Raw genomic sequence first — 576716 nt, forward strand, 5'->3', positions numbered from 1 at the left:
TTGCAGTCAACGCGTTAGTCGCGGTAAGCCCAATACTCACCTAGGGACGACCGCCTTAAGAAGGCACATGAGCAGCCATCACCGAGCCCAGTGGGAGCAACGGAACACACAAAGCCACACTGCAGGCTCTCACCGTCCAGCCTCGTCTTCTACTTCTCCTTCTCCTCTCTCCTCACAATTGTCCTCCACTCCACCTTCCATCACGCCAAGCTCACATTTTTCTGCAAAAAGGCAGGCTTCCGTGGGCCTAATGTTTGAGCGTAAAAAAATGATGACGCCGGATAACCCTCTTGCCCAACGGTTGGCGGCTGGCTTGTCAGAACTCATAGCCCGCCAACTACTGCCATATAAACTGGTGGACTCGGAGGCCTTTCGCAAATTTGTGGCCATTGGAACACCACAATGGAAGGTCCCAGGAAGGAAGTATTTCTCAGAGAAGGGCATCCCAGAGCTATATGGCCATGTTCAGCGGCAAGTGAATGTATCTCTGGCACACAGTGTCGGTGCCAAGATACATCTGACCACAGACACGTGGTCTAGCAAACACGGGCAGGGAAGGTATATCAGTTTTACTGCCCACTGGGTGAACCTTCTGACGGCCGTCAAGCATGTAACCCGTGGCACCCGTGTAGATTTGGTTTTACCGCCACGGATTGCATGCAGGCCTGACTCTTCTTCTCCTCCTCCTACTCCATCCTCCTCCCTCTCCTCCTCAGCTGCCTCCTCCTTTTCCGCTGCTAGCGTCTCTTCCACTGCACCGCCCAAGCTCCCCAGAACCTATTCCACATGCCAGGTGAGACGTTGCCATGCCGTGCTGCGTCTGTTGTGCCTGGAAGCAAAGAGCCACACTGGCCCGGCACTCCTTTCAGCTTTGCGTTCACAGGCAGATGAGTGGCTAACACCGCTCAATTTGACAGTTGGTAAAGTGGTGTGTGACAACGGTGCCAATCTGCTTAGCGCATTGAAACAGGGCAAAATCACGCACGTGCCGTGCATGGCACACGTCTTAAACTTGGTCGTGCAGCGATTCCTTGTCAAATACCCTGGGGTCCAGGACATCTTGCGGCAGGCAAGGAAAATCTCGGCCCATTTCAGAAGATCTTACACGGCCATGGCTCGCCTTGCTGACATTCAGCGGCGACACCATCTGCCGGTCAGACGTCTTATTTGCGATTGCCCGACGCGATGGAACTCAACCTTCTATATGCTTGATAGGCTGCTCCAGCAGAAACGTGCAGTTAACGTCTACCTGTATGAACTCTGCGAAAGAAACGGTTCTGGGGAGCTGGGTTTTTTTTCACCGCGCCAGTGGCTGCTCATGCGCGACACATGCAGACTTCTGCGGCCATTTGAGGAGATCACCAAACTGGTCAGTCGCAGCCATGGCGCCATCAGTGACATGGTACCTTATGCCTTCTTTCTGGAGCGTGCATTGCGTCGTGTCATTGATCAGGCTGTGGAGGAGCAGGAGCGGGAAGATGAGGAAGTCGCAATGCTGGATGAATTCCCAGGGGGGGCTACTCTATCTGAGACAAGTCAACAACAGGAGTCTGATGAGGAGTCAGAGGAGGATGGTGCCGGGGCGGATGAGCAGGAGCAAGAAGAGCATGCTTTAAACCTTTCTGGGATCCCTGTTGTGCGAGGATGGGGAGAGGAGAATGAAGAGGACGACATTATCCTGGATGATGAGCAGGAGCCAGGCCACCACACCGCTTCCACTTTAGTGCAAATGGGGGCCTTCATGCTCCAGTGTTTTAATAGGGACCCCCGTATAAAAAGCATGAGGGTCAAGGACCAGTACTGGGTGGCAACGTACTTAGACCCCCGGTACAAACACAAAATGGCGGAAATGTTACCGCCGTCGCAGAGGGCTGTCAGAATGCAGCACTTCCAGGCCTTGCTTCGAGAAATGCTGCATTCTGCTTTTGCGTGCGCTGGCAGAGGAGCAATTCCCACTCCCAGAGAAGGATTTGCGGGTACCAATCCAACAGCGCCTGCAAGAAGAGGCCGGTTTGAAGATGTGTTGGTGACTTCGGATATGAGGTCATTCTTTCAGCCGACCCATCGACAGGTGTCATCCGGATCCAGCATCAGGGAACGCCTAGACCGTCAGGTGTCCGACTACATTGGGTTAACGGCCGATGTGGACGCTCTGAGGAGTGATGAACCCCTAGACTACTGGGTGGGCAGGCTTGACCTCTGGCCAGAGCTTGCCCAATTTGCAATCGAACTGTTGGCTTGCCCCTCATCCAGTGTCCTGTCCGAAAGGACGTTCAGCGCAGCAGGGGGGATTGTGACCGATAAGCGTACTCGCCTAGCTCACCACAGTGTTAACTACCTCACATTTCTAAAAATGAATGAGGCATGGATCTCGGAGGAATTCAACACATGTGATCAGTAGACCATGTATATGTCTATAAACAATTTTTGGAATCAAGCACACAGACCTTCTTAATTCATTTGGCTCACTTCCCTGACCCAAAAAAGCACACCGTACTATATGCCCCTACCCTCCTCTTTGAAGAGGTTGAGCGGTGTCATATTTCTACTGGGGCTGCTTATTATGAGGGGTTCCCACCATCCCTGTGCTGTGCTGACTTCCTCCTGGGTGTTCTTATTATGAGGGGCTCCCACCATCCCTGTGCTGTGCTGACTTCCTCCTGGGGGTTCTTATTATGAGGGGATCACACCATCCCTGTGCTGTGCTGACTTCCTCCTGGGGCTGCTTACGGTGCTGCTGTCAGCGCTGTATGTCACGGAGCTGCTGTCAGCGCTGTATGTCACGGAGCTGCTGTCAGCGCTGTATGTCACGGAGCTGCTGTCAGCGCTGTATGTCACGGAGCTGCTGTCAGCGCTGTATGTCACGGAGCTGCTGTCAGCGCTGTATGTCACGGAGCTGCTGTCAGCGCTGTATGTCACGGAGCTGCTGTCAGCGCTGTATGTCACGGAGCTGCTGTCAGCGCTGTATGTCACGGAGCTGCTGTCAGCGCTGTATGTCACGGAGCTGCTGTCAGCGCTGTATGTCACGGTGCTGCTGTCAGCGCTGTATGTCACGGAGCTGCTGTCAGCGCTGTATGTCACGGAGCTGCTGTCAGTGCTGTATGTCACGGAGCTGCTGTCAGCGCTGTATGTCACGGAGCTGCTGTCAGCGCTGTATGTCACGGAGCTGCTGTCAGCGCTGTATGTCACGGTGCTGCTGTCAGCGCTGTATGTCACGGAGCTGCTGTCAGCGCTGTATGTCACGGAGCTGCTGTCAGCGCTGTATGTCACGGAGCTGCTGTCAGCGCTGTATGTCACGGAGCTGCTGTCAGCGCTGTATGTCACGGAGCTGCTGTCAGCGCTGTATGTCACGGTGCTGATGTCAGTGCTCTGTATTACGGTGCTGCTGTCAGTGCTCTGTATCTCCTGCACCCTCTTGTTTGCCTACCCTGGTCCCTGACCTTCCCTCTCCTCCATTGCCTTCATTAGCTCCATAGTCCTGAATTGTCAGAACAATTTCCCAAATAAAAAAAAAATGCTTGTAGTTATCGATCCCAAATTCACCTCATACATGTATTATGCTATTGTCCAGGTGGTGGGACTACGTGCTACCCCCTAATAATTACCCCGTGGCCGCAAATTCGACCTAAAGGTTTGCGAAATTCGCCTCCCATTGAAGTCAATGGAGCCCGCGGCGAACGGTCGTTTTCGCGAACGTTTGTGTCCGTTCGCGTTTCGCGTTCGCGAAACGTCCCGTCGGAAGTTCGTCCATCACTAATGTTATATTTAAATTTTATATATTATTACTCTCACATCATAAACCGCACATCAAGTTATTATCAGACCTTTAGATTACATTTTTGTAGAAAAACCTATCCCATCCATCTTGGCTTTGTTAAATAGTATGGCAGCTGTATTCCAATTAACAACCTCATCTTAATCTTTTTTCTCTCATAAATGTAAAATTACAAAATTGTTATCTTAATCTAAACAAATCCCATTTTACACATTTCCTTAATAACCTGGATATAATTTCCAACCAGAGGTTGTCTAAATCAATTATAATATTCTATATTATTAATAAAATTGTTAAACTCATATCAGAAATTAATACTCAAGTCATTATCTCAATATCACACCCAAATACCAATATATATCCACAGATATATTTCCTTAAAGGAGGATATTTTACTTAAATTCCCTGTTTTAAGTGCACTATTTCCACTATCAAAGGATATTCAATTTGTGTAATACATGGTTAAATGTAACCTTCATTTTTACCATGTATGGAAAAAATTCTAAATAATTGTGATCACATTGTTTATCATTAAATTAATTAACCCGACACATTTTGTTATAAATGTTTTGTCTAAAAAACAGAAATTGGCATGGTGTCCTTCCAACTGATCACTGATCTCTAATTCCAGCTACATTCTTTCAAGAGAGCGCAAAGGAGGGGTTCACATCTGCATACATGACACACACAAGAGATAGAACTAAACGGTCCAGCTTTCACACACATACACAAATATCTCTCTTAAATCACTTACATTTATCCCATTTGTACATAACACATACATATCATTCTCTCACTTTCTTTTAACTCTCTTTAATAATCCCCTGCTTAAATTCTGCTTTCTTTATTTTGTTCTGATATCCTTTGCATCCCATTTATTGTAATCCCATACTTCACATACTCTAGCTTCTATGATTCTATGATCAGACGGGCAGCCATAGTGCTCATTCCATCTTTCCAGTCTGACAACATATAAAGTATTCTGTTTTAACCCTTGTTTCTCTGTTTTAACTTTACTAGCTGTAGTGCTTGACCCCAAATTCATCACATAACTTATCAAAATGTCCCTTTCTGTCTAATGCTAATTGTCACCCTTGATCCATCCTGATCACATAGATAGCTGTTTCTTTAGCTGTTTACTCTGCATGATTCTTAGTCCCTGTGGACTTCGGTAACCCAGTTACCTATTGTGGATCCCTGTCCACTTTAACCATTAATCTAGGGGCTCAGTATAGAAGGAACCACATCTTCAGTTCATATATTTGATAGTGCTCCTCTTGTTCTGGGCATTTTTGAGGGTCTCTTACTCTTCATTCCCTTACATATTTTAATGCCCATAATGACTGGCCAGTCTTCTCTCTTCTCTACTTGTGCCTATACTCTCTTTCCTCTAAACTACTTTATCTAGCAGATGTACTACATATACCTGTGAACAGCATTATTCTTCCCTTTCTTATATATAACACACCGATGGACAGTAGACTGGGACAACATGACATATAACCACAAATCAATACAGTTCGATTAAGGGGAGTAAAATAGGTACCCTTTGTCCCAAAAATGCCTTACCAATAAAGGAAGTCTGATAACTCAAATTTAAGCAAAAGGCTTACCTCATCCGGCTGATTATCAGAAATTCCCAGATTGTCTCAAGCTCCTCTTTTCAAATTCTCAGGGTCACCTGTAAATCCCCTCTTAGGCAAAAATCACCATCTGACCTGGAAATTTATAGATAGGTAACTCCTATCCTCATATTGATTAGTGGTTCCATCTATTAATAGCTACTGCAGTAGGGAAACGGACACAAAAGATACACTCTGCATCTTTCAAAATAACTTATGCTTTATTATGACGCAATTGAAGGTTTTTATACACATGATTACATAGGTACCACATTAAATTACAATTGTACATTTATGGTAACAAGGGGCATAACATAAGCAGGATAATTCTAATCAGGACTCGAAAGAATGCAAACATGTAGCAAAAACCTTATCAGTGCCCTGTACACAGTGAGGGCAATATGTAATTCATACAAAATAGAATACAATTATATACAGAACTTACAAATTTCCTTTGCATAGCTTAAAAACAAGTTAAGGCATGGTAAACAAAACACAAGACAGATGTTGGGTTGTCTTTGTAGCAATCCTGTCACAGTAATTCCTGTTTGAGTAAAAGGTATCAGTTCAGTAGATCACTATCAAGATGAAAGGGCAAGGGAGAGGTTCTTTTTAGAAAAAAAACTCTATATCAGAGTGTCAGACAAGACATATCCCAAGTATGGGACAATCATGCTCAATGAGGAATAGTTGAGCCCATTAGGTTCTAGGGAGCCAAACATGTACTGACTACATGTAATTGGTGTTGTCAGTACAGCGGCGGCTGTTATACGAGTGAGGTGTCCTGTGTAAGGGTATTTACCTATCAACCTGCATTTTAGTTGTTATGGAGAGGACCACTCTGTGCTGATACAATTAATATTTTCAACCATTTTGTTCAGCTGGTTGCCGAACAAAAATTATATTCAAGTGTGGGTTCAGCCTAAACCAGCTAATCATCCCTAATAGATAGACAAATTAGAGTAGATAGTTTAATTAGAATGCTATTTCAATGATGATCTTAAACAGCATGGTCTGCTCACCCTCCCTTCCTGGGCTGCACACTCTACTCTCCTGAAGAATTTGCTCAGGAAAAGTTCTGCTCTCTCTTCCTCTTCTTTGGCAGGGCTCCCTAGGCCTGTAGTTCAGTGCCCCATAGTTTAAATTGACAAAGCAGTCTTCCGGACGACATGTTCCATCATGCCCCACCTAATCTCTCCAGATTGGTTCCTTTACCACTTGCAAGCGGTGAGTAAGGAAAAAACACAGAGCCCACAGCTGTGTATTCTGTCCCTCTCCATAGCAGTCATGAGGTGAGCGGGGCAAAGAAAACAGTCCAACCCACTCAACTGCTCTCCCCACACAGTGCGGTATTCTATAATGGCAGTGGCCACTTGCAGCAGGATAATGCACCTTGCCGCACTGAAAAAATGATTCAAGAATGGTTTGAGAAACACAAAAACAAGTTTGAGGTGTTGACTTTGAAATTCAAATTTGGCCTCCAAATTCTCCAGATTTCAATTCAATTGAGTATCTTTGGGATGTGCTGAAAAAATAAGTTCAATCCATGGAGGCCTCATCTCAGAACTTACAGGACTTGCAGGATCTGCTACTGACAGCTTGGTGATAAATACCACAGCATACCTTCGGAGGTCTAGTAGCATCCATGTCTCGACAGGTCAGGATTGCTTTGATGTAAAACAGGTATGTTTTGGCAGCAAAAAGAGGACTTACACAATATTAGGTGGATGGTCATAAAGTTATGTTTGATCACTACATATGCTATATCCAACTATTATAGTCCATTGGTTACATGTACATTGAAAAAATGTTGACAGATCTTTACATAAGGTTGTTATGATTAGCAATATTTTTCCATAGAACATTCTCTCCAGTATGCGTGATCTTGTATTTTCTTGGTAAAACAGTTTGTTCCAATAAGGTATGGCAGTCATGCCTGTGCCAAGTGCCTGCCAGGTACTACCTTATGCTTTGAAATGTTCAAAGAAATTGCACTGATGCAAGTAAAGCACAAATAGTAATATTTTCTAATAGTGGAAGACCAGCTTATTTCATATCAGGTATGGTGGTCACACCTAAACAGATAATACCTAATATTATATTTTAATGATATTGATACACACTTCATTGGTTCAATAAGAATTGTGCCACACTGCTGCCTCATTAAAAGCAAATGTTTTTTTTTTACTATAAAGTGTAAATGAAATGTTCTGGAATTCACAGTGTGAATGTTAATGGTCTGAAGCAGAAATAAAAAAAAATATTCAGCAACAGATTTGTTTCACAAAGTTTGTATTAGGTTTTAAGTTTGTTTTTGCTTTTTACAAAGTTTAACCACTTGCTTACTGGGCACTTAAACCCCCCTCAGTCCCAGACCAATTTTTAGCTTTCAGCGCTGATGCACTTTGAATGACAATTGCGCGGTCATACAACACTGTACCCAAATTAAATTTTTATCATTTTTTTCCCACAAATAGAGCTTTCTTTTGGTGGTATTTGGTTACAGCTCGGAGTTTTATTTTTTGCTAAACAAACAAAAAAAGATGCAAAAAATAAAAAAATCATGTTTTAATAGTTTGTTATACGTGTTTTGCAAACGGGTCATTTTTCTCCTTCATTGAAGTGCGCTGATTAGGCAGCACTGATGGGCTGCATTGGTGGGCACTGATGGGCTGCATTGGTGGGCACTGATAGGCTGCATTGGTGGGCACTGATAGGCTGCACTGGTGGGCACTGATAGGCACAGATAAGGCGGCACTAATAGGCACAGATAAGGCGGCACCGATGGGCACAGATAAGGTGGCACTGATGGGCAAAGATGGGCACAGATAAGATGGCACGGATGGGTGGCACGGATAAGTGGCACGGATGGGTGGCACGGATGGGCACTGATAGGTACCACTGATAGATGGGACTGATGGGCACTGATAGGTGGCACTGATAGGTGGCTCTGATAGGTGGCACTGCTGGGCACTGATGGGCGGCACTGCTGGGCACTGATGGGCGGCACTGCTGGGCACTGATGGGCGGCACTGGGGTGCAGCACCTTTGAGGCAGATTGTGGGCACTGTGGGTGGCACTGTGGGTGGCACTGTGGGCACTATGGGCACTGCTGGGTGGCACTGACGGGGGGCACTTACTTTTATTCAGGATGGCACTGCAGGCGGCAGGTGGGCACTGGCAGGGGGCAGGTGGTCGCTTGTATTGCTGGCCGTGATCGGGACTGATGTCCCGATCACTGCCGCCGGTGATCGGCTTTTTTTTTTTCTCCTCGCGCTGTCAGCGCGAGGAGGAATAATAGCCGATTACCGGCTCCGTTCTATCACATGATCAGCTGTCATTGGCTGACAGCTGATCACGTGATAAGGGGTCAGGATCGACCCCTTGCACGGATCGGTGATCAGGCGAGTCTCATGGACTCGCCGATCACAGAGCGCGCCGCGTGCGCCCCTCAGGGGGCGCGCAGGCCGCTCGTACACGGGACGACGTCAATAGACGTAGTCCCGGAAAAGTAGGTCCGCGCTAATGCCGTCATTTGGCAATAGCGCGGATCCCAAGTGGTTAAAGGGGTTGTAAACCCTTGTGTTTTGTCACCTTAATGCATCCTATGGAGATGTTCTCTACACTTTTGCGCCTGAGACAAAACAGGAAGTTAGTGGTAAACCCTATTATATAGTTGACACTGGAACAGGTGTCACAAGCATGGGTCAGGCTTGGAAGCTAGTGGCTACAGCAGTGGAAACATTCACACAAAAACCAGCAGGATAAATAGAAAGTAGATTTCCCTGGCGGGTGACGTGGGCTCATCTGAGGTGCAGGGTCTAAGCACTAACTAGCCTTGATCAGAGCTCCTGGTGGTGGAGATGGGTTTCTGCATGCTATTGCCAAGCCAGGATTGCTTCACCAGAAAGTGAGCAAGCCAGGGTGCAGTAGCAGGGTTAGCAGGTACGGATCAAGCAGAAGCATAGTAGGTAAACAAGCCAAGGTCAGTAACAAATGGCTGCAGATTGGGATCAAGCAGAAGTGTAGTCAAGAAACAAGCCAAAGGTCGGTAACAAAAAGTAATGCAGATGTGGATGGCAGCTGAAGAGTAAGGAGCAAGATATTGGCCACTGGAAGAGCACAATAATCTGGCAAACAGGAACTGCAAAGGCATGGCTTAAATAGAAAATTCATGGGAGGGGCATGAAGTTCAGGTGTCACCAGAAACAAGATGGAAAGTAAGTCTGTAAAGGATCGGGCAGGAAGCTGTCCAGCATCTCAGTTGACTCAGCTCCTGCCAGATTTAGAAGTCCTGGGTTTAGATCCAGGTCTTGACAACAGGTGTCCTCCTAGAAGATTCCTCCTCACCTTCTATGGCAATCAAAACTGTAAAATTTAGGATTTCCCATTAGAGACCAAATCCCTTAAAGGGGCAACAATAAAAACCTAAATGATTTAGGAATTGAAACACCACAATATAATGTCAGATTCAAATTCAAGTTTATTCTATTGCTAATTTTTTTTTAAGCCGACAAATTTCAGGAGTTGTGCCTTTGCCCCTTTCATCAAAGTTAGCATGTGTAGCACCCTCTAGTGTGCTAGAAGTGGCAGTGATTAGGTTTTTTGTTAGTGTAGGTAAATTCCAGGCCTGGCTGGCAGCCAGGCCTGTTTGTTTGTTTGTTTTGATCTGGGTTGGGAGTCACTCAGGCAGAGCTGGGTGACTCACAGGCAGCATCACCAAGACCTCCCACTTCTTTCTTGAATGTTCTAGAATCTTGTGGAAAGGAAGGAGGAGAGGAGAGCTGTGACTTAAAGAAGAAAGGGAACTACTGAAAAAAATTGTTCACACCCAAGTGAAAATGTGATGGACAGTGATACATCAAGGACACTGGGGTATTTAACTAGTCAGGTAATATAAGTTGTCGCAAAGGGGCAAATTCTTACCTTCCATGTGAATAATGAACTAACTCATGCATCAGAACTGTTTCTAGTGTTGGTCACCAGGTTGTGTTGACCTGGGTGATATTGGTAGTGGTATTATGAGTATTTGACAAAACATGCTAAGTAAAGTTCTTTAGATTAATGGAAAGGGGTGGCATTCTCCACTGAGAATGGGGCCCACTTCCATGTGTATATGTTTCAGACCTATTATAGGGTATACTTACACTGCTATGTTGTCCTTGTTATGCTATGTTATTATAGGAATAGGATGCATTTGCATTGCTGTTTATTTCTCTTTCAGGTGTTCCTGCACCATTGCATCTTCCTTGGACAAGGAGAGACAGTGATCCAACATGGATGATAATGCTAACCATTCATGCCCTCTTTATTAATGTACATATTAGTTAGATAGTTAGAACATAAGGCTAATGTTGATATTTTCCCTTAGCCAGTTGGGTGGTACACCACACGTTAAACTGTATACATAGTTCTTGTTTTTTATCTGCCCTGTGTGAACTACCATTCACTCATTCATGTTTATTTTCTGTGATATGCTATTGCATTACTTGTTGTTATTATTCCTTTCCTGTTTTCCCATCCCTCCTAGTTTTGGCCAGGATATTCATTCTCAGGCTTGAGAGCTCAAATTACATTTCTGCAAACTCTGAGATGTAGTTTTGTAGGCAGGGGGAGGATGTAGCACTCCGATGCTTACGGCGGTGTTGCTAGTACATTTACCTGCCAGGTATGGTTGCCTTGGCCAATTGATAGGGGATCAATTGAGTCCACCATAATTCTGGAATTGCTGCACTTCTCTCTTCTGTCACTAGATGGCCGGGTATCTGGTGGCATTAGATAAGGCAAAGGCATTACAAGGACAGGGACCAAGACAGTGGAGGTGATGCTTGCAGAGCAGCCTTGTGTGCCAAGCCAGGGACCGAGCAGGCCATTGGGGTGAAACTTAATGAGTATCTGTGAGTGCCAAGCTAGGGACCCAGCAGGGAAGCTGGGGTGATGCTTGCGGAAGATACTCAGTGATCAGCAAATCTAGTGAGATAGACTGGGAGCTCAGTAGAGTGAAGATCTACAAGAAGTGATTGTAGAGGAAGTAAGGAAGTTCATTACAACTTGCGTTAGAAACTGTTATAAGACTGTTAGCATAGGAGACAGCACTCCTACACATGCAGATGTGGTGTCTGGCTGGGTGCCTTTCCCTGCATGGCTGTCTACCTGTAGAAGTCTCAGGCCGCGTACACACGCGGGGACTGTTCGCCCAACTTTGTCCGTCAAACAGTTTCGGCAAACAGTCCGCTCAAAATTAGCATGGACGGACATGGCCACACACGACGGACGAACAGTTTGCTGAAACCGTGCGCGATGACGTGAACGGCACGTACGACGGGACGAAAAATACGACGTCCTATACACTGCATTATAACTTTCGGCGTGAAAATCCTTTCTGAGCATGCACGCAACTTTGTTTGACGAACAAGCCTACACACGCGGGGACTGTCCGCTGAAACAAGGTTTCAGCGGACAGTTTTTCGGAATTTCCGAAAAACCTTGTTCAGCGGACTGTTCGCTGAAACTGTCCGCTGAAAGCCCACACACGAGCGGACTGTCCGCTGAAACTTGGTTTCAGCGGACAGTTTCAGCGAACAGTCCCCGCGTGTGTACGCGGCCTCAGAGTTTGCTAATTAACATTGCAACTACTAAAGAGTGTCCTGGCCCTAAACTCTCTCTCCTACAGTTCTGTTCAAGAGAAAATAAATCTCTTTGCATTTAAGAAGTGTCTGGCGCCCATGAATCTATCTTGCATTGTACCCCCCCCCCCCCATGCCTTGTAACCAACTCTACACAGAAGGATGTCAGCTGTCCCTAACTCTGGAGGTTCTCATTAGACCAAAGGGGACCCGGGACCTTGCTACATGTATGTTGACATGTACTACAAACATATCACATAAGGATTCCTTCTTTCATGTATTATTGTACCTTTACCATGACTGGTTCCTTAATGTTCATTCTCTTTATGAACTGTTTGCCTGTTTCACCCTCCTGAGATATTTGCAGGTCAGTAAGATTATACATACCTGCTCCTATCCCTACCTTAGAATGCACCGGCCTTTGTTAAAGCTGAGGTAACATAATCAAAGAAGTTTCCTCTTCTTTAACCCTTAACATATCCCTTTGAATTCTTGCTGTCACTCTAGCTATAATCTTTTGTATGTTAGTTAACGCGTTAAGTTTAGATCAAACAGCTAAAACCCACTTCTCCCCTATGCACCATACCAACAAAAGTTTTCTTAGTCTTCTCAGTCTTTTTAACCTTATCACCTTATGTGATGCCATAGATACATTTGAGATCTCCCCTTACTTTCTTTCATCCTGTAAAGAAAACTTAGCAGATCATGTGAATGCAAAAAAAAACACTTACCACTCTCACAATATCTGGGTGAGTGTAAAGGAGATTACACACACCCAGATATGCCTCGGCTCCGTACCCTACCCACGAGCACCAATGCTACCAATGGGCTTGTACATTTTTCCACAGCATTACCGCAATGCTTAAGGCCAACCTGGGCACAATAATATAGATGCACCAGGCTGCCACGCGAAACAGTACGCAACTTCTTCTGGAGGTGCCTGTCCTATTAGGGGGGCAACCCAGGTACAATTTAGTAGTTAAACAACACCTCAGTGGCCACACCCCCTCCCAACAAAAATACTCTAGAAAAACAACTTTTCCTCTTTTAATCACTTGCCGACCAGCCACCGTCATTATATGGTGGCAGGTCGGCACGTTCCCGCAAACCGCCGCAGGTGTAAGGAGCCATAGCAGGCGCATATGCTTTCCCGCTGTACAGCGGGGGACCTGATGCCTGTGGTCGGCAGCTGCAATGTCCACTGGCCAACCACGATGTCTGCCGGCCACCCGCGATCGTGGGAACAAGAGCCAGAACGGGGATCCGTCAATGTAAACAGACAGAGCCCTGTTTTGACAGGACAGGGGAGAGAGATATGCTGTTCCTAGTGATTAGGATCAGCGATCTCTCTCCTCCTCCAGTCAGCCCAGCTCCCATACAGTTAGAAACACTCCCAGGGAACACACTTAACACCTTGATCGCCCCTAGTGTTAACTTCTTCCCTGCTAGTGACATTTATACAGTAGTCAGTGGCTATTTTTAGCTCTGATTGCTGTATAAATGTCAGTGGTCCCAAAAAAGTGTCAAAAGTGTCTGATCTGTCCGCTGCAATGTTGCAGTCGCTATTAATTAATGTAGAAGAATACATATTGGCTTAAACTGATGAAGAAATTTGTATTTTTTAAATTGTTTTGGGGGATATTTATCATAGCAAAAATTAAAAAATATATATTTTTTTTTTCAAAATTGTCGCCATTTTTTTGTTTATAGCTCAAAAAATAAAAACCACAGAGGTGATCAATGAGCCATGCTACCAGTGGTACTTCTTGATCTATTTAAACGTGTTATCTATTTCTGAGTATTTTAAATTCTGACACCATTAAATTGTTAGGATACTCCTTTAACCTATAACAACTAGTCTTGGCTATCACCTCATCCTCTAATTACATTACCTTATTGCCAGCCACACCCAGATCTGCGCAGGGAACAGTGTATACAAAAGTGGCTCAACACAGATGAATTCTACACACTGTTTATTTTTGGCTTGTACAGAATCTTAAACGGGCTCTAAACCTTCGTTTTTTTTTCAAAAATGTTGAAAAAGAGGGAAGGATGAGGCATAAAAACAGAACTTCTGCCTTAAGTTCTTGTGTCAGTTTCACAATGTGCTCCCATAAACTGCTGCTAGAGTCCCCAGAAACTTTTGAAACCAGCTCACTGTACTAATGTCATGGTGGTTATGTCACCAGATTAATGGAGCCCCTAAGAGGGCACAGAATCGAATGTGCCATCCAGTATTCACCAGCTTGCCTTGAAGCTTTGCTGCTGAACAGCTCCCACGTTGCAACCCCCTTATACACCAAACTGGCAGCAAATGACATCAACAACACAAGGTACAGAATCAGGAGACATGCACCATAGTCTAGACAAGCAAGGGTCACAACACAATTTTCCAGCACACCTCCAACATGGGTATAGGGATTCTGGTAGTTATGGGTATGGTGCAACATCTGTAACTTACCTTTGTATCAGAGATGACTATGCATGCTCCCCATTGGTTTTAAGCAACAGGATGGAATATTTTGACAGGTAGGAGGGTTTCCACTCATTCCTTCATGCTAATAAGTACCATATCTTTTTTTACCAGCAGTAGAACACTGGGACATAAGCAAAATATACTTTCTCTGAAGAAACATGTTACATTGCCTACTATAAGTATTTACAGGTTTACTTTAAAATGGCTAGTGTTAGCATTAGATGTTATGTATAGGAAGACAGCATTTGACAATGAGGCCAGATAAGAAAGAATAGAACATTTTTAAAATAATAATAATAAAGAATAGAAAATGGATATGTCAGACTTATATAAATGGACAGATGTAGAGCCTGCAAACAGGGGTCAGTCAATGTGCAGTAAATTAAATGCTGAAGTAGAGAAGTTGAAGTGTCTCTCCAGCTCCAGCAAACACATACAATAAATCATGCTAAGAGATATTTCTCCATCATATGGCCTTTTCATTTAGGCCTTGTGAATGTACCTAATGCAGGCTAAGTGAAACTTAGCTGAAGATGATTAAAAAATGTATTCTCTCTAACTAAAAACCTTACACAACCTCTTTAATTGTGTTCAAGAACTTAAGGAGATTCATAAAAGGTACTTGAAATTTTTTTTTTGAGAAAGCATGTTGTTTCGTTAAAGGACAACTGTACAAAATGTGCAAATTGATGGATCAGAGGTAAGTTCAATCCGTAAATGTGTCTTAGCTCTGCCTTCTGGTTGGCTTAAAGCTGAATTCTAGGCAGATATAAAAGACTAATGCTCCTTTGAATTAATTTGTACATCCCCAAAAATTTTTTGGGGGGATAGGCACCTTGGTTCCATCCTTCTTGTGTTTGGTTTTAGATAGCATGTGTTTCCATGCTGTTATTATGGACCTAGTGCTAAATAGGTTAGAAGTGCTAATTTTTGTACATAACTAGCAATAGTTAAGGCACTTAGATCATAGCCTACAGTGGCTTCTTTTTCAATGCTTTCCCAAAGTTTGTCTTCTGGTAGGTCCATGCCTCCTGCGGATTTGGTGGTTGTTAGAATTGAGAACGCCACTCTAGTTTTTTTTTCCATTCCAAATTATGTTTTTCAGTTTTGTGTCAATCTACGTAATTTTTTTTTTAAAAGATCGGGATAGGCAGGGACCGGAAGTAATACAGAATTTTGTGGAGGGTTTTCATCTCAAATGCAGCAATTTTCCCAACCCACAAGAGTTGTGTTTTGATCCCATCTGGGGTAAGCGGGGGTCTGACTAACAAATAGATATCAGTACATGTTATCCTTTCTTCTGTTGTACCTTGTTTTGTTTATTTTCACATTATATGTTGAACGAGTATTATGGTCAATCCTTTAAAATTATGTCAAATATAGTTGAATATCTGATACCTTTCATTAAAAATAAAAAATTCTGGTTAAAAAAAAAAAAAAAATATATATATATATATATATATATATATATATATATATATATATCATATATATATATTTATGCAAGCAGTGTAAGTGCCAGGCATCAGCCTCTTACAGTACAACAATGCTCATAGTGAGGTGAGGAGAAACAGCACAAGAAGCCAATCAGGTGTGTTCCAGCAAAAGGAGTATGCACATTGTTGTTCTGCTTCTCTTTTCCATGTCCAGTCACTGGCTGGGAGTGGGGAAGAGACTTGTAAGTAAATAAGAAGCAGGAGCAAAGAAGTATCAGGCTCCCTCCAGGACTGTGCTGCATAGCCAAGTAAAACATTTTGCAAGTACAGTAGCAACTTTTGAGTATTTTATAATTTGCCTGAATTAAGATAAACTGTGCCCAATGGATATTTTAGTATTCACTTTATTAGCTTTAGAACAAGCCATCACTCTCATTTGAAGCATTGACGCTGAATCATTCTCTCAGCAGCTCTGTTTATCCTACTTTCCCCATCCAAAAGTGATTCAGTAACTTAGTTTACCCTGCTCCGCCCTCCCAGTAATAACTTAGCAGTGTAGAACGCCCTGGTCCCACCCCTGCAGTAACTCAGAAGCTCAGCTCATCTTGCTCTCCCCTCTGAGCAGAGACTTAGCAGCTCAACTCAACTGGGTCCCCCATTCTAGCTGTGCTTTAGCAGCTTAGTATTCTGCTCCCCCTCCCTGCAGCGATTCTGCGGCTCTGTACACTTTACTCCCCCCTAACAGGAGTGATTCACCAGTAATGATGATCAAACAGGCCCTGGCTTAATAGTCTGTTTGTGAATCTTGCTCAAAATGTATAAAATGTGAATTTAAAATGTGAATTTTGCAGCAAACCCCATCAAAGTCTTGGGCTGGGGCATCTTGTTATTCAAAACATGCCTTTTGTAGAAATAATCAGGAAACTTTTGTCAAACAAAAGCATATGGGACCAGACACTGCCATGGGGTCATGTTACAATGGGGAGATTAGAGTTTGACTTTAAAAATACATGGATTATTTTAAAATGCAGGCTTGGGGCATGCTTTAAAGTTGTGCAAGGTGTTACAGAATACAGTACCAAATGATACAGAATATCACAAAACATTCAGAAGCAATATTGCTTGTTTACTTAATCTTTATGACTAACATATGCACAAAAGAGTTTAATTTAAAAGTGTAGTTATGTAGTTAAATTATATACAATATGATGAGATCTAATGCAGCATTAACACGCCAGTGCCACTTGTAAAATAGGTTTATTATCTGTTGATACTGCCAGTGGATCTGTTATTTTTCCACTTCCTGTAACAGGCCAAGCTGTTCACCTGACAGGAACGATGAATTTGGTGGTGACAGAAAATGTAGTTAAAACTAATATAATGGTAAACAATATGGTAGCCAAAGTGGGTAGTCAGAACAAGCCAGTAAATCAGGAAGCCAGAGATCAGCATAGTTGGAGGCAGCAGACAGGATCATGAACCAGAAGGGATGTCAGCCAGGCAAGTCTTCAACAGAAGCACAGCAGAGAGTCTCTTGATATGTTTGACCAAGGCGAAGGCACAGGGGAAATGAACCAAGCAGTTTAAATAGCCAGAAGGGGCTGGCTGTAGGCTGGAGTGACGAGCACGAAATGATCACCAGGTGAGTTACAGTGGAATGATGAGTGCTGGCAATTAACTGACAGCTGGGCAACCTGAGAGCTAAAAAGGGAGGGCAGAGAGCCCAGCCCTGACAGTACCCCCTCCTCAACAACCCCTCCCCCTCGGAGGGCCACCAGGGGAAAATGTATATAGAAAATAATTGAGGAGGACAGGGGCATGTACGTCCAAGGATGAGACCCAAGAGCATTCCATACTGTACCCTTTCCAATGAGCCAGGTTCTGTATGTGCCCACAGAACCTATGGGAATCAATGATCGATTGCATCACATACTCTTCATGGTTTTCCACTTGAACCGGGCGAGGATGTGGTATCAAGGTGGTGAAGAGGTTGCACACCAAAAGTTTTTTTATAAGGAGACATGAAATACATTCAAAATATGCATGTTAGAAGGAAGGTCTAATGCGTAAGCCACTGGGTTGGTCCTATGGAGAATAAGGAAAGGCCCAATAAACCATGGTGCCAGTTTTTCAGTGAGAGAACACAGAGTCTGAGGTTACGAGATGACAGCCAGATGCAGGAATTCTTTAAGGAACAAATGAGTCAGGCAACATGGATGGTTGGAAACCATAATTCACCATAAACAGAGACAATTGGGAAGCAGTACTATTGTGAGCAAACTGTGCCCAAGGTAAGAGGTCTGACCAGTTGTTATGGTGGTCCGAAATGTAGCAACATAGAAACATCTCCAAGGCTTGGTTGGCTCCTTCTGCAGCCCCATTGGACTGTGGGTGATACACAGAGGAGAAGGAAACCTGAATTCACAACTGTGCACAAAAGGCTCGTCAGAACCTAGAGACAAACTGACTACCCCTGTCTGAGATGATAACCTTGTGTAGCACTAACCCCCGAAGGAGCTGCTGATTATTTTTGGGCTTACCGTTACCTTCCGTTCTCCTTGTGACACGTCTAGGGGATGTCTCATGGTAGATGACCCAGTAACTTGAGACTGACAATAGATTCACTTGGATTAATTTTATTTGCAAAACTCAAACCATTGAACAGTCTTTCAACTTGAGATCAGAGGGTTGAAAAAGTCCAAAAACTTTAAAGAATTTGCTTACTTTGACTGCATCAAGAGAATAGCCATTCACAGCTGGATGAACACTCAGGTTGGACAGTCCCTCTCTCGCAAGGCCTAGCAGCCAACAAGGTGCTTACTCAGAAACAAAGTCTTTGTCACAGACGTTGTTGCACAACACATAGGGAAACTAAGCTGTAGAACACTTGTAGGATACCTGGATCTTTCAGCCTGCTTGGCGATATCCACAAGACCGGATTCTTTCGGTAACTTCAGCCCTTCCAGGCTCTTGTTAAGAAAACCAACCTATACATGGTGTTCTTCTAAAGAGTCCTCCCCTGGAATGCTTGAAGTACAATGGGTCTCTCCCGAACCGGAGACGATACCCAACCACCTCAGAATCCTCCTTTAGTTTCCTTGCCCTGGGCTAGCCAGCCCCGAGGCATCAAAGTCAGGTGGATCCGCACCCCAGGCCATAGCTTTCCTGGGGGCTGTTCAGGAGGACCTGGACCAAGTAGTCAGCACATCATACTGGACCGGAACCCCCAGAACCATGTGACGTCTGCATCTTAAATACCCTCTCCTAGAGGGCACAGCTAGAGGGCCACTCCCACTGACCTGGCTCTGAAAGAGAGTAACTTAAGCACCTGACCAGACCATAGTTCCACGCCTGCCACAAGAGACAGTTCCCCCTGTGGCCAGGCTGAAAATCCCACAGTCCAGTCAGACTGATACAGTAGTCAAATTTATACAAATAATACCCAAACCTAACTGCAGTTTAGGTAGAGTTTAATTTAGAAAAACGCATAGCGCGTGCTCTCTGCCGCTACACTTGGGTAGCCCATGTAACCGAAAAATCTCTTGAGTAAAAATGGATGCCAGTTCTTTGGATGTGAGCAACTTCTTCTAGTGGAATGCAATGTGACATTTTCGAGGGCCGGTCAACCACCATAGGAATAACTGTGTTGCCCTGGGAGTTGGGTAACTCCACAATAAAATCCATGGACAGGTGGGTCCAAGGCCTCTCTCCACTGGGCATAGGCTGTAGGAGGCCCATTGGAAGATGTCACGGTGTCTTACTCTGAGCACACACAGAACAAGCGGCTACAAAGGCAGTCACATCTGTGCAAAGACTAGGCCACAAAAATGGTTAAGAAATAGCCCAAATTAGTTGATTTTTCCCTGGGTGGCCAGCTGCCTTACGAGAATGGTATGTCTGGAGCAAAGCAGTGTAGAGATTCTCAGGGACAAAGCAGCGATCACCGGTTTTCTCATGAGGAGAATGCATCTGAGCAGCAAGAATTCTGTCACCCAATGGTGAAGTGAGACTATTACGAACAGTGGCCAGAATACGATCAGGAGGTATCACAGGAGCAGGAACCGACTCCATCTTGGAAGTGCAGGAAAAATGTCACGATAATGCGTCAGCCCTTACATTATTAGTCCTGGGAAAGAATGAGACTACATAATTGAAGCTTAACAGAAAAAGAGTCCATCGCGCCCTTCTGGGAGATAAGTGTTCAGCCTCAGAGAAGAATTTGAGATTCTTATGGTCAGTCAAAATGAGGACCGGCACAGTGGTACCTTCGAGGCGATGCCCCTATTCTTTAAGAGCCAAGATGATAGCTAACAAGTCTCTGTCCCCAATCTCATAACTGCACTCTGCAGGAGACAATATCTTAGAAAAGTAGCCACAAGGCTGCATAGAGCTCTCAGAGGTAGGATATTGAGACAGAAGGGCTTCCACTCCAGTCTCAGATGCATCAACCTCAAGGATGAAGGGTAACGTAGGATCAGGATGTGCCAGCAGAGGAACTGAAACAAAGGCAGCCTTGAGAGACTCAAAGGCTTGAACGGAATTGGAGTCCAATTCTGTGGGTTATTGTCCTTTCTGGTCATATCAGTCAGGGGTTTGACCATAGAAGAGAAGTTATGGATACATTTCCGATGATAATTGGCAAAGCCAAGAAACGTTCTAGGGGACCTAGTCGAGGCCACTGTAGAACTGCACATAGTTTCTCTGAGTCCATCGAAAAACCGGCAGTAGAAATGGCATAACCAAGAAATGTAACCTGTTCAAGATGGAACTCGCACTTCTCCAACTTACAATACAGGTTATTGTCTCTCAGCCTCTGTAGCACACGGGAGACATCTGTGTGGTGGCTCTCTAGTGATTTGAAATCTATGATAATATTGTTGAGATAAGCCACCATACACTGCTGCAACATATCTCGGAGGGCATCGTTGTCAGCAGGGGCATTGCAGAGACAAAATGACATTACAAGGTATTTGTAATGTCCTGTCCTGGCATTAAATGCAGTTTTCCATTCATCACTGTCCTTGATCCTCACAAGTTTGTATGCCTCTCTCAGATTGAGCTTCATGAAAACCGTTGCTCCCTTGAGGTGGTCAAATAATTTCGTAATCAACGGAATTGGATAGGCATTCTTAATCGTGATGCGATTGAGACCCCTATAATTGATACAAGGTCTCAGTTCACCACTCTTCTTCTTCACCAAGAAGAAGCAAGCACCAGCAGGAGACAAGGATTTGTGGATGTACCCTCGAGAAAGTGCATTGGCAACATAGTCCTCCATGGCTTTATCCTCTGAGACAGATAAAGGGTACACTAGACCAAGAGGGGACATGGCACCAGGTTGAAGGTCAATTGCGCAATTATGTGACCAGTGTGGAGGCAAACTACCGGCTTGACCTTTGTCAAAGACATCTTTAAATTTGTGGTACTCCACAGGCAAACAGGACAGTGAAGAGGTGCACAAGACCTGTGCCACTTTCTAAAAACATGTTTTACTGCATTGGGGCACCAGGAAAGAACCTCAGCACGAAGCCAATCAAAAGAGTGGTTGTGCCTCTGTAACCAAGGATAACCAATAACCACTGGGTAATGAGGTGAGGAAATGACTACAAATTGGATCATCTCATGGTAATGAGCCCCTACAGCCATGGTTAATGGAGCAGTCTCATGAGTCACCTGGGCAAGCTGTAGAGGTATCCCATCAATAGCCTCAGTGGCAAGTGGAGTGGCACGAAACTGCAGTGGAATTGAGTGCTCAGACACAAAGGCTAAAGTCGACTAGAGCCTGTGTCTCGATGGAGGACTCAGACCATGTAAGGGTAAACAGAACTAAGGGCTTATCCTTCAGCATAACTGGGGACGTAACAATGCCACCTAAAGTCTGTCCCCTACATGACATCAAGGTGCAGGTGTTTCCTGGATGGGTAGGACAAGTCTTTAAAAAGTGACCTGGCTGGCCACAATAAAGGCACAATATCTCCCTCCTCCTAAAGGCCCTCTCATCCGCAGAGAGATGTGTGAAGCCCAACTGCATAGGTTCAAGTTCAGTGGCCGATTCGGTACAAGGAGGGTGGGACTGCAAAGCTTGGAGCCAAATGTACAGAAGGCTTTTGAAAGTGCTCCTTAAAGGAAGGTCTCTCTTGGAGTCAATGAGTATGGCAAACGTGATTAACTTCTCCAGATCTGTAGGTATGTATTGGGCTGCTATATCATCTTTGATGTTATCCGAGAGACTCTGATGAAAAGCGGCCATGGGGGCATCAAGCAACCTCTGCTGCCGGATTATGGAATTAAATGGTGTAATCGGCAACCATTCTCGTACTCTGTTTAATGGACATGAGACTCTTGGCAGCAGAAGTGGAGCGTGCTGTAACATCAAATACCCTTTTAAAGGAAGCCACAAACTCAGGGTAACTCAGGACAATGGTTTTTTGCATCTCCCATAGAGGGTTTGCCCAGGCCAAGGCTCTATCAGAAAGCAAAGAAATAGCAAAGCCTGCTTTGCTTTTGTCCGTGGGGAATGCCTGGGGCAGCATCTCAAAGTATATCCCAACCTGGTTGAGAAACCCTCTACATTGAACTGGATTGCCCCCAAATGGCCGTGAAAGCAGAGCAGAACCAGACATATCACTTTTAGAGGTAATATTCAAGGTGGGTGCATGCATCTTTTAAATTCACTGCCTTCGCCTGCAGACAGGAACCATGAATCAGAAGGAGACAGAAAATGCAGTTAAAATCACACCTTTTATAATAATGGTAAAAAATGGTACAAATAGAAAATATGGTCAATACATAGCCAGGGTACAGTAGCCAAAGCGATTAGTCAGAACAAGCCAGTAAATCAGGAAGCCAGAGATCAGCATGGTCAGAGACAGCAGACAGGATCAGGAACCAGAAGGGACATCAGCCAGGCAAGTCTTCAACAGGAATACAGCAGAGACTCTTTTGATATGTTTGACCAAGGCGAAGGCACAGGAGAAATGAACCAGGCAGTTTAAATAGCCAGAAGGGGCTGGCTGTAGGATGGAGTGACGAGTAGGAAATGATCACCAGGTGAGCAACAGTGGAACGATGAGTGCTGGCAATTAACCGACATGACAGCTGAGCAACCTAAGTGCTGAGAAGGGAGGGCAGGTGAACCCGACCCTGACACCAGCAAAGATGACAGTTACAGGGTTGGGAAAACCATATAGCACTCCTGAGAGTGCTTACAACAGTCAACTTTTCTTCATATGGTTTAAATCCTTTTCCAAAAGTAAAACAGTCTTGTACTGAAACTGCTTAAAGGCTAAGTTCACCTTTGTTCACCATTTTTTTTTCTAAATTCCAGCTCCCCTATGTACCAATACAGCATTAATGTACTTATTTTGCAAAAATAAAACAGCTTTCCTTTAATTCTACACAGGCTTATCTCACATTCTTCTTAGCTGTTTAAAACACTGCTCAATTGCTTCTGCCTTACTTCCTGGGCAGACTTTAGTTCATGACACAGGAAGGAGTTGACCAGCTGATCTCATTAGCACACACCTTGCATTATTCACCCTCAGTTTGTCAACTCCTTCTTGTGTCATGACCTAAAGTCTGTCCAGGAAGTAAGGCCTCATACACACTATACAACTTTTGTTGTCTGATTTCCTTTAGATTTACCAAAACCATGTAGTGCAAGGGCCTGCCTAATTGCATACAAATCAAAACTCTTAAGGTTTGACCTCATATTATATGGTTTTGGTAAATCTGAAGGAAAAAATCTATAGAAAATTGGATAGTGTGTATCCAGCTTTAGGCAGAAGTAATTGAGCGGTGTTTTTAAACAGCTATGAGGAGAGTGAGCCATTGGAATAAAGATTGGTGGCTTGCTTCTAAGATAATAGTTGATTTTTGTATTCCCTGGCACTTTTCATAGTCCCTTTAAGCTCGGCTATGATAACTTCCCCAGGGCAGGTATGAAAAGTAATGTTAAAGACATTTTGCTCTTAATCCAACTGGCTTCCTCGGTGTGGGAACCTACCACATCAGCATTTTTACCCACATGAGTAACACACACCTTAATTAAAATGCCATGGTATCAGGAAATGTGTCAAAGAATTTTTAGGTTGCCCAAGACATGAAATAAGGTGTGAAAGCTGTGTTAACTGACATATTCCAGTCATGGTGTCATTAGGTCTTTGGACAGGTAAAGATATAAAAGCGTTATTATATGAGGGTAACAGGTGCCAGTTTTCAAAGGCCCCACCCCTGTTAAAGAATTTTGTTCCAGTTTGACACACCCAGCCTTATTCATGCCTTTGGCTGACTGCTGAGTCCTTACCTGTAGACTTCACCTTGCTATGTTGTATCATGCGTTTGCCAAGCATTTATTTTGTCTCGGCAGTGACAAAATGACTATCCGCTAGTGCTCAGGTGAGCCTGTTTGTCCTGGATGAGCTTGGGTGCATGTGGAACTGTGGCTTAGTTGATTAAATCGCCTTTCTAGTAAACAGGAGATCTTGAATTTGACTCTCAGTTCTTGGTTCAGTTTAAAAAAACAAAAGGTTGTAAGAATTGGTCAGAGACCTTTTTGCGTGAATGTGGTTTCTTGCCTGGGCTTGCTTTAAATGCTAAGTTCACCTTTTTTTCTAAATTCCAGCTCCCATATGTACCATTATAGCATTAATGAACTTATTTTGCAAAAATAAAACAGCTTTATATTAACCACTTAAGACTGGATCATTTGGCTGGCCAAAGAGCAGAGCACTTTTTGTGATTCGGCACTGCGTCACTTTAACTGACAATTGCGCAGTCGTGCGACGTGGCTCCCAAACAAAATTGACATCCTTTTTCCCCACAAATAGAGCTTTCTTTTGGTGGTATTTGATCACCTCTGCGGTTTTTATTTTTTGCGCTATAAAAAAAATAGCAACAATTTTGAAAAAACACATAATTTGTTTACTTTTTGCTATAATAAATATCCCCAAAAAATATATAAAAACTTTTTTCCCTCAGTTTAGGCCGATATGTATTCTTCTACATATTTTTGGTAAAAAAAAAAAAAATTGCAATAAGGATTTGATTGGTTTGCGCAAAAGTTATAGCGTGTACAGAATAGGGGTTCGTTTTATGGCATTTTTATTAATAATGTTTTTTTACTAGTAATTATTATTATTATTATTCAGGATTTATATAGCGCCAACAGTTTGCGCAGCACTTTACAATATGAGGGCAGACAGTACACTTACAATACAAATCAATACAGGAGGGATCAGAGGGCCGTGCTCGTTGGAGCTTACAATCTAGAAGGGAGGGTCAAGTTGAAACAAAAGGTATTAACTGTGGGGGGATAATCTGATGGAGAAAATTTCTACCACTGCGATTTCTATCATGTCTGCAACATTATGGCGGACACATTGGACAATTTTGACACATTTTTGGGACCATTGTCATTTTTACAGCGATCAGTGCTATAAAATTGCACTGATTACTGTAAAAATTACACTGGCAGTGAAGGGGTTAACCACTAGCTGGCTAGGAAGGGGTTAACTGTGTTCCAGAGAGTGATTATAACTGTTAGTGGGCGTGGCTATGAGTGACACGTCACTGATCACTGCTCCCGATCACAGGGAGCTGTGATCAGTGACAGTGTCACTAGGCAGAATGGGGAGATGCTTGTCTACATTAGCATCTCCCTGTTCTTCCTCTCCATGAGATGATCACAGGTATCCCCGTGAACATCGAGTCTGCGGGACTCACGACCCTACTCACAGAGCTCGTGGCAGGTGAGGAACGCACAGGTACGTTACTTTTTGCGCAGCCGTGCCATTCTGTCTAAATAAATGTACAGGCGGCGGTCGGCAAGTGGTTAATTCTACACTGGCTTACCTCGCTCTCTTTATACAGTAGCTGTTTAAGAACACTGCTCGATTACTTCTGCCTTACTTCCTGGACAGACTTTAGGTCATGACATAGGAAGGATTTGACCAGCTGATCTCATTAGCATGCACCCTACATTAACCACCCTCAGCTGGTCAAACCCCTTCCTGTGTCATGACCTGATTAAAGTGCCTGTCTATTAAACAGGAGATTAGTGATGGACGAACTTCCGACGGGACGTTTCGCGAACGCGAAATGCGAACGGACCCAAACGTTCGCGAAACCGACCGTTCGCCGCGGGCCCCATTGACTTCAATGGGAGGCGAACTTTGCAAACCTTCATGTCGAATTTGCGGCCACGTGGTAATTATTAGGGGGTAAAACGTAGTCCCACCATCTGGACAATGACATAATACATGTATGAGGTGAATTTGGGATCGATAACTACAAGCATTTTTATTTTATTTGGGAAATTGTTCTAACAATTCAGGACTATGGAGTTAATGAAGGCAATGGAGGAGAGGGAAGGTCAGGGACCAGGGTAGGCAAAGAAGAGGGTGCAGGAGATGATCACCAGCAGCGTGACATACCGGAATGACACATGCACCGTGATAGAGGCATCTGACAGCAGCACCGTAATACAGAGCACTGACAGCAGCACCGTGACATACAGCGCTGACAGCAGCACCGTGACATACAGCGCTGACAGCAGCACCGTGACATACAGCGCTGACAGCAGCACCGTGACATACAGCGCTGACAGCAGCACCGTGACATACAGCGCTGACAGCAGCACCGTGACATACAGCGCTGACAGCAGCACCGTGACATACAGCGCTGACAGCAGCACCGTGACATACAGCGCTGACAGCAGCACCGTGACATACAGCGCTGACAGCAGCACCGTGACATACAGCGCTGACAGCAGCACCGTGACATACAGCGCTGACAGCAGCACCGTGACATACAGCACTGACAGCAGCACCGTAAGCAGCCCCAGGAGGAAGTCAGCACAGCACAGGGATGGTGTGATCCCCTCATAATAAGAACCCCCAGGAGGAAGTCAGCACAGCACAGGGATAGTGTGATCCCTTCATAATAAGAACCCCCAGGAGGAAGTCAGCACAGCACAGGGATATCATAAGCAGCCCCAGTAGAAATATGACACCGCTCAACCTCTTCAAAGAGGAGGGTAGGGGCATATAGTACGGTGTGCTTTTTTGGGTCAAGGAAGTGAGCCAAATGAATTAAGAAGGTCTGTGTGCTTGATTAAAAAAATAGTTTATAGACATATACATGGTCTACTGGTCACATGTGTTGAATTCCTCCGAGATCCATGCCTCATTCATTTTTAGAAATGTGAGGTAGTTAACACTGTGGTGAGCTAGGCGAGTACGCTTATCGGTCACAATCCCCCCTGCTGCGCTGAACGTCCTTTCGGACAGGACACTGGATGAGGGGCAAGCCAACAGTTCGATTGCAAATTGGGCAAGCTCTGGCCAGAGGTCAAGCCTGCCCACCCAGTAGTCTAGGGGTTCATCACTCCTCAGAGCGTCCACATCGGCCGTTAACCCAATGTAGTCGGACACCTGACGGTCTAGGCGTTCCCTGATGCTGGATCCGGATGACACCTGTCGATGGGTCGGCTGAAAGAATGACCTCATATCCGAAGTCACCAACACATCTTCAAACCGGCCTCTTCTTGCAGGCGCTGTTGGATTGGTACCCGCAAATCCTTCTCTGGGAGTGGGAATTGCTCCTCTGCCAGCGCACGCAAAAGCAGAATGCAGCATTTCTCGAAGCAAGGCCTGGAAGTGCTGCATTCTGACAGCCCTCTGCGACGGCGGTAACATTTCCGCCATTTTGTGTTTGTACCGGGGGTCTAAGTACGTTGCCACCCAGTACTGGTCCTTGACCCTCATGCTTTTTATACGGGGGTCCCTATTAAAACACTGGAGCATGAAGGCCCCCATTTGCACTAAAGTGGAAGCGGTGTGGTGGCCTGGCTCCTGCTCATCATCCAGGATAATGTCGTCCTCTTCATTCTCCTCTCCCCATCCTCGCACAACAGGGATCCCAGAAAGGTTTAAAGCATGCTCTTCTTGCTCCTGCTCATCCGCCCCGGCACCATCCTCCTCTGACTCCTCATCAGACTCCTGTTGTTGACTTGTCTCAGATAGAGTAGCCCCCCCTGGGAATTCATCCAGCATTGCGACTTCCTCATCTTCCCGCTCCTGCTCCTCCACAGCCTGATCAATGACACGACGCAATGCACGCTCCAGAAAGAAGGCATAAGGTACCATGTCACTGATGGCGCCATGGCTGCGACTGACCAGTTTGGTGATCTCCTCAAATGGCCGCAGAAGTCTGCATGTGTCGCGCATGAGCAGCCACTGGCGCGGTGAAAAAAAACCCAGCTCCCCAGAACCGTTTCTTTCGCAGAGTTCATACAGGTAGACGTTAACTGCACGTTTCTGCTGGAGCAGCCTATCAAGCATATAGAAGGTTGAGTTCCATCGCGTCGGGCAATCGCAAATAAGACGTCTGACCGGCAGATGGTGTCGCCGCTGAATGTCAGCAAGGCGAGCCATGGCCGTGTAAGATCTTCTGAAATGGGCCGAGATTTTCCTTGCCTGCCGCAAGATGTCCTGGACCCCAGGGTATTTGACAAGGAATCGCTGCACGACCAAGTTTAAGACGTGTGCCATGCACGGCACGTGCGTGATTTTGCCCTGTTTCAATGCGCTAAGCAGATTGGCACCGTTGTCACACACCACTTTACCAACTGTCAAATTGAGCGGTGTTAGCCACTCATCTGCCTGTGAACGCAAAGCTGAAAGGAGTGCCGGGCCAGTGTGGCTCTTTGCTTCCAGGCACAACAGACGCAGCACGGCATGGCAACGTCTCACCTGGCATGTGGAATAGGTTCTGGGGAGCTTGGGCGGTGCAGTGGAAGAGACGCTAGCAGCGGAAAAGGAGGAGGCAGCTGAGGAGGAGAGGGAGGAGGATGGAGTAGGAGGAGGAGAAGAAGAGTCAGGCCTGCATGCAATCCGTGGCGGTAAAACCAAATCTACACGGGTGCCACGGGTTACATGCTTGACGGCCGTCAGAAGGTTCACCCAGTGGGCAGTAAAACTGATATACCTTCCCTGCCCGTGTTTGCTAGACCACGTGTCTGTGGTCAGATGTATCTTGGCACCGACACTGTGTGCCAGAGATACATTCACTTGCCGCTGAACATGGCCATATAGCTCTGGGATGCCCTTCTCTGAGAAATACTTCCTTCCTGGGACCTTCCATTGTGGTGTTCCAATGGCCACAAATTTGCGAAAGGCCTCCGAGTCCACCAGTTTATATGGCAGTAGTTGGCGGGCTATGAGTTCTGACAAGCCAGCCGCCAACCGTTGGGCAAGAGGGTTATCCGGCATCATCATTTTTTTACGCTCAAACATTAGGCCCACGGAAGCCTGCCTTTTTGCAGAAAAATGTGAGCTTGGCGTGATGGAAGGTGGAGTGGAGGACAATTGTGAGGAGAGAGGAGAAGGAGAAGTAGAAGACGAGGCTGGACGGTGAGAGCCTGCAGTGTGGCTTTGTGTGTTCCGTTGCTCCCACTGGGCTCGGTGATGGCTGCTCATGTGCCTTCTTAAGGCGGTCGTCCCTAGGTGAGTATTGGGCTTACCGCGACTAACGCGTTGACTGCAAAGATTGCAGATGGCAACGCTATTGTCAGCAGCGGACACGTTAAAAAAAGCCCACACTGCGGAGCCATGTGCCGGTGTCCTGGGAGCGCCAGATGTGACCGTACATGGTCGATGACTCGCTCCTGATACATTTGCAGTCTGCTTTGTCCCTGCTGTGCAATGTAAGTCATTGCTGCTTCTCCTCCCTATCTGCTGGTCCATATCTCCCTCTGAACTCCCCTCCTCTTCCTCTCTTGTGGGCACCCACGTGACATCACTAGACACGTCATCATCAACGTCACCTTCCCCACCGCTATAAGTAGAGATCTCGGAGTAGGCAGCAACACCGGGGACCAACCTCCTCCTTGGGCTGATCTGGGTACTGGCGTCAGACTGCTGAGTAGCGCTTGTTGCTACCTCCTCTTCCTGATCCAATACCAAGAGTGGCTGCGCATCAGAAATGTCCTCTTGATATGGATCGGAATATAATTCCAGTGACTCAAGCGGAAGGTATGTGGTGGTGGTGGTGGTGGTCGTGTTGTTGGTGGTAGTGTCTTTGGGGGTGCACATAGCAGAGAGTGAAGAAGAGGGTGCAGATCGAGAGGATGAGGAGGGTGCAGAAGAGTAAGGCTGAGCGAGCCACTCAACCAAGTCTGGTGCATCCTTTAAAGTAATTGAACGCACCTTCTGCAACTTCCCACTTTGGCTCAAGCCTGTTGCTCCTGCCCTACCCCTACCACCCCTGCGGAAGGGCCTGCCTCTTCCTCTGCATGTCATTTTTTAAATGACCCTGTGACAAAACTCTTAGTCCCTATACCGCTGAAGGACTGCTGCAGTATAGGTGAGCGGTCAGCAGTGGTGCACGTCAACCCTATCTATTGTGGACCTATAGCGGTCCTTACAGAACAGCAGACTGTACCGCACTCAAGCCTATGTACCGTAGCACCCTATACCAAGTTACCAGTCCTTATAAGAACTTTTGTGGACCAAGCAGGTTGTGTATTAGTGTTTAGCAGACTGTACGTCAGTCCCTATACCGCTGAAGGACTGCTGCAGTATAGGTGAGCGGTCAGCAGTGGTGCACGTCAACCCTATCTATTGTGGACCGATAGCGGTCCTTACAGAACAGCAGACTGTATCGCACTCAAGCCTATGTACCGTAGCACCCTATACCAAGTTACCAGTCCTTATAAGAACTTTTGTGGACCAAGCAGGTTGTGTATTAGTGTTTAGCAGACTGTACGTCAGTCCCTATACCGCTGAAGGACTGCTGCAGTATAGGGCAGCGGTCAGCAGTGGTGCACGTCAACCCTATCTATTGTGGACCGATAGCGGTCCTTACAGAACAGCAGACTGTACCGCACTCAAGCCTATGTACCGTAGCACCCTATACCAAGTTACCAGTCCTTATAAGAACTTTTGTGGACCAAGCAGGTTGTGTATTAGTGTTTAGCAGACTGTACGTCAGTCCCTATACCGCTGAAGGACTGCTGCAGTATAGGGCAGCGGTCAGCAGTGGTGCACGTCAACCCTATCTATTGTGGACCGATAGCGGTCCTTACAGAACAGCAGACTGTACCGCACTCAAGCCTATGTACCGTAGCACCCTATACCAAGTTACCAGTCCTTATAAGAACTTTTGTGGAACAAGCAGGTTGTGTGTTAGTGATTAGCAGACTGTACGTCAGTCCCTATACCGCTGAAGGACTGCTGCAGTATAGGTGAGCGGTCAGCAGTGGTGCACGTCAACCCTATCTATTGTGGACCGATAGCGGTCCTTACAGAACAGCAGACTGTACCGCACTCAAGCCTATGTACCGTAGCACCCTATACCAAGTTACTAGTCCTTATAAGAACTTTTGTGGACCAAGCAGGTTGTGTATTAGTGTTTAGCAGACTGTACGTCAGTCCCTATACCGCTGAAGGACTGCTGCAGTATAGGGCAGCGGTCAGCAGTGGTGCACGTCAACCCTATCTATTGTGGACCGATAGCGGTCCTTACAGAACAGCAGACTGTACCGCACTCAAGCCTATGTACCGTAGCACCCTATACCAAGTTACCAGTCCTTATAAGAACTTTTGTGGACCAAGCAGGTTGTGTATTAGTGTTTAGCAGACTGTACGTCAGTCCCTATACCGCTGAAGGACTGCTGCAGTATAGGGCAGCGGTCAGCAGTGGTGCACGTCAACCCTATCTATTGTGGACCGATAGCGGTCCTTACAGAACAGCAGACTGTACCGCACTCAAGCCTATGTACCGTAGCACCCTATACCAAGTTACCAGTCCTTATAAGAACTTTTGTGGAACAAGCAGGTTGTGTGTTAGTGATTAGCAGACTGTACGTCAGTCCCTATACCGCTGAAGGACTGCTGCAGTATAGGGCAGCGGTCAGCAGTGGTGCACGTCAACCCTATCTATTGTGGACCGATAGCGGTCCTTACAGAACAGCAGACTGTACCGCACTCAAGCCTATGTACCGTAGCACCCTATACCAAGTTACCAGTCCTTATAAGAACTTTTGTGGAACAAGTGAGTTGTGAATGTTTAGCAGACTGCAGCAGAAGGGCAGCAGTCAAGTATAATATCCTTTCTATATTTGGAAGAAAGAATATTATACATGTACAAGCCTATTACTGTACCACTGATACCAGTCCTGAAAAGAACCTTTGTGGAACTAATAATAACAGCAAGTCTTTAAAATTACCCTCACTGCCTGACAACACTGCTTCCTTCCTGTCCCTATACAAATTGGCAAAAAAAGAGAACGATTAGTGGTTACTGGAACAGCTCTTTTGTGGACCTTGATAGTAACAGCTAATGATGATGATGATGATGATGATGATGAAAGACTAATCTGGCTGTCCCTGTAGCATACACCGTCCTTTCCCTTTCTCTAAACTAACAAAAGACACTCAGGCTGCTGCAAGAATCAGCAGCACAGCAAACCTATCAACACCTAACACCTATACCAGTCCTGAAAAGAACTTTTGTGTACCAAATAGCTAGTGGTTTATCTCTCCCTACTCCACACAGGAACCTGTCCCTATCTTAACAGAAGAAAGAATGTAAAATGGCCACCGGATCGGGTGTATTTATAGGTTAGGGGGAATGTACAAGTGTCCATGTGCTGTCATGTCTCAATTGGCTGTCCTGTATCACATGATAAACGTGTCACCAAAGGTTAAAGCTCTTGTATACATTAAACACGTAAGTCCGCCGCGGCGAACGACGGAAAAAGGCGTTCGAACGTGCGGACCGCGAATGTCGGAAATTCGCCGCGAAACGACCGCCGGGCGAACCGTTCGGCCATCACTACAGGAGATCCTGAGTTTGACTCTCAGCAGTGTCTTCCTTTGGTTCAGTTTCAAGAAACAAAAGGTTGTAGGAATTGCTTAGAGACCTTTTTGCGTGAATGCGTTTTTGTGGTTGGGTTTGCTTTAAGCAATCAGTGGAATAAAGATTAGCTGCTTACATCTAAGCTCATTATTTATTGTTTATTATTGGATTCCCTGACACCTTTCATAGGCTGTTCAGGCTTGGATATGATGAATGCATAGAATGCATTAAGGTGAAAAACCTTGAGGGGTTACAACCCCTTTAATCCGAATGGCTTACTCAGTTCAGTGTGTGGGAACCTACCACAGCAGAATTTTTATCCACATGATTAACTCAGTCACCTTAATTCAAACGCCATGGTATCAGGAAATGTGTCAAAGAATCTTCAATTTTCCCAAGACATGAAAGGAGGTGTGAAAGTTGTGCTATCTGACATATTGTCATTAGGTCATTGCCATGGTGTCATTAGGTCTTTGGACAGGTGTTATTTCTTAGAGTTGCACGTCTGAAGGTCTGAATTGTCTTATGCCCCAGATAAAGATGTAAAAGCAGTATTATGAGGGTGACAGATGACGGTCTGAAAGGCCCCACCCCAGTTAAGAAATCTTTGTTCCAGTTTGACACACCCTGGCTCATTTATGCCTCCGGCCGACTATTAAGGGAACTTACCTGTAGACTTCATCTTCCTATGTTGGGTCATGCATTTGCCGAGTAGTTGCTTTGTCACACCAGTGACAAAACCACTATTCGCTAGTGCTCTGGTGAGTCTGTTTATCCAGGATGAGCTAGGATGTATGTGGCGTTGTGGCTTAGTTGGTTAAAGTGCCTGTCTAGTAAACAGGAGATGCTGAGTTCACCTCTCAGCATTGCCTTCCTTTAGTTCAGTTTCAAGAAACAAAAGCTTGTAGAAATGTCTCAGAAACCTTCTTGCGCAAATGCGGTTTTGTGCTTGGGCTTGTTTTAAAGGCTAAGTTCACCTCTTTTTTTTCCTCTAAATTCAAGCTCCCCTATGTACCAATATAGCATTAATGTACTTATTTAAAAAAAAAAATACAGATTTCTAATAATTCTACACAGGCTTACCTCGCTCTCTTCATAGGTGTTTAAAAACACTGCTTCATTACTTCTGCCTTACTTCCTGGACAGACTTTAGGTCATGACACGGGAAGGCATTGACCAGCTGAGGGTAGATGATGCGTGGTGTGTGCTAATGAGATCAGCCGGTCATCTCCTTCCTGGCTATGAAGAGAGTGAGGTAAGCCGGTGTAGAATTAACAGAAAGCTGTTTAATTTTTGCAAAATAAGTACATTAACGCTATATTGGTACATAGGGGAGCTCGGGAGCTGAAATTTAGAAAATAAAGTGAACAACAAAGGTGAACTTAACCTTTAATAACTGTTAGGTGTGGTTAGACTTTCATTGAATTTTCTTTCATTATTTTAAACATAATTTTCCTTGAAGATTACACTGTTACAGAAAGTGGACAAAAAACAGATCTACTGGCAGGATCAATAAATAATAAAACGATGTTACAAGAGAGACATAGAAAAACTGCTGTTAAGTCCAGTGACTAGTTCGAGATTGCACTGCACAGATTTAGGGTTGAATATATTTTTTACTCTGTGTCATCACCCTTCGGACACTGCCCAGATTTAAATTCTATCTGTTACCTTGTCACATGGTGGAGGGTATCAGGAATAACTAAGAAGGGGGGTTAAGGGGGGGGGGAAAGGGGGAAGCACAGCATATGCAGTTTTAATAGTGGCTACTTATAACATCCAAGTTTGTTAGCAGGTAATCCTCCATTTGTGTTAGAGCGGGGGGGCTTATTTATATAGGTTCATCTTCTAAGTGTGACTTATGGCCCCACTAGCATCACCAACCTCCATTCATTAGTAGTGTCACGGCTGCTCCTCTGAGCCTAAGGTTATTGAGGAATAGTGATGGACGAACTTCCGACGGGACGTTTCTCGGACGCGAACGCGGCCGATAGTTCGCGAACCGTAACGTTCGCGGTGGGCCACATTGACTTCAATGGGATGCGAACTTTGCAAACCTACAGGTCAAATTTGCAGCCACAAAATAATTACTAGCTGTGCAAACATAGTCCCACCACATGGCCAATGACATAACACATGTATGAGGTGAATCTGGGATCGACAACTACAAGCATTCTTTTTTATATGTGAAATTGTGACAATTCAGGACTGTGGAGCGCATGAAGGCAATGGAGGAGAGGGAAGGTCAGGGTAGGCAAAGAAGAGAGTGCAGGAGATGATCACCAGCAGCGTGACATACAGCAATGACACCTGCACCGTGATAGAGTGATCTGACACCAGCACCGTGATAGAGAGCACTGACATCAGCAGCGTGACATAAAGCACTGACACCAGCACCGTGATATACAGCACTGACACCAGCAACGTGATATACAGCACTGACACCAGCAGCGTGACATACAGCAATGACACCTGCACCATGATAGAGTGATCTGACACCAGCACCGTGATAGAGAGCACTGACATCAGCAGCATGACATAAAGCACTGACACCAGCACCGTGATATACAGCACTGACACCAGCACCGTGATAGAGAGCACTGACATCAGCAGCGTGACATACAGCAATGACACCTGCACCGTGATAGAGTGATCTGACACCAGCACCATGATAGAGAGCACTGACATCAGCAGCGTGACATACAGCAATGACACCTGCACCGTGATAGAGTGATCTGACACCAGCACCGTGATAGAGAGCACTGACATCAGCAGCGTGACATAAAGCACTGACACCAGCACCGTGATATACAGCACTGACACCAGCACCGTGATAGAGAGCACTGACATCAGCAGCGTGACATACAGCAATGACACCTGCACCGTGATAGAGTGATCTGACACCAGCACCGTGATAGAGAGCACTGACATCAGCAGCGTGACATAAAGCACTGACACCAGCACCGTGATATACAGCACTGACACCAGCACCGTGATATAGAGCACTGACACCTGCAGCGTGACATACAGCAATGACACCTGCACCGTGATAGAGTGATCTGACACCAGCACCGTGATAGAGAGCACTGACATCAGCAGCGTGACATAAAGCACTGACACCAGCACCGTGATATACAGCACTGACACCTGCACTGTAAGCAGCCCCAGGAGGAAGTCAGCATAGCACAGGGATGGTGAGAGCCCCTCATAATGAGCATAGCACAGAGATGGTGGGAGCCCCTCATAATATGCACAGCAGAGGTACAGCCCCAGGAGTAAGTCAGCATAGCACAGGGATGGTGGGAGCCCCTCATAATAAGCAGCCCCAGGAGGAAGTCAGCATAGCACAGGGATGGTGGGAGCCCCTCATAATGAGCATAGCACAGGGATAGTGGGAGCCCCCCATAACATGCACAGCAGAGGTACAGCCCCAGGAGGAAGTCAGCACAGCACTGGGATGGTGGGAGCCCCTCATAATAAGCAGCCCCAGGAGGAAGTCAGCAAAGCACAGGGATGGTGGGAGCCCCTCATAATAAGCAGCCCCAGGAGGAAGTCAGCACAGCACAGGGATGGTGGGAGCCCCTCATAATAAGCAGCCTCAGGAGGAAGTCAGCATAGCACAGGGATGGTGGGAGCCCCTCATAATAAGCAGCCCCAGGAGGAAGTCAGCACAGCACAGGGATGGTAAACTTTACAAACCTACAGGTCATATTTGCAGCCACAAAATAATTACTAGCTGTGCACACATAGTCCCACCACATGGCCAATGACATAACACATGTATGAGGTGAATCTGGGATCGACAACTACAAGCATTCTTTTATTATATGTGAAATTCTGACAATTCAGGACTCTTGAGACAATGGAGGCGAGGGAAGGTCAGGGTAGGCAAAGAAGAGGGTGCAGGAGATGATCACCAGCACCAGCACCATGATATAGAGCACTGACACCTGCACCGTGATAGAGTGATCTGACATCAGCACTGTGATAGAGAGCACTGACATCAGCAGCGTGACATAAAGCACTGACACCAGCACCGTGATATACCAGTCCTTAAGGATTAGCAGACTGTACCTCACTCAACCCTATATACTGTAGTACGCTATACCTTACCAGTCCTTAGAAGGACCTTTGTGCCACTAGTAGGTTGTGATTAGCAGACTGTACCTCAGTCCCTATACTGATAAAGGACTGCTGCAGAATAGGGCAGCAGTCAGCAGTAGTGCACCTCAACCCTATATATTGTGGACCTATACCAGTCCTTAAGGAATAGCAGACTGTACCTCACTCAACCCTATATACTGTAGTACACTATACCTTACCAGTCCTTATAAGGACCTTTGTGGAACTAGTAGGTTGTGATAAGCAGACTGTACCTCAGTCCCTATACTGATAAAGGACTGCTGCAGAATAGGGCAGCAGTCAGCAGTAGTGCACCTCAACCCTATATATTGTGGACCTATACCAGTCCTTAAGGAATAGCAGACTGTACCTCACTCAACCCTATATACTGTAGTACACTATACCTTACCAGTCCGTATAAGGACCCTTGTGGAACTAGTAGGTTGTGATTAGCAGACTGTACCTCAGTCCCTATACTGATAAAGGACTGCTGCAGAATAGGGCAGCAGTCAGCAGTAGTTCACCTCAACCCTATATATTGTGGACCTATACCAGTCCTTAAGGAATAGCAGACTGTACCTCACTCAACCCTATGTACTCTAGTACACTATACCTTACCAGTCCTTATAAGGACCTTTGTGGAACTAGTAGGTTGTGATTAGCAGACTGTACCTCAGTCCCTATACTGATAAAGGACTGCTGCAGAATAGGGCAGCAGTCAGCAGTAGTGCACCTCAACCCTATATATTGTGGACCTATACCAGTCCTTAAGGATTAACAGACTGTACCTCTTTCAACCCTATGTACTGTAGTACACTATACCTTACCAGTCCTTATAAGGACCTTTGTGGAACTAGTAGGTTGTGATTAGCAGACTGTACCTCAGTCCCTATACTGATAAAGGACTGCTGCTGAATAGGGCAGCAGTCAGCAGTAGTGCAGCTCAACCCTATATATTGTGGACCTATACTAGTCCTTAAGGAATAGCAGACTGTACCTCACTCAACCCTATATACTGTAGTACTCTATACCTTACCAGTCGTTATAAGGGCCTTTGTGGAACTAGTAGGTTGTGATTAGCAGACTGTACCTCAGTCCCTATACTGATAAAGGACTGCTGCAGAATAGGGCAGCAGTCAGCAGTAGTGCAGCTCAACCCTATATATTGTGGACCTATACCAGTCCTTAAGGAATAGCAGACTGTACCTCACTCAACCCTATATACTGTAGTACACTATACCTTACCAGTCCTTATAAGGACCTTTGTGGAACTAGTAGGTTGTGATTAGCAGACTGTACCTCAGTCCCTATACTGATAAAGGACTGCTGAAGAATTGGGCAGCAGTCAGCAGTAGTGCACCTCAACCCTATATATTGTGGACCTATACCAGTCCTTAAGGATTAGCAGACTGTACCTCACTCAACCCTATATACTGTAGTACACTATACCTTACCAGTCCTTATAAGGACCTTTGTGGAACTAGTAGGTTGTGATTAGCAGACTGTACCTCAGTCCCTATACTCATAAAGGACTACTGCAGCAGAAGGGCAGCAGTCAAGTATAATATTCTTTCGATATTTGGAAGAAGGAATATTATACGTGTACAAGCCTATTACCATACCAGTCCTGAAAAGAACATTTGTGGACCTAACAGTAACAGCTACTGATTAAACTGACTGTCCCTCACTGCCACACACAGCTTCCTGCCTTTCCCTATTTAAACTGAAAAACACAGGCTGCTGCAACAATAACTTGAATAGCACTCAAAACTATATCCTGTACTACTTTACCATACCAGTCCTGAAAAGGACTTTTGTGGACCTAATAGTAACAGCTATTGATTAAACTGACTGTCCCTGCTGCACATAGCGTCCTGTCCCTCTCTACACTAACAAAAGACAGGCTGCTGCAACAATGACTTGAATAGCAGTGCCTCAAACCTATATCCTGAACTACACCTAACACCTATACCATACCAGTCCTTAAAAGAACTTTTGTGGACCTAATAGCTAGCGATTTGGGTCACTGCAGTCTCTCCCTGCTCCACACAGCAACCTCTCCCTATAGTGACATACGAAAGAATGTAAAATGGCTGCCGGATCGGGTCTATTTATAAGTTAGGGGGAATGTCCAAGTGTCCATGTGCTGTAATGTCTCAATTGGCTGTCCTGTACCACATGATGGATGTGTCATCATAGGTCAAAGTTCTTTTACACAGTAAACACGGAAGTCCGCCGGGCGAACAGCCGCAATAGTCCGCCGATCGGGTGGACCGCGAACAGTCGAAATTCGCAGCGAAACGACCACCGGGTGAACCGTTCGGCCATCCCTATAGAGGAAGAGATCCGATTTGGAGTGGTGATGCCAGAGGGACCACAGTAGGGTAAATTTGTCATATGTGTCCTCCGCCCTCGCCTGCAGCACCTCCATGAGCATCATGTCGTTAAGGATGTCCACCCATCCAGAAATAGGGGGGTGGAATCTTTCTTCCAGTAAAGAGAAATAACATGGCGAGCAGCAGAGAGGAAGAATCGTAGGAGACTCTTCTTCTGCATTTGAATCGTTCCTGGAAGGATGGATAGGAGGGCAGTCAGAGGCAAAGGAGACAAGGAAGTCTGATATACATCATTATATATCTCAAAAATCTTGTCCCAGAATGGACGAACCTTAACACAGTCCCACCATATGTGGATGTAGGATCCTCTTCCTCCGTGACATCGCCAACACGTGTCTGTAGTTGATGGGAACATCCCGTGCACTGTGACCGGAACCCTGTATCACCGTGACAACAATTTGTAGTTCTTCTCTTGTTTGAAGCCGGACCTGGATGCTTTGTGTGCGAGTGTAAATGAGGTAGTCCATTGTGCAGGGGAAATCTCTATATTCCGGTCTCTTGACCATTTATGTGTGTATGCGGGAAGAGAATCATACAGGTGAGCTTGAATGTCTTTGTATATTAACGATAATGTGTGTCTGGGGGTTTGAGAGAGGCTACACATGTCTTCAAATGAAGTGAGTGGTCTGTGGACCTTTCCAGAAAGGTGGAGAGATCAGAATTGGTTTAGAGAGAATATGGATAGCCAGTCTGTCGTGGTGGGCGTCTGCGGGTCTGAGGGTGGGTGGAAATGACCAGTGGTGGGATGGACAAATTGGTTAGCTACTGGCCAATGTTCCCATCTGTATGCCCAACAGTGTTCCCTAGAAGAGAAAGCAGGTAGGGTTGAGTTGTCGAATAAAGGGGAGAGAGGGCTTGGATCAGTGGACAGGGCGTATGTATTGGTCTTATTGTACCATAGTGTGAGGGCCACCGTCGTCAGTGGGGAGACTCCTTGTATCGTGCGAAATTTGGCATTGTATCCCCACAGGAGGGCTCGTAGGTCCACTCATGCCATGTCTTGTTCAATAGAGGTGGGGGGTTTAGTTAGTGGTCTCGGGAACCATTCCAGGAGTCTGGAGAATAGCACTGAAAAGCATTTGGCAAATGCGTGAGATCCCCCGCAGCCGGAGCACAGGTGCTTGAAATGACAGTTCACTCCAAATTTGCCTTTGTTAAACTGCCAATAAAAACCCCATCGCTTTTCGGTCAGTTGCTCTGAGGTTGCTGAACCTCCGACCCCGTCTGAAAAAACTGGCTTGGAGCCCTCCCCGCCGTCATCAACTTCATCCACAAGCTAATGTCCTTGTGGTCCCAGGGAAGCAACGGTCGGACCGCCATCCATTGCCAAAATAGCTCATCGTACCGGAGTCCTAGGCTCCGCCCCCAAGCCCCGCCTTCCAGTCCCTCTTAAAGCGGCCACTATCTATTCTAAAAATGGTGACTGTGCAGTCCCAGCACATGTCGTGCCGTCCCTCCGCCCACAGCATGCAGCTGCCAGCTCCGTGGACTCTCTTTATCCTGGGCTGCATTTCTGCACTATCCCTACTTTTATGCTCTTATTTCTTGTTTTTCTGGGTTTGGCCGTTCCAGGGTGGCACCACAGGTAGGCTAAGGCATACACCAATTGCACCATAGAGTTCAGATATCTGACATTGTGGCTTCCCATTGGCAGTAGAGATCTACATGGTTACATAGCCACTGCTTGCTGCTTCATGCATAGAGTTGTGGGCACAATTCATGTTGGTTCTAGTAAATTGATTGGTCCTCTCTTTTGTCTAAATGCCTGAACTTAAAGCCTGGCTGCACTCCTGCTCCACCATTTTTCTCCCTTCTTCAAGGCTCCTGTAACCACTCTGCTTGTATGTTATTTTTCTCTTTTTTACTCTTGCTGCTGTTTACATTTGTTTTATTTTCTTTCTCAGAACACGTCCCTATTATTAACATAACTTTTATGGACAGAACAATTTTGCATATATAATCTCTTTATGTCTTACGAAAAGGACCAAGGAAATGTACACATGAATTCTCTAGAGCAGGGGTCTCAAACTGTTGTAAAACTACAAGTCCAATCATGCCTCTGCCTGTGGGAGTCATGCTTGTAACTGTCAGCCATGCAATGCCTTATGGGACTTGTAGTTTGGCAAACAGCTGGAGGGCCGCTAGTTTGAGACCCTTGATCTAGAGCAATCTTCTTTGGAATAGGACGCCTATTCCAGAGTGGGACACTTCCTACCTAAGGAGAATAAGGCAAAGTCAATTATAGAAGTTGCAACTTCTTAGGCCGCGTACACACGGGCGGACTATCCGTCCAACTAAGTCCGTCAGACAATCCGACAGACAGTCCGTCCTACTTTTGAATGAACGGACTTGACCACACACGACGAACAGACAGTCCGCTGAAAGCTTGCACGATGACGTGTATGGTACGTACGACGGGACTAGAAATTCGACGTCCAATACACTGCAATGCAACCTTCGGCTGTGTAAATCCTTTCTGAGCATGCGCCATACTTAGTCCGTCCAACTAGCCTACTCACGAGCGGACTGTCCGCTGAAACCAAGTTTGGACGGACAATATTACGGAAATTCCGAAAGACTTAGTCCGCCAGACTGTCCGCTGAAAAAGTCCGCTGAAGCCCACACACGAGCGGATTGTCCGCTGAAACACGTTTCAGCGGACCAAGTCCGTCAGACAGTCCGCCCGTGTGTACGCGGCCTTAGGCAGCAAGTTGAAGGTATTAGCAGATGTGGTTTGCAGAGCAAAAGGCTGGAACTCTTGCAACACCTTTACATGCAACTATAGGTTAAATGTATCCTGTAATCCTAGGTAAATTATGGGTGCCCCAGTATTATCTGCCACACTGGAACAACATTAAAGCCTTATTCAGCAGCATCTGTTGTTTTGGTGTCTTTTATTCTATTTCCCTCCCTGGTTAGTCCATGGCCAGTTAGATTCCATTGTGTGTGTATGCAAAATGAAAAGTTGTTTTCAGATACTTGCCATAATTTTCCTAGCTCTGACTCACCTCAACAAAAAGCCCTCCCTTATCCGCTGTGAGTCTGGTCATGGAACACTGGCAAAGGGGGAGCCTTGAATTTATTGGACAAAATAGGAATTTCCCTATTGGGGGTCAAGGGGTGGAGATGACCTATTGTGTGCTGACGTAAAGCAACACCAAGAAAAGAAAATTACGCTAAGGCTCCATTCACACTCGTGCGACTTGTCATGCAACTTTGGACATCAAAGTCATATGATAAGTAATTTCCTATGTTTTCCAATGATAACCATTCATATATGTGCGACTTAAAGTTTCAGCAACTTCAAAGTAGTTCATGCGCTACTTTGGTCTGACTTTCATGCAACTTGAGGGCCATAGATTTCAATGTTAACCCTCAAAAGTTGCATGAAAGCAATACCTGATAGTTATACAATGCAACAGTTATCCATTATCACTAGTTAAATTCGTATCCAAGTTGCCCCGATCCAAAGTTGCATCAAAGTTTTGTCAAAGTTGCACTCCAAAGTCTGCACAACTTTGGAGTCATAAAAGTGTGAATGCAGCCTAAAGCAAAAACTTTTTTCATTTCTGATAAAGTGATGAGTGTAAACCCGCCATAAGTTTCCATTTTTTTAGCCACCTGTGTTTCATTAGGGAGATTTCCCTTAACTTCCTGACTTAACTTGTCTCAATAGGAACTGAGAAGATATCATTCAAATGTGAAGGAAGCCCTCTCTTTAAAGATTTCCTCTCTATTTCTGTTCTGGTGGTAACTCAACATTTTGGATTTACCCTTATTTTATTCCGGTTGACATTGGTGATCTGGAAAATCTTTAACCAATAGAGATCTGCACTATTGCCAAATGACGGCTACAGCGCGGACCTCCTTTGCCGGGACTACGTCTATTGACGTCGTCCCGTGCACGAACGGCCTGCGCGCCCCCTGAGGGGCGCGCGGCGTGCTCTGTGATCGGCGAGTCTATGAGACTCGCCTGATCACGGATCCGAGCAAGGGGTCGACCCTGACCCCTTACCACGTGATCAGCTGTCAGCCAATCGTCTATTTTTCCTCCTCGCGCTGACAGCGCGAAGAGAAAAAAAAGAGCCGAGCACCGGCGGCCGTGATCGGGACATCAGTCCCGATCACGGCCAGCTTACCAGTGCCCACCTGCCCCCTGCCAGTGCCACCTCAGGAATAAATAAGTGCCCCCCGTCAGTGTCATCCAGCAGTGCCCATAGTGCCACCCAACAGTGCCCATAGTGCCACACATCAGTGCCCACAGTGCCACCCATCAGTGCCCACAGTGCCACCCATCAGTGCCCACAATCTGCCTCAACAACGGTGCTGTACCCCAGTGCCACATATCCATGCCCATCAGTGTCATCTACTAGTGCCCATCAGTGCCCATCAGTGCCGCCCATCAGTGCCCACCTATCAGAGCCACCTATCAGTGCCCATCAGTCCCATCTATCAGTGGTACCTATCAGTGCCCCTTAGTGCCACCCATCCGTGCCACCCATCCATGCCACCCATCTGTGCCATCTTATCTGTGCCCATCTTTGCCCATCAGTGCCGCCTTATCTGTGCCCATCAGTACTGCCTTATCTTTGCCTATCGGTGCCACCTTATCCGTGCCTATTAGTGCCGCCTTAACTATGCCTATCAGTGCCCACCAGTGCAGCCTATCAGTGCCCACCAGTGCAGCCTATCAGTGCCGCCTCATCAGCGCACTTCAATGAAGGAGAAAAATGACCTGTTTGCAAAATTTTATAACAAACTATTAAACATGATTTTTTTAAATTTTTTTATTTTGCATCTTTTTTTGTTTGTTTAGCAAAAAATAAAACTCCCAGCTGTAATTAAATACCACCAAAAGAAAGCTCTATTTGTGGGAAAAAAAGGATAAAAAAATCATTTGGGTACGGTGCTGTATGCCCGTGCAATTGTCATTCAAAGTGCATCAGCTCTGAAAGCTGAAAATTGGTCTGGGCAGGAGGGGGGTTTAAGTGCCCAGTAAGCAAGTGGTTAACAAGGACATAGACAACATGAAAACATGGCAAAGGCTCTAACTAATCACCAGTCTATCCAAACCTATAAATAAAAGTTTTTTCTTGGGTTATACTTTAACCTTTAAAGGTTCAAAGAATATCCAAGATCTGGGAAAATATAATACCAATCATAATTTATATATGAAGAAATGGCTAAATGTCATCTGCAGAAAATAAACCCAAATGCTTTGATCTTGTTATTAGAGAACAAAGCACGAAATGTATTATGGCCTGCCAAAAGTTGTGGTATTTTTAGTGATAGCATTTATTGTTTTACTGGTAACCAGGACAGTGTTTTTATTTAATTGATTCTAGACTTTTTGGGAAAAAATATGAATTGTATAACTGTAATTTATCCAAACAGAGATGTAAGACAAGTCTCATGCACGTGCTGTACCCTTTTGTCTCATAAGAAATAGTGTTCATTTTGTTCTTTTTTCTAAGATGTATTGCCCAAAAACAAATAGTTCAGAACACTGGAAAAAAACAATAAATATAATAAATATAATTGAGAACAAATATGACTATATAAAGTCCATATGTTACGTGTTCAGGAAGCTTTAAAGCACTGCATATGTCCAGTAATACAGTAACTTGCTGTCCCCACTCAATTGGTGGGACACTTATTAAATGAAAAACAAAAGCAACAGGAAGAATGTGAGCAAAATGTACATACAAGCAATATCTTTTTAAAGAATACAAATTACACTTGACAGCATGAATGCTCCTCTAGGGAGCTTATTGAGGAGGTAAGGCTTGACTAGGGAGGGTTAATTTTGCCTGTTATTTAGCCGAGGTTCACACTGACAGCTGGATTGAAATTGTGGGAGTTCAGTTGAACCCACACAATTTCATACCCACGTGTCAGTCCGACTTCAGGAGCAATTTCAGAGACATCTGTGTGGGTTCCTGCAGTAAAAGTACTCCAGTCCAAAAAAGAAGCCGCCTAAATGGGACTCCAGTAGTGTATCATATAATTAAACAAAGAATAATTATCAGCCAAAAATTAATTTTTAATCAAATTTTTTGGGGATTAACGTTACTTATATATAGCAGGTAAAATAAGTATTGAACACGTCACCATTTTTCTAAGAAAATATATTTCTAAAGGTTCTATTAACTAGTTGCTCCCCGCCCACTGTCAAATGAAGGTGGGGTGGTACGGCTCTCTTTCTAGGACGCCGTCATTTGATGGCGTCCCAGAACGGCCCCACTCACACGCATTGCGGCCATGCTGTGTTGCTAGGAGATGGCGCAAGACTGATCTCTGTAAAGAGTCGTGTCCGTGGCTCTTTAACCATGTGATCGGCTACGTCCAATCAATGCCCATCACTGCTGTCGATCAATGCCCATCAGTGTCACCCATCAGTGCCACTCACCAATGCCCATCAGTGCCCATCAGTGCCGCCCATCCATTCCACCTATCAGTGCCCATCAGTGCCACCTAACAGTGCCCATCAGTGCCACCTAACAGTGCTCATTAGTGCCACATATCAGTGCCACCTGTCAGTGTTGATCAATGCTCATAAGTGTCGCCCACCAGTGCCACTCACCAATGCCCATCAGTGCCCATCATCACTGCCTATCCATGCTGCCTATCAGTGCCCATCAGTGCCACCTAACAGAGCCCATCAGTGCTGCCTATCAGTGCTCATCAGTGCCACATATCAGTGCCACCTGTCAGTCCCATAAGTACGGCATATTAGTGCCTCCTCATCAGTGCCACCTAATCAGTGCCCATAAGTGTCACCTCATCAGTGCCCATAAATGCCACATCATCAGCGCACATCAGTGAAGGAGAAAAATTACTTAGTTACAAAATTTACTGACAAAAACATATTTTTTCAACATTTTTGGTCTTTTTTTTGTAAAAAAAAAAAAACCCAGCAGTGATTAAGTACCACCAAAAGAAAGCTCTATTTGTGTGAAGAAAATTATAAAAATGTGTTTGTGTGCAGTGTTGCATGACTACGCAATTTTCATTCAAAGTGCAACAGCACTGAAAGCTGAAAAATGGCTTAGGCAGAAAAGGGGTGTAAGTGCCCTGTAGGCAAGTGGTTAACATGACATTTTCACCACTTGTTGGTAACAAGCCATGCAATCCATATATACAAAGAAACTAAAACAAATAAGTTCAGAAATTAAGTTATGTGTAATAAAATGAAATGATACAGGAAAACAGTATTGAACAGGCTGACTGAAATTTATTTAACCCTTCCCGGCAAGCGTACGCAGATGTGCGTACTCGGCTTCCGGGGGGTATACCGGGATGATGCCCGCACCTGCAGGCATCATCCCGGTACCGTTTTTACAGCGGACAATTGGCTATCCAGCCATAACAACCGAAGTGGCTAAAAGCCGCTCGGCTGTTATGCCGGAGGAGCGGTAGGGGGCATCCCCCCTCCCTCCGCCTCCCGCCACGGTTACCGGTGCTCCCGCTCAATCGGGAGCACCGATTCACGATCTGATGCCTCCGGCTGCTGGGGAGGAACTGGAATGACGCCGTAATCGGCGTCATTCCGGTCTCCTAATTGTAAACACAGAAGAGACGTCATGACGTCACTTCCCGTTTACTCGGTTGCCAATGGCGCCGGTATTAAAAAAATATACAGTATTCAGAATCGCCGTTTTCGGCGATCTGAATACATTGAAGTGTAAAGGACGGATCGGGGGTCTTTTAGACCCCCGATCCCTTACATATAGAGTACCTGTTACCACCTATTACTATCACATGTTTACATTCCTTGTGACACAATAAAAGTGATCAAAAAAAAAAAAATGTATTCATTTTAAAATAAATAAAATAAGTAATAAAAAATTTTTTTTAAAGCGCCCGCCGTCCCTGCGAGCTCGCGAAGCAAAGAAAACGCATCTGGAAGTCGCGTCCGCATATGTAAACGGTGTTCAAATCACACATGTGAGGTATCGCCGTGATCGTCAGAGCGAGAGCAATAATTCTAGCACTAGACCTCCTCTGTAACGCTAACCTGGTAACCGTAAAAAAAAATTTAAGCGTCGCCTATTGAGATTTTTAGCTACCGTACTTTGTCGTCATTCCACGAGTGCGTGCAATTATAAAGTGTGACATGTTTGGTATCTATTTACTCGGCATAACATTATCTTTCACATTGTACAAAAAAATTGGGCTAATTTTACTGTTTCGTTTTTTTAAAATTCATGAAAGTGTCCCTTTTCCCAAAAAGTTGCGTTTAAAACACAGCTGCACAAATACCGTGTGACATAAAATATTGCAACAATCGCCGTTTTATTCTCTAGAGTCTCTTCTAAAAAAATATATATAATGTTTGGGGGTTCTAAGTAATTTTCTATCAAAAAATATGGATTTTAACTTGAAAACACCAAATGCCAAAAATAGGCTTAGTCATGAAAGGGTTAATACTTTATTCAATATAGTTCCGTGGGCCTCTTCTATGAACTTTAGTTCTTTCCATAGATTTTCTATTGGATTCAAGTCAAGTGATTGGCTGGGGCATTCTAGCAGCTTTATTTTCTTTCTTTCAATCATTGTTTGGGATCATTGTCTTGCTGAAATGTCCCTGGTTTCATCTTCATCATCCTGGTAGATGGCAGCAGATTTTTATAATGAATGTCTTGGTAAATTTTTGCATTCATTCTTCCTTCAATGACACGAAGTTTGGCAGTACTGTATGCTGAAAACGGCCGCACACCATGATGCTCCCACCTCCAAACTTTACTGTTTGTATGGGGGTGTTTTTGGCTTGTTGTGCAATGCCATTTGACCTCCAAACATGGTGTGAATTATTACATCCAAAGCAGTGGTGTCGGGAGGGGGGCTTTGGGGGGGCTGTAGCCCCAAGTGGGTCTCCAAAAAGCCCTGGCTCTCAGGCATGCACAATTTTGTTATTAGCCCTAAGCCCAAGCGCCGCTACCCAGCAGGGACTGATCTGACCCCAAGCGCAGCCGAGTGATATAGCAGGTCCCGCCTTCTGGAGCCTGCAGTGCCTATGATGGACGTCCTACTAGTCCAATGCTGGGACCATGGGACGTGTGACATCCATCATAGGTGCTGCATGCTCCAGAAGGCGGGAATTACAATGCGACCACCACATCATGTCACTGTGAGAAGATCCCCACTAAGCGCTCGGGCGGCTCTCCTCTCCTCTCTCCTGTGTCATTTCTCTGGCTCTGGCTCCGGCTGCCTGGAGTGCCTGCTGTCTACGACTCTACTATGATGGGCGCACCGCACACTACAGCTGAGCTGCAGGAGAAGGTCACGTCACCTGAAGTCTAGTCAGGTAGGTCAGTGTGTGTCAGTGTGGGTCAGTGTATGTCAGGTAGGTCAGCGTGTGTCAGATAGGTCAGTGTATGTCAGGTATGTCAGTGCGTGTCAGGTAGGTCAGTGCGAGTTAGGTAGGTAACATCTCCCCCAGTGCCGGGCTCAGACTTCAGGCTGAAGCCCCTGGTCTTTTTGCCACCTAGCAACGCCCCTGATTCAAATAGTTTGATTTTGGTCTCTTCTGACCAGACTATATTCTCCCAGTATTTCACAGGCTTGTCTAAATGTTGTGCAGCAAACTTTAAACAAGCTTTTTCTTCAGCAATGGAGTCTTGTGAGGTGAGGGTGCATACAGACCATGGCAATTTAAGTGCATTACTTATTGTTTTGACCTCGCAAATGTGCTCCTGGAAGAATGGTCCTAATGCTTCCTAAATCTTGTGGACAGCCTTCCCAGAAGAGTTAAAGCAGTTTTAGCTGTAAAGGGTAGGCCAACTCAATATTGAACCCTACAGACTAAGACTGAGGTGCCATTAAAGTTCATGTGCGAGTAAAGGCAGGCGTTCCAATACTTTTGGTAATATAGTGTGTATGGTATCACTGCAATTGTCAGGAGCAGGAGAATGTATTTTGGGTTGTTCTTTTGGTGGTAGGTTATGGTAGTAGCAAGAAATATAGAGTTTTTTTTTTTTTTTTTAAAGATTATTTTTTCTATTTTGGGACAGTTTCCTTTGATAATAAAACAAAAATAGGAGATATCCATTATAATTTACCACCAAATGAAAGCCTAATTTGTCCTGAAAAAAAAAGTAGTGCAGTTTTACTAGATTTGTTTTACCCTTTGCCGTGAACAGGGGCGTCATAGGGGATGGAAGGCCACAGCCGACATGATTTCCACATTCTACACCTCCGGTCATTATGTAAGTCTTTTGTGTCCAGATGCATTGAATGTATCAGAAACAACCCAAACACACCAAACAAGCCCAAACATGAACACCTACTGTAACCTACCTCACCTTTTACACACCTACAAATAGATTTTACCCACATACCAAAGTTGGGAAAGAGACAGGAATATTTACTCGTCATAGTAGACATGTTTTCCAGGTGGGTAGAAGCTTTCATCTGTACTAGGTAGGATGCAAGTACAGTTGTAAAAATCCTGCTGTAAGAAATAATACCTAGGTGGGGATGTCCGTTGAAAATTAACTCAGATAATGGCCCATCCTTTGTTTATAAGGTATGTCAGAACCCTGCAAATAGAGTGGAAATTCCACATTCCCTATCACCCACAAAGCTTGGGTATAGTGGAAAGAATGAACAGGACAATCAAGGACAAGATAAGGAAGGCTACGGGTGGCACATTTGCCAAATGGAAAACTGTGCTCCCTGTAGTTTTAGCAGAGATTAGAATGACTCCTTCCAAGATTATTCATTTGTCACCCTTTGAAATTCTGATGGGTTGACCATTTCCCACCCCCTGGGCCAAGAAACCTCCGGTAATAGAACAAGGTGACCTGGGCATGATACAAGAAGAATATTGCAGAAATTTGATTATGAAATTGAATGGCATCTACAGTAAAGTATCCTCTTTTGTCCCGTTACCCTCACAGGAACCAACGCATGAATTCCAGCCTGGTGACACGGTGGTGATTCGTCAGCTGAGCCGGAAGCAAGACTATCTCTTTGGCCCATCCACTACTGTCATCGCAGAGACCAGACCCGCTATCCTTACAGGACAGTCTGGAGCGTGGATCCATGCAGAGAGATTAAAGAATGTACTACAAAGGACCCAGAAGCAAGACACAGGTAAAGGAGATGTAACATGTGATATAAATCCTCAAAGAGTGAGTGAAACAGGTGATAACAACTCTCAAAAAGATGACCTCTTTAGAGTCTGTGTAAATGTTTACTTCTTGTCTCTTAAAAAGCTTACATGCTCTTGTCAGAGCAATAAGCTCTGCTGCTTGAGCTGATTGATAAGGGATGGGTTGTGCCTCTATCACTATGTCAGGCAATTTTACCACGGGATATCCGGCATAGTAGGTGTGACCATCGGGACGAGAGCAAGAACCATCCACAAACACAGTGTGTGCTCCCTCAATGGGGCTTACAAGTAGGTCAGCTCAAGGTGATGTGTTCTGATGTACAGTCATAAGGGGGGACTAATTCATCTGTTTCTCCTTTTATGCTAAGTAAGGCATTCAAGATAGGAGCAGGAACTGCTGTAGGGGCATCGTACTTGATTTGTAGGGAGGTATTGCTCATGAGGATGACCTCATACCCGCTTAGTCGTTGTGCAGACATGTGTTGGATATTAAGGTTCTTCAGTAAATATGCAACCTGATGTGTAGTGTGCAGTTCTGTAGGGTGATCCAGTGTAAATGATGTGGCCATCTCTACAGCCATGGCAAAGGCCCTCAGACACGCTGCCATGCTTTGTACTGGAACTGGCACTACTCTAGAAAAAAAAGGCTACAGGTCTCAGCTTTCCTCCATGCCACTCTTCAAGGACCCCAGCCTTCGGCCCCATCCCTACTCTTTATCCAGTGCCATCCAAAGGTTTATTGATCTTAATTGGAGATCTGACTTAGTATCTTGGTCTTAAGTGGTTTCCCATATGGAGTCCATTAAAATTTTGTAAAGAATCTACCCCACTATCTATGACACCATGCCTATCTTTAAAATAAAGTGGGGTTACTTCCCACTATTATTATTATTTATTTTCATGTTGTTATTCTGTATTGTACATTATATTGGGTCTCCATACCTTCGGTAAAATACCACAAAGCATTATGTGATTTGCTTTATTTGACTAAACAGTTTTTCCTACAAGCATTACTATCTGTACCAAATGGCATTGTTGTATTTCTGATTCTGTCTTGTATCCAATAAAAGTAATCTGTTAACAAAAAAAAAAGATTCACAATGGCGAAAGGTGAAATGGTGATATACTGTACATACGCTGTATATATGGAGGAAGCTCTAATAGTGCATAGTTGAGAAGTGTAGTCTGATCTGTCACTTTCTGCCTTGGTATCAGCCATTCAGTCTCCAAAGGAAGGGACTGCACATAGATATCATAAAATAAGATATTTATTGAGCATTTTTTTTTTATTGTTTTCATTGTGAAAGACACCAAGCAAGGTTAGACGTGCAATGAGGATGTTGGTTACATTTGCCTTTGTCTGAACTTCCAACGGGACGTTTCGCGAACGCGAAACGCGAATGCGGCCAAAAGTTTGCAGCGGACCCCATTGACTTTAATGGCAGGCGAACCTTAAAAACCTCCAGGTCATATTTTCAGCCACAAAATACTTACTAGCTGTGCACACATAGTCCCACAACATGGACACTGACATAACAAAAGTATTAAGTGAATCTGGGATCGACAACTACAAGCATTCTTTTTTATCTGTGAAATTTTGACAATTCAGGAGCACATGAAGGCCATGGAGGAGAGGCAAGGTAAGGCCAGGCTATGAAGGGGGTGCAGGAGATGATCAGTGCCACAGTCAGGGCAGCGCAGTCCTGTGTCAGTGTCCCAGTGTGCCAACCTGTGCTTGAGCCCCTCCCTCTGCTCGGCCCTTACCCCCACCTATGCAGGGCTCCACTGAGGTGATCCGTAGGTGCCAGTCCAGTGCTGATCCTCAGCCATGGTGCTGGCACCGCCTGCTGATTGGCTTCTCCGCTGCTATCTCCCTCACTGTCTGAAACCAGCACCGCCATAGAGACTGAGCACTGACGCCAGCACCGTGATAGAGAGCACTGATGCCAGCACCGTGATAGAGAGCACTGACGCCACACCAGCGCCGAGATAGAGAGCACTGACGCCAGCGCCGAGATAGAGAGCACTGACGCCAGCGCCGTGATAGAGAGCACTGACGCCAGCGCCGTGATAGAGAGCACTGACGCCAGCGCCGTGATAGAGAGCACTGACGCCAGCGCCGTGATAGAGAGCACTGACGCCAGCGCCGTGATAGAGAGCACTGACGCCAGCGCCGTGATAGAGAGCACTGACGCCAGCGCCGAGATAGAGAGCACTGACGCCAGCGCCGAGATAGAGAGCACTGACGCCAGCGCCGAGATAGAGAGCACTGACGCCAGCGCCGAGATAGAGAGCACTGACGCCAGCGCCGAGATAGAGCGCACTGACGCCAGCGCCGAGATAGAGCGCACTGACGCCAGCGCCGAGATAGAGCGCACTGACGCCAGCGCCGAGATAGAGCGCACTGACGCCAGCGCCGAGATAGAGCGCACTGATGCCACACGAGCGCCGTGATAGAGAGCACTGACGCCAGCGCCGTGATAGAGAGCACTGACGCCAGCACCGAGATAGAGCGCACTGACGCCAGCACCGAGATAGAGCGCACTGACGCCAGCACGGAGATAGAGCGCACTGATGCCACACGAGCGCCGTGATAGAGAGCATTGACGCCAGCGCCGTGATAGAGAGCACTGACGCCAGCACCGAGATAGAGCGCACTGACGCCAGCACCGAGATAGAGCGCACTGACGCCAGCACCGAGATAGAGCGCACTGACGCCAGCACCGAGATAGAGCGCACTGACGCCACACGAGCGCCGTGATAGAGAGCACTGACGCCAGCGCCGTGATAGAGAGCACTGACGCCAGCACCGAGATAGAGCGCACTGACGCCAGCACCGAGATAGAGCGCACTGACGCCAGCACCGAGATAGAGCGCACTGACGCCAGCACCGAGATAGAGCGCACTGACGCCACACGAGCACCGAGATAGAGCGCACTGACGCCACACGAGCGCCGTGATAGAGAGCACTGACACCAGCGCCGTGATAGAGAGCACCGACACCAGCGCCGTGATAGAGAGCACCGACACCAGCGCCGTGATAGAGAGCACCGACACCAGCGCCGTGATAGAGAGCACCGACACCAGCGCCGTGATAGAGAGCACCGACACCAGCGCCGTGATAGAGAGCACCGACACCAGCGCCGTGATAGAGAGCACCGACACCAGCGCCGTGATAGAGAGCACCGACACCAGCGCCGTGATAGAGAGCACCGACACCAGCGCCGTGATAGAGAGCACCGACACCAGCGCCGTGATAGAGAGCACTGACACCAGCGCCGTGATAGAGAGCACTGAGCCCACACCAGCACTGAGATAGAGAGCACTGACACCACACTAGCACCAAGATAGAGAGAGAGAGAGCACTGACACCAGCACTGAAATAGGGAGAGAGAGCACTGACACCAGCACCAAGATAGGGAGAGAGAGAGCACTGACGCCAGCGCCGAGATAGAGAGCACTGACGCCAGCGCCGTGATAGAGAGCACTGACGCCAGCGCCGTGATAGAGAGCACTGACGCCAGCGCCGTGATAGAGAGCACTGATGCCAGCGCCGTGATAGAGAGCACTGACGCCAGCGCAGAGATAGAGAGCACTGACGCCAGCGCCGAGATAGAGAGCACTGACGCCAGCGCCGAGATAGAGAGCACTGACGCCAGCGCCGAGATAGAGCGCACTGACGCCAGCGCCGAGATAGAGCGCACTGACGCCAGCACCGAGATAGAGCGCACTGATGCCACACGAGCGCCGTGATAGAGAGCACTGACGCCAGCACCGAGATAGAGCGCACTGACGCCAGCACCGAGATAGAGCGCACTGACGCCAGCACCGAGATAGAGCGCACTGTCGCCAGCACCGAGATAGAGCGCACTGATGCCACACGAGCGCCGTGATAGAGAGCATTGACGCCAGCACCGAGATAGAGCGCACTGACGCCAGCACCGAGATAGAGCGCACTGACGCCAGCACCGAGATAGAGCGCACTGACGCCAGCACCGAGATAGAGCGCACTGATGCCACACGAGCGCCGTGATAGAGAGCATTGACGCCAGCGCCGTGATAGAGAGCACTGACGCCAGCACCGAGATAGAGCGCACTGACGCCAGCACCGAGATAGAGCGCACTGACGCCAGCACCGAGATAGAGCGCACTGACGTCAGCACCGAGATAGAGCGCACTGACGCCAGCACCGAGATAGAGCGCACTGATGCCACACGAGCGCCGTGATAGAGAGCATTGACGCCAGCGCCGTGATAGAGAGCACTGACGCCAGCACCGAGATAGAGCGCACTGACGCCAGCACCGAGATAGAGCGCACTGACGCCAGCACCGAGATAGAGCGCACTGACGCCACACGAGCGCCGTGATAGAGAGCACTGACACCAGCGCCGTGATAGAGAGCACTGACACCAGCGCCGTGATAGAGAGCACTGACACCAGCGCCGTGATAGAGAGCACTGACACCAGCGCCGTGATAGAGAGCACTGACACCAGCGCCGTGATAGAGAGCATTCACACCAGCGCCGTGATAGAGAGCATTCACACCAGCGCCGTGATAGAGAGCATTGACACCAGCGCCGTGATAGAGAGCATTGACACCAGCGCCGTGATAGAGAGCATTGACACCAGCGCCGTGATAGAGAGCACTGACACCAGCGCCGTGATAGAGAGCACTGACACCAGCGCCGTGATAGAGAGCACTGACACCAGCGCCGTGATAGAGAGCACTGACACCAGCGCCGTGATAGAGAGCACTGACACCAGCGCCGTGATAGAGAGCACTGAGCCCACACCAGCACTGAGATAGAGAGCACTGACACCACACTAGCACCAAGATAGAGAGAGAGAGCACTGACACCAGCACTGAAATAGGGAGAGAGAGCACTGACAACAGCACCGAGATAGGGAGAGAGAGAGCACTGACACCAGCACCGAGATAGGGAGAGAGCACTGCCACCAGCACCGAGATAGAGAGAGAGCACCGACACCAGCGCCGTGATAGAGAGCACCGACACCAGCGCCGTGATAGAGAGCACCGACACCAGCGCCGTGATAGAGAGCACCGACACCAGCGCCGTGATAGAGAGCACCGACACCAGCGCCGTGATAGAGAGCACCGACACCAGCGCCGTGATAGAGAGCACTGACACCAGCGCCGTGATAGAGAGCACTGACACCAGCGCCGTGATAGAGAGCACTGACACCAGCGCCGTGATAGAGAGCACTGAGCCCACACCAGCACTGAGATAGAGAGCACTGACACCACACTAGCCCCAAGATAGAGAGAGAGAGAGCACTGACACCAGCACTGAAATAGGGAGAGAGAGCACTGACACCAGCACCAAGATAGGGAGAGAGAGAGCACTGACGCCAGCGCCGAGATAGAGAGCACTGACGCCAGCGCCGTGATAGAGAGCACTGACGCCAGCGCCGTGATAGAGAGCACTGACGCCAGCGCCGTGATAGAGAGCACTGACGCCAGCGCCGTGATAGAGAGCACTGACGCCAGCGCCGTGATAGAGAGCACTGACGCCAGCGCCGAGATAGAGAGCACTGACGCCAGCGCCGTGATAGAGAGCACTGACGCCAGCGCCGAGATAGAGAGCACTGACGCCAGCGCCGAGATAGAGAGCACTGACGCCAGCGCCGAGATAGAGAGCACTGACGCCAGCGCCGAGATAGAGCGCACTGACGCCAGCGCCGAGATAGAGCGCACTGACGCCAGCGCCGAGATAGAGCGCACTGACGCCAGCGCCGAGATAGAGCGCACTGACGCCAGCGCCGAGATAGAGCGCACTGATGCCACACGAGCGCCGTGATAGAGAGCACTGACGCCAGCGCCGTGATAGAGAGCACTGACGCCAGCACCGAGATAGAGCGCACTGACGCCAGCACCGAGATAGAGCGCACTGACGCCAGCACCGAGATAGAGCGCACTGATGCCAGCACCGAGATAGAGCGCACTGACGCCAGCACCGAGATAGAGCGCACTGATGCCACACGAGCGCCGTGATAGAGAGCATTGACGCCAGCGCCGTGATAGAGAGCACTGACGCCAGCACCGAGATAGAGCGCACTGACGCCAGCACCGAGATAGAGCGCACTGACGCCAGCACCGAGATAGAGCGCACTGACGCCACACGAGCGCCGTGATAGAGAGCACTGACGCCAGCGCCGTGATAGAGAGCACTGACGCCAGCACCGAGATAGAGCGCACTGACGCCAGCACCGAGATAGAGCGCACTGACGCCACACGAGCGCCGTGATAGAGAGCACTGACACCAGCGCCGTGATAGAGAGCACTGACACCAGCGCCGTGATAGAGAGCACTGACACCAGCGCCGTGATAGAGAGCACTGACACCAGCGCCGTGATAGAGAGCACTGACACCAGCGCCGTGATAGAGAGCACTGACACCAGCGCCGTGATAGAGAGCATTCACACCAGCGCCGTGATAGAGAGCATTCACACCAGCGCCGTGATAGAGAGCATTCACACCAGCGCCGTGATAGAGAGCATTCACACCAGCGCCGTGATAGAGAGCACTGACACCAGCGCCGTGATAGAGAGCACTGACACCAGCGCCGTGATAGAGAGCACTGACACCAGCGCCGTGATAGAGAGCACTGACACCAGCGCCGTGATAGAGAGCACTGACACCAGCGCCGTGATAGAGAGCACTGACACCAGCGCCGTGATAGAGAGCACTGACACCAGCGCCGTGATAGAGAGCACTGAGCCCACACCAGCACTGAGATAGAGAGCACTGACACCACACTAGCACCAAGATAGAGAGAGAGAGAGCACTGACACCAGCACTGAAATAGGGAGAGAGAGCACTGACAACAGCACCGAGATAGGGAGAGAGAGAGCACTGACACCAGCACCGAGATAGGGAGAGAGCACTGCCACCAGCACCGAGATAGAGAGAGAGCACTGACACCAGCACCGTGATAGAGAGCACTGAAACCACACTAGCACCGAGACAGAGAGCACTGACACCAGCACTGAGACAGAGAGCACTGACACCAGCACCGAGATAGAGAGCACTGACACCAGCTGTCATGGAAGGGATGCCTGACAGAGGCATCCAGCACAGAGTAAACAGATCAATGGGCTGCACTAAAGGAATAAGGCTCAAAGGTAAGTGAAAATATATATATTTATTAAGGATAAAGACACACATGCAGACCAAACACAGCAAACCATGAACAAGAATGCAAATAATACACAGCAACCCAAAAACCCTAACCTAACTAACTAACTATATATACATACGGAAAGGGAACACATATATAACAAGGCAGGGATGAGAGACAAGGGGAACAGGAGGCCAGGTGAGGGAAGCAGAAGCAAGGGGAGCCAAGGCAGGAATCAGGGGACAAGTCTCAGGAACCAGATACAGGAAACAGAGTCCACGACAGGGCAGGAAGCAGATCAGGAACAGATTTCTGGCAACAGATCAGATCAGGCAGGGACAAGGCTTGCATTAAGGAATTCTGAAGCACTGAGCCTCAGTGAAGGGCGGGCTTATATACTCCCAGCAATTCCACATCAGGTGCAGCTAGATCACTAGAATGTCCATTTGCTGGGAGACACCTGCTGGTGACCACCAGAACTGCAACCTTTGATGGCGAAAGAAACAGTGACACCAGCAGGCGATCCAAGCAATAACACTGTTCCTGACAGTCCCCCCCCCCCCCAAGGAGTGGCCTCCGGACACTCCATTCTGCCCTTGACCTGGCAGTGCATGTAAATGTGGAAAAGTCCCGAAAAGTCTCCCCTGTGACTGCGGACTTCTTTGCGCTCTCCGGCCAGAGTCTCTCAACCTACTGGTAGGCGTGCCACCCAAGTCCGACAATGGGACATGTATCCCACCACCAGGGTCTGGAAGTTTAGATCTGGAAATAAAAACAGGCAGGGCAACGTGCTTCGGGTCATCGGGCTGGGCAGCAGGCTCCGGGTCATCAGGCTGGGCAGCAGGCTCCGGGTCATCAGGCTGGGCAGCAAGCATTGAGTCATCAGACTGAGCAGCAAGCATCGGGTCATCAGGCTGGGCAACAAACACCGGGTCATCAGGCTGGGCAACAAACACCGGGTCATCAGGCTGGGCAGTAGGCTTGGCAGCAAGCACCGGGTCATCAGGCAGGGCAGCAAACACCGGGTCATCAGGCTGGGCACCAAACACCGGGTCATCAGGCTGGGCAGCAAACACCGGGTCATCAGGCTGGGCAGCAAACACCGGGTCATCAGGCTGGGCAACGAGCTCTGGGTCATCAGGCTGGGTAGCAAGCTCGGGGTCATCAGGCTGGGCAGCAAGCTCCGGGTCATCAGGCTGGGCAGCGAGCTCCCGGTCATCAGGCTGGGCAGCGAGCTCCGGGTCATCAGGCTGGGCAGCGAGCACAAACACCTCAGACTGGGAAGCAGACCGGAACACATCAGGCTGGGAAGCTGGCACAGGCACATCAGGCTGAGAAGCTGGCACATCAGGCTGGACAGCGGGCACATCAGGCTGGACAGTGGGCATGGGCACTTCAAGCTGGGCAGCGGGCAGGGGCACTTCAAGCTGGGCAGCGGGCACAGGCACTTTGAGCTGGGCAGTGGGCACTTCAGGCTGATCAGCGGGCACTTCAGGCTGGGCAGTGGGCACTGGGACGTCAGGCACACCAGACTGGACAGCCTCAGACTGGAAGGCATCAGACTGGAAGGCCGGGACATCAGACAGCAAGGCATCAGACTGGAAGGCCGGGACATCAGACTGCAAGGCATCAGACTGGAAGGCCGGGACATCAGACTGCAAGGCATCAGACTGGAAGGCCGGCACATCAGACTGCAAGGCATCAGACTGGAAGGCCGGCACATCACACTGCAAGGCATCAGACTGGAAGGCCGGCACATCACACTGCAAGGCATCAGACTGGAAGGCCGGCACATCAGACTGCAAGGCTTCAGACTGGAAGGCCGGGACATCAGACTGCAAGGCGTCAGACTGGAAGGCCGGGACATCAGACTGCAAGGCGTCAGACTGGAAGGCCGGGACATCAGACTGCAAGGCGTCAGACTGGAAGGCCGGGACATCAGACTGCAAGGCGTCAGACTGGAAGGCCGGGTCATCAGACTGCAAGGCGTCAGACTGGAAGGCCGGGACATCAGACTGCAAGGCGTCAGACTGGAAGGCCGGGACATCAGACTGCAAGGCATCAGACTGGAAGGCCGGGACATCAGACTGCAAGGCATCAGACTGGAAGGTCGAGACATCAGACTGCAAAGCATCAGACGGGAAGGCCGAGACATCAGACTGCAAGGCATCAGACTGGACAACAGGCAGAGACACTGGCACAACAGGCTGAACAGCAGGCACTGGAACATCAGGCGTGGAGGCAGGAGTGGGTGATGACAGGATGGTATGGGTTGGGAAAAACTTCCGTTTCTTTTTGGTTTTAGCAACTGAAGATTTGTATGTGGGTACAGGGCTATAGGTAGTGGATGCAGCTGGTAAGAGCGAAGAGCGGAAGTATGGTAAAACAGAGGGAGCAGATTGAGGGGATTTAGTGGAACTGATGGAGGCATCTGAGAAGTAGCAGAGGGGTTAAAGGCTGGGTAGGTACAGCAGGAGGAAACAGGGTACTGGTACTTCATTGGTAGCAGGGTGCATTGGTCAGAAATTGTGGTTGTTGGGGGTAATAGAGAGGAAGATATCCCAGCAGGCTGGTATCTAGACACAGAAATGGGTGGTTGGGAGCTGACAGAGGCGGAGTACAACAAGCTTGACCAAGGATAAAGACACACGTGCAGACCAAACACAGCAAACCATGAACAAGCAAGAATGCAAATAATACACAGCAACCCAAATACCCTAACCTAACTAACTAACTATATATACACACGGAAAGGGAACACATATATAACAAGGCAGGGATGAGAGACAAGGGGAACAGGAGGCCAGGTGGAGGAAGCAGAAGCAAGGGGAGCCAAGGTAGGAATCAGGGGACAAGTCTCAGGAACCAGGTACAGGAAACAGAGTCCAGGACAGGGCAGGAAGCAGATCAGGAACAGGTTTCTGGCAACAGATCAGATCAGGCAGGGACAAGGTTTGCAGGAAGGAATTCTGAAGCACTGAGCCTCAGTGAAGGGCGGGCTTATATACTCCCAGCAATTCCACATCAGGTGCAGCTGGATCACTAGAATGTCCATTTGCTGGGAGACACCTGCTGGTGACCACCAGAACTGCAACTTTTGATGGCGAAAGAAACAGTGACACCAGCAGGCGATCCAAGCAATAACACTGTTCCTGACACCAGCACTGATACCAGCAACTCGCTGCGGGACCCAAACCTCTTCAAACAGGAGGGTACGGGCATATAGTAGGGTGTGCTTTTTTTGTACAAGGAAGTGAGCCAAAGGTAGAAAAAAGGTCTGTGTGCTAGATTAAATAAATTATTTATAGAGTTATGCATATACATGGTCTACTGGTCACATGTGTTGAATTCCTCCGAGATCCATGCCTCATTCATTTTTATAAATGTGAGGTAGTCAACACTGTTGTGAGCTAGGCGAGTGCACTTATCGGTCACAATCCCCCCTGCTGCCCTGAATGTCCTTTCAGACAGGACACTGGACGAGGGGCAAGCCAACAGTTCCATTGCAAATTGGGCAAGCTCTGGCCAGAGGTCAAGCCTGCCCACCCAGTAGTCCAGGGGTTCATCACTTTTCAGAGCGTCCACATTGGCCGTTAACCCGATGTAGTCGGACACCTGTTGGTCTAGGCGTTCCCTGATGCTGGATCCGGATGAGACCTGTCGATGGGTCGGCTGAAAGAATGACCTAATATCAGAAGTCACCAACACATCTTCAAATCGCCCTCTTCTTGCAGGCGCTGTTGGATTGGTACCCGCAACTCTTTCTCTGGGAGTGGGAATTCCTCCTCTGCCAGCGCACGCAAAAGCAGAATGCAGCATTTCTCGAAACAAGGCCTGGAAGTGCTCCATTCTGACAGCCCTCTGTGATGGGCTAACATTTCCGCCATTTGTACCGGGGGTCTAAGTACGTTGCCACCCAGTACTGGTCCTTGACCTTTATGCTTTTTATACGGGGTCCCTGTTAAAACACTGGAGCATGAAGGCCCCCATTTGCACTAAACTGGAAGCGGTGTGGTGGCCTGGCTCCTGGTCATCCTCCAGGATAATGTCATCCTACTCGTTCTCCTCTCCCCATCCACGCACAACAACAGGGATCCCAGAAAGGTTTAAAGCATGCTCTTCTTGCTCCTCCTCATCTGCCCCGGCACCATCCTCCTCTGACTCCTCTTCAGACTCCTGTTGTTGACTTGTCTCAGATAGAGTACCCCCCCTGGGAAATCATCCAGCATTGTGACTTCCTCATCTTCCTGCTCCTTCATGGCTTGATCAATGACACGACGCAATGCACGCTAAATAAAGAAGGAGTAAGGTACGATGTCACTGATGGTGCCATGGCTGCGACTGACCAGTTTGGTGATCTCATCAAATGGCCGCAGAAGTCTGAATGCCACTGGCGCGGTGAAAAAAACCAAGCTCCCCAGAACCTGTTCTGCCGCAGAGTTCGTACAGGTAGTCGTTAACTGCACGTTTCTGTTGGAGCAGCCTATCAAGCATGTAGAAGGTTGAGTTCCATCGCGTCGGGCAATCGCAAATAAGATGTCTGACCGGCAGATTGTGTCGCCAATGAATGTCAGCAATGCGAGCCATGGTCGTGTAAGATCTTCTGAAATGGGCCGAGATTTTCCTTGCCTGCCGCAAGATGTCCTGGACCCCAGGGTATTTGACAAAGAATCGCTTCACGACCAAGTTTAAGATGTGTGCCATGCATGGCACGTGTGTAATTTTGCCCTGTTTCAATGTGCTAAGCAGATTGGCACCGTTGTCACACACCACTGTACCAACTGTCAAATTGAGCGGTGTTAACCACTGATCTACCTGTGAACGCAAAGCTGAAAGGAGTGCAGGGCCAGTGTGGCTGTTGGCTTCCAGGCACAACAGACGCAGCACAGCATGGCAACGTCTCACCTGGCATGTCGAATAGGTTCTGGGGATCTTGGGTGGCGCCGTGGAAGAGACGCTAGCAGCGGAAAAGGAGGAGTCACCCAAGGAGGAGAGGGAGGAGGATGGAGTAGGAGGAGGAGAAGAAGAGGCAGGCCTGCATGCAATCTGTGGCAGCAAAACCAAATCTACAGGGGTGCCATGGGTTACATGCTTGACAGCCATCAGAAGGTTCACCCAGTGGACAGTAAAAGTTATATACCTTCCCTGCCCGTGTTTGCTAGACCATGTGTCTGGGGTCAGATGTATCTTGGCAATGACACTGTGTGCCAGAGATACATTCACTTGCCGCTGAACATAGCCATATAGCTCTGGGATGCCCTTCTGTGAGAAATACTTCCTTCCTGGGACCTTCCATTGTGGTGTTCCAATGGCCACAAATTTTCAAAAGGCCTCCGAGTCCACCAGTTTATATGGCAGTAGTAGGCGGGCTATCAGTTCTGACAAGCCAGCCGTCAACTGTTGGGCAAGAGGGTTATCCGGCGTCATCATTTTTTTACGCTCGAACATTTGGCCCACGGAAGCCTGCCTTTTTACAGAAAAACGTGAGGACGGCATGATGGAAGGTGGAGTGGAGGATAATTGTGAGGAGAGAGGAGAAGGAGAAGTAGAAGACAAAGCTGGACGGTAGGAGCCTGCGGTGTGGCTTTGCGGGTTCCGTTGCTCCCACTGGGCTCGGTGATGGCAGCTCATGTGCCTTCTTAAGACGGTCGTCCCTAGGTGAGTGTTGGGCTTACCGCGACTTATGCGTTGACTGCAAAGATTGCAGATGGCAACACTATTGTCAGCAGCGGACACGTTAAAAAAAGCCCACACGTGCCGGTGTCCTGGGAGCGCCAGATGTGACTGTACATGGTTGATGCCTCGCTCCTGATACATTAGCAGTCTGCTTTGTCCCTCCTGTGCAATCTAAGTTCAGCCTGCTTCTCCTCCCTATCTGCTGGTCCATATCTCCCTCTGAACTCTCCTCCTCTTCCTCTCTTGTGGGCACCCACGTGGCATCACTAGACACATCATCATCGACGTCACCTTCCCCACCGCTATAATTAGAGATCTCGGAGTAGGCAGCAACACCGGGGACCAACCTCTTCCTTGGGCTGATCTGGGTACTGTAATCAGACTGCTGAGTGGCGGTAGTTGCTACCTCCTCTTCCTGATCCAATGCCAAGAGTAGCTGCGCATCGGCAATGTCTTGTGATGGATCGGAAAATAATTCCTGTGACTCAAGCGGAGGGTATATGGTGGTGGTGGTGGTGTTGGTGGTAGTGTCTTTGGGGGTGCACACAGCAGAGAGTGAAGAAGAGGGTGCAGATCGAGAGGATGAGGAGGGTGCAGAAGAGTAAGGCTGAGTGAGCCACTCAACCAAGTCTGGTGCATTCTTTGACATAATTGAATGCACCTTCTGCAATTTGCCACTTTGGCTCAAGCCTGTTGCTCCTACCCCTACCCCTACCACCCCTGTGGAAGGGCCTGCCTCTTCCTCTGCCTGTCATTTTTTAAATGACCCTGTGACAAAAGTCTCTAGAGAAGTGCAGTATGTATGTGGAAGAAGATATATAACACCCCGCTTCAATCTGTCGTTTTTGGGGGCCACTGGTCTATCACACCAGTTATAATACTTCTTTTTTAATTGCGTTTGTTACACTTTGTAGTATCGCTGCAGAACCGCTCAGCAGTCTCAGCAGTCACAATGCTGCACAGTGGAAATGCGCTATACTATGCTTTCTATATTTGTAGTATTTTATACGTGTATTACACCCCTTAAAAGGACCTTTGTGGACCTAATAGTAGCTAGCTAGTAGCTAGTGAATTGCAGACTGTCCCTGCTCCAAACACCAAACTGTCCCTCCCTACACTGAGAAACGACAGCTGCAGAATCGGTCAGCAGCACAGCAGTGCAGTGCACTATAATATGCTTTCTATATTTGAAAGAAAGTATATTATACGTGTACAACCCTATATACTGTACACCAGTGGTCATCAACCCTGTCCCCAGGGCCCACTAACAGGCCAGGTTTGCAAGATAACTGAAATACATCACAGGTGATAGCATTTTCTGCTCAGTGATTGTGGTATGCTAGTCTGCATCTCCCCAAGGTAATACATAAAACCTGGCCTGTTAGTGGGCCCGAGGACAGGGTTGATGACCACTGCTGTACACCTATACCAGTCCTTAAAAGGACCTTTGTGGACCTAGTAGCTAGTGATTTGCAGACTGTCCCTGCTCCAAAACACCAAACTGTCCCTCAGTCCCTACACTGATAAAAGACAGCTGCAGAATCGGTCAGCACTCAGCATCACAGCAGTCAGCAGTGCACCATAATATACTTTCTATATTTGAAAGAAAGTATATTATACGTGTACAACCCTATATACTGTACACCTATACCAGTCCTTAAAGGGACCTTTTGTCATGGTCCCTACCATGTCTTTTAGACAGCCAGGCGTGGTCACACCCCAAGTGGCTTTGGGTGGTATTGAACTAATGACTGTTTGTTCTTGCTCCTGTTTCTTTACCTCTGAGCCACACCTCAGTTCTAGTCTGCCTGCTTTACAGCCATGCCTAGTTTTGCATAAAGTACTGTGGGCAATTCTGTTTGTACCTGTCAGGCCGCGTACACACGCGGGGACTGTTCGCCCAACTTTGTCCGCTGAACAGTGTTTCGGCGGACAGTCCGCCCGTGTGTGGGCTTTCAGCGGACAGTTTCAGCGAACAGTCTGCTGAACAAAGTTTTTCGGAAATTCCGAAAAACTGTCCGCTGAAACTTGGTTTCAGCGAACAGTCCCCTCGTGTGTAGGCTTGTTCGTCAAACTAAGTTCCGCGCATGCTCAGAAAGGATTTACACGCCGAAAGTTGTAATGCAGTGTATAGGACGTTGTATTTTCCGTCCCGTCGTACGTGCCGTTCACGTCATCGCGCACGGTTTCAGCAAACTGTTCGTTCGTCGTGTGTGGGCAAGTCCGTCCATGCTAATTTTGAGCGGACTGTTTGCTGAAACTGTTTGACGGACAAAGTTGAGCGAACAGTCCCCGCGTGTGTACGCGGCCTCACTCTTGGATCAGCTGTGGCAGGTTACCTAATCAGCTGGGTATAAAACACTGCCTCACTCTGAGGGCTTTGTCAGTTCATTGTCTCTTGTCACTAAAGGTACCTGTGTGCCTAGTTTCAAGTTACAGTGTTCCAAGACTGACCCCGGCTTCTGACCCTGGCTTTTATTTAGTTTATGCTGACTTCTGGAATCCCGGACAACGGCTTTCTTCGACGATCCCTTGGCTTTTCCTGTCAAGCCCCCGTGCACAGATTCACAGCCCAGGTAGCTTATCTCTTTGTTACCGTGGGCTGTGTGTATTTGCAAGGGTGAGTGTACATCTCTGCACCATGGACTCCAACCAAGGTAAGCCCTCACAGCTTTGTGGACCTAGCAGCTAGTTATTTGCAGAGTGTCCCTGCTCCAAAACACCAAACTGTCCCTCAGTCTCTACACTTATAAAAGACAGCTGCAGAATCGGTCAGCACTCAGCAGCACAGCAGTCAGCAGTGCACCATAATATACTTTCTATATGTGAAAGAAAGTATATTATATGTGTACAACCCTATATACTGCACACCTATACTAGTCCTTAAAAGGACCTTTGTGGACCTAATAGTAATAGCTAGTGATTAAACTGACTTACCCTGCTCCACACCGTGTCCTTTCCCTACACTGACAAAAAGACAGCTGCAGAATCGGTCAGCAGTCAGCAGTGCGCCAGAATATACTTTGTATATTTCAAAGAAAGTATATGCTAAGTGTATTACAACCCTATATATTGTACACCTATACCAGTCCTTGAAAGGACCTTTGTGGACCTAATAGTAATAGCTAGTGATTAAACTGACTGTCCCTGCTCCACACAGCGTCCTGTCCCTACACTGACAAAAGACAGAATGTAAAACGGCTGCCAGATCAGGTCTATTTATAAGGTAGGGGGAATGTCCAATTGTCCATGTGCCAAAATGTCTCAATTGGCTGTTCTGTACCCCATGATGGATGTGTCATCATGGGTCAAAGTTCTTCACAATATAAACACATATGTCCGCCACGCGAACAGCGACAGAAGTCCGCCGGTTTAGCGAATCATGAACGAGCAAAATTCGCTGTGAACTGATCGCCGGGTGAACCGTAAGGCCATCTCTATTTACAACCACTTTAAAACCAAACTAAAATCTCTCAATCAACATTAACCATTTTTATTTTTATTATGCTGATAGCATTAGTGAATAGATCCCCCCCCCTCCCCCCGGTAAGGGCCACGACAGCCTCTCTCAGCACTGCTTCTCCATTTTCCACCTGACTCCCCTGTTGGCATGGCCCATGTCTATTTATAGGTTATCCCAGTTCCCTGCCAGGCCCACTCCTGGGGACTGGCTGAGAGCCCATAAATATTCAAAGCAGCTCCTCCTCCACCCGCTAATTCCAGAATGTTCTCCAGCTTTCCAGATACAAGGGGGAGGCACCATAGAGCTGCCTGGATGAGTCATTTTGCCCTGGCCTTTAGTAACCCTGACCCAATTCAGTGACTCAGGCCTAACCCAGAGCCAGCTATATTTTCTGCTCTGTGCACATGTATGACATGATTTTTTTTTTTTGTGTTTTTTAATAAATAAAAAAAAATGGGCATTTACAATCACCTAAATGCTACATGATGGCCATGGCTAGAAATGCTAGGGCAGGTTTTTGCAAAGTGATTTCTGAACAAAATAAAGCATGGATACATGCATGGATGGATGAGTTTTCTTTGAACAAAAATGAATTTTAAGGTGGAACTCTGCTTTAAATCAAACATGGCCAGTCTGTCCCCCAGTATAATCCGCCCTAAGTCAGTCTGTCCCCCAGTATAATTGCCCTCAAGTCAGTCTGTTCCCCAGTATATCCCCCCACGTCAGTCTGTACCCCAGTTAAAGCATCCCCCCTCCAATAATTAAAAGCACTGGAAACCGACAAGAGGGGAGAGGGGGATAGAAGAACTGGTGATGAGGAGCTGACACTGATGTGTCTGGGTTTCAGATGGACTGAAACCTGAACACAGGATTTCAAATCCGGACTGTCCGGGTGAATGCCAGACAGGTGACAACCCTAAAAAGAGTATACAAAAATGTAGCAATACACATAAGGAAGAAGGAAAAAAATTTGTCTTTGTCTGACTCCTGAAATACCATTCTGAAATACTGTATCATTATATAAGGCCCCTTTCACACGGGGCGGATGCGCTCAGCGGCATCTGCCAGCTCAGCGGGAGATCGCGTCGTTGATCTCCACTGACCTGGCGGATGACAGGTCCGTCTCTGCTCACTGAGCTGGGGGGACCTGTCAGAGCCCCACGGATCTCTATGGGGAGATTGGATCAAAACAGATAGCCTGTACATTTTCATCAGATCTCATCCGATCCGCCAAGGAGGATGACAGACATATTGTCATACTTCTGTCTTGAGGGGATCGGAGGGCAGACTAGTGTCACTGGACTTATCTCTGCTGACATCTGCCTGCCCATAGGAGTCAATAGATGGCCCCCACGGATCCGCCTGAAGAACGGACAGGCAGATCCGTGTGGGCTTATCATGTGAAAGGGGCCTAAAAGCTGTGATATGGTTGAGGAGTTAGTGCCACCTAGGGATGAGCTTCGTGTTCGAGTCAAACGTATGTTCGACTCGAACATTGGCTGTTCGTCTGTTCGGCGAAATCCGAACTCTTGGTCCGTTCGCGTCAAAATTCGTGTGGCGCGCACGGCCCACAATGCACGGCGATGGCGCAGTGCATTGCTGGCTCGTGATTGGCCAAGCATGCACTGTGACCCCGCATGCTTGGCCAATCGCATCGCCAGCAGCGAGGAGAGCCATGATTGGCCACAGGCATCCTGCCTGTGGCCAATCATAGCTCAGGCTGTGTAGTGCACGCCCCACACTATATAAGGCCGCCTTTGAGGCGGCCTCGTGTAGTGTGTTGGCGTCTGAAGCAGTGGGTGTTCTGTGTACCTTCAACACAGTTACACACCGATCGTTTTTTGGCTGATTTCCTATCTTGCTCTTGTGTAGTGGTTATTGTCTGTGCCCTGACCGCAGTATACACCACTATATTCACCTCACCTATATAGCTAGTGATCTAGTTTTAATAATAGAGCTTGCAGTCAGTAGTGTTAGGAGATAGTGCGTGCTGTCTGCGTGCTCTGTACCCAGTACATACCGCTATAATCCACCTACATAGCTGTTCTCTATTTGAGCCCAATTGCCATCTGCAGGAGTTATTGGAAGTTGTGTGTGCTTCCAGCACAGCACAGTATACATCTGTATATACCCGTTTATCTCTGCTGTTCTATAAAAAAGGCATCTGCAGGAGTTAGTGGGTGTTGTGTGCCTCCAGCACAATATAAACTACCCAACTACTGTTTTACCCAACTCCCTTCAGGCCATTACCATGTCTGGAAGGCCAGCAAGGAGAGGCAGACAGGCGCGAGCCGATAAAAGAGGGCAAGCAGGCTCTGTGTCTAGAGACAACAGTGCTGGTCGTGGACGCGGTGCATTGTCATCAGCACGTGGCCATGGGACATGCTTGTCCTTCTTTTCTGCAGCTGGACATGTTGAACCGCAACATGCCAACGACTTGGTAGAGTGGATGACCAAGCCCTCTTCATCCTCCTCATCCTCTCTCACCCAGTCTCAGGGTAGTAGCAAAGCAGCTGCCAACGCATCGTCTTCCCTCCTCTCAATGTCATCATCAGTGACTCCTTCCCTAGACCCACCACGTCCTCCTGAGGAGTCTCCTGAACTCTTTGAGCACAGTGTTGGGTACATGCTCCAGGAGGATGCCCAGTGTTTGGTGGGCTCTGATGATGACACTCAGCTAGAGGAAGGCAGTAGCGTGAATGCAGAGAGAGGGGATGCTCAAGAAGGACAGCAATCTGGCAGTCATGTTCCACAAGCTGCAGCATACTGCCAGGTTTGCTACAGTGATGAAGAGGGAGGGGATGATGAGGGCACTGACTCCACGTGGGTGCCTGGAAGGAGGGAGGAGGAGGAGGCACATGTCCAACGAGGCAGGATGCCCTCCGGGGGCCAGCTTAGGGGCAGCACACCGACTGAATCACACCGCAGAGCTCCGCCTGCGCAGAGCGATTCCTCTGCGCGTTACTCTAAAAGTTCTTTGGTGTGGGCCTTTTTTGAGACGAGTGCATCAGATCGCACCGCTGCTATTTGCAACAGATGTCTCAAGCGTATCTCACGTGGCCAAAACATCAGCCGCTTGGGCACCACATGCTTGACCAGACATATGTTGACCTGCCATGCAGCTCGTTGGCAAGCGTACCTCAAAGACCCACACCAAAGAACAAAGCGGACCTCTCCTTGCTCCTCATCAGCTGGCATCTCCAACCCCACTAGACCTTCAGTCCTCTCTGAAACCTGCTCTGAGAGGAATGAAGGTGTAGAATTAGGTGTGTCACAGCCAAGTGCTTCCGGGAACTCTGCTAGTGGTACATCCACATCCGATTATAGCAGGCAAATGTCCCTGCCCCAGCTGCTGGACCGGCGGAAGAAGTTTACTCCCAGCCATCCACATGCCCAGCGGTTGAATGCTAGCTTCGCTAAATTGCTAGCACTTCAACTGCTGCCTTTTCAGTTGGTAGACTCGACCCCCTTCCATGAGTTTGTACAATGTGCGGTTCCTCAGTGGCAGGTCCCCAAACGCCACTTTTTCTCACGGAACGCGATTCCGGCTCTCTACCGGCATGTGGAAGGCAATGTCCTTGCCTCACTGGACAGGGCGGTCAGCGGTAAGGTGCATATTACCACTGACTCATGGTCCAGCAGGCATGGACAGGGACGTTACCTGTCTTTCACGGCCCATTGGGTCACTCTTCTGGCTGCTGGGAAGGATGCAGGACAAGGTGCAGTAGTGTTGGAGGTTGTTCCGCCACCACGCCTCCAAAATGCTACTATTGGTTGTGACACACCTCTCTCCTCCACCCCCTCCTCTTCTTCTTCCTCCATGGCCTCTTCCAGTGCTCTGTCCTCAGAACCAGCGGTGCTCCGTAGGCGTTCCAGGGGCTACGCAAGTACGCAGGCAAAACGATGCCATGCCGTGCTTGCGCTGGTTTGTTTGGGGGACAGGAGCCACACTGGGGCGGATGTTTTGTCAGCTCTGCAGGGGCAGGCCGAGAGGTGGTTGACGCCACGCCAGTTTAAGCCAGGAATGGTGGTTTGCGACAATGGCACCAACCTCCTCTCCGCCCTCCGACAGGGACAACTGACCCATGTGCCCTGTGTAGCTCACGTCCTTAACCTGGTGGTGCAGCGGTTCTTGGGCAGGTACCCCGGCTTACATGATGTCCTGAAGCAGGCCAATAAAGTCTGTGTGCATTTCCGCCGATCATTTAATGCCTGTGCTCGGCTGGCTGAGCTCCAAAAGGAGTTGAACCTGCCCAAGAACCGCCTTATATGTGACATGCCCACCAGATGGAACTCAACATTGGCCATGCTGCAGCGGCTGCACACGCAGCAGAGGGCCATCAATGAGTACCTGTGCGACTACGGCACCAGGACAGGGTCAGGGGAGCTTGGTTTTTTCTCACCACGCCAGTGGGGCATGATCAGGGATGCATGCACTGTCATGTCACCGTTTGAGGAGGCCACAAGGATGGTGAGCAGTGACAGTGCATGCATCAGTGACACTGTACCTCTTGTCCACCTCTTGGAGCATACACTGCGTGGAATAATGGACAGGGCACTTGAGGCAGAACAGAGGCAGGAAGAGGAGGACTTCCTTGCCTCTCAAGGCCCCCTTTATCCAGACAGTGTTCCTGCTGTGCCACCCATCACACAGGAAGAGGGTGAGGAGGAGGAAGAGGAGGAGGAGGATGATTGTGTCAGCATGGAGGTGGAGGCTGGCACTCAGCATCAGCATCAGCAGCAGCAGTCTTATAGGGATGATTTAAAGTCCCAAGAAACACGTGGACTTGTACGTGGCTGGGAGGAGGTAGCTGCGGATCATGTTGTCCTTAGTGACCCAGAGGACTCCGGACCGAATGCCTCAGCTAACCTACGCTGCATGGCCTCCCTGATCCTGCAAAGCCTGCGGAAGGATCCTCGTATTCTTCGGATCAAGGAGAGGGACCATTACTGGCTGGCCACTCTCCTTGATCCACGGTACAAGGGTAAGGTTGTCGACCTTATCTTGCCATCGCAGAGGGAGCAGAGGATGAGACATCTCCGGGAGGCCTTGCAGAAAGCTCTGTGCAACGCGTTCCCAGAGACTGGGAGGTCACAAACTCCTGGTCCTGGACAACGTGTTGCTGAGGCATCAGTCAGAAGGAGCGGTGGAGAAGGTGGCCGTCTGACTGATGCTTTCAGACAATTTTTTAGTTCGCAGCCCCAAGGTATGATTGGTTCCAGCACCCATCGCCAGCGTCTAATTTACATGGTGCAGGAATACCTAGGGGCAAGGTCAGACTTGGACACCTTTCCCACTGAAAATCCTCTGGCTTACTTGGTCTTGAGGATGGATCACTGGCCAGAGCTTGCACAGTATGCAATTGAGCTACTGGCCTGTCCTGCATCCAGCGTTCTTTCGGAACGCACCTTCAGTGCTGCTGGTGGCTTTGTTACCGATCACAGGGTGCGCCTGTCCACCAAATCAGTTGATCGACTGACCTTCATCAAGATGAATCAGTCTTGGATCACCCACAGCTACCAAGCACCTGAAGCTGATGTAACCGAATAATTTTTTTGAAATACCACATCCCTTCAAAACTGCCTATGCTGATGCTGAGTGACTGTCCTGTTATGTTGATTGTCTATCCTCTTCCTCCTCCGCTGATATGTTGGAAGAACATTTTTGGTTCTGGGTGATGCCAGCAGCCCAATTTTTCTGCCCCTGTTTAACAGGGGCGTTTAATTACAATTTTTGATGCAATGCTTTGCAGCAGGGCTAATTCCTGCAATAAAACTAGAGTATATGGCAGAGGTTGGAGTGTGGTGGCACCAGCACCAGTGCCTAAGGCCCAATTTTTCTGCCCATGTTTAACAGGGGCGTTTAAGTACAATTTTTGATGCAATGATTTGCAGCAGGGCTAATTCCTGCAATAAAACTAGAGTATATGGCAGAGGTTGGAGTGTGGTGGCACCAGCACCAGTGCCTAAGGCCCAATTTTTCTGCCCCTGTTTAACAGGGGCGTTTAAGTACAATTTTTGATGCAATGCTTTGCAGCAGGGCTAATTCCTGCAATAAAACTAGAGTATATGGCAGAGGTTGCAGTGTGATGGCACCAGTGCCTAAGGCCCAATTTTTCTGCCCCTGTTTAACAGGGACATGTAATTACAATTCTTGATATAATATTTCACAGGAGGGCCCCTTCCTGTGCCCACCCAGAGTAACGGTGAGGACTTATAGTGTTGTGGCACCAGCACCACAACTACCAAAGGCCAATTTTTCTACCACTGTTCAACAATGGCATGTAATTACAATTCTTGATATAATCGTTCACAGCAGGGCGCTCCAGCACCCACCAAGAGTCACTTTGAGGGCTTACAATGTTGTGGCAAAACCAACACCTTGTTCCGCCATTTCTGCAGAGCATATAGGGCAGGCCCCTACTTTCAAACATCCAATTTACAAACATCTCCTACTTGCAAACGGAAGGAGACAACAGCAAGTGAGATGAAAAAAGATGGACGACAAAAGAAATTATACAGGGGTGATAACCCTTCCCTATGTTTTCCAAAAAGCTTAAAAATAGTTTTTTTGACTGGAGCTACACTTTAAAAATGTACCAGTTGAAAATTACAAACAGATTCAACTTAACACAACAAACCTACACAGTCCCTGTCTTGTTTGCACCGCCTGTATACTGCTGTTCTGAGTATATAGGGCCTGGGGGCCACACGCATTTCCTTTTTTTAATATGGGTACGGGGTTCCCCTTAATATGCGTACAAGACCCAAATAGGCTGGTAATGGGCAGGGAGGGCTACCCATGCCATTTTTCTCAATGATTTTCAACCATATTGCAGGAACCAGATATAACATTAAAACCGCAAGCAGTTTTAAATGGTGTTATTTCCGTTTAATGTCATTTTGTGCAGGGACTGTTCTAAACACGGGAAACACGTGGCACTTCACAGGCATACTACAGACACCCCCCAGGCACCATATTTAAAGGAATATTTCACTTATTTTTTTTTCACTTTAATCGTCATTAAAATCAGTGCTCCCGCCAAAACGGCCATTCTTAAAAACATTTTAGGCATTGACCCATGTCCCCTGGGGCAGGAGCCAGGTCCCCAAACCCTTTTTAGGACAGTATCTTGCATATTAGCCGTTAAAATTAGCACTTTCCATTTCGAACTTTCGAGTCCCATAGACTTCAATGGGGTTCTAACGTTCGTAACGAACGTGGGGTCCGTTCGAAAGTTCTGGTGCGAACCGAACCGGGGGGTGTTCGGCTCATCCCTAGTGCCACCTATGTGCCCTGAGGTTTGACTTGCAGATACTATGCTGCACAAGGAACCATTAGTGGGTTAATACAGTTTGAGTAGAAATATAAAAGTCAATTTGTACTATAATCTATAAATAAATAAAAGCAATGGTGCACCAATAATAAGATAGTTACACACATCCTGAAATCGCAATTTTTGAGCAGCTAGAAATAATTTTATCTTTACGTAATAAGTACACAAAACATGAAATTATAATAGAATTATAGACTTCCATCACCTCAAGTACTATGATTTCACTGTAAATAAGCATGTTGTATTTACTATGGATTTTCAACACTTATGGTGGTGGTGGGAGATATGAAAATATTGCTATGGAGCCCTGTAATTTACAGGATATCCACTTGTTACTTTGCAGATATTATTTTTTTTTTTGGCAGACTTTTATCATAACTGTGTTGTAAAAAAAAAAAGGCATTTCTGGAGAGCATGCTGGGACTAGTAGTGTCTAAATAGTTTTCTAACACCATCTGTTTAACTGTAACTGCAGCTAGCAGGTCCCACTGGATTTATATGTTAAAAAAAAATAAAAAAAACAACTTAAATTTGGCAACACTTCTGGAAATAGATCCGTATTCATCATCATTGTGTGGGAAAATATTTTACTGAGGAATTGCAAAGGGAACGACCACCACATCTCAGAGACATCCAAACCTTTTACATGATATACTACTAGCTATGAAAGAGTAACTAGCAGATGTAAGGGTGAGAAATTACATTTAATAATGCTATTGCTCTTCAAAATAGATGAAAAGCATTGTTTTGAAGTGAGTCTCTCTTTAAAGGGGTTGTAAACACATTAGTGCGGTTCCCCAGCCCGCCCCCCCCCCCCCCCCCCGTTTTACCATGCCGGAGACACGTTCTTCCCCTCTTCCCGTTATATTGGCTCTTGATTGGATAGATTGATAGCAGTGCAGCCATTGGCTCCCGCTGCTGTCAATCAAATCCAATGATGCAGGTGCCGGGAGGAGTGCCAAGTCCAGCATTCTGCATCTATGGATGCAAATGCTGGACTCGGGAGCGTGCCCACAAGGTAACCCCATGGGAGAGCGCTTCTCCTAGGGGGTTATACAATGCAGGGAGGAACTACCAGTGCTGCCAAGGGACCCCAGAAATCCAAGATCGGGGCCATTCTGTGAAAAACGAACTGCACAGTGGTGGTAGGCAGTGGAGTTTCTAGGGGTGGCTTTTAGCCCATAGCCCAGAGTCTCTGCAGGGATCCCCAAGGGGATGCTCTCTGGGGACCCTGATGTAAGTGGGGGATTCCCTGGGGACCCTGATTTAAAGGGGGAGGCTCTCTAGGGACCCTAATGTAATGGGGGCTCTCTGGTGACCCTGATGCAAGGGGGAGGCTCTCTTGGGACTCTGATGTAAGGAGGAGGCTCTCTGGGGACCCTGATGTAAGGGGAGCTCTCTGGGGACCCTGATGTAAGTGAGGGGCTCTCTGGGGATATATACACACACATATATTACTGTATATACATGTGTATGCCCACCCAAAACCAAAACATACTTAATAGATCATGGGTCTCAATTGTCTAGGCCAGCCTTTCTCAACCTTTTCAACACAGAGGAACCCTTGAAATAGTTCTCTGGTCTCGGGGAACCCCTGCTAAAAATTAGAAATCTACAACTCATGATACATTAGTGTGATGGTTAGTGGGAAGAATGATCCTTACACTTGTGGTCATTGGGAAGAATTACCTCCTTACAGATGGCTAAAAAGATCAATGGTGTGAGTGGGAACTTATCTGAGAGGCAGAAATTGCCCAATGCTGAAGGAACCCCTAGCAACCTCAGGAGGAACCCTGGTTGAGAATCACTGGTCTAGGCTGAGGCGAGTTCTCCTTTCACCCCTCTTCTTCAGGGCCACTATCTTTAGCAGAGATTTGGCGCATGTGCAGACAAGCCATGAGTCTCTACCAGGTAACTTGTTAATAGACTCCTTAATGTGAAGCTAAAATGTTAAAGTTAAGCTGGCCATGCTCAAAATTAATTTAGTTCTTGAGGAACTGACCAAAATGTACTCAATGGGTGGCACTGTCAGCTGCCTTCTGCCTGATATCCCTTGATTTAAAAATCAAAGGTGCAGTACAGAAACTAGTCGGCTGTAAAGTATCCAATGAGCCACTGTTTGTGTATTCTGCAGCTGATGGGGCCAAGGTGGAAGAAGTTTCCATCCACGCTGTGTATTATTGCAAGTTCTTTAGTACAATATACTGATGCAATATCATACACTATATCATACGCTATATTACCAAAAGTATTGGGATACCTGCCTTTACACACACATGAGCTTTAATGGCATCCCAGTCTCAGGCCGTAGGGTTCAATACTGAGTTGGCCCACCCTTTGCAGCTATAACAGCTATAACTTTTCTGGGAAGGCCGTCCATAAGGTTTAGGAGTGTGTCTATGGGAATGTTTGACTAGTCTTCCAGAAGCACATTAGTGAGGTCAGGCACTAATGTTGGACAAGAAGGCATGGCGCTCAGTCTTAACAGAAACACAGGAACAATACCTTCCTTTCTCACAGAACGATGATCTGCCTAGTTTATCTCTGGGACGATTGGCGGGTCTCCGCAGACATCGTGTCAGCCGGACCTCCTGATTGGCTCCTGCCGTGCCCAATCACAGGGTCGCTGGTGGTGCATGTACGTGCCCCAGACCCAGAGATGCAGGATCACGTACAGGTCACAGAACTATCTCTGCTGTCTGGACCACAAAACTGGCTGATCAGAAATGAAAATCTTTTGTCCAAAGGGTAGTTTCCATACATACATTTCAAATGGGCATTTAGCTGTTTGTCTTTCAGCTTTAATTTTGGAAAAGAGAGTCTTGAATACTATTATTATTATTATACAGTACGGAATTTATATAATACCAACAGTTTTCACAGCTCCGCAAAATGAAGGCAGACATTACAGTTACAATACAATTTTGTTACAAGAGGAATCAGAGGGTAATGCTCGTTAGAGCTTACGATCTAAGAGGGAGGGTCAAGTTATACAAAAGGTAATAACTGTGGGGAATGAGCTGATGGAGAAAGTAAATACACAGTGTATTAGTTAGAAGCAGGATAGGCTTCTTTAACCGCTTGCCAACCATATACCGTAGATATATACGACAGCAAGGCGGCTTCCCTGTACAAAACCACATACAGTGATGTGATTTTGCACTTCAGGGTCCGTGGCCCACAGATATATATAAAGCACAGCCTATGACCTTCTGTTTAATTAAAGGGGTCATGCCTTGGTGACGGTGTATGGATAAGATTCACAACACTCAAAAAAATTACTAATGGACTTTTGGATTAATTGTTTCATATATGAATTTATCACTATCTTTAATATATATAAATAAATAAATATATATATATATATATTTATGGTCCAGAGCCCTCAGACCGATACGGATAAGGATGACAAACAAGGTTAACATAAACTCGCTTCCTTGAAATGGACCTGAAAGTGTGCCCTGGTCTAACGTACGGTATGCCAAAATAAGGGGGCATACCTTAAAATGAAATGAATATGAAATGGGTGAAATGAGTACTCACTTGAGGAGTATGCTTAGAGAAATGCCCTGATAAAGGGGATGGGTGGGCGGGTATCGCGCACCGGAACCGACGAGGAAGACGGGCGGACGGCTGGTTATATATTCCACCGGGCTCCTCCCATAATTTCAGGCCACCATACTGGCCTTTCTATTTATGGTCCAGAGCCCTCAGACCGATACGGATAAGGATGACAAACAAGGTTAACATAAACTCGCTTCCTTGAAATGGACCTGAAAGTGTGCCCTGGTCTAACGTACGGTATGCCAAAATAAGGGGGCAAAACATCCAGGTAGGGGTTGCACTTTATTGAGTCAAGACTGCCACTGGGTGAGTTTGACAAAGGCCTGGGCCATCTCTATTTGCAGATTGGGTATGTAACGGGCAAAACAGGAGGACTTCCATCTACCCAATTTCTTGATAACATGGACCGGGACCCCTTGGCGGGAGGCAGTAGAAGCTGCTTCGATACGGAATGAATGTCCGGAGTAGTGAGCAGGATTGAGGTGAAGGATGCCCAGGAGTATCCTGACATGCTCCACGAACTGGGCTGCGTTGAGAGGTTTCGTGTGAAAAGGCAGAAGCGGGCCAGTTCCTGGTTGGTTGGCCAAAAGGGTCAACAAGCGGATGAGAACAGTGACCGGGCACCAGCGGTTGTTGGTTTTATAGAAGTGTATGTCCATACCCGAGCCAAGCTGCTGCGTCTTGGAGACTGCTAAGTGTAAGATGAAATGGTCTTCGTATCGGACCAGGTGGTGCTTGTACAGCATGCGTGCTGTGAGGCTACTACAAATAAACTGGCTTGGCCGTAAGAAGCCGTAGAAGGCCAGGTGTATGGCTGCTTGTAAATGCCACTCATGTGGAGACCGAAAGGTGAAGTGGCCAGGATATCTGACATAGTTCTAGAACGTCTCCTGTGAAAGGCGGTGGTTTGGTGCCGGCCATCGGCTGGCGCTTCTGGACACTGCGCATCACAGCCCGAACGGTGTGGTAAGAAAATAAGGAGGGTACGGTAGGGTCCTGGAGGGACGTGAAATGTTGTACACCGGTCAGGTATAGCCGGATCGTATTAACGGATAACACCAACTGCGAGTGGCAGTAGGAAATGAAGGCTACGACTCGCTTGACATGGGACGTCACTGTGCTGTGATACGTGATGAAGCGGTTAAAGGCCCTCCAGGCTGACTGATAGGCCTTGAGGGTATTGCGGGAAAGGGAGTGATCGATAAGTTGGGTAGCCGCTAGGAGGTGAGGGGCTAATCCAGGGTTAGTTGAGACCAGTCCGGGATAGCTGCTGATGTTGGTCCGGCTCCGGGTACCTGATCGGAAAAGAGACAAGGTTACAGCGGGAGAGGGCGTCCGCTGCCTGATTGAACTTACCGTGGATAAAGGAACAATAGATGTTGAACTGAAACAACAACAAGAGCTGGACCAGTTGACGTAGGAAGAACATAATCAACAGAGAGGACGCCTTGGCGCAGCCAGGAATTGCCAGTAACTGGGGAGGCCAGGGAGCTGCGAGCCGGAGGTGGCCAAAAAACAGCCGCAAGCCCGTGGAGGCCGCTGCGTCGGTCATCACCTGGGGCGAAAGGGAAGACACGGAGGGAATGAACAGGGAGACGCCATTCCCAGACGATAGGAATTCCTCCCGCATAGCAAGGACTGCTATTGCCGCGGGGTCCAGGCTGAGGACTTGCTCTGGATCCTGTGAGAGGGACAGTAAAACCAATAGGCGTGACACAAGGCGCGACCCTGAGGGATGATGCGCATAGCGAACTCAACATGCCGTGTAGGGACTGTAGGTGTCTTTTGGACGACTAGACTGGAGAATATGCGAGGATATAATATGCCCCTAAAGATGGCAGTTGTGATGGCGAGCGTTTGCCGTTGGCTATGGGCTGATGCCTCTGGATGCCCCGAGGTGGGGATCTTGCTGTATGGGCCGTAACGACAGATGGCTCTCCGTGCACTGTAAGGATAAGAAATGCTGAACGCTGGCTAGAAATAGCCTGGGCGTGTTACAGGAAGAAGCCAGTTGCGTGTGACAACATGATCCTGGTGCGGGACGGAAGCTGAACTCAACTGCCCTAAGGAAGAGACGGATAGACAGACAACAGTGAGTGGTTTGTAAGAAAGCCACGGGAGACGAGTGGCCAATTAAGTGCTGCTGAAAATGACGTGTAGCCAGTTTGTGTGCCACTGAGAACGTGCTTGCCAACGAATGATTGCAAGAAGTTATGCTAAGTCACGAGCCTTGGCGTGACTAAAAGTTGTGTTTAAACATGTGCTTGCGACAATTGCCCGGGAGTTTGTCACTGGAGATGTATACGTAGTGACTGTGAGCAATTCGTGTTACCGCATGTGCACTGCGAAGACTACAGGAGTTGTGCTTGAATGCATGTTTGGATGCGTGCTTGCGATGATTGCAAGATGTTACCCAGGATGCGTGCTTGCCATGACTGCAAGATGTTATGCTAGGATGCGTGCCTGCAACTAATGCAAGGAGTTGTGCCAGGACTCGTGCCTGCAACGACTGCAAGGAATTCTGGTAGGCTTCATGGGTAGCCCGGCCGGAAAAGACAGAAGTCCATCCGGTCCAACCAAATCAAAATAAATAAGGTATCACACAACCCGACACACCCAATTCTACGCCCGCAGCTGATCCAGAGGAAGGCAAAAAACCCCCAACAGAGCATAGGCCAATTTGCTACAGCCGGGGAAAAAATTCCTTCCTGACCCCTCGAGAGGCAATCGGATTTTTCCCTGGATCAACTATACCTATAAATATAAGTACCCCGTAATACAACGTACATTTAGGAAGGTATCCAGGTTTTCCCTAAAGCAATCTATTGAGCAAGCCAGAAGTGCCTGCCAGCAATGATTGCAACAAGTTGTGCCTGGACACCTGCTTGCAACGATTGCAAGAGGTCTATGCTCAAATGCGTGCTTGCCATGATTGCAAGAGAACTATGCTCGAATGCGTGCTTGTAATGAGTGCAAGAGGTCTATGCTCGAATGCGTGCTTGCAATGATCGCCAGAGGTCTATGCTCGAATGCGTGCATGCAATGATTGCAAGAGGTCTATCCTTGAATGCATGCTTGTAATGAGTGTAAGAGGTCTATGCTCGAATGCGTGCTTGTAATGATCGCGAGAGGTCTATGCTCGAATGCGTGCTTGCAGCGATTGCAAGAGGTCTATGCCCGAATGCGTGCTTGTAATGAATGCAAAAGGTCTATGCTCGAATGCGTGCTTGCAATGATTGCAAGAGGTCTATGCTCGAATGCGTGCTTGCAACGATTGCAAGAGGTCTATGCTCGAATGCGTGCTAGTAATAAGTGCAAGAGGTCTATGCTCGAATGCGTGCTTGTAATGATTGCGAGAAGTCTATGTCTGGATGCGTGCTTGCAACGATTGCAAGAAGTCTACGCTTGGATGTGTGTTTGCAACGATTGCAAGAAGTCTACGCTTGTATGTGGAGAAAACAGCGAGACACGCCTAAACGAAGCTGTGTTTTCCCTTTTGAAGGCAATCTATAATGAAATGAGGCCGAGGAGCAAGGCCCCCGGCAGGCATCCAAACATTGAAGAATCAACTGGACCCAAGCCGGGAAGCGGTATGTGACAGTGAAATGAGAGAACCTGCCATGACAGAGATCCGGATCGCCATGCCACAACTTGCGACCGAGCACGAAACGGATTCTGGAGCATGTACTGAAATGAGGCCATTCCTGGGGCACGCCGAGACGAATTTGGTACACAGATGTGACTATTCGTACCGGAATGTGATAGGTGAAATGAAATGAAAAACCCATGACAAAGACAAGAATCAGAGGACGAGCCCTTGAACCAAACAGATGAATCCTGTCTTTGGAGCATGTACTGAAATGAGGCGTAGCAGCTGGGCACACCAGAACGAATCGGTGCATAAGGAATGCGACAGGATTCGAATTGGAGCGTAATAAGTGACAGAAATGATATGCCATGACAGAGACAAGATTCAACGACTGGACTGATGGTTACAACAAAGAATCCGTCTCTGGAGCATGTACTGAAATGAGGCGTAGCAGCTGGGCACACCAGAACGAATCGGTGCATACAAGAATGCGACAGGATTCGAATTGGAGTGTAATAAGTGACAGAAATGATATCCCATGACAGAGACCGGATTCAACGACTGGACTGCAGGTTACGGAAAAGAATCCGTCTCTGGAGCATGTACCGAAATGAGGCGTAGCAGCTGGGCACACCAGGACGAATCGGTGCATAGAAGAATGCGACAGGATTCGAATTGGAGCGTAATAAGTGACAGAAATGGTATGCCATGACAAAGACAAGAATCAGGGACCGTGCGTGAACCTGCGAGTGACTCAGTCTCTGGAGCATGTACAGAAATGAGGCCGAACCCTGGGGCACTTCAAAGCGAATCGGTGCACCAGAGGTGCGACAGGATTCGCGCCGGAGCGCGGCTAGTGACAGAAATGTTTTGAAACGGTAGAAATGAGTGGGACTGAAATGACTTGAATGAGATGAAATAAGATACATAACACAACTGCATGAATGATGAGATATATTCGAACTGGAGCAGATACCAACCGATACGTGCGGACTGCTTGCTTTGTCGTAACAAGCAGTCGGCTGTGAGTCGAACGATTCGACCGATACTAAACAGAAATGCTCGGGGAGTCGAACGGTTTCGAATGTCGTACCTGCGAATGAATCGCCTGACGTGGCGTGATCGACCGAAGGTGATAACGACTACATCGAAAGTAGAAACAGTGACATGAGTACGAGAGCCACAGTAAAACATCCGAGCGGTTCGTGAGTTCAGGGAACGTTGAAGGGACATCGTAATACATGAACCAAAAAGGGGGTGCCGAAGCCCTACCTGCGACAGGCGGCCCGACGTGTAACGACAAATTCGATGGGTAAGACGACACTCCGACGGCGAAACCCACGGACGCTGATGAACGGGAAGACGGTCAAGACGGAGACGAACAACGCGAACGGGCTCACTGCGTCTGGTCTAGGATAGTCGGCCCTTGATATCTGACGTATCAGGTATCGCGCACCGGAACCGACGAGGAAGACGGGCGGACGGCTGGTTTTATATTCCACCGGGCTCCTCCCATAATTTCAGGCCACCATACTGGCCTTTCTATATATATATATATATATATATATATATATATATATATATATATAAATGTTTATCATTAGCACAATGCACTTTAATATATTTTCATTCATCACCAATGTAATGTTATGTATTATCAATACTTTTGTTAGCTCTATATTAGAACCCCCTATCACTTTAACCCCTTACCTGCCAGTGTCATTAGCCCTGTGTTATCACTATATTAGTGTTACTGATCCCCAAAAAAGGGTCAAAAGTGTCACTTAGCCCTTGTACACACGGTCGGAGATTCTGACAACCAAATCCGTCGGATTTTGTCCGAAACTGTTGTATACACACGGTCGGACAAAGTTGTCGGAAAATCCGACGTGATTACATTATTTCGTTACGATGGGACTACGTTCACGCTAGTAGCCAATAGCTTTGGTGTAGGAATTTGATCTGAGCATGCGTGGCACTTTGTCCGATCGGAATTCTCTACATATGATCGGAGTATATCCGATCGGAGCATTTTGTCGGAAAATTTTACCGGCAAGTTGGAAAAGTTGGTCCGTCGGATACTCCGACGGAAACAGTCCGATGCAGACCACACACAGTCGGAATATCCGACAAAATGGTCCGATCGGACACATTCCGTTGGAATCTCCAACCGTGTGTACAAGGGCTTAGAGTCCGATTTGTCTGCTATTTTTTTATATAAATAAATAAAAATTCCATAAATATATCCCATATTTTGCAGACGCTATAACTTTTGCACAAGCCAACCAATATATCCTTATTTACCGAAAATATGTAGCAGAATACATATTGAGCTAAATTGATGAAGAAATTTGATTTTTCACTTTTTTTTTTTATTGGATATGTTTTATAGCAGAAACTAAAAATAATTGGGTTTCTTTTCAAAATGATCAGCCTTTTTTTGTTTATAGCACAAAAAATACTGCGGAAATACCACCAAAAGAAAGCTCTATTGTGGGGAAAAAATACATACTTTTTATTTGAGTACAGCGTTGCTCGACCGTGCACTTGTCAGTAAGGCCCGGTTCACACTGCTGCGGGGGGAGATCCGGATGTGATTCGCACAGCAAATCACATCCGATCTCCGTAGCGATGCGAGTTCAGCCATACAGATAGTATGGCTGAATTCGCAGCGCTCCCGCAGCAAACTCGCACGGGACCCTTTTTTGGGTCCGCAACAGAATCGGATCGCATGGGGGTTCACACCATGCGATCCGATTCCTGTGCGAGTCGGCAGATCGCACTGCGATATGCCGACGGATCTGGGGGTGTCATTAACATAACATTGACACTCCCAGCCGTCCGCATAGGGCAGTGTGAACTGCCGGCGGGAGGTGTGCGATGCGGGTAAACGCCGCGGATTCGCGGCGTTCCCGCATCGCTATAGTGTGAACCCGGCCTTAAAGTAGCGCAGTTCTGGATCACAAAAAATGGCCTGGTCATGAAGGGGGGTAAACTTTCTGGAGCTAAATTGGTGAAAGAGAAGGGTTTCAGGGATCATCTAAAGATGGATAGATTAGGAGATAGTCAGACAAATTGAAGTAAGGAGTTTCGAAAGGATGGGAGAGACTGGGGAGAATTACTGGAGGTGAGCATGGGAGGATGTGACAAGGGAGCTAGAGAGCAGATCTTAGGAGGACCGAAGAGAACAGTTTGATTGATATTTTGAGACTAGGCTAGTCCAGGACAGGAAGCATGAGTAAAAGTCTGCCAAGTGTGGAGTTAGACACATTACAGACCTGACAGGTTTTACATTTTCTGTCAGTTGGTGATTGCCATGCCTTGCTACCTGATCAGTTAATTTCCTGCAGTAAGGTTTCTACGCTCTGTGTGAACCTGAGTATGCATATATGAGACTGGACTGAGACTGCAGATGGTTGGGCGCCATGACAGTGATATAAATGTATCCAGGAAGGAAGCGAGCACATTTTCATGCACACCCATGCATCACCTGAATAGAGAGCTGAATATCAACAATAGGGATGAGCCGAACACCCCCCGGTTCGGTTCGCACCAGAACATTCGAACGGACCGAAAATTAATACAAACTTTAGAACCCCATTAAAGTCTATGGGACTCGAACGTTGGAAATCAAAAGTGCTAATTTTAAAGGCTAATATGCAAGATACTGTCCTAAAAAGGGTTTGGGGGCCTGGTTCCTGCCCCAGTGGACATGGATCAATGCAATTTTTTTTTTTTAAACTGACTTTTTTTGGGAGCACTGATTTTAATGATGATTAAAGCAAAATATTCCTTTAAATATTGTGCCTGGTGGGTGTCTACAGTATGCCTGTGAAGTGGCACGTGCTTCCTGTGTTTAGAACAGTCCCTGCACAAAATGACATTTAACGGAAAAAAGTCATTTAATACTGCTTGTGGTTTTAATGTAATGTCTGGTTCCGGCAATATGGATGAAAATCATTGAGAAAAATGGCATGGGTAGCCCCCCCTGCCCATTACCAGCCCCTTTGGGTCTTGTACGGATATTAAGGGGAACCCCGTACCCAAATTAAAAAAAGGAAAGGCGTGGGGCCCCCAGGCCCTATATACTCAGGACAGCAGCATGCAGGCGGCACAAACAAGACAGGGACTGTGTAGGTTTGTTGTGTTAAGTAGAATCTGTTTGTAATTTTGAAGTGGTACATTTTTAACCACTTAAGGACCGCCGCATGTAATTATACGTCGGCAGAATGTCATGTACGGGCACAAGCACGTACCCGTATGTGCTTGCCTTCCACCGGGTGGGGGGTCCAATCGGACCCCCTCCTGCTGGCTGCGGTGGTCCGTTTCGCTTCAGGAGCGATCCGGGATGAGGGGATGGCCATCCCCTCTCGATCGCTCCTGTCGAATGAGAAGCTTCCCCTGCCTGTGTAGTGTAAACACAGGCAGGGAGGAAGTGATGTCACTCTTCTCGGGGTGGTCTTTTTGACCGGACTGCGAGGAGAGGACATAGTAAGTGCACCAATCACTACACTGACACGTAGGTACACATAGGCACACAAATCCCCCCCAGCCCCCCCCCCCCCCCACCAGTCACAGTGACACTGATTGCAGTGATCATTTAATTACTGATCACTGCATTTAGTGTCAGTTGTGACAGTAAAAAGTGTCAGGGCAGTTAGTATTAGGTCCAGGGTAGCCCTCTACCCCCCCCCCCCCAATAAAGGTTTAACCCCCTGATTGCCCCTAGAGTTAACCCTTTCACCCCCTTTTGCCAGTGTCACTAAGCAATCGTTTTTCTGATCGCTGCATTAGTGCAGGGCTGGACTGGGACAGAAATTCAGCCCTGGACGTCATCCAGACCGGCCCACTTACGTTTTGAGTGTCCCATCAGCACTTCTTTACATCAGATTCTCATCAGCAGCCCCTTTACATCAGATTCTCATCACCAGCCCCTTACATCAGATTCTCATCACCAGCCCCTTACATCAGATTCTCATCACCAGCCCCTTTACATCAGATTCTCATCACCAGCCCCTTTACATCAGAGTCTCATCAGCAGCCCCCTTACATCAGAGTCCTATCAGCAGCCCCCTTACATCAGAGTCCTATCAGCAGCCCCCTTACATCAGAGTCCTATCAGCAGCCCCCTTACATCAGATTCTCATCAGCAGCCCCCTTACATCAGATTCTCATCAGCAGCCCCCTTACATCAGAGTCCCATCAGCACCCCCTTTACATCAGAGTCCCATCAGCACCCCCTTTACATCAGAGTCCCATCAGCACCCCCTTTACATCAGAGTCCCATCAGCACCCCCTTTACATCAGAGTCCCATCAGCACCCCCTTTACATCAGAGTCCCATCAGCACCCCCTTTACATCAGAGTCCCATCAGCACCCCCTTTTTACATCAGAGTCCCATCAGCACCCTCTATTTACATCAGAGTCCCATCAGCACCCTCTATTTACATCAGAGTCCCATCAGCACCCTCTATTTACATCAGAGTCCCATCAGCACCCTCTATTTACATCAGAGTCCCATCAGCACCCTCTATTTACATCAGAGTCCCATCAGCACCCTCTATTTACATCAGAGTCCCATCAGCAACCCCTATTTACATCAGAGTCCCATCAGCAACCCCTATTTACATCAGAGTCCCATCAGCAACCCCTATTTACATCAGAGTCCCATCAGCAACCCCTATTTACATCAGAGTCCCATCAGCAACCCCTATTTACATCAGAGTCCCATCAGCAACCCCTATTTACATCAGAGTCCCATCAGCAACCCCTATTTACATCAGAGTCCCATCAGCACCCCCTATTTACATCAGAGTCCCATCAGCACCCCCTATTTACATCAGAGTCCCATCAGCACCCCCTATTTACATCAGAGTGTCCCCCTCCCACATGTACTCAGAGTTCTAAAGGCACGGCAGCCTCTCTTCTTCCTCTCTCCAGTCATGTGATAACAAGTGATAGGGGAGAGAGGAAGGAAAGTCTGATGACCGTGTCTATCTTCCCCTGCAAGCTGGAGGGAGCAGAAAGCCTAATGCTCTCTCCAGCATATCACAGAAACTGCTCCTCCTGACAGGAGTAAAATGGAGATCGCTCACTGTCAGAGAGGAGCGGCTCCAGGACTGCACCAGACCGGCCCACTGAGCCATCGGCCCACTGGGAATCTCCCGGTAGTCCTGATGGCCAGTACATGCCTGCATTAGTGTCACTGGTGCCGCTAGGTAGCTAGTTATTTTTTTAGGTTCACTGCCAGGTTTTTATAGCGTTAGGTACCCCCATATACAACCTAATAAAGGTTTTAACTCCCTGATTGCCCCTAGAGTTAACCCTTTCACCAGCGATCACCGCATAAGTGTCACTGGTGACGCTGGATAGCCAGTTAGTTATTTAATTATTTAGGTTCCCCGTCAGGTTTTTATATAGCGTCCGGGACCCCCATATACTACCTAATAAAGGTTTTAACTCCCTGATTGCCCCCAGGTAACCCTTTCACCCCCTTTTGCCAGTGTCACTAAGGCCGCGTACACACGCGGGGACTGTTCGCTCAACTTTGTCCGCTGAACAGTGTTTCGGCGGACAGTCCGCGCGTGTGTGGGCTTTCAGCGGACAGTGTCAGCGGACAGTCTGCTGAACAAAGTTTTTCAGAAATTCCGAAAAACTGTCCGCTGAAACTTTGTTTCAGCGAACAGTCCCCTCGTGTGTAGGCTTGTTCGTCAAACTAAGTTCCGCGCATGCTCAGAAAGGATTTACACGCCGAAGTTTGCATTGCAGTGTATAGGACGTCGTTTTCTAGTCCCGTCGTACATGCCGTTCACGTCATCGCGCACGGTTTCAGCGGACTGTTCGTTCGTCGTGTGTGGGCAAGTCCGTCCATGCTAATTTTGAGCGGACTGTCCGCTGAAACTGTTTGACGGACAAAGTTGGGCGAACAGTCCCCGCGTGTGTACGCGGCCTTAGTGATCGTTTTTCTGATCGCTGCATTAGTGTCACTGGTGCCGCTAGGTTGCTAGTTATTTTTTTAGGTTCACCGCCAGGTTTTTATAGCATTAGGTACCCCCATATACTACCCAATAAAGGTTTTAACCCCCTGATTGCCCCTAGAGTTAACCCTTTCACCAGCGATCACCGTATAAGTGTCACTGGTGATGCTGGTTAGCCAGTTCGTTATTTAGGTTCCCCGTAAGGTTTTTATATAGCGTCAGGGACCCCCATATACTACCTAATAAACTTTTTAACCCCCTGATTGCCCCTAGTTAACCCTTTCATCAGTGATCACCGTATAAGTGTTACGGGTGACTCTGGTTAGTTAGTTTACTTTTTATAGCATCAGGGCACCCACCATTTATTACCCAATAAAGGTTTAACCCCCTGATCACCCAGCGGGTGATATCAATTAGGTTTTAGGGTCAGGGTCTGCGTCGCCCCAGGCAGCACTAGGTTAGTGCCAGTACCACTGGAACCCACGCGCAAAGCATACACCCCCCGTAGTGGTATAGTATCTGAACAGATCAATATCTGATATGATCAGATTTATACTAGCATCCCCAGCAGTTTAGGGTTCCAAAAAAACGCATTGTGAGCGGGATCAGCCCAGATACCTGCTAGAACCTGTGTTTTGCCCCTCCGCCCAGCCCACCCAAATGCAGTATCGATCGATCACTGTCACTTACAAAACACTAAACACATAACTGCAGCATTCGCAGAGTCAGGCCTGATCCCTGCGATCTCTAACAGGTTTTTTTTGTAGCTTTTATATTTAAATCCTGAAGGCGGTGCTTGGTTTTCGGGTCCCGTACGTGGCTAGGCTCCCAAAAAGTCCCCCACATGTGGTATCCCCGTACTCAGGAGAAGCAGCAGAATTTATTTTGGGGTGTAATTTCACTTGTGCCCATAGCATGTGTGAGCAATATATCATTTAGTGACAACTTTGTGCAAAAAAAACAAAACAAAGTTTGTAATAGTCCCGCGACTTGTGGCAAAATATAAAATATTTCATGGACTCAACATGCCTCTCAGTAAATAGCTTGGGGTGTCTACTTTCCAAAATGGGGTCATTTGGGGGGGGTTTTCGTGCTATTTTGGCATTTTATGGCCTTCGAAACTGTGATAGGTAGTGAGGAGTGAAATCAAAAATTTGCACCCTTAGAAATCCTGAAGGCAGTGATTGGTTTTCGGGGTGCCGTACGCGGCTAGGCTCCCCGTACTCAGGAGAAGCAGCAGAATATATTTTGGGGTTCAATTCCACATATAACTATGGCATGTATGAGCAATATATCATTTAGTGACAACTTTTTGTAAACTTTTTTTTTTTGTGTCATTATTCAATCACTTGGGACAAAAAAAATATTCAATGGGCTCAACATGCCCCTCAGCAATTTCCTTGGGGTGTCTACTTTCCAAAATGGGGTCATGGGGGGGGGTGGTTGTACTGCCCTGCCATTTTAGCACCTCAAGAAATGAGATAGGCAGTCATAAATTAAAAGCTGTGTGAATTCCAGAAAATGTACTCTAGTTTGTAGACGCTATAACTTTTGCGCAAACCAATAAATATACGCTTATTGACATTTTTTTTTTACTAAAGACATGTGGCTGAATACATTTTGGCCTAAATGTATGACTAAAATGTAGTTTATTCGATTTTTCTTATAACAAAGTAGAAAATATCTTTTTTTTTTCAAAATTTTCAGTCTTTTTCCTTTTATATCGTAAGAAATAAAAATCGCAGAGGCAATCAAATACAATTAAAAGAAAGCTCTATTTGTGGGAAGAAAAGGACGCAAATTTTGTTTGGGTACAACATTGCATGACCGCGCGATTACCAGTTAAAGCAGTGCCGTGTGAAATTGTAAAAAGACCTCTGGTCCTTAGGCTGACAATTGGTCCGGGGCTTAAGTGGTTAAAGTGTAGCTCCAGTCAAAAAATCTAGTTTTAAGCTTTTTGGAAAACAAAGGGAAGGGTTATCACCCCTGTATAATTTTTTTGGCCGTCCATCTTTTTTCATCTCACTTCCTTTTGTCTCCTTCCGTTTGCAAGTAGGAGACGTTTGTAAGTTGGATGTTTGAAAGTAGGGGCCTGCCCTTTATGCTCTGCAGAAATTTGGCCCTAAGGTGTTGGTGTTGACACAAGTTCACACTGTAAGCCCTCAAAGTGACTCTTGGTGGGCGCTGGAACGCCCTGCTGTGAACTATTATATCAAGAATTGTAATTACATGCCATTGTTGAACGGTGGTAGAAAAATTGGTCCTTTGGTGGTGCCACAACACTGTAAGTCCTCACAGTTACCCTCGGTGGGCACAGGAATGGGCCCTGCTTTGAAATATTATATCAAGAATTGTAATTTCATGCACCTGTTAACCAATTTCAGACCGGACCATTTTGCTGGCTTAAGACCAGACCACTTTTTGCGATTCGGCACAGCGTCGCTTCAACTGACAATTGCGCGGTCGTGCGACGTAGCTCCCAAATAAAATAGACGTCCTTTTTTTCCCACAAATAAAGTTTTCTTTTGGTGGTATTTGATCACCTCTGCAGTTTTTATTTTTTGCACTATAAAAAAAAAAAAAGAGCGACAATTTTGAAAAAAACGCATTATTTTTTACTTTTTGCTACAATAAATATCCCCCAAAATATATAAAAAAACATTTTTTCCTCAGTTTAGACCAATACGTATTCTTCTACGTATTTTTGTTAAAAAAAAGCAATAAGTGATTATTGATTGGTTTGCGCAAAATGTATAGCGTTTACAAAATAGGGTTTTATGGCATTTTTATTAATAATTTTTTTTTTTTTACTAGTAATGGCGGCGATTAGCGTTTTTTTTTTTTATTGTGACTGCGACATTATGGCGGACACAGCAGACATTTTTGACACATTTTTGGAACCATTGTCATTTATACAGCAATCGGTGCTATACAAATGCACTGATTCCTGTGTAAATTACACTGGCACCAGGGGGTGGCAGTGTAGGGGTTAAGTGTGTCCTAGGCGAGTGTTACTAACTGTGGGGGGCTGGGCCATGTCTTAGTGAACACTGATCTCTGCTCCAAATACAGGGAGCAGAGATCAGTGTCACTTGTTGCTAGGCAGAACGGGGAAATGCTGTTTACATTGGCATCTGCCTGTTCAGCCTCCCCGTGAGACGATCGCGGGTATCCCCGCGGCGATTGGACGCACCTGTACGCAAGTTTGCCTGCCCGTGCCATTCTGCCGATGTACATTGTTGTGCGCCAGTAGGGAACTCGTTAAAAAGGGGCTGAAAAATTGGGCCTTAGGTACTGGTGCCACAACACTGCAACACCTCAAAGAAACTCTAGTTGGAGAGCAGGAATGAGCTCAGCTGCAAAGCATTGCATCAAAAATTGTAATTACATGCCCCTGTTAAACAGGGGCCGAAAAATTGGGCCTTAGGCAGTAGGCACTGGTGCTGGTGCCACGACACTGCAACTTCTCCCAGATACTGTAGTTGGAGTACAGGAATGAGCCCTGCTGCAAAGCATTGCATCAAAAATTGTAATTACATGCCCCTGTTAAACAGGGTCTGAAAAATTGGGCCTTAGGCACTGGTGCTGGTGCCACGACACTGCAACCTCTCCCAGATACTCTAGTTGGAGTGCAGGAATGAGTCCTGCTGCAAAGCATTGCATCAAAAATTGAAATTACGCACCCCTGTTAAACAGGGGCTGAAACATTGGGCCTTAGCCACAGGTGGCAGCGCCCAGAACCAAAAATGTTCTTCCAAGCTATCAGCAGGATCATTGAGGAGGAAGAGAATAGTCAGTCAACATAACAGGACAGTCACTCAGCATCAGCATAGGCAGTCTTGTGACATTTAAAAAAAAAATTATTCGGTTACATCAGCTTCAGGTGCTTGGTAGCTGGTGGTGATCCAAGACTGATTCATCTTTATGAAGGTCAGTCGATCAACCGAGACGGTGAACAGACGCACCCTGTGATCGGTTACAAAGCCTCCAGCAGCACTGAATGTGCGTTCTGAAAGAACGCTGGATGCAGGACAGGCCAGTAGTTCAATTGCATACTGTGCAAGCTCTGGCCAGTGATCCATCCTCAAGACCCAGTAAGCCAGAGAATTTTCAGCAGGAAAGGTGTTCAAGTCTGATCTTGCCACTAGGTATTCCTGCACCATGTAAATCAGATGCTGGGAAGGGTTGCTGGAACCAATCATACCTTGGGGCTGCGGACTAATAAATTGTCTGAACGCATTGGTTAGACGACCACCTTCTCTACCGCTCCTTCTGTGACTGACCGAAGCCTCAGCAACATGTTGTCCAGGACCAGGAGTTTGTAACCTACCAGTCTCTGGGAACGCGTTGCACAGACCTTTCTGCAAGGCCTCCCGGAGATGTCTCATCCTCTGCTCCCTCTGCGACGGCAAGATAAGGTCCACAACCTTACCCTTGTACCGTGGATCAAGAAAAGTGGCCAGCCAGTAATGGTCCCTCTCCTTGATCCGAAGAATACGATCAGGATCAGGGAGACCATGCAGCGTAGGTTAGCTGAGGCATTCGGTCCGGAGTCCTCTGGGCCACTAAGGACGACATGATCCGCAGCCACCTCCTCCCAGCCACGTAAAAGTTCACGGGTTTCTTGGGACTGTAAATCATCCCTAAAAGACTGCTGCTGCTGATGCGGAGTTCCAGGCTCCACCTCCATGCTGACACAATCCTCCTCCATGTCCTTTTACTGTGATGGGTGTGACAGCAGGAACACTGTCTGGATAAAGGGGGCCTTGAGAGGCAAGGAAGTCCTCCTCTTCCTGCCTCTATTCTGCCTCAAGTGCCCTGTCCATTATTCCACGCAGCGTATGCTCTAACAGGTGGACAAGAGGTACAGTGTCACTGATGCATGCACTGTCACTGCTCACCATGCTCGGGGCCTCCTCAAATGGTGACAGGACAGTGCATGCATCACGTGCATGATCATGCCCCACTGGCGTGGTGAAAAAAACACGAGCTCCCCTGACCCTGTCCTGGTGCCATAGTCGCACAGGTACTCATTGATGGCCCTCTGCAGCGTGTGCAGCCACTGCAGCATGGCCTACGTTGAGTTCCACCTGGTGAGCATGTCACATATAAGGCAGTTCTTGGGCAGGTTCAACTCCTTTTGGAGCTTAGCCAGTCGAGCACTGGCATTATATGATCAGTGGAAATGCACACAGACTGTCCTGGCCTGCCTCAGGACATCCTGTAAGCTCGGGTACCTGCCCAAGAACCGCTGCACCACCAGGTTAAGGACGTGAGCAACCACACAGGGCACATGGGTCAGTTGTCCCTGTCGGAGGGCGGAGAGGAGCTTAGTGCCATTGTCGCAAACCACCATTCCTGGCTTAAGCTGGCGTGGCGTCAACCACCTCTTAGCCTGCAGAGCTGACAAAATATCTGCCCCAGTGTGGCTCCTGTCCCCCAAACACACCAGAGCAAGCACGGCATGGCATCTTTTTGCCTGCGTACTTGCGTAGCCCCTTGAATGCCTATGGAGCACCGCTGGTTCCGAGGACAAAGCACAGGAAGAGGCCATGGAGGAAGAAGAGGGGGTGGAGGAGAGAGGTGTGTCACAACCAGTAGTAGCATTTTGGAGGCGTGGTGGCGGAACAACCTCCAACACTACTGCACCTTGTCCTGCAGCCTTCCCAGCTGCCAGAAGATTGACCCAATGGGCCATGAAAGATAGGTAACGTCCCTGTCCATGCCTGCTGGATCATGAGTCAGCGGTAATATGCACCTTACCGCTGACCGCCCTGTCCAGCGAGGCATGGAAATTGCCTTCCACCTGCCAGTAGAGAGCCAGAATTGCCTTCCGTGAGAAAAAGTGGTGTTTGGGAACCTGCCACTGAGGAACCGCACATTGCATAAACTCACAGAAGGGGGCCGAGTCTACCAACGGAAAAGGCAGCAGTTGAAGTGCTAGCAATTTAGCCAAACTAGCATTCAACCTCTGGGCATGTGGATGGCTGGGAGTGAACTTCTTTCGATGGTCCAGCAGCTGGGGCAGGGAAATTTGCCTGCTTTGAACATCGGTGTACTGCTAGCAGAGTGCCCACAAGTACTTGGCTGTGACACACCTCATTCTACACCTTCATTCCTCCAAATGCAGGTTTCAGAGAGGACTGAAGGTATAGTGGGGTTGGAAAACCCAGCTGATAAGGAGCAAGGAGAGGTACGCTTTGTTCTTTGGTGTGGGTCTTTAAGGTACACTTGCCAACAAGCTGCATGGCAGGTCAACATATGTCTGGTCAAGCATGTGGTGCCCAAGCAGCTGATGTTTTGGCCACGTGTGACACACTTGAGACATATAGCAGCGGTGTGATCTGATGCACTCGTCTCAAAAAAGGCCCACACCAAAGAACTTTTGGAATAACGCGCAGAGGCAGCGCCCTGCACAGGCAGAGCTCTGCGGTGTGATTCAGTCGGTGTGCTGCCCTTAAGCTGGCCCCCGGAGGCCATCCTGCCTCGTTGAAGATGTGCCTCCTCCTCCTCTCTCCTATCCGGCACCCACGTGCAGTCAGTGACATCATCATTCCCTCCCTCTTCATCACTGGAGCAAACCTGGCAGTATGCTGCAGCTGGTGGAACATGACTGCCAGATTGGAGGGCTTGGTGATCCACTCTACCAAGTCTTCGGCATGATGCAGTTCAACATGTCCAGCTGCCGAAAATAAGGACAAGCATGTCCCATGGCCACATGCTGATGAAGATGCACCGCGTCCACAACCAGCACTGTTGTCTCTAGACACAGAGCCTGCTTGCCCTCTTTTATTGGCTTGTGACTGTCTGCCTCTCCTTGTTGGCCTTCCAGACATACTAATGGCCTGCAGGGAGATGGGAAAACCAGCAATTGGGGTAGCTTTAGGTGCACACTGAGCAGATGACACAGTACACCGACTGCAATTACTGCAGCTGCCTGCCTGTGGTATAGGATCTTAAGAACACCAGCAATTGGGGTAGCTTCAGGTGTATACTGTGCAGGAGGCACACTACACCCACCGTAACTGCTGCAGATGCCTGTGTTACAGAAACAGAACAACACCAGCAATTTGGGGTAGCTTCAGGTGTATACTGTGCAGGGGGCACACTACACCCACTCTAACCACTGCAAATGCCTGTGTTACAGAAATAGAACAACACCAGCAATTTGGGGTAGCTTCAGGTGTATACTCTGCAGGAGGCACACAACACCCACTCTAACTGCTGCAGATGCCTGTGTTACAGAAACAGAACAACACCAGCAATAAGGGGTATCTTCAGGGGTATACTGTGCAGGAGGCACACAACACCCACTCTAACTGCTGCAGGTGCCTGTGTTACAGAAACAGAACAACACCAGCAATAAGGGGTAGCTTCAGGTGTATACTTTGCAGGAGGCACACAACACCCACTGTAACAGCGCTAGGTTCACAAGCAAAAAGACACTGTCCCTGCCTATCTTGCTCTTTCCCTGCACGCCAACACACTACACAAGGCTGCCACGCAGGCGGCCTTATATAGTGTGGGGCGTGTACTAAACCCCCCTGAGCTATAATTGGCCACAGGCATCCTGCCTGTGGCCAATTATGGCTCTCCTTGCTGCCGGCACTGTGATTGGCCAAGCATGTGGGGTCACAGCATGAGCCAGCAATGCACTGAGATGGCGCAGTGCATTGTGGGCCTTGAGCGCCACAGGAATATGGCGCGAACGGCCCACAAAGTTCTGGATTCGCTGACCAGGCGTTCGACTTGAACACCGAGCTCATCCCTAATCAACAAGAAGATCATTTATTGTTTTAGAGTTTATACATACTCACATACAGGAGAAAAGATGGAAAACATTGTACAGGAAATGTCTTTTTTAATTATTATTTTTTTATTGCTTTATTAAGAGACTGTAATTACAGCGAAAGAATAACTCTCACAATAGGTAGTGGAAAGCAAAATAGACATCCAAAGTTTACAAAATGTTCATAAGAAATAATAGAAAACAAGAAAATAAAATAAAAGGAGAGAAGAACATAGCGACATGCAACCTTGTTCTATTGAATATTTAAACTATGGGGACAGAAATTACAATACATTGGCTATTGTGTCTTGAGAGTTTGGCTTATATAAACTGATATGAACATTCTAAGATAATTCAATATTTATGTAGCCAGATTACATTCCTTTGTATATGGTCAAACAAGGGTTTCCTTAGGATGTTAAAATGGTTAAAATAGTACTTAATGAGTGTATTGTTTTGTTTTTTTTGTTTTGTTTTTTATACATTCTTTATTTTGATTTGTTTTCTTGAAAGAAATATCAATGATATTACAAAATATAGTGACATAAGAGTACAGTAATAAATGCAAAAATGGATGATAAATAAACCCAAGAACTGTTCTATAACATACAATAAGGTCCCTTTCACACTGAGGCAGGAGGTGTGTCAGCGGTAAAGCTCCACTATTTTTAGCGGCACTTTACTGTTGGATTTGCTGCGCTATTCGGCTGCTAGCAGGGCAGTTTTATCCCCCCGCTAGCGTTCGAGAAAGGGTTCAAACCATCGCAATGCGCCTCTGCAGAGGGGCTTTGCTGGCGGTATAGCCGCATTGCCCCATTGATTTCAATGGGCAGGAGCGGTGAAGGAGCGGTATACACACTGCTCCTTCACTGTTCCAAAGATGCTGCTAGCAGGACTTTTTTTTACCGTCCTGCTAGCGCACCGCTCCAGTGTGAAAGCCCTCGGGGCTTTCGCATTGGAGAAACAGCGGCGGCTGTTTCAGGTCGGTTTGCAGGTGCTATTTTTTGTGCTGTATCGCCTCCAAAACGACCCAGTGTGAAAGGGGTCTAACGCGCAATAAACAATATTTTAGGGCTGTTACTGATTAAAATTTTCATGTTTGATTAATCGATTTTTTTTTTATCGATTAATCGGCTGATTTTGATTAATTATAACGCACATACAGATCCACCTACTTTTAGCTGATCTCCTTGCATTGCAACTCTGCATTAGTCAGTGGTAAATGTGGTATACACGATATACAATCACCCGACACTAGTTTCCACAATCCATGACTTAACTTCACAGTTCACACAAATACGTTTTAAATTCAAACTGTAGGACTGACGTAAGTTTTTTCCCACAGTAGCGTGACAATCCCTCCACCTCCAGTCTAACTAATCACCCTCACCTTATGGCATGGACCCCTGCGCAAACAGGTGGTCATGCAAGCGGTTATTAAAAGGGTTAACATGGACCATAATACTTCTCTCACAAGATCTCAGCAAGGACGCGGGTCATGGGTAGAAAGAAAAGATCTAAGTGCTCACCGTTTAAGTATAAGATTTAATTTTTGTGTTCAAACACAAACTACTCACATAAAGATGATAAAAACACAGCAGGTAAAGCCAACATTCGTGTTAGTTCCGTAGGGCAGCAGCGGGTGAGGTCATGCGTAGCTCCTCCCCCATACATGTTATATTCAATCAGAACTTTGACATCACCGGACTCCTCCCCCCTTCCCTTTTTTAGCAGATGGAGGCACTTGGGGAAGGGGGGAGGAGTCCAGTGACGTTGATGTCTGTGACATCACTGGATCTCCGACAGAACTCCCTGAAGACCCGGAAGTCGGCGGAGAGGTGAGTATCGATCAAAAGAATTTTGATCGATCAAAAAAATGTATCGATTAATCGGGGAATTAATATTTAATTTCCACAGCCCTACATTATTTGCAAAGACATTGGACATTTGTATTTAAATTTTGGGTACAGATAACTGCAATCTAGCAAAATGTTGTTTGGACTTACAGGTACGTGCTTCAAGATTTGGGGAGGGGACATAAGCTTTGTACGCACGTGCTGAATATTGGTCTCAACATCGGGTTCAACAGACACTGGCCAACATTCAGTCCATGCGTACATCAGCCTGTCTGACAGAGGCCGGCTTCTGCCAAATAGGCATGCTGGAAAAATAGCAAACAATCAGCATCCATTCAGTGCTTTTAGCCAATGGCTTTGTGCACTGATCGGTGTGTTCTGGCAGGTTTGGGGGGGGGGTGGGGGGCAATAGCTCAGTGGGGGGATTGCTGTACTAACATTGCATGGTTAGTACAGAAAGCTCCTTACAAGCTTGGTGTGTACCAGGCTATACTGAAGAGAAAAAAAAGAGATATTTGGGGTATGGGGTGGTTTGTCTTGCATTTCTATTTTAAACTGAACAAGTTGCTTTACACATTAAGGGTTCACATATCCTTTTGTTTTGTTCATTTCTGTGACAGTCACTTTAACTGCTTTCAGTGGTCATAAGTTATGCAATTTAAAAAATCGAATCCTTTAGTGTACAGTACATATACTGTATATCTAATCTGAAAAGCAAAGTGCACTGGTCTGGAGAAGCACATTTAGAAATTTGTTAGCAATAAAGAATAAATAAAGGATGGAGTACTCCTAATACTTAAATGCTCATTAAAGCCACAAAAATGATGTATAGCAGATCCTCAGATCTCCTTCCAGCATCATACAGAACTACATCGGCTGGTATCTGTTAGCTGCTGGCGTATTCCTGGGGTCCAGCCCTTTATTCACCGTGACAGGCAGGCTCTACTGAAAAGGACGGGACACCAGAAATGCATCATCTGCTAACAAAAAAATGGCAGATGGGGTTGCCGTATGATATTGTTGTACTGGAAGGAGATCTGAGGATCTGCTATTCTTGATTTGCTGAGCATTAAACAATTGAGATAAGTGTATGTGAATAGTATTTTATCCTTTATTTCAAATAAATTGCTAATAGCGCTCCATGATGCCAGTGCTCTGTTTTCCATTAGTTTTCTGCTAGTGTTAAATGCACTAGCAGATTTAGATGGACTTGAAAAACAAATTAAAGTGCAACCCCAGCTAACACTTTTTAAGAAGTTGCAGCAACCGTTTTTTTTTTTCCTTTTCGGATAAATATTTAACATTAATGTAAAAATCCGCACATTTTAAGCACCCCTGTCAGTGTTAAATGGTTAGAAATATTGTAATAAACCTCATTATGGGACTTTTACACGGCAACCAATAGCAAACAAATCTATTATGCGGCGTACACACGAGCGGAATGTCCAACAGAAAAAGTCAGACGGAAGCTTTTCCTCGTATATTCTGATCATGTATATGCCTCATGGGACTTTTGTTTATGAAAATTCTGACGGACCTAGAAATAGAACATGTTTTAAATATTTCTGACGGAACCAATTCCTATTGGGGGAAAACCGCTCGTCTGTATGCTTTTCCGACGGACCAAAAACGACGCATGCTCTGAAGCAAGTACGAGACAGAAGCTATTGGCTACTGGCTATTCAACTTCCTTTTTCTAGTCCCGTCGTACATGCTGTACATCACGCGTTCTTTACGATCGGACTTTGGTGTGATCGCATATACGTACGACAGTTTCAGCAGAACTCGTCGGAAAAGTGTTTAGTGTTAATAAAAAGGCTTAGTGTTAAAAAAAAGATCAAAAGGATTAAACAGACAAGAAATACATCATAATTCATATATGAAGTGGTGATACCCAATACTACGAGTAACCAGGGCCGGTGTTAGACTATTTTGCACCCTAGGCAAGACCAGCTACTTGCACAGATACTTGATCACAGATCCCAGTGTGTATTGTGTGACAAACTGTCACAATGCTTTTTTTTTATAATGACACTTTTTATTATTTCACTGTGTGCCATCATAAAAATATATATATTAGTGGCGGAACACCAGGGCCCGATTGCAAGTGCGACCTTTGTGGCCTGGTCTTTCGGCCTGGATTAGGAGCATCATAGGCCTGGTGCTGAGGATTTTGGTGGGCCCTGGGTTATGAAGCCCCTTGCCATGTATGCTACATTAAAATTTTCTCTACAGCCTTGCCTTTATTAACCACCACTTGTGCCTAGGCATTCTTTCCATCACCCCCCACTGCACCCGGGACCACTTTCCTCATTATATACTGTGCCTGCAGCCTCCCTTGCCTTAACACCCACTGCACCTACAGCCCTCTTCCCTCATCACCCAACATGCCTGGGCCCCCCATCCCTCACTACCCACTATGCCTAGGTACACCTTCCCTCACCACCTACTGTGCCTGTAGCCCCCTTTATTGTAGAAATACTACAGGAGATGGTCACAGACTGCAAAACATACTACAGGAGATGGCCACAGACTGCAAAACATACTACAGGTGATGGTCAGAGACTGCAGACATGGTACAGGAGAGGGTCAGAGACTGCAGACATGGTACAGGAGATGATCAGAGACTGCAGACATGGTACAGGAGATGATCAGAGACTGCAGACATGGTGCAGGAGATGATCAGAGACTGCAGATATGTTACAGGAGAGGGTCAGAGATTGCAGACATGGTACAGGAGATGATCAGAGACTGCAGACATGTTACAGGAGATGATCAGAGACTGCAGACATGTTACAGGAGAGGGTCAGAGATTGCAGACATGGTACAGGAGATGATCAGAGACTGTAGACATAGTACAGAAGAGGATCAGAGACTGCAGACATACCACAGGAGATGATCAGAGACTGCAGACATACCACAGGAGATGATCAGAGACTGCAGACATACTACAGGAGATGATCAGAGACTGAAGACATACTACAGGAGATGATCAGAGACTGCAGACATACTACAGGAAATGATCAGAGACTGCAGACATGTTACAGGAGATGATTAGAGACTGCAGACATGGTACAGGAGATGATCGGAGACTGCAGACATGATACAGGAGAGGGTCAGAGACTGCAGACATGGTACAGGAGATGATCAGAGACTGCAGACATGGTACAGGAGATGATCAGAGACTGCAGACATGGTGCAGGAGATGATCAGAGACTGCAGACATGTTACAGGAGAGGGTCAGAGATTGCAGACATGGTACAGGAGATGATCAGAGACTGTAGACATAGTACAGGAGAGGGTCAGAGACTGCAGACATGGTACAGGAGATGATCAGAGACTGCAGACATGGTACAGGAGATGATCAGAGACTGCAGACATGGTACAGAAGAGGATCAGAGACTGCAGACCTATTACAGGAGATGATCAGAGACTGCAGACATACTACAGGAGATGATCAGAGACTGCAGACATACTACAGGAGAAGATCAGAGACTGCAGACATACTACAGGAGATGATCAGAGACTGCAGACATACTACAGGAGATGATCAGAGACTGCAGACATAGTACAGGAGATGATCAGAGACTGCATAGTACAGGAGATGATCAGAGACTGCAGACATAGTACAGGAGATGATCAGAGACGGCAGACATAGTACAGGAGATGATCAGAGACTGCAGACATAGTACAGGAGATGATCAGAGACTGCAGACATACTACAGGAGATGATCAGAGACTGCAGACATACTACAGGAGATGATCAGAGACTGCAGACATACTACAGGAGATGATCAGAGACTGCAGACATGCTACAGGAGAAGGTCAGAGACTGCAGACATAGTACATTCTAGCAGTGACCAGTGTGGAAAAACATTGATCGCTGCAAACAGGAGTTTACAAGATATAAGTGGCAAAAAAAAAACATATTTGCTAGTCATTTCTCAAGCACAGGAGGACAGTAAATGGTTAACAGGTCTGTGAAGTTCCTAGCCTGACCAGATAATTCCTTCAAAGATAACAAGGAAAGTTCCATAAATCAGGGATGTCAGACATCAACTGGGGCATAAATAGCTATAAAAACAGCTGACATTTGGAAGCAACTTGCAGAAGTCTAATCATCAGTCACCTTGCTGTGTAAATACAAAGACAGATAAGCAGAGGCTCTAGACTTTGCAAGGCCTTAGGCAAAACTTAGGCACAAGGCCCCACTCACGCCCATAATGGGAAAAATAATATAGGTGATAAAAATGAACTGCAAAAATGCATATATTAACAGCCTTAAATCCTATGAACTCAGTTTATATCATTTTCATGGACCAATTATTCTTTAATCAAATATCATTAAACATAGGATATAGATTTTTATATATATATATATATATATATATATATATATATATATATATATATATATATATATATATATATATAAAACACACACACACACACACACACACACACACACTTGAGCCATGGACAGGGTGCTGACAGACAATCACACCACAAAGATGAAGGAGATGGTCAGAGACTTCTGTCACCAGCCGCTTATGGTGGTACCAATCCCCCTGGCCAAGCACGGCCATGATATTTACAAGTGCGGCGCTACATACAGCAAGCCGCCTACATGGGGCAGTATTTGTGCAGGAGGCGGCCGTTGGAGCCGGGACTTGGGAGGATGGGTCGGGGGGGCTTTTTTTCATTGCAGGTGGCTTTTTTACCACCCCTGCAAAGTGCCACCCTAGGCCTGGGCCTTGTCGGCCTAGGCCAAGACACAGCACTGAGACAGGGTACTGGGGACAGACCGTAAGACAGACCCAGACCGTGAGACAAACCGTAAGACAGACCCAGACTGTGAGACAAACCATGAGACAGACCCAGACTGTGAGAAAAACCATGAGACAGACCCAGACCGTGAGACAAACCATGAGACAGACCGTGAGACAGACCCAGACCGTGAGACCAAGACAGACCGAGACAGACTGAGACAGAGACAGACCTGAGACAGACCGTGAGACAGAGACAGACTGAGACAGACCTGAGGCAGACCGTGAGACAGAGACAGACTGTGAGACATAGACAGACCTGAGACAGACCTGAGACAGACCGTGAGACAGACCTGAGACAGACCGTGAGACAGAGACAGACCTGAGACAGACTGTGAGACAGAGACAGTCTGTGAGACAGAGACAGACCGGGTACTGGCCATGAGACCATAAAAAGACAGGGTAATGAATACTCAGCATGATGATGTACTGTACCTGCTCGTCGGTCCCCTATACTACTAAAGACAGCATGAGAAGCCGGCGACAGGTGATGTTGTCTTTGTGCTCCCTCATGCAGTGCAATCTGGGAGTTGTAGTCTCTGCAGAGCACAGGCACCAGAGGGCCAAGTCTGTTGTCTGTGCTGTGAAGAACTACAACTCCCACTATGCACTGGGGTCGCCGACTGGGTGAAAGGCTAGGAGGATGACGCCGCAGCGGTGGAGCCTGTTAATGGATGCAGCCTGACTGAGCCGAGATGATGTCATCTAACTCGTCCGCAGAGGCTCATCATCAGCTCAGACAGGCGGCATGGTGCTGGCGTCTATGTGCAGCTCCTGCCCGCTCGCTCACCTCGCCACAGGCAGCCGGCTTGCTTGTGCACACTGACCGTTCCACACACTGTCTCCTGTCAGGCAAATTAGGCGGCCGCGGCCTGCGAGGCCCTTATGAGGGTGAGGCCTAAGGCAATTGCCTAATTTGCCTAATTTAAGAGCCGCCTCTGCAGATAAGAAGCAGTGTGAGAAGATGGAGGGGTTTTCTAATCTACACACAGGACAGGAGAACACACAGATTATTAGACTCCTGCACTACCAGTGAGTGTGTGACATGATCACACCTTATTCATGTTCAGGTATGTCAGAGCCTCTGCATCCTGTCCTGCTCTGGTCACTGGCATCTTCTGATCAAATGTGGCAGGCTGATTGGTTAAGGGAGTGCTGGTAGGTGGAGCAATTTAGCAGTCATGCCCTCCCACTCAGAAGAGTGGTGCTATTGGCTGCCTGACACACTGGTCTGTCCCTCTCCCTCCAGCATGTGAGAGCTGTGGAGGGAGAGGGGGAAACTGAACACGCTCAACAATTATTTACACCGGCCCGCCGCACTGAGCACCTTGCTGTCTGGGGCCCCTCTATCAACGACTCTGCCGGGAGCCTGGGGAGCGACATGGAGGAGGAAGAGGTGAGGCAAGGGTCAGCAGCGCCCCTAGGTGGCAGTGTACGCCCTTGGCGGCTGCTTAATCCGCCTAGTTGTAGCACCGGCCCTGCAATTAACTGCACATTCCCAAAGTTTAGTAACAGTATTTCATTGGAAAGAGGCTGATCACAGAACAGGGTAAAGGGCCAATCACAGTGGCCCTTTACCTTTGGCTGACAGCTGATCACAGAAGTAAACAGAAGATGGTTATCGACTTTTTTCTCCTCAAGTTGACAGCATGAGGAGAAAGGAAGAATACCGGTAGCCGACTTCTGTTACAGGGACATCGGTCCCATGCAGTGCTCATCAGTGCTGCTAATCAGTGCCAACCAGTGCCACCTATTGGTGCCCACCAGTGCTGCCAATCAGTGCCCACTAGTGCCACCTATCAGTGCCCATCTGTGCTGCCAATCAGTGCTCATCAGTGCCTCATCATCAGTGTCACCTATCAGTGCCACCTTCGAGTGCCATTCAGTCCTGCATATTAGTGCTGCCTATCAGTGCTGCCTATCAGTGCTGCCTATCAGTGCCACCTCTCAGTGCCGCCTCTCAGTGCCGCCTCTCAGTGCCCTTCAGTGCTGCCTATCAGAGCCCAACAGTGCCACCTATCAGTGCAGCCTCATCAGCGCCTCCTCATCAGTGCCCACTAGTGCTACCTCATCAGTGCCCATCAGTGCAGCCTCATCAGCGAACATCAGTGAAGAAGAAAAATTACCTGTTTGCAATATTGTATAAAAATCTATTAACCACTTAACAACCGCCCATTGCCGATTAACGGCATCAGGGCGGTTGTTTAACTCTGAGAGGCCGTTAATTAACGGCCTCCCAGAATTCTGCTCTCGCGCGCCCCCTGGGGCGCGCACACGAGAGCATCCGTGACCGCTGGGTCCAGTGGACCCGGCGCATCACGAATCACGGTAAACGGCCGCTCATCGCGGCCGTTTACCACGTGATCGCTCCGTCAAATGACGGAGTGATCACTTGTAAACAAGCCGGCGTCATGTTATGACGCCGGTTCCTCCCTCCCCCTCTCTGTACCGATCGGTACAGCGGAGGGGGAAGAGATCGGTGTCAGCAGCGATGTGGGCTGCATCTGCAGTGCCCACATCGCTGCTCACCGAAAATTAACCCCTCAAATCCCTGCAAATACTCTGCATTACTCTGCAATTCCCTGCAAATACTCTGCATTACTCTGCAATTCCCTGCAAATACTCTGCATTACTCTGCAATTCCCTGCAAATACTCTGTATTACTCTGCAATTCCCTGCAAATACTCTGCATTACTCTGCAATTCCCTGCAAATACTCTGCATTACTCTGCAATTCCCTGCAAATACTCTGCAATGCCCTGCAAATACTCTGCAATGCCCTGCAACACTCTGCAATGCCCTGCAACACTCCGCAATGCCCTGCAACACTCCGCAATGCCCTGCAACACTCCGCAATGCCCTGCAACACTCCGCAATGCCCTGCAACACTCCGCAATGCCCTGCAACACTCCGCAACGCTCTGCAATACCCTGCAACACTCTGCAACACCCGCCAATACCCTGCAACACTCTGCAATGCTCTGCAACCCCCGCCGATACCCTGCAACACTCTGCAATGCTCTGCAACCCCCGCCGATACCCTGCAACACTCTGCAATGCTCTGCAACCCCCGCCGATACCCTGCAACACTCTGCAATGCTCTGCAACACCCGCCAATACCCTGCAACACTCTGCAATGCTCTGCAACACCCGCCAATACCCTGCAATGCTCTGCAACGCAGTACTCTGCAACACCATGCTCTGAGATACCCAGCCATAGTCGGTGATACCCTGCAATACCCAGCCATAGACATCTCCCGCCGCCCTCCGCCCTCCGGTGCTTCTACCGAATCGCTAATACGATCAAAGCCAGAATCTTTTTTTTTTTCAGGCTTCCCAGCTTAGAGGTGAGATGTGGGTCTTATTGACCCCACATCTCACTGTAAAGAGGACCTGTCATGCCATATTCCTATTACAAGGGATGTTTACATTCCTTGTAATAGGAATAAAAGTGATCAAAAAAATTATTTTTGGGGAAAAAAATGTCAAACTAAAATAAATAAAGTAAAATGAACAATAAAAAAAAATGTTTTTTTTAAAGCGCCCCTGTCCCCATGTGCTCGCATGCAGAAGCGAACGCATGCGTAAGTCCCGCCCACATATGAAAACGGTGTTCAAACCACACATGTGAGGTATCGCTGCGAACGTTAGAGCGAGAGCAATAATTCTAGCCCTAGACCTCCTCTGTAACTCAAAACATATAACCAGTAAAAAAAATGTAAATCGTCGCCTATGGGGATTTTTAAGTAGCGACGTTTGCCGCCATTCCACGAGCGTGTGCAATTTTGAAGAGTGACATATTAGGTATCTATTTACTCAGCGTAACTTCATCTTTCACATTATGCAAAAATTGGGCTAACTTTACTGTGTTTTTTTTTTTTTTTAAGCACAAAACAGTTTTTTTTCCAAAAAAAAGCATTCGAAAAATTACTGCGCAAATACCGTGCGAGATAAAAAGTTGCAAAGACCACCATTGTATTCTCCAGGGTGTTTGCTAAAAAAACATATATAATGTTTTGGAGTTCTATGTAATTTTCTAGCAAATAAATGATGATTTTCACATGTAGGAGAGAAATGTCAGAATTGTCCTGGGTGCTCCAGAACACCTGATGGCGCTCCATGCATGTTGGGCCTCTGTATGTGGCCACGCTGTGTAAAAGTCTCACACATGTGGTATCACCATACTCGGGAGTAATAGCAGAATGTGTTTTGGGGTGTAATTTGTGGTATGCATATGCTGTGTGTGAGAAATAACCTGATAATATGACAATTTTGTGAAAAAAAAAAAAAAAAGTAAAAAGAATCTTGATTTTGCAAAGAATTGTGGGAAAAAATGACAATTTCAAAAAACTCATCATGCCTCTTACTAAATACCTTGGAATGTCTTCTTTCCAAAAAGGGGTCATTTGGGGGGTATTTGTACTTTTCTGGCATGTTAGGGTCTCAAGAATTGAAATAGGCCGTCAGTCCTTCAGGTGTGATCAATTTTCAGATATTGGCACCATAGCTTGTGGACTCTATAACTTTCACAAAGACCAAATAATATCCACCAATTTGTACTTATTTTTACCAAAGATATGTAGTAGTATAAATTTTGGCCAAAATTTATGAAGAAAAAATTACTAATCTGCTAAATTTTCTAACAGAAACAAAGAAAAATTCGTTTTTTTACAGAATTTTCGGTATTTTTTCTTTTATAGCACAAAAAAAAAAAAAACCCAGCGGTGATTAAATACCACCAAAAGAAAGCTCTATTTGTGTGAAAAAAAGGACAAAAATTTCATATAGGTCCAGTGTTGCATGACTGAGTAATTGTCATTCAAAATGCGAGAGCACCGAAAGCTGAAAATTGGTCTGGTTATTAAGGGTGTTTAAGTGCCCAGTGGTCAAGTGGTTAAAATAAATTATTATTTTTTTTTTTTTCTAAATTTTCGGTCTTTTTTTAATTCTTTAGGAACAAATAAAAAACCCAGTGGTGATTAAATACCACCAAAAGAAAGCTCTATCTGTGCAAAAAAAAAAAAAAAATATGGCAATTTTGTTTGGGTACAGTGTTGTATAACCACACAATTGTCATTCAAAGTGCAACAGTGCTGAAACCTGAAAACTGGCCTGGACAGGAAGGGGATGTATGTGCCCAGTAAGCAAGTGGTTAACTTAATACCACTTTAACGCTTACATTTAAGAAACAACATTTTTAACTGGTTTATTGGGTTTCCTAACCATACTTGGCATCTTAAGATCATTTCCATTAATGAATACCAGGCAAATGCTAGGTGGAAAAAATGAAAAGAAAAATAAATAAAATAAATTAATTTATTAAAGTCAATAAACTTATACACGAGCTAAGATATTAAAATAAACCAGAAACTATTTTTCTAAATCTGAACCAAATGTGGTAAAAAAAAAAAAAAAAAAAAAGATTCCGAAAAAAGATTGAGAAAACATGATAGTAGCCTAAACAATGGAAATATACAAATATTTTAAATTAATTTTTTTACTGTTATATTATATAAAGAGATCAATAGGAGAGATCATCAAATATCACAGACTTTTCTGTAAAACCAACTGTATCCTAATAATTCCTATTCTTTTCTTCACCTATATCACATCTGTAAACCTTATCTCCAAGCCCAGAGCTTTAAATAAGTAGCAGCTTATAGCAGCGGCCACGTAAATAGTATTATAAGATTATGTTCCATATACTGGGAACTATAGGAATTTTTCGGAATGACTGAATTCCCAGCAGTTCTTTTAAAAACAGGAGACAGAAAGCTGAATGCTCTATGCTAAAAAAATATCTACAACATTAAAAAAAAAAAAAGGCTTTTGGATGTAATCGTGTAACAAGCCTGTCTACATACTTTTGTGCAGAACTAAAATATTAAAATATTTGAAAAGGTTGAATGTTACTTCCAATGTGCCAGCTAAAAGAAGATAAATGTCAACAGAAAAAGTTCAACGTTACATTTTCTAAAAAAAATGTAATTTTTCCTGATTAGGTAATTCTGCAATCCAGTACAATGTTTATCTGCTGACTGTGAGCCTTAATATACAGTAAATGCAACTTCGCTAGTTTTGGCTTAGGCCGCGTACACACGGGTGGACTGTCTGACGGACTTGGTCCGCTGAAACGTGTTTCAGCGGACAATCCGCTCGTGTGTGGGCTTCAGCGGACTTTTTCAGCGGACAGTCTGGCGGACTAAGTCTTTTGGAATTTCCGTAATATTGTCCGTCCAAACTTGGTTTCAGCGGACAGTCCGCTCGTGAGTAGGCAAGTTGGACGGACTAAGTATGGCGCATGCTCAGAAAGGATTTACACGGCCGAAGGTTGCATTGCAGTGTATTGGACGTCGTATTTCTAGTCCCGTCGTACGTGCTGTACACGTCATGGCGCAAGCTTTCGGCGGACTGTCTGTTCATCGTGTGTGGTCAAGTCCGTTCATTCGAAAGTAGGACGGACTGTCTGTCGGATTGTCTGACGGACTTAGTTGGACGGACAGTCCGCCCGTGTGTACGCGGCCTTAGAGTCCAGAATGATGACTTCACAGGGGTAGTAAGCAGTCAGCCAAAAAAACCGAAAGACACAGAGTTTTCAGACTGTGGGGTTTTCTGTTTTTTTTTTTTTTTCTCTACCGTTACAGCAACTCTTCTTAACTAGGGTTGTGGGTAACCCTAGAGTCCCTCAAGATCAGGGATCTCCAAACCAAGGCCCTCCAGCTGTTGTAGTTCTACATGTCCCATGAGGCATTGTAAAACTCTGACGTTCACAGACTAGGCCTGACGGGAATTGTAGTTCCGGAACAGCTGGAGGGCCATAGTTTGGAGACCCCTGTTAGACGTTGCCAGGGCTTCCTTGAGCAGCAGACAATTTCTATCCATGGTGAAAAAGCAACAAGGAGGCGCTTCTAAGTGCAGTATTCCAACAGTTTAATACACATAAGGTTAAAAGCACTTACAAGATCTAGCATATAAATAAGCTTGTCAATGTAATATTCCTGACTCCTGGCTCACAGAGTATACAATGCTAATCCAACCAGCAGCTGCAAAAGGAGGGGAGAACGAGGGAACAAGATGGCTGCCACACTTCCAGGACATGCGTTCCACGCAGCGCATGTGCATTCCACAATGGTTCCCGAGGTGTGGAGGCCATCTTGTCTTAATGTTAGGCGGAGAAGTAGCGTATTTCAGAGCATGTGCAGTAGCTCCTTCCTCAGACCTAAGCCCAATATGGAAGAGCAGCTCATAAGGAGCATGGAAGAGGAGAAATGGGAGGAGAAATCACTAAGATAGGCATGGATGAGGGATGCAAAATACTAGCAAGCATACCTAGTATATAGAATGGCTTCATATACCAATCTATAAGGGAGCTAGACTGCCCACTCAAGCCTAAAGCATATATAATCGTGATTAAGATATATATAATCGGATCAAGCAATAAAACAGCAGTATTAAAAGAACGAATACATATTAAGAGAACAGTTAAGACATTAATATCCATAATGCTTCAGGGGAGGGGGGGAAATAGGGGGAAGAAACAAGGAGGGGGGGTTAATATTACTAGCCATGGCATTTATAAGGCCCTAAGAGCTTTACATCACAGGGGAAGAAGCCACAGTCTTTCAGTACTAGATAGTATACAACTATATTGTATTTCATACATGTATATACAGTATACATATCTATATACAGTTGTGCTCATAAGTTTACATACCCTCACAGAATTTATGATTTCTTGGCCATTTTTCAGAGAATATGAATGATAACACAAAAACTTTTTTCACTCATGGTTAGTGCTTGTCTGAAGCCATTTATTATCAATCAACTGTGTTTAATCTTTTTAAAGTGGTAGTAAACCCTCTAATGTTTTTTTTTTTTTTTTTTTTTACCACCTGCAAAGCAAAAGGCATAATGAGCTAGTATGCACCGCATACTAGCTCATTATGAAATACTTACCTTAGAATGAGGCCCCGACATCTGGCCCGATCCACGCCGAGGGAGCTGACATGCTCCCTCGGCATTTCTTCTGGGTATCGCGGCTCCGGCACTGTGAGTGGCCGGTGCCGCGATATCGTCACTCCCACACATGCGCAGGAGATTTCATCCCGGCCGGACAGCCACTGCCGGATTTTCAGCCTAGAATCCCCCTTGTGCGCATGCGCCGCTGCAGTCAGTGGCGCATACCGAGGGGAATATCTCCTAAACCGTACAGGTTTAGGAGATATTTTTTTTTTACCTACAGGTAAGCCTTATTATAGGCTTTCCTGTAGGTAAAAGTGAAAAAAAAGAGTATACAACCACTTTAAATCATAATGACAACAAAAACTGCGCAAATAACCCTGATCAAAAGTTTACATACCCTGGTGATTTTGGCCTGATAACATGCACACAAGTTGACACAAAGGGTTTGAATGGCTAGCAAAGGTAACCATCCTCACGTGTGATCTGCTTGCTTGTAATTAGTGTGTGTGTATAAAAGGTCAATGAGTTTCTGGACTCCTGACAGACCCTTGCATCTTTCATCCAATGACGCACTGACGCTTCTGGATTCTGAGTCATGGGGAAAGCAAAAGAATTGTCAAGGGATCTGCAAGAAAAGTTAGTTGAACTGTTTAAAACAGGAAAGGGATAAAAAAAAAAGATATTCAAGGAATTGGGAATGCCAATCAGCTGTGTTCAAACTCTAATCAAGAGGTGGAAAATGAGCATCTGTTGAAACCAAACCACGGTCAGGTAGACCAACTAAATTTTCAGTCTCAACTGCCAGGAAAATTGTTCAGAATGCAAAGAAAAACCCACATATAACTTCAGGTGAAATACAGGAATCTCTGAAAACACATGGTGTGGCTGTTTCAAGAGGCACAATAAGTAGGCACTTGAAGAAAAATTTGTGGGGATTGCGGGGACTGTGGCATCATAAAGGGGCGGGGTCACATCACCCAGTGACCATGCCCCATACCTATATAAGTCGCCACGCATGTCGCAGAAGCCATTACAGTGGAAGAGAGTGGCATGTTAACATCGGAAGAAGAAAGAAGAAGGAAGAAGGATGGAGGAGACTGGGCTCCTCCGCTAGTAAAAGAGCTGCAAGAAGACAGTGGAGGAGCCCAAGAGAAGACGCCGGAGAGCGGGAGAGCGGGAGAAGAGGCCGGACACCGGGAGAAGAGGCCGAACAGAGCGGAGAAGTTAGAAGAAGACCCCCGGAGCTGATTAATAAATTACTTTAAAAACCTGTGTTGTGTTTTTTTTTTATTGTCAATTTTTTCCCCAGGTGAATGGGTAGGAGTACGATGTACCCCTTACTCATCCACATAGGGAGGGGGGCCGGGATCTTGGGGGCCCCCTTATTAAAGGGGGCTCCCGGATTCTGATAAGCCCCCCGCCCGCAGACCCCCGACAACCAACGGCCAGGGTTGTCGGGAAGAGGCCCTTGTCCTCATCAACATGGGAACAAGGTGCTTTGGGGTGGGGGGCCGCAGGGCGCACCCCTCCCCCAAAGCACCCACCCCCATGTTGAGGGGAATGCGGCCTGGTACGGTTCGGGGGGGGGGGGGGGGGGCGCTCGCTCGTCCCCACCTCCTTTTCTGCTTGGCCAGGCTGCATGCTCAGATAAGGGTCTGGTATGGATTTTGGGGGGACCCCCACGCTTTTTCGGCATAGGAGGGTTCCCCTTAAAATCCATACCAGACCTAAGGGCCTGGTATGCTCCCGGAGGGGGAACCCATGCCAGTTTTTTATTTAAAATTTGGCGTGGAGTTCCCTCTCGAGAGCTGATTGTTCTGTGAGAGGTGACATTGTCTCCTCAATATAGATGGAGATCCGACTTGGAGGCGACTTCCATTGAAATCAATGGCTATAGAAGTCTGATAGAAGTAGTACAGGAACCTTTTCTGAAGTCCGAGCGACTTCAGTAGTGTGCATTAAGACACCTCTCATTCACTTACATCATTTTTTACATGTAGCGCGACTTAAGGCGACTAGGGGCGACCTGAAGTCGGATCCTGAGTTGCCCCTGTGTGAACCGGCTCTAACTATGTAACTATGTAACAAGGCAGCAACTCTTGTATGCTTGCAGTGCTGCATGCCCAATACAATGGACCTATTTTTTTGCTCTCAATGACGATATTTTTATGTTGATACTTTTATTATGCATTAATAAAAATTTTGAAAAGAGACAAAAAAATCACATGAACTAGGATTTTGAGGGCACCAATTAAACTTTTAAAATGTTCAGACTGTAGTTTGACTCAATAAAATTGTTGTTTTTATTTACATATATTTCTCTAGCTTTAATCCTTTCTTTCCCCTGATGTTTAGAGTGACAATATTTATCACAGTAGTTCTAAAGTGTGGTTTGTATTTTTTTTTCCTGTGTTGATGATTATCTAAGGGACTTTATTTCCCCACCTATTTTACATATATATTTGTTTTTGTAACAAATTGTGTTACATTGCGTTGAGATTTTTTTTTTAATTCGGTCCCTTATTTTAGGGTTTTTGTAATATGCTTGTAATATCCTCAATAAAAGAAAAACTGGGTATAGAGTTAGGCCATTTTGCCTATTAAAGACAATGCAATGTAAAGACAATGATGCATGGTTTACTGCAGTGGTGCCCAACTGCTGGCCCGCTGGCCACAGCGCCCTCTGATGTGGCCCGCAAACTCATGCTCTGGAATGGTGGGTTGGCAGGTCCAGATCGCTGATTCCCGACCCACCATCCCTGGGCATCACTGTGAAGAATGGAGTCAGCGCTAGTGGAAGCATAGCCGATGCTTCATGTATAGCGGTGGCTCCTCTCACAGGCGGAGTGATACCAAATGTACTCTGCCTGTGACAGGAGCAATACAGGAAGAATTGGCTCTGCTCTCTACTGTAGCCTCATACTTCCTCCAGGGCCAGCTCCTGTCACACTGATGCTCAGTGATGGTGGGTTGGGAACCAGCCAGCAGTACCCACCAGCAGTATCAGCCACCAGTACCCACCAGCAGTATCAGCCAGCAGTACCTTCCAGCAGTACCCTCCAGCAGTACCCACCAGCAGTATCAGTCAACAGTACCCACCAGAAGTACTCACCAGCAGTACCCACCAGCAGTATCAGCCAGCAGCACCCACCAGCAGTATCAGCCAGCAATATACAGTGGTGTGAAAAAGTGTTTGCCCCCTTCCTCATTTCCTGTTCCTTTGCATGTTTGTCACACTTAAGTGTTTCGGAACATCAAACCAATTTAAACAATAGTCAAGGACAACACAAGTAAACACAAAATGCAATTTGTAAATGAAGGTGTTTATTATTAAAGGTGAAAAAAAATCCAAACCATCATGGCCCTGTGTGAAAAAGTGATTGCCCCCCTTGTTAAAACATACTATAACTGTGGTTGTCCACACCTGAGTTCAATTTCTCTAGCCACACCCAGGCCTGATTATTGCCACACCTGTTCACAATCAAGGCATCACTTAAATAGGAGCTGCTTGACACAGTAAGGTCCACCAGAAGATCCTTAAAAGCTACACATCATGCCGAGACCCAAAGAAATTCAGGAAAAATTGAGAAAGAAAGTAATTGAGATCTATCAGTCTGGAAAGGGTTATAAAGCCATTTCCAAAGCTTTGGGAATCCAGCGAACCACAGTGAGAGCCATTATCCACAAATGGCGAAGACATGGAACAGTGGTGAACCTTCCCAGGAGTGGCCGGCCGCCCAAAATTACCCCAAGAGCGCAGCGACGACTCATCCAAGAGGTCACAAAAGACCCCACAACAACATCCAAGGAACTGCAGGCCTCACTTGCCTCAGTTAAGGTCAGCGTTCATGCCTCCACCATCAGGAAAAGACTGGGCAAAAATGGCCTGCATGGCAGAGTTCCAAGGAGAAAACCACTGCTGAGCAAAAAGAACATCAAAGCTCGTCTCATTTTCTCCACAACACATCTTGATGATCCCCAAGACTTTTGGGACAACATTCTGTGGACCGATGAGACAAAAGTGGAACTCTTTGGAAGGTGTGTGTCCAAGTATATCTGGCGTAGAAGGAACACTGCATTTCATAAAAAGAACATTATACCAACAGTAAAATATGGTGGTGGTAGTGTGATGGTCTGGGGCTGTTTTGCTTCTTCAGGACCTGGAAGACTTGCCGTGATAAAAGGAACTATGAATTCTGCTGTCTACCAAGAGATCCTGAAGGAGAATGTCCGACCATCTGTTCGTGTACTCAAGCTGAAACGAACTTGGGTTCTGCAGCAGGACAATGATCCTAAACACACCAGCAAGTCCACCACCGAATGGCTGAAGAAAAACAAAATGAAGACTTTGGAGTGGCCTAGCCAAAGTCCTGACCTGAATCCTATTGAGATGTTGTGGTATGACCTTAAAAAGGCCATTCATGCTCGAAAACCCTCTAATGTAACTGAATTAGGACAATTCTGCAAAGATGAGTGGGCCAAAATTCCTCCAGGACGCTGTAAAAGCCTCATTGCACGTTATCGCAAACGCTTGGTTGCAGTTGTTGCTGCTAAGGGTGGCCCAACCAGTTATTAGGTTTAGGGGGCAATCACTTTTTCACACAGGGCCATGATGGTTTGGATTTTTTTTCACCTTTAATAATAAACACCTTCATTTACAAATTGCATTTTGTGTTTACTTGTGTTGTCCTTGACTATTGTTTAAATTGGTTTGATGTTCCGAAACACTTAAGTGTGACAAACATGCAAAGGAACAGGAAATGAGGAAGGGGGCAAACACTTTTTCACACCACTGTAAGCCAGCAGTACCCACCAGAAGTACCAACCAGCAGTACCCACCAGCAGTACCAGCCAGCAGTACCCACCAGCAGTATCAGCCAACAGTATCCACCAGCAATGTCCGCCAACAGTACCAACTAGCAGTACCCACCAGAAGTACCTGCCAGCAGTACCCACCAGCAGTATCAGCCAGCAGCATCCACCAGCAGTATCAGCCAGCAGTACCCACCAGCAGTACCAGGCAGCAGCACCTACCAGCAGTACCCACTAGCAGTACCAGCCAGCAGTAGTAGTCAGCAGTACCTGCCAGCAGTACCAGCCAGCATTGCCAGTAAGCAGTACTTGCTAGCAATACTAGCCAGCAGTACCAGCCAACAGTACCAGCCAGCAGTGCCAGCAAGCAGTATCCACCAGCAGTACCAGCCAGCAGTACCCCCAAGCAGTAGCCACTAGCAATACCAGCTAGCAGTACCCACCAGCAGGAACCACCAGCAGTACCAGCTCTGGAGGACAGCCAGCAGCAGTCACCAGCCATACCCACCTGGGGGACAACAACAGCCAGCAATACCTGTGGGAATCCTGAGGAAGAAGTGAGGAATGAAGTCAGTTGAGGTGCAGGTAAACCACAGCACATCAGTGTGAAAGCAGCCATAGGCCCCTTTCCCACGATAGGTCCTTTCAGGTCCGCCTGTCTGTTTTTTAGATGGACTCTCCATTCGCCTCTACACAGCAGCAGATGTACACGAACATGTGTCCTTTTACACCCGCCATCTCCAATCCGATCCACTTAAAAAAAACAGAAGGGGATCTGTCCCCTTCTGTCTGGGCAGATTGGAGGGCCCTAGAGTAGAGCATGCTGTGTCCGTGTCTGCTCTGCATATGCAGAGTGAACACAGACCTGTCATCTGCCCGCTCGGCTTATTGTGGCCCACGACCGGTTACCAAGTCGCTAAAGTTGCCCTCGCTCTTCAAAATGTTGGGCACCCCTGGTTTACTGTATGTAGCTCTTGGGGGGGGGGGGGGGTTACTGTATGAACAATGTCCCTTCCCAAACATTGTATTGAGCTATTAAGCTAAACCTGTTGGTAAAGAAGAGAACCTTCTGTCACATACCTGATATAGGCAAAACCAATGGGGGGGGGCTCCAACTTAAACCTCCTGCCCTATTTGTCCCCTGAGATTGATAATAGGGTAGGACAGGCACTGGTACTGGAAATCAGAGTCAGTTTATCTACTCTGCGCCTAGTCCCTAGTATATAATCTGTCACGCAACTGGACCTCTAACTACCAGAAGTGGCTGCCGGATTCCTAACCTAGCTCTATATCCGAGCCTGTGCTGGTTATTAAGCCCTAAGATAAACTAGATATAGACTCCCAGACCAGAAGGGACAGGGTTAACTAGACTAACAGGAGTTGCATATGAACTCTATTGCATTAAATAGGTTCACCTGCTAACATACAGCAACCTGAACACTACACACGCACAATGCGAACAATCTGGTATAGTGAACAGTTAACAAGAGAACAGATATACAGTACTTCTGTCAATAATCTATTTACAGCATATATATATATATATATATATATATATATATATATATATATATATATATATATATATATATATATATTAGGGTTGCCACCTGTCCAGGATTCACCCGGACAGTTCGGGTTTGCAATCATGCGTCCGGGTTTCAGACTGCCTGAAACCCGGACACATTATTAAGACTGGACTATGGCTTCCCAGCAGGGTTGCTGGCTGCAGTTGTCTAAGCTGGGAGTGTCTGTTACACTTTTTCACACTGCCCAAAGTCAGCACTAACAGTTCCTCCAGGCACACACACACAGACGGGAGAGGAGAGAGGACTCGATCTGCACCTCTTTCCCCCACCCCTACCCCTCTGTGTCTGCCCACACTCCAATCCCCAAGTCCTCTCCATACATCAGAGTTCTCAGTGTTCCCCCTTAAATCAGGGTTCCCAGAGTTCTCCCTTACATCAGAGTCTGCAGAGTCCCCCTTTACAGTGAAAGGGAACTCTGCGAGTTCAGATTTAAAAGGGGAACTCTGTGGACTCTGATGTAAAGGGGGACTCTTGTTATTAACTTCTTATGATTAAAAATGTTATTTAATAGCAAAATATATGTATAGTTTATACAATAAAAAAAATTACTGTGCGCCACTAAAGTGTTCGGGTTTGACTTGAAGAAAAGGTGGCAACCCTAATATATATATATATGGGCAACAATAGTAAATTATTAAACATATGAGCACTTGCCAAATAACCCCTGCTTCTGGCCTAGAATAGCAACAGTTGTTCCATGGGCGCATATTATCTTAGCTCCTCTCTCTTCCCACGTCCTCCTTCTGGGGTTACTAACCCAGACACACAGAGTCAGGAAGTGATGTACTTACAGTAAATAATCTCTGTGAACAGCACAGCCACTTACAGACAGTAGAGGGCAGCAGATCCCTACATGTGTATGCAAAGAATACTGTTACAGCTCTGAACAGAAATATGATTTCAATTGTTATTCTTCATAAATAAAGGTACATAAAGGAACCCTTCTATTATGTAAATAACAATTTGAATCCTAACTGGAGTTTCCCTGTATTGTTTTTTTTTTTTTTTTTACTTTTATTACAGGATGTGTACACACCTAGAGCCTTTGGATGTATGACAAAGCAGAGACCTACAAAGCCTTGGCATTTTTGGGGTGGGTAGCAGGGATCACTGTAAAGAGGGACTGTAGATCCCATACTAGAAGTGGAACCCCATGGGTCTGTAGGGCTGTGCCTGTTTCAAATCTCTGTTGGTTTCTTGTTGTGCATTGAAAGTAAATGCACTGATCCAATTATCTCTGTAGCTGTATCATTGTAAAGTGAGAAGCCTTTACATATTCTTTTCCTGTCTCTAATAATTGTTCTCTATAAAGCTGTCAATAAATATGACAAAATTGCCTTGTAACTGAACACATCACAGGGAAATATCAGGGATATGACCATGGGTAATCTGTATGTAACCAGATACCCGGCCAGATACCAGATACCCTGGGTCTAAATATATTTCCAATTACAAAGCATTATTGGTAAAGGAAAAAAGAGACACAGAAGCTTTTCTTTCACTGCAATGCCAGAGGAGGCTGCAAATAGTGCCTGCGTTATACAGAAATAAACTCATGGCCATACTCAGGTTGAGACTGAGGAAAGTTTTATTGCTTGCAGTTGTCCTTAGATGTTCAGCCACCATGGAGGTATTTCTTTAGCAACTAAAAGGATAGACACACTGATGCCAGGGTCTGCTACATAGCACTTCACGAGCCCCAATCAAATCTGATGAATCACTGATCATCAATCTTTGATCCACCTAAATATTTACATCATAGGTGTGAGCACAGGGTATGCCAGGTGTGCCTGGGCACACCCTGATCACGCTGTGCTATGCAGATTCCCCTTACTGCTTGGCTGCAGAGTAGGGAATGTCACGCAAATCTCTGTCCTTGGTCCCTTTCTCTGTCTCAAAAGTGAGGCTGCTCGGACCCCTGATATTTCACCAAAGCCCCCCAATGGGGCTCCTAATAAACTGTAAAAAACATAATAATAATAATAAAAATACTACTAATTTGCAGCACTGATATACAGCACTGATGAACACTGATGTTTGGCAGTGATGGGCACTGATGAGCACTGATAGGTGACACTTATGGGCATTTATAGGTGGCACAAATAGGCAGTACTGATGGGCACTGACTGGGGGCATTGATAGGTGGCTCTAATGAGCAGGCATTGATGGACACTGAAAGACAGCACTGACTGTCATCACTGCTGGGCACTGATTGGCATCACTGCTGGGCACTGTTTGAGCTGCACCAATAATCAGGGCACTGATAATCAGTGCCCTGTTTATCTGTGCAGATCTCCCCTATGAGGAAATGCTGCTGATTGGCTCTCCTCTCCTCATGCAATGTCAGTGTGAGGAGAATGCCGATAACTGGCATTTACTTTTTTACATGTGATCAGCTGTGATTTGACACAGTTGATCACATGGGTAAAGAGCCTCTTCATCGGTTCTTTACTGAAATTGGTGATGCATCGCATCCCAGGGACACAGTGCACCACCAATTGCCACGGTGTGTGCCCCCAGGGGCGCGCAAGCGTGGTGCGAGTGGGACAACATCATATGGAATCGTCCAAGAGTGAGGGAGCCACCTTTTTACAAGATGGTGGGTGGGAGGTGGTTAAAATGAATTTCAATGAACCTCAACACAGGTCAGTGCAATGCATAGTACATAGGCATGTAAGGGGGCTTCTGATTGGCCAACTATTGTCCCCAAATTGCTCAAGTTCCCACCTTGCTTCTTCTTGGATAGGACAACAACTCACTCACAGATGTAGTTTAGCCTCCCATGCAGCGATGCAGGGAAGGTGGAGGATAAAGTGGAAACCGAGTTCCTCTAAGGCCGTGTACACACGGGCGGACTGTTCGCCCAACTTTGTTCGTCAAACAATCCGACAAACAGTCCGCTCAAAATTTGCATGAACGGACTTGACCACACACGATGAACGAACAGTCCGCTGAAAGCGTGCGCGATGACGTGAATGGCACGTACGACGGGACGAGAATTTCGACGTCCAATACACTGCAATGCAACCTTCGCCGTGTAAATCCTTTCTGAGCATGCGCGAAACTTAGTTTGTCGAACAAGCCTACACACGAGCGGACTGTCCGCTGAAACCAAGTTTCAGCGGACTGTCTTACGGAAATTCCGAAAAACTTTGTTCATCAGACTGTCCGCTGAAACTGTCCGCTGAAGCCCACACACGAGCGGACTGTCCGCTGAAACACTGTTCAGCGGACAAAGTTGGGCGAACAGTCCGCCCGTGTGTACGCGGCCTGAGACCTCCATAGGTGTCATCAGGGGAAAACTTGTCCGATTGGATGCTACTGCCCTGACTGATCCACGGCCATCTTTGATTTAGGCAGTGCTTATAAAAAGCACTGTCATCTTTGGGTTGGCATGCATGCTGCGTAGTGGGTAGGTCAGGGACAGATTCTCCCACCTGATCTGTGGATCTCTCCAGCTCCTCCATAGTTACCATGGGCCTCTTGGCTGCTTCTCTGATTAATGCTCTCCTTGCCCGGCCTGTCAGTTTCAGTGGACGGCCATGTATTTTTAGGTTTGCAGTTTTACCATACTCTTTCCATTTTCTGATGATGTATTGAACAGTGCTCCGTGAGATGTTCAAAGCTTGGGATTTTTTGATGTTGTTTGTTCACTAAGGTTTTCCAGAAAACCTCTGAGGGTGTCACAGAACAGCTGTATTTATGCTGAGATTAAATTACACACAGGTGGACTCTATTTACTAATTAGGTGACTTCTGAAGGCAATTGGTTCCACTCGATTTTAGTTAGGGGTATCAGAGTAAAGGGGGCTGAATACAAATGCAAGCCACACTTTTCACATATTTATTTGTAAAAAATGTTGAAAACCATTTGTAATTTTCCTTCCACTTCACAATTATATGCCACTTTGCGTTGGTCTCATACAATCCCAATAAAATACATTTATGTTTTTGGTTTGAAACATGAGAATATGTGGAAAATGTCAAGGGGTGTGAATACTTTTTCAAGGGCTGTAAGTATTCTGGTTCAGTGTGGCTGTGTCTGAAGAGATATCTGTTTTCTTCCAACATTTCCACGTTAATATACATTGCTGCATCAACCAGTCTTCATGTAAGATTTCTTCCCCTGCAGGCAGTAAGCAGGGGCAAAACCTACACACTGCTATAATTCAAATCCTCCTCCATTTGTATCTCACACGACCCCTCTCCCAGACACTGCAGCTCTCAATGGGAGGGTTTCAGTAGCAGAGGCAATGCTATCAATCCAGGAAGCATTGAATAGAACTGGATGTGGTCAGGTAAGTATAGTATAGTATAGATCTATGTTTGTCCCTCTACAAGACTGTACATATTCAGTTAAGTCTCTCCTGATAAGTTTTACCCCTTAGACCTTTCATCATTTTTGTTGTCCATCTCTATTTTATCAATATCTTTTGTTAGTGTGGGCTCCAGAACTAGACACAGTATTCTAAATAAGGTTTAACTAGGTTCCAAGGTAAGTAGTTTTCTATTTTTTAAACATTGTACTTTGGTCAACTGTACATGTAATTTTTCTTATACAGATGGTGCAGGGCTGTCATCTAAGCAGGACCTTCTATTTTCATAGAAGGTCTGCTTAAAAATACAAATACAAATCATTTTTTAACTGCTTGTATATATCCATGATCCTGCTGGGCGTGAATGTGCGCTGCGGCAGCTGATCAGCGGGTCCCACAGACCCGATGTCTGCTGGCACCTGCTGATCGTTCTGTACACAGGCAGAACAATGATCTACCTATGTAAATGTAGCATCCTTGTCCTAAACAGGGCTTCTAGTAAATTTAGTCGTGCTAGGTGGTAACTAGCCTGGCTAATTTGTAGTCTTGACCAAATGACTTTCTGCTACTCTTGAGTTTAACAGTGATATCTCTCTTTTGTCAATAGGTGGCACTGTTGCCTTTGACATTAGAATGATAGATTACAGTGAATTCAGGTTATGAGTGAAAATGCTTTTTTCTGCCAATCAGCAGAAGTTTCTATGGCCGTTGAGGCTGCTGGGATAGTCTATTTATTTTGAGAGAGTCAGGTGATCAGGGTTCTTTCCACCAGGGCTGCAGCCTGGGTGGGTGTTGAGTGGAACAGCAGCAGAGGTGTAGGCATGAAGCCTGAGGCCTAGCCACATGTAAAGGGGCTCAGCCCAAGGGGAGCCTGATCATTGCCGGAGGCGAAGGAGAAGCAGTTTCCAGAGGGACAACCACTTTTGTTGCCGGAGGCAAGTCTAGAAGGGATGGAGTTCTGAAGGAGTACCAAGACAGACGCTTAACTAGCCAAGGACGGTGAAGTATTTGAGAAAGCTTCAGTAGAGACTTATCCAGGAATACAGCAGGTAGCTGTATGTAAAGCTTGAAGATAAGTACAGTGGGTATCTGTGAGTCAAGCCTGAGAGATCCAGCAGGTAGCTCAGAGTCCGAAGAAGCCAGCAGGTGAGCCTGAGAAGTCCAGCAGGTAGCTGGGAGCTAAGCCTGAGAATCTACAGGGGGATACTGTGAGTGGAGCCTGAAGATTTACAGTGGGATACTGTAAGTGAAGCTGTTGTCATAGGAGACAGCAGTTGCTACAAGATACAGATCACTGCATTCAGCTTAAAGGCCCCTTTTCTATATTGCTGTCTGCCTAGTTCTATTTTTGTCCAAGGAGTCTGCCAAGTTGCTATTGCATTTCCCCAAGGGTGTCCTGTGTGCTAAGCCTCTCTCTCCTGTTCCTGTTAAGATAATTATTTTTTATAAGTGACTAGTGCCCTATTTTCATCTTGCAATACACCCACCATGCCTAGTAACCTGCACCCTGAGGAGGAATGTCAGCTCTCCCTGGCTCTGGGGGTCACCGTCAGGCAGTTAGAGGTTGGGGAGCCGCTACATAAACAAGGCAGATTGCAGTTCTATCAGTTCAGAAGGCATGGGCCCTATGTTCCTGCAAAGCAGGAACATGGATCCATGCCTTCCCCTAGTAAAATTACCCCCCCCCCCCCACAACACTGAAACACTAACTAGGCACGCAGTTAACCCTTTGATTGCCCCTTATGTTAACCCCTTCCCAGCCAGTGCCATTCGTACAATGACAGTGCATGTTTTTTAGCACTGATCACTGTATTAGTGTCAATGGTTCCCAAAAAAGTATCAGTTAGTTATCCGATATGTCCACCGCAAAGTCCCGCTATAAGTCGCTGATCGCCACCATTACTTGTAAAAATAAATAAATAAAAATTCCATAAAAATATCCCATAATTTGTAGACGCTATAACTTTTGCACAAACCAATCAATATACGCTTATTACGATTTTCTTTTCTAAAAACACATAGAAGAATACATATTAGACTAAACTGGTGACCAATTAGATTTTCTACATTGGAGATGTTTTATAGCAAAAATTAAAAAACACAGGTTTTTTTGTTTTCAAAATTATCAGTCTGTTTTTTTTAGTGCAGAGATGATCAAATACCACCCAAAAAAATCTCTATTTGTAGCAATAAAAAAGGGCATAAATTTGGGTACAGGGTCACACGGCCGTGCAATTGTCAGTTAAAGCAACCCAATGCAGTATCACAAAAAATGCCCAGGAAGGGGTGTAAACCTTTTGGAGGTGAAGGTGGGACTGTTCTGAGAAGTAGCTGCAAAGAAAAGAATGTTCTCACATTTCTGTTAGGCTGCGTACACACGATTGGAAATTTTGACAACAAATGTTCGATGTGAGCTTGTTGTCAGAAATTCCAACCGTGTGTAGGCTCCATCAGACATTTCCTGTCGGAATTTCTGACAACAAAAATTTGAGAGCTAGATGTCAAATTTTCCAACATTAAAATTAGTTGTCGGAAATTCCAGTTGTGCATACACAATTCCGATGCACATAATTCCACACATGCTCGGAATCAAGCAGAAGAGCCGCACTGGCTATTGAACTTCCTTTTTCTAGTCCCGTCATACGTGTTCTACGTCAGCACATTCTTGCCAAGTGGAATTTCCAAAAACATTTCTGCGACCGTGTGTATGCAAGAGAAGTTTCAGCCAACATCCGTTGGAAATAAATCCACGGTTTGGTTGTCGGAAATTCCAATCTTCTGTACGTGGCATTAGTGTTCTGGAGTATTCCATAGCTACTCTAAGGCCCCATACACACTATCAGTTTTTCTGCTGAGTTTTTCCTTCAGATTTACCAAAACCATATAATAGAAGGTCAAACCTTAGGAGTTTCAATGTGTATGCAATCAGGCAGGCACTTTCACTATATGGTTTTGGTAAACCTGAAGGAAAAACTCAGCAGAAAAACTAATAGTGTGTATGGGGCTTAAGCCTAATCAAGTTACTCAGCAATAAACCTAATAAAAGGAAACCCCTAGACTTTTTAATGAGCCAGAGGACGGCATGTTTCTATTCGCCTGGCTGCTGCTACACAGAGGGAAAATAATCTGCGACACAAATTCAGTGGCTCCTCTGGCGGTAGCGCTACATTTAGAAAGCTTAATAGTCCAATATTTGCAAATGCAACTGAGTCAGAGCAATAACTCAGCCCCCTCTCTCCTTCCTACTTCTAAATTAAAAGAGGCAGCTTAAAGGCTTGTTCTGCTCTCTCCTTAGAAAACCAGAAGTGTTTCTGAGTCATTGATGAATTCTATATTATCTATTTATACATAAAACAAAGATTTGGTACTATTTATTCTACACAGAAAGGTGTATTATTTAAGAAACATGATGTGTGTCTGGCTGTGTGCAATCTCTAGCAGCCTTGGACTGGGGCCAGTATGGGCTTTACAGAAAACTGATCCACTACAGTAATTTCTGTCGGAAAAAACTTGGATGGTTTTTCCGACGGAATTCCACTCAAGCTTGCCTTGCATACACATGGTCACACAAAAGTTCTCTGGACTTTCAACTGTCAAGAACGCAGTGACGTACAACACTACGACGAGCCGAGAAAATTAAGTTCAATGCTTCAGAGCATGCGTCAAATTGTTTCCGAACATGCGTAGGAATTTTGCGTTTCGGAATTGATACAGACGATTGGAACTTTTTCCAACCGAAAAATTGAGAACCTGATCTCAATCTTTTGCTGACAGGAATTCCGCCAGCAAAAGTCCAATGGAGCATACACACGGTCGGAATTTCCGACCAAAAGCTCTCATCGGACTTTTGCTGGAGGAATTTCCGATCGTGTGTACGGGGCATTAGTGTTTATGAGCAGAACATTCACTGCACCCAAAAAATAAAATGTCAGCCTTTTGTGCAAATAAAAAAAAAATAGAGACCTGTCTCAGGCAATGTTGCAGGATTATAAACTGAGATGTAGGGTAGGACATTAATGTAATTCTCGCCATTTGACCATATTGCCTGATTCCCAGCTTGCAGAACTGCCTAGGTGACATGGTAACCCCGCCAGTTGAGGAGCACCTTAGGATAATATATATGAAGAATGGTGGAAAGCTACCTCTCTGGCTAGGACCAGTAGTCCAAGCATCATGTAGGCAGAAAGAAGGAATAATTTAGTTTCTCCTTAGGGAACCTGATTACTTTTTTACCTGGAACTAATTGCATTCTCCGTTGGAGGGATGCTGGGACTTTGCTTGGTAATGGATCTCTTTTTCTCTTTACATCACTACTATGTTTCTGTGAATGGCTTGCCATTGATGAAGCTATGTGCCACCACCCTCCGTGTGGCTGAAGTGCGCTGTAGGACTCCCTAAGTTATTAAAAGTTTAGAAAAGAGTTTCTCTCTGTGGTCTACTTGCTCATTCTATTGGAATTACCCTGTGCCCTTGGATCACTGGGAGCCCACTGTTGGCAAGGCAGGAGCAGGTGGGAAGAGGGCCCTGGGCTTTTGGTAAAGCTAGGCTTGGTTGCTCTTAGGGTTTTCCATTTTATAAGTGAGGAGCTCCATACTAGAGAACCTGAGGAGCTCCATGCTAGAGGGCCACTTGTATCACCTGTGTGGTACAACAATGGGTTAAAGAGCGGACATGCTCCCCTGCTACATAAGAGATACCCTCTCACCATGAAGCATAGACTGAAAAATAATACATTTATTAAAACAAAATTTACTGTTCACTTTTTTTGTACATTGTATGCCCCTGTTGCTGGAAAATTTGCTCCATTATTTACAGCAACCTCTGACACCTCCTGGTGTGTCAAGTATGTCTTCAGCTCTGTAACCCACAGCTGCTGCCTGCTCGCCCATCTGCAACTGATGCTGATGATATGGATGTATAAAAGCACAGAGGCTGTGCACTTTGCAAGTGCAGTTGCTCCAGAGTTTAGTAAATGAGCAGAAGATCTGCTGATTTCCATCATCCAATCATGTGCAAGAAAAAATGCATTTTTTTTTTAATTTTCCTTGCACGTGGTTGGGTACTCTTTGCAAAGTGCTGCTTTACCTTATTTACTAAGCTTTGGAGCAACTGCACTTGCAGAGTGTAACTGCACTTTGCAAAGTGCACAGTCTACCTGCCTTTAGTAAATCAACCTCACTGTGATCAATCTTTATCACGTGACCAGGTATGGTCATACACTGATAGTATGCTTGTAGTACATTTACTGCTTACATTGGCTTACATTGGTATCAAAATCATCCTCTTCCGCACTGGCAGTGGATGGGCCTTTCCTGCATAGGCGCTTTGTTAGATTGTAAGCTCTCATGAGCAGGGTCCTCCTAACTCTTTTGCATTGAATTGTATTGTAACTGTACTGTCTCTCTTTATATTGTAAAGTGCTGCACAAACTGTTAGAGCTATATAAATCCTTTTTGGTAATAATAAATCAAAGTGACATGTTAGTGTGGGTCTATTAAGCCCTATATTGTGAATATAGGCTACGTGATGACATACACTCAGGGGTAAGCCAGGACTCACAGGAAGAAGAATTAATGATGCTAATTGTCATTTAACTTAGGCCAGCCATACATGAATTGAAATTTGTCAGGGACCGGCCGAGATCCAATACATCTATGGACAGACTGGTTGTACCCAAGTCGATCCATCGATCAACTTGGGTACAATCAGCATGTTGTATTTTTTATATGTGATTTCTGCCAGCGGTTATAGCCACTAGCAGTAATCACTGTGTTCTGCCAGCCGGGAAGACACCGTCTTCCACAGTAACCTTGTGTGTCATACATCCTAGCCCTGCTCTACGCGTTTCATCATATATGGCATCATCAGGAGTCACCCTCCTGCCTGCATTCCCGAGCTAAGGACAAATGGATTCCAGGAAGTAAATGCTACATGAATCATTTGCCCTTACTCAAGATGGCTGCAGCTAGGAATGCTAGGGGGTGTTTTTCCAATTTGATTTCTCAACAAAGTAAAGAATTGAGACGGATGGATTGGGGAGCTCACATGGAATCTTAAAAATGAATGAAATTGTGTTTTCAGTTTGTGGAAACCACATTTTTTTGTCATACAGATCTTATGATGTTGTTTATGAATTGTCATTTCTTTCTAATGCCGGCACTTTAGCAATGAACTTATGTGTTCTATTAATTTAGAACACATATTACATTATTATGTAAGAAGAAAAGATGCTTTCATATGTAAAAAATAAATTAAATTCCCAAACACATTCCTGTGAAATAACCAGAACAAGCCAGCAATCACTCATGTTTCATCTAAATACAACCTAATATTTGGATTATAAAATATTTACGAATTCTGACATTTACAGTAAATAAAGCATGCATGTATTTCTTCCATGACGAGGCTTTACATTTTACTAATAGAAGGTTTTGTAATGTTTGAATTATCTGTAATCCATAATTTAAATAGACTGTATATTACCCCTAAAGTAGTATTTAACCCTTAGCATTTGTTAGTTTAACACATTGAATGCAATAAAATAAACATTAGCCAGTAAAATATTTGTTAAAATTCTTACTCCAGAACATGCAGTTTACAACTTTTCAGTACTCTTTGTTCCTGCTCTCTCAGTGCAGCTTCCCTGAATGTTCACAGGAGTTAAAATTGGACAGTGCAGTCTCCAGCCAGTCTGTTAGCTAAGGGAAGGAAGTGCATGGAATTTCCATCTTTGGCTACAGTGCTTAGTGATCATTTTGTTGCATATAGTGGAGTGAGACATGGCTCTAATCCCTGCATGCAAGTGTAGGGATCGCCTGCCCTCTAAAGTCTGAATTTGTAAATGCCTGTAAATGTATTATGTATGCACATCCTGTCCTTTGGTTTTTAGCTTTGAAACATCAGAAGGGGAAAGCCTCAGCCATACTGTCCTGTTCATGTGGTTAAACCCCAAGCCAGAAGGGACTATAATGCAAGTATTCCTATGATCTAATAGTTTAACTTCAGATGCTGAGTGTACATCTAAATCCTGGTGACAGAGTATCTCTGTCCTGTCGTTATTATCTCACCTGCACCATGCCAGATAGCTACTGTAGGTATGTGCTACTGTATATGTAGTGGTCAACTTCCAGTATATTGGTAGGTGAACCTGTTTATTGCAATCGAGCTTATATGCAGCTCCTCTTATTCTACGTTTTAGTCCCTCCCTAATAGTTTCTAATCTGACATGTAAAATGACCTCTAAGCTAATGATCCTTACATGGCCAATGGATGCCTAACCTAGCTATAGCCTATGATGGCATTGAACCCTAAGCTAAACATACAGTAGCTCTAGAATTCCAGTCCAGAAAGGAGCAAAGAGGCTGACTCTCAATTTTAGTGCCACAAAACAGTTGCTGCTGGTGAGAAGCTCCATTCCAGGCTAGTTGGACTCCATTTAGAGCATCTCCCCATAGCCGCAGATTTGTCTTCAGATTTCTGACACAAAGACAGATGCCAGTGGTCCCTATAACCTGACTTTGCTGCAACATTCATCTGGAGGGATCTCTATTAATAACTACATATAACCGGGTATATGTGCCCAATTCCACCAGGGCTCCTTTCAACCCCTTTGGTAATAATACATGTTGGTACTTGGTTTAATGTACTGTTCTTATATAAAGCTTGTATTATTTCTATACTGGTGTGTTTATGATTAATGTTACATGCTGGTTGCAGTAGTTCTGCTGCTCCCAATTACTTTGTTTAGTATACTGTCCTGGGTGGAGGCACTGCCAACTTTATTTTAAAATCCATTTCATAAAGGTTCTGGTTTTCTTATTTACTCACAGGTTTAGTACAATATCCTGTTTGTGGAGGGCCATTTCTCATAACCCCCCTAAAATAGGGCTGCAAAGAGTGAATCCATAGGATGCGGAAGTGAAAGGAGCCACCCTGAAACATGAAACCTGGGGCAATGGTCATGGCATCAGCTTAGACTGGAACATAGGCAAGGATACAAAGATAAAGAAGCTGCACACTCAGTAAGCCATTAAATCAACTAATTAAAGTGTATGTTTAATATTACTTTAAATATCATTTAAAGATCCACAAACTGTACAGGTGTTTATACAAAGCCATCAGCCACAACAAGATGGATGAAGAGAATAAGCTACCAGAATAACTGACTGAAACCAACTGGCAGAGAAAGTAAAAGTCAAGATGTTTTTCCTAACGCATTGGAAAATATTTCTCTGCCAGCCATTGCTTCCAATTGTATAATTTAATACAACTGGTAGGCAGAATATCTATGTCTGGTCAAACCTGATAATGAAAGACAGCATTGCAAAACTGTAAGAAAAGTTAACAAACTGTACAAAATGATTTTTAGATATCCTGTGGCTCTGTTTTTGCCGTAAAGTAAATATGTGGCTAGGCAATGGTCAATCAACATTTACATATTCTTCACAAGTAGTAAACAAGCTCTTAACCTCTGTAGCTGTAGCCACTGTGAAGCAACTAATACTAAAATTTGTAGAAGGATAGCAGCTGATGGCGGCCTTAGATGAATCACCTCTGAAAATCAAAAACCAAGTGTAAAGGAAAACGGCGCTCACAGTGTTAAATCTTGGCCTAAGCGTAGAATACAGTGAAAGCATGTAATGAATGTGTAAAAAACCCAGAAGAGACTTCCTGAAGATGCCAAGTACCCACCAGGTCTACCATTGACAGCGAAGAGTGAACCACACACAAGCGCTAGATTGTGCCAGGACACAGGCACTGATACATGTGAGTGCAACTTTTTTATGTATTTGTTTTTACGTATTAATTAAACCTACTACTACATACTATATTCCTACATCTTAGCCTTATCCTGAGGGAAACCTGGAGTGGAGTAGTGTTATCTGAGGAACAATTTGGTTTTCCATTTTGACCTTCTGTCTCTGGTGAGTTGCCATCTAACTTTTGAGTACTCAAGGTGAAGGAATCAGAAGACACGATTATTTAGAAGCACTTATTTTGGTGTTGGGAATTGTCACTGTAGGACCCTCCTAGGTAGGTGCTAGAAGAGAGTATAGTTTTTGGTCATTATGCTTACCAGGAGGATGCTCTCTGCCTACCAAGGAGCAGGATCTATTGGTTAGGTCTGCTTATTGTGCTCAGGTGCAGCTTAGCTTTTTCTGTGCAAAGGCTTTGCTACAGCCCTGGAAATTGGCAGAAAGAAAGTGCTGCTTTGCATTGTGGGATACTGTATATAAGGCCAGATTACATGTGCTCAGAGTTAGTTGAGCCAGGGAGCAGAACCCGGAAGGAGAGGGGTGGCTGCCCTCTCCTCCGCAGAAGAGGCTGTGCAACCCTGGATGGTCAACCAAGGAGATTAGAGAGACAGAAGTTGAACCCAGAGGTCCTGCAGAGCTGACTGGAAGGGAGACACCAGGAAGCATCTGATTCTGCCTACAGATCTGTGTTTTTGGGGCTTGTTGAGTGAGGGCTGCCCCCTTCTGATAGAGAGTCAGTGGAGAGGTGTCAGTAAAGGGGATGCTAGAGAGTGTCCTGAAGATAATGTAGTGCATCAAGTCTTCTGCTAGTGAGAACAAGAAGACTTAACCCTTCCATACATGTGGCTGTATGGTTCAAGTAGTGCGTCTGCTTCCACAGGCCAAGTAAGCGTTGTCCTCATCTATTGTGAATAGGGATGAGCTTCGTGTTCGAGTCGAACATACGTTCGACTCGAACATTGGCTGTTCGTCCGTTCGGCGAAGTCCGAACATTTTGGTCCGTTCGCGTCAAATTCGTGTGGCGCTCATGGCCCACAATGCACTGCGATGGCGCAGTGCATTGCTGGCTCATGATTGGCCAAGCATGCACTGTGACCCCGCATGCTTGGCCAATCGCAGCGCCAGCAGCGAGGAGAGCCATGATTGGCCACAGGCAGGAGGCAGGAGAGTTAGCACAGTATACATCTGTATATACCCCTTTATCTCTGGTGTTCTATAATAAAGGCATCTGCAGGAGTTAGTGGGTGTTGTGTGCCTCCAGCACAATATACACTACCCAACTGCTGTTTTACCCAACTCCCTTCAGGCCATTACCATGTCTGGAAGGCCAGCAAGGAGAGGCAGACAGGCGCGAGTCGATAAAAGAGGGCAAGCAGGCTCTGTGTCTAGAGACAACAGTGCTGGTCGTGGACGCGGTGCATTGTCATCAGCACGTGGCCATGGGACATGCTTGTCCTTCTTTTCGGCAGCTGGACATGTTGAACCGCAACATGCCAACGACTTGGTAGAGTGGATGACCAAGCCCTCTTCATCCTCCTCATCCTCTCTCACCCAGTCTCAGGGTAGTAGCAAAGCAGCTGCCAACGCATCGTCTTCCCTCCTCTCAATGTCATCATCAGTGACTCCTTCCCTAGACCCACCACGTCCTCCTGAGGAGTCTCCTGAACTCTTTGAGCACAGTGTTGGGTAAATGCTCCAGGAGGATGCCCAGTGTTTTGTGGGCTCTGATGATGACACTCAGCTAGAGGAAGGCAGTAGCGTGAGCGCAGAGAGAGGGGATGCTCAAGAAGGACAGCAATCTGGCAGTCATGTTCCACAAGCTGCAGCATACTGCCAGGTTTGCTACAGCGATGAAGAGGGAGGGGATGATGAGGGCACTGACTCCACGTGGGTGCCTTGAAGGAGGGAGGAGGAGGAGGAGGAGGAGGCACATGTCCAACGAGGCAGGATGCCCTCCGGGGGCCAGCTTAGGGGCAGCACACCGACTGAATCACACCGTAGAGCTCCGCCTGTGCAGAGCGCTGCCTCTGCGCGTTATTCTAAAAGTTCTTTGGTGTGGGCCTTTTTTGAGACGAGTGCATCAGATCGCACCGCTGCTATTTGCAACATATGTCTCAAGCGTATCAAAACATCAGCCGCTTGGGCACCACATGCTTGACCAGACATATGTTGACCTGCCATGCAGCTCGTTGGCAAGCGTACCTCAAAGACCCACACCAAAGAACAAAGTGAACCTCTCCTTGCTCCTCCTCAGCTGGCATCTCCAACCCCACTAGACCTTCAGTCCTCTCTGAAACCTGCTCTGAGAGGAATGAAGGTGTAGAATTAGGTGTGTCACAGCCAAGTGCTTCCGGGAACTCTGCTAGCGGTACACCCACGTCCGATTATAGCAGGCAAATGTCCCTGCCCCAGCTGCTGGACCGGCGGAAGAAGTTCACTCCCAGCCATCCACATGCCCAGCGGTTGAATGCTAGCTTGGCTAAATTGCTAGCACTTCAACTGCTGCCTTTTCAGTTGGTAGACTCGGCCCCCTTCCGTGAGTTTGTACAATGTGCGGTTCCTCAGTGGCAGGTCCCCAAACGCCACTTTTTCTCACGGAAGGCGATTCCGGCTCTCTACCGGCATGTGGAAGGCAATGTCCTTGCCTCGCTGGACAGGGCGGTCAGCGGTAAGGTGCATATTACCGCTGACTCATGGTCCAGCAGGCATGGACAGGGACGTTACCTGTCTTTCACGGCCCATTGGGTCACTCTTCTGGCAGCTGGGAAGGATGGAGGACAAGGTGCAGTAGTGTTGGAGGTTGTTCCGCCACCACGCCTCCAAAATGCTACTATTGGTTGTGACACACCTCTCTCCTCCACCCCCTCCTCTTCTTCTTCCTCCATGGCCTCTTCCAGTGCTCTGTCCTCAGAACCAGCGGTGCTCCGTAGGCGTTCCAGGGGCTACGCAAGTACGCAGGCAAAACGATGCCATGCCGTGCTTGCGCTGGTTTGTTTGGGGGACAGGAGCCACACTGGGGCGGATGTTTTGTCAGCTCTGCAGGGGCAGGCCGAGAGGTGGTTGACGCCACGCCAGCTTAAGCCAGGAATGGTGGTTTGCGACAATGGCACCAACCTCCTCTCCGCCCTCCGACAGGGACAACTGACCCATGTGCCCTGTGTAGCTCACGTCCTTAACCTGGTGGTGCAGCGGTTCTTGGGCAGGTACCCCGGCTTACAGGATGTCCTGAAGCAGGCCAGGAAAGTCTGTGTGCATTTCCACCGATCATTTAATGCCTGTGCTCGGCTGGCTGAGCTCCAAAAGGAGTTGAACCTGCCCAAGAACCGCCTTATATGTGACATGCCCACCAGATGGAACTCAACACTGGCCATGCTGCAGCGGCTGCACACACATCAGAGGGCCATCAATGAGTACCTGTGCGACTACGGCACCAGGACAGGGTCAGGGGAGCTCGGTTTTTTCTCACCACGCCAGTGGGGCATGATCAGGGATGCATGCACTGTCCTGTCACCGTTTGAGGAGGCCACAAGGATGGTGAGCAGTGACAGTGCATGCATCAGTGACACTGTACCTCTTGTCCACCTCTTGGAGAATAATGGACAGGGCACTTGAGGCAGAACAGAGGCAGGAAGAGAAGGACTTCCTTGCCTCTCAAGGCCCCCTTTATCCAGACAGTGTTCCTGCTGTGCCACCCATCACACAGGAAGAGGATGAGGAGGAGGAAGAGGAGGAGGAGGATGATTGTGTCAGCATGGAGGTGGAGGCTGGCACTCAGCATCAGCATCAGCAGCAGCAGCAGCAGTCTTGTAGGGATGATTTACAGTCCCAAGAAACACGTGGACTTGTACGTGGCTGGGAGGAGGTAGCTGCGGATCATGTTGTCCTTAGTGACCCAGAGGACTCCGGACAAAATGCCTCAGCTAACCTACGCTGCATGGCCTCCCTGATCCTGCAAAGCCTGCGGAAGGATCCTCGTATTCTTCGGATCAAGGAGAGGGACCATTACTGGCTGCCCACTCTCCTTGATCCACGGTACAAGGGTAAGGTTGCCGACCTTATCTTGCCATCGCAGAGGGAGCAGAGGATGAGACATCTCCGGGAGGCCTTGCAGAAAGGTCTGTGCAACGCGTTCCCAGAGACTGGGAGGTTACAAACTCCTGGTCCTGGACAACGTGTTGCTGAGGCATCGGTCAGAAGGAGCGGTGGAGAAGGTGGCCGTCTGACTGATGCTTTCAGACAATTTTTTAGTCCGCAGCCCCAAGGTATGATCGGTTCCAGCACCTATCGCCAGCGTCTGATTTACATGGTGCAGGAATACCTAGGGGCAAGGTCAGACTTGGACACCTTTCCCACCGAAAATCCTCTGGCTTACTGGGTCTTGAGGATGGATCACTGGCCAGAGCTTGCACAGTATGCAATTGAGCTACTGGCCTGTCCTGCATCCAGCGTTCTTTCGGAACGCACCTTCAGTGCTGCTGGTGGCTTTGTTACCGATCACAGGGTGCGCCTGTCCACCGAATCAGTTGATCGACTGACCTTTATCAAGATGAATCAGTCTTGGATCACCCACAGCTACCAAGCACCTGAAGCTGATGTAACAGAATAATTTGTTTTGAAATACCACATCCCTTCAAGACTGCCTATGCTGATGCTGAGTGACTGTCCTGTTATGTTGATTGTCTATCCTCTTCCTCCTCCGCTGATATGTTGGAAGAACATTTCTGGTTCTGGTTGATGCCATCAGCCCAATTTTTCTGCCCCTGTTTAACAGGGGCGTTTAAGTACAATTTTTGATGCAATGTTTTGCAGCAGGGCTAATTCCTGCAATCAAACAAGAGTATATGGGAGAGGTTGCAGTGTGGTGGCACCAGCACCAGTGCCTAAGGCCCAATTTTTCTGCCCCTGTTTAACAGGGGCGTTTAATTACAATTTTTGATGCAATGATTTGCAGCAGGGCTAATTCCTGCATTAAAACTAGAGTATATGGCAGAGGTTGCAGTGTGGTGGCACCAGCACCAGTGTCTAAGGCCCAATTTTTCTGCCCCTGTTTAACAGGGGCGTTTAAGTACAATTTTTGATGCAATGCTTTGCAGCAGGGCTAATTCCTGCAATAAAACTAGAGTATATGGCAGAGGTTGCAGTGTGGTGGCACCAGCACCAGTGCCTAAGGCCCAATTTTTCTGCCCCTGTTTAACAGGGGCGTTTAAGTACAATTTTTGATGCAATGCTTTGCAGCAGGGCTAATTCCTGCAATAAAACTAGAGTATATGGCAGAGGTTGCAGTGTGGTGGCACCAGCACCAGTGCCTAAGGCCCAATTTTTCTGCCCCTGTTTAACAGGGGCGTTTAAGTACAATTTTTTATGCAATGCTTTGCAGCAGGGCTAATTCCTGCAATAAAACTAGAGTATATGGCAGAGGTTGCAGTGTGGTGGCACCAGCACCAGTGCCTAAGGCCCAATTTTTCTGCCCCTGTTTAACAGGGGCGTTTAAGTACAATTTTTGATGCAATGCTTTGCAGCAGGGCTAATTCCTGCAATAAAACTAGAGTATATGGCAGAGGTTGCAGTGTGGTGGCACCAGCACCAGTGCCTAAGGCCCAATTTTTCTGCCCCTGTTTAACAGGGGCGTTTAAGTACAATTTTTGATGCAATGCTTTGCAGCAGGGCTAATTCCTGCAATAAAACTAGAGTATATGGAAGAGGTTGCAGTGTGGTGGCACCAGCAGCAGTGCCTAAGGCCAAATTTTTCTGCCCCTGTTTAACAGGGACATGTAATTACAATTCTTGATATAATATTTCACAGGAGGGCCCCTTCCTGTGCCCACCCAGAGTAACGGTGAGGACTTATAGTGTTGTGGCACCAGCACCACAACCACCAAAGGTCAATTTTTCTACCACTGTTCAACAATGGCATGTAATTACAATTCTTGATATAATCGTTCACAGCAGGGCGCTCCAGCGCCCACCAAGAGTCACTTTGAGGGCTTACAATGTTGTGGCAAAACCAACACCTTGTCCCGCCATTTCTGCAGAGCATATAGGGCAGGCCCCTACTTTCAAACATCCAACTTACAAACATCTCCTACTTGCAAACGGAAGGAGACAACAGCAAGTGAGATGAAAAAAGATGGACGACAAAACAAATTATACAGGGGTGATAACCCTTCCCTATGTTTTCCAAAAAGCTTAAAAATACTTTTTGGACTGGAGCTACACTTTAAAAATGTACCAGTTGAAAATTACAAACAGATTCAACTTAACACAACAAACCTACACAGTCCCTGTCTTGTTTGCACCGCCTGTATACTGCTGTTCTGAGTATATAGGGCCTGGGGGCCACACGCATTTCCTTTTTTTAATATGGGTACAGGGTTCCCATTAATATGCGTACAAGACCCAAATAGGCTGGTAATGGGCAGGGAGGGCTACCCATGCCATTTTTCTCAATGATTTTCAACCATATTGCAGGAACCAGATATAACATTAAAACCGCAAGCAGTTTTAAATGGTGTTATTTCCGTTTAATGTCATTTTGTGCAGGGACTGTTCTAAACACGGGAAACACGTGGCACTTCACAGGCATACTACAGACACCCCCCAGGCACCATATTTAAAGGAATATTTCACTTTTTTTTTCACTTTAATCGTCATTAAAATCAGTGCTCCCGCCAAAACGGCCATTTTTAAAAACATTTTAGGCATTGACCCATGTCCCCTGGGGCAGGAGCCAGGTCCCCAAACCCTTTTTAGGACAGTATCTTGCATATTAGCCGTTAAAATTAGCACTTTTCATTTCGAACGTTCGAGTCCCATAGACTTCAATGGGGTTCTAACGCTCGTTCGAATTTGGGGTCCGTTCGAAAGTTCTGGTGCGAACCGAACCGGGGGGTGTTCGGCTCATCCCTAATTGTGAATAGTGAATAGTTATAGTTGGAATATCCCACGTATCCCTTCTCCCATCCAAGTTCCAAATAAAATACAAAAACCCAAATACCCTGGACTGGTCTTTGAGTAAGGAGCAAGTAGCAAACAAGCAGGAATCCCTAGCAACATAGTGGGTAATCCTCAGCAACCGAGTGGGAACCCATAGCAACATAGTGTGAAATCCTCAGCAACCAAGCGAGAACCCTCAACAACATAGCAGGAGCCTTCTGCACCTAAGTAGGAACACTCTGCACCTAAGTGGGAACCATTGGCAACCAGCTGCAGGTAACCAGGGAGAGACCTTAGAAGTCAACACTCAGCAAGCCCTATGGGGACAGTGCTACATCACATTGGACTTTTTCATATTATCTTATATGATCTAACAACATGTCACATGTTTTTCACCAATTCATTTTATGATATAAACTGTATTTTATGCTTAGGCCAAGATTGAACACTGTGAGCACCATTTTTCCTTTACACTTGTTTTTTGATTTAATAGTAAAATTTCACAAGAGAAGCAGTGAAGTTGTTCAAGTCAGGTTTTAGCTCTCTTCTTGTGTACATGCTCTGTGATTCAATTGGACCAACCTTTCTCAACCAGGGTCCTGTGAAACTTTAGGGTTCCTACGGAGACTGCTAGGGGTTCCATGAGCAGTTAGACATTTCTATCTCTCAGATAAGTAACCACTGGCATAAATGATCTTTTAAGCTATTTGTAAGGAGGGGAATCTTCCCACTGACAACAAATGTAAGGAGAACACTTACCGCTGACCATAATGCTAAAGTACTGTAGAATGAGTTCTCTGAGACCAAAAAGTTATTTGAAGTGTTCCTCTGTGTTAAAAATGCTGAGGCTGCATTAGAGATTAAAAGAACAGAATGAGCTAAATTGCTGAAATGAAGATGAATTGCTCCACAGTGCCTACAGCTACAGATATCTTATTTTAAAGTACATTTACTGTTTGTTATGTATAACCAATTATGCAGTTGGCCATTGCCTGGTCACAGTTTTACTATATACTCAAGCCAAAGACTTTTTTTGCAATAAAAACAACTTTTCAGTGGAGAGAGACTTCTTTGTGACCAGAGAAACACAAAACCTTTTGGATTTACTATTAATCCTAATTCTTTAATGTAAGTTGTCTGTATGATTGAATCCTTCTAGATGAGGAGTGACATAGTCCCACTGGAGTGTTTTTACGTCATCCATCAATTTCTAAAATGATGTTTAGGCCTCTAGTGCATTAAACCTTATTCTACTGGCCATCAGTGTTTGAGTATTTAGCTTTCCATAATCCTTGCAAACGCAGATGGGCTGTTTGGGTTGTTGTGCACAAAGCACAACACAGACCTATACACACACATTTGTTCCTTTCAGGTCCCTTGTAGTCTTCAGTCTTCTTCCAGTAATACCGCATGACATGCCCAAGCTGTGACAGTACAAGGCAAGCTTTATGCACATCCAATTACTTAACAAGATTTCAGTAAGAACTGTTTATTGAAATAGCTTTGATTAGATACACACGCAGACAAGCTGTGTGTATGTCATGAGACAAATCAGACAGAGATCTATTCAGAGTAGAATTTCAGATACAGCCTAACGGCTTTTCTGACTAATATTTATGGATCTCAGCTATGCTGAGTCAAGCTGAAAATCAGTCTATATACTTTATGCCAAAATTTTTATACCTCAAATTAATTTTAAATTGGTTTCCAAGTATTGGAAACGCCCTCCAGGGAACCCAGATAGGAAACAGTAGTAAACAAGCTGTCTGCTACCTTCCATTGAACAATTACTTCTATTCAGAGAAGAAGGGCCTGGCAGAAGTGGCAGATAATGGATTATAAGGCTTAGATAAGGAATCATGGTGATAGTGAACACCATGATGTACCACACCTAGGGATGAGCTGAATTGAGAGTTTACATTTCCCCAACATTCTAGTGAAAACAAAGGGATTTTGGTGAAATGCATTGGTGTCCATTAAGAAGGGTTCAATGGTCTTTAACCACTTCAGCTCCGGAAGGTTTTACCCACTTTCTGACCAGGCCATTTTTTGCAGTACGACACTGCGTCGCTTTAACGGCAACGCTGGACCAAAATAAAACCGATGTCCTTTTTTCCCACAAATAAAGCTTTCTTTTAGTGGTATTTGATCACCTCTACGTTTTTTTTTTGTGCTATAAACTAAAAAGACTGACAATTTTGTGACAATACTGTGCCAGTTTACTGAGCTGCATTCTGTATCTTTGGTGAATGGACTGTGAATCTGTGCGAAACTTTTGTAAATATAATTTTCCACTGTTACTTATCTGCCAATTAAAGTTACTTCATTTATATACCACGCAGTGTTTCCCTCTATAATACAGCCACGCTAATTTCCCCCGCTTGTACTAACACGGGACAGTACATTTTTGCACTTTGTGCACTTTGCAAAGTGCAGTTGCTCTAGAGCTTAGTACATGAGGTAAAGCTTCACTTTGCAAAGAATACTAATCACATGCAAGGGAGAGTAAGAAAACATTATTATTTTTTATGATTGGATGATGGAAGTCAGCAGAGCTTCTGCTCAATTACTAAGCTCTGGAGCAACTACACTTGTAGAGTGCAACTGCACTTTGCAAAGTGCACAGCTTATTTCCCTTTAGTAAATATACCCCTGTGTTTCAGATTATTGCACATGGTATATGGCTCATCTCTAAGCTGGAGTTTCATCCAGTGCTCTGTCTTGGCCTAGGCCGACAAGGCCCAGGTCTAGGGTAGCGGCAAAATAAGCCACCCCCCGGACGGAAAAAGCCCCCTCATCCCACACACACAGAGCCAGGAATGGTGCTACAGCTGCTACGGCCTAGAGCACACATCCTGTGTCGATCCACCCGCTCTCCTTCCTCTCTCCAGGCCACTGGTTCGTTGCACATCTCGGCTTGGCTCAGGGGGCGGGGCAGTCCACTGAAGGACTCAGCTTGGTTTGGGGGGCAGGGTGGTCTGCTGAAAGGCTCGACTCAGCTCAGCTCGGCTTGAGGGGTGTGGTGGTCCGCTGAAGGGCTCGGCACGGCTCGGGGGCGAGGCGGTCGCCTGAACTGCTCAGCTCAGCTCGGCTTGGCTCAGCTTCGGGGGCGGAGAAGGGTTGTCCACTGACCCGCTGCTCATAAAGGTACCTTTTGCGCAAATTTAAAACAATCTGCAAGGAGAGGGAGCGAGATGAGAAGAGGATCCAATTCTGCCTGCAGTGCCCTGGACTGCACAGAAACTTAAGGTCAGTGCATGACAGCTCCATGCCACAGATTGCCCTGCCATCTGCTGAAAAAAATCAGCAGGGGGACTCTGATCTAAGAGGGGAGTAGGAACCCTAAGATAGGGGGAACACTGATATACATGTTCCCCCTTGTATCAGTGTCCTCACTCCCCTCTTACATCAATGTCCCACCTTACCTCGTACCCCCCCCCCCCCCCCCCACACATCAGAGTTTCCCTTTACACCCTAGTCCACAGAGTTTGGATGCCACGTACAGAGTGCAGGGCTCAGGAGGATGCTACGTACATATTAAAAAACACAACAAAAGGAAAGCGCTGAATCCTGGCAAAGGCATAACACAATTCTCCAATGTATAAAAAATGTCTGTTTATTATAAAATAATCCAAAGCATACAGATGTCCATGAACTTCCCTTAAAAAGCAAAAGCAAAGCTGGCCCAAGAGAATTAGCTGAAGAATTACCTGAAGAGGGAGACCATATGAGTGACAGGAGGAATCCAGAGGAACCACAGGAATACTGGCTGGGCTGGTGGAATAACACACTGAAGGAGTAAAAGGGAGGTCGTAATGCCATAGGATGGATCCCAGAAACTGGGGTGGAGGGAGCCGGTTGGATCCAACAGGGTGGGTGGATGTGGCCGGGCGCCAGACATTGAAGGTTGCTCCACCGAGGAAGCCACTCCTGTCCCCTGGGGAATGACATCACAAGCGTGCGGAAGTTGGAGACAGTGAGCCGACAGCTATGGGCAGCACTGGGATGGGTGATTGGTCCAGAGAACACTGCAGCCCAGGAGTCAAGGGATAAGGGCAGACGTCAGCAGCAAAGACAAACTACTGTATGTGCAGCCACAGCAGTGAATAATAAACCACCTGAATTATAAAAAAAAACTGAATTATACACCACTGTTGGTGTACATACAGTAGTTACAATTGGTCCTGCCCCCTGCTACCTTCTTCCCTGCCCACCACTGTATAAATGCTGGCTGTTTGTCTATGCACGGATTGTCTGACAAAGGGGGTGGAGCTCTGCATATCGTACCCGTCCATCCCCGACATCAGAGCTTCGATTTGACATCTCCACTCACTCTCGCTGTCATGGCGGCTTTATTCGCCCATCTTGCCCACCAATCCCTGGCTGTGCTGGTTGGATGTTCACACTGCTGCAGGTCCTGCTAGGCTATTAGCAATGGGTATGGGCCCTATCCCTGAATCTGGAGTCATAACTGGGGACATACTTGGTCTGGAAACCGGGGACGGCTGTTCACCCTACTTTAGTATTCTAAAACACTTAGTTGCTTATTAAATTGAAGAAGGATCTAGGGAATGGACCTTTATTTCAACCCACAGTTTCCTAAAAAAAAGGGACATATAATATTGTTGGTAATAGGCTGTAGATGAGAAGTGTGAGACCCATTGGCGGAGTTGTGGCATGTTATGGAGTCTGATTTTACTATAAATGAAGTGAAGCCTATATGGATTGTCTGGTTGCTGCACAGAAGAGCCCAATGATCTGTAACAGGATTACTGTTAATTCATAGAGCAGTCACATTCCTCATATGAGATCTCATTACTTGCTGTGTTTTAATCAGATTTCCTTCTGAGTCAGAGAATTTATGAAAGGATTCACTTCATCCCCTCAAAATAAAGTTATTTACAGAAAAATCACACACAGTGAGGAACAGAAACAACTTCAAGTGATTCCCTCTGTTTTTTTTCCAGAAAAAAACCCAGTACGTTCGGTAAGTTTATTCTATGTGTATACCACATGGCCCATATACATTCCAAGGATCTGAACAAACCTTAATGTAGATTTTTATTGGGGACACTGGGAACGGTTTTCTAAAGGCAAATAGGCTGTTTTCTTTGCAAGGGAATTTGCCCCAGAGCTTGATAAATATAGTGATATTTCACTATGCAAAGAATACCCAATCACGTGTAAGGGGAAAAAAAATTGCGGTAAATATATCACCAATGGTACTACATGCCTACCAGACTAGCCTTGAATATTTCCGTGCCATTTCCCAGAATGCTGGAGGTATTGCAATGCTGATGGCACCACACTTCTTATATTGTGGGACTGCCCTCACATTGTTCCATTTTGGAGAAATATCTCTAATCTTCTCATTAAGGTTTTATGTGTGCTAAATCCTGGAGTGGCTCTCTTTGACCTAGGTCTATCATCCTGGTCACCTAAATTTCATGCTATTGTTACACATGTCATAATCGCAGCCCATTTAACTATAGCCCACTCCTGGAAAGACCCTACTCCCCCACTCGTTTCTACTGTTATCTCATTAATTAATGACCACTGCCACATGGAATTTCTTTTTGCCAAAACGCATTTAATGATGAACAAATTTTCCTAACTCTGGCTTCCATGGTTACATGATGCCATAAGTATCCCACTTACTATTTGATGCCATTTTGGAGACCTACCCAATCTGTAACTGCTCTTAACATATAAAATTGGCTGACAATGTTCCTAGACCAGAAAGAGCCGTGATCTACAATGTAACTTATCTAACAATGTATGTTATGCCACACATACTTAAAATTTCTCCACTGACTACCCTCCATCTGCTTTCTCCCCCCTGTCCCCCTTCCTCCAGTACATCTCTACTCTTTTGAGGAGAGGTGTCTCTATTTAACTGTTATTCTATTCACTTTAGTATCGTAGCTTTTCTTTTTCTTTAATTAGCAGCTATTGTGATGTTACATTTCTTGCTATCGTGTAAGATGTACATCTTCTTACTCAGGGGATGGTTTCTCTCCCCGGTAGTGTCTTGTTCAGTTTGTATGCTTTCAGAATAAAAAAAAAACAAAAAAAAAAACAGGGTTGGTTGATGGGAGTCACCTCATTCACAAAAGTCTGGGGCAAATGACCTTGAAAAGTGAACGGCCTATTTGCCATTAGTAAATCAACACCACTAATAGAAGCTGTGATATCATTTTCACTCTGTCTGCTATGTGGGAAAATGTATATTTATTATAAGTATCTTCTCAGTCTCAGAGCTGTAATATCAGAAGTAGCAGCCTTTGCGTCCCAACTGTATCTGCCGGCACAACACGTTTTTAAACTATGAATTATGAATTTTTCCATGTTCCCATTCTTATAATCCTCAATGCTGCCAGGGCCATCTTTAATATTGATTGGACCCTGGGCAAACATATTCCTGGCTCCCACCCGGCCCAATACCACCACCCCCAACCCCCATTATGCAATTTCTCTCTCTACCTGCTCCGAGACATACAATAAATAGGGATGAGCCCGATGTTCGAGTCCTGTGTTCACCTGTTCGCCATATAGCGAAGTTGGGGTGTTCGCAGCAAATTGGAAAGCCATGTAACACCCTTTAAAAGTCTATGGGAGAAACCAAAAATGCAAATTTTAAAGGCTTATATGCATGGCATTGTCAGAAAAAGTGATTGGGGACCTGGGTCCTGCCCCAGGGGACATGTATCAATGCAAAAAAAAGTTTTAAAAATGGCAGTTTTTTCAGGAGCTGTGATTTTAATAATGCTTAAAGTGAAACAATAAAAGTGAAATATTCCTTTAAATTTCGTACCGGGGGGTGTCTATAGTATGCGTGTAACGTGCCACATTTTTTCCATGTTTAGAACAGTCCCTGCACAAAATGACATTTCTAAAGCAAAAAACGTAATTTAAAAATACTCACAGCTATAATGAATGAAACTGACCACCCGTCCCGGCAATACAGATAAAAAAAAGTCTTTAAAAAATGGCATTGGATCCCCCCAGTCCATTACCAGGCCCTTTGGCTCTGGTATTATTATTATTATTATTATTTGGGATTTATATAGCGCCAACAGTTTGCGCAGCGCTTTACAATATGAGATGAATATTAAAGGGAACCCCGAATCAAAATTTTTAAAAAAATTGCGTGGGGGTCCCCCCAAATTTCATACCAGGCCCTTCAGGTCTGGTATAGATATTAAGGGGAACTCCGTGACAATTTTTGTTTAAAAAATGGCATGGGGTCCCCCCAAAAATCCATACCAGACCCTTACCCAAGCACGCAACCTGACAGGCCACATGAAAAGAGGGGGATGAAAGAGCACCCCCCCCGAACCATACCAGGGTACATGCCCTCAACACGGGGAGGGTGCTTTGGGGTAGCCCTCTGATTCCTCTTGTAATATAACTGTAATGTTTGCCTTTATTTTGTTCAGCACTGCGCAAACTGTTGGTGCTATGTAAAACCTGTATAGTAATAATCGTTTAGCTGCTAAAGAAGTGAAAGTTCAACTCAGCAGGCCAGGGCAAATGAGCTAATTCAGATTGTAAATCACACAACATACCAGCTATCAGCTCATCAATGCCGACCAGTGTTATATACAGGCAGTGCTGGTAATGTTGTTAAAAAGCAGAGAGGTAAAGAAGAAAAGCGATAACAGATTAACGCCTCAAACAGCCATGCACATGTTCTTATTCAGATCGTAACTGTCGGAAGATGCAGTTGTAGCCCCTAGTCTACAGTGTTGCTTTGTCTGGCAGCAGCGTGGCCTGGCTATTACTATTGCTGCTTCTGCCATGTATTTCCTCTCATCCCTCTTGAAGTGTGCAGAACTATATATAGACAGACACAGAAAGACAGACACAGAAAGAGAGCCACCATCCAGAATCACGCAGAGGAAGGGGAACTGAGCTGCTGTGGCTTATGGGAATCTCAGAGCCTGCTGGGTGCAACTATGACTTGTAGGAGTAGTAGTCCCCAGACAGGCTGAGCCTGTATTATGCCACGTACACACGATCGGAATTTTAGTCAAAAAAAGCTCTGATGGTTTTCCCGACTAAATTCCCACAGGATTTCGCTCAAGCTGTCTTGCATACACATGGCCACACCAAATTCCGACCGTCAAGAACGCGTTGACGTACAACACATACGACGGGACTAGAAAAAGGAAGTTCAATACCCAGTAGCCAATAGCTTCCATCTCATAGTTGAATCTGAGCATGCCTGAGTTTTTGAATGTCGGACTTGCATACACACAATCAGAATTTCTGATAGAAAGTTTTTCCGTCTGAAAAATTGAGAACATGCTCTCAAATTTTTGCTGGCAGGAATTTGGTCAGCTAAATTCCGATGGAGCATACACACGGTCGCATTTTCAGATGAAAAGCTCTTATCGGTCTTTTGCTGGCCGAAATTCCGATCATGTGTACGCAGCATTAGAGATTGGCAATTGAACCAATGGAAAAGGAAAAAGTCCTGGAAGTTGCACATCTCTGCAAAACCCCATAATGTGTGTGACAGCCTTAGCTCGGGATCCAACCAGGCTACGCCCCAATGTGTTTTACTTGGCCCACAGAGCTTAGTCATGGGGCGGAGTGAAATGCATCGGGGGCATAGCCTGGTTGGAGCCCAGGCTGAGGCTGTCATACATCTTCTTACAGGATTTTTCAGTGATGTGCGACTTCCAGGACTTTTCCCTTTTCCATTAGATACCTAGAGCTGGGAGCTCTGTTTTTGTCTGCATGTTAAGCGGTTGCTACATAAGAGGACCCGTGGAGCTTTGAGTGGCACCTGTAAATTTAGTTTGGGTCACTGGCAATTGAACTACACATACCATCATGACCGGAGAGTTGTGGAGAGGAAAAGGAAGCCTATGCCTGGGGTCGAGGCAGATGTGGTGAGGATAATATAGGAGACAGGCCATGCAGAACATTTTGCCATTGTATCAGAAATGCAGAGAGGGGTAATAGCAGACATCTCCTTGTACATCTGAATGCCACTGTCGCTGACCAGTGCTGCTGCCTGATCGTTGGGGAAAACGCAACTGTCGTTGATGGGTGGTGCCGTCTGATTGATCTATCCCCCTATTGAAGCCAATCCTTCTGTCCCTTCCTGACAAAAGTATTATACTGCACTAAACTTTTTTATCCAACCTCTATTTTGCTACATATAGAAATTCCAGAACAAGGGAAAATAGAGGCAAAAAAAAAATACTCCTGTGGTTTAGCCAATCATTTTCTGCATATTAGATTCTTGTGTTTGGTGTTACCGGGGCTGTGACATGGATGAGTCTTTTGCGTACATACTGTGTACTAAAAGGTGTCCATCATGATTTTGGAAAGTTGAGAATCATGTATTGAAGAAAAACAGTATTGTTTGCTTGGGATACAGTAGAGGCACCTATACCCATGTTAGGAAGAACCTATCTTGAGAGCTCCAACGCCAGATCTGGGCCTCAATGTGCTGGCCAGCAGAGAAAGGGTTTAATACAAACTGAAAGATTGTTCTTGTAACAGTGCACATAGACAGGACTATCTCTACTATAGGACTTAGAGGTTACCCTGTGGGCCATTGGCCTATTATCACCGGTATAACCTATTTGCTACTATATACATATACAGTATATCCACACAATAATTATCTTCTCTTCAGCCTGGGTGTCAAAGAGTGTGGTACTGTTTACAGAGTCATGGGCTCTGAGAACAGAGGACATGAGAAAGTAGTGCCTTCTTTGGGGGTAAGGGTTAAACTGTTCAAGATAAAAGTAGTATTCTCTACATATGACCTGTATGTGTGTATGTATGTACGTACATATCTATGTATGTATGTGCCAGGACTGCCAGAGAGGTGAGTATACTGTCTCCTAATGCAAGAACATGTAAGAACATGACATTATTTTCTTGCGATTGCAAGCTTTGCTGGTGAAGTTACCATGAAAGATAAACAACATGCTCACTGGGCACTTATAGCCCCTTCCTAACCAGGCCAATTTTCATCTTTCATAACTCTCACACTTTGAATGACAATTACTCGGTCATGCAACACTATACACATATGAAATTCTTGTCCTTTTTTCAAACAAATAGAGCTTTCTTTTGGTGGTATTTTATCCCTGCTGGGTTTTTTATTTTTTGCACTATAAATAAACAAAATACCCCAAATTTTAGTAAAAAAAAGCATTTTCTTAATTTCTGTTATACAATTTAGAAAATTAGCAATTTTTCTTCATAAATTTCGGCCACAATTTATACTGCTACATTTCTTTGGTGAAAATAGACCAATATTATTTGGTCCTTGTGAAAGTAAGAGATTCTACAAGCTACGGTGCCAATCATGGAAAATTGATCACGCCTGATGTACTGACGGCCTATCCAATTTCTTGAGATACTAAGTCCGGGTTCACACTGGAACTGGCTACGGATCACACAGGAGCGCTGTGCGTCCCTGTTCCCCATTTCAGGGGCGAATCAGGGCCTAATCTATGCCTGAATTCAGCCCTGAAACTGAGCCAAAGACGCACAGCGTTTCTGTGCAGTGCACTCCGCAGCCGCAACGCAGATACATGAACCGGCTCCATAGGGGGCCAGTCACATTCTCCTGCTATGCGAATTGGAAGGTGGGTAAACCCGCATCCAATTCGTATAGGTGTGAACCTGGCCGAAAGCCTCATACACAGGACCAGATTTTCAGACTACTGTTTTTGTTGCATGCTAGTCTCATGTCGAAAGTGAAGAGGATGATAGGTCCATCACAGCTCACTGTGCTGAGACGGAACTGTCTCAGCACAGTGAGTCGGCTCTCGTCTATGGGGAGATCAAATGAAAATGGGCCGTCTGTCCATTTTCATCAGATCCACCAGACAGCTGTCACCGCTGACATCCACCGCTCCATAAGAGTGAATGGAGGCTCCGATCAGGCCTGCCCAAAAACCTGACAGACGCCCTTAATTGGAAAGGGCCCTAACAAGTCAAGAAAGAACAAATGCCTCCCAAATGTGCTATTTTTTCCCCCAAATTCTTTGCAAAATAAAGATTTTTTTTTTATGTTAATTTCTTTTTGCACAAAGTTGTCATATTAACCTCCCTGGCGGTATGATTCAGTCTGGAATTAGGTGCTGAAAGCGGTACAATTATTTTGCACGGAAATCTGGCTTTTATTTTGTAGTCCTGTAATTCTTAGGAATAACACTCTTAAATCTGTTCAAACCAGAGTCTAGCAGACATCCCGGGTATGATAAAGTTTATAATATAATAAAGAATAATAACATTTATTCAATAATGTAATAAAATCCTAAAACACTGAAAAATTGACACTTTTTGGTTGCTATGGACAATCTCCAAATTCCAGGCAGTAAAAAACAGTATTTATAATATAAAAGTGCATGCAGGGCATTGCACAGACCACTAGGGACAAAGGGGGTGTGTATTTTTTAATACAGCACTGTAATCTGTAAGATTACAGTACTGTGTGTGTTTTGTGTGTTTTAACTTTTTTGAATTTGCCGCCGTTCTCCACTCCCGTGCGTCGTAACGTCGCAGGGAACGGAGCTCGGCGGCATTCGGCACTGTGAATCGAGCGCAGGACGGCTCGATCACACAGCGCGGCGGACATCGCTGGATCCAGGGGACAAGGTGAGTAACGATCCCTGTGTCCTCCCCTGCATCGAGCGAAGCAATCCCGAGTCTGGCTCGGGGTTACCGCTCCTGTAATGAAAATCCCAACCCGAGCCAGACTCGGGATTACCGCTAGGGGGGTTAAAGAGGAAGTAAACCGTGCCACATTTTCTTTTTTTTTTTTAAAAACACTGCAAATTAAAGGCATAATGTGCTAGTATGTATTTCATACTAGCACATTATGAAATACTTACCTTAGAACAAAGCCCTGCACTGCTGCGCTGTGAGCTCTGACAGACGTGTTAATCTTCACCCGGTTTTCCTTCCAGGTTCACGTCCTTCGGCCGTCTTGTTGGCCATGTCACAATGACATAACTTCAGTGCATGCGCAGCGGAGTCACAGACTGCGGCACGGAGCTCTGAAGGGACGGCATGGGTATACCGTTCCTTCAGAGTGCATGTGCTGGTGACATAAGCAACGACATTAAGTGTATGCAAGTTTAGGAGATATTCATAGTACCTACAAGTAAGCCTTATTATAGGCTTACCTGTAGGTGCAAGTTTACAGAATAGGTTTACACCCTCTTTAACAGGTTACAGGCATACCACACTTTTAAGTACACAATGGGGGTTTATTTACTAAAGCTGGAAAGTGCAAAATCAGGCTCACTTCTGCATAGAAACCAATGAGCTTCTAACCCCAGCTTGTTCAATTAAGCTTTAGTAATAAAACCTGTAAGCTCATTAGTTTCTATGCAGAATTGAGCCTGATTTTGCACTTTCCAGCTTTAGTAAATAAACTGCATTGTGTACTTAAAAGTGGGGTATGCCTGTATTTCTCTCAGGTGACATATTAATACTTGCAACTATACCCCAAAACACATTCAGCTACTCCTCCTGAGTAAGGTGGTACCACATTTTATGAGACGTTTACACAGCCCTGCCACATACAGAGGCCCAACATGCAAAGAGCACCATCAGGTGTTCTAGGGGCATAAATGATCTAATTTCCTGATTACCAATTACACTTTTGAAGGCCCTGGAGCACCAGAACAATGGAAAAGACCCCATTTTGGAAAACAAACAGGGGGCGTGTGAGAAGTGCAAGAAAGCTCAGAATTAGCTGGACGCCCTGTATCCGTCGTTTGGCTATAGTGCGGTCGGCAAGTGGTTAAAGTAGACATCTTGGGAACAGTACGTTTCACATTCATATACATCTTTCATCTTTTTTAATATAAAGCAATAAAATTTTATTGATTTTTGGGGATTACCTATCTCCAGCAATGCACTTTCCCGTGTTTCAAAAAAGACCTAGCTATTACACCTTCTGCAGTTGAGTTCTGCAATTATTAATCCCATCCACTCCTATCGTGCAAGGTTTTGAAGAAATTTGTTGTGATTTTATTTATGCATTGCTGCAGTATATATATTCAAAATTGATCAGTGCTATAGATGTGCTGCAAATAAATAATGTTATACCACTGTGTGTTGTGCATTATTTAGTCTGTAATGCTCTTATAACAAACATATATTCAATCACATACATTACACTACACTATGATGAACTCCTCCTCCTAAAAAAAAAAAAAATCACACTGTGCACAACCTGATGTTATTTTTGCTACTGGAGGCATCCTTAACCACTTGCTTACTGGGCACTTAAACCCCCCTCAGTCCCAGACCAATTTTCAGCTTTCAGCGCTGATGCACTTTGAATGACAATTGCGCGGGCATACAACACTGTACCCAAATGAAATTTTTATCATTTTTTTCCCACAAATAGAGCTTTCTTTTGGTGGTATTTAGTTACAGCTCGGAGTTTTATTTTTTGCTAAACAAACAAAAAAAGATGCAAAAAAATAAAAATAAATAAATCATGTTTTAATAGTTTGTTATAAAATTTTGCAAACAGGTAATTTTTCTCCTTCATTGAAGTGCGCTGATTAGGCGGCACTGATGGCTGCATTGGTGGGCACTGATGGGCTGCATTGGTGGGCACTGATGGGCTGCATTGGTGGGCACTGATGGGCTGCACTGGTGGGCACTGATAGGCATAGTTAAGGCGGCACTAATAGGCACAGATAAGGCGGCACCGATGGGCACAGATAAGGCGGCACTGATCGGCAAAGATGGGCACAGATAAGATGGCATGGATGGGTGGCACGGATAAGTGGCACGGATGGGTGGCATGGATGGGCACTGATAGGTACCACTGATAGATGGGACTGATGGGCACTGATAGGTGGCACTGATAGGTGGCTCTGATAGGTGGCACTGCTGGGCACTGATGGGCGGCACTGCTGGGCACTGATGGGCGGCACTGCTGGGCACTGATGGGCGGCACTGGGTCGCAGCACCTTTGAGGCAGATTGTGGGCACTGTGGGTGGCACTGTTGGTGGCACTGCTGGATGGCACTGTGGGTGGCATTGTGGGTGGCACTGTAGGTGGCACTGTGGGCACTATGGGCACTGATGGGGGGCACTGATGGGGGGCACTTACTTTTATTCAGGATGGCACGGCGGTGGGCAGGTGGGCACTGGCAGGGGGCAGGTGGTCAGCTGTATTGCTGGCCGTGATCGGGACTGATGTCCCGATCACGGCCGCCGGTGATCGGCTTTTTTTTTCTCTCCTCGCGCTGTCAGCGCGAGGAGGAATAATAGCCGATTACCGGCTCCGTTCTATCACATGATCAGCTGTCATTGGCTGACAGCTGATCACGTGATAAGGGGTCGGGATCGACCCCTTGCACGGATCGGTGATCAGGCGAGTCTCACGGACTCGCCGATCACAGAGCGCGCCGCGCGCGCCCCTCAGGGGGCGCGCAGGCCGCTCGTATCCGGGACGACGTCAATAGACGTAGTCCCGGAAATGTAGGTCCGCGCTGATGCCGTCATTTGGCAATAGCGCGGATCTGTAGTGGTTAAAGCGTAATCAAACCAAAAAACAAAAATTGTATTTCTTGAAACTTGCCAATCCTCAAATGTTAGTAATGTTGTTAGTTTCCTTTATCTAGGCTTTTTTTAACTTTATTTTTTTTTATTTATTTTTTTATTTTCAAAGGCTTTTTTTTACTACTGATAGCAAGAATAATATTATTATGCTTTTTTTTTTGTTGGGCAAGTTACCACAACACTATTATCCCATAGTTTTTTAAGATCAAAGATACAACTATGTTGGTGTCCCTTGTCAATTTTACATTTTATTTTTTTAAATGTAACTGCCTACTCCCAAACTGTCTTTTGAAGTAAAACACATAGCCAAGTATTAGTCGCCACCATTTTTTATTGTGCATTAAAAAAAAGAAAACAAATAAAATTAGACATGCTATCTGACAATAGAACTTAACCAAAAAGTGCATTCTGTGCATGCAAAAATCTAGAAAATATAACAAATCAAATCATTATTCAACCAAAAAATAAAATAAAAGCCTCATGCATGTGTCCTGCTTCCTAATATAGGGGGTAAATAATGCCAAGAGTTGGAGAGAGTTGGAGAATGCAGGGGTCTGTCATCCAGAGATAATTCCGAAAATCATCTCTATTCTCCTGGAGCTCCCGCAGCAAAGGCATATGACATTATTGGTCACGATTAATAAAGAAACCAATTTTTGGTCCAAAAACTCCTCCTCCTCCTGTTTCTGGACTGGACTTTGGTCAAAGTAATAACTCCAAGTCCAATAATAAATAACATGTTATCTTCTCCAAGTTCTGGTTGATGAACGGCTGTTCAGAAACAAACTGAAAAGCATGAAATGAAAAGCGCAAAATGAAAAGCGCAAATCAACACTCACCAAACTCACTAATACGAAATTAGCAGAAAGAGCTGAAAGGGTGGCACTAAAGAGCTGACAAAACACAAAGTACATCACTACATTCGTGTTTGTTGGCCAACAATTCCTTGCTGTTTGTATGCAAGACAAAATCCAGGCACACGCCTTCGGACAAAAGTCAGAGGTTTTGTCTGCGGAAAATCCAATCGTATGTATGGGGCTTTACAAAGCCAATCCATGTCAATTGCCCTTCCATCACCCTACCAGGTAGTTCCCCAGTGATATTGATTTACTTATATGGTCTACTGGCACAGCACAGTAATAATCTATCCAGTAATAAGTCTACTGGAGATAGCCCTGGCACAGACAACCAATTCCCCCATAATTTTTCAAACTTGTGTGGGTTACTTCTATGCGCATATATAAATTTTACATACCTACTGTGCCTATTTGACCTATCCACCACAGCAGTGTTGTTACCATTTGGGAGATCCAATGCAGCAGAATAAGATTCTCTAATGACTGTTTGGCTCTGATAGCATGCTGCAGCTGAAGGTAATAAAAATGCATGTTTTGTGTAACCCCATATTTAGTCTGGAGCTGAGCAAAGGACAGCAATTTGCCATTTTCAAAAATGTGTCGGAGATGTGTGATTCCCAACGCTCGGCAAGTATTCGAAATAGGACTGTAATAGGTGTACCTCGAAACCCTTTTAACTTTATTTTAACCTGGCGCTCCCTCCAGTAGCACACTTCCTGTCTTAGGGTGTCTCCATTCTGTCTGGAAGAGTAACAGAGAAGACACCTTTGGACAGCAGCATTGTTAATTTGGGCAGTGGGTAGTGTTAGATGTACTAGCAGATTTAAATGGACTTGTCTAGGGTATTAAATCCAAACTTCAACTAACACTTTTAAGTGGTAACAGCAACAGGTTTTAGATAAATGAATAAAAACTGATCATTATCAACACCCCTGTCAGTGGTAAATCATTTTGTTTCAACCCTCTAACTGCCACTTTATCTGGATAGGTTGGTCTGTTAAAGGGAGTTGAAAAATAACAGACTTACTGGCCAGATCACCAGCTGAAAGTAAAGGAAAAAAGCCTAATAAAAGAAAACGAATGGTCAGGAACCTAAGGCTAGCTGTGCTTATTTTCATGTACATGCTCATGAGCATAGATGTACTGCATATCTGAACTTGCAAGAATGAGAATGTGCACGCTCACACACAGGAAAGCGCCAAGGTTTACATGTGCAGACAGGGGCACGCACATAGTTTCTGGAGACCTGTGGCCTATTTAAACCAGAGGCCTGCCTAATATCATTCCTCAATGGTCTTCAGCTTTACTTTGTGACTTGTGTTCCTGAAAGCCTGCTTAATCGTGTTACTAACTTGTCTGAATCTACTTTGTATTCCCTTTGCCTGCTTATGTCTGCTACTGATTTATATTACTGACCTTGACTTTGAGTAAGATGCTAATTTTGTACCTCACCAGCACGTTGCCTATCTTGCCTGTCTCTGACCTGGACTCTAAACATGAATCTGTACCTATCTGCCTGGTTGTTGCCAAATTTGGCTTTTGACCAGACTCCTTGCTTTTGCTTATCCCACCTGAGCATCTCCAAGTCCAAGTTCGCTTCACCAACTTCCTGGCACCTACATCCTTCCACTGCCATAGCGGTCTTAGTCTGCACCACCAAGGACAGGAATTGTGCAAGAGGCCACCCTCATCATCCCGAGCTTCACTAACAGGTATGTGGCACTAATACAGCCACTACATTTAAGAATTGGTAAGCTTCAATTTACTATATTTTTCTCCTTTTGTTTCTTCTGCATAGCGAATAGCATTTAATACCTATATATGTTTTTACCCTCATAAAAAAAATTAACAAACATGAAATTCAGCTTTTATCTGTTTTCCATGTTCATATGCATTGAATCTGTAATAACTGTCTTGTACTGATGTGAAATGTTTTTTCCACCTGTAAAATATTTCTGTATGCTGGAGATAGCTCCACTCTGTAATTTCAAGGCTAACAAATCATAGTCGACATGTAGTTCATGCCCGGTGTCAAGTTAATGAGGTGGGAAGCCAGAAATACTTGTAGAGAGAGTGATTACACCTGCTTCGAGCTTATCCCAATCCTCACTTCTGACACCTGACCTAGAAACTAAATGCCAATTTACTGAACCTATAGTCTTCCCTGCAAAATCCCCATAGAAAAGGTACAGGAGCATACTGCTTTACAGTGTTTTTGTACAGCAATTAAAACTATTTCTAGTGATAGGCTAAAGCTCAATAAGTGCAGAGAGAGTAATAATGTGTATTATATGTAGTATAATTTCCACATTCAGCTCAATGAAATGCGTTAGAGGTGTAACTAGGAAAAGCAACAGGGTCATTCATCAGGGAAAACAGAAGTTGCAATACCACATTAAAATAAAGAAAAGAAAAAAAAAACCTTTGCCATTCCATTACCATCTAAATTAACACTGATCTTGAAAGAATCATCAACTCGGCATGCAAGTTTGAGAAGTTTAAAGGAGATGCACCCATGTTTCTTCTTTGCTTACTGCATTAGAGAAGAGAAGAAGCAGCACATTGAGTAACTGCAGTTAATTTATTTAAGGGGAAATAGACTGTTCACTTTGCAAGGGAATTTACCCCAGAGCATAGTGAATGAGTTGAAGCTCTGCCGACTTCCACCATCCAATCATGGGCAAGCAAAAATGCTGTTTTTTTTCCCCCTTGCATGTGATTAGGTATTTGTTGTAATGTAAAACTTCCCTACATTCACTAAATTCTGGGGCAAGTTCACTTTCAAAGAGCAACTTGCCCTGAAAGTGAACAGTCTGTTTCCCTTAAGGCCCCGTTCACATCTGGCGTTTTATGATCTCGAGCAGAATGCCATTCATTTTCAATGACACCTAAACGCTGTGCGGTTTTGGACTGATAAATTGCTGAAAACTGCAACACGCAAAGTTTTTTGCCCAAAAAAAGCCCCAGCTCCTGCTCCCCACCACGTTTAGGTACCATTAAAAATGAATGGCACCTGAACACGCGTGGTGCATTTTGTTATTATTGCACTGTGATTTGGGTTTGTGGGCAAGAATCACAGCAATTCTGGCCAAGATCACAAAATGGCAGATGTGAACGGCATCTTAGTAAATCAGCCCCAATATCTGCCATGGAGAGGCATATTATCTATAAAGCCTGGCTGGCAAAACAGGTATATCAAGGAGACAAGCAAATAAAGTGAAGAATGAACTTTGTGGATTCCTAATTGATCATTCTTGGAGAAAGACCCAGTGCCACCTGCCTCTGCTACAGATTTTTAGCTAGGTATTTTTGTTGAGTTATCAGACTCCCTTCAGGAGGATCCCTTCCTCACAAGAAGAAACCAGGAAGTGAACTTTGAACTTTGAACTTGGCCCACCCATTGCCTAATTTTACTTAAAGTGGTTGTATACCCACATTTTTTACTTTTACCTACAGGAAAGCCTATAATAAGGCTTACCTGTAGGTAAAAAAAATATCTCCTAAACCTGTACGGTTTAGGAGATATTCCCCTCGGTATGCGCCACTGACTGCAGCGGCGCATGCGCACAAGGGGTTTCTCGCCGACAAAATCCGGCAGCGGCCGAGCGGCCGGACTGAAATCTCCCACGCGCATGCGCGGGAGTGACGATATCGCCGCTCCGGCTACTCACAGAGCCGGAGCCGCGATACCCGGAAGAAACGCCGAGGGAGCATGTCAGCTCCCTCGGCGTGGATCGGGCCAGATGTCGGGGCCTCGTTCTAAGGTAAGTATTTCATAATGAGCTAGTATGCGGTGCATACTTGCTCATTATGCCTTTTGCTTTCCAGGTTTAAAAAAAAAAAAAAAAAATGTGCGGGTTTACTACCGCTTTAATGACAGATGTATCAACCTTTCCCTTTCCATTCCTCCCCAAAATATATTCTGTTTTATAGGCTTATTATCAGAAAGGTCTATTGATCTCCCTCCAGTACACAAAGGTCTGTTGCGGTCAGAAGCAGCAGGGCAGCTTGGGTTTCAACTCCCAATGTCTGCCATCTGCCCTCATATCTATTCATTTTTCTATGCAATTGCATAGGTCCTGTGTTAACAGGCTTAGAGTTTATGTTGATGGGAAATGCATCCTTCTTTTTACATAATTTTGATATTCTTATGAGATTATTCAAAATGTATTAAGTGGTTCATTTGACAGCCACTTGTCCTCTTTTTGACCTGACTCAATTTGGTTTTGTTTGAACTAGAACTGTCAAAATAGATGCTAGTGGTGGCACTAGCATGGCCACCCTTGTGAAAAGCAATCTTTTGAATAGACATCCATGCAGGTGTCCCCAAAGAAACTGGCATTTTCCAATGCCCACTTAGAACTTTGTTTTATATATACATAGATATGGGCTAATTGCATACTCGTTTGCGCTAATAAGCGCCCATTTCGTCTAATGGTATAAAGTGAGTCCCGGAGCTAGCAGCCGCAGGGGGTGGGTGCAGGGACAGCATGACATGTGCTGGACCGCACAGTCGCCATTTTTAGTGGTTAGTAGGGGGCGCTTTAAGGGAGGCAGATAGGCGGAGCCAGCGTTAGCTTCGTGATAGCATCATGTAATGCTATCACTTGCAGAGCGGAGGAGGAAGTGATCCCCACCCACCCTCTCTGGGTATAGAGAGTGGGGTCTTTTGGGGTCTTGGTGCTCAAGGGGAGCCAGGCGGTTCTTTGGGATTTTTGAAGAAATAATGGGAGATACGGATAGAAAACTGTTGTACCCATCCATGGATGGGGTGGTTTAATGTTACTTCCAGGTTACGAGGGGTTAACCTGGAAGGGTTAAAAGGGGTAGGTCACTGCGGCAGTTTGGGTATAGCCTCCGAGACAGGGGATTCCGTCTGGAGGTCAAGAGGTCTAAAGTTGGAAGTCGTTCGCAGTGACCAGTATGTTATTATGCTAGTACCCATGACCCGTTTAAAGGCTGGGAAGGTTTACTGTTATTTAAAGTTATTTATGAAACAGATTTTGTTAAATAAATTATGACCCAATGGCCATTTAATCCAAATCTAGTCCAGTCGTTTGTTTAAGGTGGGACGGGATTTGGAGAGGGGCACCTGTCAGAGTAAAAGGTATGGAATACACTGGGCTTAGAGTCCTACAGATGTCATGCATGTTACTTAACCCAGTCTCCTGCATTTCCCCAGTAAACAGACATGATCATGCTTACGTCCTCATCTCAACACGACTATCTACTGGGCAGTGCTCTTTTCACACACACAAAGGAAGTCACAAACAGGAAGCCCTGCCCCAACAGCCAATCGCTTCCTCAACAGGATCTGACAACATAGGATGTGACAACACAGGATGTGAATGTCAACACAGGATATGAGTTTATACAACAACCAATGACGGCTGTTCCTGCTGATGGGAGCTTATCTGCAGGTGTACGTCATGGCACCTCAAATATGTTGATCAGGCATACAGGGGTGACACGAGCGCACATCCGCTAAACCGATAATGTCTTTGCAGAGCGAACACATCCCCCCAAGCCTTTTCGCCGGCAGACATATCCTCACTCTGCAAACACTTCTCTCCAACCTCAGGAAGTTTTCCACTACCTAACGGATCTCAACCAGTGTCAGTCTGCCCCAGTCAGCTCTTTAGAGCGGGTTGCGGGAGAACTAACACTGGGAGACACTATGACAATACATATTAAAATACGTTTTCATAAAATTTCCACAACAATTGCCAACTGGTGGTCCCTTCTGTCTTTAAAGATAAATATTCCTATTTAGGTATTGCTCACTGGTATACATGCATTAGAGGGTATATCTATTTACCTATGTGGTTAATGTTTGTTGGAATGTACAGATGGAGTAGGTTAGTTCAGTATAAGAATGCAAGACCATGCAGCACCAGATGCCAGAAGATGCATGCAAACACTGTAAACATTTACTAATGACCTGATCCAGAACCACAAGGCTCATCTGTAGTAGGTTCTGTAGTGATTACCAGCTAGACACTGGAGCAGTGCAAATATTCGCCATCACATCATGGATCTTCAAATGCAGGTCAAAGCTTTTATTGCAGAGAGATAACATCACAAAACAACAAGTGCAACGTTTCAAAGCAAACTATCAAGCGTATTAAGTGTTTCTCACCCCACAGTCACATATATACAAGAGCATGTATACATCTATAGATCATAAATTACACCAACAACAAAACCTTTGTGCAGTGCATATCTTGTAAACATCAGACAAGGACATACATGTAACATAACACACAATCTATAAAAACTGGATGACTGGACGCCTGGTCGTGATGCACAGAGAGGATGTCATGCGATATTAATCGCATACATTATTCTACAAAGTGAGTATGCATAAGTAAAGGATATTCATACTGGATCCATACTGCTCCAATATTGGCCTTTGCTACCAAAGTAACCCCTTCATTTACCCAATGACTCTCACTGGGTTCATCTGTATGCATATATACATCTGTCTGCTGGGTGGGGAATGCATCAGTTCCTCATGATTGGTGGTCCGCAGTGACAGTTTCCTGACAAAAATATTCAGGTGGGTTCTGACATTGTCTTGGAGGTACATACAAAAGCAGTGAGCACCAAAAGGTCTGCTTTACAATTTGAATGGACCAGGGCACAGATCACAATAGTAAGCCTACACAATTAAAGAGTTAAAGAAAAATCAGGGTTGTTATGGGCACCACATTCTGATAATATGAGACACTAAGGAAAAGTAAATGCTAATCAAAAAATACATCTCCACACAGAGTGGTGCTGTGGATACACAGAAGTACAGCAAGTGCCATGGCCCAATTAATATTTTACAAAAAAGACAAAAGATGGGGCTTCTGGACTTTTTAGGCACCATGTATAAAATAACAATCATAGAATAAAGATAAAAATCAACATTTTATTAAGAACATATTATTTTTTCATTGTACTAGACAACAGAGATTGCTAAAAGAGCATCTAATCACAGCAGCACACAAATCTCTCACTCCCGAAGAAGCGTGTTAAAACACGCAAAACATGTAGAGCTTTCTCCTTCTCAGGCAGTACACTTAATACCGCGAGTAGAATAATCATATTTCTGAAGATTATGTATTAAATGTTTACTATCTATTTCCAAAAGTGAAAATGTGAAATGGCGGTATAGTCTGTATATTATGGAGGATATGAGCCCTGCTGTGATTAGATACTCTTTTAGCAATCTCTGTTGTCTAGTACAATGAAAAAATAATATGTTCTTAATAAAATGTTGATTTTTATCTTTATTCTATGATTGTTATTTTATACATGGTGCCTAAAAAGTCCAGAAGCCCCATCTTTTGTCTTTTTTGTAAAACTAAGGAAAAGTAGAAATATGGATTTGGTATTAAGACAATCTCACAACATGATTAAAAATTCACAATTTCATTACAAAATAAAAAAATAAATAAAACATTGTCATTAAAATCACACAAAATTCAATGTACTGCACCTAGCTTACATTTACTAATCATCCATGGAAACAAAAAGCCAGTGTTGAACAATTACCACAAAATACAGTATATGCTCAAATTAATCAGTATTTGCTGGAGGTGTCTCCAACTTGGACGGTGCATCTCAATACTTTTCCTGGGGAACCCGCTTCTTCAGGAGTAGTAGAGGAGCACTTCTACAAACTGAAATTAACAATAAAACACATTATGAAATTATAAAGAAACATTTCAGTGCAACAGTGCAAAAGCTCACAAAACCATCTGGAGGTCCACACACCATAAAAAGGCAAAGTGTGGTAGCCTAAAGCCCCATACACACTATCAGATTATCTGCTGAGTTTTTCCTTCAGATTTACCAAAACCGTGTAGTAGAAGGGCCTGCCTGATTGCATACACATTGAAACTCCTAAGGTTTGACCTCATATTATATGGTTTTGGTAAATCTGAAGGAAAAAGTCAGTGGATAATCTGATAGTGTGTATGGGGCTTAAATCATGCAATGCCTCTCTCTGTGGCAGGTGTGGGAATGATAATTTAGAAGCTGTGGAACAAAATAGTACAAAATATTATATGGTATAAGGAAGCCCCCCTATATCCTAGGAGCTACGCATTATAGTCCGATCAAAATGTAAGAATTACACACCTAAAATATATTGGAGGCTGAATGTTACTCAATTGATCAATAAACACATGGAGAAAAGCTGGTAAGACATGGAAGTGCGTGGGAACATTGGGTTGATTTACTATAACTGGGGAGTGCAAAATCTGGTGCAGCTGTGCAGAGAAACTAATCGGCTTCTAACTTCAGCTTGTTCAATAAAGCTTTGACAAAAAAGCCTGGGAGCTGATTGGTTTCTATGCAGAGATGTTGCACGCCCCAGTTTAAGTATATCAACACCATTGATTCAAAATGTCCAAAACCCGGATAGTGGGTGCTAGATGGATATAATCCGGCCAAAAACAAACAAAAAATAAAAAATAAAACACATGTGGTCTATCAATCTTCAATAGGAATTAGAATAAACTTTGAATAGATCAGGGCACACATGACAATATGAAGTCACCACAACTTTTGTAAATTAAAGGGGCTGTAAACATTTTTTGCCTTTTTTTTAAAACAAACACGTCATACTTACCTCCACTGTGCAGTTAGTTTTGCACAGAGTGGCCTCTTCTGGGGTCCCTCCGTCGCGCTGGTGGCTCCTCCCCGCAATCGAGTGTCCTCACTGGAGAAGTGCTCTCCTTTGTGGACATCCGTGCGGGCGCGCTCCCGAGTCCCGCATCTGTGCCCACTCAGACAGAATACAGGACTCGGCCCCACCCCCGGCACTCAATGTGGAACCTATAGGGTTAATCTTCCGCATTGTGTAAAAAAGCTGTTTGATTCTGTCTGCTCTGATTCTCCCCTTCTTCCACTGTTCCCAATCCATCTGCTGAAAGAACAGTGCCCTAAAAGGCACTCTGCACATGCTCAGTTTGGCGTGTATTTCTGGAAGGTGCATGTGATCATCACTGTCCAGATAGAAAGTCAGAGGTCATGCAGCCTCATAGGAAGGTCAGAGGAGAATGAAAAACCCTCCTACAAGCTTTAACCAGTGCTTGGTTGGACACTGATAGAAGTCACAAGCCTGCTCTATACTGCTGATGAGAAAAGGTATTTAGCAGTTTAATTTTACTAAAATAATTGCATTTCCATATTCTGTGGGACACCAGATATAGTGAATGCAAGCTCTTGGGTTTAGTAACACTTTAAGCCTTGTGGGCTGAGTTTTTTTTTTTTTAACCACTTATCAATTCTTGGTTAACTTGGTAATTTAGTATTGGCATTAGAAAATATACAATTTTTTAAAAGGTCTTTATTTTCATTTGTATTCATTTAAGAACATCATAATTTGTAAGAGAAGCTACATTAGTTCCTATTTAGTTAATGTAATGTTTATAAAATCCATGCTGTGTAATACCATGCTCATTATGAATAAATCATATTAGTTTACCGCGGTCTGTCATCGCTCACCTAGGTTATCTAATATAATATAAATAGCACAAGACTAGCACACCAAAAGCACTGTTCAAAGTATTTAATGCTTAAAGGGGTTGTAAAGGTTCGTTTTTTATTTTCTACATAGGTTCCTCTAAGCTAGTGCATTGTTGGTTCACTTACCTTTTCCTTTGATTTCCCTTCTAAATGTTTTTTTTCTTTGTCTGAATATCTCACTTCCTGTTTCTCCTCAGTAAACTTCTCACCATCATCCGAGCTGGTGGTTAGTCAGCCAGAACAGCTTACTGAACAGCTTACTGAGGAGGAACAGGAAGTGAGAAATTCAGACAAAGAAAACAAAGAAAAAAAACATTTAGAAGGGAAATCGAAGGTAAGGTAAGTGAACCAACAATGCACTAGCTTATAGGAACCTATTTAGAAAATAAAAAACAAACCTTTACAACCCCTTTAAAGAATAATGATTGTCAAAATGTGACTATAACATATACAGCGATGCACATCAAATGTACAGAGCATCTGGAAAGTATTCACAGCGCTTCACTTTTTCACACATTTTGTTATGTTACAGCCTTATTCCAAAATGAATTAAATTAATTTTTTTCCTCAAAATTCTACAAACAATACCCCATAATGACAATGTGAAAGAAGTTTTTTGGAAATATTTGTAAATTTATTAAAAATTAAAAACGAAAAAATTCCATGTACATAAGTATTCACAGCCTTTGCCATGACATTCAACATTGAGCTCCGGTGCATCCGGTTTCCACTGATCATCCTTGAGATGTTTCTACAACTTGATTGGAGTCCATCTGTGTTAAATTTAGTTGATTGGACATGATCTGGAAAGGTACACACCTGTCTATATAAGGTCCTACAGTTAACAGTGCATGTCAGAGTACAGCCAATCCATGACGTCCAAGGAATTGTCTGTAGACCTCTGAGACAGGATTGTATTGAGGCACAGATCTGGGGAAGGGTACAGAAACATTTCTGCAGCATTGAAGATCCCAATTAGCACAATGGTCTTCATTATCCATAAATGGAAGAAGTTGGGAACCACCAGGACTCTTCCTAGAGCGGGCCACCTGGCCAAACTGAGCGATCAAGGGAGAAGGGTCTTAGTCAGGGAAGTGACCAAGAACCTGATGGTCAGTCTGACAGAGCTCTAGCCTTTTTCTGTAGAGAGAGGAGAATCTTCCAGAAGGACAACCATCTGTGCAGCACTCCACCAATCAGACCTGTATGGTAGAGTGGCAAGGCGGAAGCAACTCCTCAGTAAAAGGCACATAACAGCCAGTCTGGAGTTTGCCAAAAGGCACCTGAAGGACTCTCAGACAATGAGAAACAAAATTCTCTGTTTTGATGAAACAAAGATTGAACTCTTTGGCCTTAATGGCAAGCATCATGTCTGAGGAAAATCGGGCACTGCTCATCACCTGGCCAATACCATCTCTACTGTGAAGCATGGTGGTTGCAGCATCTTGCTGTGGGGTTCTTTTTCAGCTGCAGTAACTAGCAGACTAGTCAGGATCGAGGTAAAGATGAATGCAGCAATTTACAGAGACATCCTTGATGAAAACCTGCTCCAGAGCTCTCAGACGGGGTGAAGGTTCATCTTCCAACAGGACAACGAACCAAAACACACAGCCAAAATAACAAAGGAGTGGCTATAGGAACTCTGTGTGGCTCAGCCAAAGCCCAGACTTGAACCCGATTGAACATCTCTGGAAAGATCTGAAAATGTCTGTGTACTAACACGCCTCATCGAACTTGATGGAGTTTGAGAGGTCCTGCAAAGAAGAATGGGAGAAACTGCCCAAAAGTAGTTGTGCCAAGCTTGTAGCAGCATACCCAAAAAGACTTGAGGCTGTAATTGGTGCCAAAGGTGCTTCAACAAAGTATTGAGCAAAGGTTGTAAATACTTATGTACATGGGATTTTTTTTGTTTCTTTATGTTTAATACATTTTCAAAGATTTGAAACAAACTTTTTTCACATTGTCATTATGGGGTAATGTTTATAGAATTTTGAGGATAATAATGAATTGAATCCATTTTGGATTAAGGCTGTAAAATAACAATATGTGGAAAAAGTGAAGCGCTGTGAATACTTTCAAGATGCACTGTATATAGTAATATACAGTCAATCAATCAACAGATGGGGAGGGATTGAGGTTTCTAAATGGACATTTCAGAGTATAGAACACCTTCCTATAGGAGTGTTAGAATGAAACGCCATTTGGGTGTTTATTACTCTGTTATCTTTCTTTATACTTGATCTTTTTTATATGCCTATTAGGTATGCATTGGCATTTTTGGTTTATCACATTAGTTAATATACACAACACTCCCTCTGTTCAATATTTATGGGCCAGTAGACAATGGCTGTTATATCTGTGCCTTGGCTGCTGTACATATAGACATGCAGGCACCATTCTAACACCCTCGGACATCCTTGCTGCAAAAAGACACTAAAGCCCCATACACACTATCAGATTTTCTGATGACTTTTGTCTTCAGATTTACCAAAACCATGTAGTGCAAGGGCCTGCCTGATTACATACAAATTAAAACTCCCAAGGTTTGACCTCATATTATATTTTTTTGGTAAATTTGAAGGAAAAAAATCAGCCAAAAATCTTATAGTGTAAATGAGACTTTATAGTTTCAGCTTGGAAGAGCTAGTGCTATTTTAAGTCTATAAGTAGGAATAATAAAAATGGAACCATAGCACTGCATATTCCTTTGACATTGTGACGGAACCGTCCAGCACCCAGCTTGGGTGCTTCCGTCAAGATATAGCTTCCTCCAGTCTGGACCCAGGAATCGGGCATTATTGCTGAGCATCCAAGACAAGTCGACAATAGCTTAGATGCAAACTGGAACTCACTTTATTGAAAACTCACACAATTTATATACTACACAACTTCAGGTAGGGCCTGATCACATTATCCTAACAATACAAACTGTAAACAGGAATATAATTAACATAGCTAAAGAACAGCCAACATACACATAATGCTAATCCATATCTAGCAACAAATAGCTTACAGTGATCTAATTAACATGAACTAAATAACAACTAGCCACTTAAGCAAACCTAGGTGCCCAGTGCATTCGGCACCTAGTCGAACATCCTCGATATACAGAGTACATTACACATTATCCTAAGCAAAAACACATAACATCTGACAATGGTTTGCTAACAAGTTACAGTGGTTACAATATTAATCACATCTCTAAGAGATGATCAGAGAGACAGAAACAATAAGAGACTCAATTAACAATTGAAACATACACCTAGGAGGCACACACTAATGCCCAGCAGAACCGAAGATTGGCTCATAGAAATTGGGCAATGCACAGGCACGAACCGCCACGAGGATCAATGTGCCAGAGCGTGCACGTGTGTGTAGAAAGCACATGTAATATGTGACAGATGCTGGTGCCCAGTGGCATATTTAAAGCCAGCAGCATAAGCCATTAGTTGCTGGTTGATCTTCAGCTCCCCCCATGTGTTCCTGTTCTTGATACTACTGGATTTCCTGTTATCGACCCAGTTTGCCTTTGACCTGTCTTGTCTCCGTTTCTGGTTTTGACCCTCGGCTTGCTCCATTGACTCTGCTTCTGCCTGTTGACTGGTGTATGACCTCTGGCTTGCTCCTTGACTCCTCTGCTGCCTGATTACCAGTGTTTGACCTTGGCTTCCTCCTGACTCTGCTTGTTGCCTTATCCTTGCTGACATTTCGTGTATGACTTCTGGCTCTCCCTTCTGCCAAATATCATTGGGTACGTCTGAAGGACTCTTGCTCAGCAGTGCATCCCACTTGTCCAGCCACCAGTGGCGGCTGGTGAAGTTTTTGGATGGGGGGGGGGCGCCAGACCCCGCCCATCATGACCACCCCAAAGCACCTTGTCCCCATGTTGATGAGGACAAGGGCCTCTTCCCGACAACCCTGGCCGTTGGTTGTCGGGGTCTGCGGGCGGGGGGCTTATCGGAATCCGGGAGCCCCCTTTAATAAGGGGGCCCCGGATACCGGCCCCCCACCCTATCTGAATGAGTATGGGGTACAATGTACCCCTACCCATTCACCTGTGAAAAAAAAGTACAAAAAAAACACAACACAGGGTTAAAATATTTTATTGCACAGCTCCGGGGGTCTTCCGTCTTCGCGGGTCTTCTCGCCGGACTCCTCCGCTATCTTCTTGTAGCTCTTTTGCTAGCGGAGGAGCCCGGCTTTCTTCCTCGCCGCCGGCCTCTTCTCCCGACTTCGGGGGTCTTGTCCCCCTCTTCGGTTCTTCTGCCGGGCCACCGCGCCTTCTTATAGCTCTTTTACAGGCGGTGGCTCGGCCTTCTGTCGCCGCCGCCGCCGCCGCCCGTTCTTCTTCTTCTTCTCCTTCTTCTCCAGGAGATGTTGCCTCGACAATCTCCCTGGCCGGAATGCCAGGGACGCGCTGCGCTGCCACTTATATTGGGACAATGGGGCGGTGTCACATGGGTTGATGTCACATGGGTTGGTCACATGGGTTGATGTCACATGGCGACTGTGACATCAACCCATGTGACCAACCCATGTGACATCAACCCATGTGACACCGCCCCATTGTCCCTATATAAGTGGCAGCGCAGCGCGTCCCTGGCATTCCGGCCAGGGAGATCCTCGAGGCAACATCTCCTGGAGAAGAAGGAGAAGAAGAAGAAGAAGAACGGGCGGCGGTGGCGGCGGCGGCGGCGATAGAAGACCGGGCCACCGCCTGTAAAAGAGCTATAAGAAGGCGCGGTGGCCCGGCAGAAGAACCGAAGAGGGGGACAAGACCCCCGAAGTCGGGAGAAGAGGCCGGCGGCGAGGAAGAAAGCCGGGCTCCTCCGCTAGCAAAAGAGCTACAAGAAGATAGCGGAGGAGTCCGGCGAGAAGACCCCCGAAGACGGAAGACCCCCGGAGCTGTGCAATAAAATATTTTAACCCTGTGTTGTGTTTTTTTTGTACTTTTTTTCACAGGTGAATGGGTAGGGGTACATTGTACCCCATACTCATTCACATAGGGTGGGGGGGCCGGTATCCGGGGCCCCCTTATTAAAGGGGGCTCCCGGATTCCGATAAGCCCCCCGCCCGCAGACCCCGACAACCAACGGCCAGGGTTGTCGGGAAGAGGCCCTTGTCCTCATCAACATGGGGACAAGGTGCTTTGGGGTGGGGGGGCCGCACGCCCCCCCTCCCCCAAGGCACCCCCCCATGTTGAGGGCACGCGGCCTGGTACGGCTCAGGAGGGGGGGGCGCCCGCTCGTCCCCACCCCCTTTCCTGGCCGGCCGGGTAGCGTGCTCGGATAAGGGTCTGGTGTGGATCTGGGGGGACCCCCACGCCGTTTTTTCGGCATAGGGGGTTCCCCTTGGAATCCATACCAGACCTAAGGGCCTGGTATGCTCTCAGAGGGGGAACCCACGTCAAATTTTTTTTCTGAAATTTGGCGTGGAGTTCCCCCTTCAGAGCTCATTCTCTGATTGGCCACGGCAAAAGTCGCCTGGCCTGGGGTAACCTTTCTGGCTGTGAAAGCTTTTTGCATTCATTCAGCTAAATGCATGAACATTCTCAACAAAGTAGAAACTAGAAAGCCTTTATGCGGTGACTCACCTGTCTCACTGTCTGGCAGCTCCGCTCGGGCTAAGGAACGGAGCTGCCGACGTCACTTCCGGGTTTTGTGAAGCAGCCGAAAGCCGGAAGTGACTGCCTGTCTAAGAATGACAATGCTCCCGCCCGTAGAATCACAGTGATTTTACGGGCGGAAGCTAGTCGGCGTTCTGCAGTGCGCCGCAATGCGGGTTTTTAACCCGCAAATGAAGCGCCATGGATGCAATCTTGTGATTGCATCGACGTGGCGCTTCTCATAGTGCACTGTGACCGGCGCCACAGTACACTATGTCAAATTGTTAAATGAAATTTTTTTTTTTTTTTAAATGTCTTAAAGGGCCCGTTTTTTTTTTTTTTTACTTTTTTTTTTTTTTACACCTAGGGAGAGGGGGGGCGGCGCCCGGGCGCCCCCTATGGGGGGGCCGCCACTGCCAGCCACCGTCAGCAGACATCACTGCATCACTTAGCTTGTTGCAGCTGGCAACCCCTGCTTCTTTTGGCATTCCCTGTTACCACCTTCACTCAGCCGCAAGGGAAGCACTCTCAGCACTTTGGCCTCTGACCAGGTACATTACAGACATACTTAACAGAAAGTCACATAACACCTTAATAAACAGACTATAGCAGAAGACCCCAGTATCTGGTTGCTTTGAGTTCATCATATTAATATTTGCTCTCAGTATCAGTCTTAAGCAGTCATTGCTGGTTTCGGCATAGAAACCCCAAATATGTACATGGGTCCACCAGTTCCCAGAGTCTGTGTGTTTTGGGCAAACATGGACTTGTATCCAAAGCAAGACTACTCCAATGGTCCCCCAGGCACACACCTCCCAAAGAGAAGTGTTACCTTAAAAGCCAGGGCCCATAGTCAGTATGCAAGAGGTCACCATGCAGTCCCCTCCAAAAGCCACTTTCCCGGTTATGTCTGTCACAGATATCAAGCAGTAGGCCTCATACTACACTCTTGAACCATATGAAATTCAAATCCTTGCGTGGAAAATTCAGGTCTGTTTTTCTATAAGATTACGATCAGGTTGGCGCTAACTCTTTTAAATCAAGATGATGCTTGGATTGAGGGTTCTGAGCAAAATCTTGTTTGAAAAATATAATTGTCATTATAGAACCAAGAGCAAGAAAGTTATCACTAGCCTAATGCCTTTGCTGTCATAAAATTAGGTAGCCACAGATAGGCAGAGCATGCCAGTCCACTAAAGGAAGAAGACCATGAAAGTAAAGTCCAGTGTATAAGCAAAATCTCAGCGACTCAATCCCTCTCTATGTTCAGTGTTTGATTCTTTAAACATGTAGATATGTGCCCATATGTCTTTTTCGAATGGTAATATACTGGAGCTTTTAGGCACACAACCTTTGGTGTCCAACTCAACACTCATTTTCTAGTATCACTTATTTACACTGAACATGTTCTTGTTTTACTGATCCTTATCTGATTTACAATAATGTGACAATCTGTAAACATACTTACATGAGGTAACTGTATTTCTGTCAGAGATGGGAAAAAAAGTGTTGACAACTGTACATGGAAAAGCCATCTCTTGACCATATGCCTAATGATAACATTTCTATTCCCACTGGCAGGAGAACTGAAGGAACGTACTATCCAAAGCCTTACAATGTTTCTGAAATATTTTCTGCACACAAGATTAGAGAGAATTACTGGTTATGATGATTCATACCATGTACATAAATAACATTTCAAGTCATTCCATATATTCTCCCAACTAAAATGATGTGTTTAATACTTTTTATAGCATAAGATGATTGCAGGTTTCGATGTGAAAGTTTTGATCATATGACAATTACTAAGATCTGCAACTACCTGGCAACATTTTGAAATATATTTCTTAGGTAAATAAATAGTTCTCCCTGTATCTTTTCTTTATACATTAACATTATTCACAGCTGGAGATACCCGAAATGATTAACACAATCTAGGATTTGACCCAAATAGGGATGAGATTCGGGTTAGCTGCTAAGATGTATTTTCAGCAGTTAAGAAACTTTTGTCTAAAAAGTTTCCAGGTTTGCCAACAGAAACAAGGAACAAAATATAATGCAGCGCATAGCCTTCTGTCTGGTTGGCCGAATCACAAAAAGCCAATAGTTTGAAGGAATAAATAAATCAGCCCCTTTCGATAAATTGTTGGGCCATATTGTCAGTGTGTGTTGGAGCTGCTGGGGGGGGGGGGGGGGGACTGACTGTTCTGAATAGGAAAAAAATGCTGTTTTTTTTTTTGTTTTTTCATTTTGGCATTGGTAAATGTCTCCTAAGTACCCTGGTTTCCATGACTTTTGTTTGACAATAGCTTGCTTACTAGCCCTAAAAATGGGCAGAATTGAATACCAAAATGTGTGTTCTCATTTGTGTGGATTTACTAAAGCCAAATAGACTGTACACTCTGCAAGTGCAGTTGCAGAGCTTAGTAAATATGAGAACACTCTGCTATTTGCCATCATCCAATCATGTGTAAACAAACATGACTTTTTTAAAAATGTTCCTTGCACCTGATTGGGTATTTTTTACAAAGTTATGCACTCTGTACAAATCAATAGATAGTTTTGGATTCTCTCTTTCTCTCTCACTGCTCAACCAGTCCCAACTATCCTATGTCATTGCCTACAATGCAGGATCAGTGGCCCTGTGCTGTACATGATGACATCAAAGAGCTGTCATCATGCAGAGGGCTGCCATCACAAAGGGCACCAGGCCACCAATGGTTCTTCCTTTTATGTGAGGATGCCAAGAGCCTACCCACAATGTGGCAACATTGACTACCAGAGGAGCAAGGAATAAGTTAAGTAATCGTATTAACTATCCCCTAGAAAAAAAAACATTAATATAAAAGAGTTAGCTAACAATCACAAGAATACATTTATAACGATTTTTATTTGAGCTGCAGTTGCAATATGGCAAAGTATCATGAAGCTGCCACCACTTGGGATGCTCCCTGTGTGACATCTCTGCCCAAATAATCAGTAAGTTACTGTTGTACTGGATTACTTCCATCACAGTGGTTGGGGATTTCCACCACATAGGTACCAACGACGTTAAATGTGAGCTAGCTTCCTGGTAGGGGCACTACAGTTACCACAATGTAATAGTGACCCGCGGTCAACGTTTTCAAGTTTATTAATTATACTGGAGAAGCCAACATTAAGGAAGTAGTGTGTATTTTCTATCATTCACTCATCTGTACTACTAATACCATAAACCAACTTTAAGAGCAAGCTCCAGTGTATTGATAAACAACAGCACAAGATGATGTTTATTTTTGATTTTTTTTTTTCCCTGGCATTCCTCTTGTAATCTATACCAACTATATATTGTTGGTGTTGGTTGTTTCTTTAGCAGCTGATTTTTATTTTACTTTCAAAGTATTTTATTTTGTGTAAAAGTAGAAGAATACAGTGATACCGAAACATCATATATGACAAATAAAGCTCGAATAACAACAATGTAATATCGAAATTCCATAAACGAATAAAGTCAACCTTCTAAACCTTTTAAGGAAGAATAGGATTTGAATATAAAAGGAGAAAAAACGCCTATAGAGAGACAGCTCTATCGGGTCTAAACATACGTCCCTACCCCAAAGGTGTGGAGGGGACCTCTAGGGAGTCCGCTAAAATTAAGATAAAGGCGTGTTAAACCAAGGCTAGATGAGCTCGAGTGCCCAGGATGAACCCAGCCTGGGCCAGTTGCCGGGGGATAACCTGTCCCTGTGCCCCTATTGGGAACACACTGCACAGGAACAGGGCTGATTTTTATTTTAGCTAATAATTAACCATACCAGCTATGAAGCACAGTACAGTATTAGTCACTAACGCATGAAAATAAGTTTAAAAATGTGTCAGTGGACAATATATCATGGACTCTGTACTCTATCTTTCACCAATATTGTGTAGCACTCTCTAGTGTGCTACTAGTGTGAGAGTAGGTAAACCATATCCTGACTCATACTTAATCAGTTAGTCTGTAATTGGGTCAGGGTTATTAGAGTTCAGGGCAGCATGACTCATACAGACAGCTCTCTGGTGCCTCCCTATGGTGCTAGAAAGTTGGAGAACATTCTAGAGACTTGAGGGCAGAGGCTAGAAGGGTTGCTCTGCATATTTAGGGGAACTTAGCCATTTCCCAGACGGTGGGATTTGCAGGGGACTAAGTGAGCCCTAAATTATTGATGAGTCAGGGGGAAGATGGGCATACAATGCTCAGGAGACCGTCGGTGTGCCTCAAGGGACCCCTGCCAGGGAGGGGCTCTATCTGGGGCCAGGGCTCAGTTGGAAGGAAGCAGTAGCAGGAGTAAGGTGAGGACAGGGTGAGTACTACAGAACGGTGCAGGGACTTACAAGGGAAGAGACTGCCACATGTAGCAGGTCTCTCTGGAAGATAGTGGTGTGCTTAAATCTTCCCTACCTTGCCCTGGGAGAATCTACAGAGAGTTAGTCAGGCAGACTGGTGAAGAGAGTCAGTCGAGTAGACTGGTAAAGAAGCAGCCAGGTGGGTTGGTGGAGAAGCAGCCAGGTGGGCTTGCATTTCCTGCAGTGGAAGAGCTGGGACCAGTGTCTACAGGGAAGTGGAGGCACTTGAGAATGCAGTTCACACCACATTGTGCTACTTTCTAAAGGGACTGAGAGTTCCTAGCCTGTAAGGGGCTTGATGATCTAACAAAGACTGATATCTAATTAATCAGAACATTACAATCCAAGAAGGGGGAATCAATTGGAGTCGTACAGGAAAAAGGAGAAGAATAAAGTGGAGCTGTGTACATAGAGCGGAAGTTGTCCCTGATTTTTTTGCTATAAATTTGGGCATCCCATAATTCCTATTTCCATCCAAGTTATTACTCCCATAATAAAATATAAAAACAGAGCTTCTTTCCTATCCACCCCTCCTACCCTCTGCTGTCTAATTAGGGCCGTGATGTTTTTTTTTTTTACTTTTAGGCTAGGTTCACACTATTGCGATGCGGGAACGCCGCGAATCCGCGGCGTTTTCCCGCATCGCATACCTCCCGCCGGCAGTTCACACTGCCCTATGCGGACGGCTGGGGGTGTCAATGTTATGTTAATGACACCCCCAGATCCGTCGGCATATCGCAGTGCGATCTGCCGACTCGCACAGGAATCGGATCGCATGGTGTGAACCCCCATGCGATCCGATTCCGTTGCGGACCCAAAAAAGGGTCCTGTGCGAGTTTGCTGCGGGACAGCTGCGAGTTCAGCCATACTATCTGTATGGCTGAACTCGCAGTGCTACGGAGATCGGATGTGATTTGCTGTGCGAATCACATCCGGTTCTCCCCCCGCAGCGGTGTGAACCCAGCCTAACTTGTTTTTTTAAACAAAAACATTACACCAAGGGCCACATAAAGGCAAGCAAAGGGCACCATCCGACCCGAGCCATAGTTTGGAGACCACTGTTTTACAGATTTGTATACAAGAGTGGGCAAGGGGTAATAAAAACAGACAGGTGAGCCGTGGTTGTACTGCCACCCAACCACTAAGCTGCAAGTGACCATGACTAATAGGCAATGATGGGCAATGGGCAAGTACATGCTTCCACAGTGATAGTTTTGGCACAGCAAATTTCATAAAACAGGTTGTGTTCATCAGGCAGTACTGCCAACAAATGTGACCCATTCAAGTGAGTTTGTATTGAATGTGTCTCACACTTTACAGGCTTGCATGCAGTTCATGCATGATGCTGTAGTGGATTGGTGGATAGTGTCACCATGTAATCATAGGAAGGTAAGGATCTTCACCAGCGCACCTTGGCATAGTAATGATCTTGTCCTTTATTCACATAAAGAAAGGCTGACATTTTGGGTCCTCACTGAATACCTGCAGGGTCTCAAATTGTTGGCCTTTTATGCCTGTTGCTTTTTGTGAATAAAGGAGAAGATTATCACTATGTCAAGGTGTGCTGGTGAAGATCCTCATTTTGCATTGAAGTTAATGGAGCCACACTGCAACTGTGAGTAATGCATGTGGTTGAAGTGCAGTGCTGTTTGTTTTCCTTTGTTAACACAGGCAGCGAGGAGTGTACATATCGCTACTGAGACTCCTGTCAAATTCCTTTGAAAAGCGTTTCACAGTGGATTGCTTTTCAGAGGGGTGTCAAACATGCCTGACCATGTAACCGAGCCCTAGGGGTGCAAGTAAGAATGTTGTCTACATACTAAGATTTAATTCCATATCTCTATTGCATATCCTATTATGACTATAGAAAAGCAGATCTTGGAATACTTTGGTTTGTGGATGACATCCAACTTGCATGTGCAGAAAGGGCACCACCTGTCCTGCTCCAGCACCTGAGATTAGATAGGTCAATAACTCACAAGGAGAATGGCTGTGTATCCTCTGTCCTCATTAGTATCTTCTACAGCAGGGATATGAAATTAGCGGACCTCCAGCTGTTGCAAAACTACAAGTCCCATCATTCCTTCTGCTTATGGCTGTCAGAGTCTTGCTATGCCTCATGGGACTTGTAGTTCTGCAACAGCTGGAGGTCTGCTAATTGCATATCCCTGTTCTACAGAGACACAGACAGCATTTGAAAACATGCAGATCACCGTAAAATCAGACCCAACATCATAAATTAAAGTTTGGTTGGGCTTTAAATGGTATTTAGTTATTTAATCACCTCCCTACCAACATTTTGTAAAAGGAAAATAGCAAGAAGATAAATGACTGTTTTTTGGAGTGCCTTTATAAATGACATTCTTGAAAAAATTCCACATATTTATAACAGTCTCCCGTCCCATGTGTCAAAAAATCAGGTTGTACAGTGAAACCTATACGTAAGGCCCATAGATCAATAGCTTGTTAGACAGATAAGGTAAATATACTGTGGCTTTCAATATGCAGGGCCATTGATAGGATCACTGTACCAACACCAATGGATCGCTACACGTTTCTCCATTAGCTTCTTCAGGAGTCCTATTGGTACGTGGTCAGGGCAAGACGCATAGAGTGCTCAAATCACAGCGTGAAAAGGGAGACAGTCAGCTCCAAGAGGGATGTAGGCATATGGTATAATGCAACCAAGAACGAGGGCTCATTCAGGGTAAAGCCTGTACTTTTCAATGTAATGCCAATGCCATTTTTTCTAGAAAGTCTTTTATGGCTTTTTATATTTGATATGATATAATACATTTGGAGATTTTTTTTACAGCCTTTTTTTCTTCCACTTAGGATTGTGGCAACTTTCAAAGTCCTGCACTATTGTTCTTTTCTCTTTTGTATTTAATTTGGATGTGGTGCCACACATAACAAGTTATATCTCTACACTGTATTATTGCCTTTTTTAATGGCACTTCGGACACACATTTAACTCCTTGATTGCCCCCTAGTGTTAACCCCTCCCCTGCCAGTGACATTTATACAGTAATCAATGGCTATTTATAGCTCTGATCACTGTATAAATGTCAGTGGTCCCAAAATAGTGTGAAAAGTGTCCCTCGCAATGTCCCAGTCCCAATAAAAATCGCAGATCACCACCATTGCTAGTAAAAAAAAATAATAATAAAAAAAATGCCATAAATCTATCCCCTATTTTGTAGACGCTTTAACGTTTGTGCAAACCAATTAATATACACTTATTGCGATTTTTTTTTTTTTACCAAAAATATGTAGAAGAATACATATTGGCCTAAACTGATGAAGAAATTTGTTTTTTTTAATATACTTTTTGAGGATATTTATTAGAGCAAAAAGTAAAAAATATTGCTTTTTTTTCAAAATAGTCTTTTTTTTTGTTTATAGGGCAAAAAATAAAAACTGCAGAGGTAGGTGATCAAATACCATCAAAAGAAAGTTCTATTTGTGGGGAAAAAATATATATTTTTTTGCGTACAGCGTCACATGACCACGCAATTGTGAGTTAAAGCGATGCAGTGCCATGTCGCAAAAAATGGCCTGGTCAGGAAGGGAGTAAATTCTTCCGGGGCTGAAGTGGTTAAAGAGCACACACCTTCCTTTTACCAAAAGAAAAGGTATAAATAACGACTGAATGATAATTCATGAATTCCAGGGCTCCAGCATCATCAAGGGTTTAATAGTGTTTTTTTTTAACCCTTTCGCCTCCCTTTTATTCCCTGTACATGTGATCTCCTGTCTCTTTGGGGACTTGTATATTAACCATTCACCTCCCTTAATCGATGAACATTAACCCTTTCATCCCCATCCTTCAACTGTATGTGACTTTTACATTAACCCATTCACTTCCTACGTTTCTGTATGATCTATGATGCTGCCGTATCTAGTGCACCATTCACAGGCTCCATGTTTTAACCCCCTCACGACCAACATGTTTCTTCAGTTCCCAAAAAATTGTGGCAAAAAAATAGATCACCTTGGGGTGTCTGCTTTCCACAAAGGCTCCATTTCAGGGGTATTTGTATTCTCATGACCTTTTTATGTGCAGGTTTTATACCAGAAAGAGAAACAGCTTTTTCAAAAACAGTTGGTCTACTTTCTACCTGATTACAGCAAGGAATAAAAATAAAGTTTTCCTAAATGCCACCAAAAGAAAGCTCTATCTGTCTCAAAAAATATATATGAAATTCATTTGGGTGCAGTGTTGCATGAACTAATAAGTAGTCACTCGAACTATCATGGCACGGAAAACTAAAAATGACTTGGCAATGAACAGGTATACACAGGCTGGTGGTTGAGTGTGTCAGTTCAGTGTATGCAAAGTAAATAAATGAATTTATATTTTAAGTCGTTTCTAAAATATCCCAAAAGTTAGATAGTTAACAATCCTGTTGAATTCAAGAGTCAAAATCTGTCTGTGATTTGTGATTTGTAGTACTGTCTGTAATGGGCATTTTGCCTGGCAATGACGCATTCTAAACAATGAGACTACACAGCTGGGGGGGGGAAACAGAGAATACTAAGAATATGTAGACAGAGAAGAGAATGTTCTTTCAGAGCTCTGCGTATTCTTTGGGATTCGCCTGTCTTGCCGTTGGGAACTTTTCTTTTGTGTAGTATTATATAACTTTAAGGAATTAGACAAGGGTAGGCAATGCATATTAGATAGTCTTTACACCAAAAAGTAAACATGAAAGAAAACATTTTAAAGCATATATCCACCTTTCTGACAAATGAAAGACTGAATGGTAGGAATACCCAATCCTGTATAATGCTGTGTACAAATTCGGCCAGCAAAAGACTGATGAGAGCTTTTGGTCGGAAAATTCGATTGTATGTATGCTCCATTGGACTTTGGCTGGCTGAATTTCGGCCAGCAAAAGATTGAGACCATGTTATCAATTTTTTGGTCAGAAAAAGTTCCTATCCGAAAATGCGTTCGTGTATATGCAATTCCGACGTGTAAAAACTCACACATACTCAGATTCAACTACGAGATGGAAGCTATTGGCTACTGGCTATTGAACTTCCTTTCTATAGTCCCGTCGTACGCGTTGTACGTCACCGCGTTCTTGACGGTTGCAATTGTGTATGCAAGACAGATTGAGGGAAATCCCGTCAAGATTTCCATCGGGAAAACCATCAGAGCTTTTTCCGACCAAAATTCCGATCTTGTGTACGCGGCATTAGTAGAAATATAAATTTTTATAAATATACAATGTCTGTCCGGAAAGTATTCAGCCGTGTTATATGAAAAATAGAGACATTTTACACTTCCATAAAGGACTGGTTGTAACCAGCTCAGTTAACAAAAGCTGAATGCATTACTAATGCACAGAATACAACTGGTTACATGCAAAATGGGATCTGTAGGTGGTTTGTTCTTAAGTCAAATTTGTTTGTAAGTCGGAACAGGTACAATTTTTAAGTGTAGCTCCAGCCCAAATATTTCTTTTTATTACGTGTTTTGGATAGCATAGGGAAGGGTTAAAACCCCTGTAACATTTGTTTTGCTCTCTGTGCCCCTGTTCAGAAGATTTCACCTCACTTTCTGTCCCAATGACAATTGGATTTTGAAAATTTCGGGTTGTTGTGGAAACAAGGATTGGTGATAAAGCATCAGTGGAGACTCCTTTTTCCCATAATAACTCTTATGCCCTGTAGGATTTTCTGACAACAAAATCCATGGGATTTTTTCAGACAGATGTTGGCTCAAACTTGTCTTGCAAACACACGGTCACACAAAGTTGGTTGGAAATTCTGAACATCAAGAACGCTGTGACATACAACACGTATGACGAGCTGAGAAAAATTAAGTTCAATAGCCAGTGCTGCTCTTCTGCTTGATTCCGAGCATGCGTGGCACTTTGTGTATTGGAATTGTGTATACACGATCAGAATTTCTGACAAAGGATTTTGCTGTCGGAAAATTTGAGAACCAGATCTCAAATTTTGTGTGACGGAAATTACTATGGAATTTGTGTGAATTTCCGACAAGGTCCTATCACATATTTACCATGAAAAAATCCTATCATGTGTACGGGGCATAATGCCCCGTACACATGATTGGACATTGATCGGACATTCCGACAACAAAATTTAAAATTAGCATTTTTGATTTTTTATGTTAGTGTCCCATAGACTTTAACAGTGTTCCGGCAGCTTTCGAATTTGCTGCGAACACCGCATATTGTTCGCTGTTCGGAGAATAGGCGAACACCCGATGTCAAACTTATAAAACCCAAATAAAACATTTTTTAAATAAAATAAAAAAACCATTGTAAATACCTTTTTTTCCCTTTTTTGTAAGTTATCACATTCCCTCTGTCATCAGCTGCATAAGAGCAGAAACAGCAGCACACTGAGCTTCCCAGTGAATGGCTGTGCAGCAGGGGCATGTCAGGACAGGTCTGATCATTGGAGGAGAGCACACTGAGTTCCCAGCTAGACAACTGACCACGGTTTGCTCTCCTGCTTAGTGTGGTCAGTTTTAAATAGGAAAGCAAGGGGACTGACAGAAACCAGGGATTTTATAAAAAAAGTAACAATACAAAGAAAACAGGTTACTTCCTCATACAAGTTCATGATACAGCAGGCACATATAAGGAATATGAAGTGTTGAGGTAACAAACACTTTAAGGAAATTGTTAGGTCCGATTAGCGAGTTCAACACTTAATTTTTCAACATATATATTTTTTATTTACATTTTACAACTAATAACACAAATGTCATTGATCCAGGGAATATCCAATTGTCTTATGGTATAAGAAAATATTTGTTTCCCCTGTTGAAGAAAATAGGTCCATGCTTTAAATCTTTTTTTTTTTATGCCTTCCTCTGAATCAGTTGTGGGATAGGGTTCTGGATATGGCGGGTTCAAATGTATTTATTCATTTGTTTTTCTACTGGTTGAACTAGACAAACTTGTTTCTTTTTTCAACCTGACTACATAAGTACAATGGTAAAAATGATTCTGTTGGCTTGTTATTTTAACATAACATTTTTATAAATTTCAACATATAAATAAATGTTAATTAATTTACTTTGATATTTTAACCACTTGCCGACCTCTGCATGCCGATATACGTCGGCACTATGGCAGTGGTGGGCAAATGAGCGTACCTGTACGTCCCCGTGACTGTGCCCGCGGGACCGGCAAACTTGATGCCCATGGGACTGGCAGACTTGATGTCCACCGGTCTCCCGGCAATCGTGTCACAGAGCCTCAGATCGTGGAAGGGCCTATGTAAACAAGGCATTTCCCCATTCTGGCTTGTGTCATGACAGAGATCAACGCTCCCTGCCATCGGGAGCGGTGATTTCTGTCATGTGATTTGAAGCCCAGCCCCCCCCCCCCGAGATAGAATCACTCTCTAGGACACACTTAACCCCTTCATTGCCCCCTAGTGGTACACATTAATTAGTGCATTTTTATAGCACTGATCGCTGTATACATGACAATCGTCCCAAAATAGTTTTAAATGTGTCCGATGTGTCCCCCATAATGTCATAGTCTCGATTAAAAATCTCAGATTGCCTCCATTACTAATAAAAAAAAAAATAATAAAAATGCCATAAAACTATCCCCTATTTTGTAGAGGCTATAACTTTTGCGCAAACCAATCAATATACACTTAGTGCGATTTTTTTTACCAAAAATATGTAGAAGAATACATATTGGCCTAAACTGAGGAAAAAATTTTTTTTATATATTTTTGGGGGATATTTATTATAGCAAAAAGTAAAAAATAATGCGTTTTTTTCAAAATTGCCACTCATTTTTTGTTTATTTATGCAAAAAATAAAAACCATAGAGGTGATCAAATACCGCCAAACGAAAGCTCTATTTGTGGGAAAAAAGGAACTTAAATTTTGTTTGGGTGCAACGTTGCGTGACCGCGCAATTGCTAGTTAAACCGACGCAGTGCTGAACCACAAAAAGTGCTCCGGTCAGGAATGGGGTAAAATCTTCCAGGGCTGAAGCGATTAAGTACCTTACTTAATTTTCATTAGTTCTTAAAACACACCTTTTACATTTACAAAAATAATGTATAATATTGATTAATCTAGACAAAACTTTTTCAGGTATGAGTATTTCCATATTCTAATTGAGTCACATTTACTTAAAAAAATTATTTTTTAATCTTACTGAAATTGAGGGACCCATATGTTTGCCAAACATGCAACCGCATGAGTTTTGATGCTGTATATATTTTTTTTCAAATTCTTTATTTAAGATTCAAAAGGTAGCCAAGACAATAAATCAAATCAGAACATTGAAAAAGTAGTCAGGTTATATCAGTGCATCAAGTATACAGGTTCCAAACCCAGAATGTAGATGTAACAGTAGAACCACTATTGTATTCAGGGTAATGCCACGTACGCATGACCGGACTTTCCGGCAGAAAAGGTCCGATGTAATCATTCCGTCGGATATTACGATCGTGTGTGGGCTTGATCAGACTTTTTTCTTCAAAAATTCAGACGGACCTAGAAATAGAACATGTTTCAAATCTGTCCGATGGAATCCATTTCTATTGGGAGAACCATTCGCCTGTATGCTGGTCCGACGGACCAAATACGACGATAGGGCAGCTATTGGCTACTGGAAAGTCCGGTTGTATGTACACGGCATAACACTACTAAAATGAACACAAAGATGGGTGCCCAAGTTTTTTTTTTTCCAAGGCAGAAAAGAGGGAGGGGAGAAAACAGAGAAAGATAGGCAGGGAGGTAAAAGTGTGTGTGTGGGGGGCGGGGGGTGAGGAGGGGGCAGTAAAGGGGCAAGTAAAGGGGCAAACCAGCTGGACAGGGTGGAGGTATTAAGGCAGTTGTGGATGGACATTTAAAAGAGATCGTCCTTCCTCTGAGTATACGAACATGTTCCAGTTTAGCCACGTTTTCTTGTAACGCTCATGCTTCTTTTGTGCAGTCAATCAACAACAAGTCTTCCATTTTGCTGGTATCCTCATCCATTCTTAGCCACATTTGATAGTCGGATGGTCAGGTTCTTTCCTTCGTTTAACTGATGCAACTCGTGGCAGCATTAAATAAATTAAGTAGCACTGATTTTTGTTGAAATTGGGATGTCAGAGCAATGTAGTAGGAAGAAGGCAGGATCCTCTGGGACTGTATGGTCCATGAACTGTTGTGTGATTCTGAGCACCTCTTTCCAGAAGGTCTCCAGGGCCTGGCAAGCCCAAAACACGGGATAGACGGCCATCTGTCCAAATTGAGAAAATGTGATGCCTGGAAACAGCCCATATCTAGCAAGTGCTAAAACAGGCCTCCCCGAAGACCCAGGGAAAATTGGGATTACCCAGTGCCGGATATAATGGTGCCTTAGAGGTGGTAATAACCTGGTTTTTACACAGAGCGTTGCAAACCTGTAGGGTTGAGCCTACGACAGGGTGAGCTTTTAGTATCGAGGGCAAGATCTGAAAGCACCAGGGAGCTCCACGGATAGGGATGGTGCAGAATTGTTGTTCTAGTTGGGTCCACAATTTTTTAGCATCATGTCTGCACCAATCAATCACCAATGTGAGGTGAACAGCTTGGTGATATTTTTGGATATCTGGGACTGCAATCCCCAAAAATATTTTGGGGAGAGTTAATAATTGTCCCCTTATTCTGGGCTTTTTGTTAGCCCAAAGTAAGTTAGCGAAGAGGGCGTTCACTTGTTTAAAGTAAGCCGGTGAAATATGAATAGGGGGGGGGGGGAGCCTGAAAGGCGTACAAGAATTTGGGTAAAATACTCATCTTTATAATGTTACATCGACCAAACCACAAGTGTAGCCCATGACGCCACCAAGCCCAAGAGAAGTTCAATTTAAAGACATTGGACACAGATGGGGGAGGGATATGCATTCCTAAATATTTTAATGCTGTGGAGGGCCACTTCAATTTAAAATTACTTTGTAAGTGGTGTAGTGTTGTGGGAGTCATTCCCATGCCCATAGCCTCAGATTTTGAAGTTAATTTTCAAGTTCAATAGATCACCATATTGTTTGAGTTCCTGTAGTAGATTAGGCAGAGATATAATCAGGTTAGATAATGAGAATAGGAGGTCGTCTGCACAAGTTGAGATTTTATAATGGGAATTGCCGATCTTCAGGCCTTTGATGTGATCGTTTAATCTGACTCTACACAGGAACGGGTCCAGGGTAAGAACGAATAGAGGTGGTGACAGAGGACAACCCTGCCAAGTCCTATTCGATATTGCGATCTGGTCTGAGAACACACCGTTAACCTTGACTGAGGCCCTTGGGGTAGCATATACCTCGGAGATACACTGAATCATCCTGTCTCCCAAACCAAATTTTTGAAGGGTCGCAAACATCAAACTCCAATTCACCCTATCGAATGCCTTTTCAGCATCCGTGCTCAGGAAGACACATGGTATTTTGGTATGATTGGCTAAGTGTAACAAATTCAAGACTTTTGTGGTGTTATCACATGCTTCACGGGTGGGGATAAAGCCTACTTGGTCTAAATGGACCAGCTGAGGAAGAAAAAGCTAAAGGCGTGTAGCTAGGATTTTAGTGAAGAGTTTCAGGTCTAAGTTAAGTAGTGATATGGGTCTAAAGCTGCTGCACAAGGAGGGATCTTTACCCTCCGTATGTATGACTGAGAAATGGGCCAGCAATGTTACAAGCTGGAAGGAGGAAGATTGTCCCAATGCATTAAATGTTTTTACTATTTGGGGTCCTAAGATGGGTAATAGGGTCTCGTAGTATTGCATGGTGTAACTGTCAGGGTCGGGAGCTTTGCCGCAGAAGTAAATAAAAGACACATCAAAGCTGTGGGGATTAAGTCCACTTTACTTGTTGTGACCGAAGGTATAAATGTCACCTTATGTTGCAATATCATACCTTATGTAACAGGAAGGTACTATATAATTATGTCAAGAGTATGAAGGAGCGTTCATTGGATGGCTTATCTCCTAACAAGCAAGCATCTCATTACTGCTGTCCTTATTGTACCCATACAAGTTATCTATATATGGTGCTTGTTAACGTAGCTGTATTGCACTTTGTGTGGCGTTTATAGTGCAGGTGACTATGTCAACACCCCTATCTTCAATCGCATTTCAGATACAAAACTCGCAGGCCAGTGGGACCGACAGGCCATTCCACCGCGGGGCACAGCCATGAGACCTGCCATGCCCCACCATGGGATCGCTGATGGTAGCACTATGCAACAGATGGAGCCCCATCATTGCTACGCAGACTGGTAACACGAAATAAGGTAAATAAAATAAATAAAGAATAGCGGTGAACTTATGTAGACATAAAAATAAAAAATAAAAATGTATAACATAGTGTAACACCCTGAACAGGAGATAGGGAGCAGCAACATAAATTGGGGCTGTCCTTGTCCCTGCATATGGTGGACAGGAAGTGTTTTAGAGAGCTCTTCAGTACCCTCAAATATAAACCTGAGGGGGAGAGATCACAAAAGAGGGGACATAGTCCAGGCAGTCATAACAGCAGCACCTTAGGTTGATGAGCATATTTCTGACAAGGAGCTTAAAAAATGTTGGTGCAAAGCCCTTCGACCTGAAGAGAGTGTCCACGGAGTGTCAATACAAGGCTGAGAACAGGCTTACCAGGGTGGTAATTGTATGGATATAGAGGGTAGGAGGAAGCCCATAAGAAATTAAGGAACTAAGCCCTTGTCCGCGGGGAGCAGAAACACATGAATGCAGATCAGTGTAGTGCTGTGCAGTGCACCGGAACAGTGTAGGCACCATACTTCATTTGCAAGACTTTAATAATATTAAATTTGTAACACTTTATAAATAATAAATGTTAATTTGTTTTGAAAGCCTGTTTCATGAGACTATTCTTTTTTAAAAAACAAACAAACACATTATTGTATTATTTTTATATAAAAACCTTCAAATAAATATCAAATACGAAATGGAAAATAAGTTTTACCAACTTAAAAAAATGTAGTAAGTCACAAGTTAATATCACTTAAAACTAAGTAACTAAGTACCTAAGTAACTAAGTAACTAAGTAATAGGGCAGCACAGTGGTGTAGTGGTTAACACTTTGGACACTACCTGTCTGGAGTTTGCATGTTCCACCCTGTGCCTGTGTAGGTTTTCTCCTACACTCCAAAGACATGCTGGTAGGCTAATTGGCTCCTATGTAAATTGGTCCTACCGGTAGTATGTGTATGTATGAATGTGAGTCAGGGATCTTAGACTGAAAGGTCTTTGAGACCAGGTACTGATGTGAATGTACAATGTATATGTAAAGTGCTCTGTAAATTGACAGTGCTATATAAGTACTTAAAAATAAATAAGTTAATGTATGTGTTACTAACTTAAACTTTTTTAGAAACCGGAAAAATTTAGTTGGCTTTACTTGAACCTATGGTCTATAAACTGGAAAAACATAGTTGGCTTTACTTAAAACAACAAAGCTGAAAACATGAAAAGTCTAATGAGTCATACAAAAATAAGTTTAGTACTTTAGTACTTCAGTACTTAAAAAGCTGATGCAATGGCGCATAGGCGGCATCCAATGATGGCGGACGTGTGATTGCTCCGCTCCGTCCTTGCCGCCTTCCACAGTTCCCACTCAAGGAACGAGAGCTGCATCAGCCATGGGGGAACCCATACTAGATCTCCGATTCTCTTCTCTCCAACACCATCACTAAAACCCAATTGTCTCAAAGACTATCCTTATTCTTTCAAATGAATGAACACACTGTGTCGGACGTGTCTACCCTATGGGAGGTCCACAAAGCCTATTTTAGTGGCCAATGTATTTCGGTCGGCTACCGTATAAAGAGAGACTCTACCACTCAGAGACTTGATATCTTTTCTCAACTATATAAAGTGGAGAGCTTGCTGCTTACCTCCCCTACGGTGGCACATCTGCATACAGTCACCTCCCTACGCGAACGGTTAAAATCTATTCATGTGAACAGATGCTGCAAATCCCTTCTTTGGCTAAACAGAAATTCTATGAGTATGCTAATAAGCCTCATAGAATATTAGTAAATAAGCTTAAACGATGCCCATTTTACTCATAACCTGAATTTCTCACACAAAGTGACGAAACCCCAACTCATTGCCCACCAACAATGTCTAAAGTCTTCAGGTAATTCTATAAAAAGCTATATAATTGTCTACACACATACCCTAAACATTTCTTTTCCCAAGACAAATACAGTTCCTTGGCTGAAAACGATAGGGGAGTTTACTTCCACTTTAAGGACCTGCCATCACACAAGTCGCCAGGGCCAGACGATCTGCCTTATTTTTATTATAAGACCTCCCTCCCAATCCTAAGCCCTTATTTAATAGATCTTTTTAACTCTCTACAGAAAGGCACCATGCCTCACCCCCAATTCTTACACGCCCACATTACAGTCCTTCCGAAACCCAGGAAACCCCCTTCACTACCAGACAACTATAGACCCATAGCCCTACTCAATTCAGACTGAAACATTTTTACAAAAAATCTAGCCAATAGACTTACCTCTATTATCCCTAAATTTATCCATAATGACCAAGTGGGTTTTGTCTCAGGTAGACATGCCAGTGATAACACCAGACACCATTGACCTGATAGATCTACTAGACAAGACTTCCCGCCCTTATTCTAAGCTTAGACGCCCAGAAGGCTTTTTTTTACAGACTTGGATGGTCATATATGTTTGCCACACTCACAAGATTTGGATTTGCCGGCTCATTCATGTCAGCCCTCCAGGCCTTGCACTCATGTCCGACCTCCCAAGTGCAATTGGCTTCCTTTCTGTCTCCATCCTTCCATAGCAATGGAACTAAACAGGGATGTCCCCTATCCCCTTTACTGTTCATACTATGCCTTGAACCCCTATCTGAAGCCATACATATACACCCAGACATTAGTGGAGTCTCCCTCCAGCAAAGAGAGTACAAATTATCTCTATTCGCAGATGACATACTTTTAACGTTAACAAAACCCCACACTTCTCTTCCCAACCTCCACACTCTATTAAACACATTCAGCAAACTCTTTGGTTACAAAGTTAACATGGCCAAGACGAAAGCCCTTCCTATACATATCCCCCCCCTACACTCCTCGCCACATTAAAAAACAACTTTCAGTATCACTGGTGCCCCTCCTTTCTTAAATATTTGGGAATACATTTAACCACATCTTACTCCACTCTATATCTATATCGGAAACATACAGGCTATTACGCACATGGGAGGAGTGTCCTCTGTCTCTTCTAGGTAGGTTAAATGTCCTCAAGATGTCTACATTCCCACAGTTTTTGTACCTCTTTGAAACCTTGCAGATCGCAGTTCCTTTGACACGACTCCAAAATATCCAAAGGGCCTTTACCTATGCTACCCATGTCACAGCGACTATTTCCTGGTCAAAACGATATGCAACAAACAGGTGGGCGGAGTTGGGACTGAGCATCACTAGCCCTGTACATCCGTGTTCCATGCTCTGGTCCGACCTGACCACCTCTTTCTCTCTCTTCTCTCTTCTCTATGCCCACCTCATACATCAGCATGTATCCATGATCACAGACAGGTATCTTCCAGCTTTGTCACTTAGTACACCCTGTGACTCGCAAATTACTCTCATTCCAGGACCTCCAAAACAAATGAGAAATTCCCAAATTCACAAGTTTCCAGATGCGTGGAGCAGAGAGAGACAGCTTATAAGATCCTCATGTTCTGGTATAGGACCCCAGAAGTACTCTACTTCAGACAGTGTTAGAGACAGACTTCCGGTTAGACCCGGTCCATTATTTACTAGGCCTCCCGGTTCCTAGAATATATAAGCACGCTAAAAAATGTATCCTGTTGGCTACCAAGAGAGTACCGTATATACTCGAGTATAAGCCGAGATTTTCAGCCTCTTTTTTGAGGCTGAAAGTGCCCCCTCGGCTTATACTCGAGTCACCGCTGTCTGACTGCTCGATCAGCGTATCGAGCAGACAGACGGCGGACATTAAAATTCAAAAGCCGCGCCTCCTTCTCCGCCTCCGCCTGTGATAGGCGGAACACTGAATTTCCCAGCAGTCAGTGTTCCGCCTATCACGGACATCCGCTCATTCTCATACTACGGACGAGGATGAGAGGATGTCCGTGATAGGCGGAACACAGGCTGCTGGGAAATTGAGTGTTCCGCCTATCACAGGCGGAGGCGGAGGCGCGGCTTTTGAATTGTAGAATGGCCGCCGAGAAGAGCGGCGATCCTGGAGCGGCGATCCATCGGCACGGCACGGGACGGAGGAGGCACGGGACGGAGGAGGCACGGGACGGAGGAGGCACGGGACGGAGGAGGCTCGGGACGGAGGAGGCTCGGGACGGAGGAGGCTCGGGACGACGGCGGCTCGGGACGGAGGCTCGGGACACAGGTAGGCTGGACACACACACAAGGCTGCACGGACACACACACAGGGATGGATGGATGGACACACACACACACACACACACACACACACACACACACACACACACAGGGATGGATGGATACACACACACACACACACACACACACACACACACACACAGGGATGGATGGATGGATGGATGGATACACACACACACACACACACACACACACAGGGATGGATGGATGGATGGATACACACACAGGGATGGATGGACGGACACACACACAGGGATGGATGGACACACACACAGGGATGGATGGACGGACACACACACAGGGATGGACGGACACACAGGGATGGACAGCCATGTCTCACCCTCGGCTTATACACGAGTCAATAAGTTTTCCAGTTTTTTGGGGGTAAATTGGGGGCCTCGGCTTATATTCGGGTCGGCCTATACTCGAGTATATACGGTAATACCTACCCATAGGCTATCCTCTAGTTCTCCGACACAATCCCAAATGATTCTGACCATAGCACAGATACATAGAATAGAATGCATGACAGCAGCGATCCATGAATCCTTTTCTCAATTCTCAAAAAAATGGTATACCTGGGATAGCTCGCCATTCAATCCAGAGACAATATCCCATACCTCTGGTTAAATGTCATATGCGCAACCAGACTTTACCAGCCAGATTGATCTATTCCTATTTTAATTAATACATATATATATGCACTGTTGAATAGGGATGAGCTGGGTGTTCGAGTCGAACGCATGTACGACTCGAACATCAGCTGTCCGGCCGTTCGGCAAAACCAGAACTTTATGGGCCATTCGCGCCACATTCAAGTGGCGCTTAATGGCCCATAATGCACTGCATCATCCTCAGTGCATTGCTGGCTGATGATTGGCCAAGCATGCACTATAATCCACATGCTTGGCCACTCACAGCGCCGTCGGTAAGGAGAGCCATAATTGGCCACAGGCAATTAGGACTCAGGGGATTTAGTACACGCCCCACACTATATAAGGCCGTCTGCACGTGTGTTGCGGCGGCTCATAGAGACAGACACAGAAACGGTGTCTTCATTTGAACCTAGTGCAATTACTGTCGGTGTATTGTGCCCCCTTCACAGTGTACACTTGAAGCTACCCCAATTGCTGGTGTTGTTCTGGTCCTATACCACAGGTAGCTGCAGCAGTTACAGTCGGTGTATTGTGCCCCCTGCAAAGTGCACACCTGAAGCTACCCCAATTGCTGGTGGTGTCCGGGTCCTATACCACATGCAGCTGCAGCAGTTACAGTCGGTGTATTGTGCCACCTGCACAGTGTACACCTGAAGCTACCCCAATTGCTGGTGTTGTTCTGGTCCTATACCACAGGCAGCTGCAGCAGTTACAGTCGGTGTATTGTGCCACCTGCACAGTGTACACCTGAAGCTACCCCAATTACTGGTGTTGTTCTAATCCTATACCACAGGCAGCTGCAGCAGTTAAAGTCAGTGTATTATGCCACCTGCACAGTGTACACCTGAAGCTACCCCAATTGCTTGTGTTGTTCTAGTTACAGTCGGTGTATTGTGCCACCTGCACAGTGTACACCTGAAGCTACCCCATTTGCTCGTGTTGTTCTAGTCCTATACCACAGGCAGCTGTAGCAGTTACAGTCTGTGTATTGTGCCACCTGCACAGTGTACACCTGAAGCTACCCCAATTGCTGGTGTTGTTCTGGTCCTATACCACAAGCAGCTGCAGCAGTTACAGTCAGTGTATTGTGCCACCTGCACAGTGTACACCTGAAGCTACCCCAATTGCTGGTGTTGTTCTAGTCCTATACCACAGGCAGCTGCAGCAGTTACAGTCAGTGTATTGTGCCACCTGCACAGTGCACACATAAAGCTACCCCAATTGCTGGTGTTGTTCTGGTCCCATACCACAGGCAGCTGCAGCAGTTACAGTCAGTGTATTGTGCCACCTGCACAGTGTACACCTAAAGCTACCCCAATTGCTTGTGTTGTTCTAGTCCTATACCACAGGCAGATGCAGCAGTTACAGTCGGTGTATTGTGCCACCTGCACAGTGTACACCTGAAACTACCCCAATTGCAGGTGTTGTTCTAGTTCTATACCAAAGGCAGCTGCAGCAGTTACAGTTGGTGTATTGTACCCCCTGCACAGTGCAACACCAACACCTTAGGCCCAAATTTCTGCAGAGCATATAGGGCAGGCCCCTACTTTCAAACATCCAACTTACAAATGTCTCCTACTTGAAAATGGAAGGAGACAACAGAAAGTGAGACGAAAAAAAGATGGAGGGCAAAAAAAATTATACAGGGGTGATAACCCTTCCCTATGTTTTCCAAAAGGCTTAAAAATCGATTTTTTGACTGGAGCTACACTTTAAAAATGTACCAGTTGAAAATTACAAACAGATTCTACTTATCACAACAAACCTACACAGTCCCTGTCTTGTTTGCACCGCCTGTATACTGCTCTTCTTAGTATATAGGGCCTAGGGGCCCCACGCCTTTCCTTTTTTTATTTGGGTACGGGGTTCCCCTTAATATCCGTACAAGACCCAAAGGGGCTGGTAATGGGTAGGGGGGCTACCGATGCCATTTTTCTCAATGATTTTCATCCATATTGCCGGAACCAGAAATTACATTAAAACCGCAAGCAGTTTTAAATTACTTTTTTTCCGTTAGAAATGTCATTTTGTGCAGGGACTGTTCTAAACACAGGAAACAAGTTCCATGTTTTGTTTATTCACAACGTTTTATACTCAATTTTGGGGATGGTTTCTTTGAAAGTCATACAAACTTCTTATACGATGGATTACATAATATTTTGACACTGTCATATATATGTGTTATCATCCACTTAGATATGCTTCTCTTTTTGTATAGGATTGTTACAACATCTTTATATTGTACTTTCGATGGAAAAATAAATAAATAAATATACAATTAGAGAAAAAAAAAAGCTGATGCAAATAGTTGCCTCAATTTTTTTGAGTAGACCCAGCACAATACTTTTTACAGTGTATGTTCTTGACCTGAATTTTAGTTAGATAACTGTATTTGTTTACACCAACAACAAGCAGAAGATGGGGTCACAGAACACAATAGTAAAATGAGCGAGCACATCAATTATCATGCAACAAAAAGCTTTGATGTTTGAGTAGAATAATGTTTTTAAGATGGCTAATGCATTTATCAATGGTCTGGAAATAAAGTGTATATTTCCACCAGAGAATTTTTCAAAGCTGGTCAGCTGGTTGATTCCAGGTCAAAGCAGTGACAATGGATGAGCCATTAAAATCTATGAGTGATGTCACACTCCTAGACATTACCAGTTGTTGTCAGAGCGCTCTTTCCTCTCCCCTGCTGGCTGACACAGAGGATGACACGACCAGACAGAGCACCCTGAAAATAAGTAAATATACATGTAGGCAAGGGTTAGTACCCCTTTCAGTGAGGTCCCTCCTCTGAGTGAGTGTAGGTGGAGTGTGGCGTATACCCCTATATAATCTGGTGTGGCATTAGCCTTGGTTAGAAGGCGTAAAGGGAACAGGCTACCCCTGCCATAAATTACATAGTTCTGTAGCCTAGGGGAGAGTAACCTTCAGGGTAGGCCAAAAAGACTTTAGAGGAGAGTCCACAAAAAATGGGACTTACATTGAGGAGTGAGGGAGAGATAGCTAGACATTATATGTTCAAGTATCACTACTTTACTTTGTGCTGTAATACTGGAACTGGAAATGTGGAAATAAAGGTATTGCTTTACCGAGGCATTGACATGTTGTTTCTTCAGTGAACATTAAAATACTAGTCATGTGAAAATACCTTTATTCGTGAAGGTAGACCTCAGGGCAGGAGAATGTGAGTACTGCAATGGAGGTGGGCCTCAGGCCAGGAGAATATGAGTATTACAATGAAGGTGGATCTTAGGCTGTGAGAATGTGAGTACTATGATGGAGGTGGGCCTCAGGCCAGGAGAACGTGAGTACTACAATGGAGGTGATCCTCAGGCCAGGAGAATGTGAGTATTACAATGAAGGTGGGTCTTAGGCTGTGAGAATGCGAGTACTATGATGGAGGTGGGCCTCAGGCCAGGAGAACGTGAGTACTACAATGGAGGTGAGCCTCAGTCCAGGAGAATGTGTTTAAAAAAAAATGGCAGAGCATCTGCCAAAGTTAGGGTTTGCAATTCTACTCTAAGATCCATTGAGTTTAACCAAAAGACAAAACTAAATGAACTGAAAACTCTAAAGCAGAAGTTGATGCAGAGGAAATACATATTTGTGGTGCTGAATGCATGGTCATTAATGTCCCTTACAGTATATGGTGGTGCATTAATGCGCAATGCATTAAAGCAGCCTATTAAAATGAATGGGTTGCCAATGCATCACAACATCCCAAAAATCAGACTTATCACAATTTTAACAACACACCAAAGCACACTACAATGCATTGTTGTGCATTGTGGTGCCATTTAAAATCAGTTGCAATGCACCCTTGCCTGTAGGATACTGCAACACGGTTCTGGCAGTTCAGTTTTAAAGTAAACCACTTTGCTTCAAGTTTACTATCGGCTCCATTTTTGTGTATACACAAACCCGAAATATTATTTTCCACTGGGCTTCCTGAGATTTTGTGCTATATATTTTCCTAGTATGAGAAATCAATATTCTACAAAATCACAGAGGAATATAAATATTTTTATTCCCCTAGCATAACAGAGACTTTCACTGATTTGTAACGCAGCAATATAACTGTCAGTACCTTATGGAAAATGAAAAGTTCGAAATAATATATCTTTCCGTCCACCCACTTATCTTTCATTTTATTTATGTTTTTCTGCTACTACTTTCTTTATTTTCTACCATGTTTACAAGAGAGAAGAATACAATACAGTATTTTAAAGAAGACTATGTGTAGCAAGTAATCACAGCTAAGGACTGGATAATTATCATCTCTTATAATAAGCACTGTAGGTTCAAGGCCCTAAAATGTATAGTCTGCCACCATAATTTCACTCTAACTATCCTAAAAGAAAAAAATAATTTGATGTATGTGCCACTCTATCAATAGCCCATTGCAGAGCGTGGAGAACAGGATATAAGGCCGTAATTAAATGTGTTTTCCTTACCTTTTCTTCTGAGAAAAATATATTGTTTATGCAGAAATGCCACATTATGACTTGTAGTTTGAACAGCTCAATTCCTATAACTCATTTACCAACAGATTAGAATTTTTCCTTCACAAAGCCCAAGTGAAAAAAGACGGCAGATTGAATGACGATGGTCAAAGAATGTGAAGAACATTGGTGACGTTTATCAATATGGAAAACAGCAAAGATGACTAGTGGAACAGATAATAACAGGCCTTATGACAAAAGCAGGCGAAAAAATGAAATGATGTTTGTAGGCCCAAGGAACCAATCAGGATTCAGCTGCTTTTTCCAGTTCAAAATAAAAGAATAAATCTGATTTCCTCCCACTTACTGTTTTGGCTATGAAACAGGAAGTAAAGGGAATTTTCCGCAAAGACAAAAAAAAATGGTCAGCGTTTATAATCACGCTTTTGGCACGATCAAGGGTCAGGCTCCAAGACCAGTTGCTATAGCATTAGCTGGACTTCCACCAACCGGTGGGGTAGGTATAAAAGCGACTCACCATGGTGGATGAGCTGCAGGGTCTAAGTACTAACTGGTGTTCACCAGAGCTCCTGATGGTGGAGATGGATTTAGCTGTATGTTAGTACCAGGTTGCGGTCCTTGGGATCACCCTATCAGGAGGTGAGCAAGCCGGGGTCCAGAAGCATATATAGCAGGTAAGGCTCAAACAGAAGCATAGTCAGTAAACAAGCCAAAGGTCAGTAACGGGCAGTTGCAGGTTGGGATCTGGAAGAAGTGTAGTCGAAGAACAAGCCAAGGGTCGGTAAAAAGTGGTAGAAAAGATAGGGATGGCAGCAGGGAAGACAGAACGAGATATTGGCTAAAGAGAGTGCAATAATCTGGCAAACAGGAAGTGCAGAGACATGGTTTAGATCAGGAAGTTCATGTGAGGAGCAAAGAGTTCAAGGTTCAGCAGAAGTCAAGCCACAAGGCAGGGTTGTCCCTAGGATCAGACAGGGTGCTTTTCAGCATCTCAGGTAGCTCAGTGAGAAGAGTCATTGCCAGACAAATCAGAGGTTCCGGGTTTAAGTCCAGGCCCTGACTTTGATATTCTTTCCAAAATCAAAGAAAAAAAGTTAGGAAAAAAAGTAATGAAAAAGGACACTAACACATCTAGTTCAACCAAAAGTAAAAAACGAACTAATAGAAAAACCCCATATACACAATCCTATATCCAGAGCTGATCCAAAGGAAGAGTAATTTCCAGACAAAGCAGAGGGCCGTGGCAGGCCCTGACTGCTTTATTCTTTCAAATAAAGAAATAAATTCATGAAAAATGCCAGGAAAAAAGACACTAGTCCATCTGGTTCAACCAAAAGAAAAAAAACAAATTAATAGAAAACTCCCATATGCACAATCCTATACCCAGAGCTGATCCAAAGGAAGGCAAACAATCCTAGAATAAAGCATGATCCAATTTACTCCAGTGGAGAAAATAAAAAAATCCTTCCTTATCCCGAAGGAGGCAATTGAATATTCTCTGGATCAACTATCCCTGATGTTACCTATGAATGTTTGTATCCAGGTATATTTTGTGCATTTAGGAATGTGTCCAGCTCTTTTTAAAACAATCTACTGAGATGGCCAGAACTCGTTCTTGAGGGTGTCTATTCCACATTTTTACAGCTCTTACTGTGAAGAAGCCTTTCCGTATGTGTAAGTTAAATCTCTAGATATCAAAGTGAGAGAAAGTGAGGCAAACTCTCCCCAATACAGATATATAGAGAGAAAATTGGATTTTAATGGTTCCACAAAGATAACAACTTTTATAAAAAAAAAATACAATATTTTATTGATATAGAACATTTTAAAAAGTAAACAGAGGTTTTCTCTAACGCATAAACAGTAATATAAAAATCACAGCATGATAGTGAACAATAAATGCATATAGGTACATAATGCTATATAAATGCCTGTTGGCTCAACATGTTTCGTAAAATGCTTCTTCAGGAGAAGTAAGGCATATATTGGCTATAAAGAAATACAGAAAACAAAATATAAGCAATGAACAACAGACAAGACAAAATAATCATGATATACTAATACATTTTAATAAATAAGAAAACATTTTTTTTTATTTGCATACTATACATTGAAGAAGCATACAGCATCCAAATCAATAAACTATGGCATTAATGGAACTCATATAGGGTAATGTGCAATAGTGGTGACACTCACCTATCATGTATATGATAAATAAATTGGTCAAAGTCCTGTTAGTATAGAAAGAGGGAGCAGAGAGGTAAGCATCGAGTCCAACAATGGTGATCGTAGGGTGGGCACCAAGAAAAAAGAAATCACTCCTACAATAGGTGTAACAATACAGCAATGAGGGTAAATCCCTCCCAGAAAACTTGCTGAAATACCTCAAAAAAGAGAACAGATAACAAAAATGGAGCAGAGGGAGACTCTAAAAGAGAGGAAGACGAGAAAATAGAAAAAATGTGGGCGTTGGTTACCTTAAAACAGCATCCGGACAATGCTCAGGGAATATATACAGTATCTCACAAAAGTGAGTAACCCCTCACATTTTTGTAAATCTTTTATTATATCTTTTCATGTGAGAACACTGAAGCAATTACACTTTGCTTCAATGTAATGCAATTAGTGAGTGTACAGCTTGTATAACAGTGTAAATTTGCTGTCCCCTCAAAATAACTCAACACACAGCTAATGTCTAAACTGCTGCCAACAAAAGTGAGTACACCCCTAGGTGAAAATGTCCTAATTGGGCCCAATTAGCCATTTTCCCTCCCTGTGACTCATTAGTGTTACAAGGTCTCAGGTGTGAATGGAGAGTAGGTGTGTTAAATTTGGTGTTATCGCTCTCACTCTCAAATACTGGTCACTGGAAGTTCAACATGGCACCTCATGGTGAAAAAGCTTCTGAGGATCTTGCTCTACATAAAGATGGCCTAGGCTATAAGAAGATTGCCAAGACCCTGAAACTGAGCTGCAACACAGTGGCCAAGATCATACAGTGGTTTAACAGGACAAGTTCCACTCAGAACAGGCCTCGCCATGGTTGACCAAAAAAGCTGAGTGCACATGCTCAGCGTCATATCCAGAGGTTGTCTTTGGGAAATAGATGTATGAGTGCTTCCAGCATTGCTGCAGAGGTTGAAGTGGTGGGGGGGGGGGGGGGGGTCAGCCTGTTAGTGCTCAGACCATACGCCACACACTGCCTCAAATTCATCTGCATGGCTGTCATCCCAGAAGGAAGCCTCTTCTAAAGATGATGCACAAGAAAGCCCTCAAACAGTGAAGGCAAGCAGACTAAGGACATGGATTATAGGAACCATGTCCTGTGGTCTGATGAAACCAAGATAAACTTATTTGGTTCAGATGGTGACAAGCGTGTGTGGCGGCAACCAGGTGAGGAGTACAAAGACAAGACAATCAAGCATGGCGGTTGGAGTGACATGGTCTGGGGCTGCATGAGTGCTGCCGGCACTGGGAAGCTACAGTTTATTGAGGAATAATGACCCAAAACACACCACCAAGACAACCACTGTCTTGCTAAAGAAGCTGAGGGTAAAGGTGACCTAAACCCTACTGAGCATCTGTGGGGTATCCTCAAATGGAAGGTGGAAGAGTGCAAGGCCTCTAACATCCACCAGCTCCGTGATGTCGTCATGGAGGAGTGGAAGAGGACTCCAGTGGGCCCAGTTTGGACATTTCACTTAGGGGTGTACTCACTTTTTTTTTTAGACATTAATGGCTGTGTGTTGAGTTATTTTGAGGGGACAGCAAATTTGCACAAGCTTACACAAGCTGTACAGTTACCGTACTGTTTCTTCAGTGTTGTCACATGAAAAGATATAATAAAATATTTACAAAAATGTGAGTTGTGTACCCACTTTTGTGAGATACTGTATATATATATATATATATATATATATATATATATATATATATATATATATATATATATATATATATATATATTATATAATATATCACAGAATTTGAGCTTCCACGTGGGGAAAAGTGTACAGCTCCCAACAAAACAGCCCAGGAAGGTTCAGGCTGACAAGATAAATAAAGCCCCATCTTAAAAGTAAAAATCTAATTGGAATAGCAAATAAGGAGTGTGTTGTAAGTATGTAAACAAAGAATCAGAGAGAGGGTCAATATATAGGAGGTCTCCATCATCACTTACATAAAGGCCCAACAATGGTGTCTCCACAGCTTTCCCCTGCTCCAAACAGGTGCCGTGGTGTTTCCACCAACAGCCCCATTTAAATAGGCTCACCCTGATCCTCTGGCGTCTGACATCACCAGCAGATCGTGGACACAAAGGCATCACTGCGCATGCGTGAACATCACAGCGCTGTGACATCAGATGCAGGCATGCGAGTCCCAAGCCCCCCTCTTGGAAAATCTGTCAAGGAGAGACAGACATCCAAGACAGCGGGCAAGACCCTAATCAACAATTATACTGTAATAGGTTTGGGAGGATGTTGCCACAGGCCACTGAGATCCGAACGGATCGGTGTGAGGCCAGAGCAGCCTTGACCAGGTTGAAGGGAGAAACCACCCATAAGGGGAAGGGGACCAAGAAACCTGGAAACCCATACCACCCAGACATGGAGGACCAGGAAGAAAGAGGGATAGGACTTCCCAAGCCCGGGGGGGGGGAGGGAAGAGGGCACTGGGCAGGGTGGTACATTGGTGCCCACCAAGAGCGGGAAGGGCTAAACATGGAAAAACAAAAAGCCCAGCTGTGAGGGGGACACCCCACATGTCCATAAGATCCCCCGATAAGCGGACAGAATGTTACCACAATTATTGTTCCAGGAATTCAGTGGCAATAAAGCAATCATGTTTACCAAAATAACATGCACATTAATAGCCACAAAAAACAGGGTCCATGCCATAGTCATATACAACACAAAAAATAGGATTAAACTTAATGTCATAGTTAGAAATGGTATTAGCAAGAAAACAGCAAGAGGGGAAGAAATTGTAGCTAAGGGAGGAGAAGTTACAATGTAAGTATACATAATAAATCTACTACTACTACTACCAGTTTGATCACTAGTTATTCGGGACACCCTTCTAAGATTTGACATATTATGCAGAGATATTGGCACTTACTCACTGCTGATGAGTGGTCTCTAAATATATCAAATTACCTTTCATAAGTCTAGATCTTTAAAAGATCAGCTAGTCCATAGTCACCATGTATAGAAGGTATCAGTGATTACTTCATAGTGCCAACATCCTAAGTTAGAAGCAGAAAATGGGTTTCCCTTGGATTTGGACTTTAACGACATTTGGGTACAAATAACAAACATATTGAAGTAGAAAAATCATTTATTTATGACACATAATTAAAAAAAGAACAGAGTATACATCACAATAACTGAAGGTTTTACAATTGTAACATGATGGTGGTATAGAGGAGATATCCTTCACATTTCGCATTTCGGAGTCTATTGAGTCTCTTTCCTCAGGTGTAGGGAAGATACCAAATCTCTACAATACAAATGCAAAAATCAATAACAATTCATATAATTACATAATATTCAAATATATGCGGTTCAACATTTAAAACGTACAGTTATTTCAGTCGTGTATATGCAGACACTCCATGTAAGTAAAAAACAACAAACAACACTGCCTTAGGGAGTTGCCGCCCTCTCAATCTCCATCAGGTGCCACGTGAGTTCAATTGCAGGTATGAGTAAAAACAAAATGTTCCAAAGTCAAGGCAACATCAGCAAGAGTCACTATGCATGGGAAGTTCAGACCCACTGAGGCCTACAGATAAAAACCTATGAATGAGACATAATAATACCATAGTTCCACGCCTGCCACCAGAGACAGCGCCCCCCTGTGGCCAGACTGAACATCTCACGGCCCAGTTCGACTGACACAGAAGTCAAATTTAGGCAAATAGACCCAAACCAAACTGTAGTTTGGGTAGAGTTAAATTTTGAAAACACATAGCGCGTGCTCTTCAGGAGCCCGCTGCTACATATATATATATATATATATATATATATATATATATATATATATATATATATATATATTTATATTTATTAACAAAACATTAACGATACTATGGCCTAGTAATCAGCCACAATGGCACCTCAAGAGGCTATATAAAAAACAAGCTGAGATCATATACATGTATTGTGTCATCTGCACAATGTACGCCTAAAGCTACCTCGATTGCTTGTGTTCTTCAGATCCTATACCACAGGCAGGCAGCTGCAGTAATTACAGTCGGTGTATTGTGTCATCTACACAGTGTACACCTAAAGCTACACCAATTTCTGGTGTTCTGCTGAACCAATCCGCAGGCAGCGGTAGCAATTACAGTCAGTGTACTGTGTCATCTGCACAGTGTGCACTTAAAGCTACCCCAATTGCTGGTGTTCTTCAAATCCTAAACCACAGGCAGGCAGCTGCAGTAATTAGAGTTGGTGTATTGTGTCATCTGCACAGTGTGCACCTAAAGCTACCCCAATTGCTGGTGTTCTCATAGTAATAATACTACAGGCAGGCAGTTGATTCTGCTAGCTGCAGTATAATCAGTATATACATCCCAGCTTTGTGCAGATACATCTCCCTGCAGGCCATTAGTATGTCTGGAAGGCCAACAAGGAGAGGCAGACAGTCATGAGCCAATAAAAGAGGGCAAGCAGGCTCTGTGTCTAGAGGCAACAGTGCTGGTCGTGGGACACGCTTGTCCTTATTTTCGGCAGCTGGACGTGTTGAGCCGCAACATGCCGAAGACTTGGTAGAGTGAATGACAAAGCCCTCCTCATCCTCCTCATCCTCTCTCACCCAGGCTCAAGGTACTGGCAAAGCAGCTGCCAACGAGGCCCCTTCCCTCGTCTCAATGGCATCAGTCACTCCTTCCCTGCTCCCCATGTCCTCTTGAGGAGTCCCCCGAACTGTTTAAGCACAGTGTTGGGTACATGCTCCATGAGGATGCCCAGCGTTTTGAAGGCTCTGATAATGATACCCAGCTAGAGGAAGGCAGTAACTTGAGCCCAGAGAGAGGGGATGCCCAAGAAGGACAGCAATCTGGCAGTCATGTTCCCCTAGCTGCAGCATACTGGCAGGTTTGCTCCAGCAATGAGGAGGGAGGGGATGATGAGGTCACTGAATCCACGTGGTTGCCTGATAGGAGAGAGGAGGAGGAGAAGGTACATCTCCAACAAGGCAGGAAGCCCTCCAGGGGCCAGCTTAAGGGCAGCACACTGACAGCATCATACCGCAGAGGTCCGCATGTGCCGGGCGCTGCCTCTGTGCATTATTCCAAAAGTTCTTCGATGTTGGCCTTTTTTGAGATGAGTGCATCAGATCGCACTGCTGCTATTTGCAACATATGTCTTAAGTGTATCTTGCGTGGCCAAAACATCAGTCGATTGGGCACCACATGCTTGACCAGACATATGTTGACCTGCCATGCAGTTCGTTGGCAAGCGTACCTAAAAGACCCACACCAAAGAACAAAGCGGACCTCTCCTTGCTCCTCATCAGCTGGGATCTAAAACCCCACTATACCTTCAGTCCTCTCTGAAACCTGCACTGAGAGGAATGAAGGTGTAGAATTAGGTGTGGCACAGCCAAGTACTTGCGGACAATCTGCTATCGGTACACCAACGTCTGATTGTACCAGGCAAATTTCCCTGGTCCAGCTGCTGCACCATCGAAAGAAGTTCACTCCCAGCCATCCACATGCCCAGCGGTTGAATGCTAGCTTTGGCTAAATTGCTAGCACTTCAACTGCTGCCTTTTCAGTTGGTAGACTCGGCCCTTCCGTGAGTTTGTGCAACGTGCGGTTCATCAGTGGCAGGTTCGCAAACGCCACTTTTTCTCACGGAAGGTGATTCCGGCTCTCTACCGGCATATGAAAGGCAATGTCCATGCCTCGCTGGACAGGGCGGTCAGTGGTAAGGTGCATATTACCGCTGACTCATGGTCCAGCAGGCATGAACAGGGACGTTACCTATCTTTCACAGCTCATTGGGTGACTCTTCTGGCAGCTAGGAAAGATGCAGGACACGGTGCAGTAGTGTTGGAGGATCCGCCACCATGCCTCCAAAATGCTACTACTAGTGATTGTGACACACCTCTCTCCTCCACCCCCTCCTCTTCTTCTTCCTCCATGGCCTCTTCCTGTGCTTTGTCCTCTGAACCAGCGGTGCTCCGTAGGCATTCAAGGGGCTATGCAAGTATGCAGGCAAAAAGATGCCATGACTAACGTTGAGTTCCACCTGGTGGGCATGTTACAGATTAGGAGGTTCTTGGGCAGGTTCAATTCCTTTTCTAGGTCAGCCAGCCGAGCACTGGCATTATATGAACCGTGGAAATGCACACAGACTTTCCTGGCCTGCTTCAGGACATTCTGTAAGCCCAGGTACCTGCCCAAGAACCACTGCACCACCAAGTTAAGGATGTGAGCCACACAGGGCACATGGGTCAGTTGTCCCTGTCAGAGGGCGGAGAGGAGGTTGGTGCCACGAGGATGGTGAGCAGTGACAGTGTATGCATCAGTGACACTGTCCCCCTTGTCCACTTGTTGGAGCACACGCTGCGTGGAATAATGGACAGGGCACTTGAGGCAGAACAGAGGCAGGAAGAGGAGGACTTCCTTGCCTCTCAAGGCTTCCTTTATCCAGACAGTGTTCCTGCTGGCCTGCCAATCACACAGGAAGAGGAAGAGGAGGAGGATTGTGTCAGCATGGAGGTGGAGCCTGGCACTCAGCATCAGTCTTTTAGGGATCATTTACAGTCTCAAGAAACCCATGGACTTGTATGTGGCTGGGAGGAGGTATCTGCGGATCATGTCGTCCTTAGTGACCCAGAGGACTCCGGACCGAATGCCTCAGCTAACCTACGCTGCATGGCCTCCCTGATCCCGCAAAGCCTGCGGAAGGATGCTCGTATTCGGCGGATCAAGGAGAGGGATCATTACTGGCTGGCAACTCTCCTTGATCCACATTACAAGGGTAAGGTTGCGGACCTTATCTTGCCATCGCAGAGGGAGCAGAGGATGAGACATCTTCGGGAGGCCTTGCAGAAAGGTCTGTGCAACGCGTTCCCAGAGACTGGGAGGTTACAAATTCCTGGTCCTGGACAACGTGTTGCTGAGGCTTCAGTCAGTCACAGAAGGAGCAGTGGAGAAGGTGGCCATCTGACCGATGTGTTCAGACAATTTTTTAGTCCGCAGCCCCAAGGTATGATCGGTTCCAGCAACCATCACCAGGGTCTGATTTACATGGTGCAGGAATACCTAGGGGCAAGATCGGACTTGGACACCTTTCCAACCAAAATCCTCTCGGGTCATGAGGATGGATCACTGGCCTGAGCTTGCACAGTATGAAATTGAGCTACTGGCCTTCCCTGCATCCAGTGTTCTTTCGGAACGCACATTCAGTGCTGCTGGAGGCTTTGTAACTGATCACAGGGTGTGTCTGTCCACCAACTTGGTTGATCGACTGACCTTCATAAAAATGAATCAGTCTTGGATCACCACCAGCTACCAAGCACCTGATGCGGATATAACCGAATATTTTTTTTGAAATGTCAGATCCCTTCAAGACTGCCTATGCTGAGGGACTATCCTGTTATGCTGAGTGACTATCCTCTTCCTCCTCAATGATCCTGCTGATAGCTCGGAAGAACATTTTTGGTTCTGGGCGCCACCACCAGTGGCACAATTTTTCAGCCTCTTTTTAACAGGGGTGTGTAATTACAATTTTTAATGCAATGCTTTGCAGCAGGGCTCATTCCTGCGCTCCAACTAGAGTATTTGTGAGGGGTTGCAGTGTCGTGGCACCAGTGCCTAAGGCCCAATATTTCAGCCCCTGTTCAACAGGTGCATGTAATTACAATTCTTGATATAATATTTTACAGCAGGGCCCATTCCAGCACCCACCAAGAGTAACTGTGAGGATTTACAGTGTTATGGCACCAGCACCACCACCACCACCAAAGGCCCAATTTTTCTACCACTGTTCAACAATGGCATGTCATTTCAATTCTTGATATAATAGTTCACAGCAGGGCATTCCAGCAACCACCAAGAAATTCTCTCCTGTAAGAGTTGATATGGAAAAAAAAGTTTCTCCTCTCCACTGATGCTTTATCCCAATCCTTGTTTTACTAAAAACCACAAATTTTCAAAAAACATTGGTCATTGGGGCAGAAAGTGAGGTGAAATCTTCTGAAGAGGTGCACAGACAGAAAAAAATGTTTTTCAAAAAGCTTAAAAATAGATTTTTTGACTGGAGCTACACTTTAAAAATGTACCAGTTCAAAATTACAAACAGATTCTACTTAACAACAAACCTACACAATCCCTGTCTTGTTTGCACCGCCTGTAGTCTGCTGTTCTGAGTATATAGGGCCTGGGGGCCCCACGCCTTTCCTTTTTTTAATTTGGGTATGGGGTTCCCCTTAATATCCGTACAAGACCCAAAGGGGCTGGTAAGGGGCAGGGGGGGCTACCCATGCCATTTTTCTCAATGATTTTCAACCATATTACCGGGACCAGACATTACATTAAAACCGCAAGCAGTTTTAAATGACTTTTTTTCCGTTAGAAATGTAATTTTGTGCAGGGATTGTTATAAACACGGGAAATGCGTGGCACTTCACAGGCATACTATAGACACCCCCCAGGCATGCTACTTAAAGGAATATTTCACTTTTTTTTCACTTTAAGCGTCATTAAAATCAGTGCTCCTGAAAAAACGTCAGTTTTTAAAACTTATTTTTGCATTGATACATGTCCCCTGGGGCAGGAGCCGGGTCCCCAAACCCTTTTTAGTACAATAATTTGCATATTAGCCTTTAAAATTAGCACTTTTGATTTTGAACGTTCGAGTTCCATAGACTTTAATGGGGTTCTAAAGTTCGCACAAATATTCGGTCCATTTACAGGTTCTGGTGCGAACCGAACCAGGGGGTGCTCAGCTCGTCCCTACTGATGGGTATCAGTTGTGTGCAGATTTAGAGACAAATTGATTAAACCTGTGCTTGGCCCCCTGGGAGGTGTGCGCATCCCACTGACACGGCCATACTCCCATAAGTGTGAGACACTCCAGAGGAGATGTAAGGAGAGATCGGAAGCTGTACAAGGGTCAAGGAAAGACCTATCCGCTATCTCCAATGCAACACAGGGTAAACTGAGCATGGGCTGCGTCGGGCGGTCTGAAGCCCAAAGTCACATAATGATAATAGTCGGATAGTGTCTGGAATGATAGGAGTCCATTACCAAGTGGTCAGAGAGCCAAACTACATCACCAAAAATAATGTTACAATAGGTATAATGACACCTAATGCAAACATGGATGAGAGAACAGCAATCTCCAGGGCAGCATGAACATAAGAAAAGTATAAGCAAAAATACCATAATATTAATACATTGGTCGAAATCATGGGACTTATGCATACGCATATATGTTTGATGTAATTGTATACTATTGTCAAATGAGAAAATCAGAGCGAATGGAGTGTAATTATGTAAATTATTTTTCCATTCCCCCAGAAGCAAAGCCTTCCAGGAAGGGCTTATAGCATACAGCTTCATTTAGTCCTGGAGGTTGAGTGACCCTCAAAGTATATATCCATTAGAGTTCCAGCTGAATAAGGGATTTATTCCAGTCCCTCCTTTAGAGTTGGGATTGATCCGGTCCTAAATAAGCAATAAGCAATAAAGCAATCATAATTACCAAAATAACATGCACATTAATAGCCAAAAATTAGGATCCAGGCCATAGTTATATACAACACAAAAATTAAGATTAAACTTAATGTCATAGCTAGCAATGGTATTAGCGAGAAAACAGCAAGAGGGCAAGAAGATGTAGCTAAGGGAGGAGAAGTTACAATGTAAGTATATATAATAAATCTCAATCTACTACTACTACTAGATTGATCACTAGTTATTTGGGCCACCCTTCTAAGATCCAACATATTATGCAGAAATATTGCTACTTACTCACAGGTGATCTAAATATATCAATATATTCCCTGAAATTACCTGTCGTAGGTCTCGATTTTTAAAAGATCAGCTAGTCCATAGTCACCATGTCAGTCAAATTCCTGGGAAGGGGGAAAATTGGGTACAGTGCCCTGCAGTAGATGTAACTATTCTACATTTGTTATCAATGCTCATCAGATCTCATTACCTAATGGTTAAATTTGGAAGCCTCGTTTCTTTGCTAACTGTCAGATCATTGGCATTATTTCTATCATGCAATGTGACGGTGCCTAGTATGTAGGAAAGACAAATAAACCTTTCTTTCATAGGATCAGGGACCAAGTATCCTTGATTAGTAAGAAGAGAATGGAAACTCCTATTAGTAGACACAGTGGGCTACACCATGGATTTGATTTGTCTGGGGTCTATTTCGTTGCTCTGGATCATATCCCTCTACATGAGAGAGGTGGAGGAGATATAGACAAAAAATTATTACAAAGTGAGGCCAGATGGATTTATCAGCTATCAGCTACTAAATATCCTGGCTTCAAGCCTTTTTTGTAAAACAGGCCAAATATTTACATTGCAACATCTCCTCTCTTAGCTACATCTTCTTGCCCTCTTGCTGTTTTCTTGTTAATACTATTGCTAGCTATGACATTAAGTTTAATCTTAATGTTTGTGTTGTATATAACAAGGGCGTGGACCCTCATTTATTGCTATTAATGTGCATGTTATTTTGGTAATTATGATTGCTTTATTTCCACCAAAATTCCTGCAGCATTAATTGTGGTAGTATTCTGTCTGCTTATCAGGGGATCGTACGCATGCGTGGGGTGTCCCCCTTGTGGCTGGGCTTTTGCTTTTCCATGTTTAGCCCTTCTCGCCCTTGGTGGGCACCATTATACCACCCTGCCCAGTTCCCCCTTTCCCTTACCCCCCTTTTTCCCCCCTTTGGACTTTTTCTTCCTGGTCCTCCATCGCTGGGTGGTATGGGTTCCCAGGTTTCTTGGACCCCTTATGGCTGGTTTCACCTTTCAACTTGGTCAAGGCTGCTCTGGCCACACTCTGATGCATTCGGATCTCAGTGGCCTGTGACAACATCTTCTCAAGCCAATTCCATCATAATTGTTGATTAGGGTTTTCTAGATTTTCCAAGATGGTGGCTTGGGACTTGGCACACCTGTGTCTGACGTCATGGCGATGTGACATTCGTACATAAGCAGTGGTACCGTTGCGTCCATGAACCGCCGGTGACGTAATTTAAATGGGGCTGTTGGTGGAAATATCACGGCACCTGTTTTGAGCAGAGGAAAGCTGTGTAGACATCATTCTTGGGCTTTTAAGTATGTGATGATGGAGACCTCCTATATATGGACCCTCTCTCTGGTTCTTTGTTTACATACTTGCAACGCACTTCTTATTTGCACTCCTTATTTGCCATTGCAATTAGATACTCTAAGATCTTGCTAAGATCTTTACTTTTCAGATGGGGCTTTATTTATCTTGTCAGCCTGAACCTTCCTGGTCTATTCTGTCGGGAGCTGTATGTTTTTCCCCATGTGGAAACTCAAATGCTGTAAATATATATTAAAATGCCAGTATGGTAGCCTGAATTTATGGGAGGAGCCTGAAGGGTATTTAAGCTGACCATTTGCCCTTGTACTTGGTCGGTTCCAGTGCGCGAATCGTTAGGTCACCAGGCTGACTCTTCAACTCACTGTGTGTTCATGAGTCTGTTATTCTGAAGACAGTACGTTGTGGTTGCTTATTTGTGGTTTGTTGATCAAGTCTCGCTTGCTGTCACAGGTAGGATTCATAACCCCCCTTGTCGTATCATGTCCAACCAGCTTTTGTTCTCATTATTTTCCCAGTTCCATTTGTTCGGTTTCCCACTGCAGGGCTTACGAATTGTTCTCCACTATGCAGTCGTTAGTTCGCCAGCCAGTTACAGGCTCATTCACTGTTTTCTTCTCCGAGTCACATTGGATGCATTGCACACTTACCACAGACTGTTCCTTTATTGTGTCATTCGGATAAACACTGTAGTTTTGGTTACGGAAGCCCCTCAATTCCCTCGTGAAGACTGAGGTGAAGAATAAATTCACTACCTTCACCATCTCCCCATCCTTTGTAACCAGATTTCCTTCATCATTCTTTATGGAGCCAATATGGTCTGTCCTCCTTTTTTACAAGAATTTCTTGGGATTTTTTTTGCTCTCCTCCGCTATGTGTCTTTCATGTTCCATATTAGCCGTCCTTATTGAACCCTTACATTTCTTGTTGCATTCTTTATAAAGTCTGAATGCTAATGAGGATCCCTCAACCTTGTATTTTTTGAAGGCCTTCTCCTTTACTTTTATATGCATTTTTACATTGAAGCTAAGCCATCCAGGACTTTTGTTTGCTCTTTTAAATGTATTACTCAATGGGATGCATTGGCTAATGCCCTTTTTTAATATGCACTTAACCACTTCAATACCGGGCACTTAAACACCTTCCTGCCCAGACCAATTTTGAGCTTTCAGCGCTGTCGCACTTTGAATGACAATTGCGCGGTCATGCTACACTGTACCCAAATGAAATTTTTATCATTTTTTTCCCACAAATAGAGCTTTCTTTTGGTGGTATTTGATCACCTCTACGGTTTTTATTTTTTGCTAAACAAATAAAAAAATACCGAAAATTTTGAAAAAAAAAATGTTTTTTTTGTTTCAGTTTCAAAACTTTGCAAATAAGTAAGTTTTCTCCTTCACTGATGGGCACTGATGGGGTTACACTGATGGGCAATGATAAGGCGGCACTGATGGGCACCAATGAGGTGGCACCAATGAAGTGGCACTGATGAGGTGGCATTGATGGACACCGATATGTGGCACTGATAGGCGGCACTGATAGGCGGCACTGATGGGTGGCACTGATGGGCGACACGGATGGGCACTGATAGGTGGCACAAATTGGCACGGATTGGCATGGATGGGCATGGATAGGTGGCACAGGTGGGCATGGGTAGGCGGCACATGTGGGCATGGGTAGGCGGCACAGGTGGGCATTGGTAGGTGGCACAGATGGGCATGGGTAGGCGGCACAGGTGGGCATGGGTAGGCACTGATAGGCGGCACAGATGGGAACTGATAGGCGGCATTGTATTATAATATATTGTACTAATGGATGCCAATCAGTGCCAATCAATAATGCATGCCAATCAGTGATGCCCATTGTGGGCACTGATTGGCATCCATTATGGGCACTGATTGGCATCCATTGTGGCACTGACTGCAATCCCTGGTGGTCTAGGGTGGCATACCTTGTCCTTGGCATCCCTGGTGGTCTGGTGGTGTCCCTGGTGGTCCAGTGTGGGCATCCTCGGGGGGGCTGTGCTGATAATCGATCAGCACAGACCCCCCCTGTCAGAGGAGCAGCCGATCGGCTCTCCTCTACTCGCGTCTGACAGACGCGAGTGAGGAAAAGCCGATCACCGGCTTTTCCTATTTACACTGTGATCAGCCGTGATTGGACGCGGCTGATCACGTGGTAAAGAGTCTCCATCGGAGATTCTTTACCGAGATCGTAGTTGCCGGGTGTCAGACTGACATCCCGCAACAGCGATCGCCGCGATGCGATGCGGCCCCGGGGGAGCGCAGCGGCTCATAATTCTGATCACGTCATATGACGTCCGGTCAGGATTATGAAACCACTTTGCCGCCGTCTATTTGCTATAGGGCGGGCGGCAAGTGGTTAAAGCAAACCCATCTCTCCTCCATGTTCTTTGATCCTAAGATTTTATCCCAATTTATGCCTTCTAGCATACAGTGCCTCAGGGGATGGACCATCCACAAACTAATCTCTGAGTTGAGATGCAGGGATATTCCCTTTCACACTATGGCCAGGAAGGCAGAGCTTTTCAGGCTCCTCTTCCCACCTCCAGCTGCAGCTGGACCCAGCACCCTGCAGGCATCCTTGCAATCCATCTCCGGGGCCATTTTCCAGCTGCATTCTTTGGTCTCCTCCTTAAAAGCAACAGTATCGGACGTCCAGACCAGAGTCACACTTTTGGAAGTTCGCCCACCCACGGCCCTCCCTGACCAGGTCATTATCCTGAAGACAGCTTCTCCTTCTACAGGTACAACAGGCCCTATACCTATTGTCCTTCCCACTCATCTTCTCCTGGCCGGCATCAGGAAGGATATATTGGAGGGCAAAGACGTCAGTTTGGCATCCCTGCTCATCTCAGCCCATGACTTAGCTGACAAAAATCATATGCCTAGGGGAAAATCTCAGTGGCTGTCAAGTCGAAAGACCCCAGGCTCAGTTGTAAGCTGTCAGCCACTGAGTTCGCCCTAGCTTTCGGGATGTATAGAGACGTCCTATGTTCAGCCACCCCCAGCAGGAGGGAGTAAATGGACTTATACCTCCATGCAGTGTTAGATCTTGCTTACAAATATAGAGATTTTGACTTCTGCGACTACCATCGAATGTTTTCTAGCCAAAGCAGCAGCGAGGCTTGCCCAGTTCCAGATCAACACGGACTGAAGCGTCACAGACACATAACTGTTTTGTCTCCACTTTGCTGGTCTTTGTTCCCCACTCTGTGCAATTTTCCAATTTTAAGCCCACACAGCAAATTGGTGCTCTGAGCCAGCCACAAGACTCCCCTTAAATTTCTCTTTCATCTCCGGCTTCAGCCAGGGTCTGCCAGGAGCAAGTAGACAAGTTGGGATGACCAGTCTTTTCAGTGGGGGGCGCAACCATATGCAACAACTTCAACCAAGGCGTGTGCTCCTTCAGCCAGTGCCGCCTACTGCACGTCTGTACTTCATGCCACAAGACACACCCAAAGACCACTTGTCACCTAAAGCAGCTTAACAAATCCTGACTAAGCCGATTGGATGTCCTGTGGTTGGGATTTTACCTCTCTACACACCCCAGTGGGGTTTTACCTCTCTACACACCCCACCCTTTTACTGGCTTCACAACTTGTCTGCACCTCATTTTTCACATATCCCAAGTATGAATTCTCTGATCCCTTCTGAAGAATCTTCTCTCAAGTACACATCAGTCAATCTGGCCATCCAGGCCATCATTAAGATAGGCACTGGTGCCTGGTTATCCAAAGCATACATCGCAGATGCGTTCAAGCTCCTGCCTATTGAGCCATCCCTCTGGCGGTGGCATGGCATGAAATGGAGGCATTCCTACTATTTTGCCATCAAGCTGACCTTTGGATCTAAAAGCAGCCCATGATGTTTTCACCCACTCCCTCACTTGGATCCTGTCATACCGGACCCAATGTCACAGGGTTATCCATTATCTGGATGCTTTTCTGCTCATTGAACAGCCAGACATACCCCAGTAGATTTAGACAAGCTAAGAGTGGTCTTCAACAATCTCAATGTGCCTATAGCCAAACACAAAGTGGAAGGCCCGGCACATTCCATCACCTTCTTAGGCATCGTCCTGGATACGCATGCCATGCAGGTTAGCCTTCTGACAAATTAGCCCATGTTAGGTCGGTCATTCACAAGTTTACCCGGTCACAGGAATGTACTAAAAGACAGCTGAAGTCCTTGACAGGGATGCTGAATTTCGCCATGAGGATTATTCCCCAGGGGTGGTTGTTCTTCTCACAGCTCTTAGTCTTTCTCGCCCGAGTGCAGGACCCTGACCAAATCCTTAGACTAGACCCAGCAGAAATAGTGGACTTAGCCATGTGGGACGAGTTCCTCACCAACTGGAATGGCATATCATGTTTATTCTCTCAGTATCAGCTCAGTCGCCACAGGTAGTCACAGATGCTGCAGCCTCCACAGGCTTTGCTGCAATGTTTGGCCATCACTGACTCACCAGTCCCTTGCCCCCAAGAATCTGCCTAATTCCTGGTTTTGCTCGATCTTCATCATTGTTCGAGCTATACCTCATCGTGGCAGTGGCCCAAGTCTGGGGCCTCAAGTGGTCAGGTCAGACTGTACTCTTCACCACAGACAACCAGGCTGCAGCCAATATCATTTAATAAGGGTAGATCCAAGTCGCTCCCCGTCATGTGCTTCCTGCGCAGGCTGGTGCAATTATCACTACATCCCCAATTTAACATTTACTGTGAGCCTATCCCTGGCAAGTGCAATGCCACACCCGATGCACTGTCTCGCTTAAATTTTGTCTCATTCTTCCAGCAGGAACACAGAGCCGACCCATCTTCCACTCCTATCCCACCTTCGTATCAACTAACAATGGTTTGAAGCCACACCTTTCCAATGCAACCCATCTCATCAACCACTCGTTGTCTAGCAACACACTAAAGGCTTATCACACAGCCTTGAACACCTACCGTAGTTCCTAGCTGCTTGTCCCGGAACCACAGCAGACAACGTCACTCACATCCTAGCCTTTGTATCTTATTGCCACACACAGCTGGCTCTCTCTCATAACACCAGTCCCTTGCCCCCAAGAATCTGCCTGATTCCTGGTTTCGCTCGATCTTCATCATTGTTCGAGCTATACCCCATCGTGGCAGTGGCCCAAGTCTGGGGCCTCAAGTGGTCAGGTCAGACTGTACTCTTCACCACAGACAACCAGGCTGCAGCCGACATCATTTAATAAGGGTAGATCCAAGTCGCTCCCCATCATGTGCTTCCTGCGCAGGCTGGTGCAATTATCACTACATCCCCAATTTAACATTTACTGTGAGCCTATCCCTGGCAAGTGCAATGCCACACCCAATGCACTGTCTCGCTTAAATGTTGTTTCATTCTTCCAGCAGGAACACAGAGCTGACCCATCTTCCACTCCTATCCCACCTTGGTATCAACTAACAATGGTTTGAAGCCACACCTTTCCAATGCAACCCATCTCATCAACCACTCATTGTCTAGCAACACACTAAAGGCTTATCACACAGCCTTGAACACCTACCGTAGTTCCTAGCTGCTTGTCCCGGAACCACAGCAGACAACGTCACTCACATCCTAGCCTTTGTATCTTATTGCCACACACAGCTGGCTCTCTCTCAGAACACTATCAGGCTGTACCTAGCCAGTATTCAGCATTTCCTGTCCTTACAGGATCCCGGAAAGCCATCTGTATTCACAGCCCATACAGTAAAAGCCCTGCTGCGTGGTATTCAGAAGCAGCAGCCTGCAATTAAAGGCAAGCGCTTACCCATCACGAACGCCAGCTTTAGAGGCATGTCCGAAATCCTCACACATTCCCCCTTTGGGGTCTTGCCCAGCCTAGTCATCAAGGTGGAAATCTACCTGGCTTTCTATGGCTTTCTACGGCCTAGTGAGTTCACCTCTGGTAGCACCAGTAGTCATATACTGTTCAGACACCTCCTGAATCGCTTCCAAAACCGTTATGTCCTTCATCTTATGGTCTCCAAAATGCAACAAACCAGACCCAGAGTGGATATCAACTTCTTTCGGACCAGCAACGCCTGGTTCCCCGGTAACAGTCTGCTCTCTTACCTACCCAGCCAGTCAGTCTCCAGCCCGTTACTGCCTTTTCTGGTTGACCCTCTCAGTGGCAGCCAATTTATTAAACATGTTAGGGTCCACTGGTCAACCTAGGTCTAGACCCAAGGCAGTATTCTGGACATTTCTTCCGGATCGGCAGAGCCTCAGGCGCAGCTCAGCACAGAGTACAAGACCATGTGATCAAGAAGCTAGAAAGATGGAACAGATACATTCCAAACCCTCAAGTAGAGATGGTCCTTGCCTTCTCCAAACTTACTAAATGAGGTTAGAGCCAATAAAGATCTACTTCCCTACCTGGTTATTTTTGGCTCCTTTTCTTGGCATACCTACCAGATGACCAAAAGCCACACCTCAGGTCTATTTATGTTGTAAGTCTAGTTGCGTGTTTATGTGAACCACATTTGTCTCGGGCTATTGTGGTGGCCTGAATTTATGGGAGGAGCCCGGAGGGTATTTAAGCTGACCCCTCTCCCCCGGTTCTTTGTTGGTTCTAGTGCGCGATACCCTCCCTCCTATTCCCCTTTTTTTACAGCACTTCTCAGCACGTTCTCCTCCACAATCATCCCTTACTTATCTTGGCTATGGCTCCTTTCTTGGCCTACCAAATTACCAAAAGTCACACCTCTGGTCTATTTATGTTGTAAGTCTTGTCGTGTGTTTATGCGATCCACATTTGTCTCGGTCATGGGACCACGACCATAAATATATATATTCCCTGGGAATTGTCAGGATGTTGTTTTAAGGTAACCAACACCCACATTTTTTATTTTTTTCAATTTTCTTGTCTCCCTCTCTTTTAGAGTCTCCCTCTGCTCCATTTTTGTTATCTGTTCTCTTTTTTGAGGTATCTCAACAGGTTTTCTGTGAGGGATTTACCCTCATTGCTGTATTGGTTTACCTATTGTAGGAGTGATTTTCATTTTTCCTGGTGCCCACCCTGCGATCCCCATTGTTGGACTGCATGCCTCCCTCTCTGCTCCCTCTTTCTGAACTAACTGGACTTTGACCAATTTATTTATCTTTTACATAAAAGGTGAGTGTCACCACTATTGCACATTACCCTATATGAGTTCCATTAATGTCATAGTTTATTGATTTGGATGCTCTACGCTTCTTCAATGTATAGTATGCACATTTAAAAAAAAAAAATCTTATTTATTAAAAATGATTAGTATAATATGATGTTTATCATTTTGTCTTGTCTGTTATTCATTGTTTATATTTTGTTTTCTGTATTCCTTTATTGCCAATGTATGCCTTACTGCTCCTGAGGAAGCATTTTACGAAACATGATGAGCCAACGGGCATTTATATAGCTTTATGTACCTATATGCATTTATTGTTCACTATCATGCTGTGATTTTTATATTATTGTTTGTTCATTAGAGCAAACTTCTGTTTACTTTTTACAATTTTCTATATCAATAAAATATTGTATTTTTTATAAAAGTTTTTGTTATCTTTGTGGCACCATTAAAATTCTATTTTCCAGTTCTCTCTATATATCTCTAATGCCGGATGAGGGTGCCTTTGATCTTTTGAATTAGTATGCTCATTTCAATACATTTTCTCCCCAATACAGTCACAGACAGAAATAAATACCTGACAGAAATTCTCGTTGTCCTAAACTAAAAATGTGGCTGGAGTTATGCTTTAAACATTAGAAGACCAGCATGATAAACTGCTTTCCTGTCCAGGCCACAGTAAATTACAGGGTGAATTCTGGTGTAATGATAATATACATCTTTGATAGGAAATTTATACAAATCAATTCATCACACCAAAAGGGGGCTTCTGTTCGCTAAGCAGTACTGGAAACATGATTGATTGCTAATGCAGGCAATTTTATTCACCTCCCAGTAGATTTTTACTAATCTGCTTCTCTCTTTGGAATTATTAAAAAATAAATGAAGACTGCTTGCCCACTCATGGACCTAGAGCACAGACAGAAATATGTAATTTTTGATACCCCCTCCGCAGTCTGGCACCAAAACCAACCCTTCCCAAAGCCACCACTTGTGAATGCTTGCTCAATAACAACCAATGACATTGGGATTGATTTACTAAAGTCAAATAGACTGTACAATTTGCAAAGTGCAGTTGCACTCTGCAAGAGTAGTTGCTCCAGAGCTTAGTAAAAGAGGGAGAGCTCTGCCTACTTCCAATCATGTGCAAGCAAAATTATTATTTTTCCCTTGCATGTGATTGGGCAGTCTGTGCACAGTGAAGCTTTACCTCATCTACTAAGCTCCGGAGCAACTGCACTTGCAGAGTGCAACCACACTTTGCAAAGTGCACAGTCTGTTTGCCTTTAGTAAATCAACCACACTGTGTGCCCACCCAACAACCAGCAGAGTCCTAGCAACCAGCTTAGTATACATCACTGAGCTGCAGTGAGGACATAGAGGTTGATGTACTAAAGGCAAATAGAGTGCACCAGGGCCGATCCTGGGCGGGTGCACTAGCTAAGGCAGAAGGGGGCGACGAAGCTCAGGTGCCGCAGATCCCCCTCCCGCGTATGCTCCCCATTTGTAAATGATAGCAGCGGCGAGGAGGAGAGACTGTGCTGCCCCCCCCCCCCCCACACTCGAGCCGGCGCTGTAAGGAGAGGGCTCTCTGTTTTCTGCCCATTCGCCCTCCTTCCTTCAGTCAGCAGATCTGAGATAAATAGAGGGCCCTTTGGAGCAAGTTTAATGCAGATGCATTAAGATGTATTGTATTAAAGTTGTCCATTTATTTTAGGCTGCCTAGCACATTAAAACACTCAACATACCGGCAGCGCACCGCACCACAACAACACGTTCATGCACTACAATGCCTATTCGTTGGCAAGGTGCATTGGGCTACCATTCATAATCAATGCCACAGCTGCACACCAATGTGTATAATGTGAGATGCCACATGTTGGAGCAACCCACGCAATCTTGTGACGCAACAGTGTGAATCCAACCTAATTTATTACAAGATTACTATCGAAGAACCCTGGCCATGAACTTCACATGAACTGTTTCATCTGAACTGAGATTTTCTCTGCGTAAACCAAGTCATCATGTGAACTGTGAGCTACATCAAAATATTTCTTTTTTCTCAGAAAAGCCCTGGCTTTGTTATTCATACCAAATGTACAACCCACAGTCCTTTTCTGCTTGTACATGATCTGGTTCTAAGCCCCTTTTACAAACCCAAAGGTTATATAGGAATGAAATCATTTTTTTAACTCTACTCAAATGCAACTGTTTTCCATATTGCTAAGATGTAAAGTATATCTCAAGAATCATGTGAAAACATTTTCATTTTGGATGTAAATAATGGCTTACAGTGGCATCTGGTGGTAATTTTTTTTGTGCACCCACAGCCCCTATCTATGGCGGGCATCACGGGCGGTGGGCATCACTGACAGCTTCCCCTTCCCCTGCTCTCCTCCTCGAGCATCACGGCGGTTTCTGTCGCCTCCCTCCTCCTCGGCGACCAATCAAAACGCTTATCCTTTTGGCCAATCGGGAAATGGTACCCGCTTCCTAATTGACATGGAGGAGTCAGTGTGAAAATAGTGAATATTCATTCGCTATTGTCACACAGTTGGGTGGGCTTGGTTAGCAGTGCTCTGTGCCCCGAGCCCACCTTATTTTGAAGCCTATTAGAGCTTCTGCCTCTAATCACGTGCTTCAAAAAAAACACCCCCCCATCTAAATTCATGCATCCGACATCCTGCATGGGGCCGGACGCATGGATAAGGGATGTGGCACCCATGCGCCCTTGATAGATGATGAAAAGAAGAAGAAGGTGAGTTACTATCGAGGGAGACTTACTCTAACAACATGTTGAATTTGAATGACCTATGTAAGTTATGCCCCCTTTTGATAACTTTCAGTACAGCCCTTGTATCTGAATCCTTTTTCAGTCACAGCATCCTTTAACCACTTAACCACTTAAGGACCGCCATATTGCCATTGTACATCATCGCAATGGCACAGGCAGGCACAACCACGTACATGTACGTGCCTGCCTTCCAGCGGGTGGGGGGTCCGATCGGACCCCCTCCCGCTGGATACGGCGGTCCGGTTCGCTGCAGGAGCGATCCGTGATGAGGGGATAGCCGTTGGTTTCTGGCCACCCGCTCTCGATCGCTCCTGGCCAATGAGAAGCTTCCTCCCACTATGTATTGTATACACAGGAAGGAGGAAGTGATGTCATTCTCCTCGGGGCGGTCTTTTTGACCGGACTACGAGGAGAAGACAGAAAGTAAGTGTGCACCAACACTACACTGACATGTAGGTACACACAGGCACACAAACCCCCCCCCCCCCCGATCCCCCCCCCGACCCCCCCCGATCGCCCCCCGCTCCGCTCCCCCTCAGTCACAGTGTCACTGATTGCAGTGATCATTTATTTACTGATCACTGCATTCAGTGTCAGTTGTAAAAGTAAAAACTGTCAGGGCAGTTAGTGTTAGGTCCAGGGTAGCTCCCTATCACCCCCCAATAAAGGTTTAACCCCCTGATTGCCCCTAGAGTTAACCCTTTCACCCCCTTTTGCCAGTGTCACTAAGCGATCATTTTTCTGATCGCTGCATTAGTGTCACTGATGTCGCTAGTTATTTTTTTAGGTTCACCGCCAGGTTTTTATAGCGCTAGGTACCCCGATATACTACCCAATAATGGTGTTAACCCACTGATTGCCCCTAGTTAACCCTTTCACCCCCTTTTGCCAGTGTCACTAAGCGATCATTTTTCTGATCGCTGCAATAGTGTCTCTAGGTAGCTAGTTATTTTTTTAGGTTCACCGCCAGGTTTTTATAGCGCTAGGTACCCCGATATACTACCCAATAATGGTTTTAACCCCCTGATTGCCCCTAGTTAACCCTTTCACCCCCTTTTGCCAGTGTCACTAAGCGATCGTTTTTCTGATCGCTGCATTAGTGTCACTAGTGCCGCTAGGTAGCTAGTTATTTTTTTAGGTTCACCGCCAGGTTTTTATAGCGCTAGGTACCCCCATATACTACCCAATAATGGTTTTAACCCCCTGATTGCCCCTAGTTAACCCTTTCACCCCCTTTTGCCAGTGTCACTAAGCGATCGTTTTTCTGATCGCTGCATTAGTGTCACTAGTGTCGTTAGGTAGCTAGTTATTTTTTTAGGTTCACCGCCAAGTTTTTATAGCGTTATGTACCCCCATATACTACCCAATAATGGTTTTAACCCCCTGATTGCCCCTAGTTAACCCTTTCACCAGCGATCACAGTATAAGTGTCACTGGTGACGCTGGTTAGCCAGTTAGTTATTTAGGTTCCCCGTCAGGTTTTTATATAGCGCCAGGGACCCCCATATACTACCTAATAAAAATTTGAACCCCCTGATTGCCCCTAGTTAACCCTTTCACCAGTGATCACCGTATAAGTGTTACGGGTGACTCCGGTTAGTTTGCTTTTTATAGCATCAGGGCACCCACCATTTATTACCCAATAAAGGTTTAACCCCCTAATCACCCGGCGGGTGATATCAATTAGGTTTTAGGGTTAGGGTCTGCGTCGCCCCAGGCAGCGCTAGGCTAGTGCCAGTACCGCTAACACCCACGCGCAAAGCATAAACCTCCCGTAGTGGTATAGAATCTAAACAGATCAATATCTGATCAGATCTATACTAGCGTCCCCAGCAGTTTAGGGTTCCAAAAAAACGCATTGTTAGTGGGATCAGCCCAGATACCTGCTAGCACCTGCGTTTTGCCCCTCTGCCCAGCCCACCCAAGTGCAATATCGATCGATCACTGTCACTTACAAAACACTAAACACATAACTGCAGCGATCACAGAGTCAGGCCTGATCCCTGCGATCGCTAACAGTTTTTTTGGTAGCATTTTATATTTAAATCCGGAAGGCAGTGCTTGGTTTTTGGGGTCCCGTACGTGGCTAGGCTCCCAAAAAGTCCCCCACATGTGGTATCCCCGTACACGGGAGAAGCAGCAGAATTTATTTTGGGGTGTAATTTGACTTATGCCCATAGCATGTGTGAGCAATATATCATTTAGTGACAACTTTGTGCAAAAAAAAAAAAATTTGTAAAATTCCTGCAACTTGTGGCAAAATATAAAATATTTCATGGACTCAACATGCCTCTCAGTAAATAGCTTGGGGTGTCTACTTTCCAAAATGGGGTCATTTGGGGGGGGTTTGTGTTATTTTGGCATTTTATGGCCTTTGAAACTGTGATAGGTAGTGAGGAGTAAAATCAAAAATTTGCACCCTTAGAAACCCTGAAGGCAGTGATTGGTTTTCGGAGTGCCGTACGCAGCTAGACTCCCAAAAAGTCCCACATATGTGGTATCCTCGTACTCAGGAGAAGAAGCAGAATATATTTTGGGGTGCAATTCCACATATAACTATGGCATGTGTGAGCAATATATCATTTAGTGACAACTTTTTGTAAACTTTTTTTTTTTGTGTCATTATTCAATCACTTGGGACAAAAAAAAAAAATATTCAATGGGCTCAACATGCCTCTCCACAACTTCCTTGGGGTGTCTACTTTCCAAAATGGGGTAATTTGGGGGGGTTTGTACTGCCCTGCCATTTTAGCACCTCAAGAAATGAGATAGGCAGTCGTAAATTAAAAGCTGTGTAAATTCCAGAAACTGTACTCTAGTTTGTAGACGCTATAACTTTTGCGCAAACCAATAAATATACGCTTATTGACATTTTTTTTACTAAAGACATGTGGCTGAATAAATTTTGCCCTAAATGTTTGACTAAAATTGAGTTTATTCGATTTTTCTTATAACAAAAAGTAGAAAATATCATTTTTTCTCAAAATTTTCGGTCTTTTTCCATTTATGTCGCAAAAAATTAAAATCACAGAGGCAATCAAATACCATCAAAAGAAAGCTCTATTTGTGGGAAGAAAAGGACGCAAATTTCGTTTGGGTACAACATTGCATGACCGCGCAATTACCAGTTAAAGCAGTGCAGTGCGAAATTGTAAAAAGACCTCTGGTGTCAGGTCACCTTGAGGCGAGGTGACAGGTGCACACCGTAGGGATGCGGAGTGCACCGCGAGGTTGTGGACCCTACGGCTGACTGCTGCAGACGGGGACAGATCCCACTGGGGATAGAGCGTGAGATTCCCTGGGCGCGGAGTCTAAGAGCCAGCTGGTGTTCACCAGAGCTTCGAGTGGTGAAGATGGTCTTGGCTGCAACTGGCTCCAGGTCGCGACCCCCAGGGTCCCCCAGCTCACACCCACAGTAGGCAACAGGAGGATAGGGATGGTGAGGGACAAAGCCAAGGTCGGGGCCACAAGCAGAACAGAATAGTCGGGTACACGCCAATAGGTCAGGGTCACAGGCAAGCAGGGATGGTCAGAACACGCCAAGGTCGGTAACGGAAATCAGTAGCAGAGCACACGACAGGAAACAGGAAGCTAATACACAAAGGAATACACAATGGTTGATCAGCACTGAGCCCTGCAGTGCACAGGTTTATATAGGCTCCCTGATAGGGCCTGGGGTGGAGCCATGCTTAGAGGAGAGGTTATAAAAACCACCAGGTGGAAGTAGCTGGCTTCTTAGTCTGAAGACATGAGGGAAGGTAAGCAAACACAGGAAGATCACTGCATAACCATGACATCTGGTCCTTAGGGTGTTTATTGGTCCGGGGCTGAAGTGGTTAAGGGCCGAGCCTCTTTTTGAGATTTGTTGTTTACAAGTTAAAACCATATTTTTTTTGCTAGAAAATTACTTAGAACCCCTTGAACATTATACATTTTTTTCTAACACCCTAGAGAATAAAATGGAGGTTGCTGCAATACTTTCTGTCACACCGTATTTGCGCAGCGGTCTTACAAGCACACTTTTTTGAGAAAAAATATACTTTTTTGAATTAAAAAATAAGACAACAGTAAAGTTAGCCCAATTTTTTATATTGTGAGTAAATTGATACCCAACTTGTCACTCTTCAAAATTGCACCCGCTCGTGGAATGGCGACAAACTTTTACCCTTAAAATATCTCCATAGGCAACATTAAAAAAATTCTACAGGTTGGATGTTGTGAGTTACAGAGGAGGTCTATTGCTAGAATTATTGCTCTCACTCTACCGATCGCGACAATACCTCACATGTGTCATTTGAACACAGTTTTCATATGCTACTCAGGTATGCGTTCACTTCAAGCTCTTCGGGACGGGGCGTGTTTAAAAAAAAGTTTTATCTTATTTATTTTACCTTTTATTTTATTTTTATACTGTTTTTTTTTTTAATTGTGTCACTTTTATTTCTATTACAAGGAATATAAACATCCCTTGTAATAGAAAGCATGTCAGGACCTCTTAAATATGAGATCTGGGGTCAAAATCAGATCTCATATTTACACTAAAATGCAATAAAAAAAAATTGTCATTTACATTTTTTTTTAAATGGCCCTTTAAGACCTATGGGTGGAATGATGTAGGTGAAGTATGAACACCGATCGGTCTCCTCCCCTAGTCAGTTCCACCCCTTCCCCACAGTTAGAACACACCTAGGGAACACAGTTAACCCCTTGATCGCCCCCTAGTGTTAACCCCTTCCCTGCCAGTGACATTTATACAGTAATCAGTGCATTTTTATAGCACTAATCGCTGTATAATTGTCACTGCTCCCAAAAATGTGTCAACAGTGTCCGATTGTCTGCCACAATATCGCAGTACCTCTAAATATCGCAGATCGCCGCCATTACTAATAATAATAAAAAATTATAATAAAAATGCCATAAATCTATCCCCTGTTTTGTAAACACTATAACTTTTGCGCAAATCAATCAATATATGCTCATTGCGATTTTTTTTTTCCAAAAATATGTAGAAGAATACATATCGACCTAAACTGAGGAAAACATTTGTTTGTTTTTTTTAATTTGGGGGGTATTTTTTAATAGCAAAAAGAAAAAGATATTGGGGTTGATTTACTAAAACTGGAGCAGGGGAAGGGAAACCTGATACAGCGGTGCATAGTAGCAAATCAGCTTCTAACTTCAGCTTGTTCAATTAAGCTTTGGCAATAAAACCTAGAAGCTGATTGGTTACTATGCAGAGCCGCAGCAGATTTTCCACTCCCCAGCTTTAGTAAATAACCCCTCCTTGTGTTTTTTTTTTTTTTAAATTGTCGCTCTTCTTTTGTTTATAGAGCAAAAAAAAAAACTGCAGAGGTAATCAAATACCAAAAAAGGTACAGTGTCGCACGACCGCGCAATTGTCAGATAACCGGTTCCCGACCAGTGCACGATGTACGTCGGCAGAATGGCACGGGCAGGCATATTAGCGTACAGGTACGTCCAATCTTCAATGCCGCCCTGCCATCGCGAGCGTGCCGGTCGGGACCCCCGTGAGTCCGATCGCGGGTTCCGCGGACTCGATCGCCGTGGGCATACCCGAGATCGTCTCACGGGACGGCTGAATGGAGGAAATGCCGTGTAAACAACATTTCTCCATTCTGCCTAGCAACTAGTGACGCTGATCTCTGCTCTATGTGATTGGAGCAGAGATCAGTGTTCACTAAATGAAAGCCCAACCCCCCCACAGTTAGTAACACACCCCTAGGAACACTTAACCCCTACACTGCCACCCGTTGGTTAACCCCTTCACTGCCAGTGTCATTTACACAGGAATCACTGCATTTATATAGCAGTGATTACTGTAGAAATGACAATGGTCCCAAAAATGTGTCAAAAATGTCCGATGTGTCCGCCATAATGTCGCAGTCACAATAAAAATCGCTGCTCACCGCCATTACTAGTAAAAAAAAAAAAATAATAAAAAATTATTAATAAAAATGCCATAAAACTATCCCTATTTTGTAAACGCTATAACTTTTGCGCAAACCAATCAATAATCGCAATTTTTTTTACCAAAAATATGTAGAAGAATACGTATCAGCCTAAACTGTTTTTTTATATATTTTTGGGGATATTTATTATAACAAAAAGTAAAAAATAATGTGTTTTTTTCAAAATTGTCGCTCTATTTTTGTTTATAGCGCAAAAAATAAAAACCGCAGAGGTGATCAAATACCACCAAAAGAAAGCTCTATTTGTGGGAAAAAAAGGACATCAATTTTGTTTGGGAGCCATGTCGCACGACCGCGCAATTGTCAGTTAAAGCGACGCAGTGCTGAATCGCAAAAAGTGGTCTGGTCTTTGACCAGCAAAATGGTCCTGTCTGTAAGTGGTTAAAGGTTAAATGGTTTAGGTAGCAAAAATAATAGCGTTATGCAAGTTATTCCATTCTGCTAAAATTTGATTTGGACATCTGCTGTTGGCTTCAATGACTCCCAGCAAATAAAGGGATTAAGAAGACCCTTTTAAAATATCTTACTTACTAGTCATTTGGATGTAAGACAGCTTTGGCACAATAATTTCATAAAATAATAAAAACAATTATCTATATTTGCTTGTAGCCATGTACAGTTTCCAAAAAAATGAAATGAATGAAACTGACCAAACAGTGCTATCGTTTATTTTTTATTTTTTTAATACGGCCTGATCTACTCCAGGCTAGCTGGCATACTGACATGATACTGTCAGCACTCATTGTGTTCTGACGGTTTACAATTACATAAGATTTACGGGAAAAGCTCAGCTGGGGAAGGATGTTTGAATTTTAAAATGATATTAAACCTTCAAATTTTTAAGCACTTTTAGCCGCTGATTTATTCACTTACTGAGTATACAGCTTTTTTATTTAATCCATATTAATGTTCCAGTTTAAGCTGGTGCCATGACCGCTTCCCTGTGTTTTCTGTTTAAGAGTAGCTCCTTACTCTTGCAGCATACTATGGAGCCAGCCTTGCATGCAAGGAATAGAGCAACAGTATTTCTCCCTACACTGTGTGCATCAATAGAAAAACACAGCACACCCCTACTTTCCCATTCTCCTCCCCATCTCCGTAAGCATTTTAATATTGTACATTTATCATTTATAAGCAGATACTGTATACTTAGTAGTACAGAATTTTGAAAATATGTGTGTGGACTTAGTTCTGCTTTAAATTGGACCTGAAAGCTGGAAACTACTGGCCAGTCAGCCTAACATCAATAGTAGGTAAATTATTGAAGGGGATGATAAGGGAATATATTCAAGAATTTGCAGACGAAAACAGCATCATTAGTAGTGTAGCGGTACCCCCGTAAGGGCTGCTGAGTGTTGTAGACCATCTGTCACTCTGCCCAGCCAGACACACAGTTCTCATTTACCCTCAGGCAGAAAAACAGTCCTTAAACTTTGTTTTTGTGTTTTTATTGAGGGGAATAAACTTGGATGGGGATTCGGGAGATATGGGATGCCCACTTGATTAAAGAACAAAGAATTTGGGATTTAGAAAATATATACACTCTATATATACACCTCTTCACTTCCAGCTCCAGCACATAACTTGATTACTGATCTCACTCTACAGCAGCTCACTTGATTGCTAATTTCACTCTCCAGCACACCACTTGATTTTCACTTTCCAGGACCAGCTAGTACTGAAATGCAGGCCTGATACTGGCTCAGCCAGGCTCAAAGAAGGTGCCCTTTGCAGGCAGGGACCACGGGCCCTTTTGCTGTAGCAAAAAATATGTAGATATTCCTAGTGCTAGCTGTCCACATGGTTACTGCTCATCGCACCACATCTTCAGACCCTGCCAGCCCTCCTAGCTGCAGCTGCCTCTCTCCACTGCCCAAGCCACCACAGTCCACTCCACTGGCTCTGCGCCCATTCCAGACTGCAATCTCCCAGTCCTCCCAGCCGTGTTTCCCCAGTCCTCCTGCTAGGTGTCATGCACCAGCCCTCCTGGCTGGGACCAGTTGTTCCTCCCAGGAGACTTGCCTGGCAGTGCGCTCCTGCGGTGCTCTCCTTGCTCCCATGCCTCCTGTCCAGGAAACTTCCTTGTGTTGTCAGAGGATCCTGTTCCCACCCTGCCCCAGGCCTAAGGTCCCCTCCCCCAGACTAGGGAGCTTCCTCAAAGGCCACAACAGCCCAGCACGCCATCACCATCTTCCACCCCAAACAACTCCTCCCCAGCTGGGCTGACCCTGAGTATTTAAGGAGGCTCGCTCCCTGACAATCCAGGTTGGGGATTGGTCAGGGCTCCTCAGAATACTCCAGGCACCTTCACCTTTCCTCTTCTCCTTCCTTTCCAGAAGATTCCAGCATGTTCTGGAAATAAGTGGGAGGTCTTAGTGATGCTGCCTGTGAGTCACCCAGCTCTGCCTGAGTCACTCAACCCTGACCCAGAAAGAAATACCACACAGGCTTGGCTGCAAGCCAAGCCTGACAATTTACCCATCCTCACAAGAAAAAAAACCTATTCACTCATCTAGTAACCTAGAGGGTGCTACAGTTGTAAACAGCATGGGTTTATGAAGGGTCGTTCCTGCCAGACTAATGCATTAACATTCTACGAGGAAGTGAGCTGCCATCTAGATGGATGGAGGCCTGGATTTTGCAAAAGCATTCAATACAGTTCCCCATAAACGCTTAGTGTACAAGCTGAGGTCTGCAGGCATGGACCATAAGGTTTGTTCTTGGATAGAACACTGGTTACAGGGGCATGTTCAAAGTGTGGTGATAAATAATGTGTACTCAGACTGGTCTAGAATGGAAAGTGGGGTACCCCAAGGCTTTGTTTTGGGACCAATTCTGTTTAATTTAATCATAAATGATACAGGGGATGGAATAAATAGCACAATCTCAGTTTTTGTGGACGACACAAAAATAAGTAGGGCAATAACTTCACATCAGTATATAGAAAGTTTAAAGACAGACCTGAACAAAATAATGGCGTGGGCAACTACATGGCAAATGAGGTTTAATGTGGAGAAATGTAGGGTAATGCATTTGGGGGCTTAAAACATAAACACAAACTATTCACTAGGGGGAGAATCTCTGGGGAATTAAGGATGGATAAAGATCTGGGGGTCCTAGTAGATGACAGACTGTGCAATAGCATTCAATGTCAAGCGGCAGCTACCAAGGCTGGCAGAATTATAGTATGCATAAAACAGGGGATATACTCCAGAGATAAAACTATAATCCTGGCACTTTATAAAACTCGGTTCAGGCCACATCTGGAGTATTTCATCCAGTTCTGGTCACCAGTCCTAAGAAGGGATGTGTTGGAGCTGGAGAGGGTCCAAAGAAGGGAAACAAAATTTTGAAGTGGACTGGAAGACCTCAATTACGAAGAACGACTACAGACACTATATTTATTCTCGCTGGAGAAGAGATACTTGAGAGGAGATATGATAGCGATTTACAAATACATCAACGGTGATCCCAGTGTAGGAAAAAAACTATTCAAGTGTAATGCCGCGTACACACGACCAGACTTTTCAACATCAAAAGTCTGATGGAATCATTCCGGCAGACTATTCGAACGTGTGTGGGCTGCAGCGGACTTTTGATTTGCAAAAGTCTTACAGACTTTAGAAATGGAACATGTTTCAAATTTTTCCGACAGAACTCTGCCGTACTCAGTTCCTACTGAGAAATCCGCTCGTGTGTGTGCTAGTCTGATGGACTAAAACCGACGCTAGGGCAGCTATTGGCTACTGGCTATGAACTTCCTTATTCTAGTCCAGTCATACGTCATCACGTTCAAATCCGTCGGACTTTGGTGTGATTGCGTGTGGCCAAGTCCGTTCATTCGGAAAGTCTGTCAGAACTCTGTCAGAACTCTGTCAGAACTCTGTCAGAACTCCGTCGAAAGTCTGCCGGACTTAAGTCCTGTCGTGTGTACGCGGCATAAGAGGACACGGGGCCACGCAATGAGATTGTAGAAGAAGCACTTTAACCTTAAGCTGCACAGGGGTTTTTTCACTGTCAGGGCAATAAGGATGTAGAACTCTCTTTCACAACTGGTGGTCTCAGCAGGGAGTGTGGATATTTTTAAGAGACTCCTGGGCTGCATCTTAAAGAACACAACATACAGGGAAATGATTATAGACACTGACACATGTACATCTACACAGGTTGAACTGGATGGACTATTGTCTTTATTCAAACTTACCTACTATGTAACTCCAAAAGCAAAAATTTCCTGTGTTATAGGTAACATCTAGAAACGTTTATTGTGCCTAAGAAGTACTCTGAAAAGCCTGAATGCACCGTCTGTGCTTGATTAGCTTCAGCTGAGTACAGATGTTACATATGGAATCTAAAAAAAATCTAGTGTCTGCACTATGCTATCACATACCACAGTCCCCCTGTGAGGCCTCATGCACACAGGCTGTTTTGAAAACTCTCCTGGACTCTTCTCCTCCTGGCAGTAGCGTTTCAGAAGAAAACAGCTTGATGCTTGTAAATGCTTGTAACACATTTAAGAGCGTCAAGTACTTGAGCGTTACCGTAATTCATTTCATTGGCCAGTATAATAATTTATTCTGGTCATTGAAATGAATGAATGCTCATGTGCCAAAAGAGCCTAGCGTTTACACACATTTAGATATGTTTTAAGCACATCAAGTGTTTTTTTCTGCCAAAATGCTGCTGCTCCTGGATGCACTTGCTGTGGGGTTTTTTTTTCCGCCTCTAAACCTGGGCAGGAAAAAAAAAAGCCAAATTCCCATGGGAAGTTCTGCTTTAACCACTTGTCGACTGCGCTATAGCCAAATGATGTCCAGCCAGTCCTGGGAGGGTGTCATATGATGTCCTCCTGTGAGCGCTCTGGACACAGCCAACCAGTGGCTCTTTGTCATGTGATCAGCTGTGTCAAATCACAGCTGATCATGATGTAAACACAAGCAGGTTATCACCATTTCTTTCCTCACGCTGACAGCATGAGGAGAAAAGAGCCGATAACCAGCTTGTGTAAAAGGGACATCTACACTGATAATCAGGGCACTGATTATATTGTTCTGATTACCAGTGCAGTCCCAACAGGGCCCACCAGTGCTGCCAATCAGTACCCACCAGTGCTTCCAATTAGTGCTTATCAGTGCTGCCAATCAGTGTCCATCAGTGCTGCCAATAAGTGTCCATCAGTGTCACATATCAGTGCTGCCTATCGGTGCCCATCAATGCTGCCTGTCAGTGCCTATCAATGCTGTCTATCAGTGCCACCTACCAGTGTCCATCAGTCCCACCTATCAGTGCTGCCTATCAGAGCCCATCAGTGCCACCTATCAGTATAGCCTCATCAGTGCCTCCTCATCAGTGCTCACCAGTGCTGCCTCATCAGTGCCCATCAGTGCAGCCTATCAGTGCCCGCCAGTGCAGTCTCATCAGTGCACATCAGTGAAGGAGAAAATTTACTTTTTTAGTTCACATAAATACTACTGTGGCACTGATGCCTGAAGGAGCTGCTGTTTTTTCTGGGCTTACTGATTACCTCCTCCAGCTCATAACTTGTCATTCTTGTCTAGGGGTTCCTGAGGTTGATGGCCCAGTAACTGCAGAGACCAACACTTGAATTCCTTTTTAGGGTTTTTATCTCCATAAAACAGTTGAACAAAACTCAATCTCTCAGTTAGGAATAGAGGGTATAAGGATGAAGTATAGCTCAAGTACTTTGGAACTGCTCACCTTAATAAAAGTCTCTCTTTACATAATCCAGGGAATAGCCACTCGCAACTGGATTCTTTAACTTTTGGATAAATCCTTGTTTTTGGATACTAGCAGCCAACAAGTGATTTTAGCTTAGCAAAGTCTCTGCCACCGACTTGGTTGTAAAACTTTAGATGCTCACAAAACTTAGTTGCAAACGGAAGGATAGAGGTAGGAACATTCTTACTGTACCAGTATCTTTCAGCCGGTCCATCGATACCGTAAGAAATGCGGATTCAATTAGTGTCCATAACAGCTCAGCTTCCAGGCTCTTACCGAGCAGCCAGCCTCGTGCGTGGCCCTCTTACTGAAGAGTCCTCCCCTGGTCGCGTGTAGAGTTGCTGGGCCTCTCCAAACCCGAGATGGCACCGAAACACCTTAAAATCCAGTCCTTCCAGTTACTGTGCCTCAGACTAGCCAGTTCCGAGGCTCGGAAATGGATGGATCCGCATCCCAGGCCATGAGGGCCTCTGGGGGCTGGTCAGGAGGACCAGGACCACGGAGTCAGCAATAACTTCTGGACCGTAACCCAGAACCACGTGACTTCAGTACCTTAAGTACCCTCTCCCGGAATATACAGTGAACAAACGCGCCCACTGATTGGCTCAGAGAGAGAGATTGGTACCCAATGTGTCCAACCAGACAGCGTTCTAATGCCTCTCCCAGGTGCAAACCCCACCTATGACCAGGCAGAACATTAGTACAGCCCAGCCAAACCGATGCCAAAACACAATTTTACACAATTAATCCCAAGACTCAACTACAATCTTGGGAAAAAACTCAATTTACAGACATAGCGCGTACTCATTAGGAATACCGGCGCTACACTACCAATGAAAAGCTCTATTTGTATGAAAAAAAAACAATAAAAATGTCTTAGCCCCTGTACACACGGTCGGAGAATCTGTCGGAATGCGTCTTATCGGACCGTGTCGTCAGATAATCCGACTGTGTGTGGTATGCATCGGACTGATTCCGTCCGAATCTCCGTCCGACCCAATTTTCCAACATGTTGGAAATATTTCCCAACCAACTGGGCCGGTCGGACCTAATCCGATCATGTGTATAGCATTTTGATTGGACCAAGTGCCACGCATGCTCAGATCAAATTCCTAAATCAAAGCTATTGGCTACTAGCCTGAATGTAGTCCCATCGTAACTAAATTACGTCATCACGTTCTGAAAGATCGGATTTTTCACCAACTTGGCCTGACCGTGTGTATGCAACAGTTTCGGACACAATCCGTCGGACTAAATCCGACGGGCAAAATCCGACGGATTTGGTTGGCAAAATCTCAGACCGTGTGTACAGGGGCTTATGGGTACAGTGTTGCATGACTGCGCAATTGTCATTCAGAGTGTAACGCGGCTGAAAGATAAAAATTGGCCTGGGCAGGATAGGGGGTAAAAGTGGGCAGTAGGCAAGTGGTTAAAGAGAGCAATCAAATTAAAGTAAAAGCTCTCCTCACTTCAGTTATTTAAACAGAGAATTATCAATAGTTTTCTCCCTCTCGGACCTCTGAGCAGGAGACAACACAAAACCAAGAGTGGTCCTATGCAATTCACTCTGATCTACTCTGGTCTAAGGATATTAGTGGTGTACCCCAAGGTTCAGTGTTGGGACCCTTACTTTTTAATATCTTTATAAATAATATAGGGTCTTCGATTAAAAGTACCATTTCTGTCTATTGCAGATGACATCAAGCTATGCAGTGGAATAGCGACCTTACAGGACGTCTCCAATTTATAAGTCAACCTCAATGCTCTGTTTAATTGGGCAATTGTGTGGCAAATGAGGTTTAATGTTGATAAATTACACAGTTACATAGTTAGGTTGAAAAAAAAAAGTCCATCTAGTTCAACCCCAAAAAAATCATACAATCCCATATATACAATCCTTCACAGTTGATCCAGAAGAAGGTGAAAAACCCCAGCAGAGCATGATCCAATTTGCTACAGTAAGGGAAAGAATTCCTTCCTGATCCCCCAAGAGGCAATCAGATTTTCCTGGGATCAACTTTACCTATAAATGTTAGTATAAAAAATCTAAAAACTGTGCTATAAACTATCTATCCCTAAAAAAATATAAACAGTAAGCAGCAATTATTTTGTGTAAAACAATCACAAACAGTAAATATAAAATAAATAAGAATTGCACTATATAATAAATGTGAAGCCCATAGGTGAATCCATATGGATTATAATTATCTGTACAAAAATGTCCACAAGCAATGTGATAATGTATCAATCTCCTTAATGGCAGTGTCCATCATCCAAAAACCACAGTGAATCCACCACCAGCTGTAGAAACTGCTTACCAGCTCGTGTAGAGCCCTTATTATAGGGGGTCGGTGTACGCCTGTGACTTAAAAACCAGCAGGGGCCTTTCTCCACATATCAGGGCTTCTCCACACTTCCTATGTCACTCAATGATAGGGGTTGGGCACCAAAAAGAGAGCAAAGACTCCACATAGCATAACATCCTTGGTGGGTTTATTAAGTAATAAAATGATAACACTCACAGCAGTAAGTAAGTAAAGCACCTTAAGTTTGGTGTGTCGGCCAGCACACAACTAAGCAAACCCATCCATTGGGAAATGAAAGAGATGGTGAAGACAGCACATCGCTTTGTCCTATGCATTTCGTCACAAATTATGTTGTCCTGGGGCCTGACCCTGTGCCTCTTAGCACCACAGCTCAGCTAGATCTGTTAGGCAGGTGATGAGGGTGACCTCCCGGCTGCCACCCAACGACCATATACTCCCAGCCAGGGCCACTGATAGAAATCATTGGGCCCCCTACAGCCCACCTGACGGGGCCCCCTTTAGCCCCACCCCTGGTCCCTCCTTCAGCCCCACCCCTGGTCCTGCCCCTGGTCCCTCCTTCAGCCCCAGCCCTGGCTGCTTCCCAGTGAGTTAGGACACACAGGGGTCTCAATATAAGGAGTTAAATCTCCCCCATCCACGTGACATGACAGGGGGTCGCCCATTATGAGTACACTGTTCGCAGGACACACAGGGGGCCCCCCATTATATGAAGCACAGTACACCTCTTCATACATGTTCTATCACTGTACACCTATTCACACATGTGCTGTCACTGTACACCTCTGCACACATGTTCTATCACTGTACACCTCTGCACACATGTTCTATCACTGTACACCTCTGCACACATGTTCTATCACTGTACACCTCTTCACATATGTTCTATCACTGTACACCTCTTCACACATGTTCTATCACTGTACACCTCTTCACACATGTTCTATCACTGTACACCTCTTCATACATGTTCTATCACTGTACACCTCTTCATACATGTTCTATCACTGTACACCTCTTCATACATGTTCTATCACTGTATACCTTATCATACATGTTCTATCACTGTACACCTCTTCACACATCTTCTGTCACTGTACACCTCTTCACATATGTTCTATCACTGTACACCTCTTCACATATGTTCTATCACTGTACACCTCTTCATACATGTTCTATCACTGTACACCTCTTCATACATGTTATATCACTGTATACCTTATCATACATGTTCTATCACTGTACACCTCTTCATACATGTTCTATCACTGTATACCTTATCATACATGTTCTATCACTGTACACCTCTTCACACATGTTCTATCACTGTACACCTCTTCACACATGTTCTATCACTGTACACCTCTTCACACATGTTCTATCACTGTACACCTCTTCACACATGTTCTGTCACTGTACACCTCTTCACACATGTTCTATCACTGTACACCTCTTCATATATGTTCTATCACTGTATACCTCTTCATATATGTTCTATCACTGTACACCTCTTCATACATGTTCTATCACTGTACACCTCTTCATACATGTTCTATCACTGTACACCTCTTCACACATGTTCTATCACTGTACACCTCTTCACACATGTTCTGTCACTGTACACCTCTTCACACATGTTCTGTCACTGTACACGTTCCATTGCTTTCCCCTCATGTACATATGTGTCATCGCTACACATGTGTTCCCTCAGTGCACCCCTCTGCCCACATGTTCTATCACAGTACACCATTGATGGTAAACAGGGTTGAGTGTACAGTTATAACAAGTGAGGTCACTGGCTCTTACCACTCTTGCTTCAGCAGACATTTAAATCTCCAGGCTGCACATTGTATTTCCTGCACAGACTGGAGGTCAGGAGGAGGCGGTGCAGCTCTGAGTGACAGAGCAGCAGACCAATTGGTTTGACATCCTGCTGGGAGGCAAAACTCTGTAGATAGCAGTGTAGGAGAGGCTTCCATGGTGCTGTTCTCCTCACTGACACAAGGGACATGAGCAGAGATGTGAGTGGAATGTGAGCAAGTCACACATGCAGGCTACCTGCCGTCGGTGCTGTTAAACTGAAGTCAACCCCTGCCTTGAGTTTACTCACTGTCTGGAAAGTGTTCTCCTCCTCCTCTCCAGCCTCTGAGTTGCGCCTGCCGCTCCTCACCTCTCCGGTGGTCAGACTCATCTCGTGCTGGCTGGAGAAATATATATATATTTTTTTCTATCATTCTCTGCTCAGATTGCCCGGGCCCCCCCTGCTGGCTGGGCCCGGTACAACAGGGCCAATTGTACTGGCTTATCAGCGGCCCTGCTCCCAGCAGCAGATGCGCCCACTCTTGCTCCCGGGGGCTTTCCCTTGCCCCCTAGGCCACAGCACAGCCGGCCTCTCTCCCACTGTGCTTATTACTGCTTCTAGATAAAAGCCATGGACCCAAGAGATCAAATCCTCCTCCCCTCAGGCTATTTATCTCCTCTCTCTGCATTCTGTCTTCTCCATCCAGCCAGCTGGAACTTGTAGTCCACAACGGTCCGACTCCAGTGTGAGCTTGGCTTTCTGTCCCAAGATCATTTGCTTTTTTCTTGCAAGTCCTCACTCGCTTTGCTTTCAGGATGTGAAACACAGAGTCTGAACTTAACACCAGGGGGAACAGCCTACCTGTGGCAAATGCTGCAAAGTGTCCCATGTCACTGCAGGCAATCTATCTAGCTCCTGGCTACACATGCAATGCCAAGCTGCGGTTTTCAAAGTAAGCAAATTCCTTTCTTGTATTAAAATAGGTATGGATTCCAGAGAGACAGAGATAATTTTGCCCCTGTACAAATCATTAGTAAGAACTCATCTGGAATATGCAGTTCAGTTTTGGGCACTAGTTCTCAGAAATGATATGGGGGAACTGGAGAAAGTGCAGAGAAGGGCAACCAAACTGATAAGAGGCATGGAAGAGCTCAGCTATGAGGAAAGATTAGAGGAACTGAATTCATTCTCTCTTGAGAAGAGGAGATTAAGGGGGGGATATGATCAACATGTATAAATACATAAGGGGTCCATATAGTGAACTTGATGTTGAGTTATTCACCTTAAGGGCATCACAGAAGACAAGGCGGCACACTTTACGTCTGGAGGAAAAGAGATTTAATCTCCAAATATGGAAAGGCTTCTTTACAGTAAGAGCTGCGAAAATGTGGAATAGACTCCCTCAAAAGCGGGTTCTGTCCAGCTCAGTAGATTGCTTTAAAAAAGGCCTGGATTATTTTCTTAAATGCACATAATATAACTGGATACTAACATTTATAGGTAAAGTTTATCCAAGGAATATCTGATTGCCTGTTGGGGGTTCAGGAAGGATTTTTTTTCCCCTGCTTGAGCAAATTGGATCATACTTTATTGTTTTTTTTTGCCTTCCTCTGGATCAACTGTGGGCATAGGATTGTATGTATGGAGATTTTCTATTTGCATGTGTTTTTTCTACATTGGTTGAACTGGATGGTCTTTTTTCAACCAGATTAACAATGTAACTTTCAGGGGATGGTATGACAATTTATTTCAGCTTCCAAATCAGACAGTATTTGTGGATATGCAGATACTAAATAAATTTACTCTTCTCGTTGACAAAAAGTGTCTCAGATAGCTCTGAAAAGTGTTTTCTACACATGCCTTCATTTGCCTCTCTACATAAGAGCATTGATAGCTATGACTTTATAAGGACTTTGAAGAAAGTTCCTTATGACACATAACAGCTGGAAGTGATGGTCTTCCCGGGAGCAGCTAAGTGGAATGGATATTAGCTGTCACTCATCTGAGCACACAGGAATCCCACTGGAATACTGCCTGCGATTGTCATTTTCCTTATAATACATGGCAGAATTCAACTCATCCCATGCTATTCATGGTGCATTCTGCTAAGGTAACGTTGTTGTCCTAGTGTATGATTTGTGTCAATTAGGCTGAACTCTGGGCAAGCAGCTGAACCCACAAAAAATATGCAGACATTCTTGAGATAAACACAGCCCGGTCACTGACCTTAATTGTATCCAGTGCAGTCCAGTGATTGGATATGGAAGGAGTGGCAGCGCACTGATCGCCTCGTCAATTGTTCTCTCTTCCTGTCAGCAAGCTATCTTGGCTTTCACTGCCCTTTTTTCGAGTCTCAGTCCTGCTGATTACAGGTTGGCAGGACAATAAAGTATATGTACTGTAAAGCCTCACCTTGCAAAACAACCCATTTAGTTTAAAATTGAAATGAAACGCAAAACATTTGTGTATACATATAAAAACATTATAAATACTATTTTTCTCCTTTTTTTGGAAGTGATCACATAAGTTTTGCTCTTTACTGTATACGCAGTTCAGAGAGCTAAGGGAGGAGAAAAAGCAGCACACTAGTCTTCCCAGTGGATGGCTGTGCAGGAAGGGCGTGTCAGCACAAGTCTAATCATTGGAGGAGAGCAGGCTGGGTTCCCGGGACAGCCAGAAAACTGACCACACTGTGGTCTCATTACTAGTGTGGTCGAATTTTTAAAAGAAAAGCAGAGGGCCTGCCTGGAACTGTTGCTTCCGGGCTAAAGAGTAATCCCTGCATGTCCTAGATGGGGCATTCATAGATCTTCTGCGGTTGCTTCCTCTTCTGTACCCTCCCGATTCCTTCCTTCCTTCCCCTTTCACTTATGTTTAAGAGATGTTGAGTTACTACGTTACTCGATTCAAAGTGATGTAAGTGTACGATTGGCTGGATAAGCCTTTAGGCTGATGCGCAGGTTATGGTGTTTCTTTTGACAAGATCCCCAGTGTGTTCCTATGTTTCATGTATTTGTGTCACCAGGATAAGCTATACAAGTAATGGTGGCTGTAAACATGCTTCTCAGTTTGGCAACGCTTGTATGTATACCAATGTGACAATGTGTTTCTGTAACCTGGTGTGTTCTGAGTTCATGTACTATTTTTTTTTCAATAAAAATTTATTTGAGTAAAAGGAAAGCAGAGGGACTGCCTTTAATACCAGACACTTCACATAAAGGACTCAGTACAAAGAGAGCAGGATCAGGGGCGGACTGACCATTCGGGCACTCAGGCACTGCCCGAGGGCCCCATCCCACTAAGGTTTTGGCAACCCCATCAGGGTTGCCAGCCTCAATAAAAACGGGGACGGTATGTAAAAATCGGTGTTTTAAAAAAAAATGTGATTATAACTGCCCCGCCTCTCCAGTACCTTTTCAGTGTGTGTATGTGTATTCTGTGTGTGTATATTGTGTGTCTGTTTATGTATACTGTATATATGTGTGTGTGTGTATACTGTGTGGCCCCATAATCTATTGCCTGGGGACCCCATAATCTCCTCTTGCCCGGGGGCCCCATTATCTTCTCCTATTGCCTGAAATGCTGAGGTAACATATTCTCTAATGTAAAGTACAAATCTAGGTTTTGTGAAATACATTTAACTAGTTGAAATAGGGGGAAAACACTGCGCTATAGTCAGATGTACACAAAAAAACAGCAGCCAACACTAAAACAAACAAAGTTCAACAAACAAAAGGCAAAAATAGTGTAGCGCTTCTATGGTGATAAGTGTAATCAACATGTATTAAAAAGGGTAGTCATATAACAAAAATCATATGAATAAGTAAAGCAAAGTCCAATTGGAATAGGTATAAGCTTCCGTAGTGTAGCTGGTACGGGGATGGTTGGACCGTTTCAAAGTAAGGGGAGGATCTTACTAAACGAATATGTCCATGTAAATCAGCTTGTCTGTAAACATTAAGGAAGGTAGATAAATACTTCTTACCAACTCTGTTGGACTCACACAGTCATATGACAGTTGAGTCTGTAAAGCTTGAGGTCTCAATCTGGGACCAAGGAGTGGATCGAGGAAGGTCCGTCGAACTGGTGAGGAAACTCCAAACGACTGTATGCCCAATGATGTATTTCACAGGTGGAACATCAGGATAGTTTCTAATCCAGCTCAGACGCGGCCCATTACACACCGATACTCCAATCACCCCAAAATGGAGGGGAAGATGTTAGGGGTTTAGACCAAAAAGGAAAAAAGGAAAAAGAAAAAAAGAGCTCCACATGGTGCGGGTCAGACGGTATAAAACGGTAATTTATTAAAAGTCAAAAAATTATTAATGACTTAGTGATCACAAAGAAATGGGATAAAAGTAAGAATAAAAGCAATGTAGGGTGCCAACGGCTAGCCCGACGCGTTTCGACACATATGTCTTCGACAGGGGCAACTGTCGAAGACATATGTGTCGAAACGCGCCGGGCTAGCCGTTGGCACCCTATATTGCTTTTATTCTTACTTTTATCCCATTTCTTTGTGATCACTAAGTCATTAATAATTTTTTGACTTTTAATAAATTACCGTTTTATACCGTCTGACCCGCACCATGTGGAGCTCTTTTTTTTCTTTTTCCTTTTTTCCTTTTTGGTCTAAACCCCTAACATCTTCCCCTCCATTTTGGGGTGATTGGAGTATCGGTGTGTAATGGGCCGCGTCTGAGCTGGATTAGAAACTATCCTGATGTTCCACCTGTGAAATACATCATTGGGCATACAGTCGTTTGGAGTTTCCTCACCAGTTCGACGGACCTTCCTCGATCCACTCCTTGGTCCCAGATTGAGACCTCAAGCTTTACAGACTCAACTGTCATACGACTGTGTGAGTCCAACAGAGTTGGTAAGAAGTATTTATCTACCTTCCTTAATGTTTACAGACAAGCTGATTTACATGGACATATTCGTTTAGTAAGATCCTCCCCTTACTTTGAAACGGTCCAACCATCCCCGTACCAGCTACACTACGGAAGCTTATACCTATTCCAATTGGACTTTGCTTTACTTATTCATATGATTTTTGTTATATGACTACCCTTTTTAATACATGTTGATTACACTTATCACCATAGAAGCGCTACACTATTTTTGCCTTACATTTAACTAGTTAAAGAGGAAATCCCTCTCCCAGGGGATAGGGGGTAGTGAGTACTGATATTGTCAGTATCCGCATATTTTGAATTACCACCCCTTCCCCAGCCCCCTGTGACACATCCCATCTCCCAAGAAGCTGCAGGACCATTAACAAAGCACTGTGCGATCTCGCAGATGCACAATGTGAAGCCAGCTGTGATTCCTCAGGAAGCCACAGCCACCTCCCGTATCCAAGATGGCTGCACCAGTGACTGGCAAAGGTAAGAAATAGCTACAGGGAAGCAACACTGGACCCTAGGTCACTGGTAACTGGTAACTGCCTGAGTTGTTAGAAAAAAGCTTTACTGATTCAATGCCACAAAAAATTCTATATACAATATGCCGGACAACACCTTGACGCGCCCCACTGGGCTTTTTTGTGGCACTGGCAGAGTAAAGGCTTCTTTCTAGCTTCTTAAAAACAAACATCTTTTTCAAGAGGAGCTTGTATTTCTCCTGCGGTTACTTGTGGGTTTTTCTTTGTATCCTGAACAATTCTTCTGGCAGTTGTGGCTGCAATCTTTTCTTTTCTTTTTTTCAAATAGTTTTTATTGCTTTTTCACAAAATACAGCGAAAAAGAAAAATTGCATTACTTTGAGAACATTACCAAAATAGACACAAGTTAATACCACAAGCATTTACAGTCATCAGTATACATTTGGGCAGGTTGACAATTGAGGGTGGTTACAAAGAGAGTTCTAGGCCACAAGTTCAATTTCCATCCTCGTCACTGTATTTGGGCCATACCATAGGTAGCCATGAGTATGAGTGCAAACCTTCGGCAATGCAACCATAAAAAACTAAAAGAACAGGGAGGAGGGGGAAAGGTAAGTTAATGGTCTGACCTTCCTATGCTCATATCCGTCTATTAATAGTGAGGAAGTCACTAGATCTAAATCTGGTGTTTTATTTGATATTTTTAGTCCAGATTGTCCATGTTTTCCATTTGTTATCGTTGTTTTTTGTGCCTAGATCTACCAGTAGATCTACAAGTCTATGGGAGACATCTAAAGTGCTAATTGTAAAGGTTAATATGCAAGTCATTGTCCTAAAAAGTATTTGGGGACCTGGGTCCTGCCCCAGGGGACATGGATCAATGCAAAAAAAGTTTTAAAAACTGCAGTTTTTTCGGGAGCAGTGATTTTATTAATGATTAAAGTGAAACAATAAAAGTGTAATATTCCTTTAAATTTCGTACCTGGGGGGTGTCTATAGTATGCCTGTGAAGGAACGCATGTTTTCCGCGCTTAGAACTGTCCCTGCACAAAGTGTCATTTCTGCAGGAAAAAAAGTATTTTAAAATCACTTGCGGCTATAATGAATTGTCGGCTCCCGTAATATAGAGAACACTCATTGAAAGTCATTGATAAAAAATAAAAAAAAGCATGGGGTTCCCCCAAATTCAATTACCAGGCCCTTAAGGTCTGGTATGGATATTAAGGGGAACCCTGCATTAAATTTTAAAAAAAATTGACGTGGGGTCCCCCTAAAAATCCATACCAGACTCTTTATCCGAGCACGCAACCTGGCAGGCCGCAGGAAAAGAGGGGGGGGACGAGAGAGCGCCCCCCCTCCTGAACTGTACCAGGCCACATGCCCTCAACATTGGGAGGATACTTTGGGGCTCTTTGACCCCTCAAAGCACCATGTCCCCATGTTGATGGGGACAAGGGCCTCATCCCCACAACCCTGGCCGGTGGTTGTGGGGGTCTACAGGCGGGGGGCTTATCAGAATCTGGAAGCCCCCTTTAACAAGGGGACCCCCAGATCCTGCCCCCCTGTTTGAAATGGTAATGGAATACCCCTACCATTTCACAAAGAAAGTGTAAAAAATAGTTAAATAAGACAAACACACTTTTGAAAAATTCCTTTATTAAAAAAAAAATAAAAAATAAAAATAAAAGATTCCAGCGGTGGTAATCCACTCTTGCTATCCAGCGGCGGATGATCATCTCTCCAGGGTCCAGCGATGGCTGATCTGATCCAGGACGTATGGCTGACCCTGCCCCCTCTGATGTAACGCAGGTTTCCGTTACATCAGAGGGGGCGGGGTCACCCATATGTCATTGGGGAAGCCCTGCTTCCCTCACTAGCATCAGAGAGGGGCGGGGTCAGGTGACGGGTGGCCCCGCCCTCCTCATATAAGAAACGTCAGCCGCCGGGATCCCCGCAGTGTCTCCTCCGTGGAGACAGAAGATGGATGGATGGATTCGCTGCGCTGGACTAAGAAATCACCCGTCGCTGGATCAGATCAGCCATCACTGGACCCCGGAGAGATGATCATCCGTCTCTGGATAGCAAGAGTGGATTACCACCACTGGAATCTTTTTTTAATTTTTTTATTTTTAATAAAGGAATTTTTCAAAAGTGTGTTTGTCTTATTTAACTATTTTTTACACTTTCTTTGTGAAATGGTAGGGGTACTTTTGTACGCCCTTACCATTTCAAATGGGGGGCTGGGATCTGGGGGTCCCCTTGTTAAAGGGGGCTTCCAGATTCTGATAAGCCCCCCGCCCGCAGACCCCCACAACCACCGGCCAGGGTTGTGGGGATGAGGCCATTGTCCCCATCAACATGGGGACATGGGGCTTTGAGGGGTCACAGACCCCCAAAGCATCCCCCCAATGTTGAGGGCATGTGGCCTGGTGCAGTTCAGGAGGGGGGCGCTCTCTCGTCCCCCCCCCCTCTTTTCCTGCAGCCTGCCAGGTTGTGTGCTCAGATAAAGGGTCTGGTATGGATTTTTAGGGGGACCCCCACGTCAATTTTTTTTTTTATTTGACGCAGGTTTCCCCTTAATATCCATACCAGACCTGAAGGGCCTGGTAATTGAATTTGGGGGAATCCCACACTTTTTTTTTTATCAATGACTTTCTATGAGTGTTCTCTGTATTACGGGAGCCGACAATTCATTATAGCCACGAGTGATTTTAAAGGACTTTGTTTCTGCAGAAATTACACTTTGTGAGGGACAGTTCTAAGCACGGGAAATATGCGCCCCTTCACAGGCATACTATAGACACCCCCAGGTATGAAATTTAAAGGAATATTACACTTTTATTGTTTCACTTCAATCATTATTAAAATCACTGCTCCCGAAAAAACGCCCATTTTAAAACTTTTTTTTGCATTGATCCATGTCCCCTGGGGCAAGACCCAGCTCCCCAAACACTTTTAAAGACAGTAACTTGCATATTAGCCTTTAAAATTAGCACTTTCGATTTTGAACGTTCGAGTCCCATAGTCTTTAATAGGGTTCTAAAGTTCACAAGAAGTTTAGGTCTGTTCGCAGGTTCTGGTGTGAACCGAACAGGGGGGTGTTCGGCTCATCCTTATTTACCAGCTAGGAGGGACTCATAAACATAATGGGTTTGGGTGGTCATTAAGACCTCTGAGGCATTTGGTGCCTTGTCTGCCTTCCAGTGTTTTGCTATTAGTGTTCTTGCTCCTAGCAGGATGTGGGTGATCACTGACCTGAATTCTGTCGGAAAGGTTTCAATGCCTAAGTTGATTATTGCTAGACCTGGTTTGGGACAGGTCAATACTCCAGTGATAAAATTATACACCAACAATATTGCGCAAATGAAAAAAGAAAAATTGAAGGAAAATAGAAAAATGTGAAAATATATAAGTAATAAGCTGCTAACACGCTAAAATTAGGGATTTTTTAGCTGGAAAACATGTCAAAAGTATAGTGTAAGCGCTCAACTTATATATATATGTTTCTTATAGTGCTACAAAATGATATGTGCTCAAATGTGTCAAAATATATATGAAATTACCCCAAAGAAGGGGGATAATACTGTATTATAGAAAATGAGAAAAATATATAAAAATATATAAAGTGACTTATACATATATATGTAAACCAAAAATGGTGACTGTGTGAATATTTATCCCAAAGGAGAAACAATGACTATAAATTTATGTAAATATAAATAATCACAGTGATAGAGTCCATAAATGGATATATAGTCCAAAAAACGTGCAAGATGTCAATCTGAACGTGTTGTAATAACAGCCAGGATTCTGTGATATTGTGACCGAAGAGGATAATATTTCACCCTGTGACGATCCCACCACCTTATAGGGTACAGGCTTACCGGATCTATATGACCCTAGCAGACATACGCCTCAGGGGTCAATCAAAGCTTGTGATCCCAGCCAAAATGGTCTCAAGGATTGGATGTATCAATCATGGCATATACGGTCCCAACAAACGACTATATGTAGTCAATATTCTTCATGTGCATATACAAATCCGACAACGACTCAGGCATGGAAGATGAAGAAACAAGGCCAACATGGCATAATAACGTTTAAACCTTTAATAAAAAATTTTGCTAAAACTCACATTTCCAAGATGGACAATAAAGCATGTCAGAGAGAAAGAAGTGGCAGTAGCGGAGTCCTCCCGACGCGTTTCGACCCACCGGTCATCATCTGGGGTGGGCTCACACTACTGACATACTGCCTTATATAGGTACTCACACAATAAAGTGATGCCATTCCCCCATGTGTCGCAATTATGCCCACTTCCGGTATATCCAAGATGGCGGACGGGCGTGCGTTCCACGCCTCGGTTATTATGCGTTCCACCCATGTGTCAAATCCATTTGAGCCTAAAATTCATGATTGGAAGTGGTAATAATCCCACTTCCGGTATAGGTGAAAATGGCGGCCTGGCGTGCGTTCCACGCCTCACAACAGATGCGTTCCACCCATTCACATTGATGTATAGAAAAAAGGGGTGGGAACGAACCTGCTTCATATAATGATGTATTAAATAACCAAAGGGGACCAACCTGTATGAGTCTTTAGCTATTTGGGCTTACAAATGGACATAGAGGAATGTCAAAAACACTTTTGCAAATGGTGACCCGGAACCGGAAGTGCGCATCTACGAACACACCGGAGCCGGAAGTGAGTAAAAGTCACTTCCGGTACGGAGTGGGAATGAAAACGAGGCCTGAGTACAAGGAAAACATTATCTCTTCTCTAGTACTCCTAAAAAGGTGGCGCTAATGACACCTAGTGGCCACTAATAAAATTAGAACTTGATAATACAGAAACAACACAAAAAATATGTCACATTGTGCATAATATAAATCGCATACTATGAAATAGTGACTATATGATCTGAATAACTATCTTACCATAAAACATAGAGATAGAAATAAATGAATATGTATATATACAATAAATTAGGTCATTAAAAAATAAAATGAAATAAAAATATAAAATAGAAAATAGAAAATACTTGATAAATTATACCCACAGATAAACATGCGTAATGCCAGACTGCACATTGCTAATATTACGAAAAGGTCCTATGAATCGTCTATGAAAGCATTAATGTCCCACTCCACATTCATACCAAATGGGGAGTGGGACTGAAGCTCATATATCCAAAAAGTCTCAAGCCTGGAGACCCCACGAGTGAGGGGCCCCCCTCTCCAGGGTGGAGTGTATCTATCTATCGCGACAAACTGTGTGCCACGTAAATCATTATTGTGGCATTCCCTATAGTGTTTCGGCACCGTGTGCTTGGATAATTTACTTCTGATCAGGGAGATGTGTTCGCCGACCCTCGTGGAAAAAGGTCTAGTGGTACGGCCAACATATTGCTTCCCACAGGGGCAGGTTATTAAATAAACCACATATTTAGTTTTACAGGTGCAAAAACATTTAATTGAATATCTTCTCCCAGTTACTGTAGATGTAAATTCTGAAATTTTTCGTTGTGTCAGTGCATTATGTTGACACACACTGCATTTTTTGCACGGGAAATAACCTACCAAGTTGTGAAAAAAAGTAGGCTGTGTTGGGGGATTAATGATGTTGGGGGCAATTTTGCTTTGCAAAGTAGGAGCCCCTCTAAATAAGACATTTGCTCTTTCAGGGAGATTTGGACCAAGCACAGGATCTTTTCTCAAAACCTCCCAATGTTTACTAAAGATCTTTTTTACTTGCCTGTATTGCATATTAAAGGTGGTTATAAAGGACCACTTAAATTTATCATTGTCATTCCGAGGGGTTTTAACCTGCAGAAGAGTGTCCCTGTTTATATTTGAGACTTCCTGTAGTTGTTTTTCCAGAGTGGGTGCATGATACCCCTTATCCAAGAACCGTTGTTTTAAACAGTTTGCCTGATCCACAAAAGTGCAATCATCGGTACAGTTACGACGCAGTCTAATAAATTGACTGCGAGGAACAGAGGTAAGCCAGCTTTTATGGTGGCAGCTATCGATGGCAATGTAGCTATTGCGGTCGGTAGACTTGAAGTGGGTTTTAAAACTGAAACCCCCTGATGTAATTCCAATCTCCAAATCTAAAAATTGTATTTTGTCAATGCTGGTCTGGTAGGTTAGTGAAATTCCCCTATCATTATTGTTCAGACCACTAAAGAATTCGCAAAGCGCATCAGAGGTACCTCCCCATAGGAGGAGGATGTCGTCTATGTACCGGACCCACAAAATCAATGATGGGCTCCGTTGAGCATAGACGACATCCTCCTCCCATTTGGCCATGAAAAGATTGGCCAGACTGGGCGCAAATTTGGCCCCCATGGCCACACCCCTTTGTTGTGAGTAATACTGGCCATCAAACCAAAAATAGCTGTGGCTGGTAGCAAATTCCAATAATTCTATAATGTAATCACGTTGACAGAGGACTAACGTATGTTCCTGATCTAGAAAGAAACGTACCGCTTCAATTCCCTTATCCTGTGGAATGCAGGTGTATAGGGATGCAACATCCGCGGTAGCTATAATACAATGTCCTTGGAATTGTATACCTTCCAATTTTCTGATGGTATCCCCAGTATCCTGTATATATGAGGGCATCTTTCTCACGAGTGGTTGGAGATAGAAATCTATATACCTGCCTATACGTGCTGTGACAGAATTGATGTCACTCACGATTGGTCTACCGGGGGGGGCCGTCAAGCTCTTATGGATTTTGGGCAGATAGTAGATGGTAGGTATTCTAGGGGATGCCGGGACCAAAAAGGCTTTTTCTTTTTTGTTCAAGATTTTTTGTTCATAACCCTTATCGATAAGGGCTTTTAGTTGTTTTTTGTAAACATTAGTGGGGTTGTTAGGTAATTTGCAATATGTGTCTGGCTCACTCAAAATATTTGCCATTTCCTCCTCATACTGGATCTTGTCAAGTATAACTATGCCCCCTCCCTTATCGGCAGGGCGTATTATAACTTGCTTCTGGTCACAGAGAGACCTCAATGCGACTTTTGGCAAAGAAGTGTGGTGATGCTTTTTGACTGGTAATTTGGCTAAATCGCTGAGTACCAAATCTCTAAAAATTTTCACTGCAGGAGCAGTGGGTACTGGAGGAGAAAAGAGGGAGGGATTAGATAGCCCTGAGTGGACAGTACCTGACGTGCTGGCATGATAGTCTGTGCGATACGGATTAGATGTAAGATATCTTTGAATACTCATCTTCCGTGTAAATTTGTGTATGTCTATAAATGTGGAAAATTTATTGAGTTTGTTAGGAGGTGCAAATTTTAGGCCCTTGTCTAAAACTAACATCTCTTCGGATGTAAAAGACTTGGAGCTCAAATTAAAAACCCCCTGCCCTATCAGAGCCTTCTTCTCTTTCCGTCTTTGTAATCTCCTTCCCCCTCAACAACCAATACTCCAGTGATAGTTGATATCATGCGAAAGATAGAATTCCAGACACTGGTTAAATGTCTGCACGTCCAAAACATACAGTGCCTTGCGAAAGTATTCGGCCCCCTTGAACTTTTCAACCTTTTGCCACATTTCAGGCTTCAAACATAAAGATATAAAATTGTAATTTTTTGTGAAGAATCACCAACAAGTGGGACACAATTGTGACGTGGAACGAAATCTATTGGATTTTTGAAACTTTTTTAACTAATAAAAAATGAAAAGTGGGGCGTGCAAAATTATTCGGCCCCCTTGCGTTAATACTTTGTAGAGCCACCTTTTGCTGCGATTACAGCTGCAAGTCGCTTGGGGTATGTCTCTATCAGTTTTGCACATCGAGAGACTGAAATTCTTGCCCATTCTTCCTTGCAAAACAGCTTGAGCTCAGTGAGGTTGGATGGAGAGCGTTTGTGAACAGCAGTTTTCAGCTCTTTCCACAGATTCTCGATTGGATTCAGGTCTGGACTTTGACTTGGCCATTCTAACACCTGGATACGTTTATTTGTGAACCATTCCTTTGTAGATTTTGCTGTATGTTTGGGATCATTGTCTTGTTGGAAGATAAATCTCCATCCCAGTTTCAGGTCTTTTGCAGACTCCAACAGGTTTTCATCCAGAATGGTCCTGTATTTGGCTGCATCCATCTTCCCCTCAATTTTAACCATCTTCCCTGTCCCTGCTGAAGAAAAGCAGGCCCAAACCATGATGCTGCCACCACCATGTTTGACAGTGGGGATGGTGTGTTGAGGGTGATGAGCTTTGTTGCTTTTACGCCAAACATATAGTTTTGCATTGTGGGCAAAAAGTTTGATTTTGGTTTCATCTGACCAGAGCACCTTCTTCCACATGTTTGGTGTGTCTCCCAGGTGGCTTGTGGCAAACTTTAGACGAGACTTTTTATGGATATCTTTGAGAAATGGCTTTCTTCTTGCCACTCTTCCATAATGGCCAGATTTGTGCAGTGTACGACTGATTGTTGTCCTATGGACAGACTCTCCCACCTCAGCTGTAGTTCTCTGCAGTTCATCCAGAGTGATCATGGGCCTCTTGGCTGCATCTCTGATCGTTCTTCTCCTTGTCTGAGCTGAAAGTTTAGAGGGACGACCAGGTCTTGGTAGATTTGCAGTGGTCTGATACTCCTTCCATTTCAAAATGATCGCTTGCACAGTGCTCCTTGGGATGTTTAAAGCTTGGGAAATCTTTTTGTATCCAAATCCGGCTTTAAACTTCTCCACAACAGTATTACGGACCTGCCTGGTGTGTTCCTTGGACTTCATGATGCTCTCTGTGCTTTTAACAGAACCCTGAGACTATCACAGAGCAGGTGCATTTATACAGAGACTTGATTACACACAGGTGGATTCTATTTATCACCATCAGTCATTTAGGACAACATTGGATCATTCAGAGATCCTCGCTGAACTTCTGGAGTGAGTTTGCTGCACTGAAAGTAAAGGGGCCGAATTTTGCACGCACCACTTTTCAGTTTTTTATTTGCTAAAAAAGTTTAAATTATCCAATAGATTTCGTCCCACTTCACAATTGTGTCCCACTTGTTGGTGATTCTTCACAAAAAATTACAATGTTATATCTTTAAAAGTTCAAGGCGGCCAAATACTTTCGCAAGGCACTGTATGTAATAAATTCCCTATTTCTCCACAGTTTCTCCAGCATAGGGGAGAATGCTGCGTTCCAAACTTAGATATTCTATAGGGCGTAAGGGACCACCTAAGAGCTATCTTCTGGGACAACTCCCAATGATTTACACATTTGGAAGCTTTGTAAGTTGTGTGAAATGTGGATTGCCACTGTGCATTCGTGGAGCTTTCCCCCAAATCTGTCTCCCATTTCATAAAAGGGATAGATCTAGTGAAATCTAGTTTATGCTGAAAAAAGTTGTAGAGCAGGGAGATCCCCTCGGGGGGGCTGGTTTTGTGGTGTAAAATCGCCATATTTCCTTCAGCATCTGTATATGGTTTGACTTAATAGATCCTAAAAAAGTGGGTAATCTGAATATATTTATAGAGGTCTGAGGAGGGGAGGTTAAATTGTTCAGCAAAGGTAACCGGGGTGTCGTCTAGGTAAAGGTTGTCAATTACTTTAATGCCTCTGTGATACCAGCTAGTGATATTTAAATTTGGAATAGCGTGAGATAGGATTGATAGAGGTATAGGGATATCTATTTGATCGTGATTCAAGGTCGAGAACTCGCAAAGATCCCTCCACGCCAGCAAGGAAGCCTGAATGGTGAAGGGTAGGCCCTGTAAGGGAAAATGTTTCCAGACATCTAGTAGCAGAAAGTCTTTCAAATTTTTAATCGGGCTTAGAGCTTTTTCAATGTTACACCATGGAGGCTCGGATGATGGGTCAAACCAGTTTTTAAGTTGGGTTAAGGTTGCCGCTCTAAAATAGTCTTTGATGTCCACATAACCCATACCACCTGTCAATCTATGCTTGATCAATAGGGCCTTAGTACACCTAGGTTTATTTGATTTCCAGACATAATTGGAGAGTAAAGCATTGAGAGCTTTGATATACTTATTTTGTATTGGGATTGTTAGTGTCCTAAAAATATAAAGTATCTGTGGTAGTAGCAACATCTTAAACAAGGCTAGTTGTCCCATCCACGTTAATTCTATATGAATTAGTGTTTTTGTTTCCCTGGAGAGTTTGTCAAGTAGGGGCATATAATTAGCTGGCACTAGGTTTTATAGATTTTTTTTGTCAATTTTATGCCTAGGTAGGTGATACTTGGACCACTCCATGCGTACGGAATATTGCAGGTAGATAGGATTTTACAGCGGAGGGGTGCCCATTTCAAGAATAATAGATTTTGCAAAGTTAAGTTTGTTCAGTTAGGGTGTTATGTACATGTAGGAGTGACACTTTAGGTGATGTTAGAAATAGAATAATGTCATCTGCAAATAGATTTATGTTGTGTGATTGTCCTTGGATGGTAAAGCCTGATATCTTGGAGTGGGTTTGGATACTCTCTGCTAGGGGCTCTATAAGTAAATTAAAGATTGAAGGGAAAGGGGGCACCCTTGCCTAGTACCATTAGATATAGTGAATGTGTCTGAAAGTAGGTTGGACGTGTAGACCTGGGCACAGGGAGATGAGTACAAAGCTAGTATTGCTGGCAAGATGGGTCCAGCAAAGCCGAACTTCTGCAATGTATATCTCATGTATCCCCAATGAATCCTGTTGAACGCCTTCTCCGCGTCCAAAGAGAGGAGCAGAGAAGGCGTCCAACAGGAGCAAGCATATTGAATGATACCAAGGACTCTTCTGGTAGCATCTGAAGCTTACCTACCCGGGGTGAAACCCGATTAATACGATTTAATAAGGGAAGGTAGGATAGGGAGCAACCTGTGAGCTATAATTTTTGCATATACCTTGACATCTGTGTTAAGTAATGATATTGGTCTAAGATTTGGGGGGGAAATCAACTTTTTACCTGGTTTTGGGATTGTAACCACTAAGGCTTTCAACATTTCAGTGGGAAACGAGGCAGAGGACACCGCAGCCGAATATAGCTTCTGTAATGTCGGGGCCAAACTAGTTTGGAGCGTTTTGAAATAGTCATTGGGTAGACCATCTGGGCCTGGTGATTTTTCCAATGGTAGGGTACTAATTGTTTTCTTGATCTCAGACTCCGTTATGGGCTCATTAAGAGAATTAAATTGTGTTTGCGAGAGGGATGGGAGATTAATTTTTGCTAGAAATGCTTGTATGCTCTCTTCATTTGGTTGGGGGGTGTTGGGATCTTTTTCCAGATTGTACAATGATGCATAGTATTGGGCAAAAGAATTAGCTATCTCCTTGGGATAAATTATTTTGTGGTTATCAGAGGGATGCAGCAGGTATGCGATTTTGGCTTTAGTCCTAGCCATTTTAAGTCTCTGGGCTAGGAATTTGTCCGCCCGATTCCCTGCTGAGTAGTGGGGTAGTTTTAAAAAATTAATATGTTTATCATACTGCTCAATGAGCAGGAGTCTGAGATCTGATCTAAGCCGATAGATTCTTTGGGCGGTGGATGGATTTGAGTTATTTTTTTTAATTTCTACGTTTTTGAGTTCATTCATGAGTGAATCAATCCTCTGTGCCCTCCACCTCTTCTCCCGAGCACAAATCTAGAGGATAATCCCCCTAATAAATGCCTTATGGGCGCACCACAACATTGCAGGATCACTGACAGAATTGGTTTTTACATCAAAGAATTCAGCCAAGCTTTTTTCAATAGTTGTCACATGTGAGGCATTTTGAAATATGCGTGAATTAGCTCTCCATACGTAAGCAGGACTGGGGGTGTGCCCCTCCACCACCATGATCGATACAGGAGCATGGTCTGACCACGCAATGTTGTGGATGGTGGAGGAGGACACCGCCTGAAGTAGCATCTTATCAACAACTATTAAAGCTATTCTTGAGTAAGAATTGTACCTGGCAGAGTGGTAGGTATAGTCTTTCTCATTGCCGTGCTGGATTCTCCATACATCATATAGGTCTTTTGAGTGCAGTATGGGTTGTAGCGAAGGGGAAGGTCTTTTGGCCTTGGATGTGGTGTCCATTAGATGGTGCACTGTGACATTGTGTTCCCCACATATCACCAGTGAACCCTGCTTGACAGCGCATATTTTGTGATAGAGTCGGCCCAGAAAGCAGATCTGACAGGAATTTGGTGCGTATAGGTTTGCTATAGTTAACATTTTGTTGTTGAATTCTCCAACAAGGATGAGATATTTGCCTGTTGGGTCGATATAAGTGTTCAACACAGTTAGGGACACAGAGTCTCTGGCAGCAATAAGAACCCCTTTCTGTTTTGTTACTTCTGAAAGTAAGGTGTGTTACCATGAGAGAAATGGGACTCTTGAAGACATAAGACATCCGCCTGGAGGTCAATTGCTTCCCTCCAAGCTGATGCTCTCTTGGCCAGTTGATTAAGCCCATTTAAGTTAAATGAGACTCATTTTAGAGCCATAGGTAGACAATAGGTATGCGTGATGGTTGTTCCTTAGTTTCAGTTACGAAGTCCATTTTGTTGTAGGAGCTCGGTGGTAGATTCTCAGAACGGTAGAGTTGACTTCCATCATGGTTGGGATATTGAAGATCTCTTGGAGGCCAGACCATTAGGAGGGAGAAAAGGGAAAACTGGGGAAAGAGTTTGAAGTTAAAGTACGTAAAAAAAAACAGATAACATAATAAAGGGACGTATGCAAACTTTATCCTGAGGGCATAACATCTGCCCATAACTCGGAGGGGGTAAGATTCGCAACTGGAACCTCCAGAATTTTTTTGGAACCATTATTTAGAAAATATACGTAATTTCTTATGAGTGGGTGCTTTAGAGTTGTGTTGTTTGCTGCTTTTCTTCCTAGACACCGTTTGCCATTCGTATTGGGTGTCTGGCTTTGCAAGGGGGGAAGAACCCGATGGAGGCTGGTCCGGCAGAATATTCAGGGACCTGAGTAGCTCCAGTCCCTCCTCCAGATCCGAGACCACCAAGGTGTTTCCCTCATGGGTGACCATCAGTTTTACAGGGTATCCCCAGCGATATTGAATATTGTGGTGGTGTAGAGCTTTGGTCACAGATAGTAGCGATTTGTGCTTTTGCATTGTAAATTGGGAAAGATCTGCGAACAGTTGAATATGCGCATATCTTTCCGAGGGTTGTTGATTTTTGCAAAACACAGTCATTAATTGTTGCTTTACTTGGAAGAATTTCACACGCATTAGAACATCTCGGGGGGATGTTCTCTGGAAAAAATGATGGCTTATGCACTCTATATATGCAATCTATTTGCATTTCAGACTCGGAAATGGAGGGTAGCAAGGTCTTTATTAGATCCTGGGCATACTGTTGGAGCTGCACGGGAAGAACCGTTTCTGGGACCCCCCGGCCCTTGACATTGTTCCTCCATAACCTGTCTTCCAGATCCGCGACCTTGGATCTGAGCCATGGGACCTCCTCAGCATGGTAATTGTGAGCGTCAATTAATAAGTTGTGTGATGCCGCAAAATCACCCATTTTGGACTCTATATAGCTCACCATTTCTTATAAAGCGCCTAGCTCAGTTTTAAAAGTGGTGGCACATTGCAGCATGTCTTTATGCATTGAGCTACGGAGGGACACTAGCATATCCTTAAGAGTTGTGTCTGAAACTGGCTTACCCGTAGCGGGTAATGCGGTAAATGGATCCACTAGCTCCCTTGTGTCGTCCATGGGATCCTGGGCTGTGCTGTGCCTGCTGAGTGGGGTCCTCCAGCCACGGCTTGGACTTCGCTGGGCTTGAGGCAGAGCTGTTTTGTGTGGCTGGGCTGGATGCCTCCGACCGCGAGCTGCCTGTGGAGGAGGGAGAGGTGTTCCCGGCCTCGGCGCCATCTTGGGAGATGTCCCGGTCTCTCGGGAGGAAGAAATCCTGTTATTTCTTCAGATGTGCTCCATTACGGGCCATCCCGCGGGCTCGACCGCTGCTTCAGGCTTTTCCCGGGTGTGGTGTTCAGGAATGGTGCCATCGCTAATGTCACTGGTTCTGAAGGCTGAAGCAGAGCTGTGCGATCACGTGTCCATTCAGCTGCACGGTAGCCACGCCCCCCAATGCAATCTTTCTTGATCTACCTGACTTTGGCTTGGTATTAAGAGATCCCCAAATTTTCAAATTCTTGATAAGTGATCAAACAGTACTTACTGACATATTCAAGACTTTGGATATCCTTTTATATCCTGTTCAATCGTTTTAAAGTGCCATTACCTTGTTACACAGGTCTTTTGACAGTTCTTTTCTGCTCCCCATGGCTCAGTATCTAGCCTCCTCAGTGCATCCACGTGAGCGCTAACAAACAAATTTACTTTTTATGCACAGACACTAATTTAAATATTTTTTTAAAAACACAGATGTGGGGAATTAACCTTTTTTATTGCAATTTTAATCCTGTGTGTGTCATCTTGTGTGTCTGTACCAAGGTCAAACATTCCAGGGTATGTAAACTTTTGATCAGGGCCATTTGGGAGTTTTATGTTTTCATTGTGATTCAAAAATGAGCCAAACAACTATATGCTAATAAATGGCTTCATGTGATCACTATCCTTAAATAAAAGACAGTTTTTTGGCATGATCAGACATATTTTCAGTATCAATGCCAAAATGATTTTTGCCAGGGGATGCAAACTTTTGAGCAAAACTCTATGTCTTACTTTTATAGCATGATTAATAACAAAGCTATTTATAAATTAAAGTGGTCTTAAAGTCTATTTTTTTTCTCTAAAAATAACAAACATGTTATACTTACCTGCTCTGTGCAGTGGTTTTGCACAGGGCAGCCCAGATCCTCCTAATCTCAGGTCCCTGGCTGGAGATTCTCGGGTCCTCCCTCCTGTCGAGTGTCCCCAGGGCAAGCAGCTTGCTGTGGGGGCACCCAAGCCAAGTCAGAGATTCCTGTGTCCATTCAGACAAGAAGCTTTGGTTCAGCCCCACCCCCTCTATTTCCTGATTGGCTAACTGACTTTGATTGACAGCAGTGGGAGCCAATGGTGCTGCTGTTGTTTCTCACTCAATCAGATAGAGAGTTCTGGACCTTTGGGGCACTCATGGACATCGCTGGCAAGAGAGGGGGCTCAGGTAAGTATTAGGGAGGGCTGGGGCGGCTGCTGCTGCATAGACTGCATTAAGAAAAAAAAACTGACTTCTGACTTTACAACCCCTTTAATAAATATTTTTTAAAATATGTATCACCAAATGAAATGCAAATGATTCATATCTGCCTGTAGTTTTGCTTTAAGGAAAAAATCGTCTCACCCTATTTTCCATGGGCATGCTTCCTTAGCTCATATCCTGTTTTCCAGTTCAAACTGGAGCTTACCTTTAACTCTTCTGTAAGCAGAGGACTTGAAGTCTAGATGACCATGCCGAATTTAACATCAGTAGCATCAATATGTGTCTGTTATCTTGAAAAATAACTATATTACTAATTATATACAGTGCCTTGTGAAAGTATTCGGCCCCCTTGAACTTTTCAACCTTTTGCCACATTTCAGGCTTCAAACATAAAGATATAACATTTTTATTTTTTGCGAAGAATCACCAACAAGTGGGACACAATTGTGAAGTGGAATGAAATCTATTGGATTTTTGAAACTTTTCTAACTAATAAAAAAATGAAAAGTGGGGCGTGCAAAATTATTCGGCCCCCTTGCGTTAATACTTTGTAGAGCCACCTTTTGCTGCGATTACAGCTGCAAGTCGCTTGGGGTATGTCTCTATCAGTTTTGCACATCGAGAGACTGAAATTCTTGCCCATTCTTCCTTGCAAAACAGCTCGAGCTCAGTGAGATTGGATGGAGAGCGGTTGTGAACAGCAGTTTTCAGCTCTTTCCACAGATTCTCGATTGGATTCAGGTCTGGACTTTGACTTGGCTATTCTAACACCTGGATACGTTTATTTGTGAACCATTCCTTTGTAGATTTTGCTGTATGTTTGGGATCATTGTCTTGTTGGAAGATAAATCTCCGTCCCAGTTTCAGGTCTTTTGCATACTCCAACAGGTTTTCATCCAGAATGGTCCTGTATTTGGCTGCATCCATCTTTCCCTCTATTTTAACTATCTTCCCTGTCCCTGCTGAAGAAAAGCAGGCCCAAACCATGATGTTGCCACCACCATGTTTGACAGTGGGGATGATGTGTTGAGGGTGATGAGCTGTGTTGCTTTTACGCCAAACATATCGTTTTGCATTGTGGGCAAAAAGTTTGATTTTGGTTTCATCTGACCAGAGCACCTTCTTCCACATGTTTGGTGTGTCTCCCAGGTGGCTTGTGGCAAACTTTAGACGAGACTTTTTATGGATATCTTTGAGAAATGGCTTTCTTCTTGCCACTCTTCCATAATGGCCAGATTTGTGCAGTGTACGACTGATTGTTGTCCTATGGACAGACTCTCCCACCTCAGCTGTAGTTCTCTGCAGTTCATCCAGAGTGATCATGGGCCTCTTGGCTGCATCTATGATCAGTCTTCTCCTTGTCTGAGTTAAAAGTTTAGAGGGACGGCCAGGTCTTGGTAGATTTGCAGTGGTCTGATACTCCTTCCATTTCAAAATGATCGCTTGCACAGTGCTCCTTGGGATGTTTAAAGCTTGGGAACTCTTTTTGTATCAAAATCCGGCTTTAAACTTCTCCACAACAGTATTACGGACCTGCCTGGTGTGTTCCTTGGTCTTCATAATGCTCTCTGCGCTTTCAACAGAACCCTGAGACTATCACAGAGCAGGTGCATTTATACAGAGACTTGATTACACACAGGTGGATTCTATTTATCACCATCAGTCATTTAGGACAACATTGGATCATTCAGAGATCCTCGCTGAACTTCTGGAGTGAGTTTGCTGCACTGAAAGTAAAGGGGCCGAATAATTTTGCACGCACCACTTTTCAGTTTTTTATTTGCGAAAAAAGTTGAAATTATCCAATAGATTTCGTTCCACTTCACAATTGTGTCCCACTTGTTGGTGATTCTTCACAAAAAATTAAAATTTTATATCTTTATGTTTGAAGCCTGAAATGTGGCAAAAGGTTGAAAAGTTCAAGGGGGCCGAATACTTTCGCAAGGCACTGTACATAATTCAGTCTTCAGTCTTTATTATTTATGGATATGTAAGGCTTTACTTAAAAAACTTTGCTGTAACAAATGTACAAAGATGTAAAAAAAAAAAAATACAGTTACCTTTTCATGTGTTTATTTTTTAATATTGTATTTGTATCTGAAAATTACAGTATTGAACAGAGGCACACTACCACTTTGAGGGGACAGTGCCTTCTGCAAAGTAAAGACCTGTTTGTTAATGAATCCTCCAGCCTACTGTACATACAATCACTATAGTAGAGCTGACATAGTAATCACATTATTGAGAGTCACTCCATTTAGTTAATTGGTAGTAGGGACTAAAGGATTCATACAGAGCCCGGTCTGACAGTCAATAGCCTTGCACTGTTGCAACTACTACCTGTCAAATGAAAGAGAGAGAAAGTCTCCCCAAAGGTAAAATTGACAGCAGAAAAAAAGAATTCTAATAGCGTTGGGGAGGATTTGAATCCTATCAGGTTTTATTGCTGTCTGAATCTCCTAGACCAGGGTTTCTCAACAAGGGTTTCTTCAAAGGTTGCTAGGGGTTCCTTGAGCGAGGAGCAATTTATGCATCTCAGATAAGTTCCCACTGACATCGTTGATCTTTTTAGCTATCTATAATGGGGTAATTCTTCCCAATGACCACAAGTGTAAGAATCATTCTGCCCACTGTTCATAGCATGAGTTGTACATATAGAAATTATTAGCAGGGGTTCTCTGAGACCAGAAAGTTATTTCAAGCGTTCCTCTATGTTGAAAAGGTTGAGAAAGACTGTGCTAGATAAAGGATATAAGGCATGTAGCACTAACCCCCGAAGGAGCGGCTGAATTTTTCTGGGATTACCGATTACCTCCTCCAGCTCATACTGGTTGTCCTTGTATAGGGGTACCCAGTAACTTTAGAGACCGACACTTGAATTCCTTGTTAGGATTTTTATTTCGCATAAAACGGTTAAACAAACTCAGTCTCTAAGTTGGGACTAGAGGGTATCAGGGTAGAGTTTAGCCCAGGTGCTTGGAAGTGTTGACTTCAATAAAAGTCTTTCTCTATGTACACAGTCCAGGAAACAGCCACTCGCAACTGGACTCTTTAACTGTTGGATAAATCCTTAAGTTTTGGGTTTAGCAGCCAACAGGTAATTCTAGCTTTTCAAAGTCTCTCACGCAGACTTGGTTGGAAACTTGGAAACTTAGTTACAACTGGAAGGGTAGAAGTAGGAACTTTTCTTACAGTACCAGAATCTTTCAGCAGGCCCGGCGATACCGTAAGAATTGTGGATTCAATCAATCATCCATGGCAGCTCAGCTTCCAGGCTCTTACCGAGCAGCCAGCCTTGTGAGTGTCTCTCTTACCGAAGAGTCCTCCCCTGGTCGCATGTAGAGTTGCTGGGCCTCTCCAAAACCTGAGACGGCACCGGAACACCTTAGAATCCTCCTTCCAGTTACTGCGCCTCGAACTATCGAGTTCTGAGGCTCGGAAAGGGATGGATCTGCACCCCAGGCCATGAAGGCCCCTGGGGGCTGTCAGGAGGACCAGGACCACGGAATCAGCAACAACTTCTGGACCGGAACCCCCGAACCACGTGATTTCGACACCTTAAGTACCCCTTCCCGGATTATGCAGTGAGACTGATTGGTTCCGAAACAGAGATTGGTACCCAATGCGTCCAACCAGACTGTGCTCTATAGCCTCCCACAGGTGTACAACCCCACCTATGACCAGGCAGAACAGCCCAGCCAAACTGATGCCAAAGTACAATTTAGCACAATTAGCCCCAAAACTCATTACAGTTTTGGGCGAAAAACTAAACTTAATATATAGTGCGTACTTGTTAGGAGTACTGGCGCTACAGGCAGAAGAACGCAGAAACAGAAAGAATTTTAAACTTGACATAGGTTCTAACCTTTCACAGTCCAAAACTGAAAAGGAAAACAAATGACTGGAGTTCAGTTTTAAAAGCAGACCTTCAGGCTTTATATTTTGCAAGGAGGTTCCCTGCGTGACTCTTTGTAAGTTTCCCCTATACAGATGGATCCAATATGTGCTGTCTGTAGATACCAGTACCCTGCTGCCTAGACCCCAGGTCTGCAAATGTCATTTGGTAAATGTGTTCCTGAGTTCAAGAGCAAGCAAGAATAAAAAAAAAAGTCACAAATCTATTTACTTGTTTGTGTAAAGCCTTAACAACTGTATTCTATACAGGCTGTGCTGTTTGACTTTATAGCTGAAACACAATGTAATTGATTGCCTACTATAGAAAGAGCAAAGCCGGCATCTGCTGTACCAGCAAGAACTAAATAAGACAATGCATTAAGGCTGAACCTGCAATGAATAAATTCCAGCTCAGCTTTCTCGGGGAGCATTAATACAGTCAGGGGATTGATTGTGCTTATTACTCTCTGCAAGAATAGGATCCAAGGATAACTAAGCCATTTCTTTACCTCGTGATTCACCAAAGAGCTAGAGCATACATTTTTCCTAGCAAGAAGTAATACTGCACATGACTGATTTTGCTTGTACCTATCCTCTCAAATTCTAAAATTTCAGTTTTAAACCAACAAAGAGCAGCCTTAAAGTGTTATTAAACTCAGAACAGTAAAATCTGTCTGTATATGCAGTAAAGCATGCTTGTTATACTCACTATAGAACCTAAGGGGTTAATCCTCTGCAATGTGTAAAAAGGCTGTTTGATCCTGTCTTCTCTGATCCTCCCCTTGGGCCTTGGAGGCACTCTGCATATGCTCAGTTTGGTGTGTATTGCTAGATAGTTTTTTTTGGGTAGCGTGCATGTGATCGGCACAGGGACAATCAGCACTGTCCAGACAGGGCAGAGGAGAAAGTAAACTCATCCTACAAGCTTTATCCAGACACCGGTAGAAGTCACAAGACTGCTATATAATGCTGATGAAAAAAAGGTATTTAGCAGTTTATATTTACTAAAATAATTGCTTTTCCATGTTCTGTATACTGTGGTAGGCCAGATATAGTGAACGCAGGCTCCTGGGTTTAGTGACACTTTAAGTGCTAGTAAAGCTAATGTGTGTTGCAATAGGCCAATCCTTTCAAAGTGTATGTAAAGCGAGAACCTTTTTGGAATTTTTTTCGAGAGTGCTAAGACCCTCTGGACAGGCATAAGACCTGTGAAAATAAAAATAAAAAATAAAAAAACAAGAAAAGAAAGCGTCCTGTGCCTGTCTAAACTAGAGCTCAAGAAATACAATACTGTGCAAAAGATTTAGGCAAGTGTGAAGAAATTCTGTAAAGTAAAAAATATATATTTTATTGTTATTTTTTATTGTTTATATTTTATCAAATGGCCAAAAGTGGTCTTTGTGGAAGAATTGCAGCCAAAAAGCCATACCTTTCGACATGGAATCAAGGCTAAGTGACTCAACTACACACCAAAACATAGGAACTGGGATGGAAAAAAAGTCAGCATTTGCTCTGGACTGATGAATCAAAATGTGAAATGTTTGGCTGTAGCAGAAGGCAGTTTGTTCACTGAAGGGCTGGAACGCGGTACAATAACGAGTGTCTGCAGGCATCAATGAAGCATGATGGAGGTTTCTTGGGTGACCTTGCATAGGATATTAAAAATGAATCAAATAGCATTTTGAGTTTGTGGTGCTCAGATACAGTTAAGGTCCACTTTAAATATTGACCTACTGGCAATCAATAAAGAACATATTAAACCACTTAAGGACCACCTCACGCCGGTATACGTCGGCAGAATGGCACGGCTGGGCACAAGCACGTACAGGTACGTTGCCTTTTAAGTGCCCAGCCCTGGGTCGCTCATGCCGGCGGCGTTCTCGCGACCTGGTCCTGAGCTCCGTGACCGTGGCCGCGGGACCCATTGGCTGCCGTGTCCCACGATCGGGTCACAGAGCTGAAGAACGGCGAGAGGTAAGTGTAAACAACCCTCTCCCCGTGCTTCCTAGTGAGCCTGTCACTGATCGTCTGTTCCCTGTCATAGGCAATCAGTGACATCACACGCCAAGCTACGCCCCCCTACAGTAAAAAAAACACACACACTCACACTTAACCCCTACACTGTCCCCTAGTGGTTAACCCCTTGACTGCCAGTGCCATTTTTGCAGTAATCAGTGCATTTTTAATTGCACTGATCGCCGTAGTAATGCCAATGGTCTCAAAAATGTGTCAAAATTGTCCAACACGTCTGCCATAATGTCGCAGTCACAATAAAAATAACTGATCACCGCCATTACTATTAAAAAAAAATTATTAATAAAAATGTCATAAAACTATCCCTTATTTTGTAGACACTATAACTTTTCCGCAAACCAATCAATAAACTCTCATTGTGATTTTTTTTACCAAAAATATGTTGAAGTATACGTATCGGCCTAAACTGAGGAAAAAAAACGTTTTTTTATATATTTTTGGGGGATATTTATTATAGCAAAAAGTAAAAAATATAGCATTTTTTTCAAAATTGTCGCTCTATTTTTGTTTATAGCGCAAAAAATAAAAAGCGCAGAGGTGATTAAATACCACCAAAAGAAAGCTCTATTTGTGGGAAAAAAAAGGATGCCAATTTTGTTTGGGAGCCACGTCGCATGACCGCACAATTGTAAGTTAAAACGACGCAGTGCCGAATCACAAAAAGGGGCATGGTCCTTTAGCTGCAAAATGGTCCGGGGCTTAAGTGGTAATGGCAATCAGCACTTAATATGCTATTACATGCTGTCACCTTCTCAAAAATCTTTGTTGGTAAACACCTTTCCTTGTTGATTGCCAGGGTCAAATTCAAATTTAAAAAAAAGTTGTTTTATTTCACTATAGGTCAGTATTTTCACCAAATTTATATCATTAATGATTCATTTGCCTATAAAATTATGTAATGAGAACTCTGTGCCTCTCTAAATTAAAATAATACCATCAATGAAAACAATGTCACGTTGCTATAAAATCCATTAATTCATTTTTATATAAACATATCCAGTGTTCCTACCAAACCAGGTAAACCAGGTACAGGTTTGCATCTGATGGTGCACATGGTGTTTCCATTGTTGAACCCTGCACCTGGGTGTGGTGGGTTTTACCAAGCATGAAGTTGTTGCGACTGAGAATAACCTTTAACCAGTTGCCGACCGCCGCACGACGATGTACGTCGACAGCATGGCACGGGCAGGCATATGGGCGTACCTGTACGTCCCTGCCTTCCCGCGGGTAGGGGGCCCAATCGGGCCCCCGCCCGGTGCCTGCGGCGGTCGGTTTTCGTCCGGGAGCGATCACGGGGGATTTCTATTCGTCGGGAGCGATCGCGAGGGGGCGGCCATTCATTCATGGCCACCCCCTCGCGATCGCTCCCGACGAATAGAAATCCCCCGTGACATCACTTCCTCTCCTGTAATGTAAACACAGGAGAGGAAGTGATGTTTTCTCTCCTCCGTGTCGGTATTTTTCGTTCCGACACGGAGGAGAGCGGATCGGTGAGTTGCACCAACACTCTACACACACAGTAGAACATGCCAGGCACACTCACACCCCCCCCTTTACCCCCCGATCACCCCCCCAATTACCCCTGCCCCCCAGTCACAGTGACACCAATGTCATTTTTTTTTTTGCATTGGTGTCATTTGTGACTGTAATAACTGTTAGGGCAGTTAGGGTTAGCCCCCTTTAGTTCTAATGTACCCCCCTAACCCCCCCAATAAAGGTTTAACCCCGTGATCACCCCCCGTCGCCAGTGTCACTAAGGCTGGGTTCACATTGCAGCGGTTTATGAGAACGAATGTGATTCGCACCGCACTGCAGTGCAAATCACATCCGATCTCTGTGCGATTCGAGCTCAGCCATTCGCCGCACCCGCCACACCCGCCGCACCCGCCGCAAATTCGCACGGGACCCTTTTTTTGGCCCGCAGCAGAATCGGATCGCATGGGTGTTCACACCATGCGATCCGAGTTTGCAGATCGCACTGCGATATGCGAACTGATCTGGGGGTGTCAGTAACATTTCACTGACACTCCCAGCAGTTCGCATAGGGCAGTGTGAACTGCCGCCGGGAGGCATGCGATGCGGGAACCCGCCGCGGATTCGTGGCGTTTCCGCATCGCTCCAGTGTGAACCCAGCCTAATAAGCGATCATTTTTCTGATCGCCGTATTAGTGTCACAGGTGACGCTAGTTAGGCAGGTAGGTATTTAGGTTCGCCGCAGCTTTTTATAGCGCCAGGGACCCCCATATACTACCGCATAAAGCCCCCTGATTGCCCCCTAGTTAACCCTTTCACCAGTGATCACCATATAACTGTTACAGGTGACGCTGGTTGGTTAGTTATTTTTTTATAGTTTCAGGGCACCCGCCATTTATTACCTAATAAAGGTTTAACCCCCTGATCACCCGGCGGGTGTCATTTGTGACTAATAACTGTTAGGGCAGTTAGGGTTAGCCCCCTTTAGTTCTAAGGTACCCCCTAACCCCCCCAATAAAGGTTTAACCCCGTGATCACCCCCCGTCGCCAGTGTCACTAAGGCTGGGTTCACATTGCAGCGGTTTATGAGAACGGATGTGATTCGCACCGCACTGCAGTGCAAATCACATCCGATCTCTGTGCGATTCGAGTTCAGCTATACAGATAGTATGGCTGAATTCGTGTCGCACCCGCCGCACCCGCCGCAAACTCGCACGGGACCCTTTTTTTGGTCCGCAGCAGAATTGGATCGCATGGGTGTTCACACCATGCGATCCAAGTTTGCAGATCGCACTGCGATATGCAAACTGATCTGGGGGTGTCATTAACATTTCACTGACACTCCCAGCAGTTCGCATAGGGCAGTGTGAACTGCCGCCGGGAGGCATGCGATGCGGGAACCCGCCGCGCATTCGTGGCGTTCCCGCATCGCTCCAGTGTGAACCCAGCCTAATAAGCGATCGTTTTTCTGATCGCTGTATTAGTGTCACAGGTGACGCTAGTTAGGCAGGTAGGTATTTAGGTTCGCCGCAGCTTTTTATAGCGCCAGGGACCCCCATATACTACCGCATAAAGCCCCCTGATTGCCCCCTAGTTAACCCTTTCACCAGTGATCACCATATAACTGTTACAGGTGACGCTGGTTGGTTAGTTATTTTTTTATAGTTTCAGGGCACCCGCCATTTATTACCTAGTCTCACTAGTGTACCCCTAAATTTAGGGGCGTCTACTTTCCAAAATGGGGTCATTTGGGGGGGGGGTTTGTGCCATCTTGGCATTTTATGGCCTTCAAAACTGTAACGCCCTTAGAAAGCCTGAAGGCGGTGCTTGGTTTTCGGGGCCCCGTACGCGGCTAGGCTCCCAAAAAGTCCCACATATGTGGTATCCCCGTACTCAGGAGAAGCAGCAGAATTTATTTTGGGGTGTTATTTCACATATGCCCATGGCATGCGTGAGCAATATATCATTTAGTGACAACTTTGTGAAAAAAAAAAGTTTGTAATTTTCCCGCAACTTGTGGCAAAATATAAAATATTCCATGGACTCAACATGCCTCTCAGCAAATAGCTTGGGGTGTCTACTTTCTAAAATGGGGTCATTTGTGGGGGTTTTGTGCCATCTTGGCATTTTATGGCCTTCAAAACTGTAATAGGTAGTGAGAAGTGAACTCAAAAATTTACGCCCTTAGAAAGCCTGAAGGCGGTGCTTGGTTTTCGGGGCCCCGTACGCGGCTAGGCTCCCAAAAAGTCCCACATATGTGGTATCCCCGTACTCAGGAGAAGCAGCAGAATTTATTTTGGGGTGTCATTTCACATATGCCCATGGCATGCATGAGCAATATATCATTTAGTGACAACTTTGTGAAAAAAAAAAAAAAAAGTTTGTAATTTTCCCGCAACTTGTGGCAAAATATAAAATATTCCATGAACTCAACATGCCTCTCAGCAAATAGCTTGGGGTGTCTACTTTCTAAAATGGGGTCATTTGTGGGGGTTTTGTGCCATCTTGGCATTTTATGGCCTTCAAAACTGTAATAGGTAGTGAGAAGTGAACTCAAAAATTTACGCCCTTAGAAAGCCTGAAGGCGGTGCTTGGTTTTCGGGGCCCCGTACGCGGCTAGGCTCCCAAAAAGTCCCACATATGTGGTATCCCCGTACTCAGGAGAAGCAGCAGAATTTATTTTGGGGTGTCATTTCACATATGCCCATAGCATGTGTGAGCAATATATCATTTAGTGACAACTTTGTGTAAAAAAATATATATATATTTTTTTTGTCATTATTCAATCGCTTGAGGCAAAAAAATAAAATATTCAATGGGCTCAACATGCCTCTTATCAATTTCCTTAGGGGGTCTACTTTCCAAAATGGGGTCATTTGGGGGGGTTTTGTACTGCCCTGCCAATTTAGCACCTCAAGAAATGAGATAGGCAGTCGTAAACTAAAAGCTGCGTAAATTCCAGAAAACGTACCTTAGTTTGTAGATGTGACAACTTTTGCGCAAACCAATAAATATACAATTATTGACTTTTTTTTTACCAAAGACATGTGGCTGAATACATTTTGGCCTAAATGTATGACTAAAATTTAGTTTATTGGATTTTTCTAATAACAAAAAGTAGAAAATATCATTTTTTTTCAAAATTTGCGGTCTTTTTACGTTTATATCGCAAAAAATAAAAATCGCAGAGGCAATCAAATACCATCAAAAGAAAGCTCTATTTGTGGGAAGAAAAGGACGCAAATTTTGTTTGGGTACAACATTGCATGACCGCGCAATTACCAGTTAAAGCAGCGCAGTGCCAAAGTGTAAAAAGACCTCTGGTCATTTACCAGCAAAATGGTCCGGTCTGAAAGTGGTTAATAAACTCAATATGGAGCCAGTGTGTGCCCTTATTTCATGTTGATCCAAATGCTTTTCTACTATCTAGTCCCTTGTCATGAAGTATACCAGAGTAAAGGGATTCTATATCTTTTTCCACCAAATGGGATCCAGAACAAAAATATTAGCTCACACATGCAAAACTAACATTTACCTCCAGCAAGGCTTTTTAAAAACACCTAGACATTTTCAAAAAACATTATCAAAAAATATGGGGATTTGGTCACACCATATCGCTATATGGTGCTTAAGCCCACTTACTGCGACAAAGTACCCCACCTGTGTCATGGTGGAGACCTCATGTTCTTGCATATAGAGGAGTATAGCTCCCATGATTCAGAGAAGCAGGATCTCCCAATCTATGAATAGTGTAAGACCCACTAATCATGGGGTACTTTGTCACAGTAAGTGGGCTTAAGCACCATATAGAAATATGGCGTGACCAAATCCCCATATTTTTTGATAATGTTTTTTGAAGATGTCTAGGTGTTTTTAAAAAGCCTTGCTGGAGGTAAATGTTAGTTTTGCAAGTGTCTGTAATATTTTTGTTCTGTTGTATGGTCTTATGGCAGCACCATCTTAGCGGCCATAACCCTCGATCGGGCGGCCTTGACTTTTGGGCTTACCGATTACCTCTACTTGGCTTGTTCTTCCATGTCTAGGGGTTCCCAGGGTTAGTACCCAACAACTTTGGACGCTGACACCATAAAAGTCCTTTAGAAAGGTTTTTATTTGCAGGGGTAACATCCAACAAACACAGTCTCGTATGGGAACAGAGGGCAAGGGTGAAGAAACTCAGGCACCTTGAACTGCTAATCACAAGAAAGTCTCTAATACAACCCAGAGAGTAGCCACTCGCAGCTGGGCGCATCAAGGCTGAACAAATCCCAAGCCAGAGATTATGGCAGCACTTTGATCCAGAACTTACAAAGTCTCTGACCTTGAATAAAACTTGCAACTGAAAATAAACGGGAAACTTTCCTCAGTACCTGGAACGTTCTCTGTCTCCTTGGCAGTACTGGAAAAGCGGGGATTCGTTAGTGTCCTTAACAACCCAGCAACCAGGCACTTCTTGGGTTGCCAGCTTGTTGGCCCTCCTTCGAAAAGTCCTACCCCGATCGCTTACACGAGCTGCGGTGCCCCTCCAAGTTGAGAACGCACCCAGACGCCTTGAATCCTCATTCAGTTACTGCGCCTTGGACCAGCCGATTCCGAGACTTGGGAACAGATGGATCCTTACCCCAGACCATGCGGGTCTAATGGGGCTAGTCAAACCGACCATATTGCGGGGCGGCACACGCTCCCGAGACAGGGACCCCTCACGGGGCTACCCCGGTCCAGATCCAGGAACAGGCAGCTATGGCCTCATGAATGAACCTTGAACACGTGACTTCAACATCTTAAGTACCCTTTCCCAGACTCCTCAGCGGGGCCAGACGCACCCACTGATTGGCTCCGGGGAAGGCGGATACCTAAAGTGTCCAACCGGGCCTGCTTCTGAGCCTGTCATGTGCACCTAACTGTACACATGACCAGGCAGAACTCTAAAGCCGCGTACACACAAGCGGACTGTATGGCCTACTTAGTCCGTCATACAATCCGACGGATAGTCCGTCCTACTTTCGAATGAACGGACTTGACCACACACGGATAGCCAAACAGTCTGTCGAAAGCTTGCGCGATGACGTGTACAGCACGTACGATGGGACTAGAAATAGGAAGTCGAATACACAGCAATGCAACCTTTCGCCGTGTAAATCCTTTCTGAGTATGCGCCATTCTTAGTCCATCGAACTAGCCTACTGACGAGCGGATTGTCCGCTGAAACCAAAGTATGACGGACAGAATTTCGAAAATTCCGAAATACTTAGTACGCCAGACTGCACGCTGAAAAAGTCCGCTGAAGCCCACACACGAGCGGACTGTCCGCTGAAATGTGTTTAGACGGACTAAGTAGGCCATACAGTCCGCCCGTGTGCATTACACAGCCCAGTCAAACTGATGCCAAAGTTAAACCAATATAATCAGCCCTCAGAACCCCTTTACTGTTCTGAGGAAAAACAACATTTTTACATAGCAGACACTTTGTCCAAAGTGTCGCCGCTACATTTATGCATTTTTTTTAGGGTGTGCCCCCCAAATATCTTGTCTATCTGGGATTCAAACACACATCCTTTTTTTTTTTTTTACCAAATCTTCAGTATTTGTCATTTAGTATGGAAAGCTTTTTACCAGAGATTTAAGTACTGGCTTGCCCTTTCTGTAAGGTTACCACAGCCTGAAATCTTTGGCCGCCCAGAGGTATTTTCAAATCTTCATGTAATTTATGAAGGGAATAAAAAGTGGGAATCTGACACTCCTCAAGTCTCAATAATTGTCCTGTATGACCATCAGTTATGCCTGCCTCCAATGCAGCTCAATAGGTTGGGAAAACTTCATCCTTGTCATGTTCTAAACTTAACTCTTGCAACTTTCTATGATTTAAAAAAAAATTAAGTCACCTTTGTTTATATATTTGCAATCCATTACAATTACGTTTGCCCCTTTATTTGGCATTGCGATTTCAATATCATCATCTTTTTGTAGTGTCTTATTGCCTTACTTCCTTGTACTATAAAAATATTTTTATTTGAGCCATATTTTTTTTTTTTTTTCAATGTCTTGCCTTACTATTTTCACAAATGAATCAAATTTTGGATTCAAAGATAGTGGTGAGAAATTCTTCAATTTTTCTTTTTATTATTTTAAGTTTTTATTTCCTCTGCTTCTCTTTCATTCTCAGTAGCCTATTCATCATCCTTCCAAATGTATTCTCCTCTTAAGAATCCTCACAATAACCTCTTTCCTACTAATCAGCCAGTATTTTCAAATATCCTAACTTCTTTTGTGTTACTCAACAACACCAGTTATACATAGTTTTCTTTGGAAAATCCTTATTATCCTTATGCCGCGTACACACGATCGGAATTTCAGCCAGCAAAAGACCGATGAGAGCTTTTCATCTGAAAATGTGACCATGTGTATGCTCCATCGGAATTTAGCCGGACGAAGGCAGTCACATCGGCTCTAGGCACACGCTGCGGGCACTAGTGGCCAAAAGACGAAGCGACGTAAGGTAACGTAGTTTCACCCAGCTGTGCCATTCTGCCGCAGTGAGACCTACGTAGTCAAAGGACCCTAGGAGGTAATAGAAAATTTAAAAAACAGTGCAGCATTTTAAAATGGAAATGACATACTTGCAGGCCATTTGTGCTTCCCCTTACTTGTTCCTAGAATGCTATAGCTCAGTGATATTGCATCAGGAAAGAGGACCTCGTGCCCACATGGAATTTCAAATGAGCAGCAGGCAAGCCTCCTCCAGGGGGTGGGCATCCAAAATCTAAAGCAACCTAGCAACAGAACAGGACACATACAGCTATGATAGTTTTTCAGTTAGCCTTCTGGAGGGGTGCACATGGCCTAAAGGTATTGCATTTACATTACTAAACATTTTTAAAAGCTGCACAGTTTTTTAAAAGCCTTCTGTGGTCCATTGACTACATCAATTACCGTATATACTCGAGTATAAGCCGAGATTTTCAGCCTCTTTTTTGAGGCTGAAAGTGCCCCCCTCGGCTTATACTCGAGTCATCGCTGTCTGCCTGCTCGATCAGCGTGTCGAGCAGACAGACAGCGGCCATTCTATAATTCAAAAGCCGCGCCTCCGGCTCCGCCTTCGCCTGTGATAGGCGGAACACTGAATTTCCCAGCAGCCTGTGTTCCGCCTATCACGGACATCGTCTCATCCTCGTACTACGGACGAGGATGAAAGGATGTCCGTGATAGGCGGAACACAGACTGCTGGGAAATTGTGTTCCGCCTATCACAGACAGGGAGGCGCGGCATTTGAACAGGGGAATGGGCGCCGACGAAGAGCGGTGATCCTGGGACGGGACCGGACGGAGGCTCGGCTCGGGACGGGACGGGACCGGACGGAGTCTCGGGACGGGACGGGACCGGACGGAGGCTCGGGACGGGACGGGACCGGACGGAGGCTCGGCACGGGACGGGACGGGACCGGACGGAGGCTCGGGACACAGGTAGGCTGGACACACAAGGCCACACACACACACACACACACACACACACACACACACACACACACGGATGGATGGACACACACACAGGGATGGATGGATGGATGGATGGACACACACACACACAGGGATGGATGGATGGATGGATGGACACACACACACACAGGGATGGATGGATGGATGGACACACACACAGGGATGGATGGATGGATGGACACACACACACACACACAGGGATGGATGGACACACACACACACAGGGATAGATGGATGGATGGACACACACACAGGGATGGACAGGCATATCTCACCCTCGGCTTATACACGAGTCAATAGGTTTCCCAGTTTTTTGGGGGTAAATTGGGGGCCTCGGCTTATACTCGGGTCGGCCTATACTCGAGTATATACGGTATCTTTAAAATGTGAACTAAGCCTTTAAATCTTGATTTAAAGCCAGTGTAGTCTAAGGACAATTAAAGTGGTTGTAAAGGCACAAGGTTTTTTTCACCTTCATGTATTCTATGCATGGAGGCAAAAAACCTTTGGTGCCCAGCCTTCTTAATACTTACCTGAGCCTGCTCTCGATCCAGCGATGTCCACAAGATCCTTGGCTCTCAGGGGACTTGCAACTCCTGATTGGCTTTTGGCATTTGGCCATTTGACATATGTCAAATAAAGTCAAGCTGCTAATCTAGTGGAAATGCCATCTAAGAGTTTGAAGTGTAATGTAAGAAAGGTTGAAATTTAAGCACCATGCCACTGCCACGCCCTTCCTGCTAAGAGGTCCAGATACAACTTTATCTCATTAACCAGTTACGGACCGGCCACCGCATATATACTGTGGCAGGGCAGCCCGGCTGTGCAAAGTCAACCACACAATCAGCAGTTCCAGCAGGTCCAGTGGCCGCGAAGGCTGCCGGGAGAGATCAGCCGTCTGCCTGTGTAAATAAGGCAAATGCCATATCTGTCAGGAAGGGAAAGAGCAGTCTCATGATTCAGCTAACTTCAGTCCGGGTTCACACTATCTTTGCATACCGCTCACAGCAGGGGTCTGGAGTGTCCCCGTTCACCGTTACAGGTCTGATTTCAGCCCAAATTTTGGGCTGAATGCAGACCTGAAATGAACCAAAAGACTCACAGGGCTCCTGTGCAAATTTGCACGGGAGCAGCAGGGGAGATTTGTGAACCACATCTAATTCTCAATGATGTGAACCCAGCCTAAGTGTGACACTGCCCCACACAGTTAGTAAGCACCTCCCTAGGGAACATATATTCCTTTGGTCGCCCCTGGTATTATACCCTTCCCAGCCAGTGTCATTTATACAGTAATCAGTGCATTTTTATACTAAAAAAGTGTCACTTAGTGTCAGATTTGTCCGCCACAATGTCACAGTCCCGCTAAAAATCACAGATTACAGTCATTACCAGTAAAAACAATAAAAAAAATTAAAAATTCCTAAATCTATCCCCTATTTTGTAGACACTATAACTTTTGTGCAAACCAATCAATATACGCTTATTGGGACTTTTTTTTTTTTTTTAAATATGTGGCAGAAACATATTGGCCTAAATTTATCAAGAAATTTCTTTTTTTTTGTCACGGCAATGTCAATTGTCACGGCCTTGTGCATCATGTGACCAAGATGAAGTCATCTAGAAACTGTAGATAATAAAAAAAATAGAAACAAATATAGAAATGTGGTGGTTATCACCCACTTGTTTTCGGTGCTATGTACCACATAAGGTGGCAATGCCCTATTGTATCCAAATTTGGATGTTCAATTTTATGACAAAACTAACCTGTATCCTGCATAATAACACCAAAACATTTGACAAGACATGGGATCCTTGAATTCAATATTTCTCTGTTTCCAAGTTAGTCCCTGATTGACCAGCTCTCTTTCAGTCTTTTCTTTTTCTTTCTTTCCTTCACTGTACATGGTGCTTGACTGAAGCTGTAATGCAGGTGGGGAGGGAAGTTGTGAGGAACTTGATTCCTCTATATTTTCATGTAATCACGGTGAGACAGCTGTCTGATTGGATGCTAGCACCCCATGTGACTTTGTGTCAGAAACCATGAAATCAGACCGAGACAGAAGTACAATTAAAGAGGGATTCCACCTAAAAAAAAAAATATTAAAAGCCAGCAGCTATAAATACTACAGCTGCTGACTTTTAATAAATGGACACTCACCTGTCCCGGGTTCCAGCGATGCCGAGGCCGATCAATCGCTCGGCTCACGGCTGCTGCCGTCACCATTCTAGGTGAGGGAATCAGGAAGTGAAGCGAATCGGCTTCACTTCCCGGTTCCCTACTGCGCATGCGCGAGTCGCGCAGCGCAATAGGAATTCTCCGCGCTGTCACTGGGACCCGTGTGTGTCCCAGCAGACAGCGCGGCAGGACAGGAAATGACATAGACTCCCACGGGAGTCTATGCCCGGAAGTGGGTGTAAATACCTGTCTTTGACAGGTATCTCCACCCCCCTCCCCCCTGTAAGGTGCCAATTGTGACACCGGAGGGGGGGAGGGTTCCGATCAGCGGAAGTTCCACTTTAGGGTGGAACCCCGCTTTAAATCACACTTGTTTAATTATAAAAGTAAAAAGAACAAACATAGTCAAAACATAGTCAAAGTTCAGTAACCGGAAAGGATAATCAGTCAAGCCAGGAGTCAGGGATTAAAGTAGTGGAACAGCAAGCAGGATCTGTAGCCTAAAGGGATGTCAGCAAAACCAGTCTTTAAACAGGAACGCAGGAGATAGTTTCTTGTGATGTGACCAAGGCAAAGGCAGAGCTCCTCTGGACTGCATGGCTTAAGTTGTTAGGACTGACGAGGAGGATCAACAACAGCTGGATAACTGTGGAGAGAGATGGGAGCTGGCAATTAACCGACAGCTTAGCGGCCAGCTTAGAGAAGGAAGGGATGAGCCCAGCCCTGACACTTTGATGGCCATCTAAGGTCAGGCACAGTCTATGTAAGACACCGTCTCCTGGGTTTATGTGAGTGGCTAGTATAGGAAGGGGCAGGTTCCCCGTCAGGCAGGGACAGTGTTTAGAGATAGGGAAAGGTTCCCGGAAAAGTAGGGATACTGCAGGGCCTCTCTGTGGGAGGTTTCCCATTTGGGTGTGGACCGGCCAGGCCGCATTCTGCTTTTTGTACTTACTGTTTGTTCTTACTTTTATGGCAACCTGAAAAACAGATGCTGCTTTTACTGCAACATTTTCTACTCTTGTACTTTTGTTATTTCTAATAAAATAATTGAAATAAAATCAGAGGGGGGGGGGGGGGGGGGATAGATCCTGGATGTGGCTTTAACAGTTTAGGGGATTATAGGGCACAGGTGAAGGTAAGATAATAAAGGTCAGTTTAAGGTTATTGGTCAGTGGGTGCAAGGCGTCAACTTTATTTTTCCTCTGTCTGCACTGCCAAAACTACTTGATGCGAGGTTCTCAATGCTACTGGAAGATGCCAAGGCTGAAGCTCAGAAGATAAAAGCTTGTAGGCAGGTCTGTATTCTCCACAGAATGGGAAGGAAGTTGAGAGGACCTTAGATCCTCTATGATTTCATGCAGTTACAGGGAGACAGCTGTCCGATTGGATGCTGGCACCCCATGTGACTTCAGTGGCCAACTTGGGTCAGGCAGAGTCTATTTAGGACACTGGCTCCCAGGTTGGCAGGCTTTATGTGAGTGGCTAGTGTAGGGACAGGTTCCCCATCTGGCAGGAACAGTGCTTAGGGACAGAGAAAGTTTCCAGAGGAGTAGGGATAGTGCAGGGACTATGTCTATGGGACTTCCCACCTTCCGGCTGTCAAATGATGGCTAGGCGGCACGGTTCTCGTTCTGGGTGGACGTCAATATGTTGCTAGGACACAGCACGACCCCAATCTGCGACCCAAATCTATGTAAAGATCTGTGGCTGTGGCTCTTTAACCATGCGATCGACTGTGTCCAATCACAGTCGGTCGCATGTAAACACAGAGATGCCGGTAATAGGCACTCCTCGCCTCATACTGGCAGAGTGTGAGGAGAGGAGAGCCAATCAGCGGCATCTCCTCACAGAGGACATCTAGGGATATAATCAGGACACTGATCATCAGTGCCCTGATTACAATTAAGTGCCAGACAGTGCCAGCAATGCCACTGCCAGCAATCAGTGCCCACAATTGGCACCAATCTGTGCCCACAAGTGCCAGCAATCAGTGGCCATCAGTAATGCCAGTCAGTGCTGGCTATCAGTGCTGCCCATCAATTCCCATCACTGTTGTCCATCAATGCTCATCACTGCTGCCTATCCATGCTGCTTATCTGTGCCCACCAGTGCCACCTATCTGTGCCCACCAGTGCCGCCTATCTGTGCCCAGTGCCCATCAGTGCCACATATCAGTGACACCTAACAGTGCCCATAAGTGCGGCATATTTGTGTCTCCTCATCAGTGCCCATAAGTGCTGCCTCATCAGCGGCCATCAGTGCTACCTCATCATCTCCCATCAGTGAAGGAGAAAAATTACTTATTTACAAAATTTACTGACAGAAAATAAGAAACTTTTTTTTTCAAATTTTTTTTTTTTTAAGGAAAAAATAAAAAACCCAGGAGTGATTGAATACCACCAAAAGAAAGCTCTATTTGTGTGAAGAAAATGATAAAAATTTCACATGGTTACAGTGTAGCATGACCGCACAATTGTCATTTAAAGTGTGACAGCGCTGAAAGATAAAAATTGGCTTGGGCAGGAAGTGGGTGTAAGTGCACTGTATTGAGGTGGTTAATGACATTGTCATTGTGCAACGTGATTTTCTACTACATGATCAATGTCTAAGTAGATTTTCTATTATTGGGTAATTGTCTCATGATGGTAGTTGAGTAGCTGTTGAGAATGAAACTAATACATTTCTTAGTAAATCTTTTCCATTGAGTTGCTGAAGAGCTCATTTTCTCTGCTATGTTCTCCCCACGGCTATGGTGCAGTAACAATCTTCCATTTAGTGAGCTCTGGGGACAAGATAACAACTGAGCACAACCTGTATTGCTGTACAAAATGTCAAGTTTACTTCTTAATTGGAGATGCCTCTCTGACAGCACATTGCAGCGAACTAGAAAATTTGCTTAAAGGGACATTGTCCCATTTTTCCCTTAAAGAGGATCTCCAGGGCCCTTCAGAAAAAAATTAAAAGTCAGCAGCTACAAATTTTGCTTCTGACTTTTAATATAAGGACACTTACCTGTCCAGGGTTCCCACAATGTCCTTATCTAACCCCATTCTTCAATCGGCTTTGGGTGTGTGCGCCGACAGCTCTAGTAAGGGAAACAGGAAGTGAAGCCATGCGGGAGTCACACTGTGCCCTGTGAATGGTCCCATAGTCTTTTGGGACCTGTGATGTGTCCCAGAAGCCTGAGGGAGAAGGGGGGTGGACTTTTGGCCTAGTTTGCCATGGTGATCTGAGCCGAAAGTGTAAGCGGGTACTTGTCAAACCTAGGTACCCGCTCCCCCCTCCTCCCCAAAAAGTGCCAAATGTGGCAGTGGAAGTGGGGGGGGGGGGGGGGGTGCAAGCAGAAGGAGCTTGTTAAAGCAATGTTTTACACAACCACGTCTCTCCATTCATTTCCATTCCCAATGCCATTTCAGGGGTGCAGGGGACCAGTAATCCAGTGCTGCAGCTGTGCCCACAGGTGGGCAGGTCCCTGATGGTCCCCACCTGCTGACATCATCACCTGCAGACTGTCTTCTGGATCCTTAACCCCCCTGACGGTATTCCCGAGTCTGACTCGGGGTGGATTTTTCATACCAAAAGCGGTATCCCCGAGTCAGACTCGGGACAGCGTCGCTGGATCCAGGAGGAGGTTTACTTACCTTCTCCCTCGGATCCAGCGTTGTCTCCCCGCTGTACGAGCGAGCCGTGTCTCGCTCGATGCATCACACCGCCGATCTCCGTGCCCTGCGAGCGTTGCGACGCACGGGCACGGAGATCGGCGCCAAATTCAAAAAGTGAAACAAACAGTAAACATACAGTATAATGTAATCTTACAGATTACATTGCTGTATGTAAATATTTCACATCCCCGTTGTCCCTAGTGGTCTGCCCAGTGTCCTGCATGCACTTTTATATAATAAAAACTGTTCTTTATGCCTGGAAACTGGAGATTGCCCATAGCAACCAAAACTGTCACTGTACATCAAAAATGATTTTAGACCAGCTAGAAAACAGCGATAATAAATTAGAATCACTCGCAGAATTGAGAGATAGCAATTTGTGGGGAGATCCGTCATCAAATACTGAAAAGTATTGACAGTGACAATTCTGCAACTGAGCAAATTTCAGTGTTTTTGATTTGATTACATTATTGAATAATTTTTATTATTGTTATATTATTATTTGGTACAATTATTTATAGTTATTTATTATATTATAATTTATGATTTCATTTTTCAAACTTTATCATACCCGGGATGTCTGCTAGACTCTGGTTTGGACAGATTTAAGAGAGTTATTCCTAAGAATTGCAGGACTACAATATAAAACGCCAAATTTTCATGCAAAATAATGGTACCGCTTTTAGCACCTAAAATCCAAAATAATCGTACCGCCAGGGAGGTTAAGGAACCCCAGCCTTGGATAGCCAATAGAAAATATTAACATTATTCTGGCATTGATGTAGACACCCAAAGAAAAACCTTCCCTTCTGCGCATTGTTTTGCATGGAAAAAGCACCTGACCAGATGTGGGAATGATTGACAGGTGGGTGTTGGTCTACAAAAGGCAGTCACTCTGTCTGGTCAAGGCTCCTCCCATGGCGACAAATGGCTGCAGGAGCAAAATGTGTGAATAGGCACTGGAAACCTGTCCAGACAAACATCTGCAAAATTAGATTCTGTGTCTATGCGAAACAGAAGGAGGTTACAGGCATACCCCACTTTTAAGTATGCAATGGGGTTTATTTACTAAAGCTGGAAAGTGCAAAATCAGGCTCACTTCTACATAGAAACCAATGAGCTGCCAGGTTTTATTACCAAAGCTTAATTGAACAAGCTGAGGTTAGAAGCTCATTGGTTTCTATGCTGAAGTGAGCCTGATTTTGCACTTTCCAGCCTTAGTAAATAAACCCCATTGTGTACTTAAAAGTGGGGTATGCCTGTATATGATGCTGTGAGCATCCTTTTTTGTTGCTGCCCGCCTACCATCATATGACGTGATGGACTTTGAGTGGGGATATCTGAATGATGCCTGTAGCTACAGACATCATTCAGATATTGCCGTTTTCAACCAGCGATTCCCTACACTATAAGAATGATCCCCCCTCCCGCCACCCTCCGGTGCTTCTACCGACTCACCACTATGATCAGTGAGTCGGCGACAGGATCCGCTGGCCCCAGATGTTGTTCATAGAGATTTCTGGCAGACCAGATTGTCACCGGAGTCTCTATGATCGTCGGTGGCCGGGCACGATGTTATGACTTCACAACCGGTCTCTGCATTAAAAAAAAATGGCGCCGCTTCGGCTGGGAAGCCATGAGCGGTTTATTTTTATTTTTTTTATTTCAGGCTTCCCAGCCTAGTGGTGAGATGTGGGGTCTTATTGACCCCATATCACACTGTAAAGAGGAACTGCCATGTCATATTCCTAGTACAAGGGATGTTTACATTCCTTGTAATATGAATAAAAATGATCAATTTTTTTTTTTTAAAGTCTCAAACAAAAAAAAGAACGTATAATTAACAATAATAACATTTTTTTTTTTTTAAAGCGCCCCTGTCCCCATGTGCTCGCACCCAGAGGGGAACGCATATGTAAGTCACGCCCACATATAAAAACGGTGTTCAAACCATATATGTGAGGTATCAATGGGAACGTTGGAGCGAGTGCAATAATTTTGTCCCTAGACCTCCTCTTTAACTCAAAACATGTATCCAGTAAAAAAATGTCAAGAGTCACCTATGGGGATATTTCAGTAGCGAACTTTGGTGCCATTCCAGGATCGTGTGCAATTTTGAAGCGTGACATGTTAGGTATATATTTACTCGGCGTAACTTCATCTTTCACAATATGCAAAAACATTGGGCTAACTTTACTGTTTTTTTTAAAAAAGCACAAAAAAAGCGTTCGGAAAATTGCTGCGCAAAACCGTGCAAGAAAACAAGTTGCAACAACCACCATTGTATTCTCTAGGGTCTTTGCGAAAAAAAACCCATATATAATGTTTGAGGGTTCTATGTAATTTTCTAGCAAAAAAATTGTGAATTTTACATGTAGGAGAGAAATGTCAGAATTGGCCTGGGAGGCAAGTAGTTAAAGCAACTTTTTTATGAACTTTCACATGTTGAACAGGATGGACTGTTGTCTTTATTCAACCTTACCAACTATATAACTATGAATAAATGTGGGTGGAAAGGCCCTTAAACTGAAAATTGGTAAGTGGACTGAGTTCCTAAAGCTTTAACTTTGGCATTGAACCCTAATTATGCATATACTTTATATACTGTAAATCATAAATGCAGAAGATTAAAGGTTTTTAATTGATCATTTATGTAGCACAACCCCCTAAGGGACTGCTTGAAATTACCTGCTTATCTGCACTGCCATCACCTGATGAACATTCCAACCCACCTGACACTCTGAGTTCCAACATCCTTGTACCACTGTGGAGAAATAAATAAGACAACTCCGTGTATTTATGTTCTGATAATATTTACTAGAATCAATCAAAGAGATATTGTCACCAAGAGTAGGTAATAGATCTGCTGAGTTTTCGGCAATAGCACCGACTCAAAGGTATTCCTGCAAATGACATAAGGCAAGATATAAACATATAAAGAGTAGGTTATATACACTTCCTCAAAGAAATAATGCTAGCCCCTGTAGGGATAAACACAGCTAACAGATTATACTGATACACTGTAAAAGGTGGAATCTGGCCAGCCTATGACTGTTACCCTAATAAGAGATCAGGTTTCGAAGTAATATTATAATGGCCCTTGTATCAGTAACAGCAATAGTGTCCCTGTTGCAAATCTGATGGTCTTCACCAGTATGTAGGAGCTCGTTAACTGTAATCCAATAATCCAATAAGTTAGTGTAGTGGGAAGCAATAGGTTTCTTGTAGGGAAGAAGGCTAAAGAAGGCTGAAGATGTCTAAGCACAGTGTTCAAAAGAGTTTCAGGAAAGTAATCCTAAGGTAAATATGTCTGTGCAAAGTGTCCCAGTAAAACCATAACTAAGGGTGGGTAAAGGTTGGACTCCCACTTTTAAGCTTGGTATGCTGGCATGCGACAGGAGTGGTGTTGGATGGACGTCAGATGACAAGCAGCAAAGATAGACCCCTCTGATATGGGATGGAGTGTATTATAACGCATAGCAGGCCACGACCCCTCTCTCCATGCACGTAAAGGTCCATCTCAGGTCAGACCAAGGAAGAAGAGAGCTCTGTGTGGGATTTTTGCTTCTTTTATAGCTACTCCCAGTAATCCTCCTGATGGTCGCAAAGATCCCTGGGATATGTAGTCCCGGCATAAAATCATATGAAGCAATTATCAGTCTGAGGAACTACTCATCCCACAATCCCTTTTGTTTGACTCACAAATATGATGTCACCTGGCAATACTGATCACTAGAGGGACATGCGAAGCATGGAAACACTGGAGGATTACTGTACGTTATGGTTGTAGTCCATATTGCTACAGTTGATTAAAGGAAAACTATGCTTTTCCCAACTTCCCACCACTCTCCCTATTCAGTGGATACCCCCTTTCACTTACCTCGCAACCACCTTAAGTGGCTCAAGTTCTCTTCAATAAGCCAGCACATTTGCAATGGTTGCTCCATAGGAATAAAAAGAAGAAGCTGTCTTTTTGCAAACCTGCTTCTCTATTAGACCCTATAGAGAAACTGCTATGCTTGTTTAGTATGCTATGGTGCGGTCAGTGGCTAAGGTTGCCAACTTGTCAGGAAAAAAATACCCCCTAATAATCTCTTTCCTCTAAATACAACCCTTAAAAGCCAAATTTTTACTAGCCAGGTGGCAACTTATCATAACTTATCTGTACTCGCCCGAAATAAATGAAAGGGAATAGCTATTAGACATGTGCATTTGTTCTCGTCCGAATGCATTTTCGTCCAAATTTCGGGTATTTTCATTATCGTTTTAACAAACAATAACGAATGCGCAGAATCCAAAAAACCGAAAGATCCGACATAAACAAATGCTTTATTTTCATTTTTGTTGCGACAATAGTTCAATATAGATAGCAGATTTGACATGATGCTGACAATAGCGATCTGTGTCCATTGAACCTGTGGTCGAATGTGCCTAACCTTGGCTCTATTAGTCCAAGATTATTCTACATAGAGAGAAAAGATTCAACATAGAGAGAAAAGATTTGACATTATAGATACAATAGCAAAAAAAGGTTGAATGTGCCTAACCTAACTCTATCAGTCCAAGATTATTCGACATAGAGAGAAAAGATTCAACATGAAGATTCGACAAAGCAGTTGCCGCGAGCGGACATTTATGGTCAAATGCTCCACTCATAGGCTATAGAAGAATTCTAATGTTGGTTGACTAGTAATATTAATTAATAAATATAATTATTACTAGTGTCATACAACATTAGAATTCTATATATATTCGACCAGAAATGTACAATTGCGGCGTTGTACAGTTTAGCTGCTCCGTCGAATCTTCTTAAAGCATTCGACAGACACCATAAGCCTTCAATGACAGATTTGAACGTAATTATTTCGGATTTTCAGACAAATGCATTTTTTAACGAAACAAAATAAATACAAATGAATTTCAGGAGTAACTAAATAAATGTATTTTTTGGACGAAAACAAAATTCCGAAACAAAATATTTCAGTGTGCACATGTCTAATAGCTATAGGGTGGTAAACTTGAAGGGAAGAGAATGGCACTTACTTATGCATAAGCCCGGCAATCCTTTGAGCATCTCCTTTGAACCACATCTGCATTTTGGCCACACTCATGGTTTGCTGTGTCATGTTAAGTGCAGAGCCATTTGCTCCAAAAGTTGTATATTGAAGTATTTTAAACATTTAGCCATACCCCTACTTCCACACCATATATATGAGAACATCTACCTTCAGCCTTCCATTCCAAATAGTTTGTACTTGGATTTAGACAGATAAAAGTCTTATGCATTGTCTAGTAATAGTAATTATCTCTCTGATGATATTACCTCAAAGTTGCACTCTCCTGACTGACACTTATGAATGTTCCTGTGCTGTTATGTGTTATTACTTTACTTTATCACTAAGACACACAGCTAGGAAAATAAACTCATTCCCTTCCCTCGACAGGCATGTTCTTTTTGATAGTAGATATGATGATTGTGTCCTGCTGTGAACAGATTGTTTCACAAAGGATCTGAAAAGATGCCATCAGTGTTTAGTTTTCTGTTAATACCAGCTAAAAATGACTTATTCTTTGATTTATGACTAAAGCACGAACATATACTGTATAACATAGGCCTCTACAAATAAGACTGCACTGAATCATTCACATCTGCCCTTGCACCAAAGGGCCTTTCAGCCTAATGTCACTGCCACAGTTATAGAGACACATGCACATAGAGACAGACTGCTTCTTCTTTAGGGCCCCTGATGGTGGGGATAGACCTGCAGAAGGCTGGAACCAGGTTGCAGCCCCCAGGTACACCCAGTTGAAGATGTGGAGACCACTTGCGCGTGCAAGTTTATTTTTTAGTACAAATGGCAGGAGACAGGAAGTTTATTTTTTAGCACAAAGGGCAGGTAAAGCTGAGGTCGGCACACAGGAAATCAGGAGTTCAGAGAACTAGGAAGTTGCTCATGCAACGTGGGCTGCACTGAACATGTCTTATATAGGGAAGAAAACTGAGCCAAGAAGTGATGAAAGGGAAAGGAAATATTAACCCACAAAATAGAAGGCAATACCCATATGTAAGCACAGAAGTCAAACAATGCATGTGAATGGAATCACAGGTCTAAGAGAACCACTGCAGTAAAAAGGTAAGAATTGCACAGTCAGGAAAGCTGCAGGCTAAATCATGACACTATGCCTCAGTGTAGAAAGCCATCTCCACAAAGACATGTCTTGATGAATATAGTGTAAGGGAACTCAAGTGGCCTCATCCCTATTAAACACCTTTGGGATTAACTGGAATGCCGATTCAGGTGTTATTGTCCAATATCAGTACCTGACTTCAGAAATACTCTTTTGGCTAAGGCTGGGTTCGCACCTATGCGAACTGGATGCGGGTTTCCCCACATCCAATTCGCATAGCAGAAGATTGTGCCTGGATCTCTATGGAGCGGTTGACACATCTCCACAGCGGCTCCTGTGTAAATTGCACAGGAGCCCTGTGCATCATTGGTCTGGTTCAGGTCTGAATTCAGCCCAGAATTCTGGCTGAAATCAGACCTGAAACCAATGTTTTCCTTAGGAACCATTCCACAACATGCTGATAACTTTCTTTTTTTTAAACACTAGTGCTACTATTATGTAGAAGCCAACTAACATACCAGCATGTTTTTGACATGTGGAAGTAATAAGAACCTGAAGGATATGCAGGAGACCCATTTAGGGCAAAACATACATACAAAAAATGAAATCCACATACAAAACTCCTCAATAAAAATTTATTAGTTTAGTGTACACTCAAAGCTTAATGCTCAACTATATATAGTTTTACAGTGCCAGTGATGAATGCTATACTGTTTTTCCTTTATTTTTGTTTGTACGGAGTAAAGGTATAGGCATGGATACATCCACAGCTGAAGTGAGAGAATAGGACTGGCCTTGAGAATGGCACTGGTCTAGTATAGACTTAAAGCGCAAACTATGGTGAGTGGTGTTCATGCAGCTGATGTTCCTGGTAGGAATTGAACCAAGAACCCAGACTCAGAAATTTGCTTGGATGTAACCAGTAAGATTCAAGCATTATTCTACATCATTAAGAACCTGACTGCTCTCTGTGGTCTTAAAACCCTAAAATGCCCACAATGCTGCTCATCACCAGAAAACACATGACCAAATTTGTCTAAGGTTTAGGCTAGAGAGCTCGGAAGCAAATAGACCTTTTTTTACTGCTAGGGTTGGCACTATAGTCACATGTAACTTTCATGGAATATCATGTTATTAGTTTGGTGATTATCCAGTTTTTTTTTTACCGAGTCATTTAGTATGTTTTTGAAGTCCAGTTAATTAGAAGCCCAAAAAACTTTCCTGACCCTGCCTCTATCAGATTTGACAGGTGCCAGGTTTTGTGTGTCAAGGGAGAGGTGTCTGATAGGTAACCACTGGATAAGATCAGTTTTGGAAACGCATGTTGATGGCTCTTATCTGTTACCTGACAATATAATTTCCAATTGATTCAGTTGAAAATGTATGCAATACTTTCAGTGCTTGTTCAGTTTTTTTTTTTTTTTTTTGCAAGAGGCTTGTCTATTTTTTAAACAGTCAAGGTAGTTCATATAAATACTAAATGTTTAAAAAGGTAAGGAATGATGGTCCCAAACCACTGAAACAAACAATGTACATACAAGGACTGAGAAATTGAACTGAAGGAAATGAGACGTACCTAGCTACACTGTTTTTTGTGCTACTCTCATCTTTAACAAACTGCGGCTTGTGATATACTCCCTTCCTCTGCCGATGCTGGTGGCACTTGGCACTATTACCAGCGGAAGGATTAAAAAACAAAAAACAAAGCCCGTGATTGATAGGGAGGCCCATGTAAACACTGATTTTAGAGATTGTATTAAAAAACATACAGATTAACCACTTTATGACTGCTCAGAGTTGATCATTAACCCATGCAGCCTTTTTTACAGATGTTGAAACCTAATTTTTTTTCTAGAAATTTACTAAGGAACCCCCAAACATTATATATTTTCTGAAAGCAGAGGCCTTTTAAAAAAAAAAAAAAGTTGGTTGTTGTAAATTTTTTATGTTTTATGTTAAGAAACAAACATTTTCAAGAAAAAAATGCACTAAAATTAATTTTAGTGCATAAAAAAACATAATAATACCCAAGGTTTTGGTAAAATATAAAAGATGACGTTGCATCAAGTACGGTAACTAATTATCAGACATATGACTCAAAACTGAACCTGCCCATGTAATGGCAGCAAATAACAATGGTTTTCTAATTTTGGGAAATTATCAACCTCTGAGATAAAATGTGCTAATTCTTACAAATTTTGATTTTGATTAATTAGAAATAAAGGTGCTAGTTGGCTAAAGTTTTCAATAAATTTCACAATAAAGATTTATACACAGGCGAGTACATTTTCCTACAAGGAAAGGAGGTGTCTGATGATAATGATGCCTCGTAACTTCTCGGCAAAGTATGATAGAACAATAAAAATGAAAAAGGTACATTTGTCTTGGTCAGATCTACGCATCATGCAGTTAAATCTGGTGGCTTGTGAAAGTGCCATTGCCTAACATTTCCAAGGAACAATTGGGTGATATTTTACCTCAGAAGCCAAGATGCCTCAAAACTGTGTAAACAAAGTATATAATTTCTGCTACATATGTGGCGAGGTTACATTTGCAGTGGTGGAAAAGGCATACGACCTATATTTTGGATGCAAAATAGGGGATCAGGACAAGAGCTGAGCTCCTCATCATTGTTGCATTACATGTGTAATTTATCTGCATCATTGGCTAAACAGGAAGAAAAAGTGCATGCCTTTCGCAGTCCCATTGTCATGGAGGGAACCCACCAATCATAATAGCAACTGCTATTTTTGCACAGTTCCTGCAATTGCAAAAGGGATCTCAAGAAAGAAGAAGTGGACCGTGGAATATCCAAACATTCCCTCTCCACTCCTCTCCACTGTGTCCTTTACCCCATGGTGCATAATCACCACAATTATTTTGATGTAATTTTGACCTGAAGTTGTATCTTGGAAACTGGAGCCAATTAATACGCAGGACTTAATTTTCCTTTATTAGTGACCTAATTCTGGAAGAATTTTGCTACTTTAATTTCTTTAATAAAGTCTTTCTCCTTGTAGACCAGTGTTGCCATACCTAAAATTTTTCATAGCTGATGCTTTAAAAGCCTTTACAGGTTATCAATGTAGAGTTGATCATGACTATTGCTCTCACATTGATGTTTGCAACAATCTCTCATATGTGTGATTTAATAGTTATTTACATACACGTGTGGGACCTACATACCTGTTTGCATTTGTGTGTATGTGCAGGTGAGATCGGGTGCTTTTTAGATTTTTTTTTCCAAGTGTTTTTATAAACTTTTTTTTTTTTTACACTTTCATGGCTATCACAAGGGGGCTAACAAGCCACCTCCTCTGTTTAGCAATCCTGGCCATTTACTGTGGTACCAGGCTCTTTGAAGGAATGGGAGAGCCAAGGTACCATCACGGGCAGCAACGGGAGAAGTGGGCCACTCTTCTCACTTCAGTAAATGTGATCAGGTGGCTATACAGCTGCCCAGATCACTTTTACTAATCACCTGGCTGTACGGTGATCAGCAAGTTTTTAAGTTAATACAAGAACATCAGTATCTTTAACAGGAGGACATGGGCTTGTAATCATGAAGTCACTAGATAAATCAATTTTCTTGTTTGTTGGCCTGTACAGTTAAAATGTAGCTCTGAATATAGAATGAAACCCATGCAGCCTCCAAGAGCATATTCTACCATTGATTTTGTCTAAAATAATGACATACAATGGACAACGCTTGTGTAAAAGGATGTCATACTTTAGCTGTGCCTAGTGAAGCATGATGCTCTGCCTGTAATAGATGAGAGGCATTGGTATTGATTTACTAAAAGCCAATAGATTTTATACTTTACAATGGAACTTTCCGTCAGCTAAGTGATTGTGTTAAAGTCATATTAGAGTCTTGTTTCTTTTTTGTTGAAAAATAACAAACATGTTATACTTACCCAACATGAAAGAAACACCGCTCTGACCTGTGAAACCCGACTGTGAAAGGTTTGGAAATGGCACACCCAAATCCAGGTGCTCCTAGGCTAAGGATGTCCTTCTTACATCCAAGAACAGCATCTTAAACAATAAAAATGAAGGAGCTGGCACCACTGGAAATGTATTATTTCATGACCAGGTTAAAATGAAACGCATTTCGGCACAAGCCTTGTTCACAGCACTATCAAACGGTGACAAACATAACATATATATACACATCAATAAAAGAATAATGTAGTCTATTCCCACCAATTGAATGATGTCATTTATTGCAATAAACAAAAAGCGCATCTGCAGGTGTGTGATTCCTAGGAAGTGCAATACATTTTTAGACTTAGGCCGCGTACACACGCGGGGACTGTTCGCTGAAACTGTCCGCTGAAACCAAGTTTCAGCGGACAGTCCGCTCGTGTGTGGGCTTTCAGCGGACAGTTTCAGCGAACAGTCCGCTGAACAAGGTTTTTCGGAAATTCCGAAAAACTGTCCGCTGAAACCTTGTTTCAGCGGACAGTCCCCGCGTGTGTAGGCTTGTTCGTCAAACAAAGTTGCGCGCATGCTCAGAAAGGATTTTCACGCCGAAAGTTATAATGCAGTGTATAGGACGTCGTATTTTTCGTCCCGTCGTACGTGCCGTTCACGTCATCGCGCACGGTTTCAGCAAACTGTTCGTCCGTCGTGTGTGGCCATGTCCGTCCATGCTAATTTTGAGCGGACTGTTTGCCGAAACTGTTTGACGGACAAAGTTGGGCGAACAGTCCCCGCGTGTGTACGCGGCCTCAGTAAGCCTTATCATAGTGCATCCTACTCATCTGATAAGGGTTTATCCAATGTATCTAAACATTTTAAATACCAACATTCAGGCAATATGTCCACTTTAGTCTTTTATGGGTTAAAAACAGGGGTGGAGATTTACACTGCAGATTCCTCAAACGAGAAGTCTGGTAGATCTTTAATCTCCATACTAGAATACCATTGGGTATGAATTATAGGTATGATGTTGTCCTTTTCCTTCAGTAAAAGGACATTTTTGATATTGGATTTTAAAACAAATATTTATTTTTGCATTTACTTATCTTTTAGATCCATTTTTGCTTATCCAGTATGCTCTATCCATCACAGATGGAATTTCCAGTGGTGCCAGCTCCTTTGTTTTTATTGTTTAAGATGTTATGCTTGCCTGCTCTGGGACGTGGTTTTGCATAGAGCAGCCCAGATCCTCCTCTTTTCGGGTCCCTCGCCAGCGTTCCTGGCCCCTGCCTCCTGCCCTCACAGCAAGCAGTTTGCTATGGGGGCACCCTAGCCAAACCGCTGCTCTGTGTCCATTCAGACAATGAGCAGTGGATCGGCCCAGCCCCCTTTCTCGTCACTGACTTTGATTGACAGCAGTGGGAGCCAATGGGGCCCACTGCTGTCTCTCAGCCAATGAGGAGGGAGAGTCCCAGACAGCGGAGGCTCTCTTGCAATATCTCAGGTTTGAGATGGGCTCAGGTAAGTATTAGGGGGGCTGCTGCATACTGAAGGTTTTTTTATCTTAATGCATAGAATGCATTAAGATAAAAAAAAACGTTCTGCCTTTAGAACCACTTTACAAATTAATTAGCAAATAATACTCAATCACGTAGATAGACCGTAGATTAAAAACTGTGTCAGAAGTCCTAACATTTTCAACTACATTTATTTTGGTTGGTGTCCCCAGTGGAGAGATTCTCAATCACTTCCTCTCTGGACAGAAACTCTAACCCTTCCCTGCCAAATCAAAAAGCAAAATGGTTGGAATTAATCTTTAAGAAGATCTCCGGTCATTTTGAAGTTTTAAATAAACAAATGAATGTGACTGGCTTTGTGCCAATATCTGTATTTTAATATTTCTATGTAAAGTCTTCAATATATATAATTATCTGTCTGCTCAGATTGATGGAATACAATACAGTCTCTGGACTGTTTATCCTGTTATTTCAGCAGTCATTCCAACTGACATATGGTACTGTGCAAAAGTTTTAGGCAGGTGTTAATAAATGCTGTGAAGTAAGAATGCTTTCAGAGGAATGATCAAATTATATTTAATGGAGCAACAATAATGCTTATTCAAGATTTTTCCCAGATCACCCTAAAGAACCGGCGCGCCTTGCGCCCACTTCTGGACAAACTGAGAGAGAAAGATCTAAGGTATACCTGGCGCTTCCCGTTTGCTCTCACAGTCTCATTTAATAGCCACCAACATGTCCTCCGCATGCCCTCTGACCTGCCAGACTTTTGTGATGCACTAGATTTGGGTCGGGTTGACCTCCCAGAATCGTACACAGAGTTCCTACACTCACCACTGGAGAGAAGCCCACCATCATCCCCGTCTACCTTGCCAGACAAGTGGTTGTCAAAGAAACCCAAACACAGCCGGGGGGGGGGGGGGGGGACTCCGAAACGGGCACCCCAAGGAGACAAGTCGAAGCCTCCAGAGCTCAGGATGATGACTGACATGACTAGTTAGGTCGTGTCCAACTACTCGCTAAGCCCTGGCTCATTTCTCAGTAACAGCTTAAGGATGATGGTCGAGTTTTTCCTTACATTCTTGACACTGTCTCTTATTGACTGCTCTCTCGGGGAGAGATGGGGAGAACACCGGCCATCTTCGGGAGAACTTCTGCATACCAATAATGCTTGTATTATTTGACTGGGTGGGCTTCCTGGAGGGAACTGGGAGTCCGTCTCTGAGGGGACCATGCCACAGCTGATAGGACCCCGTCTGCTACCTGGCCATGCCTCATGTGGCAAGTTTACGAAGGTCAACACAAGAGATTTAGTAGAAACTGACCCGCCATAGGGCCTCTCTCCCATATCCTGCACAGGCTAAGCACCATATCCCTGGCCATGTATGTGCTTTCATGCCACCACACACCCTCCCAATACCCTGAGGTGCAGTCAGAGTTGACTTGTCTGTACCAGGAAAGATTCTTACATCCCCATCACTGAATAATGCACTGCTTTTGGTTGGCCTAGTGCCCATTTTGTTTTTGTTTTTTCTGTTACATACATTTTTTATTCTTATTTATATATATATATATATATATATATATATATATATATGCACCAAGGTCGGGTGTATACTATACACTAAATAATGTTATATTTTACTACTTACAGCCCTCATGGCCATGTGGGCAATACTGGGGATTACCCTTTCAGTTTAATTGATTGACTGTTTAACTGTTTGACTGTTTGGTTTTGATATTTAGTCACCAACAGGCATGCTGCGGCCTGATTGTTGCTGCCTCCCTTCGACCCCACAGGGTATCCTGGGATCCCTAGCTGGGAACCAGGAGACATCACATAACGCTGGGGGAACCCTCCCCTTGGGAACATAAATTGTTGTTCCGGAGAAGAACAGGGTATAAACTCTCTGTAAACTTCTTCTATTCCTTTTGCTTTCCTCCTTCTCTTCCCCTCCTCTATCACCCCCCCTCCTGTAAAAAACGTACTTTGGTAGAGTCATATATCTGCCTTCCTAAGTATTAAGCAAAGGAACTAATTTGTGTGTCATAAGCATTCCTGTTGCAGGTTGAACCATGACCACCTCCTCCTGACCACCTACCATGGCTTATGTCCGTCAGTGATCTCGCACAACATCAGGGGTTTAAACATACCCCAGCGCCGCACCACCCTATTGAGGGAACTAAAAAAAGGTAGGCTGCATTTCGTATTCCTCCAAGAGACGCATTCTAAGACGCAACATATACCAAAACGCACAGACTCATATTTTACGAGAGTGTTCCACTCCACAAACCCCGACTCTAGGTCCAAGGGGGTCTCCATACTGGTTAACAGGGAGGCCTCCTTTGAGCTACATGCGCAGCTGAGTGATCTGGGAGGCAGGTTCTTATTTCTCAAAGGGACTTATGGGGACACTCCAATAACTTTGGCAAACGTCTGTTTTACGAATAGGGCCCATGTCACATTCTGTCAACATATAGTCAGAGAACTTCAGGGGTTCGCATCGGGTTGTTTGATTTTAGGGGGAGACTTTAACATACCGTTGAACCCACTCATAGACACCTCCAACAGGAAGATGTGTATTTCCTACAAGATTCTTAAAAAGATTAAATCCCTCCTACAATCCTTGCAACTGATAGACACGTGGCGCTTCCTCAACCCTGAGGGAAGAGACTTTACGCACTACTCCATCCCTCAAGCTAGCTATGCGCGACTGAACTATTTATTCATAGCACAAATAGACCTTACAAGAGTAGTGGGAGCTCATGTGGGCATTCAGACAGTCTCAGACCATTCACCCATTGCACTATCCCTTGGTCTTTTACACCCAACTCAGCGACAACCGACGTGGAGACTTAATGCCTCGCTCTTGACTGACCCAACACTCTTACCCCAGATAAAAAAACAGCTGGTAGAGTATTTTAAGTGTAATGCCACTTCAGAATTAGACCCACTGGTGATGTGGGAAGCACATAAATGCACCATTTGGGGCATATTGATCGAAATGGGAACCAGGCGTAAAAAAGAGAGGGAAGCCACCATCAAAAAGCTGACTACCCAGATTAATGCTTTAGAATCACTACAGAAGCAATCCCTTTCTGTCGCATCTGCCACACAGCAACTAGAAGCCAGGAAAGACCTGCATCATTTATTCGATCTGAGAGACAAACGTATGCTATTTTTCAAAAAGAAAATTTACTATGAGGCACAGTACAAAGCTGGCAAGTTCCTGGCCAGAGCACTGAGGAAACAAACATCCCACAATAACATAGCTGGCATTAAACGACATAATGGGAAACTTGACGTGACGACAGAGGCAATAGCCGCTCACTTCCATGACTACTACACAAAACTGTATAATCTCCCCCCGCAGCATAAGCAGTCACATATTGAAGGAGACAGAGCGCAAATCATCAAAGACTACTTAGTTAAAAGTGGCCTCCTCACCCTTACCGACCATGACTCCAAGTTACTGGAATAACCGATTTCAGGCCTTGAACTCAGACAAGCGATTAAACAACTCAAGACAGGTAAAAGTCCAGGCCCGATGGCTTTTCTCCAACTTATTATAAAACCTTTACTGATATCATCGCGGGTCACCTCAGAGGCCATTGAACTCCCTGTCCACCCCTAGAACAGTAACTCCAGACTTCCTCTCAGCTCACATTACAGTGATACCAAAGACAGGCAAGGACCCAGGATCTCCCTATTAAATCTCAACGTTAAACTGTTTGCAAAAATCCTGGCTACGTGATTAGGTTCACTCCTCCCAAATCTAATTGGCCTAGAACAAGTGGGGTTCATGCAGGGCAGAGAAGCCAAGGACAAAGTAACGAAGGCGCTTCTTCTGATTTATGAGGCAAAATTGCGAAACATTGAGGGCCTTCTCCTCTCCACGGATGCGGAGAAGGCCTTCGATAGAGTGGCTTGGGACTTCATGATAGCAGTTTGTGACCACTAGGGATGAGCCGAACACCCCCCGGTTCGGTTCGCACCAGAACTTTCGAACGAACCCCAAATTCGTACGAACGTTAGAACCCCATTGAAGTCTATGGGACTCGAACGTTCAAAATTAAAAGTGCTAATTTTAACGCCTAATATGCAAGATACTGTCCTAAAAAGGGTTTGGGGACCTGGCTCCTGCCCCAGGGGAAATGGGTCAATGCCTAAAATGTTTTTAAAAATGGCCGTTTTGGCGGGAGCACTGATTTTAATGACGATTAAAGTGAAAAAAAAAGTGAAATATTCCTTAAAATATGGTGCCTGGGGGGTGTCTGTAGTATGCCTGTGAAGTGCCACGTGTTTCCAGTGTTTAGAACAGTCCCTGCACAAAATGACATTAAACGGAAATAACACCATTTAAAACTGCTTGCGGTTTTAATGTTATATCTGGTTCCTGCAATATGGTTGAAAATCATTGAGAAAAATGGCATGGGTAGCCCTCCCTGCCCATTACCAGCCTATTTGGGTCTTGTACGCATATTAAGGGGAACCTTGTACCCATATTTAAAAAAGGAAATGCGTGTGGCCCCCAGGCCCTATATACTCAGAACAGCATTATACAGGCGGTGCAAACAAGACAGGGACTGTGTAGGTTTGTTGTGTTAAGTTGAATCTGTTTGTAATTTTCAACTGGTACATTTTTAAAGTGTAGCTCCAGTAAAAAAAAATATTTTTAAGCTTTTTGGAAAACATAGGGAAGGGTTATCACCCCTGTATAATTTCTTTTGTTGTCCATCTTTTTTCATCTCACTTGCTGTTGTCTCCTTCCGTTTGCAAGTAGGAGATGTTTGTAAGTTGGATGTTTGAAAGTAGGGGCCTGCCCTATATGCTCTGCAGAAATGGCGGAACAAGGTGTTGGTTTTGCCACAACATTGTAAGCCCTCAAAGTGACTCTTGGTGGGCGCTGGAGCGCCCTGCTGTGAACGATTATATCAAGAATTGTAATTACATGCCATTGTTGAACAGTGGTAGAAAAATTTACCTTTGGTGGTTGTGGTGCTGGTGCCACAACACTATAAGTTCTCACCGTTACTCTGGGTGGGCACCGGAAGGGGCCCTCCTGTGAAATATTATATCAAGAATTGTAATTACATGTCCCTGTTAAACAGGGGCAGAAAAATTTGGCCTTAGGCACTGGTGCTGGTGCCACCACACTGCAACCTCTCCCATATACTCTAGTTTTATTGCAGGAATTAGCCCTGCTGCAAAGCATTGCATCAAAAATTGTACTTAAACGCCCCTGTTAAACAGGGGCAGAAAAATTGGGCCTTAGGCACTGGTGCTGGTGCCACCACACTGCAACCTCTGCCATATACTCTAGTTTTATTGCAGGAATTAGCCCTGCTGCAAAGCATTGCATCAAAAATTGTAATTAAACGCCCCTGTTAAACAGGGGCAGAAAAATTGGGCCTTAGGCACTGGTGCTGGTGCCACCACACTGCAACCTCTTCCATATACTCTAGTTTTATTGCAGGAATTAGCCCTGCTGCAAAGCATTGCATCAAAAATTTTAATTAAACACCCCTGTTAAACAGGGGCAGAAAAATTGGGCCTTAGGCACTGGTGCTGGTGCCACCACACTGCAACCTCTTCCATATACTCTAGTTTTATTGCAGGAATTAGCCCTGCTGCAAAGCATTGCATCAAAAATTGTAATTAAACGCCCCTGTTAAACAGGGGCAGAAAAATTGGGCCTTAGGCATTGGTGCTGGTGCCACCACACTGCAACCTCTGCCATATACTCTAGTTTTATTACAGGAATTAGCCCTGCTGCAAAGCATTGCATCAAAAATTGTACTTAAACGCCCCTGTTAAACAGGGGCAGAAAAATTGGGCCTTAGGCACTGGTGCTGGTGCCACGACACTGCAACCTCTCCCATATACTCTTGTTTGATTGCAGGAATTAGCCCTGCTGCAAAGCATTGCATCAAAAATTGTACTTAAACGCCCCTGTTAAACGGGCAGAAAAATTGGGCTGATGGCATCACCCAGAACCAGAAATGTTATTCCAACATATCAGCGGAGGAGGAAGAGGATAGACAATCAACATAACAGGACAGTCACTCAGCATCAGCATAGGCAGTCTTGAGGGGATGTGATATTTCAAAACAAATTATTCTGTTACATCAGCTTCAGGTGCTTGGTAGCTGTGGGTGATCCAAGACTGATTCATCTTGATGAAGGTCAGTCGATCAACTGATTCGGTGGACAGGCGCACCCTGTGATCGGTAACAAAGCCACCAGCAGCACTGAAGGTGCGTTCCGAAAGAACGCTGGATGCAGGACAGGCCAGTAGCTCAATTGCATACTGTGCAAGCTCTGGCCAGTGATCCATCCTCACGACCCAGTAAGCCAGAGGATTTTCGGTGGGAAAGGTGTCCAAGTCTGACCTTGCCCCTAGGTATTCCTGCACCATGTAAATCAGACGCTGGCGATGGTTGCTGGAACCGATCATACCTCGGGGCTGCGGACTAAAAAATTGTCTGAAAGCATCAGTCAGACGGCCACCTTCTCCACCGCTCCTTCTGACCGATGCCTCAGCAGCACGTTGTCCAGGACCAGGAGTTTGTAACCTCCCAGTCTCTGGGAACGCGTTGCACAGACCTTTCTGCAAGGCCTCCCGGAGATGTCTCATCCTCTGCTCCCTCTGCGATGGCAAGATAAGGCAACCTTACCCTTGTATCGTGGATCAAAGAGAGTGGGCAGCCAGTAATGGTCCCTCTCCTTGATCCGAAGAATACGAGGATCCTTCCGCAGGCTTTGCAGGATCAGGGAGGCCATGCAGCGTAGGTTAGCTGAGGCATTCGGTCCGGAGTCCTCTGGGTCACTAAGGACAACATGATCCGCAGCTACCTCCTCCCAGCCACGTACAAGTCCACGTGTTTCTTGGGACTGTAAATCATCCCTACAAGACTGCTGCTGCTGCTGCTGCTGATGCTGAGTGCCAGCCTCCACCTCCATGCTGACACAATCATCCTCCTCCTCCTCTTCCTCCTCCTCATCCTCTTCCTGTGTGATGGGTGGCACAGCAGGAACACTGGCTGGATAAAGGGGGCCTTGAGAGGCAAGGAAGTCCTCCTCTTCCTGCCTCTGTTCTGCCTCAAGTGCCCTGTCCATTATTCCACGCAGCGTATGCTCCAAGAGGTGGACAAGAGGTACAGTGTCACTGATGCATGCACTGTCACTGCTCACCATCCTTGTGGCCTCCTCAAACGGTGACAGGACAGTGCATGCATCCCTGATCATGCCCCACTGGCGTGGTGAGAAAAAACCGAGCTCCCCTGACCCTGTCCTGGTGCCGTAGTCGCACAGGTACTCATTGATGGCCCTCTGCTGCGTGTGCAGCCGCTGCAGCATGGCCAACGTTGAGTTCCATCTGGTGGGCATGTCACATATAAGGCGGTTCTTGGGCAGGTTCAACTCCTTTTGGAGCTTAGCCAGCCGAGCACAGGCATTAAATGATCGGCGGAAATGAACACAGACTTTCCTGGCCTGCTTCAGGACATCCTGTAAGCCGGGGTACCTGCCCAAGAACCGCTGCACCACCAGGTTAAGGACGTGAGCTACACAGGGCACATGGGTCAGTTGTCCCTGTCGGAGGGCGGAGAGGAGGTTGGTGCCATTGTCACAAACCACCATTCCTGGCTTAAGCTGGCGTGGCGTCAACCACCTCTCGGCCTGCCCCTGCAGAGCTGACAAAACATCCACCCCAGTGTGGCTCCTGTCCCCCAAACAAACCAGCGCAAGCACGGCATGGCATAGTTTTGCCTGCGTACTTGCGTAGCCCCTGGAACACCTACGAAGCACCCCTGGTTCTGAGGACAGAGCACTGGAAGAGGCCATGGAGGAAGAAGAAGAGGAGGGGGTGGAGGAGAGAGGTGTGTCACAACCAATAGTAGCATTTTGGAGGCGTGGTGGCGGAACAACCTCCAACACTACTGCACCTTGTCCTGCATCCTTCCCAGCTGCCAGAAGAGTGACCCAATGGGCCGTGAAAGACAGGTAACATCCCTGTCCATGCCTGCTGGACCATGAGTCAGCGGTAATATGCACCTTACCGCTGACCGCCCTGTCCAGCGAGGCAAGGACATTGCCTTCCACATGCCGGTAGAGAGCCAGAATCGCCTTCCGTGAGAAAAAGTGGCATTTGGGGACCTGCCACTGAGGAACCGCACATTGTACAAACTCACGGAAGGGGGCCGAGTCTACCAACTGAAAAGGCAGCAGTTGAAGTGCTAGCAATTTAGCCAAGCTAGCATTCAACCGCTGGGCATGTGGATAGCTGGGAGTGAACTTCTTTCGCCTGTCCAGCAGCTGGGGCAGGGACATTTGCCTGCTATAATCGGATGTGGGTGTACCACTAGCAGAGTTCCCGGAAGCACTTGGCTGTGACACACCTAATTCTACACCTTCATTCCTCTCAGATCAGGTTTCAGAGAGGACTGAAGGTCTAGTGGGGTTGGAGATGCCAGCTGATGAGGAGCAAGGAGAGGTCCGCTTTGTTCTTTGGTGTGGGTCTTTGAGGTACGCTTGCCAACGAGCTGCATGGCAGGTCAACATATGTCTGGTCAAAAATGTGGTGCCCAAGCGGCTGATGTTTTGGCCACGCGAGATACGCTTGAGACATATGTTGCAAATAGCAGCAGTGCGATCTGATGCACTCGTCTCAAAAAAGGCCCACACCAAAGAACTTTTAGAATAACGCGCAGAGGCAGCGCCCTGCACAGGCGGAGCTCTGCGGTGTGATTCAGTCGGTGTGCTGCCCCTAAGCTGGCCCCCGGAGGGCATCCTGCCTCGTTGGACATGTGCCTCCTCCTCCTCCTCCTCTCTCCTTTCAGGCACCCACGTGGAGTCAGTGCCCTCATCATCCCCTCCCTCTTCATCGCTGTAGCAAACCTGGCAGTACGCTGCAGCTTGTGGAACATGACTGCCAGATTGCTGTCCTTCTTGAGCATCCCCTCTCTCTGCACTCATGCTACTGCCTTCCTCTAGCTGAGTGTCATCATCAGAGCCCACAAAACACTGGGCATCCTCCTGGAGCATGTACCCAACATTGTGCTCAAAGAGTTCAGGAGACTCCTCAGGAGGACGTGGTGGGTCTAGGGAAGGAGTCACTGATGATGACATTGAGAGGAGGGAAGACGATGCGTTGGCAGCTGCTTTGCTAGTACCCTGAGACTGGGCGAGAGAGGATGAGGAGAATGAAGAGGGCTTGGTCATCCACTCTACCAAGTCATTGACATGTTGCGGCTCAACATGTCCAGCTGCCGAAAAGAAGGACAAGCGTGTCCCATGGCCACGTGCTGATGACAATGCACCGCGTCCATGACCAGCACTGTTGTCTCTAGACAGAGAGCCTGCTTGCCCTCTTTTATCGGCTCGCGCCTGTCTGCCTCTCCTTGCTGGCCTTCCAGACATGGTAATGGCCTGAAGGGAGTTGGGTAAAAAAGCAGTTGGGTAGTGTATATTGTGCTAGAGGCACACAACACCCACTAACTCCTGCAGATGCCTTTATTATAGAACACCAGAGATAAAGGGGTATATAAAGATGTATACTGTGCTGTGCTGGAGGCACACACAACTTCCAATAACTCCTGCAGATGGCAAGTGGTCTCAAATAGAGAAGAGCTATGTAGGTGGATATAGCGGTATGTACTGGGTACAGAGCACGCAGACAGCACGCACAAGCTCCTAACACTACTGAGTGCAAGCTCTATTATAAAAGATAGATCACTAGCTATATAGGTGAGGTGAATATAGTGGTGTATACTGCGGTCAGGGCACGCAGACAACAACCACTACACAACAGCAAGATCGAAAATCGTCCGAAAACGATCGGTGTGTACTGTGTTGAAGGTACACAGAACACCCACTAACTCCTGCAGATGCCTTTATTATAGAACACCAGAGATAAAGGGGTAATTACAGATTTATACTGTGCTGTGCTGGAGACACACACAACTTCCAATAACTCCTGCAGATGGCAAGTGGGCTCAAATAGAGAACAGCTATGTAGGTGGATATAGCGGTATGTACTGGGTACAGAGCACTCAGACAGCACGCACAAGCTCCTAACACTACTGACTGCAAGCTCTATTATAAAAGATAGATCACTAGCTATATAGGTGAGGTGAATATAGCGGTGTATACTGCGGTCAGGGCACGCAGACAACAACCACTACACAACAGCAAGATCGAATATCGGCCGAAAACGATCGGTGTGTACTGTGTTGAAGGTACACAGAACACCCACTGCTTCAGACGCCAACACACTACACAAGGCCGCCGCGCTGGCGGCCTTATATAGTGTGGGGCGTGCACTACACAGCCTGAGCTATGATTGGCCACAGGCATCCTGCCTGTGGCCAATCATGGCTCTCCTCGCTGCTGGCGCTGCGATTGGCCAAGCATGCGGGGTCACAGTGCATGCTTGGCCAATCATAAGCCAGCAATGCACTGTGCCATCGTAGTGCATTGTGGGCCGTGAGCGCCACACGAATTTGGCACGGACTTCGCCGAACGGACAAACAGCCGATGTTCGAGTCAAACGTATGTTCGACTCGAACACGAAGCTCATCCCTAGTGACCACGTTGGATTGGGGACGCACATGCTTTCATGGATAACTGCATTATATCAAAACCTGTCTGCTAAATTTAAAATTAACGGCACTTTGTCACAAAGGGTACACATTACAAACGGAACTAGACAGGGCTGTCCCTTGTCGCCCTTATTTTTCATCCTCTTGCTTGAGCCCTTTATCAGTAAAGTGCAAACAAACACGGCGATCCGCGGATTCCGAGTAAAGGACAGGGAGTTCAACTTAGCAGCCTACGCAGACGACCTTCTATTTTCTTTGAATAATCCAACGGTAACTCTTCCCAACCTAATGAATGAATTCTCACACTACGGATACCTCTCAAACTTAAAGATCAATTACACGAAGTCTGAAGCTTTAAATATCTCCCTACCAGATATAATCCTTGCATTAATGAAAGCCAACTCACCATTCTGATGGGATCTCAGCATTCTTAAATATTTGGGGACAGGGTTAACCAAATCCAACTCTCCTTAAGTCATGTGAAAAAGACATGGAGAGATGGAACCAGGGATTCTTCTCCTGGTTTGAGTGCGCTGCAATCATCAAGATGGTAATTCTGCCCAAATTTCTCTATCTGATGTGCACACTACCAGTGAGAATACCCCAAAAGTTCTTTAGGTCACTAAATTCCATCATCCTGAAAATTCTTTAGAGCCATAAGAAACCCAGAATTAAATTAGCCAGACTGACGAAACCCAAGGATTTGGGTGGAATTGGGCTTCCAAATTTCAAGCATTACTACTTAGCCTCACATATAGCCAGAGTGATTGACTGGCACTGTCATGGACATATGAAAGACTGGGCCTCATTAGAGACTACTTTAACTACGACACCACTCAGATAGTCCCCATGGATCCTGTGGAGGAGCCTACCACACGACACACGCAGGCATCCCCTTACTGGGACCACTTTAGCGATCTTAAATACCTTGGCGAACCAAAAACATATCACTACACTGCCAAGCCCGTTGACACCATTGAAGGGCAACCCAGACTTCATCCCGGGTGAGCAAAACATATGACGGTTCAATCCCCTATGCAAAGCACACCCTTATTAGCAGGCGATTGCTTTAGAGGGGACATGTTTAAGGGAGGATTGGTCTTTGATCAAATCAGAACATAACTTGCCTCACCTACGCCTTTGGATGTACTTCCAGGTACGTAGTTACTTAGGCAAGTTCAAACACCCCCAAAACCTCCATAGACCCCTGACTGACCTAGAGTCGATCTGCCATGACAAAAACCCTTTCACTAAGGCCACCTCAAGTGCCTTACACCTGGTTGCAGCACCCCAAGTTGATGGAGATGGACGAACACAGGAGGAGTTGGTCGGAGGAGCTGAATGTAACAATATCGGACAACCAATGGAGGTACGCTTGCATACTTGCACACAAATGCTCTATGAATACTAAAAGACAAGAAAGGAGCTATAAACTATTAGTCCATTGGTATAACACTCCTGACAGACTTCACAAATGGGATGCCCAAATATCTGAGGTCTGTTGGCGATGTCACCGTGAAACGGGCACCTTGGCCCACATTTGGTAGCACTGCGACTTAATCATACCCTACTGGAATGAAGTCCGAAACTTAATCCAAAAGATAACAGAGACTAAACTGATTCTTGATGCAGCATGCTGTTTGCTGCATGTAACCAAATTCTCACTCAAAAGATACAAACATTCTTTTTTTTAATTATTTAAGACAAGGAGACCAGTCCACAGGGACTGCAACAACAGTAAAACAGAAAACATTACAATGACAGTTATACAAACGATTGTTCATCTATACAGACTCAGGCAGATCGTTCACCTCCATTATATCACTATGGGGTGGGCAAAGGGCGGACGGTCCCCTATGTATGGGTTCCGTCCTGGGCCAAGACAATCCCCTCCATGAACGGGAGAGGTATGGTGTGTCTGAACACAAGAAGCAGTGGTGTTCCTAACCCTGTGGGCATAGCCTCGTCTCCATTTTCTCTAGGGATCTTATAAGGGTGTAGAATCTCTACGGGTGTGTGAACCAGGAGGGTCCGGGAAGGGGGTAGAGGAAGGAATGGGTCAGGGGTAAGGAACAATGGTGTGGGGGGGAGAAAAAACGAAAAGAAAAAAAAAACATACATACAAACATTCTTTGACCAAACATCTTCTCAATGCACCTAAATCTCTGATTCCCCTGCATTGGAATTCCTCTCGGGTCCCCTCCATCTCAGAGTGGCTGAACAGAATCGAAGATATCTGCGGGATGGAGGACACCCTAGCACAGGACAGGGACACTGTAGAGAGATTCCACAAAACTTGGCAGCCCTGGTTTGATTATAGGTATACTCGAGAGTATCTAACCACGGACCACAGAGGCCTCCCATAGTTGAATTTTAAACAAATGTATGTGACACACCAGATACACACCACCCAACGCTTCCCCCTTCATCCCACCACCCTTACTGAGCTTTCCTTTCTCCCCAATTTTCTGTCTTTCTACTTTTCTTCTCTCATCTCTAAATAGGCTAATGAATTATGCCTCTGCAGCAACTGATGGCAACCATCAATAATAGAGTAAAGTGTTCATGTTTCAATGGTTGGACCTGCAGAAGTTGCTAAATTATTACGATAAGTCTGAGTGAACTTCTTATGCCTGCATTTGATGCTAGATGACCATCCGAAGCATTGTCTGAACTGTATATGAAACCACCACCAGACAATAATTAGAAAGTATTCTTGTATTTTGGATAACATACAACACCACAGACTACTTTGCTAAAATATTGTGCAGTTGCATCTGCAGTACATGTTGTTAATGCTGTATTCTTTCTACTTTCTTCAATAAAAACCTTTGAATGAAAAAAAAAAAAGAATGCTTTCAAGAAATATATTTTAGTTGTATATTTTTATCAATTTACAAAATGCAAATTGAGCAAACAGAATCAATCAATATTTGGTGTAACTAATCTTTGGCTTCAAATCAGCCTATTACACTTGCAAATTTTGTACACTTGCACAAAGTCAGGGATTTGTAGGATTAAAGTCAGATGTATGATTAACCAAATATACCAAGCAGGTGCTAATGTTCATCAATTTCATATGTACGGTGAAACACAATCATTAACTGATTAACTGAAACAGAAACAGCTGTGTAGGATGCTTAAAACTGAGTGAGGAACAGTCAAACTCTGCTACTAAGGTGAGGTTATGGAAGACAGTTTTGTGTCACAGGTCTTACACTATGGCAAGACTGAGCACAAGACTCAAAGGTAATTATACTGCATCAGCAAGGTCTCTCCCAGGCAAAGATTTCAAAGCAGACTGGGGTTTCAAAATGTGCTGTTCAAGCTCTTTTGACAAGCACAAAGAAACGGGCAATGTTTAGGACTGTAGACATGATGATTGGCCAAGGAAGCATAATGCATTAGATATAAGACACATCATGCTTACTTCCTTTTGACATCGGAAGATGTCCAGTAGTGTTATCAGCACAGAATGGGCAGAAACCAGTGGAATCCATGTACAACCATCTTCTGTCCAGAGAAGTCTGACCAGAAGTGATCTCCATGGAAGAATTGGGGTCAAAAGGCCATACCTCCTGTGTGGAAAAAAGGCTAAGCGACTCAACTATGCACCAAAACATAGGAACTGGGGTGCAGAAAATGGCAGCAGGTGATCTGCACTGATGGGTCAAAATTTGTTCACCTAAGGGCTGGAGGGTGGTGAAATAATAAGTGTCTGCAAGCAACAGTGAAGCATGGAGAAGGTTTCTTGCAAGTTTGGTGCTCTATTTCTGCAAATGGAGTTGGAGATTTAGTCAGGATGAGCCAAACACTCCCCGGTTTAGTTCGCAGCAGAACGTGCAAACAGGCAAAAAATGTGCACGAACATGCGAACACCGTTAAAGTCTATGGATGCGAATGCAATAAATCAAAAGTGCTAATTTTAAAGGCTTAAATGCAAGTTATTGACATGAAAAGTGTTTGGGGAGCTGGGTCCTGCCCCAGGGGACATGTATCAATGCAAAAAAAAGTTTTAAAAACTGCATTTTTTGGGGAACAATGATTTTAATAATGCTTAAAGTGAAACAATAAAAATGAAATATTCCTTTAAATTTCATGCCTGGGGGGTCTCCTTAATCTGCCTGTAAAGTAGTGCATCTTTCTTTATAGCAGTACCCCAGCAAAATGAAATTTCTAAAGGAAAAATGTCATTTAAAACCGCTTGTCGGATCCCAGCAATATAGGTAAGAATCATTAAAAAAACAAAAAAAAATGGCATCGATGTCCCCCCCCCCCCACCAAATCCATACCAGGCCCTTCAGGTCTGGCAAGGATATTACGGAGAACCTGCCACCAAAATTTGTAAAAAAATGGAATGGGGGTCCCCTAGGCACTATATACTCTGAACAGCAGTATATATATATACTATAACCCCACATTGTTACTCTTGTTGGGTGCAGGAACAGGCCCTGCTGTGAAATATTATATCAAAATTTTTAATTAGATGGCCTTGTTAAACAGGGGCAGAAAAACTGGGCCTTTGGTTTTGGGGGTGCCAGAACAGTGAACCCCTCACAGTTACTCTTGTTGGGCTCAGGAATGGGCCCTGCTTAACTATTTTTTCAAAAATTTTAATTACATGCCCCTGTTAAGCAGGGGCAGAAAATTGGGCCTTTGGTTTTGGTGGTGCCTGAATACTGTAAGCCCTCCCAGATACTCTTGTTGGCACAGGAACGGGCCCTGCTGTAAAATGTTATATCAAAAATTGTAATTACATTCCACTGTTAAACAAGGGAAGAAAATTGGGCCTTGGGTGGTGGTGGTGCTACAACACTGTAACCCCTCACAGATACTCTTGTTGGGCGCAGGAATGGGCCCTGCTATGAAATATTGTATCAAAAATTGTAATTACATTTTGGGTGTTGGTGCCCTAAGCAAAAAATATTGTTGGAAGCTAGCATCATTAGGATAGTCAGCATTCAGCAGTCTTCAAGGGATCCCAGATCCATAGCAAATTCAATCAGTTACATCAGCATCAGGTGCTTGATAGCTGCTGATCAAAAGACTAATTCATTTTTATGAATGTGAGCCTATCAATGGAGTCTGTGGACAGTAGCAGGATAGGTAGCTGGATTGCATATTGAGCAAGTTCTGGGCAGTGGTCTATCCTCAAGACCCAGTAAACCAGTGGATGCTCTGTTGGAAAGGTCTCCAAGTCTGCTCTTGCCCCTAGATATTCCTGCACCATATAAGGCAGACGCTGGCAATGGCTGCTTGAACCGATCAGACCTTGGCACTGAGGAATGAAAAATTATTTAAGGGAACAAGGATAGTAAAGGGATAAGGCCGAGGTCAAGGCGACTAGCAGACAGGAACAACAGAGTACACGCCAAAGGTTCAGGGTTACAGGCAAATAGGGATAGTCGGGGACACGCCAAAAGGTCAGGGTCACGAGCAGACAGGAATAGTCAAGAACAAGCCAAGGTCAGTAACAGAGACAAACAAAGAGCACACAGCAAGCAGGAAACAGGAAGCCAAACACACAATGAATACACAATGGTTGATCAGCACCGCTGGCTTTCGGTGCACAGGTTAATATAGGGTTCCCTGATAGTTCCTGGGGTGGAGCCATGCTTAGAGGAGAGGTTATAAAAACAGCCAGGTGAGAGTGGCTGGCCTCTTAGTCCAAACACATGAGGAAAGGTAAGCTGACAGAGAAAGATTGCTGCATAACCACAACAACTAGCTTTTTTTATAGATAGTTTTAGAGTTTTAGATATTTATGGTATAGATATACAGTAGCTAATATAGCCAGTCTTTTTCCTGAAATGTTTTGTCCTTTGCTATGTGAAATATTTCCTTTTACTTCCTGCCCCAAAGGCACAGGAATTGAGAGGAAATCTCTCAAAAGTAAGGTAAATCCCCTTTTTGGTTGGGACTGTAGGAAGCATCCCCATTGTTAAATTTCCCATCAATTTCTGTACCTGGGGCAACTGTCACCACAAACCCAGCAGACCCCAGCAGAAATACAGATGGCAATAAAAACCCAAAATATTTTCTTACCATTCACTACTCTATTCAATACTTTGGATATATATGCAGGTGCATCTCATGAAATTAGAATATCATCAAAAAAGTTAATTAATTTCAGTTATTCAATTTAAAAAGTGAAACTCATATATTTTCTATAGATGCATTACACAAAGAGTGATATATTTTAAGCATTTCTTTCTTTTGATTTTGATGATTATGGCTTACAGCTAGTGGAAACCCAAAATTCAGTATCTCAGAAAATTAGAATATTACATAAGGCCAATCAAATAAAGATTTTGAATAAAGAAATGTTGGCTTACTGAAAAGTATGTCCATGTACAGTATAGTATGCACTCAAATACTGGGTAGGGGCTCCTTTTGCATGAATTACTGCATCAATGTGGCGTGTGGCACTGCTGAGGTGTTATAGAAGCTCAGGTTGCTTTGATAGCGGCCTTCAACTCATCTGACTCCAGGGGCGGATCCAGAGTCCAGTCTCGGGAGGGGCACTGCTATAAAATATGTTTTTTTGGGGGCAATTTATATGGGAAATGGCTGGTATTGGCGCTTCAATCATTACGGCACCATGATTGTTATGGTGTCAGGATGATTGAAGCACATTATTTCTATTAATACAATAAAATTAAATGGTTCAACTCACCATAATGCAGAATCAGTGGGAGCCCTGAGGGTGTCACTTGCCATGTCACCTGCCACCAAATGCGGATTGTCACTTGCCACGTCACTTGTCACCAAATGAGGATTGTTACTTGCCAGGTCACCTGCCACACATTGCGGATTGCCACTTACCACGTCGCCTGCCACCAGATGCGGATTGCCACATAGCCTGCCACACATTGCGGATTGCCACTTGCCATGTCGCCTGCCACCAGATGCGGATTGCCACATAGCCTGCCACACATTGCGGATTGTAACTTGCCACATCACCTGCCACACATTGCTGATTGTCACTTGCCATGTAGCCTGCCACACATTGCGGATTGTCACTTGCCACGTCGCCTTCCACACATTGCGGATTGTCACTTGCCACATAGCCTGCCACACATTGCGGATTGCCACTTGCCATGTCGCCTGCCACCAGATGCGGATTGCCACATAGCCTGCCACACATTGCGGATTGTAACTTGCCACATCACCTGCCACACATTGCTGATTGTCACTTGCCATGTAGCCTGCCACACATTGCGGATTGTCACTTGCCACGTCGCCTTCCACACATTGCGGATTGTCACTTGCCACGTAGCCTGCCACACATTGCAGATTGTCACTTGCCACGTCGCCTTCCACACATTGCGGATTGCCACTTGCCACGTCCCCTGCCACACATTGCAGATTGTCACTTGCCATGTAGCTTGCAACACATTGCAGATTGTCACTTGCCACGTCACCTGCCACACATTGCGGATTGCCACTTGCCACATAGTCTGCCTCACATTGCGGATTGTCACTTGCCACGTAGCCTGCCACACATTGCGGATTGTTACTTGCCCAGTCGCCTTCCACACATTGCGGATTGCCACTTGCCACGTAGTCTGCCACACATTGCGGATTGCCACTTGCCACGTAGTCTGCCACACATTGCGGATTGCCACTTGCCACGTAGTCTGCCACACATTGCGGATTGCCACTTGCCACGTAGCCTGCCACACATTGCGGATTGTCACCTACTGTGTCACTATTCTGCTAAGGTGTTCTTTTGTTGAGTCCAGAGTGAAGATAGGCAGCAGAGAGATGATGTAATCTATCTGCTGCACACAGCTTCCCACACAGTGAGGGCGGAACTGGAGGGATGCAGGGCAGTGAGAGATGATGTCATCTCCCTGCTCCCCTGCCTGCTGGCTTCCTGATTGGCCAGCTGCCCTCCTAAGCCGCCCAGCTGCCCCCCACCCATCCACTCAGCGCAATCACCCGTGGAACCGGCCGCGCTGGCACCCGCGGAACCGGCCGCGCTGGCACCTGCGGAACCGGCCGCGCTGGCACCCACGGAACCGGCCGTGCTGGTACTGGCGGAACCGCCGGAAGCGGCCGCGATTGCACCCGTGGAACCGCCGTGCTGTCATCAGCTGGCGGATTGCCACATAGCCTGCCACACATTGCGGATTGTAACTTGCCACATCACCTGCCACACATTGCTGATTGTCACTTGCCATGTAGCCTGCCACACATTGCGGATTGTCACTTGCCACGTCGCCTTCCACACATTGCGGATTGTCACTTGCCACGTAGCCTGCCACACATTGCAGATTGTCACTTGCCACGTCGCCTTCCACACATTGCGGATTGCCACTTGCCACGTCCCCTGCCACACATTGCAGATTGTCACTTGCCATGTAGCTTGCAACACATTGCAGATTGTCACTTGCCACGTCACCTGCCACACATTGCGGATTGCCACTTGCCACATAGTCTGCCTCACATTGCGGATTGTCACTTGCCACGTAGCCTGCCACACATTGCGGATTGTTACTTGCCCAGTCGCCTTCCACACATTGCGGATTGCCACTTGCCACGTAGTCTGCCACACATTGCGGATTGCCACTTGCCACGTAGTCTGCCACACATTGCGGATTGCCACTTGCCACGTAGTCTGCCACACATTGCGGATTGCCACTTGCCACGTAGCCTGCCACACATTGCGGATTGTCACCTACTGTGTCACTATTCTGCTAAGGTGTTCTTTTGTTGAGTCCAGAGTGAAGATAGGCAGCAGAGAGATGATGTAATCTATCTGCTGCACACAGCTTCCCACACAGTGAGGGCGGAACTGGAGGGATGCAGGGCAGTGAGAGATGATGTCATCTCCCTGCTCCCCTGCCTGCTGGCTTCCTGATTGGCCAGCTGCCCTCCTAAGCCGCCCAGCTGCCCCCCACCCATCCACTCAGCGCAATCACCCGTGGAACCGGCCGCGCTGGCACCCGCGGAACCGGCCGCGCTGGCACCTGCGGAACCGGCCGCGCTGGCACCCACGGAACCGGCCGTGCTGGTACTGGCGGAACCGCCGGAAGCGGCCGCGATTGCACCCGTGGAACCGCCGTGCTGTCATCAGCTGGCGGTATTCTCGGAGGGGGCAATTGACCCATTGCCCCCCCTGGATCCGCCCCTGTCTGACTCATTGTTGGGTCTGGTGTCTCTCATCCTCCTGTTGACAATACCCCACAGATTCTCTATGGGGTTTCGGTTAGGCAAGTTTGCTGACCAATCAAGCACAGTGATACCATGATCATTAAACCAGGTATTGGTACTTTTGGCAGTATATGCAGGTGCCCAGACCTGCTGGAAAATTAAATCAGCATCTCCATAAAGCTGGTCAGCAGAGGGAAGCATGATGTGCGCTAGAATTTCCTGGTAGAGGGCTACTCTGACTTTAGACTTGATGAAACATTGTGGACCAGCACCAGCAGATGACATGGCTCACAAATTATCACTGACTGTGGAAACTTCACACTGGACCTCATAAAAACTTGGATTCGGTACCTCTCCACTCTTCCTCCAGACTCTGGGACCTTGATTTCCAAATGAAATGCAAAATATTCCACGGTCAGTGATGATTGGGGGAGCCATGACATCTGAAGACAGTTGGTACACTGTGTTTTATCAAGTCCAAAGTCAGCACAGCCCTCTACCAGAAAATCTACAGAGCTTCATGCTTTCCTCTTGACCAGCTTTATGGAGAGGCTGATTTCTTTTTCACCTGCCCACACTGCCAAAAGTACCAATACCTGGTTTAATTGATCATGGTATCACTGTGCTTGATTGGCCAGCAAATTCGTCTGACCTAAACCCCATAGAGAATCTGTGGGGTATTGTCAAGAGGAAAATGAGAGACACCAGACCCAACAATGCAGACGAGCTGGAGGCCCCTATCAAAGCAACCTGTGCTTCCATAACACCTCAGCAGTGCCACAGGCTGATTGCCTCCATGCCACTCCACATTGATGCAATAATTCAAGCAAAAGGAGCCTGACCAAGTATTGAGTGCATACTATACTGTACATGGACATACTTTTCAGTAAGCCAACATTTCTGAATTAAAAATCCTTTTTTTTATTGGTTTTATGTAATATTCTAGTTTTCTGAGATACAGAATTTTGGGTTTTCACTAACTGTAAGCCATAATCATCAAAATTAAAAGACAGAAATGCTTGAAATATATCACTCTGTGTGTAAAGCATCTATATAAAATATACGAGTTTCACTTTTTTAATTTAATTACTGAAATAAATGTACTTTTTGATGTTATTCTAATTTTATGAGATGCACCTGTATATGGGAATGCAAAACCCACTTGATGCAGGTCAGAAGGATATCATCTGCAGGTCAAAATAATCTGTCAATAAATTCTGAATGATCTCAGAACTGTCTCAAATGAATGCCAATCGACACAAGCCCAAAGCCCATTGACACAGGCCCTTTGACATACTTTATATTGGTTTCTTGAAAATAAGAGCTGAAAAAAAGCAAATCCCATTTTGACTAGAAAACAAACTAGAAATAAAAAAACAAATATTTAACCAAATAGAAAAAAAAGTAACAAACAAATTAGAGAAATTAAAGACTTATAGAGGAATTTACTGCAGAAAAAAAAGAATTAGCTATCTTAAATCCCCAGATACTCTGCATAAATGTAGTCTCCAACACCAAATGAAAGGACAAACAGAACATTACGATTAGAACACATTGTTCCAAACTACTTGTTGTTGTTTGTATTACATGTTTTTAAGTTTTTTTTCTATTCTGTAACAACTCTTGCATGTTGGTTCTCTATCTTCCAGTAAAGCAATGGCCTTTTGTGTTGTCTATTATTTTGATTGAATTATTTTATGACCAAATGTTATCAGAGTACATACATTTATTACTACCTATCAGCAAGGGATTTATTTTAACAAAATGGTTTTCAGCATTTCAAAATTTACTTTTTCATCTTTGGCATGTAAGCCGGGTGAGTGTGACATTTTGGATGAAAGGCCAGTTTGGATTTGGTTCTGCTGTTTTCCTAATGACTTCTATAAAGCTTGTGATTTAAAACTTCAGTTTCCTTACCAGCTGCACAGGATGTAATAAGTTAGTTATAAAGGTAATGATGAATGGAATAAAGGAAATATCAATAATATTTGAACTTAAAGCTCAATTTCAGCCTACCCAATGTCCCCCTAGTCCTCTCCTCACCCTCTCTAGAGGCTCCTTCACATGTTATTTTTTTTCCATATTTACCTTTTTTCAGATATCTTCTGATTGGTTACTTGACATGCAGAGTCTTCTTCCTCTTTGTCTCTGGGCCATCTTCAGTGATGCAAAGACTGTCATGGACATGATGACATCACCATCGTTCCCTGCATGTTTTTAAAGTACCTTAGTAATGCAGCTTCATGGCACCCTTCTCTCGCAAGAAGTAGGTTGCATTTGACCTTGGAGCGCTTAGTCTGGGGAAACAGTGCTTTGAGCGTTCCAACAAGAGCTTCTTTTTATTTTATTTTTAGAAATGCTGGACCACTAATTAAAAAAACAAAAAGCTAGAATTGGGTTTTAAATGAAGCTTCTCGTGAGTGGAAGGTGGAGGCTGCCATTGCTGGCCCCTTCTGAAAATGCTGGTTGCCTTTTTCTTGTCAAAAAGATTTTATTGAACACACAATAGAGTATTTGACAATAGGTTAACCTCCCTAGCGGTAATCCCGAGACTGGCTCGGGTTGGGATTTTAGTTCCACGAGCGGTAACCCCGAGCCAGACTCGGGATCGCATCGCTTGTCCCCTGGATCCAGCGATGTCCTCCGCGCTGTGTGATCGAGCTGTCCTCCGCTCGATTCACACAGTGCCCGAGTGCCGCCGAGCTCCGTTCCCTGCGACGTTACGGCGCACGAGAGTGGAGATCGGCGCCAAATTTAAAAAAGTAAAAACACACAAAACACACACAGTACTGTAATCTAACAGATTACAGTACTGTATAAAACAATTACACACACCCTTTGTCCCTAGTGGTCTGTGCAGTGCCCTGCATGCACTTTTATATTATAAATACTGTTTTTTCTGCCTGGAATTTGGAGATTGTCCATAGCAACCAAAAAGTGTCCCTTTATGTCAAAAGTGATTTTAGACCAACTAGAAAACAGCGATAATAAATTATAATCACTTGCAGCGATAGCAATTTGTGGGGAAATTCGTCATCAAACACTAAATCTAATGACAGCGACAATTCTGCAAATGAGCAAATTTCAGTGTTTTTGGATTTGATTACATTATTGAATAATTTTTATTATTATTTATTATATTATAAACTTTATCATACCAGATGTCAGATTTAAGAGAGTTATTCCTAAGAATTACAGGACTACAATATAAAATGCCAAATTTCCATGCAAAATAATTGTACCACTTTCAGCACCTAAAACCAGAACTAATCATACCGCCAGGGAGGTTAAGTACATAATATACAACAGAAGTAATGAAGCTCAGAGTTATATATTCAATACAATGTAATTGATATATTTAACTATAATTACTACTATAACAATAACGCATATTGATGGTATGGTTTATTAGAGGAATTAGCTTCTTAAGTAGGAAAGAGCTTCAAAATCATAATAGGAATAGATAGAGAAGAAAGGAAGGGAAGAAGAGAGGTCCGCAGGGTCGAGTCGAGGGCCGCCATATCACTCAGAATACATATACTGTAATCACTTACCTATCGGGTCAGCTACCATGGTAATAGAACTTCTTTGTTAAAATTTGATGGTAAATAATTTTTTATCCATGGATGCCATACTTTTTCAAATTTGATAAGCATGTCAGCTTCAAGAGCTGCCATTTTGGCTTGCGTCATAATGTTGTTCATCCTGTTCACTACCTCATCCACAATCAATGAAGGGGATTTCCAGGCTCTTGCAAGTGTTTGTTTTGCTGCGGTGAATAAATTAACAATTCATTTAAATTGGGTGTGGGTTAGAAAGCCTGGCTTTCGATTGATGAGTGCCATTGAGGGATCTGGGGTAATGGATATTCCTAACATTTTAGATGCTATAGTAAAGATCTCATTCCAATAAATTTGAGCTTTGGGACATGACCACCAAATGTGGAAATGTGTTCCTAACTCCTAACAATCTGATGAGTAGTTATGCACATATTTCGCTATTCTAGTAATGGTAGGTTATCCTCGCGCTATAGTGGTAAAGTTAGAGCAGGTTGGTGTGGTTGCAGCAAAAAACACCGACAGAGGTGCAAACCCTCCCCTCAAAGTGACAGTAAATAGAAAATAGATGGTGTTGCGCTCCACACCAAATAAATTAAGTCTAATAACACAATTAATAAATAATCGCATAAAATCTTGAAAACGCACTCATGTGATTAAAATTAAAATCACTAAATAATCGCATAAAATCTTGAAAACGTGCTCATGCGATTAAAAATTCCATTAATTCTAAAATAAATACCAAGTGAATAATACAGTGCTTGAAATACAGCTATTTCCTACTAGTATTCATAAAATGAAGAAGCTAAAATGATCTATATAATCGTGATAAAGTGACAAGAAAAAAAATCGCAAATCTTAAAATTATCAAAAGAATCGTGACATCAAACAAATCTGTGTCAGTCCATGAAAGTGCATACAAGTGCCAGCATATGTGCAGAAAAAAATTATATATAATAATAAATATACAATAAAAATATATAAAACGGTGTGTGAAAAAATTATTATCGCAAAATACAAAAGATAATAGTCCAGCAAACGTGATAAAAAATGTCTCTAAATAAGTGTAAAAAAGCTAAATCATAAAGTTCATGCAGAAGATGAAATAAATCCACGCTGTGCTATGTGAAGAAATGAATCCTATGAACAACCCCGGGATGATTCCACCAGTGATTTTGCAGCTCCTTAAACGTGGGTGCTCACACACTGAGTGCAGTGGGTACCTTACCTCACTGCTGTCAGTAAGACAGCAAAATACTCCAGTGCAACAGTTGTGTCCTCAAATGGGGTGTATATCCTCAGTGGGTGTAGGGGAACTTCAACACTTTGCGGTGTATATCCTAAATGTAGTATGGGCGCCCCCAAAACCTTTTCCTCCAGATATTCCGCAAGGGATCGCAAGTCAGACCCAAGAAAGAAAGAGGGGGGCTCCAATAGTGAAGTACGTTCACACAAATACTTTATTATAAAAAGGAACTAAGTCCTGGGTACTCACATTTATACAGTAAAAATCAAGCGTTTTTTTCGCTAACAAACAACGAACGGCTTCCTCGTTCGTACCCCGGACGTCACTTCCGGTATCCTCCTAGGCCAATCCTACGCGTATCGTCATTGATCACGTGACTTCATCAGGGACTAATGCATAGGAGGTGGACGAACGTTTAAATAGTCTTTATAATTGGCGGCCATTTTCCTGTAGTCAATCCTATTTAATACTATTCGCGGGCACGACTCTAGTTAGACGGCCATTTTGTAATAGACTACCTTATCGACCGGTTCTGTGCGCTTCACGGTCGTGTTTTCTATAAGTACTAAAATAGTCTATTCGTGTAATAGGTAGATCTGTGTCCGCTTGCCTAGCTTCAAGCTTAATTGGGACATTTGGTGGTTATGTTTATTCAAACAATAACCCGGGATCTCCCTAATAGCATTCTTGATGTCAGTAGCAATGTAAACACATTCACTTGCTATTGGAACGACGGGACCGCAGTTCGTTCGTGAGCTGGTTTAAAATTAAACTAGTATTGTAATGAGAAATACATAGAAAATTCATAAAAAATTATAAAAAATTATAAAAAATGGCTTGAGATAGAGGGTAATATGCGAATTATTAAATATTCTTTAATTGGTAAAAAACATAGTGAATCTAAATCTATCATATAAATTATTAAAATATTGGTACTAGTTAATTTGTGAGTGAAATATCTAGAATAGTGTGACATAATATTTTTTTTTTTTTTATATTAAAATAAAAATAAGATTAAAATGCTCCCGACAATTTGAGCGATGATCAAGATATCAAAAGGACGCATATATATGCGATTTGGGGGATGGATGCCGGAAATGAGGTCCAGAGTTCCACAAAATCCCCTTTCAGTATATCATTGTAGAATACAGTAACAGGCAAGATGTTATATGTCATAATGCTTTAAATATATAAAATTCAAATTCATAATAAAATATCTAAAATTACCTAAAAATCGCTGATAAAACAGTTAAGATCAAATTCTATATTGAGTCCTTGAGGTGTAAAAGTGTCTAAGGTAAAAATCCATTTAGATTCTAGCTGGCTGAGCGTTCTCACTTTATGCCCCCCCCTCCAATGCTTTCTGTAGGGCTCAATCCCCCAAAATGTGAGGTGGGTGGGATCTTTATTATGGTGTGTTAGAAAATGTTTTGACACACTGTGTTTGTCAAATCCATTAATTATATTTTTGACATGTTCCTTTATGCGAACCCTCAGAGGTCTCTTGGTGCGGCCTACATACTGTAGGCCGCAACTGCATTGTAGGACATAAACAGCCCCTTCAGTGTTACAGCAAATAAACTCTTTAATATCGTAGGAATTCCCAGTGCTTGTGGAGCTAAATTTGAATCTTTTTTCGGGTGGGCATTTTGTTTTTGTACACGCAAAACACCGCTTGCATGGAAAAAAGCCCTTTCCTGTGAAAAAAGTCACACCATTGTATGGTGGGTCAGGAACATTCCTGACGATCTTATCCCTCAATGTTGGTGCCCTTTTGTACACGAACTTGGGAAATTGGGGTAGAAGGTCTTTTAGATGCACATCTGAGCGTAAAATATACCAGTATTTTTTAATAATTGCCTCTATTTTCTTATATTGGGCATTATAATTCAGAATGATTGGTACTTTGCCTGCTTCCAGCTTGGGGATTTGTTTGTCTTTAATCATCTCCATGCGATCCATATTTTTAACTTCTAAGATTTTCATTCTAATTTCTTCGTCTTTATATCCTTTATTTGTGAACCTGTGACCAATCTTCTCTGCTTGTGTCAGATATTCTTCAGTTTTTGTGCAATTTCTGCGCAATCGCATCAGCTGCCCTTTTGGAATGTTGCACAACCAGTTTTTGTGGTGGCAGCTCATGATTGGCAAATAACTGTTTTTGTCCACATTCTTAAAGTGCGTTCTTGTGCGTAGAGTTTCATTTTCTTGCAGGATTTCTAGGTCAAGAAAAGAGATGGATTCACTATTAACTACCCATGATAATTTGATATTTCTGTCATTGCGATTCAGTGTCTCCAGGAATACAGTTAGGCTATCTATGTCTCCTTTCCAGAGTATGAGGATGTCATCTATATACCTCTTATATAGTATTAGCTCTTCAGGTTTGCCAGGTAGTACCGCATCCTCTTCCCATTGAGACATATAAAGGCAAGCTACACTGGGCGCAAACTTCGCTCCCATCGCAACTCCAGTTTTTTGGTAGTAATACTCGCGATCATACCAAAAGTAGCTGTTCTTGAGGCAAAAGTCCAAGCATTTCACTAAGTATTTTCGCTGTACGCATGGCAAAGTACTGTATTTCCTTAGGCCCCACTTCACTGCCTCACACGCTTGATGGTGTAAGATTATTGTATATAATGACGAGACGTCTGCAGATGCCATAATCCATGGGCCTTCCTCTTTTGGTAGTCCTTCCAAAATTTGTAATACTTGTTTGGTATCTCTGAGATACGCTTTTGTTTGTTTGACTACTGGTTGAAGATATTTATCGATATATTCCCCCATTCTAGAGGTTAAAGAGTCGATCCCATTAACTATGGGTCTTGGGGGCGGGTCCGCTTTATCCTTATGGATCTTGGGAAGTGAGTAAATAATCGGGGTCCTACATGCCTCGGGGATCAGATACTTCGCTTCTTTTTTAGTCAAGATGTTTCTTTTTAATCCCAGATGCACCACCTGTTCCAGCTCCTTTCTACATTTAAACACTGGGTTTTTAGGTAATTTAGTGTAGGTAACACTGTCTGACAGTAATTTTGTCATACTGTTCTTATACTGTATTTTAGAGAGGATTACAATCCCTCCCCCTTTGTCAGCAGGTCGGATAACTATATCCTTCCTCTTTGTTAGTTTTCTGATGCCACTCTTTATATGTTTAGGTTCCTCCAGTTTCTTAATTCTTAAATCTTTCAAGTCTTGTAAAACCACTTTTTTAAAAACTTCAATATGTCTGTTGTTCGAAATCAAAGGGTTAAAAACTGATTTATTTCTTAATTCACTCCGTATGATATCTTGATCCTCATTCTGAATTCGCTTTTTAATCGGGTTACCGGCCAGGTATTTTTTAATATTCAAGGTCCTTACATACTTCTGTATTCCTACATAAGTTTCAAATTTGTCTAAATTCTTTGTCGGGGCATATTTGAGACCTTTATCTAGTACGCCAATCTCTTCTTGGGATAGGGGGAGGCCACTCAAGTTGAAGATCCCCTCACCTTTTAATCTCTTCTTTGCCTGCATTCTTTTTCCGGACCTCTTCCCTCTCTTCTTACAGGACTTCTTCTTTGATCCCATTGATCGTTTAGGCGTCTTGGTGGGTGATTCTCCATGCCCCTCCCTAAAAAAGGCCTGCTTTGATACTGGTCCTGGTAGTAGCCATGGGATCTCCCATCTCCGTTTTCCTCATAATGGTCCCTTAGGGGAGCATAATAGTTGTTTGTAGGTATTGGATAGCGTCCATCGGGATAGGGGTAATCGCGCGGTGTGCCCCAATTATCTCTATGACCAGTCCCATAATTATGTGGGGGGGTCCTTCCTCGTTGGCCCTGCATTCCTTGGGGTGGGCCTCTATTTTCCCTTTGATCCCTAGGGTCATATGGTGGCTTATTGTAGTTGCCATTCTGTGTCCTTCTCTGGTTATTATTTTTCCAGTAAGGCTTCTTACCCCCATTATGTGGTGTTTGGTTTGAGTAGGGCGGTCTCCTCTCAGCTCTTTGTGGTGTGGAGTAGTTGTGGTCATTTTCTCTCTCATTACCCCTTGGGGCCCTAGATGGTTCTACCCGATTTCCAGTTTGTAGATCATTTTGCTCTGATCTGTATTGGATACTCCCAGGTTGTGTAGTTCTCTCTGGGGTGGAGAATGTAGAGATCGGATCCAAATTACCTCTCTGTCTCTGCCATTTAAAAATATCATCGTTTTTAAAATCATTAATATCCCTTGTGTACTTCTTGCTTTTCCTAGTCTGGACTTCTTTGTCCTTCTTGGCTAGGTCTTTATTCAATTGTGACATGAGTGAAGTGAGCTCAGGCTTATCCTTATGTGTTTCCAGTTCCCCTTTTATCTCTCCTATGGTCTGATCTATTTTCTTTAATTTCCTCTGTTTTCTTTTGAGTAGGAAAGTGAGTAATTCTAAACCTTTTGTGTTAAAGAAAGAAAACCATTCAAGAAGTACACAAGGGATATTAATGATTTTAAAAACGATGATGTTTTTAAATGGCAGAGACAGAGAGGTAATTTGGATCCGATCTCTACATTCTCCACCCCAGAGAGAACTACACAACCTGGGAGTATCCAATACAGATCAGAGCAAAATGATCTACAAACTGGAAATCGGGTAGAACCATCTAGGGCCCCAAGGGGTAATGAGAGAGAAAATGACCACAACTACTCCACACCACAAAGAGCTGAGAGGAGACCGCCCTACTCAAACCAAACACCACATAATGGGGGTAAGAAGCCTTACTGGAAAAATAATAACCAGAGAAGGACACAGAATGGCAACTACAATAAGCCACCATATGACCCTAGGGATCAAAGGGAAAATAGAGGCCCACCCCAAGGAATGCAGGGCCAACGAGGAAGGACCCCCCCCATAATTATGGGACTGGTCATAGAGATAATTGGGGCACACCGCGCGATTACCCCTATCCCGATGGACGCTATCCAATACCTACAAACAACTATTATGCTCCCCTAAGGGACCATTATGAGGAAAACGGAGATGGGAGATCCCATGGCTACTACCAGGACCAGTATCAAAGCAGGCCTTTTTTAGGGAGGGGCATGGAGAATCACCCACCAAGACGCCTAAACGATCAATGGGATCAAAGAAGAAGTCCTGTAAGAAGAGAGGGAAGAGGTCCGGAAAAAGAATACAGGCAAAGAAGAGATTAAAAGGTGAGGGGATCTTCAACTTGAGTGGCCTCCCCCTATCCCAAGAAGAGATTGGCGTACTAGATAAAGGTCTCAAATATGCCCCGACAAAGAATTTAGACAAATTTGAAACTTATGTAGGAATACGGAAGTATGTAAGGACCTTGAATATTAAAAAATACCTGGCCGGTAACCCGATTAAAAAGCGAATTCAGAATGAGGATCAAGATATCATACGGAGTGAATTAAGAAATAAATCAGTTTTTAACCCTTTGATTTCGAACAACAGACATATTGAAGTTTTTAAAAAAGTGGTTTTACAAGACTTGAAAGATTTAAGAATTAAGAAACTGGAGGAACCTAAACATATAAAGAGTGGCATCAGAAAACTAACAAAGAGGAAGGATATAGTTATCCGACCTGCTGACAAAGGGGGAGGGATTGTAATCCTCTCTAAAATACAGTATAAGAACAGTATGACAAAATTACTGTCAGACAGTGTTACCTACACTAAATTACCTAAAAACCCAGTGTTTAAATGTAGAAAGGAGCTGGAACAGGTGGTGCATCTGGGATTAAAAAGAAACATCTTGACTAAAAAAGAAGCAAAGTATCTGATCCCCGAGGCATGTAGGACCCCGATTATTTACTCACTTCCCAAGATCCATAAGGATAAAGCGGACCCGCCCCCAAGACCCATAGTTAATGGGATCGACTCTTTAACCTCTAGAATGGGGGAATATATTGATAAATATCTTCAACCAGTAGTCAAACAAACAAAAGCGTATCTCAGAGATACCAAACAAGTATTACAAATTTTGGAAGGACTACCAAAAGAGGAAGGCCCATGGATTATGGCATCTGCAGACGTCTCGTCATTATATACAATAATCCTACACCATCAAGCGTGTGAGGCAGTGAAGTGGGGCCTAAGGAAATACAGTACTTTGCCATGCGTACAGCGAAAATACTTAGTGAAATGCTTGGACTTTTGCCTCAAGAACAGCTACTTTTGGTATGATCGCGAGTATTACTACCAAAAAACTGGAGTTGCGATGGGAGCGAAGTTTGCGCCCAGTGTAGCTTGCCTTTATATGTCTCAATGGGAAGAGGATGCGGTACTACCTGGCAAACCTGAAGAGCTAATACTATATAAGAGGTATATAGATGACATCCTCATACTCTGGAAAGGAGACATAGATAGCCTAACTGTATTCCTGGAGACACTGAATCGCAATGACAGAAATATCAAATTATCATAGGTAGTTAATAGTGAATCCATCTCTTTTCTTGACCTAGAAATCCTGCAAGAAAATGAAACTCTACGCACAAGAACGCACTTTAAGAATGTGGACAAAAACAGTTATTTGCCAATCATGAGCTGCCACCACAAAAACTGGTTGTGCAACATTCCAAAAGGGCAGCTGATGCGATTGCGCAGAAATTGCACAAAAACTGAAGAATATCTGACACAAGCAGAGAAGATTGGTCACAGGTTCACAAATAAAGGATATAAAGACGAAGAAATTAGAATGAAAATCTTAGAAGTTAAAAATATGGATCGCATGGAGATGATTAAAGACAAACAAATCCCCAAGCTGGAAGCAGGCAAAGTACCAATCATTCTGAATTATAATGCCCAATATAAGAAAATAGAGGCAATTATTAAAAAATACTGGTATATTTTACGCTCAGATGTGCATCTAAAAGACCTTCTACCCCAATTTCCCAAGTTCGTGTACAAAAGCGCACCAACATTGAGGGATAAGATCGTCAGGAATGTTCCTGACCCACCATACAATGGTGTGACTTTTTTCACAGGAAAGGGCTTTTTTCCATGCAAGCGGTGTTTTGCGTGTACAAAAACAAAATGCCCACCCGAAAAAAGATTCAAATTTAGCTCCACAAGCACTGGGAATTCCTACGATATTAAAGAGTTTATTTGCTGTAACACTGAAGGGGCTGTTTATGTCCTACAATGCAGTTGCGGCCTACAGTATGTAGGCCGCACCAAGAGACCTCTGAGGGTTCGCATAAAGGAACATGTCAAAAATATAATTAATGGATTTGACAAACACAGTGTGTCAAAACATTTTCTAACACACCATAATAAAGATCCCACCCACCTCACATTTTGGGGGATTGAGCCCTACAGAAAGCATTGGAGGGGGGGGGGCATAAAGTGAGAACGCTCAGCCAGCTAGAATCTAAATGGATTTTTACCTTAGACACTTTTACACCTCAAGGACTCAATATAGAATTTGATCTTAACTGTTTTATCAGCGATTTTTAGGTAATTTTAGATATTTTATTATGAATTTGAATTTTATATATTTAAAGCATTATGACATATAACATCTTGCCTGTTACTGTATTCTACAATGATATACTGAAAGGGGATTTTGTGGAACTCTGGACCTCATTTCCGGCATCCATCCCCCAAATCGCATATATATGCGTCCTTTTGATATCTTGATCATCGCTCAAATTGTCGGGAGCATTTTAATCTTATTTTTATTTTAATATAAAAAAAAAATATTATGTCACACTATTCTAGATATTTCACTCACAAATTAACTAGTACCAATATTTTAATAATTTATATGATAGATTTAGATTCACTATGTTTTTTACCAATTAAAGAATATTTAATAATTCGCATATTACCCTCTATCTCAAGCCATTTTTTATAATTTTTTATGAATTTTCTATGTATTTCTCATTACAATACTACGGTAGTTTAATTTTAAACCAGCTCACGAACGAACTGCGGTCCCGTCGTTCCAATAGCAAGTGAATGTGTTTACATTGCTACTGACATCAAGAATGCTATTAGGGAGATCCCGGGTTATTGTTTGAATAAACATAACCACCAAATGTCCCAATTAAGCTTGAAGCTAGGCAAGCGGACACAGATCTACCTATTACACGAATAGACTATTTTAGTACTTATAGAAAACACGACTGTGAAGCGCACAGAACCGGTCGATAAGGTAGTCTATTACAAAATGGCCGTCTAACTAGAGTCGTGCCCGCGAATAGTATTAAATAGGATTGACTACAGGAAAATGGCCGCCAATTATAAAGACTATTTAAACGTTCGTCCACCTCCTATGCATTAGTCCCTGATGAAGTCACGTGATCAATGACGATACGCGTAGGATTGGCCTAGGAGGATACCGGAAGTGACGTCCAGGGTACGAACGAGGAAGCCGTTCGTTGTTTGTTAGCGAAAAAACCGCTTGATTTTTACTGTATAAATGTGAGTACCCAGGACTTAGTTCCTTTTTATAATAAAGTATTTGTGTGAACGTACTTCACTATTGGAGCCCCCCTCTTTCTTTCTTGGGTCTGACTTGCGATCCCTTGCGGAATATCTGGAGGAAAAGGTTTTGGGGGCGCCCATACTACATTTAGGATATACACCGCAAAGTGTTGAAGTTCCCCTACACCCACTGAGGATATACACCCCATTTGAGGACACAACTGTTGCACTGGAGTATTTTGCTGTCTTACTGACAGCAGTGAGGTAAGGTACCCACTGCACTCAGTGTGTGAGCACCCACGTTTAAGGAGCTGCAAAATCACTGGTGGAATCATCCCGGGGTTGTTCATAGGATTCATTTCTTCACATAGCACAGCGTGGATTTATTTCATCTTCTGCATGAACTTTATGATTTAGCTTTTTTACACTTATTTAGAGACATTTTTTATCACGTTTGCTGGACTATTATCTTTTGTATTTTGCGATAATAATTTTTTCACACACCATTTTATATATTTTTATTGTATATTTATTATTATATATAATTTTTTTCTGCACATATGCTGGCACTTGTATGCACTTTCATGGACTGACACAGATTTGTTTGATGTCACGATTCTTTTGATAATTTTAAGATTTGCGATTTTTTTTCTTGTCACTTTATCACGATTATATAGATCATTTTAGCTTCTTCATTTTATGAATACTAGTAGGAAATAGCTGTATTTCAAGCACTGTATTATTCACTTGGTATTTATTTTAGAATTAATGGAATTTTTAATCGCATGAGCACGTTTTCAAGATTTTATGCGATTATTTAGTGATTTTAATTTTAATCACATGAGTGCGTTTTCAAGATTTTATGCGATTATTTATTAATTGTGTTATTAGACTTAATTTATTTGGTGTGGAGCGCAACACCATCTATTTTCTATTTAATTTCGCTATTCTAGCCAGTACAAGGTACCATCTTATTAGTACTTTATAATTCGCCTCTACTGCTAATATATTGCGAGAGGCTGTTTTGGTTGTTAACCAGACTTGATTCCATTGTGTGGTTTCCAGTGTTTGTTCTAAGTCGACCTCCCATTTCTGTACATAAGCTGGTTTTACTGTTTCAGGTTTAGCTAACAATTGAACATATAAGGTCGAGATTATGCCCCTAGCATGAGGGTCGTTTTTACAATATTTTTCAAAGTTAGTTAAATTAGTTAGTGAACTGTCTGTGGTTAAAAGAGGCATAAAGAATTTTTTGATCTGGAGGTACCTAAATAGTTCTGAATGTGGTATTCCATAATTATCAGAGAGGGTTGGAAAAGGCATAAGGGACGAGGAATTCACAATTTGTGCATCTGCAGCATATCAGCCCATGCTCTGAAAGATCTAGGAGATACCCATGCTGGGAAAAATGCAGGGTTTTTGTAAACCAAAATGTTTTGTAATTGGATTATGCAACCCTCTACGATCTCTCGGTGAGAGCCAAATCAGGTTTGCCATTGACAAGGGATCACATTAAGCAGCTTCGATCGATACCCATAGAGGGGTTTCTTGTAGTGCATGATATTTAGTTAATGATGCTATATGTGCTGCTCTATAATAAGATGCAAAATTAGGACCTCCATTTAATTTAGGGAGGTAAAGTATGTGTTGCTGTGTACGTGGTCTATAAGAACCCCATATAAATGCATTTGCCTTTTTCTGTATAATTCTCAGGTAATAGGCAGGAATTGGAATTGGTAAGACTCTGAAAAGGTACAATAATTTGGGTAAGACTGTCATTTTTATTGTGTTGATTCTTCCGAACCCTGATAAAGGAAGGTGGTTCCAAGATTTCAACATATTTGTTATATTTTTTAACATTGGACGGTAATTAGCCTGAAAAAATATCCAAGAGTGATGCAGGGAGGTGAATTCCTAGATATGGAATTGATTTATCTGCCCAGGTAAAGGGGAGACCAACCTTAGCTGAACTTAATTCTAAATTTGAAAGAGATACATTTAGTGCTACACATTCCTTGGGATTAATGAAAAGGCTAGAGAAGGTAGCAAAGTCATCAAGTATTGGCATTAGGTTAGGGCCTGATACTTGTGGCGATTAAATAAATAGGAGGATATCATCCACGAAAAGACACATTTTGTGTTGAAATCCCCCTACTTCAATACCCATTATGGTGGGATCTGATCTGATCTGTTGGGCAAGTGGTTCTATAAGAAGTGCAAATAACAGGGGTGAAAGTGGACACCCCTGCCTAGTGCCCCTTTCAATATTAAAGGTATCAGCTTTATAACCTGCATATTTAACATATGCTTTAGGTTTATTATATAGTGCCCTGATCCAGTTGGTAAAATTTGGGCCAAACCCCCACTGCTGTAATGTGTAATGCAGGTAGGACCAGGATATAGAATCAAAAGCCTTTTGAATATCAAGTGAGAGAAAGCAAGAGGGAACGCGACGTGTTTTGGCAATTTGTGCTAAAAGAACTGCTCGGCGTACATTATTGCCTGCTTGTCGTGTTGGCATAAAGCCAACTTGATCACGATTTCTAAGTGTGCCAATGAATCTACTTAGAATGGATGCTAAGATCTTTGCAAGAATTTTGATATCAAGATTTAGCATTGATATAGGTCGGTAGTTAGTACAAGAAGTATCATCGGAATGGGGTTTGGGAATCATACATATGATCGCCAATAAGGATTCTTGTCTAAATGATTTATTTTCGAGTAAATCATTGAATGCCTCTGCCAATTGTGAAGGGGTTAGCTCGGCAGCGGGTGTGTGTGACCCCCTGGATGGGTTCACGACACAAAATTAGGCACAGCAGACAGCGTTGTAGGTGCAAAAAAACAAAAGATGCGGTTTATTTATGCTACATGCAGTGAAACATATAACAGCCAAACAAAAATAAAACATGAAAATAAATCCTGGTCAACTTGACCTCTAATTACACACTTAGATTCCCTGTCTACCAACTGAGTGCAGCCTTGTGCTGCACCAGTCCCTGTCTCTGTTGTAGAGGTTTGCCACACAGGCGTTAACTCACCGCACAGAACAGGTGTCACACTCCCCAGCTATACAAACACAAAACTGGTTCCAGGATGGAGCATCTCCCTAAGCATGCTGGGGTTTTTTGTAGAGGTCTTAATGAGCCCACTTACTTCAGCTGGGCTCATTAACTCTTCCCCTCTAATTATACAAGTCTGCATAAAGCCTGAATCTAGGGCACACATATTTCCCATCCTGGATACAACCAGGTGACTTTACCTGCGTGCTGCCACATACCCCCCCCTCTTGTTTCAACCTTGGGGTTGTAACACAAGCAGTCAGACATGCATGTATCCGAGACAAAGCATCCACATTCCCCATTTTAACACCAGGGCGATGCTTAACTATAAAGTTAAATTCTTGTAGGGCCAGGAACCACCTATTTACCCTTCTATTGGTCTCCTTGTTCTGAGCCATCCACTTTAAAGGAGCGTGATCAGTCACCAGGTCAAAGTGCCTACCTAGCAGATAGTACCGAAGGGAATCTAAAGCCCACTTCACTGCTAAACATTCCTTCTCAATCGTGGCGTAATTTACCTCATGGGACTTCAACTTCCTGCTGAGGTAAATGACTGGGTGCTCTTCCCCATTCCAGACCTGGGATAACACTGCTCCTAACCCAACGTCTGATGCATCAGTTTGTACAACAAAGTCCTTAGAGAAGTCTGGTGAGTACAACACTGGCTGGCTACATAAGGCTGTTTTTAAGGACTGAAATGCTTCTTCAGCCTCTGGGGACCATTTAACCATGACAGACTCTTTCCCTTTTGTCAGGTTGGTGAGGGGCACAGCCTGAGAAGCAAAATGGGGAATGAATTGTCGATAATAGCCAGCGATTCCCAGAAAGGCTCGTACCTGTTTCTTGCTGTTGGGACGTGGCCAACTCTGTATGGCCTCGACTTTATTGACTTGGGGTTTTATCACCCCCCTCCCAATAGTGTACCCAAGATATTTGGCCTCCTCCTGTCCAATGGTACACTTCTTTGGATTGGCCGTAAACCCAGCTTCCCGGATAGAGTCTAGGACTGCTTGTACTTTTGGCAAATGTGAGACCCAGTCTGTGCTATGGATAATCACATCATCCAAGTAAGCTGCAGCATATTTCTGATGGGGCCTCAGAATCTTGTCCATTTTCCGCTGGAATGTTGACGGTGCATTCTGTAACCCAAACGGCATTCTCTTATATTGGAATGCCCCATCTGAGGTTACAAACGCAGTTTTCTCCTTGGCCGACTCGGCCAGGGGAATTTGCCAATACCCTTTGGTGAGATCAAGAGTTGTCATATATAGGGCTGTTCCCAGCCGGTCAATCAACTCATCTATACGGGGCATGGGGTAGGTGTCAAATTTTGTAACTTTATTCAATTGTCGAAAATCGTTACAAAACCGCCAGCTCCCATCAGGTTTGGGCACTAGTACGATGGGACTGGACCAGTCACTCTGGCACTCCTCTATCACACCCAATTCCAGCATCCTTTGAACCTCCCCACATATTGCCTCCCGTCGGGCCTCTGGTATTCTATAAGGTTTTAGTTTTACCCTTTCTCCTGGCGGGGTGATAATGTCATGCTCTACGCCAGATGTTTGTCCCGGCAGCTCAGAGAAAATCTCTTTGTTACGAAGTACAAACTCTTTAACCTCCTGTTGTTGGGGTTTCGATAAGGTGTCTGCTATTCCAACCTCAGGAACTAAGCAATCAGGCTGTGCTTGTGACAAAGTCTCTGCGACTAGGGATTCCCTATCCCTCCAGGCTTTCAGCAGATTGACGTGATAGATCTGCTCCGGCTTTCGCCTTCCTGGCTGTCTAACCCTGTAGTTCACCTCACTAATTTTTTCAATTACTTCATATGGACCTTGCCATTTGGCCAGAAATTTGCTTTCAACCGTAGGGACTAGCACCAAGACCCTATCCCCTGGGGAAAAAGTACGGGTTGGCCCCACGGTTGTACACCCTCTGCTGTGCTAACTGCGCTTGGGTTAAATGTTCCTTTACAATTGGAATTACCTGTGCAATCCTATCTTGCATCAGGGCGACATGCTCAATCACACTCCTGTGAGGAGAACTCTCATTTTCCCAAGTTTCCTTGGCGATATCCAGCAGCCCTCTTGGGTGTCTCCCATAGAGCAACTCGAAGGGTGAGAAACCCGTAGAGGATTGGGGTACCTCCCTAATGGCAAACATCAGATAGGGTATTAGACAGTCCCAATTCTTTCCATCTCTATCCACCACCTTCTTTAACATTTGTTTTAGGGTTTTGTTGAATCTTTCAACCAACCCATCTGTTTGGGGGTGATACACAGATGTACACATTTGTGTTACTTTGTACAACTTGCATAGTTCTTTCATAACCCGGGACATAAAGGGTGTACCTTGGTCCGTAAGCAGTTCCTTACAAATACCCACGCGGCTAAAAACAAGAGATAGCTCTTTGGCTATGGTTTTGGCCGAGGTATTTCGAAGAGGAATTGCTTCCGGATAACGGGTGGCATAGTCCAATATAACCAAAATGTACTGATGCCCCCTAGCAGACTTCATTATCGGACCTACCAAATCCATTGCGATCCTCTCAAAGGGGACCTCAATGATAGGAAGAGGTACCAGCGGGTTACGGAAATGTGGCATAGGTGCCGACTTCTGACACACAGGGCAGGAGGAACAATAATTTTCTGTTTCCTTCATGACCCCAGGCCAATAGAATCTCTGCAATACCCTCTCTCTGGTTTTCTCGGTCCCCAGATGACCTCCCAGAATGTGCCCATGGGCCAATTCTAACACCAACTTCCTGTAAGGTTTGGGCACCACAAGTTGCTCAATGGTTTCTTCTGCCCTTTGAGCCACTCGATACAGCAGGTCCCTTTCCATAGTGAAGTACGGGTAAGTGCAAATCTTATCTGGGTTCACTAACTCGCCATCTATTTTCACCACATTTTCCTGTGCCTTTATTAGGGTGGGGTCTTTTAACTGTTCTGTGGCAAAATTTTCCCTGTGAACCTCAAGATCCGAAAACTCCACAGACGGCATGTTTTCATCTGAGGATGTTGGCTCCTCCCCAGTTTCTCGAGTTTCCCCCGCCAATACCGACAAGGGAAATTCAGGAGAGTCCTCACCACTCCCAGAGGAATTCTGGTCATCTTCCTGGTCTATAGGGGCACCAGTGGGGGGCTCAGGACAATCCCAGAGTTCCCAGAATTTTGGAAAATCCCTTCCCACAATAGCATCATGTGGTAAGTGAGACACTAACCCCACCTGATGAGAGAGGTTACCTTTGGGGGTCTCAAAAAACACTGAAGTTACAGGATACTCTCGGGTGTCCCCATGCACACAAATAACAGCCACCTTGTTCTTCCCAGAGACCTTTGTAGTAACTAATTCAGCTTTTATCAATGTTACCAGGCTACCTGAATCCAGCAACACATCAACATTTCTACCATTAATACGCATTTTACATAAATGTTTCTCAGGTCCTCGAATGGCAGTGCATGCAACTGTCGCAAACAGCGACTGACGTCTCTCCCTTATAAAGTCACATTGCATAGGCTCATCCACAACTGGGCAATTGGCTGCAATATGTCTCTCTTGCCGGCAGCGGTAGCAAATAATCTTTTTCGCTGCCTCTTGCAGCCTGGGCTTCCCGGGCTGCTCCCGCCAGACCTTAGGTAGAACTCCCACCCTCTCACTCTCTCCACCCTCACCCCTTGGAGTCATCTTACCCGCCACTGGGAATGATCTGGTCTTAGGGTGGAAAGTCCGTGAGTCCCTGGAAGAGGTGGTCAGGCTCTCTGTAGCCAAGTACCTCTCAACCAGATCCACAAGTTTATCTGCATTTTCTGGGTCTCCATGGCTTACCCATTTTTGGATGGCAGTAGGAAGAGCTCTCAGGAAACGATCCATAACAACACGTTCCACAATGTTTGGTGCGGTCAAAGTCTCTGGCTGCAGCCACTTCCTGCTCAGGTGAATGAGATCATACATTTGAGACCTGGGGGGTTTTCCAACCTGAAAAGTCCAATTATGCACACGCTGAGCCCGGACGGCCAGGGTAACACCCAGCCGTGCCAATATTTCTGTTTTTAGCACCACATAGTCTTTTGCTTGGTCAGGCTCTAGGTCATAATAAACTTTCTGCGATTCCCCAGTTAACAGAGGGGGCACCAGTCCAGCTCATTGCTCCTTAGGCCACTTTTCCCTTTCAGCAGTCCTTTCAAATGTGGTCAAAAACACCTCCGGATCATCCTCTCCAGTCATTTTTGTCAGTAAACGGCTCACACCAAAGGATGAGGTATTATTGTAACCACTTGCCTCATTGGTCTGCGGACGTTGCTGTATTAATGTCTCTATTTGCTGTTGAAAACACTGCTCTTGCTTCTGCAACAGGTCTATGAAGCGGGCTTCAGATTGCTGCTGGGCTTATTGCTGAGCTTCCAGACTCTGCAGGTGAGCTTTCTGCTGAGCTTCCAGACTCTGCTGGTGAGCTTTCTGCTGAGCTTCCAGACTCTGCTGCAAAGTTGCATTTGTCTGCTGCTGGGCTGCAAGGCTCTGTTGTTGAGCTGCAAGGCTCTTTTGTAAACCTGCATTTGTTTGCTGCTGATTTGCATTTGCTTGCTGCTGGTTTGCATTTGCTAGAGCCAGCTGTCTCAGTATCTCCTCCATGCTGGCCTTAAAAAATAAATAAAAAAAACTGCCAAAATTCTCCACCAACTGTGAGGGGGTTAGCTCGGCAGCGGGTGTGTGTGACCCCCTGGATGGGTTCGCAACACAAAATTAGGTACAGCAGACAGCGTTGTAGGTGCAAAAAAACAAAAGATGCGGTTTATTTATGCTACATGCAGTGAAACATATAACAGCCAAACAAAAATAAAACATGAAAATAAATCCTGGTCAGCTTGACCTCTAATTACACACTTAGATTCCCTGTCTACCAACTGAGTGCAGCCTTGTGCTGCACCAGTCCCTGTCTCTGTTGTAGAGGTTTGCCACACAGGCGTTAACTCACCACACAGAACAGGTGTCACACTCCCCAGCTATACAAACACAAAACTGGTTCCAGGATGGAGCATCTCCCTAAGCATGCTGGGGTTTTTTGTAGAGGTCTTAATGAGCCCACTTACTTCAGCTGGGCTCATTAACTCTTCCCCTCTAATTATACAAGTCTGCATAAAGCCTGAATCTAGGGCACACATATTTCCCATCCTGGATACAACCAGGTGACTTTACCTGCGTGCTGCCACACAATATAGGGGAAATAGAGTCTGAAAAGGTGCGGTAGTATAATGCAGAATAACCATTTGGTCCTGGTCTTTTATTCATTTTCAACTCTTTGATGACCTTTTCTACTTTCTCTGCCGTGATAGGTATCTCAAGTTGTGTTTTTTGTGAAACAGTTAGTTGAGGTAGAGTAATTTGTGAGGAGAAGGCATCTGCTTCGTTTGAATTGAATGTATTTGATTCCATGAATAGTGTATTTAACCCCTTCCCGCCGAGCGTACGCAGATCTGCGTACTCGGCTTCCGGGAGGTATACCGGGATGATGCCCGCACCTGCAGGCATCATCCGGGTACCGTTTTTTCCAGCGGACGATTGGCTATCCAGCCATAACAACCGAAGTGGCTAAAAGCCGCTCGGCTGTTATGCCGGAGGAGCGGGAGGGGACGACCCCCTCCAGCCGCTGTTACCGGTGCTCCCGCTCGATCGCGAGCACGATTCACGATGTGATGCCCCCGGCTGCTGGGGAGGAACTGGAACAAAGCCGTAATCGGCTTCGTTCCAGTATCCTAATAGTAAACACGGAAGCGACGTCATGGCGTCACTTCCCGTTTACTCGGCTGCCAATGGCGCCGGTTTTAAAAAAATATACAGTATTCAGAATCGCAGTTTTCGGCGATCTGAATACATTGAAGTGTAAAGGAGGGATGGGGAGTCTTTTAGACCCCCCATCCCTCCATAAAGAGTACCTGTCACCACCTATTACTGTCACAAGGCATGTTTACATGCCTTGTGACAGCAATAAAAAAGTGATCAAATTTTTTTTTTTAAAACAAGTTATTCATTTTAAAATAAATAAAATAATTTTTTTTTAAAGCGCCCGCCATCCCCGCGAAGCAAAGAAAACACATACGGAAGTCGCGCCCGCACATGTAAACTGTGTTCAAATCACACATGTGAGGTATCGCCGCAATCGTCAGAGTGAGAGCAATAATTCTAGCACTAGACCTCCTCTGTAACGCTAACCTGGTAACTGTAAAAAAGATTTAAAGTGTCGCCTATTGAGATTTTTAGGTACCGTACTATGCAAAAAATTTTACTGTTTTTTTTGTTTTTTTTTCATGGAAGTGTCGCTTTTCCCAAAAAGTTGCGTTTAAAATACCACTGCGCAAATACCGTGTGACATAAAATATTGCAACAATCGCCGTTTTATTCTCTAGAGTCTCTGCTAAAAAAATATATATAATGTTTGGGGGTTCCAAGTAATTTTCTAGCAAAAAATATGGATTTTAACTTGTAAACACCAAATGCCAAAAATAGGCTTAGTCATGAAAGGGTTAAGTGAGAATGAAATTTGTGAACGATTTTAAGGGGGTTGCTTGTATATGTTTTTAGATAGTTTTAATCTAATTGGTTTAACCCTTTCATGACTAAGCCTATTTTCGGCATTTGGTGTTTACAAGTTAAAATCCATATTTTTTGCTAGAAAATTACTTGGAACCCCCAAACATTATATATATTTTTTTAGCAGAGACTCTAGAGAATAAAACGTCGATTGTTGCAATATTTTATGTCACACGGTATTTGCGCAGCGGTGTTTTAAACGCAACTTTTTGGGAAAAGGGACACTTTCATGAATAATAAAAAAAAAAAACAATAAAATTAGCCCAATTTTTTGGCATAATGTGAAAGATAATGTTATGCCGAGTAAATAGATACCAAACATGTCACACTTTATAATCGCACGCACTTGTGGATTGACGATAAAGTACGGTACCTAAAAATCTCAATAGGCGATGCTTTAAAAAATGTTTACGGTTACCAGGTTAGCGTTACAGAGGGGGTCTAGTGCTAGAATTATTGTTCTCGCTCTGACGATCGCAGCGATACCTCACATGTGTGATTTGAACACCGTTTACATATGCGGGCGCGACTTCCGTATGCGTTTTCTTTGCTTCGCGAGCTCGCGGGGAGGGCGGGCGCTTTTAAACATTTTTTTATTTTTTTATTTTTTTTATTTATTTTAAAATGACTAAATTGTTTTAAAAAAAAAAAAAATTTTGATCACTTTTATTGCTGTCACAAGGAATGTAAACATCCCTTGTGACAGTAATAGGTGGTGACAGGTACTCTTTATAGAGGGATCGGGGGTCTAAAAGACCCCCCCACCCCTCCTTTACACTTCAATGTATTCAGATCGCTGAAAACGGCGATTCTGAATACCGTATTTTTTTTTTAAACCGGCGCCATTGGCAGCCGAGTAAACGGGAAGTGACGTCATGACGTCGCTTCCGTGTTTACTATGAGGATTACAGCTTCGTTCCAGTTCCTCCCCAGTGGCCGGAGGCAGCGCAACTTGAATCGGTGCTCCCGATCGACCGGGAGCACCGGTAACAGCGGCGGGAGCCGCATCGGTTGTTATGGCTGGAAAGCCAATCGCCTGCTGAAGAAAACGGTACCGGGATGATGCCTGCAGGTGCGGGCATCATCCCGGTATACCCCCCGGAACCCGAGAACTCGGCGGGAAAGGGTTAAATGAGTTATTTGTTGATCTGAGTGCCCTCGCCTGATATGTGCCTTATTTGTTAGATTTCATGAAGAAAGCATGCAGCAATTTATCAGATGATTCTGTAAGAAAAAGATCATATTCCAGGCGTGCCTTCTCTAAATTATTTTTAGTAGTTGGATTAGGATTGCTTTGGAAAGCTAAGAAAAAGGAGTTAAATTGTGTTTCTAATTGATGTGCAAGATTTCTGCGTTCTGTATTGAGTATTCCATACTGCTGCTGAAGTGTTCCCCTCAAGACAGTTTATGTGCTTCCCACAATGTTATTGGGGAAATTTCTGGGCTTTTGTTAAATGTTAAATATTCTTTCAGAACATGTTCAATTTTGTGACAATATAAAGGGTTTTCAAGTAATATCTCTGGTAAATACCATGTTTTATCTTGTGCTTTAGGTATGGTTGATGCAATAGTTGTTAGGACTGCATTATGGTCAGACCATGGGATGGGAAACATATTTGATGAGAGAATCTCAGGTATCATTCCTGTGGTCAGGAAAATGTGGTCAATACGACTGAATGTTTGGTGAGGGTGTGAAAAGTAGGTGTAATTTCTTTTTGTTGGATTATTCTCTCTCCATGAATCAATTAAATTGTGTTTGGAAAGGAGTTGATAGAGAGATATTTTAGAGTGGTTACGGGGTGGAGTATATGGTGTTTTGTCCAGAAATGGTAGGAGAACCTGGTTGGAATCGCCACATACAACGATTGTTCCCAGTCTATGTGCATTAACTACTTGTAATAGATGTGTTAAGATTGGAATTGGCTGTTTTTTAGGTGCATAATAAGAAACCACAGTTACTTCTGTGTCCAAAATGTGTCCCATAAGGATTAAATATCTTCCTTCCGGATCCTTAATTTCCGAATGCATTGTGAATGGAGTGGACCAGTGGAAAGCCACAAGAGTTCCATGTTGTTTGGTATTGGCCGAGGCAGTGAATATTTGTGGATAGTATGAATTAAAAAATGTAGGCATTGATTTTACTGTAAAATGAGTCTCTTGCAGGCACACAATGTGTGCATTGTTTGCTTGGAATGACCTAAACACTTTAGTGCGTTTCTGTGGTACTTTGGGGAAGGGGGGCGCGTGGCCCCCCCACCCCAAAGCACCTTGTCCCCATGTTGATGAGAACAAGGGCCTCTTCCCGACAACCCTGGCTATTGCTTGTTGGGGTCTGCGGGCGGGAGGCTTATCGGAATCCATGAGCCCCCTTTAATAAGGGGGCCCCCGGATCCCGGCAAAAGCTCAAGAAGAGAAGAAGAGAAGAGAAGAACAGAAGAACAGAAGGTGGCGGCGACAGAAGACCGGGCCACCGCTTGTAAAAGAGCTAGAAGAAGGCGCGGTGGCCCGGCAAGAAGATCCGAAGAGGGGGACAAGACCCCCGAAATCGGAAGAAGAGGGCGGCGACGAAGAAGAAAGCCGGGCTCCTCCGCTAGTAAAAGAGCTAGCAGAAGATAGCGGAGGAGTCTGGCGAGAAGACCCCGAAGACGGAAGAAGACCCCCGGAGCTGTGCAATAAACTATTTTAACCCTTGTGTGTTGTGTTTTTTTTTACATTTTTTTCACAGGTGAATGGGTAGGGGTACATTGTACCCCATACTCATTCACATAGAGTGGGGAGCTGGGATCCGGGGGCCCCTTTATTAAAGGGGGCTCACGGATTCCGATAAGCCTCCCGCCCGCAGACCCTGAAAACCAACGACCAGGGTTGTTGGGAAGAGGCCCTTGTCCTCATCAACATGGGGACAAGGTGCTTTGGGGTGGGGGGGCTGCGTGGCCCCCCCTCCCCAAAGCACCCCCCCATGTTGAGGGCACGAGGCCTGGTACGGCTCAGGAGGGGGGGGGGGGGCGCTCGCTCGTCCCCACCCCCTTTCCTGACCGGCCGGGTAGCGTGCTCGGATAAGGGTCTGATATGGACCTAGGGGGGACCCCCACACCATTTTTTCTGCGTAGGGCTTCCCCTTTAACTCCATACCAGGTGACGGGGCCAGCAACGCCTCCTTCGCTGCTCCTGGCTACCTGGAGCTGCGCTCAAAATGAAAAAGAAAAAGTCTGTTCATTTGAAAAGTATGGCGGACTAGCACACACACGGCCATATTGTCCGCCGGACTAGCACACACACGGCCGTATTGTCCGCCGAAATGTGAGTCCGGCGGACATATTTAGGTGCAAAACTACTTTCTTAGTCCGCCGGACATTTAGGTAAAAAAAAAGTCTGCCGGAGCCCACACACAGGCGGATTGTCTGCCGGACTTGAGTCTGCCAGACTTTTCCACCGGATTGTTTGATCGTGTGTACGCGGCTTAAGAAATAATTCGGCAGGCTGTCTTTGTTTAGCGGTTCTCCTTGTTCACAGAGCAGAGCTCTAGTGGGACATGTCCATTGAGCTAGACTCCGTCTCCTGAGCCTCCTGGTTGCCTTTTTCAAGCCTTGCTAACATCCTTACATCAATACTTTGAGTCTTTGATAACAAATGTGCAGATGATGTCTTCTGTCTTTTCTCTGGCCTCCCTGATCTGTATACTTATTTAAAAAAATATTAAAGCCAGAGAGAACTGGGCAACTAGCCTTTCAAAATAGAGTCAGCAGTGGCAGTCCCCATGGCAAGCGTACTTTAGCTATTTGCTGTAGTTTTACTGCTACAGGGTGGTTCTCCTGTGCAGAATCACGTACTGTATATATAAGTGATTCTGCACTTTTGTCTGCAGGGGGCACATGTGCAGGCACTCAATGTCCTCTGGCATCCACTGATCATCGGTAAGCCACACAGAATGGGGTTATGCCTATGTAAACAAGGCAGAGCCCCATTCTGATAGGAGGTAAGAAATTGATTTTGTGCATGGAATAGAAATGATCTCTTCCCCCTAGTAAAAGCAGCACATACAGTACACAAAAACACTGGTTAGGCACACAGTTAACCTTTTGTTCGCCCTAGACATTTAACCCCTTTCCAGCCAGTGTCATTAGTACAGTGACAGTGCATATTTTTAGCACTGATCACTATATTAGTGTCACTGGTTCCCATAAAGTGTCAAAAGTGTCAGTTAGTGTGCAATTTGTCCGCCGCAATAACGCAGTCCTACTATAAGTCACTGATCGCCGCCATTACTAGTAAAAATAAATAAATAAAAATCCCATGACTATATCCCATAGTTTGAAGACGCTTTAATGTTCACGTAAACCAATCAATATATGATTATTGGGATTTTTTTTTACCAAAAACATGCAGCAGAATACATATTGGCATAAATTTATGAAAAAATGTAATTTTTAAAATGTTTTGTTTATAGCAGAAAGTAAAAAAAGAAATATTGTCGGTATTTTTTTGTTTATAGCTCAAAATGCTCTATTGGTGGGGGAAAAAAAAATCACATCAATTTTATTTGGGTACACTGTCGCACGACCACGCAATTGTCTGTTAAAGTAACGCAGTGCCGTATAGCAAAAAATGGCCTGATGTGGAAAGGGGGTACATCTTTCGGAAGTCAAGTGGTTAGGGAACTGAGTTTTCTAAATATGCTTACTGTCCTAGACTGTAGTTGGGATAGTTTCTTCTTTAGTCTGACTGCTGCTTCCGGGTCTTACATGACGTCACATCCGGTTTTGAGATCGAGGCTTGGAACGCACACTGATCAGTGAGAGTGATGCGTCAGGCGATTTGAGTTAGCACAAGTTGTATACACTGGTGCCAAATAAAAAAGACTGTACAGTATAATGGGAGTTTTATTCCTATTTTTCTAAATTGTACATACTTTTAATAAATATGATACTGCTATTCGGTATTTTCTATGTTATTACTCTATGAAAGAGTGCAAACCCCAAGGACATAAGGATCCGGGAGGGCCTTAAAGAGGAATCACTTTAGATACCAAAAGTGAAATTTGACCTTCTGTAAAACGAGTCAAAGTTCTGGTGAGTGTGCATTCTGGCCTTTTAAGCAGTTTTAACAGTTGGGCATTCTTATCACAAAATGGTGCTGGGTTTTACACACTAATGGACTTTAATGACAATCTTATCTTCAATTTTATGCTATTGGTTGTGTATATTCACTGTTATTTTATGTCACAGGTTTAAGTAGAGTGTAAGCGCAGCGCCTTTATATTTAATATGCCTCAAAAACCCTAACTACTAGAATCCTGTCAGGATTTTAAGAGTACCATCAAACAAATGGAAGTATATAAAATGTTGAGATTTTATTGGTATATAATATTAAAATATATACAAATGACACATGCATGTAATAAATATGATAATCAGTTACAACATCCTTTATCATCTCCTACAATAGTCGTGTCATGTTACGCCCAATAAACTATCATAGGAGTGGGGTGATGGGTTGCTTGTTAATTGTACGACAGGTTTCACGAGTCTTAAGCCTGCATCATCAGGAAGACACGCAATAATAATCAATCTCTATGGTGGATGAATAGATTGTTTGATAAAAACAGAAAGAAAAACATTACAGTCTACAATTACAGCATCCTGGGAAGAATAAAGCCAAGAAGGTTGGAATATATTTCATTGGATCACCTAAAGAAATTGGTCTCAGATTTGAAAAGCTGTTCCATATACTTTTCAGACATTCAGTATTGCATGTAGATGGTGTAGGTCTCCCATAGTTTGATAGTTAAAAGATAGGCTCCAAATACCAGTGTGTGTCAAACCAGAGTGTTTGGCACAACTTGCATCTGGTATTTTGGTATTTGGTTGATCTAATGACACTTGGGGATAAACATGGGGGGGTCTGTCCTGCATATATGGGCCCTACAAGGTCATTATTTTTCCTTCTCTGTTCATTTGTGCTGGGGGCCCTGTTAGTACAGGGTCAGGTTATGTGCAATATAGAGACGAAATAACTAGCAATTTAGTCCTTTTGTAATTGTTATTATTTCTATTTAGAAGATTGAGAATGTAAAGATCTTTTGGCTCCTGAAGAAGTGGACCAAGTCCAAGAACGTATTGGGTTGAGCTATAATATCATGCTCAATACTCAGAACACTCAGAATACTTTGTGCTTGTTTTTATGGAAATATCTGTAAACTTTTGTTTATTTTTAATGTATATGAATAAACGGTTTGATATATTTTAATTGTAGTATGCTGTGCCTCAAAAGTCCCACCCACAAACTGCTTTTTTGATAGGATAGTAAACAACAAGCTTTTATTGTATCTTAGATATAACAATTGTACAATTATACTAACATTTGCACAGGAGTATCATATTAAAATATAACAAAGTATAATTGAGTTCAGTGGTAGAGTATATTACTAGTAAAACCAACAAAATAGCTTTGTGATCAGCCGATCATTACATTGATGGTCTATTTAGAAATACTCTGTGTCGAAAAATCGATTATTTCGTTTGAAAAGAAGAATGAAATTGTGGGCCTCTGAGAAGTGCCCTTAAAAGTATAGAACAGAAATGTAAGAAAAGAGAAGGAAAGAAGAATAAATAAAAATGGGAGAAGAATATTGATTGTTCACGATTGTTTTTGCAGGGTAGAGCAGATTACTTACCTTTTTCTATGGTCCTGTACTCCTCATCCCCACCGATGCGGATTGTAACCATCAGTCCCCTGAAGCCTGTCTTATTGCCTTTCTTTGGCCAGCCATATTGCTGTCCCTCTTGCAGATGTTATCATATACCATGCCGGAGCAGTATTCACCTGCATTTTACATGATGAGGTATATAGACCACTTACAGTCCAGTGCTCAACTGTGGAGGATCCAGAGCACCAGCCACTGTGGGACTGATATAAGTATTGTGGAAGTAAAATTATTCCTCTCTATTAGATCCCGCCTAGACCAAATGAGAATTATTTTTCGCATATGCTTGGGGGAGCTGGGGACAATGTAATTTTTTATCCAACCTAGAGTTAAGCTTTAATCCATACTGGATGTTAAAATAACCTTATAAAAACGTCAGTAGCTTTGCAGCGAGTTTTTCAACTTTTTGCAATAGTGTTTTTAGCGTTTCTTAGCGTTTTTTAGTGTTTTTCCACTATATTATTTTAGCGGGTTTTTTTTAAAGAAAAAACTTAGTTTTTTAAAAAAAAATTTCAATGGATCAAAAACGTTAAAGAAAGCTGGCGAGCGACATTTTTGAGCGTTTATCGACATTTATAAGCGTTTATCAACATCTCTCAGAACCCACTAGTTTTGGGAGTTTTTTACTGCTCAAAAACACCACTGCCCAAAACTGCCGATAACAGCCTATCTGTGCATGAACACATAGGATAACATGATGGAGAGTTTAATGACTGTAGAAAAAAAATGTCTACAGCCAAAAATAGCTGCTGTAAAAACATCAAAAAACGTCCAGCGTGCACGAGGCCTAAATGTTTCTTAGCTGTCTGATTATATACATAGTATAGTACATAAGGTTGAATAAAGACACCAGTCCATCCAGTTCACCCTGATTGAGTGTAGGTGTGTCTACAATTGTCCCTATATCTGTACATTGTGTTTCATTAACCACTTCAGCCCCGGAAGAATTTACCCCCTTCCTGACCAGAGCACTTTTTGCGATTCGGCACTGCGTCGCTTTAACTGACAATTGCACAGTAATGCGACGTGACTCCCAAACAAAATTGACGTCCCTTTTTCAATTTTGAAAATTTTTGAAAAAAACGTATTCTTTTTTACATTTTGCTATAATAAATGTCCCCAAAAATATATATAAAAAAAAGGTTTTTCCTCAGTTTAGGCCAATAAATATTCTTCTACATATTTTTGGTAAAAAAAAACGCAATAAGCAATTATTGATTTGTTTGCCAAAAGTTATAGCCTTTACAAAATAGGGGTTCCTTTTATGAAGTTTTTATAAATTTTTTTTTAAATGGTGGCGATCAGCGATTTTTATCATGACTGCGATATTATGGCAGACACATCAAACATTTTTGAAACAGAAAAGTCCTGCGTAAATGACACTGGCAGTGAAGGGGTTAACCACTAGGTGTCAGTGTAGGGGTTAAGTGTGTCCTGGGGCGTGTTTCTAACTGTGGGGGGTGTGGCTGTCACAGGGAGCAGAGATCAGTGACACTGTCACTAGGCAGAATGGGGAGATGCTTGTTTACATTAGCATCTCCCCGTTCTTCCTCCCCGTGAGGCGATCGCGGGTATCCCCATGGCGATCGAGTCCGCGGGACCCGTGACCCAACTCATGGAACTTGCAGTGGGCATGCGTGCGCCCACTGGCCGCCTCTTAAAGGGCAACGTACAGGTACATGATTCTGCCTGTACGAGCCCTTTTGCCGACGTATATTGGCATGAGGCGGTCGGCAAGCAGTTAAAGAGGAAGTAAACCCTGATGGGTTTTACTTCCTCTTTTGCTCGCTGCAAAGCCTGCAAATGAAAAGCATAATGGACTAGTATGCATCGCATACTAGCCCCCTATGTGCCACTTACCTGAAAAAGAATCCAGCAATGTCCCCTGTGTAGGCAGCGCCCATCTTCTGGCCCTTCTTCCTTCTGGCCCGCACCCTGGTTCTGTGATTCGCAGGAGCCGCGTGAAGTCACTCCCACGCAATTAACGGCACATGCTAGGGAAGAAACGGCACTTCGTTTTGTTTCTTCCCCATGCATTCGCCGTTGTAATTTTTCGGTGGACTACAAGTAAAATATCTCCTAAATTGCACACGTTTAGGAGATATTTCCACTACCTATAGGTAAGTCTTATTCTAGGCTTACCTATAGGTAGAAGTCCTATAGGTAGAAGTCCAAGTGGTTTACAACCACTTTAAGATGCTCATCTATGATATATTTAAGGTACTTATATAGTGCCATCGATTTACTTAGCACTCCACACATACATTGCACATTGCACATACATTGCACACTCACATTGGTCCCTACCCTCAAGAAGCCCTCAATCCAAGATCCCCAACTCACATTCATATACTAGTGCCAATTTTGGACAGAAGCCAAATAACCTATCAGCATGTCTTTGAAGTGTGGGAGGAAACCGGAGTACCCGGAGGAAATCCATGTAGGCACAGGGAGAACATGCAAACTCCAGGGAGGTAGTGTTGTGGTTGGGATTTGAAACAGTGACCCTTTTTACTGCTAGGCGAGAGTGCTAATCACTACACCACTGTGCTGCCCTGTATTAGCTATTCTTAGATGCTAAAAAGTGTACTTTCCCAGATGCTTGTATTTTCACATATAAAAATTATATAAAATTAAGCACTACAAATACAAACCCTTGTAATATTTGACCTTTAATGAACAAACTACTATGATCTCAGCATTATCATCTTCAAACTTGATTAAAACCAACAAATTGCTTTAGATCTTAGTTTTGTCATAAGATTTTGGAGCAAGTCATGAACCAGCTATATTTCTCTTGTTCTTTTAAGAACATTCAAAAGTTCTGACCTTTCCAACTAGTTACGTATGCAAACAAATCACAGGGAAATGTTATTTCGGGGCCATGAAGCACTGACCTGAAAAGGAGGGATGTTAAAAAACAAAATAAAAGTCATTAAACTCAGGTCATGAGCTGAAAATAAATACCAAAGGCAGCACATTTGTACAGAAAAAGTGTGGATTATATTGTGGTGGCACTTAGAAAACAAATAATAGAACACCGTGTACCCAGTGCTATATCAAAAATGTTTTCCTTTGTTATCTTGGTATATGTTTAGCCCAAGGAACCTTATTAATATTTCAGAGAACGCTCTACAGCAAACATTGCCCTAGATCTTTCATGAGTTAGGAGGCTGTTCAAGTGACCAAAGTGAAATGATGTACTATTTTATTATGTATACACATTTTCTACATTACAACACAGAGTTTGAATATTTACAAAATATATGCTTTATTTAGCATGCTGTATGTACTATAAATAACAAGTAATGCCTCATTAATATTTTATTATATTAATTTTTTTTTTTTTTTTTTATTTAAAGTAAAAAAAAAAAAAAAATTGGAAGATTTAATATTTTATTACTAGTTGATTTGCTTCCCAAGAGTGCATGGGAACCAGAAAGATCGTGGAGCCCTGTGAAGAGTTTGCCTATTAAAGTGACACTAAACTCTGGTTGAAAACATACATTTTCTATTTAAGTGTGCATTCCAAACAGTGGCTAAAATAAATAAAATAATAAAATAAATAAAACTTCTGCCTGGCAGTGATAGGGTCTTTGGTTTGAATCCCAACCATGGTACTAGCACAGAGTATGCATGTTCTCCCTGTGCCTGTGTTGGTTCCCTCCCACAATCCAAAGACATGCTAGTAGGCTATTTGGCTCCTGTCTGAATTGGCCCCAGTATATGTATAAATGTGAGTTAGGGACCTTTGACTGTAAGCTCCTTGAGAGCAGGGACTGATGTGAATGTACATTATATACACTATATTGGTAAAATCATTTGGTGGAGGAGGGTTATGGTTTGGGGTTGTTTTTCAGGGGTTGGGAGTGACCCCTTAGTTCCCGTGAAGGAAACTCTTGAGGTGTCAACATACCAAGACATTTTGGACAATTCATGCTCTCAACTTTGTGGTAACAGTTTGGGGATGGCCCCTTCCTTTTCCAATATGACTGCGCACCAGTGCATAAAGACACGAATGAGCGAGTTTGGGGTGGAGGAACTTGACTGGCCCGCACAGATAATGAACCCTACGGCCTAATACTGGGATGTCTAAAGGTCATGTGGGTATAAAGGCAGGTGTCCCAATACTTTTGACAATATTGTCTATGTAAAGTGCTGTGTAAAGAACCTGAAATAAATAAACTTAAAAAAAAGTACCTTCTGTTGCTCTGAGAAACCTCCAAATGACTTTTTTGGCTGCTGTGATTCGACTTCCTGTTAGAAGTTGGCTACATTTGTTCTCCATGGTCTCATCATATGTAGGAACGTAGCCTACTTGCTTTCTCCCAAGGTGGTCTGTGGACTATGGGATGTGTAGTAAACAACAAAGAGCATGGAGGACACACCAGTCTCGTGCATTACCTTAGGTACCAAGAAATTCACACAAATACTCATAAAGTAAGCTAAATAATAGGCTGATAGAAACACTAGGAAGCCAGCCTCAGTCATAAGCTCAACCAATGATGATAGGTGGGCCTGGATAACATCACACAGTGGAAGCAAGATCTAATGTTTTTGGGGGGTTATACCCTCTTCCTCAGAAGCAGCAAGCCCTTGAGTGGGTGTATATGTTCGCTTATGGAAGTATGAAGCCAACAAGAGAGACTTTGGCCCCCTACACTTTAGTACTGAAGTGTTGCTTTCTTGTTTTCACTTTGTAAATATAGGGTGTGTAACGTGCATAGAGCTGTGCATCTGACTGCCACTAACATGCATATGTTTAGTGTTATTTTAGGTAGGACTATACTTCTGTATTGGTGCTGTCCTAAAAAAAAGAAGTATAGTAGTCCCTTATTGGACATATCACCGAAAGTGATGAATACTAACCCAAAAACCCTGAACCACCATCTTCTGCATAAAATCAGGTTTTCCATTTGTTCACATGCAATCCTTTGCATGGATTAGGGGCTCTGAGCTCCATCAGAGCTGAGGGTTTCACATAAACAGAGCATACGTGGCCTACTAAGGGGTACAAGAGTAATGCCTAACAAGTCCTTATAGCAGAATGGCTCCCTTTGGGGAGCTACTGTAAGCAGCAAACCACCGTAGACGTCTATTTGCTACTGATCCACCTGCATCAGGTCAGCCCTATACTGCAATTTGGGGACATGTAGAGAATAGCACAGCTGAAACCAGTAATTGCTAATTTCTTGTGTACAATATACAGATCATGCAATTATTTCCTCATTGTACTCAATGTTGGTTATAATATATTCAGGAATCTTCAAACAACGGCCCTCCAGCTGTTGCGGAACTACACGTCCCATGAGGCATTTTAAAACTCTGACATTCAAAGACATGACTAGGCATGATGGGAATTGTAGTTCCTGAACAACTGGAGGCCCGTAGTTTGAAGATCCCTGATATATTTGATATTTTAGCATTCAAAATGTTTTACTGTTCTTAGACAAACACATTACACAGTTCACACAAAAACAAAATGCAATAGTTCAAACACTTTATTTGTTAAAGAAATGTGTAATATGTTAAAGAAATAAAGTGACAAGCTTTGGAAAAGTTTACAAATAGAAAAGTGATTGTAAACGATCACCTTGTAAAACAACCTATTCAGTTTAAAAAAAGAGGCAAATGGGCAAAACATTTTTGTATAGTTATAAAAAAATATATAAATACCCTTTTTTTATAAGTGATCACATCACTCTGTTGTCAGCTACATAAGAGCTGGTGGGAGGAGAAGCAGCAGCACACTGAGCAACCCAGTGAATAGCTGTCAAGACAAATCTGATCCTTGGAGTAGAGCACACTGATTTCCCAGCATAGCTAGAGAAACTGACCACCACAGTGTGCTCTCCTGTTTAGTGTGGCCAGTTTTTAATAGGAAAGCAGAAGGACTGGCGGGAACACCAGGGATTTCACACAAAGGAAGCAAAGCAAAGAGAACAGGATACTTTATCATATAAATACATGGAACAGAAGACACATATCACAATTATGGAGTGTTAGGGCCGGTTCACACAGCGAGGCGCGGCGACGCGTCTCCGACTTACCTCGCCGCGACCTGCGGGGAGCTCAGCGGCGACTTGCAGAGGACTTCTGTATAGAAGTCAATGCAAGTCGCCCCCGAAGTCGCCCCGAAGTAGTACAGGAACCTTTTTTCTGAGTCGGAGCGACTCGAGTCGCTCCTCTCAGAACGGTTCCATTGTACAGAACGGGGGCGACTTGCGGGAGCGAGGCGAGGCGAGCCGTGTCGCCTCGCCTCGCCTCGCTGTGTGAACCGGCCCTTAGGGTAACAAACACTTCAATGAAAACACTTTGCAGAGAAAACCTCAAACTCAAGACTGAACTACAAGCAAACAGCTTGATATTCATATATCTTTTCTTTTCTTTTTAATGCCGAACAATTTGTAAGGCAGGGCATAAATCAACAAATTTTATTTCGTTCAACCCTAGGTTGAAGGAAAGAAAATTGCTTGATTCCCACGTCAACACAGTGAGTGTTGATGGGGGAATCCCTCCAGTGGAGCTATTGTATGTTGACAACAGGTGGTTTCCCAGCCGTCAGAATACAATGATCACTTGTGTCTATAGCAATGATCGCATGAAAAAAATACTACAGGTTGGTTGTACTGAAGCTTATTGATGTATCAACTTCAGTATAACCAGTCTGCCCATACATGGGCTGAAATTTAGCTTATTCCTGCTGAAACGACTAAATTTTGATCTGTCTATGGATGGCTTCATTCTGTCAGTCCTTAAATCTAAGCATGCCTGAAAGATAGGAGAACCAGATACTGGACCTCTCTGCAGACCATAATAAGGTTAAGTAGCACCCACATGACATGTCCCTGGATGAAGGGCAGGGAGATCAGTGAACATCCATTTGCTGATCTCCCCTTGCTAGAATGAACTCCAGAAGCGATGTATAAATCCTCATGCCGTGGTTTGTGATGATGCACATGCAAATTTAAAGGGGTTGTAAAGGTAATTTTTTTATTTTCTACATAGGTTCCTTTGAGCTAGTGCATTGTTGGTTCACTTACCTTTTCCTTTGATTTCCCTTCTAAATGTTTTTTTGCTTTGTCTGAATATCTCACTTCCTGTTTCTCCTCAGTAAACTTCTCACCATCATTCGAGCTGGTGGTTAGTCAGCCAGAACAGCTTACTGAACAGCTTACTGAGGAGGAACAGGAAGTGAGAAATTCAGACAAAGAAAACAAAGAAAAAAAAACATTTAGAAGGGAAATCGAAGGAAAAGATAAGTGAACCAACAATGCACTAGCTTAAAGGAAGCTATGTAGAAAATAAAAAATTTACCTTTACAACCCCTTTAAAGCTTGGAATTGTGGATATCTATTTACTTGGCACAACCTCATATTTTAGATTTTGTCCACAAATGTGGTAAAAAATATTGTGTTTTTGTGCTCTAAAATTAATGTAAATGTATTTTGTACTGAAACGTGCTTGATAAACCACAATGACATATCTCATTTGAACCACCACTGTTTTACTCTCCAGGGTCTCTGCTTTCAGAAAATATAATATGTTTGGGGTTGTGACTGCTCTTCAGGCCCAAAATACTCTTTTAAACATGTGCGCAAAACAATTCAAAAACATCTTTGGATGGGAAAGGGTTAAATAAAGTGGCTGCATTTGTTTTCTTTGTTTTATGCTTGTATCCCATATTTTCACCTAGTGATCCAACCAGTAATATACTTCCTGTCTTAGAGCCCTTTCACACTGTGCCCCCTAGGGCGTCAGCGGTAAAGCAGTGCTATTTGGCCGTTAGCGGGACAGTTTTAACCCCTCACTAGAGGGCCGAAAAGGGATTAAATCTGCTGCAAAATGCCGCCGGAGTGGCATTGTGCCAGTAGTATCGCAGCCCTGCCCCATTGATGTCAATGGGGAGCAGTGGTGGAGGAGCGATGGAGTTCACCGCTCCTTCACAGCTCCAAAGAAGCTGCTGGCAGGACTTTTTACGATGCCCTGCCAGCGCACCGCTCCAGTGTGAAAGCCCTTGAGCTTTCACACTGGAGTGCATGGAGCAGTTGTTTAGGGCATTTTGCCCTCAGTGTGAAAGGGGTCTTAGTGTGGTTCCATTATAGATGGAGGACCAACATTGAAGACTTGGATAGCAGCATCTGGGAGGAGGGTAGTTTTAGCTGAGCTAAAATATTTAGATGGACTTGACTTTTTTTTCCATTTGCGATGAAGGTTTTTCCCAAATGAATAAAATCTGATCATTGTAAGCACCCCTGTTGGTGGTAATGTCATGTACCTGATAGGAGACTGAAATGACAAACTTGGCCTCTCTTGTATCTCCAAGAGATGCCCAGAAGAAAAAAAAAAGTTTTCCTTGGTGTGCAGACCTTTAAAATGATACTAAAGTCTAGTTTTTTTCTTTAAAAATAACAAACATGTTATACTTTCCTGCCCATATACTCCTCTTCTTGGGTCCCTCCTGGCCCCTCCCTCCTGTCAAGTGCCCCCACAGCAAGCAACTTACTATGGGGGCACCTGAGCCGCTGCTCTGTGTGTCCATTCAAACACAGAGCTGTGGTTGGGCCCCGTCCCCTCTCTCCCCACATCGGCTCACTGACTTTGATTGACAGCAGCGGGAGCCGATGGCATCATGCTGTCGTCTCAGCCAATGAGGAAGGAAAGTCCCGGGCAACATCGCTGGATTGAGATGGGCGCAGGTAAGTATTGGGGGGCTGAGAGGGGGCTGCTGCACACAGAAGGCATAGAATGCATTAAATTAAAAAAACTTCTAACTTTACAACCACTGTAAGTGCAAGTATGGTAAAAATGACCCCAATGATATAATGTATTCATAACTGGAATAAAATATGTTTTTTTCTTTTATCTTACTGGAGTTTAGTTTTATCTCTCATAATCTCTCTCTTATAACATTATGCTACTATAATATTCTGGATGATTAAATAATTATTGGCTATAGAGGATAGGTAAACCATAATGTAAACAAACATTGTAAAGAATTATGTGCTTGGCAAGCTTCTAGGAAAGGAACACGCTGTAACTGCATGGTTATCTAGCTCACACATGCCAATTGTAGATAACAATGTACCTTTGAGAGTCCTTTCTTGTTATTTTATATTTGTGCCATTTCCATAGTGACTCTTCTGGATTTACATGATGGATCTAAACAAAGCACTATTAATCTTTCATCGCTGAAAGGGAATCCAAAACAAACTGCTATATTGTATATTTTGGATATAGTCTCAGGTAAAAATGCTAATATGATATTTTATACCTGTCACGCATACCCTTCAAAAACTAGCTGTAAAAATTGATTTACCGTACATGACTGCCATACAAACCATTTTATAATGTTATATAGTTACACAGTAGGTGAGGTTAAAAAAAGACACAAGTCCATCAAGTTCAGCCTATGTGCATGATTATATGTCAGTATTACATTGTATATCCCTGTATGTTGCGGCCGTTCAGGAGCTTATCTAATAGTTTCTTGAAACTATCAATGCCCCTCGCTGAGACCACTGCCTGTGGAAGGGAATTCCAGTGGAAAGAACCCTCTTTACCATAAAAAACCCTGTACGCAATTTAAGGTTAAACCTCTTTTCTTTTAATTTTAATAAGTGGCCACGTTTCTTATTAAACTCTCTTCCGTGGAAAAGTTGTATCCCTATTGTGGGGTCACCAGTATGGTATTTATAAATTGAAATCATATGCCTTCTCAAGCGTCTCTTCTCCAGAGAGAATAAGTTCAGTGTTCGCAACCTTTCCTCATAACTAATATCCTCCAGACCCTTTATTAGCTTTGTTGCCCTCTGTACTCGCTCCATTTCCAGTACATCCTTCCTGAGGACTGGTGTCGGGAACTGGACAGCATATTCCAGGTGCGGCCGGACCAGAGTCTTGTAGATTGGGAGCTTTATCTCTAGAGTTAATCCCCTTTTTATTGCATGCCAATATTCTGTTTACTTTTTTTAACAGCAGCTTGGCATTGCATGCCATTGCTGAGCCTATTATCTACTAGGACACCCAGGTCCTTTTCCACCCTTGATTCCCCCAGTAATGTTTTTAAAATTATTTCCAGTTGTCTTTTTAAGACTGACAAAATAACAATCTCTTAAATCTCTTTCACAGGGGTGGCTGGCGTGTGGTAAAACTGAGTGGTTTTACCAGTCCCCGACAGCACACTCAAAGACAACAATACAATACAGCTTTTCAAATTCCAAATTTAGTGTGGCATGTTGAGTTGACAGGCATCACCACCTGTCAAACTCAGCCATTTAAGTCAATGGTGTTGCACCACAACCGCGAGCAAAATGCCTGCCTCAAGGTTTCGGCATCTTAGGCAATTGCCGTTGGGAAAAAAAATAGGCATTCAAGAGGTGTCAGAAACATGAACAGCTTTTCAGATAGTGGGTTAGTTTGAACTAATGTATGTTTATTCTGTTCTGGGAAGTGGTTGCCACCATCCCTATTTCTATACTTAAAATGGGAAAAGGACCCTCTTATACGATTATGAAGGCAACCAAAAAAATAAATAAAAATAAATGCATAACCATCTATATATATATATATATATATATATATATATATATATATATATATATATATATATAAAACCACTTTTTATTCCAGAACTTTAAAAAGACATAGCCTTGTTAAAAACACGTGGCCATATTTAGACCAAGATGATCCATTGTACACATCGATATGCAATTGATACTTTGGCAATGTTACATATCTCTTTGGAGGATTTGATGTTCAGCAAATAGTTTGCTAGGGCATCATGCATCCAACGTGTTTCTAGATTTATTAATGTATCTCTTCCTCAGGGATGATTAGATGCCTTTCTGAAATATAATATAATAAAAAACAAATAAAAAAAGACTTACAATAGTATCTATACTGGTGTCAATATAATACAGTATCTCACAAAAGTGAGTACACCCCTCATATTTTTGTAAATATTGTATTATATCTTTTCATGTGACAACACGGAAGAAATGACACTTTGCTACAATGTAAAGTAGTGAGTGTACAGCTTGTATAACAGTGTAAATTTGCTATCCCCTCAAAATAACCCGACATACAGCCATTAATGTCTAAACCGCTGGCATCAAAAGTGAGTACACCCCTAAGTGAAAATGTCCAAATTGGGCCCAAATTGTCAATATTTTGTGTGGCTACCATTATTTTCCAGCACTGCCTTAACCCTCTTGGGCATGGAGTTCATCAGAGCTTCACAGGTTTCTACCGGAGTCCTCTTCCACGGAGTCCTCTTCCTCTTCCGTTTGAGGATGCCCCACAAATGCTCAATAGGGTTTAGGTCTGGAGATATGCTTGGCCAGTCTATCACCTTTACCCTCAGCATCTTTAGCAAGGCAGTGGTTATCTTGAAAGTGTGTGTTGGGGTCATTATCATGTTGGAATACTGCCCTGCATCTCAGTCTCTGAAGGGAGGGGATCATGCTCTGCTCCAGTATGTCACAGTACATGTTGGCATTCATGGCTCCCTTAATGAACTGTAGCTCTCCAGTGCCGGCAGCCCTCAGCCCCAGACCATGACACTCCCACCACCATGCTTGACTGTAGGCAAGACATACTTATCTTTGTACTCCTCACCTGGATGCCGCCACACACACTTGACACCATCTGAACCAAATAAGTTTATCTTAGTCTCATCAGACCACAGGACATGGTTCCAGTAATTCATGTCCTTAGTCTGCTTGTCTTCAGCAAACTGTTTGCAGGCTTTCTTGCGCATCATCTTTAGAAGAGGCTTCCTTCTGGGACGACAGCCATGCAGACCAATTTCATGCAGCTTGCAGCATATGGTCTGAGCACTGACAGACTGAACCCCCACTCCTTCAACCTCGGCAGAAATGGTGGCAGCCCTCATATGTCTATTTCCCAAAGACAACCTCTGGATATGATGCTGAGCACGTGCACTCAACTTCTTTGGTTGACCATGGCGAGGTCTGTTCTGAGTGGAACCTGTCCTGTTAAACCGCTGTATGGTCTTGCCCACCGTGCTGCAGCTCAGTTTCAGGGTTTTGGCAATCTTCTTATAGCCTAGGCCATCTTTATGTAGAGCAACAATTCTTTTATTCAGATCCTCAGACAGTTCTTTGCTATGATGTGCCATGTTGAAGTTCTAGTGACCAGTATGAGAGAGTGAGAAATTTAGCACACCTGCTCCCCATTCACACATGAGACCTTGTAATGCTAACGATTCCCATGACACGGGGGAGGGAAAATGGCTAATTGGGCCCAATTTGGACATTTTCACTTGGGGTGTACTCAATTTTGTTGCCAGCGGTTTAGACATTAATGGCTGTGTGTTAAGTTATTTTGAGGGGATGGCAAATTTACACTGTTAGACAAACTGTACACTCACTACGTTACATTGTAGCAATGTGTTATTTCTTCAGTGTTGTCACATGAAAAAATATAATAAAAGATTTACAAAAATGTGAGGGGTGTACTCACTTTTGTGAGATACTGTAAATAAATCCTAAATTCAAAATATTAATCATTCTCAAGATGACTACCCATATCAACCTAGACTTGCTTGTGAGCAGGGGTGACAACCAAGCAAGTGAAGGTTGATATGGGCAGTCATCATGAGAAGTGGTAATTTTTTTTTATAAATTGGTATGTATAATGGGATGAATATTTAGAATTTATGGTTTATTTATATTTTTGGCACCATTGTATAGATATTGTGGCAAGTCTTTTTTTTTTTTTTTTTGATAGTCCAGGAAAGGTATCTAATAATCCCTGAGGAAGAGATTGATGAATAAATCTAGAAGAGCGTTGGATGTGTGATGCCCAAGCAAACTATCTTCTGAACATCAACTCCTCCAAAGAGATATGTAACATTGCCAAAGTATCAACTGAATATTAATATGTACAATGGATCTTGGCCTAAATATGGCCATGTGTGTTTTAACAAGGCAATGTCTTTTTAGAGTTTTGTAATAAAAAAGTGGTTTTATATATAAACGGTTATGCATTTTTCTTTTTAGGTTGTTTTCAAAATTGCATTTCAGGTTAGTTTGAACTTGGCCTTAGTTTCTCAGTAGCAGGAGGCAGTTGCAGTTTGCGGTCATGGTTTGGCTCATCAGGTATCTTCCAGGACCAAGCACAAAACTTGAGGTCAGACCTGCCTGATATCTGAGATAGTATATGCCATTGTCTTCTTAGGCTTTCCATTCCATAGACCCAGGAGACCTGGCCTACATGTGTAAGCCCTTGTACACACGGTCAGAGATTCCGACGGAATTTGTCCGATCGGACCGTTTTGTAGGATATTCCGACTGTGTGTGGTCTACATCGGACTGTTTCCGTTGGAGTATACGAAGGACCAAGTTTTCCAACTTGGTAAAATTTTCTGACAAAATGCTCAGATCGGACATACTCCGATCATGTGTAGAGAATTCCGATCGGACAAAGTGCCACGCATGTTCAGATCAAATTCCTACACCAAAGCTATTGGCTACTAGCATGAACGTAGTCCCCGGCCGCATGTTTAATTAACTTAGTACCCACTACTTTAAGCAGATATAAAAAATCACTCTCACGACACCTACTTACTGCTGCCAAAACTCTCATACCCATTTACTGGAAATCCACAAAAGTCCCAGGAATCAAGGACTGGGTAAACAGAGTACAATATATCTTTAAAATGGAAGAAATTGTGGCCATGAAGAGAGAAAACAGCTTAAACTTCAATAAAACATGGCAACCTTGGTTGTTATTCACTCTATCTCCTGATTACCAATTACTTACCCAATGATTTACCTACCCTTATCAATTCCCAAGTTTACAATAAGGTCATAAATGAATGAGGTCTGAACAAGTTACCATAACCAAAAACCTTTGGTGCAATACACTCCCCCCCCCCCCCCCATCCCATAAACTCCCCAATCCGATATATGCTAATCCTGACAATCTTGTCAAGATCATCATTTCATATTCAGTCTTAATGACTCTGATGTTAACTGTTTATATCATAACCTAGCATTTACTATGTTGTTGTCCAGACTCTATATGACATTTGCAAGACTTATACTTTTACCAATGTCACTATTTTCTTTGTTATTAAGGACAACTATTTTTATATTCTTTATTGTAACACTGAATATGCTTCAATAAACCTTTGATTGAGAAAAAAAAAAAAAACGTAGTCCCATCATAACGAAATAACGTAATCGCGTCGGATTTTCCGACAACTTTGTCCGACCGTGTGTATGCAACAGTTTTGGACAAAATCTGTTGGACAAAATCCGACGGATTTGGTTGTCGGAATCTCCGACCGTGTGTACAAGGGCTAATATCCAAAATTTGTATCCCAATGTTGATTAGGTGTTCCAGGAATTAAAATCTGCAGTCCGTGATTCGATTTGAAAGGATAGGAAATGTTTACATATTTTCCATCACAGGACCCTGGAGGTACACAACACAACCTTTGGTTAGTAAGCATGGCCTGGATATACACTGTGATCACTATCAGGGATATCTGACCTAAAATATCTCACCAGAACCTAAAATGGCAAATAGGACAACAGACTGCAATCAGTAATAAAAGAAATGATCATAGAGTGTAAAACCTTATATTCATACATTTTAGGTTTAGTATTCCCATAATATATGGCATACACACCTAGCCATTATAAAAGCACTTGCATAATAAGTTAGAACCTGTTGAAAAAAAAAAATGATGATCTAAGAATATATAAGAATATGTCATCTCTTGGCAGAAGTACAAATGTGGTTAGAATTGAACCACTGAACAAGAATTAATGCAGGATTTTCCCAGTTGAAAATGTCCTTGATGTGAAAGAACTAAAAGTGCAGTGAGATTACGCTTATTATGTGGATGAGACTGTGAAATGCCCCCAGCTTTATGCTATATAAAGACTCGATAATAGCAGTCACGGTATCTGTGTACATTGTACACACACATTGCAGGTTCATTTAGTAAAGTGCAATGATTGTTCCAGTAACCCATAGCAACCGGACAATTTTTCCTTTCCTGGACCCTGCTCAGAGATTGCTGGCTAGTTCTTATGGATTGCTGTGCTCACCAACTTTACACTTTGAGTTGTCTTATTAAAGAATGCCAATCCATCGAACAGAGTATGAGAACTGTTGCCAACTACAATATTGAATTTCGTACTCTGGCAGCTGAGGTTGTGTGCAAAAATTAGGCTGTGGTGGCTGCTTTTTCTCATGGTCGCTTGGATACCTTCAAGGATGAGATAGCAGCCTGAGATATACCCACTGAGCTGGAGAAGTTGGTCACATTTGCCATCCTCTTTAACTCCAGAGTCAGAAACAGACTTTCTTTTAAGGAGCACTTGTGAAAGCCTCCTGTATGTTTGTCTCCAATCTTTGCAGTTCCACTCATGCCTCTCTCACCTCCCATGCCTCCTGGTACCGAGTCGGTTGGTGAAGGTGACCCCACGCACTTGGGTTTCACACATCTCTCTGTGAATGAGAAAACCTTTAGGAGGAGGGAGAGATTGTGTCTTTATTGTGGCCAAGCAGATGACTTTTTGAAGTCTTGTCCTACCTGTCCAGGGTATGCCCGAACCTTAAGGTCCTGTCACGGACAGACCATAGGTGGCGTTGTTTCATCCCCAGTTATCCAGAAGGATAAGCATCTGGTTTCAGTCACCCTTTCTTGGGCTGAGTTGTCCGTCGAGGTACAGGCTCTAATCAAATCTGGGGTTGCAGGCCTGTTCATTGATGCTGCCTTTGTAGTGAAGCACTTGATTCTGCTGCAGCTGTGTGACACTCCACTTGCCATTGAGGCTCTTGACGGGAGACCTCTACAGCCTGCCCATGTGACTCATGAGATGGTTCCTTTGTCTATGGCCGTAGGGGCTCTTCACCATGAGATAATCCAATTCCAAATTATTTCCTCACCTAAGTTTCCCCTGGTTATCGGTTATCCTTGGTTACAGAGGCACAACCCCTCTTTTGATTGGCTCTGTGCTGAAGGTCTCTCCTGGTCACCACAATGCAGTGAGGCATGCTTCTAGAAGGTAGCCAAGGTCCTGTGCACCTCTTCACTCTCCTCCCTGTCGGAGGAGTAGCGCAATTTTAGAGATGTCTTTGACAAAGGTCAAGCCGGTAGTTTGCCTCCACACCGGCCATGATAATTGCGCAATTGACCTTCAACCTGGTGCCAATTATGAGATTGGTGACAGAGAGCTGTTGGCGATCATTTTAGAACTGGAAGAATGGCGACATCTCCTCGGAGGTATCACTGTGCCGGTTCTCATTCTTACTGACCATAAGAATCTCACATTCTTGTCTGAGGCTAAACGCTCCTGTCCCAGAAGGGGCGTGATGGGCTCTTTTTTCTTGTCAGGTTTCAATTACATTGTCTCATTCTTACACGGTACTAAGAAGGTAAGGGCTGACGCCTTGCCTCAACAATTTTCCTCCACTTCCAAGTCGAAGTCGGTTCCAGTTCCTGTCATTCCTCCTGATTGTATTCTAGCTACGGTTCGCACTGGTCTCACTTCTCCTTTGAGTTAGGGGTGCACCGAATGGGTTTTTTGGTGCCAAAACCGATACCGAAAATGAAAAATACACTAGGCCAAAAACCAATACCGAAAATGACCGATAGCTGTTGATGATATCCTGCTCGTCAGTCCTGCCTACTTAAGCCGTCCAGTCCAGAGCATCTCTGTCTTTGCCTTGGTCAACATCACAGTTACTCAACATAAAATCTCCTGCGATCCTGTTCAAGACTTGCTTTGCTGACATCCCTTCTGGCTCCAGATCCTGCATGCTGTTCCACTACATTGATCCTTGACTTCTGGCCTTGCTGACTATCTGTTCCGGTTACTGAACTTTAGCTGTTTTGACTACGTTTGTTCTTTTTACTTTTATTATTAAACCAGTGTGATTTAACTGTACTTCTGTCTCGGCCTGATTTCATGGTTTCTGACACTTACTTCCTCATAGAATGTTAAAAGGTTAGTATGGCAAAAATGTTTCTTCATAAATTGATTTGTTTATTACTAATAATACTATTATCATCAGTAAATCCTTGGATATGTCTCTAATCATTCTTTCCAATAGTTTACATAATATTGGTGTTAGGCTAACTGGTCCATAGTTTTCAGGTATACACCTTGGCCCTTTTTTGAATATCGGTACCATGTGTACTTTTTTTGCCAATCAGCTGGTAGCATTCCACTCAGTATGCTGGCCTTAAAAATTAGGAACAATGGTCTGGCTATAACATGGCTAAGTTCTTTGAGAACTCTCAGATGTAAGGCACTCAGTCCTGGTGACTTATTTACATTATTATTATTATTCAGGATTTATATGGCGCCAACAGTATACACAATATAAAAGACAGACAAATACAGTTATAATACAATAAAGAGGATTAAGAAGGCCCTGCTCAGAAGAGCTTACAATCTAATAGGATGCAGCAGGTAGTACAAAAGGTCGTAACTGTGAGGAAGGATCTGATGGAAGTGGTAAAATATTAACTGTAGGTGTGATAGGCTTCCCTAAAGAGATGAATTTGCAGACGTTGTCTGAAGACAGCTAGAGTAGGAGATTGCTGGTCAGGTTGAGGTAGAGAGTTCCAGAGGATGGGAAAGGCTCTGGAGAAATCCTGGAGATGAGCATGGGGGGAGGAGACAAGGGAGCTTGAGAGTAGGAAGTCTTGAGAGGAATGGAGAGGACAGTTTGGGTGAAATTTGGAGACAAGATTGGTGATGTAGCTCGGGGCAGAGTTGTGAATGGCTTTGTATGTTGTTATTAGTATTTTCAATCAGAAGCCGATGTAGATATTGGCAGAGAGGTGCAGCAGGCACTGAACGGTTGGTAAGGTGGATAAATCTGGCAGCAGCATTCATGGTAGACAGAAGAGGGGATAGCCTATGGAGAGGTAGGCCAATGAGCATGGAGTTGCAATAGTCGTGGCGAGAGATAAGGGAGTGAATGAGTAGCTTGGTGGGTTAATTTGTTAAAAAAGGGGCTTATTTTAGAGATGTCACAGAGGTGAAGTCTACAAGAATTTGACAACTATTGGATTTGGGGCTTAAAGGATAGATCAGAGTCTAGGATTACACCCAGTACCCTGGCACGAGTGGAGAGATTTATGGTTGCATTTTACTGGTAAAGTCATGGGGGATGGGGGGGGGACATGGGCTTGGGTTTGGGGGGGGGGGGGGGTATATTACCAGCTCGGTTTTAAAGAGATTTAGTTTAAGGAAGTTTTGCAACATCCATCCACATTAAGTTTTTCTAGTCAATTTTTGAAAACTGGTTTCTGGCAGCCCAATGGGTACATTTAATATAATGTTATTAACATTACTTTCTTGCTTATTTTACTCTACTATGTTTGAAGATCTCTTGGGAAAACCTATTGAGAGGGATGCTATTGCTAACCACCTTCTAAAAATAGTTTCACATCTACATTAGATCCTACAAAACGCAATGACGTGCAAAATTGTTTTTAGCAGACCTGGGGATGCTAAATTGATTTTTTTCCTTAACATTATCATTGGAAGCTACCCAAACTGCCTAATCATAATCCACCACTAAATATCGCTCTTATATTAATATGAAATATAAAATTGAGAATGCATACTATTTTGCATTATGCACCTTACCTAAACTGTAAATGTCAGATGTGTATATTGTACTAATATTACATTAATCATTTGCAAATGGGAAAAAGGCATGATTTAAAAACAGTATGTATTCTCAGCAACAATCATTAACAATAGGGTGCAAAGACCATTCTTATAATAGCACAGAACTAGTTTGGTGACTTTTGTTCTGTAGCTGCTTTTCACATGGACGAGTTATATCCAGGGCACTAAACACTTATTACTAGGAGTCATCTCAGGTCACTGCTTGTCACATTGACTGGTCCTGGTCACGCTATTCTATTCTATGTCTATGCTTAATGCTACATGACAAAATATCCCCATATAAGCTTCGCTCCTCTAAACACACTCTGCAAATTAAATAAAACATTATTTGTAATGTATTTATTTAGGACATTGGAACTTTGCTTTCTTTGTCGTCCTTTAAATAAAAGATGAAACTATATGACAGCACTAGATAGGTGATTTAAATATACATCATTTTTTGGGAACTGCCTAAATTATTGCTAATTGGCTATATTGGGTGAATGCACTATACAATTTTTTAAATTCCATGCTCTGAAGAAACTCGATTTCTGAGTAAAACGCATCAGCATGACGCCATCATGTTCTGCAAAGTGAGGGCACTGTTAGCTTGTCAAAGACATTTCTCCATCCAACACTCCCGGATGTTCAGTGGTGGGCGGAAGTGATCCGTGGAGGTGAGTGGAGGCTGCGGTGTGAGATGCCAGAAGTACATGCTGCACACGCTGTATAGGTTGTATGCACTGAACCATGAATGGACCCTCTCTCCTTTTGGGTGCGAGGACAAGGTGATTGCTTCGCCTTGATCGCTTCAGATGGCTATTAATAGATTGAATCGGGAGAGTGGTGAGATTTATTTATGCTGTTCCAACTTGCCTGGGAATCAACTATTTTTCATACAAACTCATCTTGCCGTCTGATTTGCTTTTGTGGAAAGTGCACGTCATACATTACTCCCCTGTGCATAGAGACTATTCAGTCCTATACATCTTCCCCTCCTCCACTATCCGGATCTCCCCCCTGCCCCCTCCCCCTTTTCCCCCATTGAAAATCTATCAGGGTATACCTACTGCCATCTCTGGACTGTTTACCCAATGGATCACACTTTTACATAGGAGACTGCTAAGATCTGTGAAGTAGCATTCCTCTCCATGGGAATATTTCACTGAAAAAATCGAGCGGACAACTCTATCAGTATTGTGAATTACCCCCTCCATAGTTAGCATCTATAGATTCAGTGATCCATGTGGTATGAATGTAGTGGTTGAATGTATGCGGTAGCTACTAGTGTCCCTTGACAACATTGTCATATTTTTTAATCATGTGGTGGAGGTAATATTTTATTGTCACCAGTATTTGTAGAATTGTAATAAAATATAATATAATTTGTAGTTTCTCATTGATTAATCACTTTGTACTCTGTCCACTCTTTTAATGTATGCTGTTTTTTTGATTCAGGTGAACACACCTCAGATTCTATTGATTATTGAGGGGACAGCATTGGTAGCTGGGTTGAGGAATTGTTATTAACTAGCCACTAATTATACAGGTGTAGCTTGAGTGACAATTTTATCTTCATTACCGTATTTGCCGATGTATAAGGCGACCCGGCATATAAGACGACCCCCTAATCTTACAGGACAAAAACGCTTTTAAATCTGTACTTACCGTATAAGACGACCCGGCTTTCGAGGCTTCCAAGGCTTCATATTTCTTCCTTCTTCCTGCATTTGCTGGAGCCAATCACGGCGAGCGATGTATTCTATTAATGAATACAAAGCCTGCTTGGATTGGCAGAGGCTGTAACATCATCAACCCGCGCCTCTCTGACTCTCCAAGCCAATCCGAGCAGGCTACAGAGTACACGGACTGTCCGTCGGATTGTATGACGAACTAAGTACGCCATACAGTCCGCTCGTGTGTACGCGGCATTGGTCTGTTCGTGTGTGGGCAAGTCCGTTCCTTCGGAAAAGGTCTGTCAGAACTCCGCCAAAAGTCCGTCAGGAAGACCGTTGGACCTAGTCTGCCGGAAAGTCCAGTCATGTGTACACGGCATTATTTTTTAAATCCCAACACATGGGGTACCTTTACTTGAACAGATGACTGATCCCTAATAGACTCTCACAATGTAAATGTATACCACTACGGTCACTAATGCACTTAGGAGGGACACGCAGAGCCAATGCCCTCTTCACCTGTCCAGAATGTCATCTCTATCTTACTCCAGTAATCTTATGGGGCCCCACTGTGCACCTAGCATAGACCCTATGCATATTCTTCGCTTAACTCTTCCTCTTCTATACCTTTGCATAGGCTGAGGACCTCTGCGATGGGAGCTGGATCTGCTCATGGAGAAAGTGCTGAGAACAACTTCTCCTGCAAGAGGCTACCCCAGCTGTCATATGTACACACTTACAACAGGCTGCTACAGAAAACTTTGTTACCCTTGCTAAAAAATTATATCTTCACACTGTATTAACTTTTGTATCAATGTCTTCACACCCCAATGCAGGGGTGGACTGACCATTGGGCCACTTGGCCCGAGGGCCCCGTGCCACTAGGGGGCCCTATCAGAGTTGCCAGCCTCAGTAAAACCAGGGAAAGTATGTAAAAATCTGTGTTTTTTTTTACATCTGTCTCTAAAATGTCCCTTACTGACATCCTTTTGGTCTAAAAATCCAAAGATTATAGCTGCCTCTCCAGTACCTTCTCAGCCAATAGAAACGTGTCTGTGTATACTGTATGATTGTATACTGTGTGTGTGTTTGTGTATACTGTGTGGCCCCATAATGTCTGATTGCCTGGGGGCCCCATAATCTCCTGTTGCCTGGGGGGCCCATGAGTTGTCAGTCCGCCCCTGCCCCAATGTGTATACGTGACCCCTTGAGTAACTTCAGACCATTCAAAGGCAGATTTCAAAAGCTTTACTTAAACAGCTTTGCAGGGCAGTCAAAGAGAAGCAACAGTCTTTCCATAAACAAACAGTCTTTCCATAAAAAAAAAACAAATCAGACTCATAGCTGCCCCAGCATACCTGCAAAGGATAGCATCCATAACTGGTTAGGTGCATGATGGACACTCAGGATTGGTTCAGGGCAGACTGCAGGTCTCAGCAATCCCCCTATGCTTTTGAAGGAACCTGATGTCAGATGTTCATTAGTTGGCAATACAGTCTCAGCATATTCAGCAGACTAGCAGGATGGCAACTGTACCAACAGCAATCAATCTATTTCCTTCTCAAGTCCCCCCCTCGGGTTTGGACCCCTGTATAATTGTATAATGCATAGAACCAGTGGGTCAGCCTGTCGGAAACTGTCACGTACCAGGCTGGAGGCTGAGGTGATGAGAGGGATACCCTTGTGGCTGTGTGCAAAGCACCCCTGGAGTTGGAGACAGAGGGTGCTATGCCCAGAGATTCACAGGTTGTCTGCCAGTGAAACTATCTGGATATCTGATGGTTCCAGGAGCAGACATCCAGGAGCAGAGAGGGTGGTCACAGCAAATGATTTCCTGAAGGTACTGGCGGATCTTAACAGGTAGAAAAGCAGAGACATCGTCAGAAGCCAGACAGGGGATCAAACACAAGAAGGCAGTCAGAAGCAGAGGCAGGAGGTGTAGTTGTGATAAAGCCAAGGTCAAACACAGAAAGTCGATCTGGAACAGACAAGAGCAGGTCCATGAAACAAGCTGGTTCAAAGCCAGGAGAGAAGCCAGAGCAGGTCAGGGTAAGCCGGATCGGTAACAGGTAAATCAACAGGAGCGAGGAACACAGGATACAGAGCTGACGATAATCCAGAGATTTATGAGAGCACTAGGAGTCCTTATATAAGCAAGCAGAACACTGGCAATTAGCATGTTTTGCGTAAGGACGTTAGCAGTTGCCAACGTGCATACGCATGTTACACGTGTATGTACGTTACGCGCCGATTGCTAACGCACATGCGTGGATTCGCACGGCCATAATGGATATTGGCATATCTGCCAGTTTTTCTCTGGTTTCAAACATAGTCAAAACAAAGCCAAAGTTCAGTAACAGGAATAGATAGCCAGCCAAGCCAGAAAGTCAGGGATCAGTGTAGTGGAACAGTAAGCAGGATTCAGAAGTGATGTCAGCCAAGCAAATCTTTAAACAAGAACTCTGTGTTGTTGACCAAGGCGAAGGCAGAGATCCTCTGGGCTGGACGGCTTAAGTAGGTAGGTCTGACGAGCAGGATATCATCAACTGGTGAGTAGCTGTGGAGAGATAGGAGCTGGCAATTGGCCCACAGCTGAGAAGCCAGGTCAGAGAAGGAAGGGCTGAGCCCAGCCCTGACAGTACCCCCTCCTCAACGACCCCTCCTCTTCGGAGAACCACCAAGCTTGAGGGGATAATGTCTATGGAAATCATAGAGGGGGACAGGGGCATGTACGTCTGAGGATGAGACCCAATAGCGTTCTTCCGCACCGTACCCCTTCCAATGTACCAGGTACTGTATGCTCCAACAGAACCTACAGAAGTCAACAATGGACTGTACTTCATACTCCTCATGGTTCTCAACCTGTACAGGGTGAGGACGTGGCACTGAGGTGGTAAAGCGGTTGCAGACAAAAGGTTTTAATAAGGAGATAGGAAATACATTTGAGATACGCATATTAGTAGACATGTGCATTCGTTTTCGTCCAAATGCATTTTCGTCCGAATTTCAGCTATTTTCGTTTTCGTTTTGACAAACGATAACGAAAGCACAAAATCCGAAAAACAAAAGATCCGACATAAATAAATGCTTTATTTTCGTTTTCATTGTTACAACAGTTCGATATAGAATAGGAGATTCGACATGACTCTGACAACAATCTGTGTCTATAGAACCTGTGGTCGAATGTGCTTAACCTTACCTCTATTAGTCCAAGATTATATAGAGAAAATATTCGACAGAGAAAAAAGATTTGACAGAGAGAAAAGATTCTGCAAGTTACTGTCCTAAAAAGTGTTTGGGGACCCGGGTCCTGCCCCAGGGGACATGTATCAATGCAAAAAAAGTTTTAAAAACGGCCGATTTTTTGGGAGCAGTGATTTTAATAATGATTAAAGTGAAACAATAAAAGTGTAATATTCCTTTACATTTCGTAGGGGGGGGTTGTCTATAGTATGCCTGTGAAGGGGCGCATGTTTCCCGTGCTTAGAATTGTCCCTGCACAAAGTGTCATTTATGCAGGAAAAAAAGTCCTTTAAAATCACTCGCAGCTATTATGAATTGTCGGCTCCGTAATACAGAGAACACTCATTGATAAAAAAATAAATAAATAAATAAATAAAAAAGCATGGGGGTCCCCCAAATTCAATTACCAGGCCCTTCAGGTCTGGTATGGATATTAAGGGGAACCCTGCCTCAAATTTAAGAAAAAATTTGACATGGGGTTCCCCCTAAATATCCATAACCAGACCCTTCAGGTCTGGTATGGATATTAAGGGGAACCCCGCATCAAATTTTATAAAAAATTGACGTGGGGTTCCCCCTAAAAATCCATACCAGACCCTTTATCCGAGCACGCAACCTGGCAGGCCGCAGGAAAAGAGGGGGGGACGAGAGAGCGGCCCCCCCTCCCTCCTGAACCGTACCAGGCCACATGCCCTCAACATTGGGAGGATGCTTTGGGGGTCTGTGACCCCTCAAAGCACCTTGTCCCCATGTTGATGAGGACAAGGGCCGCAAATACATCCTTCTTCTGTCTCCTCCACGGAGACACTGCAGGCATTCCGGCGGCTGACGTTTCTTATATACGGAGGGCGGGGCCACCCGTCACCTGACCCCGCCCCCCTCTGACGCAAGGGGAAACCCGGGGTTCCCCGTGACGTATGGGTGACCCCGCCCCCCTCTGATGTAACGGAAACCTGCCTGTGTTACATCAGAGGGGTGCGGGTCACCCCTACGTCACAGGGAACCCCGGGTTTCCCCTTGCGTCAGAGGGGGGCGGGGTCAGGTGACGGGTGGCCCCGCCCTCCGTATATAAGAAACGTCAGCCGCCGGAATGCCTGCAGTGTCTCCGTGGAGGAGACAGAAGAAGGATGTATTCACTGCGCTGGATGACATGAGACATCGCTGGAGAGATGATCGTCCGTCGCTGGATAGCAAGAGTGGATTACCACCGCTGGAATCTTTTTTTTATTTTTTATTTCAAAAGTGTGTTTGTTTTATTTAACCATTTTTTACACTTTCTTTGTGAAATGGTAGGGGTACTTTTGTACCCCCTTACCATTTCAAACAGGGGGGGGGGGCCGGGATCTGGGGGTCCCCTTGTTAAAGAGGGCTTCCAGATTCTGATAAGCCCCCCGCCCGCAGACCTCCACAACCACCGGCCAGGGTTGTGGGGATGAGGCCCTTGTCCTCATCAACATGGGGACAAGGTGCTTTGAGGGGTCACGGACCCCCAAAGCATCCTCCCAATGTTGAGGGCATGTGGCCTGGTACGGTTCAGGAGGGAGGGGGGGGCGCTCTCTCGTCCCCCCCTCTTTTCCTGCGGCCTGCCAGGTTGCGTGCTCGGATAAAGGGTCTGGTATGGATTTTTAGGGGGAACCCAACGTCAATTTTTTTTTAAATTTGACGCGGGGTTCCCCTTAATATCCATACCAGACCTGAAGGGTCTGGTTATGGATATTTAGGGGGAACCCCACGTCAAATTTTTTCTTAAATTTGAGGCAGGGTTCCCCTTAATATCCATACCAGACCTGAAGGGCCTGGTAATTGAATTTGGGGGACCCCCACGCTTTTTTATTTATTTATTTATTTATTTTTTTATCAATGACTTTCAATGAGTGTTCTCTGTATTACGGAGCCGACAATTCATAATAGCTGCGAGTGATTTTAAAGGACTTTTTTTCCTGCATAAATGACACTTTGTGCTGGGACAGTTCTAAGCACCAGAAACATGCGCCCCTTCACAGGCACACTATAGACAACCCCCCCCCCCCCAAGAAATTTAAAGGAATATCACACTTTTATTGTTTCACTTTAATCATTATTAAAATCACTGCTCCCGAAAAAACGGCCGTTTTTAAAACTTTTTTTTGCATTGATACATGTCCCCTGGGGCAGGACCCGGGTCCCCAAACACTTTTTAGGACAGTAACTTGCAAATTAGCCTTTAAAATTAGCACTTTAGATTTTGAACGTTGGAGTCCCATAGACTTTAATAGGGTTCTAAAGTATGCTATATAGTTAGCTCCGTCGAATCTTCTTTATACATTCGACAGACACCATAAGCCTTCCAAGACAGATTCGACCGTCATTCATGTGGATTTTCGGACGAATGCAATTTTTGAACGAAAAACGAAATAAATAAAAACGAATTTCGGGAGTAACTAAATAAATTAAGTTTTCGGACGAAAACGAAATTCCGAAACGAAATATTTTACTCTGCACATGTCTACATATTAGAAGGAAGGGCTAATGCGTAAGCCACTGGGTTAATCCTGCGAATATAAGAATATAAGAATACGGAAAGGCCCAATAAACCGAGGTGCAAACTTCAGAGAGATGGAAGACGAAGTCGGAGGTTGTGAGATGACAGCCAAACCCTGTCCCCAACCTGGTAGGAAGGCGCAGCAGGCTTCTGCGGTCAGCATAGAGTCTGTACCTATCATTAGCATGTCATAAAGCCTCCTGGACTTGTGCCCAAGTGGAACGAAGACCACGGAGATGCTCCTCTAATGCAGGAATACTCTGCGGAACAAATGAGTCATTCAACATGGAAGGTTGGAAACCATAGTTCGCCATAAACAGGGACAATCGGGAAGCAGAATTCAAGGCACTATTGTGAGCAAACTCTGCCCACAGTAATAGGTCTGACCAGTTGTAATGATGGTCAGAAATATAGAAATGTAGGAATTGCTCCAAGGACTGATTGGCTTGTTCTGCTACACCATCAGACTGCGGGTGATATGCAAGCTGAATCCCCAACTGTGCACAAAAGGCCGCCAGAACCGGAACACAAACTGACTTCCCCTGTTCGAGACAATCACCTTGGGTAGCCCATGTAAGCGAAAGATCTCCCAAGCAAAAATGGAAGCCAGTGGAATACAATGAGACATTTTTGAGAACCGGCAGCTATGAAGGCGGTTACATCTGCACGTAGACTAAGCCACCAGAATTGTTGGGAAATAGCCTAAAAGAGTTGATTCTTCCCAGGGTGGCCAGCAGCCTTGGGAGAATGGTAAGTCTGGAGCACAGCAGTACAGAGACTCTCTGGGAAAAAGCAGCGGTCACACGGTTTCTCAGGAGGAGCATGGACCTGAGCAGCAAGAATTTTGTCACCCAAAGACTGGTGCGAACCGTAGCCAGAATATGATCAGGAGGAGTCACAGGAACCGTAACCAACTCCATCTTGAAAGTGGAGGAAAATTGTCCTGACAGAGTGTCAACCCTTACAGTCTTAGTACCGGGTAAAAATGAGACAATGTATTTGAAACTTGACAAGAAAAGACGTAAACCCACGGGTCAGGGTAACAGCAGGACTGCTGAAAGTTTCTCTGGGTCCATCAAAAAACCAGCAGTGGAAATGACATAACCCAGGAATTTAATCTATTAACGATGGAATTCGCACTTCTCCAATTTTCAATAGAGATTGTTCTTTCTTTGTTTCTGAAGCACATGACAGACATCTGTGTGGTGGCTCTCCAGGGACTTGGAAAATATGAGGATATCATCGATATAAACCACCACACATAACTGCAAAAAATCTCAGAGGACATGGTTAATAAATTCCTGGAAAACTGCCGGGGTGTTACAAAGGCCAAAAGGCATTACGAGGTACTCACAATGGCCTGTTCTGGTATTAAACGCAGTTTTCCACTCGCCGCCTCCCTTAATCCTAATGAGATTGTATGCCGCTCTCAAATCAAGCTTTGTGAAAATCGTTGCTCCCTTGAAGCGGTTAAATAACTCTGCAATCAGCGGAATCGGGTAGGCATTCTTAATGGTGAAATGATTGAGACCCCTATAATCAATACAAGGTCTCTGTTCACCACTCTTCTACACAAAGAAGAAGCCAGCACCAGCAAGAGATGAGGATTTGCGGATGAAACCTCGAGAAAGTGCGTCAGGAACATACTCCTCCATGACCTTATCCTCCAAGACCAACAAACGGTAAAACCCAGCCACGAGGGGTTATGGCAGCAGGTCGTTGCACAATCATACGACCGCTGTGGAGGCAAACACAAACACGGACAAGACTTCAAAAAGTCACCCACCTGGCCACAATAAAGGGACAATTTCTCCCTTCTCCTAAAGGTTCTCTCATCCATAGAGAGACACGTGAAACTCAAGTGCATGGGTTCACCTTCACTGACCGACTCTGGTACTAGGAGGCATGGGAACTGAAGGAAGCACAGTGGGATTGCAAAGCTTGGAGACAAACACACAGGAGGCTTCTGCAAGCGCTCCTTTAAGAGTTTTTCAAGTCTGGAGTGAATAAGAATAGCAAACGTGATCACCTTTTCCAGCTCAGTGGATATATCTCGGGCTGCCATCTCATCCTTAATGGTATCTGAGAGACCATGAGAAAAAGCAGCCACGAGGGCCTCATTGTTCTAAGCAACCTCTGCTGCCAGAGTACGGAATTCAATGGTGTAATCAGCAACAGGTTTTTGCATCTGCCATAGAGGGTTTGCCCAGGCCAAGGCAGAAAGCAAAGATATCAAAAAAACTACTTTACTTCTCTCCGTGAGAAAAGCCTGGGGCCGCATCTCAAAGTATATCTCAACCTGGTTGAGAAACCCTCTGCATTGGACTGGATCACCCCCAAATTGCTGTGGAAGCGGACCGGAACCAGACATACCTCTTATGAATGAAATACTCGAGGAGGGTGCCTTCACAGAGACAACAGCAGGGACAGCCTGCAACACAGGTTGTACTGGAGCAGCCACAGTGGAAGATTCCAGGTGAGCCATGTGACTCAGGAGGGCTTATAACGCCATTGCAAACTGATCCATGCAGTGATCCTGCTCATCCAATCTGGAAAAAATATTACCAAGTGGATTGACTGTATCTTCTGAATTAATGGCCTTCGCCTACTGTCAGAAACTATGAAATCAGACTGAGACAGAAGTACAGTTAAATCACACCTGTTTAATAATAAAAGTAAATAGAACAAACATAGTCAAGTTTTTAACATTCGAAAAAAGAGGGAAATGGGACTTTAAATGAGGCGTGTCACTGAATGGATACTTTGATTAAAATTGTTTATTAAGTACAAATCATATCACAAAAAGTGTCACTCTGGGATACAGGACACAATTTACTATAGTACACTTCTTTAAATACATTTGTTTAGATATACAGTTATTTTACAGAATGTAATGCAACATCATTAACAATGCAAATGCATAGACATACTCATCCATTCATAAAACCAATAAACGTAAGCAATTGCTCATAGTAAGCCAAAATGGTCTGGGCATCAGTTGGATATATACTCGATGCACGTTTCATGGCTCTTGCCAATCATCAGGAGTAAAAATGCTCTGAAGTTAAATCAAGAATATCTATAAATATGGGATAACCTTTAAACTGAGATCTATCTCTCAAGAAAAGGGGGGGCTATAACTTACTATCTGGCCCAAAGGTGATGCCAAACATCTGTCCAGCGGATGCAGAGGACAGGAATATCGATCTCCCCCGGGGCTGAGGTGAGGGATCGCATCCAGATCAAGGATAGCAGCTGGGTTAAGCCCAGGTAACCATGTCACAACCTGTTCTGCAGGAATATAAAAAAAGACCTTGTGAAATAAATTTGCTATTAATGGGACAAATCCATACTTGTAGGTGAATGAAATTAATGAATGATATGCAGTTAATGCAATAATATAAAATGTAATAATTGAATTATATACAAGGTAACTAAGATTTATTTACATTCTTCAGCTCATCATTATATGGTGGGTTTGTTCTATGGTTACCCACAGCGGGTACATATCGCACATTCTCTCCTGCTGCAGTTCAATTATTACATTTTATATTATTGCATTAACTACATATCATTCATTCATTTCATTAATGATGGATGGAGGCTTGCTGTTGCTACTAATAGGTTGTGTCAGGTTGCACTATATATAATAGTCAAGTTTTTGTTTATAACGCAAAAAATAAAAACCGCACAGATGATCAAATACCACCAAAAGAAAGCTCTATTTGTGGGAAAAAAGGACGTCAATTTTGTTTGGGAGCCACGCCGCACAACTGTGCAATTATCAGTTAAAGCGACGCAGTGGTCTGGTCTTTGGCCAGCCAAATGGTCTGGGGCTTAAAGTGATTGTACACCCTTACAAACCACTTTGACCTACAGGTAAGCCTAGATTAAGGCTTACCTGTAGGTCCAAGAAATATCTCCTAAACCTACACGGTTTAGGAGATATTTGGCAAAAGACAGGCACCGCTATCTATGGCGCATGCGCCGTAGATAGCGGCGCACAGGCGCACTGAGCGCGCCGCAGTTAACGGCGATATGCCGCGAGTGGTGGCTCCCGTGCGCATGCGCGGGAGTGATGTCATCGCGGCTTCGTCGAATGACAGCACCGGAGCCTCGAGACCGACCAAGAAGATGGAGGCTCCGTAGACAAGGGGACATCGGTGACTTCGTGGCTCCTGTGTCAGGTAAGTGACACATAATGAACTACTATGTGATGCATAGTAGTCCATTATGCTTTACCTTTTCAGGGAATTAAAGAGGAAGTAAACCCATCAGGGTTTACTTCCTCTTTAAGTGATTAATTAAGTAGCACATTTGAATAGGTATATTTTCATTTCCTTGTTTTTTCATTGGGAATACATAGTAAAAGTTAGAAAAAATGAATGTTCCTGTAATTTTTTTCCCCTGCATTTATTTAATTTGTCATCCCCTATAGTTATCCAAAAATATAATTAATAAAGTCTACTGATAGCACATATTGTGACTGTTACTTTTATGTAACTTAGCGGAATGGTAAAGCTCAAAGAGAATGTATGCCCTTATTCCCCTTTTGATGCTACATTGCAATGCATGCAGGGGAAAATTGCATAAATAGTTCGGGGCACATTAAGATACAGTTCAGTTAGGGTGCTGAGTGCACAGAGCAGCACAATGGTGGCTATTTCACAGGTCCACAATCACTAACAATTTGAATGACAGCGTGATAACTTACAGTATGTGAGTGTTTGCACAGTGAACACAAATCTCATCCAGATCATCCAACACCATTGTTGTGACTTGGGAATCAATCCTAGGGAGGAAATAGTTTTATTCATTAAGTTTTAACTCAACACACAGCCATTCATGTCTAAACCGCTGCCAACAAAAGTGAGTACACCCCTAAGTCAAAATGTCCAAATTGGGCCCAATCAGCCATTTTCCCTCCCCGGTGTCGTGTGACTCGTTAGTTTTACAAGTTTTCAGGTGTGAATGGGGAGCAGATGTGTTAAATTTGGTGTTATCTCTCTCACTCTCTCAGACTGGTCACTGGAAGTTAAACATGGCACCTCATGGAAAAGAACTCTCCAAGGAGCTGAAAAAAGAATTGTCGCTCCACATAAAGATGACCTAGGCTATAAGAAGATTGCCAAGACCCTAAAACTGAGCTGCAGCATGGTGGCCAAGACCATACAGCGGTTTAACAGGACAGGTTCCACTCAGAACAGGCCTCACTATGGTCGACCAAAGAAGTTGAGTGCACATGCTCAGCATCATATCCAGAGGTTGTCTTTGGAAAATAGACGTATGAGTGCTGCCAGCATTGCTGCAGAGGTTGAAGGGGTGGGGAGTCAGCCTGTCAGTGCTTAGACCATATGCCGCACACTGCATCAAATTGGTCTGCATGGCTGTTGTCCCAGAAGGAAGCCTCTTCTAAAGATGATGCACAAGAAAGCCCGCAACCAGTTTGCTGAAGATAAGCAGACTAAGGATATGGATTACTGGAACCATGACCTGTGGTCTGATGAGACCAAGATAAACTTATTTGATTCAGATGGTGTCAAGCGTGTGTGGCGGCAACCAGGTGAGGAATATAAAGACAAGTGTGTCTTGCCTACAGTCAAGCATGGTGGTGGGAGTGTCATAGTCTGGGGCTGCATGAGTGCTGCCGGCACTGGGGAGCTACAGTTAATTGAGGAAACCATGAATGCCAACATGTACTGTGACATACTGAAGCAGAGCATGATCCACTCCCTTCGGATTTTAGGCCGCATGGCAGTATTCCAACATGATAACGACCCCAAACACACCTCCAAGACGACCACTTCCATTGCTAAAGAAGCTGCCATTGCTAGAGAAGCTGAGGGTAAAGGTGATGGACTGGCCAAGCATGTCTCCAGGCCTAAACCCTACTGAGCATCTGTGGGGCATTCTCAAATGGAAGGTGGAGGGAGGAGCGCAAAGGTCTCTAATATCCCCCAGCTTTGTGATGGGGGATGTGGAAGAGGACTCCAGTGGCAACCTGTGAAGCTCTGGTGAACTCCATGCCCTAGTACAAAACAAGCATGAGCTTAGGAAAATCACATGGAAAACCATAAAGATCTTTTTTTTTCTAACTGTTGATTTTTTTTTAGAAAAAATAAAATAAATATATAGTATTTTATATATATATATATATATATATATATATATATATATATATATATATATATATATATATATATATATATATATTCACACACACATGTACACACTTACTCATGCCATAGCTCCTAGTTAACATTCCTAAATGCCCTTGTGGGTTGTATAATGTGGAGAAGAATTACTAATAGAGAGGCATTTTTAACAGTGCAGGCATTTCATAGTACAACTTATTTATGGCCTTTTATCACATTCCATGGTCTTGGAGACATTAAATGAACGTGATTTTGATAGTGTATCTTTCAAAGGTATTAACATGGATTTTGAATACTTTTCTATCTGAGTATCCTGGAATGTTCTAATGTTGATAATTTGAGATTTCAAATTGTTCATTTTTTAAGTAAGACAGACAACCAAACAGGCTAAGTATTTACTGTACTTCAAGTTGGGAAAGAGCAGCATACAGTGCCTTGCGAAAGTATGCGGCCCCCTTGAACTTTTCAACCTTTTGCCACATTTCAGGCTTCAAACATAAAGATATAACATTTTTATTTTTTGTGAAGAATCACCAACAAGTGGGACACAATTGTGAAGTGGAACAAAATCTATTGGATAATTTAAACTTTTTTAGCAAATAAAAAACTGAAAAGTGGTGCGTGCAAAATTATTCGGCCCCTTTACTTTGAGTGCAGCAAACTCACTCCAGAAGTTCCGCGAGGATCTCTGAATGATCCAATGTTGTCCTAAATGACTGATGGTGATAAATAGAATCCACCTGTGTGTAATCAAGTCTCTGTATAAATTATCCAATAGATTTACTGTATTTAGTATTCAGTAGCTTAAAAAAAATCCTGGTGACAATATTTGAATATGTCAGGGTATTACAGTATGTCCCCTGAATTAATTTATACCGTGAATATACCCCTCCTACTGGGTATTACAATAAATGAATCGGTTTCAATATTTGAATATATCAGGGTATTGTATCCCCTGAGTTAATTTGTGCGTTCCAAAAAGTGATAATATATATATATATATATATATATATATATATATATATATATATATATGAAAATGTGTAGTGGATAATAATACGTATCTGAGATCAATATCTAATAATAATAACCAATTTGCAGCAATTAACAACCATAATGCGTACATACATGCCTACGGTGTATATAATGATAAACTATTAATTATACAAGAATGCATGCATATGATAATATGCATAGGTAAAGCAAATAAGATGAATTAAAATTTCTACATAAATAGTTCCTAAAAAAATTGAAGGTGACTTGTGCAGACAATCTGTAGTTATTCCAAAGATGGAAAGAGCTCCCGGTACGCTTTTCGTGGGGCAAATAAATAATATTGCCCTCACCAGATACCCTGCCCCTGCAGGGGTAGATTCGCCTCCACAGTGTAGGCCCCTATGCCGCTCTCTGGTGTTTCCCTGGGAGTTTAATTTCTCATCCACTGGTGTAAATGCCTCATTCACATATTCAATAAAAAAGAAGGATATCCATGGTGTAGTATGTCTCCACAAATAATTTATTTAAGAAAGAAAACTACTCACATATGATAAAGATTAAAAACCGCAATGTGTGTTAAACCACCGCCGACCGCTGCTGTTTGCTATGGAGAGCGTACGTCCTATGGCCACGCCCTACGTGTTTTGTCATCAAGACGTCATCTAGATATACAAGGTAGAGGCAGCTCGTACCCACTGTGTTTGATCCATAGTGCAATCTCACCCTTTTCCTTTATTCAGTAGCTTGCCTACTTTTTCCAAAGTCTGTTTGGTCAGGTTTAAAGCTGTGGGGTGATATTGATATGCCTATTTGAAATTGCTTTGGAGTGAAGTCAGGATTTAATGAAGAAATCAGTCATAAGCTCTGTGGGTAATCTGACCCTATACCTATATTAGGCAATGATAGTACAATGTGTTTAAAGTGATACTAAACACACCCTATTTAATTTACATGATCCCTTTTCTATCTGTATGTGGATTATGGCACTGTAATTGTTTATTAAAAAAAATAAAAATCTAAGTACCTTTTTTCCTAATTGATATAGAGCGGTCACATGACCCAGCTCTTTCCCAGTCTGTCTGTCCTCTGCTTCTGGTCCCGATAAAAAAAAAAAAAAAACCTTAAGAATACAGTGTAAAAGTGAATAATTAATATCAATAAACTGTTTTAAATTGTCATACAAATGTATATTTTTTGGCAATAGCATGGTGTGGCAATATTTCTGCCAGTCCCATGCTGTGTTACAACCCTCCAGTCTGAGTCTTAGAATAACAGGGAGGTGAGGCCTCCATTAATCAAGATGTAATATCCCACCTCTATTCTGTTTAGCTGGTTAGTGAGCATGGAGCAGGAGGGAGTTAGTGGGCTGTCATTTACAGCTGTGTATACTCTTTAGTCCCATGAGCTGCTCAAATGTGATGAGGAGGAAATGCTCAGGGTAGAAAATACACTGAAAACTGAGCATGTACAGAGCAGCCAACACTGTTCTGCAAAATCCCCACATGCAGTGGTGACATAGACAGGAGGGGGAGACAGAGAATAGGAAGGATCAACCAGGTTTTTTGCAGAATACAAAACCGAATCTCATAATCACTGAGTGAGTATAAATAGCATGTAATACAACATTTAGTGAGAGTTTTTAATGGTGTGGGTTTAGTGACACTTTAAGAATTTCCTGTGAAAGGTTCCGTAGGATGCAGATGTGTTGACTAAGCGAGTAAGATATGGAGACATGTCTTTTAAGTGCTGACAATTAGGTAGAAGTGCGTCTTATGACCCATACGAACAATCAGAAATTCCGTCAGAAAAAACTGGGATGGACAAAGCTTGCCTTGCATACACACGGTCACACAAATGTTCTCTGAACTTTCGACCATCAAGAACGTGGTGACTTACAACACTACGACGAGCCGAGAAAATTAAGTTCAGTGCTTCCGAGTATGCATCAAATTGTTTCCGAGCATGCACGATTTTTTGACCGTTTCGAATTGCATACAGAAGAATGCATTTTTGGATAGGAACTTTTCCTGACCGAAAAATAGAGAACCTGCTCTCAATCTTTTGCTGGCTGTAATTCTTCCAGCAAAAGTCTGATGGAGCATACACGTGGTCGGAATTTCTGACCAAAAGCTCACATTCGACTTTTTCCAGCAGAATTTCTGATCGTGTGTATGGGGCATAAGGGGATTTAGAGAATTTACAAAGTTAGATATTGCTTCTGAGGAGGGTTGATTGGTATTGATAAAACAAGCTTTTTTTTTTTTCCTTTCTCAGAATCATAATAGATTCTGGCTCTCCCTTGCTCTCCTGCAATGGGAGCTGCTCAGTGAAATGTGCTGACAGAAAACTAAAAGGTGCATGTGCCGCTTGCTTGTTTTAGGACACACCTTGCTGGTTAAAACTGACCTGAGTTTAGTTATGTCGCGTACACACGAGCGGACTGTATGGCGTACTTAGTCCGTCGAAACACATTTCAGCGGACAATCCGCTCGTGTGTGGGATTCAGCAGACTTTTTCAGCGTGCAGTCTGGCGTACTAGGTATTTCGGTTTTTTCGAAATTCTGTCCGTCGTACTTTGGTTTCAGCGGACAGTACGGTCGTCAGTATGCTAGTTCGACGGACTAAGAATGGCGCATGCCCAGAAAGGATTTACACGGCGGAAGGGTGCTTTGCTGTGTCTTGGACTTCCTATTTCTAGTCCCGTCGTACGTGCTGTACACGTCATCGCGCAAGCTTTCGACGGACTGTTTGTGCATCCGTGTGTGGTCAAGTCCGTTCAGTGGAAAGTACGACGGACTGTCCGTCGGATTGTATGACAAACTAAGTATGCCATAGAGTCCGCTCGTGTGTACGCGGCATTAGTGGCTTAGACAAGCGTATGTTTTGTTTTGTGCTATGAACATGCTTCACAAAGCCTTCCTGCATTCACAATGTAGGGTTGATTTAAAGTGTTACTAAATCCAGGAGTCTGCGTTTACTATATCTGGTCTCCCACAGTACACAGAACACACAGAACATGGAAATGTAATAGTTTTAGTAAACATAAACTGCTAAATACCTTTTCTCATCAGCAGCTAGAGCAATCTTGTGACTATTACTGGTGTCAGGTTAAAGCTTGTAGAAGAGTTTTTTTTATTCTACTCTGACTGTCCAATAAGGCTGCAGGACCCCTGACCCTCTGTCTGGACAGTGCTAAGCGTCTTCGCTTGTCACTCTCTCAAGAAAAAAAAACAAACTCTCTAGCAATGGACACCAAACTGAGCATGTGCAGCTATTAAAAAAATTAAAGACTATATATATATATATATATATATATATATATATATATATATATATATATATATATATATATAATATGCATCATTTTGGATTTTACTGATTAAACAAAAGTAATTTTATTTTTAATTTTTTTTAGCCTTGACCATAATAAACAAAGAAATAAAATATGCTGACAATTACTATACATTTCCATTAAGGTTACACTTGCTGTGGTGCTGCAAGGTGTCAGCTGTTTTATGATAACACTAGAACAAACAAAAAAACACAAAGAATCTTTTTCAGAGTACATAACTAGACATTTGAGGCAGACAAAACAGAGAACAGACCCAAGCTGAGGGAGGAAGGACTCAGGATAGACTAAGTGGGTGACATGTTCCAGAGTACACCCAACGTCCATAAGACATGTAGGCAGTCATTAAATCTATTATGTATCGGTGTTACATTGTATCCCCAGATTTTATAATAAGTATTTTTTTGTTTGTATCATATGAGATGGAAGATAATTTTGCAGTTGTCATTGTACAAGTCTTGCTCCACTTACTAACAGCATGGTATTCTTCTTTTCTTTTCACTGAAATTCATTATATTGAAATATCAATGTGGGAATCACATTAGCTCCAAAGTGTGTGTTCAATTTGTAGAGAGAATAACTCCTGTCCTCAAAAAATGCCTGAAAATAAGAGCAGCAATTACCGGTTTGTTCATTTAAGCGGCCAGAGCAGAAATGAACACACTGATTTATTTTACCGAAGAAGGCAGGCAGATCAAACACAGCCCCTTCTCCTTAACAACTTCAGCACAAGAAGAATTTACTCCCACCTTGACCGGTCCATTTCTTGCGATACGGCACTACATCGCTGCATGGCCTCCCTGATTCTGCAAAGTCTGCAAAAGGACCCTAGGATTCATGGTATAAAGGAGAGGGATCATTACTGGCTGGCAACCCTTCTTGATCTACGTTACAAGGGTAAGGTTGCAAAACACAACCTGCCTTCGCAGAGGGAGCAGAGGATGAAACATCTTCAGGAGGCCTTGAAGAAAGGTTTGTGCAATGCATTTCCAGACCCTGGGAAGTTATTATTTCCTGATGCTGGACAACGTATTGCTGAGGCTTTGTTCAGTCAGAGGAAGAGCGTTGGAGAAGGTGGCCGGCTAACCGATGCTTTTAAACAATTTTTCAGTCCACAGCGCCAAGGTCTGATCGGTAACCATTGCCAGCGTCTGCATTATATGGTCCTGGAATATCTAGAAGCAATAGCAGACTTGGAGACCTTTCCAGCAGAGCATCCACTGGGTTACTGACTGGGTCTTGAGGATGGACCACTGGCAAGAACTTGCTCAATATTTTCAGAAACCATGAATCAGACCGAGACAGAAGTACAATTAAATCACACTTGTTTATTAAATAAAAATAAAAAGGTCAATAGAAAAAATTTAGTCAAGCATAGTCCAGTAACCGGATAGAGTAGTCAGTCAGGCCAGAGTTCAATAACCATATCAGGTAGTGAGCCAGGCCAGAAGTCAGGGATCCAAGTAGAGCAACAGCAAGCAGGATAAGGAGCCAGAAGGGATGTCAGCAAGCCAGTCTTTAAACAGAACCACAGGAGATGGCTTCTTGTGATGTGACCAAGGCGAAGGCAGAGGTGAAGTGAGCTGGACAGCTTTAAGTAGGCAGGTCAGATGAGCATGATCAGGAACAGCTGATAACTGTGGAGAGAGATGAGAGCTGGCAATTAGGTGACATCTGAGCAGCCAGCCCAGAGAAGGAAGGGCTAAGCCAGCCCTGACAGTACCCCCTCCTCAATGACCCCTCTCCTTTAGGGGGCCACCGGGCTTGAGGGGAAACCGTCTATGGAACTCCCGGGGGAGGACAGGGGCATATACGTCCGAGGATGAAACCCAGGACCGTACCTCTTCCAATGCACCAGGTACTGTATGCGCCCACTGTATGCGCTCACAGAACCTACGGGAGCCAACAATGGATTGTACCTCATACTCCTCATGGTTCTCAACCTGAATAGGCTGAGGGCGTGGCACCGAGGTGGTAAATCGGTTACAGACCAACAGACCAACAAAAGGCGTCTGCGGTCAGCATGGAGTCTGTACCTATCATTAGCATGACGCAAAGCCTCCTGGACTTGTACCCAAGGGGAATGAAGACCACGGAGATGCTCCTCTAACGCAAGAATACTCAACAAACGAGTCAGGCAACATGGAAGGTTGGAAACCATAATTCGCCATAAATGGAGACAATCGGGAGGCAGAATTCAGGGCACTGTTGTGAGCAAACTCTGCCCGTGGTAATAGGTCTGACCAGTTGTTATGGTGGTCAGAAATATAGCAACGTAGGAATTGCTCCAAGGACTGATTGGCTCGCTCTGCGGCCCCATTAGACTGCGGGTGATACGCAGAAGAGAACGCAAGCTGTATTCCCAACTGTGCACAAAAGTCTCGACAGAATCAGGAGACAAACTGACTGCCCCTGTCCGAGACAATCACCTTGGGCAGCCCATGTAAGCGAAAGATCTCCCGAGCAAAAATGGAAGCCAGTTCCTTAGAGGTAGGCAACTTCTTAAGTGGAATACAATGACACATCATTGAGAACCGGTCAACCACCTTAACCACTTAAGGACCAGGCCTCTTTTTCAGACTTGGTGTTTACATGTTTAAAACAGTTTTTTTGCTAGAAAATTACTTAGAACCCCCAAACATTTTATATTGTTTTTTTCTAACACCCTAGAGAATAAAATGGCGGTCATTGAAATACTTTTTTTCACACCGTATTTGCGCAGCGGTCTTACAAGTGCACTTTTTTGGAAAAAATTCCCTTTTTTGAATATAAAAATAAGACAACAGTAAAATTAGCCCAATTTTTATATTGTGAAAGATAATGGTACGCCAAGTAAATTGATACCCAACATGTCACACTTCAAAATTGCGCCCGCTCGTGGAATGGCGTCAAACTTTTAGCCTCAAAAATCTCCATAAGCGACATTTAAAAAATTCTACAGGTTGCATTTTTTGCATTACAGAGAAGGTCTAGGGCTAGAATTATTGCTCTCACTCTACCGATCGCGGTGATACCTCACATGTGTGGTTTTACCACCGTTTTCATATGCGGGCGCTACTCACGTATGCGCTCGCTTCTGTGCGCAAGCTCGTCGTGACGGGGTGTTTTTAAAAAACTTTTATTTTCTTATTTATTTTAATTGATTGTATTTATTTTTACACTGTTTTTAAAAAAAAAAATGCATCACTTTTATTCCTATTACAAGGAATGTAAACATCCCTTGTAATAGAAAAAAGCATGACAGGTCCTCTTAAATATTAGATCTGGGGGCAAAAAGTCCTCAGATCTCATATTTGGGCTAAAATGCAAAAAAAAAAAATGACATTTAAAAAAAATATACCTTTAAGAGGTATGGGCGGACGGAAGTGACGTTTTGACGTTGCTTCCGCCCTCCTATGGTATAGAGACGAGTGGGGGCCATCTTAGCCTCACTCGTCTCCATACCCAGCTAACGAAAGGACCCGATCACCTCCGCCGCTACCGACGGCTCCGGTAAGCGGCGGAAGGTGCGGGAGGGCGGCGGAAGGGGGGTGGCACCTCTCCCTGCGCCAATAGCGGTGATCTCGCGGCGAATCTGCCACGGAGACCACCGTTATCGTACAGCCGACCGGTGCTTGAAGAGATGGATATCTCGGTTGTGGCAGCAGCTGCTGCCGTTACCGAGATATCCCTCTTCAAAAATAGGACGTACATCGTCGTGCGCTGGTCGGCAAGTGGTTAAGGATAACAGTGTTGCCTTGGGAGTTGGGCAACTCCACAATGAAATCCATTGACAGATGAGTCCAGGGCCTCTCTCCATTGGGTATGGGTTGTAGGAGGCCCACTGGAAGGTGTCCTGGAGTCTTACTCTGAGCACACACGACACAGGCAGCTACAAAGGCAGTAACATCAGACCGTAGACTAGGCCACCAGAATTGTTGAGAAATGGCCCAAATTAGTTGATTCTTCCCAGGATGGCCAGCTGCCTTGGGAGAATGGTAAGTCTGGAGCACAGCAGTATGGAGACTCTCTGGGACAAAGCAGCGGTCACAAGGTTTCTCAGGAGGAGCATGGACCTGAGCAGCAAGAATTTTGTCACCCAAAGGAGAAGTAAGACTGTACCCAAGAAATGATCAGGAGGAATCATAGGAACCAGAACCAAGTACGACTTCAGCCCTTACTTTCTTAGTACTGGTTAAGAATGAGACAATGTATTTAAAGCTTGACAAGAAAAGAGCCCGTCGCGCCCTTCTGGGAGAAAGTCGCTTAGCCTCAGACAAGAATGTAAGATTCTTATGGTCCGTAAGAATAAGAACAGGCACAGTGGTACCTTCAAGGAGATGTTTCCATTCTTTCAGGGCTAAAATGATCGCCAACAGCTCTCTGTCACCAATCTCAAAGTATATCTCAACTTGATTGAGAAACCCTCTGCATTGAACTGGATCACCCCCAATTCAATGGGGAAGCGGAGCGGAACCAGACATACCTCTTATAGAGGTAATACTTGAGGTGGGTGTCTGCACAGTGACTGGCGCAGCAGCAGGGGCGGCCTGCAACTCAGGTTGAACCGGAGCAGCCACCGCGGGGGATTCCAAGTGAGCAGTGCGACTTAGGAGCGTTAGTAAAGCCATGGTAAACTGATTCATGCGGTGATCTTGCTCATCCAATCTGGAAAAAATATTACCAACAAGTGGATTGACTGTATCTTCTGAATTCATGGCCTTCGCCTACTGTCAGAAACTATGAATCAGACTGAGACAGAAGTACAATTAAATCACACTTGTTTATTAAATAAAAAGGTCAATAGAAAACGCGTAGTCAAGCATAGCCAGAGTCCAGTAACTGGATAGAGTAGTCAGCCAGGCCAGAGTTCAATAACCAGATCAGGTAGTCAGCCAGGCCAGAAGTCATGGATCCAAGTAGAGCAACAGCAAGCAGGATAAGGAGCCAGAAGGGATGTCAGCAAGCCAGTCTTTACACAGAACCGCAGGAGATGGTTTCTTGTGATGTGACCAAGGCAAAGGCAGAGGTGAAGTGAGCTGGAAGGCTTTAAGTAGGCAGGTCAGACAAGCATGATCAGGAACATCTGGTAACTGTGGAGAGAGATGAGAGCTGGCAATTAGCTGACAGCTGAGCAGCCAGCCCAGAGAAAGAAGGGCTAAGCCATCCCTGACAAATAGACAAATGAGCTACTGGCCTGTCCTGCATCCAGCGTGCTTTCTGAACGCACATTCAGTGCTGCTGGAGGGTTTGTAACGGATCAAAGAGTGTGCCTGCCCACAGACTCCATTGATAGGCTCACATTCATAAAATGAATCAGTCTTGGATCAGCAGCTATCAAGCACCTGATGCTGTTGTAACTGATTGCATTTGCTATGGATGTGGGATCCCTTGAAGACTGCCTATGCTGACTATCCTATTCCTCCTCAATCTTGATGATTCTCTCTTCTAACAATATTTTTGGTTTAGGGCACCACCACCACCCAAGGCCCTGATTTTTCTGCTTCTATTTAACAGGGGCATGTAATGACAATTTTTGATATAATATTTCACAGCAGGGCCCATTCTTGCGCTCAACAAGAGTAACTGTGAGGGCTTACTGTGTTGTGGCACCACCATCCAAGGCCCAATTTTTCTGCCCATGTTTAACAGGGGCATATACTTAAAATTTTTGATAACATTTTTCACAGCAGGGCCTGGTGCTGTGCCAAACAAGTGTAACTGTGAGGGCTTACAGTGTTGTGGCACCACCACCACTGCCCAAGGCCCAATTTCTCTGCCCCGTTTAACAGGGGCATGTATTTAAAATTTTTGATATAATATTTCACAGCACAGCCCGTTCGTGCGCCCAACAAGAGTAACAGTGTTCTGGTACTACCAACACCTAAGGCCCAATTTTCTGCAGAGTATATAGGGCAGGCTGTATAGTATATATATTACTGTTCCGAGTATATAGTGCCTGGGGGCCCCCACTCCATTTTTAAAAAAAATTGTGTGCGGGGTTCCCCTTAATATCCATACCAGACCTGAAGGACCTTGTATGGATTTTAGGGGTGACATCCATGCATTTTTTTGTATTTTTGCTATTTTTATCTATATTGCCGGCATCCGACAATACATTACAGCCGCAAGCAGTTTTAAATTACATTTTTTCCTTTAGAAATGTAATTTTGCTGTGGCACTGTTATAAACATGGGAAAGACAGCCCAAAATGTGGGAATTTTTTTTTTACTTTTAAACATAGCAAGTAGTTGAATCTCCCTAATGGGGGCACAGACATTTGGTTAAAGTGATATTAAAGCTTTGGATTTTTTTACATTAAAATAACAAATGTGTTAGTATGAGAGTTGCCACGGAATTAGAACTTGTGCTTCAAGTGCCCTACAAATGTACAACTTGCCAGTGAAAATATGCAGCAAGTTAACAGACTTAGAATTCAACACTCCCACAAATGTGGCAAGTTATCCTTGCTATCTGGGCAGGCAGGTGCACTCCCACGCCACTGCTCTGTATGTCCTTTCACACACACAGACATGGTTTGGCCCACCCCCCTCTCCTCATTGGCTCACTGGCTGTGATTGACAGCAGTGGGAGTCAATGGCTTAGGCTTCTGTCTCAGCCAATGAGGAGGAAGAGACCTCAGAGAGCCAAGGCTCTCATGAACAGCGCTGGAAAAAGATTGGGCTCAGGTAATTTGGGGGGGGGGGGGGTTGGGGGCTGCTGCACAGAGAAGGTTTTTTTTCACCTTCATACTTATAATGCATGAAGATAAAATAACTTCAGCCTTTAGAACCACTTTAAATCCCCATTCCATGACAGACACTTCTCACTGTTGTAGCCCTTGTTGTTTCTGCGTAAACGGAACAGAACAGAATCTGCAGTGTCAAAGAGAGTTACAATGTAGCAATGTTATTTTGTTACATTGTAAATATTCTGTTTCATTTATATCAGATCAAAGGGCTGAACTTTGATCTGCATATGATGTTAGTTCATTCCTTCATGTTAAAAAATCAAAAATCAAATAAACTGCTTTCCTATTAAAACCCTTGTAAATCCTCAGTCAACCCTAATCAATTCCTAATTAAAGCCGAGTTTCACCCAAAAGTGGAATTTCCATTTATTCGTTACTCGCTAAAATTGCCCTTTATTTTGTTTGTGAAATAACGTGTTATGCTTTGTAACAGACAGGAGAACCCAAGCAATCTATATGCCACCTTTGAGGTCAGCACAACACTTATACTCCCCCTTCCTGCAGTGACTTTCCAGCTTTCCAGCATTCAAATTTTTAATGTACCGTATATACTCGAGTATAAGCCGAGATTTTCAGCCTCTTTTTTGAGGCTGAAAGTGCCCCCCTCGGCTTATACTCGAGTCACCGCTGTCTGACTGCCCGAACAGCGTGTCGAGCAGACAGACAGCGGCCATTCTACCTTTCAAAAGCCGCGCCTCCGCCTCCGCCTCCGCCTGTGATAGGCGGAACACTCAATTTCCCAGCAGTCAGTGTTCCGCCTATCACGGACATCGGCTCATCCTCGGATGAGCCGATGTCCGTGATAGGCGGAACACTGACTGCTGGGAAATTGAGTGTTCCGCCTATCACAGGCGGAGGCGGGGCTTTTGAACAGGGGAATGGCCGCCAGGGCGCCGACGAAGAGCGGCGATCCTGGCATGGGACGACACGGAGGCTCGGGACGGGACGACACGGAGGCTCGGGACGGGACGACACGGAGGCTCGGGACGGGACGACACAGAGGCTCGGGACGGGACGACACGGAGGCTCGGGACGGGACCGGACGGGACCGCTCGGGACACAGGTAGGCTGGACACACAAGGCTGCACGGACACACACACACACACACACACACACACACACACACACACACACACACACACGCGGATGGATGGATGCACACACACACACACAGGGATGGATGGATGGATGGACACACACACACACACACACACACAGGGATGGATGGATGGATGGACGCACACACACACAGGGATGGATGGATGGACACACACACAGGGATGGATGGATGGACACACACACAGGGATGGATGGATGGACACACACACAGGGATGGACGGACACACAGGGATGGACGGACACACACAGGGATGGACAGGCATATCTCACCCTCGGCTTATACACGAGTCAATAGGTTTCCCAGTTTTTTGGGGGTAAATTGGGGGCCTCGGCTTATACTCGGGTCGGCCTATACTCGAGTATATACGGTAATCACAGAGCAGGATCAAAAAAAGAGGGGGGCAGTGTGCTGAGAGCAGGAAATTCACAAAAAATGCCAGTATCTGTAAAATGATGCCCCCGCACCCTTTTTCTCTGATACTCAACTTAGGCAATCTCCTACTGCTCCTTCTCCAAGGTTTTGGGAAATATCAATGTTGGTCAACAATTCCCTGTCCCTTCTGCTTTACCCACACCGTCCCTTTGCTGCTCCACTCCTGTTTCTCCCTGCAGAGTGGTAAGAAAAGGCCCCATGTAAGCTCAGCATCTCCATCAAACAGCAGAAGGAAAGGAGTGAGAAGCCGTCTTCACATTTCCAGAAAACTGGGTCATTTTCTTTCCCTATGGCAGGCAAAAAACACAGTCAAGTTGCTGTTAGTATAAGACTTAGGATGGATGAATTAAAGGGGGGGGGGGGGGTGGTATTAAACCTGTGGCTTTATTCAACACAGATGGGCAAAGGGCCAGTTCACTTCAAAGTACGATGTGTTTCAGATCAGGTATCTCTTGTAGACAGAATCCTATGGAGGAATCAGGATGCTCTTGACTTAGCTCCTTGTTAGTAACAATGAATAAATGGATGTTTAATGTTTTACAAGTTTCCTTTCCTGCTTGCCTTGACAGTTCAGGTACAACATTAATGATTAGCGTTCCTGTCAGTCTAATGAGAGGTAATTCCATTACATCCTGGAAATCCAAGTTTCTTGCTGCTCCTAAGACAGCATGCTTTTCTTTACGTACATTAAATCTGCCACATGCAAAGTTAGATCATGGTGTTAAACAGCCAACAGAAACAAGGCAGGAGTAACTTTGAGTTAAGCTGCCATGGAAAAATAGTAGTTTTAGAAGACTTAATTTAAAGGGAACCTGAATGTTATCAATACAGGACAAAGCAACAGGTTCATTATAATTCTTCCTTCCCCGGCAGTACATACGTACTTTTTTTTTAACTAAACCGCCACTCATCAACAGTGAGGAAGGACAACCTTATAGTCCAGTCTCCAGTTGGAGCTTACACAGAGTTGACTGCCTCATGTGACAGCACTGGGCCAATAGTCTAGGACCAGCGCTGACAGATGAAATAAGTCATGTGTTGTTTTAAAGAAAACCTGTTATTTTGTCCTGTATGGAAGAAGTACAGCTTTACTTTACATTTACAACACTAAAGCAGCACCTTATTTTGGTTGAACCTCTGAAATGAGGTCTTTTTTTTTGCTAAACTGATTGGGCTGTGTATCAGGTTTATATCAGTCATTTTCAGCACATGGATATTAGAGAATTAGTCATGACTGAGCATATGTAGGCTACTAAATTATTTTTTTTAAAGAAAAGTATGGGAATGGGGTTTTTTGTGTTGTGATCGATTGCAACACACCGAGAACCGGGATGTGTGTAAACACACACATCCCGGTTCTCTGAGGGGAGAAGAGACTGATTGCCTGTTCATACAAAGTATGAACAATGATCTGTCATCTCCCCTAGACAGTCCCACCCCCCCTTTAGTAAGAACACAGAGAGGGAACACAGTTAACCCCTTGATCGCCCCCTAGTGTTAACCCCTTTCCTGCCAGTGACATTTTTACAGTAATCAGTGCATTTTTATAGCAATTATCCCAAAAAATGGATCAAAAGTGTCTGATGTTTCTGCCATAATGTTGCAGTCTCCATAAAAATCACAGTTCGCCGCCATTACTAGTAAAAAAATAAATAATAATAAAAATGCTATAAATGATCCCCTATTTTGTAGAAGCTATAACTTTTGCGCAGATCAATTAATATATGCTTATTGCAATACATATCGGCCTAAACTGAGAAAAAATTTGCTTTTTTAAAAAAAAAATGGGGATATTTATTATAGCAAAAAGTACTTAATATCGTTTTTTTCAAAATTGACATTTTTTTTTCTATTTTTAGCGCAAAAAATAAAAACCGCAGAGATGATCAAATACCACCAAAAGAAATCTCTATTTGTGGGAAAAAAGGACTTCAATTTTGTTTGAGTGCAGCGCCACACGACTGCGCACTTGTCAGATAAAGCGACGCAGTGCCGAATCGCAAAAAATAGCCTGGTCATTGAGCAGCCAAATCTTCCAGGGCTGAAGCGGTTAATAAATAGATCAGTGATTACATAATTCACTCTTCAAATGAATGAATCAAAATGACAAAAGAATCCACCGTGAAAAAATATATAAAAAAATTCAACAAATGCCCAAAGCAATGCAAAGTCCAATTGAGTGTTGCCTAAGGCCCGGTTCACACTGATACAACAATTGCTCTGACTTTGGAGAACTTATCGCATAAGAAGTCAGACTCCATTCTGTTCAAAATAACGATTCTAATCAGTGCTACTTGAGTCGCTCCAATTTGAAAAAAGTTTCCTGCACTACTTTTGGTCTGACTTAGGTACGACTTGCATTGACTTCTGTTAAAGAAGTCGCATGCAAGTCGTGCCGAAGTCAGGCTGGGGTTTGACTTCAAAGTTGACTTCAAAATTATAAACAGACAAGGATTGAAAATACGAAATGTAAATCATTCATTATAAATGTCATTTTCTTTCTTTTACTGTTTCAGAGTTTCATATTTTAGTAAGTTTGTTTGTTTGTAAGTTTGTATTTTCTTTCTTTTACTGTTTCAGAGTTTCATATTTTCGCAAGTTTGCCCGTTTGTAAGTTTGTATTTTCAGGTGTTCGTTATTTTGCTCAATTGTAATTTCATAATTTTTGTATTTTGGTTCTTTTAGCTATTCAGATGTTTGAATTGATCCGAATGTACGAATACTAACAAATGCGTACGAAAATCTATTTGCTACAAACCAAATTGCATGTCTAGGGTTCACACTGAGGCACCAGCTCACAGCAGGGGTCCAGTGTGTCCCTGTTCATCTTTTCAGGTCCGATTTCAGTGAGAATTTTTTTTTTAAAACTGTGTTTTTTTATTAATCTTTATAACACAAGTAATACATTAGGAACATAATAAATAGAATATTCAATGTACATGTATCAGTCCATCATCAACCTCATTTTTTGACAATACAAAAAGTCAATTATATTCTGCAGATTCTTGTAATAGGTTGATTTTTAACTAATTACTGAACTATCAGGAATATTTAACAGTTCTAAACTAAGCACGCTTAAACAGCTAAGCACTTGCACATGTAATGATGTACAGTAGGGACTTATAATTTTATATATATATATATGTATATATATATATATATATATATATATATAAAATTCTCGTACCCTAAGTACCGCAGAAAGGCAGGAGTTTTAAACCTCGTTATAGCCCAGTAAACTCATTACTATACCCACACTTCATGAGTCCAAATCACTAATCAGGAAGTTCACAGGTATCTGAGAGTTCAGTCCACTGGCCCCATATTTTCTCAAATTTACTAGAACATCCCCTAGCTTTGTATGTGAGTTTGTAAGTTGGTAATACCTGATTAATCAAGGTTTTCCAGTTATTGAGGGAGATTGGTGTGGAATATATCCATTGCAACACTACCGTTTTCCTGGCGTAAAAAAAAAAATAAGAAGCGTAGGAATTGTTTTTGATATGAGCTTAACTCCACATCCTCGAGCACCAGTAATATACACCACTTTGGACTGCACACATTGGGTAAATTAAAATGAATAGCAATAAAGTGGGTTACTTGTGACCAAAATGGTTGTATGGTTTCGCAGTTCATGAGGATGTGAAGTAAATCACCCATGTCCTTATGACATTTATGGCATATGGCACTGTTTATTTTACACAGTCTTAATGAAGTATAGTAAATTCTATGAAAGATGTCCCTAGCAGAGATTGCAGTGACAAGATACGTATTAAGAAGCTCTTCCCAGTTTTCATCTGGGATGTCCACTATCGAATGATTTTTCAGAGTTTGTAATCTAATGGATTTGTGTTGCCCATAAATCTTTTAACATGAGGAGATTTAGACCTTTGTGTTCTGATTGTACTAGCGCCTTTTCTAAGGTAGAGTTTTGAAAGTATATGCCTCTAAGTCCCAATTGGGACAGGGCCTCATGTTTTAGTTGAAGATACTTAAAAATTCATGTATTACACACATGCACCCCCCCCCCCCCCCCCCCGGGTGACCACACAATCAAGTTTGGTCTACACAAGCACACAAGCAGCTGAACCACTTCTGGGCTCTAAGTAAAACAGGCTTTGCAGAACCCCATGGCTAAATCCAGAGATGTTATCCTCAATTTAAAGTAAGAAAGAAGATGCATTATCATTTGATTATACTGTAAATTTATTGTAGGTAAAAAACATCAGGGTACTCACATTTCACAGGTGCCTCCAGCGCACCAAACTATAGAAAGCATTCAGTATAAAAAAAATCCTCTCCAAACGGCTTACACGCTTGTGTGTATCAGCAGCTTACTCAAATGAGCATGTAACTGTCTCCTCCACCATCCTGGCCCCTCCGCTATGCGTGGCCACACAGAGCTAATCACGTGACTTCCTCAGGGGTCAATGAAGGTACATACTTTTCTTCCTATTTTACAGGGTGCATTTACTGCTGCTTTTTTCTCCTTGTGGCACTGTAGGCTTAAAGTGGATCTTCACTCCCCCTCTATATTTTCTTATTCTTCTCCTATCTTACCTCTGGATGTCCTTAAAACATGCTCACATGTCCAGCAAATCCAGAGCTGTCTAGTGTAACCTACCAATTAGCCCCTGCATGCCAGCATCTTCTATACTGGTGTCATGAAGGAGCCACCTGTTAGGCACTCTTGCACCAACCCCCTGACGATGCAGGTAGAGTTTTATGCTGCCCCAGTTGTGCTAGTTAGTGTTAAATGTTTTTCCGAGTTCATTCTCAGTGGGCTTTCCTGGGTCCAATCCCCTGGTTCTGTGTGTTATACAAGGGACAGGGGTCTGATTCTGACGGGGGGGGGGGGGGGGGGGGGGCTGAAGAGCTACTGAAAGCTGCTACTGTTACCATTGAGTCCTGTTAAAGTGGAGGTCCACCCTAAAATAAAAAATGACATTAACATTTTTCAAAAAATATATTAAAAAAAAATAATTCTTTACTTACCAGATATGCCTGTTGCTAGGCAATCTTCCTAATCTGCTCTTCCTATTACGCTGCGCTGTTCCTTCACTTCCTCCTCTTCGGCGAGCTGCTCCATTGTCTTCTGGAACACATGTGTGTCCCAGAAAACAACAGAGCCATTCATAAAGCGCAGCGCGACTCGGGCAGTGAAGCCGCAAGGCTGCCTGTTTCCCTTAGTTAGGATGGTGGCGCCAGGAACCCAATCCGGTGGACAGATCGACCTGGGGGGGGGGGCAACATTGCGGGCTTGCTGAACAGGTAAGTGTCCTTATTAAAAGTCAGCAGCTACAGTGTTTGTAGTTGCTGACTTAAAAAAAACTCCTCCGATTTAACCTGCTGAATATGCCAAGACTGGAATCAGTCAATGCACCTCCATCCCGAGGATTCTTTTGAAGCCCAGGGGGACTGCTGGGACTTACAGTCCGCCCTGAAGATACCAATTCTGGATTCTGCCGTTATTGAGTCAGATATGGACTCTTTCCTGTGCAGGTATGCTGGGGTATGCTGGGGCAGCCATAAGCATGCGTTAAGGACTAGTTTAGGGGAAGACTGTTGCTTTTGTTTAACTGTGATGCCGCGTTATTCAAGTTAAGTTATTGAAACTTTGTCTTGTCTGAAGTTACTCAAGGGGTGTATTGCACATAACCAGCACATATAGTTTACAGATTGGGTCACTAATCACATTGGGGTATGAAAATAACTGTATAAGAGTTAATTCTGTGTGAAGATACACGTGGTTACCAAGGGTAAGAAAGGTTTCATTAGCAGCCTATCGTAAGCGTGTACATGTGCCAGGTGTGATAGCTTCTAGGAGGAATTGTTGTCGGCATTCTCTCCATAAACAGGTCCATCTCCCATAGAAACCGGAGCAGACCAGTACAGCAGAGGTCCCCAGCCTGTGCACAGGTATGGAAGAGTTAAGTGAGTGCATGCATGGAGTCAGCGCTTGGCAGGGCTCCATAATGTTGCTGGGAGTGGGGTAACGGTGATACATTGGTGAAGAGGGCATTGGCTCTGTGTGTCCCTCCCAAATGCATCAGTAACCGTGGTGGTGTATAATACATCAAGACAGTTTATTAAGGTTCAGTCATTTGTGCACGTAAAGGTATCCCATGTGTAATGCAGTGACCCGGACCCAAGTGTCTAGTGTAGCCCAGAAGAACCCTCTTATGTAACCCTTGCTTGGCACCTGACGGGGAGGGAAACATGAAGGATGCGGCAACCCCCCCCCCCCCCCCCCCATCGCCCTACCCTGACACGTGTGCCTAAGATTGCCAAGTGCATTTGCAGCATGCTGCACATTCCCTGAAGACTCTTGAGATCGGGGACATAAGTATTCCAGGATGATTCGGGGAGGGGAGCAATCTTTTTTGCTTAGTCAAGAAAGAGTGGGGGCAGGACCTACAAAAGGTGTTTAGAGAAAACAAATGTTTTCAATATCTGATTGTGTAACAGCAGGAGATTAGGGAGATAGGGAGAAAACATATCTAAATTGTGCAGAAAGAGTGAAGGTCTGCTTAAAGCGGTAGTAAACCCGCACATTTTTTATTTTTATTTTTTTAAACCTGCAAAGCAAAAGGCATAATGAGCTAGTATGCACCGCATACTAGCTCATTATGAAATACTTACCTTAGAACGAGGCCCCGACATCTGGCCCGATCCACGCCGAGGGAGCTGACATGCTCCCTCTGCGTTTCTTCCGGGTATCGTGGCTCCGGCGCTGTGAGTGGCCGGAGCCGCGATATCGTCACTCCCGCGCATGCGCGCGGGAGATCTCAGTCCGGCCGCTCGGCTGCTGCCGGATTTTGACGGCGAGAAACCCCTTGTGCGCATGCGCCGCTGCAGTCAGCGGCGCATACCGAGGGGAATATCTCCTAAACCGTACAGGTTTAGGAGATATTTTTTTTACCTACAGGTAAGCCTTATTATAGGCTTTCCTGTAGGTAAAAGTTAAAAATGTGGGTATACAACCACTTTAAAATACATGTATCAATTTAATAAAAAACTAATTGTATAATTGTTTAAAATATAAGAACATTTTCAACTTACCTTATTCTAAACTTGCTTAAAAACAGTGAACCTTCAAAAAATATCTTTAATATTTATTAAAACGTCAGTTTGTGGTCCTCTTGTACTTCCTCTTCAGCACAATGTTTTCTTTTGCTTGTATCCAGGGAAATATTAAGAAAAGCAGTACATCTTAAAAAAACAATTATGAAACTCAGAATCAGATCAAATACTTTTAAAGTGGGGATAAATAATATATTTGGCTGTTGTGTTGGCAAAAGATGGAAAGACAGCAAGAATGAGCTGAACATCTGCAGCCTGAATCCCTCAAAAGCAAATGTCTGTCTTCTATCCCATGCGAAAGACCTATCTGATCAAACCCAAAGATTTATTTTGACGCAAGGTATGATGCCTATCTACAAAGCCCTTTTTTAAGAAAACTTGCATTAGGATCATTTTAAAATAAAAAGAATCAAACGTTTGGTCAAAATATCAAAATAAACTGAAGGTAAAACATATAATCGCTAAATGATGTGAAAATCATAGCAAGCTTTCAAAGCACAAGACCCCGTCATCATGCTGATAAAAAGTTTTCATGGTAACGGCACCTTCATCAGTCTTGTATCAACCTTTAAAAAGTCTTTGCCTGGAAACTCTTGATTTCCTGATCTCCATTAGAGTAGAAATGTAGGCAAATAGCTAATTTAATGGTTGAAATACCATAGATACAGTATGTGTAAAGTGTACCTGTAAAAAAAAAAAAACAATAATTGTTCAAAGATCTCACTAATTCAGACATTCCTCTAAGCCCTTGTACACACGGTCGGACATTCCGACTGAAAATGTCGTGCTGTGTTGTCGGATAATCCGACTGTGTGTGGGCTCCATCGGACTATAGCTGGGCTATAAAACTTTCTGACAACATGATCCGATCGGACTTTGTCCGATTGTGTTTAGAGAATTCCGATCGGACTAAGTGCTATTGTGTAAGTGCTAGACCAAAGCTATTGGCTACTAACTAAATAACGAAATAACGTCATCACGTTCTGAATGATTGGATTTTCCGACAACTTTGTCCGACCGTGTGTATGCAACACAAGTTTCGGACAAAATCCGTCTTACAAAATCCGACGGATTTTGTTGTCGGAATGTCCGACCGTGTGTACAAGGGCTTAGAAAGAACAGCCAAGTCCTGACCTCCTTTTTTCTACTGCAGTTAAAAGAAAAGTACACTTTTTAAAAAAAATTAAAATAAACAAATGTACATCCTTTTGCAGGTAAAAAAAATGTGCATTTAATAGGACAGATTCTGTGAAGCCGAACGAATGTCCCATTCCACCTACTGCACTTAGGAATTGTAGGTATGGATTGCCGTTGTGCGGCCTCCCTGCTATGTGCAAAGTAATGTAACTGGTAAAAGTGTAACCGGACTGGGTCAATGTCTGTGAAGAGTAAACAATAATGCCACCTCTGATTTCTCAAACTTCAATCCCTATGCTCTCTGCTAGATCTAACCTGGGGAGGGTTAATTCCTCCGTAACTGCAGATTAATAGATCTGCTGTGAGGGACTAAGTGAACTATGGGGTAATTCTCTGGTGTTCTCTGTGTGACTCAAATGTATGCATCAAATCTCACCACCTCCAGCCTGACCTTGATGGCTCTTCCCTCTGTGTGTGGTCCATACTGTGTGGGTCCATGCATATTGCCACAATCCTGTTGATTCAAGCTGTAAAATTTGGCTCCACTGTATACGGTGTGGCTAAGGCTATCAACAGCCCTTCAGCTAAGGGAAGCTTTGGTTAGAGGTGATTCACTGCCGCTATCCCATTGATTCCCTGTGTCAGTATGACCCACTGGCAGGTGTGTCGGGGAGATGGAGGTGCACACCATCATGCAAGCCGTGAACGGGAGGAAAGACTGCTGCAACTGTCTACATGTTTCAGCTCCTCCACTAACGGGGGCTCTACTGGGCATGGTGATCGGGTGGGGTGCAGCAGGAGGGTGGCCGGGGTCAGGGTTTATCTTTGGTTGGGGCAGCCGAAACACATGCTCATGGTCTTTGTAGATATTTTTGATGTCCAAAAAATTATATTTTTATGCTGCTATTATTAGCCTTTGAGGTGCTTTTGCTTTATCCTTTTGTGGTTCTTTTTCTTTTGTTGTATATTGTTTGGATGCACTTCCCCTTAACTAAGTTTGACACTTAGCAGGTATTCCACTACCTTTCTTTTGGTGTTTTTTTTTTCTAATATAGTAAAGCCTGACTAGCTTATAGCGCTGCCCAACCTTTAACCTTTTTACCATAGAGGAACCTTTAAAAATGTTTTTTTTTTTTTTTCCACAAAATTTTATTGATGTAATATAAACATACATAGAACATTTTCCAATGAAGGTATTATATCAAAGTTCTCATAGCATTGTAGAAGATTACATGTAGGAGCGTACAGAATAATACAGTGAACTAGGCAATATTACAGATCGTGGAACCAAATCTTAAGAATACATTAAAGTACATTAGGACAGCTTTTCTAATCGGTGTTGGGTTATTAATAGGATGTGTTTGTCCGGTAAAAGGAGTTATCGGAATTTACCTAGAGAAGCAATGGATAAGGAGTCAATGAAGGGAGGTTCACAGGTATGAAAAAAGGGAGTGGGAGGGGATGACCCTGCTGAGGTGGAAGGAATATACTGACAGAGAGATATATGGTTTTGTATGGGATACAATTAGTCAGGATGAGGAGAATAAGCGTCAGTAAGTTTGAAGCGTTGCCAATCGTGCCAGATTGCCGCAAATTTAGCTACAGTTTCATTGGAGATACTGATCAGTTCCTCAAAGGTTTCAATCTTGTTCAGTCTGCGGAACCATTCCGCCAAAGTCGGAACAGACGATGAGCGCCAGTGACACGGTATGCATTGTTTAGCTGCATTGATCATAATCATGTTAAGGGATTTAAGGTAGCGTCTTTTGGGGATCTTGGTGTGGTGGAGAAGATAAGTGGCAGGGGAAAAGTCATTGTGACAAGCAGTTACTGCAGCAATGGTGTCGTGAACCGACCTCCAAAAAATTTGGAGGGAAGGACACGACCACCATATGTGGAGCATGGTTCCCTCCTCCATGCCACAGCGCCAGCAAATGTCTGGGATAGTATTAGAAAATTTGTGTAGCAATGATGGGGTTCTGTACCATTTGGAGAGAATTTTGTATCCACACTCTTGGATGGCTACATTAAGGGAGCCTTTGTGTATGTAAGTACAGATAGTTTCCCATTCCGATTCAGAGAATTTGATACCCAAGTCCTCCTCCCAAGAGGAGAAAGTCTTACTGGAGAACGCTGAGTCGTCCTTGAAGAGAAATAAATAGAGTATAGAGATAAGGTGTCTTTGAGGTAAATGTTGCGAGCATAAGTCCTCTAAAGGATTCAGATTTCTCGAGTAGTGATGGGAAATGTTTTGTCCGACCAGGAAATGATGGAGTTGCCTATATGTCCAATGAGAGATGTGGTTTGGCGTTGTCGTAGTATTTAGGTCTGTAAGGGATCTGAAACTACCCCTATGGGTAAAAAATTGTTTGGCATATATATCTTTGTGAGGCCAGATATCAAATAGGAACTTGTCACTAAGACCAGGGGGGAAGTCTGGGTTGCCTCGTAATGGTGTGAGAGGACTGCGCCATGGGTGCGGGTATATCGTCTTTAACGTATGATGAAGAATATGTAATGTGGGTCCTATTAGGGGATGTTGTCTGATGTGAATATGCACATGGCGTGGATGTAGCCAAGGCATAGATCTTAGGGATATGGAAGTAAAAGAGTGCTCCAGTGTGACCCAGTCTTTCACTTTTTGGTGGATATTCCAGTCCACAATTCTAGCTAGATGTGTTGCCCAGTAATATCGCCGTAAGTCGGGAAGTGCAGTTCCGCCTTTAGATTTTGGCAGGGTAAGCCGTGTGTATTGAATTCTCGGCCGTTTGTGCTGCCAGATGAAAGACGAACAAGCTTGTCTGAAGGATTGGAAAAAGGAAGCCGGAATGTGTATCGGGATGGTTTGCAATAAGTAGAGAAAACGAGGTAGAATCGTCATTTTAAGAAGAGCTGCCCTGCCAAACCAAGCTATGTTAAGAGATCCCCATTTCTTAAAATCTGCTGTGGTTTCCTGCAATGCCGGGATAAAGTTTTCCTTAAAGAGGTTCGTGAGGATTACTGGTATTTTAATCCCTAAATAGGTGATTGAATACTTGGCCCAATTGAAGGGGAAGTTGGTTTGACATTGCGATACCGTCTCTGCAGGGAGGGTGATGTTCAGAGCATTAGACTTTGAATAATTTATTTTAAGGTTTGACAATGTCTGGAATAGCTCTAAGTCACTAAGAAGGTTAGGAATAGAGATATGTGGGTTGGTTAGGAAGAGGAGGAGGTCGTCAGCGAATGCTGCTACTTTATATGTGTGGCTGTTAATAGTTATGCCATTAATGTCCGGATTAAGTCTGATTTTATTAAGAAGGGGTTCTAGAGTAAGGACAAAAAGTAAGGGTGAGAGTGGGCACCCCTGTCTGGTACCATTGTGTAGCCGGAAGGCGTTTGACAGATGGCCATTGACCCGGACCCTGGCCGTCGGCTGAGAATACAGTGCTCTTATATAAGATAGAAAGATATCTGGTAGTCCAACAGCCAAGAGGACCGAGTCAATGTAATCCCAGGCCACCCTGTCAAACGCCTTCTCGGCATCCAATGACAAGAAAAATCCCTGTTTACTGGTGGAGGTTAACCAATGATGAATATTCAATGCTTTAGTAGTGTTGTCTCTACCTTCTCTTCCTGGAATAAATCCAACCTGATCTAGGGATATCAGGGATGGGAGGAGGGGCAATAGACGGTTTGCTAGAATTTTGGCATAAATCTTAACATCTACGTTAATGAGCGATATGGGGCGGTAATTCATTACTAGGGAGGGGTCTTTGTCTTCTTTCGGTATTACCGTGATATGAGCTTCAAACAATTGAGAGGGGGCTTGCGAGGTGGACGCAAAGGATCGGAAGGCCGACAGAAAATGGGGCTTCAGTATGTCTGGAAATGTTTTGAAATATACTAATGAGAGACCGTCTGGGCCCGGGGCCTTACCAACTTTCATTTCCTTTACAGCTGCGTCATATTCTTCTTCAGATAGGGAAACATTCAATTTTTGAGCAATTTCCTGCGAAATAGGGGAAGGGCCATATTTGGAAAGGAAATCCTTAATGAGACGTTGCCTCATGACCGGATCAGGAGGATGGTTGGAGTTAGATGGTATATTATACAACATTTGATAATATTCTTCAAATTTTTGAGCTATAGCTTCGTTAGATGTGTGCACTTTCCCATGTTTGTCAGTTATATGATGCACCGTAGTGCTATTTTTCTTTTTTTGGACCGCTCTGGCAAGAAGATTACCCACTTTATTACCCTTTTCATAGAAGAGTTTATGTCTCAAGACATACTGCCTCTTGGTTTTCAGGTTAAGTTCTTCCAGTAGGCTTTTCCTTGCTTGGGTTAATTCCTGGTAGGTTTGTAGGGCAAGAGTCCGTTTGTGCGTGGCCTCTAGTAGACGTATTTGAGACGTGAGTTGGGCAACTTTGGTTTGATGTTCCCTTTTGGAGAAAGAGGACAATTTAATAAATTCCCCTCGGATGACTGGTTTGTGAGCTTCCCATTGTGTTAAGGTGGGGATTTCAGGAATGTTGTTAAATTTGAAATAGTCTGTAAGACAAGTGGCAATATTGGCGACATTAACAGGATCTTTTAGTAATGAGGGGTTAAGTCTCCATGTCTTTGATTTGGTAGTCGTCTCAGGGAATATTAGAAGGATAGTGATCGGATGGTGGTCTGAGAAAGTCATAGGCTCTATCGTGGCTTTTGTTAAGAGAGGGAGATCAGGTTGCGAGATAAAAAAATAGTCAATGCGGGAGTATTTTTGGTGAAGAGGTGAAAAATAGGTGTAATCTTTGCCTTGTGGGTTCAGCGTTCTCCAGGTATCATGCAATGACAGACTTTGGAGTTGAAGTTTGATTTGTTTTAAGGCTTTGTATGGCATGGCTGAGGTACCAGAAGAGGAGTCTAAGATTGGATTCAGGGGGGTATTGAAGTCCCCACCTAGTATGAGAATGCCCGCTGAGAAGGAGGATAAAAGGTCGCATACAGAGCGAAAAAACGTGACCTGTTTAGCGTTGGGAGAGTATATGTTAGCTATGGTGACAGGTTTAGAGTATATGGTCCCTTTAAGGAATAGGTATCTTCCTTCCGGGTCTTGCAACAAATCTAACAATTGAAAGGGCGTATTTTTAGACATGAGAATCGACACAACTTTCGTTTTTGAATGGCTATTGGTTGAGTGAAAACTCGTGGGGAAATCTCTATCTGACAATTTCGGAATTTTGTCCGTCATGAAATGTGTTTCCTGTAAAAAGATTATGTTGGCTCTAAGTTTGCGGCATTCCCGGAGAAGTTGAGACCTCTTTTCCGGTAGGTTGAGACCTTTAGTATTGATAGAGGCCAACTTCAGCGAGAGGGCTGTGGAGCGAGGGTTTGAATTGAAAGATGCCATGTCGGCCTGATGTAGATGGAGGATTTGATAGGCGCTTAGGTACCAGTGGATCGAAAGTATGTACTAAGCACCTAGTAGCTGAGAGTATGGATAGGATAAGAGGCTGGCACGTGGATTAAAATATGCAGATTATTAGCCAAAGCGTGGGTCAAGGGTAGGGGCCGGGAGGGAGACAAATAGGCGAGAGGGGGTAGTAGTGTCTCGATGTAACTAACCAGTGTTGAGTCAGAGTTAGATGTCGTCGAGAGCGGCCAGTACAGTAACTAGTAGGTGGTTTATAGCGGGAACCTGCTCGCTGTGCCCTGTGCAGTATGTACTGATCACAGGGTTAAACCACAAAAAGTCAGTGATATTATAGCAAACCAGAGTAACGAATATAGTAATGTGAATCGGTATACCACTGCGTGGGTCGCAGTCCAAAGCTGGGAGAGATGGGAACAATAAGTGGAAGGACGCTAACAGCTGAACGGAGGGAAGCAAATGAGCACGTTAGTAGGAGGAGAAATATAGTAAAACAAAGGGGACACCAAACCATTGGCTGTAATAAGTGGGGATATATGTACCGCGCTTGACATGTAATTTGTACTAGGTCACATATCTATACGCTATGTCAAGGGGAACCCCGGAGGATCATGGTTAGTGGATGCAATCCTATTAAAACACAAGAGAGGTCAGAGGAGCATAGCAGTCATTTAACTGATAGTACCTTCCTGCAAGTGAGTCGTGACAAGCCATTGACACAAAAGTAAAGCTATATCAGTATTAAACAGTGAACAATGAACCATACAACCAAATAGAAAGGTAAAAAAACAAAAAAAAGCATAAAGAAAAACAATTAAACTTTAACAGACACAGTTGCCTAAGCTGGCCACTCCTAACATGAATGTGAAACTCACTCCCCCCAGGACTTTACAAGGCTGAGGTCGGGGACAAATCTAGTCAATCTCATTGAGATCTAGGCATCCACTGCTAGGGTAGAATGGTTGTACCTGACACACAAAAAAAAAAAAAAAAAAAACAGATTCTCAATCGTGTCCTACCATGGGAGGGGACACAATTTAGTGAAGAAGGAGGTTAGCGTGTATTAAAGAAAAGACATATGCCATGCACCCTAGTTGTCTCAGTAGGCAGGACAACAGTCTCCTCCCAAAGCAGGACAAGCAACTCTGTAAATACCGAGCGTCAGCAGAGGGATTGGAGAGCGGATACTATCCCTGGTCAGGTCTATCCGGATGCAGTATAAAAGGCTGACATCTATAACAGTGCAATAGATATAGTAGTAGCTAACAATGTGCCCTTCAAAGATTACTTTGTAGAGAGAGGATAGTGCGATCCACAGGGATCCCTTCGCTAACTCACTGGATAGAAGGGGAGGCGGAAAGCAGATCGCCAAACAGAGGAACATATATGAGCGAGCTATGGTACTCAGGCACCATACGGTGCTTAATAACATGGCTATGTGTGATCCCTGCATGGGGGATTAACATGTGGGGCAATGCTGAGGATCCGTGTGTATCCCGCTCTCCTAGAATAATAACAGTATGGACAGTCTGGCACTAGTTCGAGAATGAAGCAATACTACTACAGACATAAAGAAAAAAAAAAAAAATTAATAAGGGGGAAAATGGGAGATCCTTATGTAGACCTCAGATGATAGGCTGGTTGCAGAACAACGGGCGTCTGATCTTTCTGGCATATGTTCATAGGTATGCAGCTCTAGTTAGTTAGAGGCTGGTATGCAAAAGGAGTGATACCACCATAGACATTCAGTCCTAGCTAGAATGGAGGAGTGGCAACAGAGAAGGAGAGCAGAAACAGAAAGAAAATCAAAAAAAAAAAAAAAAAAAAAAAAAAAAGAAAAAGAACAAACCAACTCTGGAGGGCCAGCCTAGTCATAATAACCGAATGCAGCGGCAACTTGTATTGCTGATTAACGGTCACGGCGTGCTCTTCTTGATTGTGGCACTTGCAAAGGACCAGGGCTGTGTGTAGAGCTGGTCAGAGATCCATGGAGATGATCTTCCGACGGCGAGCGGCGTCTACGATGACGGTGGTCTTGGGTCTCCATGGGTTCACTTTCTTGTGAAGAACGTCGTGTGACTTGCGGGCGGAATTCCGCGTACCAGTCAGGCACATCAGTGTAAGGAATCTCTAGCGTGGCACAAAAGCGGCGTAGGTCCTCCGGGACTCGTAGCAGGGCGGAACGGCCCTGTGTGGAGGCTGAGAGAGCGAACGGATACTTCCACCTGTATTGGATCCCCTTGGCGCGAAGAACCTCCAGTAGAGGGGGCGCAGTTCCCTGCGGCGCTGTAATGTAATGGAGGAAAGATCTTGAAATAGGCGAACCTCTACATCTTTGTATAGTAGCGGGTTCTTGGCCCGCGCTTGCCAGAGGATGTCCTCCTTGAGTTGGTAGTCGATGATACAACACACTACATCACGGGGAGGGTCAGCTTCCTTGCCTCGCGGGCGCAGGGCGCGGTGGATGCGTTCCATTCCAATTGGAGTCGTGGGGGCCCGGTCCAGAATGGAGTTGAACAGGCCTGTCACCTCTGTCTTCAGGTGGTCTGCCTCGATCGCTTCTGGCATTCCGCGGAGACGCAAGTTGTGTCGTCTGCCGCGGTTGTCCAAATCCTCCATATGGCGGTTTAGATCTCTAAGCTGCAGAGAGTGAGTGTCAATGACCTGACAAGAGCGTCGAAGCACCGCAGAGTGTTGCGCCGTTCGTTGTTCTACTTCCTGCACTCTGCCAGCAATCGCCTGGATATCAATGCGGAGGTCCGATATCGCTGCAGTCAGCGTATTTTTGATGTCATCGGCCACCGATTTCAGATCGTTGAGGCTGGGTTGTTGCTGTGGTGCGAGTATTATCTCGCCGTTGGCAGAGGAGGGCCGCTGAGATAAGGTTGCGCTGTGTGGTGGAGGCGAGCCTCGTGAAGACGCCATGTTGTTGGCCTGCGCGCGGAACATCTCCGGGATGTTTTGGCTCGTTCTGTGCGACAAGTCTCTGGGTGATCTGGACCGGGAAGCGGACGATCCACGAGAGGACGTTCCCATGTCGGTCGGTAAGGTCGGTAAGGTGTTTGAGCAGTTTTACCTCCAATATCGCCTGTTTTCCCTCCGTATCAGCGGGAGCTATCAAGTTAAGCTGCCATTCTCCTCAGCGTCCAGGCCACGCCCCCCCAAAAATGTTTTTATCTTTCGGAAATCCTTGCTAAAAATTATTAAATCAACAGTCCATGGTACTGTAGCCCCAAAGGGACCATTAACGATTGAGTTCCCTCCACTAGGCAGTATCTCACTCTCTGACATACCGACGCTGAAAGAAGGGTTGTTTATATGGGCAACACACCCAGCAGAGTAAAATGTAAAACTACAGCAAGGATACTATAATAATACATTTTAGTTATAGGAGCCCTTTAGAACACCCAAGGTCACCTTACAAAGTTAGCAACAGAGCAACAAAAAGAAATAAATAAAATACATATACAGTACATTACATAACCATTAAATAACACAAACAAATCAATTAAGTCAGACAGAGTATGCTAGTTTAAAGAGATGAATTTTGAGATGTGGTTTAACCACTTCCATACCGGGCCATAGAAAAATGACACAGGCAGGAATATCCCCCCCAGTGGACGTCCTTCAGTTCTCGCCGTTCCTGCGGGCCCAGGGGGCCAGCAGCGTGGCGATTGGGGATAAGGCATGTTCCTTGGATGCAGCCCTTCCCTAGGGCTAGGGAAAAGAGGGTAAAGAGCCCATCAGAGTACCTGTCACCAGAATCAGAGTACCTGTCACCAGCATCAGAGTACATGTCACTAGCCCATCAGAGTACCCGAGTACCTGTCACCAGCCCATCAGAGTACCCAAGTACCTATCACCAGCCCATCAGAGGACCCGAGTACCTGTAACCAGCTCATCAGAGTACCTGAGTACCAGTCTCCAGCTCATCAGAGTACCCTGAGTACATGTGACCATCCCATCAGTGTACCCGAGTACCTGTCACCAACTCATCAAAATACCCGAGTACCTGTCACCAGTCCATTAGAGTACCCAAGTACCTGTCACCAGCCCATCAGAGTACCTGAGTACCTGTCACCAGCCCATCAAAGTACCCAAACACTTGTCTCCAGCTCAACAGAGTACCCGAGTATACATTAATTATACACTGATTTAGGTTATTTTTACCAAAGATATGTAGCAGTATATATTTTGGCCCAAATTTATGAACAAAAATTACTCAAAAGTAATTATTAAATTATTCAAATTATTCAAAAGTTATGCTTTTCTTTTACTTATATCGCAAACAAAACTGTGGTGTTTGAAAAAAATCCAGTGGTGATTAAATACCACTAAGAGAAAGCTCTATTTGTGTGAAAAAATTATATCAATTTTGTTTGGGTTCAGTGTTGCATGACTGAGTAATTGTCATTCAAATTCTGAGAGTGCTGAAAGCTGAAAATGTATCTGGGCAGGAAGAGGGTATAAGTGCCCTGTATTGAAGTGGTTAAAGATGGGTAGGATGTTAATATTACGAGTGTAAGGAGGCAGGGTATTCCAAAGGGAGCAGAGTAGCTAAATGCTGTCAGTCCTATAGTGGTCAGATGGGCAGATTGGAACATTGAGAGGGATGGAAGAAGAAGACCTGAGAGTACCGGAGGGTCTCCCCACCATCAGGAGGAATGGTGAAATCCACCTTTTCCTTAGACCCTGCAGTGAACTCAACCATCCTCAGGATAGGTTCTCCTCAGCTGTGGTTGGCAAGTCCAAGACAGATTACTTGGGCCATACTTGCACCATGAGCCCTGCAAGGTAGCATATATAATTTTTCTTTTATCAGATGATGCCTTGGCTTGGGCCTTACCCCTCTGGGAGCAGGATGATTCCATGACCTGGGATATTTTTTCTGTCTACCTTATGATGTATCCTTGCGATGGACATTTGATGAGCGTAACTGAACATTCCCTGTTGCTACCATCCTATTTTGGTTACACCACGGCCCCACTACTATGGGCCAGTATGTTGTGCTCTTTCGCACTCTTTCCTGTGAGTTGGCATGGAACAATGAGGCCCTCATGGCTACACTTTGTCAGGGCCTAAAGGATAGGATCTAGTGTAATATGACTGGTAGAATGTGTTCATCTGGTTTGAATAATCTCATATTCCACAGTACTCAGATCGATATCTGCTTTAAAAAAAGGGTCTCTGAGCTCTCCGGGTAACCTAGACTACCTTCATCTGGACATTTGTCAGAATCTCCCCAAATTATGGACATACTTCCAGTGTCCTCCGCTTCCCAGGATGAACCTATGCAGCTAGGCAGGACCAGACTCAAAGCTTATGCATTTACTGTGGGGAAAAAATGTTATTTAATCTCTTAATGCTCCCATCATCTGCAAAACCTCAGAAGTCTAATTCCTTTCTGGGGTGGGGTTTCAAACGATCATAATTTTACTATCACCCCAATCCTGTTAGTCCCACGACAAGTACCATCAGTGCCAGTTATTCTCAGTTACTTTTGTTATTTTTACCAAAAGTACATTTTTGGATCTACTCCAAGGCTAATTCGAGACAACCTTTCAGCATTCACAACACTGCATGTAATATCCCTAGAGTAATATTTTCATCCACATTTGTTATGCTTTTCTACAGTAAAATATGTTGTAGGCATGCCTTATGTTTAAGTCCAACAGGAATAAAACTTGCATGTCTCTTGTGCCTTCACTGCCTCTAAAGTCTCACTTTAAATAAGGAACGATGCTGCCAGTTACTTTTTACTACCAACTGACATCCTGTTACACATTTAGGTGAAGTGTATTCATCCAGCCAGGCAGTTGTCATTTGACCATATCATGGTTTAGCATCTGGGGTGTGATCAGTCAATAAGTTACCAGCCATAGTTTGGTCCTCAGCCATAGTTTGGTTCTCACTTGCTTATTCTTCCTGAGGTTTTTTTTTACCTTTAGCTGCTTTTCCGGTTCTTTGTTTGCATTTTGACTTACTGCTCTTTGAAGGCAAACACTAGCTTGTGTGCTGATTAGCTGGATTAGGGTAGCTTGTTCTAGTTTCAATTTGCCTAGGGCAGAATTTGCTAGCTTATGCTGTGACTTTGTATTTTTGGCTTGACCTTTTTTTGTTGACCTCACTTGACATTTACCTGTTCAGAACTGCTATAATTCCTAATTGCTTTGATTCGGATGCCCACACTGACTCCAGTCCTGGCTTTTCTCTTGACTAGGTTTCTGTCACATCCTTGACTATATTCATGTCACAGCCTTTGAGCTAAACCCAATAACCAACATCTCATATAAGCTTTACCAGGGCCATTTTTCTCAGAGAATATGTGCAGGGACTCCTACTGAGTAACCCTTTGTTTCTGCTTCCTACCCACCTCTGAGCACCATCCCTTGGTTCCACTTCCTATCCACCTGCCTGTACAACCCCTTTTAAAGAATAAAAAAAACAGGTATCTGTAGCGGCGAGCTCCTGAAGAGCATGCGCTATGTTTTCAAAATTAAAGTTTTACCCAAACCACAGTTTGGTTTGGGCCTATTTTACTAAATTTGGCTTCGGTGTCAGTCTGACTAGACTGTGAGATGTTCAGCCTGGCCACAGGGGGTGCTGTCTCAGGTGGCAGGCGTGGAACCATGGTCTGGTTGGGTGCTTGAATTATCCCCTCTCAGAGTCAGGTCAGTGGGAGTGGCACGGATGTCACGTGGTTCGGGGTTCCGGTCCAGTATGCTGTGCTGAGTGTATGGTCCTGGTCCTCCTGACCAGTCCCTGGGAAGGCTATGGCCTGGGGAGTGGTTCTACCCGATTTTGATGCCTCGGGGCTGGCTAGCCCAAGGCAGAGGAACTAAGGAAGGATTCTGAGGTGGATGGGTGCTGTCTCCGGTTCGGGAGAAACCCAGAGCACTTTGAGCATTCCAGGGGAGGACCCTTTAGAAGAATGCCACGCATGAGGTTGGTTTTCCTTAACAAGAGCCTGGAAGGGCTGAAGTAACTGAGAGAATCCGGTCTTGGGGGATATCGCCAAGTGGGCTGAAAGATCCAGGTATCCTACAAGTGTTCTACAGCTTAGTTTCCTATGTGTTCTGCAACAACGTCTGTGACAAAGACTTTGTTCCTGAGTAAGCACCATGTTGGTTGCTAGGCCTTGTGAGAGAGGGACTGTCCAATCTGAGTGCTCATCCAGCTGCGAATGGCTATTCTCTGGATTCAGTCAAAGTAAGCAAGTTCCTTAACGTTTATAGACTTTGACATTGAGAGTACCTGAATTCCTTTCCAACCCTCTGATCCCAAGTTAAAAAGACTGTTCAATGGTTGACGTTTGCAAATAAAAATCCATTCAATTGGATCTATTGTCAGTCTCAAGTTACTGGGTCATCTACCATGGGACATCCCCTAGACGTGTAACAAGGAGAATGAAAGGTACTGGTAAGCCCAAAAATAACCAGCAGCTCCTTCGGGGGTTAGTGCTACATATCATTTTGTGCTACTAAGTGATTTGCACAGAATTAGTTAATCATAATAAAAAAGACAGTGAATAGATCCTCTGCAGTGATCAACAATAGACCCCACCCCAGCAACAGTAGACTCCCCCAGCAATGATAGACAACACCCTAGTAACAATATATCACCCACACAACAATGGACATCCCAGCAACAATGGACCCCTCCCCCCGCAACAAAATACTACCCCAAAAACAATGGACCACCAGCAGCAACAACAGATCTCCAAGCAGCCAGCATGAATACACTTTCCAGGAGCCAGTAACAATAGACCTCTACCTCAACAGTAGATCCCACCCAGCAACATAGGAACCCCATCAGCAACAATAGACCTCCACACAAAAATATATCCCCACCAACAATAATAGATCCCCCAGCAGCCAGCATCAATAGACCCTCCGGCACACCCTAGCACTCCTTGCCATTGCATTAATTAATTGTTGGAGGTGCCGGAACTGCATTCCCCCTGGAAAAATCCCTGAGCTTTACCAGGTTAATGTCATTTTAAAAAGCATCATTGATATTTTTAAACAGGTGGCTGTTATAAGAATAATACTTGGTGATCCTGCCATGAAAGTAAATGTTCTGGCACTTCCTGAAATGGTTTGATAACAGTTTCTCCATTGTGCTCCTGCATTATCACTCCTGGTAGAGACTAAATTTAGTCATGCAGACACACATTACAGAGACAAAGTCCCTTAAAATTATAGCCTGGGTCATCGTTTTTTTTTTTTTTCCTTTGTTTTTTTTTATTTGCTAAGCTGAAAAAAGGACACAATTTAGTTTCTATCGAAGAAACACATTCAGTTTCTTTATTTATGAATTTTGTATTTGCTGAATTTTTATATTTTTTATTGAATTTTTATACATGTAATCTGTCTAGCTTGTACTTTACCATACCATGCTGTCAGTTTTCTGCAGAGTCTTGTTCAGCAGCATGCACGTTTTTAATTGATACAAATATTTGAGCTGTAGATGTTAGGGGGAAAAAAAATGTTAAAAAATAAACACCTTACCCATTGTGAAATGATTGAACCACCATATGGCTTTAAGCATCATGTGCATATGAGGTTTAAAGGGTATATTTTTGATAATTAAATGCATAGATACCCACATGTACTTCAAAGGCTTCAAAGACATATTTAAAGTTTTCCGTCTTTTTTGATGTTCTTAAAAAATTATTAACAGAAGCAGAATCAGTTTGTGGTTGGATTTATCATCTTACACACGGTGCATACTTCCTGCCAGTGCCACAAGCTCTAGATTCCAACCAAACTGTGGTATCAGAAAAACTAATTACATCTTCCGCTCATATGGCTTGCAGGAGCAACCTAGCTGGTGATCTTGCACAAGTTTTTATTTTGGGGATTTTAAGAGTGCTTTGAAGAAAAAAAAAAAAAGACTGTTCAATCCTGATTTATATTCTTGAAAATATAGCATATGTCAGGGTAAAAAACACTGCAATTATAAAAATCTGTTAATCTACCTAAAATTCAGTGAGCTCCTAATTTCCTGTTTGGGCTGACAACAGACTGCCTCTATATCCACTTGACCTCCAGAAGATTTACCCCCCTTCGTGACCAGTTTATTTTTTGCAATATAGCACTTAGTTACTTTAACTGACAACTGCGTTGTCGTTGCGACCTTGTACCCAAATAAAATGTATGTCCTATTTTTTTTTTCACAAATAGAGCTTTCTTTTGGTGGTATTTGATCACCTCTATGCGTTTTTTATTTTTTGTGTTATAAACAAAAAAATACTGACAATTTTGAAAAAAACTAACAGTTTTTACTTTTTGCTATAAAACATATCCAATAAAAAAAAATGTAAAAAATCTAATTTCTTCATAAATTCAGACCAATATGTTTAATAGGGATGAGCCAAATGTTCGAGTCGAACGTAAGTTCGAGACGATCATCGGTGTTCGCCTGTTTGCCGAACAGCGAACAATATGTGGTGTTCACGGCAAATTCGAACAAAAAAAAGTGTCAAAAATGGTAAAAAAGACAAGAGACAGCTTGGGACAAGCCCAACAGAACGAAAAAGAAAAAAAAAGCCCCAACCGTTCCGCCTCCGTGGGAGGCTCCCGCCGACTAACACTTCTTCTCTGTGACAGTTCTTATATAGCAGGGCCCTCAGCTATATAAGAACTGTCACAGAGAAGAAGCGGGCATTTTTATTATTTTATTTTTTAATAAAGGACTTGTCCCAAGCTGTCCCTTGTCTTTTTTACCATTTTTGACACTTTTTTGTGAAATGTTAGGGCTACAATGTACCCCTTACCAATTCACATGGGGGGAGGCAGGAATCTTGGGGTCCCATTGTTAAAGGGGGCTTCCAGATTCCAATAAGCCCCCCGCCCACATACCCCCACAACCACCGGGCAAGGGTTGTGGGGATGAGGCCTTTGTCCCCATCAACATGGCGACAAGGTGCTTTGGGGTCAGACCCCAAAGCAGCCTCCCCATGTTGTCTGGTATAGATTTAGGGGTGCCCCTATGCCATTTTTTTTTATTTGGCTCGGGGTTCCCCTTAATTTCCATATCAGACCTAAAGGGCCTGTTATGGATTTTAGGGAGACCCGACACATTTTTTTCTAAACTTTGATTCGGAGTTCCCCTTAATATTCATACCAGACCCAAAGGGCCTGGTAATGGACTTTCACTTTAAGCATTAAAAAAAATCACTGCTCCCGAAAAAAACACTTTTTATGACAATAACCTGCATATAAGCCTTTAAAATGAGAACTTTTGATTTTTCATGTTTGTGTCCCATAGACTTTAATGGTGTTTGTGTGTTCTTCCAAATTTTTTGCCTGTTCGGCTCATCCCTAATGTTTACATATGCTACATATTTTTGGTGAAAAATCCCAATAAGCGTATATTAATTGGTTTGTGCAAGAGCTATATCGTCTAAAAACTATGGGATACAGTGCCTTGAAAAAGTATTCATAACCCTTGACATTTTCCACATTTTGTCATGTTACAACTAAGAATGTAAATGTAATTAATTGGGATTTTATGTGATAGACCAACACAAAGTGGTGCGTAATTGTATAGTGGAAGGAAAATGATAAATGGTTTTGATTTTTTTTTACAAATAAATATGTGAAAAGTGTGGGGTACATTTGTATTCAGCCCCCTTTACTCTGATACCCCTAACTAAAATCTAGTGGAACCAATTGCCTTCAGAAGTCACCTAATTAGTAAATAGAGTCCACCTGTGTGTAAATGATTGTAAATTATTCTCAGTATAAATACAGCTATTTTCTTCAGCAGGGACAGGAAAGCTGGTCAGAGTTGATGGTAAACTGGATGGAGCCAAATACAGGACAATCCTATGCCGTGTACACACAAGCGTTTTTTCCGTCTGAATAAATTCTGAAGATTTCTCTGACGGAATACATATGGTCACACCAAAATCTGACCGTCAAGAACACGGTGATGTACAGCACATACGACGGGACTAGAAAAAGTAAGTTCAATAGCCAAGAGACAATAGCTTCCATCTCGTACTTGCTTCAGAGCATGTGTTGTTTTTGGTACGTCGGAACAGCATACAGACGAGCGGTTTTCCCTCTAGGAATTGGTTCCATCTGAAAAATTTTGAAATGTTCTCTTTCTAGGTCCGTGAGAATTTTCAAAGTAAAAAGTCCGATGGGGCATACACACGATCGGGATATATACGATGAAAAGCTCCCGTCTGACTTTTTCTGTCGGAAATTCCGCTCGTGTTCACGGGGCATTAGAAGAAAACCTGTTAGAGTCTACAAAAGTCTTGAGACTGGGGCAGAGGTTCACCTTCCAGCAGGACAATGACCCTAAGCACACAGCCAGAGCTACAATGGAATAGCTTAGATCAAACCATATTCATGTGTTAAAATGACCCAGTCAAAGTCCAGACCTAAATCCAATTGAGAATCTGTGGCAAGACTTGAAAAGTGCTGTTCATGGGACCATACAATCTGACAGAGCTTGAGCTATTTTTCAAAGTAGAATGGACAAAAATGTCACACTCTAGATGTGCAAAGCTGGTAGAGACACATCCGAAAAGACTTGCAGTTGTAATTGCAGCGGAAGGTGATTCTACAAAGTATGGACTCAGGGGGACTGAATACAAATGCACGCCACACTTTTCAGACATTTATTTGTAAAAAAAATTAAAAACCTTCCACTTCACAATTATGTGCCACTTTATGTTGGTCTATCATATAAAATCCCAATAAAATACATTTACATTTTTGGTTGTAACATGACAAAATGTGGAAAATTTCAAGGGGTATGCATACTTTTTCAAGGCACTGTATATTTATGGAATTTTTATTTATGTTATACTTTTTACTAGTAATGGCAGAGATCAGCGACTTATAATGGGACTTCAAAATTGCGAAGTACAAGTTGGGACTTTAAATGAGGCATGTGAAAACAATGAGATGATTGGTCAACATATAGTATATTTGTTGACATATAAACGTGATAACATAATTCAATTTCATACATACATAAGTAAAAATAATTTCATCTACCGTATTTGCCGGCGTATAAGACGACTGGGCGTATAAGACGGCCCCCTATTTTTCAAGTGAAAACATAGGTTTTGGGCAATACTCGCGGTATAAGACTACTCCCCTTCTGAGGCAACACCATTTTAAAAAAACGTTAGAACGATTAAAAAATACAAAGCAAGAATGCCAACTACTCATACGCGATGCTGTGTTATGTCATAAAGTAAATCAAACAATAATAACACAAACAGAGATGTATAGTAGTAGGAGATCAGTGAATGGATTTACCCAGGGAAGTATGGTGAGCGGTGTATTATTTTAATGAATACAACGCCTGCTTGGATTGGCAGAGGCTGTAGCATCACCAGCCCTTGCCTCTCTCTCTCTCTCTCTCTCTCTCTCAAAGCCAATCCGAGAAGGCTACTCTATGTAGCCTGCTTGGATTGGCAGAGGTTGTTACTCCAATCCAAGCAGGCTCTGTATTCATTAATAGAATACATTGCTCGCCAGGATTGGCTCAACGGCGTATACTGTTTGTAGTTAAAACCACATACAGTATTAGCAGACATCTGGGGGCTGACATCCATCGGGCAGCATTGTATACCTGTATACCCGGCGTATAAGACGACCCCCGATTTTTGGGCATTTTTTTTAAGTGTAAAAGGTAGTCTTATACGCCAGCAAATACAGTATATACACACCCATGAAACATTATATACATGATATCAAAATGACAGCAGTATTGATTATTATGAGAAATAAAAAAGTTGTATCTCTGCGATGTGGTGACACAGATAAGTAATATACCAAATTTATAAATAATCTTAAGAAAAAATGTAAAGTAAATGAACAGTGACGAGATGAGAATACTGTGTTATAAATGGGCAGTGCATTGAAATAAAGTCCAAAAAAGTGTTAAAGTGAAAAATGCAAAAAAAAAAAGGTCCAATCTTGTGGATGGAAATCAACAATAAAAAACCAATGTAGTGAAAAATATAGATTTAAATGCACAGTCCCATGATAGGATCAACAATATCAAATTATTGGTGAAAACACAATAGTTCAGTGCAAAGTTGTGCACAAAAATTTGGCGGTGACCTGAAAAGTGAAGATGTGATCCAGTACAGTGTTCCAGAATCACCCACGGCACCCCTGTGAAATGGACACTCACCGGAAAAGCTGGCTGCTGTTACAGCAGCAAACACTCACTCAGTGTAGATCTGTGCCATCTGTTGTGAGGAATGCTGTTCAGCAACTTACACCATCCAGATGTAGCTGTGGTAAATAAAGCTCACCAGGAGCCAGATGAAGTCTCCATAGTGCAGTATTTATTGGAATTGTATGTTAAAAGCCAAAATAAAATGAATCATAAAAACATATGGCAATGTGCCCCTGCCAACTCGGTATCGGACAGTGGCCTGAAGTCAGCACTAGTGTCTGCTCCCCTAAGATTTTCATCCAATAGCATGTTATCAAGGGGTCCTGATAACGTCTTATTGGATGAAAAACTTTGGGGAGCAGACACTAGTGCTGACTTCAGGCCACTATCTGATACCGGGTCGGCAATGGCACCCATTGTCAACATGAAAGTCCTTCAGCCAAAGTTTATGAAAAATCTTAATGTGGGTGTGCTTCACTCCAACAAACAGTGGAAGCAAAAGACAGATAGGTTCTCACCTTATAACAGGGCTCTTTCAAATTTCTTTGGTAACATTACACCTTTTCCCCTTTAAGAGCCAGGATCAGCTCAGTACACTGGCATACTGTTATCTCTTCAATACACAGTTGTCTCTATAATAAATCACAATGTCCATAAAAGGAAACAAAAAAAAGAAACAGATAGTGTTCTCTTTATATAAACAATGAATGTCTTTAATCTCTGCTTATTTCTTCTTTATTTTATCTCCCTCAAAGACAGTGTTCACAAGCTAAACCACACTATTGATGCAGAGTAGGATGGAACCCGCTTCTGGCTGCTCCTCACAGAGTCCAGGTGTCAGCTGCAGCACTCACTCATAATGATCCACCCTACACGTTACGTCAAATTGTTTATTTCAAGGGAGTCAATTATTGGTGAGTGCGAAAATTTTTGATTTAAAACTGATTGCTAACGCTGCACTGAAAATCCCAAGCTGTGTTGCCTACTTGACTACACAACACCACCTATCCTCTACCTTCCTCTTTCCCACTCCACACGCAGTGGCGGAATTATAGGGGTCGCCAAGATCGCCATGGCGATCGAGCCCCTTGCTGCAGGGGGCCCTCAGGCCCCCTGTACTCTTCCGTAGGAGGGGAGGCTGAGAGGAGCTCCTCTATCATCAGCCGAACTGAAATCGGCTCTGTGCGGGAGCTCCTCACATTAGGGTAAAGTGTGTGCTCTTTGTCTCCCCCTACAGTGCAGTACCCAGCAGGAAGAGCCAAGGTACTGTAAATGTCTGCCGTTTTTTTTAGCTAGCTACTGCATTTGTGTTTATATGTGTGTGTGTGTGAGCATGCTTGTATGTGTGTGTGTGAGAGCATGCTTGTATGTGTGTGTGTGAGCATGCTTGTATGTGAGTGTGTGAGCATGCTTGTATGTGAGTGTGTGAGCATGCTTGTATGTGCGTGTGTGAGCATGCTTGTATGTGAGTGTGTGAGCATGCTTGTATGTGAGTGTGTGAGCATGCTTTATGTGCGTGTGTGAGCATGCTTGTATGTGCGTGTGTGAGCATGCATGTATGTGTGTGTGTGTGAGCATGCTTGTATGTGTGGGAACATGCTTGTATGTGTGTATGTGCGTGTGTGAGCATGCTTGTATGTGCGTGTGTGAGCATGCTTGTATGTGCGTGTGTGAGCATGCATGTATGTGTGTGTGTGTGAGTATGCTTGTATGTGTGTGTGTGTGTGTGTGTGTGAGCATGCTTGTATGTGTGTGTGTGAGCATGCGTGTGTGTAAGCATGCATGTATGTGTGTGTGTGTGAGCATGCATGTGTGTGAGCATGCATGTATGTGTGTGTGTGAGCATGCATGTGTGTGTAAGCATGTATGTGTGTGAGCATGTATGTATGTGTGTGTGTGTGTGTGTGTTCATATATGTATGTGTATGTATGCATGTTTGTGTGCGCATGTATGTGAGTGTGCATGTATGCATATGTATGTATGTGAATGTGCATGTGTTTATCAGTGGCGGTGCATCCAAAAGGGTGCACAGGTGCCACCCCCTCTCTCCAGCCACACCCTCTATGACCAATGGATAGATTCATGCATAGTATAGCATGAATCTATCCATGGCCACCGCTGGCACCCCCATATTTAGGTGTCTGGTCCCTTTTGGGGTGTCGGGTGCCTGAATTACAGCGGCGGGGGGTGTTTTTGCAGCACCTGATTAGAGCCATGGGCTCTAATAGGCTTCAAAATAGGTGAACTGCGAGCGCCATGCTTGATGCTCGCAGTCTACCCAGGTGTGATAGAAAAGTGAATTAATATTCACTTTCCTAACACTGAACCGCCTCCCCACCAATCAGGTGTGCGGGTCTGTTACCCATCACCTGATTGGCTGAAACGATAGGCGCAGCTATTGGACGCCTATCAGGAGGAGAGGACAGGAGATGAGGATGGCAGGAGATGCATGGAGGACCCCGCTCATGGCCGTTACCCGCTGCCCCACACAGACAAGGTAAGTGGCGGGCAGACAGCGAGCGGGTGGTGGGGATTCACAGTGGCAGCATTTGATGGGCACAGTGGCAGCATTTGTTGGGTACACTGGCAGCATTTGATGGGCACAGCGGTGGCATTTGATGATGGGCACAGCGGCAGAGTTTGATGGGCACAGAGGCAGAGTTTGATGGGCACAGTGGTGACATTTGATGGTACAGTGGTGGCGTTTGATGGGCACAGTGGCTTTAATTGATGTTTTTTAAATCGGTTCCTTTATATGCGGCCACCCACTTGGGACTGGGCCCTGGTGTTCCACCATCGGGCTCGGAGAAAAGAGCCCTGTCCGGAGGTCGGGGGGGGGGGGGCCCTCCAAGGTTTCCTGCATTGGGGCCCTGAAGGTTCTAGTTACGCCACTGTCCACACGCATACATTTTTTCCTAGCAAAGCTGTCTTGACTCCCATGACACTGCGCTAGTAGTGAGCCTATATAGATTGTAACTGAGCTCACTCAGTAACTAGCTACCTCTGCAAGAATTTTACAAGCCTGCGGCACTCACAAAATAAAGAGCATCTTGGCCCTATTCTTTAAGGAGAATTACCACTCTGTCCTACATTTACAGAACAATAATGCAGAATGCAACACCGCCGTCATCACGTCAGCACATCCACCCGGAGGAGATCAGAAGAAGAGAACATGCACTATGTGTCTTGCCTGGAGACAGTCGGAAAAGGTAACATAGATTGGCTAGCAGTTTGGAGCCACACAGATAGGGCATCTTCATGGCCACACTGCAGCTTGTTTTTCCTTCCTGGCCTTTGATGAACATCAGAGAGAGAGGGGAAGGATGGTGACTGGCCACAATGCACTACAATGACTTAGGCATGCAGAGCCTGGGAAAAAGGGGAACTAGGAGTGGGCAGTGCTGTGCTTAATAGCAGTCAGAACCCCTGGGGGACATATGGAGGGAAATTAATAAATGTGCTCCAGTGGATTCAGTGGATGGATGGATCCACTGGCTCACCATTCAGTGGATGATGAGCCAGGACAGAGACTGTGTTCATACTCATTGATGAGAGGTGTACAGTGTCGCAATAGAGGGAGAGTACTGGGGAACAAAATTCAACACAAAGGAAGAAGGAAGTGCAGCCTATACATCATCCACCTCAACCCAGCCAGCAGGAACCACCATCAGAGGACCAACTGCATCTGTGAGGACATCTGCCAGATGCCAAAATGGAGAGTGGCCTTTGGCCAGCCTTGTATGTGTTAAACTTTGCTTACACTTGCTGGAATTTTACTGTCACTGGCAAAGCCTTAGTTTAATGGGTTCACCACATCCCCTCATGGTCAGTATTGTGTACCATTTGTGAAAATACCTTTATCCTTGTGGGTTACAAACAACTTTATTTGAAGGTTGAGCAGTCCACTTAGTGTATAAAGAGTGCAGTTAGGCTCCAACAGTTGGCTCAATCCTTTTTGATACATATCAGATATATTTGCTGCATTGGTTGTTAATTTATTACTATTTGCAGTGCAGTTTTCCACTTGCCTGGTGCTTTTAAGGCAAGGCCTTTCATGGGCGTTAAAAAGAATGCACCTATTCATCTCATTGTAGTTTTTCACAAAGTTGCTGTTATTGAACTGTTGCCCTTGTTATTGTCCAATCCACTTACCAGATATTTCCGTGCCTATATTTTAATAAAGCCCAAGAACTCAACATTTCTATCAGTTTCATCAGAGTTCATTGCTACAGTAGTAACAAAATACGATGGTGGAGTGCATCCAGAAGGGGTTGATTAGGGAGGCTTAGCCCAAAATTGAACTTTAAAGTTCAAGTTTCCTGTCACTGGCCAAAACAAACTATTCCCAAAATTAAGTTATTTGGTCACTGTGATCACTGTATCATACTGTAGTACAATCAGCTACATATAGTGTTCCGCAGCAGTACAGGTGGCGTCCCATTCAAATCTTAATCAAATCTGGCTAATTGAAGTGCCATTCACAGGAAGTCTTGTATTGGGCTTTCATTTGGTGGTAAATGGTAGTAGATAGCTCCTTATTTTTTGGCTCAAAATTGTAAAAAAAAAAAACATTTTTTTAAATGTAACTGTATATTTCTTGCTACTACTAAAACCTACCACCAAAGAACAACCCAAAATGATCATAGCGAAACCACATATGTGTATGCTACTGTTGTTTGCACCTGTAGGAGAGTCCAGAAACAATGGTGCACATTTTCCTTTTTTTATTATCCTGCCTAAAACACAACAACACTGATACTAATTATAAAAAAATCCTGTCTGAAAAATACTAACCCTAACCTTTGATCTTGACCTTTGACCCTGACCCAAACACTATCCCTGGGGCTGACCTAGATTAAATCTTGATCTAGGCGGGTTTTTCTTAATTATTATTACGATCTTTTATTTTTGTACACACACTTTTTTTTCTATCTCTGCAAGGGCAGAGAATGCAATGTATTTGTCTCGTCCATTCACAGAGACAGAAAACACAGGGGTGGGCTCCACAGTGACTAATCACTGTGAAAGCCAATCAGAGGCTATCACAGTGATCAGGTGACCTGGAATTGGATGTCTCTGTTAGGAGATATGCAGCCACACAAAAAAAGCCTAGTGCGGTAGGGATGCATATTTGCATAATGTTCGGCATGAAAGGGTTAAAACAGCTGCTCCTCACTGAACGGAATTTTAAATTTTTTTTACACCTGGTAGATGTCCCTCAGGCCAGTGCCCAACTGCCTATAAACCGCTGACAAAAAAATGAGTACACCTCTAAGTGAAAATGTCCAAATTGGGCCCAAAGTATCAATATTTGGTGTGGCCAGCATTATTTTCCAGCACTGCCTTAACCCTCTTGGGCACGGAGTTCACCAGAGCTTCACAGGTTGCCACTGGAGTCCTCTTCCACTCCTCCATGACAACACCACGGAGCTGGTGGATGTTAGAGGACTTGCACCCTCCCCCCCACCTTCCGTTTGAGGATGCCCCACAGATGCTCAATAGGGTTTAGGTCTGGAGATATGCTTGCCAGTCCATCACCTTTAACCTCAGCTTCTTTAGCAAGGCAGTGGTCGACTTGGAGGTGTGTTTGGGGTCGTTATGTTGGAATACTGCCCTATGGCCCATTCTCCAATCATGCTCTGCTTCAGAAAGTCACAGTACCTGTTGGCATTCATGGTTCCCTCAATAAATTGTAGCTCCCCAGTGCCGGCAGCACTCATGCAGCCTCAGACCATGACACTCCCACCACCATACTTGACTGTATGCAAAACACACTTGTCTTTGTACTCCTCACCTGGTTGCCGCCACACACACTTGGCATCATCAGAACCAAATACGTTTATCTTGGTCTCCAGTAATCCATGTCCTTAGTCTGCTTGTCTTCAGACAACTCTTCGCGGGCTTTCTTGTGCATCATCTTTAAAAGAGGCTTCCTTCTGGGATGACAGGCATACAGACCAATTTGATGCTGTGTGCGGTGTATGGTCTGAGCACTGACATTCTGACCCTCACCCCCCCCCCCCCCCACCCCTTCAAACTCTGCAGCAATGCTGGCAGCATTCATACCTCTATTTCCCCAAAACAACGTCTGGATATGACGCTGAGCGCATGCACTTAACTTCTATGGTCGACCATGGCGAGGCCTGTTCTGTGTGGAACCTCTCCAGTTAAACCATTGTATGGTCTTGGCCACCATGCTGCCACTCAGTTTCAGGTTCTTAGCAATCTTCTTATAGCCTAGGCCATCTTTATGTAGAGCAACAATTTTTTTTTTAGATCTTTAGAGAGTTCTTTTCCATGAGGTGTCATGTTGAACTTCCAGTAACCAGTATGAGAACATTAACACCAGATTTAACACACCTGCTCCCCATTCACACCTGAGACCTTGTAACACTATCACATGACACTGGAGAGGGAAAATGGCTAATTGGGCCCAATTTGGAAATTTTCACTTAGGGGTGTACTCTCTTTTGTTGCCAGCGATTCAGACATTAATGGCTGTGTGTTGAGTTATTTTGAGGGGAAAGAAAATGTATACTATTTTACAAGCTGTACACTCACTACTTTACATTGGAGCAAAGGGGGTTATTTACGAAAGGAAAATCCACTTTGCACTGCAAGTGCACTTGGAAGTTCAGTTTCTCTAAATCTAAGGGGTAGATCTGAAATGAGTGGAAGCTCTGCTGATTTTATCATCCAATCATGTGCAAGCTAAAATGCTGTTTTTTATTTTCCTTGCATGTCCCCCTCGAATCTACAGTGACTTTACTTCCAAGTGTACTTTCAGTGCACTTTCAAGTGCAATTGCAGTGCAAAGTGGATTTTCCTTTAGTAAATAACCCCCAAAGTGTCATTTCTTCAGTGTTGTCACATGAAAAGATATAATAAAATATTTACAAAAATGTACTCACTTTTGTGAGATACTGTAAATACATTAAAGACATACAGTACTAAAAGGAATGCTAGGTGACTCATCAACAGATCAGTGTGCAATATTACGTTAAGTATTTCTTGTTAGTTCAGGGTATAACTTAAAGTGGTTGTAAACCCTTGCAAACCACTTTGACCTACAGGTAAGCCTAGATTAAGGCTTACCTGTAGGTCTAAGAAATATCTTCTAAACCTATATGGTTTAGGAGATATTTGCCCGAAAACGGGCACTGCTGTCTATGGCGCATGCGCCGTAGACAGCGGCGCGCAGGCGCACTGAGCGCGGCATTCTCAACGACGGAGCTGCCACGCGTGTCGGCTCCCATGCGCATGCGTGGGAGTGATGTCATTGTGGCTTCGCCGAATGACAGCGGCGGAGCTGCGAGACCCCACCAAGAAGATGGATACGGCGGACTACAGGGGACAGCGGCGACTTCGCTGGCTCCTGTGTCAGGTAAGTGACACATAATGGACTACTATGCATCGCTTTGCCTTTGTGGGGAATGAAAGAGGAAGTAAACTCATCAGGGTTTACTTCCTCTTTAAGCTGTCTTCTTCTTATTAGATGTTTAATATACAGTGATGCAGTAGCATTTCTCTAAGTAAAGAACACATCACTATATAACATTACTCTGTACAAAAAGTACTTAAAGGGTATGTCAAGCCAAACACTTTTCATCTCATTTTGGATCAGGTGGGGAAGCTGTGAACACCTGTCAGGTTTGTACTGCTATGTGGGGCTCTACTATAACCTGACGGGGATTCTAACTATTCCCAATGCCTTCCAAAATGTAAGCTTCAGATACTGCGTGGTATGGTAATATTCCAGTTTGGAACAATGGAAGTACTGTATGTAGATTCCATACCTGTGGGATCCTCATGAAAGCTGGGGCTCACTGTAGTAGCATGATTGCCACTAGCTTCAGGGGTTGTGACATCAAAGTCCCACTTTGTCCAATCAGAGGACCATTTTCATTCATTGAGAAAATGCTAAGTTTTCCCTGAATGGCACCATGCCAAGTGGCATGTGTTCACAATGCAGCAGGACAGCCACTTGGGATAGGATGAGAATCACTGCCTACTACAAGGATTTCCAGCTTCCATTAGGATCCCACAAGTATGGCTCATACCAGGTGAGTCTAAAAAGTTTGATGAATGGTCCGATAGCTTAATGACAACATGGGCCAGGTGTGTGTGCATGCACATGCCTATCCAGAGACACTTCGAGAAGTGGCACCTAGCGTGGAATACATGTGACCATCAGGGAAAACCCGCTGCGGAGAGTAGAACATAGTCAGTGTGAGAGGTAGGGTCAATGGAGCAACAAATTTTGAAACGGATGCTATGATGCATCTGCCGTGTTTGGCCAGAGTTGAACAGGACTGGACAGTGGATGCTGCTGCATGATTATGTGCCTGTGCACTGTGTGATCCGTGTGTGCCAATTCTTGGCTCAGCGCGGCATACCTGTTCTTGATCATCCACTGTACTCCCCTGATCTGGCACCTGTAGTCTTTTTCCTGTTTCCCCGTCGGAAGAGCGTCATGAAAGTCGCACGCTTTGTGGAAGGTGGTGGCAATCCAAAAATGTGTGATAGTGGTTCTGCAATTGATTCCTAAAGAGGTCTTTACTGACAGCTTATAGAAACTTTGTGAACGTTTCCAAAAGTGTGTTTTGAAGGATGACCATTATTTTGAAGACCAATAAAGGTAAATTGTTTGTATTTTCCGTTTTGTTTGTTTTATGATAGCATTCACCAAACTTTTTAGACACACCTCACACAACACTTACATTGGTCCAAACTGGATACATATAATATCTGGGGACTGTTAAACAGGCTAAATATAGAACATAGTACATTATAAATTCTGGTCAAACCAGTTATGTCTGTGGTATACTCAACCCTTAGTAACCACTAAAAATACTCTGATTTCAACAGCCTGTTTGCACTAGGAATCAGGGCTGGTACAAGGATTTTTGACACCCTAGGCGAAACCTCATTTTGATACCCCCATTGGCCCCCACCCCTGACTCCACCCTCTTTTCCCTGCTCATGTAAACCCCACATTTTTAATGAAGTGCCCATTAAATGCAGCCTCACCAGCGCCCATCAATTCAGCCTACCAGATTCCATCAATGCAGCCTCACCAGCGGCCATCAATTCAGCCTACCAGATCCCATCAATGCAGCCTCACCAGCACCCATCAAATGCAGCCTCACCAGCGGCCATCAATTCAGCCTACCAGAGCCCATCAATTTAGCCTACCAGAGACCATCAATGCAGCCTCACCAGCACCCATCAAATTCAGCCTCACCAGCGCCCATCAATGCAACCTCACCAGCCCCCATCAAATGCAGCCTACCAGCACCCATCAATTCAGCCTACCATTGCCCATCAATGAATGTTTGCTTGCAACCATTCATTCGGGAGTTGGTACACAGATACAGTCCTCAGCTGCTGTGCCTCTAACACCATGTGCGAATGGAGCGGTGTCTGCCTGCTGATGCTGAGACTCAGTTGCTTACTGCAGAGAGAAGAGAGTAGGAACACCAGTGGCCGGGCGCCCTAGGCAGCAGAGTGACCTAGGCAGCTTCCTAGTTTGCCTAGTGGTAGCCCCGGCCCTGCTAGGAATAATGGAGAGGTAGTGCCTCCGAAATGAGCCAGAGTCTTATAAATTGGATTCAAATAATGGGTGTCACAGCGATCGTGCTCCATTAATAATTTCACACATTGAATCAGAGAGGTCTTGCTTGTGGTTAACAGTCATAATGCCAGAGATCTCACATCTAAATGCTCAGTCCATGTTCAGATGCTCCAGAGTTAAATAAAAAGTGAGTGAATAATGGTTCCTGAAATGATGAGGATGTATGTTTTGCTTCTCGTGATGTTGTCAGGCAGCCAGTGCTGCTGAATTACCAATTAGGCAGAATAGACAACAGCCTAGGGGCCCCACGCCATTTAAGGGCCCTGCAACAACAGATCAAAATAATATTGATTTGATCTTGAAAGAAAATTACATTGAAGCTTTCTTAAAATGTCTACAAAAGATAGAAAAAAATGAATCAACTCAAAGAAACAAAAAGTTCTCTATACTATAGAGAAAATACTGTAAGTACCCAATAACAACATAAAGTACATAAACCACAGACATCAGGTTCTCATTACAATTTGTCATTGAAAAGCTCATCTTCTTTCAGCTGTCAGTAAAATATTTTGGTGCAGCATGCGTAGGTGTAAAGTACATAGTGATGGTCATCTCCATCGTCGTCGTGCACACTTCAGTTCAATGTTATCCTACATTGAGGCACACATGACAGTGGAGAGGTGAGTGCAAAGCAGCTTTGAGGAACGTTTTTAAAATAAAATAATCAAATGTGCTCATTGGTATGTGGCTGGGGGGGCCATGAAATTTTACCCAGAGATACGTTTTTCAATATGTTTTTGTTTTGTCTTTTTTTTTTTATATATTTACTGTATATAAAATCTTACATTTTTAGATTGCCATTGAATAGAAAGTGCACTCATAACACTGGTTTGCAAAGCCTTATGAGCACCCTAAATGGAAGTCTTATGCCGTGTACACACGATCGGAATTTTGTTTGGAAAAAGCTCTGATGGTTTTCACGACGGAATTCCGATGGGATTTCACTCAAGCTGTCTTGCATACACACGGTCACACCAAATTCTGACCGTCAGGAACATGGTGACATACAGCACGTACGACGGGCCTAGAAAAAGGAAGTTCAATATCCAGTAGCCAGTAGCTTCGATCTCATAGTTGAATCTGAGCACGCGTGAGTTTTTGCGCATCGGAATTGCATACACACGATCGGAATTTCCAATAGAAAGTTTTTCCGAGGAAAAATTGAGAACCTGCTCTCAAATTTTTGCTGGAGGGAATTCGGCCAGCTAAATTCCAATGGAGCATGCACACAGGCGCATTTTCCGATGAAAAACTGTCATCTGTCTTTTGCTGGCCGAAATTTCCGATTGCGTGTACGCGGCATTAAAGGAATGAGGAGAAAGGGCATAAATCACTTCTTTGTAACCAATTTTTTTTTTTAAACAAGATATTTAAATTTAAAAAAGTTATGTAGATCTAATCTGCTGGAAACAGAAAATTTTAAATGTTAATATAGTAAATTTCAAAATTACTTGACTAAAAAAACTAAAATTTTAAAATTTTAATGATACAATGTATTCTTATCCTGGAATTTATAAATACATTTTACAACACTACTATGCATTGCCTTTAACAAATGTAATACGGTAATATTTATACGCGGGGCCATGTATATTACTAATTACGGTTTGCTACATGACCTTGTATCTTGGTTACAGGATACCTTTAAGCCGCCGAGGCTTGTTTTGTACCTTTCACTATTCATTACCTTGGCGTTAAGAAAAAAATAAACAATAAAATCCTCTTAAAAGAAAAAAAAAAAAAAAAAACAATAATTATAGCTTAAGTGAAAATAGAGAAAGCAGCAGACATTTGCTTAAAAAAGGCTATCACTTGGTATGAGTCATTCCTTCCAAAGAACAGTGTGTTCAGCTGTAGTTTTCTCTCTTTTTATTTCCAAGCTTTTTTTTTTTAATTCCAGGTCGTCTTGTGTAGGATTAGCGAATGTCATTGTAACTAAACAAGAAAATTTTGAGATGCTGCCAGCAACAACCTTAGCAAAGTTCTCGAAAAAAAATATATAAAAGAATAATCACTGGGGTTGGGGAGGGGGTATGAAGGCAGCCCCCAGTTTATATTTGCATGTGTATGGAAATATAGCACGTTTATAAGTCTACAAGTGTCTAGGCTGCCATATATACGTGTTGACGCTAATACAGAATTCTATGTCCTTCTAAAGCAGGGGTGTCCAAACTTTTTGAAAGAGGGACAGATTTGAGGAAGTTAACATGCGTGAGGGCTGACCATTTTGCCTGACATTCTTTGAACCATTAAAAGTGTGTTTCGTCCGAGCACTAATACACGGCCCAAGAAGAATTCTCTTGCCTTTGTGCTGTGTGTGGTGAAGAGATGAGCTCGGGTGCGTTATTTGGCTATACTGTATTTATCGGCGCACCATCACTTTAAGAGGGAAGTGTCAGGAAAATACTTAAATTTTAAATAAGGAACTGTGAAGCAAAATAAGGGTCAGTCCCCATCAATGCAGCCTAATCAGTGCCCATCTGCAGCCCCACCATTGTCATGAATGCAGCCCCACCGTTGACCTGAATGCAGCATCACCGTTGCCATGAATGCAGCCCTACTGTTGACCTGAATGCAGCCCCACCATTGCCATGAATGCAGCCCTATGGCTGCCATGAATGCAGCCCTACCGTTGCCATGAATGCAGCCCCACCGTTGCCATGAATGCAGCCCCACCATTGCCATGAATACAGCCTCACCATTGCCATGAATGCGGCCTCATTGTTGCCCTGAATGCAGCCCCACCATTGCCATGAATGCAGCCCACCATTGCCATAAATGCAGCCCCACCGTTGCCATGAATGCAGAGCAGCCTCACTCTTGCCATGAATGCAGCCCCACTGTTGCCATGAATGCAGCGCAGCCCCACCATTGCCATGAATGCAGCCTCACCGTTGCCATGAATGCATCCCCTCCGTTGCCATGAGTGCAGCGCAGCCCCACCGTTGCCATGAATGCAGCCTCAACATTGCCATGAATGCAGCCCTACCATTGCCATGAATGCAGCCCTACCGTTGCCATGAATGCAGCCCCACCGTTGCCATGAATGCAGCCCCACCATTGCCATGAATGCAGCCCTACCATTGCCATGAATGCAGCCCTACCGTTGCCATGAATGCAGCCCCACCGTTGCCATGAATGCAGCCCCACCATTGCCATGAATGCAGCCTCACTGTTGCCATGAATGCAGCCTCACTGTTGCCCTGAATGCAGCCCCACCATTGCCATGAATGCAGCCCACCATTGCCATGAATGCAGCCCCACCGTTGCCATGAATGCAGAGCAGCCTCACCGTTGCCATGAATGCAGCCCCACTGTTGACATGAATGCAGCGCAGCCCCACCATTGCCATGAATGCAGCCTCACCGTTACCATGGATGCATCCCCTCCATTGCCATGAATGCAGCGCAGCCCCACCATTGCCATGAATGCAGCCTCACCGTTGCCATGAATGCATCCCCTCCGTTGCAATGAATGCAGCCTCACTGTTGCCATGAATGCAGCCCCACCATTGCCATGAATGCATACCCACCATTGCCATGAATGCAGACCCACCGTTGCCATGAATGCAGACCCACCGTTGCCATGAATGCAGACCCACCATAGCCATGAATGCAGTCCCACCGTTGCCATGAATGCAGACCCACCGTTGCCATGAATGCAGACCCACCATAGCCATGAATGCAGTCCCACCGTTGCCATGAATGCAGCGCAGCCCCACCGTTGCCATGAATGCAGCCTCACCGTTGCCATGAATACAGCCTCACCATTGCCATGAATGCAGCCCCACCATTGTCATGAATGTAGCCTCACCATTGCCATGAATGCAGACCCACCATTGCCATGAATGCAACCTCACCGTTGCAATGAATGCATCCTCTCCATTGCCATGAATGCAGCCTCACCGTTCCCATGAATGCAGCCCCACCATTGCCATGAATGCAGACCCACCATTGCCATAAATGCAGACCCACCGTTGCCATGAATGCAGCCCCACCGTTGCCATGAATGCAGCCCCACCATTGCCCTGAATGCAGCCTCACCGTTGCCATGAATGCAGCCCCACCGTTGCAATGAATCCAGCGCAGCCCCACCGTTGCCATGAAAGCAGCCTCACTGTTGCCATGAATGCAGCCCCACCGATGGCATGAATGCAGCCCCACCATTGCCATGAATGCAGACCCACCGTTGCCATGAATGCAGCCCCACCATTGCCCTGAATGCAGCCTCACCGTTGCCATGAATGCAGCCCCACCGGTGCCATGAATGCAGCGCAGCCCCACCGTTGCCATGAATGCAGCCTCACTGTTGCCATGAATGCAGCCCCACCGATAGCATGAATGCAGCCCCACCGTTGCCCTGAATGCAGCCCCACCGTTGGCATGAATGCAGCCTCACTGTTGCCATGAATGCAGACCCACCATTGCCACGAATGCAGCCCCACCGTTGCCCTGAATGCAGCCTCACTGTTGCCATGAATGCAGACCCACAGTTGCCATGAATACAGACCCACCGTTGCCATGAATGCAGACCTACCGTTGCCATGAATGCAGACCCACCGTTTCCATGAATGCAGCCTCAACGTTGCCATGAATGCAGACCCACCGTTGCCATGAATGCAGCCCCACCGTTGCCATGAATGCAGACCCACCATTTCCATGAATGCATCCTTACCATTGCCATAAATGCAGCCTGATTGATGCCAATATGCAACCTTGGATAGGACAGGGTGGGGGTGGGACGAGCACAGACAAATTACATACAGCAGAATTTGTTTTCTTGGCAGCCTCTTTAATACGAAGTCCCACCTCCTGGACAGAACAGTGGTCCAATGGCAATGCAGGAGCCTGGACTTCCTATTACAGAGGCCACCGTGCAAACAAGAAATTCACATGTATGTACTCGGGGATTCGTTGGGGACCACAAAAGATATGCGTGTCCAAATTAACAGGTGGGACATTCTAAACCAGAACACGGGCCACTAATGGCCCACAGACTGAACTTTGGACATGCCTGTTCTAAAGAAATATATTTATCAAATAAATTATTTATTTAGTAGAACAAAGAGCAATACCTACACTGTAATTATTGATTGCTGTAAACAATGGAAAAATGAAAATTGTTGTAAAGGCTGAAGGTTTTTTTGAAGTCTTAGTCCATAGGGTTCAATATTGAGTTTGGCCCACCCTTTGCTGTAATAACAGCTTCAATTCTTCTAGGAAGGCAGTCCACAAGGTTTATGAGTGTGTCTATGGGAATGTTTTACCATTCTTACAGAAGCGCATTTGTGAGGTCAGGCACTGATGTGGGTGAGAAGGCCTGGCTCACACTTAGGGCTGGTGCAAGGATTTTTGACACCCTAGGCGTAACCTCATTTTGCCGCCCCTTTTGGCCCCACTCCTGACTCCACCCCCTTTCCCCTGCTCATGTAAACCCAACCTTTTTAATGAAGCACCCATCTAATGCAGCCTCACCAGTGCCCATGAAATGGAGTCTCACCAGCGCCCATCAATTCAGTCTACCAGCACCCATCAATGCAGCCTCACCAGCGCCCATCAATGTAGCCTCACCAGCGCTCATCAATGTAGCCTCACCAGCGCCCATCAAATATTGCCTCACCAACATCCATCAAATGCAGCCTACCAGCACCCATCAATCCAGCCTACCAGTGCTCATCAATGAATGTTTGCTTGCTTCCATTCATTCAGGAGTCGGGACACAGACACAGTCCTCAGCCATCATTGCACCTCTGACACCAAGTGCTAAAGGAGCGGTGGCTGCCTGCTGATGCTGAGAATTAGTTGCTTGCTGCAGAGAGAAGAGGGTATGAACACCAGTGGCTGGGTGCCCTAGGCAGCAGGCCTCCCCATGAGGGTGCCTAGTTTGCTTAGTGGTAGCACCGGCCCTGCTCACACTCTCTGCTCTAATTCATCCCAAATGTGTTCTATCGAGGTGAGGTCAGGACTCTGTGCAGGCCAGTCAAGTTCCTCCACCCCAAACTCACTCATCGACACTATATTGCCAAAGGTATTGGGCCACCCCTCCATGTCATTTGGTGGAGGGGGGATTATGGTGTGGGGTTGTATTTCAGGGGTTGGGCTTGGACCCCTAGTTCCAGTTAAGGGAACTCTTAAGGTGTCAAGATATCAAGACATTTTGGACAATTCCATGCTCCCAACTTTGGGGGAACAGTTTGGGGATGGCCTGTTCCTGTTCAAACATGACTGCACACCAGTGCACAAGCAAGGTCCATCAACACATGGATGAGCAAGTTTGGTAGTGGAGGAACTTGATTGGTCTGCACAGAGTCCTAATCTCAACCCAATAAAACACATTTGGGATGAGTTAAAGCGGAAACTGCGAGCCAGGCCTTCTCTCGAACATCAGTGTCTTACCTCACAAATGCACTTCTGGAAGAATGGTCAAACATTCCCATAGACACACTCCTAAACCTTGTGAACAGCCTTCCCAGAAGAGTTGAAGCTGTTATAGCTGCAAAGGGTGGGCCAACTCAGTACATTGAACCCTACAGATAAAGACTGGGGTGCCATTAAAGTTCATGTGTGTGTAAAGGCTGGGTGTCCCAATACTTTTGGCAATATAATCTATGAGGTTCCAATTATATATGCTTTTCTGTAGGAACATGCATATAAATGTTTTGTTTCTCAAGATGTTGATGTGCGTCAGGTCAGGTTTCTTTACATTTCATATTCCGTTTTCCCTGTTGCTTTTTCTGGTAAGAGGTTTAGAAGATAGCAGGCGCTCATAATTGCCTCTTTCCATTATGTTGTTGGCTTAGCCACATCAAATTACACGCTTCTGCTAATTTCACGTAGTGTGGTTCATTATCTTTGCAACACAACTTCTGCATTGCATGGTACAGTAGCCTGAAACACAACGGCGTAAATAAAACCTTCAGGGCCCCACTGCAAGAAATCATAAAGGCCCTCCATGATTCCCAGCCGAGCCCCCCATGGTGGCAGAATGCCAGGGCCTGGTCGCAACTGGAACCTTTGTAACCCTGGTAGTTACGCCATTGGTGTCATTCGTTTTTAGATTTGGTTTTATTATTCATTTTTTACTGTTTTATTTTATTTATTTACAATTTTATTTTTTATTATTTTTACAATTGTTTAGGAGCCCCATTGGGGGGCTTTGGTGAAATATCAGGGGTCTAAACAGACCTCTGATGTTTCACCTTTGAGACAGAGAAAAAAGATTGATGACACAACCTCAGCACAGAATGAATGGACAGAAATATTTCTGTACAAAGTTTCCTGTTCATTCACAAACTGAAATACACTAAACACCGTTTATGATGCCGCAGTTATAAAACAGTAAGTAATCGGTATGTATTCAGATTGGTACCCTTCCCTGCTCTCCACCCTGAAAGCATTCCCCCCAGAAACCGTTGGGAGAGGGGAGGTGGAAGCTCTGCGGGGAATGAGAGGGAGTCTGGGGAGTACACAGGAGCCGGATAACAGCAGGATGTTGATAGGAGACGTTGCATTCTAGAAACTGGTTGATTATTGTCCAGCACTGAATTCAGTGTCCAGGGATAAAAAAACATGGGATCCCTCAGATATGTCTGCCACCCAGGAGGTAGGGGACAGCTATTTCACCTTCTGTATACTATAGATTATTCATATATGATCTCGATTTGTTCGGTATAATCTTCTCCATTCAAAAATATACTTAATATTAATGTGTCTTGGTCCTGTCTGATTTTATGAATTCTGCTGAAACCTTGAGTTAGGTAGGGGTCTCGAAAAGGTCGCCTCAAGCCTGACTGGCTTTATGATACCCATTAGCCCTGCATAAGACATTTTACTGCAGGCTGTGTATTCCTACTGGGTTTGATTGCCCTACAAACTATGGGTGACAGAACTGAAGAATTTTGTGACTGTTTTACAATGGGTCAGAGGGAAGTGATAATTTGTAGATGTTTATGGTTAGCAGAAATTAATAGACATCCTGTCACAACCTCAGTGAGATATTTACAACTCTGGTAAATGCCTATGTACTGGTGTCTTCTGTCCCTAGGTTGAAATAACAGGTTCTTTGAAATATGACTTAAGTTAAAAGGCTATGGAGGTACACTCCTAGGAATCTGCTGCTGCAATGTGTAATGTCCCATACACGTGATTGGACTTTCCGAGAACAAAACTGTGGATTTTTGTTTGAAGGATGTTGGCTCCAACTTGTCTTGCATACATAAATGTTGGCCAACAATTACAAAATGTAGTGACGTACAAGATGTACGTGATATTTCCATTAGCTTTACAAGATCAAGCGCTTCTAGCTCATACTTGATTCCAACCTGCTAGCCAAAGTCCGACAACAAATGTTCGATGGAGCATACAAACGGTCAGACTTTCCGCCAGCAAGCTCACATCCAACATTTGTTGTCGGAAAATCTGATTGTGTGTACGGGGCAGAACTTTTACAAAACCCTCATGGCCGACCTATGATTCCTGAGCAACATGGCCGGCGGACACAGCTTTTCGTGTGCCACATGAGCATGACCATTACACAGGTTATCTGGGACTTGTCCTTTAGCTAGTATATGGTTTTGTTTTTGCGATAATACAGCTGTTACCTCTAAATGACACTACATATATTTGCTTTATGTGCTTCCTCACTGAAAATATGTTATTTTAAAGAGTAGGAATATATCAATGATAGGTATCTTTTTGGTATCCTTTTGAGACTGTCCAATAACTATTGTCAATTGTTCGGTCCTGCTTTGATTAAAGCGGGACTGCACTGCGGAAAAAAATATTAAAAGCCAGCAGCTACAAATACTGCAGCTGCTGACTTTTAATAAATGGACACTCACCTGTCCCGGGGTCCAGCGATGCCGGCAGCCGAGGCCGATCGATCGCTCGGCTCTCGGCTGCTGCCGCCACCATTCTAGGTGAGGGAATCAGGAAGTGAAGTGAAGCAGCTTCACTTCCCGGTTCCCTATTGCGCATGCACGAGTCGCGCAGCGCAATAGGAATTGTCCGCGCTGTCTCTGGGATCCGTGTGTGTCCCAGCAGACAGCGCGCAGGGACAGGAAGAGGCATAGACTCCCGTGGGAGTCTATGCCCGGAAGTGGGTGTAAATACCTGTCTTTAACAGGTATCTGCACCCCCCTCCCCCCTGAAAGGTGCCAATTGTGACACCGGAGGGGGGGAGGGTTCCGATCAGCGGAAGTTCCACTTTAGGATGGAACCCCGTTTTAAGCTGTGTAAAGAATTTTTCATCATTGACCATATGAATTGTAGTTCAACAAACCAGATGAGAATGAGGCAGCGCCTTCTTTGGAGTGAAAGGCATGCTCCTATAGAGCTTGGTTCTTAATATTGGGTGATACCATAGTTGTATGAGTGGCTTCCCCCTTTCCTATTGGCTGTCTTGCTCGGTGACCTTTATGGAGGAGTGCTATTGGTACACATGGTTAGGACATGCATATATATAGTTTGGCAATATGGGGTGGCTGTTTGATGCCCCAGTTGAAGTCCATTTTGGACGAAATGTGTAGGGCTGCTTTGCACGCTTCCCATATTGCTTTTAATTTATATGATCACTATTTTATTGTTATTTTATTATTATTTGTATTTTTGGCATTTTTTGCAAATAAAAAAGCCATTTTGTACTCTCACAATTACACTAATGGGAGTTTGTTTTTTCATGTTTTTTACACGTTATTTGCCCTTTGGGCCTTTTGAGTGACCGGAGAAACATACATCTCGAGCTACCGGGGGCCTGAGCTGTGGATTCCAGAACCATCCAGATGACTTCTGACAGCAGGAGATCCTACACAACCAGTCATTTTTAAGCGATTTTCACTTCATGCTTCTTGGATCTGGTGTCGCTGACATACAGGTCCACCAACTCTGGTAAGAGTATTTCATCCCTTTCGATTGCCGTGGATGTCACTATTTCATCTAGTGGAAGTTGCCTACTGATTTTCTCCTTCCAGGATTGCTTTGCGAGCCTTGGTGACCCACCATGGTCTGGGAGGGACTTTCAATGGACTTTTATTTGTGTTTGCATATTATTTGTTTTCACTTTTCAGCACTACATTTTATTTCCTTATCAGTATTTTATGCACTTCTATTTCCTTTGCCCTTTTATTGTTAACTTGACTGTTTTGCTGCTTTGTTCTAGCATTCCAAATGTCCAAATTCTGCAGTTTGCCTTTAAGTGACCCATCTTTTTGCATACAAAACATTCACCTTTCACGCTGCATATTTCTGTAATTGTGGCCTTGGTTCTTAGTATCTGCTTTAACAGCATTTTCATGGTTTACACTTTCTATTTTTCCCTTATATTCATTCATAAGCATGCCTTTAACATATTTCAGGGTAAACTCATTATCTGGACAAGCATCTGGTGCTGTAACAGGTGCCTTATAGCTGTCAAGGAGACAACTGAATAGCAGGATTTCTTCTTTTATCTTTAAAATATATAGCTTGCAGGCATACAACCATTTCCAAGGTACACGTTATATAGTCCTGCATATGTTGGCTTTTCATTAGCTTAGTCTGGTATAGTTCTTATTCTTATTAGGTACAGGTTATTGCTAATATTTTTCCCATGTAGATTTTAACAGATTTGTTTTGTAATTTTACTCATGCATACAGTATGTGCAAAATTTGATTATCTTCTATGCTGATAGAATATAGTACTTTGAGTTTTCCACTCAACCTGTGTGGCTCACGGCCAAAGTTAAAAAATGTCAGAAACCATGAATCAGACTGAGACAGAAGTACAATTAAATCGCACTTGTTTATTAATAAAAATAAAAAGGTAAATAGAAAAAGCGTAGTCAAGCATAGCCAGAGTCCAGTAACCAGATCGGGTAGTCAGCCAGGCCAGAAGTCAGGGATCCAAGTAGAGCAACAGCAAGCAGGATAAGGAGCCAGAAGGGATGTCAGCAAGCCAGTCTTTGAACAAACCGCAGGAGATGGTTTCTAGTGATGTGACCATGGCGAAGGCAGAGGTGAAGTGAGCTGGAAGGCTTTAAGTAGGCAGGTCAGACAAGCATCATCAGGAACAGCTGGTAACTGTGGAGAGAGAAGAGAGCTGGCAATTAGCCGATAGCTGAGCAGCCAGCCCAGAGAAGGAAGGGCTAAGCCAGCCCTGACAAAAAATCTATAAATAATAAGAAAAGAGCTTCTAAAATATATAAAAATTAAGGAACACTTATTTAAATGTTACAAATATAACAGAATATGTATAAAGGAAATAAAGGGAGCAAAAATACAAAACATGCGGCAGATCGAGATAGTCAGAGAAACCCCCAAAAATTCTTCAAATATATTAATAGTAAAGGTCAGGTCTGAGCATGTAGGCACTTTACAAAATAATCTAGAGTGGGTAACTGGGGACAAAGAGAAGGCAAATGTATTAAATATTTTATTCAGTTCTGTGTATACAAAGGAGCATAGGGGAAGCTCATGTCCATGATGGGGATGGTATTTACACAGCCCCAAATGATCCACAGTGGCTCACAATTGATATGGCCCAGAAATATTTAGACAGGATAAAGCACCTGGACCAGATGGCATCCACCCACGGGTCCTAAAAGAATTTAGCTGGGTGTTCTGGTAGATCATAAGCCTAATACTAGCATGCAATGTCAATCTACAGTTTCCAAAGCGAGCAAAATCCTTTCCTGTATTAGGAGAGGTATGGACTCCAGAGAGAGAAAGAGAGAGAGAGAGAGAGAGAGAGAGAGAGAGAGAGAGAGAGAGAGAGAGAGAATTTTGCCCCTGTACAAATCATTAGTAAGACCTCATCTGGAATATGCAGTTCAGTTTTGGGCACCAAGTCACAAAAAAGATATCGGGGGAACTGGAGTAAGTGCAGAGAAGGGCAACCAAACTGATAAGAGGCATGTAGGAGCTCAGCTATGAAGACAAATTAGAGGAACTGAATGTATTCTCTCTTGAGAAGAGGAGATTAGGGGGGTAAATACATAAGTGGTCCATATAGTGAACTTGATGTTGAGTTATTCAATTTAAGGTCATCACAGAGGACAAGGGGGCACTCTTTACATCTAGAGAAAAATAGTTTTCATCTCCAAATACGGAAAGGCTTCTTCACAGTAAGAGGTGTGAAATTGTGGAATAGGCTCCCTCAAGAGGTGGTTCTGGCCAGCTCAGTAGATTGTTTTATAAAAGTCCTGGCTTATTTCCTAGATATACATAATATACATGGATACCAATATTTATTGGTAAAGTTGATCTAAGGAATATCCAAATTCCTCTTGGAGGAATAGGAAGGCATTTTTCCCATGCTGGATCCCCAATAAAGTTGGATCATGTGTATATATATATTATTATTATTATTTTTTTCTTCTATTGGTTGAACTGGGTGGAGCTGTGTCTTTTTTCAACCAGACTAACTAAGTAGCTATGGGGTTTATTTACTAAAGCTGGAGAGTGCAAAATCATTCTCACTTCTGCATAGAAACCATTCAGCTTCCAGGTTTGATTGCCAAAACTTAATTGAACAAGCTGAGGTTGGATGCTGATTGGTTTCTCTTCAGAAATGAGACTGATTTTGCACTCTCCAGCTTTAGTAAATAAACCCCTATGAAACTATCTGTAGATGGCTTTGATTTGGGCTCCTGTATACACTTTCATGTACCCTCTCCTATTAGAAACATTTTCATTTTAAACTCTCAGGGCTAGTAGCTCTGGTTTTCAAGATTAGCAACTGGAAAAAATAATGAAACACTGTTTGTGGCCATTACATATATCTTTTGGATTTTTTTCAGTGTATAGACCAGGGGTCTCTAAACTTTCTAAACAAGGGGCCAATTTACTATCCTTCAGACTTTAGAGGCCAGACTGTAGCCAGTGGGAGTAAAAAATGTCCTTGCATTGGTGTCAGTGGGATGAATAGTGCCCCATCATTGGTGTCAGTGGGATGAATAGTGCCCCATCATTGGTGTCAGTGGGAGGAATAGTGCCCCATCACTGGCATCAGTAGGAGGAATAGTGCCCCATAGTTGGTGTCAGTGGGAGGAATAGTGCCCCATCTTTGTTGCCAATGGAAGGAATAGTGCCCTATTATTGGTGTCAGTGGATTGAATGGTGCCCTGTCATTAGTGTCAGTGGGAAGAATAGTGCTTCATCATTGATGTCAGTGAAAGGAATAGTGCCCAATCATTGGTGTCAGTGAAAGGAATAGTGTCCCATCATTGGCGTCGATGGAAGAAATAGTGCCCCACCATTGTTGTCAGTGGGAGGAATAGTGCCTCACAGTTGGTGTCAGTGGGAGGAATTGTGCCCCATATTTTGCATCAGTGGAAGGAATAGTAAACCATTGTTGGTGTCAATGGATTGAATAGTGCCCTGTAATTAGTGTCAGTGGGAGGAATAGTGCTCCATCATTGATGTCAGTGAAAGGAATAGTGCCCCCCCCGTTGGTGTCAGTGAAAGGAATAGTGCCCCATCATTGGCATCAATGGAAGAAATAGTGCCCCACCATTGGTGTCAGAGGGAGGAATAGTGCCCCATTGTTAATGTCAGTGGGTCCAGGGTCGGATAAAGGCAAGCAAATGGCCACATCTGGTCCCCGAGCCACAGTTTGGAAACCACTGCTATAGACTGTTTTGCTGTAACTCTAAGCGGTATCTACTGTATGTCTCCAGCAGTGTTTAGTGCTTTGGCCGTAGCTGGGACCATAATCGAATGAAAAGCTGTGTCATGCCAGTCAGTTGGTGTTGGACACATAGTTGAGCCCTTCTTGTTTTATTGGAAAGCAACAGGAACACAGAAAAGGAAATTGTATCATAACCATGTAGTACCTCTAGAAAGAACATTACTATATACAAAACATAAAACTATTACCTAGTGGCAGAATTATTACTCACAGTATAATATGAGAATGGGTAGAATGGGTACTGTACCTATATCTCTATAACCAGCAAACAGCTTGAGAAAAACTTGGGAACACAAATGTAATATATTGCCGCCCACCAGTCCTATGGTGTCTATGGAGAAGCAGCTTTGTCACCCTTCAAGATGACTACAGAAATCTCCCTCTCTCTTTTTTTTAAATAAGATAGAGGAGAGGGGTCTGCAGTCCTCAGAGACAGCTAAAAACAATGTAAGGCCCCTTTCACACTAACGTCCCGTTCAGGCCCGCCTGTCAGTTTTTCAGGCGGACCTGAACGGGTGCTCCATAGAGGTCTATGGAGCGTCGGATGTCAGCGGTGACATGTCCGCTGACATCCGACCCGCTCCGATCCGAAAAAGTGTGACGGAGGAAAAAGCTATTTTTCCATCCGTCTGCGGATCGGATCGGATGACGACGGGCACTGCGGTCCGTCGTCATCCGATCTCCCATAGGGGAGAGCGGCGCTGTGACAGGTCCGTCCCTGCACAGTGTGCGGAGACAGACCTGTCATCTCCCTGCTCAGCGGGGATCGGCGGAGTGATCCCCGCTGAGCAAACGGACATCCACGGGGCGGATCAGAACTGATCCGCCCCGTGTGAAAGGACCCTTACTCATTTTGTAAAGCGCTAAGCAAACTGTTCTCACTTAATACATCCTGTATAATAAAAAAAAAATAATACAATAAAGAGTGCAACACATCAGGAAGCACAGGAAGGGATCAGCTGGCAAGATTTCTGTGAGGAGCAATAGGATTATTTTTGCACTTATCAAACAGATAAAACAAAATGTTGTCAATGGAATATACTGTAATAATCCAAAAGGTACCAAATAAGAGATGTCCATAAGGGTGTACATACCCTTTGAAAATGGCTATTTATTGCCAGATTGTGTGCTTTGCTTGGGTTTGCTTTACATAGTTAAATAGTTATATAGTAGGTGAGGTTGAAAAAAGACACATCCATCAAGATCAACCTATGTGTGTGATTATATGTCAGTATTACAGTGTACATCCCTGTATGCTGTGGTCGTTCAGGTGCTTACCCAATAGTTTCTTGAAACTATCAATGCCCCTCGCTGAGACCACTGCCTGTGGAAGGAAATTCCACATCCTTGCTGCTCTTACAGTTAAGAACCCTCCATATAGTTTAAGGTTAAACCTATTTTCTTTTTAATGAGTGGCCACGAGTCTTGTTAAACTCACTTTTGAGAAAAAGTTTTATCCCTACTGTGGGGTCACCAGTATGGTATTTGTATATTGAAATCATATCCCCTCTCAAGCATCTCTTCTCCAGAGAGAACAAGTTCAGTGCTCGCAACCTTTCCTCATAACTAATATCCTCCAGAACCTTTATCAGCTTTGTTGCCCTTCTTTGTACTCGCTCCATTTCCAGCTCATCCTTCCTGAGGACTGGTGCCCAGAACTGGACAACATACTCCAGGTGCGGCCGGACCAGAGTCTTGTAGAGCAGGAGAATTATCGTTTAATCTCTGGAGTTGATCCCCTTTTTAATGCATGCCAATATTCTGTTTGCTTTGTTAGTAGCAGCTTGGCATTGCATGCCAATGCTGAGCCTATCATCTACTAGGACCCCCAGGTCCTTTTCCATCCTAGATTACTCCAAAGGTTCTCCCCCCAACGTATAGATTGCATTCCTATTTTTGCCACCCAAATGCATTATTTTACATTTTTCTACATTGAACCTCATTTGCCATGTAGTTGCCCACCCCATTAACGTGTTCAGATCTTTTTGCAGGTTTCTACATCCTGCGGAGAAGTTATTGCCCTGCTTAGCTTAGTATCATCCGCAAATACAGAGATTGAACTGTTTACCCCATCCTCCAGGTTGTTCATGAATAAATTAAATAGGATTGGTCCTAGCACAGAACCCTGGGGGACCCCACTACCCACCCCAGACCATTCCGAGTACTCACCATTTATCACCACCCTCTGAACTCGTCCTCGTAGCCAGTTTTCAATCCATGTACTCACCTTATGGTCCATGCCAAGGGACCTTATTTTGTACAGTAAACGTTTATGGGGAATTGTGTCAAATGCTTTTGCAAAATCCAGATACACCATGTCTACGGGCCTTCCTTTATCTAGCTGGCAACTCACCTCCTCATAGAAGGTTAGTAGATTGGTTTGGCAAGAACGATTCTTCATGAATCCATGCTGATTACTGCTAATGATACCGTTCTCATTACTAAAATCGTGTATATAGTCCCTTATCAACCCATCCAAGAGTTTACATACTATTGAAGTTAGGCTAACTGGTCTGTAATCCCCAGGGATGTATTTTGGGCCCTTTTTAAATATTGGTGCTACATTGGCTTTTCTCCAATCAGCTGGTACCATTCCAGTCAGTAGACTGTCAGTAAAAATTAGGAACAATGGTCCGGCAATTACTTGACTGAGTTCCCTAAGTACCCTCGGGTGCAAGTCATCTGGTCCCAGTGATTTATTAATGTTAAGTTTCCCAAGTCTAATTTTAATTCTGTTCTCTATTAACCATGGAGGTGCTTCCTGTGATGTGTCTTGAAGATAAACACTGCAGTTTTGGTTACTGAAGCCCCCCAATTCCCTCGTGAAGACTGACTAGAAGAATAAATTCAATACCTTTGCCATCTCCCCATCCTTTGTAACCAGATGTCCTTCCGCATTCTTTATTGGACCAATATGGTCTGCCCTCCCTTTTTTACTATTTACATACTTTCAAAGCTTCTTCTTAAGAAGAACCATTCCTGACCAAAGGACCATCACAGAGAAGTGTGTTACTGATTTATAAGGAAGGGCCACATTCACATTGTGATCTGTGAGGGGGTAAGCCGCTGATGGCAGTTTGAGAACAAGTTAATAATATTCCATTTTAATGAATGCAGACCCAGCAAGGCCATTTATTATTGAAATGTTGAAATGTTGACACTGAAGTATTCCAGAGGGAAGCAACATCCAATTAAACTAGGAGCAGCTTCTAACACACAAGTACTTTGCTTTTATTGCAAAATAGAAACCATATTCTATACACAACAGTTGGCCTCGGGGAGAGGTTGCATCCTTTAGGTTTGAAACACACACCTGATTGCAACACATATGTGTCTAATAAAAGCATTGCTTAGTAAAAAGGCGTCCAAAAAATACCTTCTTTGGCATTACTGCAGATGGTATATGAAATCTCTCATATGGAAAGAAGAATTCATTTGTCTAGGGCAGTTACAGACTTGCAGAGAGGCGAGAAGTCACAGCTCCATACAATCCCTTTTCCGGAGGGATGGACTCTCATTTGAGCTTAAAATGAACCTTGATGAACCTTGCTAGATACAAAACAGTTGCTGCTAGACCTGTCTTGACCTGATTAGAAAGCTAAGCTTTATTTGCTTAGCAAATAATCTTGATTACTAAACTCTATGTCAAAGCAGATATCTTGTAGGATTTGTGTCCTTATTATGACTTTTTTTTTTTGAATGGCTTATTTTTTATATTTATTTATTTGAAAATCAAATTTCAACCTGTCACAGTTTAATATTTTAATGAATGTCCTCACATCCCCTTTTAACCCATCCCGTACATTTATTTTTTGTAAAACAAGAAATACTAACCCAAATCTACCGTCCAGGTGCATTTCTTACACTATTGTGCAGTGCGTTTTTGGCATTCTTTCCAATACTAAATCTCAAGCAAGTTTTTCAGGTTGAACAGCAAGAAGCAATTGGCAAGATTACAAGGCTCTCTCTTTTTCAACTGTTTGGTGTATCACATGATTCTTTTAAAATTTCATCCTTTAGAACAATTTTATTTTTACAAATCTGCATCCAATCCACTGTTATGCTTATGAATTGATTGCGTTGGAAAGATTTAAAACATGTTCCATTTCTAGGTCCGTCAGAATTTTTGAAGAAAAAAGTCAGATGAAGCCCACACACGATCGGAATGTCCGATTAAATGATTCCGTCTGACCTTTTCTGCCGTAAAGTCCGTTCATGTGTACGCAGCATTAGGCCTGGTTCACACCTATGCATTTTTTGGTGCATTTTCGGTTTTTCAGAAACACACTACAGTCCATTTAACATGGTTTCCTATGGATGTAGTTCACATCTATGCATTTTATGGAAAAGGCCAGGGACTTTTGTCTGGTTTTTGTCCCATAGACTTCAATGGATCAAAAGCGTATTTTGAAAAACGCAAAATGCACTCAGAATATGCAAACTGCAACCTGCATAGGTGTAAGGCTGAATTCACACCTATGCAGTTTTAGTGCTTTTTGCATTTTGCAGATTTGCACTACAGTCAATTTAACATGGTTTCCTATGGAACACGTTCTGTAGTGCAAATCGGCAAAATGCAAAATGCACTAAAACTGCATAGGTGTGAATCCAGCCTAAGGCTGGATTCGCACCTATGCATTTTTGGTGCTGTCACGAATGATTCCTATTACAAGGGATCTTTACATTCATGTGATAATAAAAAGTAAAAACCGCGCTAAACAAAATAAAATAGTAATAGAAATAGCTGCCAGCACAACGGAATTCTATAAATGTGAAACTAATTGTAAATGGTAAAGTGCAGCGCTAATAATAGATGAAGGCTTTTGCAATCAGTGAAAACTGATTCCAAACAATCAATGTCAAACAGTGCAAAAAGTGAAATAAACTGTACAAACTTGTATCATATTACTCATAACAATAGTAGTCTAGGAGTAAAATCAAACTATATCCAAATATCCATAATAAAGTCCATGCTGAAGTGAATAAAGTGACTGTGTGAGTTGTCTGCAGCTATCCACCACCACAAGGAACGAGGCTTACCAGATATAATGGATCCACATAGGCTTATGCCTAATGAGCCTGAAAGGCTTGGTGGTGTAGTTACACCCAAGGAGATGTACGGCAACTCCAGCTTCCAATGTGTACCAAACAGGAAAGGTCAGTCCTTAGACTTTTGTAAGTCTCCACCGAAGGTGCAATGGTCGGTATGTACTGTACCTCTTCCCAATAATGTATATGGCAATGGAGAAAAGATAGGGCCACGTAGTGTAATACCATTTAAATAAACATTTATTAAAATCATAAAATGGTCACTCACATGTATGAAAACATATAGAGTATATAGATAAAATCTGGCAACGCAGTGGCATCAGCAAAAGCCCTTGCCCTTTCGGAGACTTACAAAGCCAGTCTAGTGACCAACCTTTCCTGTTTGGTACACATTGGAAGCTGAAGTTGCCGTACATCTCCTTGGGTGTGACTACACCACCAAGCCTTTCAGGCTCATTAGGCATAAGCCTATGTGGGTCCATTATATCCGGTAAGCCTCTTTCCTTGTGGTGGTGGATATCTGCAGACAACTCACACAGTCACTTTATTCACTTCAGCACTATATGGACTTTATTATGGATATTTGGATATAGTTTGATTTTACTCCTAGATTACTATTGTTATGAGTAATATGATACAAGTTTGTACACTTTGTTTCACTTTTTTTCACTGCTTGACACTGATTGTTTAGTGTCAGTTTTCACTGATTGCAAAGCATTCATCTATGTTTACATGCCTTGTAATAGGAATAAAAGTGATTAAAAAAAATGTTGTAAAAGAAAGTAAACAAAAAAAGAAGTAAAATAATAATAAAAATAATAATAATTTAAAATGCCCCTGTTCCCGGTAGCTTGCACTCAGAAGCAAACGCATAAGTTAGTCCCGCCCACATATGTAAACGCTGTTCAGACCACTAGGCAAACTAAGCAGCCGCCTAGGGTGCACTGCTGCCTAGGGTGCCCGGTCACTGGTGTTCCTACTCTCTTCTCTCTGCAGCAAGGAACTAAGTCTCAGTATCAGCAGGCAGCCGCCGCTCCATTTGCACATAGTGTCAGAGGCGCCGAGGTTGTGGAGAACTGTGAATGGAAGCAAGCAAGCATTCATTGATGGGCTCTGGTGAGGCTGCATTTGATGGGCATTGGTGAGACTGCATTTGAAGGGTGCTGGTGAGGCTGCATTTGATGGGCGCTGGTGAGGCTGCATTTGATGGGCGCTTCATTTAAATGGTGGGGTATACAGGGGCAGGGCAAAGGGGGTGGAGCCAGGGGGCAGCAAAATTAGGTTTCGCCTAGGGTGTAAAAAATCCTTGCATGTGTGGTATCGCTGCGTGCATTAGAGTGCATTAGAGTGCATTCGAGTGCGAGTAACAACTCTAGCACTAGATCTCCTCTATAACTCTAAACATGTAACCTGTAAAAAGGTTTAAAGCGTCGCCTATGGAGATTTTTAATTCCTGAAGTTTGCCATCATTCCATGAGAGCAATTTTAAAGCGTTAAAGTGATATGTTGGGTATCTATTTACTAGGCGTAACATCATCATTCACATTATATAAAAAAAATTTGGCTAACTTTACTGTTTTGTTATTTTTTAAATCATAAATTTATTTTTTTTCCAAAAAAAAAAAAAAAAACATGTTTGAAAAATTGTTGCACAAATACAAGATAAAAAGTTGCAATGACTGGCATTTTTTGTTTGGGGGTTCTGAGTAATTTTCTAGCAAAAAAAATTATGATTTTCACATGTAGGAGAGGAGTGCCAGAATAGGCCCAGTATGGAAGTGGTTAAATTCAGTACATAAAGATTAGGATAAGGCACTCAAACCTTGGGATATGGGGTATAATTTATAGCATTACAGTACAAAAGGAAAAAGCAATCTTCTTGTTTTTCTCTCCTCCTGAAAGCTTTTCAGAGTTTTTCTGCAAGTTCAGTACTTTAGCTCTGGTGAAAATTTTGCAATTTAAGCCTGGTACATACCATTCATTTTTTCAAGCACTGTACTAATGATTCGACTTTAGTACAGTGATCTCCCCCACTGAGCTGTTGTTTTCTGACAGGGGAATGACCCCCCCCCCCCCCCCCCGCCAGAACACTCTGATCAGCGCTCTCCATCATTGAGCGAGAGCGCTGATCGGGAGACAATCAGTTGCTGCTTTTCCAGAATGATTGTCCATCAGAAGCCGGCCAAATGGCTTCCTTGATTATTGAAGAAAGCTAACAATATTTAGTCACTAACTTAACCATTTCCGGACCGCTGCAAGCCCATATACGTCCTCACTTTGAAGAGGGATATCTTTGTTATGGCAGCAGCTTGCTGCCATAACCACGGTATCCTCTTCTTCAGCAGGCAGTCCGGTTAATAGAGGTGTCTGTGGAGGATTCACCGCAAGATCACTTTTATTGGCTCTCTGGTGCTCCAATAATAGAGGTGTCTGTGCTCCGATATTAGAGGTGTCTGTGGAGGATTCACCGCAAGATCACTTTTATTGGCTCTCCGGTGCTCTCCGACGCTTACTGGAGCCGTTGGTAGGGGCGGAATCCTTCTCCTTCCTGGGTATGGACCCGTCCTGCCGAGTTTGTGTGCAGAAGCAAACGCATATGTAAGTAGTGCCCGCATATGAAAACAGTGTTCAAACCACACACGTGAAGTATCACCATGGTCGGTAGAGCGAGAGCAATAATTATAGCCCTAGATCTCCTCTGTAACTCAAAACATGCAACCTGTAGAATTTTTTAAACAATGCCTATGGAGATTTTTAAGAGTAAAAGTTTGTCGCCATTCCACGAGTGGGCACAATTTTGAAGCGTGACATGTGGGGTATCAATTTACTCAGCGTAACATTATCTTTCACAATATAAAAAACAAACTGGGCTAAGTTTACTGTTGTCTTATTTTTTAATTCAAAAAAGTGATTTTTTTCCAAAAAAAAGTGTGCTTGTAAGAATGCTGCACAAAAGTGTGACAGAAAGTATTGCAATGGCCACCATTTTATTCTCTAGGGTGTTAGAAAATAAATGTATAATGTTTGGGGTTCTAAGTAATTTCCTAGCAAAAAAAATGTTTACTTGTAAACAACAAATTTCAGAAAGAGGCTTGGTCCTTAAGTGGTTAACTTATACTTCTTACGCTCTGTACACACGACCGGTTTTCCCATCGGAATAAACTCTGAAGGTTTTTCCGACGCAGTTCTGACGAAATTCCGCTCAAGCTGTCTTGCATACACATGGTCACACCAAAGTCCGACCGTCAAGTTTGCGGTAATGTACAACACCAACTAGAAAACAGAAGTTGAATAGCCAGTAGCCAATAGCTTCCGTCTCGTACTTGCTTCAGAGCATGCGTCATTTTTGGTACGTGGGAACAGCATACAGACGAGTGGTTTTCCTGATAGGAATTTGTTCAGTTGGAAAAATAGAGAACATGTTCTCTTTCTAGGTCCGTAAGAATGTTTGACGTAAAAAATGTCTGATGGGGCATACACACTGTCGGAATATATGATGAAAAGCTCCCATCTGACTTTTTCTGCCAGACATTCCGCTCATGTGTACACGACATTAGGGCCTTGATCCTATTTTCTACCTCATCCCATAAGATGTCCAATTTAGGGCAGTTGCAGAAGATATAAAGAAGCATCCCTACAGACTCCCCACAGCACCAACATGTGTTAGCTCCCGTCTGACTTTTTCAGTTCGAAATTCCGACTGTGTGTACGGGGCATTACTTTATCCACAAAGCATTTGTACTTCAATTTTTCTCCCCCTTTTGCCAATAATTGAAATCCAGAAAACATGTTCACTTTTCCCCTTTCTGTTCTGACTGCCACTGTGAGCAAATATGCACTCACTGGTAGCACCACTAGGTCCCTTGACTACTATGACAGACTTTCATTAACAATACATGCTTCAAACTTATCATGTCTGATCTCTTTAGGGTGCACATGAGGTTAATTGCTTACCCACTCACCCAAGGATGCAATACCTTTGTGAGCCTTCGCATTGTGTGCTCTATTCCCTTACTCTCAATTTACAGCAGAGCTCTTTAGAAAATCAATATTCGTCCGATTAACCTAAGCCTGTCATCAATTCTAGGTTATTCAGGTTTAATAGCTCAAAACACCTGTACAATTAATTGGACCATTGCACGTCTGGAATCTATCCCATGCTTCTAAATGATAATCACTCTTGATGGGTGTGCCATAGTGATAATCCTAGTAAAGTATCCCAGTTAAACATTGTTGAGCTAAACATTATGGTGCTATGTTAAAAGGAGAAGAGGGCACACACAGCCGCATGCTAAGGATCTAAAGATTTATTGTAGATTAAGCAACAAGGATCAGCAGGTATCACATGAAGTCTTAAGAAATTACAGTAGGTACCATCTGTTTTAAGAAAGCTTTATTGTGCTCCTGACCATAATAAATAAATACACTATGTGCAAAAGCACTATACTGTACATTCCTATTATGATTAGACTATTTGTAGACAACATGATTCTCACATATCAAATGCCCAAATATCATTTCCCAAGATTCTCACCTATCAAATGCCCAAAACTCCTTTCTCAATTTGAACTCATGTTATCCTTTGCCAACATGTATGGCTTAAATTTTCAAGTGGAATTAAAGTTAGTGATACTCACCTGTTCCATTCTCCCAGCTTCTTCTGGGTGCTAGTATTCAGCCATCTTGATTGGCCCATGCAGGATGACACCACAGGAGTCATTCATCACGAAAAACTGCACTGTGCCGGAAATGTAAATAGAGCGGCGCATACCTAGTTCCTTGGTACGTTTTGCAGAGGATTGTGAACAGACAGATGAACAGACAGGTAGGTGTATTTTATTGCAGAAGAGACATTACTCGCCTCTTCTGCAATAGAAAACCTGCCTGTTTGCAAATTTTTAAGCCTTTAGTTCCGCTTTAATATTAACAATTCCAGCCTTATCTTTTCCACTAATCTCTAGGATTCTCTGTCTTTAAAGAGTGCAACCTTTGACTTTCAACCCTACCAGGAATTATTAGGGGCCTGTCCATTAAATGCTTTTAATAATATTTAATTATTGCATTTCCACCCAGGTAGCAAAACTTAATGCTACCCCTTGCACCATTATGATCTACTTTGACACTCTTCATAAAATCTCTTGCACCACCCAGATGGCTAGGACACTTTTCGGGACTTCTTTCCATTAGAAAATCCTCAGCAAGCATAAAGCCATGCTTTGTAGAAAAATATACTAATCAATCATTACTCAGTAGTAACATCAGTCCTTTTCATCTGCCCTTGTAGAATTGTGTGAATATCCAGAATTTACTTTTGTAAAAAGAAAGCAGATTTTTATATGGTGGCCTCAAAAGGCTGACTGACTATTGTCTTCAAAAGACTTTATTTTCAAATGTAAAGCCTCACCTTTGGAACTCTTTAATTTGAGTGTTCCATTTATTTTAGCACTTATAATAAAAAAAATCTTTGAGACTATATGTGCATGCACATCCCTGGCCAGTCACTAAATGTAAATTAAAGTGGATTATCCAATATACAGTGCCTTGAAAAAGTATTCATGCCCCTTGAAATTTTCCACGTTTTGTCATGTTACGTCCAAAAACCTAAATGTAATTTATTGTTTTTTTTGTGTTGACCAACACAAAGTGGCACATAATTGGGAAGTGAAATGAAAATGATAAACGGTTTTAACATTTTTTTTACAAATAAATATCTGAAAAGTGTGGCATGCATTTGTTTTCAGCCCCTTTACTCTCATACCATTAACTAAAATCTAGTGGAACAAATTGCCTTCAGAAGTTACCTAATGTCAGGGCTGGCTTAGCCCTTCCTCCTCTGGGCTGGCCGCACAGCTGTCGGCTACTTGCCAGCTCTCTTCTCTTTCCACAGTTACCAGCTGTTCCAGATGATGCTTATCTGACCTGCCTATTTAAAGCCTTCCAGCTCACTCTTTCCTTTGCCTTCACGTTGGTCACATCACAAGGAACCATCTCCTGTTGTTTGTTTCAAGACTGGCTTGCTGACATCCCTCCAGGCTTCTTTTCCTGCTTGCAGTTGCTCTCCTTGGATCCCTGACGTCTGGACTGGCTGATTACCCGATCTGGTTTATGAACTTTGGACTGGCTGACTACCCGATCTGGCTACTGGACTCTGGCTATGCTTGACTGCGCTTTTTTCTATTTACCTTTTTATTTTTATTAATAAACAAGTGTGATTTGATTGTACTTCTGTCTCTGTCTGTTTCATGGTTTCTGACACCTAATTAGAAAATAGAATCCCCCTGTGTGTAATTTAATCTCAGTATAAATATAGCTGTTCTGTGAAGCCCTCAGAGGTTTGATAGAGAACCATAGTGAACAAACAGCATAATGAAGGCCAAGGAACACACCAGACAGGTCAGGAATAGAGTTGTGGAGAAGTTTAAAGCAAGGTTAAGTTATAAAAATATCCTAAGCTTTGAATATGTCATGGAGCACTGTTTAATCCATCATCCAAAAATGGAAAGAGTATGGCACAACTGCAAACCTACCAACACATGGCCGTCCACCTAAACTGACAGGCTGGGCAAGGAGAGCATTAATCATGGTAACTCTGGAAGAGCTGCAGAGATCCACAGCTCAAGTGGGACAATCTGTCCACAGTACAACTATTAGTCGTGCACTCCACAAATCTGGCCTTTATGGAAGAGTGGCAGGAAGAAAGCCAAGTCCCATTTTCAGTTTGCGAAAAGCCATGTGGGGGACAGAGCAAAAAATACAAGTGGAGGCGCAAAAGCTTAAACCCATAAATTACTCAATGACAATAAATCTGTATTTAAAGCACAGTCTATGTAAGTCCATGTGCAAGGTTGGGAAGGGTTAAAAGTCTAAAGCAAACAGGACTGCCATCATATTGGAACAGAAACCAAGTTCCAGGAAGCTGCAGAGAGAACAAGGAGAGAGGTGCCTCTGGGTGCAGACGTTTTAATAAACTTTAATAAACATACAGGTGTTAACTCACATTTAAGCTGAATGTAATAGGCATTGCGGTTATCACAACTGGAATGTCCTGGTGAGGCTCCTGAGTCCTGAGTCCTGTTTCCTATGTCCAGACGATCTGGTCAGTGAGGGGTCTGCCATTATGGAGGGTATATTATTATAACATTTAATAAAAGTGAAAATATAGACCAAGCAATAAAATATTGAATATAGGACTCAAGTATTTGTTTAGATCCAATACACTCCACACGTAGACTCAATACATTTCAACAGAGCTTCTTCAGGAGTACATCTGAATGATCAGCATGATCAAACCCAAAATTCTCAAACTATAGATTCACTGGAAGGCGTGTGTTGTCTCTCTCCAATGAGGGGGGAAGGGTAGGAGGTTCTCATATAGGGTTGCCACCTGTCCGGGATTCACCTGGACAGTTCGGGGTTTGAACCATGTGTCCGGGTTTCAGGCAGACTGAAACCCGGACACATTATTCAGACTGGGCTGTAGCTCCCCAAGTAACTAAGATAGTCACACACACACATACACCATGTGTTCGGGTTTCAGGCAGACTGAAACCCAGACACATTATTCAGACTGGGCTGTAGCTCCCCAAGTAAGTAAGATAGTCGCACACACACACCATGTGTCCGAGGTTTCAGGCAGACTGAAACCCAGACACATTATTCAGACTGGGCTGTAGCTCCCCAAGTAACTTAGCCCTTGTACACAGGGTCGGACATTCCGACAACCAAATCCGTTGTCAGGTGTCAGAAAATCCGATCGTATGTAACGTGATGACGTTATTTCATTAGGACGGGACTACATTCAGGCTAGTAGCCAATAGCTTTGGTCTAGGAATTTGATCTGAGCATGCATGGCACTTTGTCTGATCGGAATTCTCTACACATGATCGGACAAAGTCCGATCGGATCATGTTGTCAGAAAATGTTATAGCCCAGCTGGAAAACTTGGTCCGTCGGATACTCCGATGGAAACAGTCCGATGGAGGCCACACACTGTCGGATTATCCGACAACACGGTCCTATCAGACATTGTCCATCGGAATGTCCGACCGTGTGTACAAGGGCTAAGATAGTCACACACACATCTGTTGCTGTCCGGGAGCTGCAGGCGGCTGTCTGGGGGCAGGTTCGACATCACTTTCGGCAGGGCAATGATGTCCGCAAGAGCATTTTTGCCACACCCAATGTTAGCTGCGGCAAGCTATGCACATCGCAATACTCCTCTCCTCCTCCAAAGGTGTCCCAGGCCGCTAAAGTGTTCAGGTTTGGCTTGAAGAAAAGGTGGCAACCCTATTCTCATAAGGTATACATAAAAGGTGTTAGGAAGCCCTTAATGGTTATCCATATTCCAATTAGATAGATACATCAATTAAAAGATAAAGGCACACTGTCATCTAGGTTTCAGGCCGATCAAAGAGGAAATTATTAACCAACAATACTGCGCAAAACGAGCAGAAGAAAAAAAGAGTGATTTGTAAACAAAGAAAAAATGTGATGAGCTGTAAGCTGCTGACACGCTAAAATTAGGGATTTTTTAGCTAAAGAAACATGTCAAAGGTAAAGTGTAAGCGCTCAACTTATGTGTTTTTAGTAGTCATACATATTCCTGTGTCTCTACATACATATAAAGTGACCCCAAGACAAGGGGAAATATTACAATTTAGTGACAAAGAAAATGACTATAAGATTATCTATAAATATATATGTGAAAACCACAAAATAGGGATTTTGTGGGTAAAAATTATCCCAGTGAAAAAGAAGCCAAACAATGACTATAATTATATGCAAACATTGCTAGTGATAAATAATAAAAGTCCATAAACAGGCGTATGGTCCATATGAGAATGTGCAAAGTATCAATCCAAACGTATTGTGCTGACAACCAAGGTTCTGTGATATTAAACCGGAGGAGATGTTGTTTCACCCTGTGACGGTCCCACCACCTTATAAGGTACAGGCTTACCGGATCTGGATGACCCTAGCAGACATACGTCTCAGGGGTCAATCAAAGCTTATGGTCCTAGCCAAAGGTTGGATGTATCAATCGTGCCGTATACGATCACCACAAACGACTAGATGTAATCACAGTTCTTCATATGTATGTGTAAATCCGACAACAACTCAGGCATGGAAGATGAAGAAACAAAGCCAACATGGCATAATAACGTTTTTTAAAAAAACCTTTAATAAAAAATATTCTAAAACTCACATTTCCAGAATGGATAGTAAAGCATGTCAGAGAGACAAAGGTGGCAGTAGCGGAGTCCTCCCGACGCGTTTCGACCTACAGGTCATCATCTGGGGTGGGCTCCTGCTACTGTCATACTGCCTTATATAGGTACTTGTACAATAAACTAATGCATTTACCCCAAGTGTCATAATCAAGCCCACTTCCGGTTTTCAACATGGCGGACAGGCGTGCGTTCCACGCCTCTATCGTTATGCGTTCCACCCATATAACCAATCTGTTTAGGCCTGGAGGGCATAATTTAGAAATGGTAATCAGTCAACTTCCGGTTATAACGGAAGTGACGGTGTGGCGTGCGTTCCACGCCTCAACAGGCATGCGCTCCACCCATTCACAGTGAACTGTGATGAAAAAAGAAAAAAGGGTACTTACTTATTACAATGATATGACCACTAACAGGAATGTGGGACCATCCCATTATATATATATACATTTATTCCGACTTGAATAGAAAGGTATAGAGGTATATTAAACTCTCATTAAAAATCCCAGCATGAAAACCGGAAGTGTGCGTCCATGATCACACAGGAACCGGAAGTAGGTAAACATCACTTCCGGTGCGGAACGAAAATAGAAACGAGGCTTGGATATGTAAACAACATTATCTCCTCTCTAATGCTGCTGTAAGTGTGCCAATGACACCTAGTGGCCAAGAAATAAAATAGAACTTGACAATAATAAAAGAGACATACATAACATATATCCCATTATACATGATGTGTATCGCAGGATATAGATTTATAATCCTGTGATTTAAACAAACTGTCTTGACACAGGAGATATACATGTATACAACTAGTATAACCAAAAACAAAAAAAGAGAACATAAGATAAAATAAAAATAAAATTAATATAAAAATACAAATGAAAATAAATACAGACTGCTTAATAAAATATACTTGCAAATAAATTTTGTGATACCAGATTACGCATTGCACATAGCATCTATGAGTCGTCTATGAAAGCATTAATGTCCCACTCTACATTCATACCGAGTGGAGAGTGGGATTGGAGCTCATAGATCCAAAAAGTCAATCAAAGAGGGCTGGGAGCTTATCCACATCCGATTGCCAAACCATTCTATGTGCATGGAGGATGGGCAAGCAAATTAGCAAAGGTCAGATGTGTAAGGAGTCATTTCCAAAATGTCCTTTCCTTCACACCCAGAGTTCCAGCGATCAGTCACAGTGACGGACCGCTGGAACTCTGGGTGTGAAGGAAAGGACATTTTGGAAATGACTCCTTGCCCACCTGACCTTTGACAATTTTTTGTTGCCCATCCTCCAGACATGTGGTTTGACAATAGGATGTGGATAAGCCTCCAGCCCACTTTGCTCTGCTTGAAACACAGATGACGGTTTGCCTTTATATTCTAATTAATCCTAAGGACAGACACCTGTAGGATTCCAGTGAATCTATGGTTTTACTACAATGAGAATTATGGGTTTCATCATGCTGATTGTTCACATGTACCCCTAAATAAGATCTATCAAAATGCGTCATGTTTACATGCTGATTGTATTTGATCTAAACAAATACTTGAACCCTATATTCAATATTTTATAATTTGGTTTGTGTTTTGGCTTTTATTGAATGTTATAATAAAATGTATAGTTTTTAAATATGCAGTGTTTTCCTTGTATCTATAAGTTCATCTAGAAGTCCTTGGCCACTACCACTGTTTGTAAAAACTATATGTACATTTTTGCTCTATAATAAATCCGATTGTGGATAGTACAAACATGAAGTTTAGGACAACTTAACAGACTGATATAGGGAGCAATTCACAGATCAAATCCATACTGCACTAGCCCCAGAGGCAGGGCAATAGATAGTAGGTGCTCAGTAGCAGATGCACCTTAGGCTCAAGCATAAATAAAGGCTAGGTCAGCACACCAGCAGATCATAAGTAAACAACCTTGATTTACTTGAATGGCATTCTAACAATTAAGTTTTGGGGCTGCATGGGGTCCTTTTAATCAATGAGACTGGACAGAACAGACAGTGCAGATCCTTTTCATAAAAAATAGCAACAACAGATCACATATAGGTGTTTATAGGTCTATAGGAGGTTGTTGTGTATTCCACTGCCGTTGCACCTGATAATCTGTGATATCACTTGAGCAATTGACAGCCCAGAGAGCAATCAGCAGACTGCCAACTCACTTCTGGGTTAGCTGTCAAAAGTAAACACAGCAGTCGTGATCTCTGCTTACCTTTGGCACTGGGAGAACCTTGCAGAGGACTGACTTGTCCGGTAGCCGGTGGGGAAGTTATTCTATGATTAGATACAGAGCTCTTCCAAGACATGGATAGCCATATTGGATCTAAAAAAGCTATATATAGCCCCTGTTGGCTCATTTGGAGGTATGGGAAGTGTCTAAATAGTGACAGGTACATTCCCGGATAGGGAGAGATATGAGTAATGTATGGGAAAATACCTGAGAAACAGAAACAGAACAGGGATGATCCCAGGTACCCCTTGATAATACTTGAAGTTTGAGGAAGGATCCTGTCCTCCAGCCTGCATTTGGATTGGTGCATCCTTGCACTCTACTTCGCCAGTACAGCACCCATTCATTCATTCATTCATTCATTCTATCTGGGTGGCCTACTGTATAAGCCCAATGGGACCTGTTAAAAAGAAGCAAACCTCAAGCATACTGCCATGTGTGAATTTTGGATAACTGAAATGTCTTGCTATAGATCTGTAAAAGTTCCTTGTTGTCCATACTTTAGGACAGCCTTACTGAACCTTTTTAACATGGAGGAACCCTTGAAATAACATTTTGGGCTCACAGAATCCCAGCTAATAATTACTATATCTACAGCTCACTGTACATTAGTGTGATAAACACTGGGAAGAATGCTACTTACATGTGTGGTCATTGAGAATAATTTCCCCTTATAGATAGCTAAAACAATCATTCTTGTCACACCATAACACCTCGAACAGGCAAAAAGTTCTAGCGAACATGCGAACCCTATTAAAGTCTATGGGACACGAACAGGAAAACTCAAAAGGCCTCAATTTAAAGGCTTATAGGCAAGTGTATGGGGACCCCGATACTACCCTAGGGGACATGAATCAATGCAAAAAAAAGTTTTAATGTGAAACAATAAAAATGAAATATTCCTTTAAATATCGTGCATGGGGGTTCCCCTTAGTCTGCCTGTAAAGTGGAGCATATGTGCGATATGTAGAACATGCCGCAGCAATAATGGCATTTCTAAAGAAAAAAAATGTAATCCAAACTTGCTTGTGGCTGTAATTTTTTGCCGGCTCCCGTCAATATAGATGAAAAATCTATGAAAAAAACGTCCCTTTGGGTCTGGGGTGGATTTTAAGGGAAACTCCACGGCAATTGTTTTTTTCATTTGGTGTGAGGCCCCCCCCCCCCCCCCCACAATCCATACCAGACCTTATACGAGCATGCAGCCTGACAGGTCAGGATGGGGGGGAGCAAGCCCCCCCCCACCCCCCCAACCATTCCAGGCCACATGTCATCAATATGGGGAGGGTGCTTTGGGGTGATTCACTTTGATCATGAATATATTGAGCATGTTAATGTGAACAAAATATTGGTGGGGCAGGCACATTATGATTTGAAGAGTATATATTGGTAAAGCATTGATGGATATATTGTTTATTTTGGCACATTAAGGTGAAACACTATTTTTTGTAATAGTGTTGGCACAGCTACCTATATATATAAACATTTTCTGAAGCTGTTCATTACTCGAGGAAACCCTAGCAACCTCTGGAGGAACCCTAGGATTCCATGGAACCCTGGTCACTTTTCTGTACTGCGTAAACCAGAAATTCCCAGATGTCACACCTGCTCCCTTTAAATTACCGTGACTCGTGTTCTTATGGCCTTTATCGTGTTTTGCTTTTGTTACAGACAAGCATGTTAGTTTCCGTGTTGTGTTTTTGTTAACTGGTAATATACAGGGCTGTTGTTACTGAAATGTTGTTGGTAACCTCACTAGTTACATCATAGTTGTTCAGTTGTCTTTCCTCATGACCTCACATCTTTTTGTCCTGGTGTAAAGCTCATGTTGATGGCCTTCTGTGCAGGGAGATTCTCTTTGCACACCATTGTAAAAATGAAATATATATTATCATAATCAAACAAAAGAAAAATCACAGCAATGCATGTATGTCTATTCAATCATTGGACCATATGAATATAAATCTGCACTGAAAACATTTGTACGAGTGACCAGAAACTTAAACGGGGAGATTTGGCCATTTCTGGCTTTCTGAGTTATTGATCCCACAACAAACTCAGATCAGGGACTCTAAAAATGTATGCCCAGCCCTTTTTTCCTTAAAGTGACATTAAAAGATAATTAAAAACAAAAAACAGAAAAAAAATTAATAATTACCTGCTCTATGCAGTGGTTTAGCACAAAGCAGCCCAGAGCCTCCTCTTTTTGGGTTTCCCACCACCACTCCTAGCTCTTCTTCTTTAGCCAGTGTTCCCAATAGTAAGCTGCCTGCTCTGGGAGCACTTGTGCATGCTCGTTCCCGAGCCCTGCTCTATGCGTACATAAGACACACAGAGCCATGGTTCGGCCCTGCCCCCACTCTCTTCTTATTGGCTCACTGACTGATTGACAATAGCAGGAGCCAATGGCTCCCACTGCTGTCACAGCCAATAAGGAATGACAGACCCGGGAGATGCTTAGATCTCTTGCACATTGCTGTATTGAGAGGGAGCTCAAGTATTAGAGGGGGCTGGGGGGGGGGTCACTGCCTGTAAAACAACTTACATTTTGGATAGTCGGTTTTTTAGGAAAGATTAGAACCCCTGATCAGTTTTTATTGCTGTTAGGTGCTCTGTCCAAGAGATTTCCCCTCACTTGCCTGTCCCGGTAATAAAGATTTTACCAGACGGAAAGCGTTGAAAAATCAGCAAAAGGGACACGGACGGCAATTAAAAGCTCACAGGGTTCTAGTCTCGTTTACTCTAGTAAAAGCTCTAGAATTTTAGTATTCTAAAAAAAAAATTGTGTTGCTGTTACCTTCACTTCCTAATTGGTGAAGGCATTGTCACATAGACAGAAATTGAAGAGAATTTCTCCATGGAGCACTGGAGAGCAATAAGAATTTAAAGAGGGATTGCAACCCTACTCTATCCAAGGTTTTCAAAAGTTTTGCCTAGAAATAGATTTTAACCACTTGCCGACCGGGCCAGAATCTTGCTCTTGCATGCCCCCTGGGCAATACTCTGCAATAGCTCTGTGAGCTAACAGTGAGCGCACTCTCAGCACAGAAAACAATTCATTATATTAGAAAATGCATATAAGGTCTTTTATAGGTGGTACTACACACCTGAGAGGGTGGCAAGATTCATTCCTTCACATTCCCCTAATTGTTTTAGGGGCTGCCCGGTACCAGGGTCCATGGCCCACATTTGGTGGACCTGCCCTAGAGCCTGCAGATTGTGGGTTCGGGTATACGCCCTGTTACGAAATATGTTCCATACCAACCTGAGAAGAGACCCTTATGCAGCTCTGTTATGTAAACCTATCCCGGAACTTCTCCGCCCAGAGCGTCAACTAGCCCAACACCTTTTTAATGCAACAAAATTGATCATTGCTAAGTCTTGGAAAACGCCTACACTCAGCTTCGAGGCAGTTAAAAACCGTATGAGCGACATCATGATAAATGAAAAACTTACCTCATTGGCTTTCGATACCCATGACCAGTTTCTCAGAACCTGGGGGCCCTGGATATCCTCTGTCCAACCTTCCAGATTCAACAACCAACTTTTGTCTATCTAGGGTCTCCGTGTGCACCCCCCGCTCCCTTTAGTGGAATGGACTCCTCCTCCCCTCCTCTGTTCTTTTCTTTTTACTCTTTCTGTTCTCTTTCTGTTTCCTACTTTCATTTACCTCTTCTTTTCTGCCTTAGTCTTTTTTTTTTTTCCTCTAGAAGACTTTGGCCGAGACGGAGCCAAGTTAATTCTGATGGTTATGGTAGACTGAAATATCCGAACCCGACGGGCTATATTGCACTTCTTAATTATCTTATTTTACGATGTGTACTTCTTTTTTCCTTTTTTTTTGTTTCTTTTTGTTTTCATACGCTTTGTCCACAGTGACTATTTTTTGTCGATGATTAAGTCCTTCAGAATCGTTTAGGTTTTCATTTCCTCTTCATGAGCGTTATGTACACAGCTTACTATAGCCAACGTTTTGATGTCGGGTCTTTTTTTTGTTGTTTTGTTATTTTTTATATCAATGATGCTGTCTGATGTCTACTGTAACCAGTAATTTTTTTTGTACACTTTTGTTATACTTCATTTGCAATAAAAACCTTTGTAAAAGAAAACAATTCATTATAGACACACACATATATATCACAGCTTGGCATTGAAGCCCACCCACTGGCTGCATATGTGCGTAAGGCTGTTGGGAACAGGTTAAAGGGGTTGTAAAGGTTTGTTTTTTATTTTCTAAATAGGTTCTTCTAAGCTAGTGCATTGTTGCTTCACTTACCTTTTCCTTCGATTTCCCTTATAAATGTTTTTTTTCTTTGTTTTCTTTGTCTGAATTTCTCACTTCCTGTTCCTCCTCAGTAAGCTGTTCAGTAAGCTGTTCTGGCTGACTAACCACCAGCTCGGATGATGGTGAGAAGTTTACTGAGGAGAAACAGGAAGTGAGATATTCAGACAAAGAAAAAAAACATTTAGAAGGGAATTCGAAGGAAAAGGTAAGTGAACCAACAATGCACTAGCTTAGAGGAACCTATGTAGAAAATAAAAAACAAACCTTTACAACCCCTTTAAGTATGGTAAATGCTTCTTCTTCAACAGTCACACAGAAGTCATTCTTTAATCACAATTAAACTGTAAACTGGTTCATTACATTAATCAAATCTAAAATTGTGTAAAGTCTTATACTTTATTTTCTTTCTACAGCAGCCACAGCCTGAGTGGAAAACAGCTTTGACTGTGACTCCTCATGGGGTGTTTTGTCCCTCTGCAGAAAGACCACTGCTTTACCACAGAGAATAAGGTCATTCTCTGCAGCAAGATGGTAGGAGACACATATTTCTTTTTACTCTGTAGCTGTTTTAGAAATGTAGCACCCTGTAGTGTGTGCTACTAGAGTTTAGAGTAGATAAAACATATTTCTGGCCAGGAATAACCTGAGTCACTGATTTGAGTCAGGGTTACTAGAGGCCAGGGCTGGATGACTCATCCTGGCAGCTCTCTGGTGCCTCCCCCTGGTGTCTGGAAGGTTGTAGAACCTTCTAGAACTAGAGGGCAGGGGTTAGGAGGAGCTGCCATGAATATTTATGGGGCCTCATCCAGTCCCCAAAAGTGGTCTGCTAGGGGACTGAGACAACCCCATAAATAGACATGGGCCATTCCAGCAAGGGGAGTCGGGTGGAAGATGGAGATGGAGTGCTAAGAAGAAGCTTCTTTAATAATAATAAAAAGGTAAACAGAGTAAACATTGTCAAAACATAGCCAGAGTTCAGGAACCGGATAGTCAGACAAGCCAAAACGTCAGGGAGCCAGAGATGAGAGTAGTAGAACAGCAAGCAGGATCTGGAGCCAGAAGGAATGTCAGCCAAATAAGTCTTTAACAGGAGCACAGTACAGTTAAGCCATACAGCCCAGAGTATATCTGGGCTGTACGGCTTAAGTAGGCAGGACTGACAAGCAGGATATCATCAACAGGTGAGTCACTGTTGAGAGAAGGGAGCTGGCAATTAGCCGACAGCTGAGCGGCCAGCTTAGAGAAGGAAGGGCTGAGCCCAGCCCTGACATTTCCCCCTCCTTAATGACCCCTCTCCTTCGGGGGACCACCAGGCTTGAGGGGAAAATGTCTATGGAAATCACGGAGGAGGACAGGAGCATGTATGTCCAAGGATGAGATCCAAGAGCGTTCCTCTGGACCATACCCTTTCCAATGCATCAGGTACTGTATACACCCACAAAACCTATGTGAGTCAACAATGGACTGTAGTTCATACTCCTCATGGTTCTCAACTTGTACAGGGTGAGGACGTGGCACCGAGGCTGTAAAGCGGTTGCAGATCAAAGGTTTTAATAAGGAGACACGAAATACATTTGAGATGATATTAGAAGGAAGGTCTAATGCGTAAGCCACTGGGTTAATCCTGCAAATAATACGAGGTTGCGAGATGACAGCCAGGCCCTGTCCCCAACCTGGTAGGAAAGCGCAGACAGGCGTCTGCGGTCTGTATGGAGTCTGTACCTATCATTAGCATGTCGCAAAGCCTCCTGAACATGTGCCCAAGTGGAACGAAGACCACAGAGATGCTCTTCTAATGCAGGAATTCTCTGCGAAACAAACGAGTCAGGCAACATAGAAGGTTGCAAACCATACTGTAGTATAATCGGGAAGCAGAATTCAAGGCACTATTGTGAGCAAACTCCGCCCATGGTAAGAGATCTGACCGGTTATGATGGTCAGACATATAGCAATGTAGGAATTGCTCCAAGGACTGATTGGCTCATTCTGCTGCTCCATTAGACTGCAGGTGATACGCAGAGGAGAAAGCAAGCTGAATTCCCAACTGTGCACAAAAGGCTCGCCAGAACCGGGACACAAACTGACTACCCCTGTCCGAGACAATTACCTTGGGTAGCCCATGTAAGCGAAAGATCTCCCGAGCAAAAAACGGAAGCCAGTTCCTTAGAAGTGGGCAACTTCTTAAGTGGAATTCAATGGGACATTTTCGAGAATTGGTGAACCACCATAAGCCCTTGTACACACGGTCGGAAGAATCTGTCGGAATGAGTCTTATCGGACCGCGTCGTCAGATAATCCGACTGTGTGTGGTATGCATCGGACTGATTCCGTCCGAATCTCCGTCCGATCCAAATTTCCAACATGTTGGAAAGATTTCCCGACCAACTGGGCCGGACGGACCTAATCCGATCATGTGTAGAGCATTTTCATCGGACCAAGTGCCACGCATGCTCAGATCAAATTCCTACATCAAAGCTATTGGCTACTAGCCTGAATGTAGTCCCATCATAACGAAATTACGTCATCACGTTCTGAAAGATCGGATTTTTCGTCAACTTGGCCCGACCGTGTGTATGCAACAGTTTCGGACACAATCCGTCGGACTAAATCCGACAGGCAAAATCCGACGGATTTGGTTGGCAAAATCTCCGACCGTGTGTACGTGGGCTAAGAATAACTGTGCTGCCCTGGAAGTTGGGTAACTCCACAATTAAATCCATATACGGGTGGGTCCAGGGCCTCTATTCATTGGGTATGGGTTGTAGGAGGCCCACTGGAAGGTGTCGTGGAGTCTTACTCGGAGCACACACAGAACAGGCAGCTACGAAGGTGGTTACATCAGCACATAGACTTGGCCACCAGAATTGTTGGGAAATGGCCCAAAAGAGTTGATTCTTCACAGGGTGGCCAGCAACCTTGGGAGAATGGTAAGCCTGGAGCATGGCAACATGGAGACTCTCTAGGACAATAGCCAGAATACGATCAGGAGGAATCACAGGGACCGGAAAAAACTCCATCTTGGAAGTGGAGGAAAATTGTCTTGAAGAGGTCAGCCCTTACATTCTTAGTATCGGGAAAGAATGAGACAATGCAATTGAAAATAGACACTGGCACAGTGGTACCTTCGAGGAGATGTCTCCATTCTTTCAGGGATAAAATGATCGCTAACATCTCTCTGTCAACAATCTCATATTTGCACTCCGAAGGTGACAATTTCTTGGAAAAGTAGCCACAAGGATGCATAGCACTCTCAGAAGTAGGACATTGAGACAGAAGGGTGCCAACTCCAGTCTCAGAAGCTTCAACCTCAAGGATAAAACAAAGGCAGCCTTGAAACTCTCAAAGGCCTTAATGGTCTCTGGAGACCAACTCTGTGGGTTACCGTGCTTACTGGCCATATCAGGCAGGGGCTTGACCAGAGACGAAACTTCCGATAATAGTTGGCAAAGCCAAGCAAAGGCTGCAGAGGAAGTAAACCCACAGGTCGGGGCCACTGTAGGACTGCTGAAAGTTTCTCTGGGTCCAATCGAAAAATCAGCAGTGGAAATGACATAACTCAGAAATGTAACCTGTTCACGATCGAATATGCACTTCTCCAATTTACAATAGAGATGGTGCTCTCTTAGTTTCTGAAGCACATGACAGACATATGTATGGTGGCTCTCCAGGGACTTGGAAAATATGAGGATATCATCCAGATAAATCACCACACATAACTGCAACAAATCTCGGGGGACATAATTAATAACTTCCTGGAAAACTGTCTGGACATTACAAAGGCCAAAAGGCATTATGAGGTACTCATAATGGCCTGTTCTGGGAATAAAAGCAGTTTTCCACTCGCTGCCCTCCTTAATCCTCACGAGATTGTATGCCCCTCTCAAATCATGCTTTGTGAAAATAGTTGCTCCCTTGAAGCGGTCAAATAACTCCTTAATCAATGGAATCGGATAGGCATTCTTAATCGTAAAACAATTGAGACCCTTACAATCAATAAAAGGTCTCAGTTCACCACACCAGCAGGAGATGACAATTTGCAGATGAAACCTCGAGAAAGTGCGTCTGCAACATACTCCTCCATGGCCCTATCCTCCAAGACCGACAAAGGGTAAACCCAGCCATGAGGGGGAATGGCACAAGGTTGAGGCAAACTACTGGCTTGACCTTTGTCAAAGACATTGCTAAAATCGCAGTACTCCTCCAGCAGGGAGGAGAGTGAAGAGGTGCACAGGACCTTGGCTACCTTAACTTAGGGGAGAAAATAAATTGGAATTGGATTATCTCATGGTGAAGATCCTCTACAGTCATGGCCAACGGTACAGTCTCATGAGTCACATGGGCAGGCTGTAGAGGTCTCCCGGCAAGAGCCTCAATGGCAAGTGGAGTGTCATGCAGCTGCAATGAAAAAGAGTACTTCTATACAAAGGCAGCATCACTGAATAGGCATCCAGCCCCAGAGTTGATTAGAGCCTGTATCTCAACGGATGACTCAGCCCAAGAAAGGGTAACCAAAACCAGGGGCTTATCCTTCTGGATAACTGGGAACAAAACAACACCACCTAAGGTCTGTCTGTGACAAGACATCAAGGTTGGGGGCGTTCCCTCAACGGGTAGGACAAGACTTCAAAAAGTGACCTGCCTGGCCACAACAAAGGCACAATCTCTCGCTCTTCCTAAGGGTTCTCTCATCCGCAGAGAGACGTGTGAAGCCCGAGTGCATGGGTTCATCTTCACAGACTGACTAGGTAACAGGAGGCATGGAAGGTGAGGGAGGCAAGGGTGGGACTGCAAATATAAAGGAGGCTTTCGCAAGCGCTCCTTAAAAGGAAGTCTTTCTTTGGAGTCTGGAGTCAATGAAGATGGCAAACGTTATCAACTTCTCCAGCTCAGTGGGTATATCCTGATATCTTGAGCTGCTATCTCATTCTTGATGATATCCGAGAGATCATGAGAAAATCCATGAGGGCCTCATTGTTCCAAGCAACCTTTGCTGCCAGAGTACAGAATTCAATGGCGTCATTTGCAACAGTTCTCATACTCAAAGAAAACTCAAGACAACAGGTTTTTTGCATCTCCAATAGAGGGTATGCCATGCCAAGGCTCTCTCAGAAAGCAAAGATATCATGAAACCTACTTTGCTTCTGTCTGTGGGAAACGCCTGGGGCAGCATCTCAAAATATATCTCAACTTGGTTGAGAAACCCTCTGCATTGGACCCCAAATCGCTGGGGAAGCGGAGGGGAACCAGACATACATCTTATAGAGGTAATACTCGAGGCAGGTGCCTGCAGAAAGACTGGAGCAGCAGAAAGGAAAGCCTGCAACACAGGTTGTACCGGAACAGCCACAGTGGGAGATTCCAGGTGAGCTGTACAACTCATTAGCGTTTGTAATGCCATGGCAAACTGATCCATGCGGTGATCCTGGTCATTCAATCGGGAAAAAATATTACCAACCAGTGGATTGACTGCGTCTTCTGAATTCATGGCCTTCGCCTATTGTCAGAAACAATGAATCACACTTGTTTAATAATAATAATCAAAAGATAAACAGAGTAAACGTAGTCAAAACATAGCCAGAGTTCAGGAACCGGAACAGATAGTCAGACAAGCAAAAACTTCAGGGAGCCAGAGATGAGCGTAGTAGAACAGCAAGCAGGATCTGGAGCCAGAAGGCATGTCAGTCAAGCAAGTCTTTAACAGGAACACAGTTGAGCGTCTCTAGAGATGTGAGCAAGGCGTAGGCAGAGAACATCTGGGCTGTACGGCTAAAGCAGGCAGGACTGACGAGCAGGATATCATCAACAGGTGAGTAAACGTGGAGATAATGGAGCTGGTAATCAGCCAACAGCTGAGCGGCCAGCTTAGAGAAGGAAAGGCTGAGCCCAGCGCTGACCCCCTGCCGGGGAGGGGTGGTACCTCGAGCCGGAGGTTTGGGATAGCTGGCCTTGAAGGCTCCCACCACAGGAGACAGTTGAAGGAGAACCTTAAGGAGAGGCAGCGGGACAGAGCAAAGACATACAGTGAGATGAGATCAGCACTGTGCAGGGACAACACAAGTAGAGAGACTGTCAGCTGTAACAGTGTTCTCTGAAGACAGCAGTGGGCTTAGTCTTCATCCTTGCCCTGGTGAATCTGCATAGAAGTGTACCAGTCAGGCAGGACTGGGGAAATGTGCCATTCGGGCAGGACTGGGGCAGAAGGTCAGTCAGGAGCACTGGGAGGAAGATCAGGCAGGCATGGCTGGTGGCAGCCAGGTGGGCTAGCATTTTCTGTAAGCAAGTGGAGCTGGGATCTGTGGACAGCAGAAGGAATAATGTCTGTTCACTCACATTGCTCTACTATGTCAAGGGACTGAGAGTTCCTGTCTATAATGGGCCTTTCCTGAACTAGAAATATTTTTCTAGTTCCTACCGGACTGAGCAGCATGTGCTGTACTGTAAAAAGCAGCAGGAGGAAGGAAGAATTTTTGTAAATAGGATAGGAAGGAAGTCTACGTTTGTTGATAGTTCTGGAAATTTTTTAAAGTTGGGCATCCCCGTAATTCCGTAATTCCTTACCCCATCCAAGTTATCAACTCCTAATAAAAAACATCAAAAACAAGCCAAGGACTGACTTCTGCGTTGGAATATGTAAAGGAAATGCTATGTGACTGGTTGTGCAGCAGTAGAGACCAGGACATTAGCGACTCCTACAGGGGTAGTTCTACAGAAAAAAGAAAGAACTGTAAAACATAGAACATATTATTTTTGATGCACATGGAATTTATTTATCCATTTTAAAATGAAAGTTTATTTGAGCTTTAAAGATGCTACAATTTTTCTTTTCACATCACTGAGTTATAATAAACTAGCAGCGATGCGATGAAATAAAAATAAAAGTAAAAAAAAATGTTCTCCATTTATCTGTCATTCAGACCATGTCCACCCTAAAATGGATACTGTGACAGATATATCTGTAAAAGTATCTTTAATTTAGTCAGTAATTCATCCAAGAGGTAGAAGCAGATTTGTTTAGACCTGAAGCACTGGAGGTGTTTTATTTATAAGTGTTCTTTGGCAAGTACAAAGAGTGTGTCAGTCGTCAGTAGCATAGATAAGAATATTACCTTCCTGACAAGTGCCAAAATACATCTTCTTCAGATATCTTCTACAATGACCTGCTACTCTCCGATACAATCTAATCCCATTGAATTATTGATCATTGCTCCCTTATTTCCATGATTTGTCTCTGCTTAGTGTATATTAATTAGCTTTAAGCAAATTGTGCCAAAATAATGAATGACAGTGGTAGACTACCTGTGACCGTTGCCACCATTCATTTCCAGAGACATTTCAGGAGAGGTGAGTTGAGAGGAAAAACAGCTATTGACCTGGGGATTAGATGGGGCAAGCAGAATTAAAGTGAGTTTTTCATAGCTCTACATGTCAGCATGGGCAAATTCCTGACAAGTCACAGGAATTAAAGGAAAAGAGCAATAGTACATTCAAAACAATCTTCCTTTATTTAAAGGCAGGCAGCAAGCAACTGTGCCCAGGCTAAGATGATGCCAGAGGTAGTCTCCTTTCACACAAAGCAGAGTCTGCTCTAATCAGCAGAGAATCTATGTGCAGATCCCCTTTTGAATCTGAGCTAAAAGGGACGGATTTCAGTGATTTTACATACATAACCGTTCAGTTTGTGCTTGGCAGACATTGGTGGACCCATGACAGCAATATGGATGGCTGCATGTAAATGGACCCCTATCTCCATTTACGGCCATCACATTTTTTCCAGACCTACATGGGCTTAGAGGTAGTCAAATGTAAACAGGCACAAGTCTGTCTACATCCAAATGTCCATAGGGCACCAGAAAAACAAACAAGCGAACCTGATTGGAATGCCTGTGTGAAAGAGGCTTATGTCTCCTCGTCTCCAGTAATCAAAATGCAACATTGCGGGGGGCGTGGCCAACTGCCGAGCTGAATGGAAGCCTGAATCCTCAGCTCCTGCACTGAACGGATGATAACGGCCGTATACTGCTAATCCGACCGCTAAAAAATGAACCAACCGGATCCCCACACGTTCGGGAACCAGAACGGAACATCACGGAAACGAAAAGAGTACCGACATCCGAAGAAATTGACGGATTTCTTCTCCTCCGGGAGCTCTCAAAATGGCGCCCGCGATACCTCACAGCACAACGAACGGGCCTATACTGATCTGCCTGATGCGGACGTCCTGAACACGCAGGCACAAGACGAAGATGTGAACTCCACATCATCCCAGGGACCCCAGTCAGCATCCAACAGCCCAGCTAAGTCACGAATGAGACTAGAAACTACTACTACTCCAGCTCTGGAGGTAAGGCCTACTCTGGACAGTCTCCTCACACAGACACCAGCATCCTCCCCTATTGCGGCCTTCCCCACTGCTAATCAGCCTGTGATAGACACCATGTTAAAAGACATGCTGATCTCTCTACACAGCTCCTTACATTCTGATATCACCTCTCTAGTCACAGCATTCAAATCTGAAATGGTCACTGTGAGCAGCAAAGTAAATGTTCTTGAACAGCAGATGAGCACAATGGCTGTCACAGTTAATGATTTAGTCGATGCTCACGACCACACCAGAGAAGAACAACAATGGGTTCGCGCCAAAATGGCGGACCTCGAAGACCGCTCGAGGCGCAACAATATAAAAATCAGGGGGATACCCAAAACAATCTTACCCTCAGATCTACAATCCTATGCTAGAAAAATGATTTCCTCAATTCTGCCTGAACTACCCCCAATTGAAACGGTCATCGATCGTATTCACCGACTTCCGAAACCACATCACTTATCTGTGGAGGTCCCACGAGATACCCTCATGAGAATACATTTCTTCCACACCAAAGATATGCTTCTAGCCAAAACCAGGAGAATGGAACATCTTCCTCCACCATACCAAAACCTGCAATTCTTTGCAGATATATCCCAGTACACGCGTCAGCAACGGTGTCAACTACACACCATTACTAAGCCACTAAATAACCACAAGATTCCATATCAATGGGGTTACCCCACCAAACTCCTGATCAACAGAAATGGAAAGAAATACAGCATCCATACAGTTGAAGAAGGTATACAGCTTCTCCGTGAATGGGGCATTGTCCCTGAACCAATAATGCCAATACAGCAGCAACATACTGCAACCCAACGCCATGGCTCTTCTGATCCTAGGATCCGCTCCAGCCAATGCACATGAGATTAGTGGTATCACTGTTCAGAAATCCACTGTAACCTCCGTTCCAGTGCCTGCTCGTTGCAGATTGTTCACGAACACTACCCCCACAGATTGCTAGGTAGTCCTACCACCTTACTACCGAGCGCTACCTTTCTTCCCCTCACCATCGCACCTCCCTTCCATTGTTTTTATCTCCCTTTTATTGTTGTTTCAGCTTGTGTATATTAACTGTCCGCTTTTTCCCCCACCCGTTCTTTCCTTGGAGAGCACAACCCTCAGACCTCTACTGACTTCCGCACCTGCTCCATCAACCGACCAGTGGATCCACCGTCTTCGCAACTTCTACACTGACAATACCTGATAAGCCGTCAACTGTGAGTACTACTACACCTCTCACGACCCTCCTTCACCATTGCACAGAATGCCTAAATTCTTATCTCTCAATGTTAAGGGTCTTAATCACCCAGCCAAGAGGTCGTCTCTGTGGAAAACTGCAATATCTTCTCACTGTGATGTCCTCTGCGTTCAAGAGACACACTTTAAAATCAATGCAGAACCCCCATGTACCAATAGACACTTCCCAATATTTTTCGAGCCTCGGGGCCTGAAAAAAGAAACTGAGTTCTAATAGCAATTAAAAACACACTCTCCTTTTCACTACACGATAGCCTAGTTGACCCCAATGGCAGATATCTTGCAATAGATTGCTCTTTAAACAACGTCAGATATACTATTTTGGCTCTATATGCTCCCAACAAAAAGAAAATTAACTTTCTCTCCAAGCTTCTGAAGAAAATAAATAATTTTAAACGTGGCCAATTCATAATTTGTGGGGACTTCAACATAGTCCCGGACATCACCATCGATACCTCCTCTCACACTACTAGACCTGCCTCCCAAATGGGACCCTTCATAAGGAATAATGATCTCTATGACGTTTGGAGATGTCATCACACTACGGAAAGAGACTATTCCTACTTTTCTCCACGCCATAATTCTTACACACGCATAGACTACTTTTTGGTGGACAAATGGACTTTACCCCGTATATCTACTTCAGAGATTTCTACCATTACATGGTCCGACCATGCATCGGTTATGATAACTGTGGAGGACTCTCCGACCACATCCAAAACTCGGATCTGGAGAGCTAATGCCTCACTTCTTAACTCCCCACAATATTCAGACCACCTCAAACAAGCACTGGAGGAGTACTTCTCCCTCAATGAAGAATCTGTTAATGATAATTTCACACTTTGGAACGCTCATAAAGCGTACATAAGAGGAGTACTTATACAATTGGGAGCCAAAGAGAGGAGGAGGAGATCACAGCGCTTAGACACGCTTACTTCAGACATCAAAACCCTGGAAAACCAAAATCAATCCAATCCTAACCCCTCCACTAAACTTAAACTAGATCATCTTAGACAAGAACTACGAGCTCACCTACTTGACAATTACCAAAAAGCACATACTTACTTTAGAGCTGTACATTATTCTACTAGTAACAAAGCTGGTCGAGCCATGGCTACCAGAATTAAAGGTCATTACTCCAAGACTAAAATCCCTTTTCTATTTCACCCCACCACGAACAAAAAAGTAATAGATCCCTCTGCTATCGCAGACACATTCAGCCACTACTATGAATCCCTCTACAATTTAAAATCAGACCCCAATACCACACAACCCTCTCCTCAGGACATAGACTCCTTTCTCCAAGAAATAAAACTTCCCAGACTCTCAAGTGATCAACTTCAGTCACTGAATGCTCCATTCACACCACAGGAAATTATTAACACCATTTCTGCCCTGCCATCCAACAAATCTCCAGGCCCAGATGGTCTCACTGGTGAATACTATAAAAAATTTAGCTCGCTCTTCAGTCCCTACTTTTCCAGAGTATGCAACGACGCTGCCTCCTCCTCCTCTCTACCTCCAGAAATGCTATCTGCTCTAATTATTACATTGCCGAAGCCGGGGAAGGACCCGTCACATCCACAGAATTTTAGGCCAATCTCTCTTCTAAATGTAGACACCAAGATCTACGCCAAACTTATAGCAAACAGACTGATAGATTTAATGCCCCATTTAATACATAGAGACCAATCCGGATTTACTAAGGGGAGACAAGCCTTTGATGCTACCCGTAGAATAATTAATGTGGTACACCATGCTGAGCTCACTAGAACGCCTTCTCTGCTTCTGTCTTTAGACGCAGAGAAGGCGTTCGATAGAGTACATTGAGAATATATGAAAGCAACCCTACTTAAGTTTGGATTCCAAGATACGATACTCTCTGCAATTTTAGCTCTATACTCGTCACCTTCTGCCCAAGTATATACCTCTGAAATGTTATCTAGACCCTTTCAGATCACTAATGGCACACGCCAGGGGTGCCCCTTATCGCCACTAGTTTTTAACTTAATAATGGAACCCCTGGCCGAACACATTAGAACACATTGCAACATAAAAGGATTCACCATTGGCCAAATAGAACACAAAATTAATTTATTTGCTGATGACGTCATATTGATGATCCCTTTCTTCCCTGGCCTCGGTACAATCATTATTGAAAAGATTTAGTGATTTATCATATTATAAAGTGAATGAACATAAATCCGTTATTCTAGACATGGGTTTGGATGCGACCACTGGTAACCTTCTTAGAAATTTGTTCCCTTACTCTTGGACTGACACTGGTTTACCCTATCTGGGTATACATATTACTAGATTTACGAAATTACTCTTTTCCCGTAACTATCCTGACATCAAACAAACGCTACTTCAAGACATGGAAAAGATATCAAAACATGAATTTTCTTGGGCAGGTCGTCTAGCTGCTTTCAAGATGATGGCGTTACCTAAACTGTTATATGTCTTTCGTACACTGCCTATACCAGTACGGCTTACTTATCTTAATTCACTACAATCTGCATTAACACGCTTCCTCTGGCAAGGCAAGAAACCACGATGCAATCACACAAAGCTCATCAAACACAGATCAGTAGGTGGCATGGGACACATAGATATTAAGGATTACTATATCGCTACCATCATATCCCAAACAAAAGAATGGTTTAACACACACACCAACACCCTGTGGGGAGCTATAGAGAACACAGTGACACCTGGTACTAATCTATCCACCTGGCTGTTTAGCACCTCCACTAAGACTCCACAATTATCTCTATACTCACCTACCATACAAGCTACGGTCTAAACTTGGAGAACACTACACTACACTAACTGGACAAATCTTCCCCTGCGACCCATTCCAATCCCCCTTGAAACACTACAACTACTTACTCCCGACCTCCACATTCCTGCCTGGATATCGGCCATGGCAACTTACACATCGGAACTTCACTCTCTAATTAAATCCAATTCGCATACACTCAAGCAACAACAGTCGGCCACCCATATGACAGACTATCTAACATACTACAGGATAAGACATTGCCTCGCTGCTCACCCTTCTTTAGAAAGTTCTCTACCACTAAACATTTGGAAGTTCCTCTTTCTTAACGATCATATCTCTAAGGGGATCTCAATAGTATACTCCACCTTGCAGGGAAAACACATGTTTTACAAGTCCAAACCCCTTACAGACTGGGAGACGGACCTTGAAACACAATTCTCAGATTGTCAGTGGCAACAAGCAATTAAGTCCACTTACACATACACTGCTTGCTCCGCACTTTGGGAGCTCGCCCAAAAAATTACAATGAGATGGTACTTGACACCATATAGAATCGCCAAATTTCACAAACAAACACCGCATACTTGCTGGAGAGAATGTAACTTGCCTGGGACACTCCTACATATCTTCTGGTCATGCCCGCGTATAAAACTAGTCTGGTCCAAAGTAGAAACACTACTACATGAAGTTCTGCGCCTACACATTCCACTAACTCCTTCTCTGGCAATCCTCAATATTAACATTAACGACATTCCATCAGACCTACGTTTAATCACCACACACATTCTCTTAGCCACAAAACTCTTAATAGCAAGAAAATGGAAGACAACTGCAGCCCCATCACTGGATGAAATTATCATGGTAGTCCAAACGCACTATACATATGAAATTGTTCTCTCTAGAGGGAAACACAATCATCACCGCATTAAAACTCTCTGGCATCCCTGGTCGGTATGGTATGACCAATACCACAATGTTTGATTAACTCTTTGAATCTAGACAACCCCATGACTCTCCGTCCTCTTTTGCTTCTTCCCCTTCTATCCCCCCCCTCCTCTTCTCTTCCCCCCTCCTTTCCTTAAGCTCCCTCTCCTCTCCCCCCCTCCCACTCCCCCCCCCCTATATCTCTTGCCCTTCCATCATTGCTGTTTATAAGCTGATATTATAGACTGTTATGTACTAAAATGAACATTATATTGTACCTATTGTACCTATCATAACTACTGTTCCTGTAGTACCGTTTGTACCTACTGCGTATTTACATTGTTGTATGTTCGCTAAACTCAATAAAAACTATTTTGAAAAAAAAAAAAATGCAACATTGCATCATTCTGGCATGTCCCAAAAGAAGGCAAATCCCAAATCTCACCTCCTGAGAGAAGGCAAATCCCATATCTTGCCTCTCAAAAGAAAGCAAATCCCAAATCTCACCTCCCAAAAGCAGGCAAATCCCACATATCACCTTCCGGGAGAAAGTAAATCCCACATTTCACCTCCTGAGAGAAGGCAAGTCCCACATCTCACCTCCCAAGAGAAGGCAAATCCCACATCTCACTTCCCGAGAGAAGGCAAATCTCACATCTCTCCTCCCGAGAGAAGACAAATCCCACATCTCACCTGCCAAGAGAAGACAAATCCCACATCTCACCTGCCAAGAGAAGGCAAATCCCACATCTCACCTCCTGAGAGAAGGCAAATCCTACATCTCACCTCCCACGAAAAGGCAAATCCCACATCTCACATCCTGAAAGAAAGTAAATCCCACATCTCACCTCACAAGAGAAGGCAAATACCACATCTCACCTCATGAGGGAAAGCAAATCCCACATCTCACCTCGAGTGGGAAGGCAAATCCCACATCACACCTCACGAGAGAAAGCAAATCTCACTTGGGTGGACCCATGACAGCAATATGAAAGGCTGCATGTAAATTGACCCCTTTCTCCATTTACATCCACATTTTTTCCAGACCTACATGACTTAGTGGTATTCAAATGTAAACAAGCAAAAGTCTGTCTACATCCAAGTGTCCATAGGGCACCAGAAAAACCGACAAGCGGACCTGATTGAAATGCCTGTGTAAAAGAGGCTGATGTCTCCTCTTCTCCAGAGATCAACGTTGCATCATTCTGGCATGTCCCGAGAGAAGGCAAATCCCACATCTCACCTCTCGAGAGAAAGCAAATCCCAAATCTCACCTCCCAAAAGCAGGCAAATCCCACATATCACGTCCCGAGAGAAAGTAAATTCCACATTTCACCTCCTGAGAGAAGGGAAATCTCACATCTCTGCTCCCAAGAGAAGACAAATCCCACATTTCTGCTCCCAAGAGAAGGTAAATCCCACATCTCACCTCCCGAGAGAAGGCAGATCCCACAACTCACCTCCCGAGAGAAGGCAAATCCCACATCTCACTTCCCGAGAGAAGGCAAATCTCACATCTCTGCTCCCGAGAGAAGACAAATCCCACATTTCACCTCCCAAGAGAAGGTAAATCCCACATCTCACCTCCCGAGAGAAGGCAGATCCCACATCTCACTTCCCGAGAGAAGGCAGATCCCACATCTCACTTCCCGAGAGAAGGCAGATCCCACATCTCACCTCCCGAGTGAAGGCAAATCCCATATCTCACCACCTGAAAGAAAGTAAATCCCACATCTCACCTTACAAGTGAAGTAACTCTCCTCATGAGGAAAGGCAAATCCCACATTCCATATCTCACCTCTCGTGGGAAGGCAAATCCCACATCTCACCTCACGAGAGAAAGCAAATCTCACATCTCACCTCCAGAACAAAGGCATCTTCCACTTCTCAGCTCATAATAGAAAACAAATTCTACTGCTCACCTCCTAGCCATCAGCTCAGTCTTATTGCTTGTATTCCTCTTTCTCAAAGTATATTATGTCTCATACCTTTCAAGTGCCTGAGAAGAGAAGTGAAGACATATTTTAGCCCAAAATATTCAGCAAAGAACACGCACTTACGCTAGTCCCAAAAATGGTCAGTAAAACCCTATGGTACACTGTTTACCATTACATTTCCTTTAAACAAGCATTTAAAAATACAAATTGTATTGTAGTAGCTGGATGAAAGGTTTCGTGCAATTTTTAGAAGTTTAAGGCCATCTCCAGTTTAAGAAATATTTTTTTTTAAATAATCCTTTAGCAGCTGTAAAAATAAAAAAAGCAGCTTTGAATACATATTGCACCTCCCCTCTGGCATTATACCCTGATAACAATCCAGCACCAGTCCTCGTCTAGATTTTTTTGAAGTTTCAAACACATCTGTAAACAATTTTTTAAAAGAAAGGTAATAGTTCAAAAGCTTTGTTTCTGTGTATATACATATATAGCTAATAGTTATTAGTCACATTCACCTGGACTTGTTCATGGTCTAAAGGTTTGAATTGTCAAAACACCAAGGCAGACATTAAAATCTGGAAGACAGATGGTGTTGAAGGGGTGGTTGTTCCAATGTGACATAAATGGCTTCTTTCATACCATTTGCACACTCTAGTTGCACACTAGTTGCCCTCTCTATCTACAACATGCACCTCTCTGTTCCCAAAGAAAGGACCTGTTTCCTTAAGATGTAAAAAGACTGCTGAGTCTTGTATTATTATTATACAGGATTTATATCCCCTCTGCTAAGTGTAAAGGTGTTTCCATACTTCTCTCCAAGAACTTTGACCTTCAACTTTCGGGTACCCTAGCAGATGACGATGGGAGGTTCCTTTTCATCAAAGGCACATTTAAAAATAGGATGTTCACCCTCGCTAATATCTATAGCCCCAACTCCTCTCAAGTACCTTTCTTTCGGAAAGTAGTGCACAAACTGCAATCTTTCACGGAAGGAATGCTGATCCTCGGTGGCGATTTTAACGCCCCCTTGGATCCTTTAATGGACACTTCCTCAGGGTCCTCCAGCCTGACACTCCGTGCCCTCAAGCAAATCAAGAAAAGTCTCCAGGAACTGTTACTCCACGACACATGGCGATCACTGTATCCCAAAGACAAGGATTTCACCTTTTTCTCTATCCCGCATAATAGGTATTCCCGCATTGACTACCTCATGGCTTCCCAACAGAACTTACACCATCTGACCAAAGCCTCAATTGAACCTATGACGATCTCGGACCATCACCCCATCACAGCCCTTTTCACTTTCCCTGAAAAGCTTGACCGGTCCAGCATCTGGAGGTTGGATGCTAGCATTCTCACAGACGAACTCAGAGCAAACGAAATTCGTGACTGTTTAACCAATTATTTTATAGAAAATGATACACCCGAGGTCTCCCCCCTTACCCAATGGGAGGCACATAAATGTGTTATAAGAGGAAAGTTTATCTCCCTAGCTGCTGCCCTCAAGAAAGAAAGAGCGGCCACCCTAACGGGACTGTTTTCGAAACTTAGGTCCCTTGAAACCCAGCACAAGAGAACTCTTGCGCTGGACACGCATGCGGAATTAACGAACGTCCGCACCCAGATCCAAGATATCTTGGGATACCAGACGAAAAAGAAATTCGCCCTATCCCAGAAGCTCTTCTATGAGCATGGGAACAAGTCAGGCCATCTTCTGGCCCAAGCCCTGAAAACTAAAACAGCTAAGCGAACGATCCATCGTATACACTCCCCCACGGGTTCGATCCTCGAAACCAACACAGATATAGCTTTGGAATTCGAACGGTATTATACCTCCCTCTACAACCTCAACCTCTCCAACCCACAAACTCCAGACCCCCACAAACGACTTGGCGATATCCAGACGTATCTCTCTAAGCTCCCTCTTAAGACTATCCCCCCGGACACCCTCCAAGCCCTGGAAGCCCCTATCTCTTCGGCAGAATGGTCACAAGCCGTAAAGCAACTGAAACCTGGTAAGAGCCCTGGCCCTGATGGGCTGACCTCAGCATATTATAAATTATTTGCGGAGACACTTCAAATGCCCTTCCTGAAGGCCTTCAATTCCACTCCCACCTCGAAATCTCTCCCCGGAGGCATTTTGGAAGCCCACATTACAGTTATACCCAAACCAGATAAGGACCTCACACTCACTAGTAGCTATAGGCCGATCTCCCTTCTCAATGTGGACGTGAAAATATTTGCAAAAATTCTCGCCAATAGATTCCTCCCATTTCTCCCGGCCCTGATTTCCCCCGATCAGGTAGGTTTCGTCCCCGGACGAGAGGCAAGGGACAACACCCTGAAAACCATCAATATCCACCATTTGATCACGCAAACTAAACAGAAAGCTTTCTTCCTGTCCCTGGACGCGGAGAAGGCGTTTGACAGAGTGGCCTGGGACTATATGGAAGCAGTTCTCACCTCTCTAGGACTCGGCCCTTGCATAACCAATATGATTATGTCCCTCTACTCCACACCGACAGCACGGGTCAGGGTCAACGGCACTCTGTCAAACGCCTTCTCCATCCGAAATGGAACGAGGCAGGGATGCCCCCTCTCCCCGATCCTGTTTATCCTTACGCTGGAACCTCTCCTCCAGACCCTCACCTTGAATAGCGACATCAAAGGCATCCACACTCCACTGAAAGAGTTTAAATACGCGGCCTTCGCCGATGACATCTTAATGTATCTCACGGAACCCATCACCACCATTTCAATCGTCCTCTCAGAGTTTAGTAAGTTTAAGGCGGTATCTAATCTTAAGATAAACTTTTCTAAGTCGTATGCCCTTAATATTTCCCTTCCAGAAACGCTCCAGACACAATGCGAATCGAATTTCCAGATACGCTGGAAACCTGATTCTATCACTTATTTAGGCACCCAAATCCCGCGGAAGCTATTGGACCTATATGTGACAAACCACCTCCCCATCCTACATAAATTGACGACGGATCTCGAGAGATGGAACAAACAGATTCTATCTTGGTTTGGCAGGATCGCAGTTCTCAAGATGAACGTTTTACCCCGCTTATTATATATCCTCCAAACCTTACCCATACAGGTCCCCCAATCTTTTTTCACATCCTATAATAACATCTGCTCTAGATTTGTATGGGGACATCGAAAACCCAGAATCTCGATTAAGACTCTTTCTCGCCCGAAACATCTGGGAGGCTTGGGCTTCCCAGATATACTTAACTACTATAGAGCGGTCCACCTGACCAGGATTGTAGACTGGAACGTCCAGGACCCCTATAAAGAATGGGTTCCGTTGGAAGCATCTTTTTCATCTATACCACTCGCCTCGCTTCCCTGGATACGACCTGCCCACATCCCTGCCTCTGCCACCCTACACCCCCTATTACACCCCACTCTGAAATGCTTTCATCAACTTTGCTCTCGTACAAACATCTCCTCGATCCCCGGGCCCCTAACTCCAATCAAGTGTAACCCAGACTTCCCACCTGGCCTCTCCCCTGACTATCTGTCAGAACACTGGCCACAGGACAGTTTACGAGCCTACCATATGTATAACAGAGGTAAACTCATCTCCACCCCTATCCTTGCCAGCACCGTAGATAGACCACCCATTCCGCCTTGGACTTACCTTTTAATTGCATTTTTTTTGCAATCCTTAAACAGGGACTCCCAATGCTCCAGACCTCTATCTCCTTTTGAAAAGCTTTGTACCCAAACAACCCCCCAAAGACATGTAATAGCCCTCACCCACAACATGCTATGGGATGGAGTACCACCCGGATCCACCTTAGCTTGCAAACGTTGGGAGGAAGATCTTTCCCTATCCATAACTGACGAACAATGGAGCACCATTTTCCAGACTATCCACAGAGGCTCCTCCAATGTTAGCACTCAGGAGAATAATTACAAGATCCAATCGAGGTGGTACCGCACCCCCTCTCTTTTACATAAATTCACCCCTAACACCACCAACATCTGCTGGAGATGCCTCCTGGAAGAGGGTACACCACTGCATATTTGGTGGTCCTGTACTCTGCTTCAGGACTACTGGAGAGAAGTATGTAGAATCACTTCCCAAATTACCACCTACAACATTGAACCCTCCCCGTCCCAATGTCTTCTCCACCTTTCACCTTTATCTAAACTAGCCTACCATGGCTCCCTGGCGATGCATATGCTCAATGCGGCCAAACAGTGTATCCCGATCCACTGGGGGTCGCCCAGAGTCCCCTCCATTAAAGAATGGTTTACCAGAATCAACAAAACAGCCGAAATGGAAGAGCTGATCCATATTTCCAAGGACACCCCCTCGAAATTTAGCACGAAATGGGCCTGTTGGAAACACTTCCAGACCACCACAACCTACGCAGAAGTATACAAATGAGGACATCAGGTCCACAGTTTTAAGACCTCAGGGCCTAATCTACCTCTCTATCATTGAGCTTTTCGTTACAGACACTGAGAGAAGGATAAAAATCTAAGCTACTGATCCATTACTCTACTTCGGGAGGGGGTCATAGGGAAGGGGGACTTCCCCCTTCACTTGATTCCCTTTTTGTCTCCCTCTTTCTCCCCCCCCCACCCCTTTTTTTTTTTTCTCCTCTCTCTCTCTATCTCTATATCTCACTTTCCTCCACCCTCTTCTTTCCTTCCCCCCTGCTCCATCCCCCCACCCTAGTCCGCTACCAGACCACCCCAAAGCAGACGTTCACACATGTTATCCCTCGTGAATACCACACGCCTCCAACCACATGTAGCCCTCCCCATTCTAGGTAGACCCCTTTAGGGGTCTCCCTTGCGATGTCCCATAACACGCGCTGGCCCCTTGTTCCCGCGAAGATTGACCCATCATACATTATTACTGGCCCCTTGACCCTCCCTTTAATTGGCCCTCCTGTAGACCTTGGGGCAATTCCTCATAGAGTAATACGATATGGGCCACGCCTGATTGCTTGCAATCCGCCTGCACACCGGACATGCACCTAGCTGGCTTCTTTTGCTACACAGATCCGGTCCTGTACATTTCATGATGCTCCCGTGTTATGCATATTCTATGACTATGTAACTCTGCTGATTTTGTATTCAACCTGTTGTTGGAAATACTTGTTCGTCTGTATTTTTGAACTTTTTTTTCAAAATAAAAATATGTTTAAAAAAAAAAATACAGGATTTATATAGTGCCAGCAGTTTGCATAATGCTTTACAACGTTAGGGTAACAGTACAGTTACAATACAATTCAATACAGGAGGAATCAGAGGTCCCTACTCATTAGAGCTTACAATCTAAGAGGGGGAGTCAAGTGATAGAAGAGGTACTGTGGGGATGAGCTGATGGAGAGAATAAAAGTACTGTTGTTAGGTGGAGGCAGGATAGGCTTCTCTGAGGTGTTTTCAGGGAATGCCTAAAAGTAGATAGAGTAGGAGATAGACAGATTGGGGAAGGAATTCCAAAGGATGGGAGAGGCTTGGCAGAAGTCCTGGAGGCGAGCATGGGATGAGGTGACAAAGGAACTAGAGAGCAGGAGTTCTTGGGAGGAGCGAAGATAATGATTTGGTTGGTATTTTGAGACTATGTTAGTGATGTAGCTGGGGGCCAGGTTGTGGATGGCTTTGTAAGTTATTGCTAGTATTTTAAAAATAATTTGTTGGGTGAGTGGCAGCCAACTGACGGTTTGGCAGAAAGGGGTAGCAGACGCTGAGAGGTTTGTAAGGTGGATCAGTCTGACAAAAGCATTCATGATGGACTGAAGCAGGCATAACCTATTTAAAGGTAAGTCAATGAGCAGGGATTTGCAGTGGAGGCAAGAGATAATCAGGCAGTGAATTAGGAGCTTTGTGGTGTCATAGGTTTAGGAAGGGGTGTATTTTGGAGATGTTTCAGAGGTTGGGGCAGCAAGCTTTGGAAAGTGATTTGATGTGGGGCCAAAATGAGAGTTCAGAGTCCAGCATAACACTTAGCACCCTGGCATGAGGGGCTGGGTTGATGGTTGTGCCATTGATCTTGACAGATAAGTCCGGGGAAGTGGCACGTGGGGGAGTAAATATTATGAGCCTGGTTTTGGACAGGTCGAGTTTGAAAAAGTGTTGTGACATCCAGACTGATATGCTAGTAAATTAGTGTTGTGTAAGGAGACTGATGCTGTGAGCTGAGGGGTAGAGCGATACCCTCAGAGGGTGACCGCAGTATTTGAGAGGCAATTGGGTCAAGTGGACAGGTGGTTAGGTGGGCGTTAGAGATAAATTTAGCAACCTTGCCTACAGTAGCAGGGTTGAATAAGGGCAGTGTTGATTGTACCAGCAACTCATGGTTGTTAAGGACACAGGTGGCCGCCTTCCCGGCCCGCTGCTTAATAAACAGATATTTCTTCACACAGAATTCAAATTGGTCGAATGTTTTTCAACCAATCCAAATTCTAATCATTCTGAAAAGTTGGAATCTGTTAGTAAATCAATAAATAAAATAAATTTTAATTAAAACGAAATTTAACGAAAATTGAAACAAATTCCTAAAATAAACTAAATTAATTCCATAACGAAACAAAATTAGTAACATAAAAAATCTATCCGAAACAAAACTAAACAAATTATTCCATTCTGCACATGTCTACAATGTTTTGTCAAGTTGTGGAGCTTGCAGCGGCTCAATTCAGTGGTTAATTGTGCAGTATATTATTAGAGATGATTAAAAATGAATAAATGTAGCTAGAGAAGAAATCTATAAAGAAATGAATTTGACTTCTCTGTCTGTCTCTGTCTTCCCATTTCGCAGTGGCTTCCACATTGTTCAGTAGCATGCTGGGGCCAGGTAGGTGACCAGATCTATTTCATAACAGCAGTAAAGAAATTTTAGGTTAACCAAAATAGAAAGAAAGGGTGAAAGTCCGACTCTAGAGACCAAACATAGAGTCTATATAAAAAATCGTAAACCTTTGTTATAAAAAATTTTTTAAAAACAAGACAGAGAAATTTCATGTACTAATAACCAAATATATTGGTGCTCAGCGGATTGACTGTCCATCTACATCAATTGTAATAATCATATTAGGTGATTCCAATGTGGTAAGGAGGTCTTCTTGTGTTGACGTGTTTCACCAAAACTAGCTTCATCAGGGCGCATGAAACCAACACATCAATCCTCTAAAGAGAAACAATGACAGTTAAAACATATCTATACATATATCACAGTACAATATGCCATTTTGTTTGTTGTGTGAAACATACCTCAGCAACCTAGCACCAACATTCTCAGAACCCCCCAGGGGCAGACACCAGGGTAACAGGAGGGTCCCCATGGAACACCGAAGCATAAGAAGAGTCTATATCAAGAGAGTTATACAATCTCATCAGGACTAATGTTATATGGGAAACAAAGCCCAATGTAATATCAGAAGAATAATAAATACTGCAATAAAACTTCCCAGGTAAATAAAGATATGCGTCAGTGATCGACACTGAAAAAAATCCTGGTCAACAATTAGGAGAATGCCGCGTACACACGGTCGGACTTTCCAATGGAAAATGTGCGATCGGAGCTTGTTGTCGGAAATTCCAACCGTGTGTAGGCTCCATCGGACAATTTCCATCAGAATTTCTGTCGCACAAAATTTGAGATCTGGTTCTCAAATTTTCCAACAACAAAATCTGTTTGCGTAAAATCCAATCGTGTGTACAGAATTCCGATGCACAAAGTGCCACGCATGCTCAGAATAAATTACGAGACTGGTAAAACTAGCATTCGTAATGGAGATAGCACATTTGTCACACTGCAAACTTTGAAATCTTTTAATGCAGCACATTCTCTTCTTCTTTATAATGCTAGAACAATTAAGTTGTTTTGCTGCTCATATTCACACAGAGTTCTCACAAACTGATTTCTTTATTATTTCTCTTGATCTCATGAATAATATATATATATATATATATATATATATATATATATATATATTTTTTTTTTTTTTTTTTTGTTTTTTTTTGTTTTTATCAAGATCTGCATTTTCTTTTATTCTAGTGCTCTCCATAATATTTTTTTCTCGTTTTGTGTGTCAAGTTACCACAACAACATTATTATCTTGTACTTTTTTACCTCAAGGAGGTTGATTGGTGTCCCTTGTTAATTTGACCTTGTATTTTTGAAATGTACCTGCCTACTCACAAACAAACTGTCCTTTTTGAACTAAAACACATAGCCAAGTATTTGTGAAAAAGAAATAGCCATTTATTCTGGATCATAACAAAATAAAAAGGAAGGCAACGCTGGGGAAACTGGTGAAATTTGCGAAGCCTTTGTACCCCAGGGCACACATCAATTATTTTACAGTCAAAATTGGTGGCCGGAGGAGTCTTTATAATAGTGAGGCCAAATCCGGTCCAGGGCTACAGGAGATTAGGAACAGCAGCAGATGACATATCTGTCCCCAGGCTGTGCTCATACAACAGCCTGCGTCTTTTGCCAGACCAGACTGAACCCAGGCCATCACTCTCTTGTCTTCCTTACACACTTCCTTCCAGGCTGTGGCTCTGGTGTTGGAGTTGTGACAGGAGGTGTAGGAGGAGGAGGAGGACCTGGAGGAAGAGAAGGAGGACCATGGTTTAACTCACAAACTTGACTTTGGCTTGTGAGTTCACCCCTCAACCCCTTATTTAGGGCTTGCAAAATCACTTCCTCACATAAGAGGCATTGGCCCTCCTCTATGTCCAGCATTTTGCAGGCTGTCATGTAGGCATAGTCATCTTGAGCACTGGGGGGTTTCTGAGGGCCGCAGAAGCCTTCAAACATAGGCTAATTGCTGCCTCCTTCAGGTTACTCCTCTTCCTGGACACTTTTTTGTGGAAGGCCGAGGGGAGTGACCTGCTACTGGGCCCGGCCACCTCCTGGCTGCCACTTTCCACAGCCTCTTCCTGGCTGAGGCTTTCCTGTGTCTGAAAAAGGGACATAGTTTTATTTTTTGGTTCATCAATCACACAGAATTTTCAGCTCATGACTGTTGCAAATTGAATGTTAATAAATAGAAAAGACTATCATTCTGACTTCAGCATTTTCCTTCTTGTCACAGCCATTTGTGGCAACTACTGTCTATTGATATGTAAAACACTTTGTGAAATCAGAAATTAGTTATCAAAACTAACATATATTTAACATGGTTAATCTGACAACCAGAAATATTTTGAAGAATGCTATACCTGACTCAAGCTGGGCTCCTCCACATGTTGCTGCCTGGAAGGCCCAGGTTGGTCGTCGGAAGCCTCAGCTGGGGGGGGGGAAGGAAACCTTGAAGGAAGATTAGAGAGTGCTAGCCTGGGTTCAGTCTGGCCTGCCAGAAAATGCAGTCTGTCATAGTACCACAGCCTGGGTCCATAAATTGTCATCTGTTGCAGCTCCTGATCTCTGGGAATCCTGGACCTTCTTGCACTCCCTATTATAAGTTCTTCTCATGCCACCAATTAGGGCCTTCAAATAGGGGATGTCTGCCGTGGGGATCACCAGCTTCACAAATTCCAGCAATTGATCCAGCGATGCCTTCCTCTTTGGTTTATTGTTATAAAAGGGGTGGCTTACCTGCCACAGACAGGGCAGCTCCCTGTACATATCAATGCATATGGGGATAAAGTCCTCATCATTGAATAGATCCATTTTCTCTGCAAGACACAATACAAGACAAACCCTAATATCAGGCAAAACTCTCCTAAACTTGACCCAATATAGGCCACTGATGCACCAAGTTAAAATTGTACCTTCGTTATAATGATCATCTCTTCCGTTACTTCACCCTCCACTCACAGGTCATATGTATGACGCGGGCGTGTTCCACTTTATATACACTGCGCATGCGTGAAGCTCCGACGGCCCCTTACATTCTTTCTAGTCTGTTCCCCGCCCCTTGTCTTTCAGCGCAGTGGGAGAGCACATCGTGGAGAGATAACAGGTGTAAAGACAAAAGGCGATCCCGGAGGGGATTGAAGGCCTCAATTGTGACCTTTATAGAGTTGGTGGAGACGGTGGACATCTACAAGAGGGCCGACTATGGCAGGAAGTATGGACTGTACCCAAACCCAAATGTCAGAAAGGCCAAGATCATGCCTAAAGTTGTGAAGAGTCTGCACAGGAATTTTGGGGTACGGCGATCCAAGGATCAACTGAGGAAACAATGGTCAGACCTCAAATTGAGGGAGCAGGATCAGCACAGAAGAATCAAGAGAGTGCTGCAAAAAATTAAGTTTTGTCGTGTGTTTCTATTCTTCTTCTTAACGTTTGTGCTGCTCTATGTGCTTTTCTTTACTGTTGTACATTTTAAAATGGCAACTTTCATGTTCATGGGCACAGTATTCAGTCATAGGAAACATCATTTGTTCGCCCACTTATAAGATGTTTTAGGCAGATACAGGTTAGCTACTGTACATTTGTTCATGCCTATTTGTATTAAAATTAGTTTGTTGTCTAGATGGGTTTGTAACTATAATGAAATGCAAACTTGATTCAGTGTAAGGAGAGGACACCCAGCAGCTGTTTACACATCTGGACGCAGGAGCACAAGTGGTGTGGGACACCAGAATCAAACTTTTTAGGGTGTCCCACACAGGTGCTCCAGTGGATACTAGGGGTGTCTCCATGTGTCATACTTTAACAAAAAAGGTAAGTATTCCAGCTTTAGAAAGGAAATACAATGTTCTTCAGCTTGGAACTCTGCCAAAACTGACAATTGTACGACACTTCCAAGCAATGTTTCATATTACTATTTCTGGCCTCAAATATCTGTGTGCTAAGTATACCTATTTTTTTTATTCACATAGGGGAGAAAGGACTCAGGACATCTGAGTACACCAGGGACCCCCACCTCCTAAAGAAGGGGAAATTCCCACACCACAAGCAGAGGATGAGGGGGGAGAGGTTTATGAAGTGGGCGAAATTGTCACCAGAACAGATGAGTGTCTGAGACCACAGCTTCAGGTAAGATATATGTTCCTGTTTATTTATAATACATGATGTGTTTTTTTCTTTTAACAGATGGGGATTTTGTGGAAGAAGAATCTCATTTCACCAGTGTAAGTTCCTAGATCCTCATTGGGGAGAGAATGGGGTGCAATTGTGATTTAGAAAATATAAAGGAAAACATCAAGATTGTTAAAAAAAATGAAGAACATCATTGATGTTTTAGACAGAATCTAAAACACACAAAATTTGCCATTTTTCTTGTGTATTTTTTAATTATTTATTTTTTTTAAAGTATTTTAAATGCCAAATTTTGAAAATGCACACATTGTGTCAACATGTGCTATCTGCCCTCACGGGATGTCAATGTACATGTTTTGTGGGTGCAACCCCTTCCTTCCAACTCAATTAGGTGAGAGGAAGGGATTACACCCCCAAAACACGTCCATTGATCCCCCATGATGAGAGCTAGCACATGTTGACATTAGGCATGGGATCAGGAGGGAAATCCCCAGTATGAATCCCAATTTGTGTGCGTCTTCAAAATGTGGCTTTTACAGGGGTGACATCACCCCATCTGATGAAGGCAATAGCAACACAGTTTGGACATACTGTCTGATATTGCCTTCACCTTGTCAAAGTTGAACTTTGTAAGTTCCTGAGTTGTGTATGTTATGCTTTGAAACATGCCCGTTTAACCAAAAAAAGGATATTTACAATGTGAAAAAAAAATATTCACCAAAGGTGTTGGTTTGTTCAAAAACCCTTTTCTAAAGCACATGTGAATGTGCTTTGAGTAAAATGTTTTCTACTCAACAATGTGTGGCTTCTTCTTTCAATGCTCAGTAGCAATTTTTGTAGTAAGTTGGTGTTTACAGTGACAATGGAGGTTAGTTACTAAAGGAAAATCCACTTTGCACTACAAGTGCAGTTTCATATGCACTTTTAAGTGCACTTGGAGTGCAAAGTTGAATTTCCTTTAGTAAATAACACTAAGGCCGTGTACACACGGGCGGACTGTTCGCTCAACTTTGTCCGCTGAACAGTGTTTCAGCGGACAGTCCGCTCGTGTGTGGGCTTCAGCGGACAGTTTCAGCGGACAGTTTGACGAACAAAGTTTTTCGGAAAATCCGAAAAACTGTCCGCTGAAACTTGGTTTGAGCGGACAGTCCGCCCGTGTGTAGGCCACTTTCGAAATGAGCAAACTGTTCCCGCTCGGAGTAAAGTCTGCTCATTTCGAGCGCGTCTCCAGGTAGGCGGGGGGGCTCTGCCGCCTGGTATGGACTTAAAGGGGAACCCCAACGCCGAAAAAAATCGGCGTGGGGGTCCCCCCAAGGTCCACAACAGACCCTTGTCCGAGCACGCTACCCGGCCGGCCAGGAAAGGGGGGTGAGCGAGCGCGCCCCCCTCCCGAGCCGTACCAGGCCGCGTGCCCTCAACATGGGGGGTGCCTTGGGGAAGGGGGGGCCGCGCGGCCCCCCCACCCCAAAGCAACTTGTCCCCATGTTGATGAGGACAAGGGCCTCTTCCCGACAACCCTGGCCGTTGGTTGTCGGGGTCTGCGTGCGGGGGGCTTATCGGAATCCGGGAGCCCCCTTTAATAAGGGGGCCCCCGGATACCGGCCCCCCACCCTATGTGAATGAGTATGGGGTACAATGTACCCCTACCCATTCAACTGTAAAATAAAAGTACCCAAAAAAAAACACAACACACGAGATAAAATATTTTATTGCACAGCTCCGGGGGTCTTCCGTCTTCGGGGGTCTTCTCGCCGGACTCCTCCGCTATCTTCTTGTAGCTCTTTTGCTAGCGGAGGAGTCTGGCTTTCTTCCTCCCCGCCGCCGGCCTCTTCTCCCGACTTCGGGGGTCTTGTCTCCCTCTTCGGTTCTTCTGCCGGGCCACCGCGCCTTCTTATAGCTCTTTTGCAGGCGGTGGCCCGGTCTTCTGTCGCCGCTGTCGCCTTCCGGTCGCCTTCCTTTCTTCTTCTTCTTCTTCTTCTTCTTCTTCTTCTTCTCCAGGAGATGTTGACACGTCGCTCTCTCCGGCCGGAATGCCAGAGCCGCGCTGTGCGGCCACTTATATAGTGACAATGGGGCGGTGTCACATGGTATATGTCACATGGGTTGGTCACATGGTGACCCCGCCCCCTTACGATGTCATAGTCCCCATGTGACATCAACCCATGTGACCAACCCATGTGACATATACCATGTGACACCGCCCCATTGTCACTATATAAGTGGCCGCACAGCGCGGCTCTGGCATTCCGGCCGGAGAGAGCGACGTGTCAACATCTCCTGGAGAAGAAGAAGAAGAAGAACAAGAAGAAGAACGGAAGGCGACCGGAAGGCGACAGCGGCGACAGAAGACCGGGCCACCGCCTGCAAAAGAGCTATAAGAAGGCGCGGTGGCCCGGCAGAAGAACCGAAGAGGGGGACAAGACCCCCGAAGTCGGGAGAAGAGGCCGGCGGCGGGGAGGAAGAAAGCCGGACTCCTCCGCTAGCAAAAGAGCTACAAGAAGATAGCGGAGGAGTCCGGCGAGAAGACCCCCGAAGACGGAAGACCCCCGGAGCTGTGCAATAAAATATTTTATCTCGTGTGTTGTGTTTTTTTTTTGGGGTACTTTTATTTTACAGGTGAATGGGTAGGGGTACATTGTACCCCATACTCATTCACATAGGGTGGGGGGCCGGTATCCGGGGGCCCCCTTATTAAAGGGGGCTCCCGGATTCCGATAAGCCCCCCGCCCGCAGACCCCGACAACCAACGGCCAGGGTTGTCGGGAAGAGGCCCTTGTCCTCATCAACATGGGGACAAGGTGCTTTGGGGTGGGGGGGCCGCGCGGCCCCCCCTTCCCCAAGGCACCCCCCATGTTGAGGGCACGCGGCCTGGTACGGCTCGGGAGGGGGGCGCGCTCGCTCGCCCCCCTTTCCTGGCCGGCCGGGTAGCGTGCTCGGACAAGGGTCTGTTGTGGACTTTGGGGGGACCCCCACGCCGATTTTTTTCGGCGTTGGGGTTCCCCTTTAAGTACATTCCAGGCGGCGGAGCCCGCGACGTCTCAGTCGCGGGCCCCGCCTACCTGCACACGCGCTCGAAATGAGCGGACTGTTGCCTCGTGTGTGGGCGAGTCCGTTCATTTCAAAAGTTGCGGACTTAGTACGACGAACAAAGTTTGCCGTATTTGTCCGCTCAAAAAGTGCCGTGTGTGGGCATGTTCGTTCATTCAAAAGTTTGAGTGGACTGTTTGACGAACTTAGTTTCGGCAGACAGTCCCCGCGTGTGTACGCGGCCTCACAGTGCTTAATAATTTGCCACAATCAGGCCATTTTCATGATTCCACAAAATTCATTCATGGTGCTTAAAATTATGAATATTTTTGTCAGTAATGCATTACGTACATTAACAGCAAAAACAAGGTGTATGTAGCAGACCCACAACATAATATTAGTTAGCTTAAGAAGGGACTGCCATCTCATGTATCAAATAAATTACATTTGCACTATTGAAGAAAATGTCCAAAAAGAAAAGCTCATTGGAGAACCTAGGAGTAGAGATGGACAAACTTCCGACGGGACGTTTAGCGAACCGCGAACGCGGCCGAAAGTTTGCGAACCGCGAAGTTTGCGGCGGGCCCCATTGACTTCAATGGCAGGCGAACTTTAAAAACCTACAGGCCATATTTCCAGCCACAAAATAATTACTGCCTGTGCACACATAGTCCCATCACATGGACACTGACATAACACATGTATGAAGTGAATCTGGGATCGACAACTACAAGCATTCTTTTTTTATATGTGAAATTTTGACAATTCAGGACTCAGGAGCGCATGAAGGCAATGGAGGAGAGGAAAGGTCAGGGTAGGCTATGACGAGGGTGCAGGAGATGATCACCAGCCCCGTGATCTAGAGCACTGACACCAGCACCGTGATAGAGTGCACTGACACCAGCACCGTGATATAGAGCACTGACACCAGCACCGTGATAGAGTGCACTGACACCAGCACCGTGATATATAGAGCACTGACACCAGCACCGTGATATAGAGCACTGACACCAGCACCGTGATATAGAGCACTGACACCAGCACCGTGATATAGAGCACTGACACCAGCACCGTGATAGAGTGCACTGACCCCAGCACCGTGATAGAGAACCGCTCAGCAGTCACAATGCTGCACAGTGGAAATGCACTATACGATGCTTTCTATATGTGCAAGTATTTTATACGTGTATTACAGACCTATATACTGCACACCAAATAGTACACCTATACCAGTCCTTACAAGGACCTTTGTGGACCAAGTAGCTACTGATTTGCAGACTGTACCTCAGTCCCTACACTGATAAAGGACTGCTGCAGAATAGGGCAGCAATCTGTAGCAGTGCACCACAACCCTATATATTGTACACCTATACCAGTCCTTACAAGGACCTTTTGTAGACCAAGTAGCTAGTGATTTGAAGACTGTACCTCAGTCCCTATACTGATAAAGGACTGCTGTAGAATAGGGCAGCAATCTGCACCCGTGCACCACAACTCCATATATTGTACACCTATACCAGTCCTTACAAGGACCTTTGTGGACCAAGTAGCTAGCGATTTGCAGACTGTACCTCAGTCCTTATACTGATAAAGGACTGCTGCAGAATAGGGCAGCAATCCGCAGCAGTGCACCACAACCCTCCAAATAGTACACCTATACCAGTCCTTACAAGGACCTTTGTGGACCAAGTAGCTAGTGATTTGCAGACTGTACCTCAGCCCAAACACTCATAAAGGACTGCTGCAGAATAGGGCAGTAATCTGCAGCAGTGCACCACAACCCTCCAAATAGTACACCTATACCAGTCCTTACAAGGACCTTTGTGGACCAAGTAGCTAGTGATTTGCAGACTGTACCTCATCCCTACACTGATAAAGGGCTGCTGCAGAATAGGGCAGCAATCTACAGCAGTGCACCACAACCCTATATATTGTACACCTATACCAGTCCTTACAAGGACCTTTGTGGACCAAGTAGCTAGTGATTTGCAGACTGTACCTCAGTCCCTACACTGATAAAGGACTGCTGCAGAATAGGGCAGCAGTCAAGTATAATATTCTTTCTATATTTGGAAGAAAGTATATTATACGTGTACAAATATACTGTACACCTATACCAGTCCTTAAAAGGACCTTTGTGGACCTAATAGTAATAGCCAGCTAGTGATTAAACTGACTGTCCCTGCTGCACACAGTGTCCTGTCCCTCCCTGCACTGACAAAAGACAGGCTGCTGCAATCACCAACACAGCAGTGCACTGAACCTTACATACTGTACACCTATACCAGTCCTTAAAAGGACCTTTGTGGACATAATAGTAATAGCTAGTGATTAAACTGACTGTCCCTGTTGCACACAGTGTCCTGTCCCTCCCTGCACTGACAAAAGACAGGCTGCTGCAATCTCCAGCACAGCAGTGCACTCAACCCTATATACTGTACTACACCTATACCATACCAGTCCTTAAAAGGACTTTTGTGGACCTAATAGTTAGCGATTTGTGTCACTACAGTCTCTCCCTGCTCCACACAGTGTCCTGTCTCTACATTGAAATAAGACAGAATGTAAAATGGCCGCCAGATCAGGTCTATTTATAAGGTAGGGGGCATGTCCAATTGTCCATGTGCTGAAATGTCTCAATTGGCTGTCCTGTACCCCATGATGGATGTGTCATCATGGGTCAAAGTTCTTTCACACTGTAAACACATATGTCCGCCGAGCGAACAGTGGCAATAGTCTGCCGATCGGGCAAATCGCGAACACGCAAAATTCGCCACCAAACGACCACCGGGCGAACAGTTCGGCCATCCCTTCCTAGGAGACAGCTAAAATATACCCAGGCAGTAATTCAAAGGACATCTTCTTTAAGTTTACATTCAAAAATGATTTATAAATCGTTTCTAAAACAGTTTCTGGCATATTAATTGGCCTCCTACCTGCAAAGTACTTAATATACTTCTGTCTTACTTTGCGGGTGCTTTGGGGGGGCAAGCCAGGATGGGCAGCTTCAAGCGCCGTCAGGGTTTCTTGTTGAAGTCCAGGCCCAACCAAGGACACATAGTTCATTGAATTTCTCCTTAAATAGTTGTGTAGAATGCAGCATGCAAGAATTATCTGGTTAAGTTTATATTCCGCCATGTTGATTAGCGTAAGGAATAAGCAGCACCAGCTGACCATTATCCCAAAAGCGTTCTCTACCACTTTTCTGACTCTGGCCAGACGGTAGTTATAAACCATCTGGTCTGGGGTGAGGGTCCTCATGGCTTTAAAACAGTCGGCTGGTCAGAACAAACTAACAGAAAGCACTGAAAATCAAAGGCCGGAGCTGAAAATCTGATACGAGCGGACAAGAACGCACTGAACATCAAATAGGTAATAGAAATACAAACCCACCACAAGCACAAACTAAAGAGCAGTAATGATCGTAAAAGCAGGAGGCTGAAAAGCGCAATTCGCCTGTCACCAAACTTCTACTAACAAAAGATTAGCGGAAGAAGCCCAAAGAGTAGCGCACTTGGTATTGAACTTCCTATTTCTAGTGCCGTTGTACGTCACCGTGTTCTTGACGTTCAGAAACTCCGACAATTTTGTGCAGCGGTGTGTATGCAAGACAAGTTTGAGCCAACATCCGTCTGAAAAACTCCCATGAATTTTGTTGTCAGAATGTGCGATCGTGTGTACGCGGCATCAGGGCCGTCCTTAAGGCAGGGCAAAAGGGGCAGCTGCCCTGGGCCCTGTCATTGTTGTGGGGCCCAAAGCAGCTGCCTCATACTTGGCAACTATCCCAGTTTAAATTCCCCTGGCCCTTGAAGTTTTAGTCCCTAGTTTTGTCCTGAGATCTCAGTGTAAAGTACTGCTATTAATGCTGCCCAGCTCTGCCTTATTGTTGTGTACAGATGACTCACCTGCAGACCCTGTGTTTACATGTAAATAACCAGCATTCATATGTAAATAGCTGCATCCGGCGGCATAGATATGCAATTAAGGTGGCATTCATATGCATATCATGCCCCCTGCAGTGAGGAGATTATGTGCTGTAACCTCTAGCAACCAATCAGTGAGCAGTATTACTGTACAATAATCTCTAGCAACCAATTGACAAGCAGAAATCATGTGCTGTAACATCTAGCAACTAATCAGTGAGCCGTAATTTGTGATGTAACCTCTAGCAACTAGTCAGTAAAGGTAATAATACACTGTAACCTGGCACCCAATCGCAATCGCTTTCTGATCTGATACAGTAAACTGCTTTTAAGTCTAGCTGCTATTTATTGTATGTCTCAGAGCAGGTGGAGAGCGAAACTGTATGGGGGGCCCCAAGAAAACATTTGCCCAGGGTCCAATCACTATTAAAGACGGCCCTGTGTGGCATAAGACTCTACAAGAAGAAGAGAGAGGTAAACTTAACTGCACCATATTAGTGGAGAATAACACTCCTTTCTCAGCTTATTAACTAGCTGGTGAATAATAAATAGAAAATAAATAATAGATAGAATATTAAATAGAGCCAACTATCAGTTACGGGGGTCCAGAGAATGGGTCTGGTGTTATTATTTCAAAATTAAAAATCCAAATGTAATAAGAAACCCCTAGGGCAGACACCTGTAGCTACTGTAAATACATGAATTAAACTAAGTCTTTGCCTCTTGTGAATCCACTTTCAGCACCAGCAAGCTTGGGAGAGACGGATAAGCACTAGGGGCAAAATGTGTATGTTGACAGGAGGAGAGAGCAAAGGAACGAGCTTCTCATTTTGCAGTGGCTTCCACATTGTTCAGTAACATGCTGGGGCCAGATAGCTGACCAGGTTCTATATCATAACAGCGGTAAAGAAAACTCATATTACCAACTCGGCTGTGCTGCATGGTAGACCTATGTAAATGTCAAGCCTGGATAATCAAAAATACAAATCCTTTTACATCCTTTAGGTCAGTGGTCATCAACCCTGTCCTCAGGGCCCACTAACAGGCCAGGTTTTATGTATTACCTTGGAGATGCAGATCAGAATACTGCAATCACCAGGGCCGCTGATAGGGCAGTACAACCAGCCCTGTTGTACCGGGCCTGGCCAGCAGGGGGGGCCCGAGCAGCTTTTAACCTCTAACTAAAAAAAAAAAATAATAAAAAAAAAAAAAAGCTAAATAACTATATTAACCCGCACCCACTTGATTACTAAGGTATATAAGGAATATATATTCATTTCCTGGGCCCCATCAGGTTACCAGAGGGGCCCAGGAGGTGAAAGCAGAAGAGGGACTTTTTCCATTTTTGGGTGCAGGGATACAATTGCATGCTGTTCTCAGTATACCTGCACAAACTAAAGTTCTTCCTGCTCACTGTATGCCTCTCTGGCGGATGGATATTATTGTTATACGGCTCCCTTCATTCAGTAAGTGCTGCAGCTTGAGGGACTTATCACTGAGGCGGCTGAGACAGACAGAGCAGCAGGAATAATCTGGACAACGGCAGTGGTACACAGGCAAGCAGTCCCCTGCACACACACACACACTGACAGGTCACACTATTGTATAATGTGCAGTCCCCAGACTCTGTGTGCTCATGGTCATTATCATTATGATGATCAGGACACATGACTGTGTGGTGCTGACTTTCCTGATATATGGCTGTACTGTGTGTTACAGACTATAACTCAGCACAGCCATAACAAAGTCAGCACCACACAGTCATGTTACACTGACAGAGCCATACATCATCAGCACATAGTGAGATGCTACTTTTACACATGTGATGGGGGGAAGGGGCAGTAAAAACACAGCCAAGCTGCATTTCTACCACCCCCAAACCACTCCCCTTTGATAACTTTTCACCCAAGCTTTTAAATTAGGTCCTGCAGTTATGAATGGTGGGGCGCTATAAATGTTACATGTTCCAGCTCCTGCCTCCAGAGACCCCCCCCCCCCATCCTGACAGCGTGGAGGCAGGGGTGGAATGAGGGGTGGGGTTGTGGCCGGAGCCAGGGTGGGTTGTGGGCGGGGTCAAGGGGGCCCCGTCAGGTACGCTGTATGGGGCCCCATGATTTCTAACAGCGGCCCTGGCAATCACTGAGCAGCAAATGCTATCACCTGTAATGTATTTCAGTTATCCTGCAAACCTGGCCTGTTAGTGGGCCCTGAGGACAGGGTTGATGAACACTGCTTTAGGTGTTTCAACTCCACATTTATCGTGAGTTCTTTGTAGCTCTTTAAATAACATAAATGCCTGTAAAAGCTGCAAGAGGCATAGGGGGAAATCTCCTTTTCCGGGGTTTAGCAAACCAGAAAACTCTGGAGTTAAAAACCGGCTCCCAAAATAGCTAATTAACATTGCATGGCTTAGCTGATTCAATCATAATCTCATCTAATAGCTTTGTACATAAACATTTAGGTATGGTTATGTAAGGGAAACAGTGTCAACCTTACTTTCATATTGAGTGTATAATATAGGTGATATAATATGCAACAACATGGAATCTGGCAAAGTGTATCCCAAAGCACGGACAACTTTCCATGAATGGCTTCAGATTTAAAGGATAAGTGGATTTTTTTCTGCTCTCTGCCAACTAGGCAAGCACTTTTACACAGATGTACTTTTTTTGGCATAAAGTCTGTTTCTGACTGCCTAACCCATATTGATCAGTTGCAGCGCTCTGTATAATATCACTATAGACGAGTGCCTACACAGAAAGAAGATGAGGAAGGGAGGTCTGTGGCACACAGTGATTAATTACCACTTTATAAGATACACCTGTTCAATTTCTTGGTAACACAAATTGGTAATCAGCCAATCACATGGCAGCAATTCAATGCACTTAGGCATCTAGAAGTGGTGAAGATGACTTGCTGAAGTTCAAACTGAGCATCAGAATGGGGAAAAAAGGAGATTTAAGTGACTTTGAACATGCCATGGTTGTTGGTACCAGACGGGCTGGTCTGAGGATTTCAATAGCTGCTGATCTACTGGGACAACCATCTATAGAGTTTACAGAGAATGGTCTGAAAAAGAGAAAAAATATCCAGTGAGTGGCAATTGTGTGAAGGAAAATGCCTTGTTTATATCAGAGTAGAATGGGTAGACTGGTTTGAAATGATAGAAAAGCAACATTAACTCAAATAACCACTCGTTACAACCAAGGTATGTAGAATACTATCTCTGAATGCATAACACATCGAACCTTCAAACAGATTGGATACAGCAGCAGAAGATCACACCGAGTGCTAATCCTGTCAGCTAAGAACAGGAAACTGAGGCTACAATTGGCACAGGCTCACCAAAATTGGACAATAGAAGAATGGAAAAATGTTGTCTGGTCTGAAGAGTCTCGATTTCAGCTGTGACATTCAGATGGTAGGTTCAGAATTTGATGTAAACAACATGGAAGCATGGATCTATCCTGCCTTGTATCAATGGTTCAGGCTGGTAGTGGTGTAATGGTGTGGGGGATATTTTCTTGGCACACTTTGGGCCCCTTAGTGCCAACTCCATGGCCTACCTGAAACTCCATGGCCTACCAGAGTATTGTTGCTGACCATGTCCATCCCTTTATGACTACAGTGTGCCCTTCTTCTGATGGCTCCTTCCAGAGCTCAAATAATCTCAAACTGGATTCTTGAACATGGCAATGGGTTCATTGTACTTAAATGGCCTCCACAGTCATAAGATCTCAAGCCAACAGAGCAGTGGTTCTCAACCTTGGTCCTCAAGTACCCCCAACAGGCCATGTTTTGGGAATTTCTCTTAGATAAAATAGCTGTCCAAAATATAAAAAGCCATTGACTCTGATTTAAAGCATCTGTGCAAGATAAAGGAAAACATGAAAACATGGCCTGGTGGTGATACTTGAGGACTGAGGTTGAGAACCACTGTAATAGAGCACCTTTGGGATGTGGTAGAATGGGAGATTTGCATCATGGGTGTGCAGCCGACAAATCTGCAGCAACTGCATGATGCTATCATGTTAATATGGCCCAAAATCTTTAAGGAATGTTTTCAACACCTTGTTAAATCTATGCCAGAATTAGGGCAGTTCTGAAGGCAAACTGTACCTAATAAAGTGGCTGATGAGTAGGGATGAGCTTCGTGTTCGAGTCGAACGCATGTTCGACTCGAACATCGGTCGTTCGTGCGTTCGCCGAATTCCGAACGTTTGGGCCGTTCGCGGCAAAATTCGTGTGGCCCACAATGCACTGCGATGGCGCAATGCATTGCTGTCTCACGATTGGCCAAGCATGCACTGTGACCCCGCATGCTTGGCCAATCGCAGCGCCAGTAGCGGGAAGAGCAATGGTTGGCCACAGGCATCCTGCCTGTGGCCAATCATAGCTCAGACTGTGTAGTGCATGCCCCACACTATATAAAGCTGCCTTTCAGGCGGCCTCGTGTAGTGTTTGTTAGCATCTGAAGCAGTGGGTGTTCTGTGTACCTTCAACACAGTTACACACCAATCGTTTTTGGCTGATTTACTATTTTGCTCTTGTGTAGTGGTTACTGTCTGTGCCCTGACCGCAGTATACACCACTATATTCACCTCACCTATATAGCTAGTGATCTAGCTTTAATAATAGAGCTTGCAGTCAGTAGTGTTAGTGCGTGCTGTCTGCGTGCTCTGTACCCAGTACATACCACTATATACACCTACATAGCTGTTCTCTATTTGAGCCCGATTGTCATTTGCTGGAGTTATTGGAAGTTGTGTGTGCCTCCAGCACAGCACAGTATACATCTGTATATACCCCTTTAACTCTGCTGTTTTCTTGTTATTGTCTGCGTGCCCTGACCGCAGTATACACCGTGATATTCACCTCACCTATATAGCTAGTGGTCCATCTTTAACAATAGAGCTTGCAGTCAGCAGTGTCACTCAGGAGATAGTGCGTGCTGTGTGCCTGCTCTGTACCCAGTACATACCGCTATTATCCACCTACATAGCTGTTCTCTATTTGGGCCCGATTGGCATCTGCTGGAGTTATTGGAAGTTGTGTGTGCTTCCAGCACAGCACAGTATACATCTGTATATACCCCTTTAACTCTGCTGTTTTCTGGTTATTGTCTGCGTGCCCTGACCGCAGTATACACCGTGATATTCACCTCACCTATATAGCTAGTGGTCCATCTTTAACAATAGAGCTTGCAGTCAGCAGTGTCACTCAGGAGATAGTGCGTGCTGTGTGCCTGCTCTGTACCCAGTACATACCGCTATTATCCACCTACATAGCTGTTCTCTATTTGGGCCCGATTGACATCTGCTGGAGTTATTGGAAGTTGTGTGTGCTTCCAGCACAGCACAGTATACATCTGTATATACCCCTTTAACTCTGCTGTTTTCTGGTTATTGTCTGCGTGCCCTGACCGCAGTATACACCGTGATATTCACCTCACCTATATAGCTAGTGGTCCATCTTTAACAATAGAGCTTGCAGTCAGCAGTGTCACTCAGGAGATAGTGCGTGCTGTGTGCCTGCTCTGTACCCAGTACATACCGCTATTATCCACCTACATAGCTGTTCTCTATTTGGGCCCGATTGACATCTGCTGGAGTTATTGGAAGTTGTGTGTGCTTCCAGCACAGCACAGTATACATCTGTATATACCCCTTTAACTCTGCTGTTCTATAAAAAAGGCATCTGCAGGAGTTAGTGGGTGTTGTGTAGTGATGGCCGAACGGTTCGCCCGGCGGTCGTTTCGCGGCGAATTTCCGACATTCGCGGTCCGCACGTTCGAACGCCTTTTTCCGTCGTTCGCCGCGGCGGACTTACGTGTTTAATGTATACAAGAACTTTAACCTTTGGTGACACGTTTATCATGTGATACAGGACAGCCAATTGAGACATGACAGCACATGGACACTTGTACATTCCCCCTAACCTATAAATACACCCGATCCGGTGGCCATTTTACATTCTTTCTTCTGTTACGATAGGGACAGGTTCCTGTGTGGAGTAGGGAGAGATAAACCACTAGCTATTTGGTACACAAAAGTTCTTTTCAGGACTGGTATAGGTGTTAGGTGTTGATAGGTTTGCTGTGCTGCTGATTCTTGCAGCAGCCTGAGTGTCTTTTGTTAGTTTAGAGAAAGGGAAAGGACGGTGTATGCTACAGGGACAGCCAGATTAGTCTTTCATCATCATCATCATCATCATCATCATTAGCTGTTACTATCAAGGTCCACAAAAGAGCTGTTCCAGTAACCACTAATCGTTCTCTTTTTTTGCCAATTTGTATAGGGACAGGAAGGAAGCAGTGTTGTCAGGCAGTGAGGGTAATTTTAAAGACTTGCTGTTATTATTAGTTCCACAAAGGTTCTTTTCAGGACTGGTATCAGTGGTACAGTAATAGGCTTGTACATGTATAATATTCTTTCTTCCAAATATAGAAAGGATATTATACTTGACTGCTGCCCTTCTGCTGCAGTCTGCTAAACATTCACAACTCACTTGTTCCACAAAAGTTCTTATAAGGACTGGTAACTTGGTATAGGGTGCTACGGTACATAGGCTTGAGTGCGGTACAGTCTGCTGTTCTGTAAGGACCGCTATCGGTCCACAATAGATAGGGTTGACGTGCACCACTGCTGACCGCTCACCTATACTGCAGCAGTCCTTCAGCGGTATAGGGACTGACGTACAGTCTGCTAATCACTAACACACAACCTGCTTGTTCCACAAAAGTTCTTATAAGGACTGGTAACTTGGTATAGGGTGCTACGGTACATAGGCTTGAGTGCGGTACAGTCTGCTGTTCTGTAAGGACCGCTATCGGTCCACAATAGATAGGGTTGACGTGCACCACTGCTGACCGCTGCCCTATACTGCAGCAGTCCTTCAGCGGTATAGGGACTGACGTACAGTCTGCTAAACACTAATACACAACCTGCTTGGTCCACAAAAGTTCTTATAAGGACTGGTAACTTGGTATAGGGTGCTACGGTACATAGGCTTGAGTGCGGTACAGTCTGCTGTTCTGTAAGGACCGCTATCGGTCCACAATAGATAGGGTTGACGTGCACCACTGCTGACCGCTGCCCTATACTGCAGCAGTCCTTCAGCGGTATAGGGACTGACGTACAGTCTGCTAATCACTAACACACAACCTGCTTGTTCCACAAAAGTTCTTATAAGGACTGGTAACTTGGTATAGGGTGCTACGGTACATAGGCTTGAGTGCGGTACAGTCTGCTGTTCTGTAAGGACCGCTATCGGTCCACAATAGATAGGGTTGACGTGCACCACTGCTGACCGCTGCCCTATACTGCAGCAGTCCTTCAGCGGTATAGGGACTGACGTACAGTCTGCTAAACACTAATACACAACCTGCTTGGTCCACAAAAGTTCTTATAAGGACTGGTAACTTGGTATAGGGTGCTACGGTACATAGGCTTGAGTGCGGTACAGTCTGCTGTTCTGTAAGGACCGCTATAGGTCCACAATAGATAGGGTTGACGTGCACCACTGCTGACCGCTCACCTATACTGCAGCAGTCCTTCAGCGGTATAGGGACTGACGTACAGTCTGCTAATCACTAACACACAACCTGCTTGTTCCACAAAAGTTCTTATAAGGACTGGTAACTTGGTATAGGGTGCTACGGTACATAGGCTTGAGTGCGGTACAGTCTGCTGTTCTGTAAGGACCGCTATCGGTCCACAATAGATAGGGTTGACGTGCACCACTGCTGACCGCTGCCCTATACTGCAGCAGTCCTTCAGCGGTATAGGGACTGACGTACAGTCTGCTAAACACTAATACACAACCTGCTTGGTCCACAAAAGTTCTTATAAGGACTGGTAACTTGGTATAGGGTGCTACGGTACATAGGCTTGAGTGCGGTACAGTCTGCTGTTCTGTAAGGACCGCTATCGGTCCACAATAGATAGGGTTGACGTGCACCACTGCTGACCGCTGCCCTATACTGCAGCAGTCCTTCAGCGGTATAGGGACTGACGTACAGTCTGCTAATCACTAACACACAACCTGCTTGTTCCACAAAAGTTCTTATAAGGACTGGTAACTTGGTATAGGGTGCTACGGTACATAGGCTTGAGTGCGGTACAGTCTGCTGTTCTGTAAGGACCGCTATCGGTCCACAATAGATAGGGTTGACGTGCACCACTGCTGACCGCTGCCCTATACTGCAGCAGTCCTTCAGCGGTATAGGGACTGACGTACAGTCTGCTAAACACTAATACACAACCTGCTTGGTCCACAAAAGTTCTTATAAGGACTGGTAACTTGGTATAGGGTGCTACGGTACATAGGCTTGAGTGCGGTACAGTCTGCTGTTCTGTAAGGACCGCTATAGGTCCACAATAGATAGGGTTGACGTGCACCACTGCTGACCGCTCACCTATACTGCAGCAGTCCTTCAGCGGTATAGGGACTGACGTACAGTCTGCTAATCACTAACACACAACCTGCTTGTTCCACAAAAGTTCTTATAAGGACTGGTAACTTGGTATAGGGTGCTACGGTACATAGGCTTGAGTGCGGTACAGTCTGCTGTTCTGTAAGGACCGCTATCGGTCCACAATAGATAGGGTTGACGTGCACCACTGCTGACCGCTGCCCTATACTGCAGCAGTCCTTCAGCGGTATAGGGACTGACGTACAGTCTGCTAATCACTAACACACAACCTGCTTGTTCCACAAAAGTTCTTATAAGGACTGGTAACTTGGTATAGGGTGCTACGGTACATAGGCTTGAGTGCGGTACAGTCTGCTGTTCTGTAAGGACCGCTATCGGTCCACAATAGATAGGGTTGACGTGCACCACTGCTGACCGCTGCCCTATACTGCAGCAGTCCTTCAGCGGTATAGGGACTGACGTACAGTCTGCTAAACACTAATACACAACCTGCTTGGTCCACAAAAGTTCTTATAAGGACTGGTAACTTGGTATAGGGTGCTACGGTACATAGGCTTGAGTGCGGTACAGTCTGCTGTTCTGTAAGGACCGCTATAGGTCCACAATAGATAGGGTTGACGTGCACCACTGCTGACCGCTCACCTATACTGCAGCAGTCCTTCAGCGGTATAGGGACTGACGTACAGTCTGCTAATCACTAACACACAACCTGCTTGTTCCACAAAAGTTCTTATAAGGACTGGTAACTTGGTATAGGGTGCTACGGTACATAGGCTTGAGTGCGGTACAGTCTGCTGTTCTGTAAGGACCGCTATCGGTCCACAATAGATAGGGTTGACGTGCACCACTGCTGACCGCTGCCCTATACTGCAGCAGTCCTTCAGCGGTATAGGGACTGACGTACAGTCTGCTAAACACTAATACACAACCTGCTTGGTCCACAAAAGTTCTTATAAGGACTGGTAACTTGGTATAGGGTGCTACGGTACATAGGCTTGAGTGCGGTACAGTCTGCTGTTCTGTAAGGACCGCTATCGGTCCACAATAGATAGGGTTGACGTGCACCACTGCTGACCGCTGCCCTATACTGCAGCAGTCCTTCAGCGGTATAGGGACTGACGTACAGTCTGCTAATCACTAACACACAACCTGCTTGTTCCACAAAAGTTCTTATAAGGACTGGTAACTTGGTATAGGGTGCTACGGTACATAGGCTTGAGTGCGGTACAGTCTGCTGTTCTGTAAGGACCGCTATCGGTCCACAATAGATAGGGTTGACGTGCACCACTGCTGACCGCTGCCCTATACTGCAGCAGTCCTTCAGCGGTATAGGGACTGACGTACAGTCTGCTAAACACTAATACACAACCTGCTTGGTCCACAAAAGTTCTTATAAGGACTGGTAACTTGGTATAGGGTGCTACGGTACATAGGCTTGAGTGCGGTACAGTCTGCTGTTCTGTAAGGACCGCTATCGGTCCACAATAGATAGGGTTGACGTGCACCACTGCTGACCGCTGCCCTATACTGCAGCAGTCCTTCAGCGGTATAGGGACTGACGTACAGTCTGCTAATCACTAACACACAACCTGCTTGTTCCACAAAAGTTCTTATAAGGACTGGTAACTTGGTATAGGGTGCTACGGTACATAGGCTTGAGTGCGGTACAGTCTGCTGTTCTGTAAGGACCGCTATCGGTCCACAATAGATAGGGTTGACGTGCACCACTGCTGACCGCTCACCTATACTGCAGCAGTCCTTCAGCGGTATAGGGACTGACGTACAGTCTGCTAATCACTAACACACAACCTGCTTGTTCCACAAAAGTTCTTATAAGGACTGGTAACTTGGTATAGGGTGCTACGGTACATAGGCTTGAGTGCGGTACAGTCTGCTGTTCTGTAAGGACCGCTATCGGTCCACAATAGATAGGGTTGACGTGCACCACTGCTGACCGCTGCCCTATACTGCAGCAGTCCTTCATCGGTATAGGGACTAAGAGTTTTGTCACAGGGTCATTTAAAAAATGACAGGCAGAGGAAGAGGCAGGCCCTTCCGCAGGGGTGGTAGGGGTAGGGCAGGAGCAACAGGCTTGAGCCAAAGTGGGAAGTTGCAGAAGGTGCGTTCAATTACTTTAAAGGATGCACCAGACTTGGTTGAGTGGCTCGCTCAGCCTTACTCTTCTGCACCCTCCTCATCCTCTCGATCTGCACCCTCTTCTTCACTCTCTGCTATGTGCACCCCCAAAGACACTACCACCAACAACACGACCACCACCACCACCACCACATACCTTCCGCTTGAGTCACTGGAATTATTTTCCGATCCATATCAAGAGGACATTTCTGATGCGCAGCCACTCTTGGTATTGGATCAGGAAGAGGAGGTAGCAACAAGCGCTACTCAGCAGTCTGACGCCAGTACCCAGATCAGCCCAAGGAGGAGGTTGGTCCCCGGTGTTGCTGCCTACTCCGAGATCTCTACTTATAGCGGTGGGGAAGGTGACGTTGATGATGACGTGTCTAGTGATGTCACGTGGGTGCCCACAAGAGAGGAAGAGGAGGGGAGTTCAGAGGGAGATATGGACCAGCAGATAGGGAGGAGAAGCAGCAATGACTTACATTGCACAGCAGGGACAAAGCAGACTGCAAATGTATCAGGAGCGAGTCATCGACCATGTACGGTCACATCTGGCGCTCCCAGGACACCGGCACATGGCTCCGCAGTGTGGGCTTTTTTTAACGTGTCCGCTGCTGACAATAGCGTTGCCATCTGCAATCTTTGCAGTCAACGCGTTAGTCGCGGTAAGCCCAATACTCACCTAGGGACGACCGCCTTAAGAAGGCACATGAGCAGCCATCACCGAGCCCAGTGGGAGCAACGGAACACACAAAGCCACACTGCAGGCTCTCACCGTCCAGCCTCGTCTTCTACTTCTCCTTCTCCTCTCTCCTCACAATTGTCCTCCACTCCACCTTCCATCACGCCAAGCTCACATTTTTCTGCAAAAAGGCAGGCTTCCGTGGGCCTAATGTTTGAGCGTAAAAAAATGATGACGCCGGATAACCCTCTTGCCCAACGGTTGGCGGCTGGCTTGTCAGAACTCATAGCCCGCCAACTACTGCCATATAAACTGGTGGACTCGGAGGCCTTTCGCAAATTTGTGGCCATTGGAACACCACAATGGAAGGTCCCAGGAAGGAAGTATTTCTCAGAGAAGGGCATCCCAGAGCTATATGGCCATGTTCAGCGGCAAGTGAATGTATCTCTGGCACACAGTGTCGGTGCCAAGATACATCTGACCACAGACACGTGGTCTAGCAAACACGGGCAGGGAAGGTATATCAGTTTTACTGCCCACTGGGTGAACCTTCTGACGGCCGTCAAGCATGTAACCCGTGGCACCCGTGTAGATTTGGTTTTACCGCCACGGATTGCATGCAGGCCTGACTCTTCTTCTCCTCCTCCTACTCCATCCTCCTCCCTCTCCTCCTCAGCTGCCTCCTCCTTTTCCGCTGCTAGCGTCTCTTCCACTGCACCGCCCAAGCTCCCCAGAACCTATTCCACATGCCAGGTGAGACGTTGCCATGCCGTGCTGCGTCTGTTGTGCCTGGAAGCAAAGAGCCACACTGGCCCGGCACTCCTTTCAGCTTTGCGTTCACAGGCAGATGAGTGGCTAACACCGCTCAATTTGACAGTTGGTAAAGTGGTGTGTGACAACGGTGCCAATCTGCTTAGCGCATTGAAACAGGGCAAAATCACGCACGTGCCGTGCATGGCACACGTCTTAAACTTGGTCGTGCAGCGATTCCTTGTCAAATACCCTGGGGTCCAGGACATCTTGCGGCAGGCAAGGAAAATCTCGGCCCATTTCAGAAGATCTTACACGGCCATGGCTCGCCTTGCTGACATTCAGCGGCGACACCATCTGCCGGTCAGACGTCTTATTTGCGATTGCCCGACGCGATGGAACTCAACCTTCTATATGCTTGATAGGCTGCTCCAGCAGAAACGTGCAGTTAACGTCTACCTGTATGAACTCTGCGAAAGAAACGGTTCTGGGGAGCTGGGTTTTTTTTCACCGCGCCAGTGGCTGCTCATGCGCGACACATGCAGACTTCTGCGGCCATTTGAGGAGATCACCAAACTGGTCAGTCGCAGCCATGGCGCCATCAGTGACATGGTACCTTATGCCTTCTTTCTGGAGCGTGCATTGCGTCGTGTCATTGATCAGGCTGTGGAGGAGCAGGAGCGGGAAGATGAGGAAGTCGCAATGCTGGATGAATTCCCAGGGGGGGCTACTCTATCTGAGACAAGTCAACAACAGGAGTCTGATGAGGAGTCAGAGGAGGATGGTGCCGGGGCGGATGAGCAGGAGCAAGAAGAGCATGCTTTAAACCTTTCTGGGATCCCTGTTGTGCGAGGATGGGGAGAGGAGAATGAAGAGGACGACATTATCCTGGATGATGAGCAGGAGCCAGGCCACCACACCGCTTCCACTTTAGTGCAAATGGGGGCCTTCATGCTCCAGTGTTTTAATAGGGACCCCCGTATAAAAAGCATGAGGGTCAAGGACCAGTACTGGGTGGCAACGTACTTAGACCCCCCGGTACAAACACAAAATGGCGGAAATGTTACCGCCGTCGCAGAGGGCTGTCAGAATGCAGCACTTCCAGGCCTTGCTTCGAGAAATGCTGCATTCTGCTTTTGCGTGCGCTGGCAGAGGAGCAATTCCCACTCCCAGAGAAGGATTTGCGGGTACCAATCCAACAGCGCCTGCAAGAAGAGGCCGGTTTGAAGATGTGTTGGTGACTTCGGATATGAGGTCATTCTTTCAGCCGACCCATCGACAGGTGTCATCCGGATCCAGCATCAGGGAACGCCTAGACCGTCAGGTGTCCGACTACATTGGGTTAACGGCCGATGTGGACGCTCTGAGGAGTGATGAACCCCTAGACTACTGGGTGGGCAGGCTTGACCTCTGGCCAGAGCTTGCCCAATTTGCAATCGAACTGTTGGCTTGCCCCTCATCCAGTGTCCTGTCCGAAAGGACGTTCAGCGCAGCAGGGGGGATTGTGACCGATAAGCGTACTCGCCTAGCTCACCACAGTGTTAACTACCTCACATTTCTAAAAATGAATGAGGCATGGATCTCGGAGGAATTCAACACATGTGACCAGTAGACCATGTATATGTCTATAAACTATTTTTTTAATCAAGCACACAGACCTTCTTAATTCATTTGGCTCACTTCCTTGACCCAAAAAAGCACACCGTACTATATGCCCCTACCCTCCTCTTTGAAGAGGTTGAGCGGTGTCATATTTCTACTGGGGCTGCTTATGATATCCCTGTGCTGTGCTGACTTCCTCCTGGGGGTTCTTATTATGAAGGGATCACACTATCCCTGTGCTGTGCTGACTTCCTCCTGGGGGTTCTTATTATGAGGGGATCACACCATCCCTGTGCTGTGCTGACTTCCTCCTGGGGCTGCTTACGGTGCTGCTGTCAGTGCTGTATGTCACGGTGCTGCTGTCAGCGCTGTATGTCACGGTGCTGCTGTCAGCGCTGTATGTCACGGTGCTGCTGTCAGCGCTGTATGTCACGGTGCTGCTGTCAGCGCTGTATGTCACGGTGCTGCTGTCAGCGCTGTATGTCACGGTGCTGCTGTCAGCGCTGTATGTCACGGTGCTGCTGTCAGCGCTGTATGTCACGGTGCTGCTGTCAGCGCTGTATGTCACGGTGCTGCTGTCAGCGCTGTATGTCACGGTGCTGCTGTCAGCGCTGTATGTCACGGTGCTGCTGTCAGCGCTGTATGTCACGGTGCTGCTGTCAGCGCTGTATGTCACGGTGCTGCTGTCAGTGCTCTGTATTACGGTGCTGCTGTCAGATGCCTCTATCACGGTGCATGTGTCATTCCGGTATGTCACGCTGCTGGTGATCATCTCCTGCACCCTCTTCTTTGCCTACCCTGGTCCCTGACCTTCCCTCTCCTCCATTGCCTTCATTAGCTCCATAGTCCTGAATTGTTAGAACAATTTCCCAAATAAAATAAAAATGCTTGTAGTTATCGATCCCAAATTCACCTCATACATGTATTATGTCATTGTCCAGATGGTGGGACTACGTTTTACCCCCTAATAATTACCACGTGGCCGCAAATTCGACATGAAGGTTTGCAAAGTTCGCCTCCCATTGAAGTCAATGGGGCCCGCGGCGAACGTTCGGTTTCGCGAACGTTTGGGTCCGTTCGCATTTCGCGTTCGCGAAACGTCCCGTCGGAAGTTCGTCCATCACTAGTGTTGTGTGCCTCCAGCACAATATAAACTACCCAACTACTGTTTTACCCAACTCCCTTCAGGCCATTACCATGTCTGGAAGGCCAGCAAGGAGAGGCAGACAGGCGCGAGCCGATAAAAGAGGGCAAGCAGGCTCTGTGTCTAGAGACAACAGTGCTGGTCGGGGACGCGGTGCATTGTCATCAGCACGTGGCCATGGGACATGCTTGTCCTTCTTTTCTGCAGCTGGACATGTTGAACCGCAACATGCCAACGACTTGGTAGAGTGGATGACCAAGCCCTCTTCATCCTCCTCATCCTCTCTCACCCAGTCTCAGGGTAGTAGAAAAGCAGCTGCTAACACATCGTCGTCCCTCCTCTCAATGTCATCATCAGTGACTCCTTCCCTAGACCCACCACGTCCTCCTGAGGAGTCTCCTGAACTCTTTGAGCACAGTGTTGGGTACATGCTCCAGGAGGATGCCCAGTGTTTGGTGGGCTCTGATGATGACACTCAGCTAGAGGAAGGCAGTAGCGTGAGCACAGAGAGAGGGGATGCTCAAGAAGGACAGCAATCTGGCAGTCATGTTCCACAAGCTGCAGCATACTGCCAGGTTTGCTACAGCGATGAAGAGGGAGGGGATGATGAGGGCACTGACTCCACGTGGGTGCCTGGAAGGAGGGAGGAGGAGGAGGAGGAGGCACATGTCCAACGAGGCAGGATGCCCTCCGGGGGCCAGCTTAGGGGCAGCACACCGACTGAATCACACCGCAGAGCTCCGCCTGCGCAGAGCGCTTCCTCTGCGCGTTATTCTAAAAGTTCTTTGGTGTGGGCCTTTTTTGAGACGAGTGCATCAGATCGCACCGCTGCTATTTGCAACATATGTCTCAAGCGTATCTCACGTGGCCAAAACATCAGCCGCTTGGGCACCACATGCTTGACCAGACATATGTTGACCTGCCATGCAGCTCGTTGGCAAGCATACCTCAAAGACCCACACCAAAGAACAAAGCGGACCTCTCCTTGCTCCTCATCAGCTGGCATCTCCAACCCCACTAGACCTTCAGTCCTCTCTGAAACCTGCTCTGAGAGGAATGAAGGTGTAGAATTAGGTGTGTCACAGCCAAGTGCTTCCGGGAACTCTGCTAATGGTACATCCACGTCCGATTATAGCAGACAAATGTCCCTGCCCCAGCTGCTGGACCGGCGGAAGAAATTTACTCCCAGCCATCCACATGCCCAGCGGTTGAATGCTAGCTTGGCTAAATTGCTAGCACTTCAACTGCTGCCTTTTCAGTTGGTAGACTCGGCCCCCTTCCGTGAGTTTGTACAATGTGCGGTTCCTCAGTGGCAGGTACCCAAACGCCACTTTTTCTCACGGAAGGCAATTCCGGCTCTCTACCGGCATGTGGAAGGCAATGTCCTTGCCTCGCTGGACAGGGCGGTCAGCGGTAAGGTGCATATTACCGCTGACTCATGGTCCAGCAGGCATGGACAGGGACGTTACCTGTCTTTCACGGCCCATTGGGTCACTCTTCTGGCTGCTGGGAAGGATGCAGGACAAGGTGCAGTAGTATTGGAGGTTGTTCCGCCACCACGCCTCCAAAATGCTACTATTGGTTGTGACACACCTCTCTCCTCCACCCCCTCCTCTTCTTCTTCCTCCATGGCCTCTTCCAGTGCTCTGTCCTCAGAACCAGCGGTGCTCCGTAGGCGTTCCAGGGGCTACGCAAGTACGCAGGCAAAACGATGCCATGCCGTGCTTGCGCTGGTTTGTTTGGGGGACAGGAGCCACACTGGGGCGGATGTTTTGTCAGCTCTGCAGGGGCAGGCCGAGAGGTGGTTGACGCCACGCCAGCTTAAGCCAGGAATGGTGGTTTGCGACAATGGCACCAACCTCCTCTCCGCCCTCCGACAGGGACAACTGACCCATGTGCCCTGTGTAGCTCACGTCCTTAACCTGGTGGTGCAGCGGTTCTTGGGCAGGTACCCCGGCTTACAGGATGTCCTGAAACAGGCCAGGAGAGTCTGTGTGCATTTCCGCCGATCATTTAATGCCTGTGCTCGGCTGGCTGAGCTCCAAAAGGAGTTGAACCTGCCCAAGAACCGCCTTATATGTGACATGCCCACCAGATGGAACTCAACATTGGCCATGCTGCAGCGGCTGCACACGCAGCAGAGGGCCATCAATGAGTACCTGTGCGACTACGGCACCAGGACAGGGTCAGGAGAGCTTGGTTTTTTCTCACCACGCCAGTGGGGCATGATCAGGGATGCATGCACTGTCCTGTCACCGTTTGAGGAGGCCACAAGGATGGTGAGCAGTGACAGTGCATGCATCAGTGACACTATACCTCTTGTCCACCTCTTGGAGCATACGCTGCGTGGAATAATGGACAGGGCACTTGAGGCAGAACAGAGGCAGGAAGAGGAGGACTTCCTTGCCTCTCAAGGCCCCCTTTATCCAGACAGTGTTCCTGCTGTGCCACCCATCACACAGGAAGAGGGTGAGGAGGAGGAAGAGGAGGAGGAGGATGATTGTGTCAGCATGGAGGTGGAGGCTGGCACTCAGCATCAGCAGCAGCAGTCTTATAGGGATGATTTACAGTCCCAAGAAACACGTGGACTTGTACGTGGCTGGGAGGAGGTAGCTGCGGATCATGTTGTCCTTAGTGACCCAGAGGACTCCGGACCGAATGCCTCAGCTAACCTACGCTGCATGGCCTCCCTGATCCTGCAAAGCCTGCGGAAGGATCCTCGTATTCTTCGGATCAAGGAGAGGGACCATTACTGGCTGGCCACTCTCCTTGATCCACGGTACAAGGGTAAGGTTGCCGACCTTATCTTGCTATCGCAGAGGGAGCAGAGGATGAGACATCTCCGGGAGGCCTTGCAGAAAGCTCTGTGCAACGCGTTCCCAGAGACTGGGAGGTCACAAACTCCTGGTCCTGGACAACGTGTTGCTGAGGCATCAGTCAGAAGGAGCGGTGGAGAAGGTGGCCGTCTGACTGATGCTTTCAGACAATTTTTTAGTCCGCAGCCCCAAGGTATGATTGGTTCCAGCACCCATCGCCAGCGTCTAATTTACATGGTGCAGGAATACCTAGGGGCAAGGTCAGACTTGGACACCTTTCCCACTGAAAATCCTCTGGCTTACTGGGTCTTGAGGATGGATCACTGGCCAGAGCTTGCACAGTATGCAATTGAGCTACTGGCCTGTCCTGCATCCAGCGTTCTTTCGGAACGCACCTTCAGTGCTGCTGGTGGCTTCGTTACCGATCACAGGGTGCGCCTGTCCACCGAATCAGTTGATCGACTGACCTTCATCAAGATGAATCAGTCTTGGATCACCCACAGCTACCAAGCACCTGAAGCTGATGTAACCGAATAATTTTTTTTGAAATACCACATCCCTTCAAGACTGCCTATGCTGATGCTGAGTGACTGTCCTGTTATGTTGATTGTCTATCCTCTTCCTCCTCCGCTGATATGTTGGAAGAACATTTTTGGTTCTGGGTGATGCCAGCAGCCCAATTTTTCTGCCCCTGTTTAACAGGGGCGTTTAAGTACAATTTTTAATGCAATGCTTTGCAGCAGGGCTAATTCCTGCAAAAAAACTAGAGTATATGGCAGAGGTTGCAGTGTGATGGCACCAGTGCCTAAGGCCCAATTTTTCTGCCCCTGTTTAACAGGGGCGTTTAAGTAAAATTTTTGATGCAATGCTTTGCAGCAGGGCTAATTCCTGCAATAAAACTAGAGTGTATGGCAGAGGTTGCAGTGTGATGGCACCAGTGCCTAAGGCCCAATTTTTCTGCCCCTGTTTAACAGGGGCGTTTAAGTACAATTTTTGATGCAATGCTTTGCAGCAGGGCTAATTCCTGCAATAAAACTAGAGTGTATGGCAGAGGTTGCAGTGTGATGGCACCAGTGCCTAAGGCCCAATTTTTCTGCCCCTGTTTAACAGGGGCGTTTAAGTAAAATTTTTGATGCAATGCTTTGCAGCAGGGCTAATTCCTGCAAAAAAACTAGAGTGTATGGCAGAGGTTGCAGTGTGATGGCACCAGTGCCTAAGGCCCAATTTTTCTGCCCCTGTTTAACAGGGGCGTTTAAGTAAAATTTTTGATGCAATGCTTTGCAGCAGGGCTAATTCCTGCAAAAAAACTAGAGTGTATGGCAGAGGTTGCAGTGTGATGGCACCAGTGCCTAAGGCCCAATTTTTCTGCCCCTGTTTAACAGGGACATGTAATTACAATTCTTGATATAATATTTCACAGGAGGGCCCCTTCCTGTGCCCACCCAGAGTAACTGTGAGGACTTATAGTGTTGTGGCACCAGCACCACAACCACCAAAGGTCAATTTTTCTACCACTGTTCAACAATGGCATGTAATTACAATTCTTGATATAATCGTTCACAGCAGGGCGCTCCAGCGGCCACCAAGAGTCACTTTGAGGGCTTACAATGTTGTTGCAAAACCAACACCTTGTTCCGCCATTTCTGCAGAGCATATAGGGCAGGCCCCTACTTTCAAACATCCAATTTACAAACATCTCCTACTTGCAAACGGAAGGAGACAACAGCAAGTGAGATGAAAAAAGATGGACGACAAAACAAATTATACAGGGGTGATAACCCTTCCCTATGTTTTCCAAAAAGCTTAAAGATATTTTTTTTGACTGGAGCTACACTTTAAAAATGTACCGGTTGAAAATGACAAACAGATTCAACTTAACACAACAAACCTACACAGTCCCTGTCTTGTTTGCACCGCCTGTATACTGCTGTTCTGAGTATATAGGGCCTGGGGGCCACACGCATTTCCTTTTTTTTAATATGGGTACAGGGTTCCCCTTAACCACTTGCTTACTGGGCACTTAAACCCCCCTCAGTCCCAGACCAATTTTCAGCTTTCAGCGCTGATGCACTTTGAGTGACAATTGCGCGGCCATACAACACTGTACCCAAATGAAATTTTTATCATTTTTTTCCCACAAATAGAGCTTTCTTTTGGTGGTATTTAGTTACAGCTCGGAGTTTTATTTTTTGCTAAACAAACAAAAAAAGATGCAAAAAAAAAAAAAAAAAAATCATGTTTTAATAGTTTGTTATAAAATTTTGCAAACGGGTCATTTTTCTCCTTCATTGAAGTGCGCTGATTAGGCGGCACTGATAGGCTGCATTGGTGGGCACTGATGGGCTGCATTGGTGGGCACTGATGGGCTGCATTGGTGGGCACTGATAGGCTGCACTGGTGGGCACTGATAGGCATAGTTAAGGCGGCACTAATAGGCACAGATAAGGCGGCACCGATGGGCACAGATAAGGCGGCACTGATGGGCAAAGATGGGCACAGATAAGATGGCACGGATGGGTGGCACGGATAAGTGGCACGGATGGGTGGCACGGATGGGCACTGATAGGTACCACAGATAGATGGGACTGATGGGCACTGATAGGTGGCACTGATAGGTGGCTCTGATAGGTGGCACTGCTGGGCACTGATGAGCGGCACTGCTGGGCACTGATGGGCGGCACTGCTGGGCACTGATGGGCGGCACTGGGGTGCAGCACCTGAGGCAGATTTTGGGTGGCACTGTGGGTGGCACTGCTGGGTGGCACTGTGGGTGGCACTGTGGGCACTGCTGGGTGGCACTGTGGGCACTGCTGGGTGGCACTGTGGGCACTATGGGCACTGCTGGGTGGCACTGACAGGGGGGCACTTACTTTATTTCAGGATGGCACTGCGGGTGGCAGGTGGGCACTGGCAGGGGGCAGGTGTCCTTTTAAATTGCTGGCCGTGATCGGGACTGATGTCCCGAACACGGCCGCCGGCGATCGGCTTTTTTTTTTCTCCTCGCGCTGTCAGCGCGAGGAGGAATACTAGCCGATTACCGGCTCCGTTTTATCACATGATCAGCTGTCATTGGCTGACAGCTGATCACGTGATAAGGGGTCGGGATCGACCCCTTACACGGATCGGTGATCAGGCGAGTCTCACGGACTCGCCGATCACAGAGCGCGCCGCGCGCGCCCCTCAGGGGGCGCGCAGGCCGCTCGTAACCGGGACTACGTCAATAGACGTAGTCCCGAAAATGTGGGTCCGCGCTATTGCCGTCATTTTGCAATAGCGCGGATCCCAAGTGGTTAATGTGCGTACAAGACCCAAATAGGCTGGTAATGGGCAGGGAGGGCTACCCATGCCATTTTTCTGAATGATTTTCAACCATATTGCAGGAACCAGATATAACATTAAAACCGCAAGCAGTTTTAAATGGTGTTATTTCCGTTTAATGTCATTTTGTGCAGGGACTGTTCTAAACACGGGAAACACGTGGCACTTCACAGGCATACTATATAGACACCCCCCAGGCACCATATTTAAAGGAATATTTCACTTTTTTTTTTCACTTTAATCGTCATTAAAATCAGTGCTCCCGCCAAAACGGTAGTTTTTAAAACTTTTTTTTGCAGTGACCCATGTCCCCTGAGGCAGGAGGCAGATCGCCAAACCCTTTTTAGCATAGTATCTTGCATATTAGCCGTTAAAATTAGCACTTTCCAATTCGAACGTTCGAGTCCCATAGACTTCAATGGGGTTCTAACGTTCGTGCCGAACGCGGGGGTCGTTCGCAAGTTCTGGTGCGAACCGAACCGGGGGGTGTTCGGCTCATCCCTACTGATGAGTGTACGTAGACTCAGGGCTGGTGCAAGGATTTTTGACACCCTAGGCGAAACCTCATTTTGCCACCCCCTGGCTCCACCCCTGACTCCTCCCCATTTGCCCAGCCCATGTATACGCCACCATTTTAATGAAGCGCCCATCAAATGCAGCCTCACCAGCACCCATCAATTCAGCCTTACCAGCGTCCATCAATGCAGCCTCATCAGCGCTCATCAATGCAGCTTCATCGGCATCCATCAATGCAGCTTCACCAGCGCCCATCAATACAGCCACACCAGCACCCATCAAAAGCAGCCTCACCAGCGCCCATCAAATGCAGCCTCACCAGCACCCATCAATGCAGCTTCACCAGCACCCATCAAATGTAGCCTCATCAGTGCCCATCAAATGCAGCCTCATCAGCGCCCATCAAATGTAGCCTCACCAGCGCCCATCAAAAGCTGCCTACCAGCGCCCATCAATGTAGCTTCACCAGCGACCATCAAATGCAGCCTCCCCAGTGCCCATCAAATGCAGCCTACCAGCGCCCATTAATGCAGCCTCACCAACGACCATCAAATGCAGCCTTCCCAGTGTCCATTATTGCAGCCTCAACAGCGACCATCAAATGCAGCCTCCCCAGTGCCCATCAAATGCAGCTTACCAGCGTCCATTAATGCAGCCTACCACCGCCCGTCAATGCAGCCTACCAGTGAATGTTTGCTTGCTTCCATTCATTTAGGAGTCGGGACATAGACACAGTCCTCTGCCACCGCTGCACCTCTGACACTATGTGCGAATGGAGCGGTGGCTGCCTGCTGATACTGAGACTTAGTTGCTTGCTGCAGAGAGAAGAGAGTAGGAACACCCATGGCCAGGCGCCCTAGGCAACAGAGCACCCTAGGCGGTTGCCTAGTTTGCCTATTTGTAGCACTGGCCCTGCATAGACCCTGCCCCCTTATCAAGGGGATAAGCCAGAGGATATCAAAATTTCACCACACCCATACATGTGAAATAGTTGGTAAAAGACTATAATTTAATTGGATGCTTGAAATCACTTTATTAGGCACCACTACTACAGTGAACTCCATTAGTTCTTAGCTCCCATGCCAAGTAGCTATGCTGCTGCTTTGTGAAGACCGGAGGAGGCTCACTTGGCACAGGTGCCATTCGGGGAACACTTTTCTCTAATTGGACAATTTCTACCTTGTCCAAACAGAGAAACACTATCCATTCAATGAGAAAGTAGAAAGTGTTCTCTGAAAGGCACTTCTGCCAAGTAGGCAGCCTCCTCTATTCAGCCGCTTGACACAAGGTCTGGAAACTAGCAGAAGTCCCTGTAGTAGTGAGATAGAAACTCACCGCTCTAGGCAGTTATCCCATGATTACACCTGCTAGTCAAGGCACTCTGCAAATAGCATAGAAGAATCAAGAAAAAGCTGGACAGTCACATTCCAATGCAACACCTTTATTGTAGTCAAATAAAATCAGATAGTCACATACGGTCACAGAGGTACAGGACAAATAGCTAAGTAGTGGTGCTTACTACAGTGATTTCCATCTTCCAAATACATACATGGCACATATATACATCTTAATACTAGCTTTTTTTCAGCACATCATATGCTTAGCACATTTATGCAAAATATATAGCTAAATCTAATAATACTAATGAGACTTTCCCTGAATGGTGCATTAAATAATTAACATAGTTACAAAATAATAAAAACCTCTATGCACAAAAATAAACCTATATAAAAAAAAAGAGTCTATATTTTAATAAAACATAATTTGCTTTTAATGATGTAGTAATTGATTCTGTCGAACTACAGCACCAGGATAAAACTATTCCTTAACATAAACATCACTCAGATTGTGGGAGGGTAATCAGATAATGACGGCAATGAGAAGGATCCTTCACTAGATTTAATGCTCTGTTGACACAACAAGTATGATAAATGTCTTACAATGTAGGATGCTAACTACCAATGATTCTCTGAGCTGCTGTAATAATCCTTTGGTAGGTTTGCAGTTGTGCCATACTCTTTCCATTTTCGGATGATGGGTTGAACAATGCTCTGTTAGATGTTCAAACCTTTTGATTGTTTTATAACCCAACCCTGCTTTAAACTTCTCCACAACTTTATCCCTGACCTGTCTGGTGTGTTCCTTGGCCTTCATGATGCTATTTATTCACTAAGGTTCTCTAACCAACCTCTGAGGGCTTCACAGAACAGCTGGCTTTATACTGAGATTAAATTACACACAGCTGGACTATTTACTAATTAGGTGACTTCTGAAGGCAATTGGTTCCACTAGATTTTAGTTAGAGGTATCAGAGTAAAGGAGGCTGAATACAAATGCACGCCACACTTTTCACACAATTATTTGTAAAAAATGTTGAAACCCACTTATCATTTTCCTTCCACTTCACAATTATGTGACACTTTGTGTTGGTCTATCACATAAAATCCCTTTCTTCCCCATTCTAAAGCTTGGTTAGAATTTCAGCAAGTCGACTTCCCCAAGTCTAGACGCCTAAATGCATTGGGTTGCTGATATGTTTTTGTTATGTGAGAAGATATTCCAGTTTGTCCTTTTAAAGCAATCCTGCAGTAATTCTGTAGCTCCCACTGGCCAAGTTGTTCGTTTTAACGACCTCCACAGACTGATTATTATGAGGAGTACAAGCAGGAGTCATGAGAACAGAATGAAGGTCTAGTGCACCCAAATGGGGAAGGACGTTAGCCTTGTAGCTATAAAGGGGAAGAAAACTGCACTAATGTATCAATTTAAAAATTAATCACTAATTAATCACTAAAATCAAAGTCAATGAGCAGCAGCTTAATGTGTGATATACAGAAAAAAACATAGGAAAGAAGAAGCCGCACTAATAAAGTCCAATTTATAAATAATTGATTGTTGAAATGAAGATCATCTCTCATATGGCAAGAAACACCTCATCCTAACTACACCTAATTGTGGCTGCCCCAAGTTACCTTCACAGGTGAAGTCGTTTCTTGGCATAGTCCATACTGATGTAGCAATATGGACTACAAGCATAAAGCACCATACCTAGCATTTCAAAGTATCGCCTGTCCCTCTAGTGATCAATGTATCCAGTGACATCATATCTGTGTGCCAAATAAAAGGATTGAGGGACGAATAGTCCCTCTGTCAGATAATTGCTTTGTACGATTGTCTGCCAGGACTACATGTCCCAGGGATCTTTTCTGTCATCTGAAGATTGCTAGGAGTAGCTATGAAAGCAGCACAAGCCCACGCGGAGGGTCTTTTCCTCCTGGGCCTGAAGCAAGACAACCCTCTCTGTCCAACAGGGAGAGAGAGGTCGCTGTCTACCATGCAGAGTCTTACTTCCAACCCGTGGCATGAGGGGCCTAGCTCTGTTGTTCGCTGTTGGACACTTCCAGGAGCATTCTGGTTGCCTGCCTGTCGGTGTGTGGGGCAAGTTTCACATTGGGAGATCAAGCCAGCGGATCCGCTGCACGATTGTCGCTACACTTGTTCCTGTTCAGAAGACATTGGAGAGATCTGGCTGTTGGTGAGAGGGCAAATTGCTCGACTTTTATCCATTCTTTATCACTGATTATATTAAGACACTTTGCACAGACATATCTACTCCAAGAACACTTTACTGCATTATTTGAACACTGTGCTCAGACATCTTTAGCTTTCTTCTCTACAAGGAATCTACTGTTTTCACTATACACAAACAGATTACAGTTAACAAGCTCTGACTAGCCAGTGAAGAACATCAGATCTGCAATGTGGACTTTATTGCCATTACTTATAGCAAGGCCCCTATATTACTCTTCTTTAGACCCGCTCTCCCTTCCTAAGATAGCGTCTAGGCTCGCCAGGTTCAGTCTTTATAGTTTGGCAGTATAAGCGGTTAACTGAAACATCCATCTAGGGGGTAACATTATCTCTAAAAGAAGTGTACATATATGTATATAATATTGTCATTATTAAAATATTGTCTTGTGTCTTTCGGAAGAATTATTTTGCTCAGTTGAGGCTGTTGTCTAGAATGCAGCAGGTTTGATACCTCCTCTTTGTAACAATTTCCCCTTTTACTGGTTCCAGTAAAATATTCATAGAACCTAAATACATTGAGTTATTTGATTATTGCCATAGAGTGATACAAGGATATCTGAACCCAGAGCATCAGGTGGGTTGGAGGGTTCACCAGGTCATGGTCATGCAGATGAGCAGGTAATTCATAGCAGCCCTCTAGGGGGCCATGCTACACTTATGAAGAATCAAACTGAGAAGTCCATGTTTTTGGGGGTGCCTCGAAGAATCAATGTCCTGTAGTGGACCTGTCAGGGCTGGGCTCAGCCGTTTCTTCTCAAAGCTGGCCGCTCAGCTGTCTGTTAATTGCCAGCTCCTATCTCTCCACGGTGACTCACCTGTTGATGATATCCTACCTGCCAGTCCTGCCTATTTAAGCCGTCCAGTCCAGATGATCTTTGCCTTCACCTTGGACACATCTCTAGAGACACTATCCTGTGTTCCTGTTAAAGACTTGCTTGGCTGACATTCCTTCTGGCTCCAGATCCTTCTCGTTGTTCTACTATACTTATCTATAGACCCCTGATGTTTTGGCTTGTCTGACTATCCGTTCTGGTTCCTGAACTCTGGCTGTGTTTTGATTACATTTAATCTGTTTACCTTTTTTTTATTATTATTAAACAAGTGTGATTTAACTGTACTTCTGTCTCAGTCTGATTCATGGTTTCTGACAGTAGGTGAAGGCCATGAATTCAGAAGATGCAGTGAATCCACTTGTTGGTAATATTTTTTCCAGATTGGATGAGCAGGATCACTGCATGGATCAGTTTGCTATGGTGTTAAAAACGCTCCTGAGACACATGGCTCACCTGAAATATCCCAACCTGTGTTGCAGGCCATCCCTGCTGCTGCTCCAGTCTCTGTGCAGGCACCCACCTCAAGTATTACCTCTATAAGAGGTATGTCTGGTTCCGCTCCACTTCCTCAGCGATTTGGGGGTTATGCAGTCCAATGCAGAGGGTTTCTCAACCAGGTTGAGACATACTTTGAGATGCTTCTGTCGTTTGCCATGGACAGAAGAAAAGTAAGTTTTGTGATATGTTTGCTTTCTGAGAGAGCCTTGGCCTGGGCAAACCTTCTATGGGAGAAATAAAAACCTGTTGTCTCGAGTTACCCTGAGTTTGAGACTTCTTTTAAAATGGTATTTCCAGTCCCGCATGCTCCGCTTCTACTGCCAATTGCCTCATGTCCATCAAACAGTGTACGAGAACTGTTGCCAATTATGCCATTTAATTCTGTACTCTGGCAGCAGAGGTTGCTTGGAACAATGAGGCCCTCGTGGCTACTTTTTCTCATGGTCTCTCGGATACCATCAAGGATGAGATAGCAGCCCGAGATATACCCACTGAGCTGGAGAGGTTGATCACGTTTGCCATCCTCATTGACTCCAGACTCAGAGAAAGACCCCCTTTTAAGGAGCGCTTGCGGAAGCCTCCTGTACATTTGTCTCCAAACTTTGCAGTCCCACCCTTGCCTCCCTCACCTCCTATGCCTCCTGGTACCGAGTCAGTCTGTAACGACCCCAACCTTAAGGTCCTGTCATGGACAGATCTTAGGTGGCATTGCTTTGTCCCCAGTTATCCAGAAGGATAAGCCCCTGGTTTCGGTTACCATTTCTTGGGCTGAGTCATCCGTCAATATACAGGCTCTAATTGACTCTGGGGCTGCAGGCCTGTTCATTGATGTTGCCTTTGTATCGAAGCACTCGATTCCGCTGCAGCTGCGTGACACTCCACTTGCCATTGAGGCTCTTGATGGAAGACCTCTACAGCCTGCCCATGTGACTCATGAGATTGTTCCATTGTCCATGGCCGTAGGGGCTCTTCACCATGAGCTAATCCAATTCCAAGTTATTTCCTCACCTAAGTTTCCACTGGTTATATGTTATCCTTGGTTACAGAGGCACAACCCCTCTTTTGATTGGCTCCATGCTGAGGTTCTCTCTTGGTCGCCACAATGCAGTAAGACATGCTTCCAGAAGGTAGCCAAGGTCCTGTGCACCTCTTCGCTCTCCTCCCTGTCGAAGGAGTACCACGATTTTAGCAATGTCTTTGACAAAGGTCAAGCCGGTAGTTTGCCTCTACAGTATTATTGCGCAATTGACCTTCAACCTGGTGCCATATCCCCTCGTGGTCGGATTCACCCTTTGTCGGTCTTGAAGGATAAGGCCATGGAGGAGTATGTTGCAGAGGCACTTTCGAGGTTTCATCCACAAATCCTCGTCTCCTGCTGGTACTGGTTTCTTCTTTGTGAAGATGAAGAACTGAGACCTTGTATTGATTATAGGGGTCTCAATCATTGCACGATTAAGAATGCCTATCCGATTTCATTGATTATGGAGTTATTTGACTGCCTCAAGGGTGCAACGGTTTTCATGAAGCTTGATTTGAGAGGGACATACAATCTCATGAGGATTAAGGAATGAGACGAGTGGAAAACTGCGTTTAATACCAGAACAGGCCATTATGATTACCTCGTTATGATATTATTTTTATTATTATTATGATATTACCATTATGATTACCTTTTGGCCTTTGTAACGCCCAGGTAGTTTTCCAGGAATTTATTAATGATATCCTCCGAGATTTGTTGAAGTTATGTGTGGTGGTTTATCTCAACGATATTCTCAAATTTTCCAAGCCACCACACAGATGTCTGTTGTGTGCAATCTCTATTGTAAATTGGAGAAGTACGAATTCCATCTCGAACAGGTAAAATTCCTGGGTTACGTAATTTCCACTGCTGGTTTTTCGATGGACCCAGGAAAGCTTTCAGCAGTCCTACAGTGTCCCCGAGCTGTGGGTTTACGTCCTCTGCAGCGTTTTTTGGCTTTGCCAACTATTGCTGGAAGTTCATTCGTAACTTCTCATCTCTGGTCGAGCCCCTGACTGATATGACCAGAAAGGACGGTAACCCACAGAGCCACCTTTTGCTTCTGCTCCTGTGTTGACACATCCTGATCCTACGTTACCTTTTATCCTTGAGGTTGATGCTTCTGAGACTGTAGTTAGTGTCCTTTTGTCTCAACATCCTACCTCTGAGAGCGCTATGCATCCTTGTGGCTACTTTTTCAAGAAATTGTCACCTGCAGAGCGCAATTACAAGATTGGTGACAGAGAGCTGTTAGCGATCTTTTTAGCCCTGAAAGAATGGCGACAGGTACCACTGTGTCAGTTCTCATTCTTACTGACTATAAGAATCTCACATTCTTGTCTGAGGCTAAATGCCTCTCTTCCAGAAGGGCACGATGGGCTCTTTTCTTGTCTAGTTTAAATTACACTGTCTCATTCTTACACGGTACTAAGAATGTAAGTGCTGACACTTTGTCACGACAATTTTCCTCCACTTCCAAGATGGAGTCAGTTCCGGTTCCTGTGATTAATCCTGATCATATTCTGGCTACGGTTTGCGCCAGTCTCACTTCTCCTTTGGGTGACAAAATTCTTTCCGCTCAGGTCCATGCTCTTCCTGAGAAACCTTGTGATCGTTGCTTTGTCCCAGAGAGTCTCCGTACTGCCATGCTCCAGACTTACCATTCTCCCAAGGCTGCTGGCCACCCTGGGAAGAATCAACTCTTTTGGGCCATTTCCCAAAAATTCTGGTGGCCTGATCTATGTGCTGATGTAACTGCCCTCATAGCTGCCTGTTCCGTATGTGCCCAGAGTAAGACTCCATGTCACCTTCCAGTGGGCCTCCTACAAACCAATACCCAATGGAGAGAGGCCTTGGACCCACCTGTCTATGGATTTCATTGTGGAGTTACCCAACTCCAAGGGCAACGCAGTTATCCTGATGATGGTTGACTGCTTCTCATAAATGTCCCGTTGTATTACACTTAAGAAGTTGCCAACTTCTAAGGAACTGGCTTCCATTTTTGCTTGGGAGATCTTTCGCTTACATGGGCTACACAAGGTGATTGTCTCGAACAGGGGTAGTCAGTTTGTGTCCCGTTTCTGGCGAGCCTTTTGTACACAGTTGGGAATTCAGCTTGCATTCTCCCCTGCGTATCAAATGCAGTCATATTGGGCAGCATAACAAGCCAATCAGTCCTTGGAGCAATTCCTACGCTGCTATATTTTTGACCACCATAGCAACTGGTCAGACCTCTTACCATGGGCAGAGTTTGCTCACAATAGTGCCTTGAATTTTGCTTCCCGATGGTCCCGTTTATGGCGAACTATGGCATTCAACCTTTCACGTTGCCTGACTCATTTGTTCCGCAGAGTATTCTTGTGTTAGAAGAGCATCTCTGTGGTCTTCGTTACACTTGAACACAAATCCAGGAGGATTTGTGACATGCTAATGATAGGTACGGACTCCATCTTGACTGCAGACGCATGCTTGCACCTTCCGACCAGGTTGGGGACAGGGTCTGGCTGTCATCTCACAACCTCCGACTTCGTGTTCCCTCTCTGAAATTTGCACCTCGGTTTATTGGGCTTTTCCTTGTTCTTTGCAGGATTAATCCAGTGGCTTACGCATTAGACCTTCCTTCTAATTTGTGTATTTCGAATGTATTTCATGTCTCCTTATTAAAACCTTTGATCTGCAACCGGTTTACCACCTCGGTGCCTTGTCATCACCCTGTAAAGGTTGAGAACCTGAAGTATGAAGTACAGTCCATTGTTGACTCCCGTAGGTTCCGTGGGTGCATACAGTACCTAGTACGTTGGAAAGGGTATGGTCTGGAGGAACGCTCATGGGTCTCATCCTCAGACGTACATGCCCCTGTCCTCCTCCATGATTTCCATAGACATTTTCCCCTCAAGTCGGGTGGTCCTCCAAAGTGGGGGGGGGGGGTCATTTAGGAGGGGGTACTTTCAGGGTGTTAGGTACCTGGTGGTGAGCCTGACTTGATGGAAGAAGACCTCTCTTACAGCTCTGGTTCAGGGACCACTGGAATGGAGACAGTGGCCCCGTGTTTTGACTATGTTTATTCTGTTTATCTTGTTTTATTTTGATTAAACAAGTGTGATTTAACTGTACTTCTGTCTCAGTCTGGTCATGGTCATGGTTTCTGAGAGGACCACAGGTCCCAGCAAGCCTCCTCACGTGTCCCGTTTAGCCCCGAACCCCCTAGGACCTGGACCTCTTCCATTCCACCTCTTCCATTTTAAAACACTTGGGAGGGAGGGTCACTGGATCCCAGAAATAAGCCTGTGAACACAACCGGGGAAGGTGGCAAAACATTAACCCCTTTCCCTGACCTGGGCAGGGCATTTTGGATAGAGTGCAAGATGGTATATCCCCTGTCAGATTTGTGTATTTATTTATTGTGATCTTTTGATGAATTTATATGGTATAGTTATGAAGATATTTTTATATTTATTGTGATTTTCACATTTTTGGTGATAGTGCTGTCCAGATATATATCATTATTTCAGAGACAAAAGGGACAATGTTTACTTGCTGCCTATTATATCCCAACCAAAAGTACGTTAAGATGCCATTGTAATGAAATAATCTTATTCACTTAACCTGCTAATGGTCATAAAGTTATGGCTGATTGATGTACATTAGGTTAAATTTAGACAGGAGCCAATTAACCTAAGGGGTGGGGGGAGGCGGTGCCAAGTAGCAGCTGGTGTAGCACGATTTATTGTTAAAACACAAAAAAAGCACACAAATTAATAAACTCCCAATGGGTACTTGGGTAACAGGCAGTGAGATACAGGGAGTGTTCTCTCAGGAGTTGTCCAGGGGAAGTCAGAGCCGACCATGCAGGGAAACATTGACGCGAAGTTGGAGCTCGGATGTTCCTATCAGTGGACCCACAGAGAGAGCTGTCAAGCTCAACAAACAACCTGTCAACCCAAGGAGCAGTGTGGCCAATCGGGACGCATTTCAGAGGCAAGCCACACCTCCTTCATAAGCCCCCCTTCTTCTGTTGAAGCACCTACTTGAGAAGGCAGTCTCACACGAGCCCTGATTGTCAGCCATTGACTGATATTAACACAGTATTCTTAACCTCCAGGAATATATCACGCTATCTTAACTAGTGATGGACGAACGTTTCGCCCGGCGGTCGTTTCGCGGCGAATTTCCGACTTTCGCCGTCCGCGGGTTCGAACGCCTTTTTCCGTCGTTCGCCCCGGCGGACTTACGTGTTTAATGTATACAAGAACTTTAACCTTTCGTGACACGTTTATCATGTGTTACAGGACAACCAATTGAGACATGACAGCTCATGGACACTTGGACATTCCCCCTAACCTATAAATACACCCGATCCGGTGGCCATTTTACATTCTTTCTTCTGTCACTGTAGGGAAAGGATCCTGTGTGGAGTAGGGACAGAGAAAACGCTAGCTATTTGGTACACAAAAGTTCTTTTCAGGACTGGTATAGGTGTTAGGTCAGCAGCCTGAGTTTCTTTTGTCAGTTTAGATAAAGGGACAGAGCGCTGTATGCTGCTATTTTAGGGACAGCTCAGCCAGATTAGTCTTTCTTCATCATCATCATCATCATCATCATTAGCTGTTACTATCAGGTCCACAAAAGAGCTATTCCAGCTAATCGTTCCAGCCTACTCTTTTTTGCCAATTTGTATAGGGACAGGCAGGAAGCAGTGTGTCAGGCAGTGAGGATAATTTTAAAGACTTGCTGTTACTATTAGTTCCACAAAGGTTCTTTTCAGGACTGGTATCAGTGGTACGGTAATAGGCTTGTACACGTATAATATTCTTTCTTCCAAATATAGAAAGAATATTATACTTGACTGCTGCCCTTCTGCTGCAGTCTGCTAATCATTCACAACTCACTTGTTCCACAAAGCTCTTTATCAGGACTGGTAACTTGGTCTGTCTAGGGTGCTACGGTACATAGGCTTGGGTGCGGTACAGTCTGCTGTTCTGTAAGGACCGCTATCGGTCCACAATACATAGGGTTGCCGTGCACTACTGCTGACCGCTGCCCTATACTGCAGCAGTCCTTCAGCGGTATAGGGACTGACGCACAGTCTGCTAAACACTAATACACAACCTGCTTGGTCCACAAAAGTTCTTATAAGGACTGGTAACTTGGTATAGGGTGCTACGGTACATAGGCCTGAGTGCGTTACAGTCTGCTGTTCTGTAAGGACCGCTATCGGTCCACAATACATAGGGTTGACGTGCACTACTGCTGACCGCTGCCCTATACTGCAGCAGTCCTTCAGCGGTATAGGGACTGACGCACAGTCTGCTAAACACTAACACACAACCTGCTTGGTCCACAAAAGTTTTTATAAGGACTGGTAACTTGGTATAGGGTGCTACGGTACATAGGCCTGAGTGCAGTACAGTCTGCTGTTCTGTAAGGACTGCTATCGGTCCACAATACATAGGGTTGCCGTGCACTACTGCTGACCGCTGCCCTATACTGCAGCAGTCCTTCAGCGGTATAGGGACTGACGCACAGTCTGCTAAACACTAATACACAACCTGCTTGGTCCACAAAAGTTCTTATAAGGACTGGTAACTTGGTATAGGGTGCTACGGTACATAGGCCTGAGTGCGTTACAGTCTGCTGTTCTGTAAGGACCGCTATCGGTCCACAATACATAGGGTTGACGTGCACTACTGCTGACCGCTGCCCTATACTGCAGCAGTCCTTCAGCGGTATAGGGACTGACGCACAGTCTGCTAAACACTAACACACAACCTGCTTGGTCCACAAAAGTTTTTATAAGGACTGGTAACTTGGTATAGGGTGCTACGGTACATAGGCCTGAGTGCAGTACAGTCTGCTGTTCTGTAAGGACCGCTATCGGTCCACAATACATAGGGTTGCCGTGCACTACTGCTGACCGCTGCCCTATACTGCAGCAGTCCTTCATTGGTATAGGGACTGACGTACAGTCTGCTAATCACTAACACACAACCTGCTTGGTCCACAAAAGTTCTTATAAGGACTGGTAACTTGGTATAGGGTGCTACGGTACATAGGCCTGAGTGCGTTACAGTCTGCTGTTCTGTAAGGACCGCTATCGGTCCACAATACATAGGGTTGACGTGCACTACTGCTGACCGCTGCCCTATACTGCAGCAGTCCTTCAGCGGTATAGGGACTAAGAGTTTTGTCACAGGGTGATTTAAAAAATGACAGGCAGAGGAAGAGGCAGGCCCTTCCGCAGGGGTGGTAGGGGTAGGGCAGGAGCAACAGCCTTGAGCCAAAGTGGGAAGTTGCAGAAGGTGCGTTCAATTACTTTAAAGGACGCACCAGACTTGGTTGAGTGGCTCACTCAGCCTTATTCTTCTGCACCCTCCTCATCCTCTCGATCTGCACCCTCTTCTTCACTCTCTGCTATGTGCACCCCCAAAGACACTACCACCAACAACACCACCACCACCACATACCTTCCGCTTGAGTGCAAATGGGGGCCTTCATGCTCCAGTGTTTTAATAGGGACCCCCGTATAAAAAGCATGAGGGTCAAGGACCAGTACTGGGTGGCAACGTACTTAGATCCCCGGTACAAACACAAAATGGCGGAAATGTTACCGCCGTCGCAGAGGGCTGTCAGAATGCAGCACTTCCAGGCCTTGCTTCGAGAAATGCTGCATTCTGCTTTTGCGTGCGCTGGCAGAGGAGCAATTCCCACTCCCAGAGAAGGATTTGCGGGTACCAATCCAACAGCGCCTGCAAGAAGAGGCCGGTTTGAAGATGTGTTGGTGACTTCGGATATGAGGTCATTCTTTCAGCCGACCCATCGACAGGTGTCATCCGGATCCAGCATCAGGGAACGCCTAGACCGTCAGGTGTCCGACTACATTGGGTTAACGGCCGATGTGGACGCTCTGAGGAGTGATGAACCCCTAGACTACTGGGTGGGCAGGCTTGACCTCTGGCCAGAGCTTGCCCAATTTGCAATCGAACTGTTGGCTTGCCCCTCATCCAGTGTCCTGTCCGAAAGGACGTTCAGCGCAGCAGGGGGGATTGTGACCGATAAGCGTACTCGCCTAGCTCACGACAGTGTTAACTACCTCACATTTCTAAAAATGAATGAGGCATGGATCTCGGAGGAATTCAACACATGTGATCAGTAGACCATGTATATGTCTATAAACAATTTTTGGAATCAAGCACACAGACCTTCTTAATTCATTTGGCTCACTTCCCTGACCCAAAAAAGCACACCGTACTATATGCCCCTACCCTCCTCTTTGAAGAGGTTGAGCGGTGTCATATTTCTACTGGGGCTGCTTATTATGAGGGGTTCCCACCATCCCTGTGCTGTGCTGACTTCCTCCTGGGTGTTCTTATTATGAGGGGCTCCCACCATCCCTGTGCTGTGCTGACTTCCTCCTGGGGGTTCTTATTATGAGGGGATCACACCATCCCTGTGCTGTGCTGACTTCCTCCTGGGGCTGCTTACGGTGCTGCTGTCAGCGCTGTATGTCACGGAGCTGCTGTCAGCGCTGTATGTCACGGAGCTGCTGTCAGCGCTGTATGTCACGGTGCTGCTGTCAGCGCTGTATGTCACGGAGCTGCTGTCAGCGCTGTATGTCACGGAGCTGCTGTCAGTGCTGTATGTCACGGAGCTGCTGTCAGCGCTGTATGTCACGGAGCTGCTGTCAGCGCTGTATGTCACGGAGCTGCTGTCAGCGCTGTATGTCACGGTGCTGCTGTCAGCGCTGTATGTCACGGAGCTGCTGTCAGCGCTGTATGTCACGGAGCTGCTGTCAGCGCTGTATGTCACGGAGCTGCTGTCAGCGCTGTATGTCACGGAGCTGCTGTCAGCGCTGTATGTCACGGAGCTGCTGTCAGCGCTGTATGTCACGGTGCTGATGTCAGTGCTCTGTATTACGGTGCTGCTGTCAGTGCTCTGTATCTCCTGCACCCTCTTGTTTGCCTACCCTGGTCCCTGACCTTCCCTCTCCTCCATTGCCTTCATTAGCTCCATAGTCCTGAATTGTCAGAACAATTTCCCAAATAAAAAAAAAATGCTTGTAGTTATCGATCCCAAATTCACCTCATACATGTATTATGCTATTGTCCAGGTGGTGGGACTACGTGCTACCCCCTAATAATTACCCCGTGGCCGCAAATTCGACCTAAAGGTTTGCGAAATTCGCCTCCCATTGAAGTCAATGGAGCCCGCGGCGAACGGTCGTTTTCGCGAACGTTTGTGTCCGTTCGCGTTTCGCGTTCGCGAAACGTCCCGTCGGAAGTTCGTCCATCACTAATCTTAACTGGGTGCTTTGGGATAGTTGTCCCTTTGGTAATTTGTATGTAGCGCACCCCACATAGGAGCCACTGGTGAATAGGGATCCCCAATCATGCACAGCCAGGCACACCGAATCTCCACACTATCCCAGAATCGAACGTCAGTCCAGTGCTTGTTTTTTTTTTGTTTTATTGATGGGATAAATCTCCTGGACGTGCTAGCTGGCTGCTGTTGTCCTTATTCTTGCTCCCATGCCTCCTGGACAGGACTCCTCTGTGTGTTGTAAGAGGATCCCTCCAGCACCCAAGCCCCAGGCCTGAGGTCACCCCCCCCCCAGACTAGGGGGCACCCTCAAAGGCCACGACAGCCTCCTCAGCATTCCATCTCCATCTTCCACCTGACTGCCCCCTGCTGGCCTGACCCTAGAGTATTTAAGAGGTAAAAGAAAAGAGGGTGCACTGGCCTAGTGCATTATCCAACATGAATTTAATGTAAAACTTGTATATAAAATGTATACTCACAAAACATAAATGTTAAAACCGTTCGTCAAGCCACATGAGTGCCTTGCTGCCCCAGTCCTAGAGGGCAGCAAGGCCCTCAAGGGATTACCTATATTGACCAAGGCAGAACAGCCACTATCGAGTCAATTCACTCATGCGCAGGAATATTGCTGTAGTATTTAAGAGGTGTCTACCCCCTGCCAGCCCACTTCCTGGGGATTGGTTGGGGCCCTTCTCAAAACTCCAAGCAGCTCCTTCTAACCTCCCACCCGGTCTTCTGGGTGCTTCTCTAAGGTTCCAGAAAGTAGGAGGAGGTACCAGAGGTGCTGCTTGATAAGTCACTCACCCTGACCCAGATTTAACACAGGCTTGGCTGTGTTAAGTTTACCTACACTAGTAAAAACTATATACAGCTAGCAGGAGTGCCTTGATCAGGAATTGAACAGAGGACCCCAGAGCTGCAAGGCAGCAATGGTAACCACTAAGCTACAGTGCTCCCTGATGTACGAAATCACAGGCATGGACAGCAAAAACATACTTTATTTCACTTTAACCTCAATTGCACCACTGTTTTTTTTAAATATGTGTCACTGGAGATGATCACGCTATTCAGATTGTTAACAGTCATAGTGATTAAAATTCCTACACAAACATACCAACAACTAAAAACTTAAACTCACACAAAATACAATATAGTTTTTCTATAAACCACAAAAATGTAACTAGAAACATCTGAAATCCTTCTTCACACAGATACTTAAAACACAAGAAGACTCATAAAAAGAGTTTCATACTTTACTGCATTTATCATAGATCACTACAAATATAGCAATAAGTCAAAGTCATGCCCAAGAGTAAGAAAACAAAGCCATAAATATGGATTATGAATCTTTCCATGTAGGGTCATGGTGGTTTCATTGTGTACTTTGTGTCTCCTTCTATATTTGTTCATGTTCGGGCATTGAATTTTCAGAAATCTAAATAGATGGTATTATGTAATGAAACAACGGGAATTTAAGAAGATACCTATGTTAAGCTTAGTAGAAACAGCTGGATGCTGCAGTTGGTATGCGGTAATTGAAAACACGCAGGTTTGTGCTTGTTTTTATGTATATGATTATGCAAACACAGGATATAATGCAACACGTTAAACAAGCATGAACATAAATCATCTTTTGGTTTTGGGTACACCGGGGCAAATGCTACACCTGAGTTCCCAGGAACTGCAATTCGGAACAGCTATTTCAAGAAGTTCTTAAATATACCTGTCTTGACATCTTGACAGAAATGTGCAGGGGCTGCTATCACTGAGCCCTTCGTCTGAAAATACTTGTCCCCTGGCTGTTATACATTTGGCTTCAATGCTTAGTGAATCACTAACCCTGAACAAGAGCTATGTAATTTAGTCTTTTCATTTTCTGCATACGTTGCTCAGTATGCACACAGTACCACAACTCTTTGATACAATGCATCATTCTGAATGACCACCCATTGCAAGATACCTGTGCACTGCACATGCCTCACTGACATGCACTTCACTGCCTAATATACTGCTTCTGTGATTTTCGGTGTTCTGTGCTGCAGTAGGCAACCAATTTGAATAGGCTGCCTGTACACAACAAGTAAGGGGGACTATAATTGGGCATTTTTTTCTTTTTACTTTAAATAGCTTTTATTAAACAACTTTAAGGGGATACACTTGGAGAGAATGGACCATGAACATCATAATCTCGTCCAATCACAGTATTAAAATGATAAAACACAAATATGACATTCCTACTATTCTAGTGTGCTAGAATAGATAATGTAGAGCACTGTAGGTAAAATAATAAGCCAAGCCTGTGTTTAATCTGGGTCAGGTCAGTGATCCAGGGAAGGCTGGTATGACTCATCAGGCAGCACCTCTGGCACCTCCCCCTACTTCTGGAACTTTCTGGAATCTTCCAAAAGAATGGGAAGGAGGTCAAGAGGAGCTGTCTGCAGTATTTATGAGGGCCCTCACCAGTCCCCAACAGATGGGTTGACAGGTGGCAGGCCCCCTTAAAGACTCTGGGTCAGCCCAGTTGGGCAGAGGAGTTCAGGAGGAAGTTGGAGATGGAGTGCTAGGAGGCTGTTGGTGGACCCTTTAGGGTAACCCCCTAGTCTGGGCGGGTGACCTCAGGTCTGGGAGCTTGTGCGCAGGAGGGAACTTCTAATATCCAAAGGAGGAATTCTGTTCAGTGGCACGGGAGCAGGTGTAAGGACAGCAGGAGCCAGTGAGCATGTGCATGAGATCTCCAAGGAGAAGACAGCCAGGTGGGTCGTGAGAGCTACAGTCGGGAAGGACTGAGAGGCAGCCTGAGAGGCCTGGGTGAGAGCAGTCAGATATGGATGCAGAGTCAGTCTGGGATGACTGTGGAAGCTAAGCCAGGAGGGCTAGAGAAAGGGGCAGCTGCAGCCAGGTGGGCTGACAATGCCTGAAGAGGTGGTGCAGGGATCAGTAGCTACAGGAGGACAGCTGGGCACTGGGACTTGTCTACACTAGCAAAGGGGCCCACAGTCTCTGCCTGTAAAGGGCATTTGCTATGAATATGATGAACTCTTTTTGTCAGATCACCTAACAGTGTGCCAGCTGGTCCTGGCAGTTGTAGTGCTTCAAGCAAGTGTTGTGGTGGAGAAGCTGAGGCATGTATAAATAGACTGTACAGAAGAAGTTGTCCTTGGAAAAGTTCTGTTAAAGTCAAGTGGGCATCCCATAATATCTTTAACCCCATCCAAGTTCAATACCCCTCATAAAATACAAAAACAAAGCTGCAAGGACTGTTTCCTGACTCAAGAGTTCTGTGGAAAATTATGTGTGCCTGACTGTGCAGGGTGGGGATCCCTTATTCACTAGTGGCTCCTGCGGGGGTAGCGCTACATTCTATAAGATCGCTGAAAACGAAATTATAGATAAGGTCAATAACATCAGTGCCAAATACATGTCAAACACATAATTATCAAAAATATATGCAATGTGCAGGCCAATGTTTCCCAAAAGCATGGGACAGCTCATTAAAGAAAGAAGGAAAGGGGCTGTCTAATAAAGTACATGTAGCACCCTGGGGTTTACTCAGGGATGCTCCTCACAAATTTACTTGCCAGGAGTAGTACCCTGGTCAATTGTTACAGATCCATTAATTTCTCCCTAAGCTTGGCCTGGTTGTACTTTTCTCATTTACCACTAGGTAGTTGGGCACTTGGTGGTACTAGATATGAGAAGGGCAACTCAAGATCAGGTTATGGGTATATGGAGTATCTCAGCCAATGGGCAGGGGTTTTCTTGAATCACTTGGCTTGCTGGGAGAGCCTATATATTTGGGTGGAGTCCAGGGATCTATGTTCTGTGCCACCTGGACGGATGTCTGTGTGGATGTGTGTCGTGTGCTCCGGGCTGCTAGGCCGGAGATTGGGCCTATCCCGGGGGCATCTGGCTGCTAGGCTGTGTGAGGGCCTATGCAGAAGTAAGAGAGCAGCGCAGGGTTGGGATTGCGGCTTGCAGTCCAACCAGAAGTGGCGGTTCTTCCCACCAGTGAACCTGTCTGTGGTCAAAGGTAGAAGGGAAGCTGTTACCACAAAGGGACCAACCACCTTATTACCAGGGACCACATTGAGTAACCGAAGCCAGTACCAGAGCAGCATTCTCACCAAACTGGCACGGTAGAGAATTGGGAAACTTTAGGTGGTGATCAAGTCAGGGACCCAACCAGCGGAGGTTACGCTTCCAGAGCAGCCTTGTGTGCCAAGCCAGGGACCAAGGCGGTCAGCAGGGGTAAAGCTTGAGAAGTATCTAGAGTGCCAAGCTAGGGACCCAGCAAGGAAGCATGGGTGATGCTTGAGGGAGATACCACCACAAAGATTGGAGGAGCTCAAGGGATTCAGAGTCAGTGAATCAGAGGGTCTAGTGAGAGAGACTGTAAACTCAGTGTTGAAAAACTACAAGAGGCAGTTATAGTGAAGCTGAAGGAACTGTTACGTTTGAGTTAGGAGCTGTTAAAGACTTTTGCCATAGGAGACAGCATTCCTGCATATGCAGATGTGGCGCCTTGCTGGGGACTTTCCCTGCACGGCTGTCCTCTTATTGAAGTCTCGGAGTCTGCCAATAGAATCTACAACTATTTGAGTGTCCTGTTCCTAACCCTCTTTCCCCAAAAAATATAAAAAGGACTGTTAAGAGAAATAAAAGCTCTTTTACATCCAAGAAGTGTCTGGTGCCCAATAACTTTGTCCACCTTGCACCCACTATGCCTCACAACCCACCACATACAGAAGGATGTCAGCTATCTTTGGCGGGAAAGTTTTCATTAGCCTGGACAAGGCCAGAGACCTTGCTACATACACTAGAGAAAATAAGAGGAGAAAATAGTTAAACGAAAAAAAAATGAAGGGGAAGAAAAGAAACAGCAGGGGGATCTTCCCTGGCCACACTCCTAGAGCCGCCATACTACAATTGATAACTCCAACTCCATGGTAGTGTCATAGTAAGGATCTCAAAGTGTCCTAGTTCAAGAATAAACTCCAGGTAGACCACACTGATGTGAATTTAGAGTGAAAATGAATAATTTTATTTTCATTTATCACTGTGTGGGAACATATTTCTTGTTGGCAGCTACTCACTATTAATTAGGTATTGGTTTGTGCATTAGTATATTCTTTTATCATATGTCAATTTAAAGTAACGTTCCTCTAAACTTGCCATGAGTTCCTCCATTCTCAATAAGACCCCTTTCACACTGGGGCAGTATTTAGGTGCTTTAGTGCTGGAAATAGCCTCTGCTAAGCACTGAAAACTGCCTCCCATTCATTTAAGTGCGACTTATTAAACTCGGGATGTTCCAAAAATTCCTGCAAGCAGCATCTTTGGGGCACTGTATTTAGCACTCCCAAAACGCCCTGGCCATTGGAATCAAAGGGCAGCACTTCTGAAGCACCGCAACATCTGAGTTTTTAATTTCTTCTTTGGGGTTAAAAGCATTAAACCGTTAGTGTCCAAAAAGCGCTGCTTAAAAAGCGGTAAATCACTGCTAAAACAAGTGGTGCTTTACCGCAAATGTGACCGCAGCCCCAGTGTGAAAAGGGTCTTATCGGTTCATTTCAGCTACCGATTCTTTAATAGTAGGAGCAGCAGGAGCGTCTAGGTATAAGTGTCTGCGCTGCACAGAGGAGGAAGCAAAGTAGTCCCTTTTTAGCCACCATCAGGGAACCTGTAAAGAAAGAAAGTAGGGCCAATTCTGGACACATATGGTAAGTTGTCCCAGTATCATAGGAGTAGAGCTAAAAAACTGTCCCCCAAAATGGTTTAATCCGGGGGCAGGTCTACCATATATGGATCAGTGTGCCTACATACCTTCCACAGTGCCAACACTTTTCCGGATAGAGCGGAAACATCGTGTGCAGCCCCACAGAATACCTATACCACCTGGTTAATATTTTGCAGTTCCTCTCTTGTATATGGGTAGAAAAACTTGATTTTAAAGTGAGACAGAACAATGTATTCCAGTTTTTAGCAATAATTGTACAGCCCAATTCTCTCTCCCAGTCTCTGGTGTAATACGGGCAGTAGGATAACGCATGAGATTAAAGTATGGTATATATTGTAGAAATTGTGTGAGCGCTTAAGACAGAGAGACTTAAAGGGCGTTAAATCCCTGGGCAATGAACCAATTTTAGAAAGATGCGTGTAGAAATGCCAAAGCTGGAAGTAGTAAAACCGCTGGCCTGGGTATAATCTGCAGGAATTAGTGCATTCCATGGTTACAAACACCTAGCGGAAAGAGCTTGTTTAAGCTGGGAAGGGGCCAAAGTTATCCATCATAGGAAGCATAGGATACAGCGGCGACCTGTCCATAAGGGGTGCAGGGGCGCTGCCCCCTTAATCTCTATGCGCCTGGCCCCTAATCCCCATGCAGGGTGCTGGACACCTGGACGCGTAGATTTCTATAGGGTTTTTGTTTTTGTGAAGCACGTGATTAGAGACAGAGGCTTCAAAAAGGGTGGGCTGAGGGTGCAGAGCACTGGGCCCTGAATCCACCCATTTGTGACAATAGCAAATTAACATTCACTATTGTCTTCCTGCTTCTCTTTCTGGCCAATCGGGACATGAAGCGGGTCCTGAGACTGGACTGGCCAGGAGAAGTGACCGGATTGCCTGGGAGGAGAAGCCAGGGAAACCGTGCTAAACAGCAATGTTTCTCAACTCCAGTCCTCAAGTACCCCCAACAGATCATGTTTTCAGGATTTCCCTCAGATGAAACGGGTGTGGTAATAACCAAGGCAGTGAAACTGATCAAATCACCGGTGCAAAATAATGGTAAGCCTGAAAACATGTTCTGTTGGGGGTACTTGAGGACTGGAGTTGGGAAACATTGCTAGCACAGATTAACTAATCCCCCAGCTGTGGCAGTGGTGGCTGTCAAAATACCCGATCAGTGGCTGCTGTCAAAATACACAACCAATGCCAGCTGTCAAAATACCAGGTCAGAAGCTGCATCTGATTGATTATCCTGTTTGACCATCAATTTTCCATCCAGCTCTTTCAAATTTTTTCAGTCAAACTATGTCAGGCAGGAGGGAGCTGACTGGGCTGCCTACTAAACCAAATTTCAGCTGGTTCATCTGAAACCATTCAAACAGTGTATGGCCATCTATACTCAGTCACTCTTATTCCTCCCTATGTCTGATTGCACTGCTTCTGGTTCTATGCATTTGTAGCACCCTCTAGTCTACTAGAAGAGTACCGTATTTTCCGCACTATAAGGCGCACCTAAGAGCATTACATTTTCTCAAAAATCGGCCATGCGTCTGATAATCCGATGCCCTTATGTGTGCACTGAGTTCCAAAATCTGTAAAAATGTTGTTGTGCGACTTTGGTAAGCAATTCGCTTGATTGACTGTTGGACCATTTCCCACTGACACAGGGATGTAAGACGTACAATATGTATGCTGGCAGTGATAAACCAATCAGAGAACATTACGTAATACGTACCGTATGTTCGGTTACCTCCTCCACGCCTCCGGTAGGTATACTACCGATATGTTGCAAAACAACATTTGTTTGTCCAAGGACCCCCCAAAATGGCACCAGTGAAGAGACATGCTTACGAGGAACAATTCAAACTACAGGCTATCAGTTACGCGGTTGTAAATGGGAACAGAGCAGCTGAATTTCAACATCAATGAATCTATGGTTCGGAAGTGGAGGAAGCAAGAAAATGAACTGCGCCAAGTTAAGAAGACGAAACAGAGTTTAAATAGTAGAATAAAGTTCAACTAAACTCACTGTTTTGCTTCCGTTACCTTTTTTTTGTAGACCGTATGTTTTAGCATGCGCCTCATAATACAATGCGCCTTATTATGGGTTAAGTACAGAGATAAACCCCGTAATTGAGACTGCGCCTTATAATCCGATGCGCCTTATGGTGTGGAAAATACGGTAGTACATTTGTTTTTGAGAACAGGTACATTTGGCTGGTAGCCAAGCCTGGGTGTGTTTTTGTGATCTGGGTTGGGATTGACCTAGAATAGAGACGGGCGACTCAGAGGTAGTGTCACTAGGACCTCCCACTTCTTTCCAGAATCTTCTGGTGCTTTCTGTAAAGAGAGGTGGAGAGGTCAGGTGGAGCCACCTGGGGTATTCTGAGGAGCCCTGACTAATTCCCAATCTGGATTGGCAGGGGGCAGGCCTCCTTAAATACCCAGGGTCAGCCCAGCTGGGGAGGAGTTGATAAGTGGAAGATGGAGATGAAGTGTTAGGCTGTCGGGGCCTTGGAGGGACCCTCCCTCCCCTCTGGGGTTTGGTTTTTTTGCAGATTTATACTCACCTAGGTGGATGCGGCACACGACCAGACTTTTTGACAGCAAAGATCCGACGGAACGAATCCGTCATACAATTTGATCGCGTGTGGGCTCCACCGGACCTTTGCTTGCCAAAAATCCATCGGACTTTAGAAATAGAACATGTTTTAAATTTTCCCGCCGGAACTCCTCCGCTCCCAATTCCTAGATCCCATCGAGCTGGTTCTCAGCTGCAGGGTGCTGTACATCTCATGCTCGCTGCAATATGAAAAGCACATTGCAGCGAGCACGAGAGAGAGACGACAATGTCCCTTTTGGGTCTGGAATGGATTTTAAAGGGAAGCCCCTATGCTGCCCCTATGTCCCCCCAAAATACATACCAGACATTTATCCGAGCACGCAGCCAAGCCGGTCAGGAATGGGAGTGGGGATGAGCGAGCACCCTCCCTCCTGAGCCATACCAGCCCACATGCCCTCAACATGGGGGTTGGGTGCTTTAGGGAAGGGGGTCTCTTGCCGACAACCCTGGCCGTTGTTTGTCAGGGTCTGCGGGCTGGGGGCTTATCGGAATGTGGACACTGTGCGCAACGACTTATATAGGCATGGGGCGGGGTCACTGGGTGATGTCAACCGGTGACCCCTCTTATGACGTCACAGTCCCAGCATGACCCGGGACTATGACATCATAAGGGGCAGGGTCACCGGGAGACATCACCCGGTGACCCTGCTCCATGCCTAAATAAGCCGTTACACACAGCATTACAGCGGGAGAGAGTGTTGTGTCAACATCGGAAGAACAGAAGAAGGAAGAAGAAGAAGAAGATGAAGATGAAGAAGGAGAAAACCGGGCCACCGCTAGCAAAAGAGCAGCAAAAGAGCAGAAGACAACTGAGGAGCCTGGGAGAAGAATCGGAGAGTGGGAGAAAAGGCCAGAGAGTGGGAGAAGAGGCCGGAGAGAGCAGAGTCAGAAGAGACCCCCGAAGACGGAAGAGACTCCCGGAGCTGCCTAATAAACTACTTTAAAACCTTGTCTAGTGTGTTTTTTTATTGAGTTTCTTTCCCCCAGGTGAATGGGTAGGGGGTTGTACCCCATATTTATTCACATAGGGTGAGGGTCCGGGATCTGGGGGTCCCCTTATTAAAGGGGGCTCCCAGATTCCGATAAGCCCCCTGCTGGCAGACCCCGACAAGCAACGGCCAGGGCTGTTGGGAAGAGGCCCTTGTCCTCATCAACATGGGGACAAGGTGCTTTGGGGTGGGGGGCCCACAGAGTGCCCCCCTTCCCCAAAGCACCCCCCCGTGTTGAGGGCATGGGGCCTGGTACGGTTAAGGAGAGGGGGCGCTCGCTCGTCCCCATCCCCTTTCCTGACCGGCCAGGCTGCGTGCTCGGATAAGGGTCTGGCATGGACCTTGAGGGGACCCCACTCCGTTTTTTCGGCGTATGGGGGTTCCCCTTAAAATTCATACCAGGCGACGGGGCTCGCGAGGTGTCAATCTTGCCGGTAAAAGCGGCGAGATTGACTTCCTTTCTAGTCATGAACGGACTTTAGTCCGTGTGTGGGCAAGTCTGTTCATTTGGAAGTCCGCCTGAACTCCATCAGGAAGACCAGCGGACCTAGTCTACTGGAAAGTCCGGTCATGTGTGGGCAAGTCCGTTCGTTCGGAAAGTCCGTTGGTACTCCGCCGGAATTCCAGCAGGAAGTCCGTCAGACCTAGTCTGATGGAAAGTCCGATCGTGTGTACAGGGCATAACATTGAGAACCAAGCGATCAAACACCACAGATCACTCGGTTCTCACAGCTTCCCAAGCAGAGAGCTGGTGACTGTCAATCACTGCTCTCTGCTCTGCCCCCTCCTCACTCACAAGAGTGCTGGGTTGTGGAGGGAGCAGCTGGCTCAGGCTCCCAGAGGCTCGAGGTTTGGCTGTAATTCTCCTTTAATTTTTTCATTGTCTCTGCATATAGAGGTAACATCAGATGAGAATATATCTTACCAACAATCTCATGTCCGTTATCCTGTCAAACAAGATCTGTAAAAAGGACAGCATCGGAGTGTTTACATTTTTTGCAAGGTAATTTTCTTTTAAAACAAAAAAGGAAAACAAAAATCTTTGGTAGTTTAAGCCTTTAACTGACATTGCTTTAAAAAAATGACACTTTTTGTTATTTTATATTATATGTAAACCATTAAGCCCTGCAGGGAAGAGTAGCGTGCCTTTCAAGTGTTTGGCTCACACTCACGTGCACCTTACTTAGCAATTTTTAACGGCACATATTACATCAGAGATATTGTTTACCTAAGAGATTGCTTCACTGTTAAGCCTGTAAGGGTTCTATATGCAATATATTACCAAAAGTATTTGGACGCCTGCCTTTACACACACATGAACTTTAATGGCATCCCAGTCTTAGTCCTTAGGGTTCAATATTGAGTTGGCCCACCCTTTACAAATATAAGACCCCTTTCACACTGAAGCGCTACTAAAACAAAGCGCCGTTTTGCGGTGCATAGCTGCGTTTTAGCAGCGCTTTTAGCGGCACTATGCAGGCACTAGCGGGCAGTTTTTTTGTAAGGTCACGTGACAACTTGATCGTAAAAAAAAGGAAAACAGACCAGTTTTGTGGCATTTTCAAAATGCTTTTAAGGCACTTTGGAAGCGCTGCCCATTCATTTCATTGGGCTGGGGCATTTTGGGAGCGCTATTTATAGTGCTCCCAATCCGCCCCAAAGATGCTGCTTGCAGGACTTTCCCTAACATCCAGCGAGCGCCAGTGTAAAAGCACTCACTGCAATCAATGGGAGGCAGTTTTCAGGTGCTTTTCAGAGCCTTTTTCTAGCGCTAAAATGCCTGAAAACTGCCTCAGTATGAACGGGGTCTAACAGCTTCAACTCTTCTGGGAATGCTGTCCACAAGGTTTAGGAGTGAGTCTATGGGAATGTTTGACTATTCTTCCAGAAGCGCATTTGTGAGGTCAGGTACTGATGTGGACGAGAAGGCCTGGCATGCAGTCTCCTCTCTAATTCACCCCAAAGGTGTTTTATCAGTTGAGGTCGGGAGGTTCAGGTGCTAGCCGGTCAAGCTCCTCCACCCCAAACTCAGTCATCCATGTCTTTATGGACCTTGCTTTGTGCACCGGTCAAAATAATTTGGTGGAAGGGGGATTATGGTGGGGGGTTGTTTTTCAGGGGTTGGGCTTGGCCATTTAGTTCCAGTGAACGGAATTCTTAAGGCGTTAGCATACCAAGACATTTTTTCAACAATTCCAAGCATCCAACTTTGTGGGAACAGTTTGGGGATGGTCCCTTTCTGTTCCAACATGACTGCGCACAAGTGCACAAAGCAAGGTACATAAAGACATGGATGAGCGAGTTTGGGGTGGAGGAACTTGGCTGGCCTGCACAGAATCCTGACCTCAACCCGATAGAACACCTTTGGGATGAATCAGGCCTTCCTCATCAGTGCCTGACCTCACAAATGCACTTCTGGAAGAATGGTCAAACATTCCCATAGACAGAAAAAAACACAATCCCATAGACACACGCCTAAACATTGTGGGCGGCCTTCCCAGAAGAGTTGAAGCTGTTTAATAGCTGCAAAGTGTGGGCCAACCCAATATTGAACCCTATGGACTAAGACTGGAAGAATGCCATTAAAGTTTATGTGCGTGTAAAGGCAGTATTGTGTCCCAATACTTTCTTTTGGTGAAATAGTGTGTGTGTGTTTATATATATATATATATATATATATATATATATATATATATATATATATATATATAGTGCATATACACATTTTAGTTAATTTTTTTTTTATTTAAAGTAAAATTGCTTATAGAAAATGTATACATAAAAAGGCAATTTTAAAATAAAATAAAATCTAGAATAAAATGTTAAAGGGTATGTTTGCAATACATGTACATTTCCATGTGTTTTCTACTTTTAAAAATGCTGTAAATACAGAAAAATAACTGTTGATCCTGCCATAAATATAGTGGGCTCCAAACTTCCTCTCTGGGCTGATAACACAAACCAGGATTGTCAGCCCTGCCTGCTGAACTACAGAACTCTGGTTATGACCCATTCCTCTCTGGGCATTCCATGCATATATAGAATTTTTCTCCAGCAAAACAGTTCTGCTGTCCAGACGGGTAAAATCCTGTGTCCACACTGTGTGCAGAGAAGGGGCTCTTTGAAAATATACTCCCGGGGGACTTTGTAAGAAAATACATAAGTGCCTTTTTTTTTTTTTTTATTCTGTACCAAAATATCACTTCTGGGCTTTTGTAAAATACACGATCTGACTTTCCGGCAGACTTGGTCCTGCAGACCGGAATCCGTCGGACAATTCGATCGTGTGGGAGTTCCGTCTGACTTTTTCTTCCCAAAAGTCAGACGGACCTAGAAATAGAACATGTTTTAAATCTTGGTTCACTGGAGCAAGTTCCTATCAGGAAGCCCGTTCGTCTGTATGCTGGTCCGACGGACCAAATACGACGCAAGGGCAGCTACAGCATCTGCCCGCAAGAATGTTAGGATTGCGCTGGTTCTCGGCTGCAGGGTACTGTACATCTTGCGCTCGCTGCAATCAGAAAAACACATTTTCCTACTGCAGCGAGCACGAGAGATAGGCGGGTATGTCCCTTGGGTCTGGTATGGATTTAAGAAAAATATACGGCGTGGGGGTCCCCTCAAAAAGGCCATACCAGACCCTTATCCGCCCCTCCTGAGCCGTACCAGGCCGCATGCCCTTAACATGGGAGGGTGGGTGCTTTGGGGAAGGGGGGCGCCCTTTTTAAAAAAAAAACACATACACTGTACAATATAAATTGCTGTAAAAGAGGGGATTCCAGGATTTGTGATCAGTGACTTTATTGTTTCTATAGTAGAAATTCTGTGCAAGGTATTATGTTGGCATATGCTATTAAAGCGGAGTTCCACCCAAAAATGGAACTTCCGTTTTAAGGGAAGGTGACCCCCTGACATGTCACATTTGGCATGTCATTTTTTGGGGGGGGGAGTGGATACCCTCTTTTTAGAGGCATCCAGCTCCCGCTTCCTCCCGACGCACCGCGGCACCAGAAGGGACATCTCCTCTCCCTTTTCCTTCTCGACAATCATCTGGGACACTTCACCCCAGATGATTGCCCGGCCAGTCACGGCGCGCAGCTCGCACGTGCGCAGTAGGTGCCCGGCTGCGAAGCCATATCCAGGTGCCCACAGTTACAATGCTGGCACCACAGAGAGGAGAGGGAGAGGAGCAGGGTTTCGATCCCCCGCATCGCTGGACCCTGGGACAGGTAAGTGTCCGATTATTAAAAGTCAGCAGCTGCAGTATATGTAGCTGCTGACTTTTAATTTTATTTTATTTTTTTAAGCAGAACTCTGCTTTAACATAATAGGTACTAGAACTGTAACTTTGTACAAACTTTCCCGTGGATTTTTGTACAAAGGGCATCGGCCGTGAACTTGTATTGCATACACACAGCAGGACTTTTTCAGCCAACTTTCACCAAATCACGTGTTTTTTCTGCTCTTTACTGCCACCTTTGGTCAACTTCTGTATTGTTGTCTGATCTTTTGCATTGGTTATGAGCATGCTTGTTTGTACTTTGTACAAAAGTCCTATGGTTTTCTGTATACACGATCGGACTTTGCTCCATCTGACTTTTGTTGCCGGAAAGTTTGTCCGTTCGCACAGCCAACAAAAGTCAGATGAAAACCAAAAAAGTTTGTCCGATGGAGCGTAACACAGCTAATTTGCATGTTTGTTGTCAAAAGTCAGATCGTGTGTATGGGCCTTTAGTTCCTTAATTTAGCACGTCAGGTCTCATGACAAGCAGGGTCCTCTTTGGAACTTTTCTTGTTGGTCCTCAATGATGCAAAGTGTGGCACTGATGTGAAGTCATCAGTGCCCCTCTTTGCATCATTGCTTATGAATGCACAGCACCATGGTGATACCCCCTCAGGGGCAGGTACTTAAGACTTTGCACTCACAGGATGCCCAAAATCTCCTAATTTGAATGACACTGGGTGTAACTCAACCCATAAGACTGAGAACACCTAGTGACGAAATGCTATTTCTACAGGGAACAGCACTGGAAAGGAAATTGATATTATAGCAAGAGCTGCTTTTTTATTTTTACATCTCCAGTGGCCTACAAAAAACGATTAGCTTGGAGGTGAGTTGTACCATCATTTTAGAGTTTGCATATTTTTTAAAAAGTACCTGCCCCTGCCAGTTCTTCCGACAACCTGAATTTCCTTGCCTACTAGCTTAACTGAAGACCTGCCAAGGTCTTCGGGACCTTCTACTTGGCCATACAAAGAAGGTATTACCATCAGGATGTAAATACAACATCAGCTGTGGAATGGAGGTAAGTATGCATCTGGGGTGGAAGTTACTTTTGGTTTGGTGGAGGGGGGCTGGGGAATGTTCTTATCCTTGCTCAAAGCTGTTATTGTTGTGTTCTACAATCCAGTAGTCACAAACAGGTCTTATTTCACTGAACTTAAAGAGGAGGGCCGTTTAAAAAAAAAATTAAAATTAAAAGTCAGCAGCTGCAAACACTGCAGCTGCTGACTTAATAAGCCGACTTACCTGTCCAGGGTGCCCACGATGTTGGCTGCCCGAGGCCAACCCATCCCTCGGCTCTCGGGTCCCGGCGCCGCCATTCTTTCTAAGGGAAACAGGCAGTGGAGCCTTGTGGCTTCACTGCCCGTTTCCTACTGCGCATGCGCGAGTCGCGCAGCGCTTTGTGAATGGGACGTGCTGTGTTCTGGGACACACAGTTCCCAGAACACAGCGCGACCCATTACCCAGAAGACAACGTGACGAGGAGAGAAGAAAGAAGATCACCGCGGAGGAGGAAGAGGCAGATTAGGATTATGTGCCTAGCAACAGGCATTTCTGGTAAGTAAAAAAAAAAAAGTTTTCATTTTTTCTATGTATCTATTTCCAGCCTTTGAAATTAAATGAACATTGTTAACATTAGTCTTATTGAGTTTTTTCATTTGTGCAAAGAACCCTCAAGGTATTTATCATTGTGAGGTGTGAAAAGATATCTATCTCAAGCTTTTATTTCCTTTAATGGCTTCATGTTCACAATAATATGGGTCACACCTGAAATATTCTTCTCTTTATAGGTCACTTCAAAAGACACAAATCTTCGCAGACTCTTTATAACCGACATTTGATTTACCTACACAATTGCACACAAGGTAATTATTTTTTCTACAAGGAGGTGTGAAAGTTATATGTGAACATGTCAGGAAATGTTCTGTGGTTTCTTTTGATTTAATAAACCTATATTTATTCATTTACATTTGTATTTTCTTTCTTCTAAATGTTCTGGTCTTACATGATCCAGTGCTGATAACATTTTTATTCTGTATAAAATGGGAGGATACTAATGTTTCCTTAGACCTGGCTGCATAACTAAGCAGGCAGCACTCCACCTGATATGGGAAAAGCAAATATGGCCGACATCTTGTAAAAATCGTATGCAAACTATACACAGAAATAAGTTTTTTTTAAATTTCATTTAACTCATGCTGATAAGTTGATTTATCAGCTCTTTTACATTTTATTTTCATTGTCAGGGTTGAAACAAGTGTATGACTTAACTGGTTCCCGATCAGCGCACGTCGATGTACGTCGGCAGAATGGCACGGGCAGGCATATTGGCATACAGGTACATCCAATCTTTACTGCCGCCCTGCCATCGCTGGCGTGCTGGTCGGGACCCCCATGAGTCCAGTTGCGGGGTCCCGCGGACTCAATCGCCGTGGGCATACCCGTGATCGTCTCACGGGGCGGCTGAACGAGGAAATGCCATTGTAAACAGCATTTCACCGTTCTGCCTAGCAACTAGTGACGCTGATCTCTGTTCCATGTGATTGGAGCAGAAATCAGTGTTCACTAAATTAAAGCCCAGCCCCCCACAGTTTTTTGTGTCACATGTCTATGTTTTACAGGCACATGCTGGGAGTCAGGCACCCAGAAAATACACCGGAAATGCATATGCGTTGTTAGTGCATTTTTTCAACAGTGCAGTGTGAAAGCGCCCTTTAACTGCAGATCAGTCCATCTAGCACCAGACCCATTTCTGCTCTCAAAAGGGGTGCACGGTTAATTGTGACACCAATTTATAGATCACTCATGAGATCAAGAGCATGCCCAAAATGAGCCATCAAAATGTATATTGAGGTTCAAGTGCTTAAAGTGGTTGTAAAGCCTCAAGGTTTGTGTGCATGGGAGCCTCAGCTCTCCTGGGTCTCTACCTCCTCATTGGCTGAGACAGCAGCTACTGTTAATCACAGCCAGTGAGCCAATGAGGAGAGAGCAGGGGCAGGGCCAAGCCATGCTCTGTGTGTGAATGGACACACTGGGGACATATTTAGAAGCAAGCTTGCTATGGGGGCACTCGGGCGGAGAGAGGGGCCAGGAGTTCCAGCGGGGGACCCGAGAAGAGGAGGATCTGGGCTGCTCTGTGCCAAACCACGGGTTGCCTTCTGTCTTGTTTTTCTTCCAGATAGTCTGGTTTTTAAATGATATGTTTGAGTTTTCATGTGCCTAAATCCCAGATACATTATTCAGACCAGACTGCACCAAGAGTAACAAGTCTGCTCGGTCATCTGATGTGTCTCCCTCCCCAACGGCAGCCTAATTCAGCACAGTGGATCAAAGCTACCCTGTCCTCCTCCTTCTTGGCTCTGTTTATACACACACATGGGAGGAGGAGGAGGGAGCAGGGACATGCGCTGATCGAGGTCCGTAGAAAGTTTTTATTATACTCTGTAGATGGACAGGGAAGGGGGAGAGAGAGGCAGGGAAGGAGAACAACTTAAAAAATATGTACACTTGGTGGAGTAATTGGGGGGCTAAGAGGATATGTGCTGGGGGGGTGCTTTGGGAGGGGGGAAGATTTATGCTAGACGTGTGGGATGGATTTTAAATTTGAAAAACCCATTCTAGCAAAAGTCCTCTCCCTTCCCAAAGCACCCCCCAGCACATATATAAACCCCCTTACCCTCTCTTGCACTAGCCCTCTCCCCTCTCAAAGCACCCCCAGCACATATTCGACCCCCCCCCCGCCTCCTCTTATAGCGTATACTTCAAAAAATAAAAATAAATGCTACCGCAAAAGTGTTCAGGTTTGGTTTGAAGAAAAGGTGGCAACCCTAAGGTAAGTGTAAGAAAGCAAAAAGTGATGTTTTGGAGCCTTGCTGGACACCTTTCTCAAAGTGACAGACATGATGTTTGTCACCTTAAGAAAGGGGTCCAGGAGGGCCCCAAAACATTGTACAGTGGGGTAAACGTTATGCTTTGGGGTGGTTTCTCTGCTAAAGGTACAGGATGACTTTTAACATTGAGGGGACAATGGACAGGGCCATGTATTGTAAAATCTTGGATGAGAAAATTCTGAAGATGGGTCGTGGATGGGTCTTTTAGCATGACAATGACCAAAAACACACCGCCAAGGCAACAAAAAGGTGGCTCAAGAAAAAGCACATTAAGGCCACGTCATCTCCCCCACTGTAATATCCATGTCGTCTCCCCCACTTTAATATCCACATCATATCCCCCACTGTAATATCCACGTCATCTCCCCTAATGTAATATCCACATCATCTCCCCCACTGTAATATCCACATCTCCCCCACTGTAATATCCACATCGTCTCCCCCAATGTAATATCCACGTCTCCCCCACTGTAATATCCACGTCTCCCCCACTGTAATATCCACGTCTCCCCCCCTGTAATATCCACGTCTACCCCTCTGTAATATCCACATCTCCTCCCACTGTAATATCCACTTCTTCCCCACTGCAATATCCACGTCATCTCCCCCACTGTAATATGCACATCTCCCCACATCTCCCCCACTGTAATATGCACATCTCCCCACATCTCCCCCACTGTAATATGCACTTCTTCCTATGTCTGACTCTGCTTGCTTACCACTAGCAGGCAGATCCAGGAGAAGATGAGGCGGGCGGTGATGATGACATCAGTGCGGCGCTCACCTAGATGGTCGCAGCTCCAGAGCTAGGTCAAAGCCTCTGCCTTTCCTATGGGCTCAATCCACGGATTGGCACACCACGCGATCCGCAGATTGAGAGGCGAGAGCCAGATGTAGCCATCAAATGAGCCACATCTGGCTCGCGAGCCATAGGTTCCCGACCCTGCTCTAGCTGGTTACTGTGTTCTTCACCTATAGACCTATAGCAGCCCCTTTCCCATAAGACAAGCAGGCCTACCGATACTCAGTTACCCCCATGACTTATACACAATGCTATAGTGCCTGGGTAAACTCAGCAAAGCAAACAAGTACTTGCAGTTGGCAGACAGACAGAGTGGTTCAATGACAGTCCAGGTAAAAGGCAGGAAGAGTTCAGATAATAGTTGTTATGCGATACGAGGTCATACACAGGGAAATCCAATCTATCAGAGCAGGGCAGAGAAACAGGCAGCTTAATCAGATATTACACACTCTATCACAAACATGAGACTGCAAGCTTGGCTAGCTTAAATCAGGTTTGATCTCCACAGAGAATCTGACCACAATCAAGCACCTTGCAGGTGGACAGACAGACAAGGATAATGCCACAGCCAAAACCAGGATGCTGGGACCAGCAGCTTTGATTGAGAAGGAGTGCACACGCTCCTGACAGTCAGATTTTGCATTATAAAGATTTTAAAAGCAATACTCTAACAATCACTTATTTTTTTATTTTATTTATATGTTAATTCTGTTATTCTCTGCTTTTGATAAAATGCCTACTGTCATTGCTTAAGGCACACAAACCACTCTGTGGCATCCTGTGAAATTACATCTCACACCCCCTGTGAGTGTGGGCAACCCAGGTTGGGAACCCCTGCATTAATAGATAAGTGTAATTTTAAAGTGTACTTATCTCATCCCCCACCCACCAGCCTAATTAAAATACCCTACATTCCCTATACCAACATTTACCTATTTACCACCATTACTTGTATAGCGCACACAGTATGTAGTTGCTGCCCTCTGCAATGTTTCAAGCAGTGCAGTGCAAGGTCCACCTATAATTTCTGGACTCCCTTCCCTTAAAATCACCTCATTACAATTACAAGAAGTACCTTCAAAGAAAAAAGTTTGATTTTTTTACCCCAGCCATCCCACCCCATCTTCTACATCACTGACATCACATCAACAAGATTTCTGGGAAATGCAGAATTTCACAAGAAGATACTCCAGACCAGCAAGAGCATCCTCTCTAGTTTGGGCTGCTCTGTTTTCCTCAGTATCTTGCTGGAAGGAATGTAATGTCATTCTCCCTAGGCTCTGCAGGCAAAATATGTCATATAGTAAAGGGATGAGGAGTGCTATTTATTATAATTATTGTTGTTGAGTAAAGAGTTTGCTAACCTGCATGGTTTGCAAAACTCCTCTATCTGAAAAGTGATTTATTCCCGCAGCAACCTGGTTCATCCAGAGAGATGCATTTTATTGAGTCCTAGCACAGAACAAAGGCCACAATATACTAAGGATGGGTCGAACAACCCCGGTTCTGTTCCCATCAGAACACCTCAAACAGGCAAAAAGTTCTAGCGAACATGCAAACCCTATTACAGTCCATAGGACACGAACATGAAAAATCAAAAATCCTAATTTTAAAGGCTTATATGCAAGTTAATGACTTCATTTTATTTAATATTTTTTTCAGGAGCAGTGATTTTAATGATGCTTAAAGTAAAACAATAAAATGAAATATTTAGTCTGCCTGTAAAGTGGCACACCTGTAAGGGGAACTCCATGGCAAAATGTAAAAAAACTGCCGTGGGGTCACCCCCAAAATCCATATCAGACCCTTATCCAAGCATGCAACTGGGAAGGTCAGGATAGGGGCCCACAGATCCCAGCTTCCCTCCCATGTGAATGGGTATCGGGTACGTTGTACCCCTACCCATTCACAAAAAAAAAGTGTCAAAAGTGAAAACCACAAGAGACAGTTTTTGACACTTCCTTTATTAAAAAAGAAAAAAAAAGTGTCCCGCGATGTACATCCACCGTCAATCACGCCGCTTGACGGACCTGAAAAATAGAAAAAATTTAAGAAGCTCCACCATGATAGGAGGCTTCCCAGCGACTGCTGTCTCCAGGCTTTGACAGCTGTTATATAGGCAAGGGCGGGGCCACCCAGTGATGTAACTGAGTGACCCCCACCCCCTTCTCATGTGATGTCAGAGGGAGTGGGGTCACCCGGTTACATCAGTGGGTGGCCCTGCGCTTGCCTGTATAAGAGTTGTCAAAGCGAAAAGACATAAGTCACAGAAAGGCCTTCCATGGAGGCTGAGTTTTTTTTTTTTTCTATTTTTCAGGTCCGTTGGGCCGTGTGATTGATGGTGGATGTGCATTGTGGGACACCTTTTTTTTTTTTTTAAATAAAGGACTTGTCAAAAACTGTCTCTTGTGGTTTTTACATTTTGACCCTTTTTTTTGGTGAATGGGTGGGGGTACAATGTACCCGATACCCCAAAGCACCCTCCCCATGTTGAGGGCAAGCGGTCTGGAATGGTTCAGGAGGGGAGCACAGGCTTGTCTCCTCCCTTTCCTGGCCTGCCAGGTTGCGTGCTTGGATAAGGGTCTGGTATGCATTTTGGGGGGACCCCATGCCCATTTCTTAAATAAATTTTGGCGTATAGTTCCCCTTAAAATCAATGCCAGACCCAAAGGTCCTGGTATGGATTTTGGAGGGGATACCACACTGTTTTTTCCATTCCCCTTAAAATCTATATAAGACCCAAAGGGCCTGGCATGGAATTTGGGGGGCACCCCATGCCATTTTTTTTCTTAAATCTGTCATAGGGTTCCCCTTAACCACTTCAATACAAGGCACGTTCACCTCTTCCTGCCCAGACCAATTTTCATCTTTCAGTGGTCTCACACATTGAATGACAATTACTTATCCAACACTGTACCCAAACAACATTTTTATCATTTTTTTCACACAAATAGAGCTTTCTTATGGTGGTATTTAATCACTAGTGTGTTTTTTTTTTTTTTCGATTTTGGATAAAAAAAAACTTTTTTTTATTTTCCATTATAACATTTTGCAAATAAGTAATTTTTGTTCAGAAATGTGGGCCAAAATTCATACTGCTACATATCTTTGGTAAAAATAACCAAAATTAGTGGATATTATTTAGTCCGTGTGAAAGATATAGAGTCTAGAAGTTATGGTGCAAATCATAAAAATTTGATCACACCTGATAAGCCGATGGCCTATCTCATTTCTGGAGGCCCTTAAATGTCAGGACAGTACAAATACCCCCAAATGACCCCTTTTTGGAAAGTAGACAGTCTGGGGTATTTAGTGAGAGTCATAGTGAGGTTGTAATTTTTTCCCACAATTCTTGGAAAATGTAATACTTTTTTTTTTTTCTTACACAAAATTGTCAGAATAACAAGTTGTTTCTTACACACACAGCATATGCATATGTTCAATTAAACCCCAAAATACATTCTGCTACTCCTCCTATGGCAATACCACATGTGTGAGACTTTTTCACAGCCTGGCCACATAGAGAGACCCAACATGCAAGGAGCCCCATCAGGCGTTCTAGGAGCATAAATTACACATCTAATTTCATTCCTAATTTCATTCCTACCCACACTTTTAAAGGTCCTGGAGCACCAGGACAGTGGAACTACCCATAAAATGACCCAATTTTGGAAATAAAGCACCCCAATGTATATTCTATGAGGCATGGGCTGCAGATAGGTACTCGGTACTCTGATGGGCTGCAGGAGGGTTGGAGTGTTCCTGCTGGTGTCGTTTTACAATACACCGGTGGGGAAGTGGTTAAAGAATCTATACAAAAAAAAAAAAAAAATATATATATATATATATATATATATATATATATATATATACCAGACCCAAAGGGTCCCCCCACGCCATTTTTTTCCCAATTCTTTTATTTTTACATTTTTTTGTACAATCATTTTTTTTAACCACCTCAGTACAGTGCAGTTACACCCCCTTCCTGACCAGACCAATTTTCAGCTTTCAGCGCTCTCACAGTTTGAATGACAATTACTCAGTCATCCTACACTGTATCCATATGAAACTTGCGTCCTTTTTTCCACACAAATAGAGCTTTCTTTTAGTGGTATTTAATCACTAGTGGGTTTTTTATTTTTTGTGCTATAAATAAAATAAAACGTAAATTTTGTGAAAAAAATGCCTTTTTCTTCGTTTCTGTCATAAATTTTTGCTAATTAGTAATTTTTCTTCATAAATTTTGGCCAAAATTTATACTGCTACATATCTTTGGTAAAAATAACCCACATTAGTATATATTATTTGGTCTTTGTGAAAGTTATAGAGTCTACAAACTATGGTGCCAATCACTGAAAATTGATCACTTCTGATCAGGCCTTCAGTACATCAGGTGTACCTCATTTCTTGAGACACTAACAAGTCAGGAAAGTACAAATACCCCCCAAATGACCCCTTTTTACAAAGTAGACATCCCAAGGTATTAAGTAAGTAGCATGGTGAGTTTTTTTAAGTTGTCATTTTTTCCCACAATTCTTTGCAAAATGAAGATTTTTTATTTTTTTTTATTTTTTTTTACTAAATTGTCATATTATCAGGTTATTTCTCACACACAGCATATGCATACAACAAATTACACCCCAAAATACATTCTGCTACTCTTCCCGAGTACGGCAATACCACATGTGTAGGACTTTTACACAGCCTGGCCACATACAGAGCACTAACATTGATGTAGTACCTTCAGACGTTCTACGAGCAAAAATTACGCATCTCATTTCTCAACCACCTATTACACTTTTGAAGGCCCTGGAGTACCAGGACAATGGAATTTCCCATAAAATTACCCCATTTTGGAAAGCAAACACCCCAACGTATAATCTGTGAGGCATAATGAGTCTTTTGAACGGTTCATTTTTTTCCAGAAGTTTTTGGAATATGTGGAAAAAAATTAAAACACATTTTTTTTTACACAAAATTGTCAATTTATAAGATATTTCTAACACATAGCATGTATATAGCAAAAATTACACCCCAAAATACATTCTGCTACTCCTCCCGAGTATGGCGATACCACATGTGTAGGACTTTTACACAGCCTGGCCACATAGAGAGGCCGAACATTGAAGTAGTACGTTCAGGCGTTCTAGGAGCATAAATGACACATCTCATTTCATTCCTACCCATCACACTTTTGAAGGTCCTGGACCACCAGGACAGTGAAATTACCCACAAAATGACCCAATTTTGGAAAGCAAACACCCCAACGTATATTCTATGAGACATGGGCTGGAGATAGGTACTCGGGTACTCTGATGGCCTGGTGACAGGTACTCGGGTACTCTGATGGCCTGGTGACAGGTACTCGGGTACTCTGATGGTCTGGTGACAGGTACTCGGGTACTCTGATGGTCTGGTGACAGGTACTCGGGTACTCTGATGGTCTGGTGACAGGTACTCGGGTACTCTGATGGCCTGGTGGCAGGTACTCGGGTACTCTGATGGCCTGGTGACAGGTACTCGGGTACTCTGATGGCCTGGTGACAGGTACTCGGGTACTCTGATGGCCTGGTGACAGGTACTCGGGTACTCTGATGGCCTGGTGACAGGTACTCGGGTACTCTGATGGCCTGGTGACAGGTACTCGGGTACTCTGATGGCCTGGTGACAGGTACTCGGGTACTCTGATGGCCTGGTGACAGGTACTCTGATGGTTTGGTGACTGGTATTTGGGTACTCTGAAGGGCGGTGACAGGTACTCATATGGACTGTGACAGGTACTCAGGTACTCAGATGGACTGTGACAGGTACTCTGGTACACAGATGGACTGGAACAGGTACTCGGGTACTCAGATGGGCTGTGACAGGTACTCGGGTACCCTGATGGACTGTGACAGGTACTCGGTACTCTAATGGACTGTGACAGGTACTCGGTACTCTAATGGACTGTGACAGGTGCTCGGGTACTCTAATGGACTGTGACAGGTACTCTGTACTCTAATGGACTGTGACAGGTACTCGGGTACCCTGATGGACTGTGACAGGTACTCGGTACTCTAATGGACTGTGACAGGTACTCGGTACTCTAATGGACTGTGACAGGTACTCGGGTACCCTGATGGGCCGTGACAGGTACTCGGGTACCCTGATGGGCCGTGACAGGTACTCGGGTACCCTGATGGGCCGTGACAGGTACTCGGGTACCCTGATGTGCCGTGACAGGTACTCGGGTACCCTGATGTGCCGTGACAGGTACTCGGGTACCCTGATGTGCCGTGACAGGTACTCAGGTACTCTGATGTGCCGTGACAGGTACTCGGGTACTCTGATGGGCCGTGACAGGTACTCGGGTACTCTGATGGGCCGTGACAGGTACTCGGGTACTCTGATGGGCCGTGACAGGTACTCGGGTACTCTGATGGGCCGTGACAGGTACTCGGGTACTCTGATGGGCTGTGACAGGTACTCGGGTACTCAGATGAACTGTGACAGGTACTCGGGTACTCTGATGGGCCGTGACAGGTACTCGGGTACTCTGATGGGCCGTGACAGGTACTCGGGTACTCTGATGGGCCGTGACAGGTACTTGGGTACTCTGATGGGCCGTGACAGGTACTCGGGTACTCTGATGGGCTGTGACAGGTACTCGGGTACTCAGATGAACTGTGACAGGTACTCGGGTACTCTGATGGGCTGTGACAGGTACTCGGGTACTCAGATGAACTGTGACAGGTACTCGGGTACTCTGATGGGCTGACAGGTACTCTGATGGGCTGTGACAGGTACTCGGGTACTCTGATGTGCTGTGACAGGTACTCAAATACTCTGATGGACTGTGACAGGTACTCTGATGGACTGTGATTGACAGGTACTATGAGGGGTGGTGACAGGTCCTCTTTATTGGGGGGGGGGGGGGGGCAATCAGTATGATTGGTGTACACTGTATGCGGTAACGAGATGTTACCGCAATCTCCTCCTCACACACAATCGGTGTGTGAGGAGGAGAACCCGGTAACATCCCGTTACCGCAGTTTGTTTACATTTTTGTGATCGGCTGTGAAAGGATCACAGCCGATCACGTGGGTAAACAGCCGGCCAATGGCTGTTTACCAGCGTTGGTGACGAGCAGTGTTCCCAGTGTTCTCGCGATCGCGCGCATGCGCCGTGCACGTTCGGGGTGTGACCATCTGTGATCGGCCGTGACTTCATCACGGCCGATCACGTGGTAAACAGCCATAACGAATGGCTGTTCACCCCCTTCGGTGGCGAGCGGTGTCTCCGTGACACGTCGCCACCGAAGAAACAGGGGTGCGCGCGCACGATCGCGCGCATTCCCTGTTTAAACGGGAGGCCGTCATATGACGGCCTCCCGCCACAATAGGTGCGCCGCCTGGCCGTCATTTGACGGCCGGCGGTCAGCAACTAGTTAAATTTAGCTTTCAGAGGGGAAGCCTTAACAACCTATTGGCTGTACGATCTGCAAGCAATCATCCCACTAAGTGCCCAGAGATCGTTAGGCGAGTACCTGAATGGGCGATGTTCAGGCCAAACTTATGCTCAACCAAAACCGTTTGCCCATATTAAGTGGTGCCTTAACACTGTACCCCTCACAGTTACTCTTGTTGGGCACAGGAATGGGCCCTGCTGTTAAAAAATTGTAAAAAAAATTGGAATGACATGCCCCTGTCAAACAGGTGCAGAAAAAATGAGCCTTGGGTGTTAGTGGTGCCTGAACACTGTGCCCCTCACAGTTACTCTTGTTGGGCACTGGAACGGGCCCTGCTGTTATGAAATTACATGCCCCTGTCAAACAGTTGTAGAAAAATTGGGCCTTGGGTCTTGGTGGTACCCTAAACCAAAAAAATCACAGATCCCTAGCAAATTTACATCAGCATCAGAGGCTTGATAGCTGCTGATCCAGGACTGATTCATTTTGATAAATGTCAGCCTATCAATAGAGTCTGTGGACCGGTCACCCTCTTCGATCCATTCAGGCAGCTGGATGCAGGACAGGCCAGTAGATTGATTGCATATTGAGCAAGTTCTGGCCAGTGGTCCATCCTCAAGACCCAGTAACCCAGTGGATGCTCAGTTGGAAAGGTCTCCAAGTCTGCTCTTGCCCCTAGATATTCCTGCAGCATATAATGCAGATGCTGCCGATGATTGCTTAAACAAAACAGCCCTAGCCACTGAGGACTAAAGAATGGTCTAAAGACATCAGTCAGCCGGCCACCTTCTCCAACACTCTTCCTCTGACCAAACAAAGCCTCAGAAACACATTGTCCAGGAAATGGTAACCTCCAAGGGTCTGGATAGGCGTTACACAAATTTTTCTTCAAGGCGTCCTGAAGATGTTTCATCCTCTGCTCCCTCTGCAAAGGCAGGATGAGCTCTGCAACTTTACCCTTGTAACGTGGGTCAAGAAGGGTTGCCAGCCAGTAATGATCCCTCTCCTTGATACCACAAATCCTTGTGTCCTTTCACAGGCTATGCAGAATCAGGGAGCCCATGCAGCGTAAGTTTGAAGAGGCATGAGATTCTGAGTCCTCTGGGTCTCTTAGGATGAGATTGTCAGGAACTACCTCCTTACAGCCACATACAACTCCTCCAGGCTTATGGCAACTTTTTTGTGTTGGCCGTGAGACCTAAGGGAATCTACCACTGCCTGTACTCAGGGCAGGTGCGGTTCCCCAATCTGGGCTGTGGATTAACCCAGTGTCCAAATAAGCGGCTGCATACGAGCGATGTGGTCTCAAAGTTTTGTCCATCATTCACTGGAATGATGCAGGGGCCCCATGCAGACCAAAAGGCATCCGCTTGTACTGAAACAAGCCCTCAGGAGTGGAAAAGGCAGTCTTCTCCTTGGCCGATTCAGTTAGGGGTATTTGCCAATAGCCTTTTTCATTAGGTCTAGGGTTGCTATGTAGCAGGCCTGTCCCAACCTGTCCACGAGTTTGTTGACCCAAAGCATCGGATATGCATTAAACATGGACACACTGTTGAGTTTCCTCAAGTCGTTACAAAACCTGATAGTGCCATCGGGTTTTGGGACTAGCACTATGGGGCTCAACCAGTCACTGTGGGACTCTTCTATCATGCCCAACTCTAACATATTTTTGATTTCCTTTGCGGCTGCCCATTGCCTGGCCTCTGGGATTCTATATGGCTTTACATTTACTCAAACCCCTGGTTCGGTCACTATATCATGCTGGATCACCTTGGTCAGTTTGGGTAAGGGGAAGAAAAAGTCTCTATTTTTGTACACAAACCCCCTAACGTCACTTTGTTGTGCCACAGACAGGGAATCTGTTAGGGGGACGTCCGGTGTCACCGGTACCCAGTCTGTTGGAGGCAAGAATGCGGCCAATAAAGTCTCTCTGTCCTAAGGCCGCGTACACACGGGCGGACTGTCCGCCCAACTAGGTTCGTCAAACAGTTTGACAAACAGTCCGTTCAAAATTAGCATGAACGGACTTGACCACACACGACGAACGAACAGTCCGCTGAAAACTTGCGCGATGACGTGAACGGCACGTACGACGGGACGAGAAATTCGGCGTCCGATACACTGCAATGCAACCTTCACCATGTAAATTCTTTCTGAGCATGCGCGAGACTTAGTTTGCCGAACAAGCCTACACACGAGCGGACTGTCCGCTCAAACCAAGTTTCAGCGGACAGTCTTACGGAAATTCCGAAAAACTTTGTTCGTCAGCCTGTCCGCTGAAACTGTCCGCTGAAGCCCACACACGAGCGGACTGTCCGCTGAAACACTGTTCAGCGGACAAAGTTGGACGAACAGTCCGCCCGTGTGTACGCGGCCTAACAGGACTTTAAGAGATTCACATGATAAATTTGTTGTGGTTTCCTTTTCCCTGGCTCTTAAACTTTGTAGCATTGGTAAACTTTGAGCACTGGATTTGTGCATCAGGTGAACAGATTATCTGGGAGGGTGGGGTAATTCTGGCTTAGCAGTGGTGGAGAAATTTGAGTGCCAGGGTTGACATGCAGGTGAGCCAGGAATTTAATTTGCAGAGCTCCTTCTCTCTCTTCCCTGCTCCTCTATGATTTGCCTGGCTTCAAGAGACCCTATTTCCCATCACGGGGCATGACAGAATGCACCCCTCAGATGTCTCTAGTGGCAGAATTACCAGGGTCGCAACAGCCACACTTGCGACAGGGCCCTGGCATTCCGTCACTGTCGGGGGGCCCCAGGGGGGTTGCTAGTCGCACGGGTCTGAGCTGACAGCGTCTATCTCAGGGAAAAGCACAGAGCCGACATTGACAGTTCTATCTGCTCCTCCGTCATCGCTGTCAGCTCAGAGCCATGCTGAGAAGGTAGACAGCACTGATGAGTACTGATAGAAGGCATTGATGAGCTCTGATAGGAAGCATTGATGGGCACTGATACAAGGCACTGATGGGCACTGATAGGAGGCATTGACAAACTCTGATAGGAGGCACTGATAGGAGGCATTGATGGGGCATTGATGGGCACTGATAGGAAGCACGGGTGAGCACTGATAGGAGGCATTGATGGGCACTGATAGGAGGCATTGACAAACTCTGATAGGAGGCAATGATATGAGGCATTGATGAGGCATTGATGGGCACTGATAGGAAGCACTGGTGAGCACTGATAGGAGGCATTGATGGTCACTGATAGGAGGCACTAATGGGAAATGATATGCTGCATTGATGAGCACTGTTAGGCAGCACTCATGGGTACTGATAGGAGGCATTGTGCACTGATAGGCTGCACTAATGAGCACTGATAGGTGGCATTGATGGGCACTGATAGGTGGCACTGTGGGACATTGATAAGCACTTATAGGCAGAACTCATAGGCTGCACTGATGGGCACCAATAGGAAGAACTCAGGCAGCATTGATGAGCTCTGATAGGTGGCATTGATGAGCACTGATAAGCAGCATTGATGAGCACTGATAGACACTGATAGGCAGCATTGATGAGCACTAATAGATGGCACTGATGGACAGCATTGAAGAGCACTGGTAGGTAGCACTGATGGAGGCTGTTAGGTAGCATTGATGAGCACTGATAAGTGCTGCTGATAGGCAAAATTGATAGGCACTAATAGGCGGCATTGATGAGTGCTGATAGGTTACACTTGTAGGCGGAATTCATGGGCACTGACAGGCAGCACTGGTAGGTGGCATTAATGAGCACTGATAGGCAGCATTGATGGGCACTAATAGGTGCATTGATGAGCACTGATGATTGGGGCACTGATTATCAGTGTAAATAATTTACTGACATTCTTGATGGTTAAGGGCAGTCCTTTCCTCACACAGACACTGCGTGGGAGGAAAGGGCTGCAGATAACCAGAAAGTCTGTTTACATGTGATCAGCTGATCACATGGTAAAGGGCTGCTGTGATTGTGCTGGATACACGTCCCAGGGGGACACGCAGGAAGCAGGGTTCTGGGAGGATGTCCATGGACCTCCCAAAATTGGAAGCCCAGGGCTCGGATGGAGTGGAGGGAGGGGGGGCAGGGGGGCCATCATGGTTTCTTGAACTGGGGCCCTGAAGGTTCTAGTTACACCTCTGGATGTCTCCCACTTCCACAGCAAATTTACTGTGTCCCTGTCACCATAGCAGAACTCCAGCAAACCTCTCTCCCCTTCCCCAATTCCTTCCTTTATATCAGACATCTGTCACATCTATTACCAGCCATCTACCTCTACTCAGAGTGATTGTAGCACATCCCCATCCAATCAAATCACCCAACGCTCACACTGTGCCCTAAAACCCACTTACAGCACATGCATTCCTTCCTACCCACCTCACAGCACATACTGCTCCTGCTGTGGTACAGGACATCTTCATTCAAACACTCCCCCTACCCTTTAAGTTCACCCCTATCCTATACCTTTCTCCCCTTTCTGCATGCTCACACCATGCCCCCAACTCACAGTGCGTACATTGCTCTCACAGCCACCTTTTGTTACACATCCCTCTCTCCAGCCACCACACTCAAAGTATGCCCCACACCTGTTCACAGCACACTTCATTACAGAGCATCACACTTCCTAGCCACCTAAATTCCCCTCACAACAAACAGCCAAACTAACAGTGCATTACAACCTGTCTTTACACCTTAACAATCAAAATGCACCCCTTCTTCCCAGATGCTTAACCACTTCAATACCGGGCACTTAAACACCTTCCTGCCCAGGCCAATTTTGAGCTTTCAGCGCTGTCGCACTTTGAATGACAATTGCGCGGTCATGCTACACTGTACCCAAATGACATTTTTATCATTTTTTTCCCCACAAATAGAGCTTTCTTTTGGTGGTATTTGATCACCTCTGCGGTTTTTATTTTTTGCTAAACAAATAAAAAAATACCAAAAATTTTGAAAAAAAAAATGATTTTTTTTGTTTCAGTTTCAAAACTTTGTAAATAAGTAAATTTTCTCCTTCACTGATGGGCACTGATGGGGATACACTGATGGGCAATGATAAGGCGGCACTGATGGGCACCGATGAGGTGGCACCAATGAAGTGGCACTGATGAGGTGGCATTGATGGACACTGATATGTGGCACTGATAGGCGGCACTGATGGGCACTGATAGGCAGCACTGATGGGTTGCACTGATGGGCGACACAGATGGGCACTGATAGGTGGCACAAATTGGCACTGATAGCTGGCATGGATGGGCATGGATGGGCGGCATGGATGGGCATTGATAGGTGGCACAGGTGGGCATGGGTAGTCGGCACAGGTGGGCATGGGTAGGCGGCACAGGTGGGCATGGGTAGGTGGCACAGGTGGGCATGGATGGACACTGATAGGTGGCATGGATGGGCACTGATAGGCGGCACGGATGGGAACTGATAGGCAGCATTGTATTATAATATACTGTACTAATGGATGCCAATCAGTGCCAAACCATAATGCATGCCAATCAGTGATGCCCATTGTGGGCACTGATTGGCATCCATTATGGGCACTGATTGGCATCCATTGTGGCACTGACTGGAATCCCTGGTGGTCTAGGGTGGCATACCTTATCCTGGGCATCCCTGGTGGTCTGGTGGCGTCCCTGGTGGTCCAGTGTGGGCATCCTCGGGGGGGCTGTGCTGATAATCGATCAGCATAGGCCCCCCCTGTCAGAGGAGCAGCAGATCGGCTCTCCTCTACTCACGTCTGACAGACGCGAGTGAGGAAAAGCCGATCACCGGCTCTTCCTATTTGCACTGTGATCAGCCGTGATTGGACACGGCTGATCCCGTGGTAAAGAGTCTCCGTCGGAGACTCTTTACCGAGATCGTAGTTGCAGGGTGTCAGACTGACACCCCGCAACAACGATCGCTGCGATGCGCGCCCCCGGGGGCGCGCAGCGGCTCATAATCCTGATCACGTCATATGACGTCCGATCAGGATTATGAAACCACTTTGCCACCGTCAATTTGTAATAGGGCGGGCGGCAAGTGGTTAAGTTCAATCCCTGTGCTTGCAGACATCCTTCTTGCTGATAGACATTCTTGTTCTCTTCCTCAAAGGGCATCCTTTTGAGACCATGTCCTTGAAAACGATCATGGCTGGGTCAACCACATGGACCGGTCATTTCTGAAGGAAACCCTCGACATTGGGATATTGCTGAACAAAACACTTAGGAGGGACAATGTAGTGAAACTCAGATGCTATAGAAGACTGGAACAGAGAACACTAGTCAAGCCACTTTATTCATATGACATTTACCTGGAACCCTCTATGCCAGGGGTAGGCAACCTGGGGCCCTTCAGCTGTTGCAGAACTACAAGTCCCACCATGCCTCTAGCATACCTCCCAACATTTTGAGATGGGAAAGAGGGACACCTACTGGCAAACATATGTGACCATAGGACACGCCCCCTGCCACTCCCCCTTAAAGGAGACATAACCAAAGAAAAGGTTAATTAAATCCACGAGGGCTTTCTTTTTACCACTACTATTCCTTTATATTGGCTTTTAAAATTTATAAATGCAGACATTTAGAAATTGGATGAAAGGTTTAGGACTGGGAAACACTTTTTGAAAAAAGTAAAGTGCATTTTATATACAACTATATAGATCAGACCAAAATGAGGGACAAATGAGGAGGAAAGAGGGACAGAGGGACATTGCTCCAAATCAGAGACAGTCCCTCAAAATCAGAGACAGTTGGGAGCTATGCCTCTAGGAGTAACTATAACTGTCAGCCTTGCAATACCTCATGGGAAATGTAGTTCCACAACAGCTGGAGGGCCCCAGGTTGCCTACCCATGCTCTATGCCACAGGTAGAGCCATCTTGCTATTATCTGCACGTGTTCCTGTTTGGAGCTGGCTTTAACTGCTTCACTCTCCCTTTTGGCAGCCCTTTAAGCATAGCTCCCAACTGTCCCTGATTTGGAGGGACTTTCCCTGATTTGAAACAAAGTCCCTCTGTCCCTCTTTCCCCCTCATCTGTCCCACATTTTGGTCTGATCTATATAGTTATATATAAAATGCACCTTTTATGTTTCAAGAAGTGTTTCCCAGTGCCTTTTCATCCAATTTCTATATTGCCGCATTTGTAAATTTCAAAGCCAATATAAAGAGTAATGGTTAAAAAAAAGCACTTGTTGGGTTTAACTAATCGTTTTTTTTGTATAATTCTCCTTTAAGAGGGCGTGCAGGGGGAGTGTCCTATGTTTCCTATGTTTGTCTACTTTTGCTCCCATCTCAAAAAGTTGGAAGGTATGCTTTAAGTGGGATTTAATGCCAAAAGCCAGCATGGTTTCTCTATAACATGACCCTTGTTATAGGATCCAATTGAGGTCACATGATCGGGAGCCTGTCCTGATGGCTCCCAATCAGAAGCCATGTTTGAGAGCTGTCAGAAACAGCTCAGTCGGTGTTCTTGGGATGTACAGTGGGCATGCTTTCAGCACAGAACCCCAGGCAATGATGGACACAAATGTGTGACAGCTGGGCTTTAGAGCCCACTTTTCCCAGACTTTGGCAAGAGGCTAAGTTCATTGTAGAAGTAGAGAAACAAGGTTCAAAAGAAGAACATGGATTTCAGGGTTGGTAAGGAGGCACACTACAGATATTTGGCAAAAAAGAATGTGTAGACATCTAACGATGACTCAAGAACAGAGCTGGAGGGAAGGGAGAGACCGCTGAGGAGCTGAGAAGATCATGACTGTGGTATACCAGATATGCCGCTTCCAGAAAAAACCCCAACCTTACCTTATATCCCAATTAAAATTGACACCACACTGGTTGGAGTAAGAAAGGCCGTAGCAGCCTGCATTTATTATTTTTTAAAACAAATTAAACAAATAAATTCCAATAGGGGAAAAAAAAAACTCTGTATGAAAAATATGTACTCTCTCAAAATATAACATTTTTTAACAATAACAAACAATATCCCAATGTAACTACTGAGTAGCAACCACTGCATGGCATTGGTCTGTGCAGGCAATTATCACCAAACCTCTAAAACCATGACCAACTTGACACTGCGGTCCATCTCCCAGCGTAATAATGGGCCTCAAGCCGACAAGCAGGCTCAAAGACAAACGCTGGCCGCAGTGCCCCATAACACTTTCCGACTAACCTCCGTTAGCCGGAAACCACCATCAGGATCCCATCCAGCGATAGTTCCTGAACCATTTGCCATATCTCCTTCGCCTGCACAGACCAAAAACCCGCCATTCTGCCACGACATCCACCATCCAGGAACCTGGAAGAAAGAAAGAAAAACAACCCCCATACCCCCGTACAATCTAGGCAAAACCAACCACCGCCATCAAGTAGGGAGGGAGGGTGGGAACTTTTCTTCCTTCTTCTGTTGACCTCCCAGCATGCTCCGGGAGACTATATTGACTCTTCTCTGTCCCCGCCCCCTCGGCACCTACGTCCTTCCCCCATTCTTTCTGCTGTCCTCCTGTTAACCCCGTCATGTCCGCCCTACACTTAACGCTTTGCTGTCAGCTACGGGCTCTCTAACTATTTGAACTTTGCACAATGCAGGAAGAAACATTTTGTTAGTGTAGGGAAACACTGCCTCCAATATGTACGTATGGGAGTGTGAAACAGGTATGCGTGATTAAATCAAAACATGTGTAATGGATAATAAACCAGTAAAATCAATATTGGTTTAGCTTTATTTTTAATCTCTGACTTTGATACTTTAGAGATTTGCATGTTAATAAAGGACTATTAGCCAAACCCAGTGTCCGTGCTGAAGTCTTGTGCAAATACTGCTATGTGTCTGGAGAGGAGAATGTGCTACTAACACTGAACAGATTACAAGTACAGATAAGGTTTAGGTTTGCTGTTACCATGGGTTTACGGTGAATACAGAGGGTTTGCAAAATTCCTGAATTGGTCAATTTTGTCCAAAAACTTAGAAAATTCGCTGCCAGAAATGAGGACATTTACAATGCAGTGCAAAGCTTTTGCCCCTGGTCAGATAAAAAAGCCAAATATTTGAAGAAATAGATACCTCAGACCCCTTTCTATAAATTGCTCCATAGTATTGAAGTTGTTAGAAGAAGCTGATAATTCTGTGAAGGCCTAAATAGTTTTTTTTTTGTTTTTAATTTTGGAATTGATACATGTCCATCCAACTGACCATTGACGCTAGGGAATTTTTCACTTTTCACTGATGTTGAGCAATTTATTTACTCCCACTGATGCCAGGGTATATTTCACTCATATTAATGATGGGGCATTTATTACTCTTCTCTCTGCATATGAATGGTCAGAATTTACTGAATACGGAGGTGGTTTGAGAAGTATTAGAGGAGACTGTACACGGCTGCCGAGGTTGCTCTGATGTGAAGCTGTATTACATTGTCCCATCCATCCACCCAATTGAATGTTTATTACTAAGGCGCAGTCAGACCTGTGAAAAGGTCTTTGTTTCTGGTAAAAGGCAACTTTATACCTTAGATGGCGCGCTTTTGCAGTGATCACCAGAATTATTGGATCTTAGTGTGAAACACATGAGTGGAGCACCTTATGTTAGTGAATACACTTTTATTATTCCATTGTGATTAAAGTGGTTGTAAACCCTCCCCCACAACTTTGTCCCATGTAAATCAGCATAAAAAACCCTAATGAACACTGCTTGTAGATAGCTCCTTACTTGCTTAGTATTGTTGTAATCCTTGTTGTTCTGTAGAATGAAGTCACTGAGCATGCCCAGATCTCCCCGGATTTACGGCACGCTCTCTATGTGCTTATTTATCTGTTATCAGGACTTCCTATGGCACAACACTGAACTCTGCTAATCACTTAGAGTTTCTTCCTACACACCATGTGACCATGTGACCTCACATCCAGTCTAAACTTGGCCATTATTGCAGTCTTATCAGCTGAACCTGATAAGTCTGACAAAGGCAAACATTAGACATCGGCACAAGTAAATACTATGAAATAAACAAGTAAGCTATGAACAGGGAAGCAGGGTTGCCATAGAAATGTTGGATTGAGAAGGAGGCTTGGTTAACAGTACAGGAAGTGCTCAGGGTAAGGGCGGAAATACACTCCACTGTGGACTTAGAAAACAATACTTAAGATGGCGCTGCCTAACCCCTGGAAACAAGTTTTTTAAAGTTTATTTAAATAGTAAGTAATATGCAATTTGGGCTGGATTACAGTAGCTATAGTCTGATAATGACTTATTATAATGGACTAAATAAAAAGAAGCATCAGAGTGGGAGAGTTTACTTCCTCTTTAAGCCCTTTCTTTGGACTGTTTCACGAGTTATGTAAATGATAGGACTATTGTCTTTTTTACTTTTATTCTACAGTAGATATTTTCATATTGATGTATTTATTAATTACAGTATGCATTCCTTTTATTTTATATAATATTTATAGCACTACGCACTTCATGAGACACGACACATTTTTCTTTTACCATTGGATGTGTAGTCCTTAGAAATTGAAAGTTAACAGCTGAAGAGGAACTGCAAAGTATGCAGGGAATCCAGGAAGTTGTGGAAAGAGATGGCCAGCAGAGAGGCAGAACTCACAACATAAAAGGAGTGTAGTTAAGGGTTTGCTAATATAAGGTATTACAGTTGTTATTGTTCCAAATTTGTTTGGCTCCCTCTTGTGTTTTCTTAATGCTGTTAGGACTTTCTTTTAATTCCTGAGAAGGAATGCAGCAAGGCATTGTGGGAGATATAGTTTGGAGGAGGAAGTGACTGTGTTAGCTGGATCAGCCCTAAACTACAATATCAACAATGCAAAGCATGTAGAACTGCATGCTGGGAGAAGTAATAAAAAGAGCAGTGTAGCCATCTTTTAGCCTCTCTGGACGCCATTTAATACCTGCCAGCAGGAGGTCTGTGTGTGTGACCCGGAGTGAGAGACTGCGGCCTGTACAGTGCGGAGCCAGATCACCAGCCTCTGAGGTATTTCAGAATACAGCCCTGCCAGCTTAGCAAGCAAATCAGTTTGCAGTGCCAAATCATCTGGAAGTTTCCTGCACTTCAGTCATCTGGAGTAGCGGTACAGCGCGGCATCGCCATCTTTTCATCAGACTGAGACATCAGGAGGGGAGTCCAGACAGAGCCTCACAGCCTCAGAGTCTATTGTGGTGAGAGGGCACCTGCCCATTTCAGTAACGTGCACTGTTTGCTGAGTGAGTTCTTTTACAGACTGCTGGTTAGACTTGTAGCTCCACGGATGGCTGTGAATCTACTTCTTCACAGGCAACATACAGCTGAACTCTGAGGTTTGTTGTTCCCTGCGCTGTAAGGTCAGTACTGTATTACATTCAGGTAGCCAGTGGGGTATAGTGTCAATCAGCAGCCCTCATGGGGGTACCGCTACAGGAGATTTTTTAACCACTTGCTTACCGGACACATATACCCCCTTCCTGCCCAGGCCAACTTTCAGCTTTCAGTGCTGTCACTCTTTGAGATTACCAGAGACTGCGGATCTACTACAGGAGAAGATAACCAGAGACTACAAATCTAATACAGGGGATGACCAGAGACTGCAAATCTAGTACAGGAGATAACCAGAGACTGCAAATTGAGTACAGGATATAACCATAGACTGCAAATCTAGTACAGGAGATAACCAGAGACTGCTAATCAAACACAGGAGAAAACCAGAGGCTGCAAATCTAGTACACAAGATAACCAGAGACTGCAGATCTAATACAGGAGATAACCAGAGACTGTTGATCTAGTACAGGAGATAACCAGAGAATGCGGATCTAATACAGGTGATAACCAGAGACCAGAGTACAGGAGGTGATCAACTAAGTGACCATTTTAAAATTTTACCTATCGGCAGTGTGCAGCTATACTGTTCATAAACAACAGGTTAGGGCTAGGATAACAGTCAACTGGCAGTCTATGGGGAGAAGGATCTACCTAGCCAGCCAAGCCCACCACCCACTCTCATTGATTCAGGGACGGTGCTCTCAGAGGTCCAGGTGTGGGGCCCTTATGTCCAGGTACAAGGCCCTCAGGGGTCCAGGTACAAGGCCCTCATGTCCAGGTGCATGGTCCTCAGAGGTCCAGGTGCAAGGCCCTCATGTCCAAGTGCAGAGTCATCAGAGGTCTAAGTGCTGGGCCTTCAGGGGTCCAGGTGCGGCGCCCTCGGACATCAAGGTGAGGGGCCCTCAGGGGTCTGAAGGCAGGGCTCGCAAAGGGCAGGGGGCGGGACTCGCAAAGGTCTGGGGGTGGGACTCTAAGAGGTCCGGAGCGCTCAGCGCTCCTTTTTCGATCTCAGCTTTGAGCATACAGCCTGCATGGGGCGGGGTCAGAGCAGCAGTGGAGTTTCTGGCCCCACTCCTGCCCTGCTGCCTGGGGAATACAACAATGTATTTCTGCACTCGGCGGTGTTATCATGGGACCCTAATTTGATAGCCCTGTAGGTAGCACTACTAGGTGGCACTGATGGGCACTGATAGGTGGCACTGAAAGGTGGCACTGATGGGCCCTGATAGGTGGTACTGATGGGCACTGGTAGGTGACACGGATAAGCAGCACTGATAGGTGGCATTGATGATGAGGCACTGATTGGGAGCACTGGTGGGCACTGATAGGTGGCACTGGTGGACACTGGTAGGTGGCACTGTCAGTGTGCAGGACCAAGGAAATAAAAAGTAGAATACCGGCTTCTGTTTACATCATGTAATCAGTTGCCATTGGCTGACAGCTGATCACGTGGTAAGAGGTCGGGATCGGCCCTTTACTCTGATCTGTGATTAGCTGAGTCCCATGGACTTGGTGATCACAGAGAATGCTGCTCACGGCCCACAGGGGGAGCATGGAAGGACATACATGGACACCCTCTCTGCAATTTAAGCCCATGCTGTAGCTGTCTTTCGGCTATAGCGCAGGTGTGAATAGGTTAAGTAAGCTTTTACTGGATAAAACTATTGTCTGCACTGTTATTACAATGTTATTGTTATAAAATTAAAGTGCTGTAGCTATTGATTCCCTGAATGCCAACCCTAACATCCGTGGACCTCAACAGAAATTGAGATCTATTAGTCCAGGCTATATTTTTCCAACCTTCAGCTGTCTACTTTTGGTGACCCTGTGCCCGCTGCAGGCTCAACTTTCTATTTTTGGCTTGCTGGAGTGAAATCTGATGTGGTCTTCTACTTTTGAAACCCATCAGCCCCTCCAGTTTACATGCTGAATATTTTGTTATGCATATCTGCCCATCAGAGTTGTAAAGAGTGACTTTATGAGTTATGACAGCCTTTACTGTATATGAGCTTGGACCAGTTTCGCCATTCTCCTCTGACCTCTTTCCATCCACAGAGCTGTTGCTTTCAGGATGTATTTTGTTTTTTGTGCTACTCTGAGTAAAAGCTTAAAATGTTGTACATGAAAATCTCAGAAAATCAGCAGTTCCAGAATTAGGCCATATGCCGCGTACACACGAGCGGACTGTATGGCGTACTTAGTCCGTCGAAACACATTTCAGCGGACAATCCGCTCGTGTGTGGGCTTCAGCGGACTTTTTCAGCGTGCAGTCCGGCGTACTAAGAATTTCGGATTTTTCGAAATTCTGTCCGTCGTACTTTGGTTTCAGCGGACAATCCGCTCGTCAGTATGCTAGTTCGACGGACTAAGAATGGCGCATGCCCAGAAAGGATTTACACGGCGGAAGGGTGCTTTGCTGTGTCTTGGACTTCCTATTTCTAGTCCCGTCGTACGTGCTGTACACGTCATCGCGCAAGCTTTCGACGGACTGTTTGTGCATCCGTGTGTGGTCAAGTCCGTTCAGTCGAAAGTACGACGGACTGTCCGTCGGATTGTATGACGAACTAAGTACGCCATACAGTCCGCTCGTGTGTACGCGGCATTATTTACACTTGCAATCGGCGCAGTTAATGGGTTCCTGCAATTACCGGTGGTTGCAAACAAATGCAGTTGGGAAGTGTGTTCAAAGCAATGAAAGGCTGACAGGAGCCTAATTCCGCGTACACACGAGCGGACTGTATGGCGTACTTAGTTCGTCATACAATCCGACGGACAGTCCGTCATACTTTCCACTGAACGGACTTGACCACACACGGATACCCAAACAGTCCGACGAAACTTCACGATGACGTGTACAGCACGTACGACGGGACTAGAAATAGGAAGTCCAATACACAGCAAAGCACCCTTCCGCCGTGTAAATCCTTTCTGGGCATGCGCCATTCTTAGTCCGTCGAACTAGCATACTGACGAGCGGATTGTCCGCTGAAACCAAAGTACGACGGACAGAATTTCGAAAAATCCGAAATTCTTAGTACGCCGGACTGCACGCTGAAAAAGTCAGCTGAAGCCCACACACGAGCGGACTGTCCGCTGAAATGTGTTTCGACGGACTAAGTACGCCATACAGTCCGCCCGTGTGTACGCGGCATAAGATATGGGCAGTTGCTCATATGTATTCACACATCCGTCAATTACCTGCGGCTACAGACAAATGATCACTCCTGGGCAAAATCTGTCTATACTGAAGGATACTGCTAAATTATGGTCTTACAGTTTCAATACTTATAAATCTCAAATAATATTTGAAATGGTAATTACATTTTAACGGCTTGCCTACCAGCCGCCGCCATTATGCTGTGGCAAGTCGGCGTGATCCTTCGAGCCATCGTAGCTATACATCAGCTCTTTAAGCGAGATAGCAGGTGCGCACGTGTACCCGCTGCACTGTGGGGGTGCCGATGCTTGTAGTCAATGGTCGCGATGACCACCGCCCACGAGCGATTGTGGGCACGAGAGGCAGAACATGGATGTGTGTGTGTAAACACACACACATCCCTGTTCTGTTCTGGGTGGAGAGACAGATCGTGTGTTCCTAATAGCTAGGAATCACACTCTGTCATTTCCTTGAGGTCAGTCCTCTCCCCCTACAGTTAGAAACACCCACAGGGAACACAGTTAATCCCCTGATCGCTCCCTAGTGTTAACCCCATTCCCTGCCCGTGACATTTTTATAGTAATCAGGTCCCAAAAATGTGTCAAAAGTGTCCGATGTGTCCGCCATAATGTCGCAGCCCCAATAAAAATCGCAGATCGCCATTAGTAAAAAAAAAATAATAATAATAAAAATGATATAAATCTATCCCCTATTTTGTAGACGCTATAACTTTTGCGCAAACCATCAATATACTGTGTATTGTGATCTTTTTTGAAAAAAAAAATGGGGATATTTATTATAGCAAAAAGTACAAAATGTGTTTTTTTTTCAAAATTTCGGCTTTTTTTTTGTTTATAGTGCAAAAAAGAAAAACCGCAGAGATGATCAAATACCACCAAAAGAAAGCTCTATTTGTGGGAAAAAAACGTCAATTTTGTTTGGGTGCAACGTCGCATGACTGCGCAATTGTCAGTGCCGAATCGCAAAAAATGACCTGGTCATTCAGCAGCCAAATTTTCAGTGGCTGAAGTGGTTAAAATTGTTTTTAATCTTTTTTGCAGCTTAAAAAAATACCTGGTTGTCCTACCGTGAATGTCCTTGTTTAAATACTTCCTGGTATGGGGTCTTCTGTTTCAAATCCCTCTTTATGCATTCACATACCTCCACACACCCAGTCTATCTGGACAGTATGGTCACCTGCTGACTTGGAACCATCCACAGGCAGCTTAACTCTTTATTAAAACACCAAAGTTAAATCCAATGCCGTTTTATTATGGAGAAGTGCAGTACAGAGAAATGTTATTCCAGTCTTTTGAAGTGTAATAAGACATTGATTTTCCTAAGCCTTGTCTCTGTGAAGAACAAACACTGACTGAAGGCACATGGAAGAAACAAGAAGGGTTTACCTAGGGCTGAACTAACCAGCATTAAACAGGAAGGGAGGACAGAGGGTGGTAACAAAAAACATATAAATAGGCTGTAGTGGCCCTAAACCACCACTTGATGGAAGAATATTACAGAACAATATTAACCTTATACAATTCAATACAAAAGCAAGAAAAATACACACAAGTGGGACAGAACATGGGATAACAACTATTTTCCTGTTATTAATAGTAGCCTTTTTACCATTAACATTTTGACAGCACTTCTAAATATAGAGCCTAAAAGCAGCCACGTCGACATACAATACATTAGGGATGAGCTGAGTGTTCGAGTCAAACCCATGTTCGAGTTGAACACCGGCTGTTCGCCCGTTCGGCGAAATCCGAACATTATGGGCCGTTCGCGCCAAATTCGAGTGGCGAGTCATTTCCCATAATTCACTGTGGCATCGCAGTGCATTGTTGGCTGATGATTGGCCAAGCATGTACTATGACCCGCATGCACGGCCAATCACAGCGACGTCAGCGAAGAGGATGCCTGTGGCCAATTATGGCTCAGGGGGTTTAGTACACACCCCACACTATATAAGGCCGCCTGCGCTGAGGCCTTGCGTAGAGTGTTGCAGCTCATAGAGAGAGAAAGACGGAGAGACAGTGTCTTCATTTGGTTGATGCCATGCCAGCTTAAGCCAGGAATGGTGGTTTGCAACAATGGCACCAACCTCCTTTCCGCCCTCCGACAGGGTCAACTGACCCATATGGCTCACGTCCTTAACTTGGTGGTGCAGCAGTTCTTGGGCAGGTACCCGGGCTTACAGGATGTCCTGAGGCAGGCCAGGAAAGTCTGTGTGCATTTCCACTGGTCATATAATGCCAGTGCTCGGCTGGCTGACCTCCAAAAAGAATTGGACCTGCCCAAGAACCGCCTAATCGGTGACATGCCCACCAGGTGGAACTCAACGTTGGCCATGCTGCAGCGGCTGCACACGCAGCAGAGGACCATCAATGAGTACCCGTGTGACTATGGCACCAGGACAGGGTCAGGGCAGCTCGGTTTTTTTCCCCATGCCAGTGGGCCATGATTAGGGATGCATGCACTGTCCTTTCACCATTTGAGGAGGACACAAGGATGGTGAGCAGTGACAGTGCATGCACCAGTGACACTGTACCTCTTGTTCACCTGTTGGAGCACACGCTGCTGTGGAATAATGGACAGGGCACTTGAGGCAGAACAGAGGCTGGAAGAGGAGGACTTCCTTGCCTCTCAAGGCCCCCTTTATCCATCATTAGTGTCCCTGCTGGCCCACCGATCACACAGGAAGAGGACGAGGAGGAGGATTGTGTCAGCATGGAGGTGGAGCCTGGCACTCAGCATCAGTAGCAGTAGCAGCAGTCTTTTAGAGATCATTTACAGTCCCAAGAAACCTGTGGACTTGTACTTGGATGGGAGGAGGTGGCTGCGGATCATGTCATCCTTAGTGACCCAGAGGACTCCGGACCGAATGCCTCAGCTAACCTATGCTGCATGGCCTCCCTGCAAAACCTGTGGAAGGATCCTTGTATTCAGCGGATCAAGGAGAGGGATCATTACTGGCTGGCAACTCTCAACCACTCCTTCTGTGATCAGCCACAGAAGGAGCGGCGGAGAAGGTGGCTGTCTGACCGATGCATTCAGACAATTTTTTAGTCCGCAGCCCCAAGGTATGATCGGTTCCAGTAACCATCGCCAGCGTCTGATTTACATGGTGCAGGAATACCTAGGGGCAAGATCAGACTTGGACATCTTTCCCACCGAAAATCCTCTGGGTTACTGGGTCTTGAGGATGGATCACTGGCCAGAGCTTGCACAGTATGCAGTTGAGCTACTGGCCTGTCCTGCATCCAGCATTCTTTCAGAACGCACATTCAGTGCTGCTGGAGGCTTTGTAATCGATCACAGGGTGCACCTGTCCACCGACTCGGTTGATCGACTAACCTTCATAAAGATGAATCAGTCTTGGATCACCACCAGCTACCAAGCACCTGAAGCTGATGTAACTGAATAATTTTTTTTGAAATGTCAGATCCCTTCAAGACTGCCTATGCTGATGCTGAGTGACTATCCTCTTCCTCCTCAATGATCCTGCTGATCCTGCTTGGAAGAACATTTTTGGTTCTGGGCGCCACCACTAGTGGCTAAGGCCCAATTTTTCAGCCCCTGTTTAACAGGGGAGTGTAATCACAATGTTTGATGCAATACTTTGTAGCAGGGCTCATTCCTGCGCTCCAACTAGAGTATCTGTTAGGTGTTACAGTGTTGCGACACCAGTGCCTAAGGCCAAAATTTTCAGCCCCTGTTTAACAGGTGCATGTAATTACAATTCTTGATCTAATATTTCACAGCAGGGCCCGTTCCAGCACCCACCGAGAGTAACTGTGTGGACTTACAGTGTTGTGGCACCAGCACCACCACCACAACCACCAAAGGCCCAATTTTTCTACCACTCTTCAACAATGGCATGTAATTACAATTCTTGATATAATAGCTCACAGCACGGCATTCCAGCGCCCACCAAGAGTCACTTTGAGGGCTTACAGTGTTGTGGCAACACCTTAGGCCCAAATTCCTGCAGAGCATATAGGGCAGGCACCTACTTTAAAACATCCAACTTGCAAATGTCTCCTACTTGCAAACGGAAGGAGACAACAGGAAGTGAGATGAAATCTACCCCTAGGAAGGGAAATTCTCTCCTGCAAGAGTTGATATGGGAAAAACGTGTCTCCTCTCCCTTAATGCTTTATCCCAAACCTTGTTTTACTAAAACCCCAAAATTTTCAAAAAATATTTGTTATTGGGACAGAAAGTGAGGTGAAATCTTCTGAAGAGGTGCACAGACGGCAAAAAAATGTTCGGGGCTGATAAACCTTCCCTATGTTTTCCAAAAAGCTTAAAACTAGATTTTTTGACTGGAGCTACACTTTAAAAATGTACCAGTTCAAAATTACAAACAGATTCTACTTAATAACAAACCTACACAGTCCATGTCTTGTTTGCACCGCCTGTATACTGCTGTTCTGAGTATATAGGGCCTGGGGGCACCACGCCTTTTTTAAAATTGGGCACAGGGTTCCCCTTAAGGACCCAAAGGGGCTGGTAATGGATGGGGTACCCATGCCATTTTTCTCAATGATTTTCATCCATATTGCTGGAAGCAGACATTACATTAAAACCGCAAGCAGTTTTAAATGACTTTTTGTGCAGGGACTGTTGTCATTTTGTGCATTTTGCCACTTCACAGGCATACCATAGACATCCCCCAGGCACGATATTTAAAGGAATATTTCACTTTTTTTTTTTCACTTTAAGCGTCATTAAAATCAGTGCTCCCGAAAAAAACTACGCTTTTAAAACTTTTTTTTTTGCATTGATGCATGTCTCCTGGGGCAGGAGCCGAGTCCCCAAACCCATTTTAGGACAATAACTTACATATTAGCCTTTAAAATTAGCACTTTTGATTTTGAACATTCGAGTCCCATAGACTTTAATGGGGTTCTAAAGTTTGCGCAAATTTTCAGTCCGTTTGCAGGTTCTGGTGCGAACCGAACCGGGGGGTGTTCAGCTCATCCCTACAAACATTTATTTGCTGACATGTCTTTTTCAGTGGAATAAAGTACACTAAGGGGTCCTATGATCATCTGCTCCATCTAGTGTACACAATGGGGGTTATTTACGAAAGGCAAATCCCCTTTGCCCTACAAGTGCAAAGTGCACTTGAAATTGCACTTGGAAGTGCAGTTACTGTAGATCTGAGAGGAAGATCTGAAATGAGGGGAAGCTCTGCTGATTTTATCATCCAATCATGTGCAAGCTAAAATGCTGTTTTTTATTTTCCTTGCATGTCCCCCTCGGATCTACAGCAACTGCATTTCCAAGTGCACTTTCAGCATTCTTAAATAACCCCCAATGTGATCTATTGTGAGTGAGGTATTACAAGAAATACCACGGCCATTTGATGGAGCTGATGATCATAGATGTAAAGAAATAAATGTATTAGACAAATGATAGGGGTTATTTGGGGTGGCTGTGTGAATGTGTTTTTTTTTTTTTAGTATTTATAAATGGATCCTTTTAAGTTCACGCTCCCTTCCTTTTTTTTCCTTTCTCCTCTGTTCCCTCCCCTCTCTTTCTTTCTTGTCCCTCCTCTTTATTTTTAATCTTTCACTTCTGTGTATCTATTCCTATTTATCTCACTTTTGGGCATTGTTTTCACTCTGCATGTTCACACTTCCTCACCTCACTTCTTTTTCTTCCCTTCTTTTCACTCGCTACTTTTATATATTATAATTTTTTTTTCCTCTTGCCTATGCAACATTTCATAGTTGCTCTGATTTTTCTTTCACTTTTTTTTTATTGATTTTTTACTCTCATTTGATGTATACAATATATAAATAATAATATTATAATATTTATACAGTTCTTGCTCTGACTATGACTTCCTACTTATATATTGTTTATATATTTCTGACTATGCATAGCTCCCAACTGTCCCTGATTTCGAGGGACTGTCCCTGATTTGGAGCAATGTCCCTTTGTCCCTCATTCTTCCTCATTTGTCCCTCATTTTGGTCTGATCCATACAGTTGTATATAAAATGCACTTTTTATCTTTCAAAAAGTGTTTCCTAGTGTTAAACCTTTCATCTGATTTCTAAATTGCTGCATTTGTACATTTTAAAAGCCAATATAAAGGAATGGTAGTGGTAAAAAAAGTCCTTGTGGATTTAATTAACCTCTTTTTGGTTAATTCTCCTGTAAGGAGGTGTGACAGGGGGCGTGTCATATGCCTACATACGTTTGTTGGTAGGTGTCCCTCATTCCCATCTCAAAATGTTGGGAGGTATGCTCTGTGGAGTTTGTACATCCATCTTTAGATCTATTATCTAACCACAATCTGGATATCTGCTACGGGTGTGGTCCTCCTTGCCTGACGCGTGCTGTGGGGCTTTTAGAGCATCTGACCCCTTGTAAGTCATACCCCTCCTGGTTGCTGTCTGACTGGGGAGCCTGCAGGATCATTCCTAACAAGGTTTTAAGGTATTTCTATCTAGGAGGCCTCTTTTCCGAATACATTTTTCATTAGGTAAATATATGATATATTTATATTCCAATCCATATACATTATGGCCTATGAATTACTTGTTAAAATTGGACATGTGTACTTCCAATATCTTTTACAGCAAACTGTTCCTCTGAAGAAGACCCCATTATATGGGTCGAAACGCGTCAACGTTTTATACAGCTGACATTCTGATATATAATGTGATGTATAATCCTCTGTTTGCAATTTTTGTATTTGGAATAGTTTTTATTCTCCTACCAGAGCTCATATTTTAACTACCATGGTATTATCTTGTATATAAATTAATAAAATACTTTTTCTACATTTATCACTCCATTCAATTACTTACCTTGCTGCCTGAAAACCCCCCTGGGGGAGCCTTCCCATTTTCTACCATTTGGGGTGTGCAGAATCAACACCTCTTCTTATATGTGTCTTTCCTATGCTGGATCCCTTTAAGTTTTAAAAGTGATGATAAAAACCCTCAGTTTTCTTGAGCACTTTCAGTAGTTGAGTATGCCCCCTCACTCATTTTTTTTAAATTTATGCCTATGTTCATGTTTAAGCTGTGCCATGATCACTGCCCCAGGCTTCCTGTTTCAGGGTGGCTCTTTTCTCTTGTAGCAACCTATGGAGCCACTCTTGCATGCACGGACTACAGCTCTCTCTCTCTCTCTCTACACTGTGTACATCAATTTAAACACAAAGCACCATAGCCTTGGACAGTGATCTCCAAACTGCGGCCTAAGGGTCAGATCTGGCCCTTTGCTTTCTTTTTTAGCCCTTGGGGCTCTTTTCCATCCACTGACATCTCCATGGAACATAATTCCTTTCACTAACATCAATGATGGGGCAACATTGTTCCCAAATACACCAACAATGGGGCAAAATTCCTTTCACTAACATCAATGATGGGGCACTATTCCTCCAAATGACACCAATGATAGGGCACTATTCCTCCCAATGACACCAATGATAGGGCACTATTCCTCCAAATGGTATCAATGATGGGGCACTATTCCTCCCAATGATACCAATGATGGGGCACTATTCCTCCCAATGACACCAATTATGGGGCACAATTTCTCCCACTGACACCAACAACAGGTCACTATTCCACATAATGACACTAATGATGGGATATTTTTTCTCACAATGACACCAACGATGGGGAAAAATGTCTGCCACTGACACCAATGATGGAGCACTGTTCTTCCCAATGATGCCAATGATGGGGCACTATTCCTCCCATTGACACCAAAAATGGGGAACAATTTCTCCAACTGATACCAACAACGGGTCACTTTTCCACACAGTGACACCAATGATGGAACACTTTTGATCCCAATGACACCAACAATGGGGCACAATTCCACCTACTGACATAATTGGCACTCGCACTTATGCCAGGCATTTTCTGCTCCCACTGGCCACCCTAAAATCTAAAGGACAGTAAACTGGCCCTTTGTTTAGAAAGTTTGGAGACCCCTGGCCTAGGATAACAAGACACTCCCCTGCTTTTCCCTTCCCTTTCCTTTTAAGCTAACAGACTGTACTGTCCACTGTTAACTCTTTCCTCTGAAGACCAGAGGATCAGGGAAGCAGCACCGAGAGAGCATTGAAAGTTGTAAATTGCAAGTCCCAAGGTAAAAATTTTAACAAATAGTGTACTATTTTATTTTAAATGTTTATTTTTTGATGATCAATGAGTTAAACTAAAAAACAAGGACACCTGCCTTTACAAGCACATGAAATTGAATCTTAACCTGTAGGGTTCAATATTGAGTGGGCCCACCCTTTGCAGCTATAACAGCTTCAACTCTTCTTGGAAGGCTGTCCACAAGGTTTAGGAGTGTGTCTATGGGAATGTTTGACCATTCTTCCAAAAGCACATTTGTGAGGTCAGGCACTGATGTGGATGAGAAGGCCTGGCTCATAGTCTCAGCTCTAATTCATCCCAAAGGTGTTCTGTCGGGTTGAGGTCAGGACTCTGTGCAGGCCAATCAGGTTCCTACACCCCAAACTCGCTCATCCCTGTTTTTAAGGACCTTGCTCTATACACTGGTGTGCAGTCATGTTGGAACAGGAAGGGGCCATCCCCAAATGTTGATCACAAAGTTGGAAGCATGAAATTGTCCAAATTGTCCAAAATGTTTTGGTATTCTGATGCCTTTTGAGTTCCCTTCCCTGGAACTAAGGCGTCTACCCCAACCCGTGAAAAACAACCCCACACCATAATCAACCCTCTTAAATCAGGTTGTTGATAGTCTTTCGGTTCCTTTCGGTTCACACATTTTATCTTCTATAAGCAATAATTTCAATTGGATTGTTACACATATTTTAGGTTAATTCTGTGATGTACAGGTCATTGAGGAATGAACGTACACAAATGTATGTGAACGTCAATATTTCTTGTTATAGCTTCAAATAAGTTCTGATGTTGTCCAGTTCAACCGTATACTTTGTCAAGTTATAATAGTCATAATTTTTTACATTTTACTTTCTTATTGATTAGACAATTACACTGTGGGCAGATTTTGTTACTTACAGAGGTTCACGTAATAGTTTGACCGGGTGGTGGCTTCTTGTTTTATTTTTCATAGTTCTTATTACTATATATCAACAGGAATTGTAAGTCCTTTATTACAAAAAAAAAAAAAAAATGTCCAGCGATGTAAATTCATGCTGCCCGACGGACCAAAAAAAAGCAAAAAAAAAGCAACAGTTCCGCCTCCATGGGAGGCTCCGGCCGAGTGACTCTTCTTCTGGGTGACCACTGTTATATAGCTGAGGGCAGGGCCTCCCGGTGACCTAAACAGGTGACCCGCCCCCCTCTGATGCCATGGGGAAGCCACGGGAAGCCCTGTGGAGTCAGAGGGGGTGGGGTCACCTGTTTACGTCACCGATTTCGATAAGCCCCCCACCCGCATAACCCCATAACCATCGGGCAAGGGTTGTGGGGATGAGGCCCTTGTCCCCATCAACATGGGGACAAGGGTCTTTGGGGTCAGACACCAAAGCCCCCTCCCCATGTTGAGGCCATATAGCCTGGTACGGTTCAGGAGGGGGGCGCTCTCTCATCCCCCCTCTTTTCCTGTGGCCTGCCAGGTTGCATGCTCGGATAAGGGCCTTATATGGATTTTGGGGGGACCCCTGCGCCATTTTTTTTTATTTGGCACAGGGTTCCCCTTAATTTCCATACCAGACCTGAAGGGCCTGGTAATGGACTGGGGGGGGGGGGGGGGGGACCCATGGCGTTTTTTTCAATGAGTTTTATCTATATTGCCAAGACCCAACAATTCATTACAGCCGTGATCAGTTTTAAATGACAATTTTTCCTTTAGAAATATCATTTTTCTGTGGTACTGTTATAAACACAGGAAAAATTAGCCAATTTACAGGCATACTATAGACACCCCTCAGGCACGATATTTAAAGGAATATTTCATTTTTATTGTTTCACTTTAAGCATTAAAAAAATCACTGCTCCCCAAAAAAGTTTTAAAAATAATTTTTTGCATTGATACATGTCCCCTGGGGCAGGACCCGGGTCCCCAAACACTTTTTATGACAATAAATTGCATATAAGCCTTTAAAATTAGCACTTTTGATTTTTCATGTTAATGTCTCATAGACTTTAACGGTGTTCTGGCGGCTTTAAAATTTGCCCCGATCACCGCATATTGTTCGGTGTTCGCCAAACATCATGAACAACCAAAGTTTGGCCCCAACTTATGCTCGTTCTGAACTGTTTGCCCATACCTATTACCTACCTACCTACCCACAGCCCCCGACTCTAATTCTCAGATAAAACTAGATTCCAGAGCTTTAGCCGATTTACACATGTGGGACGAGTTCCTCCAGAAATGGAACGGCATTGCCATATTCATTCCTGCAGTGTCAGTGTCATCTCCTCAAGTTATTACTGATGCTGCAGCCACCAAAGGCTATGCAGCAATTTTTGGCACTCACTGGTTAGCAGGACAATGGCCAGACGAAAGTCTGGCAATTCCCAGGTTTGTACAAACGTCATCACTTTTTGAAATTTACTCTACAGTTTCTGCAGGACAGGTGTGGGGTCACCAGTGGACAGGTAACATTGTAGTTTTCTCCACAGACAATCAGGCTACTTCTGAAATCATTAATAAAGGTAGGTCCAGTTCATTACTCATCATGTTCTTTGTACGCAGGCTCATTTGGCTGTCCCTCCATTACACATTCCATAGTCACTGCAGGTTCATCAGTGGTGTAGATAATACAGCTGTGGATGCTTTGTCCTGATTTAATTATCCACTGTTTTCCAGCAGGTCCGAGATGCAGACGCCTTTGCCACTCCGGCCCCGCACTTATCGTTGTTAACGATGGATTAGATACTCACTGGGCCAGTGCCGTTGCATTGATTGACCAGTCATTATCAGCCGACACAAGGAAGGCGTATAACATGGCTTAGAATACGTTCCAGTCATTCCAATCTCGGTAGCCCAGGCTAGATTATTACAACATTCAATACCTGCTTGCTTTCATGGCTTAATGCCACTCCCAGCTTAAACTTTCTCACAGCACTGTTAATACATATTTGGCAGAGATCCAACACTTTGCGTCCTTGCTGCACCCCAATAGGCCCTCTATTTTCTCAGCACACCCCAGTAAGGCCATATTAAAGGGAATTCAGAAGAGTAGCCCCCCCCTGCCACAACCATCAGGCCCCCCATCACAGGGCATATATTCCGAAGCATGTCTGATATGCTTACCAGGTGCCCCTACAGCAACTACCTAGCCTGGTCCTCAAGGCAGCCATGTATCTGACCTTCTATGGTTTCCTATAGGCAGATGACTTTACATGTACTGGTACGAAGTCCCATACGCTCCTATATAAACAATTAGTCAGATACCCCGACCATTTCTGGTTGCACTTAGACACTTACAAGACACAGCAGACAGGAACAGCCACCGCTATTACGTTTTTTTTTTAGACCTTTACTGCATGGTGCCCAGTAGCAGTCCTAGACCAACTCGTGGCCCAGTAAGACAAACCCAAGCATAGCCCACTCTTACCATTCCCAAGTGCCCCTTTCACTACAGCATAATTCGTCAAACATTGCCGCACCTTCCTAGTGAACCTAGACTTGGACCCTAAATTATACTCCGGCCATTCTTTCAGGATAGGAGCTGCTTCAGCAGCCCCTCGCCAAGGGGTCCCCGTTAACATTATCAAGAAGTTAAGTAGGTGGAATTCATCCTGTTACTCCAGGTTTATCCCGGATCCACACATTGAGATGTCTCACGCATTTTCACACTTGGCTGACTAGTCTGTTATGCAAATTGTTCAAATAAACCCCTTTTCTCTCTCATCCTACTGTCTTTATTTTTGCCTCTTTTTAGGCATACTGACCACATGATCACAGCACACCCCAGGTCACTATTACCCCCTTCCTCCCTTACCCTTCCCATTTCCAAGAGACTCCAAGTACAAATATATAAATATATGTGTGTGTGTGTGTGTGTCTCTAAACTACTTTTTCTTGGTTTTGTTTTTCCAGTTAATCGTGTCTTTTGTTTCTTCATAGCTTGCTGGCAGATCAGATTTCAGGTGTAGATTCACACCTGTGTATATTGGAATGAATGTATATATAACATGCCTATATAGAACATGGGTACACATGTCGCAATATCTCCTATATAGGTATGCGTTTCAAGAGATCACACCCTGTTAAACTATCCCAGACTTACACATAATAATATATTAGTGTTCAAAAGAATTTGTAAATGAGTCAGTATATGAGCTATGAGATTGATGATCTCAGATATTTCACAGTAGCACGTGAAACCAACCAGTGAGCTGCTAAAGCATTCCAGCAAACACAGAAGATGTGCTTAAAGGGTAACTTTAGTTTTGTGGAGTAAATAAATAAATAAAAAAATATAGCGTATACAGTTGTGAAACAAGTCATATAGTAATTGAATGTTATTAAATATTACCTTTCTTTTTCAAACTGCAGCTCTGTACTTTTGTGAACATGCAATGCAATATGGCAACCTGGAGGCATTTTGTACACAGATGGTGTATACAGAACACCTCCCCCTATTTGTATAAGAAAGAGAAAAGAAGCAGAGTGGGACTTTAAATGAGGCATGCAGTCACATTTTTATGTGTTAGATTTGAGCAATAATACATAATACTGACTATTGTCACAATATTTAATCTATATACATACATAAAAAGCATGAATGACACATTTCCATAGGGAAGGATTGTGGGTATAACAACTCTTAACTTCCCATTAGTTTTAGGAATAAATACCAAAATATGCACAACATTCATATATTATTTACACAGGATACATGATTCTAATAAGAGATAATAAAAACACATGATTGGTTCAAACATGATAGGTATAAAAGCTTGACGCGTTTCATGGAATTTTATCCACTATTCAGGAGCAAGCATGTGTAATAATGTTATCTTATAATAATTTGTACCTGCAAAGAACTCTAAAGTAAATGTTCTAAATGTTTCTAAAGATACCTTGATCAAAAGTTCCTTGAGAAAGGGATGCATGCATGACTTATAAAAGAAAAGGGCTTATATTGAGGATGAAGAGGAGGTGGTGCATTACAATGGTCTATGAAGCAGTGGAGTAAAGTAGAGAGAGCAATATCGCTGTTGTTATGGGTAAGCAGAGCTATTTCTGGTGCTGAAGCAGCTAGCCAGAGAAAAGTTGTGGTGACTTGGCATGGGGGACAGAGATCGCTGGCAGTGAGGGGGAGGGTTTGCGAGCTTTATGCCGCGTACACATGATTGGACTTTTCGACAGTAAAGGTCTGACGGAACGAATCCGTCGGACAATTTAGAAATAGAACATGTTTCAAATTTTTTGGACCCAGTTGCTATCGAGAAATCCGTTTGTGTGTATGCTAGTCCAACGGACAAAAACCGACACTAAGGCAGCTATTGGCTACTGGCTATGAACTTCCTTATACTAGTCCGGTCGTACGTCATCACGTTCCAATCCGTCGGACTTTGGTGTGATTGTGTGTGGCCAAGTCAGTTCATTTGGAAAGTCCATCGGAACTCTGCCGAAAGTCCGTCGGGAAGACCGTCGGACCTAGTCCTTTGAAAAGTTTGGTCGTGTGTACGCGCCATAAGAGTTCTTGATGAAGGAGAGATGCAGGCTGTTCAACATCCACAGAAGACTACAGATTGTTTACGGAGATGACAAGAGTCGCCAATGACAAGTCGTTGCTCTTGTTAATGGTGTCATCTTCTTAAAGAATCTTTAGCCTTCAGTGGATGTCAGACAGCCTGCACCCCTCCTTCATCAGGAACTCGATGATGTCACATTTCTTCTGTTTGCGATCCATTATTTACCTGTAATGAAAAATAGGAAGAAGAAGACGAATTACAATTGGGGAAGTTACTATACCAACATGTAAAATTTGAATTAACCATGTAAGTTAATAAAAAATGTTATGCACATTTTTGCATTATATTTGGTACATGTTTTTTAAAGGGAAAATATAGTAGTTTTTAGTAAAAAAAAATTCGTTTGAAAGTTTACAAACTAACTGATAACATTTTTAGTTGTAGAAAATCATGTTAAGTTAAATAAATATTCAAGGATCCCTATTGGAGGTGAAGCACCAGAAATTACCAGACTGTACCTTTTTTTGTTCCTATAAACATTTTCACAGTATAGCCAGTGCTAAAGTAACTAAGGCAAACCCCACTTTAGGCACACTCCCTGCCTCCCCATACAACAATGCTGTGTCCTGATAGTATTGATCCTAGGTACAGGAGGCACAAAATGTGTCACTCTTTTATGAGTTATTTTGCATGTGCGTAATTTGAGTCTTAATTATAATAAACATTAATTAAATATATTCCTTCCTTTTTAATTGTATAATTGCAGGAAGAAGCCATATTTGCTTAAAATGTTTGCTGTGCTGCATTTTCTTCTCATAATTCATGCACAGTTGGTAATTAAAGTTGGCTGTAGCAGTAGAATTTACTTTAAAAAAAATAGTTTTTGGAATGTTCCTTTGAATTCTCTAATAGTTGATGGGGTCAAATCGACAATTGCTTTCAAACATAGTGATGAGGAAAATCAAAGGAGAAGGATGGAAAATGTTTATTAAACAATATAAACATCTAATGCTGAGTACATACGACTGGACTTTCCGGCAGACTAGGTCCGACGGTCTTCCCAACTGACTTTTCAGCGGAGTTCCGACAGAACTTCCGAACGAACGGACTTGGCCACACACGAAGGGACTAAGCCCATTCGAAAGTCCGTTCATTTTGAACGTGATGACGTAAGATGGGACTAAAAAAGGAAGTTCACTAGCCAGTAGCCAATAGCTTCCCTTGCATCATATTTGGTCCATCGGACCAGCATACAGACAAATGGTTTTCCCGATAGGTATTGAGTCCGTCGGACAGATTTTAAACATGTTCTATTTCTAGGTCTGTCGGATTTTTAAAATGAAAAATGATCAGATTAGCCCACACACGATTGGATTGTCCGACAGACTGATTCTGTCGGACCTAGTCTGCTGGACAGTCCGGTCGTGTTTATGCGGCATAACTATGATAGTGGTGAAATTAAACGAAACTGTTCAGGGTTTTCTTACAAAATATATCGTATTAATCCTAATAAAAGAAATGTTCAGACAAAATGTTTTGCTCAATCTGATTGAAAAAAAAGATTGGCTTATGGTTTCAGACATTCAGGCAATGGTTGATAACCACACTGTTGGACATACAGATTACTACCAGAGGAAGATTCTACTCATTTAAAACATGGTACAACAAACTAGTAAAAATGTGAGAATCATATCAAAATCATCGTGAATTCCCAGTAAACGGTATGGTGAATAACAGCATTTAAAACAATGCAAACATTTAAAAAATCTGATTATGATATATAGCTTGATAAGCATATGAAACTACAAGAAAGCATAGTTCTCAATATGTTACATGATTGTGTTCGTTTGCACATATTCATGCACACCTGCTCCCAGAACTGGTGCCAAAACGCCCTATATAAGGTCAGTGGTTGCACTTATGCCGAGTACACACGAACGGATTTTGGATGGTTTTTCCGACGGAATTCCGCTCAAGCTTGGCTTGCATACACACGGTTACACAAAAGTTTTCTGAACTTTCGACCATAAATAATACGGTAACGTACAACATTACAACCAGCCGAGAAAATGAAGTTCAATGCTTCCGAGCATGCGTCAAATTGTTTCCGAGTATGTGTAGGAATTTTGCGTGTCGGAATTGCTACAGATGATCGGAATTTCCGATCAGAACTTTTCCCGACTGAAAAATTGAGAACATGCTCTCAATCTTTTGCTTGCGGGAATTCGGCCAGCAAAGTCCAATGGAGCATACACGTGGTCACTTTTCTGGACCAAAAGCTCTCATCTGTCTTTTGCTGGCCGTATTTCCGATCCTGTGTACAGGGCATAAGACTTTGCTGGATGATCTTCAGCTACCAGTTCTCCTTGTTCCTGTATTTTTTGGATTACCTGTTTTCTATCCCGGCTTGCCTCTGGACTTCTCTGCTGCTAGGTCCCTGGTTTTGACCCCGGCTTGCTCTAAGGACTCTGCTTCTCTTGCTCTACTGTGCATGATTCTGCTTCTTCCTCAGGTACCACCTTGCCTGCAGTTGCTGCCCTGCTCCTGCTACACACCTGGGGATACAGAGGTCCTGCCATCTGTCCTGACAGACCAGCTGACAGCTATCCAGTTTCGCTGTGCTGCAAGCAAGCAGTTTCCAGCAGATCTACCTAAGGGTACCCATGCTTCTTTGTGCCTAGCACTCCCTGTTCTCACCTTCAGTGATGCTTGGCACATAGCCGCAAGAGAAGCCCTCTCATCAAATCGGCCTCAGACCGGGTATGTGACAAATCTAAAGCCTGTGTTATAATCTGCACCCTTGAATCTGATTACCTTAATCCCTCACCATGTTCTAAAACAGGAAAAGTCACACCAGAAAATTCACTTGCGGTCACTCTAGAAATTGAACATAAAAGTCAAATGTTCTGTTTGATGTACCTACCAACATGTACTCTACTAGTGCTCCTACAGATCGGTTATATCTATCTCTTTTAGGGCCTCCCCCAGGGGGAATTTGGATTTCCCCACATGAAAGCCTACAAGATGGCTGATTACGCCCTGGTTCTCTGGCCCCATCTGCTTCTTCAGTGGTCCCAACCATCTCTGCCTTCATGACTTACAGTATATGTGCTTTTAACCAACCCCTTTCACCTTTAGTGTAAGGAGTGGTCAATGTCCACACAACTAACATTTACTTTTGAACTTATTTTACTGAAATTATTTTGTGTTCTGTACATAACAAACTGAATTTCAAAGTTCAAGTAACAATTTCCCATCATGATAAATGTTTTCAAAGAAAGACTTTCTTTTAAGCTGCTTACTCTGCACCAAGGACCAATGACTCCTCCACACCTCAACTTCAGAGAGGAGGTATAGTGGTCAATACTAAGGGGAACGCAGCCAACAGTGCTATACTCCCCCGGCTTGAGAGACCTAGAATACTAACTACATGTTGACTTCCATTCAGAGAGATCCAAGGCACATCTTATCCTCCAGACCACCTCTTAAAGCAGTAGTAAACTCTCCTGCCCAACTCTGCTTCATGTAAAGCATTCTGAAATGACTTAAAAGTATGAGTCTCTCATGGCATCCCAACCCTAATGTCGTTTAGGAGATTTTATCTGATTTGTGTTTCAATTAGGTTACAGACGCATATGCTTTCTGCCCCCATTGACGGCAAATTAAATGTTATGTCAGTCTCTTCCTCCATGTGCCATGCCTCGGTCATCAGCACTTCTTGTCATTGCATCCCGAGAGAGAGTGGCCCATTGAGAATTTCCTGTAATACCCCATGTGACTAGCTATGTAACATTTCTGCTCAGCATTAGCACAGGGAGTGAGGAGGTCCACAGAAGCACTTGGTTATGGTTTACTGCACATGCGTGAGATTATGTCTCTGACACAGGAGAGAGGGAGAAGGTACAACGTTGTATGGAATTGGTTGACACCACAAATATAGAGCTAGCTTCAGCAGGAACATGGGCAGATGAAAAAAAGCAGAAAAAAGTTTGAGGCATGCTATGGTGATAATTAGTATTAAGGTGTGTGAGGAAATGTTTATCATAGTGGCCTTACTATTTCTGAGGATTTGTGTGGCTGAGTTTACTACAGCCTTAACTGCTCTCCACCACACCTTGTATGCTGACATGATCTCTCTTGGATAGGGAAATCCACCAATCACAGAGAGGGCAGCACAAACAAAGTACTCATTAAGGGAGATTAACTCTTCTCATTAGGGACCCCCTTACATGCATATGAAGAAAAAAGTCAAAATATGTTCAGCGTGATGGATGCAATTTGGTAACTGTTGTTTGACTTTATAGTAGATTGCATGTAACATACTTCCCCCAGGATTATGTGCACAGCAAAAGTTCTGCTCTTTCACTGGATGATGCTAAGCTGTGGGTGGATCATGTAACCTATTTATGCATGCTACACAGGACAGTGGTTGGATACTGTGTATATGCCAAGCACAGGTGCACCAGGATAAAAGTGGTGTACCTCGCCAGACTGATTGCAGATTCTGCCATTAAAGCAGCATGTGCAGCCATGTGCA

The sequence above is a fragment of the Lithobates pipiens genome, unplaced genomic scaffold (genome assembly GCF_037356315.1).
Source record: "Lithobates pipiens isolate NorthernLeopardFrog02 unplaced genomic scaffold, aLitPip1_a1.2 Scaffold_3, whole genome shotgun sequence".
Classification (NCBI taxonomy): domain Eukaryota; kingdom Metazoa; phylum Chordata; class Amphibia; order Anura; family Ranidae; genus Lithobates; species Lithobates pipiens.